This window comes from Wyeomyia smithii, chromosome 3 (genome assembly GCF_029784165.1).
Source record: "Wyeomyia smithii strain HCP4-BCI-WySm-NY-G18 chromosome 3, ASM2978416v1, whole genome shotgun sequence".
Lineage (NCBI taxonomy): Eukaryota > Metazoa > Arthropoda > Insecta > Diptera > Culicidae > Wyeomyia > Wyeomyia smithii.
In genome coordinates this window covers 90566815-91143530 of record NC_073696.1, presented here as the reverse complement: position 1 = coordinate 91143530, position 576716 = coordinate 90566815, and the positions used below count along the sequence as shown (strand labels likewise).

Below are 576716 nucleotides of genomic sequence, written 5' to 3'. Positions count from 1 at the left end.
ATCATTGGACAACCATTGCCATATCTTGCATTCACGGATAAAAATTGCGACGGTGCTCGCGTTGTCTGTGTGTCATTTGGTTGACAAGCTCCGCAGTCAACTGGGCTTCTCTTGTGCTGTCACTCATTAGTATACATCTGTGCATGGCGGCTTCCGCCATGGTTTGAAAGGCAGCCTCATGAACCGGCAGCAATGCAAGGCAACGCTGACGGCATCATCATCAGCTGCTTTTATAGTTGGTTCGTGCATTATGCTTTCGTGTGATATCGAGCTATACTCAAATACTAGGAAGAAAGCATTGGGTTCGAAGAAGAAGCCAGGGGCGCTGGACGGCTGTCTAGAATTTCAAATTACCCCAACTATTCTGATGGGCGACATCACCGGGAACAAGCACTCCTTACCATACCGCAACCGGTAACCCATTCAGTAGTTGCGCAGTTATGCGGTATGGCTCTGTGAAAATTCAAACAACTTTCAGTGTACTCCTGCACGGCTAACTTGTGCTTCTGTGACTGGCTGTAAACCCGTAAAAGTTGAAAGCTTGGGGAAACGGAAATGCCAAAAAATGAGGGAAGTCATTATAAACACATAAAAGACGCATTTGTAATACAAATTTTTGACGGGTGCTGGAGTTAGAAGCTTCGTTTTTGTTCGATTGTATAGTGGAGCTAAAAATCAGTGGGAAGCACTTTACCGGAGCGCAACAGCAGGACCGGATGTAGGTTAGCATTCGTGTTCTGTACCGTTGGTTTACATTGGTTTTTCTTCATTATCTGTTACATAGCTTTTATACTGGTATAAGAAAATTTGCATGAATCGCTCACTATTATATGAGACGAATAACAAACCCCAAAAACCACATTCCAGCGCTAGACACCCATCTCTGATGTCAAACCAGTCAGAAGCAGACCTTGTCAAGTAAGTACGCGCGAACGCGGTGAGGTGCGTTTTGTTGTCTCTTGATGGATAATATCGGCGTGTATCATTTCGCTATCGGCTAAAAACGCTACCAAATGGATGTGAACGCGTGCTGTTGCTGTTCTCGGACTGCGTGATAAAAATTCGAAACGACACCGGTCCTGTATACAACACAGTCGACAGCATAACCTGCGGGGAATAGCTATTCATTGATGGAACCACCCCAAAAATACAAACCGTGATGTAAGTTGTGGAACCGCACTCAATGGCACACCTTAATCCTCACACAACTGGGATGGATGGTGCGCATATGTTTTGCACAATTGAGTGTCTTGCTCTCGGGACGATGATATCTGCGATTGGAGTTTTATGAAGCAATTTATATGCACAGTTCCGAAGGTCGGCAAATTTACCACCATTCTTGCGAAGGGCAGTTGGTATTATTCAATTTGCTCGTGGTTGGCAATGGAAACCGCAATAAGCAAACACATGCCGTAGATTAGGTGTGAGAGCTCACTTCAATGTTGCGGTACAGAGGGAGTTGTCCACTATGCATTCGTTACATGCGATGAGTATTGGGGGTTCATTGAAAGAAAATTTTGAGTGTTGCGTCATCGGCCGTTGTAGTTTACTATTTTGCTCTCTTGTGTGAAAGGAAGTCCGGATTTTGACGTTGACGATTTACTAATTGTATTGAATAATTCATACAATGCGGTTTCGATTCCTTAATTGGAAGTGCGTTTTTATACGTGCTTATTCCTTCTTATTAATACTGTGGCACTATGAAAATACAAAGTTTGTTGTAAGACATAATGCGACATAGTAAACACTAGATTTTTTTCTTGAGTTTTACATCCCGTGCTGATATTGAGCTCACTGTGCAGTGCGATCGGAACAAGAAAAGCGTCCAGTTTCTGCAAATGTATCGGACACATCATAGCATTGGAGTAGCTCAACACACTGTAGCCGTGGTATGGTGGAGACGGCCGCGGGGATCAACTCCATCGGGAGCAATCCCTGGAGTGGCTTCGTCACACCTCACCCGCCACTGTCGTACGCTATTAAGGGATGGGCGCAAGTTAAAAGGCGCGGACGGTCGGGGCTGCAAAATGCGTGCTGCTGCTCCGACGAACGGAGCGAACGAATTCATTCGACAGAACACTAAATTAAATAAAAATATCTGCATGCGGACTAGAAATAGGTTTTAATTACACATCCCGCCTGCAGCGTGAATTGGTTTTGCAAAACCAGACAAAAAGGCAAATCAAAGACACGTAAAAATGGTCGACATGGTTGCACGTCTTCTCGCTGCTGGCCTGCTTGCCTGCCTATTGCTATTTCTGTCTGTAGATGCATTCGGAGCACCGTAGCTCATTGTACGGGGTAAGTAAAGCGATGCGGTTGCTTGCCGTATCAGGTGACTGAGGTACAGAGCCACCGATGACGGTAATTGCCTCCGCAATCATCCTCCGACTTTACGATTTTACGCAACGTTCTGGTTAATAGTCGTCTTATGAATTGCGGTTCTTCGAGTTTCAATTGCACCATGTGAATGTCATTCAACTTCGAGACCAAACTCTAACCGACGAAAACGATAGCTTGATTTATGTTGACTCACAACATATTGTCGCAGAGGCCAAACGGTTGACCTTCATTCATTGAAACTTGACCGAATCACCAGAGAACACTTGAGCAAACCGAGCTGAAAGACGACATGCTCTCTTTCACTTCCAATTAAACGCTTGCAGTTGATTAAATATTCAAAAGGTTGACGTTCTTTTTGTGCTATCACAAAAGCCCCGGAGCCGCATCCCCAAGATTGGTCTGGAGTGATAACATTCGGAATAGAGGATATTTCCCTTCCTCACATGAGTTGCCCCTGGGTCTTCTATAGAACGAAGCAAGCAGATAAGAAAGTGGCAGCATCAAAAGGAAGTTCAACAGAAAAATCAATTAATCTTTGTGACAAGCAATCAACTTTTACTCTCAAAGGTTGAGTAGAAAATCTTGCAAGAATAGAAGTTGCCGTTATCACATTACCCGAACGGGGACCGCGATAATAAATAATACTCTGCGCTATGCTTGCGCATTCATTCACACACCCCGTGGCGTGTTTGCTTTCAGAAATTTTCTTCACCCCCATTACCCACAACAGCCCATTACGCCCGAACGGCCTATTTAAATATCCGTAGGGGTGTCACTGTAGTAATAAAATGATTGCTTTCCGTTTGCTCCATAAGCTAGCCTAGCGGTAATATATCTGGCTTATTTTGTGCATCGCCAAGCGTTTGTGTATCAGGGACAGGCTAATGAACCTGAGAGGTTATTTACACTTTCATTCTCTATTCTTCCGCCGTTTCGAATCCGAATGGATTAGAAGTGCAGTGACGCGTTAGCGGGTCAAGCGGAAGAACGGTGTAACGCACGAACGCACACGCGTTTGCTGCGAAGCTTGGTCTGGGTCTTGGAAGCCTACGTATCATCGTGGTGGTCCCGTAGCTATTGTCGGTAACCTGGACTAAACCTGGAACGAAACGTCCCCCTCTCTCCAATACAAAGGAAACCAAAGGATTCTATTTGATTCCATTGACAGTATCAAAGCAAACAATACCCAACCGAGAAAGGTGAAAATGTCAGTTTGCAGAGGAAAGAATGAATATTGCTCCAGTGGAGGAAACATCCTGCAGTGCGTGATTTCATTGGATGGTGAGGGTTGATGTTGAGCTCAGCAGGAAAAAACGTATTGACTAGTGCAGCTCGAAAATACTGAGCCTTAAGGTAAACATTCGATTACCGGCAGGAACTTAGGTGGTGTAAGATTGGGTTTCTGTTGACATGCACTGCCGTTAGCCTGATTTATAGCACCAATCCTAGGTCGCAAACGACCCATTTGTCTGAGTTCGGATGGAATGAAAATTTATTGCTGGTCGTTGTAAGGACGTAATGTAGCACAATATTGCCTGTAAACATATACTAGAAATATATTTATTTAATTTGGTGTTGATTTTCAATTAGTTATGAGGAGAACTTGTTGAACGCCGTGACTTTTATGTGGAAAGTTTCACGTACAATCGATTTATGGACCTTGGTGAACGTGTTGTCAGGCTGAAAATGGCAAAAAATTTCTGAATTTGTCCAATGGAATATAAGCAAACTGGAGGTATCTCATTATTTAAAAGAGTTCTTGTTGTACTAAAGTCAAAAGATATTAGACCAAATGTTGAATACATTGATAAAATAAATTATGTCAGTTTTATTCCGTCAATTATTGGACATCCACCATGTTAATCGTGAATTTAAAAATTCAAACTATAGCCACAATTGCTTTCGGAAGAGGTGCGAAATCCGTCTAATAAAATATATCCTATGGAGTTCAACCGGTTTAATGGCAATTCACAATTAACACTACCGCTCAACAACTTGCTACGTACTCCTTATCCTGAAAAACAATACCAATTTGGTGATGATAATGTATCTACGTTGACTCAGAAACATTTGCTACAAATCACGCTCTAGGCAATTTCCGTCAACAACAGAAATTCGGCAGGCACTCTGATTATAAAACCATCATTAGATTACGGAAAGCTTCCCTCTCAGCTTCTATTCGCGCCAAGGAACGCCAACCGTCGCTTCGGGCAGAAACATTATCGGTTGTGTATAAAATAATCCTCCCCGCTCTTAATCTTTCCGGGCGATGGTGAATCATCGCCACCCACACGCTCTGCTGAATCATTTCAGTGTTTCAGATTTTGTGGGCTGTGTGAGCAACAGGCTCGCTTAGAATAAGCCCCTTATTTGAATGGTGACGGTTTGTTTATTCAAATAGCCCCGAGAGATGAGTTTTCTTTTTATGATGATCACACTTTCACTGTTCCGTGGACATATCGGATACGACAGTGAGGAGAAAATGAAGGAGGAAGCACTTCATTTCGTCTGTGCTGTCTGCTCGTTAGTTCAAGCAGACTATGTACGTCAAATAAGACCTAACATCTATTTATTACTTGGAAGGGGTTGTTCTCGGTGAGAATGTGTCTTAACGATTATGCTTATCTTCGATTTTATTTTGTTTACTTTCAAGCTAATCAAATTGTTTTTCTCTTTTCTCCTTTCAGGTAAGTTAAAAATCATCACAGCAGTGCACAAGGTTTATTGCACAGTTTGTCAGTAGTGCCCGATAGATTGGATTAGCTTTTAATTTCTGACGGCTTTCTAATGCACCTACAAAGATTTGTACCGCTTACTTGGCTGTCTGGCTGCAGCGTTGTTTAATTAGTCACGATTTTCCATCGAAAACGAATTGTCCCACAGAGACCCCCTAGTGGCATGCAGTAAACACCGCTACCGTATATTGTCGTCGATTGAATTTAATGCTGCTTCATCAACTTGAAACGGTACACTTAATTAGATAAACTCAACCGCGTGGAAAAATTACAGACATCGGCGAATACTATCATCAATCAGCCGATTGCGGGTGCAACATCCAGGATGAAAAGGGAAAGCAAATCCGGTGTAATCACACGTCAGTTTTGAGCATTTCTTCAACTATTGGTTCCCGCTTCCAGAAAGTATGTCAGAACTGTGTGCGGTCGCACTATACGATTTAAAAGAATCACGTTGCGCTCGGCTTATGTCAAAAATTTACGAACACTAACACACAGTCTGCCTACATCGCGTTACGCTCGTGGACTTATTAGTGGGAAAATGTGGATGCTTTTGTTCAGCCTAATGTGCTCGTAGCCATCAGCCATTGTAATCCGGTCCAACCGCAACTAATCCGTCGCTAGGTTCGCTGTCGGTTCTTTGGTGAATGCCGGGAATTTTAACAGCTATTTTGTTCGATTAGCTATGAATGTAAACCGAGCAATTCGTTTCTCTCGATAAGCCAGCGCATGCCTGTGGAGAAATAAGACTTTTCGTTTTGTTTGAAACAGCAGCGATCTGTTGATCAACAGTGAAATTTTTATCAACTTCATCAAACTTTCATCTAGGCTTTCTGAGAACAAATAGTGTCTTCAAGATTGTTCAGGATGGTAAAAAGACAGCTACCAATCTAAAACTTCAGTCATTAAACAGACAGTAGAAACGATATTCATGAACACAACTAGACTCACACACTGCATGGCTAGGGCTGAAGCGCCTGCAACAAATTGGCCTGCCTGCGCGAACCCAGTCGATCTCGAAGACTTTGTTTGTGGTCAAAACGCCGGTTGTGATAACTATGTGTGCGTTGCGCCTGCGAAAACGTTATGCCAGGCAACACATGCTCCATATTTTCCGCCTTTACTGACGCATTTCTCGTGGCAAACTTCTTTCGCATGAATTTAACAGTAGCGTTATTAGAATGAACAGCAGTGCGAGTGACTTGGTTCGAATACTAAGAAATAAAAAAAGACAAACACATTGTTCCATCTAACAGTGCATGTGTGTCTTTCTTACGTAGACCCACGATCGTGGGTATGGCTATGTTTACTACTCTCAACAACATAGAAAGAGAAGCTATAATTCCATGTTAATGAGGTAATATCTCCTCTGCAAATAATGAGAAAAAAATATTTACGCTGTCAATAATGCCATCGAACTTAGCCGGAATTTCATTAATAATTAAAGTCCACAATTTATGAATCTAAACCAATTTATTCATGCTCAAGTGTTGGAGCGAGTTTATAGCCTTTTATGGTCAAAAAAGGTAAAATAGTATGACCTTCAACCTTGATGATAACTTTGTTGATTAAACATTGAAGAAGCCGGGCGGCCGGGTAACTTTTCCGGCATACATAAGTACAGAAAAGTTCCAAATGAGCAAAATTAGTACACTAGAGTTTATAGAACTAATTGGCGGCAGCATTGGAGGAGAGATGAGCAAATTACTACCAGCTAATTAAAACTGAATAGAGGGTACCGGTACAAACATTTCTTATCGTCCTAATTGTTTACATTTCTCAAGATGTTTGCAGCTTGTATAAAAATACTAAGCATCATGAACGGCAAACTTCTTTTATGTAGTGCTAGTGTGAGAAAAAAGTTAGGCGCCTAAATCGGAACATATGCTTTTCAGCGAGATTTTTAGCCGCAATTTTATTGTGCCCCACAGTTTCACAAATATGGTGTAACTGTTTACTCGCCTTGTTTATAATATAATTCAACTGATCAAAATACAATTTCTTTCCGGTTAGTCGCTTTGGGTTGGTCATGCAAATTGTAGGTGTGGTGTTGAAAGTTGTTAAGGGACATTGCATCATTGCTTTTTCTGTATCTAGTTCTTTAAGAAATTTAAGAAATTTAAATTTATACTATGATTATCGGCAGTTTAGTAAATTTATTATTCGTAGTTATTTTTTTATCGTGAGACAACATTGCATAAACATTCAGTAGAGAAAAACAATTGTTCGCTTTACAACACTATAGAAAGTGAATTATGAATTCCAAATGGATATTTACCACATAAATCGTGATTGAAAATGCTTTTACGCTATAAATGCATCAATTATCAGAGTCAGAACTTCAGAAATTGAACGTGAGTAAACCGAGCATTATACGCGAGCATCAATCAAATTATTAACGAAGAATCAATCAAACGATCGAAACTAGTAATGGTCGTTAGGTTGCTAGTACGGTCACTCATAAATTCAGTATGACGGATGAGTTCGAAGCAGCGTGGTTGCTGCCAAATCACTTACACTCATTAGTATTTACTCAACGAAGCTGCAAACAATATATATTATATTCCATTTTATTGCCATTTTTGTGTTCAACAATGGCGGGGTTCTCGATTCTCGTAATTAATAATATTTTATTGCTTTTAGCATATCAATCGAGTTCGTGACAGCAGCGAGGCTTTCGAAAACTCGACAATAGTTTAGTCAAACATCACGAATTGAAACTGATCGAGGCACTAATTTGGTGTGTTTCCGAATATCCTCACACACAAATAATGGAACACGAATAGCAACCTGACTCGGTACTCTACGTACCAGGCAGTGTTTCATGCCACAAAAATGTGATATTTTAAGCTTAAAATATGAGCGATTTTTTATGGCAGCAATAATTTTGAAATAGTAACAATCACGTTCCGAGCAACAGCAGTATGATTTGCTGCCGCTGTGAAATAATGTTCAGTTTAAATGTTCTTCCTCGTGTCAGGGAGTTGGCGATTTCAACGATGTTCCAGATGAAAGCAATTTTTGTAATCGGCTTTCTTCGCTCTGCATGCAGGGCACAGTCACGAAGGTTGTTGCAGACCGGTCGGTGTTGGGTTATGGCGCCTAATGTTCAACCAGCGCCTTGATGTGGGTGGTATGAAGCATCTCTTTACCGCTCATGTTACGCTTCTTGTTCGTAGAAGTTGTAGTTTTTACAATTCAAGAGAGTAACCCAACATTGCATTACATGTTATCGTTTTGTTTCGATTGACATTTTCGGTGCATAAAGTGAAAATCGCAGTTTCAAGAAAATGATTCAATTGAGTGTCATGAGATAATATTTTACATAACTAATCGTACAACCAATTCATGAAGAGCTTTGTTTTTGTGTGTGAATAACATGAGTTTTTTTCTGATGAATCCACGAAAAAATAACATTTTTATAGCGTCATAATATACTAAAGATAACATGAAATACACCAAACGTAAACATTCATCTGAAATCTTTGACGTCAGGTGTTGTGATGTTTTTTTTGTTCGTTTCATTACTTCAAGGCTAGAAAGCAAAAACATTAATGCCTGCTGCTGCTCGGTAGGGCCTAGGCAGATGGTAATATTTTCTTTTACGACCAGCCATGTGGACAAAATACTTTGCAGACACTCCCAACTACATTTACTAACTTTCCACCAGCATCAGTTTGACTATAAATTATGAGTGTACCGTATGGATTCACATATTAAACGAACATTTTATGTGTCCTCGGTGTATCACCAACATCATCATCATCATCTTCCTACTCTGCCTTATGGTCGCGTATCGTGCCTTGTGGTCGCGTTTGTTGACGCTGGTTTATGGGTTCATTTGCGCGAAAAGGTGAATTTGTTGGGATGTTCATTTTTCGCTATTGAATATTTCATCCGAAGTCTGAGTACTGATGCTTTAAGTAACGGAAGCTAAAAGTTGCAAATACGCTGAGCACATGACACTTGAAGGATATTTGGCAAAGTCGCATTTTTATGCCTTCTATTTTTAGAAGCTCAAGTGCGCCGTGAACACTTCAACTCTACAAATTCCATCAGAAGAATTTAGGCAATGTGGCATATATTGCGTGTGGCATTCGTATTCAAACACTTGACTCCAGTTTCGTCAATCCTAACCAAATTCGCTGTACGTTTTACGGATGAGAAGCGCATACCAAACTCTCATGTTCGGGTAGCAGATTGATCTACACGGATCCTTCGATCGGCGTTATTGAAGGTCATGGTTTGGGTGGAATTAAGCATTCATCCGATGTGCTTCGTTCTAGCTTGTTTTTGTTTTGTGCCACACTTGGCGTTTTTTGAGTGACGCACTAGTAATTAAACCAAAAAAAAAAAAAAAACATTAAAATGTTACTGCCGTTCGTTAGAATGGTTATGTTTCCATGCTAGTTTGATGTTGGTTTTTTTTTACATTCGCGGAAAACGCTAACAAAGTGTAACTCGCTTAGCGTATTGGAAAAGCAGACTTTTATGATGTGAAACAAAAATTCCTAGCTGTACGTGTAGACAGAACTCTTCCGCAGTTTTAGTTCCAACTGTTGGTAGATTGGGCTCAGAGCTGTTTCTTCGTACAGGCAAATTGATGAATCGGATAAGCGATAAACGTTTGCACGATTGTGATATAAAAATTAAACGAATAAATTAACGAGTGTTTTACTTCCTAATCGTGAAAGTATTTACAATTTTGTGCAGAAAGGTTGCCCCGCAGTAACTCCATTGGCATTAGGTTATCTTTTTTCACAATTAAACAACATTAATCATTAAAGAAAGCATTTACAGCAACTTACAAAATAACATGCATACAAATGGGTTGTGAGATTTTAAAAACTTATACAATTGATATATGGGTCATTCCATACGAAGTGACCACGAAAAAGCACAAACTTGGACACGACCATCTCAGATTTCGCTCAAAGTTGGGGGGAAAATCTCAATTTTGTGTCGAATGGAATATCCCCAGTATTTTGGGGCCTCCCTCCTTGTTACAAGATAACACATTTTTTGTCAAAACAACTTTTTTCTATCTTTTAAAATTGATAGACTAAAGACGCCCGGAGAATACTGATAGGTGATTTCTAGAGAAAATAAACCAAGGAATCCAGAAAAAAATATTATTTTTGACCGGAAGTGTTGCCAAATAGATTTTTTTTTGTATTTAAAAACTAAATTCACATTTTTCGGCAATTGTAGCCAATTTTATTTTCAGTAAGAAACACTTATCACAACTATTTTCGTAAAAATGTTATATCTCGAGTTTGGTCTATATTACCTCGGGGTGATAGAATATTAGAGTAGAAAAATAATTTATCTGGCAACACTTCCCGTCAAAAGTAACAATTTCTTGCTTCATTTTCTTCAAAAATCAACTATCAGTATTTTTCGAACGTCTTACGTCTATTAATTGGACATAGGAAATAGTGGTTTTGACAAAAAAACGCGTTGTAGTGCAACAAAGAGGGTGGTTCCACACAGCGGGAGGTATTCCAATCGACACCAAAGTTGGGATTTTTCCAAAGTGACACTAGATGAATAATTCCCCTAACTTTGAGCACAATCTGTGATGTTTGTGTCTAAGTGGCATGCGCATTTCGTATGGAATGTCCTATGGAGTAACTTTTTTTGACCCCAAAAAGATTCGGAATAAATTTCTAGAGCTAATTTTGCCGCGTCCTCCTTGGTTAGTATAATAGAACTATATGTTATACTATATATACAGATCGGACTAGATTATCCGGAGTGTCGAAATTTTTTTCACTCCGGATGATCGAATACTCCGGATAATCGAATCCCCAAATTTTTACTGTAAGTTTGCCTTCAACGAACGTAAATTAATTATTTCCTTTCGTTATGTTAGGTTTCACTTAAATCGAACATGTCCCAAACATGCAAAAAAAAACAGACAGACATTTAGGGAAGGGATAGTAAAGGTAAAAATGCGAAATAAAAGTAAAAACAAACAGCAAAAAAATATTTCGGATAAACGAGTCTAAAATTCCGGATAATCGAGTCTCCGGATAATCGAGTTCGACTTATAATAGCGTTTAAATGTTGCCTTTCGTGGTAGAATACACAACAAAAGCTCTGATAATAACAGTGAATTTGACTTTTATGTGGCATTTTTCATTCTGTTTTTGGGATTTTCGCAAAATTTGGTATTTACAAGTTCTTTACGCAAATTTCAGGATTTGTGATTTTTTGCGAACGGTTGCATTTAACGCAAAGTGGACAAAATTTACGCCCTAGAGGGTCAGAAAATCACGAGTTTTAGCTATATAGTCATATGTTTTGTTTAAAAATTGCTTTCGTTTCAAATTTGACCTCTAGGCCCTCTGCGCCACCTCTAGACCTGAAAAGAAATTCAACCAATTTTTATGTGTTGCTCATTGAACCCCAAGGAGGTCTTTTTGGCTGGGAAAACAGGTCCCGCGAACATTTTTGGAAATAAGCTCCACCCTACTGTTAGCTCCGCATCTGTTCACTCAAAATATTTTTCACGTTATTGTTACGTGAAATTTCCTGTACTTATTCATTTTCTGTCAGTTTTCATGATTTATGTGACAAACATAACATCTACGTGAAAATCACATGCATACTATGTTTTATCACGTAGTATCTACGTGACCTTGGCAACGTCAAACAGAATGAACTCTCCGTGCGAAAATATACAAGAATAAAAATGGCGAAGCGGTTGTGTAATTCGGTCTCTGAACATAAAATTGATTTCACCGATGGATTGCCAATGAGAGAGATTTAGAAAAACCATAATTCGACATGGAATCTATAGCTTACAGATTTTGCACAGATTCAGTTCAAAGATCCAGGAGTTACCTGAACATAAACAGTAGCAGCTAACAGTAATTATCGACGGTGAATGTCTTAATATTTGTCAGTTTTTATGTCGTTCAATCCATTTTCAAATTGGAAATTTTGCATGCCCGTGCGATTTATCTAGCAACATATTTCAAAAAATTCTGAAATCTAATTTCTCTCTTAAGAATTTGGGAAACCACAATCGAAATTCATACGTTTTATAAAACATAGTAGCTATCCGTTAATCAAATGCTTTTCACTTTACCGGTAGTTAAATTCTACGTGAAAATCACATGAAACGCATATGTCTACTGAATAATATTCAAAGGATAAATCATCTCACCAGATCATGATGAACTCAAATGACAATCACGTAAAATCTACGTGAAAATGACAGTGGAAAATATTCACATAACTTTTCCGGTAGGGGTACTGGGGGTAAGCCCGGCCTCCTAAGGAAAATGATTCTTTAGTAGCACTTGATGGCGAATATTGTTATATTTCTTTCACAAAATCATTGCCCAGATTGTTTTCCACAAGATATAAAGGTTTTCAGTACTTTCAAACTGTTATTTCACAAGGAATAGTGAAGTTTTAAAACTAAGATAAAAACGACGTTTAGCAATCAGTGCGGGTGAAACCGGCACCCCTTGGGGGTAACACCGGCACCTAAGTTTGTTCACGAATTTACTCGAATTAACTGAACCAATTTGCATCCGGAAACCGCCAAATGAGAGATCTTACATTTCTGTAAGTTACTGTTGAATTTGGTTGGTGTCGGTTAGCTGGTTCTGGGGAGATTGCTGGAACAAATTCCGGTGAACAATATGTATAAACAATGAAAGAATTTGATAATCAGGCAAGCCCATCATGTGGCACTTTAAATCATATTATTAACTAGTTTAACCGAAGCCAGGATCATATTGACCACACCGAAGCATATTTCAAATACCACCGGGAAAGCGGTCAGTTTTGTGATTTGATTCAGTACATTCGACACCTCTAAAAACCCTTGTAATCATTCATAAATCACAGAAGAGCTTAAGTGCATGGTTCTAAGTCGATTAATCAATTTATTTAACAGTGAGCCATTGGTAATAGATGAAAAATATGTGTCAGTAACATCCAACTAGCCTAAGACAATGTCGGGCTTACCCCACTCACTGGGTGACGGTGTTACTCCGACAGCACACATTTTTTTAAAAAGAGTATTTATACAAATTTATCGCTTCAATTTACCTCAGATCGAGTTCCTGTGATTGCTAACAATACAGGCATTCATAAATCACAGAAGAGCTTAAGTGCATGGTTCTAAGTCGATTAATCAATTTATTTAACAGTGAGCCATTGGTAATAGATGAGAAATATGTGTCAGTAACATCCAACTAGCCTAAGACAATGTCGGGCTTACCCCACTCACTGGGTGACGGTGTTACTCCGACAGCACACATTTTTTTAAAAAGAGTATTTATACAAATTTATCGCTTCAATTTACCTCAGATCGAGTTCCTGTGATTGCTAACAATACAGGCAATAAATTGTAGAGCAACGAAAAATTATTTTAGTCTTTTCAAATGATTAAAAGCTTAAGTTTCACTCACGAAAAATTACATCCGTTTACGCATCAGCTGCAGTAGCTTTGGTTTGTCTATTATTTTGACGTTTGACGTTTCACGATGGCTTCGATGTGTCTTAAAATGTCTCAAATTTTAAATACCAACACTTCACATATTCCAAAACACAGTTAATTAGCGTTTTCTAGTCAAATCCCAGGGGTGACGGTCTTACCCTCAGTGCCGGGCTTACCCCCAGTACCCCTAATCATAACGTGAAAATTATTTTGAGTGTTCTGTTCTCTACTTTTTATATTTTGCTTATCGAACCCCAAGGAGGTCTTTTTGCCTGGAAAAACAGGTCCCGCGAACATTTTTAGAAATAAGCTCCACTCTACTGTTAGCTTCGCATCTGTTCTGTACTCTAACGGTTGGTTGTGAACTCTGAGGAAAATATCCAAAAGTCACCGTTGGTTGTTTTCGCTTCTTCTCTTATCGATATCTGTTAGTATTCAGTACTCAATTTGGTCATTGTTTCTGAAGTTACTCAATTTTTTCTACCGAACATTAAATTAGGCGGGTTTTACCTACAAAAAATCACCTTGGTTCAGGTTTTCTATTTTGATTAAAATTTGTTGTTTTGTTGAATGACAAAAGAAATTTATTAGGATAGTGCATTCTGAACAATGGTTTGGAATAAAAAATTCTTCCAAACCCACCAAGTTTGAGCTGTCATTGGTCGGTACTTACTACTAACTTAACATCAATGGAGTTCATCGAAACGACCGGTGGAGCAGTGTGGCTTATCTTGTTTGTTCAGTGCACACATATCCTCACATCGCGTTATGGGCTTCATAGAACTAACACAGCGATACTGTGTCGCACTCGCAGCAAAGAACCACGAAAATATGTTTCATTTTCCAAAATAGAATAATAATGAAATTATGCGATTGTACATCGCTTTCTAACGTTGCATCGTTGCCGAACCGTGAATATTCCAGAAGCGGAACTTAATTTCGCAATCGTCGGGCTGATAACATAAATTTTTAGTTAGTTACGGATCGAGTCATGTGTGTATACATAAAACTAAACAGTTTTCTTCTGCTCATTTATCAAATGAGATTGGATCAACCAGATTTAGGGATAAATGTGGATAGTTTGTTGTCATATACTCGTATTTGCGTGTATGTAGAAAAGTGTCTTTGAATGTTTCATCGGAATGAATAATAATTCACCGGGATATGCGCCGCGTATCATTTAAAGACACCGATTGAATATAAAACATATCCCTTACTACAGAGGCGATTTCTCATGAATTATTCTTTCTGCACTTCTTCCTGTACGGACTGAATCGAACTCGGAAAGCCGAAGGCTGTCATAAGAAATCAACAATAAGCTAAATTGGGGAATGGCGACGATGATCTTAACCTCTCGTGTACAGTTGAATCAACGAAGCTGCGATAAGCCTATAATGTGATGTTCAGAGGAACGTGATGACCTTGAATTGCGTTTTGAGAGCGATAGCTGGGTTTGCGGCCAGTCTGTTGTTCACATGTGTGGGTCATTCGTCATCCAGAACGATTACCTTACCGGCTTAGTATATGTGCTCGGTGGTCTGCCTTGGAGCTCTGGAAATTTACACATTTGTGCAATTAAAAAATACTAAACACGAAATTCGACACAATTTAGCCGCTTCGCTTTGCTGCTCGTTTGGTGTATTCTTACTGTTTTTCACTACCACATCTTTGCAGTATAACCACAGCTCGAACCACTTCGGCCCGAAATACGGCGTGAAATGGGAGTTGAAACCTGTTGAGATAATGCTGCGGAAGGAAGAAAGGCACACGTATTTCGGTGTTTGCCTGCTGCCATCGATCGTAAAATGTCGCCACCGCTGCTACAGGATTTGTTTTATTTGTGTTCTTCTCGATTGTCAGTAGCGGCTGTAAAAAGCGATGTTTATTTTTTTCGATCATGCAATTAAACAAATAAATAAATATGACATGTTACAACTTCGGCGAAGTTGATATTGATACCTTGTCTTACATTTACTAACTTATATTATGGGTATTCATGTCGAGCTCGTAAACAAATACCCAGCCGTAAATATACTCACCTCCATTGACGAGTAATGGAAGATACACAGTTTACGGCTGGGTATTCGTATACGAGCTCGATGTGAAGACCCCTATTATGTTGACTCTACTCTAGATCACATTGGTTGTTCAAGGTACATTTTCGGGTAAGAGAGTTTTCAATGTAATAAAATCCACTAATAGGAACGCGAATATTAGTGCTGGTTCCAAGCGAAAATTAAGCTCCAAATTGTATTTCATCTCAAAGTCAGAATAGTACGAATGTACTATTTCATAATTGGAAAATGCAAATTTAGACATCAATATTCAATACAATACTGACATCGTAAAAGGTCACATGTAACACGTACCATGTCGAAAATTTGGATTTATTTTATTCAGTACATAAATAACGCTGAACAGTATACGGTACACAAATACGGCATTACTTTAAGAGAAGCAACAATTCAGAAATTTTGAATCGGAGAACACATATTTATTCATGATTCTACACATTTTTGATAAACTACATTTTGCTCGTAGGAAAAGGAGATTTCAATACATATTATTCAAATAGATAAATAGTATATCGATGCTGGTACAGATCACAAATTGATACAGTCTACAAATTGATAGTGAAAATAGTGATGTATTCAATGATTATAGATTCTAATTTAATCCAAACTTGAATTGATTAAACACTAATTCTGATCAGAAAAAGTTTGCTACAACAAATCACACCGGAAGTGTACTGTTTTAGACAGAAGTGGGGCCCAAGGTCTCTTTAGTATCGCGTAGCAGCACTAATAGAACGATTCCGCTAGCACCAAACTCACCGAATCCAAATGACTGTATTCGTAATTGCATCCATTTTTTGTGTTGAAGGCATTATGTTTTTTTTTTTGTTCGACTTTTGCAATCAACAAACTTTACATTTAGTCGAGAATGCAGTGCCATCAGCTCGGTGCTCAGCTGGTACCGTTTTGTTGTTTTCTAATTTTCCTGGTCACTGAGAGGATGGCTTATAACTGTCGGCGCCACCCAGGCGAAAAGAAAGCCACTTTTCGGTAACTTACCGGCCGGTGAGTATGACGCAAATTGCACCAAACCGGCATCCGCCGTGCTGTGCGTGATTAAGTTCCAAAAACAAACCAGCATTGTTTGGTATATCGGCTCTTCCCCTGTTTGTCTAACGCCAAAGCAAACAAAAAAAAAATCAGCGTAATTAGACTTCACTACATTTGGGCAGTTTTGCACTGCTTGGTTGTAATCTATCTACTCACCGTTCTTTACGTCACCTCCATTTGCTGAGTTTGGTGATGTATCAACCGCTCGGTCGACAGCGGATTGGCATAGTGTTATGGGTTCTTTCCTTCGTTCCACTCCTGGAGGGATCCCGGAGCAATGGCCTTAATAACAGCGATCATATCACCATAAATAATACAACTCAAACAGTTCGGTTCATGGTGGTTTGGTGTTTCTGATGATTGAGCACCGTATTATCCCCAAAAAGTGAATTTGGTATATGTATACCGTTTGAAGTTTCTCTTTAGTTTCGACTAGAAGCGCTTGAAAAATTTGTCCAATAGTCGATGTGGGTCCCCTCCGGCCGTAGCACTTCGCTCGAGGGCTCTACAACCCGAAACGAGCCTGTTGACGTGTTGTTAAACACGGTACTTACCAGCGGTGCTCGACTAATTGCTACGCTACCGCTCTCTACAGTCAAACTTTGAAAAAGTATGGTAGTCGTAACCTGAACTTCTCGCGGTAATAAACAAATAAAACGAATGGATATTGGTGGTTAAGTATTAGCTGCGCCCCCTTGCCTGCAACGCTGCCTGAATTTCATCCGAACCACAGCGCTTATATCGAGATCAGGTCGACCGGTAGCCCGCGGCTTAGTGAAGAGGTTTCCTTGCAATCATAAATCAAATTTGAAACCCTTCGCGGTGAGGGGCGAAACGAATTGAAGAAAGTACAACCTTTCACGCTTGATATGAGGCACACGCTTTTTATCGCTCGTCGTCGGATTCCCTCACGGTTTCCTCCACTTGAAGAACGGCACAAGGTTTTTCGCGTGGATGGATTCACCTAACGGGATTTCGAATGGATGACTCGTGTTGCCTTGTTATGTTGAGGGTTTTTAGTCGATCAACTGGGGCTAACTTTCCAGTTGGGCTGGGTGTGTTAGACGTAGGATCCAAGTTTGCGGCTACACCGCCAGCTTCGCAAGATTTTAGATTCTCGATAAGCTTGATGAGCTCAGTGGGGAATCATTAGAAAACTACGGTTTACGACTTTTGAGTGTTCAATTATCGCCCTGTTAGGCGGCAACCAGCAGCCAGATATCTGATGTATTCGCCCCGGTCAGATGTTTTCAGGGGGTTTACGTGATATGGGTGATAGTGGAAACATCAATGAAAATCTATTTATTGGTACCAATTTTTTATGACGCAAGACTATGCTACTGAACACCGCAGCATATTCACTTAAATGTCGGTTGGTACTCATATTTCTGCTCGGGAGTGATGATTTCTGATTCATCTTACTACTAAATTGATTTTTATTCTATATTTGAATTGAAGTTTATAGCAGTCATGCCAACCTTACATTTTTCTAATATTGAAGTTGCATGCTGTGCTGAAAAAGTTCAAACATGTGTGCGTCTGTGCGATATAACAAACAGACATGCCATATAATATTCTGTACAGAATAATAAAATGATATATCTACAGCGCAGTACCACGTGCTTTGATGATCCGGGAAACCGGAGGTATGGTGTTTTTTGTCAGTACTTTATTCAGGACTTTTATGTCAGGATTCACCGTGCATAGTACTGATGAATAAAAAAAACAACGTCGTTTCCATTTATTACAGTAACCTATGTGATTCTGTACAGCAAAAATGAGGGAAGCCAGGACTTCACGTTGGGAGTCTGTTAGCGTTGTTGGCTTGGCGGTAATGGTCAGAGGATGTCAGGAACGTGACCTGCAACACCGATCAAACCGGTCGGTGAGTGTCCGTGCGTTTGCCAGTTCGGCTGCACGCGAATCGTCTCTGTGGCTGACCCTTCTTACCCGTCAGCGTGCCGTTCCATGATGGGGTCTTTAAAAGATGCTAGAGCAATCAGGGAACAGGTGGATGGAAATCATCGTTCGAAAGCCAGAATGATGAGGATGATGATGAAATAAATAATGAAACTGGTGTAATTTACTGAATCTAAGCCTGATTTTGGGGTTAATCATCACTGAGCGAAATGTTGTTTATTATCGATTTTCGACACGCGATTGTGTACCCGTCGGTTGAATCCTCTTTCAGAAACTAGGTTATTCGGCACTATAATGTAATTCATCCAGCATCTAATGGATAATCGAGGAGAATTGGTAAAGATGCGTGCTTCATAATAATTAGTCTCAAGAAACAAAAAGCCGTTGGTGGTGCTTCCGGAGCTAGGATTTGTTGCTGGTATTTTAGGTAAAATATCCAGGCACACCTAAAACATCAATCATGCCAAGTCGCGAAATGTGCAATTCATTCTAGTTCATGGATTGAAATCATGTGTTTGATGCCATAGCTTGTTCTATGGTTCCTTAGAATTTTATCAAGCCAAAAAAATGTTTCAACATATTAACGCTTTTTATAGGTTGAATTTTGTTCCTCTGTGAGATCAAATAAAATTATTTTTTTAAATAATGCTATTGTATTGTGTACTCTAATGAATAGCATTGTTCAATATTTTTTTAGTATCATTAAATATATATATATATGAAAAAAAGGACATTATATATTTTCATTTATGATTTAAGGGCATCCGTTTCAGTATAAAGTTGATTTAGAACAAATATAAGCAGAACGGAAAAATCTAAAACGAAATGAGATGAAATTTAATTAATATTCTTATAACGTTTAGGCTAAACTGTAAATCCAATCAGAGCTCCCGAGCAGGAGAGCATAGCAAAATCATAACTCATGAATAATTTATGTTGTTATGAGATCTCATCGTGCCAGATATTCACGTTTCAACACGCATATCAAAGGAACGTCAAATTTTCGAACTTATTTTATATATCTTGTTGCAGACGCGTTTTTGAGTGAAAAAATTGTCCATCAAATCCAAGTATAGGGGTCAATTCTTGAGGTCATTTTACACCTCTGGTTAAATTTTTGAAAAAATCCACCGACTGAATGTCGAGAAATCTCATTTTTAGTGTGTTAGTTAATAAATTTCAAAATAATTCTTATTCGATTCATGCAATATCATCGAAATTTATCCAAAAACTTGCACAAATCATTTTATACCAAAATATACTTGTTGGTGTTGTTACAATTATGATAATTCACCACTGACTTAACTCTCCAAATTGACTTAAGTATGTTATTTGTATGGCTTAGTAGGTTAAGTTTAATTTAAATGTTACTCTCTGTGAAGTGAATGGGGAAAAATGAATCATTGTGTTTTATTACAAATCCACACACAAACGCTCACAAACACACATAAATATTCACACACGTATACATATAAACACACAAATTTTGAAAATCATGTATTATATTTTCTCTATTAGAAAGACAAGCGCTACTAAATGTTTGGCTTCTACTACTTTATCAAATTTTTGATTATTAGTTCGATTTCCAGGTTCTGGATAGTGAAAGAACAGTGTATAATAAATGGTTTTCTTTTTGTCTCGAGCATGGGTCCAAAGAAACAAGTTCTGATTTTGCCAGCAGCTAAGAAAAGCTACATTTTCCGTTCTTTTCAAAATACCACATCACTAACCCTAGAAAGATAGTCTGCGTCAATTTGAGTCCTCGCTTTCGTGACATTACCCTCTTCGTTTTCAAATAGTGCGAACATGTTCACGTTTTTCAAAAAACTGAATTCTGGTATTTGTTATGTATCGATGTGTTACCACCATAATGATCACTCAATATTAAATTTTAAACAAAAACTTGCATTTCAAATGATTTGAAATTTATGCATCAATTTCACGTCAAAATTAGATTATCTTTCCAGGGCTGAGTAAGTACCCTGTACCAGAGTTCTGCAGAGACACTGGAAGAGGTCTGTGCCATCACAATGAACAAGCTTCCGAGCCTGCTCATTTCAACGTGATTTGGCAACTGAACAAAACTCCAGATTCACAACGATCGCTCATTAAGTACCTTGATTGAGTATAACAGTAATCACAGTAGCCTATACTGCCTTTCTTGCATGGTTGACGTAGAAGCCAATATGTCCAAAATGCACTTTTTTGTTGATTCGATTTTCTTGTTCTAAAATTAATACAATAATACACCCTAAAAGAAACTTTTTTGTTCTGAAACATTCGAGAAATATACGTGACTAACTTAACTACCAATTGGTTCTACTCCGTGCGAAATACAATTGTTTAAAAAATCGTATTATTAGATACACCAGCCAGGAGAAAGAGACTAAATTCTCTTATTGTATTTAATTTTTTTAAATCACTCTTTCTAATTAATAAAATATAATACATATTTTTCAAAATTTGTGTGTAATATATATGTATACGTGTGTGAATATTTGTGTGTGTATGTGAGTGCGTGTTTGTGTGGGTTTGTATGAAACACAACAAGTTTGAATTATTTTTTCCCATTCACTTCACAGAGAGTTACATTTAAATTAAACTAGAGCTATTAAGCCATACAAATAACATACTTAAGTCACTTTGGAGAGTTAATTCAGTGGTGAATTATCATAATTGTAACAACACCAACAAGTATATTTTGGTATAAAACGATTTGTGCAAGTTTCTGGATAAATTTCGATGATATTGCATGAATCAAATGAGAATTATTTTGAAGTTTATAACCTAACACACTAAAATTGAGATTTCTCGAGATCCAGTGGGTGGATTTTTCTAAAAATTTAACCAGAGGTGTAAAATGACCTCAAGAATTGACCCCTATACTTGGATTTGATGGACAATTTTTTTTATAATAATGGTCCAGCGGGCAACGTGAATTGGTTATTGATTATTCATAACATGTTCAGTTATGTGTTTGATGTTCAATATTTCCAATAATTTAAAACTACTGGAACCGGATATTTTCGTGAATTTCAATACAAGCTATTCACAATATTACGATTTGTTATTTATATCGTATTGAAAGAACAATATTTTGGTAACATATTTTGCTAGTTTACCAACTATATTAATCATATTAAGATAAAAATGAGGTTTCGTGATTTTTTTTATCAAAACGTTACTCGACACGGCACTATACATATAATGTTTAACGGAGCCAACTGGATCTTATTTCTAGCGTATCTTATAAACTATAGGCAAATGTTTTGTTCTCGCTGCCGACTACGAGCTCCAACTAAGTCTAGAACTAATACTAACATAGGTTTTTTTTTATCGATGGTTCAGTTTGTTGGCTTTTCTATATGGGTACCCTTCTGCTTTTTAAATAGCCATAGACCAGCATCAAGTATGAGTGTTCCGTTGGGCCAAGATATCGCGGACCTGGACGTAGGGTTGTATTCTTCGGGCCCTTAGAGTATTCGAAAGTAAGGATCTGGCTTCATGTCTGTCTGTCTATCTGTCTGTCTGTCTAATCCACTATTACTGAACCGATCGACGTGAAAATTTGTATGTAGGGGTTTTTAGGGCCGAGAAAGGCTTCTATGATGGTTTGAGACACTTCCCTCCTCTAGAAGGGAGGGGTCACACACAAATAAAACATGAATTAAGAACTAATCAAGCAAATGAAGTCAAATTTGGCATGTGGAGGTTCTGGGGAGCAAGAACTATTTCTGTAATAGATCGACACCCCCCCCCCCCCCTTTCTTACGCAAGAAGGTAGGGTTCCCATACAACTGAAACACAAATACCCGCATAACTCCAACACTAATCAAGCAAATGGAACATAATTTGGCGTGTAGATGTTAACGGTTCACTTCTGGAAAGCAGGGTTCCTCCTTGTACAACTCAAGAAGTAATCAAGTAACTGAAAGCAAACTTGGCATGTAAAAGTTTTGAAAGCAAGAAATATTTTTATGGTGGTACGGCATCCTTCCCTCTTCTGGAAGGAAGGGCTTCTCTACAATTCTAACAATAATTTCTGCATTACTCGGGAACTAATAAAGCATGAAACCAAATTTGACATGCGGAAGTTTTTGAGGGCAAACAATGTTTATATGATGGTTTGACACCCCTTCATAGTTATTTTTGAATCCAAGATGGAAGCTTCTGGTTTTTGAAGAACATTTGAAGTTGGCTAAATACCACCCAATATCGGTATTACAGTCATACCTCGTTATAAGGCAGCCTCGATATAAGGTAACCTCGATATAACGTAACTTTTACCTCGATATAACGTAACTTTTTTAAAATGTATTGAAATTGAAAATAAATAATACAGCAATTGTTTTTGGGCTATAGATTGCTTAAAAAAATATTTGTAGTGAGTTTTGAAACCAATGAAACCAATGCGAATATTGTCCAAAATGAACATAAGGAACGTTTAAAAATACTAATGGGTGATGGGAAATAGGTTTTCAAGCATCTTTCAGTAACAATTCACAGTCTTGCATCAATTAAAAAAGAATTATTTTTTTTGCTTGTTGAAATTTTCTCTAAATGGACATAAGAAAGGTTTAAAAATACTGATAGGTGATGGGAAATAGGTTTTCGTGCATCTGTGAGTAACCACCAACAGTCTTGCATCAATAAAAAATTTTTTTTGCTTGTTGAAAATTGTCCTAAATGGGTATAAGACTGGTTTAAAAATACTGATAGGTTATGGAAAATAGGATTTCGCGCATCTTTGAGTAACCATTAACATTCTTGCATAAATAAAAAAAATTTTTATTGCTTCGATATAACGTAACTCGATATAACGTAACGAAAAAATAAAAATAAAGTTACTTATATCGAGGTATGACTGTACTGGAATCAGAATGATGTCCAGAAGCCAGAAATGTACTCCACATGCCATTTTGAAATCCAAGATAGCGACTTCCGTGTCTAAAAAACAGCGAAAGTGTTCAAATACCACCCAATATGAGTATTTCCGGAATCGTAATGATGTCCAGAAGCCAAAAATCGGTCTCAGACATCGGTTTAAATTCTAAGATGGCAACTTCCGGTTTTTTTTTTGAAACCAGAATAATACTCAGAAGTAAAAAATCGACCACAGACACCACTTTTAATTCTAAGATGGCGACACCTGGTGTCAAATACCATCTAATATCAACCGTAGCCAGATTGACGTCCAGAGGCCAAAAATTGACTTCGCATGCCATTTTGAAATCCAATATGACGACTTCCGGTTTCTGGAAAACAGCCGAAAGTGACAGAATACCAACCAACATGGGTATTTCCGTAATCGTGATAATGCACAGAAGCCAACAATTGCCCTCAAACACCATAGTAAATTCTAAGATGGCGACTTCCGGTTTCTGGAAAACAACTAAAATTGGCCGAATACTACCCAATATGCGGTTTTCAGCATAGGGATGATGCACAGAGACTAAAAATTGACTCAACATACCATTTCGAACTCCAAAATGACGACTTTCGGTCTCAGCAAAACAGCCGAAAATGATCGAATACCAATATGGGTGTTTTAATATATATCAATACCAATATGGGTATTTCCGTAATGAAGATGATGTATAGAAGCCAAGAATCGATTCTGGACACCATTTTAAATTCTAAAATGGCGACTTCCGGTTTTCGGATAACAGCCCAAAATTATTGAATACCAGCCAATATGGATATTTTCATAATGAGAAAATACCCGAATACCACCCAATATGGGTATTTCTGGAAACAACGTGATGTAGAGAAGTCAAAAGGCGAGGATGCAATTGCAAACTATTTGTCTTTTGAGTTTGAACGTATCCAATAACTGATTCGTCATACATTAGCCGACTATAAACAAATTGCAAGATCAATCTTTGGATGTATATGACATCAATTGAAAAAGTTTAAAGTTAATAAAATAAGGAAAAATGGGCGGGACGAAGTTTGCCGGGTCAGCTAGTATTCATATGAAAAACAAGTTTTGTAAGTAGTATGTTTGTATATATCTTTCAGCATAACTCTTGAATGCCTAAACCGGTTCCCTCCAAACTTGGTATACGAGTTCTTTTCACAAAAGAGGTGGTCATTGAATGGAAGAGGTGAAAAGTGGTGGTTTTCCGTGCATTATGGGAACTTTTTGAATTAATTGACTTCCGGGCCCTTGGTCATGTCTGGAGGCCAGAAGTTGTGAACATGTTGTCTGTTGCCATTTTCAAATCTAAGATGGTGACTTCCAGTTTCTGGAAGGTAGTTTAAAACTATGAGAAGCATCCATAAATCCTCCAAATAGTGGTTTTTCCGGGACCAGGATGACGCTTAGATACCAAAAATCGGTGTCCGACGACATTTTGAAGTCCAAGATGGCGACTTCCGGTTTCTGGGAATCTACGAAAATGGATTATTGACTGTTGTACATATTTTTGGAATCAAGATGACGTTCAAAGACTAAATAGCGATGGACCTAAATGACAGTGGCTGGAGGATCTAGAATAAATAAAAAAAAATCGATCTTCGACGCTATTTCTACTCATGTATCTATATTCTAGAACCGGGACTACACTTAGAAACTTGGAATAGATGCGATGTCTAATGCCATTTTTAAATCCAAGATGGCGTCTACCGGTATTTCAAACGCTGTTAAAAGTTGATGAAAATGTAAAATACTCTCCATAGTTATATTTTTGAAACCGATAAAATGCCTTGAAGCGAAAACTGATGTCCGATGCATTTTTTCAGTCCGAGACGACGACTTGATCAAGAACAAGCTAAGGCGGCATCCATAAATTAAGTAATGCTCATAGGGGAGAGGAGGAGTACACTCGAGTGTTACAAATTGTTACTAAGGGTAGGGAAGCAAGATCACCGTTAGGTAATAAAAAATATCTTGAAATACAATAATTTCACTCCACAAAACAAACATTTTTATTAAGCAAATTTTTGTACTGCGTTACGATATTTCTACGAAGGGATGGGTAGTAGAGATGCACCGAATATTCGGTCGCCGAATATTCGGGCCGAATATCAGCAAAAATTGGATTTTGCCGAATATTCGGCTCGCCGAACAGTAAGTTTATTATTCGGCCGAATATGCCGAATAAGCCGAATAGTGGCCAATGATTATCAGAAAATAATATAAAAGTATAGTGCAAAGTTCTATGAACGGGGGGACAACGAAAACTGAAGATGTAACTTGGGCTTAGAAAGGAATATATCTCATTAAACGGAACACGAACCGCAATCTCCACACATCTCTTTCATGTGTTGTCTGGATGAGGTATATTTTATCTGAGCCAAAGTCACATGCTCAGTTCTCGTTCATTTCTCGCATTTTTTTTTTTTTAAAAACACTCAAAATGTAGTTGTAACACAAACTTTTAAATTGTGTTAACCATAATCCTCAAAAACATTATTTTTAAACGACAACTCAAATAAGAACAAAACTAGGTGCGCCACGGATTAGCGTGCCTTATTCCATAGGCGCATAATTAATTTCTTGTGCAATAGTTCGGACAATTTTCAATCGTTTTCGTACATGAACAATTGGAAAGCGAAAGAAACAATTTAAACTTCAAACAATGACCATTTGGTTATTTTGTTATCATACGATCAACGTTGTGTTCAGCCGAATATACGGCCGAATATTCGTCTCACCGAATAATGGAAAAAAGGTTATTCGGTATTCGGCTGAAGGCCGAATAGTGCTATTCGGTGCATCTCTAATGAGTAGTGACGTTTTGTTTCATATGGAGGGGTGAGGTCAAAAAGTTGTTTTTTTTGCGTTACGTAATTTATGGATGCCATCTAAGAACTTCTGAAATCTATGTATATATAAGGTGAGGTGAAACAGTCGAAAAGTCGAATGAAAAGACATAGCAGCAAATCATGGTAAAATTACCATTATCGAAGTTCATTTAATTTTCAATATGATTCCATTTCCACTAAACTCAGCGCTTACATTCCCAGCAGCTTCAAAGTTTCCTAATGATAATGTGCCTCATGCGGCCTGCCACACAAAGACCTTTTAACGAAATGTTGCGCAGCTGGCAACAGAAAAATCGACATGACCGCCAATCGGTCTGTTGCCTTCTGTATAAGCGATAGAGGTACAGTTAGTTTCTGCGATTGATAAATCTCTACAAAAACAAACTGAAACGCCACCAGCGTTCGCTTTGTTGGTTTTTGTTTTTTATTGGTCGCTTTTTTGCAGAACAGTAGTTCGATTCAGTCGGTGAACCATGCTTTGAGGTGTGAATACATGCTCCTTAATATATCTGATGGAAACACGCGTGCAGTTTCTCAGGATTGTTGAATAAGTTGAATGTATGGTGGGAAAAATGTTATTGATGACTGTTCCTTCCACTGGTGTCCGTTTTTAGTTGATTAAAATGATAGAAGTATGTAGTGTTCACGTTCGACTCATACATCTGTTGAAAAAGATTTGTATGCTTTTGTTAGTTGTTCAAGCCATATCCTGTTTGCACGTTTTCAGATCTTAGAACTTTAATGATCTTTATTTTTTTTTTAATGCGCCATCCAACGCAGCCAGTGAGAAACCTCATCCCACGAGCAGTACTCGATCCGTTAGCTTCCGCAAAGACCCCTCCAGTGGGTACTCTGAGCATTATCAATTTTCCAGCATCATTTTATTTCAAACATCCGGGACACTTTTCCATTTCACACTGTATCAGTTTTCATTGCGCCTTGTTCGCCAGCACCGTTCGATGCGATCCAATGGTTCCCGTAGAAGCTGTACAGGAACTCCACCAGAAGCAGCAGATTGCCCATAATTTTCCACCATTAGCCCCGGGAATTGTGCGGTGCTGTGGCTTTCGTTTCGGATTAGAATAGCGGTCAGGGGACTGACTGGTAGTATTCCTCTGCCATTCGCAGAGCTGTGAAGGCGCTTCAATATAGCTGAATCAAGTCGAAATGGCCGCCCAGGTTCAGCCTGTGTCAACATAAGCTCGAGTACCCTGCCCCTGCTTTGCTAGAGGAGTGGAAACATATTAATTAAAGTACTTTCAATAATTTATTTACCAGGACCGATCCTTACTATCAGGCGGTGGAAATCTTAATTACACATTTCTCCTGCGAATGGTGGGGGGTTGAGAAATCTGCATCATTATACGGAGAATCGGTATGGAGGGGGGTTAATAGGGACGTCTGTTTGCCTAAGCGGCGCGCGTAGACACATCAATAATTCCACCCTGTACGAACCAATCGAACTAGAAACAGAAGAAATGTAAATGGAATTGGAATCAGCTTCGATTCATGCAGTCTAACGGGACATGCCAGTTTCTATACCGTCATGTAGGAAGAAGTGAATTTTGTACCGGCCGAACCGGCTGTCGTTCTCAGTTAAACCGAAAGCATGGTGCATAGATTGACCTGCACATAAATGTGCATTTTTTTGTGATGTTTTGAAAACTTATAAAAATGATTCGCATTATATGGGACTATCAAACATTTACAATTCTCAATGCAGTTCTATTTCTTATCATTCGTAATCTAGTCTGACAAATTGAAAGTATAGGAATACTTTGTATGCCAACCTTTGTAACAACCAACCACAATACGTTCTGATACCGGACAGAAACACAACCGGTTGTATTTTATTATCCCGATTTTATAGTAGAAGAGCAACTTCAGCTAAAGCGTGTGCGAAGATTAAAGATGGTGCATTAGTTAAACTGGTCACAGCTGGGACACCTATGTAGAAAACTTACCGTGATTGCGTCGTTAGTTAGTTGTAGGCATTCGTATATTTCACATCATAGTCGGTTTGGGGCCGGCTATGACGCCGCCCAGTAGGTTAAGTGCTCATTAATTAACCATGAAATTGAAACCATTCAGCAATTACTTCTCCACTCCATCCGGCTACTCTACGGCATTTATTTTATCTTACTTTACACCCATCGAACTCTACATTGCTATACTCCCGCTGATCTCCTTATTGGTTGTATGAAAGTCTCCTAATTCTTTTTTGTCTTCTGTCTCCTTTCAGATAGGTTCTAAATAAAGCAGCACGTAGCCTCCAGAAGCCATGGGTAAAGCACAGAGTAAGCGTTCGGTCGACATAACCACAGATCCGGCCAAGGACGGCGGAATCACAGAGGGTACCGGTAAGCTAGAGAAAATTGAAGATGTTGATCAGCTCAAATCACAGGCCAACGGCGATGCACAGCACAACGAAGGCGACACGGTAAGTGGACCAAATTAAGAGTTAACTAGTTAACCGAAATGTTATTTCCTGTTCCGGCTTGTGACGATTAGACGAGAGTGATGATTCGTTCGAGTTTTAGTGTAAGGCGAATAAGGTGTTATAGCAAACAACTGTTGCTTTGTTATAGAACAACGAGCTCGATTTTCAGCGATCAATTACTATTAGGGTAGAAACACTGGTTTTGGCAATAAAACCAGGTTTGGCCATATGAGTATTTAATTAATAATTAAAAAAAGGAGCGGATTATTACTCAACAATATTAACAACAAAATAAAGCGAATCAGTACGATTTTACAAATCAAACATTAAGGTTTCAACAACAGATGCAAAAAGCTGTCACTGATCCATTATTGGCCGAATCTCAAGGAAATTTCGTATTCCATAACCCTGTTTTCGCCATATGTAAATAAGACCATGGTAAAGTGTTTGGTTAATGCATAATAAAGCGAAAATTATGAAATTTTTTCAGCCTATGTTTATCTCTAGCTCTTTGTTATTAGGAGTTAATTTATGTTCTGATATTCTGACACCATTACAAAATTGAATTTTCGCGAATCAAATGTACATGTTGTTTAGCTTATTCAGAATTTTTTCGCTTGTCTGACTCAACAAGACTAAAATGTTTACCAAAACTACGAGTACTCATCCTCGTTCCGTTAACCTAATTTACTAGATTATATTGCGGTAGTCTAATATAGGTACAGTAATTCTTTTGCAATTTATCGCAACATTGAATCTATATCAAAACAGCACAATCTACCAAACTAAATCTATGGCTAAACTTGACCTTATCTTATTCGTTTCGCTCTCTTCGCTTACTAGTAATAAACTGTGCTTCTCCATTTTTTCTGTCGATCGGTTACGACAAAAAGGTCATCTCTTTCGAGCTTCCAGCACACGGCAGCTCAGCATCCGAAAAGAACTAAAACGATGGACTCTTCAAAAAGTTAATTATTACAGCTAGCACAGTCTCCCATTTGGCTCCGCTAGCTGCTGATGCTGCTGCGTGTATCAAGCAATAAAAAATTATCTCTAATCTTTTGTTTTCTACCTAGTTTGGTCTTGTTATAGCCGTTGTCGTCGATCCACCGGTAATAAAAAAGAGCACGAACATGGTGTAAATTCTTTCGTTGCTTTGACTTGCTTTAGGGTTTCGTGTGGCCAGAGGCAGAGGCAGTGACTGAAATAAAACGGGGAAGGCATGACCTAGTACTATTTGTATTCGTTAGAATCTGTGGTAGGTTGAACCGAAAATCGTAAAACTAATTTTAATGCCTCAATTATCTTGTCCAAAAAATTCCACCCGCATGTGGCCGTCCATGTTGAAGTTTGCCATTTTTGCGCTATCACTTGCTGGTGACTTCTCCACAACATTCTCAGCTAGTTGTATCAAGTTCAAAACCATCCACGCACTGTTTACAAAGTCTCACAGTTGTTTGAGTGATCGGTTGTAATGATAATGCGCTATCGTATTTTTAGGTGTTTATCTGTGAAGCATGCATATTTGCTGTTCAGAGTTGTCTCACGCAGGTTTGTTTTGTTAGATAAATAATTGTGTCACACATGTCTGTAGGTCATGTCGTCAGTAGTGTGAACAGGTCTGTCAGAAATGTTGTAGACATTCCTCGACCTTCGGAAAGGAATGGTAGAAGTAGGGCCGAAAATAAATACGGAGTATGAGTTTGTATTCTAGTTACTGACGGCTGGATGGGTGCGTTAATATAGCATGGAATTAGGCCTGAATTGTTACTATTTATAAAATTTAAATTCTGCTTTGTGACAGCTAAAATCGTTTTAATGCAATTACTGTGTAGTATGTTCATGAACGTTGCTTAGTCTTATATCAATATATTTCATTTAGATCTTTAAATGTAATCCATTTGAGGAGATGTCAGAAAAGTATGAACAGTGTATTTACAGCATTGACGGGAAATCTTGGAAAATCAGGAAATGACAGTGAATTCATTTTTCGATTAGGGAAAAACTGAAAAACAAGAAGGGAAAATTTTTCAAGCGAGCTGCGATTTTTTTAAATGACCCTATCGCTAAAAGGTTTTTTCAGCAATGCGAGACCTCAACTGTTTCTTATCTGATCGAATACTTTTTTCTCTGGGGTTCTAGAATTGTGTTCATCTACGCTGCACTTCTTTTGTGCTGAATGCTCAAAAATATCAGGAAAAGTAATGTTATATATCAAAGAAAATCAGGGAATTTAGGGTTTCAATTTGCATACTTGAATAAGTTGAGATTCGGCCACAAAGTAGGCGCAACGATGCCAACTTCTTTCTCTTACACGCTGGAGTTTTGCGGTCTTCGACAAAGTGTTGGACATAAAGTTTAATGAAGCTTTGTAGAATATAAAAAATTTCTATCTCTTCAAGTTTTTGAAATCTTCGAGTTTTTATAACATTTGTCTGAGTTTTACGTTTTCTTGTGATAAATTTATGAGTTCACTCAAATTAATTGCATTTGAGTAAATTCATAAAATTATTACACGAAAACGTAAAATTAAGACAAATTTCGCAAAAACTTTCAGATCTCAAAATCATGAAGAGATTGTGATCAGTAATTTTATTACCTTTTTGTATTTCATGATCGAGGAGAGCTCCGTAGCCGCAAGGTTACAGAGTCCGCTTTGGTAAGCGGGTGGTCGTGGGCTCGAATCTTAGTAGAATCCATTTGGTTGTTAAAGGACTTTAGCATGGGTTTATTCTCTGGCTTTCCACCTCGTACCCTTCCTTCAAACTGGATTCTACAGTACCCCTGTTGACTCTCCTCCTAACAAAAATAAGTCCCTATTATAATAAAACTGGTGTGAGTAACATGAAAGTTCTCTCCAGGGATTTGTAATTAGACGATATAGAGTAGTAAGCTTGAAACGGAAAGGTAAAAAAAACTTACACACAAGCACTAATATGAATGATAAGCGTATCCTTAATAGTGTTACTGCTAATAATATCAAGTGCGGAGTGCAGAAAACACCAATATCACAAAAGATCTAAGCTCTGGTCGCAGTGATGAGGTGTTTTCTGTACTCTGCACTTCATATTAATGGCAGTACCACTATTGAAGTAAGTGATACGCTCATCATTCATATCCGTGCTTGTGTGTAAGTTTTATTTTACCCTTTCAAGCTTACTGCTCTACTATACCGAGCCTCTGTTAGTCCTAACAATATCGCCTAATTACAATTCCCTGGAGAGAACATTCATTTGTTACTCCCACCAGTTTTATTATAATAGGGACTTATATGTGTTAGAAGGAGAACCAACAGGGGTACTGTAATGTAATTACGAAATTTACAACTTTTTTCGTAAAAATGTGATATCTCGAGATTGGCTCATATTACCTCGGGATGATAGTTGTTTCTAATGTGAAATTTTTCAAGGAACATGATGAAATTATCAATTTTGAGATAAAAATGGCTGCATTTGCCGAAAAATGTCAATTTAGTTTTCAAATACAAAAATAATTTATCTGGCAACACTTCCGCTCAAAACTTATATTTTTTCTGGATTGCTTGGTTTATTTTCTTCAAAAATCATCTATCAGTGTTTTTCGGACATCTTACATCTATGAATTGTAAGAAAAAGAAAAAAGAGATTTTTGACAAAAATTGCGCGACTTCGCAATGAAGAGAAGGGTCCTAGAGAGCGGGGGGTATTCCAATCGACACCAAAATTGGGATTTTTCCAAGGAGACAGTAGATGAACAATTCCCCCAACTTTGAACAAAATCTGTGATGGTCGTGTCCAAGTGGCATGTACACTTGGTATGGAATGACCCATATATTCTTGGTTTTTTGTTTCTCATTTTACCATCACCAAATTTTGACAAATTGTGGCAAGCATTGTTTTCCTAAACGAGTAAAAAATGAGATTTTTAAAAAAGGTACTTTTTGAAATATTTAATATTGGACAATTTGGAAAGTAGCTAGTTTATTTTGCTCGAATGTTTCGAAAAACCCAACAAAACAAAGCACATCAAAGTTTGTTTTCGTAAGAGGATTTAAATACGGTGCTTTCACGGTTTTTATTTTTAAAGTAACGCCTGACGAACAAAAATATTTTATTTGACTGCATTTTTTTACCCGAATTTGGATAGTATTTAAAAGTAACAGACTCTTCCAGCTGGTCTTGACGTACGATGTTGGCGTAAGAAGCCAGTCGTTGTATGTTCGAATCCCAGCTAGGGAGAGATTGTTATTGTCAATAGGGTCGCAGCACTAGCCCCGCATTTGTCCTGCACACTAGAACAATTGGCGGCGGAGTCTGTGTATAATAAACATGAAGACGAGTTCCGAGGTCTAGAATCAGAATATTGCATCAAGGTTTTCCTTAGTAAAAATAACAGAAAATTCTACATTTAGGCGAATTTATTGATAAATCTATAAAGAAATTTTTAACTAAATTATCGAACAATAAGTTAAAAAATAAACGAATTCTGTTTCTGAATAATTTTTACTGCACCGAAATTATTCATAAACGTCCTAACATGCAACTCATTGCGAGTTAAATAATTTGAATACTGAACAATAAAAGTTATGACGTTATTTTCACTTACAATTAGGTTACAGCTTCATTATTTCTGTTGAACATTATTGTGCTATCACACTCAGTGTTTACTATTATCCAAAGATGTTCGGAAGATAACTTATGTTAAATAACTTCCTAGAAACTATCCAACTAAGTCAATAAATGAACCTACTCAAAACTCTAGTTAACTATGCTTGAAAACAAACGTTGAATTGCTTCTTGCAGAGCAAAATCTCTAAGTTAAGAAGTGCTTTATCAACGTAATTATATAAAAATATTATCCTAGGTGTTTCATCATACTGCTGTACCGAAAATTTAGATATAAACGAGTGGAATGGTTAGGTGGAAAGAAAAATTGAATTGCGCTGTGCACTATAAATTTGTAACAACTTTTATCACGTAACACATCTTTTTATTTGCGGCAATATCCCGTTACCATAGCCAAAGTGAAAGAAGGTAATTATAGAAACTAGTTAAAATGTCACCATCAGCAAAATAAAAAAACACCCGCGGGAAACATACTTTCTTCTATCTGTCTAACCCTACAGGTGATGAAAAAGTACCTTTGCCAGCTGAACTGATACGCTTGGCTAAGGTGGGCAGTCTTTTGAATACTTTCATTTAATTAGAACTCGTTAGCGGTGAATGGAACGACTGAGAAAAGCAATGAAAGTTTGCTGAAGCGTTAATCGCTCTAAACTGCTGACAAAGGTAAAGCAGCAGCAGGTCCGTAGGAAACAGTTCTTTTCCGGAAATAAAACCATAAGCATTTCGTGGAAGATTTGAATCATTGCTGACCTACTTACCGTGGCCATAAAACAATTCTTTCGAAGTAAAATATAGACGTGATGCGATGGAAATTGCTGTGTACCCACCGCCCACTCGTAAACAACGTTTGTTACCCACTCGGAAGGTAACACTTTGCCCCTTGCTGTTGAAGAGAACGGCAACTGTGACCTATGTTGGTAATATGATCTTTTTTAAAGTTATATTGCCAAAACATGTCACTGCTCCTTCTCGGATGATTTTGTTTGTTTATCAATTTACGGCAGTAATGTTTACTTGCTAGAAAACTTAAATTACTTAACATTACTTTACTTTCTGTTAAATTTTAACAATATTTGTTTTTCTTGAAATCGTTAAAAGTTTCACTTTTGTAGTCCCTTTGATATCGTTTTTATAATGATTCGAATTATAACTTGCTATTGAAAGCAGGAAAGCAATTCCCACTTTTTTCTTTGTTCATTGTGGTCTCCATTCAATGTGTTTATTCAAAAGATCTTATTAAATAAATTTCCAATGCATCTGCTCAAAGTTTAACGGCGCCGTCTGAAACCAACTGACCTACCCGACGACAGAACAGCTTCAATCGCAAGCTTCCTTGCATTCTCCAAGACGGCGACGCATTTTCGTCGTGCTTCAACCGGCGTTTGGGGCAGCGTTAACTTGTTTAAGTTTAGTCAAGAAAAGTCATCACAACAACACCAATCGTCGCGTATCCAGTTTTGGTGCGTTCGAACGGTGATAAGGGGGCCAAGGTGATAATGTTCACTGGGGCGTGCAGCGAACGCGTTGCAGTCGCGGGCCAAACTCGATGCAGTACAGAGCGTCAAAAATTGATCCGACGCAGTACGGTACGGTACGCGCAGCTAGTTTTGCCTTACTTGAATCCCGCGGTAAACCACGGGACTAACCTTTTTGGACTTGATCTTGGGCTGTTCTATTTTCGAATCTAGCAAGGTTCGGTTTGTGTACGCTTCACACGCAGTGTTATTTTTAAAGCGGTGCACGTGTGCAAGGTGCAGCAGCTCCCTCGCCCGGATTGCCTCATCGGCATCTGTAGTTACATTATATGTACTCGAACCATAAATTCAACGCCCGTAAATTGTTTCGGGAAGCGGGTAAACGGTAATCACGTGGCCATAAATTTAGGAATTTATTTTTAAGACCCAGAGGGAACGGTTTAACTCGGAGAACGGCAATCAAGGAAGGTGGAAGATATATTTCATACACAAACACAATGCACATGTTTCCAACGGCGTTCGTGTGAAGGTCAAGTTGAAGATTTTTCGAGTCCGGTTTCAGAGAAATGGGAAGCCGGGGATAAGATCATGTTGATATCACTCGCATCCAGTGAAAACGATTAGAAAGTTGTGGTTTGTATAATTTGTTTCCCTTTTTTCCGCCGTGCCAGAACACGGCTTCGCGGTGCTTTCTTAAACAGTTCGTAATTCATAAGATTAACGATAATAATTCTGGCGTGTGGTTTGTCTCTGGTGCCCTTGAGATTGTTTCATTATCGCAGTGGGGGATAAAAAGCGATGGTAACTATCTGCGTGCGTAGGAAGCAGCCTCGGGCTAAATTGATATCATTCGTGATGATTTCACTTTCCTTTGTCAGGCTGGGGCCAGGACTGCGAAGAATGCTGGGAGTTTTCTTCTTCGTTTCTTCAGACTTTCGGCTGTTCTATACGCTTACTGTTCTCGTGATGATTTATGCTTTTTTGTTAGAATTTGAAGCAGATTTTGTTTAGCTGCGAGGATGTTCGTTCTGGAGCTATTTTTCATATCACACCGTATGTTGGGAAGAATGTTCGTGATGGGCGTTGCCGGGCGGGCGTTGCTTATGAATTCTCTCTTTAAGTGATATTCGTTGTCATTTACCGGTTCTCTAGAAAATTCGTGCTGGCAGCAATTATTACTGTAACCTAATAAATTTCCTAAACTCGTCAGCTTGATAAACGGTTCATGAATTTTGTCAACACAATCATTGTGTTAAACCAGAAGTTTCTTCCGACGCATTGTTGTTTAGAATCCAACTTCGGACCACATCGTAAACAAATTTACGGTTGAAAATTATTGAATATATTCTACTGATCTAAGTTTAGCAATCAGTGTCCATCTATTGGTGGCGACGTTACATTTTGGTGGTTCCCACCACAACTACCGTGCAGTCTTGTTATTACAATGAATGGAAAAAGAGTTTACCTGGTACCGCCGCATTTCGAAATTTTAGTAATAACTCACTCTCCAATCACACTCTCACTGTTGATTGCAATTATTCTACCTTCAGCCGGTACGATTTCTTCATCAACGCTCACACTGCAAAAAAAATCGCAGCCGATTTCCAATGAGTCACTTCTTGCAAACAAATGATTCAATTAGTCAAATGAACCATTGCTTCAGTACCTACTGCCCTCTGGTACAATTTACCCTGTTGCAATGTTTCGGTTTAACCGCATCGAATTTGCTTCCCGACAAGAGATCTAAAATAATGATTGTCTGTGTGAGGCATTGGGTCTATATCTGCGCAAAGACTACCTAGCAACAAAATGATTTCTAGGGACGACGTTAGAGTCACCTACCTTACGACAAAATCCGTTGTTTATACGAATTATGACTGGCAAATAAGGAAACGTTTTTTTTTTGAAGTAGGATACTTCTCTCAGGAAGTTCGGCTACATAGGGATGTGAAATGAAAATCTAAAACCGAAAAAAGTGAAAAATATGTCCAATTTCAAATGCTAATAAATCTGTTGGTATTCCATGGATTTCCTTCGTTCTTGCAGCAATAGATTGGAAAATCTTCTAAGATTCTTCCCAAAAGAAGATAATTGTCATTTTATTATTCACACTATTGTACTATTGAAAATAGTCAAGCCTTGTCAAAACGAAAAAATTCGACTTCTGATTGGTCTTTATATGATTACTTCCCAAGCATGGTCGACAGAATCTTATACCTTGCAATTTAAAACATGCTTTTTGGCCTATATAAGAGCCTGTTTTAGCCGAAGCCGCTCATAATAGTTCTAGACAGCGACAACAGCAGTCGTCTTTCCTTAGCAGCAGCACTAGCAGTGCAGAGGATACCAGCGGGCCAGCTGATGCAGGGACATTGGATACGAATGGCAGCGTATAGCGGCCACAACTGTGGCATGGCTATGGATAGCGCACTAGTTGCAGCGGATCTCAGCATCGATAGCGGCTGATGCAGTGAGGCACTTTAGTGAAATGCAGTCTCTGTGCGATAGTGGGCACTAGTAAATGCATTCAATGAAAAGTTGACTCATTTTGACAACACGTGAGCCGTCTAGTTTTGAGTGTTATATCAGCATTTCATTGTTTACTTTATCACAAGGAATACTTTATTTGCCCTGTCAGTGATAACGCAAAAATGTGATCGGCATCTTATCCGATACTAAAATGAACAACAAATTGTCCTTTTCAGGATAAAATAAAACTTGATTGAAGAGTAAATATTTTCTAATGAGTTAATTCACATTTTTAAATTTGTAAAAGTTATAAATTTCATTTCATCTCCGTGTCTCAAAACGTACTGAATTATCTTTTCCCTCAGTCATGAGCACGACATCCGAAAAAATTTCATCTCAAAATTTAAAAATTGTCAAACCCCAACCATGACAAGCAACTAATATATTATTGAAAATGGTCAATCCTTGTTGAAGCGCAAAATTCGATTGATCTGATTAGTCAACTTTTATTTACTAGAAAAAAATGACTGACACGCAAGCAGCCTGGTTATCTTTCTTGTAGAAGTATTCTACTTCAACCTTGCGGTCGTGGCTTTGCACACAACCCTCCTGTTTTTTGTTCACTATTCCTCTACTTGACTGTGACTGTGCAATGCGCGAAACCGTCAGCCACGTTCCCAAAGTTGGGATTGTGCAAATCTCCGCTGCTCAATGTGGGACAAGAACGAAACAAAACGTGATCTTGGGAAGCACATCATGTAGGCACTTGGTACAATCTCGACTCTACCACGTACAGGGCTGCCGTAAGCGATTTGTGTTTGGCTAGCCTAGGTCGGGCTTGAGATTGGGCAGATTGTGTACGACTTTGTGTTGATTTCCCACCTGAGCAGGAAAGGAAAACTAGCAGCAAGAGCGTTATGCATTTACAGGCTGCTATTGGGGTTCTTTGTTGCGCTCGCAAGGAGTGGAGAACGGACGATTTTAAAATTTAATTTTCTTCTATCGCGGTTATCTGACTGGCTACCCTTAATGTACCTTCCATCCTTTGTAGATGAGAAATTGAAGCAGTAAATTCAGTTCTATAAAAAACCCACAAATTGTTTGAGGATAATTGTTAAAAAAAAATCCTAAGTCTCTCAAGTTAAACGTGTTACACGTAAAAATTCATTTAGAGAAAGATAGAAATTATTGTGAATTTTTTCTCGTCTTGCCGAACAGGAAATCCAATATAATTATTATGACAGTATCTGGTGAGGAGCGGAAAACTACTGTTGAGACTTGAGAAAAATCACTGAATCCTCTAAGGGACGGACAAAAAGTTCCCTTCTCAATCTCATATTTTATGGAATGTGAGTGAGCCCAGGAGAACGAGTTAAATTTAATTTCACTGCTTCAGCAATCTTCCGTTGCTTCACTTTTAAATCCCAGAAAGGTAGCTAAATTAATTAAAATTTGAAGGAACAAAACTTCTTTTGGAGCAAAGATTGTTCTATCTTTAATAATGCACTTTACATTAACTAGGTCAATGGAAAGTATTTTGACGCAAAAGAACTGTTATATTTCTCGAGAGAAAAAGAATATTGAAAAACAGTCTGGAACGGCGCCATCACTGTTTTTATTTTCTCAGTCGATGAAAGGCTTATATTTTTGATTTGGAAGTTTTCACCGGAGTCAAGTCGCTTCATCACGCTAACAATACAACCACCGAAAGAAATCCTTTTGGAAATTAAAGAACGTTCCTTACTGCAAATTGACTTAATACTTTACTTTACTTTGTTCGCTGACGAACCGTTCACCGGTCTAGAGCCGAACGAATTAGAGATGTCCAGCTTCTTCTATCAGTATTCTCGTACACCAACAGATCGTGCATCTTGTTCCACCGCGCACATCCACCACGTGCGAGGCCTACCACGGAGTTGTCGGCCTCTTCCTGGTTCTCTACTGAAGATAGTTTTGGAGGCTCACTCGTCAAGCATTCTGGCTACATGTCCAGCCCACTGAAGCCTGCCCCGCTGTATTAACTTCACTATATCAGTATGTTTGTATACCTAGTACAACTCGTGGTTCATGCGTCACACTCCATCTTACAATTTACTGCCAAGTATCGACCGCAGAACTTTACGCTCAAAAACTCCGAGCCCTCGTCGATCAGCTTCCTTCAGCGTCGATGCTTCATGTCCGTAAACGGCCACCAGGAGTATCAGCGTCTCATACAGCGCTAGTTTTGTGCGGGTTTGCAAACTACGGGACTTTAGTTGGTTACTCGTCGTTTCGCTTCACGGCTCATATCGCTAGCATATCATAAGAGTATCAAGATAAATGAATTCATCAACCACTTCAAATCTTTTCCCATCTATCTCCACCTCAGCACCAACGCCACGGGAACTCCCACGCTCCCTAGCAGCTACCATGTACTTCGTTTTGGCGAAAGTCTCCTCCACGGCCCTACGGTCGATACCGCTGATATCAATGTCGTCTGCAAAACCAAGGAGCATGTGAGATTTCGTGATGATCGTACCGTTGCACGTTCGCTCTTCGTACTGCACCTTCAAAGGTGATGTTGAACAGTAAGTTAGAAAGCGCATCTCCCTGCTTCAGTCCATCTAACTTTACGAACGCGGCTGATGTCTCGCCAGTTATCCGCACGCATGATTTCGATCCCTCCAGCGTCATACGAATCAGCCTAATTAGTTTCGTCGGGAAACCGTGTTCCAGCATTATCTGCCACAGCTCGTTTCTTTTCACTGAATCGTATGCTGCCTTAAAATCTATAAACAGATGGTGGGTTTGCAAGTTGTACTCCCGGAACTTATCGAGGATCTGTCGCAGGGTGAAAATTTCATCCGTCGTGGGTCGGTTGTCGATTTGGTTAGCAGATATTTCAATGGTTTGGTTTTTGTATTTCAATATAATGTTTTCTAATCTATTCACAGTTTTTTGAATAATTATTAAATAATATAATTATTTAGATTATTATAAATTTAGAAATAGATAAAAAATGGGATAATATTTGGAGATAAAAGTTCTGCCCTATAATTTTATTTGGTTCATTCTAAACATCGTTTTAATTTTCTTGTATTCTAACCATAAGTTGTCCAAATTTTGGTTCAGTATTTTTTGCGACTTGTTTCGTTTTGTTTGGTTCGTATTTTGTTTTCTTTTTTTCTCATTTACTACGTGTTTTTAAAGAAGTCAGTTGCAAAGTTGCATATTCAATTCTCGGGTGCTTGTTCGCCGTGTACCGATAGCTCGGTCCACAAGTACAATTTTGGGAGACGATGTGTGACAAAGTTGTAGTCCCTAAGTAGTACTACAAGTATATTGAATAGTGCAATGATGATATACTCTAATGTTTGAAGTAGGACAGCCCATATTCAGCCAATATTCACGGTGAATATTATGATATTCACCGCGAATATTGGCTGAATATCCCACTGAATATGGGCTCTCACACTTTAGGCATGAGTTAAAGCATTGCTCTCTTCAATAAACATTTTTCAAAATTGTACTTGTGGAGGGGACTGAGCAAATGCCTTTAAAAAGGCTGAAAGGAGAAGTTATACATACGTCAAATATGTAATTTGCCCTATTTTCAGATGAACAAAGACCAAGAAGCCATCAAGCATTGAAAGTTGGATTCCTAATTAGTGGTTGATGAGCGGCGAATTAACGTCTTCATTCAATCGATTTCGTCTGTTTTGAAAACAACACAGCTCATCATTTTTTGAGTCAGCAACGCCTCGAACGAAGCGAGAAGAAGCGTTATGTACGATGCGCACAATTCAGTGTCGAAGGATAGCACTTCTCATTCTCATCCATCTTTCCTCTGTGGCTGGAAAAAAATCATCGCGCGAGCCTGACTTGGCTGATCAATGGTCGTGGGAATTGAAGTGGAACCGTTATAATCAGTGACCCCTTTTCTGCTGCGGGACTGACAGCTATTGCTTGGATGGTGTTGCACTCCGCTTGTAGCAAGCATCCCATATGCGCACAGCAGAAGCTGCATTGTTTTGTCTGCAGCGGACGTGAACATCATCGGTCGGATTGATTGGCGCTAGTTAATCATGTTCAAGAAGCGAAATCCACTGCCACTATGGCTGCCTTCTACACACTACAGAGAGAGAGAGAGAGATCAATTTTGTTTTGTGATCCTGCCGGAGCCGTCTCACGCCTTATACACAATCGTTTGCAGGTTCTAATTTAAGCTTGAAACCGGGAAACCCGATGCAGCATCGCTTTGGCGGTTTAGGCGCGAACCCACTCGCGATACACTCCGAACGTATCAATTTATCACAGCCGTCTGATCAGAAATAGATGGCTACAACCTACGACAACTGCAAAATCGTTAATCGCAGTAAAAGAATGTCGGTGATTCAAATTCTAAATTTATCTGTGTTCGAAGTTACTCGTTTCGTTATACTTTGATTCTTCTCTTAAATTCAAACGCAGCTTTGTTCCATTGGTAGTAATAAACCAACGATAATAAATTGACAGGTTAGGAGAAACAACGAGTTTGATTGCCTTGGTAACGAAAACGTGGTAAACAAACCTGATGCTAAAAGCTTCTACGTCACAACGACGAAGGTTTCATCACAACGCACTGGTAGATATTGATAAAACAGAATTTTAAGCAATAAAAACAACTTTTGAGAGATTTTTTCCTGTTATTTCAAAAATCAATTTAAAAACATACGATGAAGAGGAACTGTTATAGGCGAAAATAGTTCCGGTAGAACCCGGGTTACCCACAACATCAAGAGATTTAAATTTAAATTTCCATCCGAAATTTAACATAGGTTTTAAGCAGATAAGGCTTGAAAGCCTTATCATAACATCATGAAAATAATTAAAAAAATCAAGAAACAAAATCAGTGTTTATTGTACAAAGTGCTTTATTTTCTTGCTATTTTTTCCTAAAACATCCTGGTCACATTTACCATTAAACTGGCCTTCAAGTTTTAATACATCCTTAGTTTCTTCGACGAAACTGTTATTTTGAATCCACTGAACACAGTTTATTGCATCTTCGGTTTCCTGTTGTTGTGAAGCGATGTCCAATACTTGACTCACACGCTGGGCTCAGTAAACGATTTTATCCATGTTGGTTTTTTTTTTAATAACTCGGCTATTAGTCCCGCCTGTGCCTTACTTTTACCTTGCAGACTTCTATCAGACGGATCTCCATCAGCTAGCGTACGAATAGTTGGAACGGCTGAAAATTTCATTTTGACTGTAAGACCAGAGTACGTATTTAAGTGATTATTACTTTACCGTTTTTAACTAGACACGATCGTTGATCGACAAGATACCGGCATTCGAAGTCTTTTGAAGTTTTGAAGTGCTGGGAACACACAAACTTTGCATCAGTTGAAAACGGCAACTCATGCCGCGGAAAACTATGCATACTCACTGTCAGTTTTTCTTTCCGTATCTTTTATGATGAAATATCACACAATTTAACTAAACAAAACGGCATTTCAAAACTTATGCACTCAACTTCACAGAAATAAACGAATTTCAATTTGCAACTTAAAAGAAATGAACGCACTACAATTTTCAAAACAAACTTTGTGACGTGAAATCCCCGAGCGCTTTGATCTAAATTCATGCTGGGCGTGTACATATAGGAAGCATGCAACATTTTCACCAATACGGTGGTAGGCATCTGCCTAACCTCTGCTCTAATAATATTGGTGATAAACTACATTTCTCCACTCGGCTCTCACAATCTATGATAATAGTTTGCCACGATCCATTTTCTTATCAGTTTTGTACACCCGAAATCAAATTCAATTAGATCAATGTGGTAGGTTTGCCGTCAATAAAAAAAAACAACATCCGAGGTGATGATGGAGTAATTCAAGCTGACAGGGAACCGCCAGTTTAACCAGACAACCGGGGAGCACGAAAGCAGGAATCCGATTATTTCCCTAGATGGAGTTGAATCAATACTGTGCTTCTGGAGCAACAACTGCAATAGAGCATGATTTACGATGCGCCACCGCCTAGCTAGAGGCCGTACTGTGCGTGTACGTGCCGTGTAATGGCAGTAATCAGGTTTAAGATGGCCTCGAACAACACTTTTTAAATGATTATTTCCAGCACTACAGCAGTGCACTGATGCGCGGACGGGATAGTTATGTTCTTCGACAAGACTGCTACCGGCATCTGGAATCCGTTGAAGGGTAACAGACGTCTTGTTTCTGTCGGTATGTTGATGTGTTCATAATTTGAATATTATTTCAGTAAGTCACCATTAGGGCAAACGTGTGCGTCGAGCGGTATTACAAACATCATGAACAGAACTCTGCTCTGCCAAAGCAAGGAGGGATCCCGGCGATCCGGAATTACCGCTTGTCAGATGATATGCCTGCAAGAGGGAAATAAAAATTAATTATCATTCTGATGCTGACTGCGAAGAAATATGGTGAAAAATAGTGCACGCCTCTCATTGAAAAATTATAGCTCTGTGAGTGGCAATGGGCCGCGGGTACGCGGTTTTCCGCGATGGGCCTCTGAAGCAACTACTTTGTTGCAACATAGGCAAACCGGTTACTGTACGTGTGGCTCGAGGATGGAAAGAGAGATTTAGATTGTCTGATTTACGTGACAGATCCAACTGTGTCTGCGCTCTTCTGCATTTGCCCACGCTAATCGCTTAATTCGCTTTGCATAAATTTTGATATGAAAATTGGTTTTGTCTGTGAGAGAGGATTAAGTTTTTAGACCTCTTGCTTGGTCGTCGATTCTACATTGTTTTCTTGCATTTTCATCCCTTTCTGGAAAGGACCAAGAACGAAATCAGTGCGAATTTACAAAAGATGCGATTGTTTGGAAACCATAATTGTTTTAATTAATGTTCTCAATTACACGTCGGTGAGATTGAACCGAAGCAGTGGCAAAACTGGCGCCATATTTCCCATTCATCCGCAATCGTAACCAACACAGCTAGCGATAAACGTCGCAATAACAAAAGTGTGTTCCGCTGAGCTGGACAAATTCCCAACCGACCGTTTTGAAAATATCAGTAATGTGTCGGTTAGTTTATATACGGATCGCATTCCTTCTCGGTAGCTGATAACCTTTGCAGTGTTCAAATAAACTAATTAGAGAGAGTGATTTCCAATAGACACTAGCACATGTCGAGTATGTCATCACCTAGTGAATTGAATCGCGTCGCCTGTCTTAGGAACTGCCTTCGCTTATTGCAGCGCAGCATCGTGTTACAGCAGCTTATAATTTCGATCCCGCACAAATAGAAAATAACTCTGCGTTGTGACATGGCTTAAGGCACGCGTTCAAATGATGACTTGATATATGTGCACTAAAACAACAGAAGCAAAACCACGCCAAGAATTCAATCCACATTTTATAGACGTGTGAATGTGCTTAATAAAAGAAACACATGAACTCATGGCGAGCATGGATTCCGGCCGGCGTTTAATTGAACTCGTTTCCACTGCTTCCCTTGCCTTCATATTTGTTCGTCGATTTCGCAGAACTTTAATAGGAACCAGAACGATGGAAACAAGATGCTCTTTTTACTCTGTTACCAACTGGCCATGGTTGGTTTGGCAGTAGCTCGAAGGCTTTGTTGTTGGCCACCATTAGCGTTCTCCGCGAGAGATGAGTTTCGCATCTCTCAACATCTCTACTTCTCGCCATACGCTTGCTAAAAAATGAATCAAACAAAGATGTCATGGAGATTTAGACTATGTTTTCTTTTTTTCTTTGGGAAATATATTGTCATCAATTTTTTAATACAACTGTTAGCTTACATATCAATTCGCAGATCCTACTGATTTATTCGATAATCGTAATAACTCAAAGCCAGAAAGGCGAGTTTCAATCTATCTCTGTGCAATTGAACACAAATTGCCCATGGGTCTGTTTACCAATTATGTTACTGTAATATTATTATTATGTTAAAATGTTTTTCAAGTGTCTTCTAAAAATTAAAATTTTCTAAAAATTTACGTTGGTATTGTTTTAGTATTCAGCCCCGAAATTCGAGATCTTACTTTGCAACTTACATACAGGTTCAACTTTAAATATCGAAGATTATGAAGCAATTCCTGAAAAAAAGAGAAAATTGTGCCATGGAAAAATTTCAGTTCGAAGAATCGTTGCATGCTTTGAAGAACTAAAAGCTATCTGATTTCAAAACTGATTCCTTCTTTGATTGTAAATCTACAAACATTTTAATATAGCACTGTAACTATGGACTGATCTATTTAGGTAGGTAAAACAACGTCTTTGTACACTACTTAATGTTTATTGTAATTAGTAATAACTACTCTGTGCGTAACTATCCACTGTTTACTATTAATCACGATTGGCAGGGGAATGCTCTATCTGAGCAAGGAGTGATATGTCTAGAAGTGCTGGTAAGCTCAATTATTGTGCTCAAGCGGCCTATGTCTACGCCTTGTGTTGTGCTGTTCTAGTATACATTCAGGCGTATTCAAGTAGCGCATGTGGTAATTTTAAGCTGTGGTGTTCATTATTTGTCTCACTTGTCTATTTTGAAATTAATCTGTTCAAGCATAATGAAGTAATTTTAAGCAAAATAATTTATTATTGTTGAATGTAAGAATTAAGAAAATGGCTTACTTTTTTCGTGTTGTATTTTATTTCATTCAAAAACATGTTCAGATAATTAAAAAAAGTCATACACTAATCAATATTCAACACAAAAGATAAAAGTATCCATTAATACTGTTTCTACATTCGGTGGTTACAGATCGTATCATCCCGAAATAGGAAATGACATTTCACTCACAGCAACAATTGAAATAATATTGGACAAAAATGATAACCTGATTCCAAATTTTCGTAACATTTCACTAATCAGATTGTATTCGTCTCTCCCGTTACCTTTTTTTCCGCAAAACAATCTAAAAATCCGTATCCCTCACTAACAAAATCAAAAAAACTCCCAACCTTCCGGTGGCCAATAGGAAAAGAAGGTAGAATCAGACGCGGCCGAAAACGAGAAGGATACCAACACAGAGAAAGGAAAAAAGGATGGCGCCGGGGACGCCACAGCAATAGAAACAGCCGCAGTCGCCACCAGCTCCCCAACGGCTGCATCAGACAAAGTTGTCGGCGTTGAATCGCCAGACTCGGACGCGGCCAACAAAACGCTGGAGAACGGTAGCAACGACGATACACTGAACGACAGCAAGGCCGCGGCGGACGACAGCAATAAAAAGCCGAAAAGGGTAAAAAAGAAATGGTCCTTCCGGTCGATCTCGTTCAGCAAGAAGGACAAACAGAAGCCCGCCAAGAAGGAGAAAGCCGACGAAGAGAAGGTGAATGGCGAGTGCGAGAAAGTTCCTGAAGAAGGGGTAAGTGTGACGTTTATTTTCCGTTATTGGGGTTCCGTTCTTTTCTGTCATCAAACGTTATATGAGGGTAGAATCCACTCGTCACCTGTTTCTTGCAATACTGTGTCGTTCTTTCTGTGGGTGATTGTTGCTATTATTGTCAGGAAATTGGTGTGTGTTGGTGACTAATAGAAGCGCGTTGATGTTTGCTACAAGCAAATCCAGCAGAGGGAACAAAATTATTAGTTATTTGAAAATTGGCTTTTGTTCTATACTACGATAATTCATGTTTTACAAAAGATTACTGATTATGTTTCTTGCCTCTTCTGGCATCATCAAATACATCAGTAAAAGTATAAGAGTTTTGCAAGCAAATTTCTGCGTCATGTTATCCACGAACCTTCTTAGGTGTTTCAATTTCGTAGCAGCCAAAACGGACCTATTTCAAGCGAAAAAGCATTGCAACAGAAAACGCCTTACGTTAGATACTAGCAAGCGCACACACCGCCGCGGGAAAGCTTTCACGAGGATAGGAAACTTGTTTTTCCACATCGTGTAAATAATTGAACTGCTTGCAGTGAGCATACTTTGGCTAGGCGAACTTCAAGCGCTTACTGCTTGTCACCAGAATCACCAACCGTCATTATACGATGATTAGAAAACTTTTCGATCGCTTTTTGGTTTGTTTGTTTACGGATGAAAATATTGAACAAATCAAAATGTTTATAGACTTCTTTTTAAAGTTCAAAACCAATTTGAGTTTCTAGTAATTATGTATGTGGTAATTTATATACTGACTCTTCATCAACAAGAGGCAAGTTCTCAGACACAACGCGATATTATGTTGTGTCATTGATCTCGTTCGATATTTCCACACAGTTTTGGAATGAGTGGTACATACAGCATCCTCCTACGGAAAAGTTTTGCGCTTCTGTTCAAGCTCATGTATGGCGGAAAAGTTAGATGTAATGCTTCGTACCGCGATTTAACGCTTGTCGTTCCTTTCAACGGTGTCAACTGTTTATTTGAAGCTAGGAAATCATCGACGACAGTGCCTCATCCCTAAATCGGAAACAGGAGGCGTGAAAAGTGCATGATATTGATTTCCACATACTCTATCACAGTTGCTGTGGTGAACGCATGTCATTCAATCGCAAGGCAATATAAAATGACGATGAAAATAATTTTGTTGCTCTCCATCTGTATTCTATAGAAATGGTTGAATAAATGGTTGCAATGTTTTCATTGAAGCTTGATTGGCTTTCAATGTTCAACAGAATCAGCCAATGATTTTCTACACATAAGTCACCAATTTCCCAATTTCTGCCGGTGACATGCTTTCTCAATTTTTCTTCGTAAGATATAGATACCGACCAATTCATACTGACAAAGGGCGAGAATCTGGTACTTTTGGCACAAAGCCCATATTTTCGAAACTATCTCGTTCGCTTGTACTTGTTTGGCGCGAATGATATCCGTTCGTCTGTGCCATCACCTAACACATCAAGCACTGATCTGCTGCGCTAGGCTGCTGAATCACAACATGTGACTTGGCTAGACAGCTTGAACGCTACCTGTCGGGGTGGATGATTTGAGCGGGAAAATTACAAACGATAATTTTTGCTTCGCTACGTTTTCATTCATTCATCAAATGGCAAATGAATTAAAATAACTGCTGACAAAGGATTTTGCGCTGGTATTATTTGTAAACAGTGAAAACGAAAGAATTAGCAGGTTGAAGAATGTTGATACCTTTCATCACGCGAATGCAGTTTCGCCGTTCGAGTCTATCAATTGTATCGAAGGACGATGAGAAACATAAATCAGATGCAGGGTAATACCGAGAGCAATATAAAGTTTGACTCCTGGTCATCTCATTTCGGTTATTCACCCGATAATAGAAGGATGCCGCAGTTGATCTGCAGTACATACGTCAGTGCGTATTTATTATGCATCAAGTGTCAATTTCGTCATATCTGACATCTTTAATGGATTATTTACTAATAAGTTATATAATTAAGTCACTGTCATGGACGATTATTTAAAAATATTTTGGGATACTGGACTTTTTATTTTGTGGTTGGTATCCATATTTCAAACAGCCTAAAACAAAATGCCGGTAATGACACGTGAACGATTTAGACTATCCGTTAGAAGTATTTACAGAATGCTTTTATCTAAACACACTTCTTACTTTGCGACAGATAAAGCCATTAAACCACTTAGTCAGTGTTTTCAAACTTCTTGTTTAATGGCACTCAAACAGCAGCTTGTAAATGTTTATCTCAACATTTCGGCGTTTTGTTTCCCGGAGAGTAAAAACCTGAGATTTTTTTGTGAACATACCTCGAGGCACCACCCAAAGACACTTACTTTATCTAGCTTAAGATACAGAAAAATCTAAAATTAATAATCTGAACGGTTAACAGTGCAGCAGTAACTTTTCACTGCACAGTTGGAAAATTTAATGTTGAGTAGTATAGAAATAGTTTTACTTCGTTTCGGATTGATTATTTAAGGTATTGCGGATTTATATTTTTTTATTGTACAATATTCGTTAATTTTTCGAAGATCAAAAGACATCGAATACTCGTCGATGATCAGGAATTAAAAGCAGTAAAGCCGCTTCACTACTTGCAAACAATATGCAGATGGAGATGTACCTGAGAAAAACATTACTGTTTGTTTTTCGTGTGCTAATGTGCACACGAAAGTATTTAGGCGTTGAAAGTTGGCCTAGATATCCTGGTTTGGATTGGTTTTAAGCAAAATGTACTGCTATTCCACAGCAAACAATTGTCTTGACGTCTGTTTTGCAACATCGATTGTCAAGAACCACGACAAAATTGGCATTTCGTGTTGCACTATTTGCAATGATAATTTGTGTTGCAAACTGTGCAGGAACTTTTAAAGATCAATTTGATTCAATCTTTGACAGTTTTTTCCTGTAGTGTGACGCAAAACTAATTTCTTCGATCGAAAAAGTTCATCAACATTGTACTCTAGCTGCCCGAGTCGTTTTCGAGTAATTAATAAGCCTAACTTAACTATACACTCACAAGCGAGTGACATTTTTACTATTTACAGTTTTTCTTCTCGTAAAAATCATCAGAGACAAAAAATCAGCTTTGGGTTTATTTCATGTTAATCCATCCGAACTATTTTTCTGTAGTACACGCGTCAGTTGCCATGTATTCGTGATACTATTATTTCGAGTGTCCCATCTCCGTGCCAAAACGAACCTTCCGAAGCGGAACTAAAACGATTTCAGAACACATTCAAGGATCTAGTTTTCATTTTCGATGCGACTGTATTAATGTCAACATTGCTCGCACTGCGACGGAATAGGGCTGAAGACAGTAGTGGAGAAGATGCAAGGCGGTCAGAGCGGAGATCAAAATTAAATTATGAGGAGGCAAATTTCGTCCGGTCGCTGCTGTGGTGTAGTATATGGGAGAACACATCGTGGAAGTACGTGGTGTGTGCCTTCCTAATGTTGATCTCGAAAATTAGAGCGCACTTGACAGTGAACTTTGGCGCGCGGGTGGTTGTTTGTGTACCCGAGTGGGAGGGAAGTGTAAAACAATACCATTTTGTAAATTATATTATAATAAAGATAGTTACGATGAATAAAATTTAAAAATTATTCAAAGTTCACATGATTTATTACTACCCAGTTTATACACTGTTCCTTAGTTTTCGGCAGTTTTTCCCTAACCGTGTGAATGCAGGATATGCACGAGCAGTAATTATTTGACAACACATGTCTATCTGTAGATATGCAGTGGATTTTTTATTGCAGCGCAATTCCAAGTGACGATTAATTAGCACCTCTTCATATGCAGTTCAGGTAGTTCACGAGAAATGTTAATTTATGAATCAGGATTTTGTTCCTTATTCTATTTTGCGACACTCAGCTAAAAGCTTGACGAATTAAATAGCAAAATAAAAATTAAATAGAGGCTAATTTGTTTCACAGTAAGGGTAGCAAATTAATGTTGTGCCTTTTTTCAACGTTATTTTTTAGCATAGATTCAAGAAAGTAACTTACAATTTATTGAAAAGTTTCTTCAATAAACATATAACATATTTCAACTATTCAATTATGTCGCCTAAAATATTTTAACATGATTGCATAAATTTGTTCGTTGTTTCTTATCGCATTTCAACTCAGATTTAGCTATTTCTGCCTGTTGCGTATTTTTGCAAGTTATTATATTATTACGTCAGTGTGTAGGAGTTGAACTGAACCGCAGTGGTTCGAGTCATATGAGCGATTTACACAATCGCTTCTCGGGAAAACTCATGATTTAAAATATTTTGACTTATGGTGTGTAGATGTGACGCAGTTCAAAACCGCACCTTTATGTCGATTAAATGCAGGGCAACAATTGATAAGTATCACTAATTTTTATTGCGCCTAACTTAAATCGAGCGTATCTGTAATTTATAACACATTCACACTGTGGCGACTGTAAATCCGACAAAAATAGTATTACATTCCGCTTGGTGGAGGAAAATATTTCGCACGTTCGCAGTTGCCATTTTCCCAATTACGCCGTTGGCATTCAGTTTCTTTCGCTTCTTGGAGAGGAACCACAACTGAAATGTACGTCATAGTGTGGCGGTCAAGGTTAGCTAGCGAATCCCGCTAATTTTCCGCTGCTGTGTTTTCTGTTTTTGGCGACTGGGAGCAGCTGCGGATATTTTTGCTGTACACTATTACAGCAAATATTGGTCATCGTGTTTACTCTCATTTAATGTCGGTGTTTCTATTGCAGCTAATTTTTATCGTCAATTGTTTGAGTTTTAAGGGCTTAATAATAGAATATACTGTAAGCATAGAAAATTATTTATCTTTCATTTTACAGGCGCTTCCGTATTCAAATAAAACCCCGTTTTTGTTGCTTGCATTAGCAACAAAATTGCACGTTACACGCGTGCCATTTAATCGGTGCGTGCCCCCTAGATTACAAATTAAAATCGGGTTCCCTTTTCTGACCACTTCACGCAGACACTCTCATTTACGCTAGTCAGGAGAAAATCGTATCTTTTTACGCACATGGCAGCCGTTCAATGAACTGTATATGTACTGATTTGGTATGCATGAAAATTTTACAATAATATTAGATCCAACGCTTTGATTATTAAATAACGTAGTAATTTACGACTTTTGTTATTGGTACATCGAATGATTCAGATAAAACAGAATGAAGTGACTCCGTCTTACGGTACGATATATTCTGCACCAGACCAGACACCGCCGCGTTCGTCATTGAACGTACAGCTCAGCACCCCTTTTTCTCAAACGCATCTGAATGGAAGTGGTTTGAAAATTCGATTTGCACACAGACTAAGCTGGAAAACAGGCCAGAAAAAAAAGTCATGAATAGAAAAGTACTTGAAAATTGCAAACAATGGTTCGTGCCCCCTCACTAACGGCTTCCGTAGGCCAGTCACAAGCATATGGAAATCGTCCACCCAAAGGACCCGACCGATTTTCAATGACCGGAGAACTCCATGCGTCCTGCCTGTGCAGTGCTGTATGTAAGGCTGTCGGTCGCGCGTGCAGTCTCGCTATAATACCTCGTTAACATCTGCTAGGGAGAGTCTCATGATCACTTCCCGGCATTAGGAATCGGTTTAGCAATTTTTTCGCAAATTGCCGCATCAGGGCATTGGAGGACGCTTTGCGGCAAATATTCAAAGATTAGATTACTGTGCTCGATTTTACTTTTTTTTTTGTCTTTTTTGACAAAGAAAATTAAATTGATGCTAATACACTTCGACATTTTAAAATTAAAAAAAATGTAACGTACTCAAAAAAAAAAGGAAAAAGTTAACTTAAAAATAACTTTGCATTCCCTGATTGAATAGTTCGAAATCAAGTCCGCGAAGACAGATGCAGACCACACTTATTCTCAAGTATCTTTTTTGATCTGTTGTTACGAAAGGGCACTAATGTAAACCCAAAGAAAACTTATACGGACTTCGCATCGCACAAAACTCATGTTTTTTTCCTTTTAACTTTTATTACTTTTCGAAAATTTATTATTAGCAACAGCGCCATCACCGATGATCATGGTCAGTTGTTTTTCGATCAACCAAAATTCCAGATCATCTGCAGCACCGGGGTTTGCCATACACGCATCCGTTTCGTAATTGATTGCACAGAGTACGCGATTCTATTCCGAAACTAATTTATCATTTGCCTAGTTAACAAGTGGGTACGAAAAAAAAAATTAGGAACATTTTTGCTTGTTGATTTTATGTTATTTTTTCAATAACTCGAAGCTGTTTCGAAATCGATGTTTGTGAAGTGAATGTCTTTTATTTTCGTTTGTGAATGATGTTTTACTATGCATAATAGGATCTTGTCTGATAACACATCTGAGTTGTCATTGGTGTTTTAACCAAACTGTTCACATAAAAGATTATAACAGACATTCATTTCAAATTAAATAAAATGTCAGATGAATTATTTAATTTATACATTTCCCAATATATCCGTATTTGGTGCATTCTGATGCACTGATCGCTTTGTTTGTTGCACTGTTTAGATTCCCGTATCAGTTGAACTTCGCATCAAGGATTCATTCTAGTAATTGAACTAATTCGCTAAACTGTACAATACATGCCTCTAGGCTAAGAGGCGTTATGTTAAGTTTTCTCGTATTTTGTGAAAGGTACTACTACTCGACAGAATAACAGGGCAAAAGATGCAGCTAAAGTACACCTCATTGACGACTTTGTGATCAATAAGTCGTCGGACGAATTTGCACATGTATGGGTTAATATGGGTCTCACCTACTCAGTTCCCAAAAAACCGAGCATTGAACAATCGATCATTGACATTGAAATAGGTATCGACAGTTGCAAACTTTCTCCAACACAAGCTAGTGAAGTACGTCATTTTTTTCTCAAATACTACTTAGGCGATTCCACGTCATGAAAACTCATCTGATACAAAAATTTTCATTAAAGAATTGTCCGACAAACAAGTTTTCTACTTAAAAGCAGGCAAAGGAAATAAAACTGTCATCATGGGCTTTGGGTGATGCATTGCCAAATCTTCGAGTTCCAAATCCAGTTCTTCCAAGAACAAAAGGCCTACCAAAAATCCATAAACATAAAAATTAAATGACGGAACTGATGCTGGTGGTGGGAGCTCCAACAGTGAAATTAGCAAAGTTGTGAGTAAAAGAGTTTCAAGCTATGCCCAAGAAATTCAGATCAGTTAAGAGCACGTATTTGTTGAAAATTTGAATTTCTCTGATAACATTGAAGCTGATGAGTCTTGTTTGACGTGACGGCTTTATTCCCTAGCGTTCCAGTGAATGAAACTTTGAATCTTTCAAAGGATTGGGTAATTCCCCGATATACTGATAGCACTTGGAAAAAGAAAGTCGGTAGCCTCTTGAAGCTAACTCGCCTTAATATGAAAGAGAATTATTTCACTTTTTGGGTTGAATTCAACAAATAAACTAAAGGAGTACTAATGGGTAATCCTCTTCCGCCTTTTTTATGTGAGCTTTTCATGGTAAACATAGAAAACAAATTGGAAACGAATAACCTCTTACCAATTCGGTGGTGGAGATATGCGGATGATATTTTTTTTTGTATTTTGAAAGGGGCGGAACTTGAAACTTTTTTTCATATCTCTTAATAATATTCACAAAGATATAAAGTTTACAATCGAAAAAGAACAAAACAACAGTCTACCTGATCTTGACGTTGAAGTCAAAGGACCTAGAATACTACTGCTAGTTATTTCTTTCAGCACAAACTGGTATCCTTTCACCGCATGATTCACCGGATGGAAACTCTACCTCTCAGTAGAATAGCCAAGATAAAAGAATTGGAATATACCATATATGAGCAAGATCGCGCCAAATGACCTATGGGCGAATATCGACCATTTTTAATTTGAATGAAACTTTGCACACGTATTTGGCTTAGCAAACTGAGCATTTTTCTCAGATGGAGAGATTTTTTACACCACATGAGTTATATTCTAAAAGGGCGTATGCCTTTTGGCATAGGTTTTAATGCTTCAAGCATTGTAGCACAGAAACCGTTGGTTGTAGAGAAAAACTGTCTGAGAATGAGTTGTAAGGAATCAAAAATGCATCATAACAAAAATATACACTGTACAAAAAAAACCTAAAATAGTATTTTCACAGGGAACGCATCAACTATTTCCGAGTCTTGTGCTTTCGAAAATTCGAAGTGGTGACTCGAAGTCGGCCATTTTTGGATTCAATGAGGTTTCACCTTAAAAACTTCCTAAGTAACTATATCAGAGTTGTCTTACCTTTTTGAAGTAACGCAGCAAATACTCCGTCAACATCTGCAGACTTTAAAGGCTGAAAAGATCTCAGCATTTTCCAATTTGGTTGACCTAAACATTTCGTCAAATATATTCAAGATTGAAACATCTTCTCTTTTAAACTCCGACAAAATCTCTTTCAGCGTTTCCAGATACGTTTTGACGACTTTAGTAACATGTGGTCGAGCGTTGTCGCGCAGAAGAATCACTTTGTCGTGTCTTTTCTTATATTGTAACCGTCTAATTGTCCGTCAATTTTTGTTGATAGCTCCAAGACGCTCCTTATCATTTACGTCGAAATCGACATTTTTATAGTGTTGGAACTATTCTCGACAGGCTCTCTCAGTAATGCAGTCTCCATCACAAGTTTTTACAATTATTCAACGTGACTCGGCTGGAGAGTTTTGACGTAAACCTACGTCTCTCAGTTAGTTCGGCTACATAGGGGTGTAAAATGAAAATAAAAACGGAAAAAGAGAAAAATATGTCCTATTTCAAAAGCTAATGAATCGGTTAGTTTTCAATAGGTTTCCTTCGTTCTTGCAGCAATCGATTGCGAAATCATCTATACATCTGCCGAAATGCAGACAATTGGACTGATTGGTCACTTAAGGTGTTATATAAAAAGAGGAAAGTCTAGAACTTTTTTAACATGTAGCACCTTTTTTATTGCATAAAAGTAGTAATTTTCTGAAAGTTCAATTATTCAACAACATAAAAACACGTTTGTGTATAAGATTTTTGTGGAGTAAAGGCCGTTTCCCTGTAACGCTTTTTGCAGCTATCTATAACACAAACGTTTAAGGAAACAACAACAATATCGCACGCTTAGCCTTGGGGCTAATAGCGGTCTCGATCAACTAGATTAGTTGAGAGAATTCGTTATCGATATTGTTTTTGGCACATTTTGCATGTGTAGGATAATTACAACGATACACCGTGCCCCAGTGCACAATGGTCCAGAAACCAAATTTACGGGGAAATTTGTGTCTAGAGCTCTATAGCAACATTTTAGAGAAAAACTTTCTTCTACAAAGTTGTTACATATGATAAAGCGCTCATTGAAAAATTATCAAAAATTAGGGTGACCAACATTTTCGATGCAATCTAGTACCTAACTTTTTTATCTTTGTAGATAGAAGAAAAATTTGTTCTACAATGTTATAGCTCCATTAATTTTGAGTAACTTTGTAAAAAAAAGATTTTCTCTATCTTCGAAAACAACCGATTTATATTGAAAAAACATATTTTACGCTCTAACTTTTTTATTTCAAGTTTCATCTCAAAACTGCCTTTGAACGACTTTTAAAGCTTTTTAAGAGAAACAATTTGCAATGCTGACATCGTGAATATCTCAATTTTACTCAAAGTTATTAATATTTTTCATCAAAAAATATGCGTTTTTCATTTGTATGTCATTCATTTTGGGGCAAACATAAAAAATATCTCTTGGTCTCATTTTGAAGGGCATACTTGACTCTATAAATGGAGGAACTTTCAGAGATATGTTATTTTTTTAATTTGAGTAAATTCAATTTAGAAACAAGACGAAAATTTCAATAATTTTATACATTATGCATATAAAATCACCCAGATTTAAATTATGGTATTTTTTTTTATAACCAGACGTAATTACCTTTAATTTGACCTGAAAAGATCGAAAATCGATCAACTGGTTCAAAAGTTATGATTTTTTTTAAAACTAAATACATCGAACACAGTCGTTTTTTTTCCGTTAATAAACGGGTCGTGAGTTAGGGTCCTGGGTGTGGAGTCGCCTCCCTCCCCGTCGGTGATTGGCCACAACAGTGGCGGAACTAGACCAACGGAAAATAAGCGAGAATAAAAAAAAAGTCAGGGATTAGTACTGTATTTCGCAATGCTTAGGTGTTAACAAACGTCGCATTTGATAGTATGGTTTAGGTGAATTACATCAGAAGTGATTCACATAGCAATTTGCAAGAAAGTCGGAGTTTTTCATAACTTGAATATCTGATTAGGCTTTTTGTTTTAATTCAACATTACTATATGCGCAACCAAACTTCAATAATGTAGTGATCATATACGCATTTTTTTGAAAAAAACTGTATCAGTAAGCAAATTTAGTATCCGAATTTTAAACTAAAAAAAAGAAAACTCACATCAAGAAACAATTTTGGTTTGGCCTACATGATAAGATAAACGTCGTAAAGTTGCATAGACGACGTATGCGATAAACATTTCAGATCAAAACTGGCACGAGATACACACACGAATAAAGCGGAGCTTAATTTTAGTCGCATCGGTGGGTGTGGTTCAGTATTCGATGAGTCACATTTTTGTATCTCTTGAAAAAAAAACATTGCTGAAACTTGTGAGTCTCGTCAGCTAAATGAGAACAATCTAAAAATCATAACAATTATTTCTCAGCGTCGTTGATACAACCGAAAATAGGTGCACCACTTAGTGGATGCCGTTTTTTTTCTTGTACATCGGTTTTGATTTACGCGTACGTCAACCGGATGACGTCTCTGTTATAATAGATGGAGAGAAAAAACTGCAACTGTCTTCAATCACGCGGATAGTAGAGTTGGGCTACCCTGAAGGGTACTATGCAACAAATATTTTCCCCTCTCCTTGAACGCTGTGCGGGATTTTATGTTTAGACAACAACATCCGCTAAACGTAATAAAAATATAATTTGCATGGAGATTTTTTTTCCCTCGCAGCAAAAATAAAAAATAATCCATTCTGCGCATCCAGAGTGCTGAAAAGCTGTGCTTCTTCTGCCGGCCATGGGTGCTGCGTGAGCTGCTCTTCCGCTTTGTAGCGAAATGTTTTTCTTATTTTTTTTTGAGTTGTTTTCTTAGTGTCGTGTGTCAGCGCTAAGCGTGCATTTTTGTTTATGTTTTTTATCCTGTCGTTCGTGACATAACGTTTCGTTATTGACGAATTGACGAACGTTTTTATTTCTGCTCTTCTCCCCTATCGGCGTAAAAGCTGCGCGTGAATTCAAGGTCTAGGAATTTGCGAGAATTTTTTTGTGCTATTTTGACCATTGGACGTAGACGTTCGGATTTCCTAACTTTGAACTGATTTCGCAAGACGTGGGATTATTTGATGCTGCCAAAATGATATGGCCGGAACAATATTTGCTCGCTCACATCTGGCATTCGGTGATTTGTTTTAGAGGTTTATTTATTTGTCAACGCTGAGGACAACTATTTACGCTGCAGGCAAACAATATCGTTCGATTCAGATGGGTTGTCTGGCGATTTCCTTTTCTCTCCGGTGGAGACGCGTGGTTAAAGGTTAGAGGTACCGTGTTGTGGTGTTCAATTACCTACTCGTTTACGATGTCAGAATAAAAGTACGTACCATACAGTTCTAATTTCCTCGTTCCACTCGCTTGGCTGGTATTCAAATCAGATCACATTATAATTACTACGTCTAGATATGCAAGTCGTGCTAACAAGTGTACACCGGGGAGTCAGAAAACATCCCGTAGATTATCTCACTGTCGAAAGTGAAGCAAATGGCCTTTGCATTTCAATCACACCGAAGACACCTCCGACCGGACTGTCGGCGCCTCCTTCCGGCTCAGCGATTCATCAGCCGAAAATACGCGTACTTAAAATAAGCATCTCTATTCTACCGTCATCTCCCCGTAACAGCTCTCTGCTAGACATTCCTGGTTTGTTACATTGTCCTTTCTCAGCCAATGACTCGCTAATGATTCTATTCGCAAAATGCGTCTATCTACCTTTCGAGAAAATCACTTTCTTTTAGACATACGTCGACGTTTGCAGCAATACTCTGTTGTTTACAGGCGGCATTGGGTTGATCGGTGGACAGACAGACTTTCCTACGGACAGACGAAAATAAATTACGAATCAATCAGGAAAAAATGCGAACGGAAAGACGTATAGCACTGTGCTGTGCTGTAGTGTGTAGTGTCATCCGAGGCGGGTTGCATTTGCCGAAATCGGTTGGAGGTTTGCGTTTATCGCCGCACTAGCCTGATCTCTCCGGAGTCGGGTGCTAAATATAGCCTGGTAGTGCTACCGCCCAAAAAATGCTGCTTTGGTTGATTTTGGCAGCAAGAAGCGAAAAATTATTTGCGTTCACATTTTCGGGAAAGTTAGGTATCATTTAGTTTCTGCTGGTAGACGGTAGATGATCGTTGTATTTATTCGCAACTCATCTTTCGATTGGTTGCTGGCTTGCTTCCAAGCTAGCAGAATTTATTTCGTTCCGCCAGCTTGGTGCTCGGTGTGGCATTTTTTTGCATTTTATTGGGCGAAAGTATTTAGTAACAACTGTGAGGGTTTCTGAGTATGTTACGATGTGAAATACTTGTTTTTCTTGTGTTCAACAACCAACTTGTAATGTTTTGGCGTACAAATTCATTTAAAATGACGTGCAAAATCTATCATTCCTTAAATGGGACCGCACAATTTTACTATGTTTCATGAACTTCGCAACTATCAATTCTTCTGCTGATGAGACGGGGTTTTTCAGTCTATAATTTACAAATAGACTTGGAACAGTTTGGCTTAAAATGAGTGGTGTTGAGCGCATTGTCAGTGTCCCCTCTGTAGTCTTTAGTTTCTGTAATCAAAACTGATATTCGATTCAACGACATTTTTAGAAAATCTCACATGAATTTTCAAGAGTAAACTCTATCCAATTCCTATAGGCTGTGTTTAACATTTATTTAGGATACATTTTTTTGTTTATTTTTGACATTCTTCCAGTTTATTCAGAAAATTTTATTAGCCACCCAGCATGTGCCCGAGGCCACGATTAGATTTGCTGTGATGACCTGTTTTTATTTTTTTATTATGTGAAAAAATGCGAGAATTAGCATATTTCACTATTAAGACGCAGTGAAGGTGTTATAACGTGTATTCATAATCATCAACTTATCAGCATTTTTCCCGAACGATGTCGCTTAGTGATTCTCCTCGTGCGATGGCTTTGAATTTTTCGGCCTACGCAAGATTTGCAGAAAATCATTGAGCAGAGTGAAATGAACCTGAAGAACTAATTAAAATTAAATGGTATGTTTGGGAAGAACATTACCTGCATCTTGTTTTATGACGATAAAAAATTTTTAGATGTGCATTTCGATAACAGTTTTAGTGCACCGCTCCATTTTACTACTACCTCAAATTATCTGTTTTTCATCGCCCACCAGCAGGTGATGCATTCATTAGCCCGGTAAATTTACTCAAACATTTATCAGCAGTGTCCTTGGTATGTGCAAAATTCTTAGTTGCTTGCGAAAAAACAAAAATCATTCTAATTATTACCGACTGTCAAGTTCATAATATGACGCAAGAAGCAAAATGAAAAAAAAAAGTCGCCTAAAAGTTCAGAGCCACTGATACGCGTTTTTTTTATCGACAACCCGTTGTCGCTTCAGGCGGCGCCTCTCTTGATATCAGTCGTTCTGATTTTTACACACAATACAGGTAATCCAGTAACATTGCGATTTTGATTCGCGATTCGTGCTACAGTCACCTTTCGAGTGTCTGCGTTTTGTTGTAGCATCTGCTCCGTATTCGTATAGCGGCTTTTGTTTGGATCTGGTTTCCGATCATGCATACGAGAAAATGAGAAGGTGCGTAGAAGTTGATGATTCCGAATGCCACACGGTATGGCAGATAAATGAGACAATGTTTTTGTTTTCGCTTGTAATCTGAAGCGATTGCCATCACTTCTTCGCATATATAGCAGTCCATAAATAATTCACGCTTCGCTGGATGTGGCTATGACCTAGTTGATGTACAAATTCCTTTGAGTCATAGAGATTACATTCCACTTCCTGATAGGATTCAATATCAAAATACTCAAAGAGTATCGTGCCATGACGTTTGATCGCATATTTATCGTTCCACTGCCGGAATTGAAGGTTTCGAACTCGTTTGATGAGTGCGTGTGTGCGAATTGTTGAGCCAATGCACAATGGTTCAGAAACCGAATTCAGGGGGAAATTTGGGTCTAGAGCTCTATAGCAACATTTTAGAGAAAAACTTTCTTCTACAAAGTTGTTACATATGATAAAGCGCTCATTGAAAAATTATCAAAAATTAGGGTGACCAACATTTTCAATGCAATCAAGTATCTAACTTTTTTATCTTTCTAGATAGAGGAAAAATTTGTTCTACAATGTTATAGATCCATTAATTTTTAGTAACTTTGTAAAAGAAAGTTTTTCTCTATCTTTGAAAACAACCGATTTATATTGAAAAAAACATATTTTACGCTCTAACTTTTTTATTTCAAATTTCATCTCAAAACTCTCTTTGAACGACTTTTAGAGCTTTTAAGAGAAACAATTTGCAATGCTGATATCGTGAATATCTCAATTTTACTCAAAGTTATTAATATTTTTCATCAAAAAATATGCGTTTTTCATTTGTATGTCATTAATTTTGGGGCAAACATAAAAAATATCTCTTGGTCTCATTTTGAAGAGCATACTTGACTCTATAAATGGAGGAACTTTTAGAGATATGTTATTTTTTAAATTTGAGTAAATTCAATTCAAAAACAAGACGAAAATTTCAATAACTTTATTATGCATATAAAAGCACCCAGATTTATTTTTTGGTATTTTTTCTTATAACTAGACGTAATTACCTTTAATTTGACCCAAAAAGATCGAAAATCGATCAACTGGTTCAAAAGTTATGATTTTTTTTAAATAAAATACATCGATAATAGCCGTTTTTTATGGTCACCCTATTTCGGAGCTGGTCCTCTTAACAACCCAACGAAACAATACGGGTTTGATTATTTTCAACATAGATGCATCCCTGCGATTTTGAGCACAATTGAAGCACTTTGCGTGACCAACTTCGAAATAGGGTAACCATAAAAACGACTGTGTCCGATGTATTTAATTTTTAAAAAATTCATAACTTTTGAACCAGTTGATCGATTTTCGATCTTTTTGGGTCAAATTAAAGGTAATTACGTCTAGTTATAAGAAAAAATACAAAAAAATAAATCTGGGTGCTTTTATATGCATAATGTATAAAGTTATTGAAATTTTCGTCTTGTTTTTGAATTGAATTTGCTCAAATTTAAAAAATAACATATCTCTAAAAGTTCCTCAATTTATAGAGTCAAGTATGCCCTTCAAAATGAGACCAAGAGATATTTTTTATGTTTGCCCCGAAATGAATGACATACAAATGAAAAACGCATATTTTTTGATGAAAAATATTAATAACATTGAGTAAAATTGAGATATTTACGATGTCAGCATTGCAAACTGTTTCTCTTAAAAAGCTCTAAAAGTCGTTCACAGGCAGTTTTGAGATGAAACTTGAAATAAAAAAGTTAGAGCGTAAAATATGTTTTTTCAATATAAATCGGTTGTTTTCAAGGATAGAGAAAATCTTTTTTTTTACAAAGCTACTTAAAATTAATGGAGCTATAACATCGTAGAACAAATTTTTTTTCTATCTACAAAGATAAAAAAGTTAGATACTTGATTGCATCGAAAATGTTGTTCCCCCTTATTTTCGATAATTTTTCAATAAGCGCTTTATCATATGTAACAACTTTGCAGAAGGAAGTTTTTCTCTAAAATGTTGCTATAGAGCTCTAGACCCAAATTTCCCCCTAAATTCGGTTTCTGGACCATTGTGCAACGATTTTTTGCACATGTTGTAGGAATGGTTCGCAAAATGTGTCGCAGCAGCTTAGATTTATTTCAAGTTTATCTTTACGTGGTATGCACAGTTTTGACCTTGGAGAGATAACAGCAGATAAATTCCGTATTTTGCATTGTGGCGAAGGCCTAGAAAAAAGGTGGTTATGTCTGTGGTATTTGCTACACGCGAGTTAGTTAGCTTTTGCGAACTAATACGTTTAGGTTAAGAATAGAGATGTACAATTAATTTAACATATAATTTTATGTAGTTGTACACATTTTATAAAAAGTATTACTTCCAGCGTGTAACACTATTACTTAATCAACGAAACTACAACACCAGGAGCTCTTCATCTATTTTGACCAGCGAACGTAACGCTCACTGATTACGAGATTCTGGCAGATGTGTCCGGTAGCTGCTACTTTTGTTACGTGCGCAGGAAAATAATAAGAAATCAACCAACTAGAAACCTGAATGTCGCACGGTTACCTTGACTTCTTTCATCATACTTTCCTTTAAACAACAAACTGACGCACGGCACCGTTGCGGAAAACGCTGAAGTGTTTTGTGATATTTGCGAAAATAATCACTGCTTACGCAATCGACAGGTCAGCTGCCTGGCGCTTCGGAAAATAAGATATTAGAAATGATCCACCCGTTATGTTTTTCTTCTTTTTGTGAGCAAATACCAATGAGACCAGCGTTCTAGAAGCTTCGTTTTGATTGATGCGCAGCGCTGTTTTTTTCTGGAGCGAGCCAGATTTTTCCTAGCTCTAAGCTTAGACCGCATGTGACCATTTTCAAAAATTAAATTGTTCACAAAGTTGAATTTCCAAACGTTTTATTCATTATCAAGCATGGCAATGTGGCTTTGCATTTTGAATCGTTGCATTTTGAATCGTTTTGAACATTCTTCATGTTACCTTCTTATGTCCGGAAGTATTAAAAAATATTTATTTATGTTTTTTATCTTGTAGTACAACTTGTCTAACTTACTCAATTGAATTGAAAAGTTTGGGAATTCCTCTGGTGATAAGGAATCAATTAGATACTGATTCTTCTCTGATTGAAGTTCTTTTCATAATACGAAACATTGAAATTTAATGCCATTTTTAAAACTTAAACAGATTGAAGATGATTGGTGGATTTTTTTTTTTGCATACTCTTGAATTGTTATCATAAGTGTTGCTGTAAGATGTAATGCTTAAAAATGATCTTTGAAACTTAAACGAATGGAATTTAAATTTAGCTTGAGCTTAAACGACCGCACATTTCGTAGTTGCTCCTTCGTAATGGATCTGATCTAGTGAAGCTGCACAAAGAACCACCGTTAGAAGACCAATTTGGGATTGACTTACATACCATTTCAGTGGCTTCCGCTTTGTATAGATCGTTAAGGGCGCCGTCTGCGTCTTTACGATCGATTAGGGAAGGAAAGAATGAAGTGTTACAATCGTTGTTTGCCAGAGACCGACAAAGTGATAGTTTGTGCTATGCGTGCTCTATTCTTCAAAAGAGAGAATTAGAGTACCGTGGAATGGGGTGAAATTGATCAGTGGGCTGAAATTGATCACCTGAAAATTCGTGATAAAAAATACTAATCAAAAGATATTGCTCTTACAACACTAGGCAATTTTAACGTGTCCTTAAACGCAACTTTTGCATGATTCACATACCTGTCAAAGTTAACCCTTGCATGCCCGGTGCAATTTTTCATATTTTCGAAAAATTCTTCTAATTCAGTCAAAACTCAATCAAATTTGATCAAACAAGTTTTCAAATGACAAAAAAAAAAAACCTAAATTAATCCACCTAGCGGTCAGACTCAGCCTTTCTCATTCAAACTTATTATTTGTAAAAATAGATTTACATGATTGCTTAAATCCAATAAAGGTATATTCACTCTTTGGGTTCTTAAATATTGATGTTGTAATTGAAGTATAAAATATGAAATTTGACGTAATGTTAGTGCTTAAGAAATAGCGAAATAAAAGAAATGACTCTTAATTTCGAACAATTTAATCACGAGCGATACCGGGAACGTTCAAATACATACGATACCACATTTAAATCATGTTGAGGTCATATATATTGATCAAAGCAGGTATAGTGTTGAATAGTCTTTGAATTTCTTTTCTTTCCAAAACTTTTGAACAGCATATCAAATTGTTATGAAGTTTGTTTTTGTAAGTTTGAGAGATGACTCGGTTGTATGACACTAGTTATGTTCAAATAAGTCGTGTAATACTTGAGGTAATAGACTTTCGTTGTTTTAACAATTTAATACATAACGGTTGCTTAAGTTTGATAACAATCAAATGAGAAGGAAACGTATAGGGCAGCCAAACTTTGAAACCACGTGTTCAATCATAATTCATCAGTTAACCCTTAACTAGCCCGTTCATCTGATATCAATATTGTTCAAATCGGTTGTGTAGTTCCTAAGGTAATGAAGTTTCGTGATTTTCACATTTCGATACATTACAGACGAAGTTACAGCCCGATTACAGCAAAATTCAATCGGGTGTTATGAGGCAGCTAGACCTTTCATTTGACACTAATTTTGTGGAAATCGGTTCAACCATCTCTAAGAAAAGTGAGTAAATCCAAGTAGTCTTCGGAATATGTTCCTTTTCATAGCTGGATTTCACATTTTTAAACATAACGGGCAAAGTAATAATCCGTTTGCAAAAAATTAATAGGGTCTTATGGGGCAACAAGACCTTCCATATGACACTGATTTTATGAAAATCGGTCCAGCCATCTCTGAGAAACATGAGTGAGATTAAATAGTCTCCAGAACACGTTTCTTTCCATAACTTCTGAACCACAAGTTCAATCTTCATAAAATTCAAAAGCTAAGGTTTTTTAGGTAGCCCGTTCATATGAAACTAATTTTATTCAAATCGGTTGTGTAGTTTCTGAGATATTGATGTTTCGTGATTTTTACATTATGATACATAATCTATAAACTAGAAATCAGATTACAATGAAATTCAATAGGGTCTTATGGGGCAACTAGACCTTTCATTTGCAATTAATTTCATTGAAATAGGTCCAGCCATCTCTGAGAAAATCGAGTTAGATTGGGAGAGCGTTACACTCACACACACATGCACACACACATATACGACATTCGGCCCTTTTGAGCACTTTTATACCTTTAGTTTTTGCAGTGCTTGCTATACCTTTCTAGGAGAAAGGCAAAAAGTGGCTTTTAATTTCAACTTCAATCCCGAGCAAGGCCGCAAACATTGAAATAGTAAAATATCAAATTTAAATGATGTTGAGGCCACATATTTTGATCGTAGCTGTAGTTTCAAACAATCGGCGGGTTACGTTTCTTTCTATAACTTTCAAACCACATGTTTAAACATTATGTTAGTCATTGTTTAAGGGTTTAAAAGCCCATTAATTTGAATTCAACTATGTTCATAGCTTCTGAGATATAAGAGCGATTTTCACATTCTGACGCAGCGCCAAAACTGAAAGTTTGATCACAATGAAATGCTATAGCGACCTAAGCGGCAAATAGACCTTTCATTTTACACCAAAATAGAAATAATCGGTCAGACCATCTCTGAGAAAAGTAAGTGCGAAAAAAAAGGTGCACATACACACGTACACACCCACACACAAACATATACACCTATACATGCATATATGCAGAAAATGCAAAAAATGCTCGATTCGTCGAACTGAGTTGAGAAGTATATGACATTCGGCTATTTTAATCATTTGTCTACCTTTTAATTAGCCAGTGATCGTTAGGAGAAAGTCAATATGTTTACTTTCATTATGTGATTTCACATTTTTATGACCAACGGACAAACTTACAATCCGATTACAATGAAATTCAACAGCAACCTATGGGGCAACTAGACTTTTCATTTGATTTAATTTTGTGAAAATCGGTTCAGCCATCTCTGAGAAAAATGAGTGAGTTTAAACTACCTCAGGATTACTTTTCTTTACATAACTTTTGAACCATATGTTCAATCATTACGAAATTTAAAAGTTAAGGGTTTTGGAGACCCGATCATTTGCAACCAGTTTTATTGAAATCGGTTGTGTGGTTTCTGAGATATTGATGTTTCGTGATTTTTACATTTTGATACATAACCTCTAAACTAAAAATCCGATTACAATGAAATTCAATAGCAACCTATGGCAACTAATTTTGTGAAAATCGGTCCAGCCATCTCTGAGAAAAGTGAGTTAGAAAAAAAAGTTGCACACACACACACACACACATACACACATACATACATAAATACAGAAAATGCTCAGTTCGTCGAAAGGGGTCGAGTGGTATATGACATTCGGCCATTGGGACCACTTTTATACCTTTGGTTTTTCCAGTGATTGCTATACCTTTCTAGGAGAAAGGCAAAAAGTATTGGATTAACTTAAAGTAATCTTAGTTTATGGTTAATTACGTTAAATTTGGAGAAGTGAGTAAAGTTTGATAAAAGCTTTAAAAATTTTATTTTCAACAATGACCATTCCATACCATTAAAAAAATACTGATGAATTCGCAAAAAAACCACAAAGATTTTAATTTCAGAGCTAGTTTTTGAGCTTTTGCAACAAACCGCTTTGAAATCGGTCTAACGACGATGAAATAAGAGCAAATTTAGCAACAAGCAGCTCGTGAACCAGAGTAAACAAATTTTAACCTGAAATATCGTTATTTTCGTTTCCAAACTAGCTGTAAATGATATTTTTCAGTACAAAAATCATCATTTATCTTTAGCATATCGAAAAAAAAAGCACATTGCCAAAAGAATGATGGATTTCAATGGCAATCAATTTCACCCCAATTTACCTCATAGTACCTTATAGAATTATCGAATTTATTTCATTAAGTAGACGATAGAAATTTGACCAATAGCCATAGAGGTTTACTGGAGCACATACCAGTACTTGTTTTAAAATTATACTATTTCGGGGAAATTGTTATAAAAAGTGATCAATTTCACCCCGTTCCATGGTAACATTTGAGGAGCGCAGAATTTTTCGAACTTTTCAATTAAAACGATATATCTTAATGGTGACAGGATATTAAGAGTAGTTGTCAAGAAATGACATTTAGGACATTATCTGGATTTTCATTAAAAAATGGAAAAAAGAAATTTGGGATTTTGATTGAAAAAAATTGATTTTAAAAACAAAAAGCGTTATGGAAACGGTCATTCAGTCTTCCAACTGCAGTTTCTAAAAACATTATTTATTTGCCTAAAACTTTTCTGAACATTTCGAAATTTTTGATGTCGATGTTGAACGTTGAAACAAATTTTTTTTTTTCAAGATTACCTATTTTGAAGTGTTCAGAAGAGTTTTAGGCAACTAAATTTTCTATTTAAAAGTTAAAAGAAAACTACAGGGTGGCCACCCAACCGGGAAAACTGGTAATTGTTTGAATTTAACTGAATATTACATCACTTGAGTATATCTCTTTTCTTACAGTGTATATACCAGTTTTTTTTATTTAATCTTCTTCTTGGAAGCTAACTTGGCGCTCAATGACTGCTGAAAAAGGTGAGCATCGTTTTCGCTTTAAGGGAAGTAACGGAGCGAATTTTGTTCTGAGCAAATGGTTCATAAAGATCATCTCGCGAGAACTGTAGCTGACAGATGTCGCCAACAATAACTACTCACAATTATTGAGTATGCATTCGACGAAGACATTGCTGACTTTCTACCGCCGTAGCAAGAAGTGCCTTGATACTTTTTGGAGAGATCTGATAGCCGGTTCAGGCAAGAACCTTCCTAACTTGACCGTGCAGAAATAGGCAGCATTGGTGGATGAGGAGATGCGTGCGCTGCTGAAGTAATGTGTTTGAAGTGTTGTGAAAATCTGATTGACCAGATTAAAATGAAATTTGTTTTGCAAAAAATGTTTAACATGATTCTTTTAAAAATTGATTCTTATATAGTTCCCACAAACTTAATTTAGGCCTAGGAGTCCGTCACATTTTTCGAATTATTGGGACAATATCCCGTGATTTTAATAAGGCTGAACACGTTTCAGAAGTGACTTTGAGCATGTTAGGATGTTGTAAACCGAAAGTCACGCTTGGTTTTTCAATCCTTAACTGTATAAAAAATTACGGAATTAGGACTACAATTAACCGGGAAAATTATTTGAACGAACCGGGAAAAAACCGGGAGGAACTGGGAAAGTTTAACAATTGCATTCAAAATCTCTGTTTTAATTTTCGAAATTTATATAATTGGTAGTAGAAAAATATGGTATAAATAATATCACGAAATTCGATTGCATACTTAAGGAGGATTAAATATAACAACTGCTTAGACTGACGAAAACTGATCGAATACCCTTCCAAATTTTTATTAAAAAAGGGGGAAATTTCCTTTGTGCAGGTTTTCAACAGTTGTGTCCGTTTGTTGCTTGTTACTTCAATGAGGACGTCTAAATAATCAAATTGATGACGAATCAAATTAATTCTCATTTTATGGATTGAGCTAAATAAAATGATTCATTTAAGCTATTAATATTTTGGTAGGTAACTAATGATTCATGGCATTTGATCATTTTTGACGTTTTAATAATTTTGTGTCAGGGCCAGCTTATTTTTCCAGATCATATAAAATCGTAAAAAAAGTTGGTTGCACAAACGTTCCTATGGCCAGTTTTTTTTAAACCTCGTTCCTGCGACCAATATCACCAAATACAATTCCTCCAGGTAGTCTCATCGAAATCTCATTACTTCTACAAATGTTGTGCTAGTGCCACAGTCGAAATGGATTCTGCAACCTTGTGGATATGAAGCTGCCCAAATGTTTCTACATATTTAGCTTGCTCTCCACCTTATTCTTCTAGCCATGTTAAAAATTTTACTAAAAATCATGCCAAGCTACAAAATTAAAATTTACCCCAATTTTTTTTTCTCTCAACTAAAAAATTCACCTCAAATTTGTATGTGATTGAATGCCGCAGCGAATGGATGGCAAACTATAGATTTTCTATCCAAGAAATCTATCAATAAATCTATTCCCAAATGCATATCACACAAATGGAACATCTAGGTCTTCGATAGTTCGATAGTTTAAACTTTGCCCTAACTTGTCATATAACAATTGGCATATATTTTCACTTATTACGAGATATTGAGTTAATATTTGGCGTCGATGAGAAAATAGCCGTCTTTCCCAAGACGATTGAATATTGAGTAGAGTTTATGGTTTTTTGTTGTCCACAGCTGCTCGCTATAAGTGAGGAAGAAAACTGAGGCCGTTTGCAACCCATCTCGCCTTTTAATGTTTTTTTCTTGAACGCATTCTGCACTAAGCAGGAAACACCAAACTTTTAAATTAAAATTAGGCTGATACAAATTTCGAACTCTTCTTATGTCCAAGGTTATCAAAGTTAGCAAAGGGGGTGGCAAAAAATAAATAACACCGAGCCGAAAAAAAAAGAAATATCTTTGATCAAAGTTTGTGTGCAAGTTATGACGTTGAAACTTGCACTCAAATAAATGTTGAAAAATAACATTTTATTATTATTATTATTATTTATTTCGCTTGCCTTTTGACGACACTCTCGCTGTCACTGGACTTGTTTGTTGCTAAATAAAGCCTTTATGCTGTCGGAAAACCAATTTAATGAATAAAACGGTTTGAGATTTTTTTTTCTCCCCTTCCAATATTCAAGATTTTTGATTTTTGACATAAAATGAAAATAAAATTTGTAACGGCCTTACTACTGTTTTCATATACAAGAATGAATTTTACTACCACGCATATACAATAAAACTAAATCACGGTTTCAATTTGTTGAAAACTCATGTTCACTAATTTCCTCTGATAAAAATAATATTACTCCGCTTCGCATTATTTTCGCCTTTTTTCATATTATTTCATTTCATCAGTCACATGGCGTTTCGTAATGTCATTATATCCATACGTAATGAGAGTGCGAAACATCAATCTCTCATTTCATCATGGAACTTAAAGAATCAACCGATAACATTTTATTTGTTGGCCCAAAACCTGTGCAAAATTTCAGCTCGATCGGACATGACCAGTGTTGCGAAATTTCGACACTGCAAGATGAAAATGATACAACAGCAGTTTCATACTTACTCACTTCAAACTCGTATTAAGTATCATCCGAGTCAATTCTCAGTGAAAATCATGTCAGTGAAATAAATTATGACTTAGGCATTATCGAAATTATGTGATCTGGGCCAATCGATTGCATACAGTCTATAAAGTAAATAAGCATCTACGTCCTCAACCGCACATAGGAGTACTTGACCCAAAAAGTTGGTCAAAAGTCCGACATACAAAATACACGATTTCCAATATTTTTAATTGATTTCAGTTGAAACATCCCCTCATGCTATCCCAGAACCCATTGCACAGTGGTCCAATAAGGCAAAAAGTGGAACTTAATTCCATAGCGCCTTTCAACTTCATCCTAGCTTAATAGTGTCTTCGGAGCAATTGTTTGTATGAATGACCCGCATAAATGCAAATTGTCAAAAATATGAAAAGTGTACTATACTTAAAACAAAAAAAATAACTTTTTGTGTTAAGAGATAGAAGAACAGTTTATTCAGCAAAGTTGTAGAAAATTCAAAAATGTGAAACTTTGTTGAACAAATGAAAATCTTATCTCTTTTCGGTGCAAAGTTATAAAGTACACTACATGGAACTTATTTAAAAGTTAGTTTTTTGTACTTAACTTTTGTTAGTTGCATTTTACACGAAAGTGTAGTTCGGAGGAATTGTTAGAGCATACAAAACACACATTTTTGCCGAAGACCATATATCTCCAGGACTTTTCCTTACAAAGTTATATCATATTTTAGCTTATTTTTTCGATAACTTCAAGAACGTATAGGTTAAAGAGGGGCAAGTGGAATCATGATGTCAATATTTTTCCTTGAAGTTAAGCTGAAGTACTATAAACTTCTTTAGGTTCCATTTGTCCCAATTCACCCATTTTTGAGTACGGCGAGCATATGTCACTGTAGGTTTTCATATATCAAAAATACTAACTTTTTTGTGTTAAGAGATAGAGGAATAGTTTATTCGGCAATGTTTCAGAACGTGCAAAAATATGAAACTTTGTTGAACAAACAAAATTTCTATCTTCATTGGGAACAGAGTTACAGAGTATTTCATGTAAAAGTTACTTGAAAGTTAGTTTTTTGTACTTAACTTTTGTTAGTTACATTTTACAAAAAAACGTTGTTCTAAAGAAGCATTTGGGCATACAAAATACACGTTTTTGTTGAAGGCCACACATCTCTAGGACTTATCTCTACAAAGATATAGCACATTTCAGCATATTTTTTCGATAATTTCAAGAACGTATAAAGAAAAAAGGGGCAAGTGGAATCATGATGGCAATTCTTTTTCTCAAAGTTTAGCTCAAGTGCTCGAAACTACTATAAGTTCCATCCGTCCCAATCCACCTAATCTTTATTCTATACGTTGTTGAAGTTATCGAAAAAATATGCTGAAATGCGCTTTAACTTTGTAAGGAAAAGTCGTGGAGATGTGTGGCCTTCAACAAAAACGTGTGTTTTGTATGCCCAAATGCTTCTTTAGAACAACGTTTTCTTGTAAAATGTAACTAACAAAAGTTAAATACAAAAAACTAACTTTTAAGTAACTTTTACGTGAAATACTCTGGAACTCTGTTCCCAATGAAGATAGAAATTTTGTTTGTTCAACAAAGTTTCATATTTTTATACGTTCTAAAACATTGCCGAATAAACCATTTCTCTATCTCTTAACACAAAAAAGTTAGTATTTTTGATATATGAAAACCTACAGTGACATATGCTCGCCGTACTCTAAAATGGGTGGATTGGGACAAATGGAACCTAAAGAAGTTTATAGTACTTCAGCTTAACTTCAAGGAAGTGTATTGACATCATGATTCCACTTGCCCCTTTTTAACCTATACGTTCTTGACGTTATCGAAAAAATAAGCTGAAATATGATATAACTTTGTAAGGAAAAGTCCTGGAGATATATGGTCTTCGACAAAAATGTGTGTTTTGTATGCTCTAACAATTCCTCCGAACTACACTTTCGTGTAAAATGCAACTAACAAAAGTTAAGTACAAAAAACTAACTTTTAAATAAGTTCCATGTAGTGTACATTATAACTTTGCACCGAAAAGAGATAGGATTTTCATTTGTTCAACAAAGTTTCATATTTTTGAATTTTCTACAACTTTGCTGAATAAACTATTCTTCTATCTCTTAACACAAAAAAGTTAATTTTTTTATTTTAAGTATAGTACACTTTTCATATTTTTTGATAATTTGCGATTATGCGGGTCATTCATACAAACAATTGCTCTGAAGACACTATTAAGCTAGGATGAAGTTGAAAGGCGCTATGGAATTAAGTTCCACTTTTTGCCTTATTGGACCACTGTGCATTGGTGTCTTATCACATATAGACCGTTTCGATAATTATAAATACATTTACGATCAACCGTCATTTCAAATAACGTGCAGTATTTAACCAAACGTTGGCTGCGTCCTGTTGTTTACATCCAAAAGAAACAAATGCTGTCATTTTTTCTAACATTTAGTGCGAAATTTTGAAAATGTCCCGAGCAAAGAAAGCAAATTGTGCACAAATGGGGCATCGTGAGAGGTCTTTCTATAAGAAAATTAGCCAAAGAAGAAAGTATAAATGTCGGAGCAGTTTAAACCGCATTGCGGAAGTATTGTGAAGAGTGCACATTTACTGATGCCCCAAGACGTGTTAGAGAACCCGGGCCTGTTGATCCCACAATGGACAAAAAGGTTAAGGAATACTACAAGCGGCATCCTTCAGTATCAGTACGAGATGTGGCGAGAAAGCTTGGAACCTCGGCGAGTAACGTTATGCGTGCCAAGGGAAGAATGGGTCTGCAGACCCGTCGGAAGCAGAAGCAGCCAAAACGAAATCCAAAACAAACTGAATCTGTGAAACCGAGAGCTCGGAAGCTTTATGACAAACTTCTGACCAAAAAATGGGGTGTGTTATCATGGATGACGAAACCTACATAAAACTGGACTATAAGACTCTGCCAGGACCGCAATTTTATACATCACCGAAGGGAAAGGATGTCCCTGGACCAGTGAAAGCCATTTACACCGAAAAATTCGGCAAGAAGGTAATGGTTTGGCAGGCCCTTTGTGCATGTGGGAAAATATCTCGTCCATTCATTACGAATGACACAATGAATGGTAAAATTTACGTGAAAGAGTGTTTGCAGAAAAGGTTGTTACCCATGGTTAAGCAGCATAACAATCCTTAAATATTTTGGCCCGATCTTGCTTCCTGCCATTACTCTAAGGATGCACTAGGGTGGTATAAAACAAATAATGCCACATTTGTCCCAAAGGAGATGAATCCTCCAAACTGCCCTGAAATTTGCCCTATTGAAACTTTTTAGGCTTTGACCAAGGCAAAACTGAGGAAATATGTCAAACCAGCGGACAATGTTGAAAAATTTAAAAAAGATTGGCTTAAAGTGGTAAAAATGGTCGGAGAACACACTGTGCAAAAGCTTATGAGTAGTGTTAAGAGAAAAGTTAGAGAACTCGCGTATCCTACGAAAAATAATCCCAACTTGAATTGAAACTGGAAAGAAAACACTTATTATCTATATTTCAGAATAAAATGACCCGAAAAATCCTGTATTTTTTGTTTTATTCAAGAAAGAAGATGTATTTATAATTTTCGGAACAGTCTATAAACCAAACTGTTATATTTCAAAGTTATTCCACAGTAAATTGGTCAGTTTGAAAAATGCGTGCTACTGCTCGGGTGGCGTAAAAAATTGAAAAATTTTGTCAAATAGTTTTTCTTTCTCACAGGACATAATCTACAAGATAAGTAAAATGTTTTGCAATATTTAAAACGTTGAATGCATAAATTAATCATGGATTGTTTACTAAATAAGTGATTGTGAAAACCGACCTCGAAAAATCGATAATATTGTGAAATCAATTATATGATTTAGTAACCTTCCGCGCAAGTCCCGTCGAAGCTTTATTCATTGACAAAAAGGTCAAAGCCTACTGAAAATATACGAAAAGAAAAATCTTCCTCCTTGTTCCTCTTTTTTATTTTATTGACATTTTTGTAAATATGGAAATTTCTAAATCTTTGAAAATGGACTAAGCGAATTTAAAGTAATATTTTATATATTGGATGACGTTTTAAATGGATGTCACCTTTTTTGTGTTGATTATACGAAAATAACACGTTTTTGATATAAATCTATCCAATTACTACCAAAATAGAGCGACTTGGACTTTTGGCCAGCTTTTTGGCTCAAATACTCCTATGTGCGTCGCTCATTTAGTAAAATCACTATGAATGCTTATAAAGATTTATAGTGATTTTACCGAAGCCCGTCTAAAGGCGGACTTGGAAACTAGAGGGTTGATGTTACATAGGCATTTGAAAATTTTCTTGTTTTTATTTTTGTTTTTGTTTTTGTTAAAATTTGCCATTGTTGCAAAACGTGTGAACGTTTCGGATGGAGAAATGTAAGGAAAACTTTTTTTAGTGATAATTTCAAATCAAAAAGTTATTGCTGATATTTGAAAATGCATATCGTTTTAGAGATAATTCAATATCAAGTTTAATAAATGTGAAGTTCACACGAAAATATGCCTTTATTGTAACCAATCACTCACGATAAGATGGAATGAATAAATCAATGGTTATCTCGAAGAATTTTAACTTTCGAGTCATCCATTCATTTTTTTTGCTGTAAAAACTAAACTATGTAGTTATGATTATACAATGTTTTTGAGCTATGGCTGGAGAATCACGAATGAAACTTACGAAAAAAATGTACGATAGTAAAAAAATAAAATTGACTGAGTTTAATTTTCTAAATTATTGAAAACGGATGTTTCAGAAGCTTTTCAAAATAATATTACATCATTGAAACATTTTTTTTCCTCTGAGTGACCTCATCCCTGCGACCAGAGACATTTTGATCTATTGTGATATTGCCCAGGTGCTTTCTGTACTCCGTACTTCATATTATTGGCAGTATCACTATTGAAGTGAATTATACGCTCTTTTCATTTATATCCGTGCTTGTGTGTGAGAGTTTACCCTTTTTTTTAAGCTTACTGCTCTACTATACCGAGCCTCTTTTCTATCCTACCAATATCGCCAAATTACAATTCCCTGAGCTGAGGCTACACCTAACGTTCCTTTCTGGCCAGGTTTATTCTAAGAGGGACTTATTATGTCAAGAGGAAGGAGTCTTATCAAAACCTCGTTCCTCCGTGCCAATATCGCCAATTACAATTCCCTGTAAATATTTCTGAAATCAGTTTTATTATAAGAAAGACTTATTTTGTCAAGAGGAAGGAGTCTTATCGAACCTCGTTCCTCCTACCAACACCGCGTCACAATTGCAATTCCCTGAAGAGGCACTCAATGCTTCACCTTTGGTCAGGTTTATTATAAGTAGGACTTATATTTTTGTCAAGAGGAAGGAGTCTTATCGAAACCTCGTTCCTCCAGCCAATAACAGCCGCATCATAATTACAATTCCCTGAAGAGAACTATTATACGTTACTCAGAACAGTTTTATTATAAGAGGGACTTTTTTTGTTAGGATGAAAGTCAGCAAGGGTACTATAGAATTCAGCTTGAAGGAAGGGTATGTAGTGGAGAGCCTGAGAATGAACCCATGTTAAAGTCCTTTGACAACCAAAGGGCCTGATTCTATTAAGATTCGAACTCACGACCACTCGCTTATCAAAGCGGACTCTGTAACCTTGCGAAGCTACGAAGCTCCCATCATTGAAACTTAATTGTTCTGAAAAGTGATGAATTTAAAAAAAATCAAAATCAATTCTTCCTGAACTTTCCACTGTAATTTTTTTACTATTCCGAAAAATTTCTTTACTTAGCATTATTAGCTTCTTAAGCCGGTCTCGAGTTACGAATCTGATCTAAGAAGTCAGTCGTCGTATGTTCGAATCTCGGCTAGTGAGAAACGGTTAGTGTCAATAGGATCGTAGCGCTAGCCTTGCACTTCTCCTGTACTTGTACACCAACAGTTGACCGAGAAGTTTGTGTGTAATAAACGGAAGGTCAATTAGGAATGTACACTAAGCTAAGGTCGCTTTTTACGCGTTTTTTTTTTCACGCGGCTATTTTTACGCGGATTCCGGAATTTACGCGGTTTTTATTTACGGGGATTGCGGAATTTTCGCAGACTCCGGAGTTTATGCCGTATTTTTTTCTTACGCGGATCCCAACAATTTTTTTACTCGGATTTCGGAATTAACGCGTTTTTTTACGTGGATTCCGGAATTTACGCGGTTGTTTTTCACGTTGTTTTTATTTTACGCGGCATGTATCTCCCGCGTAAAAGGCGGCTTGAGTGTAGCACCAAGGCTTTGCTTTGCATTATTAGTTCCCTACAACTGATTTTCTATTTAATCGAAGATTTCTGAGCTACAATACTCAAAATAAACTGTATGCTAAAATGTATACGCTCAATTAGAAAACTACTCTTTAGTTTAAAATCAAACTCCACCCTTGGAAAACACTCACTTTATTAATTCAAATATGTATGCCAAGTTTCATTCATATCAGAAACACTCGAATTTATCCGATAGGTTATTTGGTATGGAAACCATCAGAAATATTATGTTTAATCGACTTGCTGGGAAATTCTTGCGAAATGGTATTCAATAGTCGGCAGCATCTGCCTTATCAATGTGTTACGTTTTGATAGTTAAAATCAAACTATGCAAAACTTCACTACCAAATAGTGCAATAACAATGAAGTGTCATTGAAACAAATCACGGTTTTCGAACCGCATTCTAAAAAAGATAGGAACGCATGACACCAAACCATCACCAAATATCTTAAATACCAATATAGTTCACTTACGTGAAATTATGAAGACAAATTGAAAATGACAGAAGCGTTAGTCACCTTTTCGACCGCTAGGTGCGCCACTTCTGATTTTGTTCTACACGACATGCAAAAAGAGTAACTTTTGACAATAATATTACCCTAATGGGTACACTGAAAAAAATGCACATTTTATTGTGAAGTGGACTCGGCTGAATATTTTATAATAATAAAGTTCGCCTATGTATGAGGCAATCATTGGGTGGTGTTCCACGGTTTGTACGTTTGTCGACCTCAGACAACATTTTGAATTGTAAGATGGCGACTTCCAGTGACTGGAAAAGAGACGAAAATGACCAAATACCACCTAATATGGATGTTTTTTTAACCAGAATGACGCTCAGAAGCCAGAAATTGTCTCTGAATACCATTTTGAAATCCAAGATGGCGACTTCCGGTTTCTGAGAAACAGCGAGATATGACCAAATATCACCCAATATGGGTATTTCCGAAATCGTGATGATGCACTGAAACCACAAATCGACCTCAGACAACATTTTGAGTTGTAAAACGGCGACTTTTGGTGACTGGAAAACTGCCGAAAATGACCCAAAAACAACCAAATATGGGTGTTTCTTTAACCAGAATGATGCTAAGAGGCCAGAAAAATTGACAACATTTTGAATTGTAAGATGGCGACTTCCAGTGACTGGAAAAGAGACGAAAATGACCAAATACCACCTAGTATGGATGTTTTTTAACCAGAATGACGCTCAGAAGCCAGAAATTGTCTCTGAATACCATTTTGAAATCCAATATGGCGACTTCCGGTTCCTTAACAACAGTGGCAAAAGACCAAATAACATTATTATGGGTATTTCCGGGATTGTTATGATGCACTGAAGCTACGAAGCGACCTCAAAAAACATTATGAATTGTAAGATGACGACTTCCGGTGAATGGGAAACTGCCGAAAATGACCAAATACCACCCAATATGGGTATTTCTTCAACCGATCGATTTCCATCCAATATGAGATGCTTCGATACCTTTCTTCGATACCTAATTCTAAGATGGTGACGTCCGATTCCTGGAAAACAGCCGAAATGACTCAATAACACCTATTATTGGTGTTTCTTAAACCAGAATGACGATCAGGGGGCAGAAATTGTCTCCAAATGCCATTTTAAAATCTAGGGTGGTGACTTCCGGTTTTTGGAAAATAGCCTAAAGTGACCAAATACCACCCAATATGAGTGTTTCTTTAACCAGAATGATGCATGAAGCTAAAAATTGACCTCAGACACCATTTTGAATTATAAGATGGCAACTTCTGGAAAACAGCCGAATACTACTGCATATGAATATTTCCGTGATCGAAATAATGTATAGAAGCCAAGCATTGACCCTGGACACCATCTTGAATTCGAAGATGACCACTTTCAGTTTCTGGAAAACAACGAAAATAACTGAATACCACCCAATATGAGTGTTTTCGGAATAGAGGTGATGTACTAAAGGCAAAAGTCGAGGATGTTGTCATTCCGATAAAACCAATAATTTCAAACGATATAAACAAATCGCAAGAAATCAATAAATTTGGAATGTTGAAATTTATTAAATTAAACACAAAAATAGGCGGTACGAAGTTTGTCGGGTCAGCTAATAAATACATAAATATTCTGGTTGAAGCAAAGCTGCAAGTGATGAATACGAAGATTAGAACTGGAGAGCAAAAAATTCGGAGGGATAAAAAAAAACAAAAAAATACTTTCAAAACGAAGAAAACTAAACATTAAATAATAGTTTTTGCATAACAGTTGTTATCACTAATTATGTTTGTTTTGTTGAATATCTTTTGTATATAATATAATAAAGCTTTTAAACCAATTACAACATTATATGTATCCATACTTAAATTGTTAAATTGATAGCTAAAAGTTGCACAACAACCATATACGACTATTGACAACCATTGTGCGGTTTCTTCTTTTATCTTTTCCACGAGGTAATTGAAACATTCATTTAATTGTACACTTCGTGGCCTGATTATTGAGCTTGAGCTTGACGACCGCACATTTCGTAGTTGCTTCCCGTTATGGATCTGAGCTAGTGAAGTTACACAGGGAACCACGTATATAGCAACTTGGAATTAGTTTATCATTTACACGTCGTGGCCTGATTATTTGAATATTTCTTCTTTGTGCCTCGATAAGCTACATCTATTATATTATCCATATTTAACTCCCGGAATGGTGTTAGTTTTACACACAAACAATATACGCACGAAGTCTGAAACATATTTTTTTCTGTGAAAGTATGAAATTGAGTCAACTAAATCTAAAATTGAGTAAATTCAGTTTCGTGTGTGAGAATGTCAACGCTCACAGAAATTCAACAACAATGCACAGTGGTACAGTAAGGCAATGTAGGCGGACATGAGTTTTTCGATGGGATTTTGTGGTTGTAGAGTAAAATTTTTTTCTAAGAACTTGTTTCTTATATTTAGTCTATTTTTATGTGCAAATGAAAATTAGGGTGGTCCTGAAATTGACTAAATAAAAAAACTAACTTTTTTATTTGCAGAAATAAATGTATACATTCATCGGTACAGTTGTAGATCAACTAATTTTAAGCAACTTTCGGTATTTCTTCACAATATTTAAACAATATTTCTCGCGTAATTTTTCAAAAGGACCTAATAATAATGAGAGATTCTCTCCTCTCTCACTTTGTTTCGTTATTTACGTCGTCATTATAAATATTTTCCAAGCTTTCTTCCCTTAATCGAGAGATTGTAATACTGTCTTGCTTACTATGCATTGAGTGTCATGAAATATGGGACATATAACATAGTTATTGATCAAAGAGAAAGTAAACAAAGAGAGTCTCTCAACGTAAGATAGGTCCTTTTAAAAAATTACGCGAGATTTGTTCTTTCAAATGATACCAAAAAATATTATTTATGTTTGCCCTAAACGGAGACATCAATATATCAAAAGGGCCTAAAATAGAAATAGTGAAAACTCTTCATCTGTACAATATATCGACAATGTTTTTTCGTCAAAATTGGCGTATTTTTGATTAAAGTTACCGAAGAAAACTTTGTTTTTATATTTGAATTGAAAAAATAGAGCGAAAAGACTGTTTTTGGAAACCAAATTTGATGTCTACAAAAAAGTTTTTTTTACAAAGTTACTTAGAATAAGTTGGTCTACAAGTTTGCCAAAGAATGTTTACAATTATTTATGCAAATAAAAACAAGTTAGTTTGTTTTTATTTCGTTGATTTTAGGACCACCCTAATTTTCATTCGCACATAAATAGAGGACTAGGACTATGTATAAGAAAAAACTTTTTACAAAAACTATGGCTTTAAACCGCAAACCAAAATCGCAACGAAAAGCTTATGTCCGCCTAAATTGCCCTACTGTACCACTGTGCAATGAGTTTAGTTACCTTTTTCACCACAAGAGGGGGTGTTCCCTGTCTGTCTTCACGGAAATATATGGGAAATTTCGAGAGTGAACTATATTGTTATTTTAAGATATTTGCCATCACTCAAGTAGTGCACGATTCGCATGGCAACCATAAACGCATCAGCCGCAACACCGAAAAGCAATCTAAGTTGTCACTCTCGTGGAAAATCTAACAAAAACCTGAACCTTTTTCTACTGAATATGTCACGTATTGTGTCAAAAAATGTACCATATCTTCCTAAAGCAGACCAAACCTTTTTTACTTTACTTATTAAAAACGTTATGTTTTAAGCACCCAAAATATTATAACAACTAGTTCTAGATGATCCTTTGGTTCGAAGATTTCAAAAACAAAGGAGGTCTCGTGAGAAAAAATGACTTTAGATTCATGTTTGTGTTCCTAATGTCCAAACTAAACCAACAAATCGCGCTAAATATTTCATCGCTAAATTGAGGCATTCATTTGCAAATCAAGTTAAATTAGTCACCCACGCGGTACTTGGCTCTTACAACGTGTATATCATAGAGTTCCAATCAACTTTTTCTATTCGGCTATTCCTCGAGGTAGACGGCAGCAGAGCGCGCGATTCCGGTCTCGTTCGTTGCAGTTTGTCGAAAGAAAACAAATCAATTCCCACATGCGCGCCCGAGGAATGCTGCCCAAGAAGTTGCAGCATAGAGGCCCGCCTCTCACAGGCAAGTACAGTGCCTGGCAAATAGTTCAATTGCCCTAGCTTTCTTTCCGCTCAGGGCTCAGACGACATCGGGACTACTTCCTACCCGTTTGCTCGCGGTGTACATGAACGATCGAGGGCAGTTATGTATGCGTGTGTGGGAGCACCATCAACTCCGACTGGTCCGGACGGATAAGCTTTGAGTGCGGCGCACTCTTCGTAGCTGCTCTCGCAATTCATGTGTGATTGCAGGACGGCTATTACTGCTGTTGATGCTGATGATGCTGCGGCGTCGACGGCGCTGGGACTATTTTTCAAAGTGAACCCTCTGTCGATGCGACCTTTCTCCCGGAGCCTGTTTCGTTTTAAAGTGGTCAACTGGTTCAGGCGCATAACGACCGCCATATAATATGCTGGGAGCCACACAAGGTACGCGCGTAGGTGTTAACTGTGTGGCTTGCTGTTCCGACTCCGAACGACTGACTATGGGTTTTGTGGGGTTTTCATTTATCCATCTGGACTGGACGCATTGATTAATGTTAATGCGAAAAATATAACTTTTATGCTTTCCAATCGATACACGTGGTTAAAATTTATCAGTAATAATTAGTTGGATTACTGCTGCTTTTTTGATTTCCGGAATGAAATATTTTTATATATTTACTCATGCTAATAAATTATAGCTAAGTGTTAGTCTTGGAACTTAAATCTTTATAATTCTTGGTCCTACGGAGTTTAGGTTATATTTTCGTTACTTTTTGCAGCAGTAATTCTACGTTTATTCATAACACTTTTGTTCGATAGTCGACCTTTTTTGGTGATGCTTAGATTGCTAGAATAAACTCCCTTCTATACGTTTAACTTGGTCTGTCTAGTAGTATAAATTTGTCAACGACAGATTCAATCTAGAATGGAAATAAACGGAAAATTTGTTTTACCTATAAAAAAAACTATATCGGGTATCGGCTCTATTATCGTCAGATTCTACCTATTATCGTCCGGGGGGTAATGAATTCATAGAGCACTAATATTTTGCAGAGAGGTACTCTGCATTATGAAGAACCATCATGCAAGTAATTAACGATCCTGGACATCATTTACCCCCCTGACGATAATAGAGCCGATACCCTAATATTCATGATTTGAGTGATATATTAGAATTACATCCAAGAAACAACTTATAAACTTTTTCGTAAGAAGTGAAGCGATCAGTTAGACAAACACTACTTGATCGAAGATGCATCATCGTATCAACAGTGGTAGAGAAGGCAGGTACTTCCAGTATCATCCATTTCTGAACTAACGTTAGTTAGATGGGTCTGTGCTTGAATTGTTAGGAGGATACTTGATAAAAAAAAGAACATTTGCTTGTTCATGGTGCCTAAGTTTAGAATGCACAGTTTTTCGTATGATTAGGTTTTATTGTTAAACAATTACTTAATATTCTAAAAAATGTTGAACGACAAAATAATTCATACTTCTGTGACTGTTTAGTACTTTTAGTTAGTATCTATAAATATCGTCTAGAAATGATCAAAAAGCTAATTATTTTGTTGTAGATTTCAGTTTTTATTGTGGAACGCCATTCGTCAAGCAGTAGATCTACTATTTCGACAACATGCAAATAACTGTTTTAAATTTTTTGGTCTATGATCTCTGCAATTTGTGGATCACATGATAGTGGCAGGAAAGCACCATGCATTGACGTGGCCCGCCGTCTTGGAGAGAGCAAGTTTTTGGATTCATTTGTCAATTTGACAAGCGTGAACCATTTCAAGGCTTAGTATTGTTTGCTCCCCCCAAGTAGGATATTAATAGGAATGCCGCATAGTAGCGACAAAACGGTATCTTGTGAGTGCCATGTTTTCTATCAACGAAGGCTGACGTAAGCAAGTTTGGTGTGTTTTTTGTCTTCCTGATATTACTCCAAAGTGGTTGCACTTCTTCAAGGTTCGTCTCCGCGTTCACCGCCAACATCGATGGCGACGATCATGTGCTTTCGAATGCGCTTTATAATTACTCAGTCAGGATCTGCCCACTAACAACCGGAGCACACTGGCGACGTCACGCTCTTACCGTGCGCCGCGTACAATCGTGTCCGTATGTCGCATCGCGGGAAGCTGATCGATAGAGTATATTCCTTGACCAACATTTCCGCAAGTTAGCGTGGCGCGTTGCGAATGCGTTCTAATCTATTTTTCTGTTGTATTTCTCAGCCTGCTTGAGCTTGAACAAACAGTAAGGCTACTGACATACTGAGGCGTCAAATTAAGCGAAGCGTTGAGCGTTTGAGAAGCGGAATAAACAGAAGCGTTGAGTGAAGCTTCCTATGACATACTGGAGCGACTGGAGCGAGCGATGCAAATGCGTTGTGTTGTCATATTCCTAGATTCCAGCAGCGGTTTCGTTTAAAGGAAATATGAATTCTTCCATTGAAGATTTGTTTGCTGCTTCAAGCACAGTAAATCACGTTTTTAGTAAACATAGAGATTTTTTTATGAAGTAAAATATTTCTGAAGTCAGTTGCGCTACAGACGTAGTAAAAAATATAAGAAATTATTCTAAATTTTTAACCCGCTGACCCCGAGTAACGTTCAACTAGTTTATGATATCTGTTCAGTATGTTAGGCATGCAATATCAATCAAAAATACCAGTGTTATTTTCCTGACGACCTGAAAATTTTTCCCGATATTTTCTATATTTAGGACCAAAATAAAACGAATAAAAAGCACCTGGCGATATCAGGTTTAGTCTGAACATGGTATTACTGCACTAACATTTTTTATACATTTTAACATTTTGTTAACCGAAAATGTATTCTATTTGCTTTTTTTTCAATTACCAAACCAAAACAAAGCAAAGCAAATGTAAAGCACCTCGCGATGAAGATTTTGTCTGAACAAGGTATTACCGCGTAAGTATACGCGCGTCAAAACACTACTCGTTCTGTTTCGCCGCCTCTACCGACGCGTCGTTGCCGCTTGAGTATGACCGGTTTGAGCGTTTCATATAGACGTTCGAAGAAGTAGCTCGGACGCTTTTGCGACGCTTCTTGCTTCGCTTCATTTGACGCCTCAGTATGTCAATAGCCTAAGAATCTGTATCTAGCTGAAATTTACCCCCTATGCAGAGAGCCGACTGCTCAGCGTCTCTCAACATTCTTCTTTCTATGCGAGAACCACAATACATACTCAACGGTTTTCCTTCACTTTTGTGGTAAACTGGGGGCTGGGAGCGGTGGGTGTTTTGGAGATCGGGATGCGCGCAACATTTGTGTTGGAAACATTTGCGCATACACACAAGCGACCATCCGTGTGACACGACAAACTGGTGGTCACGACGCTACATATAAATTAATTTGTACCCTGTTGCATTAGTTCAGTATCTGCTAAATCTTCACCGAGTTCAGAACTAGGAGACAGAGGTTTATCCGAGTTTGCTGATCGGAAAAGTTTTTGCTGCTTTTGATCTGCATTTCTATGGTTGTTCTGTGATAAATTGCTGTGATCTGGTTAAAATTGAAGCGAAGAAACCTGAGACGCAGTTTGCTGGAGGTTCAGAAAAGCTTGCGCATTTGATATTCCTTTAAGTGCAAAGGAAGCCGATAATCGGTCAAGATTTTCGTGGTTATAGTGGTTGCAATATTTGTGATTTGCTGTTCAACTGCATACTACATTATGGGTGCTGTTAAGGTGAATTCGTCTTTTTTTTGTGTGAAAAATTTAAAACTGTGACTATTAGTGCGCAATTTAGAATTCTTGCAAATAACTACTTGTGATTTTTTTAAATAATTATCAGTTGCCATAGTTAGTGAAGCGAAGATTTTCCGGAAATATTGAGTTGGCTATACTTTTTTAACCGTTAAAGTGCGAAAATATTAGCAACTCAACGTGAACTTATGTTATGAAGGAGACGCATGGTTGGTGATCGAGATAATGTTGATTAAAGCAGAATAATACAGTTCGAATATTGACCTTATTTTTTTTTAATTAAAATCCAGTGGAAATAGATTAACTGTTGAAGAGTCACTTGTTTGTGACAATGTGAATTATGTTAGAACAGTTCAAATTTAATTTAATGATAAACACAGGATCGATTGCTAGTCTAGATGTCTTCCATACTAATGTTATTTGTTTGTTAAAGACATGATGTGTCTGCTTTTGATCTTATTAGGAGTGTTTCACCGTGGCACGATCACGTGCGGGTGTTGAATTTTCCGATTTCTTGCGCCAAATAAGCTGCTAAACTGTCTTTCGCTGACCTGTTTCTCCCACTTGAGCGCGTCGTCTGTTGCTGTTCGTGGGTGATCGAACAACTGTTTGCTTTCGACTTCACAACCAAACAAGAAGATATTCGTACATAATATTTTAATTCGACTTCTATTCTCTGCTATTTACAGCCAGCTGAAGATGCTGCTACCGCTGCGGCCCCAGCGGCGACTGACGAAAAGAAAACCGAAGCGGAAGTTGCCGCTGCCCCCGTGAAATCTGTTGAAGAATCTGTTGCTGAAGCTACCGTCGCATCACCCGTCCAAGAGACTGCACCTGCCACCGCGGAAACCACGCCAGCCACCGAAACTGCTCCGGCTCAGAACGGCAAACCTGAAGAGAAGGAAACAGCATCCGTTGTTGTGGAAGCCCCCGCTGTCGCTGCCGCCGCCGCCCCGGAATCTGAGACAGTACCCGAGCCTGTAAAGGAAGCCGAACCAGCGCCGGTTGTCGTTGCAGAGAAGGTGGCCGAACCGGTAGCCGTTGTTGAGGTAAACAAAGCAAATGAAGAACAGACCCAGTCGGCTGTCGTGCCGCCGGTGGAAACACCCGCCGCTATTCAAACTGAAACCAAATCCGATAATATTGTTGTTGAACAAGAGAAACCAGTATCCGTAGAGAGCGACAAACCGTCAGTGGAGGCGGCAGGTGCTCCGGCGGCGACGGAGGTTGCGCCGGAAGTAACCGAAGTCGTTGCCGTAGAGACCGCTTCTGCTGCACCGGTTGTTGTCGAAAGTGGTGATAGCACGCCTCCACCTCCTCTGCCCTCCAATCCCCCTCCCTCTCAGGTGATGGCATTCGTAGAAGCTTCCATGTCCCAGGCCACTAGTGAACCCGAACCCGACTCCCTTAATTCGATCCCGGAAACGTCCTCGGTTGTCCTGCCGGAACAGGAAGGGGAACAGAAGAAGGCAGAAGAACAGGTCGTGGTAGAAGAACAAAAGAAGACAGAAGAAGTCCAGGTTGTTAGTCCAGTTGAGGCAGCCGTAGTTGCCAAACAGAAGCCAGCAGAAGAAATTTGTGTAGCTCCAGTCGAAGAACCAGTTGTGGAGAAGGTCGAAACCAAGTCTGTTGAAGCCGCTCCTGTTGCTGCCGTAGTAGAGGAAAAGGTTGTTGAAAAAGTTGCTGAAAACGTAGAAGCCGCACCAAGTGTGACTGAAGTGAAGGAAGCAGCTACCGAAGCTGTGGAGCAAATTTTGAACAAAGCTGTCGACAAGGTTGAAGTAGAGGCTGAAGCCAAGATCGAGGAGCCACAGAAGCCTACCGAGGAGCCAAAGGTTGTCGAATCATCCCCAGTAGCAGCTGAAGCTCCAAAAGAGGAAGTAGTATCTGAACCAAAAGAGGAAGCAGTGTCTAAACCGAAAGTGGAGCAGCCTGCACAGGTGGTAGCTGAACCAGCAGAGGAAAAGAAAGAAATTGTTGTAGAGGCAGTTATTCCGGAACCAGTTGCAGCGGAACCTACAGTAACGGAGCCAGCTGTTCCTGAACCAGTTGCCACAGAACCCGCTGCTTCAGAACCAGCCACCGCAGAGCCTGCTGCTCCTGAACCAGTCACCGTAGAACCCGCTGCTCCTGAACCAGTTGCCGCAGAGCCTGCAGCTCCTGAACCACTCCCAGTTGAGCCAGCCGTTCCAGAACCAGTAGCAGTTGCGGAAGCACCCGTTGTTGAGCCCGTTGTTGTCGCAGTAGAGGCTAAAGTAGAAGAAAGCATCCCAGCCGTTTCAGAAGAGAAACCGATTGAACCTGCACCAGTGAAGGAATCTATTCCGGAAGCTGATGAAGTAAGCAACACAACCGACGATCTGCCTCCACCACCACCACCAGCTACCGATGATGAACCGGTGCCAGATTCACTTCCCTCTCCGTTGCCAACAATCACCGCTGCCGCCCCAGGTGACGCGACTGCCGATGAACAGAATCTCTCCGTAGATATTTCCTCTCCACTCCCACAGAATTCGCTTGAATCGCTTCCATCACCGCCTACTTTGTCCCAAAGTGACGCCATGAGCTTACCTCCCCCGCCAGAATCCCCTGCGGCCACCACACCTACTTCGTTGGAATCTACCGAGCAATCTCTTCCTGCTGCCCCCACGTCCGAACAAGCCGCAGAGGTTGTTGCTCCGGCTGTCACAGAACCAGAACCAGTCAAAGAACCGGCCCCAGTAGTATCAGAGGAAAAACCAGTAGAAGCAGTCAAGGCGGAAACCGTGCCCGCGGCAGAAGTTACTGAAGTAGTGATCCCAGCAGAGCAAACGACTAAGGAAGCACCTGTCTCGGAACCGGCGGCGGCGGCGGAAGAGGCAACAGAGAAAACAGAAAGCAATAAGGAAGAAAAAGTTACTGAGCAAAAAGAACAGGAAGAGACTGCAGCGCCGGTATCGGCACCAGCACAGCCAGTGCAGAAGCAGAAACCGGTGGAGGCAACAGAGCAGCTAGTAGTCAAAAAGGTGAATAACATTTCTTAGCACATCAACCAAAAACCCAAATTTAAGTCAGTCACAAGCTAGTTGCTCGTCTCTGTTTCACACATCTTTTTCGGAGTTGTGCTGTTGTTGCGTTTTAATACTACTTTATACTCATATCTAGTGCGATAACCGTAAACCCGCATTATTTAAATAGTTCCATTTGTTTCTTGTTTTGTATATTTGCGTGCGCCCTTTCTTTTCCATCTTCCCGATATGCAACACGTTCAACAGGCTCAGGAACACATCGTTCTGATATTCGTTTCCTTTCATTTAGTTTGCTTCGTTTCCTACCTTTGGCTGTACATTACGTTCAACGGGTTTTGAGTTGGGATATGCTGGCTAGAAGCCAGCGCGTTTGTTTAATTTAAATGAAGTGTGTTGATTTTTTGGTGTAAGGTATGCTCGTTTGGAGGGTAGTTTGAACTTAAGACTAAGAAAAAAAAAAAGCCCGAATACAGACGGAAATTGCAATACAACAGACAAAATTTTGATGCACTGACTGCATAATTAACAGTGGAACTTTATATGTTATGAACTACGTGATTTATTTTGAAATATGAACAATACTAGCGAAACAAAACCGAAGCATTTGTGACGAAGTGATTTTTCTAGTTGAAATGTCATGAATTGTGCAAGTGCTTTTTACAGTTTTATTTGAAAACTGAAAAAAGCAACTACACCATACGTACATTATCGGTAACAATTTATTTTGAATAGCTTGAAAAGCGAAGAAAAACTAACACAGTTACTTAAAGGAAGGGCTAACTAGAGAAGAAACCAAATAACGAAATACGTAGAAAAATGAAAAGTAGATGACGGTAAAAGTATCGCACTACTAGAAAGTCGCCAAAGCATAAAGAAGAGGAGCCTTTATATATTTTTTTTGTTTTCAATTTTTTTCAACTTAATCTATTAAGCAATCAGCATTTACAATATTTTGCTTTTCACAGATAATACAGTTCACTGTTATCCTTATTCGTTTTTACGCACGATGCACGTTATCACTGATGGTCAATGCTATTAAACACTAAAGTTATAAGAAAAAAATCACAAGAAGGTTGTATGCAAAGCCACGACCGCAAGGTTGAAGTAGAATACTTTTACAAGAAAGATAACCTGGCTGCTTGCGTGTCAGTCATTTTTTCTAGTAAATAAACGTTGACCGTTCATTGGCAGTATTGTAATTTCTTTTTGTCTGATATTTTGAATGAAGTTCATTGGATATTTTTAAATTTTGTGCAAATGAGAACTTGAAGTGCTGCCGAATTGTAATATGCACATTTAATACGACATCATTAAACGGAAACGGAACGAAGGCTACGGTTATGCAGAACGCGAATGCCGGCGCGATGCGATGCGCCTTACCGTGGTGAAATGTATAGCTCTTTTTAAGGCGAAGTAGAGCTATACATTTCAACAGATTTCGTCTTGCCGAATTGCATCGCACCGTTATTTGCATTCTGCATGACCGTAGCCAAACACTAAGCGACGCAAACACGTAATAATAGTCAGAGTATGCATGTAGATGAAGATAATTAACTTTGGATTATGGCGCAAAACGAGAAAATATTAACTCTTCAAATAATCATTTGTGTTCTTCAAATTTCAATTGTTCAATTTAATATCCGATGAAATGTTTGTTTATTATCTGATGAAGCTGTTATATAGGCCAAATGATGCATTCCCAATTTACTAGGTCCATAACTGTGCCGACCGTGCTTGGGAAAGCGCGGTATAACGACCAATCAGAGGTCGAATTTTGTGTTTTGACAAGGCTTAAGAGTTTTCAATAGTACAATAGATCGAATGATAGAATTGCAATTTCATGCATTTGGTAGGAATCTTAGAAGATTTTCTAATCGATTGCTGCAAAAACGAAGGAAATCCATCGAAAACTAACCGATTTTTTAGCATTTGAAATTTTTCTCACTTTTTTCAGTTTTAGATTTTCATTTTACATCCCTATGTAGCCGAACTTCCTGAGAGAAGTATTCTAATTCAAAATTAAATCTTCATTAATTCATTTGTTGTCCTTATAAGAACAATTGTTCAATTTATCATAGGATGTAGTGTTTATCTTACATCTCTGTGTTACCTTGATAGTGAGGACTAAGGCGCACGGTCAACACAATGAGAAAGGTGTTTTCACATTGAAAACTAGACATGGCTTTACTGGAGGAAGTGTTGGCAAATGCATCTACCGCTAATACCACCGCTATCATACGAAAGCGCGTCGTTTCATGTGGGGAATATCAACAACGAAAAATGACGCGCGTCTAAGCATAACCCGAACTGTTTCGCCGTGCTGCTCCCATTTACCTTTACATCGGCCTCAGGGAAGTACCGGCTGCATCTGCATCTACCGCTGAGGCTGTCACTATACTGCTATTGGTACCAAAAACTATTAACTCTTCAAATAAGTGTTATTTGTTCTCAAAAGAACAATTGTTCAATTCAAAATCGGATTTACGCAATCGCATCTCTGTAATATTACTGACAATAATATTCTTCTGAACAAACTGATACAACTTTCCCATTAGGCCTCTGCCATAATAGACGCGAAAAGCGACGCAAACCGATTTGCTCAGCTGTAGGTTAATGTACAGCCATCAGTAGAGCTGTACATCAACCTACGGCCGAGCGAATCGGTTCGCACCGCTTTTCGCGTCTACTATGGCAGAGGCCTTTGAGAAAGTTGCTGGCTGATGTATTCACTTCATGCAAGCCTGCTGCTGATGCTTCCCGCTACCACACTGAAACAGCATTTTAGTGAAGGGGGTGTCGTTGCATCAGCTGACCCTGCTACTATCGATGCTGATATACCCGCTGCAACAGCTACGCTATGCATAGCCATGCCACAGTTGTGGCCGCTATACGCTGGCCCAACTGCTGAGCAACTGCAACGCTATCCGTAGCCATGCCACAGTTGTGGCCGCCATTGGTATCCGCTGTACCTGCATCTGCTGGCCCTGCTGCTATCGATGGTGAGATCCGCTGAAACTGCTACGCTTATTCGCAGCCATGCCACAGTTGTGGCCGCTATCCGCTATCGATGGTATCCACTGCACTGCTCCCGTTGCTGCTAAGGGAGGACTGCTGTCGTCGCTGTTCAGAACTACTATGAGCGGCTTCGACTAAAACAGGCTCTTATATAGGGATGAAAATAGAAATGAATTATTTTACGTACGTGGTGGAATGATATAACTTGAAAAATATGTGTGACTTCATTCTGGTTCAGAGCGATCATTTGATAAGCTCCACCTATTTTTCAGTTTCTAAAGTTTTTCCTCAGTTTCGTAGCACGGATGCACAAAAATGATTTCTTGTCGAACCGGACCGATAGCACTCTCATTGAAGCAACAAAATAACATGTTTTGTGTCGTGTTGTGCAGCTTAGTTGAAGAAAATGTTCCCGTCCCCATGTCGCATGTAAGCAGATTATTGCGTTCAGTAGACAGTAGATAGTGTATCCAGCGAATAAACACCGATGGTGCTCTCACACACGCAACGGTTTTAACCCGTATTTTATTGCGGTTTGTAACATCAAGCGATTTCGTTTGGTCGCTGTTGCGTGTTGCATCATGTTGCAACTTGGCAGCTGGGAGACGACGAAATTCTGTTTATGCTGATTGATTGAATCGACTTCATATTAGCTCTGCAAAGTCGAACTAACTGCTTTTGTGAATGCGTTCTAACAGGGCAGTTTATTATTCAATGTCGGTTATGCTGATCGCAGCGTTTGCGCTGCCCCTACAGTGGGGAGTTTACTAAATAAAGTAAAAATTAAACAACTACAACAGAATTTGATTGCATCCCGCACATAAGGTCTGCTGGTGTTGATGCCAGAAAACTATTAACCTTCAATTAATTTTTTATTTGCCTTCAAAAAAAGCATGTTGCGGTTCAAAATCGGTTGCTAATTACAACCTTTGAGCTGCCCTAACATTGGGGGAATTAAGATACACGGACAACATGCACTGTGGAAGCTATTTCACATTCAGTAAATTAGACGGGTGCGACAAATTTAAATTGCTAGGATGCAACACAGAATACTTACTTGCGTTGACAAAAATTATTAACTTTCAATGACTTGTTTATTTGCCTTCAAAAAGGCATTTTGATTTCCAAAATTGGATTTCCTGATGGCAATCTTCATGCTGCCCCAACACGGGGGGAATAATGGCTGTCTGGCGACACACGCTGAGAAAAACCGCGCTGCTCCTGAGACGTGGTGACCAACCACAGGGCTAGTGTTGCTGCTAAGGAAGGACGACTGCTGTTGTCGCTGTCTAGAACTATTATGAGCGGCTCCGGCTGAAACAAGCTCTTATATAGGCCAAATAGCATGTTTTCAATTGCAAGGTATATGATCCTGTCGACCGTGCTTGGGAAGCAAGCATATAACGACCAATCAAAGGTCGAATTTTTCGTTTTGACAAGGCTTGATTATTTTCAATAGTACAACAGTGTGAATAATAGAATTACAATTATCTTATTTTGGGAAGAATCTTAGAAGATTTTCCAATCTATTGCTGAAAGAACGAACGAAATCCATCGAATACTAACCGATTTATTAGCAATTGAAATTGGACATATTTTTCACTTTTTTCGGTTTTAGATTTTCATTTCACATCCCTATGTAGCCGAACTTCCTGAGAGAAGTATTCTACTTCAAAAAAACAAAATCGAACATATTTCCATACAGATTGTATGATATTTCGAGTGCAGTTTAATATTTATCTTATTCCTTTTATTCTTATGGTGTTTGGTTATAAAATTTTCTAGTTTATCGCACAACAAAAGACTATGTTCACAATGACCCTTCGAGAATGTATTAGCAATTAGTAACATTTTAAGCATCATTAGCTTCACCTTTTCAAAGCCGACCTTATTCATTCGTATGTTTGTTTATTCAGTCGCAGGAAATAGTGACCGTTGTGTTGATTTAGTCGTAAATAATGGATAAAGTGGAGTGCTTGTGTTGTGAAGATTAATCATCCTCTCCTGTCGCGAAAAACTGGTCGTAGATTATAGAAATCTGTACGCGTGACATCGCTTCCTCTGCTCGTTTTGTTTGATGTGTGTGTGTTTAGCCGTGACCCGTCGTTATGTTCGTTCCAAAAGTAGTTCAAAATAGTGTTCGTGATTATCTAACATAGCTAAATAACTTCCGGCGATTCCCCATTAATTTTTTGCGAAGAAAAAGCCATCCCTGTGTTTGTCGAACTCCTACTGTCAAAACAACTGAAACAAAAAATTTCCTAACATTTCCTCAGTGACTATCCTGACCAAAAATTATCCAAAGCCTTACACTAAACATTCCAAATAAATGATAACGGAAATCAACATGTTTGATGTGATATCCTTTACTAAACACTGCTTCTAGAATATAAAACCAAACAAATATGCATAGTTCGCTAAACACTGTACTGACTGTTTTACATTTTACTAAAAATTTAGCTATATGTAGTTTTAGAGTGGTTGCGGTTTTTTAACTAAAACAAAAATTGGTTCAAAAAACCCAACAGTACTGGCTGTCATGAACCTACGCTGAAGTTACGCTGTATCAATTATTGGTCTTACAAGCAAAAACATACATCGCTGCAGTGCCAACTTTCGCCAAAAATATGTATATAAAAAGCACTTGTTGTTTTTTTTTCTTAATGCACTAACCGGGCTTCTCTCATTACTGTTTTTTCTCGTTCTCTATCTCTTTTCTCTTCGAACTCTACTCTCACACACCCCTTCAATGATCAACAATCTGAAACTTTGATTGCGCCGCACCGTTCTATCAACCAGCAGCAGAACGGAACCGCTACGGAGAATGGCACAGTCGAGAACGGACAGAATGGTGTGCACGAGACGTCCGCTACAGAGAGCCTGAATGGCGACGGCGATCACAAAAAGGAGGTGAGTTCTGTAAAACACCCATTTACCAATGATTGTAAGTATCAAACTGGTTAACTGTTTCTTTTTCTCGTATTTTCTAGGAAAAAATTCCAGAGAAGGCAGCTCAGTTTCAGCAACCTGCGCCAGCAGAAATCACAGCTGAATAAATTTATTGATTATTATTAATGATTAATTAAATATAATCGTAAAATGAAACACTGTGGAGTAATAAAGAAAAAGAGCAAATAACAACTTCCGATAGAAGTAGCATCAGCAAGCAAATACTACATCATTGTTTTAGGGTTGTTCAAAAAAAAAAAAAAAAGAATGCTGACACAGTGATTAATGATGCATCCACACAATTGACGACAGTCAATTGACGACAGTGCAGAACAGAAACGAACACACCACAAAAAAAGCATCAAAACTTTGCAGCGCAGAAGTATAAGGGATTTTTTTTTACATATTTTTAAAATCTTTCAAGTTATATTATAATTAATTTTATAAAAATATTTAAAAACTTCATAAACACAACAATCATTGCAAGACAAGAATGCTAAAAAGATTCAATTGGTAAACGCGCCGAAACGGGATGAGCATGAACACATACACCATCGTGCGGTCGTCTTCGGAATCCGGCAAATCTTTTGTTTGATAAATTGTGAAGTTAAGGGAAAGGAAACCAGCAAACACTACAGGCAAATTATAGATTTCGCAAACAAAAAATCGGAAACACAGAAGTCGATACCCTGGCTGCAAGCACGAAATTTATTGATAATTATTACTGAATGTCCATAAATGCATTGTCCACTTTTTTCATCATGGAAAAAGAAAAACGTGAGCAAATAAAAAAATATGAATAAACAACAATAAAAAAACTAAAAATTTCATTTTCCGTTAGGGAGAAAAAAAACTTGGGATATTATTAGCGTGAGCAGTAGCGACAAAGGGGGCAGAGCGGAGCAAATACCGAAAAAGGAAAAAAATATGAAAGTATAAGGTCATTGTGCTTATGCATTTGGTCTTCGCTGCGCTTTGTGCCGTTTTAGTAAAGCGCAACCTTATAAATGTAAAAGGATCACTATTTATAGTTTAATTGATAATTGATAAATTATACTATGAAGATAAAGTTTTTTCGAAGAAAAAAATGTAAACATAAATGTAAGTTCTTTTCTTTTATCTTTGTTGTAAATTCTATTTCAAAGAAAGGAAGATTGAATAAAGAAACGACATAAAATTTTTGCTGGTAGAGAAAGAACAGTTTCGTAATTCTAGCCGTATCGAATTGAAAAGTACATCCATATTAACCCAAATTTTCATAGTACATGTCACATAGAACAAACACGCAAAATTCACAAAAAATAATAATTGTAGCTTTTAGATGAAACTTACCAATAATAGAAACAGATAAACTGGAACCTCTCAGTCCCGATGCGGAGAACGCACACAAAGAACCATTTTAGAGACGATTTTTGAGCTCAGCCATTTTTTCAAGTGATTTGAACGAATTTTACATCACGCACCTAGCGTTTACTAACGAAACGACGCGTTTCAGTTGAGCAGACCATCCCACGTAATTTTGAAACTAACACGCGAAGACTGTCCGAGTGAGCTGCCGTTCGATATAGGCGCCTAAATTATCTGCAAAATAAATAAATACCTCCGTTTCGGGATCAAACCAGAATGACAAAACGAGTTGCATTATCGGGGAGATGTGATTTATGATATGTCAATTTTAAAGAAGTAAAACTAAACTTTAAAATTTTTTAACGAACATTCGGTTGTACAGTTCATGTATACACTAGAAATACTGATTGATAAAATGTTCGAATAAAGTGAAATCAACGCAGGGACGGAGTGAAAGGTGTCATTCAATACAACAAAACATAATTAATCTAACTCAAGTGAAAGTACCACCTGTCAACGAGCTCTTATTGAGCTCAGCCTGGTGGGACATTATGACCGACAAAGACAGCCACAGTTTACACAGATCGTTATTGTCAGAACAAGAAGCATGTAAGCATACATCCATCGTTCAAGAACGCAAAAATCAAAAAAGAAAAAAAAATATACAGAAATAACATGATGAGCATTAGAAAAATGAAACCGTTTCTGTTGATTGAATCATCAGTGAAAGAAAGTCCCACGTTTCGACGTTTTTCAATGGAGGTAACCGCGAATCCTAGTGAAGAAAAACAATCACTAAACCGCTTGCTGAATGTTTAGCTTTTGAATGTTCAATAAACCTAGTATGTCGCCGTCGCAGTCACCTCCGGGCCAAAGCGACCCTGCTGTTCTAAGAAGTTGTCTCCATTCAATTTGGTCCATAGCTGCAGTTCGATAGTCATGTTGTCTTCGGAGGCCCCGCAGGTCTCCTTCCACTTGATCGGGCCACTTAGCTCGCTGCGTGCCTCTTCGCCTTGTTCCAGTTGGGTCGTTATCAGAAACCATTTTCACCAGGCTGACGTAATCTTACCTTAAAGCAAAGCAAAGCCTTGGTGCTACATTCCGATTCGGAACTTGACCTTCTGTTTATTTATACACAGACTTCGCAGCCGACTGTTCAGTGTACAGGACAATTGCGGGGCTAGCGCTACGATCCTTATAATACCCTCCACCTTAACAATCCTTATAACACCCTCCATGTTGAACAGCAGATATGAAAGTCCATTACCCAACTTGCTGCAACCCTCTTCGAGATTCCAACGGACTCGAGAGTGTTCCCGAAATTCGCACTGTACACATCACTTTGTCCGATTGTGTCATACACTGCTTTGAAGTCGATGAATAGCTGGTGTGTGTGTACGTTGTTCTCGCGGCGTTTCTAGAGTACTTGTCGCAATGGTGGCGCAGGCCCCATGAATTCCTTTGTGATAGGTGATGGGCGGCGGCATAGAAGCTGGGAGAGTACCTTGTAGGCAGCGCTTAGCAGCGTGATTGCACGATAGTTGCTACAACCCAGCTTGTCGCCGTTTTGTAGATGGGACACAACATTTTTTTCATCCATTTCTCCGAAAACGCCTCACCCTTCCAGATCTTCACAATCACCCAGTGCAGTACTGCCCAGTGCCCAGAGCTTTCGTGTTTAGAATCTCGCTTGGTAATCGGGCATCCAGCCGATTTCCTCCTCCATCTCCTGGAGGATTAAGGCTGGGAACCTGCCGTCATCTATACGTACTCCTAGATTGATTGCCGATTGAGCGCTATAGCCTCGACTAGCAAAAAGCTCCGGGATTTGTCATTCACGGAGCTCCCTGCACCGCGACAAACGACAGAGGTTACTTATAGGGAGATGCTGGAGGTCACAAGCATGTGAATCACATCGATCGACTATCCAGCCTGCGTTACAGACCAAGAATTGCCAGCCGTCAGGCCTAAGTTTAGGAGCTGCCGTCTAAAAAACGGTATCCTACAACTTGACTGTGCAAACAACGATACAGTTAGGTGGTTGGAGACTACAGCATCTTCTCTCGAATCGTGGGAGGGAGCACACCTTCGTGTCTTGCACACAAAGGACCTGCCAAAGGCACTAAGATTCATAGGATACCTCCAGGACAGTGTGGGCACCAAAATGGGAGAATTCTCCGGCTACTCCAAAAACAGAAAGAAAGTCACCGTAACGTTACTGGAAAGACTGTCGAACTGATGGTGGAGCTGGACAGAACGTTGCGGTACAGCTGATCGAAGCCGGTCGTTGACTGTCGGTGGTAGCAGCAATAGTCAGTAGGTCAGGTAACAAATAAGCTAAGTAAGCAGTTGAAACCGGTGCCGTTGTCATGGAGCCGGTGTCGAATCAGTTTTGATATAATAAAATCAGTCGGGAGTTAACATTTGTGAACTTAAGGAGTTTCATTTTGCCTTCATGGTGGTTTCGGTTAGGTCAGTTCGTTCCATTTCTCGAGTGCGATTCAATTTCGTTTTGTGCAGTCGCAGTTTAGGTACCTGAAATCTCTTTCGACTCTTTCTCTGTTTTGAAATACTGTACGAGATAATATACTGAACGGGTTTTAATTGCATAAGATCGAAAGATTAGTAACTCAAAAAAAAAAAAAAAAATAAAATAAACCGGAACATTGAGTCAGTGGGTGAGGATACCAGAAAAGATTTGCAGCTGTGATTTCGCAACAGAAAATTAGAAGGGTGTTGCACTTGGCTTAACCAACGCAAACGGTAAGTTGATCTATTGCAACCAACTGTCAAATCCTAGGACTGCAATTATGTTGAACATAAATATCAAATTTGTTACCATTACAGAGTTAATCTAACGGAATTTGGTGGCCATTGCGGTGGAGGTTCCAACGGCTATCGGCATCCAAGAGATGGTCGTTGCCTCCGCTTACTTTCCGAAGGAAAGTCTGGGGGGCAGCTCGGACGTCAACACACGAGGTGAGTACCTGCCTGAATACTAGAGAACCTTATACAGAAAGAGAAAGAGAAAAGACAAGACACTCACCGTTAAGGCAACTGTCAACATCAAAATGGATAACGGCAATGCAAAATTATACAGCTCGCCCTTTTTGATGTTGACAGTTGCCTTAACGGTGAGTGTCTCGGCGTCTCTCTGGCGTATAGGCTGACTATTGAATACCTTCTAACAATGTTAATGTATGCAATGTAGGTAACGAGTCAACTTTTCGTAATGCTATTAGACAAGAGGTTTTAGATCTCACTCTATGTAGCGCCACGATAACGGAGAAACTCAAAAACTAGCATGTCTCTGATGAACCCAGTTTATCAGACCATAGATACCTTAGATTTGACGTCGAGGCTCACCCTTTGAGAACAGAAGACTTCAGGAATCCAAATAAAACCAACTGGAACTGTTTATGGAAGATTAGGGTAACTTGAGAACATTCACTCCCAAAAAAACTACCAACTTCTGCTGAACTGGACATCGCAGCGAGTAGCGTACAGGATCACGTTTTTTACGTCAAACTGCCCTGGTGGAACAAAACTCTCAGCATCCTTCGTCGGGAAGCCAGACGCTTGTTCAACAGGGCTGAAATCACGTCATCAGCCTTTTTCGAGCCAGATCCCTCGATTTTCCTTCGATTTTTAAATGAATAATAAAAACCTAAATTAATCCACCTAGCGGTCAGACCCAGCCTTTCTCATTCAAACTTTTATTTGTAAAAATAGATTTACATGAACGCTTCAATCCAATAAATGCATATTCACTCTTTGGGTTCTAAAATATTGATGTTGTAATCTATACATATAAAAATGTAGTCCGGTCCGTCAGTCTGTTTGATCCATTTAGGCTCGAAAACTACCGAACCGATCGACGTGAAAATTTGTATGTAGGGGTTTTTGGTCCCGAAAAGGTTCCTATGATAGTTTTAGACCCCTCCCTCTTCTGGAAAGGGGTCCAATACAAATGAAACATACATTTCTGCACAACTCAAGAACAAACCAAGCAAATGAAACCGAATTTGGCATGTGGATGTTTTAAAGGGTAATAAATATGTCCATAATGGTTCGACGCCCCTCCCTCTTATGGAAGCACATGTGTCTGCACAAATTTCTGCACATCTCGCGAACTAATCAACTAAATGGAACCATATTTGGCAGGTGAATGTTTTTAGTGGTAACAAATGATACACAGCTGCTGAAATCGACCACAGACCCCATTTCGGATTCTAGGTTGGCGACTTACGGTTCCTGGGGAACAGCGGAAAATGATCGAATTACACCCAATATGGGTATTTCTTCAACCAGAATGACGCTCAGAGGCCAGAAATTATTTTAAATACCATTTTGAAATCCAAGATGGCGACTTTCGGTTTGTGAAAAACAGCCTAAAATAACCAAATACCATCCAATATGAGTATCTCTGGAACCAGAATGATGCAATGAGCTTACAATTGACCTCAGGCACCATTTTGAATCGCTAAATGGCAACTTATGGGAAACAGTCGAAAATGACCAAATAATGCTCAACATGGATATTTCCGTAATCGAGATGATGCATAGAAACCAAACATTGACCCTTGACACCATTTTGAATTTAAACACGACCACTGTTAGTTTCTGGAAAACAACCAAAATAACTGAATACCTCCCAATATGGGTATTTCCGGTGTCAGATTGATGCCAGAAAATCTGCTGAAAATGACCGAATACCACCCAATATGAATATATTTAGAATTAGGGCGCCAAAAGCCAAAAGTCGAAGATTTTGTCATTTCGATAAAACCATTTATTTCAAACGATTTGTCTTTTGACTTTGATCATATCCTATTAAATATAAATAATACATATTAAATTGTTATGAAGTTTGTTATTTGTAAGTTTGAGAGATGACTTGTTCGTATGACACTAGTTATGTTCAAATTAGTCATGTAATCTTTGAAATAATAGACTTTCGTTGTTTTATTAACAATTTAATACATAACGATGGCTTAAGTTCAATTATAATCAAATGAAATGGGAACGTATAGGGCAGCCAAACTTTGAAACCACGTGTTCAATCATAATTCATCAGTTAACCCTTAACTAGCCCGCTCATCTGATATTAATATTGATCAAATCGGTTGTGTAGTTTCTGAGATAATGAAGTTTCGTGATTTTCATATTTCGGTACTTTACAGACGAAGTTACAGTCCGTTCACAGTAAAATTCAATAGGGTGTTACGAGGCAGCTAGACTTATTAGTTGACACTAATTTTGTAGAAATCGGGTCAGCCTTCACTGAGAAAAGTGAGTGAGTTCAAGTAGTCTTCGGAATATGTTCCTTTTCATAGCTGGATTTCACATTTTTAAACATAACAGGAAAAGTAAAAGTCTGATTGCAAAACAAATCAATAGGGTCTTATGGGGCAACTAGACCTTCCATTTGACACTGATTTTATGAAAATCGGTTCAGCCATTTCTGAGAAACATGAGTGAGATTAAGTAGTCTTCAAAACACGTTTCTTGTTATTACTTTTGAACCACAAGGTAAATTATTATGAAATTCAAAAGTTAAGGGTATTTCAGGTAGCCCGTTCATTTGAAATCATTTTTTTTCAAATTGGTTGTGTAGTTTTCGAGATAATGATGTTTCATGATTTTTACATTTTGAACCATAACCTCTAAACTAAAAATCCGATTACAATGAAATTCAAGAGGGTCTTATGGGACAACGAGAACCTTTCATTTGCAATTTATTTCATGAAAATCGGTCCAGCCATCTCTGAGAAAAGTGAGTGAGAATAAAAATCTGCACATACACACACACACATACATACAGAAAATGCTCAGCTCGTCGAGCTGAGTCGAGTGATATATGCCATTCGGCCCTTTGGAGCACTTTTATACTTTCGGTTTTGCAAGTGATTGCTATACCTTTCTAGGAGAAAGGCAAAAAGCTGCTCAGAAAGTTGCACTCTTTCTGCTGACATATAAAAATCAGAAAACCGTGTAAAACTCTAGGACCCCATTGATGGCATGCATTTAAAAAATTCTCAACCTATTTTCCCACATTTCTCACATACTATGAGAGGACTAATTTTAACATCAGCGCCAGCTATATTTCGGTCGTAGCTTTTATTCGCCACTGAAACATTCGACGACGAGTTTCTTATTGCTGGACTTGCCATCACTGGCAGCCTGTTGTTGCGCTCTACGCGGTAGACAGCGACAACACGTATAAGCGCACAAATCAAAGACCGTAAAGTTCACAGACCGAGAGAAAGTTAAAACGGGTTTGGATTGAATATCGCACTACACACCTGCTAATCCGCTTCTGGGTCAATTTCTGATTACAGAAGTTTCTGGAGAATAGAACTTTGTTCGCCGAGATGTCCACCAATACAAGGCGTGAAACGAGGAATGTAAGTACGCAAAGGAAATGTGATGAATTTAGTTTTGATCCCAGGTGACGTCACGTAACACTGGATCAGGTTTAATTATCCATTCGGGCAAAGTACGTAAGTATTGTGGTGGTGTTAATTACTTCACCCAACAATTACGTACTCGCAAGCATTTACTGCGTACGGTATCGTGGCAGTTGTGTTCGAGATCGCTGAGCTGGTAAAATAATGTTTCATTTTTGCGTTTAATGCAGGCACGAAATAAATCGAATCAAATCATGAGAGATATAGGATACAGTATATTGTTCAACATATTCACGGTACTCCACATAATAGTCGATTACCTAATCGAACTAGTTCTCAAATGGTACTGGGGACCAACAAGGATGCGATGTCCACCGTTGCAGAGAAAGCAAATAATTTTGACCTATAGTGTGCAAGAGCTGGCCAGAATGATTCGCAACAAAGAGGTCAGCTGTCATGAGGTGGTCAGTGCTTACATTGATCGCCTTAATGAAGTGAATCCAATTATTAATGCCGTTATCGATGGACCATTCATTGAGGCATTGGAGCAAGCTAAAGTCATTGATGAACGCATACAGCGTGGGTTGATATCGGAAAATGAGTTTGCTGAAAAACCTTTTTTGGGAGTTCCTTTCACTACCAAAGATAGTACCGCCGTCAAAGATAAGTTACACACGCTTGGAATCGTTGCGAGAAAAAATGTTAAGGCAAAAGAAGACGCCGAATGTGTGAAGCTTATGAAAGATGCGGGAGCCATTATCATTGCGACTACCAGCATTCCAGAAATTAACCGATGGTAAGACCACTATTTCAATGACATCGAGGATCGACTGATATTGTGTTACTGCTTCGCAGGCAAGAAACCAGAAATCTTCTTATTGGGCAAACTAACAATCCATATGACAGTCGTCGCACCGTGGGCGGTTCGAGTGGAGGCGAAGCGGCACTCATCACAACATGCGGCAGTGCCTTCGGCCTAGGTTTAAAACTATTCTTTTTTGCTAATTAGAATTTCATGCACGCTTTCTAGGGTTCCGGTATCTGTTACGTTTCTGCAGTGTTTTAACTGGTCAAACGTAAAATCACAACGAACCACAACTCATTTTTATCATCCACTTGAACGTAGATTTTTAGGAGTAGTTTTAAAGACTCTTTTTTGTCTTTCAATTTGTTGTTAATAATTTTAGAAGTAAAGTTTTGTTTTGAATTTTCATTCGAGACTTTCTATTCTAATTTCATTTGTTTAGTTGTTTTTCGTAGCACACAAACAGGCAATTTAAAAATAACCTGCAGTATCTATGGATTATTTATGTGTTATCTATGTATCATAAAATTTTATTACTTCAGTAATTGTATGTCACTCGCGCGTTATCGTTTCGAGCTCGAAATGATAAGGGGCTCCTTAAATTCATTTGCACATTGCTGATGTCACAACCTTCCAAACCATTTCATTAAAGCTTTCTGGAAGGTTCTCAGCTCAGAGGAGGATCACCTCCACAACCATCGTTGCTTTATCTCGATGATATTTACAGGTACGGACATCGGTGGGTCGATTCGTATGCCGGCATTCTACTGTGGAATATTTGGACACAAACCTACCTCTGGCATTGTGAACACGCGGGGCTGTACTTTGCGTACCGGGCGTGAAGTTTCCACGATGGTCGTCGCTGGCCCGATGACTCGTTACGCCTCTGATTTACGTCCAATCATGAAAGTATGGCATCCATAAACGATTAGAAAAACGTATGCTAAATTTACTACTTTGTAGATATTAGTTGGCCCAAAAAGCGCGATTACCTTGAAACTGAATGAACAAACTGACTTGAAAAAGCTGCGCTACTTCTACTGCACAAGTTCTGGGGATATTCGATGCAGCCCTGTTCATTCGCAACTGCAACGGGCTATGAACAGAGTGGTGGATCATTTTCAAACCGTAGCTCCGGAAGGCGTTCAAAAGGTAACGTTGAAGGGTTCCGAAAAAACAAGCCAGATGTGGCGTTATTGGATGACCCAGGAACCGGCAAGTTTCAACAATTTGTTGGGTAACGGAAAGCAGCTGTCGCCGCTGGTTGAGCTTGTTAAGAAAGTTGGCGGCACTAGTGATTACACGCTTGCGTCTGTATACTCTCTGATTGACAGTATCATGCCACCGGAAAACGCCGATAAAATAAAGGAAATCACTCGTCAGTGCGATCAGGAGCTTACGGATCTGCTCGGAGATGACGGGATTTTGTTCTATCATAGTGCAACCCACTCGGCTCCATATCACTATTCGGCCTTTGTGAATGTGTTCAATTTTAGCTATTGGTGTTTGTTCAATGTTTTGCACGTACCGGTCACTCAGGTACCACTCGGACTGGACCCGGACGGTCTGCCCCTGGGGGTACAAATTGTAGCAACACGCAACCGTGATCGGCACTGTTTAGCCGTGGCCGAAGAGCTTGAGCGAGTTTTCAGCGGGCACATTCCACCATTCATTATTGATTGAGGCTGTGAACAAAGTTTAATTGCTTATTTAGATAGTTTAATATTTTTGATATTTTTTTTATTAACAGCGCGGGATTGGTAGAGGTGTCGACATTAGTTCTGTTGTTTCGTAGTTATATATCGGGCAATTTAACATGAATCCCTCTCCTAGTTTTGTATGACTTCAATAGCTATTTTAATAAGTCTCTTTTTGTGTTAATTCTCATTCAGCGATATCTACCAATAACTTTCTACATGAGATGTGAGCCGATATCCGATCTGTTTTGTACGGTGTATGCATAATATATATGTTCATAACTAAGCACAGAGTTGCAAAGTAGTAATTGATTTATTTTTGGTGAAACAAAATATCCAAAATTTCACAAACTAGCTTAATTGTAACTAATTAACTAGTGGTTTTGAAGTTTTCACTGTTCCTCTAAAGACGTTTTCAGAAATAGTATTCAGCGAATTATTTTCTGCAAGTTTCATTTTAAGCATATATTTCATTTCAACAGAAAAGAAACTATACAACTGACTATACAACTAATGAATAAATAAATACTAGATAGTACAGTCATACTCTAGTTTTCTAATTATCTTGGAATACATTTGATAGGATATATCGAAACGCTATCTGACATACAATTCTGGAGATGTACAGTTGTGGACACTATTTTTAACTGCTTTTGACCATCACAGAAATGATCTGTCTGTCACAGAGAGAACGCAGGAATGCTTTAACCTACAAATTACTTTCGAACATATCCACCAAACGCTTGATTTCTCGTCTGAAATCCATGAAAATAGAATGTCAATTTTACGTCAATCCGGAAGTTTAGTTACTTACATCCTAGCGGCTAGTGCTTCGGCGGGTTTGATGGCTTTCGATATTTCCTCCGCTTTGGCCATGATTGTGTACATACACTTGATATTGGCGTCCATACAGTCAGTTAGCTTGGTGACGGCATTTTTGTAAATTTCTACATTATCAGCAGTGATTGAGGATATTGAATGCAGCACGGAGCAGAGATTCTCGGTTAAATTATCCACCGAGGCGGCCAATGCTTGCGCTTCTCGTTCGACCTCGTTCAATACGTTTGGGTCTATTTGATTGAATTGTGATGGCAACATAAACGGTTTTGGCATTAACCCATAATTACTAGAACTACCAGCACCGGTCGCTGCCGACGGAGTGCTCTGACGGGAAATGGATGGATTTCCAGAATCTTTTCGCGTTACCGACACGGGACTAGCCAATTTAATTTTGTACTCGAGATTTTCGGCAACAAAATGTGTCATATTGCCATCCACTCGGACCGTTCCTTCCAAGTTATACGGAAAAGATGTGTCTGTAAAAGATATATACATAACCGTTTGACATTTTTGGCAAAATTCATATACCTTTCCGTTTATCACAGTTCAGCGAATCTGGCCGTTTTCTAGTTTGTGACGAAGATGATGAGGACGAAGCCGAGTCCAAGTTCTTGGGATTCGCTCTGGCCGCATCTCGCTCACGGGTATTTCCACTTTCGAAAAAGTCTTGCGTGTAGGAAATCTCACTATAGGACTCGGTCATCGCTGCAGGAATGTCTTCCAACTCTTCACCGTCCAAATCGGGTGCATCTGGGACAGCAGAATCTGCATCGTTGTGAACTCGTTTCTGTTCCAGTGATTGATCAATGAACGGGTTACTCATATCATCAGCTGACATCGCTTCTTAAGGGTGTTAAGAAAATGTTTGGAAAGTGACCAGAAATGTATAACTTTTGGGATTTTGTAAATACAAAATATACTTCTGCTAAAATAGCAATCGCAAGGAACAATCTGCGCAGGTTGCAAGTTTTGTTTTGCTTCAGCACGGTGCACACTAGATGCAGCTGTCAACATTCACTGCGATGTGTGCGCTTGCTTGCTTAACGTTGCCGTCGCCGCTAGCACGCATACAGTGATGCGAAATCGCTTTTACCCTGGGTACAAATCCGCACAGGCGTTTTTCTTCAGTCTTCGACTGACTTTTGTTGTGTACAGACTTTTCTGAATTTATCGGGAAGGTCCTCTCTCTCGCGGCCAATCGATTTTGAAGTTGATAAAAATCAAGCAAAAAGAAAAATCGCATATAAAGTGTTGAAAATTCGCCATTTCCCGCTGTGCAGTCTACTTTTGTGGTATTTCTTGCACGTTTTGTTTTTCCCTTGTTTTATTAGGAGTGCTATTCAACGTTGTCAGTGAATGAAAAAATTGCACATTTTTTCACTTTACAAACGCATGGTGTGCTAGAAGTGCAGATTTTGTGGTTATTTTTTCTTCGGATCTTTTTTTTGGTGAACCGTTTTGTTGGTTTCGTTTCACAGTGTGAAGAAAAAAGGTACAGATAAGAAAGCCGGGAACAACGTCGGAATTATGGCGGAGAATGAAGATTTGAGTAGCAGTAATAGTAGTAGTAGTAGTAGCAGGGAGGATATGCACTTTTTTGAAGGAGTCGAGAAGCTGCTGGAGATCTGGTTTGAATCGAACTCATCTGACAAAAATGCCGATTTGAGGAAGATCCCAAGGTAAGCTGGTTTTCGTTTGCTGATAGACGACGAAAAAAAATACCACTGGCATTTTCTTATCGTGCAATGCCACTAGTCGCTCTGTTGAATAGTGTGAGTTTAAGTTTAAACACATGGCTCAGAGAAAAGCTGTCGGCATTAAGCAGCTGAAGGCTTAACCGAACCCTCCTTTTTGCAAAAAAAGCCAAAGGTTCACATGGCAACAGACAAGCAACGAAACACAGGATCAACAAAATAACGCGAACTCCCGGTTCTAGTTTTTGAGTCTGTAGGCTGATGCATGAGCTTCCGCATTGGAATATTCGAGATCAAATTTGCTAAACCTATGAAAGTAGCAGCTTACGAGTAGAGGTGTAATTTTTCGGATGGTTATTTTGTTATTAACATTCAATGCACATTGTTCTTGCCTCCCAAAAAATTACAGTACGTTTTTTGTCTGCCTACCAATGTTAATGAATGATTGAATCTGCAATGTTTGCCTTGGACAGCAGATATACTTCTGTCAAAATGAAAATAGTTTGCATTCTGATTTCCTTTCTCGTTGAGACAAAAAAAAAATGCTTTCATATTAAAAAGCATTTTTGTTGAGCATTGTTGAACGATACCACATCTAGAGGAGCATTTCAAAAGGTTCTATCTGACATTTGTAAACAAAACTTATGTATGCTTATTGGTTTGAGAAAGTTTGATGTATTTTTGGTTTTTAAAATTGAAAATAATAAAAATATCGTACAGCTCTCTGGATTTTTTCTTCTAGTATACTAATCTGTAATTCGAACGGAAACTTTTGCAGAAGCTGATAGGACCTCGACTGTTGAACAATTGGGTGGGTAAAAAGCAAAGCCTTGGTGCTACATTCCGTATCGGAATTCGACCTTCTGTTTTACTATACACAGACTTCGCAGCCGACTGTTAAGTGTACAGGACAATTGCGGGGCTAGCGCTATTATCCTACTGACACTAACAGTTTCTCCCGAGCCGGGACTCGAACATACGACGACTGGCTTGTTAGGCCAGCATCGTACCTCAAGACCAGCTGGGAGGTTGGGTACTAAAGTTTTAAACAAGGTTTTCTGATTTTAATGTATCAGCTGAAAGAGTGTAGTTTTCTGAGCAAAACTTGATTTTAAAAAAAATGTATATCATTTCGATATTTAAATGAGGAATAAAAAACTACTCAAAATATGTTAAATGACAGTTCGCCCACATACATAAGACATACGTAACACTCAGGAAGAAATCTTCCAAAAAAGTTGGTACAAAATGAACTACTCGAAAATACCAACCTCTGTAAAAAAAACCTCTGTTTGAGTTGTTTTTGAAGGCAGTGTACCTGCGCAGCCCTGCATTTGTCTCGTTCCTACTCGAAAAATGCTGCATTGATTTTGTAAATAAATTTTTTACAGTTCCTTATGGGATTTTCTTTGGGGCTTGATAAGGCCGAGAAAAAGAAAATTCATTTTGTTCATTATTTATCGAGCAGTTTGACAGGGCGAGGTACGGAGTACTATGGGGCAACGTGTACCAGAAAAAAACGCCAGTGTTACGTATGTCTTATGTATGTGGTTCGCCCATGGGCAATGCTTTTCGAGCAGTTTTTAATCTGTGTTTAAAAACCGAAAACCTTGGAAATCATGGAATGTCAGGGAATTGATTTTTCGATCAGAGAAATCAGGGAAAACTGAAAAATAATCAGGGAAATGTTTTTACCCGATACGCGGTTCTTTTTCAAATCGCTTTTTAGCGCAAAAACAGATTTTTTTTAGCATAAAAGGTTAATTCGGGACTGTTCGGTGTCATATCTGATCGAACCATTTTTCACTGAGATTCTAGAGTTGCATTCATCTACGTTGCGTCTTTTTTGTGCCGAATACTGAAAAATATCAGGGGAACTAATGTAATATCTCAAAGATTATCAGAAAAAATCAGGGGATTTGATTTTAAAAACTTTTTGCCACTCTTACCTGGAAAATCTGGGAGTTGGGTTGTTTAGCTATTCACGGATTTCCGATTTTTATATATCATCTGAATTTTCTGTAATTTTCTGAGCAAAACGTGATTTTTCAAACCTTTATATCATTATCCTTCGATAATTAAATGAAGAATTATAATTCGCTCCAAATCGCTACAATGACAGTTGGTATGGGCCAAACTGTCATTGTAGCGATTTCGAGCAGTTTTGAATCTTGAACAACTATATAAAATCCGCTAATATATGGGAAAACTAAAAAACAATCAGGGAAAAAATTCCAACCGAGACGCGATTCATTGTTAAACGGCTCTTCAGCGCCAAAACGAATTTATTCAGCGTAAAAAGTTAATGCGGGATCTTTACTGTTTGGTTTCATATCTGATCGAATACATTCTTCACCGGGAATTCAGGGCTGCGTTCATTCACGTTGCACTTTTTTGTGCTAAATGCTAAAAAATATCAGAGAATATCAAGAAAAATCAGGGAATTAAACTTGGTTGTTTAGCTATATCAGTTTTTTATATCATCTGAAAGAACTGCATTTTCCAAGCAAAATGTGATTTTAAAAAATTTTCTATCGTCCTTCAATTTTAAAATCCCGAATTAAAACTGCTCGAAATCGCTACAATGACAGTTCGCCCACATACATAAGACATACGTAACACTGGCGTTTTCTTTTCTGGTACACGTTGCCCCATAGTACTCCGTACCTCGCCCTGTCCAACTGCTCGACAAACAAAAATCAATGCAACATTTTTCGAATAGGAACGAGACAAAAGCAGGGCTGCGCAGGTACACCACCTTCATAAACTACTCAAACAGAGATTTTATTCAGAGCTTGGTACTATTCGAGTAGTTAATTTTGTACCAACTTTTTTGGAAGATTTCTTCCTGAGTGTTACGTATGTCTTATGTATGTGGTTCGCCCACTGTCATTGTAGCGATTTGGAGCAATTTTTATTCTTCATTTGAAAATCGAAGAACAATGATACAAAATTTCAAAAAAATACGTTTTGCTTAGAAAATTACACTCTTTTAGTTGATATGTATATAAAAATCAGAAACCCGTGAATAGCTAAACAACTCAATTGTGAAAACTTTTTCGCCACCCTGGAAGGAGAACGATGAACATTAAAAACTACGTTTTGCTTAGAAAATGTACCTTTTTAAATGATATATAAATACTAGTATAGCTTTAGGACCCTATTCGCTGTTATAGGTGGAACTGCAGTAAAATTTGCTAAATCTTATGAAATTCGGTAAAATGTTGTAAAAAGGCAGAAGTTTGCAAGTTGGTAAACTAAAGAATTGATTGGAATTGCTTGGGTTATTATTCATCTCTTGTTTTGCTAGATACCACCAAGATGCCAATCGAAATCTATCCTCAAAATGATTCATATAGCCGAATGTTTGTTCAACTCATCATTATTCTTTGTTTGGATACTAAATTTTTCCTCATAACATCATTTGGTCAGGTGAAAATCCAGTCGTAGTGATTTAGAAATAAACTCGGTCCGGCCTAACCGTTTAGCCGGAGATTGCTCGTTTATCAAGAATATTCCACGAACCTTAGAACAAAAGTATATGTACCTTTCCCAAACAATTGGGTTGTTTAGCTATTCACGGATTTCGAATTTTTCTATATCAGATTTTTTTAAATTTTATAGATCGAAGCAAGCTGTGATCAAGAACGGACGTGAAAATGTTTCTCGTCGGAATTGCTGTTGTTTCGGTGTGAATTCCGAGTTTTTGATTTGTTGTTGTTGTTGTTGTTGTTGGGTTTTAAGATTATTATGGCTAGAGTTATTGATTTGAATCGCGATGAAGTGTTCCGAGGGTTGTCGAGTACGGTTGGGGATAGTGCAATAATGTCGACGTATTTTATTTAGCCTTCCCGTCGCGTAATCGTTATATTTTAAGTGCAAAGGGTGGAGTAAAAGGTAATACGAAATGTGGCGGTTTCGTATTATCGGTAAGAGTGACGTCAATGTTGAAATCCGTGAAAGATTCGTGCAATTTTGTGGCTAATTTGTGAGAGCTGCATTTCTTTTTCAGTGGCGGAGCACGTTTCCCGCTAGCCCTTGCCTTGTCATAAGTGTGTGTGAGTAAGTGCAAGGTGAACAAGGAAAAGCGAGAGAAGTGCGAGTGCAGGATGACCGTTGCTCTTGCGTGCGGCACTTTCTCGCACTAGCATGATGGTTCAGAGAGGACGCGGGAATTAAAGGATAAGTATTAGTGTTAGTGACGTTTTGCCTGTGTTTTTTGTTTGATTTGCATGGCAAAAGGGAAGCAATGTTTTTTTTTTGTTTTTTTTTCTCTGCTTTCATTTTGAGCAGTTTTATGCCCTTGTTTTATGATTTTTCTAGCTTTTGAGTAAATACTGAAACACATAGACAATTTTCAATTTAATAAAGTAGAAATCTTGTCGGTCAGCATGGCAAATAAATTTTGATTGCGATTGTTTTGGCATTTTGTTGAATCTAATTAGTGCTCGGTCTTGTTAGATATGCATATTTGCATTTTTTAAATTTTCTAGCTATGAATGCATGAAACTTTGCCAGTTTTTCATACTCAGTAGGTATTTTCGCTTCATTATTCAAGGAGTAAGTGGTAATCAACGCGAAATACCGTGTCTCCGCGTATGCGTCGGTAAGAGGGAATAGAGCGGTCGCGCATAACTTTCCGGGGTAAACGTGTTTTCGGCCCAGGTGAGCTTGGCTCAACTATGGATTTTCGGTGTGTTGGGACTGCCGAGGTGTACCAAACCATTTATTCGCAGACTGTCCACCCGTAGGTTCTATTTCAGCACGCAGTGATTCGGAGTAGGTTCCGTTCGTTCGATTAATATCGTAAATAATTAATCGCGACAAAACATCGTAATTAATCGCCACCAAATATCGCAATTATTTGCAATTAATATCAGGATTATACGCGACTCGTCTGTCAACGCACACATCCTTCTTTTTCTTTCTTTTTTCGTTCGTTTCAAACGGCGATGGCCAAGCAAATAGGCCGTTTTTGAAGTTCTCTTGATGACCGCTTGCAGAATGTGTTGAGGGCCTATATATTTACTTTTTTCTTGTTTTTGGTTAATGCATATCTGGTTGCTTCGTAACATTGTGTAGTCAGCTGAGATAAATCAATGAGAGATACGTTTCGGTAGTTGCATAATGACTTCATAAACAGATTTTAGAATATTTGAGTCTGTCTTGATTAGGTTATAGGTCCGGTATCCTTGCGTGCGCATTATTTTTGCGGTGTTACATCATCAACCGGAATGAGTTCGGATCGCGTTATGATTTCCGTAAAAGATATAATGAACTCGTACGCGCGATATTTGGTATTATGAACCCGGTATTAGAACTCAGCGCATCGTTTACCAAAACGAAATCTGCTGCAAACCTTACCCTTTTCTCCAACATCCCAGTGATTTCTCGTGGAAGTGCAGAGGTGTTCTCGGCTTCCAATAAAGCGAGTATCACGTCAACATATTCCTATACACACTCCTTCTTTGACCTGCATTCGGATGCGGCCGGCGCTGGTATTGCCTAATATAAAGATTAAGGTCACCAGTTTTTACACATTGAGGATGAATTTTAATCCCAAGCATCATCTATTGGTTCTCTGTGTAATTACAGCTGATCTGGCAATAACGGAGTAGCAACCGCGGGCGGTCAATCATGCTCATGCTCATGCTCATCAGATTTTTTTAAATTTTATATCATTGTCCTTCGATTTTTAAATGAAGAATAAAAATCGCTTCAAAATCGCTACAATGACAGTTGGTATACTTTTAGAATGCCCTTCTAATTAGGGATGCATTTAATCGTTTGTTTATGGTGTACTATTTCTTGTGCTTGATTACTACTGCTACAGGCTGGCCTACATACTTCCAACAAGCACCGCAACAAGGGTTGTCAAATATCGTCATATATAACCATGTTTCAAACAACTTTTATTCAAGAATCTTATTACTGTCATTTCTTGTTTTCTTCGTGCATCATTGAACGATTTGATCCAACTTCCAGGGTGGCCACCCAACCGGGAAAACCGGGAGAACCGGGAAAAAACCTGGAATCGTTTGGAACCGGGGAAAACCGGGAATTTCACTGAACATTACAAGCCGGGGTGAGATTGTGCCAGTGGGGGTGGGATTGTGCCATACAAACCCATTTTTTGCCAGCCATCTCATGGCGATCACAAGATCAGCATTTCTTAAGTAAGTTTCCTCGAATACTTAACCAAAAAAGACTAGTCCTGTGACCCGGAAAAGATGGCTGACATATCTTACAGTGCATAAAACAGTTGTTGTTTTTATTCATCTTTCTCTTCGAAGCATTCAAATGGCTCGAATTTTGCCTAGAGCAAATGGTTCACAACGATAATCTCGCGGGAACTGTAGCGGATAGATGTCGCCAAGAATACTCACAACTATTGAGTATGCATTCGACGAAGACATTGCTGACTTCCTACCTTGATACTTTTTCTAAAGATCTGAAGCTGCTTCAGGCAAGAAACTTTCTAACTTTACTGTGTTTATTAAGAAGATTCTGATTCTATCGCATGGGAATGCCACGTTGGAGCGAGGTTTCTCCGTGAACAAGGAGTGCGTAGTGATGAATTTGGACAAAGACAGACTTTTAGCGCAGTGCTTGGTGTACGATACAGTACAGGTTGCCGGAGGAGGACACGAAATTGATATAGTTTACGAAATTGACGTGTTTAAGTGTTATGAAAATACTCTTTTATATATTACTCTTTTATATATTACTCTTTTATATATTAAATCTTATCTGGTTGAGGTAAAACGATTTCTTCAAACTTAATTTGGCCTAGAATTCCTCGGTAATGAGTATTATATGCGTTGTTTATAAGATACTTGTAGACATCTCCTCTCGGAAAGGTGACATCCGTCGCATTTTTCGATTTTTTGCGACTATATCTCTTGATTTTAATAAGGCTGAACACGTCAAGAAGTGACTTAGAGCATATTGAGATGTAATTCGAAAGTTACGCTTCTTTATTCCTTAACTGCATGGAAAGCTACAGAATTCAAAAGTACAATTAACCAGGAAAAATATTTGAACGAACCGGGAAAAAACCGGGAATTTAATTTCGGGTTTTGAGTGGCCACCCTAAACTTCATGAAGCAATGTAAAACTATGGTATTCCCGCTTCTTCCGGAATAGCACCTTTTTCCAGCAGCCGGTGCTTAGTTTACAACTGCAGTAGAGTATAAAATAACCCGTAAAAACAATCCATTGAATTTGCTGGCTGGACGGATTCGCACGTTTCTGAATGCACTTGAAAAGCATGAATTATTGTTTACTTTTAAATCATGGCCGATCGTCACGTAGTGTGTTTTTTTTTCGTTCTTTTACGTTCCGTTTTACGATTTTTACAACCAAAATTACGACGAATGCGGAAACGTTGATGTTTGGCATCGAATATTATTGAATACTAAGAATCAACAGAGTGCTTATTCTATTGTGGGCTGTCGATAGACGCAATGTAACAATGATTAATTGGGTGTGTACGTGTTCATTTTTCCAGTCAATGTTTCACACTAAGAAACGTGTATCGAAGAGACCGTGTTCTTCAATTTTTAATGAGATACATTCGTTGTCATCCATTCCCTGGTAGGACACTTGATTAATTTGTTAATATCAGTTTGCCTTGGAGAATGTAAAATTGTTTTCTGTGTCTTTGACGCAAAATTTCTCCAGACACTTATGCCTCTAATCCATTATTTTCTTTAGACATGTGTTTTCACCTGAACTAAACACATTCTAATGATATGTCCAAAACGAATTTTGTCATTTGACCTCGTGTTAATTATTCATTAATATTATTATTATGCTTCGTATCCTTATATTTCATGACGGCTGTACTGCCATTGATCGCATAATTGTAACATTTGCAAATTTGGTTGTTCGAGCAAATGACACAACTGTTCCCAGTATATTCTTGCAAATAGACCGTTCAACTAAACTTAGTATCATGAAGAAAGTACTACTTTACACTATGAAGTTAAATTTGTTGAAAATTTTACAACGGTACTTTTATGTCTTCACTTTTGGGCTACTTCTGGAATATATCACAACGGAAATTAAGTTTTTATTGGATTCAACAAGCATGAGCTGAACGCCAAAAACGGATCACCGGTGGTTGGTTACCGAACCAGAATAACTTTCCAGTTCAAGTGGATGCTAATGTGGATTAAGATGGCAGCTTATTGACATAAAAAGTTGAAAAATAAAGTAGTGCAGTATTCATGCAGTAGTGCAGTTATTGATGCTATGCGACAAACAACTTGGTACTTTTTACGACTTTTTTCGAACAAACATAAGCATATTTTTGCAGATCTAAAAAATACATACTATTTTAAGCTTTTTCCCATAAAAAACACGAAACCCATAAAATGTCGAATGTTACAATTATGCAATCACAGGCATGGTATATCTAGCGTATTATGCCTAATGTACGTACAGGGTGACACCGTGAAAGTGATACACTTTATTTATTAACTTAGCTTGGCTTAGGTAGACTGCCCGTAGTTGCACTCCGTAATTGGTCGAACCACCAGAAAAATAAAGCAAAATGAACCAGATAGATAAATGGTGCTTGGGACTAGCATTACTTTCTCATTGTGCTCTTTTCACTGGTTCACAATACTTTTACGACGCCGGCCACGACCAAAAGGCGGTACTATTTGGGAAATTAAAGGGATGTTGATGCTCGATTTGTTTAGAGATCGCGGGATCCACTGCATCTCTACGAGTATCACAGGGTAAGAATTATATTAAAGGAAAAGGACACAGCTCTGGTTTCTTTTCGATAAATGATGCTCACATGAATGATTGGTCAGTGTACCAAAAAACAAAGTCATTGATAAATCCATCACGACAATGTTTGAGTTGATGCATTCAATAAGTATTTTAACGCATGTTATTTGTTTTCAAACGCGTATTGTGGAAAAAATGTAATTATTTTTGTACGCGGTTAGCCCAAAATGTTTATCGCTTCAGACCTGCTAGGATATTATTTTATTGGAATATTCATTGTTATCTGAAATTTGTTATCAAATGTAAAAAATTGGCATAGTTCCATACATTCAAAGCCTTAAAAATTTTATAATGCAGATATACATGAGAATCAAAAGATAGACTCAAATTTGAAGTCATCGTGCCGAACTAGAATATAGTAAGTTGCCATGAATTCCTGTCACGCTGACACAATATGTATATACAGGGTGTTAGGGAGCTCACTTAAAATCCTTTAAGGGGTGATAGAGGACCCTATTTTAAGAGAAGAATCCTTCTACGCATATGACCAAAATTGAACTACTGCAGAGTTATTCACTTTTTCAGTTTTCGGTAATGTTTGCCTTTAACGAGGTCTAGCACAAGAAGTGTGATAGCTAGTTTAATTCTGTTGGTTTCATTGGAAAGCTTTCGCAATCAATAGTGTCTTAAAAACTCGACTTGGAGAGAAAAGGAAGCACTAATAAAGGAACAAATGTGAAATCAAATGTTTTTTGAAAACTAAACTGCAATTTTCTCTCTGAATTGCGTGTTAAACATGGGTTTTGTTGCTAACTAAGTTAAACATTGAACTTTACTCTACAAGTTGTTCTTTGACCACCAAGCATCTAACTCTTTTAGTTTAGCTGCTATTTTACTTTAAAAGCAATAAGCTGCGCCTTCATTCAACGACGCGTCTACGTAAACACAGTGGGGCAGAAAACTGTGAATCTTACTACACTAAATGAAGGCGCAGCTCTGTATAATACCTTGTCTAAAAGTTAGAAAAATTTCAAAGACAATAGCACAAAACGTAGTAGCAAATCACATTGTTCAAAAAAAATTACGTTGTCAAAGTTATGTTGTTTTAACTTTAAAAAGGCTTCAACACTTAATTTCACACGTTCATCCAACGCGCACAAAAATATAAATCTAAAAAATATTGAGTTTCAAAAATATGAAGGTTGCAATTTTTTTAATGAGCATTTTTTTAAAAATCGAATCCCAAAAGTAGAACCTTCACTAATCACAGTAATATTCTTCGCAGAAAACTAGCTTTTCTTGACAAAAACATTACGTACAGCAAAAACGCACACAACACAGTTACACACGCACATCATACCATATCATACAGACACATACACTGCCGTTCCAATCATAGTAGTCCCATGTTCTACACAAACCTTATGCACGCTGGGACAACTATGCTTGGAAAAGCAGTACACATCATACCATATCATACAGACACACACACACACACATCATATCATATACACACACATCATACCATATCATCACACCATACACACATCATACCATATCATACACACATCATACCATATCATACACTCACAGCAAGCAAGCGACCAATCAGAGGACGTTATTTTTATTTCGACAAGGCTTGACAATTTTCAATAGTGCAATAGTTCGTAGATTCAAACAGCATTTTTCTGCTTTTGGGCAGATGCGTGTATAATTTTCCAATCGATTGCTGCAAGAATGAAGAAAATCGGTTGAAAACCAACTGACCTATAAGCATTTGAAAAGGGACAAATTTCGTCCCAGTTTTTCAGTTTGCATCCCTGTGTGGTATGCCAAAGTAAAACGTAGTTCTACGTCAAAACTCTCCATCTATGCGAAATCGTTACTGTAATCTTTTCGTTTATTCTTGGAAACACAATTTTCAACAAGACACTTCCGCATTTTTATTCGAGCCGAAAATTTTACTATGTAAACAAACCCGCTACAACTGTCAAATTTCTGTCTTCTTCTTTTTTTTGTGACGTCATCGTGCAATGATCTTTTGATAAAACACGCTAAATTTTCCTTGCACCACCTCTGAACTTCCTTGTTGATTTTCACGCCTCTATCGGTAAATAGCAGTGGCAACCTTTCTCTGTTGGATATCGGTTGGAATTGCTCCACTCCTCTCTTATCATTCTGTTCATTCGAAACAGCCTTTAAAGTACATAGTTTTTCATCTGGAAATTTTAGGTTGTGAACAGCGTAGTAGTTGAGATCTTGCAACCTTGTCGGCAATATTTTTGAGGGATAATCCGTGAATCTTCTGTATTTTGAAAGCTCCGTATCCAAGATCCTTTGTCGATGATCTCTCCCACCTAGTCTCGAGGTACGATGCTGGCCTTACAAGCCAGTCGTCGTATGTTCGAGTCCCGGCTCGAGAGAGACTGTTAGTGTCAGTAGGATCGTAGCGCTAGCCCCGCAATTGTCCTGTACACTTAACAGTCGGCTGCGAAGTCTGGGTATAGTAAAATAGAAAGTCAAGTTCCGATACGGAATGTAGCACCAAGGCTTTGCTTTTTTTTTGTTATGACTCTCGTTCATTTCACGAGCCATTTTTCTTGCCGGCCGGGCTGGATTTTTCCGGAAACGATCGTTATCTGCTTTGATCGCCGCTGCAGTCAAATCTGCTCGAATTCAGATGTGACAGCTTTCTTCTGATCTAGGGTAAATTGCCATTTGTTGCACAGCTAAGCACTCGTTTAAAATATTTTACTGATTTTGGAAAAGTGGAAGCATATTTTTGCTGGTGAATACGTTTACTATGGGCATAGACTAATACAAAATTTTGTCCCAGAACTATTTGTATGAAATTGGTTAAAAAGCCTGCACTCAACAGGTCGCGCTGGACATAGCAATGCTCTCCGGAGTTCGAATAGTTAGTTGTTTGTGACGGCCAAGAAAAAGTTGCAACCATTTGTGACCTACGCAAATCAAATTTTAGATTAGGTTTGGCACTTGCTCGATAATTTTATGGTACGTAAGTGTGTTATATTGTGTATTATAGGCGTGTTATTTTTTAACAAAGAGTCACGCGGGTTTTTGTCCAAGAAGACTTTAACCCTCGAAATAAGGGCATGCTTCGTACAGGGAAAACCACGACGCTCCATTTCCTGTAGCCGAGTTACAAGCTTTGATTCCTCTTCAGTCGTGAGCACAGTTTGCGGACCGGGACGAAATTTTTTCGTCCATTTTTTACTCAATCGAAACTTAATTGTAGATTTCGGCACTCCGAAGCATTTGGATGCCTGCCTCAACGTCATTGCATTGGTTTTCATGGCGACAGCAGCCCGTCGAAGAGAGCCTTCCGTGTACTTTTCACAACTTTTCACTGGAAGGGGAGCTGAAATGCGGGGTTTCGGAATCGGAAAGGTGCTTCGCTGTAATCAATAATATGGTATGAATATTAGCAAAATCACTTGATTATACTTTAGAGTTACCTTTATATCCATTTTTGACCTGGTAACCTCGTGATAATTGGTGAAAAACAGGATAAACTGCGATACAGAAAGCTACGGCTCCTACCGCTTGCATAGATAAACAAAAATAACACCGCAGAGGAGCGAACTGTCAAATGCCCGATGCAGAAAAAAGAGGTTAGGGGTGTGCAATAAAATTGAAAAAACTGTCGTTCGTCGTTCCAATTATTGAACTTGTGAATTTATCTATCTTTTCTAGTGTACAGACAGATTTTTAATGAGCTGTCAAGAATAGATAAGCTTTACCGATTATATGGAAGCCATAGAACCTGTGTATTTGTATCTAACGATCGATAAACGTTCAATATAAAAATCTACTTTCATGAAGATAAGAAAATCGCTTCGCAAAGGCGAAACTGGGACACCCGTGAAAAAAATTAATATAAAGCTTAAAAATTCACTTTGAATTACAAAAACACTTATAATATTCAACGAGTTATAAAATTCTGCGGGCGATATAATGAAGAAATAACATATAACCTAATTAACCGCCGATAAAAGTTACAAAAAGTGTGAAGTGTGCAATAATTGGGTGGTGTGCAACAATTGGCAAAATACCCCATATGTTGCTCATTCCAGAAAGATACACGATCTTTATTTGTTCTCTACTTGAATCCATTGCAATTTTCCTCTGAAAAAGTGAAACATTGGTTTTATATCTTACAAGTGGAATATAAACATGTGTCGCAATCAAAACAAACACAGCTGATTAACAGGGTAGGGCAAAGCTTGCATCGGAGGGCCCTCGAAAGTGTGTATCACTTTCACGGTGACACCCTGTATATCCAGTGTGTAAACTCTTCTAGGATAGTGGTCAGTGACCACTGGTCACTATTGTATTTTCTAAATTAGTGATTTAATAAAAATTATTTTCGACGTAGGGCTACGTCTTTGTTGGCTTTGAAAATTATATGGAAGCATTTTCATAGCGGCTGTTATGGTTGTGTCGCAGACAGACGTCCAAACTGAGCTCCAAACTTGTGTAAAGATTTTTGTAGTAGCAATCCGTAACCAGATAGCGCTACCAGTACCGCCAGCCTCGTGCACCAGTGAAAAAAAATGTATTGTAGCGACAAGGTCACCAGGCGGCGTTAGTGTACAAGTGATTTATAACGCAATTTACTTTGAAAATTTACACGGAAATTTGATCAATGTTGTTCTTGCTTGGACGTCTGTCTGCGGTTGTGTACAATCTTCGTAGTAAGGGAGCAACACCTGTGTCTAAAAATTTCCATTTTCTACTGTTTACATAAAAAATGTACTAATTCATCATTTAACGAATTTTAAAAACCAATTCATTAAAGTTTAGGAAAACCAACAATTATTTTTACTTTTCTGAAATTTTCGAATGACTTTGTGCATAAAACATTAGTATTAAGCATAGCTTCTGTATTATTTTACGGCCAGAGAAATGTTAATGTTTCTCTATCTGGACAACGTTAGTTACGCGTTTCTGGATATGTTGATATGAACCATGTTGCCCAAAATTGAGTCTTCCAATCAAAACCGTACAAAATTGTAACGAAGTACTGTATGCTATCGCATGTGTAAAAAAAAACTTTTCGCCTGCCTGCAATTTATTAAATATCACTGGTCAGTAAATAGACAAAGAAAACCATTTCTACACGTGACTGCAGAGTACGAGTCAGCGAAGGGCTAGGCCAGGGAGTGAACCAACGTCAGAGCTATCGATTGCGTTTCACCGAATAAATGACGACCTAGAGTGAGCAAACCGGGCGGCGGATTTTCCGTTTACTATTGAGGGTTTCCATGCCAAGTGAGCAATCGTACAATTTCGAGTGACTGGATGGTTTAGTAAAGTGCTTATTTTTCATTGGAGGAGAGACTTTTTAGACTCAAGAAAACTAATTTTCGAATGAGGTATTGCTTTAGAAATTTTATCAAAAAATCGTTTGTTCATATGAATTAAAAAAAAAACACTGCATATTCCTAGTTCATCTGTGCTAAAAATCATCCGTCGACTTCATTCAGAGGTAAATAGTCTGTTGATTGCGCCGTGTTCCGTTTGGTGTGATAAAAATAATTGAATTCAGTCCGAGCAATGCAATGCAACCAACCGATAATAATGCACGTGGAAGCTAGAGTAAAGGTAGTCACAGCAGAAAGCGTCGGGTTACTATTTCGTTGTCAAATGAACTGGACTAAGGCATACGCTAACGCAAAAAAAAAGTGAAACATGTTCTTGAAAACATGCAATTTTAGTCTGGGGACAATCATAGTTAGCCTAGGTCACAGTCTTCTTCGAAAGTATTGCACCGAGCGTTTGAACAACGTAGCACAACAATGACTCTCCATATATTACATAACGTGAAGTGTGTAACTAAAAATAAATCCGGCGACATTAGTCCCACTAATGGTTGCCGGGCTGCTACTTTTGCTTCAAATCCTGGGTTTCCTTTGCTAGAATCGGCAAATGAGCAGCAGGATTTACCTTGAAAATACCGGCTCGGTCATGAATATCCAAGAGTACCGGAGAGGGTGAGAGAACTTCTATGGGAGAGCCGTTGAGCAACATTCTCATTTTCACCCTCCTCCGAAACAGATTCGTGTCTAACCTAGACGAACTTTGCTTTCGCAGATCGCAGCTGTTTTCGGTCGTATGTATGTGTCAGTTTTATCACCGTATGACAGGGAAAGTGGTCTGTCGTGGAAGAATGATGGTCAAAACAATGATGTAACGGACCCGTATCAAGCGTTTCGGGTGTAATTCGATTACTCTTATCGTACTAATGAATGATGTGAAGAATGCTATCTTATCTACTGTTTGCAGAAGATGTGCTTTAATCAGCTGAAATTTTGTCTCGTTACAGGTCTATGTGGGACGCACTTTTGAAAACGGTCCGATGTGAAATAATTAGTTTCACTAGAAACGAACAGATTGATGCGTATGTGCTTAGGTAAGTTTATTAGAAAAAGTTATTCTATTTTTTTAGAATAACTCAAATCCAATGGTAATGTAGAGAAAAATATATACAGGTCTTGCTCATTTTAACCATAGTTCAATGATTTCCAACAGTCTGATCAATAGTACTTAACTAAAACGCTTAACAATATTGCAAGTGTAAAACACTTAGCACAAAAAGTAAAGATACGGTGAAGTTTGTGGTTTCTCTATTTTTCTTTCTTCTTGCTTGGCGCGATTTTGCGTCTCCTCAAGTGTTAGTGCAGGCCCCGAGATATAAACAGCAGCTAGTTGCGATGACACATCCACTTATTGTCACTACGATTATATTGCATTTCGTGGAAATCGGTTACATACAAGCTTTAATTAGTACAAATACAGTCCCTTTATGATGGTATACTACTTATGGCAGTTAAATTGAACGGAAACTTTGCCTTTTTTCAGTGCTTAATTCCATTCTATTAAGACGCTCAATAAAGCATTCATTCAAATAGAATTCAATTTGAAAAGGAAAAGTAGACTACCAGCAAAATTTCTAGGTCTTTTCTGCTTCCCCATTCTTCAATGAAATTAGCCACGAATTCGATTTTAATATAAGCTAAACTAGATTTAGAGAAGTTATAATTTAATTAAAATTAGGTTATATTTGTCTGTACTTTATTATATTGAATACTAAACAATAAACTAACGAAGTTCTGGAATGGGCATCCGATCAACTTTGATTGCGAGTGTGAAATATGTAAAACCCGCTTGAACTTGAATACAAACTGGGTACATGAGTTCAAAGCAAGTTTAAAGCGGCGGATGCCTGCTTAAAAAAATCGCACGACAAAAGGAAGGAAGAATAAATAAATTTAAATAATTCATTTTGGGTATCAACGCTCAAGAAGCAGACCGGATCCGCATTGTTCATTGATTAATCCGCTCCATTCTAGATCATTTTGAATTCTGTATCCTAAACTAGTGACAGAGCTGACAAATGACAGTAACGAGCCATTCAACTTCAAACAAGGCTTATCTAAACTTAATTTATTGTCACCTAGAAGAATTGCATATGATTTATTAACGTTTAGGGACAATGTGTTTAAAATAAACATGGCAAAGTACACAATTATGGGGGACTTTTGGTATTAAAGATCCGAAATAATCACAAGAGTTACTTCATTGTTGTAACAGCTTAGAAACAAGTTATCCAATCTGATTTTGGTGCATCGAAAAAACTCGAAATGCTGACTCACCCGCAATTGCATGCATAATTTATAATAGTCACAATTTTTGGTCATTTCGTTTAATACTACGATATGTGGTCGGTGTTAAGTCAGACCGGACCAAGTCGCTAAATTGGGAAAAAAGAGTTCATGATAGCATTGGATCAAGATTTGCTTTAGCTACATCACACAACAACCAGATCTGATTTTTTTCTGAAATAGCGAAACTTACTGCTTTTTTTTTTTGAATAATCATAGAAAGGGGATCATAGCGTGCAGTCAAAATAAACCAAGTGTTACGTTATTGGCAACTACAACCCAGTCATATGTTGGTAAAAACCAGCAAATGGACGACTATTCTAGCGTTTTTCGAGTTTCTCTATATTAGAGGATTTTTTCTTCCATCATTTATCGGAATCACATGAAGACTATGTCGAATCGCATATGAAGAATTGCCTCCATCGCTTTTGATAGAAAATTCCACGAAAATTTAAATGATATTGATAATGATATCGATAGTTTACGTCAGAAGTAACTAAAATTTAAATGAAAAAATATTTCACGTGACGTGTAAAATTCAGAATCCAGTTGTCTCCATTCCACTCGGTTCTGGGTTGTATGGCGCCATGCTCCCAGGCGTTTTTCTCTCGTAGGTCACTTTCAATCTGATCAAGCCATCGTGCACGCTGTGCTCCTCTGTTTTTGGTGCCGGAGGGGTTACTGAAAAGAATAGTTTCAACCGGGTTTGTCGTCCGGAATCCTTGCGATGTGTCTGGCCTATCGCAATCTGTTAACTTTAACCAGATGTGCAATGAGGGTCTCTCCTAGCAGCGCGTGTAGCTTATGGCTCATGCGTCTACGCCATTCTACGTCTTCAGTCTGTACTCCACCGTAGATGGTTCGCAGCACCTTCCGTTCGAAAACTCCAAGGGCGCTGGGGTCCTTTGAGAGCAGTGTTGTCGTCTCTAGTCCATATAGGACCACCGGTCTAACTAGTGTTTTGTGGCGCACTCGATTGGATCTTAACGTCTTACGAAGTGCAAAGTAGGCACGATTTCCCGCTTGAATGCGTCTCCCGATCTCCTTGCTGGTGTTGTTGTCAGCGGTCACCAGTGATCCTAAGTTCACTAACTCGTCTTCCACCTCAAGCCCATCGCCGGCGCCGTCTACGATGATCCGGGGTGTGAGGCTAACATTGTTCTCCTTGGAGCCTCTGACCTTCATATACTTTGGTTTCGACGTATTGATCTGCAGTCCAATACGATTAGCATCCGCTTTTAGTCTGGTGTAAGTTACGTGCTATGATGTCGAAATCATCAGCGAAGCCTTTAAGCTGCACTCGCTTCGTGAAAATCGTACCACTCGTCTCGATGCCCGCTTTTCGTATAACACCTTCGAGGGCGATGTTGAAAAGCAAACAGAAAAGTCCATCACCTTGTCTCAATTCTCGGTATGACTCGAAGGGACTCGAGAGCACGCACACACGTAACACATCACACGATTCATGGTGTGATGCGTGGACGTGTTGGAGTCACGACAATTTCATCTGGTCCAAAGTTGCTCGGGCTCCCATGGAACCCGCCAAATTCTACCCCACGAACCTCCTCAAAAAGGTGTTAGACGTTGGAAATGAAAATGGGAGAGTATTTTATAAGCAGCATTGATGATCGTAATGCCACGATAGTTGCCGCACTCCAGCTTGTCACCTTCTTATAGATGAGGCAGTCGACTCCCTCCATCCACTCTTCCGGCAGTTTTTCTTCTTCCCAGATCTTGGAAATGACCCAGTACAGTGCTCAAGCAAGTGTTTATTCACCATATTTTTAGCCCACCTGGCAGGTCGTCTTCACCGGTGGTTTTGTTGTTCTCCAGCCTCCCTATCTCTCGCTGAATTTCGTGGGAGCTGATACCCGATCATTTACTGCTGACACTCCCAGGTCCGTTCCAATTCTGCTTCTGTTTGTCGCATCGCCATTCAGATGTTCATCGATGTGCTGCTTTCACTTGTCGACCACCTCGCTATCGCTTGTGATGGGATTACTTTCCACATCATTGCAAAAGTCGGCTCGCGGCACATAGCCTTTACGGGATTGGTTAATCTCTTCGTAGATCATTTGCAGTGAATAATTTTTCTACGATCCTCCTGCTGGCGCTTCTTACGCCTCAGGATCGTGGTTATGTCGTTTCTTTTTCGTCTGTACTTGACCATAGAACCTCGTCCTTACCCTCAGGTAATTTACCCAGGTACAGCTTTTCTCTGTCACCGCTGCCTCGCATTTCCATCATACCAGTCGTTGCGGATTGCCTGATGGCCGTGCGGATCATGATCCAGCCGAGAGAAGCTGTTGCGCGTAGATTTGAAAGCGTGTGAGGTTTGTAGCTGCTTGATGTTGAGCCGCGGGGATTGGGTCTGTCGAGACTGATAGACAGTCGACAGTTTTGAGCAGACTTTCTTATCACCGGTTTATACAGATCTCCTCTTCCAATTTGAGCGTTTATATCCCCGTTCCACTGCGAGCAGATTAGACGTCCTCCAGCTGGCGTAGAAGGCTTCCTTTTCACTTTCGGTCTTCCCTAATGCGGGCAGTGAACATTGATGGTGGAGTAATTGTAGAAACGACCTTTGAATCTCTATACACACATCCTGTCACTGACCGCCTGCCACTTGATCACACGACTTCGCGTCCTGCCCAACACAATAAAGCCGGTACCCCGCTCATTTGTTGTGCCGCCGCTCTGATAGTACTGGGCCCTGCGGCCGAACATCCTCCCATTTCCTTCTCCTTTCCGGCAAAGTTCCTGCAGTGCTATCATGCTAAAGTGACGGGGTTCCAGCCGATCCAGTAAGATCCTGTTGCCACCTCGGATGTTCAGCGATCTGCAGTTCCATGTTTCGAGATTCCAATCGGTGTCCTTTGTTCTTCGCCTAGGTCGTTGCCAAATGTTCATATCCGTTTCTTCTTCTTGAATATTGATAGTCAAGTGTTGTTTGCCATGTCTCCTTACTAGGGTGGCAATGGCTAATCACGTGTCTTCAGCCGCTCCTCTGGAGTACAGACGCTGTTTGGGCCGCTCTTACTGGTGAACAGGCGCACCGGGTTTTCGAGCTAAGACGCTTATGGCGGCGTCGGCTGTGCGTATTGGGACTCACATTAGAGATGTGAGAAGCGTGTTGAGCCCTGAGAGAATCTCTACGACACGCGACGACAACAACTCTTCTAGATATCTTGGTTCTTCCCTGTCGAAAGCTTGAGCTAAATCGAAAGCTATTACTGCAGGTGATTTTTTTAAGCGATTAAGGTGAAACGGGACGTGGTCGCGATCAACTCGAATTTTGCAATCTAATTTTTTCTTGATTTATGAAGACTACGTACATGAAACTTTGATCAATTGTTTTCACAACTGTTGCATGCCTGAAGTAGCAATTTGGATGCTGTTTATTTAGTGGAGGCCGAATTTTTTACGATCAAAATACAGAAGTAAAAAGAACTCTAACCTCAAAATTGTATAGGAAAAGGCCACAATCCCGTTTCACCTTAAGTTACCTCATTTCTTATTGTGCAGAGCCCTTCATAAATTGTTTTATTCTTGTTCGGACACTTCTGATATTCTGTCAGTAAAAAAGGCGGTAATTTTATCAGTCTATATTTCATAACTTTCGTGAAACATTTATAATCAAAGTTAAAGAGCGAAATTGGCCTATAACCGTCCAAGTTATCAACTACATTTAGCATTTCCACCTCACGATTTAAGGAACAGCTATTTCAACTAATTGTGGTGATCCTGTGTCATGAATCTTACCGTTATTATTTTGAACCAAAAAAAAAAACACTACTATCAATTTGTTAAAATATAATGTGAAATAACTTTCTTCCCATGCTGCCATGTGTAATTGTGTATGCAACTTGCGATCATGTTAGTTACGTTAGATCTACTTAAAATACCCATTACGTCAGTTTGAACCTAACCAGGAAAAAATACAACTAATCAGCTGTTTGAGACGCTACGACTGTTGGGTTCATTTTTCGGTTATAAATAAACATTTTCGCCAGTATTGAAGCTGAGGCGTACAAGCAGACGGGAAAAGCAAGAACTTTTAGAACCAGCCGTTTTTCGTGGGTGCTTAGAAAACACTCGGCACAGTCGAAATGTGTACAGCGTGTAGCTACTACAAACAAAATGAAAAAAAAAAAATAGATAACGTTATATTGACCCTTGCGACGAGTCTCCAATTGTCGCAAAGTAGATTTAATATTATGCATTTTTCTATTATTTAGTAAATATGTTAGATAACTTTGAGTTGGTGCAAGAAAATTTCCATCTTTTTCTAATGATTATGGATTTTCAACAAAAAAAAGTATGTAAGGGTTTTGTTCAACGCGGTTTGAAGTTCTAGTCATCAATTTTTGAGCTTCAACCAGCACGATCGTAAATTTAGAAAATTCCTACTTTTAGTGCTGACTTGAGTTCTACTAATAGCATTTTTGGACTTATTCCAGCAATCGAAAAAAAAATTCAATATCCCTGTCATGCGCACGGCTGTGTTAGTAATGCAATATAAAGAAACTTGTTTTTTTAATGCATATCGTCGTTATTTTGCATTGCTTGCTAGCCGTAGGCCCGCTTCACTTTATTTCGTAATTGCGTATCGGTCAAAAGAGCATTCTCAGTACTTTACCTTAGCATATCGTATAACATAGTCGTAACAGTAAACATTAACATAGCTATCACATCAATAAAATTGGAGATGGCACGAAACCGGATTCGATTGTACAGGCAAAGTTGAGAAATTCGACGATGAAACCCTTGTGTCAGGCGTTTTTTTCTGGTGCCTATGCGATGTTCGCTGACGGGAATCAAGAGAACTACCATTTGCAAACTGTATATAATTTGCAAAGGAAAGCTAACAATGTCCGCTTTTAATTTTTAACCCGAGTACAAAGTGCTTGGCATGGAGATAACATTGAAGTCGATGGCTTCCATTTGGCATAGAATCGAAATGAAAACGTACTTGACTGCTGCGATAACCTTTTGGGCTGGAATTCATTTCGCACGTGCTCTACATGGGACAGTCTGGGGTGGTTAGAGACTGTCGGCAGTGAAACTGCAAGTTACTCATAATCTATTCATTGAGATTACTGGGAGCCATTGATAACAGCAATTGTCACTATTTGCGGTGCGGTAAATTTTGCTGCTAGTCCCCGTGCATTCGGAGCTAGATTATCTTGTGCACATGGATTTTATTCCAATCATTAGATTAGAGATGTGTCCCCTGGAATTATGCTACTGGTGAACTACGAATGTTACTCACTACAGTATGTGTCAGAAAAAAAGGCACCGCGGTTTCACGAAACAAATCTTTCTCTTATGTTGATGTATATTATATGTAACAAATCACCATTATTTAGTATCTGCCTGCTGACGTTAAATATTGGAACACAGAAAAAAAGTCTTGATTTGGTTTTCTGGTACAATAAGAACATCAAAGTACTATGGTAAATTTCAAAAATTACCGGAAAAACTCGTAATCTGTGCAGAGCTCGCAAAGTAATCAAAACTCAAAAACCAAACGAAATTTTGCACATCAATTCGATCCCCAATCGACAATTTACCAATCCTTCTATGATGAAAAAAGGTCAATCAAAAAATATCATTTCATCTTCACACATTTATCAAGTACATATTGGCAGAATTTATCGATTTTCTAATAACGACTGCCGTGTTACACTAGATTTCCGATTTCTTTTGTCCGAAACTTTTATTCATACGCAAGTACACGAACACGTGGGCTTGGGATGTTTTCTTAAACGAGATTACTATAGGGGTTTTGATTATGCGGAAAACACCGAAGAAAAAAAAGCAGAACAATATTCCTTATCAGTACTAATTGCCTACAAACAGTCGTATAACAATCAAAATAATTCAATGCTCATTAAATACTCTTCGAGAATAGGGTTTTGACTATCGTATTTTAGTTTCAACTTTCTTTCCTAATGTTTATTGAAAAATCTTAAAAATCCAAAAAAATTGAGACTGGCTCAATTTAGGAGCATTGCGGAAAACACCGAAGAAAAAAAAGCAGAACAATATTCCTTATCAGTACTTATTGCCTACAAACAGTCGTATAACAATCAAAATAATTCAATGCTCATTAAATACTCTTCGAGAATAGGGTTTTGACTATCGTATTATAGTTTCAACTTTCTTTCCTAATGTTTATTGAAAAATCTTAAAAATCCAAAAAAATTGAGACTGGCTCAATTTAGGAGCATTCATAAAATTGATTTACCGGGTTTCTACTTGTATTTCAAGGTAGAAGTTACCTACTTTTCGAAGAGAAAATACTGATTTGGTATATTCTTCTACTAAATTTATCTGAAGTCTCAGTGAATTCTTTAAAATCAAGACGAAGCATTTGATGCAGCATAGCATCCAATTAGCGCCGACTAAGAATACACAAATCTCGATTATAACAGCAAAGCAAACTTTAGGGGTTGGCTTGGCTCATTGCCTAGTATAACGTTACTTGGACCCATTTTCCCTAACCAGCTGCTAATTTTTTCCAATTTTCATTAATGCGCATTTCTTTCTATTTTTCGTTTCTCCGTTGACGTCTACCGGGGTGTCTGCGCCCGTAATGATCCATCATTCGTTATGCGGAACAGCGAGAGCAGCATGTTCGTATCGAAGCGTCGCTGGATTTTGAAAACGTGCGGTACGACGACGCCACTACAGTGTCTGGAGCCGTTGCTGCGTCTCGCATCGGAAATCGCCGGTTACACCGAGATAGAGGACCTGTTCTACTCGCGCAAGAACTTTAAACGACCGGAGCTGCAGGTCTCTCCTCATCGGGGCTTCGACGAGGAGGTGGCCTTCCTGGATTCATTTTTCGAAGATGGGCGCGCCTACAGTTTGGGTGCGATTAATCGTGACTGCTGGTATCTCTACACGTTGAGCCGCGGGGGAGGGGGCTCCGCCAACAAGCAATTTTTGAATAATATGAAAAATAATAATAATAACAATAACATGAATCATTGCAAGAGCAATATGATAAATAACACTATCCAAGCAACAAATGTCGCGCTGACTCCTTTGGCTGACTTGGATCTGCTTGAATCTCTGCAGTTACCTGATCCGGACCAGACCATCGAGATACTGATGACTCATCTGGACCCGAATGTAATGGCAATCTTTACTAAGGATATGTGTAATACAGCTATGGAGGCAACGCAGGTATTTATGATATGGAGCTTTTAATTTTTCCATGCATAAATACGCCTAAATTTCGTCCACAGAAATCTGGAATTCACAAGCTGATTCCTGGAATGGTCATCGACGATTATCTTTTCGATCCATGTGGATATTCAATGAATGGAGTGTCCAAAAGTGTAAGTTTGGTTTTCTTTTTAATTTCATCTTAAGTTGGGTGGTACAGCTATTGGAATCAATCTCATACAGTTGTTTAAACAAGTGGCTCTGTCAAAACTCCTATAGCTTATGCCACTTTTATCTTATGTAAGAGATAGTAATTTTCCATTTCAATCCTGGTGGTGGTTCTTCCCTGCACGGTTTTTCACTGGATTGTTTCAAAAAATTACTTGTTAAAACGCAGTGTGGAAAAAAATATAAACAGGTAAGCTGACCAGTAAAGGCAATCCTAATAAAAACTGAAATGTTTAAGAAAAATAACCATTCCCTTGTTAGGTCACTCTCCTTAACCAGCTTAGTACAGATTTGCTAATGAATCGATAATAATTACACTATGAATTTCTAGGGATGCTACATGACGATCCACATAACACCTGAGCCGGACTTTTCGTACGTTAGCTTCGAGAGTAACGTCGCATCTTCCAGTTACGGGGATTTGATTGCTCGCGTTATTGATACTTTTCAACCCGGAAAGTTTGTTGTAACTGTTTTCGCTAACAAGGTAAGTACAATTAATCAATTTTACTGCTTTTCGAAATTTATTACATTGCTATAATAATTGTATGAGAAAAATATAAAGCATCAAAAACATGGGCATATTAGTAATCAGTACGAAATATTTTTATTGTCGTTTTCAGACTTCACCGGCCGCTAACGCCTTCCGTGAACTAGAACATCTGGGAACCATTGATCAGTGGAAACGTCGCGACATTCAATTCTCCCGCTTTGCCAGTTACGATCTGACTTACGCGCAATACTGCAAATATCCGAGCTGAGGTTTACCGTGCCTAGCCCCTGGAGGGGCTAACCCCACATTCACTCCTTCATCTCCTTGTCCGCTTCCCCCGACATCCGTGATTAAATCTTCCATCTCTTCCGTTTTCATTTCCCGTCCGTCTCCTTTCTCTTGTTTATCTTCTTCAATTGCTTTATTCCGCTTGTTTCTCAACATCTTCCCAGTGCTGACATCGCTCAACTTTGCTAAGCGCTTGTGCTTTGGAAACACCGAAAAAGAATTCAACAACAATAACAACAACAACAACAATGATGCCCAATTTGATGATATCGGCAAGTTGGATAACGTTATCGGTAAATCGAAGAAACGATACTTCGAACAATGGAGCACTGAAGATGATGATGATAACTTTGAAAAGGTTTATAGTCAGTTTAGAAGACTAATTGATTTACCAACGGTTTTGTTCACAATAATTCTCATTCAGTTGATTTCCTTCGTGTTGGTCCTGAACATTGAAGAGTGCTCGCCGCTAGTTTTATTTTCCTGGTGGCGCAATAAGATATCCTGAAATTGACTACTACGTGGCAAACGAGCGGACAGAAGTAGCAGCAAACTCAGCTGTTGCCTCCTGTACTATCCGTTCTGATGCCTTTTCTGATGTTCGTCCTTGTCGTTATTGTTATTATTTTGATAATAATACATTATCGATCATCATGCGTTTCCGATTCGCTCTGCCGTTGTGGAGCGAAGCTTTTAGTGACGATTTATCCGGTCGATGCAGTGGCAATTTTTGGTTTTATGACAACCAAACGGCAGCAACTGGTGGCCAAATACTAGTTGCCATCACCATAATTGTTGCAGTAACTGTTTGCGATTCGTGTAAGTCACTTTTATCACCATCGTTAATTTCGTTCAATATCTACACTACAACTAGCAGTGACTTGCTTCGCAGCCGGAGTACAATTTTAGGGAGAGATTTAAGCAAAAGCAGAAAACAAGTAATCAATGGTGGCATTGATGATTATCGGTGGAGTGCACTTTCTCTCGAACAATTTGTCTACAATCAACAACTAAAAGATGTCGTCATTCAATATAACCAGCACCACCGAGAGAAGCACCGCCGAAGTAGCATACTTTTTAGCACTTTATACATCAAATTGGCTAACAACAACATTATCAGCTATCTGCTAAATGTCGTAAAGTTCAATTTTATCGTTAGGATTGCCATCAACAAAATAGTTCTAGTTGATAATATAATATTTTCCTATCTAATATCATTGGATTTATACTCGTAGCAATGAAATTCACGTTTAATAATTAACTTTCGATAAACATATAATAACCATTCAAATAAAAAGCATTTTAACAGAAAAAAAATGTCAACTAAAATAGAAAACAAAGTATTTACTTCTCATTTCTTTACTATACAAAGATCTTCAAAAGAGAAAACAGTCCCTTTATTTTTCGAAATGGCCGAAACAGGGACCTACTGTCCCGGTGAAGTATAGAAGAATTTGCAAAGCAAATGAATTTAAAACAAACATAAATTAACACACTTACTGTTATAATGAATTAAAAACTAAAGTAACAAGCAAAAGCAACAAATACCTAAACGGACAAGAGTATAACTTCAACCTAGCTAATAAGATTGAGGCCACAGAGTAGCAGAAATAGCAGGTATGAATAAGTGAAGGATCTAAGAAAAATGAACGCATAAGATTGAGTACATTACTAATGAGAAGAATAAATTGAGCGAAATACTATTAGTAGGTGATTATGTAAAAACAAATGTTTACTTGAATAATAAATCTGTTACATAGTAGTAACTAAAGAAACAGGAAGATTAAAAAATCCAAGCAATTTGACTATATATTAATACTTATTTCATTAGCACTAAGCGGTTTGATTGCTATTTGATAACTATGCAAAGCATAGGAACAATGCTGCACGCGCTATGCGTTGATTTCGTTTGCGTAATTTTATTTACACAGGTTCGATCGACGAAAGTGTCCTCTTTATTTGGCAACTGTGCGCAATCGTGACAGATACGTTTAAGAATTATGCTTATGTTAAAATCAAATATTAGTAACCGGTTAAGAAGAATAGGTGCTAAGTGGCGTTTCTTTTGCATTGGTAAGGTTTCAAGATTATTGCATTCATTTGAATAAACTAGTTAAGTTGGTGAGCGGGTCACTCTGATGTGTTTTCATTTATACGAGAACTTCTTGGTCTTTTGTGAGATTGCTTGTGAACTATATAAACCGCGGGCTCTCTCTCTCGGTGAATACCATTGCTGTAACATGGTTAGATCCTCATTTGTGTGCCCCAAAATTCATTCTTTAGTCAGGTCTAGGCTGTTTATTGAAGTTTAAATAAATTCGTTTTTTTTTTCAAATTTGTACAAAAATTCTCATTTTTAATCTTTAAATTACGCACCAAAATCAATTTTGTTGAATACATTGATAATATTTCTAAAGTTATTACCGTTAGGTTTAGCAAGAGTGACTTCGGTTGGTAGGTAAGGATCAAAATTTAGGTTAAACTCGGGGATGGGGCGTAGGAAATCTGCAAGCTCTGGCTCGGGGTCCCGTTTTTCTTTCGACACATATTTAGTACGCAGTGGTTTCTTTGTGACAGGAATTAGGACGGAATCATTCACATTCACCGGTTTCAAGCCTTTGAAAACGTTTTCATCGTGTTGAAAGTTCAATCTCTTTGTAATCTGCAATTGGAAATTATTTTCACTGTGAAATTAATCAATCATTATAACTGCAAGTACCTCTTCACGAACAAACTTTTTACTTTTAGGAGTAAGTTCTCCGATACTAGTAGGTGCCGCAGAATTTGTCGTTTTAATTTTTTCTATTTGTTTGCAAACATTAAGAGCGGTATGTAGTTCAGGCTGTTTGAATTTGCCGGACACGGTTGTTTTAGGGAGGTCGTTCAACCGGCGGCTATTTTTTGTTGATGTAGTTTTGTTTGGCGCAGCTGTGTTTTCCAACACTGGTTTTATAACCTTTGCGTTGGTTTTACTCAACGGAATTTCCACGTCTCGTAGAAAAGCCTTGCGGAATTTGGCTTTGTTCATCTTTGATGTTGGCTCGATCCGTTAGAGATGAACAAAACTATTAAGAACAAATCAACGATTAGAATAAATATGAAAATTGTTTATACATATTCAAACTTCAAACAATCAGATTGAGGGAAAGGATGCCAAACATATTTAATTTTTTACGCGGCATGAGAATTTCGGAGTTTTTTTTAAATTAAAATCATGAATGTTTACTGTTCTAAATGCATGCACAGAAAAATGAACGCAGCACATTTTGACGTTTTCTTTAGGTTTGATTATTTTCAATAACAGTAGCGGAGTGAGAAACATAGCGAATTTCTTTATTCCACTGTGTGCGGGCAAAACTGCCGAGGAATAATAAAACGTCATCGCCATTTAAGACGCAAGTAAGAAAGAGATGCCAAATAATTGTTTACGAACTTAGCACGTGCGGTGGTGGGTTGAAGCTGAGAAATTTTACAATGCGCTTCGGGCAGCAAGGCAGGGAACCATTCAAATATTACATAACGCGGAATTTGGCAATTTTCAATACCCACCCACCCCCATGTAACGCAATTTTACATGTTTGTCGCATGCAATATAACGCTCCGCTAAATATCCCCCCACCCCCTAAAGCGTTATGTATTATTTGAATGATCCCCAGGTCAAAACTGGGTCAAAGTCGAGCGAATAAAGAAGGGTTTTGACAGCAGTTAGTGTGCTTCCAGAGCAAACGAGGTGAGCTGGTGGAATAAAGAAATTTGCTAATAAAAATGTTTTGATTCGTGCATGCGCACGACGAAATTCAAATAACGAAACGCCCATAAGGCAATCCAGGGGTGACGTTTTACTGCTTTTACCTAGGGGTAAGACACTATTGATATATTGCGAAATATTCCCAATATTCAATATTAAAAAGTATTTACCGTTCCATTTACGGGTACCCCTCTAGCCCATTGCCATTACATCAAGCGTTACATTATCGTTGGAGGATGTCAATTGACAGATAAACGATAAATATCAAAATACATCAACCAACATCGTGGAATATTAGCCAAATATTTTTCATGAAAATAAAGGTGCCCAGCAAACCATTTTGTTGTTTTACAGCTTAACAAGCTATTATTCAGTGGATTTCGGCTGAACTATAGCTTAACAAGCCGTTATCCAACAAAATTGTTTGTTGGGTGTCTAGTCCATAGGCTTGTACGTTTGTTATTTTTGTTAGTTTTCAATTCGCAAAACCAAAACACAACCGAACACAAAATCCTTCAATGTCGGAAAAAAACCTAAAGTGATATTTCATTTTTCGAACTAAATTTCTATTTTTACCAACGGCCTTTTACCCGTTAACACGCAAGTTCATTAAGCAATACAGATTTGGAAAAATATACCGCTTCCCGACGGGACTTGAACCCGCAATCTCCAAATCTGTATCATATTTCCAGTTCGCTTATTTTTCGCTCTCCCTACTTCACATACTATCTGCTTAATGAACTTGACATTTTATTGTTGTGTAAAGGATTACCACTCGCAAGACTAGAGCAACCTCCTAACTGGTCTCAAGGTACGATGCTGGCCTTACAAGCCAGTCGTTGTATGTTCGAGTCCCGGCTCACTCAAGTAACCATAGGCATTAGAAGATAGCATTTTATTAGCACTAATTCAGCTATGTTAATGCCAAATAGCTTTATATCATGTTTTTTACTGTTTAGGGCGTTATGCTAAACTAGCATTACTGAGAGCATAATATGCGCTTAAAGGGCTACCGTAGGTGCTACGATGTAGTGTTTTAAATGCATATAGAAGACGCATTATATTTTTTCGTAAGTGCCAATAACGAGCGATATCGAATGGTCAATTAAAAATAGACGGAATATGGATACTCCAAGTAAATGAAAAAAAAAACTTGAAGGAGTGGGAGTTTTTGACGCAAAGTTCGCGTATAGGAAAGCATGAGCCTTTCCGAAATACCCAATGCAAAACAATTGCAAACTAGTGAGTTGGATCCAGGATCTACATCTCCTGGGCTCGTGGTTTCTGGACCGTCAATATCAGAAGATGAAAAAAGTCCCTGTTGAATTCCAAACGACGTTGAGGAAGAACACATGCACAAAATAAAACATATGTATTACTTCTGAATATTTTTTTGCATTTGTTCCAGACACCAAATAATAAAACACGTCAGAAAAGAGAAATCTTATGGGTGCTCCAAATCAGCACTAACGATGCATATCAACGGTTGCCACCTGCAGCACTTTATCAGCTCGTTATTTCGCCTTTTTAACATTATATCAGATATATACAAGCATTTAGGTCAGAATAAGTTCTTGCCCAGAATTCTGTAATCAAATATAGTATTGTTGTAGGGCAATGATTTAGTGCTTACTGGTTACTTGGGCAGGAGAGACTGTTGGTGTCAAAAGTATCGTAGCGCTAGCTCCTGTAGTCCTGTACACTTAACAGTTGGCTGCGAAGTTGGTGTATAATAAAGAGAAGGTCGAGTTCCGATACGGAATGTAGCACCAAGGCTTTGCTTTGCTTAACCCCTACACACTTAAAACTGGACCTCAAGCTCGGCTAAAAAAACATCCGAGTTCACTCGGCAACTTGGGATTCAACCGATATTTCAGCATAAAAACGCCGGTTGCCGAAAGTCGTCAAATCGTTTTGCCGGTACTTCGCCAAATAAACAAAGCTTGACGAATCTCGTCTCTATTTTTTGCCAATTTATCGTTAAACACAGATGATGCCGAGGTCAGCAAAAACATTACTGGGATCTCAGCACGAATTTTTAATGTTGCTGTATTTCGGCAAAACAGCTGTCATTCTCATGAACGAGTTGCCGCCATTTTTCTTAGTGCAAATTTGTGCGTCTTACGGGCGAGCAAACTGGAAGCAGATAAAAATATGGTTGAAATTTGTGCGAACTACAGGTGTTTACAATCTGTTAGACGAAAAAATGTAGTACAGATTTGTGGGAAGCGGCTGGAAGTCGAAAAAGTGTGGTTTAAAATAGTATAAATGCAATATTATTATATTTGTTTTGAGGGTAAGCGTTAGACGTAGTATTAGACTAATTGTTTTGCTTAATGCCCTACATGCGACCAAGATAAAAACAAACATTCAAAACTCAATATGAATAAATTTTATTACTTATTAAAACTCATCGAGCCTATAATTGATCTTTTGAAAGAAAACTATCGAATTCTAAGCGAAATTATTCTCTGCGACTGGATTTCAATGAAAAAACGGCTCTTTACTGTGCCGAGCATTCAGTTTATATAACCGAAAGCTCGTTAGACTGGTTTGCCGCCTCTCGGCTGGATTTGCTGAGAGCACAGTCAAATGCGTGCCGCGATTCTCGGCATAAAATGACATCTGTCAAATATTGGTTTCCCGAGATTCTCGGCAAAAGAGATTCAGCCGAGATGGTTGCCGAGCACTCGGCTGTCCGAATCTCGGCACTAACAGATTCGGCGAAATTTTCTAAGTGTGTAGGTAATCATTCCCTTTTGGGGCATCCACAAATTACGTAAGGGCTTAGGGGAAGAGGGGGGGGGGTGATTATCCAAATTGCTTACGAATGCTTACGAAGGGGGGGAAGGGGATTCAAGAGAATCTTACGTAAGAATGAAAAATTCAAAAAACGAAAAAAAATTACAAAATCATGGACTTTACTTCATTTCTATTTAATTCAAAATTTTATTTACTTTAACATGATATTAACTGAATTAACTTGTTATGTTTTTATCCCCTACGAATACGCTATGTGTAAAAAAATGTTTCATTTTCAAAAATGTTTTTTCCTCTAAAAAGAAAATCTTACGTAAGATTCGTGAGGGAGAGGGGGCTAATGTAAAATCTTACTAAGCCTTATTATGGGGGGAGGGGGGCGGGTGTGTCGAAAATTTCGAAAAAAGTCCTTACACGATTTACGGATGACGCCTATCCTGTCACAGAAATAAGTTGGTGATATCAGCGTCAACGATGCTCAATTGGTTTCTTGTCTCGGAATGGCACAGATTGGTGAATGTGAATGATCGGGAACAACTATTGTTGGCACCTCGGTCGGCAACAGATGGCTAACTGTTTTCTTTCTATCGTTTCCACTAGAAATCGAACTGGTTTTTGGCTAATGTATTTTTGGGTCGGTTTTTGGAGACTGGATAAAGAATTGCATGTTTCGTTATTCCTTGATTCGGCTACTAAATCGGATAGCTTTGCGTGTGTAAAGATCTATGAAATTGTCGTCTTTTTTTCCGGATTACTCTCCAATGTTTAGCGCATTGCATTTGCAAATCCTTTTTCGATTTTGAAAGATAAGCAGAGCAAAACAAGTAGTACAGCCGTTGATATAATTCTTCGTTGTTCATCTGTAAATGGTTTGAATATCAGATTATATCAACCAATCGAAATATTTTTCACGAAAATAGAGGTGTCTAGCCCCTAGGTATAAGTAGTATGTATCACCTACTTTAAACCGAGAAATAAATGTAGAGTAACATGTCAAAAGGATCTATCTACTTTCATCGATTTTCTTGATTGACTTTTCATTTGTTTAATAGTTCAGCTAAAGTAACTATTCCCAACGTGGTTTTTATTTAAAAAGCAAGATTAGATTCTCCGCTATCAAATGGTGTAAAGGACATATCATGAAACGTGTTTAATAAGCCGTGGCGGTTGAAAGAAACCGATCGATCAAAAAATCGATCAAAGCAGATAGTGTAGCTACACCGCGAAAACGAATTCGACATAAATTACGTTAAAAATTTATTGTACATATTTTTTTGCTGTAAATCCGTTTTTCAATTCAGCATGTTACACGTAACGTTAACCCTAAAAACCCCCACCCCGCCAGTTTTGCGTAATCATTTGTAACAAAAAACAGATTATCCCTTGGGGCAAGACACTATTGATATATTGCGAAATATTTCCAATATTCAATATTATGAAGTATTTATCGTTGTATTTTTGGGTACCCCGCTATTTATATCATAGCTTATTGACGTTATATTTTTGTTGGAGGATTGTCAATTGACAGATAAACGATAAATATCAAAATATTTATATCTACCGATATCGATTAATATTATCGAAAGATTTTTCATGAAAATAAAGAAGCCCCTAGCCCCACCCTCTACTGCGTTACGTAATATTTGAACGGACCCTAATATTGAACATTTAAATATTCCACAAAATACCAACAGTGTATTACCCCTAGATTTTTACTAAGAATAAAATTCATCAGCGGCGAAATGGACGGAAGAATTTTGTCATGCGAGAAAGGAAATATCTAGGAAATACAGCTAAATAATACTTATACAGTCGTAGTTCGGTAACTGCAACATGTTTACATTGCAGTTATCGAATGCCGTTCAATAACTGCAACACTTGACACATGCCAAAATTTAGAGGGGGGTCCGTCACTACCATTTTTGTTTTCAATGATGTCGCTATGTTTTTTTTAATGGAATAGTGGCAAAAAACTGCAGAAAACTAAAATAGGCAAGCTTTCCGATTAATCAATTATTCATATTCCCGCATCATAATTTATTGCGTTTTAGTAACTACTCTACCTAAAAGCAAGCCCACCAGTGGCTAACTTGAAGTTTCTAAAGCTAGTTTGGCAACTCCCACCATAACGCGGCAACCGCACCGGGCGTTGCTATGTTGGTTTGGGAAATAGTAATCCCCACCTCGGGTAGTAGCGAGTTATTAAATTTGGCAACGCGATAGCAACGAGCCGAATCGTTGCTATTTGATGAAATGTCAAACTATTGTTTTTTTTTTGCTCGATAGTGAATGTTCGTAATAATATTACGAAGATGACGAGTGTTTTGAATGCGGACTCAATTGGTCGGCCTCGGAAGACGAAGTGTTTTGCCGCGCTTGTTAAACACGTCGTAGGATGCAAGTGTCGGCGTGAACCACTACTCAATTTTATTTCCGATTGAGCTGAAATTTTGCACAGGGTGTTTTTTCGGGCAGGTAAACATTTTGTATAGGTTTTTTTTATTGAGATGACCATTTTGGTTGGCATTTTTGTCTGCAACCTAAACGATGCGGAAAGCTCAAATCCTCACAAGATTGGCCAATATTATTCAATAAACCTGGAAAATTTAAGCAAATCTGCTCGGGAGTATTACTAACTATTTTCCCATTTCGTTCGGTCGTTGTATAAAAAACCATTTTTCTCCTTTACCGCTGTTTCAATCTTCAAAAACAACCGAAGATGCGTTAGAAAGCGGCGTTGGAAATGGTCATCGATATAGACCGTTGTTAAAACGCTGGATGGCACCTTCCTCCGTATGGCGTTTTTTTGGTATTTACTAGGTTGAAAGTCGCCCCGAATCTTTCCAAAAACCATTTTTTTAATCGCGTATAAGGAAATTTGTTTTGCGAAACCACTCTTTTCGTCACTAGAATCAATCAAATAATCGAAAACAATTTACGCGTTCTATCTTTAAGTTCTTTTTGGCGGCAAATTTTCAAATAATATTAGCAAACTGTGGGAACCGAGACAGCATAAAATACAGAATACAACTAATGACAGTTCGCCAGCTTTCAGTAGAATAGTCATTTAAGCCAACGTTGCGGGACGTTCCCAATTTTACGGAATTACTTTGAATAAACATATAAGGATGAAAAAATTTATGTACGCACAAGTAAAAAAATCTGCACAAGAATTATGTCATCGATAGCTTGGGAGAACGGAAACAAAGTTAAAACAAAGTTATGTGAAATGGCGAGAACATTTTATGAAGTAGAAAGAACGTAGATCATTCCGGAAACGATTGACTGACGGATAAGTTGGTTATTTCTAGATCCGCAAAAAAATATGCGAAATACATTACAAACAAACATTTTGCCAACGCTGGCGAGTGACGGTCTTCAGAAATTGGCAACTGCCGGTGTGAAAAAGAAATAGTGGAATTGGTAATCCCCATTAGCAACGACCGGTGCGAAAATCGCTTGCTATCCAAAATAGCAACGGCCAGCGTTGTGAAAATAGCAACTCAAATGGCAACTCACCGGTGCGCTTGCTCTAACCAATATGTAGGCGAAGACTCGGGTGAAGATAAAGTTCATCACTATTGTTCTGGCCACACTGGTTATGTTTCAGCCGCGTCGCTGCATGCTTGAATACCAAGAAATGTCAGTGGGTTAAGGCGTAGAAATGACAGAAAGAAAAGTGTTGGAGCATAGAAGCATAGAAAAATTGTAAACAAACAGATACTGTAAAAGCAGGAAGGTAAAAAGAGATTCTGGCGTGGTTAAAGATAGAATTTACGGGAGATTAGTAGAAAATTTGATAGTAAAAGTGAAGTTCGGAAAGATAGATCAGTTGGAAGTGAAAGATAGTGTTGCAGTAAGCGAATAAAGATGCGAGAAGTGATACCGATACCTAATTGTATTTTAATTACAGTCGTTGGTAATAATTCAGGCAGTTTAAGGTTGGGGAAATCGCATGCAAGGAAAAACTAGATTTGTAAGCTAAATTTATTTGTTACACTTCACCGATTAAATAAAACTAATTCTAGTTGAAGCTGTTTAAAGTGAAACTGCTGTTCGAAACTGTTTTTACTTGTCTTGGCCGAAAACGTGAAACCCAACAACTATAATTGACCATTTTACGAGATGTTTCTGAAACTCAATTCTTGAATGAAATTTGACAGAAAACTCGGAACCGCTGACATAACGCAAGTAGAAGCAACGTCAGCAGGATCCGTGACACCTGTCAGTTCGTAAAATGGTCTATTTAACGCTAGGTCACAAAACATTATGTGTGATCTACTATGCACTGCCTCGCTGAGTAGTATAAGCTAGCCAAACAGTGCAAAAAGGATATTTTTTTCTCTTATAATTATAATGGAAAGTGAACCACATAACATGGTGATTTTGCTTTATTGATTAATAGTGGAGATATATAATCTCTCATCTAGAATGAAGAGACAACAAGTAAACAAAATCGAAAAAAAATCTGGAGAAATTAAAGAGTCCTTTTGAAATGTTTCTAGAGATTCAACAATTTTCATTTGCATTTAGAATCCCCCCGCGAGATCTGTCGCTTCATTGTCATATGACTTTGACATCAAATTTGACGGATTGCGGTCCGATAACTGCAAAGTTGTTGCAGTTATCGGTCTTGCAGTTAAAAAGCGTTGCAGTTAAAAGTCTTGCAGTTATCGAACGGCGACTGTATTTGTAAACCTGTAACAAAATGGTTTTTTTCCTGATAAAGTCAGCATAGAGACCCACCGTGCAACAAATGACTGTGCATTTGTGAGATGCGACATATCGAATCACGTTACCTATCAGTAATGCTTTGGGTAAACAAACCGTTTTGGCAACGCAAAAAATCGATAACAGTACTTGCAAATTCACCACCCGCAACAGCTGCAGTAATTGATATTAGGTGATTTGCGGTTTCTTTTTATCAGTAGCTTATTACAGCATTTCTACGTTAAATAACACTTATTTAGAAACTGCTATTCGAAGGTGATTAATGTTACTTTAAGCAGTACGTTTCTTCAAGTTCAAAAGGCCTAAAAACGTAATAATTTGTTATGTAAAAAAGTACCAGTGAGATATGATAAATCAGCTGGGCTAGGCCATCGGCTTTGTGAGGTCAGAAGAAAGTCACATCGTATCATAAATTGGTGAACCGACAAATAGTTTTTCTCTGCAAAAATGCGTTTCACTACAGCCGCAATAGCTTTGATAACGTTTATTGTGATATTTTCGATATTTGTGGCGAACGTCGCCAATCTGGTTGGTATCGATAGGAAGTTGAGCAAGCGACTGGATGCCGCTTATAATGAGGGCCAGCTACGCTGGAACACGGATCGTCAGCGATGGTCGAATGGCTTCAAGCTTGATGATAGCCCACGACATCTTATGTGGTTTCTACAGGTAAGCAAAATATCAATCCTCTAACACTAGTCAACTATGTAATTAGCTGTAAAAATTGGAGAAAAACAACTACATATAAGACGCTAAGCTGTACATATTTTCAGATTTCGGATCTTCACATCAGCCTTTACCTAGACCCGACGCGTATTCCTCATCTGATCGAATTTTGTAACCGTACAGTGGACGTAATCCGACCGTCGGTTGTTCTTGCGTCTGGAGATTTGACGGATGCAAAAACGTCAAACTTTTTAGGATCCCAGCAGCATGAGAAAGAGTGGCGCTGGTACCGGGACGTTTTGAGAGACACAAATGTGCTCAGTAAAACTGCGTGGTTGGATATTCGAGGAAATCATGATAATTTCAATGTTCCCGCCTTGCAAGCCAAGCAGGATCTTTTCACCAATTATTCTGTTCAGGGCAGAGTACATTCACGTTCCTACATGCATCATTTAACGACCAAGGATGGTGACCGTTATAGTTTTATAGGCGTAGACGCTTGTCTGGAACCGGGCCCAAAAAGGCCGTTTAACTTTGTTGGAATGTTGTCCATCAATGAAACGCAGCATATTATGAGTCTAGCGGAAAAGTCTAGAGACATGGGGACGAATTATACGATTTGGTTCGGCCATTATCCTACGTCGTGTATATTGACTCCAGGTTTAGGAACTAGTGGAGTGCGGAACTTGGTTGGTAAATATCAGGAAGGGTACGCTTACCTCTGCGGGCATTTTCATAAGCTGGGTGGAGCCGTTCCACAAATGTATACGATGCAAAATGAAGGATTTCTAGAACTAGAATTAGGGGATTGGATGAAAAACCGTCTATACCGATTAGCTGCTTTTGATCATGGACAGTTTTCGTTTGTCGATTTGCAGCATAATCAGTGGCCGGTCGTTCTGATTACGAATCCCAAGAACCCTCTGTTCAATATACCTGGCAAAGAAGATCCTCAAGCCCAGTTGCATTCTAGTCATATTCGTTTGCTTGCCTTCTCTCCAGCTAAGATAACTGAATGTCAGGTAAAGTTAGATAGCCAGGCTTGGATCGATTGTACCCCAGTCACTAAAGAACTGTTTGTGGTTCCATGGAGAGCGGAGCAATACGCTCAAGGTATGCACAAAATATCTGTGTTTATTCGAGATGAAGACGGGCGGTATCGGGTGATTGAACAAGAATTTACCTTGGATGGGTCACGTAAGAAGTTCAGCATACTGGCGCGATTCGTACTGATGTACGATACGAACAAGATTTTCCAGGCCTTTTTCAGTGTGGCTTTGATTTCCTGCTTATTGCCGCTATGTGTGTTCCGAATTTGGCATATGCTCGTTAGAAGTAAGTTACAAATCATATTCAAGTATTTATTCTGTTCTAAGCGTATTGCTTATAGGTGGAACCGTCGCACGTCCCCGCATTCGAAGTTTGTGTTGCCGTGGTTGGATTCGAAAGATGTGGATTCTTTCGACGGTCGATCGTCTCATATTTCCCATTGTTGGATACTGTCTGTACTTGACGTGCGGTCCGTGGTCATTTGGAGAAATCATTGACGGCCATATGGGCATTGTATTTGTCTGGGGCATTTTTGTGAATGGTGCTTTCCTTCCTGGAACGTTAACATATTTCTACGGATTCTTTCAGCTAGTATTTTGTCAGTTTCCGCTGATAAATATTTACGCTAGCAATGCTCAAAAACGGTACGTAACTACACAAAGTTTGAAAAGAAATTGGGATACTGAAAAACTTTTGTTTGTAGATTCTATCGGGCTCCCTCTAGCGGGGAGAAGAAATTAAACTTCTTGGCAGCGACATGGCAGAATCTTCCCTTCATCCTTATTATGGCAGTTGAATTTCTTCTGGCGCTGATATTCTGGCATGCTTACGGAACGTTGGCATTCATTATCACACCGTTGCGGACATGGTCTATTGTGCTAAACATACTGCTATGGTACCAATCGAAAAACTTGCCTGCGAAGTGTCTTCAATCAGCTGCTGCTGTTTGGTCTCCGCCGGCCGAGCCCAAATCAACGTTTTCCCAGTGATAATTGCTTTATAATGACAGAATATGCTTCGAACGAATTTGGTGTTACATCAGGAATTGAGTGTTTTACCCTTTTCTGCAGTCGCGAAGCTATTAGTTAGGAAAATTATTCTTTTCATAAAATATTGACTTTTAGTAAATTAAAGATTTCAAAGTGTTTTCCTATTGTAACAGTAACGCAATTTCTAAGAAAGTTTGCATCATCGTTATTACATCGTTATCAAATTATGATAACAAATTATCCAGCTAAGATGAGAAAAAGTAATATTAGGAAACAGGAAATGTAAGTAATATAAATTACTGATTGCAATCATAATTGAAGACATTTTGAACATTCGTGTACAATGAATTGGATGGTAATAATAACAATGCTAAGTTATACAACCAAAGTAACTTAGATTACAGGGTTAAGTAGCTAATCATACTCTAATGCTTAGAAACTGGATGATTGAATGCAAAATCCAAAAATTGGTTCTATTTATTCTATTTATTTTATTCAGAAGAAAATCCACCGGACGTAAAACAATCGAGTACCCTGTTATAAGTATTTGTAACTACTTTAAGAAAAGTGAATGTAAATAGGTGCAAATATTTTATGAGGCACGTTTACTTTGTTGTGATAATAAATAGAGCAACTATTATAATTGCAGTTTTTGTTATCTGGAGGTATAAATCAGGGTAAGTATTTGTATATTAAAACAAAGGTTATGTAATCAGTAAAAAATACCATACTATGGGGTCTATTACAGACGACGAGGTGAGTCGCGAGTTACTCACCTGGTATTACAGGTGGCGAGTCGGCTGGATTTTGGACGAGTAGCTCGTTTGTGAATCAACTCGCGTTCCCTAATACAAAATTTTGCACGTCTCGTGACAGGAGGCGAGGCGAGTTGCTCTGCGGACGATCTGCGGATGATTTAAAGTGGTAAAGTTTTTGTAGTAGGTAATGGAAATCTGGCCTATATTTAGAACATAATTAAAATAGATTACTTACTTTATTTTACTTTGTTGGCTGACGGACCGTTTACTTGTCTAGGGCCGAATAAATTAGAGATGTCCAGCTTTTGCTGTCCACCGAGTGCGAGGCCTATTGCAAAGTCGACGATCTCTTCTTGGTTTCCTGCTGGAGATAGTTTTGGTGTCTCTCTTGTCAGGCATTCTGGCTACATGTCCAGCCCACTGAAGCAAACTTCAGAAGCTGAATCACCTACACTAGATCAGCATGTTTGTAAATGTGGTATAATTCGTGATTCATACGCCGGCGCCACACTCCATCTTCCAATTTACCGCTAAGTGTCTATCGTAGAATTTTTCACTCAAAAATTCCGAGCAATCGGCGAACAGCTTTCTTCAGCGTCCATGTTTCATATCCGTAAAGTGTCATCGGGATGGTCAGTTTCCTTTGCAGCACTAGTTTGGTACGAGTTCGCAATCTACGGGATCTTGGCTGGTAACGTAGTCCATAGAAGGCCCTGTTCGCAGCTGCAAATCGTCGTTTCACTTAACGGCTCATATCGTTGTCACATGTCGCAAGCGTACCAAGACAAACGAATTCATCAACAATTTCAAATCGTTCCCCATCATTCTCCACTTCAGCAACACCACCGTAACTTCCACGCTTCCTGCCAGCTACCATGTACTTTGTTTTGGCTGAGTTTATAATAAGTTTCAACCTCGCCTGATCTGAAGACTTCCTCCACGGCCCTACATCCGATAGCGATAATATTAATATTGTCCGCAAAACTAAGGAGCATGTGAGATTTCGTACATATTGCTCTTCGTACTGCTTCTGCATGAACACTTGAAGAGCTCACAGCTCACCCCCTGCATCAGTCCATCTAACCGTTCTATTTTTTTGCAACAACAACAAGCGACGGTCGACCGCTGTCGAACGGTCGAAAAAGAACGGAACGGTAGCGGTCAACCGCTGCAACGGCTAGTCTGATACAGGCTTAAGTCCGAGACTTCGCGTGAAAAGCGCTCGTAAAAATCCACTCAAAAAAAAATTTGCGTAGGAAACATGAAAATATCTGTTTATTGTCTAAACCGTGGGGCAAGACAAAGATTTAATCAGAACAAAAGTAAAAAAAAAGAGGAGTTCTGAGTAACTGCCGTAACTCTAACAGCATGTCTTAATTGGGTTGTTTAGCTATTCACGGATTTCTCATTTTTAAATTTCAGCTAAAAGAGTGTAATTTTCTGAGCAAACGTGATTTTGAATCATTGTCCTTCAATTTTTTAATCTAAACATTTAAAAATGCAGCTCTGTCTGTCTGTCTGTCTGTTTGATCCATATAGCCTTGGAAACTACTGAACCGAAAAGGTTCAGAAAGGTGACTAAGATAATTCGAGACCCCTCCCTCTTCTGAAAGGGAGGGGTCCCATACAAATGAAACACAAATTTATGCACATCTCGAAAACTAACCAAGCAAATGGAACCAAATTTGGCATGAGGATGTTTTGAGGAGTTTCAAATATCTCCATATTGGCAGTGGTGGGCACCGCTAACCGAAAATTTAGCGACGCTAATCGCTAAGTCGCTAACCGGAAAATTTAGCTCGATAATCGCTAAACGCTAAACGCTAAACCCACATTAGCGGAACTTTCGCTAATCGCTAATCGCTAACTTTTTAATATGTAATAGTCATATCGCTATGTTTATTGCTCGTGTTTTGTAAGATTTGGACAACTTTGATCTGTTTTGGTTAAACAAACGAAAACAATTACTTTTTAAAGCTATTTACAGTAAGAGGTTCACGAAACGGTATTCATATTTGATTTTGTAAAAACAAGAATAACAAAAGTTATTTAGCTTGCATTGAAAATAGATACTCTTAGGAATGTTTTCATAAAAATTCAATTATTATCTGAATCGAAAAAGTAGAACCAAAGTTGTCATAATTTCAAGCGCATTGCAATTTACCAAAGTTCTTGGTGTACCGAAAATTCAATCTAGACCTTGTGCTTGTTCTTCAAAATGCTCCTGTGGCTTGTACGATAACTGGAACTCCATTCTACGGCAAAAAACCTGATAAAAGTAACTTTTGCAGTAAAGTATGTTCATCTTTCAAAGCAATTTACGTACGCCATCAGCAATGGGGTCCTAAAGTTTTAAATGGTTTTTTGATTTTTATATATCAGCTGGAAGAGTGCAATTTTCTGAGAAAAACGTGATTTTAAAAAAATGTTTATCATTTTTCTTTGATTTTTAAATGAAGGATAAAAATCTGCTCGAAATGCCTTAAATGACAGTTCTCTCATACACCGTACATGGGTGAAACGTTATCTAAGACCTTTCGAGCAGTTTTTTTATTCTTCATTTAAAAATCGAAGGAAAACGATAAATGTTTTTTTAAAAATCACGTTTTGCTCAGAAAACGCGGCTTTTTCAAATGATATATAAAAACCGGTATAGCTTTAGGACCCAATTCACAGTTTTTCTAAATATTTCTATTGTCGCTTCTCTACAAAATTTAGCGAATTAGCGATTAGCGTTTCGAAGGCCAAAATTTTAGCGACGCTAACAGTTTCGCTAACCAGCTCAAAAATTAGCGAAATCGCTGAATCGCTATCTGAATTTTAGCGTCGCTAATTAGCGAATTAGCGAATTAGCGGAATGATGCCCACCACTGCATATTGGTTTGACTCCTTTCCCTTTTCTGGAAGGAAGGGGTTCCATACTAATGAAACACTAATTTCTGCACATCTCGAGAACTAATCAAGTGATTGGAACCAAATTTGGCAGGTGGATGTTTTTAGAGATAACAAACATATCCATAACGGTTGAGTGTTGAACCATTATGGATATATTTGTTATCTCTAAAAACATCCACCTCCCTGTTCTATAAGGGAGGGGTCTCATGCAAATGAAACACGAATTTCGCACAGCTCGAGAACCAATCAATCAAATACAACCAAATTTGGCAGGTGGATGTTTTTAGGTGTAACAAACATGTCCATAATGTTTCGACACCCTTCCTTCTTCTGGCATGTCTACAAATGCCATTTTGAAATCTAAGATGAACACAGCCTGTGACCAAATTCCACCCAATATGAGTATCTCCGGAACCAGAATGATACAAGAAGCTGAAAATTGACCTCAGACACCATTATGAATTGTAAGATGGCAACTTCCGGTTTCTAAAAAAACGGCCTTAAATGGCCAATTTCCATACAATATGAGTATCTTCGGAACCAGAATGATACACAGAAGCTGGAATCGACCACAGATACCATTTTGAATTCTAAGATGGTGACATCCAGTTTTTGGAAAACAGCCGAGAATTACCAAGTACCACCCAACATGAGTGTTTCTTAAACCAAAATGACGCTCAGGGGCCAGAAATTGTTTCCAAATGCCATTTTAAAATCCAAGATGGTGACTTAAGGTTTCTGAAAAATAGCCTAAAGTGACCAAATACCACTCAATATGAGTATCACCAAATCCAGAATGATGCAAGGAGCTAAAAATTGACCTCAGACACCAGTTTGAATTGTAAAATGGCAACTTCTGGGAAACAGCCGAAAAAAACCGAATACTACTACATATGAATATGAGCCGTTGAGAGCAAAAATGGTACATGTGCCATTGAGTAAATTTTTCAGGAGACGCGAAAAACGAAAACACTCAAATAGTAAATTATTTTCAACAATTTTTCCCAACATAACTGCACTAAATCATTGCTGGAAAGGTTTCAAAAGACAGTACATGAAAGCATAACGAGTTCTGGTTGAGAAACTTACACAAACTTCAATGGAAAAACATGTACCACTTTTGTTCTATGGGAAAAATAATGACAACCAGAAAACGTTGAGAGCAAAAGTGGTACATGTCCAGTCTAAGCATAAAGGATGCATTATAGCTCGCTAATATTAAGACATAGATCATTCATGTCTTCAGCAAAGTTGTCCAAGTGATTGAGTACTATAGAATAATGGTCTGTTTGTTGAGGAATTCTGTCACTTCGTGGCGCTAGTGTATATGTATTTGGTAACAGAAGACATTTTACATAATCTAGATCGACTAGGGCCAATTCAAAAGAAAATACCCTGGTATCTTTCGAATTGCTATTTGGTCGATGATAACTACACGATGGACCCAGGTTCAATTTTCGGTAGACTACCGGTTACCCTCCGGATCCAGAAATACCGTAGAAGAGGAAAACTGAAAATTATTTTGGTTATAACTCTGGTATAAGTTATCAGATCTCGGCTTTTCTTTGATTTTATGGTATATTTTTGCATGTGATAGTTCGAAAAAAAAAAACACGGAAAATACTAGGACCTATTCATTAAAGCAGACAGTGTACACGGTGACAAAAAAGTCCGGTCACACTTTTTTGGGGTCGCCTGTAGCCTACACGTTGCATCTCTCTGGTGCCATCTATATGTCAAATGAAAGGGTTTACTTTGCTGCCCACTAGGACTAGGACCTGTTTTTTCAAAATTAATCTTGTTTACGGTAACTCCGGATCTTTCGGAGGGCTATCTGATGGTAAATTAGAGTAACATTCTGTCATGAAATCATTTATTTTCGTCTGGGAGTGGTTTAGAAAAAAAAAAAAAAATGGGACTGTTCTTAAAAATTAATCTCTTCTATGGTAGTACCGGTGGTTCACGTGGTGGCCATCTTGGACCATATTTCATTAAAAGATCATTTTCCTTCTAGAATTGGTCTCGAAAAAAAACAGGAAGCTTTAGGAACACTTTTGAAAATTGACATTTTTCGCTAGTTCCGGATCTTTCGGTGTACCATCTGGTGGCCACCTTGGACCACCTTTCGATCAAAAGATCATTTCTTTTCTAGTCAATCCCGCAGAAGCAGTTTCAAAAAAACTAGGAAGCTCTAGGATCACTTTAGAAAATTGACCTCAATTACGGTATTTCTGGGTCTTCCGGAAGGCTATCGATGGCCTGCCTAAAGCCAAATCTGGGTCCAGTGTGTATATATATATATTTATATCAAAGACCTCAGAATGTTATCTTCTAAATTGGCCACAGCATATGAGTTGATACTGAAATAAAGAAAACTCTTTCTGTTAAGAAATAGTCACGGGTACACTAGCGCCACGTAGTGAGAAAATCCCAGAACAGACAGATCTTCATCCGAAAGTACTCAATCACTTGACCAACTTTGCTGAAGACATGATTGTTCTATATCCTGAGATCTTCGACTTACAATTCATCTCATATGCACAGACTGGACATGTACCACTTTTGCTCTCAACGAAATGGTGATTATGTTAATTACCAAAAATTGTTTTGGCTATAACTTTGGTTTAGGTTATCAGATCTCGGTTTTTCTTGGATATTCTAGTACGTTATTGCGTTCTGCATCAATTTATGCAAAAAACCCAAAAAGTGTCAAAATGGCACATGTATCATTTTTGCTCTCAACGGCTCATATGTCCGTAATCGAAATGATGCAAAGAAGCCAAGCATTGACCCTGGACACCGTTTCGAATTCGAAGATGACCACTTTCAGTTTCTGGAAAACAACGAAAAAAACTGAAATGCACCCAATATATTTCCGGAATAGAGGTGATGTACAAAAGCCAAAAGTCGAGGATGTTGTCATTCCGATAAAACCAATCATTTCAAACGATATAAACAAATCGCAAGGAATCAAGGATCATCAAGAAAAATATTAAATTAAACACTAAAATAGGCGGGACGAAGTTTGCCGGATCAGCTTGTGAAGAATAAAAAATCGCTTGAATGAGAACATCCATAAATGACGTAGCATTCGATGAGGAGGGGAGGGGTTTGCAGTTTTGTGACGAAATGTGACGATGGGAAGGGTGGGGGTTAAGCCAAGCTACGTAGCAAATATGAAACTAAGAAAAAACTGAGTTTGTTCAAATTGTTCTTTTTTATCACTCTTTTTTCTGTTTAGGGTCGTTTTTAATACTTTCTTCTCTTTTCTTGTTAATTTATGATACAATATATGTTTTTGGTGATAAAATTTGTGAAAAAAAAAAATCATCATTTAAAACCGAATGATAGAAAATATTTAAAAGTCATGATTTGCTTAGAAAATTCAGCTTTTAAAGATGATATAAAAACTGATACAGTAAACTTGGGACTAATTTATGATAAAACACTTTTTTTAAAGAACACATTGAGAGTATACTAGCCAAGTGCATCAAATATACGAGATGTTTATATCCTCTCATTAACAGGAATTCTAAACTTTGTTTAAAGAACAAACTTTTGATTTACAAACAAATTTTTAGACCAGCAATGCTTTATGCTGTACCGATCTGGTCAAGTTGCTGTTCAACAAGGAAGAAAACGCTCCAAAGGATTCAGAATAAAATTCTGAAAATGATTTTGAAGCGTCCTCCTTGGTTTGGTACACTCGAATTACATAGACTTACTGGTGTTGAACCATTAGAAGCTATGTCAAATAAAATTATTAACAATTTTCGACAAAAATCGTTGCAATCCTCAATTGCTACGATAAGCTCTCTTTATAGCCAATAAGTTAGCAATTAAGTTAGTTGTAAGTTTACTTCCCCTTTTCTGACAAGTAGGTTTAAATCCCTACGAATGATAAGTCCTAATTGCGAAAGCAAACAAATCCTAACAATTAAAATTACAAATTTCTAACAGTGTTGAGAAGTCACCATTTGTGATTGGACACACATACTCATTATTTACTAATATTTATCATGAATACTTAAGCTACTAACAAATCCCCCCTTAAAAAAAAAAAAAAAAAAAAAAAACTGATACAGCAAAACAACCCAATTGTGAATGTGTGAATGTCTTGCTCTTCGACCTAAATAAGACAGTTATAGATTTTGCCAAAGCCCGTCGAGCTTGTTGCGCCGACATGTTGAGCAGGAGTGCGAATAAAATATCTTGTCACCGGGTCGTTTCAAACCTCCTGTTTCTTTGGTCTTATTTCGCAAAATGCATTCGACAAAGCTGGTCTTCTTCACACAGAGTTCCATTCCACAAAACCAATATGCGTCGAAGCGAAACTAATTCAGAACACCTTTATATTAAATTGAAATGAGTCTAATGATCTTTCACATTATGTGGATGTAACCAATATCACTTTTCGTGACGAACGCAATTCAAATATTCCTTTCATCCGCGTACCTTTCAGTAGTATAAATTTGCAAATTTCCATATCGATAATAAGATTCGTATTCATACGTCAAAAGTTTAATATAAACCATCTTACAAATGTTTGTGATAACCATTATTGCTGGGAAACTTGAGCGAATTTACAAGTAAAAATATAGAATAAACACATAACCGCATTAAAAGAGTACACCTGTAGTGTTTTCCCATGGCAGATTTATACCAGGGTGTATGACAGATTTCAATAAAAGAAGAATAAATTCCGTTTATTTTCCGTGTAAAATGCGTTCTTTCCACCACAAGGGAGCGCTGCACAATTCACTGAGCACTAAGCAGTTTTCGAATCACAGATGACCTTCCGTTCTGTGAAGCTAGTCTGACCAAAACCTGCCATATATGTGGAAGAACAATCGTCCATCGTCGATAATTTCCCTAAACGATTGAAGGCGTGCGTTGAAGCCAAGGGTGGACATTTCGAATCCGTGATGTAAATGTTACAAACCATGCTCATGTATCTACATTTTGTATTAATATGTTGTTGTTTAATATTGAAAGAAACAAGCTATGACTAAAACATTGAACACGGATATTTATTCCTCACCCTGTACTGTTAGCTGCAACTGTATACGTACAGGAAACTTCTCGACCTTCGAACTGAATCTGTTTGAAACCTGTAAGCTCAAGACTCGATGTCAAATTTGTACGGTTTCTCAAAAGCTCATTGGCAAGCCGTCGAGAATTCTATTTTATTTCTAGAGACTGAGTTAGACAACAGCTGCGCCATTTTGATTTCTGTATATTTTCACACAGAGAGTTCACGCGATACTTCTTCTATAACATTCTGTTTGACGTTGCTAAGTTCACGTAGATGCTACGTGATAAAACATAGTATGCATGTGATTTTCACGTAGATGTTATGTTTGTCACATAAATCATGCAAAATGACAGTAAATGAATAAGTACAGGAAATTTCACGTAACAATAATGTGAAAAATGTTCTGAGTGTAAAGATTTTTCTCCTCGAAAAACCTCCGGTCAGTGCTGATAAAAGTCATTTTCCCCTGCAAAATTCTTCGAAAATTACAGCCAAACATTTTCAATTTTCACTTCCAATGATCGCAGCACTCTTTCAGATACACTAGATTTTTGTCCTAGTAACGTGCTGTTATACTTAGATGAAATAGATCGCGCGCATCGTTCACGGTTACGGAATAAAATTTGACGACAAATCCAACCAAATGATCTTCACTTCAAAGCGAAAAAGAAAAACAAACAGTCCACTCAACCAAAATAAACCTCACCGAAACACTTTTTCACTGACACTGACCGATGCCTTGACAATCTTCGTTAACTGATAAACTGATTTTGTTGTCTTGCTTCCATCGCATGAAATATAATGAGGTGTTTTGACAGTTCACTTCCATGCAAAAAGCGGGAAAGGAGAACTCTGAAACGATTGTAAAAAAATAACGTTTATGGATACTATTTTTCACTTTCACTCAAGAGTGTCAACAAATATCAACCCTGCCTCCGGTGTCAGCACAGATTAAATCTAGACCGGTTGGGTTGTTTGTGAGTAGATCACGCCACCCCACAACCATCGACACCTATGTCAGTGTTGGGATTCGAACTAAGGCCACCAGCATGGTTGGTGAAGATGTTACCAGATGATCGCAGCTTGCTGTTTTGTAACTGTTTGCACCGATTGTTTGCAAGCAATAAAAATCGCTGAAAATCCATCTCATTTCCAATTCATATTTTAATATAAAAAAAAAACAGCAGGAAATACAGTGCCTCCACAGTTATGGGTCAGCTACAATTACGGGTCACTTTTACACAAATACGTCTATTCCCACGAAACAGAACAATTTTTATTAGCAGAGGTATTTTTTGTAAATCATTTGAAACCTCATTTATACGATCAAAATGATTTAAAGTTGCAAATATCCCTAAAAATTATAACTCTGCTTGGTGCAATAAGTGAAGTGACCCATAATTGTACTAATGTTACATTTTGCGGTGCACAATTGTGGGTCAGTCCATATTTTGGATATTTTTATGACTTTTACGTGATAATGCATCAAGACTGAATAAAATAGCTTATTATCAAGCATTTACAACAATAAAGTAACTTGCGTAATGTATTCTGACGATATTATAGACTAAATGATGCATTCAACAAAAGTGACCCATCATTGTGTCTTTTGCTATGCAGGGCCGGCGGTTCATGTGGGTAGTGTGGGTAGTAGTACCCATTCGGAAAGTGTCTCTCTGGGTACTTACCCACACGTAATTATCCCCCTCCATTGCTTACTACCCACTCGGGAAAATAATGTGATGCCGGCCCTGTTGTTATGTAAGTGATATTTTTCTTCCCAACCGATTTACACGCATCAACTGCAGTGAAACTAATTGTTAATCAAAAGCACACATCAGAACACAGAAATAGATAGTAAAACATTCGTAGTTGATAATATTCGCGATTTTATATCCATTTTTGAACATTCAGACAACACGTTGAATGACCCATGATTGTAGAAGGACTGTACATTAAAAGTAGCAATTTAGGCATATCTCAACAAAGTCAGTGAAATTAACAACATAGCCCAAGCTTATCTCAAAAATTCAAAATATAATTGAAGTCACTTAGGTTAACAGTCCTCAACATTTTCATTCCATTAACATGATTCCCCGATAGATCCGTTTTTTATTGAATGACTCAAGCTTTTGACAATTAATTCCAAAGCTGCGTCGTCAGTTGAACGAAAATCGCGTGATTGAGGAAAAACGTTGAGAGTAAAAGTTATTTACACTATTCATGGTGAATTTCTGCTGAAACAATATTTTTTCGAAAATATGATCAAAACCTTACTATCTTTTTTTTACAAGTGACATGCGTTCCAAATTTGTAAGGAATCGCATGAAAAAAGACTTCTTGGATTGCATTTATAACGAAGAAAACCATCTTAAAATGTTTGAATCTCGTTTGAGTATGATCATGGTCAATCTAGAGACAAAATTCAGCATTTTAAATTTCCAGTATTTACACCAAAAATTGTGATTTTTTTTGAAAACGGGGATTTGATTACCTTTGGCCTAAAACGTAAAACGTGATTGAAATAGGGTCGATAAAAACTTATCAGGTGACACTCACAAATGCTTTTATCCAAAAATTAAATCAATGACAGTCGAATCAAGTGCCTGTGGTCACATTAAGCACATATATACATGTTCCCGCGGATATTCCACAGAAGTAATTTGAAATCTGAATCAGTAAGGGATTATGTCAGGATTTTATATATTCAAATAGGTAACGTGAGATTTTACTTTAGAATTCTCGAGAATAACACTGGTCAACCAGGTGTGGGCCTAAAGCTCAATTGAAAGATTATAACTTTTTAACCATTCCTGTGAATTTTGGGGGTCGTAATCGTAAACATAATGTTGAAGCGACAAACCCGGTGATCAATTACTATGCGACACTTTGACGTAAGTTGATGCATTTCTATACTAGCTAGAGGTAACTAATTTCATAGGAATAGGGTAACTATTTGAAGCTTTAGCGCAGCATTTTTCCGCTCTTGTCGACCAGTGTAATTGTTGAACTCCAGAAATACCGAACTGCGAATTCAAATTTCGAACACTTAAGATATGATACAACTCTTGCAATAAAAGTATTCAGATAGATTAAAACATGGTTTGTACATGAAACAAGGATTTTGGATTTGATTCAAATTCCTAACAATCTCGGTCTTCTTCTCCTAAAGTCTGTTGGTTTCGATAGTGCTAGTTTGATTTGAACTTACTTATCCCGGCAAGAAAATTTCCTAGTGAAACTTGAATCAAAGCTGAATGTTTTCTTTCATGATCGATTTCATCAAGACTCCACCTCGAACTACTCGATGATCTTTTTCTTTATAGTTCGTATTAGATTGCGTCAGTTGGCTGGTGCATTATTTCAATTTTTCACCCGATCCACCTTCATTCATCGCACTCCAGCTACAGAGAAGATTGTGGCAACGAAGAAAAAAAAAGTCCCATCCAACACAAATGATGCTTTAGCTGAACTGGGAGTCAAAAGGGGACACGTAATATTTCGAGAAATGAAAAATAAGTTGCAAATGAACAGTCACATTTCTCGACATCTCAGCTTTTCGCCACAGTTTCTCGCCTGTGTTTTCTTACAGTTCTCGGTTGATTCCTTACCGTATAATACATGGCGATATGGTTTTTGGCTTGCATAAGCAAAACATTGTACGAAATGATGTAGGAGGTAGCAGCTGTTAGATGTGCTGGCAGAGCACAACAGAGTCCTTCTTGTGCAATCACGGGTTTTCATGTGTCTTACGAGCTATTGGATGCCTTGGCAGGCGACTTTGCCTAATGTCTTGTAGGTATTCAGCCTTCCTGTATGTCCTAGTACAGCTGTGCAGCTATCCGTAATATTGAGCAGACGCGGGGGTAGACGGATGGTACATGTATGATTGGGAGGATTGACGAGAATCATCAGTAGATGTTGTACCAAGGATGCTATTACTCATGAATAGTGTGTCTGCTGACGGATTCAGTCAGCATTTGCAGGTAGGCATCGTAAATGTAATTGCATGGCAAATGGAAAACAATAGCTCTGCAGATGCAATGCAATGAACGAGGAGGAAAGACCAAATTTGTTACTAACGACTAATTTTGCTTTAGAACTGTTTGTCGGCTAACCTACATAAGCGTTATTCAAGATCGAATGTGCCAAGGAAAATTTTCTAAAACCTTTATTATCTACTCGAATTCTCAAGAGTACAATTCGAAAGAAGCGATCCATTACAACGTTATAGCATCACAAAGAAAGAAACTCAAAATCCAACCACTTTGACTAACACCCTTTCGAAAGGCGCGTTTGATAGCGAGCGAAATGCCATTCGGAAAAATAGACGTCTACTTCTGGGTGATACATCGAGAACCAATGATGTACTGCAGGAAACATTACACATATTGCAACCCTTCTTTGTACGGTTTGTTCCGGTGCCTTTTTTTCTCCCGCCCACACATCAGTCCGACGGGTGGTCTTGGCTGCATTGTGCCAGCACACTGTGAATGCACCGGATGAACGGCTCTTGGCGTGGCTGGCAAGTGGGAAGGAAACTCACCAAAGAATAATGCAGATGTACTCTCGACACACATCAGTGCGATATGGGTTTTTTTTTCGAGAGCCAGTGTGTTCATGTGCTGCTAACTGAAAAGACGAATAAACCCCTAGTTATTTCTTGATATACTATTTGGCAATAGAAATCCTTAAATGTAGAAGCTCGCACTCTAGGGTACACTTTTATTTACTGAAGTTGTCGATAATTTATTGTACGGTTTTTAATAGTAAGTTTATCTTACTAGTTATGAGATTTTATTTTCCACGGGAAATCTGAAAATTGAAAATTATTTGAATCATCCTCAAAATTTGGTTTTCTGGCATTATAGGCACAAGCGTGGTTCTGAAAATGTGAAAAAGGCCTTCTAATAGCTTGTCAAGAAGATGTACGGTAACCATTCTGGACATGACAAAATATTATCATGAAAATTCGAATGGAATGTTTCTATAGATTTTTTCAATAATACAAATTTTGGTCTGCGTGTATAAAACAGGACCCATACTTACACGTTTTTTTACCCTTTAACAATTTGTTTGAGAAAGTAAAGGATTGCTACGTCCTTATAATTTTGTTTCTATCAGAATAATTTTAAATTATAGGGTAATCGCTCCATTATTCATCTCAACAGTTAGGTGCACTTATATTCATCTTATTTCTCTTTCTTCTTCGTCAAATTTCTACAAATTAGAAAGAAAATCTCTTTGCTTCTCGATTTTTTCAAGTGGTTGAAAGTTTTACGTTGAAAATATGGTAAAGTTTGACGATAAATTGATCAAAAAGGCGTGATGAGAGGAATATAGGTACTGAGATGAATATAGGAGCGATTACCCTAGGTGTTAATTTAAAAAATCTTTATTTGTCTGATAATGTATTACCCCATAGCTATCGGATGGTTTCATATAACGTTTGCGGTAAAAAAATGGACTTTTTTCAAATGGTGATGGAAAAAAACTAAGACAGATAATTGAGTTGGATAAATTTCCCATTAATAGTAATTATATTATCTTATTTGCATAAAAACTCTACGCCCTTACGAGCGGCCATCCGGCAGTTAACCGAAACATTCGCCATGGAAAACGAAAACACTCGTGTAGGCATGGTTTTAAGCTTCGTTTTTTTTAATTCCTCCTCCGTTTTCGCGACAAAATCGTTGGAATAGATCTTGCGCTTCAAGTTTGCCCAGAAATTCTCGATGGGACGCAGCTGGGGGACGTTGGGCGGATTCGCCGACATCGGAACCACATCGATATTCAACCGCTCCATCTCCTCCAATGATCGCTTCGAGTAGTGGGCCGACGCCAAATGTGGCCAGAATACCGTGTCTTCGCCCTTATGGTATTTCTTGGAGAACGATGCAACTTCTGGCAGGCACTTCGTACTATAAATCTCCCCGTTCACGGCCAGCCCGGAGCGAAAGAAGAGCAACGTTGACATCCCTTTCTCGCTTATTGTCAGCCACAGCAGCACCTTCTTGGGGAACATGGTGTATGAAATAAACTTCACCACGGTGGTCACTTCCTTCGTGGGGTGGTAAAATACGAAGTACCCTGCCAGTCGTTGCCATCCAGGGTGAGACAGGTCTCGTCGTCCATCACCACCGCCACGTCGTGATTTGCCGGGAAAATCGACTTGACCATCTTATTCAGGCGCTGCCTCTGCGTCGTTGCCTGCAGCTCCGAGATCAATTTTTTTTTGCTAACTCATGGGTTACAATGATTGATGACGCATGAGTAGTTTTGTCAGTGCGATTAAAGGTAAACCCATGAAAATCGGCAATTTTTGTTCAATTTTTTTCACCGGAAACGTTAGCAGCACTAAACAACATAACTTTGATCCTATTTCAATAGCTGTCCTAAAAATATTAAATCAAATAACTATAAGAAATTTTTAGTGAATAAATCAATCTTTGTTTTGAAACTAAAGTTTATACTCGTTAGAAGTAATTTGCGAGAAATAAGAGTAGGAATATTTTGGAGATAATTTTGAGATTGGCTGAAATATTCCAAAGATCCAGAACATCTGTGCAAAAATGGATCTTAATTTTAGAATTACTTACATTTCGATGAATCCTGTGCGTGTAATATTTCTAGACTCAATCAAACTGATATATTCATAACATATTTGGCAACACTGTATAAATTTTAGTTCGCGTTTCGTAGTGATAAAGTTCAATGTAGGTGGCGTAAGGACCCTCATCTTCGATGTGAGTTCCAATACACACAGCCTAGGTGCAAGGAATCAGACGGGTCGCGGGTTGTGGATAGCGAAACGGCCTTCAACTGTAAAGGTTAGGTGCGAATATAATGATTAAGTATCCCCGAACAAGTAGCAGGAATTAGTTAGGGCTGAGAGATGCGTAGTGGGCTTTACACAATCTCCCCAACGACTCCAAAAGGCGAGTCGACGCCGCCATAAGCGTCTTAGCGCAAAACCCGGTGCGCCTGTTCTCCGGGAGGAGCGGCCCAAACAGCGTCTGTACTTCAGAAAATCGGAACAATCGCATTGACCTTGGCGGCGAATAAAGAGCACCGATTTGAAGCTTGGAACATGGAACTGTAGATCGCTGAACATCCCGGGTGGCGACAGGATCCTACTGGATCAGCTGAAACCCCGTCACTTCGGCATCGTAGCGCCGCAGGAACGTTGCCGAAAAAAAGAAAATGCATGTGTGTCCGCAGGGCCTAGTACTACCAGAGCGGCGGCTCGATAAATGAGTGGGTACCGTGGGCTTTATTGTGTTGGACAGGATGCGAAGTCGTGTGATCAAATGGCAGGCGATTAGTGACAAAATGTGTGTATTAGGAGTTAAAGGCCAGTTCTACAATTACTCCATCATCCATGAGCACTGCCCGCATAAAGGAAGACCCGAAGTTAAAAAGTAAACCCTCTACGTACAGCTAGAGGACTTCACGACGCTGCTCGCAGCGGAACATCAAGATCGTCATCGGGGATATGAACGCTCAAACCGGAAGGGAAACCTGTATAAATCGTCGATCGGTCACGAAAGTCAGCACATCGAGACGAACAAGAACGAAAAAAGATGCGTAATCTTTGCAGCTTCCCGAGGATTGGTAGTCCGAAGTACATTCTTCTCACGCAAGGACATCCACAAAGCCACCTGGAAATCACTTGACCAACAAACAACAAACCAAAGGACGTTTTTTTGGACATCACCAACATACGCACCTACCGAGGTGCCGATACCCGCGGCTCAACATCAAGTAGCCACGGAACCCGCAAACTGCCGAAGTCTACGCGCAACAGCTTCACGCGGTACTACCCTCGGTAGAGGAGCTCGGCGCAGCTTTTCTCGAGGATGGCTGGAACATGATTCGCACGGCCCTCGGGAAATCCACGACGACGAAAAGAGGCTCCGAGTGGCAGAAACGACTGGTATGATGGGGAATGCAGGCAGTGGTGACAGAGAAAAACCGGATCTGGCTAAATCACCTCAGGGTAAGGATGAGAGAGAACCTGGTCAAGTACAGATGGGCAAGGAACAACATGACCACGCTCCAGAGACGTAAAAAACGCCAGCAGAAGGATCGTGACCATGAATGAAGAGCTGGAAGAGCTATTCACTGCTGATGATAGGCGAAAGTTCTACGAGAAGATTAACCAATCCCGTAAAGGCTATATGGTGCGAGCCGATGCTTGCAAGGATACGGAAGGTAATCTCATCACGAACGAGAGCGAGGCGGTCGACAGGTAGAAGCAGCACTTCGATGAACATTTAAATTGCGATGCAACAGACAGATATGAAGAACAACAAAGCCTGTCGGGGGAGCTCTACAAACATGATAAAGAAACACTTGTTAGAGCACTGAACTAGGTTATGCCCAAGATCTACTATCGTGGCATTACGCTCATTAACGCTGCTTATAAAATACTCTCCCGAGTTCTATTCCAACGTCTAACACCTGTAACCAGGAGGTTCGTGGGGTACTACCAGGCGGACTTCATGGTAGCCCGATTCTGCAAAAATGTCGTGAGTGCAACGTGTCCACGCATCACATTTCTATCGACTTCAAGGCAGTCTATGATACAGTTAATCGAGAACAGCACGAATCATGCACGAGAACGAGGATATTCTCCCGGATAAAATGACGCGGCTGATCAAGGCTGATCAGACGAATCGTGTGATGTGTTACGTGCTTGTTTCGGAGATACTCTCGAATTCCTTTGAATTATGCCGAGGGTTTGAATAAGGCGATGGACTTTCCTGTTTTCTTTTTAACACCGCCATCGAAGGTGTTATTCGAAGAGTGGGCATCAACACGAGGGGTACGATTTTCACGAAGTGAGTTCAGCTTAAAGGTTTCGCTGATGACTTCGACATCATAGCACGAAACTTTGCGAAGGTGGAGAAAACCTACACCAGACTAAAAGCGGAGTTATCGTATTGGACAAAGTAGGGTAAGGAACGGCTTAAGCAGTAGCGCCTATTTTAATCAGTCGAAGAACACAGGCCTCAAACTCCTGCATTTTGATCAATATCGACAATTTCAATGATGGGAACGAAAACTTTGGTTGTCTAGCTGTCTTACGAGTATAAGGAATACCGTTAATCACAAAGAAATTTGCGAACAAACATCGTTCGAAACAAATCGACCTATATTGCAGCCACTTCGGGTGCTGAAAAAAAAAACGCCTGCAAAACAGATGGAAACTGCTTAAAATAGGTTCGGGGTGATTGGAATAGTGTCCCTCGATTGGTAACTTTGATTGATGATTGTTAAAGTTTGCTAACTTAGTTTTACAATCTGAAAACAAGTTCTGACAGAGAAAGCGATAGAGAACAGATTGATATGCTACTGTTTGAACTTCACCCAACACATTTCGAGTATTTCGTCTGAATTCACAGCACAGTGGGGAATCGCTAGCCATCAGCCAAAAAAATTTTTTTTCGTTAGCTGTTTCATAATATTTTTCCTTTATTGCTATAACATTCAAGTGTCTAAATCCAAAATTTGGGCGCAATATCATGAAATCTGAATTTTTTATGACTTTTCAAAGCTTGACGAACTGACGTTTTTTGTCTTTTTTTTGAAAAAAAGTACATTACTTTGAAACGCTCTGTAGCTTCAATGATAGCTTGGATTTTTTTGACGTCAAAGGAAAAGTTGTTGTAAATATTGTGCAAAACAAACCCTTTCCATTAGATATTGTAATATTTGGTTATAGTAGGCCTAACACTAAAAAAATTTAAAAAAAACGTGATTTTTTGTAGAAAAGTAGCTTAAAAGTTTAGTTGCCGCAGTTTGTCCACGGTTGTGACTACATTCAAAATTTAGGTAAAAACGTAAGCTTTCAAATGCATACTGTCCGCTGTAGCGCAAAACTGCGCAAACTGACACTTTAGTGAAAAAAGCGATAGCAGATTTTTTTAGTTTTTATTTTTGAAGTTGAAATTTCATCCAGGAATAATTTTAATCATAACCATGATACCCCATTAATGAAAATTTATGATATCGTACTCAATCCGTAAGGATAAAATTTAAATTTGGACAAAAACACAAAATTTATCAATGAAAAGTTATAAAATAAGTGTTAAACAAAAAAACAGTAAACAAATCTTTATGAAATTTTAATTATGTCAAATTTTGTCACTTTCTGCAAATTAAAAACAATATTGAAAAAATTCAGCCTTTTTCAATTTATAAACATGAAATTCGCTAAACTGATTGAAGTGTCAAATACTAGTAGCAAATTCATACCATTAAACTCCTGCTAACGATAGCCCATTTGAAGATTGCTTTTGCTTCGCACTCGTTTGCATACAAAAGTAAAGCACACATTTTGCTTTATGAGAAAAAAACAAAGAACAGTCGTCGCCCTCCGCATTATTTAGTATTCATTTAGAACGTTGTATCATTTCAGTGTCTTGGTTTTCGAATTCATAAATTCGTTGAATTTATTATGGAGCCTTCAACTTCAGCGGCACCACCTAATTCAATGTCTAGTAAGTTGTCAATTCATGGTATTATACATATATTTAAATGTCCTCTTTCAACCATAGAAACCGGATTAGGAAGATAACATATATATGAAATAATGAAACATCGAAAATCACTAATGAAAATTGCAGCGAAAGACATTTTTCCTGCTGATAAGTATAATGAACTTCATATTTTCTGGAAACAATTCAACACAAGATTTAAGCGATCACAGCGGGAGATGATGATGATGATGATGATGACTTTTTCAATTTGAAATTAGTTTGTATTACCTATGTTGTTTAAGTTCATTTAAAAAAAATATATATTTAGGCAAAATTTGTTTAATTTGAGGGGTCGTCCATGAATTACGTATTTTTTTCAATGGGGAGGACGCCCAGTGGCACTACTTGTGGTCAAAGATCATATTACTCTATAAAAAATGAAAAAAGGGCCAAAAATGTTAAAAATTGGGTTTCGTGCTTTATGGGCGGCCCCAAACAAAAAATGGATGCCAAATTCGTATTCAGCTCCAAAATTATGTAAATACCAAGTTTTTGTCGCAATTATCGACACTTTTTTTGCTTGGCCAGCCTTTGTATGGAGTCGCCCCACTGTGCACAAGCGGTTCCTAAAGCTGCTTAGAATATGTTCCCTACCCTATATGAAGGGAACTCCAGGGAGAACAATGTTAGCCTCACACCACGGATCATCGTAAACGGCGATGGGCTTGAGGTGGTAGACGAGTTCGTGTAGTTAGGATCGCTAGTGACCGCCGACACAACACCAGCAAGGAGATCGGGAGACGCATTCTAGCGGGAAATCGTGCTTACTTTGCACTTCGTAAGACGCTGAGATCCAATCGAGTGCGCCGCCTTACGAAGCTGAAGCTGTACAAAATACTAGTTAGACCGGTGGTCCTCTATGGGCTAGAGACGATAACGCTGTTCTTAGAGGACCTTAGCACCCTTAGTTTTCGAACGGAAGTACAGACTGAAGACGTAGAATGGCGTAGACGCATGAATCATGAGCTGCACGCAATGCTAAGAGAGATCGCACGTCTGATTAAAGTGAACAGATTGCGATGGGCCGGACACCTCGAAAGTATGCCGGAAGGAAGACAACCCGGTTAAAACGAATCTAGCCCCTTCGGTACCAAAAACAGAGGAGCACAGCGTGCACGATAGCTTGATCAAATTGAATGTGACCTTCGGGTGATAAGACGCCTGGGAGCATGGCGCCATGTAGCCCAGAACCGAGTGGAACGGAGACGACGTTTTGGTACAGCACGAGCCACCCTGGCTCTTCAATGTCGTATAAAAAACTTTCTCCCGCTATATAGATTGAGGCAGATGTTCGCTATCCTGTTCTATAGACGTAGAGGCCTTTGCAAAAAGCGTTTATTGGTGAATACCAGTGCGGTTTCCGAGCGAGACGAGTTACAATGGATCAGATGTTATTCTTAAGACAGATCCTCGACAAGTTTCGGGAACGGCGTACGATTTAGTGAAACACAACGAGCTGTAGCAGATTATGCTTGAAGTGCGACTCGCGACGGTTTCACATCAAGCGTCAGAACAGCGGGCGAATTTTTGGACGAGTTTGTGACGTTGGATGGTCTGTAGTAATGGGACGGGCTCTTGAACTTGCTGCTCAACATTGCCTTAGAGATGCTGTACGAAGGCCAGGTGTGCAGTGGACCGGCACCAGCATCACGAAGTCGCACATGTTTCTAGGCTTCGCGGACAATTTCGACATCATCGGTGTTGATCGGAAGAGGCCTTTGCGGCTCTACATGGTGGCTGATAGAGAGCATGGTAGTTGTACAAGCGTTGGTGGGGGATACTTTCGAATGTTGATTGACAAACTTGTTCATGTTGGTTGCTGAACTTTTTTATATTTTTTCATTATTAACGTTTGATAACGAGGTAAGCCGCTAGGTGAAGAGATGGATTGCGACAGTGAACAGGGCTTTTTACCAATTGCGTAGCCAGTTTAGGTCCTGCAACCTACAGATTCGCACGAAATTGGCGCTTTACAGGACGCTGATCTTCCTGGTAGCGCTTCACGAACAGATCCGGATAGAGGCCGACGACTACGAGACAGACCCCCCAGGCGTTAGGTTGTCCCGAAGACGATGCTCGGGCAGCGGTTGTAGATTTGACATTGCATCTCAACGATCTGTCGCAATAAAAGTCAAAAGTAAGTAGTATAAACGTATAATAATGCTTTTTTTATGTTTTAGTCGAAAAAACTCACTTTGATAATCACATGTTTATCAGCAATGGTAAGGCGGACTATTTTTTATTGTCGCCCCCTTTGATAACATATTTTGCTACTATCGGTGAAAGAGGGATTGCTGTTTCTTCAGTATTTTAAATGCAGTTTTAATAATCGTGTCAAGTCAATACTACTTCAAACACAAATTGACGGAGCCAGCACCAAATTTATACTACACTATTGGCTTTTTATACCCGTTGAAGCTGGAAAACCGAAGGTTGAATTTTCGAGCAGCAGTTTCGGATGAGATGTTAATAAAAAATGAGGTAAAGAAAGAATACCCCAATCTCCAAGAAATGCACCCGGTGCAAACTATCAGCACTGATTCACTACATGATTGGGTCGAAGCCCCGCAGTGAACAGTGACCGCACGACAAAATTGAAGCGTTCTGATTTGATGCTAACCTTTGTACGAACTACGAATTTCACTATACTAAATGAAGAGTTCGTGCCAGCAAATGATTCGTTACTTATGTGCCGTACAATAAGTCTATCTAAAGCACTGACCGGTCATGCTGCTGGTGTGAATAGAAAACTGATGGTCAAATTGTCATTCGTCACATTGTTTTCTGTTTGTTTGCTCGCCACAGAAGCGTCTAGATATATAGCAGATAGTTTGGCAAGTTCCAGCAAGCACAGCAAGACAGGATACAGGAAATAGTGATTCACACATCCGCACAGTTGAGCAGCAACAGAAGGCTCCAGGAAAAGGGATACATACCCAGTGGTAATGCAAAAGTTGGTAACCTATCCCCGTTCATACTTGCCATATAATACCACTTCCCGTGAGCCACACAAGAGTACTCTGATAGGGAAAGCTACAATTCATGTACCATGCCTCAAGACTATCTACCGAGGATGGTTCTGGGGTTGAATGGTTCGAGTGAACGGATGTCTCCAGAAACAAATGTATCTCGGTTTGCTGTGTTGGCTGAAATAAAATAAAATGTGTGCAAAGTGGGGTGGGAAAATCGGAACGATCATGGAACTGCTCGCTGCCGCCCGCCGAGAAAGCGAGCAGCAAGGAAGGGTCGCCTTCGGGCGGAATGGGTGAGGGAGTGAGAATATTAAACAGTTTTCAGATAAAGTGAATTTTTCATCTCTACGCGTCGGAATGCAGCATGTGTTTTCGAATATATTTTTTTGCCATAACCCTTTTGTTTCCAAAACTGATATATCGTTTTGTCATAGAATGAAAGTTTTACTTTTCCCACATGCGAAAGGCGGGCAATCTAGCGAACGTATGTTCTCGTATTTATGTCATCAGGTTTATGCGTTAGTACGCTATAATCGTTTCCTGACAAAAAAGGCTCAATCGATTTTGAAACATTCGAAGTTTCGAACTGCTTGTCGCGATTTTTTTCAGGAAATTTTGCATTGCGGTGTGTTTTATATTCGCATTTGTTTGACATGTTCAATCTGGTAATAGTAAAAGCAACTGTCATCAAACGTGTTAAGAAATGTATCTATAAAGTACTTAACACTGATTCCGTACAATTACACAAATTATCAATTGTTAGAAATATCCAAAGGCACGTTTAACTGGTGGGACAATTTATGCCTCTGCTGCAGTAAGATTGTACCGAAGGCAAATCCCTGCTCGATGCCCATTTTTGTTTGTACATATTCGAGAAGAGCAGTAGCAAACAACCAACGGAAGAAATTCACACATTCTATTCGCTGCAATATGCTCTGATATGAGGACAACCACATGGCATGGGTATGCTGGCATCATCGCATTCTATCTGGTGATCTGGGGCAACATATTTCATGCCCGGTTCAACTTAAGTCTCGGAGGGAATTCCTTCGGTGCAATATTATATATTCGAGTGGTAGCGACAGATCAGCACAATAATGGGAAATGCCATCCGATGGAGCTTCGTTATATTATTCAGTGTGCTGGTTATTGGATATTTCGGACTCGACAGTGTCCTTTTCGTGGCCCCTCCTAACTTGATGGGGATAAAGTAGCGGTCGTCATACGCTGCTGCCCGGAATGTAGCGCTGTCTATTCGAATATTCTGTGCGTGGTTGTGGTTTACTTCAACTCGGCGGCGGCTCTCAGCTTGCGTTTGGCGGATAGAGTTTAGCACCAGCTAGCACTGTGCGAGGATTCTTGCCGGCTTGCCATGCGGATTTACACACCATACGGAAATGTGAATTCCTTCTGCCTGACGTCGAGCGAGGATGGGCACAGTAGGAATGCACTGAAAGCATTTTCTCGCATGAGTTCCTTAGTTTGATTTTGAATGGAATTAAGTCAAGATTCCATTACCCGTAGTACTCCACGGCGGATTCCGAAATGATACATCGGATTCCATTAGAAAGAGTAATTTTATATAATTATAAAACATATAACAGGTCAACTAATGAGTCTTATTATTACAATTATGATCTGTTCACCTTTACATGCTCCACTAGGTAAAATGGGAGCTAAGAACCGTCTATTTAAAAAGTTTGCTATATTTTAATTTAATGTTTATACAAATTTATAAAAAATTAATATTTTCATTAGAATTGTAGAATGAGTTGAATAAACAAGATAGAAGATAGAGGTTAGGTATAGCGTGAGGCTCAAGCAAATAAAAAATTTACTCGCTTCCTCAAGTAATTCCGTGCGATCGAATGACCGTAGGTACGTACAGGGCTTCTCGTGTTTTTGATCGTATCTTCAGTGCTGCTAGAGATCTCCGGACGGGACGCTACACTTATTCCAAAAATAGTTACCCTTACGATAAATTTCCTATTTATTCGTCCAGAAAAATAATCACCCCGTCAGCTTAAGTCAGCTTAATTCCCTGTCGAACAAATAGCTCGTTTTTTGACACTTTGAAGGCAACTAGTTTTTGGTCTCTTCGAAAGAACGGAAGTGTTGGTCAGCCATGCGTCATTGATCGGAGGAGGTGGTAATCGGATGGCGCAATGTTGGGAGAATACAATGGGTAAGGTAGGACGTCCCATTTTAGCGTTTTAAGATACGTTTTGACGACGTTAGCAACATGTGGTCGAGTGTTGTTGTGCAAAAAAATCAAATTGTAGTGGTGTCTGTTCATGTATTGTGTCAGTTTCTCCTTCCACGCTTGGCTCAAACGTATCATTTGTCGTCAGTAGAGAGCTCCTTGAATGTTTATACCCCCAATTCTGCGTCTACGATTTTTTTAAAGTGCCAGGACGCTGATTGTCTTCTACATCGAAATCACCATTTTCTCCGCTGCAAAACCTTTCGCGACAAGTCCTTTTACTTATGCAGTAACCATAAGGTAATTGGATCTGTTTTTGGAAGATAGCATTGCCAAGGATCGTAAAGTTGTTTGACCTTATCAATGATGATTGCTTACTATTCTAATATTTATTCGGCTTTTCATGAATACTTTAAAAATATAAAATAAACAAATAAAAGTTAGATACATATTAGATGCGCAACTATGTTCTATGCAACCGTATTGTAATAAAAATGCAACTATATTATGGGATTTAAATGGTGAGTTGACAATTTGGAAGAAGCGTCCTTACCAGTTCCTATCTCACACCTCCACGAGCAATAGGTACGTTCACAAAAAACTACCAGCTGAAGCATGGACACAACTGGTTGGTGTTTCCTGGGCAACGTTGTCATCCGACAATAGCTAAGTAAGATCATTAGCGCGTCAACCATCTCTCGGCGGTAGAGCGTCTGTTTACCAAGATGGTGCGATTCAAACAGCGTCTGTCCTCCATGTTAGGGGCGGCTGATCAACGTCTTGGTGTCAGTGTGCTGTCAAGATGGTCCTTCGGCGAGACTGTGTGGCGGTGCAGGCCTTACAAGCAAATAATGTTAATACGGACCGGAACAATCGGCATAGACCTAGGCAATGAAAACGGAGTAACGATTGGAAACTCGGATCATGGAACAAGTATTTTAATATTTTAAGAAGTACCCGCATTCTTTCTGACTTAGTGAGGGTCCGCAAGTTCGATATTGTAGCGATGCAGGAGGTTTGCTGAAGGGAGTATCGGTACCAGAGCTGCGGCAAGTCACACGAACTGGGCACAGTTTTAAGCGCAGCTGGAGTGTGCATACGATAGCTTACCAAAACATTATGTCGAAATCGTTATCGGAGATCTCAACGTTAAGGTTGATCAGGAGGAGGAATTCAGATTGGTTACTGGAAAGCTCAGCGCACATCGGCTCACGAACGAAAACGGCCTTCGACTCATTGACTTCACCTCCCATATCGGTGCACTTGGAGATCACCACAACAGTCTGAAACACAATCCGATTATGTTTTGATTGACGGAAGGGCTAACCTTACCTTACCAAACAGTCCCAAGCCTTGGTGTGGCCTTTGCTATACGTAGAAGTCGTCTCCATTCCACTCGGTCCATGGCTGCAGTTTGTCAGCCATGTGCATAAGATCCGTAGGTCGTCTTCCACCTGATCGATCTACCTTGCCCGCTGTGCACTAGAGATGGTCGGGTATGGGAAATTTGCTACCCGTACCCGACCCGTACGGGGCTTCAAATGGTGAGTTGACAACCTGGAAGGTGCGACCGACTTAGCTCCGGTCCTCACAAGTTCCTATCTCACGCCTCCACGAGTTACATGATCACAATAGACTGCCAGCTGAAACTGTGTCCATACACAGCTAGTTGGCGTAGCCTGAGCAATGTTGTCAATCTGGCAATGGCTAAGTGAGAAGGTGCGACGCGATCATAGGCGCGCTAACCACGTTCCGATGGTCTGCTTTTACCCATGCTGAGCAACCTTAAGCTTAACAGCTAAAGCCCTTGGTCTCCCCGGGACCGCCGTTAGGCATTACTTCAGGGAGAGGACCAGTCGTGCTTTTTGCACTTACCTCTATGGGTAGCAGAGCAGCCTATACAGGCCAGTTAGTTTTCCGTTAACTAACTGGGGCACATCGATGGTTTCCCGTTCATTGGTGCCCTGCAAAATACTAACGATCTGTGATGCGGCCGTGATGACCGCATCCCAGATTTCCCTATTTTCGCACATCCTATGCACGATGTTCTCTGGCGTGGTGTCCATCCCACTTATTGCCAGCATTTCGTACCGTGGCGTGGTGTCCATCCCACTTATTGCCAGCATTTCGTACCGTATTCGCTCGAAACGCGGACATGTGAAGAACACCTGCTCCGCGTTTTCTTCCGCACCCGTACAAGCGGGGCACATAGGGGACTCGGCGTACCCGAACCTATGCAGGTACTGCCTAAAGCAGCCATGGCCTGACAGGATCTGTGTCAGATGGAAGGTTACTTCCCCATGGCGCCTATTAATCCAACATGCTAACTCTGGAATGAGTCGGTGTGTCCATCTACCTTTTGTAGTGTTGGACCACCCCCGCTGCCACCTGGCCATTGAAGATGACCGTATGGTGTTGCGTATACCCCTCGTGTCGCGTTGGTCGAAGCACTCTACATCCTCTTTGACGATGATGCTGATGGGCATCATGCCAGCCAGGACACAAACCGCCTCGTACGACACTGTTCTGTATGCGCACGCGACCCTTAGGCACATTAGCCTGTACGTACTCTCGAGTTTGCCGCGATGGCACGAGGTACTCAATACCTTGGACCACACTGGTCCTCCATACCTGAGTATGGACGTAGTCACGCTAGCAAGGACTTTGCGCCTGCTGCTACGGACCGCCGAGCTGTTTGCCATCATGCGAGATAGCGCCGCCACAGCCATGGAAGCTTTCTTGCAGGTATAATCGACGTGGCTCCCGAACGTGAGCTTGTCGTCGATCATAACCCCCAGAAGCTTCAGGGAGCGTTTTGAGGCGATAGTGCATGCACCAGCACTGATCGATGCCTCCTGCTCCGACTTTCTGTTATTTACAACAATAACTTCAGTCTTCTGGTGTGCTAGCTCCAGTTTCCTGGAGTGCATCCAATCTTCCACTACGCGTATGGATAGCGCGGCCTTTAACTCTACCTCTCTAATTGACTCGCCATAGACCTCAGGAATTATGTCGTCGGCGAAGCCCACGATCACCACCCCTGGAGGGGGAGACGTTTTTCTGACCCTCGTTTGTGTTATACACTAGCACTCGATTCTGGAAGTAGTTACCCAGAATCTTGTACAGCGGCGTCGGCACTCTGAGACTCAGTAGCGCTAAGGCTATGGAGTCCCAGCTGGCACTGTTAAACGCGTTATTCACGTCGAGCGTGACGATCGCGCAGTAACGAATGCTCCTCCTTTTGCGTTGGATTGCAACCTCCGCCGTTCTGGTGACGGAGAGAATTGCATCCACCGTGGACCTACCTTTTCGAAAACCGAACTGGTTGCTTGATAGACCGTTCTCACTTTCTGTATATTTCACCAGTCTATTAAGGATTACCCTCTCAAGCACCTTGCTCGCCGTGTCCAGCAGGCAGATTGGTCTGTATGCCGATGGGTCACCTGGTGGTTTTCCAACCTTCGGCAACAGCACCAGCCTCTGGCGCTTCCACACGTCCGGGAAGAGGCAGTCGTCAAGGCATTTCTGCATGACCACCCTGAACAACCCGGGGGCTTTTTTGATGGCCGTCTTGATGGCCAAGTTCGGGATTCCGTCTGGTCCCGGAGCCTTGCCTACCTTCAGGGAGTTTGCGATCTCGATCAATTCATCTTCTGTCACCCTTACCGCATCGTCTGCCTCTGCACGGCTGCCGTCACTCACGATTGGTGGTCGTCAGCCGGAGGTTAGGGACTTGGTTCGTGGCTTGGGAAAAGGCCCTGAATGATCGTTTCTAGCATCGCTGGAGATTGTTCAGCCGGGGCTAGCGCACCTCTAGTCTTGGTCATAAAGATCCTGTAGGCGTCACCCCACGGGTTCGAATTGGCACTGGCACAGAGTCGTTCGAAACAGGCTCGTTTACTAGCTCTTATTGCGCTCTTAAGCGTTGCCTTAGCGGATCTGAATGCGGCACCGCGATCCGCTCTTTGCTCGTCGTAACGTGCGCGTTGCATCATCCGTCTTGCACAGAGGCATGCACTGCGTAGGCCTGCTATCGTTTCGCTCCACCAGTATGTCGGTGGTCTACCCTCTCTAGGCGGACGAGACCTAGGCATCTTGGCGTCGCACGCCCATGACAGTATCGAATTTGGATGGTCCACACCCGGGAGCGGTTCACCCCCTTCGTGCTTCCTTCTAATTGCCTGCCCAAAAACATCTGCATCGAAATGCAATGTTTTCCAGCCGTAGAAGGATGGAATATTGGCCCTACTCGCTGCTTGCTTCCGCACGCCTACCTCATAGCGGACCGATTGGTGGTCGCTATTCATGTAGCTGTCGTCTACCCTACAGTTCGTGAGTAGTCCCGGGCTGCAGAACGTCACATCGATAATCGATTCCGCACCGTTTCTACTGTAGGTGCATTTTGTACCAACGTTAGCCAGGTCTAAGTTGAGCTTTGCCAAAGCTTCCAACAAGATCTGGCCCCTCTGGTTTGTACAGCGACTTCCCCACTCGACAGCCCAAGCGTTGAAGTCGCCCGCAACCACCAACGGCCATAGGCCCGTCAGTTCCACGGTTGCTTGATCACCATCTGTGCGAACGTTTCGGTAGACCAACTTGGCGGAGCATAGCAACTGCAGTAGAATACTCCATCCACTTTGACAATAACGTACCCCTCTCTGGAAGTCGACACAATTTCCTGAACCGGGAACCTGCCTGTCGTGCAAATGGCCGTCTTCCCAGACTTGTCCGATACCCAGTTACCGTTTCCGGTTGGGATGCGGTATGGGTCCGAGACGATGGCCACGTCCGAAAACGACTCAGCAGCTGCTTGGTGTAGCAACTGCTGCGCCGCATAGCAGTGGTTCAGGTTTAATTTGTTCAAGGTAATAGCAGCTGGGTATGTGGGAAACGCCAGCACCCGATGAAAGGCATCAGACGCCACTGAACGGCGAGCGGACGCAGCGCACGCGCAAACGCACATCAGCCCGCAAACGCGCCGCACACCCAGTCTCAACGTTCCGGTGGTAGATGAAATGCTTCGCCAACCTGAGCGTGTGTTCATCAAGATGGTGCGGCTCAAAACAGCATCTGTTCTCGATGTTAGGGGCGGCTGATCGACGTCCTGGTGTCAGCGTGGGACTCTAAACAGTGCTGACACGATGGTCCTCCGGCGAGACAGGAGGTTGGTGCAGGCCTAACAAGCCAGCCGTAAAAATCAGCGTGCATACGATAGCTGCTCAAAACATGACGTCAAAATCGTTATCGGAGATCTTAACGCTCAGGTAGGCCAGGAGGAGGCATTTAGACCGGTTATTTGGAAGTTCAGCGCTCACCGGCTAACGAACGAAAACGGTCTTCGACTAATTGACCTATTTTCAGTATACCCTCCCATATCGATACACCTGGAGATCACCGCAACAGACTGAATCACAAATCGATCACGTTTTGATTGCTGGGATATTATCGACGTCCGAACCTACCGTGGCGCAAATGTCGATTCTGATCACTATCTTCTGATGGTCAAAATGCGCCGAAGACTTTCGATTTCAACAACATCCGCTACCGTCGCCCGCCACGGTATGACCTGGAACGACTCAAATTCCATGAAGTCATTACAGATTACGTGCAAAGCCTTGAAGAGGGTGAACTCATCAGACGATTCTAGACGAGAAGCATGCAGCACGGGCATTGATGCTGCAGCAAGGGACCCGTCAAAACGTGATGCGATATAAACTGCAGCGAAGACAGCAGACCCATCTGTTCCAGAACAAAATGCGCCGCCTGGAAGAGACGGAGTGTGAGGAAATGGAACAGCTGTATCGTTTGCAAGAAACACGTTCTACAAGAAACTGAACGCATCCCGCGCCGGGTCGCGCCGAAATGTGTCGGGATAAGGATGGAGTTATCTTGACGGATGAACGTGAGGTGATCGACAGGTGGAAGCAGCACTACAATGCAGAGGCAAAGGACCAAGACGACAGGAGGACTTCGTCAGCACAACGGATGAGGGAGACATTCCGGCCCTTACGATAGGTGAAGTTAAGGATCGAGCGCGATAGGGTTCACATAGGCAGCAGCGTAGTGATCGACGGAGATGAGTTCTAGGAGGTTGACGAATTTGTATACCTCGGATCATTGGTAACGTCAGACAACAACTGCAGCAGAGAACTCCGCAGACGTATTGTAGCTGAAAGTCATACCTACTACGGACTCCACAAGCCGTTGAGGTCTGGTCTTTGTACCAGGTGCACCATGTACAAGACGCTCAAAAGACCGGAGGCCCTCTACGGACACGAGACATGGACAATGCTCGAGGAGGACCTTCAAGCACTAGCCGTTTTCGAACGACGTGTGCTTAACATCATTTTGGCTTAGTATGTGAGGATGGCGTATGGAGGCGAATAATGAATGACGGGTTGGCGCAACTCTACTCTACGACGAGCCCAGTATCCAGAAAGTCGGTCGCTAAAGCTGGAAGGGTACAAGGCGTCGTACACAAATTACGTAACGCATGAAGTGGGGAGGGAGGGTTGAGTCTGCGTTACTTAATGTTGCACATGGGGGAGGGGGATAGTTGATACAGTTACGTGATTGAGATGTTTACTTGAAAATTCAAATTTAGAGGGGTCAGGTTGCTCAGTATTACGTAATTTCAGAGGGGAAAACATATAGAACGTTACTTATTGTTACATCAAGAGGGGGAGGTGGTCGGAAATATAGATTTTTAGCGTTACGGCGGGACATGTCGTAAGAATGCCCGACAACAATCTCGCAAAAACGGTGTTCGTCTCGAATCCGGCCGGTGCAAGAAGGTAGAGGCGCGCAACGAGCTAGGTGGTTGAGACAAATGGAGCAAGATCGCGGAAATGTAGGACACTTATGAAACTGGAGCCAAGCTACCATGCATTGGCGTAACATTGAGACGCAGGAGAAATCCTGAGAGATGTTTCACCAGGGAAGTAAGTAGCTAGTAAGTATATTTTGAAATAAAAAACCTAAATTAATCCACCTAGCGGTCAGACCCAGCCTTTCTCATTCAAACTTATTATTTGTTAAAATAGATTTACATGAACGCTTCAATCCAATAAATGTATATTCACCCTTTGGGTTCTAAAATATTGTAATTGAAGTATAAAATATGAAATTTGACGTAATGTTAGTGCTTAAGAAATAACGAAATAAATGAATGACTTTTGATTTCGAAAAATTCAATCACGAACCAAACCGGAAACGTTCAAATAGTACGATACCACATTCAAATTATGTTGAGGCCACATATATTGATCAAAGCAGGTATAGTTTTAAATTGTCTTTTCTTTCCATAACTTCTTTTCTTTCCAAAACTTTTGAGCCACATATCAAATTGTTATGAAGCTTTTATTTGTAAGTTTGAGAAATGACTCGTTCGTATGACACTAGTTATGTTCAAATAAGTCGTGTAATTTTTGAGATAATAGACTTTCGTTGTTTTATTAACCATTTAATACATAACGGTTGCTTGAGTTCGATTATAATCAAATGAAATGGGAACGTATAGGGCAGCCAAACTTTGAAACCACGTGTTCAGTCATAATTCATCAGTTAACCTTTAACTAGCCCGCTCATCTGATAATACTATTGATTAAATCGGTTGTATAGTTTCTGAAATACTGAAGTTTCGTGATTCTCACATTTTGGTACTTTGCAGACGAAGTTACAGTCCGATTACAGTAAAATTCAATAGGGCGTTACGAGGCAGCTAGACTTATTAGTTGACACTAATTTTGTTGAAATCGGGTCAGCCATCTATGAGAAAAGTGAGTGAGTTCAAGTAGTCTTCGGAATATGTTCCTTTTCATAGCTGGATTTCACATTTTTAAATATAACAGGCAAAGTAATAGTCCGATTGCAAAACAAATCAATAGGGTCTTATGGGGCAACTAGACCTTCCATTTGAAACTGATTATATAAAAATCGGTCCAGCCATCTCTGAGAAACATGAGTGAGATTAAGTAGTCTTCAAAACACGTTTCTTGTCATAAATTTTGAACCACAAATTAAATCTTTATGAAACTTAAAAGTTAAGGGTATTTCAGGTAGCCCGTTCATTTGAAATCAATTTTGTTCGAATCGGTTGTGAAGTTTTCGAGATAATGATGTTTCATGATTTTTACCTTTTGATACATAACCTCTAAACTAAAAATCCAATTACAATGAAATTTAATAGAATCTTATGGGACAGCGAGACCTTTCATTTGCAATTAATTTCATGAAAATCGGTCCAGCCATCTCTGAGAAAAGTGAGTGAGAATAAAAATCTGCACATACACACACACATATACACACACGCACACACACATACAGAAAATGCTCAGCTCGTCGAGCTGAGTCGAGTGATATATGCCATTCGGCCCTTTGGAGCACTTTTATACTTTCGGTTTTGCAAGTGATTGCTATACCTTTCTAGGAGAAAGGCAAAAACTGTAAATCATTGGAAGTATTGCCCATCGCTAGTTACATCGTTGTCCTATCTTTTCGGCAGAGCTCGGATATCGTTACGATAGAAATATTCATCTTTCGAAGTTATACACCAATCAAGCTATTTTTCGATGTCTCTATATGAGTAGAACTGCTGATCAGCCTGACCATGTGCCATCGAATTTAACAAGAATAATCGGATGTCACCACATCTGAGGAGTATGGCGGGTGAGGTAGAACTTCCCATTTGAATGTTTCTATGTGATTTTTGACGATTTTCGCAGTATGTGGTCGACCATTGTCATGCAGTAGAATCACTTTTTGGTAGCTTTGGTGGCTCAATCGCATCAATTGAAGTCGATACCGTTCCCAATTGATTGTTTCGTTCGGTTTCAACACCTCATAAAATTAGCACCGACCTGGTCTCACCAAATACAGTAACCGACACCGTACAAGCGTGACCGGGTAGTCCCAATGACTCTCTTTTCTTTGGGTTGCTGTAATAATTTTTCATCGCCCGTCACGTTGTGTTCACGAAAATCCTTCCTTTTTTGTCGCTGAAGCAGTTATTCACAGGCAAATAACCAACCCAAGTTCCTTGGTTTTGAATCATTTTGAAGCATACAATCGCTTGGAAATAGCTCCCAATACCGAGCAAGCTGTTCCTGCATTTGGCATGAAATTCTCGATGCATTTCAGGCGCCGTTTTTTGTGAATAGAACAAGAGAAGTAGCAATTCCCGCCAATGACGATTATTTGGCACAAAATCAAACATTTTTACATAACTAAAAGTTTATGATGCCACAATAAAATTATTAACGTGTCAAGACGGTTTGTTCACTATAAATTTCAGATTGGTCCTCCCATTTTTGATATGTTAAAATTGACCAGCACTTACTGCTGGTGCCATCTATTGACAAATAACGAGAACTCAGTTGCGCACTTGATATATAAAAAACTAGTTGAACGTTTCCGGCGGGAGCAAAGGTTTTATAATCAATAATCATTTTTGCCTTTCTCCTAGAAAGGTATAGCAATCACTGCAAAAACCAAAGGTATAAAAGTGCTCCAGCGGGTCGAATCTCGTATATCAATCGACTCAGTTCGACGAGCTGAGCATTTTCTGTATGTGTGTGTGTATGTGTGTGTATGTAACGCTCTCCCAATCTCACTCGATTTTCTCAGAGATGGCTGGACCGATTTCAATGAAATTAATTTCAATCTAAAGGTCTATATGCCCCATAAGACCTTATTGAATTTTATCGTAATCGGATTTCTAGTTTAGAGGTTATGTATCAAAATGTAAAAATCACGAAACAACAATATCTCAGAAACTACGCAACCGATTTAATAAGATTGATTTCAAATGAACGGGCTTCCTGAAAAACCCTTAACTTTCAAATTTCATGAAGATTGGACATGTGGTTCAAAAGTTATGGAAAGAAACGTGTTCTCGAGACTATTTAATCTCACTCATGTTTCTCAGAGATGGCTGGACCGATTTTCATAAAATCAGTGTCATATGGAAGGTCTTGACGCCCCATAAGACCCTATTGATTTTTTTTTGCAAACGGATTATTACTTTGCCTGTTATGTTGAAAAATGTGAAATCCAGCTATGTAAAGAAACATATTCAGAAGACTACATAAACTCACTCACTTTTCTCAGAGATGGTTGAACCGATTTCCACAAAATTAGTGTCAAATGGAAGGTCTAGCTGCCTCATAACACCCTATTGAATTTTGCTGTAATCGGACTGTAACTTCGTCTTTAATGTATCGAAATTTGAAAATCTAAACTTCATTGTCTTAGAAACTACAAAACCGATTTGAACAATATTAATATCAGATGAATGGGCTAGTTAAGAGTTAACTGATGATTTATGATTGAACACTTGGTTTCAAAGTTTGGCTGCCCTTTTCATTTGATTATAATCGAACTTAAGCAACCGTTATGTATTAAATTGTAATAACAACGAAAGTCTATTATCACAAAGATTACACGACTTATTTGAACATAACTAGTGTCATACGAACGAGTCATCTCTTAAACTTACAAATAACAAACTTCATAACAATTTGATATGTGGTTCAAAAGCTATGGAACGAAAAGTAATTCAAAGACTATTTAAAACTATACCTGCTTTATATGGCCTCAACATGATTTAAATGTGGTATCGTCCTATTTGAACGTTCCTGGTATCGCTCGTGATTGAATTGTTCGAAATTAAGAGTCATTTCTTATATTTTGCTATTTCTTAAGCACTAACATTACGTCAAATTTTCAATTTTATACTTCAACTACAACATCAATACTTTAGAAATACCAAAGAGTGAATATACCTTTATTGGATTTAAGCATTCATGTAAATTTATTTTTACAAATAAAAGTTTGAATGAGAAAGGCTGAGTCTGACCGCTAGGTGGATTAATTTAGGTTTATTATTTCTTTTCCGCATTAGCACAACTCACTTTAGAAATGTTTTGCATACAACATTGATATTCCGAGAACGCATAGAAAGGAAATACAATATGGACTGTTTCACATAAACTGGCAGTCGACATTGCGGGTTTAAAAATGACTTTACTTTTGAAAGAAAGAAATCAACGTGAAAGTATTGAGAATGATCCAGTAAAATGTTCCTTCAAGCCCAAAGATCTAGTTTGGGTAAAAGTAAGAAAAAACCGAATCCTGTGATGCGGTACTATTTTCTGGTCTTAATTCAATTCAATTGGCCGCGTGCCGATAGCTTGCTCCACAAGTACAACTTTGAAACATGATGTACGACAAACTTGCAGTGCTAGAAGTTTGCCAAAGAAAGTATTGCTCAAACACTTATTCCTAAAGTGCGAGAGCCCATATTCACTGGGATATTCAGCCAATACGCGTGGTGAATATCATAATCCATTCCAACATTGTTTTTTGTCATGAAGATAAAAATGATTCTAAATATTATATTTGATAGTAAATTCAACACACACATTTGAGAACCATTTTCATAGCATATTTTAACTAGAATCTATGAGATTAGCAATTTAGCAGAAAAAGAGAAGAAACAAATCGCATTCTCTGTGAAAAAAATATAGTTCATCCCAAGTGGGTTGGATTTCCTGCAGAACGAGAAACAAAACTCTTTGGGTGAAACAAAATCATCACAACCAGTGTGCAGCAAGATCGAAGTCTTCGAATGGAGCAAAGCAAAACGGACCAACAATTGCGGTATCTGCCGATGGAAGGTCGAGTTTTTTGACCCGAAAGTGATAAAGAAAACCAATACATATATATTATATATATTATATATTATATGTGGAAAATTGAGCATAACTAAACCAATTTTACTGTTGATGGGTACAAGTTTTCTGTGGACAATGAGGTTTTGGAGGTTAGGATTACGCTAAGCCATACAAATAAAGCTTAAATCGTAAATATAAAGAACTAAGCCCGGAATGCTAACAATAGAGTATGAGGAGGTGCTGCAGTGGGTGGAGAAATAGAGACACCATTGAAAAGCTTGGAAGCAGATCTCTATCTTTCCCAGAACGGAGCAAACTGGTTTGCAGCACATAGTGCTGCTATTCAGAATCTTTAAATTACACCCGGTTCAAGTAGGACCGTGAGCCGACATGGGGAGCGAGAAGCGACTGAAAACTCCATGTGTGTGCGGCAATGTATTCGCAGGCTTTCGGTAGGAGGAATACAGTAAGTAGAGGGATTTAGCGAATCCGTATTCGGTAAAAACAGCTCTCTGCAATGGCCACCACATAAACTGGAGATCTACAACGGACCAGACTGAGTCGCATGAAAGCAAATTTGTTCACAATGAGTAAACTTTTGATGGGAGGGTTAACGAATAAACAAATGAACTCTGGCGTATGTTGCTTGCTTCTCTTAACGGAGGATGCTTTATGTGTTTTCATCTCATCTATCATTGAAGTGTTATTGTCTGTGGATGTGTCACTCCAGTGATAGTTTCTTACTCACCAAAGTCAATAGAAATCTATTTGAATAAATTTAATCGAAAGGAAGATCGTTTAGAGATAGTAATATTGTTTATATGGTTATGACAAGATTATGTTAGTATTGATTATTCATTCGGCCTGTATTGCCAAAACGAACTCTGAATGAATTTTTAAGTTTCCACTAGGAAGGTACACATGTATCAAATCTATTCTCTCAATGAGTTACATAATTGACTTGCTCAATAATTCTTCAGTCAGGAGCTCAAAATTTTAACTTTTCAAGTAATTTCGGGATTTAACTCAAGTTGGCCGTTTGAAATATTCGTTGATCGGTTGTATTGACTGGGAAGTTATTGTGCAGCATTTCTTGTCCACTGTTCGATTGTACGGACATTTCTCTCTGCCGTTTGAAAATCCTGCCCAGCGTGTTTTCAACTGGAGGTATGCTGTCAAATCTGTTTCAAACAAAAGCTGGCGAAAATTCTACAGATAGTTTCGTTCCTTTCCGTCGAACGCACAATTTGCACATTCTCGCTAAACATCCTCGGAGTAAGTTATTTTGCATCGTATGTGCACAAGACAGCCAAAGTAATCATTTTCCAAAAACTGACGTTCCGAATGAGCTTGCACATTCCTCATAGAAGCTGCAAGGCAAAAAGGGGTGGCGGCCCACATTCCTGGCGTGATCCTACCGGCATCTCCGCTCGGCATTGCATGGTGAGAATTGCTCAAGAGAGTCGGGCTTCTTGCCCCGGTGAAAAAAGTTTCCTTTGTATTAAATATTTGCAACATTTTCAACATTATTATCAAAATGATGCTTCGCTAAGGGAATATGTACATGCTTCTTAACGTCACCACCAGACCCGGCAAGTACAGAATGATAACGCGGATTTCCGTTGTCGTAAGTGCGCACAGCAGATCGCTTCTCTCTCTAGCCAGGCCCGGAGGAAGGTTCGACAAAACTTCGAGTGGCAGAAAATGCGAGTCCATTTTTGTCATTTTTAGGTAATGCCAGCCTGACCGCCGTCGTTCCTCTGTGCACCGCGCGGCAAGGCAAGAAATTGTTACCAGCAGTATAAATAGTTTCACTCGGTGGGGCCAACCTTCGGGATCGAGTTTGCAGCGTGCAGAATATGATATAGAGTTAAACTATCTCGTTAGAAACTGCCGCCGGGAATGCAGGCCACGTTTTCCGGTTGGGTGGTGAACGTTTTGTTAACTTTTCAACAGCAAAAAGTTGCGGTTCTTGTGGATCTACACACACACACACACACACATGACACATTAGTGTTGCAAACTGGAATCGTTGTCGCGTTCCACAGAATCAGATAGTAGGGAGTATGCGGAATTGATACACTAGCGAAAATTGTCTTGTTTTAAACAATATACCAAAAATCTATGTTTTAACTTCTAGTTTTTTATATAACTGAAGCAGCTTCCCGAATAATGGCTTCTGTTCAATGATCGCATATTCAGAGATTTATTAGTAAAGAGATCGAGTTTCCAATCAAATCCGATAATTGAATTCGGTTTCAATTTAATATGTATGAGTGTCTCTCACATAGCACAAGCAGCAAAAAAGTGGCTACACTCAAAATAATTTGCAGCCCATTTTCTCAATTCTGGAAACGCTATCTCCATTAACTCGATTCACAGTGTATATATCCTTTCGGTTTTATCTGGAGAGAACGCGACGCAAAGAATATCAGTGGAAGGAAAGTTTCCTCTTAACTTTGGCAAACAATTTCACAATAGTTGATCTAATTTGTGAATGAAGTGAATCCTTCGAACCGGATCATGGTGTGTAAAGAGCTGTAACCATCCAGTTTTTTTTTCGTTCGTGTGAAAACGATGACAAATCAAGAGCCGTACGAAATTGAGCTCGTTTTGGCGAATTGTTGGTTCAGTGGCTATATCAGTGGAAGGTGGGAAAGTGGTAGTTTTTTCTATTAGCCACCCCTTTCATGGATTCTTTTTTTTTCTTCTAAATATCACGGCAGTAGTACGGTCATATCCCCGGGGTGTGTGTTTTTTTTTTCTGTGGCTCTTTTGGGTGGTAATCCTGCAGGAATCTGTCCCCCTTCTGTGATAGCATGAGAAAGTTTATTCTTCTTCTTGCCGGTTTAGCTTACCCGAATGAACGGTCGGAAACCGTGGAAGAATTTTTCTCACTGTTTATTACTCTTTTCAAAAGCAATCTACTTGGGCAAATCCAATTTTCTTGCTCAACAAATATCTTGTTAAGATGATTTTCTTTCGGTTTGCGGCTATATTATGTTGTCCCCGTGTCGCACTGAGCTGCCCGATTGCTGCTATTTGGGGATATTTTTGGGGAAAGACAAGTGTTCAGATTTTGAAATAGATTGATTGAAATCTATCAATTTCAATTTTCTCCTTGAGTAAGTTGATTAGTGAAAAGAATGATGTATGAGACACTAATTGTAGTCTTTAGTAGAATAAAAACCCGCCAAATTACCGTTATTTCGCTATTTCTCGTTTATTGCCGGAATAATGAAATGATGAAATTTAGTAATATTTTTTCGATTTTTTTAAATTTTCGTATAACAATGGTCGACAAAAAGCTCAAATAAGTTGTCCAAATAAGTTGTCGCGAAAAAGCTCAAATAAGTTGTCCTTGAAATATTACTGCCTTTATAATATTCTCGTGAATTTGAATGCCCTAATTTGGTTAGAAGTGCGTCAAAAGGTCGCAGAGTTCTTCTTTTCTACGTTGGCTTACGTGAAAACTCATTTAAGTCTCTAAAAAAGTTACCTTTGCTAGGGGCACCAAAATTCACAGGAATGGTTAAAATGCTAAAATCTTGGGCAAAACTTGTGTTTACGAACGTTTATTTATTTACTTGTTTGACCATCGAACACTTAGGGTCATGATGATTTTTCTAGGGTGGAGAAAAGCCAACTTGAGATAACCGACAGCAAGTCTCAGCAGAGCGTATTTTGATACCTTTCGAGGTTAGAAGCTTGAGGTCCGGCTCGAATTGATATATTTTTTTTTTATTCAGGCGACATTTTCAAATCACGTAATTTTTTGACCCACCTCTTAAAAAATCGCAACGTAACGCAGTGGAAAAGTTTTCTCAAAACAATGAACAAACGTCGTTGAAGTTGTTTTTTCACAAGTTTACAAACTAAACAGCAATGTTCCAATGGAATAGATTTTTGTCGGAAATAGTACAAATGAACAGGATTTTTGCAGCTCTCAGTACTCAGTACTGCGTCAGACCCATTTGGGGAATCAGGACTATCTGCTGATGCACTGAAGTAACCTGTTTCGAAAGAATTTTCTTTGCTGTTATTGTTTTTGGCTAATTAGTTTTGATATTGATTATTAATCAATAGGTTGTGAATAAAAAGGAAGTAAACTAAACAAATTTCCAATCATTTTTTTTTTATTTTTGAATATTTTTGATTCGACGTCAAGATGTTGCGGTAAGATGTGTAAGTATCGACCTAGCAGCGAGCGCTGTAGGGACTCCCTGATTAACTGTCTCAGGGTCGGCTTGCTTAAGGGAAATTTCGCGAGTTCCAGGAAAATGCTTATCAGAAGAGTCACTATGCTTTTACAATTTTTATTTCTTGCTTTCTACCTCACACTTTCTTGTCTCTACCTAACCTTTTCTACTTTTATTCTTCTCCGGGGCCCCGTTTTCACCTTCAGCACACTGTCCACCTGATCGTTCCATCCTTTTTCCAGTTCCGCCAAGTTTTTGCACCAATACGTCCTTTCTAGGCGTTGTTTTGCGGCCTATACCAATGAGCAGGTTTCATGGATTTTCTCAGATCGCGACCGTTCACTTGGAAATCTGATTAACGAGTGAGAGTTGTGACTACAGCAGGTCATTCCTCCTTGCCCTAAGGCATTAACCTTCTAGTGCCCAGTGCCGCCTTTAGGCGATCTTCAGTTGAACCTCTAAAAAGCTTCAATCAATACCTAAAAATGTTTATAACGTTTCAAAGTGATTTTTTCGAAGTCCGTCTGAAAATTAATTTGGGCACTAAAGAGTTAGTCTCGTCTAAATCCTCGCGCCAATATTCGTAGCAACGCATTTTGATCTCTGCATATGTCACCCATATATTTTTCGCCAGTTCTAGGTTTGGTGCTTGGGTATGGGAAACCGATGAGTGGCGGGCTGCGTGCTTTAGTGTGTATGGTCTACCTGTCGAGGTGCGTTGGGGGTGTGACAACAACCCGTGACAAACCCTTCCTGTATGGATTACATTTTATTCCTATGCCAGTGATTTAAAACTAGAAGCAATCCCTACCACCTTCTTTACTTAAACTAGCAATGCTTACAGACGTAATCCTAATAAAAATCCTAAATCCCAATAAAAAAAATCGGGTTCGGGTCAGGTTCAGGTTTTGACCAAAAAATATTCGAATTCGGGTCGGGTACGGGTTTGAAAAATGGCAAACCCGACCATCTCTTTTAAAAGGATCTCATGTAATTTGGGTTTCTCAGCCCACTGTCGATTCGCATTATAAATTCCAGGTATTCAATCGCGTTCGAAATGATATGTGCGTGGTGAATGATATTTGGTAGTCTAACAGTACACCAAGGTCTTTTACAAAAATGTACGATTGAGTAACACCGTTAGTTGTGAAATTCCGAACTAATGAATTTTTCTTCCAGGAGATGGAGATCACGGAACATTTCGGCACACTAATGGTCAAAAGATTTTGGAACACCAGTCGCAAAAAAGTCAACATACCTCTGCAATTCACGGCAGTCTGTAACGGATCTGATTATCACATATAATTTAAGATCATCATCATAAATCAGCCTGCATCCTATCAGCCAAACAATACAGGTAGCGTTGAAGAATAGGAAGAATAGCAATGGGCCAAGGTTGCTTCCTTGAGGTATACCAGATAAATTTTCAAAACTGTGGTACTCAGTATTTCCCAATTTCACCGATAAAGATCGCTCCGTGAGGTATGACTTAAATCAGTTAAAAAGAGAAGATCCAAGTCATTCAATTTTCGCTAATTTGATAGCATGATCAACGCGATCTGTTCAACACGTTTTATACAGTGCCGGAAACTACAGAAACTCGAAATATTGTGGTATTTGTCATAAAAATCAAACCAGTTGGAAAATTTATTGTGGGGCAAAAGTACGCATGAATCGCGGGGTAAAAGTATGCATTAAGTTTCCGGAACCGTGAGAAGAAAATTTGTTTAATAACGATGTTTTTGTATAGAAATTAACCGAGGAAAACTAGTGATACAAAGGAATGTGAAAAAATTGTTTCTTCAGAGGTATTTTCCTTGTTCCCAAAAATTCGGTTTGCCGTGGATATGCTCCGAAACTGAGGAATAAGGTAACGGTTTTATGATTTTTTTAACAGAATCTCCCAAATATTGCTTCAAAGCTCATAAAATTACTTCCACAGACCATTTTAATGGTTTTGGTATTATGCTTTCAAATTGTACCTTTCCGGCTTCTAGTAGCCATAGAAACAATGAACAAAAACAAGATTAAAAACCATCCAATATAGATATTGATATATCTATTTTTATATACCTATATGATAAAGATGAACTATAACCGAGTCTTGTGCCTTTGAAAACTCGAAATGGTGGCTCAAAATCGGTCATTTATGGTTGCAACACAGTTTAACCGTAATTGACAGCACAAAATCAGTAAAATACACGGTGACAAAAAAGTCCGGTCACACTTTTTTTGGGGTCGCCTGTAGCCTACACGTTGCATCTCTCTGGTGCCATCCATATGTCAAATGAAAGTTAACCCTTGCTGCCCAAAGTGGCAGAGTTTCGTTTCTGTGCAGTTTGTTTACATTGAGTTGTGAGCCATGACAGAGTCAAGAGCAGCTGTTATCGCTGAATATGTGAAAGGGTACAAACCCGGACACATATTCAAACACCTAAAACCGCTCGGAATCAACCGGAAATTCGTGTACCGGACCATAAATCGGTACCTAGAGACCGGAGGCACCGAGGACAAGGCATGATCTGGATGTGGTCTGTGAGAACTCCAAGGCTGAAAAAGATTATACGAGACCGGATTCGCCGGAATCCCGCACAATCTGCACGGAAGCTGGCCAGGAACCTTAAAATGAACCGAGAATCAATCCGCCTGCTTCTGCACAAGGATTTAAAACTTACACCGTACAAAAAACAGGTGGTTCATGGGGTTACCAAAGCAAAAAGGACAAGAGGTACCAACGGTCGCGGGAGTTGCTCGGTTGGCGCGCAGATGACGAGATTATTTTTTCGGACGAGAAGCTGTTCGTTTTAGACCGAGTTTGGAGTGTGAGCCTCCAGTAAGCTCCTGCGGACAAGCTGAACGTTTCCCGGTTCCAAAATAAGACGTCAGTGATGGTTTGGGGAGCCATTTACAAGAGAGGTAAACTGCCTCTTATTTTTATCGATTTTATCGGTCAAAATCAACGCAGCGTACTACCTGGACACGGTTTTGAATAAAAATGTTCTGCCTCAAGCTGAACTATTGTTTAAAGACGATTACTACTGCTTCCAGCAAGATGGCGCCCCATCCCACACCGCAAAGGTTGTTCAGGCGTGGTGTGAGGAAAACTTGGCCGATTTCATTTCGAAGAATGAATGGCCTCCGTCGTCTCCGGATCTGAATCCACTGGATTATGAGTTACTGGAGAAACCTATGAAAGCCAGATTCAGATTTTCTTCTTATTCTTTGAAATATTGAGATTTTCCTGTGTGACCGGATTTTTTTGTCACCCAGTATAACACTGTGCATTGGAAGCATCATTTTCTGGTATGACATTTCCTGTTATTCAGAAGCATCCCTGAGTATTTTGGGCTTATTTTGTTTTTTTTTTCTTAAATGATTCACCTGTTTCTAGCATTCTCAGATCTTCAGCAATATTTCTATGACTTGGTAACGTTTTTGTACATTTGTGGGTTTGTTTTCCGTTGGCTTTCTCATTGATTTTCTTATTTTTTTGACTGTACTAGTGGTTTTTAACGATTCGAAATTTGTGTTGGACTTTAGACACTGCTTCCTACAATTCAATTTTTAGTTTTGAATTGACCTTACTGATATTATCTTGAGTAATTTATATTTTTTTACATTTTTTGATTTGCAACATTTGCACAACATTTCATACGTTCTTATAGCGGAAAAGAGATCGCGTGAAAGAACATTTTTCTGCTTTTTATGTGTTTAGAAGAAATTCTGTTTAGAACGAAGAACAAAACGAAGAACGAGGAACGAAGAGCGAAGAACGAAGAACGGAGAAGGAAGAACGAAGAACGAAGAACAAAACGAAGAACGAGGAACGAAGAGCGAAGAACGAAAAATGGAGAAGGAAGAACGAAGAACGAAGAACGAAGTACGAAGAACGAAGAACGAAAAACGAAGAACGAAGAACGAAGAACGAAGAACGAAGAACGAAGAACGAAGAACGAAGAACGGAGAACGAAGAACGAAAAACGAAGAACGAAAAATGAAAAACTTAGAACGAAGAATGAAGAACGAAAAAGGAAGAACGAAGAATGAAGAACGAAGAACGAACACCGAACACCGAAGAACGAAGAGCGAAGAACGAAGAGCGAAGAACGAAGAATTGAAGATTTTATTAGTTTAATTATTGGCATTTATTTTGATTTATTATCTTCAAAAACTTATGCACTTTTAATAGTTTTATTAACTTTAAAAAACTTTATCATCAAGTTAAAAAGAAATGTTTCTATTAAATACAACTTGCGGGTGGCTGGGAATGTATTAGCATTCATTGTTATAGATAAGTAAAAAAGTATTTGGGTTTGGGTAGTATTGGTTCAAAATTATATTGTTATAGGTAATCCTTTTCCAATCAAAATATTTGTTTACAGAATAGTAATATTCGTTCGTTTTGCTTTCATTTCGTTTACCAGTGCGTTCACTTGATGCTCGTTTTGCTCTTATTAAACCCGATTAACGTTCGTTCATACCTAGACCAAATCCGATTCAGGATTTTTCCAGCTGGTGGACTCGGTGTTTCTACGGTTGTCTCATTCCGATTGATCATCCATCCTTGTTTCGTTCGGCTGCGATTCGTTTCTCTGTTATGGTTTTTAACTCTCACAAATCCCTGCTTTCTCTCTCTCGGTTCAAATTCTGTACTGGCAGCAAACAACCGGCAAATTGAACACCTCGTGGAAAACTATGAGAGAGTGATTCTGTTCTGCTCTTTCTCGTCCTTTTTCTCTGACAGCTTTTCCACCCTCTCGGACCGTTTCAAAAGGCACTGGCATGGTGCTTGTTGCAAATAACCACCCACCAGCTCACGTGGCTGCGGTTCCGCTGTTTCGGGTGACAGTCATCTCCGGCTCGATAGGGGATGCACTCGAATAATGCTGGCAGGGATTCAGTTTGATACGAAATCTCGTTCCGTGCGGTCGGTTTCAAGCCCTTTTTGTCCGAAGGCGGTTGTTCGGTTATGAATGTTTGTTTTTTGTTCAGCGGAATCCACCCAAATCTAAGCGGCAGGCTTCTGTTCGAGCGTTTATGGTTAGTTTAATGATTTCTTTGTAAAGTTGAATCGGATTGTCTTTATCTGAAGTTGGCGGCTTTTCGAAGAGTCTTGATTCACCGACCAGGATTATGTGAGGATGGTTAGCAAGAAACCCATTCTGAAATTTTCCCGCCAGTTCGCTTGCAAAGGACAGCGATGAATGAACGGGTAGCGCACTGCTGACAATAGTTATGCAGCCAATTGAAGCGAACCGTCTGAAAGGATTGGTGTCTGTTCCGAGTTTGATAGCTCGCACCGGAAAGAAGAAATGAATCAAGGATTGCAATTGTGCTCGGAAGATAGTGTAAGCTGTGTGTGTGTGCGGACGCTATATTTTAATTCACTTGCACTATTCGTCGGATTGTGAAAAGTGGCTAGTGTGACTCAAATTGGAGGAAGAGGGTGAGAAAGGATAGGGCAATTTATTCATACTCTCTGTTAGGAAGAGTCATACTCGGTTGTTAATTTTACTGTGGCGTTAATTGTAACAAATGTAGTGAAATTATATGTGTTTGAGGAATACGTTCTGTACGATTAGTACAGAACTGGTGGTACTGGAAAATCAGGGTGGCTATGTCATGATAAAGAATAGGTACAACTTGAAAATATATCGTTACGATTGAACGCTCTCTTCCGGTTGCGTGATAGAAAGAAAATATTTATGTGGCAGCAAACAAGCCTTCTACACGTTGCCAGTGAAAAAGAAAGTGCGTGTTTGAGGAAGTTTAGCAGTTTTTCATCGCAGGCTTAGAAGTGCTCCATAACAATAAATGCTATCTAGGACTGCGAATTCATAATTATGTTTATTTCTCATTTCGGCGTGTGTTTGTGGATGTTTTGTTTAGATTGATGATAATTGGAATCAACGACAGTGTGGGTGAAAATAGTTCTGCACTGAACTTTGATTCGTGAACCCAATAACTAGGTTAAACGAATGCGATTGCGTGCCTGAAAAAAAGACACGATTTTTGTGAAATCACAACGATAGCGAATCGCATTTCTATCTTTCAGATATTGTGTAGATTATCTAGTAGAAGAAGTTTGTTCGAACATAAGGTGAACTATTCGTTTAACAATCATCTGTGTTTGTGAGGTACGTGTAATATTAATTTGATTCGATTCGGCTATTACGTACAAGTAACGAATGGATAAATACTTTTGAACTTTCGTAGATAGTAACTGTTTATCACTTTTTAAGTCTTACAGTTTCATGGTTCAATGATTTAATGTCTCCTTTTCGAAATTGAAAAACTTTGTCACGGATACTGACTTCACTTTAATAAATATAATAAATATAAAGATATTTCATAGCTTATCGTACAAACGACGTGAAATAACCAAGTTTCGTGAAAACACGTTTCATCTAGGTGTTGCTTCCACCTTCCGGTTGCCATATGATCCTTATCTCTCATCACCTATCGCCTCGGGTCCTAAACATTCAAGAAAATCGTTGAGTATTTTAGAAAGCTTTTCAAGTAACGCGCTTTTGCAGTGATATTTATCCAGAAATGGCTGAGCAAGATTTGAGTGTCTGTAAGCATTCTGTTGGTTTGGGCAAATTTATTCAATATATTATTTTGTTAGATTGCACTGGTCGACAAAATGAAAAAAAAGTGCATTTCAAAAGCTCAAACCGAAAAAAATAAAAAATTGTAGCTATTCAACCATTCTTATGAATTTTGGTGCCCCTAGCCATTACCAAAACGCGTCAACTTACGTGAGAGTTCGCATTGCTCACCGAATTCGTCGCTTCAACGTTATGTTTACGAGAAAACTCATTTAAGTCTCTGAAATAACGGTAATGGCTAGGGACACCGAAATTCACAGGAATGGTTGAATAGCTATATTCTTTCATATTTTTCCGGTTTGAGCTTTTGGAGTGCACCTGTGTTGACCAGTGTTATTATCCAGCCGAGCAACATATTATTACTACTCCTTTAAAATGTAAGCAGCGAATTTTCGAATTGGATTCTAGCACTCTGCTCGTAGGATTTCATCCTCTTTTAAATGTTTTTTTCTTCATGGATATAAAATCATCGTTCGTTCAACCTGAGTCAGGTTTTCACATCTGATAATCAAAACGAACTTTATGGCAAAATTCAAAAGTGGTTTTTGTGTTTCATTGCAGTTCACAAAAAAACGGAGGTTTCGCAAGGTAGCAACCTGAGACCGTTACTTTTCCTTTTTCAATGATAACCACGTGATGGATAACAATAACCAATAAGCCGTTGGATAGATAAAATGTTGTGCAATTTTGTAATACGCTAGTTATCATTATTATTTCATTGCTAAGCGGTAAAAAATGATACAAAGTTTCATGAACAAATTTACGCGAACAATGAACCAATCACATGCGAGCATTTCTAGCACAGGAGACATGTGTTTCACCAATCATGTCTTGTGATATTCACTGTATCAAATTAAAAAAAAAAACTCGACAGAGTCTCCCCGTCCCAATAGGTCAAATCATGTTTACTTTCATGAACTAAGACTAATTTGATGTCTCGAAGGTAAAGGTTTATTAACATATCTTTTTATGTTTTCCTATTAGTGAACCTATGTAACGACTACTAAATTATTTTCAGAGTGAGATTCATGTAATAAACTTGATTCAATCAGAGTTAACTAAGACGAAAACATTCATTATGATAACGTAAATATTGTTGGATTTGGTTTTTGAGGAAATAAAATTAATTTTGATTTAAACGCATTACGAGAAGTTCTTGGCGCTTCTTCAACAACAACGATACACTTGTGCCTTGTCAAATAAATGTTGTTTGCAGAAACAAAAAAGTATAGGCACAATATCGTCAATTGTAAACGAAATTCTTTCGAGTGTTGCTAAATATATTTCTAAATGAAAATACGTAAGTCACTGAAAAAACGAACTGATTCTGTCTGCGGACTCTGTAATTTTTGTAACTAGTAATCCTTCCAATTATAGGGTTGAGTCCTACGTCACTATTTCATACCACCCTAGGGCTGTATAACTTGTAGTATACTAAGTCCAATAAACGAGAACAGAAGGTACTACACCTTCTGTTCTCGTTTATTTTTCGCTACCTTACAGGTACATGGTACTTCTCTTTACAAAACAAGTGCAAGTCTAGCTTTTTACTGTTAGGTGCAAACAACAAGCCATTCAAGATTTGGTAAATTGGAACAACACCATAAATTTTCTGTGCTATAAATATTAGGCCGCATCAAGCCAATTAAGTTATATTCAGACGTCAATTATGGTGGGTGAGGTAGGATTTGATATTTGAGCGTTTCTATGTAATTTTTAATGACTTTGGTAATATGTGGCCGAGCATCGTCATGCAGTAGATTCACTTATATACACCTCTGCTCGTATTGTCGCTGTTTTTGCGCAGTGCTCGGCTTAATTGCATCAATCGAAGTCGATACATTTCCTGAGTGATGGTTTCGTTCGTTTTTAACAGGTAATAATAAGTAACACCGACTTTATCTAGCCAAAACACAGCATAACCTTTGCAGCGTGTATATTCGTTCGAATGTCCCGAGGACTTTCTTCTCTTTAAGTCGTTTTGAAGAATGCATTTTCCATCACCCGTCACGATGCGATGAAGAAAACTCCACTTTTTCGTCACGGAAGCAATTATTCACAGGCGAAAGCGACGCTTAAGGTGACACTGAACGGTGGCTTTTCTCAATACAATTTTCAGGTTGAATTTTTTTTCACTTAACGGTTTTGAGCATAAGAATCTCAGCTTCCACCTAATAAATAGCGCTCGATTTGCTATTCTATACAGGCGTCAGTGGTGCCAATAATCGATCGAAGTTTTGCACAAGTAATTTTAAATATATTCGAGAGAATTAGTATGTAAAATTTGGCATTCGCACACAAGTTTGCAACATCGTATTTACCGTCTGTTAAGCGGCGGAACCAATCGTCGCACGTTGTTTCACTTAAAATAGTTTTTTCGTAAACTTTTTTCAACTCTCGATGCGCTTCAGCTGCAGTCTTGTTTTGAACGAAACGAGAAATGCAACATTAAGCGCAAAATCAGAATTTTTCACACACCACAATGAAATCGAGTCACGTGTCACAGCGTATTATTTATTATGTATTTCAGATTGACGATCATCACATTTTAAATATGTCAACACTTACTACTGGCGCTATCTATTGACAAACAGTGAGAACTTAGTTGCTAAATATAAAATTTGACGGAATATATTTGTGCTAAGGCAAAAAATATACCTAAACAAAATTCCTAAGGAATAGGGAAATGTTTTATCCATATGAACTTAACAAAACGGGTGACAACTAAAAATTTGGATTTTTTGAGGCCCTCTTACTCCACAACAAACACGCTCAGAGAGAAATGAGGGTGTGTATATTAAAGCACTCTCTCTCTCTCCTCTTCATGCGAATATCTTTTTTGTTTTGCTTATGTATGTCCAGTGCTGTTCAAAATGGCGTCGAAACAAGGAGCATTCCGCAAGCGCATGGTACAGTTCGGTATGCACTGCACAACAGTTTTGGCGAAAACTTACCGGTAGACCATTTTGAAAGCAAAAATCTTCCAGTTTCAACTGTGTATAATTTCCTGCAGACCTTAACAATGATCTGCCAGTAATGTGTAGTGGAAGACCGGCCATAGTAGTGAACACTACTTTTTCCTATTTTCTAAATCATGGTTCAAGCTTAATGGTTTGACTATCAATCAAAATGTATACCAAAACGAGTGTTTGAGCAAAATTATGATTCCATTTTTCCTAGAACACCATACCGATAAAAAGCATGTGTTTTGACCAGAAAAATTATCATCACATTACGTTGAAAAAAAAACACAAACGTTTCTTAACAACCACTCGACTCCATTTGTAACCCAAACACGCACCTCACCGAATTTACCTTAGTGTCGTTCAATCGAAGATTTCTTTACGATTTTAAGTTTTTCGGTGCAAAAATAATTGGAGATCAACGAACTACAAACGGTTGATTGGTAGAATCAAGAGATGCATTTCCGGCATCATAAGAAAGCTTCGTCGGACCTTTCTTAAATATTAAATATTTTTTTTGTTCATAATTCAGAAGAAATGAATCAGTTCATCTATCTTTTTTAACAGCAATAGAAAAAAATTCCAAATTTTCAGTAGTACCTAACCCGTTATTTTTCGTTTGCGCTATTGAGAACAAAATTTAACCTTTTAACCATCTACGCTGTAATAAGTTAGCGTTCAGCGAAAACCTCACTTATCTATGTTAAGCGTTTGTACTGTAATAAAATAGGAAATGCAAATTTACTCGAACACTTTTTTTTATTTTCCCTATTTTCATTGTATCATGTGATGATTTAAAACGATTTTTTGTTCGAATTTCTCAACACATTTTGCCGTCAAGCGATTGAAAATGTAGATTTTATGAAGTTTGCTGCTGAATATTTTTATAAATGAATTTCAGTAATGTCTTTGCAAAACAGCAGGCCACGGTGTTGAATATCTCTACTTAACAAACAGCCCTAAGTGATAACTGGAACGTAATGACGCAAGAGAAAATATTTTTTTTACACAGTAGGTAAAAAAGACAACTGACTATGCAATATTTTGTAAAATAAATTATTTTACCAACGCTTCCATGTTCGTCTCACATTACTGCTCCAATTAAGATTAAGATTGTTCAATCATTGGGTGTTAACGACCAAATATTTTACTGAATTTAGAGTAGTAGACTGAGAGGATTCTATTATATGGGTTGGTCTGACTTAGTTGGATAGATTGACTTAGTTGGAAAATATGAGCTTTTTTTGTCTCGTTTCCAGTTGAGCTCCAATGTTCCTACCCATTCGAGGTCGTATTTGCTATCATGTAAGCGATCTACATAGATAACCAGTGGCGCAGCGTGACTGGGTGAAACCCGGGGCGGAAAATTTAAAACCCCAAGGTTGCAAAAAAATTATCTTGCAACCAATAAGAAAAAATGTATATAATTTTCGCGGGTTTTCACTCGTTAAGGATAAAACACATGATAATTGACAATTATTCTCACAGTGTCACCCCTCTGAGGATGACACCCGGAGCGAACCGCCCCTTCCGCCCGCACCACGCTACACCAGTGTAGATAATTCACCATCGATCGCGATTGCTTAAACCCCAACAGTTTTTAATTTATATTTAAAATCGAGTTAGCCAACTTAAAAACCTGCTTGAAATAAAGTCATTTGTCACAAAAAAACATAGCCATTCAATTATGCACAATCGCCAAATCAGCGCTCACTTTTAAACAATGATTTCCCATTAAACCGCAACTATGTTGCAGTCATTTTTTTTGAGCGACCCTAATAACATTCAAACAATGCTCCCCATGAGCGATGACGTTCACCATCGTTCCACGCTTTCGATCACAGTTCAACCCGCCGCAGTTTAGTTGCGGATTGAGTATCTGTCGTGGGACCTGACGTGCCGTTGCCGTCGGTTGACTGCTGCAACGGGGAGAAGAACTTAATTCCTTCAATGGGCTCCCCTTTTACGATGTACGTAAATTCCCATTCTCTTGCCTTCAAACGCCTTTGCTAGAGACTAGAGCTGCTTCAGTGGCTTCCGGTCGGTCAGGGTGAGGGGTGAGCTTTATATTCTCCACTCTATGGTATTCAACCTTTTAATTCTTGTTTATTGATATTAGACTATAGACCTTCTTTTTTTTCTGCGAACCCCAGCGCTATTCTTCTTCTTCGATAGAAGGCAGGTAGGGAGAAGCGGCATGATTTAGCCACTGTACAGCGTTGCGTTGGCTCTTTTATAGCACTTGATTTTTCCTTTCCAATCTATACGCCTCCCTCTAGGTGGGCCTTTCTCGTTCGAGAGAAGTGTTTGACTTTTTGCTCTGTTTTTGGTTCCTTTATTGGGTAGAAAAAAAAAACCAGACAAGCATGAAGTGGCTGAGAGCTAACTGCTTGCCTTTCCTCTGATGGGTGGAACGGGGCTCGAGCAACACTGTCTGACTTTTGTTTTCTTTCTTCTATTCCGGCCGGGTGTATCGGCGTGGTCGGCATGTTGAGCTTTGCCGGGAGCGAAAGAAATCCCGATTGCTTGTTGAAGCGTGCAAATGCAGAGAAGCATGAGTCCGGAATGCGAAAATACGTGAAGTGAGATAAACAAAGGCTCGATTAGAGAGTGATGCTTCTGGTGGGCGGGTGGTGCAGCAAGGCAAACCAATATTATGTTGTCGGATTCAGCCGTTCAACAATATCATCACAAAGGGTAGACACATGCAACGATACAACCCTTGACATGATGGAAATGAAAATTTTGATTTGCTATGCTTTAGTGGTTACGGTTGGTTTAGGTATAAAAGTTGACTGACAAATATGTAAATGATGAGAGATCCGGAAGCTATAAATATCATGCAACATGTCTTCTCGTATGGATTGGTTTTAAAGCATAGCTTATGAATAGATTTACCATATGAGGTGTTATCCTAGAGTCTCAGAAATTTGAGTTTATAAAAATATGCTTCGTAAACATTTTTCCAAATTCAACTCTGATTAGATTAATGTCAATATATTCACGTTATACCTATGTGAGCTAGCGACAAACAAAATTATAATTGTATTGACATACGATATCATACGAAAGCGAAAATGAAATTATCTTTTTGCCTTGGCTGTCTGAATGAAAGACTTAGAAAGATTCAACTTTTTAGCCACATCCCTGACCGAAGCCTTGGGATTCCGCGTAAACGCCTTCACAACAAGGTTGTGATCCTGATCACTAATATAACATCCATTCTGACCGCATTCCTTTTTCCGTTCGTTGCTCAGAGTTTCGTAGTAACGTTTAATCACAAGACTCGCACGCAAAGTTTTTCCGTATTACTTAATTAGCAATAACGTGAAATGACTCTTTAGGTAACAAATCTGTTACTCAAAAAGCGATAAAGTTCATCTCCAGTCAAGTAACAACACATACTGTCACATATTTAGCACGTGTTACGGGAGTACGACTATCTAATAATGGACGTTTTAACCACATGCAAAATTTTCTCTGTCGAAAAATACTTCCTTTCCATCTCCAGTCAAGTAACAACACAGTCGCATATTTTGTACATGCGCTGCGAGGGCGACTTCCCCTGTTGCAGGTTAATGTACAGCACTGCTTAGAGCTGTACATTAACTCACGGCAAGACAAACCGTCATCGCAACTCAAGCCGTTCCTTCTACCTCCAATTCATCCGGTGTGCGTGTATTAATTTGTTGTACGCATACGGAATAAAGAAATAATAGGACAAGAGTTGCCAAGCAGCATTTTTTCCCGTCATACAGTATGCAAACGTTTATGATTTCAAAGACTTCAAATGCGTCTTGGAATCACATCACGATTTGTAAACTGCGTCAGAGAAAAACACAAACATTTGCCTTTATGCAACTCAAACTCATTTGGACCTGTTTGAAGATACAACACTCGTGCCCAACCCGAACAACATTCGCAACTCTGGGCTCACGGTATTGGATATTTTCATTTCAAGTAAATACTGGGGAACGAAACAGTGATGTTTCTAATTAGACATTTGAGATTGACGGGTAAGATTCTTATTATGTGTGAATAAGGGGACAGAAATGAACCTGATTCTTGCATCAATACAAATGCAACGAGTGAGGTTTTGCTAACACATGCATTGCGGTTCTTGGCTGTATGTTCTCCTGCAGAAACACATACAAGTTTGGGCGTCATAATTTTTGTTACTTTTTGGTTATTACTCTTTGTGTATAATGCGCGGTCTAATATACAATAAGTAATAAAAAGTTGCGCCAAAGTAACAAAATGTTCCCCGTTTGTGTTGGGTGCACCGTTGACTGTACGATACCGAGTTATTTTCCGATGCCCTGTTGAGAGCGTGGACGATTTTCCAGGTGCTTGCACAAAATTAATTCGCGACGTTGTTTTTCGGGTAACGACATTTTTTCCAATTTTCGTAAAACTGACAGCAATAAAAATGTAGTGTAAACAATACACTCCAAATTAATACTACCCAAATTTTTGCCCAATGGATAATTTTTTACAGCCCAACCCTCAGCTTGAATTGCACAGCAGTCTAAAGTAGATGTAATCACATGAAAAAAATTGAGACCGTCAGCAAACATGTACTTGGGAGACCGTATGGTTGAACACAAATCGTTAACGAAAAGAATGAATGATAGCGGGCCAAGGCGCTTCCCTGGGGCACCCCGAATGTAATGCAAACTGTGAAGAACACTTTCCGCCGATACCCACGCACACGCTGTGTCCGTTGCGGTACGACGACACCCACTGCGTGAAATGAGGTATTTTATTGACCGCCTTAGCAAAGTCAACGTAAACGGCATCAACTTGTTGGCGCTCGTCCAATACGCTAATCAGTGAAGTAACGTATGTCATCAGGTTAGTGGTCGCTGCCATTCAGAGATGATGTGGTGAGCCTTTCGATAGAGTGAATCGTGCACCAAACTTTCGAACACTTCCGGTAAGCTACACAGGATAGAGATAGCCCAATAGTTTTTCACGTCATGAATGCTGCCTGCCTTATGGATGGGTACAATTGCGGCTGATTTCCAAGCACTGGGGAAACTTCCTTCGGATATTGACCTGTCAAAAAATATCCTTGCAGATAATGCAAGCGACTCGGCACAGTTTTTAAAAAAGATCGGTGGTAGACCATCATTACCAGCGCCTTTGGACCCATCGATTGAATGCAGTTTCAGCGTCACGTCCTGACCATGCGTTTTGAAGTACTATTAGTGTAGAATAATAGCGAAAACTTTTAGAAAAATCCATCTAATCTAGCAGGAGTTATTACACTGGACGTTTTTGACCATAAAAATCTTCAAGGGCCGTTTTACCCCACTTAACATTAATGAAAAAAAATTAAATTTAGCAAAACTTCCTACCTTGAATAGTAAAAGTTGTAGATTGCATCATGACAAAAGTTTTTTATTGATACCTAATTCTGACGCGGTTGCTAATACAATAATACTAATACATTTGCTAAAGTAAATTTGAAATTCTGAATAACATGTAATTTATTTTCATTATCATAACTCATATGCTTTTTTATGTGTTAAACTAAAGTCATTTCCTGTAGGATTTTTTTTCTAAAAGTTAAAAAAAATCTGAAAATTATGTATACAAATTCTTTATTGGAAACGATGAACTGACTCTTGCCATTTACTTTTTTCAAGATTACTTCATTTATTCAAATATTTACCATGGCTACGTTCCAAATAGTCTATACCGAAGTTCCAGTTTTTCCAACCCTTTTTTACACGCAGATCATCCAACTGCTGCGAAACCACATCAATGTTGTACGAAATAAGCGTAACTTTTGATCAAATTTGAAGCCTAGAAAATGAATGTATGTTGATCATAACACAATCGATGCATAAGGGTCATTTCATACGGATTTTACTCAAAGTTGAGCCGTCTGAAAAATACTGATAGGAGATTTTTGATGGAAATGAATGATTGGAAGTGTTGCCGGCATAAAAGATTATTTTGGTATTTAAAAACTATATTTGCTTTTTTGGCAAATGCAGCCAATTTTATTTTAAATTTCATAGTGACATCGTGTTTCTTAAAAAAATGTACTGCCTCCAATCACATAATTATAACATTCGACATTTTATGGATTTCGTGCTTTTTATTGGAAAAGGCTGAAAATTGTATGTAATTTTTAAATCTGAAAAAATACACTTATGTTTGTTTGAAAAAAAGTCGTAACAAATACCAAGTTGTTTTGTCACATAGCGTAAATAACCGCATAATTGTTACACTACTTAACTTTTTCAACATTTTTGTCAAAGAAGCTTCCATACAAATCCACATCTGCATCCTTTGGAACTCGGAAGTTATTCTGGTCCGGTAACCAGCCACCGGTGATCCGTTTCTGATGTTCAGCTCATGCTTGTTGAATACAAGAAAAACTTCATTCCCCTTGTGATATATTTCGAAAGTATCATTGCAAAAATGTCAACTAATTTGACTTCAAAAGTAATGTTCAATGTATACATAGTGTAAAGTAGTGCTTTCTTCATGATACTAAGTTTATTTGAAGTATTCATTTGGAAGCATATATTGGGAACAATGCATTTAAGGTCAAAATATAAAAGTGTCATTTTCTCGAACAACCAATTTTGCAAATGTTACAATTATGCGATTATGGGCAGTGTAGGTAATATGAGCCATTCCCGAGTTACAACATTTTTATGTGTATAATTTTTAATTTTTAATTAATTTTTCTTGCAGTTTATAAACGTAACACGTCCGAAAAAAAACTGATAAGTGATTTTAAAAGAAAACAAACCAAGAATCCAGCAAAATATTATATATTATATAAACTCAACTTACATTTTTTGACATATGCAGCTGATTTCATTTCAAATTTGATAGATTCATCGTGCTTCTCGAGAAAAATTAAGGTATGAAACATTCGTAAAATTAGATTTGAACTTTTGTGTGTGCATTTCAGCACCAATTACACCAATAACACGTGTTATGTTGTCTTGTAAAGCCTCAATATTGTTGTCCCCATACACCAACCATTTCACGTGGTCCCTCAAAATGAAATATCCAGGAGTGTCGAACTGCCTGATCTTGGTGGCCAGCTTACGAGAGATGATCTGCTCATCAAAATTATTCCTTAAAATGTCCATTGTTTCGCGTACTGTGTGGCATGTGTCACCGCCCTATTTAAACAACATATATTAACCGAGTTCAGATCTTTCAATTTAAGCAACGAAAAGTCGTGGTTCATGGATCGATATCGTTCCCCATTGACGGTAGCATTTCATCCAAGATCATCCTGAAAAACCTAAATTAATCCACCTAGCGGTCAGACCCAGCCTTTCTCATTCAAACTTTTATTTGTAAAAATATATTTACATTAACGCTTCAATCCAATAAATGTATATTCACTCTTTAGGTTCTAAAATATTGATGTTGTAATCTATAGATATGAATGGGTTCAATGATGGCAATTTCGGTCACGGGTTACTTTAAAACACGTTTTATTATGTCAAAGCCTATAGACATGAAAATGCAAGCCGGTCTGTCTGTCTTATTTGTGGTTTTAGTCACCGTATAATTTTATTCCCTTAGGATGGTTGATCTTTCTCGGTGAAATATACACACTATGTTTGTTTTAACATGACGTTTCGGCGTACTGTTGTTCAGCCATCGTCAGATCTAAAATTTTATTTCTACATTAGTTACACAACACGTACTACACAAAATTTTATTTTCAACTTACATGACAAAACAACATTCTTCTCCCACCAGTGTGGTTTGCTTACTGACTTTTTGACGTAGAACTACGTTTTTCTTTAGCCTACCACATAGGGATGTAAATAGGAAAAGTATTAACGAAAAGGGGACGAAATATGTCCCTTTTCAAATGCTTATAAATCGGTTTGTTTTCAACCGATTTCCTTCATTTTTGCAGTAATTGTTTGGAAAATTTTACACGCATCCACCCAAATGTTGAAAATTGTACTATTGATAATTTTCAAGCCTTGTTTAAACGAAAATTACGTCCTCTGATTTGTCGTTATATGATTGCTTCCCCAGCAAGGTCGACAGAATTATATACCTTGCAATTGAAAACATGCTATTTGGCCTATATAAGAGCCTGTTTCTCCCGAAGCCGCTCATTCTTCGTCTCACGCTTGGTGTGTACAGACGTGTTTGTTACAACAACTGAAAGTTTTAGTTTACCTATCGCATTCGTTATACAACAGAACGTTGTCGTGTCCCAACGAAATGGGAAAAACGGGTTCCAGTAAGGAGCAAAACAATAAGCGTCCTCGTGACCCTGCTGAAAAGTATGATGGAATCGCCAAGAAGATACTAGCTGCTAACAAGTTTGCATCGCTGGCTGACCAAACTACCGAGAAAACGGAAAAGAAGGAGAAAATGCCGCCTTTATACGTAAAAGGTTTCCCGCCTGGACTAAGGCAACACTTCAATGAACTTATCAGCAAAGGGCTGATAGCTACCCTGAGGCTATGCACGGACGGCTACAAAATCGCCGTTCCATCCACCCCACATCACAAGCAGTAGAGGCTTACCTGAAGCAAACAAAAGCGGAGTATTTTACTCACGATATTGCAGCTACAAAACCATTCAAAGTTGTACTGCGTGGTTTACCGGAATTGGAACTGGACGAGTTAAAAACGGAGCTTGTCGCTTGCGGCCTAGAAGTGGAAGCAGTATACAAAATGATAAGACACAACAAAGCCATCAAGTATCGTGATCAGTTATACCTGATCCACCTGACCAGGGGTTCAACTACACTGAGCACAGTGAAAACAATCACCGCTCTATTCAACATCATCGTGCAATGGGAGCGATACAAACCGATTCATCGCGATGTCACGCAGTGTTCTAATTGCTTGAACTATGGACATGGCACAAAGAATTGCCACATCAAGAGTCGCTGCATGAAATGTGCAGGTCCGCATCGAACAGTGGATTGTCTTGTTGAGGAAGCCGAACAAATCAAGTGTCTCAACTGTGACAAAGAGCATGCTACGAACAGCCGTTTCTGTCCAAAACGAGCAGAATTTATCAAAATTCGAAGTGAAATTGCCAATCGCCAGCGACCGTCGAATAGAAAAAGTGTACAACCTAGCGTTACACCAACCCCGCCAGCGACTTCAAGTACGTTGCCGTTTCCACCTCCTCCAACCGGTGGTGTTCCTAGCCGGGACCCCCCCGGATTTTTGAGTTATGCACAGGCTGCCAGCATGCCCCCAGCAAGTAGCAATTTGTACTCGATGGAACAGCTAGCTACGCTGTTTCTTAAACTCGATCAGCAAACAAAGGCTTGTCGCACCAACCAGGAACAGATTGCGGTCATGATGACTTTTTACTACCGTCATGGATCCATTCTTTTGAATCCTTAACTGGAATGCCCGCTCTGTGGCCAACAAGAAGTTAGAACTTCTACATTTTCTGAACACACACCACATCGATGTCGCTGCAATAACCGAAACACATTTGAAGCCGAACATAAACTTCTGCCTGCCGGAACACTCGGTAGTCAGACTGGAGCGCACAACCTCAGCTGGGGGCGGGGTTGCAATCACCATAAGGAGAGGACTACCATACAAATCACTACCGAGTTTCAACACAACCTTTGTCGAAGCTGTAGGAATCGAAATTACCACCACTGATGGACCACTCACATATATTGCGGTCTATTGTCCGAAGCAGTCTCGACGGGCAAATGGAACCACGGTGAAATTGAAGAACGACATCCAAAAGCTGTCTAGAAGAGGAGGCAATTTCGTCATCACAGGTGATCTCAATGCTCGCCACTCCGCTTGGGGTGACTGCAGGTGCAACTCAAATGGTAACATCATCGTAGAAGATTCCGAAGCTGGATATTACTACCCCGCTCATCCGGAATTGCCAACTTACATCTCTCCTGGTGGTGTAGGCTCTAAGCTTGACATTTTTCTGACCAACATCACCGATCGATTTTCGATTCCGAAAACCATAACAGAGCTCTCCTAGGATCATCTTCCGGTCATCGCTGAGATTGGTGCTAACGTAGAGCGGCGTCAAGTTCAACAAAGAAGAAATTACCATCGTGCAAATTGGGTTCAGCTGCAGCGGTATGTTGAAAACCATCTTGATGCGGACATCACTTTGAACAGCACTGGAGACATAGAATTGTACTCTACAGTCCATGATAGACGTCATCCAGGAAGCAGAGTGCCGCTACATCCCATCTGTTCCAGTGACACGTAAGTTTGTGCAAATCGACGATAACACCAAGCGCATAATTTCCTTGCGAAACTCGCTGAGAAGGCAATTTCAACGTACCCGCAACCCTAGGCACCGATTCTACGCTAGACAGCTGACAAAAATCGTTCAAGAACGTCTGGAGAAAGTGAAAAACAGACAGTTTGCAACCGAATTACGTAATTTGCCCAACTGCTCACGGCCATTTTGGCGTGTGGCTAAAGTGTTGAAGAACAAACCAAAACCCATTCCGCCATTAATAGTGAATAGTGAAACTTTGCTAACTTTTCGCGAAAAGGCTTGTGCTATCTCTCAGCATTTTGCCGCTTCCCACAATCTTGGTCGTGATATTATGAGTGGAATCGAACCAGCTGTCATTGAATCGATAGTAATTCTGGCCCGCACACTGAATATATTACCACCTGATCAGCGGATAACAGTGGACGAGGTACAAAACAACATTAAATTCTCTCGGAACATGAAGGCTCCCGGATTTGACGGAGTGTTCAACCTTGTGCTCAAAAACCTTGGACCAACAGCCTTGTCTGTGGTGGAAAAAGTGTTCAACCGATGCCTTGAATTGGCGTACTTTCCAACAAAGTGAAAACTGGCGAAAGTGATTCCCATTTTGAAACCAGGAAAGGATCCCACATGCCCCAAAAGCTACCGTCCCATCAGTCTGCTTTCTGCCCTTCAGCAAGGTATTCGAACGATGCATCTACAGCCGTATTCTGTGCCACGCAGAAGTGAACAACATATTCCTGGACGAACAGTTCGGTTTTCGCAGAGGCCATTCAACAACATATCAACTGCAGAGAGTAACAAAACTCATCAATCGGAACAAGGAGCTATCTAAAACAACTGCCATGGCCTCCCTGGACATAGAAAAAGCATTCGACAACGTGTGGCACGACGGGCTTATCTACAAGCTACAGCGCTACAACTATCCCGTTTATCTAGTGAAGATTGTGCAAAACTATCTTACGCTGCGCAAATCTCAGGTCTGTGTGCTGGGTGGCCTGTCTGACCCATACGACGTAGGAGCTGGTGTTCCACAGGGCAGCATTCTTGGTCCTGTTCTGTACAACTTATTCACATCAGATATTCCTGAACTACCCAATGGAGGCATCCTGTCGCTGTTTGCTGATGATACCGCCATTATGTACGAGGGCAGGCAGATCAACCAAATAGTTAAAAAGCTGCAAATTGGGCTTAACGTCTTTGTGAATTACCTCACCTCATGGAAAATTTGTGTGAATGCAGCAAAAACTCAGACCATAGTCTTCCCACATCGGAATAGTCAACGTTTGGTGCCGACAACAAAGATTCGGTTGAACAATGTGGATATTCCCTGGTCGTCAAATGTTCGCTACCTTGGTTTGACCTATGATCATAAGCTACTTTATCGCCCCCACATTGAACAAACAGTAACGAAAAGCTTAGTGCTAATGAAGAAGTTGTACCCGCTAATCAACCGAAAATCGAAATTATCCGTCGTGAATAAATTGACGGTATACAAACAGGTCATCCTGCCGATGCTTCTATTCGCCTCGTCGATCTGGAGAACCTGCGCGAGAACCCACCTGCAAAAGATTCAACGGATCCAGAACAAGTTCCTGAAAATGATCTTGAACGTGCCCTTCGGAACCCGAACATCAGAAGTGCATCAAATAGCTGGTATCGATATGACCGAAAACAAAATCTCTGCACACGCTGAAAACACCAAAAACAATGCACTTAACTCTAGTGCGGTGCTCATTCGAGAGCTTTATTTATAAGTTGCTAGGTATAATTATTTAATAATTAAAACTCTAATGCCGAGCATTAAAATGTAAATCATGTACGTAGAAAAGGAAAAAGTAGTAACATTTATAGTACATTAAAAACATCAGAGTTGAAAAATTGATAAAACTGAATCTCTCACAATGTTCAAAAAACAAATGTATAATGAAAATACCGTAAGAAAAATAAAGAATATTGAATAAAAAAAAAAATCCGAAGCCGCTCATAATAGTTCTGGACAGCGACAAGTTGTCAACAGCAGTCGTCCTTCCTTAGCAGCAGCACTAGCCCTGTGGTTGGTCACCATGTCTCAGTAGCAGCGCGGTTCTTCTCAGCGTGCCTCGCCAGACTGCCATTATTCCCCCACTGTTGGGGCAGCATAAAGATCGTCATCACCGTATCCAATTTTAAACAGCAAAATGCCTTTTTTCAAGGCAAATAAACTAGTCATTGAAAGTTAATAATTTTTGACAACGTAAGCAAGCATTCTGTGCGGATTCTAGCAGTTACATCTGTCGCGGCCGTCTAATTTACAGAAGGTGAAATAGCTTCCACAGTGCATGTTGTCCGTGTATCTTAACTGCCTCACTGTTGGGGCAGCACAAAGGTTGCGATCAGCAACCGATTTTGAACAGCAAAATGCCTTTTTTCAAGGCAAATAAACAAGTAATTGAAGGGTGAAAATTTCCTAGCATCAACACCAGCAAACATTCTTCGCGGGATCCTAGCATTCAAATTCTGTTGTAGTTTATTTAGTTAATACCCCCAATGTTGGGACAGCACAAAGGCTGCGATCAACATAACCGATTTTGAATAACAATAGTTAATATAGTGAATTCGAATATGCAGAGCTAATATGAAGTCGATTCAGTCAATCAGCATTAACAGAATTTCGTCGTCTCCCAGCTGCCAAGTTGCAACATGATGCAACACGCAACAACGAGCAAACGAAATCGCTTGATGTTACAAACCGCAATAAGATACGGGTTAAAATCGTTGCGTGTGTGAGAGCCCCATCGGTGTTTATTCGCTATAAACAAATATCGAATGCGAATTGTGGAATAATTCGTCTAAAGAACATAAGGAAATGGTAAACCTGAACTGAAGGGCGTGGCCTATTACGTAGCACCCTTCGGCTATAAAAGAGTGTTTCTGGGAAAACTAGCTACATTCATTAGTCGGAAGGTGAACTGGATGGACCGTCCACAACGTTGACAGCAGTAGCAGCAGATATCGGCACTCAGCAGTTGCAGTAACAGACCATAGCAGCGGGTCGCGCCTGTGGCTGCCTTCAAATTAAGCACTTGCCCTGTGGTTGGTCACCATATCTCAGGAGCAGCGCGGTTCTTCTCGCTTCTCAGCGTGTGTCGTCAGACTGCCGTTATTGCCCCACTACTGAGGCAGCGTAAAGGTTGCCATCAGCAAATCCAATTTTGAGCAGCAAAATGCTTTTCTCAAGGCAAATAAACAAATATTTGAAGGTTAATAATTTTTTGACAACTCAAGCGAGCAATCTGTGCTGGATAGTAGCAATTTAAATCTGTGGCAGCCGCCTAATTTACAGAATGTGAAACAGCTTACACAGCTCGTGTTTTCAGTGTCTTTATTACCCCACTGTTGAGGCAGCACAAAGCAAGCATTAGTAGACTTTGACTCATTAATGAAACACCTACAACAATGCATTTGTTAATAGTGTGCGTAGTTCTACGTCAGTTATGCGGTCGTGTCTTGGATACAACCTCCTACTTTTTTTGTTAATTTTTTTTAAATTTATTACTCATATACCTTCCCTGTGTTGGTAACTTTTAATTTTCTGTTACGGTATGAGATATTGCTCGGATCTTACTCACTAAACCATTGTAGGCTGAATCCATCCCCCCACATTCGCGTTGCATATTAACCGTTCTCTCGTCACCCACCCGCCGTATGTGAAACGCCTCCGCAATGGTTCTGCTCTCCTGATTCTCGATGCGTTCCAAAATTTTCGTGTTGTCAAAGTCAAAATTGTGACCATGATCCAGGTGATGCTGTACTAATCCTGTTTTTGCTTCTTTTTTCCGTACGTCATTTTTGTGTTCATTTATTTTTGTTTCCAACATACGCCCTGTTTGTCCAACATAAACTTTGTCATCATCTGTGCCACACGGAACCTCATATACGACATTTTTTGTTTTCATTTTTGGGATCGGGTCCTTAAGGCGGCTAAATACCGTGTCTTTTATCCTGCCACCCGGTTTATGCGCTAATGTTATTCCCTGCTTATTTAAAATTTTTGACAATTTTTCGCTTAGCCCTGGAATGTAAGGAGCGGAGATAAATCTTTTTTCTTGATTGCTGCTTTTGTCTGTCTGAAGGGAGTTGTGATTTGGAAAACGAGGAGTCCCACCGTGAAATGCAAAAAGTTCTGCTAAAACAAAAAATCAGAATTATCAGCATACTCATAGCAGACACCAAAAGGACAGCAGCGAGAACAAAAAAGGAGAAGATCGAATGGAGAAACAAGCTGAGCCGGGTGCTAGAACGAGAAGATTTTAACCGAATATTAATATTAGTGAAAAACAAAACTACAAATGTGTTCGTCACCACAAGAGAGAAAGAAATACGGAAAAGTGAAAAGCTAAAGCGGGAGAAAATAAAAGAGATGAGTTTTGAGCCGAGTTGGGTGGAGAATACAACCAACACACCGATACCGGAGTTCCTGGAACGTACACTGATGCTAGGACCTAACTACAACGTACCGAATCGTGGAAAATTTCCATACATTGAAACGTTGTCAGAAATCGAAAAAGTGATAAAATATCAAAAAAATGTGGAAGAAATCCGAGCAGATGTAACCAATGCGATGTCCAACTTTCTAAATTTCAATAATCAACCGCGCCATCATCAACAAGACTGGATTGCCAAGGACGTCGGGAGAAGCAGGAAGTTCTTGAAGGAAAACCCAGATTTATTGATCATCAAAGCTGACAAGGGAAACAAAACGGTAGTGTTGTCATCGAAGGAATATGAGGAAAAAATGGAGGAAATGTTGAGGGACGACAATACCTACGAGAAGATTCGCTACGATCCGACGGCAAGAGTGTCGCGAAAAATCAAAACAATTTTGGACAACTGGAGGGAAAAAAATACATCGACGCTGGCACTCATCGAAAGCTAAACGTGTCAAACTGTAACCCACCGCGCATATATGGGCTGCCAAAAATCCACAAACCAGGTAGGCCCTTGAGACCGGTGATTTCGACCATTGGGTCCACCACATACAAATTGGCGCAATATTTATCAAACATCCTAGGGAAAATCGTGGGGAAAACAGAAGCACACATAACTAACAGCTTCACATTCGCCAATATCAGGAGTGCAGACGGACGAGGATGAGGTTTTGTTCTCGTTGGACGTGACGTCACTATACACAAATGTACCGGTGGACTACGCAATAGAATGTGTTGAACAGGGATGGAACGAGATAGAGGACTACACACCAATAGACAAAGGCAGCTTCATAGCGGCGATCAAATTGGTATTGGGATCTACGTTCCTCGTGTACAGAAGTGTCTTCTATAGGCAGAATTTCGGCGTTCCGATTGGCTCGCCGTTATCTCCAGTAGTTGCAGATCGAGTGATGGAAAGATTAGAGCAGGATAGCATGAATAAACGAGAAGAGAAGGGAATATATATGAAAATATATCGTAGATATGTGGATGATTGCTTCTGTATAGCCTATAAGCAACACATTGACGTCATCTTGTCCACTTTCAATGCTTATCATGAAAAATTAATGTTCACGATTGAGAGGGAGGAGAATCAAAAGCTTAGGTTTCTAGACATGATGCTTTACAGAAGAGAGGGAAAAGTAGCAAAGATTTGGGCACCGAAACAGAAAAATGGACGGTACTTAGATTTTCATTCAGAAAGTCCGTTTGCACACAAGTGCAACACAGCGATCGCGTTAGTTGATCGAGCAATTGAGCTCACAGATGCAAATCAAAGACCGTGCACAATAACAGCAGTAAGGGAAATTCTTCTGTGCAATCGGTACCCGGAATGGTTTATACGGAAAATAATTAAAAAACGAACACATAAGCACTACAACTCCCTTCAGACAGACAAAAGCAGCAATCAAGAAAAAAGATTTATCTCCGCTTCTTACATTCCAGGGCTAAGCGAAAAATTTAAAAAAAATTTAAATAAGCAGGGAATAACATTAGCGCATAAACCGGGTGGCTAGATAAAAGACACGGTATTTAGCCGCCTTAAGGACCCGATCCCAAAAATGAAAACAAAAAATGTCGTATATGAGGTTCCGTGTGGCACAGATGATGGCAAAGTTTATGTTGGACAAACAGGGCGTATGTTGGAAACAAGAATAAATGAACACAAAAATGACATACGGAAAAAAGAAGCAAAAACAGGATTAGTACAGCATCACCTGGATCATGGTCACAATTTTGACTTTGACAACACGAAAATTTTGGAACGCATCGAGAATCAGGAGAGCAGAACCATTGCGGAGGCGTTTCACTTGGCGGGTGGGTGACGAGAGAACGGTTAATATGCAACGCGAATGTGGGGGGATGGATTCAGCCTACAATGGTTTAGTGAGTAAGATCCGAGCAATATCTCATACCGTAACAGAAAATTAAAAGTTACCAACACAGGGAAGGTATATGAGTAATAAATTTAAAAAAAAATTAACAAAAAAGTCAGCAAGCAAACCACACTGGTGGGAGAAGAATGTTGTTTTGTCATGTAAGTTGAAAATAAAAATTTGTGTAGTACGAGTTGTGTAACTAATGTAGAAATAAAATTTTAGATCTGACGATGGCTGAATAACAGTACGCCGAAACGTCATGTTAAAACAAACATAGTGTGTATATTTCACCGAGAAAGATCAACCATCCAAAGGGAATAAATGGTCTGTCTGTCTGTTTGATCCATATAGGCTCGAAAACTACCGAACCGATCGACGTGAAAATTTGTATGTAGGAGTTTTTGGTGCCGATAAAGGTTCCTATGATAGTTTGAGACCCCTCCCTCTTCTGGAAGGAAGGGGTCCCATACAAATGAAACATAAATTTCTGCACAACTTAGGAACTAACCGAGTAAATGGAACAAAATTTAGCATGTGAATGTTTTTAGAGGAAACAAATATATGCATAATGGTTTGACACCCCACCCTCTTCTATAAGGGAGGGGTTCCATACAAATGAAACACAAATTTCTGCACATCTCGAGAACTAATCAACTAAATGGAACCAAATTTGGCAGGTAAATGTTTTTAGTGGTAAAAAATATGTCCATAATATTTTGACACCCCTCCTTCTTTTGAAAGGGAGGGGAGCCATACAAATAAAACACATCTCGAGAACTAACCGAGTATATGGAACCAAATTTAGCATGTGAATGTTTTTAGGGGTAACAAATATTTCCATTATGGTTTCGACACACCTCCTGTTCTGTTCTGGAAGAGAGGGGTTCCATACAAATGATACACAAATTTCTGCACATCTCGAGAGCTAACCAACTAAATGGAACCATATTTGGCAGGTTAATGTTTTTAGTGGTAACAAATTTGTTCCGTAATCGACCTCAGGCAACATTTTGGATTGTAAGATGGCAACTTCCGGTTTCTGGAAAACAGCCGAAAATGATCGAATAACACCCAATATTGTTGTTTCTTCAACCAGAATGACGCATAGAGGCCAGAAATTATCTTAAATACCATTTTGAAATCCAAGATGGCGACTACCGGTTTATGAAAAACAGCCTAAAATAAACAAATGCTATCCAATATGAGTATCTCTGGAACCAGAATGATGCAAGGAGCTAACAATTGACCTCAGGCACAATTTTGAATTGCTAAATGGCAACTTCTAGGAAACGGTTGAAAATGACCGAATAATACTCAATATGGATATTTCCGTAATCGAGATGATGCATAGAAACCAAACATTGACCCTGGACACCATTTTGAATTTATAGGCAACCACTTTTAGTTTCTGGAAAACAATCAAAATAACTAAATACCTCCCAATATGGGTATTTCCGGTGTTAGATTGATGCCAGAAAATCTGCTGAAAATGACCGAATACCACCCAATATGAATATATTCAGAATTAAGGCGATGTACAGAAGCCAAAAGTCGGTGATGTTGTCATTTCGATGAAACCAATCATTTTAAACGATTTGTTATTTGACCTTGATCATATCCTATGGCCGATTCGTTGTGCATTTGCAGATTTTAAACACATCGCAAGGAATCAATGATTTTGGAACGTCCAAATAGTACGATACCACATTTAAATTATATTGAGGCCACATATATCGATCAAAGCAGGTATAGCTTTCAATAGTCTTTGAATTTCCTCTCTTTCCATAACTTTTGAGCCACATATCAAATTGTTATGAAGTTTTTTTATTTGTAAGTTAGAAAGATGACTCGTTCGTATGGCACTAGTTATGTTCAAATAAGTCATGTAATCTTCGAGATAATAGACTTTCGATGTTTTTAAACAATTTAATACATAACGGTTGCTTATGTTCGATTTTAATCAAATGAAATGGGAACGTATAGGGCAGCCAAAATCTGAAACCACGTGTTCAATCATAATTCATCAGTTAACCCTTAACTAGCCCGCTAATCTGATAATTATATTAATCAAATCGGTTGTGTAGTTTCTGAGATAATGAAGTTTCGTGATTTTCACATTTCGGTACATTACAGACGAAGTTACAGTCCGATTACAGTAAAATTCAATGGGGTGTTATGAGGCAGCTAGTCTTTTAATTTTACACTAATTTCGTGGAAACCGGGTCAGCCATCTTTGAAAAAAGTGTGTGAGTTTAAGTAGTCTTGTGAATATTTTACTTTTCATAGCTGGATTTCACATTTTCAAACATAACAGGCAAAGTAATAGTCCGATTGCAAAACAAATCAATAGGGTCTTATGGGGCAACTAGATCTTACATTTGACACTGATTTTATGAAAATCGGTCCAGCCATCTCTGAGAAACATGAGTGAGATTAAACAGTCTCCAAAACACGTTTCTTTTCATAACTTTTGAACCACAAGTTCAATCTTCATAAAATTCAAAAGTTCAGAGTTTTTTAAGTAGCTCGTTCATTTGAAATCAATTTTGTTCAAATCGGTTGTGTAGTTTCTGAGATAATGATGTTTCATGATTTTTACATTTTGATACATAACCTCTAAACTAAAAATCCGATCACAATGAAATTTAATAGGGTCTTATGGGGCACCAAGACCTTTCATTTGCAATTAATTTCATAAAAATCGGTCCAGCCATCTCTGAGAAAAGTGAGTGAGAATAAAAATCTGCACATACACACACATACACACACATACATACAGAAAATCCTCAGCTCGTCGAGCTGAGTCGAGTGATATATGCCATTCGGCCCTTAGGAGCACTTTTATACTTTCGGTTTTGCAAGTGATTGCTATACCTTTCTAGGAGAAAGGCAAAAAAAAAACGTCATAAAAACTGTGTTTTCTTATTTTGATTTTTTAAATTTTTTATTCAGAATGTCTGTAAAATTTTCAAGGTCATATTCTTAAATATTTAATGATCTATTTGACCTTGTTTCTTTTTCTTGATTTTTTTGCTTCGCTAGTTTATTTAATTTTTATGCATAGATGGATTTTGCATCAACTCGACCAGATGTTGCCAGCACCATTTTATAATTCAATGAAAATGTGTGGATGTGTAGGCCTCACTAAACTAATCAACTTGCATAGTTGCATTTTTCAAAGATTCATTTAGACTAACTCTTTGAAGGGCATAATGTTTTTTTTCATAAATCGATATATCTAAATGATGACAAGGGATAGAAAAAAGTTGTTAAAGGATGACTGTTAGAGAATTGTATGAGCTTTTATTTAAAATTACTGGAATTACTAAATAAAAAAATTATTCTGAATACAAATTGATTTCAAAAAAGCACACTGAAATTTTTTTTAAATTGAGTTTTTTAGATGATGGTTTAGTTGGCACAACCCCTTGTAAACATTTCAAAATAAGCACTCTTAAGGAAACAAAGTCTGTTGGGCCTGATACTAATTTACATATTTGCTAATATGAGGCAAACTAGAGTTGTTTTCATACTAAAAACCGAAAGATGAGATAAGACACTCCCAAAAGCCTTCAATTCATCTTTTTAAAAATTATGGAAAAACTAGTTGCTCATTATATATAAACAGTTTATGTGATAGAAAAAATCCATTGATTAAATTTTAATTAAAAAAACATGTTGTTTTTAACTGAAAACGCGCTGCACATATTAGTGGGAAAAATGGAAAAATCCATCCAAGCCAAGGAAATTTACCTGGCAGCTTTTCTTGATATTGAGAGAGCAATTGATTATGCAGCTCAAAACTCAGTGCAAATAGCCATGGAAAGGCATAGCATAGATCAGAACACAAGAAACTGGATTCATGCCATGCTGATTAGTCGCTAAAAAACCACCAAAAGATGCCTTAAAGGCGGGATTTTATCACCCTTGCTGTAGTCAATAATCGTGGACGACCTTCTCCAAAGCCTAATAGAAAAAAAAGGTTCGAAGTTATTGGTTTTGTAGACGATGTAGTGGTTTTGGTTAGGGAAAAACACGACGGTGTTGCAGCAGAGCAATTGAAACAAGCTCGGGTCTCATACGTAGCATAATACATTGGATGAATATAACAATAATCAGACCAAGAATAACCTACGCCAGGCCTATGCATCGATTTGTGGAGCTATGAGAAATATTCCATTTAAAGCCTGAGATTCAATACTTCACCTTCTTCCACTTCATCAGGCGGTTCAACTAGAAGCGGAAAAGGCTCTCTAAAGATGAATCGGCAGATTAATCTAGAAGGAGATCTAACAGGACACCTAAAAATACTGAAAGATTTCCAAATAAATAATCTAGTGGAACACGTGATGGCTCACTTTGCTGCTACACAGACGGTTCTGTAATAAACGATTCCGTGACAGCGGGATGCACAGGGCTTGGAATTGAAAAATTTTCCCCCATTGGAACATTAGCTAACAGTATTCCAGGCGAAGATATGCGCGATAGTAGAATTCGAACATTCAGCAAAACTATCAAACAACTTCTCCATATGCTGTTCAGAAAGTTTCATTGAGGCTGTTCAAGTATTACTATTGGTAGAAATGTTTAAAAAAGATTAATTTTCGAACACAATTTGCCTTTACAATTGCAATTAGTGATAATGATATTAAACGCACTAAATCATTGCTGGAAAGATTTCAAAAGAGGGTACATGAAAGCATAACGAGTTCTGGTTGAGCAACTTACACAAACTTCAACGGAAAAACATGCACCACTTATGTTCTATGGGAAAAATAATGACAAGTAGACAACCAGAAATCGTTTAGAGCAAAAGTGGTACATGCCCAGTCTGAGCATGAAGGATGCATTATAGCTTGCTAATCTTAGGACATAGAACATTCATGTCTTCAGCAGAGTGGTCCAAGTGATTGAGTATTATAGGGTGATGATCTGTTTGTTAAGGAAATCTGTCAATGAATAGTTTCAAGGAGAAAAAACCTAAATTATTCTCAGAATCAACGTTCGGCGACAAAGTTCAAATTGGAAGACCTAAAATTTGGTCCAAAATATTGCTGTTAACCAGTTCAGTTTATTGTGAAGTTATACTAAAAATAGAGTCTATTAGTATTTTTTAACAAATACGTGTAGATAGTTTCTCTATGTTATTGTCAAATTGAAAATGGAACTTTAATATTCATATCAACAATAACTTGTGAGTTGCCAAAGTATTTAGTTTAAAAGTTATAAAAAAATGACAAAGATCACCACCAATTTTTTGTTGAATTATTCAACAAGCTCAATTTTCTTGAGCACTAGTTTCGACGGTTTTGAATGAAAGAGTTTGATATTTAGCAGAGTTTTATTGTATTTCTAATGCGAAGATGATATTATCTATTTGGATGGTCCAAGTTGCGACGACTGAAGCTCGCATTAAACTTATTATAGTGGTTGATATTTTAAAGTGCTTCGCTTCCGATTCTTTCGATTCTTCGAACTTCAGCCAATAATGTCCATTAAACTAAATTACACATTATACTGGAATAGCTCAATACACTTGAATGCATTATAAGTTCGATTGTTGATCACTCGAAGATAAAATCGGTCTCATAATTCACCACTTCTGTCTACGAAGCGTAAAGGTAGTGCCGCAATGATGACCTTGATGTGGCCCATAGCAGCCGTAGCCCTGCTTGAACCTACGGATGACTAGATTATCCCCATAGCATCCGGGAATTGAACCGGAACCCATAAACATTTATTATATAAATTTGAGCGTCCGTTGTCTTCGGTCTTTCTTTGGCGGGAGTTAGACAGATTCAGTGGCTGGAAACGAAATTCGCCAGACATAGCACTTATCTTTCAAGTTTAGTCCACAAGTCGCGCGCCATTTCGAGGTCACTGGAATGGGGTTGCATCAAATCACCCGAACGGTGCTGGATTTCATTTGTGATTACATTTTCCTGCTCATCTGGCGGGTGAGCACTGCAAGGTGCTACAGTTATGTTTAGGTACTGTGGATAAACATTTAGATTTAATGATGCTTAAGTTACACAAACTTAAACATTCCACCCTACTATACTACTGCTCGCTGGTGGAGGAAAGGACAATCACCAGCTCGCCGGAATAGCTAGCTGGTATGCAAGCGTATTGAAAATGGATTCTTTTTCGCCGTCTGGTGCTCGTAGATTAGAATCAATTTGGTCTAGTTAAGCACTGAAGTATGAGGGTGGCGATGAGGACAAAGTTTGAACGTAAAAAAGATTTTCTTACGAGTCTTATATTTTTTGCAAAAGTTTAGTTTGTCGACTAGGTAAATTTCACACTGATTGCTTTCAATAGCCATAAAATAGGATAAGTGTCGGAAAGCTTAAACCTCCGCATTGTTGCAAAGTAAATCTAATAATTTCTTTTACTCGGATCCATAAATTGCATTGTTTAATTAATCCATACTGAAATGCTAAATCTGTCAAGCGTATCATTGGATGAAGGGAATTTTGTTGCAATGTCCAGTGTTTCATTGCGTGAAACTGTACCTCTTCGAAATGCTGCCAAAAGTTGTCAGTTTGTTTATTGTCCAGAGAAACTCTTACTTTACGACTGGAACGGAGATAAACCATTCATATATAGGTAGTAGCAGAAGTGGTGAAAGATGTTACTACTAGATCGCACCCGACAGTCCTATGAGCATGTGTAGGTAGAGCTTTGTGCTTCTTTTCATCAAGTTAGTACTGTGACAAACATGACATAACAGTAAAATCGTGAAATGGAACCTTCAGGAGGTATGCTGCCGCCGCTCGTTTGGTAACTTAGGTTACTCGCTCCTTCTCGATTGGGAAAGCGCAAGTTGGTCTTTCTGACACAGAAAACACTATTTCCATCTGGAAAAGTGGTTGAAATTGTGTAACACTCAAAATTAGTTTATTTATAGTTGAAACTAGATTTATTGCAACTGTGCATACTGGAAGTGTCTGTCCACAAACACTGCAAAAAAGTTTCTCCGAAGACAATTGGAAAAACATATGGCATATTTATATTATTTATAGCTTGTTTTTACCTGCATTCCGATAGCTTGTTGTTGCTCACCCAATACTGATTATACGAACCGTTAGTTTTTGTCCGATAAACGACAATACTTTAGCGCAAACTTTTCCAATGCACAAATATAGCACTTAATAAACGTAGTTCTCAACACAGTATATCACCAGCTCATTATTTGACTACCGACCACATCCGGCACAAAAAGTAACTTTCACTCATTCGCCAGCTCGGCAACTCTTTTAGTTTACCAATGCTTCACAGTCGCTCATAAGGCAACTGAAGAGCCCAGTTACAGCCTGCATGCAGCATAGAAGTGGTTCGGTTTGTTCATTGTGAAGAAAATTGGAGAATTTATAGCTTACCCATATGTTGTCTGACCGGACCAGGGGTGGCGTTGTCAGGTTGGCGTAGGCTGTGCACGCTATATACGAACCGTACGAACATTCTCGGCCGTATCGTTAGAACATTCAACCTCAGCCTGACAAACGATAGGGTGCACCAGTGCTGACGGGTTTTGTAGGACGTTTGGTGGGTGCGCTCTCGTGCAGGGTACAGGCATTCCAGCAGATCGGGGACCGGAATTGTGTGTCATTCATCGTTTTATTGTGGGCGTAAAGTGTGAGAGTGTGAATTGAGACGCGGATCTGCTGTCAGAGTCAAGCTGCTGATCGGCGGCGATGTTACGGTGTGGAAGATGGTTTTGTTGCTGTAAAATTTACGATGAGTAAGCTCATTGCCGGAGCTGGGGAAATCGCACACAGTGGTGAGGAGTCTTGGTAGGTTTTACTGTTCAAGAAATTCGTCGTGTTGAGTATGGAAACGCCCCTCGTGAACCAACTAAAAGCCTGAATTTCATGCAACTTTCCATTTTCCTGTGATTTTAAAGTTCAAGTGTAAATAACGGGTTCCTTAACTACGTTGTTATTGTGAGTTTTTCAACCCACTGTCCTGCTTAGTTATTTTTGGGGTTTTTTTGGACAACCCTCATCCACTTTGCGATGATGTGGTTTTAATTTCATTTAGCTGAATAGGACTTTGTACCCCTAGACGGTACACGAAACCACTTTGTGATTAATCTGCAATATATTATTTATAATCGTCCCTTATCCTACATTTTGGTTACGGAAAAACATGAAATAGTTAGCGAGTGTTAATGAGTCCAAATTCGAGTGCCTCTAATTTGAATGAAGTTTTGCATACGTATTTGGCTTAGCAAACTGAATACTTTTGAGTGCGAAGACATTTTTTAGAATCAAGTGAAAATAATTTTATCATACACTCAAAGTTTTGTTGCTCAGAACTCTTTGGTGGTGTAGAAAACTTTTCAAGAACGAATTGTAGGGGGTTAGTCGTTAATGGTCGACAAAATAAAAAACTGCATCCCAAAAGCTCAAACCGGAAAAAATGAAAGATTATAGCTTTTCAACCATTCCTATGAATTTTGGTGCCCCTAGCCATAACCAACAGGCGTCAACTTACGTGAGAGTTTGCATAGTAATTACCCGCCTGGTTCGTCGCTTCAACGTTATGCTTACGAGAAAACTTATTTAAGTCTCCAAAGAAAGTTAGTGGCCACGGACACAAAAATTCACAGGAATGGTGGAAGAGCTATAATCTTTTATTTTTTTACCAGTGCACCTGTGTTGACCAGTGTAATGCTTCTCTAATATATATGAGGAAACCGCTTCTATATTCATCTCGACACCTACATTTATCTCATCGCTCTTATTTATTCCTCTTATTTATTCAGTATAATTTTTTTTTCTTCATCTATATTATTCAGTATATTGTCGAAATTTACTATTTTCCAAAGGACAATTAATTTTAATTTTACCTCTTTGGAGAAAATATTCAAATTTGACGGTAAATTGGATAAAAAAGAGCGATGAGATGAACATTGGTGTTGAGATGAATATAGGAGCGGTTCCCCTATATCGAGAAAAGAATGTTTCTGAACAACACACTAATTTTTGGATAGAAAAAAACGAGGAGTTTTCTATATGGAAACTTGAATTTCCAACAAAATTTTTGAAAGTTTCGGCTTTTTGATTGATGACTACTAAGATTATTATACATCATTAGAAAGCAATTCAGCAATTACATGCAGAAAGGTACTACAGACCCGGTTCGATTCAAAATTTTTCATGTTGCCAGAATCGAACCATGCCAAAAAAGCCAACTTTTTGTGTGTGCAATGATGACTTAGATTCTAGGAATGACCACCAATGGACTAATGTTTGGATTGCAAGTCGTTATTGGTGTCGTTTTTTGGTACAATAATCCGGAAGTATCTGGAACACAACCGGAATAGGTCTACAAGGGGCCAATGGCGACCTAGACACTTAATATGACCACCAAAGTAATTAGAGGCATGGTAATCATGGTGTTGGTCATGGCTATTATATTAACGGTACATGTTCCGGCTATGTATCCGGAACCAGTTGACTGATTCCGGCTACCTCCTTGGCAACATTAGGGACCATAATACCTTTTTTCTTGGCGGTTATTAAACTTAAATTGGTTAAAGGAAAATCGAGAAAACTAAAAAATATCAATAAAAAAACCGTTCGTTTTTTGGCACATGTGCCAAATTTGAACGGTGCCAAAATTGAACCGTGCCAAAAACGAAACGTGCCAAAATCGAACGGTGTCTCTATCAGAAACTTTTTTTGCTCTGATCATACCTGAAATCGCTATACCTAAATGTTCTTTATCGAAACATTGAAGAGCGATATTTGTATTTATTGACCCAAATGTCAAAACATTTGACAAACGAAGCAATTTGATTGAAGCTCGAAAATCAAGGTGATACAGCAAAACCGGGGCACCAAGTTCATTGCTAAGCAGCTTGGCTACGAAGATTGCTTGTTGAATCTTCCGACGACTCTTCAGAGTATCCAAATTCAACGGCTTACAGCAGTTTGTAGCAGGGAAGATTATGTACTCCAGGGTAAATGTCTCAGAGTGATGCGAACAAATCCTCGTTGAACACGCTCTATTCTGTTTTTCCAGCACAGGTAACAAGGATTCCAGATGATGCAGGCATTTTCAAGGATTGGTCGAACTAAAGCAAAATACAATGCTTCCAAGCAGTGTGGATCTGTAAAGCCTCGAGCAATTTTGGTGATAAACCTCGTTGTTTTTAGGTTTCGGATATGACACCAGTATAACGTTGATTAAAAGTGAGCTTGTAATTCAACATAACTCCAATATCGTTGATCAGATTTACGGGTTCGAGGACACAGCCATTTATCTGCTAATTGAATGAAATGGGCCCATAGCAACGGTGCAATGTGAGAACCACATTTTTAGCAATGCTTATTGTGAGCATGATTCTGTTACACCAGTCAGCGAACGTGTCCAACAGTGCTTGCAGACGGTTGAAGTCCTGGACAGAATTCACAACAATGTAGATCTCAGATCGTCGGCATATACCAATACGCACCCGGCACTTAGTTGAATGGCAATGTCGTTGAAGTATAAAGAAAACAGCAGTAGACCCAGATTACAGCCCTGAGGGATTCCGGAAGTGTTGCTGAATGTCCGTGAAACCGATTTCGCTGAAACTTCGTTCAGTTGTTTCCTGTTGATAAAGAGGTCATTCTATACTATCAGTTCTTCATGTAGACTCACGACTGCTGTTTCTGTTTCAAAAGGGCCTATCCAAAAATGTGACTGATGAATGAAATATTTTGTATCAGAAAAACGACTTGTTTGATTAAAATGGTGTCTTCAGCAAAGTTGTAGGTAATAAAATTGCGATTCTTAAAAAAATATGTACACTGTCAAAATATTTTTTTTTCTGGGCCAAATATTCCTAATTGTCACAAAATCTATCTCAAAAAGTACCTTTTTAAAATTCTAATACAAATTGGAGACGACAATATTTATCACTATCTATCAAAATTAGGTGATGGTAAAATGAAAAACAAAAATGTTATGGACGTTTGAATATTTCGTCATTTTCACTCAGATTTTTTTTTTCGGGTGTTTTTTCTCTTACTGTTATAAATTATCGCAAAGAGCATGACACAAATTCAACACGCTGTTTTTGTAACATAATCAATCATTTTGATACTGACCCTATTGAAATCTAATATGCGTAACTCAGCTACGATTCCCGCTATCAGTCGGTTTTAAAAATAAGACGCGTAGAGAGAACTAGTTTCTCTACATGTAGACGACATGACGTACAAATACGAAACTCGTTAGTTGGTTGCGATGCCTTGGAATACTTTATCGCTTTCAAGTTTTGGATATTATTATCCGATAGTTTCCGCAGCTGCTTCGAACACTTTTTACCATGGAAAGGTCGAATACATTTAATTTTGTGCGTAGTGTTATTCATGTTGTTTGCTGGACCTTAACACCAACAGTTATTTCACTTAACCAATTATTTATTCACTTCAAAACTGTTTTATGTATAGTTGTTGCCACTGCTAAGATGCCAATAACCAAAAAGTAATGATGTTACGCGCTTGTATGCATTTTTGCAGGGGAACATACAAGCAAGAGCCGCGTTGCATGTGTAAGCGAGACATCATCTGCTGTGTTTATATTGATGCAGCGATCTAACTCATTTAAGTCACGACAGTGTGTGTTGTAAATCGACTGGAGATGAGGATAATTTTTCTTTTACCTTTTCAAGTAGTGAGTAAAAGTTTTGCAAGTAGTTGTAAAGGTTATTATTAGATACTCGTGATCTTGCAACATGTTCAAATTATATGACAGTAAGGATTGTTACTCAACAGGAGAAGAATTTTATAACTTGTAAAGTGATAGATTTGTTACACGAAGGAAAATTTTTTTTAATTACTCTCCAAGTAATAAGTTAAAGTTCATTAAGCAGACAATGTGTGCAGTAGGGAAAGCGGAAAATAAGCGAGCTGGAAATATGATGCAGATTTTGAAAAATAAACCGCATCCCGACGGGACTTGAACCCGCAATCTCCGGGATTGCGGATTTGCGGGTTTAAGCTGGGAGATAGCGGGTTCAAGTCCCGTCGGGATGCGGTATATTTTTCCAAATCTGCATCATATTTCCAGTCCGCTTATTTTTCGCTTTCCCTACTGCGCACATGGTCTGCCTAATGAACTTGAATGTGAACGGTTTACCCGTTGCCGTTGTTAAAAATAGAAATTTAGTTCGAATAATAGGTTAAACTTTCGCTTGTAGTTATAGCAGCTATTTGGCTGGGAAATAATATAGGTAGGTATGATAGCATGACAGGTATAAGTGATTAAATAGTTAATTATACCACAAAAACAGCGCGCTGGATTTGTATCATGCTCTTAGCGATAATTTATAACGAAAACAAAAAAGAATTTCCAAAAAAAGTTCTAAATAAGTATTTTTATTAATTTTCCATGGAATGCCTCTAATGCGGCTCTAAGTACTGCTTTGATCATGACCATTATATAACCGAAACATGCTTCGGCTATATCTGCGAGACTAGTTTTCGGCCATCTGCCGCGGCAACATAGGGGACCATGATACTTTTTTCTTGGCGGTTGTTGAGCCTAAATTGGTTATAAAAAAGATAAGAAAACTAAAAAATATTATTAAACAAAACCGTTTGTTTTTGGCACAAGTATGCCGAAATCGAACAGTGACAAAATTGAACCGTGCCAAAATCGAACGGAGTCTGTATCTTCCGACAGAGGTATTTATTGAAAACCAATTTATGAATTATAAATTATTAACCAATGTATAAATTTGTAATGGTACATGGATTTAGGGAACATACTTATATGACGTAGCAGTTTTTTCATGATTTTCACCCTCCCTCCCCTCGTAGCATTTGGTTACAAAATCTCAACCCTCCCTGAAAAAACGTAGCTTTAGATAATGCCCCTCCCCTTCCAAGAAAAATGTGCAAGAAACAAGCTGTAACATTTTAACATATCTCTCCCAGCTGGTCCCGAGGTACGATGTTTGCCTAACAAGCCAGTCATCGTAGGTTCGAGTCTCGGTTCGGGAGAAGACTGTTAGTGTCAGTAGGATCGTAGTACTAGCCCCGCAATTGTCCTGTACACTAAACAGTTGGCAGCGAAGTCTGTGTATAATGAACAGAAGGTCGAGTTCCGAGTCGAAATGTAGCACCCAGGCTTGCTTTGATTGTAATATTTTAACATTTAAAGCCACCGTGTCAAATTAAACTTATTCATCTTTCATACAATTTGACAGCATTTCATATGTATTAACTGCGTTCTATGTGATTGTTTTCTGGTTTGCAGGAATTGTCTTTTAGTACGAGGAGAAAAGTTGTTTATACAAGTCCGTACGGTCCATGTCTGTAGAAGAGACAGAAAGAATTCATGAATTTGCGAAAAAAAAAATCGCTGCACTTTCCAGCTTTAAAAAAAAACGAGTATCTTGTAATTTTTATTACTAAGAGGCACGCGCTGAAAATGCAAACGATTGTTTATGCGCCAGAAGCGCTTTCAGAAGATTGCCAAATGCCACAGGTAAAAAGATTCCAACAACTCCCACTGTATAGCTTTGTGCGATCTTTTAGTATATTTTTTGTGTACTTTTATCTGCAAAAAAATTGGTCTTTCAAAAAAAAAATGCTACGTAGATTTCAATATAATACCCCCCACTTGTCACAGCTTGTCACAAAACGATCATACCCCCCTCCCCCATCAATGCTACGTCATTTAAGTATGCTCCCTTAGGATTGATTCATCAAGTTCATTTATGTATCACGTTTGTTGCAACAGCCGAATTACTATTAAAGCCCTATCTTTCTTCATTTAGTATCAAGTTTTACTATTCAATCGATATTCAAGGCGTGCAGCGGCAACAACCACCATGAGTCTCCATTGAAAAGAGACTTCCTCAATGCAAAAATATCATTATAGGGCCTACTGGGTACGGTTTTGCTCATGATTAATCCGGTTTTTGTCACGGTTGTTCTCCTCAATATGTCAAAAGAGCAGAGATAAAATTGACCGCGCATTTTTTCTCCGGTATGAGCGCTGAATGTAGCAAGACGCAATGTACTTTCCTACCCAGATGCTCCCCTCATTTGATATACATTTAAGAGACTCACTGTAAGAGCACTGCAGTGTGCTCTGCTATGTAGTTATTGTGCGTAATGTATTTTCGGGTGAGGAAGCTCACTTCATTATATTATTTCTCAGGAAAGATATTTTTAATTTCACCATGGTGTTTTTCGGCAAGCCTTTCAGATACACACGATTCGCTGCTCTCTTCAAGCGTGTGGTGATTTGATTACCAATGTCAGTGAGTGAGAGCAGTTGTTTTCGCAGTGAAAGATACTTTCCTACACGCTAGTGATTCTCTGACGCATTGTGGGCATGGTGGATAATGAAAATTAAAAAAAATCTTTTTTGAACATAAAAAATATACCTTCGTAATAGTTTTATATTTCAAGTAATGTTTTTGAGGAATCAAAAAAAAAAAAAAACAGTAATAGGACTTTATGGGCTTCGAACCCACTAAAAGAGTAACATACGGTTTTCGATCATGATTTTTGCATAGTAAATGTTATTTAAACTATAGTTTGGTATTTTCCCTAGGAATAGCTTTAATTAGACGCTAGGAAATTCGAGATCGGTTAAACCGCTCATAAGTAATGAATTTTGGCGTAGAATTACGTCTAACAGCACAATATATAGTTGTACCCCTATATTGAAAAAAAAAAAAAACAGGAAACATCGAGAGCAAAAATTGTCCACTTTCAAATACTTCAAACTCAGTCAGTTACCAATGGAGTTTTTTCATTCTTACAGCAGTTTATTGGAAAATTACCTATGCGTCCACCAAAATGCTGATAATTCCGATCTTGTGATGCTAACTATCGTACTACTGGAAAATGTTGAGCCTTTTTAAACACATGTTTTGGTCAGCCAGTGCTGAAACTAGGCTTTCTTCTCCAGCACAGCTGAAGCTTAAGTGTACAAACGATTCGACTTTATAACCAATTTGTTGTTGTTGTTGATTTACTTGCTAGTTCACAAAGACACGCCTACCGGAAGCTCAACCCTCAGTAGTCACGTATAAAAGCTAGCATGCAGAAATTTAGTCGTCATTGTATAACCGATTACTGCAGCAAGAGGGCGGTTGACCTTTACTGGAAACTAGCCTGATCCACAGTTAGCAAAGCAGCTGCTGGTTTTAACGCAGCTAGGCTAAGCAGGAGACTCATTCGATCGCAGTGTTCCACAGCAGACCGGCGGATTGCAGCACTGCACAGCATTGCTGCACAAAAAAAGTGATATAAAAACGACGGAATACTTGTTGTAAAGCACGTTTTTCAACCACCATTTTATGAAATAACTTCCGAGATAGTTTCTCAACATTCCAAAGTTTATATTTGAAGACATTCACAATTGATGGAAAGATTTATTTGAAAATTCCACAGTGTACAGTAGTCTAAACTCGAAAATCCGTGATCGCTTTAGATTTGACTGTGAAAATTGATTTTATGTACTCGATGTCTTCAGCAAAATTGTTTCATAGAATACGGCCTTACTTTTGGCGTTTTTGGTTTTTCGATCAATCCACCTAACAGTTAGGTAATAAAAATATTTTTTCTAATTTTCAATACTGCTTACTTCAGCAAAGTTGTGGAGAAAATTAAAAGAAAAACAATTGCTGAATACTACGTAGTCCTGTACGTTGGACACAACAAAATAGAGTTTTTTGTTAATCACCCCTCCTTAAAATTAGTTTTTTGTCTATAACTTTTTCTGTGACTGTCAAAATTCTCTCTGTTCTCAAAAAAAGAAGAATAATGGTTCCTAAAAACATTGATAACCTGCTAGGTGACCATTTCGATCGTTAGTGAACCATCATCCGAGAAAGTTGAGATTGAAACAACACAGTCATCGCAACCCACACCGCTTCACGTTGCTGTACGCCCTGGTCTGGAAGGAACAAAAGAATCCTGAGTGTTCCCTATTTTAAAACGTTTTCCACACCGCAACATTTGCTGCCACATTTCGTTTCTCTCTCTCTCTGTCTCTCTGACTTGCTGACAAGTGCTAAATTGTTTTATAGTGTTTCCTGCAGTGTGATGAGGTATTTCTTCAAGTGTGGATAACACCCATAAAACACTGCAAATAGCAGTGTCTCGGGACGGCGAAACCGCTCGCAACGGGAGGAAAAACTTTATGCTTCCTGCCCTAACCACCAAAAGTTGGAGCGGCACGTGGAAAAAAAAACTCCAAACGTGAGCAACAATGTGGTACGAGCACACGGTGCGGCAGGGACCCGCAGGCAGGCTGGCAGAAGCGGAATCCCGGAAGCGGCATCAAGTGTGAAAGTGAGAAGCCAAGTGAAACACGAGATAAAATAGAATAAATTCACACCGTTCAGTCGAAAAGTGAGGTTTCCCAGACACTGCCTCCTGGCCGTGAACGGGAAGAAGCGGATTGACGGAATAAATAGTGATGGTGAACGGCAACATCCGGTGCTAGGAAGCGGTGGTGCGGTATCCGTTGATGGGGATCGTAGCTGGACTATATTTATGCCAGTCAGTTAGTGTGGTGGCTCATATTGCCGGACTCTGGGGGATCATCTTTATCGGCTGAACTAGGTTCAGCTGTTGGTGTATAGGGTTCCAGTGAATATACCTCTACCGACTGGGTGGATTGGCTTACTGGAAAAAGGTTTTCGTTATGGAAAATTTTCATATTCAAAATTGATTTATTTGAATAGAAAACAGCCTAACTTAAACAACCCACCCTTCTCCAACGCTGGCATGCTTAGCAATGACTTTTTTGTGGTGCTTTACCGCTTATCTAAGTTCAAAGATAAAGTATCTTCTTCGGTGAGTTTTAAAATAAAATAGCATAATCACCGGAAGTGACTGATGAAATATGAATCGATAGAAGAATATTCTATTTCATATCATTTTGTGCATTTGTGGCACAAATTCGATTATTCCTTTCTCCATAATAGTATTAAAGTGTTCAGTTTGTTATTGTCCAATTTTCATACCTTTTTGAAAAATTCAGTGTCCTTGGATGTAATAACGAATTTTAATCAACTAATTATTATCAATTTTGAGCCGCAACAGGATCGTTTGATTTGGTTTGATCATTGATGTCAACTTAAACTAATTTTACGTAAAGATACTCAACATTCTATGGATTAGTACAATTACTTTAGCTGGCAGCTGATGCTTTGAACTTTAAACTTTAATGAAGATTCAAGGTGCAAAACCGATATTCGGTGTGACTTTGTGATGTCTGTGCATCCATGAAAATCTTTCTGGTTTTGGCTCAGCCTTAGAATTGTAACATGAAATCGAACCAAATTTTAGATTGACATCATGCTGAAAGACGCGGTCTTGTAGTAAGAATAATGATTTGTTGCATTCAATTTTTTACAATGCAACAAGCTCTGCAAGAATATTTCCCAGCTATAAGCAATGATACAAGTGTTCTTCTATATCACTGAACTTTGCCATTTTGTAGAACAATAAATGCCGAACGGCGTCAGTCGACAAATAGAAATTCGGAACACTTGCCGACACGGTTTTCACCTTTTTCCGGATATGTTTTCGGTTTTGCGTGCTTTGTTTCTCCGAATGCCATGTTTGTCTGATCAGCGGAACATGTTCCGTGTACAGTTGACAACCCGTAGGATGCTACGGTATTACATTAGCAGTTGAAAATGACGTACATATACGTAACAAAGACTCGTTTTCCTATTTAATTTCGCATGGAGTGCCGCGTGAAAAACGAAAGAAACTTGGGTCGTTTTTTCTCGTATTCGAAATGGTAGCTCTATACATATACGGAAGGCAACGAGCAGATCCTGTGGGTGGTAAAAAGTTTTGAAATAAATTAATTCTGGTTATGATGATGGGTACAAATTTATTATCCCTATAATTGAGTTTCATTTGCTTATCATTACACTGTCGGCAATGCCAGGCAAAAAAGGGAGAATAATTCTAGGAGCACATTTTATGGAAAATGTACGAGCTTAGCTTGGAGCGTCTGCAAAAAAACCGCCGTATATGTGTTAGAGTTATCAATTTGAATATCTTACATAGTAGTCTTCTGGAGAGCTAGACGTAGGAGTGGAAGATGTATAATTTCTTATTATTTGCTTTCTGTGAATTTTTAAGCATTTCCGGTGTAAATGCAAATGGTTCGGGTCACGCAAAATGATCAGACTTAGCATTATCTCGCTCGTGCATCGTTCTCAGCTTTAGACACCGCCGCCACGTTTGGGCTGCGGTACGCCAGGTCGTGGTAAGGGTGATCCAGTGCTTGTTTCGTCTGGAAAATTTATAGTCGAAGTTAAGTTAATGAATTATGAAGCAGACAGCCAGACGTTCGTTCCGGCGGCAGGCGTGCTCTCAACTGAGCGACGCTTTGTTTTGGTGTCGTTTGTCTGTGACAATGCCGTCCAAGTTTTTATTTTGATTGATGGGAATGGTTTCGGAAACAGTCGTATGTAATGGTGAACTAGGAATAATTTATTCATTCGTCGATTTTTATTTTGTTTAAGGCTATATTTGTGAAATGAGCTTTTAGCGTTTTCGGATTTATTATAAGGACGTGGGTAGTGTTCAAATTGGCCTGTATTCGTTGCTTTTTCTGGTTATACCAAACAAGCATTAACTTCAGTACAGACAGACAGACAGACAGACAGACAGACAGACAGACAGACAGACAGACAGACAGACAGACAGACAGACAGACAGACAGACAGACAGACAGACAGACAGACAGACAGACAGACAGACAGACAGACAGACAGACAGACAGACAGACAGACAGACAGACAGACAGACAGACAGACAGACAGACAGACAGACAGACAGACAGACAGACAGACAGACAGACAGACAGACAGACAGACAGACAGACAGACAGACAGACAGACAGACAGACAGACAGACAGACAGACAGACAGACAGACAGACAGACAGACAGACAGACAGACAGACAGACAGACAGACAGACAGACAGACAGACAGACAGACAGACAGACAGACAGACAGACAGACAGACAGACAGACAGACAGACAGACAGACAGACAGACAGACAGACAGACAGACAGACAGACAGACAGACAGACAGACAGACAGACAGACAGACAGACAGACAGACAGACAGACAGACAGACAGACAGACAGACAGACAGACAGACAGACAGACAGACAGACAGACAGACAGACAGACAGACAGACAGACAGACAGACAGACAGACAGACAGACAGACAGACAGACAGACAGACAGACAGACAGACAGACAGACAGACAGACAGACAGACAGACAGACAGACAGACAGACAGACAGACAGACAGACAGACAGACAGACAGACAGACAGACAGACAGACAGACAGACAGACAGACAGACAGACAGACAGACAGACAGACAGACAGACAGACAGACAGACAGACAGACAGACAGACAGACAGACAGACAGACAGACAGACAGACAGACAGACAGACAGACAGACAGACAGACAGACAGACAGACAGACAGACAGACAGACAGACAGACAGACAGACAGACAGACAGACAGACAGACAGACAGACAGACAGACAGACAGACAGACAGACAGACAGACAGACAGACAGACAGACAGACAGACAGACAGACAGACAGACAGACAGACAGACAGACAGACAGACAGACAGACAGACAGACAGACAGACAGACAGACAGACAGACAGACAGACAGACAGACAGACAGACAGACAGACAGACAGACAGACAGACAGACAGACAGACAGACAGACAGACAGACAGACAGACAGACAGACAGACAGACAGACAGACAGACAGACAGACAGACAGACAGACAGACAGACAGACAGACAGACAGACAGACAGACAGACAGACAGACAGACAGACAGACAGACAGACAGACAGACAGACAGACAGACAGACAGACAGACAGACAGACAGACAGACAGACAGACAGACAGACAGACAGACAGACAGACAGACAGACAGACAGACAGACAGACAGACAGACAGACAGACAGACAGACAGACAGACAGACAGACAGACAGACAGACAGACAGACAGACAGACAGACAGACAGACAGACAGACAGACAGACAGACAGACAGACAGACAGACAGACAGACAGACAGACAGACAGACAGACAGACGGACAGACAGACAGACAGACAGACAGACAGGCAGACAGACAGACAGACAGACAGACAGACAGACAGACAGACAGACAGACAGACAGACAGACAGACAGACAGACAGACAGACAGACAGACAGACAGACAGACAGACAGACAGACAGACAGAGTATCGTGATTACTTAAGAACGCTTACGATGGTGGAGAGGAGGGTCCGATAAATCTCACGTTAGCTTGGATATCTAAAATACTAGCAAAACTTACAGAACTAATATTTGTTTTTTATTAGTTGAATACTTTCTCACTAAGGTCCTAACAGTTGAATTTTGGGAAAGCAGTGAATTCACTTTAGCTGAATGATTACGTACTTCATTTCGTTTATTCAATTTGCAGTTTTATTCACTTAACACTTTTACTTTTTTACTTAATTTACTTAACAATATATTAACTGGTTAACTAGTTTTGTTTTTATTCTCTACGAATAAGCTATATGTGAAAAAATGTCGCTTATTTAAAAACTAAAAATTCCTTCATATTGATTGCGGGTGGTAAACGCAAAATCTAACTAAGCTTTTTACGGGGGGAGGGCAGGTCAAAAATTTAGCAAAAAGCTCTCACGTAATTTGTAGATGACGCCTTGTTATTATTCCATCACATTTAAAAATTTATTTTAAATGTTTCAATGTTTTTGTTTAAAAAAAGGATAATTTTATATTTATTTATAACCAGTGTTAGATAATGTGAATGAAAATGAAATCCGAATTTGAAAATATTTTTATTAAGTGTTACAGATGAAGGCCATAACATATTATTTGTCATGTCTACACCACCTTTCAAATAAATGTAAGAGATTATCTCTTTGTGTTGCTTTTTTTCTCTTTGAAAATAAATTTGGAAAAGTCACCTCTTTTGAAACTACTGCTAAGGAGACTCCATGAAACAGAACTCTGTTGTTTTTGTTTAATTGTTAGCACATGCGTCACACACTTTGCACCTAGCTTACGTATGATTGAATATTTATTTACCATATGACAAACATCTTCCGGTCCTAAGTTTGAACCTTGGGGAACAACCGATATTATTAAAAATAAAAAAGATTAACCAACTGGTGGTTGGTTAAATGCGACCTATTTCAGTCTAAAATTCCCAAACGCTTTTCTGGAACCTGTATGAAGAGCTTCTGTATGGTTTTACTGGTCAATAAAGGTTTTGCCATAGAGTTTAAACTGTAAAAATATGACAGATCATAGCTTTTTATCAATCCTGCGAATTTTGGTTCCCATAGTAAGCTCGGAAGTGCGTCAAAAGGCCGCACAGTGATTGCTCGCTGGTTTTGAAGCTTCACGTTTGCTTATGATAAAGCTTCTTTTAAATCTTTGAACGTCCTTCTGACTTGGCTAGCAGCACCAAAATTTATTCAGTTGAAAAGCTATGATCTTTCAGTTTTTTCAGTTTTTTTTTCTTCATCTATAGTTTATTTGACACGGCACAAATACAATTCAATGTTTAACGGTGCCAATTATATCTGGTAGCTTACTTTCTAAAGTATCTTAATAACTAAAAGCAAATTTTTTATCCTCGCTGCCGACTACGAGCTGAAACTACATCTAACTTAAAGCTAGAATATTTTGCATTAAAAGCACAGGTTTGCTGTTTGATGGTTTTCATTGCCATAGGTAAACAGCATATTAAATTTGTTCCGCTGCTGGGCCAAGATATTACGGACTGGCATATTGGGTTGTTTCCATCGGACCTTGAGAGTATCGTGCGGGTCTGATTGCTGTTTCCGGATCCGGGGTCTTAACGTGTTCTTGTCGTTTGGTTGGATGTAGGCGGAAGGGGATAGGACTAAACTGGGGCGTGGATGGATTTGACGTCACGGTGTACAGGGCATGACCAAACAACGTGCTCTATGTCGTGATAACCTTCGCCACAGGCACAGATACCACTCTCCCCGAGCCCAACACGACGGAGATGCGCGTCAAATCTATAGTGATTGGACATAAGCCGGGACATCACGCAAATGAAATCCCGACCTACATCCAACCCCGTGAACCACGGGTTCGTCGATACCTTGGGGATTATGGAATGTAACCACCTTCCCAGTTCCCTCTTGGTCCAAGAATTTTGCAAACTGATGATCGTATTCTGACGTACAAATGCGAAAAATTCATTAAAGGCAATTGGTCTTTCATAAATATCACCGTTTGTTGCGCCCACCTTAGCCAAAGAGTCCGCTTTCTCATTACCCGGTATCAAGCAGTGAGAAGGGACCCACGCTAAGGTAATCTGAGTAGATTTTTCGGATAAAGCACTCAGATGTTCCCGTATTTTCCCCAGGGAATACGGAGAGTGCTTAACATCTTTCATCGATCGGAGAGCCTCAATGGAACTGAGACTGTCTGTGAAGATGAAATAATGGTCCGTGGGCATTTTTTCGATAATCCCTAGGGTGTACTGAATTGCAGCTAATTCTGCGACGTAACAGAAGCAGGATTATCGAGCTTATGGGAGACGGTTAAATTGTTATTGAAGATACCGAAGCCAGTGGACCCATCAAGAAGTGATCCGTCAGTGTAGTACATATTGTCGCAGTTGATGTTTCGATATTTATTGGAAAAAATTTTAGGGATCTGCTGCACGCGTAAATGATCCGGGATTCCACGAGTTTCTTCTATCATGGATATATCGAAAAACACAGTAGAATCAGAAGTATTTGATAAGTCGACACGATTTGGAATATTCGAAGAAGGGTTAATATTTTGGGACATGTGATTGAAATACAATGTCATAAAACGGGTTTGAGGATTAAGTTCGATTAACCTTTCAAAATTTTCAATCACGGGACGGTTCAAGACCTCACATTTGATTAGAATACGAGAAGACAGGCTCCAGAAGCGGTTTTTCAATGGAAGTACTCCAGCTAAGATCTCCAAACTCATCGTATGGGTCGATTGCATGCAACCCAAGGCGATACGCAAACAACGGTATTGTATTCGCTCCAGTTTGATCAAATGTGTGTTTGCTGCGGAGCGGAAACACCCGTACTCAATAACAGACAGTATCGTTGTTTGGTAAAGCCTTAGAAGGTCTCCTGGGTGGGCACCCCACAATTGTCCGGTTATTGTACGAAGAAAATTCACTCTTTGTTGACATTTTTTCTTCAGATACCTCACGTGACAACCCCAGGTGCCTTTAGAGTCGAACCAGACACCAAGATATTTGTGTACCAAAACCTGAGAAATCGTTTTACCCATTAATTGTGTTTGAAGCTGAGCAGGTTCATGCTTCCTAGAAAAAACTACTATCTCAGTCTTCTCCGGAGAGAATTCGATACCTGGCTGTAAAGCCCAAGCAGACAAATTGTCCAAGGTATCTTGCAATGGTCCTTGCAAATCGGCAGCTTTGGCTCCTGTAACAGAGATTACACTGTCGTCTGCAAGTTGTCTTATCGTGCATGAATTTGCCAGACATTCGTCGATGTCATTTACATAAAAGTTGTAAAGAAGGGGGCTTAAACATGTGCCCTGGGGAAAACCCATGTAGCTAATTCGAAAAGTTGCCAAATCGCCGTGCGTAAAATGCATGTGCTTTTCGGACAACAAATTGTGCAAAAAATTGTTCAAAATTGGAGAAAATCCTTGTCGGTGAAGTTTACCCGAAAGAATGCCAATAGAAACGGAATCAAAAGCCCCCTTGATGTCCAAGAACGCAGACGCCATTTGTTCTTTGCGAGCATACGCCAGCTGAATATCTGTTGAAAGCAACGCAAGACAATCATTCGTCCCTTTGGCACGGCGGAAGCCAAATTGAGTATCTGATAGCAGACCATTTGATTCGACCCAATGGTCTAAACGACGGAGTATCATTTTTTTCATCAATTTCCGGATACAGGATAGCATTGCAATCGGCCTATAAGAGTTGTGATCAGAAGCTGGTTTCCCTGGTTTTTGGATGGCGATCACCTTCACTTGCCTCCAATCCTGCGGTACAATGTTTTGCTCCAGGAACTTATTGAACAAGTTTAAAAAGCGCCTCTTGGCATTGCCGGGTAGATTCTTCAACAAGTTGAATTTGATTCTATCTAACCCAGGCGCGTTATTGTTACAGGACAGGAGGGCAACTGAAAATTATGCCATCGTAAAAGGTGATTCTATCGCGTCGTGGCCCGGAGACGCATCGCGAACAATGTTTTGCTCAGGAACAGAGTCCGGACATACTTTCCTGGCAAAATCAAATATCCACCGACTTGAAGACTCCTCGCTTTCGTTGATCGTTACGCGATTCCGCATTCTTCGGGCTGTGTTCCAAAGAGTGCTCATCGATGTCTTCCTCGACGTCTCGTTCACGAACCGACGCCAATATCCGCGTTTCTTTGCTTTAGCCAAACTTTTAAGCTTGGTATCAAGCTCCGAGTACCGTAAATAGTCGCCAGGTATACCTCCCTTCTGGAAGGCCAAAAACGCGTCGGATCTTTGCGTGTAGACATCGGAGCACTCTTGGTCCCACCACGGAGTGGGAGGCCGGTCTTTGATCGTTACGCCGGGATATTTCTTCGTTTGGGCTTGCAACGCGGCGTCGAGAATCAAGCCCGCGAGGAGGTTGTATTCTTCAAGTGGTGGATGATGTTGAATCGACTCGACCGCTTTTGAAATCATTTCCTCGTATAACTTCCAATCGACATTCCGTGTGAGGTCATACGGAATGTCAATTGGTCGCATGCGAGTTGACTCGTTTGTAATTGAAATAAGAATAGGCAGATGGTCGCTACCGTGAGGATCGAGGATTACCTTCCATGTGCAATCCAACCGTAGCGACGTCGAAGGATAGATCCAAAGCGCTTGGGCGCGCTGGAGGTTTCGGGATACGTGTCATTTCACCGTTGTTTAGAATAGTCATGTCGAAGTCATCGCAAAGGTTATAGATTAAAGAGGAGCGGTTATCATTGTAAGGAGAACCCCAAGCCACACCATGAGAGTTGAAGTCTCCCAAAATCAAACGTGGCGAGGGAAGAAGTTCTATTAAATCAAAGAGCAGCCGTTGCCCAACCTGTGCTCTGGGAGGAATGTATATTGAGGCAATACAAAGCTCTTTACCTTGTATTGTCATTTGACATGCGACAACTTCGATGCCTGGAATCGAGGGGAGGTTAATACGATAGAAAGAATAGCACTTTTTAATCCCTAAAAGTACTCCTCCATATGGGGTGTCTCGATCAAAGCGAATAATATTAAAATCATGGAAGTTGAGATCAATATTTGAAGTAAGCCAAGTTTCACAAAGGGAAAATGCATCGCATTTGTTTTTATTTATCAAAACTTTAAACGAATCAATTTTTGGTAAAATACTTCTACAATTCCACTGTAAGACAGAGATAGAATCCTTCATATACGCAGTTGAATTAGGCATCGAAGGATACAATCGCTGCAAGGAGGAGCCATTGGGCAGTCAACTGCTTCAAAAATGATATAACTGTTGGGAGGAATGCTGTAAGAAAAATTTTAATTGGATCGGGTACATTGAAATTTTCAAAAATCCAGTCCACAATGTCAGAAAATTTTACTAATCCAGAGTTTGTTTCATCAACTGGATGTGCAAAAGGAGCAACTGGGGTTTTAGATGTTCCTGGCAGTGCTGGGAACTACTTCTGGGACTTTAAATTTGCAAGCCCAGGAGGAGTTTGCTTCGGTTTTCCGCAGCACTGTTTGGTTTGTTCGTACTTTTCATTACACTTTGGGAAATCTTAGGACCTTTACGGGGAAGTTTAGGAGAAGAAACATTTTTCCTCTTCCTAGACTCCCCAGGATTGGCATAAGATGTTCCCGCTGATGAATCGTCAGAATCGGTTTCATCAGAGGACAACAGATCAAAGGGGTTCGATGTTATGGTAGAAGTGGTCACGGTCTTCTTCAGCATCTCAGCATAAGAACGCTTTGAACGCTCCTTAAGTGACCGCTTGATTTTATCTCTGCGCTGCATGTACACCGGGCATGTGGAGAGCTCATGCTGGTTTTCCCCACAGTGAATACATTTTTCAGCATTAACACTGCAAGAATCTTCCGCATGAGTCTCCCCACACTTGCTACATCGTGCCTTATTGCAGCAGTAGGCGGCTGTGTGGCCTAACTGCTTGCAATTGGTGCAATTCATAACACGGGGTACATACAATCGCACAGGCAGACGAACCCGGTCGACCGAGACGTGGCTAGGGAGTGCAGATCCGGCAAACGTAACGCGAAACGAGTCTGACGGAGTGTAAACTTTTTTACCGCCGACGAGAGACATGGACCGCAATTGCTTACAATCCAAAATCTTCGCCTGTGTTTCAGTATTTTTGAAGCAACCGGTTGCGCTTTTTAGGATACACTCGACAGACAGACTCGAATCGGTTATGACACCGTCGATCTCCACGTCTCGTGCGGGTATGTAAACGCGATACTCGCGTGTGAAGAGCTCAGAGCAAGCGATAGCATTGGCCTGTGCCAGATCACTGACCACGACACGGAGCTTGTTAGGTCGGACCTTGGAAATTTCGGTCACGGCCTTGTACCCCTTCGTCAGGTCTTTAGAAATTTGCAGTATGTTTAATCGCTTTGAATTCACTCCTGCCTTTGGACGAAAATAAACAGTATAGCTGCCCTGTTGAGATCCGTCCGGGTAAAGCCTGGGGCGAGGGGGGACTGGAGAATGAACAGGGGAGGGGGTAACAGAAGGGTCAGGGGGTTTGGGGATGGTGGCACGGGAGGCGAGGGATCTATATCCATCGCGCTAAATGTAGCGCACTAGCGCACTAGCGCCGACAAGAACACGTACCTATTTACTTCTTCCTTCAAGCAGTGGTTGTCCGATCGTTCGAAGCTGCACCCAAAGCAGCCAGCAGCACCAGTACAGCAGCACCAATACAGCCACCAGCAGTTAGCCGGGTGTGAGATCACTCAGCACAGCGACACGACTCGACTGTCAACTGATGGCCTTGAACTCGAAAGATCTATTCACTGTGCACGAATCAAAACTGCAGCTGGTATTTTGCACCAATACAGCCAAAGTTGCGAGCCGGGTACAGAACGTAGCGACACAACTCACAATCTCTCTCTTTTGTTTGGCTATTCGTACACACGGACCGGATTGTAATAGAACGACCACTTTGCACGTCCGTTTCTATCGAGTGTTCGACGCGGAATGAGTTTTTTCAGTTGACAAGTTGATAATTTGTTTTGTTTTGTACCAAACTAGATATTTAGTTTCATAAACGCGACGCTTCTCTTATGTCCTGAATGTTTTATAAAATAATTTCATGGAAGACATGTACAGTACTTTTATCGTTATCTTTATTCTTAAAGAGGGGTTGTTAATTTTATTAGTCTATAAAGTTTACCATAATTACCGAAATCGCTGTGAACAAAAAATCGTACATTCCACTGTCCTCATCTATCCGTAATAGAATATTGTCGTTTTCTGAATTGAAATTTACATTGCATTTGTTTTTGTTTGTAACATAAGTATTTTGTAATAAACAATCAGCTAATTATATTATATGTAGCCAATCAGAAATGATGATTAGTTACAGAGAAATACATGTAGCTTCATAAATTTTATTTAGTGAAAAATTATTGAGTCTGTATCAACCGCTCGAAAGCGTCGCTGGACATGTGGCCAACAGGTTATTGTAAAGATTAACTAGAAATAGGTAAGCAATCATTAATATTCTTTTCGGTTAGAAACGACACGCTTGATAAGTATCACAAAAAAATTAATATAACTTGGCTTTGGTTGTATAATATACAATGTATGTAGGCTACTGGAATAATATGAGAGTTTATGAGAAGTTTCGAAATTCACTTACGTTGATGAATATGGAAACTGTGATCGGTTAATACTCAATGTTAGTAGGTCATTTCGAAATGCATATTTACGCATTATATATTGTGGGGTATTTCTCCACACAAAAAGAACTGCCGGTACAGGCATTCGTAGTTAAAGAACCATGAAGGTAAGCATACTAGAGCCTGTTTTGTATGCCGTCAGAATGGGGAGTGGTGAAACATTCTTTGTTGAATCATTTTTCTTGCTTTGGTAGCAGGTAGTGCACAGTGGTTCCACGTAACCGTTAATCGATTTGGGTTTTTTTCAAACTCGAAATTCAAAGATTAGAATAAAACAAAATGCAGCCGAATCTACTACCGAAATAAGTCATTTTTTTAATCACAAGTCCTTGTTCACTAATGCACCCACTATTCCCCAATACATACGGCCAACAGCTTGGGTATAGATTCCCTCAGCATGGGAATAGGAACAACAAGTTGTTTCTTTGTGCTTGAATAAAGGAAACCAGCGGATGAATGGAGGAGCGCCGGCTACGTGCTCCTTCCGTCTGGTTTTGTACCATTGCTACTTTGCCACTAAGATGAATTGAGCATTAGTGAACTAAAAGAAAGCTTTAAAAAGGAAGAGGGAAAAAAAGTCGCAGCACCTCCGTAATGCCTTTTATTCAGACGTGGAACTGAATGTAAACTGTAGTGGTAGTGGCTGTTCTACGGGTTTACTCATAGAAGCCACATTATGTTTCGGAAAAATGTGCATAAACTTGTGAGCCTTTTTGGCTCAAGTGCCATTATATTTTTCGAATGCGCGTGATGAGCATAGCTTTAGCTTGCCAATATATTAGTTTTGGTATAACAAAGCTACTTTTATTACGTTGCATTCGTGATGCACGAGGCGTCGCCAACATTTTCGAAGATGAAGGAAACGCTTGGTTATTTTTTATATTTACAGACTCAATCAACGTGGGAAGGTTTGTGATTCTTACAATTTTTCATTTTTTTATAATAATTTTGCATTTTAACGTTCCCGCAAATGAATTTAGTTTGAAATTATTGCATCGTTTGAAGCTTATGTTGCACTTTAAATGATTTGATTCTGTTAGGATTAAAGCCAAATTAAAGCATACCTCAGAAATAATTTGATAAACAAGTGATTGAATAGTTAAAGAAATTAAGCAAAAGCACAAACATTAAAAAAATGAGTTGAACCTGCGGTTTCTCAACTGCACACTTACTGATCCTTCTTCACGCATATACGAAATTACATTATCACCGCAAGTGTTCACCAGAATAAGCGATTCATATCAAATTTCCGAATCTCATTTCAAACTTTGAACACTTATTTATAAAGCTGTAGCAACAGCAGTACAACCCAGCGGTTTCACCGGCGGTCCTCGGCTGTTGCTTGCACTTCCACAAGCGATGTGGTTTCCTGCCGGTAAATATGTGTATTGGATAAACTCTCGTTCTGGGCGGAAATAATATTCATGGTGAAAATACTTTTTCCCACTCTTCCCAACCCTACGAAGCTGTATGAATATAACGGATAAGGAACAGGGATTATTTGCAGTGATAAAATCAGACCGGTAAAGAAGGGTATATAGGGTTCATGCGCTTTTAGCGTATCGAAGTTGGGTTTAAAAACGTGTTCGCTTTCGATTTTATGGAAAATTTCAATGATTTTTTAAAGTTAAATTGCTATATTAAGCAAATCCACACTATTATCTTTATATTAGATTTATATTGACGCTGACGCTTTTTCAATTTGTATGCTGTGCCAAAGTTTAGATAATTTTTATAGTCAGTGCATTTTTCGAATCACAACTATAACCCACTGCAGACTATCCCTCTTGATGATTCATTTTTAATTTCAAGGAATTAAATTTCATCACAAAACCATGCAGAGCTTTGAAGTTTGGGAAACTAGATATCAAATAGTTTGCTTCCTCTTCTGTTCGCTTTTGTGTGGGGAAACAGGTCGGGAATGTGTACTGTATAAAATGAAAACTTTACTTATTCGTTTATATTCTTTCGACCCCACATATTCGAATCTCATCATACACTGAGAGCTGTGTTCGTTCCATTGAGCGTCTGGTGGGAGCTGTTGGCAAATATGGTTCAATCTACGAAAAGAACGAGTTCTGTGTTGAAAGTTTGCATATTGGCCTGTGTCTCCTAGTCGGACTTTCAGATAAACAGTGTTATGGTGTAGTTGAAGAGAGGAATTTGCAATTGATGTGAATTCACTTTCGAATATACAATGTAGATAGACACAAAAGATGAATGGGTCGTGGTATAGCGCACTGCTATGAAAATAAAACTTTGCTGGTTTTAATTAGCTGAACGGTAATGTCAGTCAATAGCCTTTACCGTAGTATTTTATATTGTCCGAATAAAAAGTTGCAATACAAATCGTGTTAGAGTATACCTTGTTGAATAAAAATGAAAACATAAGACATGATAAGTGATAAGAGAAGTTAATTTTCACCTAAAACAACTTTAAAACACTTATTACTCAACAACTACATGCACAAGTGGTACAAACTGTAATGCATATTGAGATCAATTTGTTCTCCATTAGATCTCCATCCATAAACATTAGATAAAATGAACGTTAGGCATTAGACATGGAACACAAACTAATTCTAGAGGTAAAATATAGTTTGCGGCGCTCAAAGTAGCTAACAATAGTGTTGAAAAATAGTAAATTGTAATAGCGAATACCCTCAAAACAAAGATAAGATTTTGTTACTTTTGAGCAAGATTTTATTACTTTTAGTGAGCGTGCATTTGACGAAAAAAGTAAATAGTTCTACGCGAAGTGAAAATTTTATACAAAAATGTTAATTTTTTTCACGCGCGTGGAACTGTAAACAAAATTGACCTAGCGAAATCGAACGATGTTGATCGTATCTTTTTCACTTGGGCTTACTTTTTTCACGCTTGCACACACTCGTGAAAAAGAAGCAGCTAGCGAAAACTTGACGTTTCAGCGCGTTTATAATCTGTCACTTTCCGCCATTTTTCACTTTGCTTGAAGTGTAAACTCGTGAATTTCGCTTCGCTTGAACTGTAAACTGTGGGTTGGCGAAATACCTGGTGATTTCGCTCGCGGAAATTTACGCTTTTTCATTTGCCAAATTTTTCATAAAAAAGACAGCTAATTTCTTGTATGTGTTTCTGCAAGGGACCATACAATCAAGAGTCGCATTTGTGCTTACTTGTTGCATTTGTATTGATGTAACGAGCAGGTTTATGTCAGTCCTTAATATTCATACATTGGCTCTCGTAACGTTCCATTTTCAAATGTCTAATTGGAAACAGCACTGTTTTGGTAACACGCTCAATTCACTGTTTCCTTGGAAATAAAAAAGTCTAATACCTTATGACCCGAGTTTTCTAGATTGAGTTTTTTGCGATGGAGTGTGTGTTTTCAAAATGACTTGCATTTGATTGCAAGAAAGAAAATGTGTGTTTCTTGCTAGATCTTCCTGTAAATTTAGAAACTATATCTTTTTTAAAACCACCATTATTTGCGCACTGTATGACAGAGAAAAAAACTGGCAGCTCTTATCATATTTTTTCTCAACTCCTTGTCGTACGACTAACAAACTATTTTACGTACACCACCCGATGAATTGGATATGGAAAAATCACAGGAGGGTTGTGTGCAAAGCCACGACCGCAAGGTTGAAGTAGAATACTTTATTTAACCCCTAACCGTATTGCGGCTCGTAACATCAAGCGATTTCGTTTGCTCGTTGCTGCGTGTTGCATCATGTTGCAACTTAGCAGCTGGGAGACGACAAAATTCTGTTCATGCTGATTGATTGAATCGACTTCACATTAGCTCTGCATAGTCGAACTAACTGCTTTTGTGAGAGTGTTCTAATAGGGCAGTTTGTTATTCAAAATCGCTTATGCTGATCACAGCCTTTGCGCTGCCCTTCAGTGGGGGGTTACCTCAATAAAGTAAAAATTATACAACTGCAACAGAATTTGATTGCATCCCGCACAGAATGTCTGCTTGTGTTGATACCAGAAAATTATTAACCTTCAATTACTTGTTTATTTGTCTTCAAAAAGGCATTTTGCGGTTCAAAATCGGTTGCTGATCGCAGCCTTTGAGCTGCCCTAACAATGGGAGAATTAAGGTACACGGACAACATGCACTGTGGAAGCTATTTCACATTCAGTGAATTAGACGGGCGCGACAGATTTAAATTGCTAGGATCCAACACAGAACGCTTGCTTGTGTTGTCAACAATTCAATTCAATGCAATCTTCATGCTGCCCCAACACAGGGGGAATAATGGCAGTCTGGCGACACACGCTGAGAAAAACCGCGCTGCTCCTGAGACGTGGTGACCAACCACAGGGCTAGTGCTGCTGCTAAGGAAGGACGACTGCTGTTGTCGCTGTCTAGAACTATTATGAGCGGCTTCGGCTGAAACTGAGGCTCTTATATAGGCCAAATAGCATGTTTTCAATTGCAAGGTATATGATTCTGTCGACCGTGCTTGGGAAGCAATCATATAACTACCAATCAGAGGTCGAATTTTTCGTTTTAACAAGGCTTGACTATTTTCAATAGTACAATAGTGTGAATATTACAATTACAATTATCTTATTTTGGGATGAATCTTAGAAGATTTTCTAATCTATTGCTGCAAGAACGAAGAAAATCCATCGAATACTAACCGATTTATTAGCATTTGAAATTGGACATATTTTTCACTTTCTTCGGTTTTAGATTTTCATTTCACATCCCTATGTAGCTGAACTTCCTGAGAGAAGTATTCTACTTCAAAAAAAAAACTAGTAACATGTGCGACATATATGACATTATGCGTTGTTATTTGGATGAAAATGAATCTGTTTTTTTAGGCAACTTACATATTTTTCAAGTAGCAAATTTATCACAAAGCAGCGAGTAAACATTTTAGGAGTAGTTGTTACGGCCATTGTTAGAGAGTTGGCATCTTGTATAATGTGTGAATATATGGAAAGTAGCAAATCAGTGAAAATGTGTAAACAAAAGATTATAAGAGAGTCGTACACAAATGATGTAACCAATGTTGAGAAGAAGGGAAGGGGGGGTTGAAGTACGTTACTTATGTTACAACTGCAAGCGGGAGGACCGTTACGTAACTAATGTACAAAATTGAAATTGGGCAATCTGTTCGAAATTGAAAAATTTGCAGCTTGTTCAGTGTCACGTAATTTAAGGAAGGAGGGGAGAGGTGTGTTTAATGTTATTAACAGTTACATAAGGTGGTATACGATTTTTTCGTTTACGATTGATTTCGATTTTGAGAACACATTAGCTCATGGTTTGATTTGAATGCTGCTTGCTTACTCCTTGCTGATATGAAACGCAGAAGCAATCAGCTTCGTAAATGCAGAAGCGAGAATGACGGAACGAGAAAAAGTTGCATAGTTGTATGTTGAAGCACATTCATCATCTCTTGGAAGATATTTAAGAACTGTTGCTGGTGCTAATTAGATACGAACGCGCGCCGCGCTGTACTGCCTTGATGCATGAAAAGAATCTTGACATTATGTCCTCCCACCAACATTACAAGTGTGAAAAGATAAAGTGAGCGCCAGATGACTGACTGTCGAAAGTGTTGTCAGGAACAATGAAATTATTTTTGCACCTGTTGGAAAAGACTTGTGTTGACTATTAGAGCGGTCATGAAATTGAAACCAATGACTTCAGCAAGTATCCATTAAGGACGTGGTAATTTTAGTTTTCTATCCCCTAGCTCCTCGTTGTCGTATGTCAAAAATGCGGCTGTATGTCGGATATAATCTTCTACTTTTTTTAAAGTTCTTTTTTTACATATTGATAATGATATTTTTTTTTACAAAATCCTGTCGTTATCAGAAAATGCGAAAATATTTAAAAGCATTCAAATTTTTTAAATTTACAATAATTGTTGATTTAGTACACAATAAAATCAAGCATGCCATTTGACTCGACATTTTAAAGGCATCAACTTTGACCTTATCTACAGAATACGGATATTATTTTTTTACGTGTTTATTTCGCGTACTGTATGACAGAGAAAAAAAACGCTAAAACAATTAAATGATTAAGAACGCAAGAATTATTATTACGCGTTTATAGTGTAAAAAATTATAGTATAAAAAAATGGTACATGTAAAAGTGGCATTCCGCCATAAAAGCTTTTATCATTTAATAATCAAAACAGTAGACTAGTCGTTTCCTAGCAAGAGGTCGTCGTTTTCAGCGACGCGTCGGTGCCCGATCTTATTTATTGAAACAGAAATCAGCAGTTTTGCGTTGTTGCGGTTTCTTGTCTTCGTTTGTGCGGTTCCACTGATTTTTTAGAATTACACTGTTAGCATTATTTTTTTTCCACATGGTCTCGAGGTACGATGCTGGCCTAACAAGCCAGTCGTTGTAGGTTCGATTCTCGGCTCGGGAAAGACTGTTAGTGTAAGAAGGATCGTAGCGCTTGCCCCGCAATTGTCCTGTACACTAAACAGTCCTGCGAAGTCTGTGTATAAATAAACAGAAGGTCATGTTCCAAATCGGAATGTAGCACCATGGCTTTGCCTTTGTTAGCATTCATTTCTCTTATCGTTCATTATGTCTAATGTTTATTATACATATCGTTTTATGTCTAGTTTTTCAAATTCTGTCGCTTGTTATGCATAACGTTTTAGCATTAAAGTTATTTATGAATTATATTTTTCCGTAATCTTTTTCGTGCCAACCATTCTTGATATTCAAGATTTAGTATAGGTACCTCAATTCTATATTTCCATCGTTCATTGAGATTAATTTTTATAGCTAACTGTCTCTGTGCAAAACGTCTTTATATCTATCCTTGTATATTGGTAAAAGTTGCAAAACAACCGAGCCTTCTGTCATTAAAAAAATACTTGTAAAGGTATTTCTGGACCTGGGAAACTATTATCAGATGCACGTAGTATAGTTTAAAATAGCCATCAAAATTAAGCAAAATTAGTTCTTCTAATGCATCAAAAACAGAATGAGTTATTTTTGCTCATAAACCAAGAGCCCACATTCCACGTGGATACAAAAACATCAATTTTAGAGCCAACCCCCACGCATCACCCCTCGTGTACAGGCGTGGATTTTTTGCACACAAAAAAGTTTAAAAATGTTTGTTTCTGTAGTTTGTATAGTTATTAAACGGAAAACATGTCAGCAGAAAAATATCAAAATAAAAAAGCCACAAATGAAAAGAATCCTTTCAAAATGCAGCCCAAGAGGGTTTAGAAACGCACCAAAAGAACTAAAAAGGGCAATGCGAAACTGAAAAACCGATCCCCTTCTAGTTCAGGAGAAACCGAAAGAAATATAATCGCAAAATATGCTTTACACCATTGAAAACACTTTCAATTGCCAGAGTAACAACACAATAGAGCTTGAGCTTGAACGACCGTACATTTCGTAGTTGCTCCTCCGTGATGAATCTGAGCTAGTGAAGTTGCACAGGGAACCACGTATATGGCAACTTGGGATTAGTTTACCATCTTCAATGTACAACAATTCAGTAGCTTCCGCTTTGTATAGATCCATAACGGCGCCGGCCACGTCTTTACGATCGTTAGGGTAAAGAAGGATACTGTAAGGAAGGAGGTGTCACAGTCTTTGTTGTCGGAGACCGAGTTTATCTCTGCATCTCCACGATTGCGACGGAAAGAAAGGGTTGCGCCACCGTGGTAAGTGACAAAAGCGAACGATGTTGCGCGCGAAGTTAACTCATTACGAGGGCGAACAATGAGTATCTTTACCGCGATACCATGAATCTGTGCGAGCGGCGCACGCGTAAATCACCCGCTGCTCGAAGCCCACAAGTGTTTAAGCATTTGTCTATTACTTTTCCTGAGTTCTGTAGCATTTCGGTATACGCGGTTCACGATATTTATCGACCGAAAGAGACCTATTCCGTTTTACGACACGCTTATATAAAAGCAACGGGTGGGCAATCTCCGGCTAAACGATCAGAGCGAGGACGAGTTTATTCCTAAATTTCTACGACTGCAACGGAGAGAAAGGTTTGTGTTCTCATGTTTCCGTCGCAATTGGCGGAATCGAGCAAAGTTGCGTGAGGGGCTCGTTTATTATGATAACGAACGATGAGTATCTTTGTTGTCAAACTCTGCGATATTATGCGAGAAACGCACGCGTAGATCATCTACTACCCACGGCATCTATGTATTCATATAAGTGCCAATCCCGAGTATCTCAGAGAAAGCAAACACACTTCGGTAGACGCGGTGCTTTAAAAAGGTATATATCGCGTAGTCATTAGCTTAATCACGAGATTTATCGACCGAACGAAACCTACTCCAGTCTGCAACGCACCTGAATAAAACCAAAGAAGGAGCAGTCTCCAGCTAAACGGGCACCATGAGAAATGAGTTAATACCTTAGTACACCTCGCGAAGTCACGACATTTCGAAAACCCTCAGATGAGCAAAACTCATCGTGTTTACACCGGAGCATTATGCACGATCGCTCTATTTTCTTGTACCGACGTAAACGGGCAGGAACACGGCATTCCGCACCGGTTGCAGACTGAAGCCCGCACGACCGTACCCGCCGTAGCCGTCCCTCCGTGATCGATCTGGGCTAGTGAAGTTGCACAAGGAACCACGTGTATGGTCACTTTGGATTAGTTTACCATCTTCAGTGTACAACAATTCAGTAGCTACCGCATTGTATGGATCGATGACGGCGCCGGCCACATCCCCACGATCGTCAGGGTATGGAAGGACGTTAAAGGAAGGAGATGTAGCAGTCGTTGTTGTCGGAGACCGAGTTTACCTCTGCATCTCCACGACTGCGACGGAAAGGAAGGGTTGCGTCACCGTGGTAAGTGACTGAATCGGACATCGTTACGCGCGGATCCGAAAACAAATGGAGAGCACTTTACTTGTCAGGTCTACACGGGCGACGCGCGCGAATGCAACTCACCACCCGAAGTGTCGTGGTTAAATATTAGTTTATTGCTATTCCCGGATATCCTCGAAAAATATATTTCAACAGGTGCGATTTTGACAAGTGTACGCTCAATCATAGAAGCAGCGCGGACGATCTTCAGCATATCGATCAGACTAAGTCTATCTCTGCGGTGGAAAGGTTTGTGTTCACCATGATGGTTGGTGGAATCAGATACCGCTGCGCGTGGGCTGGCTTATTACGACAACAAACAAGCGAAGAGCACCTTTCTTGCCAAGTATTGCGGTCCTTTGCATAAGTCGCGCGCGAAAAATCATTCAAGTATTAATCCTGAATACCTTCAAGGAAGAAAACGCATTTCTACCCACGCGGTTCGTTGGGGGGTATACATCGCGTTTTTCTAATCACAGTATTAAATAACCGATCGGAGTTCAACGGCCACAGAATAATTATCTGGGTATATCTCGTGAATCCGCTACATTCCGAAGATATTATATCAGCAGAACTTTCCCGTGACCGGAAACGCGTTTACACCGAAGCATTATGCACTATCGCTCTATTTTCTCATTTTGATACCGACGCTCGGGGTCACGACAATTCACGCCGATTCTTTCTTAGTTATCGGTGCAGGTGTTACCTACTAAATTGAAAAATGGCAAAGTTTCATGCATCCAAAGCCTTAATAATTTAAAACCTGCATATACTGCAGGTATATATATTGATCATAGTACAGTTTTGGGTTTGTTGACAAAATGCTAAAATAATCATAATTGGGGCATAACATATGAAACCATCGTTCAAAAGCTAGAAAAATCGAAAAATGGAAGCCTAAGGTATTGGCCATCATCGACGCACCACAGCCCCAAGCTTGCTCAAAGCAACCCTCCTATACTCTCTGGGTGTCAACGTTTCTCGCTAATAAAGCCCTACTTGGAGCCTGACCGCGCACAACCGAGGTAATTAGCGAGTTCCAAGTGACATCTATCACGATGTTACATTTTACAAAATAGGTGTACGCGTTTACTTGGCCAAATGTTCACCATGAGGCATGTACGAACGCCCGAGCATCAAGTCGCGAACTCGCTGCATGCGTCCTGGAAACCCGTATTAAAGCAAAGCCCACCCAGATCGGAGATGCGATCACATCAAAGCCTTACGCACAAAACCGCCGTTAATTCGTATTATTTAATCTACATAACCCACTTGATTAAGTGGTTTCAACATCGCGAACTTATTTATACTTAATTAAACGCTCAGTAGCGCATGGGGTAATCTGTTTTTATATATAAAGATAATATCTGATTCGAATCCCATTTTAGAGATTCCGATGCCACTCTGCACGAATTATGAATTAGTTTAGATAGTTATATATGTGTTTTGTTATAATTATTATGTTTGTTTTGTTGTAATTATTTAATTGATTATATGTAGCAATAAATGAAAATTGTAAATAATAGTGAAATATATCCTCTTCTGTATGTGCTCCCGCAATAAGAATAGTTTTAAATATTAATCTTAATCTTTTGTCCTTGGCATCCATCCAAAGCCTAAACTAGTTTTTGGATATAGGTGAAGCATGCTCACAAAGTTCTCTTAAGCCGCAGGAGATTCACATTCCTGTACAGCTTCACTCCCAAAGAAGTGTAACAGTCCCCGGTGTAGCCTGCGGAGTACAGATCCACACTAACCGCTATCGGGAGTTCAGAAGCAGCGAAATCTGTTTAGACCCCTAACAGTGAATGCGATAAAAACATAAACTCCGTCATAAAGAGAGATGCCAATCATTGAAAACCAGTACGCCTATGCACGACTACGAGAGCCGAAACCGTGTATGACCCCCTATTTAACAACGAGCACCCCTTGGGTGTGTTCACCAGTAAGCGTTTTCAACAGTCCCACCCCCGCGCCTCGACTCAATAGCCCGCAACACCGCGACGCTAATCCTACGAGATCCTCACATCACTCTCCACGCACAATGTAATGGCCATCCGAACGTTCGTCCACTCGAATCGCCGGTTTTCCTGGGAATGTGATCGCATTCTTCCACCAGAAAAGTGACCTGCATGCTACACTGCTCTCACTTTAACGCCCACCCATGCAATCTCCACCTCATCGGTGCACAGCCGGGAAACCCATCCACAACAACGCCGCCATGCAGATGAGGACAGTCGTCAAAAATGCCGCCACCGGGCCTGTAGCAGTATGCCGGTTGTCCATCCAGGAACCATCAAGCACAAGTCCCCTCCTGTTCTCGTCAACCTCGTACTCAAAACAGGATGAGTCCAACACACATCAAGCAACAAACAAAAAGAACATGTCGGGTCAAACAGTTTTTGTTGTACTATATCAAACACATGTTTACGTTTACCAAACGTCCACCAAACGATCAACATCAATGTCAATGACAAACGTCATTTCATATCTTAAACCCTCGAAGCAAAAGTTCTTGTACACTCCGAATGGAAATCAATAAAAACCAAGTAAAAATAAAGTAATAACTGTTATCAAGTTAGGTAGAAACCAATAGAATAACAGTGCTTGTGCAGGCTCAAGACTGAACAAGCTCGACAATACTTGGCAATACCTCACTAGCTAAATTTTTGGAGAATAATCAAGAAAAATTTGTTTTGAAAACAAATCCAACGTGGGTAGAATTAACCCGCGTCTTGGTATTGTTAATTCTTCATGTTGATAGAAAAGAATTTTGCTTCAAGGCCCGCCAATCCCGCCAGATCAGAGGTGCCAACACTACAGCTTTATTCCCCTCCCCACATGCAAAAACTAATATCACCAATACTAATACTACTACTTATCTTATTCTCCTCGCCAGGAGAGTCATGGTGTTGCCTTTTTCCGCGGAAGGTTTTAGCGCCGACACCAACACTAATACTAACAACCCGCCATGAAGAGGCCGTGAAGCGTGAAGCGTATTCCTCTAATATTCAAATTTTCATGTAAACCTCCATTTGTACTTCTCAGGTATGCCTTCATTTTCACCGGCAACCTGACTCAATATAATCAAATCGCACTTGACTCCAACCACTTCACTTTCCGAAAACAATGTAAATTATATATTTTTGCGAGCGGAATATTTTGAAACCTGCGTAACTTGGCAGTGTTGCCGAAACCCCCCCTTGCCAGAGTAACAACACAACAGATTTCAAAAACTCTAAACACTTCAAACTCTACATAATTTCAAAAATATTGATCCAAAGAGCAGAGGAACGCCTCTGAAACCAGTAAAAACAGCTAAAAAATTGATTTCTAATAGAGTATCTATAAACTAGAAAAAATACTCAACTACTGAAAAACGAAAGGCTTGAAACAATGAAAATGAATGAATTTCAAATTTATCTCAAAATGAATAAAAAACGTCATTGGTGGCTAAAAAACTAATAATACATGTAATGGTTTAAGACACTTTAATTATACAGAAAAGATTGAAATAAAATATACTCGAAAATTGTTTAAAAAGGGCCAAAAATGCTTCTCAGGCGAAGAAGAAACAAATGGAAATAAAAAGTCGTCTGAAATTACATGAACAATTTTTCTAAAAAACGGATAGAGCAAAATAGGTATTCCGAACCAACTGAAAATGTAGAGAAACGCTTTTGGAATCCAGGAAAAAAAAGAAAATGATCTTAAATTTTGTTCAAATTTGTATAGAATCGTATCTTGTGCAAAGGGAATTGTACGTATTGGAAACTATTATTCTGCCATTTTTTTCAAATTGTTCAGGAGTGCCGCAAGGCAGTAATCTTGGGCAACTGTTTTTATTCATCTCTTTCAATGATGCGGCACTGCTACGCAATCCAGAAGGAAAAATCTTTTTTTTGCTGACGATTCAAAGATATTCTCAGTCGTTAAGTGTCTTGAGGACTGTGAAAAGATACAAAGCTTATTGAACTTGTTCTGTGACTGGTGTTCTCGTAACTGCTTGTACTCAACAAGAGTACTGAGAAATGCTTTGTTATCAGCTACCATCGTACAAGAAATGCTATGTTCTATGGTTACGTGATTTCTGGTACAAAACTTAAAAGAGTTGAACAAGTGAAGTATTTGAGTATAACCCTGGATGAAAAATTATCATTCAAACCTTACATCTCTAATACTATTGACAAAGCAAATCGTCATTTAGGTTTTATCTTTAAAATCGCTCGAGAATTTGTAGACCCGCTCTTTTTCAAAGCGTTGTACTTGTTCGTGCGACGTTAGGATTCGCCAGTATTGTGTGGTGGCTTTATCAAGAAGTTTGTATAATTCAACTAGAGCAGTAGTTCTCACCCTTTTTAACTCCGCGGCCCTTTTGCTGAACACAAAGAGATCAGCGCACTCCAAAAGAATTTCAGATAAAAATGTTGCTATACGAGGTTGCGTTTGTCAATCTCATATCGTCCTGCAAGCGTAATTTGTTTCACGTCTTGGTCCAGAAATGTTGAAAATCTGCTTTCACCAAGATATATAGAAAGAATTTTTATTTACCTGTCAAAGAAGTTCTTGGTACTTCGCCGTGGACCACGGGCAGGGAACCACTGAACTAGAGAGTGTCCAACGCAAATTCGTTCGGTATGCTTTTTATTTGTAGTGGAACTAGACTACTGCGTCCATTATTTAGAACTATTGTAGCAGGTATGCTTCGTAGAATCTTGCCTGGAATGACCCGCTGAATTTGCCTCCATACGAAGATCACTGTCACTTGTTGGGTATAAAACGCTAGATCAATTCCATCGAGTGTCACAAGCCGTTTTCATTGCAAATTAATAACTGCTGAATTTTATGCTCCTAACCTTTTAGCAGAGATCGGGTTCTATGCGCCATCCAGATCGTTACGGCCCAGAGCTATGCTGCAAATGGGATTCCAGCCATCACAGTACGCTACAAATTCTCCCATCACATCAATGATTCGCCAATTCAACGATTTCAGCGAAATGTTCAACTTCGACGAATGGTGTAAATTCAGTCTAATGGTTAAATGGTAAACGCTCGTAGATAGAAGAAAAGGACAAAGCAAAAGCTCATCCCAAATTTAACCAAAAGAGATTCATAGAGTGATGGGACTGATGACGAAACTAATTCCAAATTGAGCCTATTTTAAAGTGTCGTAGAGAGTTTAAACAAAGTTTATGAAAAATGATTTTAAATAAACCTGAATGAAACTCGAATATGCCTCTGATAACGAGAGAAAACTCAAAAAAAGGAATATATCTTATTTTATCTGATTCAGGAATTCTTAAAAAAGTTCTCAACATGTGCTCTACATGCCTAAAGCAGTACAAATTTCTCTGAAATATAGCTGACAACGGCTTTACAACCAAATTAGCTATAGAATTTTTTTTATTATGAGATTATTGCGCTGATAACTGTCCAAATGTCAGTGTGACTTTTACTTGAATGAGACAAGCTTTCTCAGCGGTTGCTGGATATATTTTTTTAACGAGAAGCATAGTTGTTTATTCGGTTTTAGAACGGGGACTTAGCTCGGAAGTTACGTATGAAACTTTATTGAGGGGCTGTTTTTGGATCAATACATTTTTATTACTGGATACTCAAATTCTACAGGTAAATAAAGCAAACTGAAGCTTTAAGTTTCATTTGTAAGGTTTTGCTTAGAAGATTCGATCGTTCTAAGACTACGTAAATAGTTATTCATCAATATATTCAGTGATACTTCTGGCGGCTCTAAAAGTACCGTTTGAGTGGTTTGTCGCAAAACCGGTTATACAAGTCGGACTTGATTATCCGGAAAAAATTTCATTCAGTTTTCCGGATAATCGAAACACAAAAAAATATTCAAATTTGCGATTATCGAACATAGAATAAATATTTCCTTATGTTATTTTACTTGTATGATGCAGTGGCGTAACCAGAAATTATTTGAGGCGAAAATGGGTAAAATCTTTAGAAGCAAATAAAAATTAGTTGGACATTGATTATTTTCACTTAATTCGAACATGCCTCAAACATGCCGGAAGTGACATAAATGGTAACAAATAGGCCAAAAGGGATGGTACAGGTGAAATTTAGGAATGAAAAATGAACACCTAAAAAATGAAATTTTTGATAATCGAGTCTTAAATTCCGGATAATCGAATTCCGGATAATCGAGTCCGACCTGTATTATGTACAATATATAAATGTTATTTCAGATGCAGAATTTCTATTAAAAAAAATGTTAGTTTCGAGAAAGACGGTTTATCTGTACACTCCAAAGCAGCATAGTTACCAGCTCTGCTTTTTGACAAACTAATAACACTTTGCTCTGGCCGTCTGCATCCGGGATCGCCAACACGAGAAGTGAGATTGACACTCTCATTATATAATGAATTTCAGATTTATTTTTCACTAGCTCACATTGAAAAGAAAGGCCACGTCACAAGTTTCTTTCTCCGTTCAGTGCCAGGATGGACAAAGTACAACGTAGTCTAGATAAAAATCTAATGTAATAAACTCGGTTGTTATTCTCAGTAACGGGTTTGACAATGTTGTTTTTCAATTTTATTTGATCGAATGTTAAGTGGTGTGAAGAAATCGTTCAATTAAAGCCACCAATCCAATTAAAAATACAGCTGGTTTGCTGCGTCGTGGTGCAATGTTGGCAAAACCAGTTTTGTGTCATAGTTCCCAGCAGAGAAATAAACTATAGTCAAACTGAAAGGCCACTTGTTTTGTTTCGAGCTCGAACGCCCTCAGCACGGAGCGCATTGCCGTCCACTTCAGGATGCCTTTGAGGCAGAGTTTTTCATTTTTTTCCTAGGAAAATCAGTGCACAGACGGAACGTAGCAAAATCTTAATCCGGCGATAGTAATCTTTAATTATTTTATTTTATACATTTCCGAGCATCTTTTTCGTGCACTTCGCTTGACGCTGGATTTTCCCGGCCAATATCGGAGCCCCGAGCATGACGACGTGGATGAGGATGATGCTTACGAAGGCCATGATGGCAATGAAAATGGCACAATGGAGAACGGTGCAGATGGGATGCGATATCTTTCCACTCCAATTCACACTTCGTGACGGATTCAGCCCAGGCATTAGCCGAAACTGTGAAGAGAAAAGCGGCGGTAATTCGGGAGCACAACAGTTGAGATTTTTGTAGGTCAACTCTGTGCAAGCAGCAGTAGGGGTGAACGACTTGGGTGGCAGTTTGGTCTCGGCGAAGTGTATGTCTATCGATTTTACCTGTCTGTTTTGTAACGGTATTCAATAAATGCGCTTTACAGTTCCGAGCTTAGATATTGTTTATGCAATTTTTTCAGTTGATAGATTTTTTGTATGTAAAATGATGAAACATAAACACATGAATGTAACAAATTACATTAATGTTGGTTCTTGGTACTCGTAACTGAGTTTATGTACTTTTGATTATACGAGGCACAGTATAACTCGAAGAAGTTGCATGTACTTCTTCAGCCTTAAATTATCACCGCCCTATGACTTCTCAAATGAAAGCTGAGCAGTTTTGCGAGGAAGGACATTATGAGCACCGCTACTAGCAAAGAAAACTTTTAATCCGATACGACTTGGATGCGTCTTGAGCCAAATGCGAGTGGAGTGCTTCGAGAGGTCAAAACGTGTAGCTACCATGCACATTGGAAGGTCACTGGAAGGTTCATACCATGGAAACTACTAACTTACTGATGCACGAAGCTTCTACAAGTACAATGAATAAAATGTGCGTTAAATTCTTCACTTAAATTATTCTGCTCAGACCGCTGAGATATAATTCGATTAAATAAAATCTCCCAATCTCAGTGAAAACAATTTTATTTCTCTGGACATTTTTTTCAGACAATGGTAACAGAATGTTTTTGCTCAAGTACACAGTAATCCCAAGGGGTATGCTTGTTCATCAATCAGTGTTATCCAATTCTTTAGCTCTGTTTTTTTTTATTCTGCTGAATGGCGTATTTCCCCCTTTTTCGTCACGGCATTGCCAATTACGTGAAACGAAATCTTCATCCGCCATTCCGTAATTACAACGAGTGCAGCTGCGGAAGTTAAAATCTTACCACGTCACGTAGACGGCCAGGGGAAAAAGTTTCCATCGTCACCGTCATCTTCAACTTTGAAAAACTTTTCCCAACACTTCCTCCGTCGTTTCCTTGCTGTCTGCAACCGGTCACGAGCAAACGCTAATTAAGCGATCAAACACTATGCATCGCACCGGTCCTCCCGCGAAAGCGACGCGATCAACATAAACAGTGGGGAAAAGTTAATTTAAAATACATTACTTAATACTTTAATATCCTTGGATCAGCTTGGCATTTCATTTGAAGCCAGCCCCGGTACATTGGTTGAGCGAGGAGAATATAAAAATAGCTAAAAAAGAATCATCAAAGATCATAAAAAGTACAACTTTATACATGCACCCGAGCCACAGGCAAAGGGGCACCGGAACCGGAATACATAAGCTTGGCATGGCAGTCACCCGCACAGGCGGAAAATTCTCATAGAAATGCAAGCTGGTGGTACGAAATAGGCAACGTCGTCGGGGCAAATACATATTATAGCTGGAAAGTTGGAAGCAACAAATGCGTTTCGTTATTATAGTAAACGAAAAAAGTACGCTCATAAACATAAGCTGCCGCCTTCGGTTTTTACATCGTTTTTGTTCGGCTGAGTGTGTGTCTGTGTACGTATGCATGTACATGATTGAACACGAGGGAAGTTTGAGATTGTTGGATTAAGTGATGTAAAACTATACATACGTATACCCTTTTTTCCACTGGCGTCTTTTGCGAATAATTACTGAGTAACATATGTTTTAGCAATTGTTTAACGATATTGAAACTTTTGGCTGAGTGGAAATCTTGATTATGAGAGCAAAGTTATTGTGAATGGTTTTTGCAATATTGTGTTAAAGCGTTTGTGAGTGGCGTTATGAAAAGTTCATGAAGTGAATAATGGCTCTTTTTGCACTCGCAGTGGAATAAGAGGCGAGATTGAAGGATTAGCGAAATCGTTTTTTTTTTTGTTGTAAGTTCATTAAAAAGTCTTTTTATATTATATTTTTTTTTATTCAAGCCATGTTCATGATTGGGAAATTGCAGTGAGGAGAGATACTCGTTAGCACATTTTAATAATAAACTGTTTGGTGGTCAGATCAACTTCAAAATAAAATATTGGACAAAATTATTATCAGCATTATATTTATATTATTTTTATATCATTCGATTAAAGAGAGGCTCATAGCCCGTTCAAAAAGGTACTCTGCATGGAGGTAATAAATCCAGCGCTGAGCACCTTCATAAATTTCAATGACTCAATGGGGCAGATATAACGTTCAATAATTTCTTACTTATAATCAGTGAGTGGAAATTATTTAATACTCTGATGACTAACCTTATTGAGTTACATAAAAAGACACCACCATAACAGATGAAATAGTTGATCGTGTGAATTGCCCTAAAAGTGTTTATTACTAGACCATTATTTTCCTGATGGAAAGTTTGATGAGTATATCAAGATTGGATAAAGAAATATACTGTTAAAAGTTATTGATTATTTGACTGAAATGAATGCTTGAATAAATTTTCAACACAAAACACAGACCTTTTGAGATCTGAATGAACCATTCCATACATGTTGGTTATTTATAAAAAAGGTATAATAAAATTAAAAATACGTGTGTCAGGTTTCAGAAAACTCAGAGCAATAGATTTTAGAGTATAGTTTAAAATTTTGAATGTTAACTGTTAATGGATGTTGACTGGATAAATATAACATTTTCGTAGAAAAAAACAGTGTCAACTTTTTCTTACATACCGATATTTTTAGGCGTTTTTTTAATTAAAGTTTTTTTTCTGAAATATAATCGATTCATTCAAGAATAGATTAGTTAAGAAAAATATGTTTGCATCAGATCGGATCGGATCATATTTCGGATATCTCCCGCTAACTCTGAATGAAATTACTCATTACTGAAAAAACTCAGCAAAAGTAAAGTAAATGTTTACTGTGTAATTGCGAGCTATCACTGTTAATTTGTTCGAAAAGTTCTCACTGTTTAACTACTTTACTAGAGGCGTCATCGAAGCAACCACCCCTTTGAATTTTTGTAAAAAAACGGAGCTTGCAATCGATTAAACACGCTACTGTACACACCACGCTAACAAACAATAACACAGCTAGTTTTGGTGTTGGATTTTCTCTTACGATTGTGCTACGTACTGCGCTGCACGATGAACAGTGGATTTCGTGATAGAAAACTTGCTGTATCTATATGTAGTAACATCCCATCCAGCAAAGCTCAAGGGAAGCAGAAAACATGAGTACAGCGCCATCATCGCCCTTTGCCTCGTATTGGGTTAGTAAAAGTGGCAATTGTCTAATTGAAAGCAATTGAACTTCAATTATGGTACATATTGAACTGCGTTCGACTGGAAAACTGAACTCTATTGAAGACGATGAGCGGAAGGAGGTGATCCGAAGAAATACCGGGCTGATGATAACGCAAACAATGCCAATATAATAACGATAATTAATTCGAATCAACTTGACTCAACTTGTGTTTTAATTGATTAGATTGGGGCAATTTTAATTTCATTCTCCATCAGTCCTGGAGCGATGTGTCTGTTGTAGTGAAACTGTCTTTAATTTATCGATTGTGGTTCCGAATGACGATTATTTTCCACCGGATTGAACTTTCATGTTTGATTTCCGCCGCTTTACATCTCTTGTGCACATTAGTACGTATGAGTGCACTCGTGGCATATAAAATTGTAGTCCGTAATACGTGCTTGCTGCAATTAAGGCCGTCTGTACTTCCGTGTTTACTCAACGATATTGAATTTGTTTATGCGATCGACAGTACTGTGACAAAAATCGACTGAATTCATATCAACGGTTAATTCAGTTGAGTGTAATCCCAACAATAAATCAAGGTAAATTATTACTTTATGAAAATTGGATTATCAGTTAGATGAATAGTTTTATATAAAGCAAAAATAATTTATTGATACGATTTTGCCATATTACAATACAATGCGTACAATGCGCCTCCACCAAATTTGAAATTGATGGAGTTGCGTGGTTATTATAAACTCGCATATTCATATTCGTACATATTTGGGACTAGCTGATCGTTCCCGGCGATGTTCGGGATCTAAAAGCAAAACAAAGCCTTGGTGCTACATTCCGATTCGGAACTTGACCTTATGTTTATTATACACAGACTTCGCGGCCAACTGTTTGATGTACAGGACAATTGCGGGGCTAGAGCTACGATCCTACTGACACTCACAGTCTCTCCCGAGCCGAGACTCAAACCTACGATGACTGGCTTGTTAGGCCAGCGCACAGTGGTCCAATAATGCAAAAAGTGGAACTTAATTCCATAGCGCCTTTCGCCTTCATCCTAGCTTAATAGTGTCTTCGGAACAATTGTTCGTATGAATGACCCGCATAATCGCAAATTTTCAAAAAATTTGAAAAGTTTACTATACTAAAAAAAATAACTTTTTTGTGTTAAGAGAGAGAAGAATAGTTTATTAAGCAAAGTTGTAGAAGTTTCAAAAATATGAAACTTTGTTGAACAAATGAAAACCCTATCTTTTTTTGGTACAAAGTTATTAAGTATATAACATGGAACTTACTTAAACTCCTTTAGGTTCCATTTGTCCCAATCCACCCCTATTAGAGAACGGCGAGCATAAGTTACAGTAGGTTTTCATATATCCAAAATACTAACTTTTTAGTGTTAAGAGATAGAGGAATAGTTTATTCGGCAAAGTTTTAGAACATGCAAAAATATGAATCTTCGATGAACAAACAAAATTCCTATCTTCATTGGGTACAGAGTTACAGAGTATTTTCTGTAAAAAATACTTAAAAGTTAATTTTTTGCACTCAACTTTTGTTAGCTACATTTTACAAGAAAACGTTGTACTAAAGAAGCATTTGGGCATACAAAACACACGTTTTTGTTGAAGGCCACACACCTTGAGGACTTTTTTTACAAAGTTATAGCATGTTTCAGCTTATTTTTTTGATAACTTTAAGAATCTATCTCTTAACACAAAAAAGTTACTCTTTTTTTGGAAAAGTAAACTTTTCTTACTTTTTGATAATTTGCGATTATACGGATCATTCATACAAACAATTGTTCCAAAGACACTTTTAAGCAAGGATGAAGGTGAAAGGCGCTATGGAATTAAGTTCCACTTTTTGCCTTATTGGACCACTGTGCAGCGTCGTTCCTCGAGACCAACTGGAAGTTTGGGATCTAAAAGTTTAAAAATTAAGATCTTGTTTTACATTTCATCGCCATATTACCATAAAATTTCACATCTAATACTTCCATCATAACTTCAAATACAACATCAACATTCTAAGACTGCACAGTGCGGAAACACCCATATTGGACAGTATATTGCGATTTTGGGCGGTTTTACAGAAACTGGATGTCGCCATCTTGAAATTCAAGATGGTGTGTGATGTCACCCCAGCTCCAAAACTACCAAGGTATTCGAGCTATTTTTGTGCACAGCAAAATCATTTTTGCGTCACTTTTGAAAGGGGAATAGTTCCATTATTCATCTCAGCCCATATATTCATCTAATTATAAACGGTAACTCAATTAAAAACTAGAAAGAACGGAAAAAATGGAATAGATTTTTTTATAGTCTACTTTAGATTTCACTTTAAGTAGAATCTTCAAAAACCTACCTAGAAGCTCATAATTTGATATTATATTTGGGTATGTGCATTGAATGAATTTTTATTCATTTCAATCACCTACCTCAGAGAACAAATTTTACGTATTGCGCTATACGGCTACAACGTCCGGCAGCCAACCTTGATTTTTTGATCATTTGCGGATCACTTTTCATATTAATCACTCAACAAATGTCTCACACACTACACTAAGAAAACTTCAATCTTCAAAATGTTCACCTCAAATTTCCAGAAACAATCTTTCAATAGCCGAAATAAACGGGATGAAGCTTGACAAATCCGAAATTTCAAATGTATGTATTTTCATATGTTTTCACTGCGTTGAAAAAAATCAAAAGTTGCCAAATCAGTTTCGGTTGGTAGGTAAAAAATATACTGAAAATGTTTAATTATTCTTACAGAATTGACACAAATCGACAGCACTGCAGTGGTTACCTGGGTAACCAAAGTTGTAGATGATAATTTTGTGTTTTCCGAAAAAAATATACACTCTAAAAAAATTATGTTTGGTTTGACAAAAAGTTAAAAAAAAATTAAAAAATGATTATCTGAAAACGCTCATTTTTAAAAAATCTGTTTATTTTTTATTTGAAAAGAGATTACCTGAAGAATGAAGACTGCCGATCATGGAGAAATCAGAAAAAAAAGTTACAATATTTTGAAAAAAAAAATGTATATTGTTTTTGGAAGGAAAAATTATAATCAAGAGCTCAGTAACTCAGTCAGTAACTTTGTCCTTCAAAAAAAACCCTTCGAAAATTTTTTTTTAAATCGATTTTTTTTCTTGATTCCACCATGATCGGATGGTTTCTATTGTTTAGGTAATCTCTTGTATTTTTCATTGAAAAAATAGATTTTGAAAAATTAAATTTTTTAGATAATTATCGAATCTGAAAGACAAAATTATTATATATAAGTTTGCCGAAGACGTCACACTGATCAAACAAACCGTTTTGGCTCTAAAAATATTTGTAATCATCAATACCTACCCAAAATAGAATTTTAAAATAACTTTTGAAAAAAGAGTCGTGTTAAACCAATAGCTCAAAATGGCATTTTTGCCTATAGAAACATCTATACAAAGTTTCAGCCAAATCAAAAATGTCGATTAAATTGGTTGCCCGTTTTTTTTTGTGGAATTGCTCAATTGACGTGACTGTTTCTGATCTGAAATTTACGAAATAACGAAAGGGTTGTGCGCAAAGCCACGACCGCAAGAATGATGTAGAACTACATGAGGTTGTTTAGTTAGTTTAGCTTAGTTGGGTCGTACTAGTGGCCATCCATTAGTAAAATGATTGGTTTGAACAGAAGCAGGCTCTTATATAAACCAAATATACATTCATCCAAGCTACTTCGCAAATCGTTCCTGATCGACCATTTCCGATTTCGCTGAAACTTTCCCCGGTTGTTCCTTTTTGATGATAAGGTCATTTTATTATATCCGCTGTCATGTTGACTCACGACTACTTTTTCAAAAGGGTCTATCCAAAAATGTGACTGATAGATAAAATGTTCTATATCAGAAATATGGCTTGTTTGTACGTAATAAAATTACGGTTCTAAAAAAAATATATGCACTATGATTTTTTTTTTAGGTCAAATTTTACAAATTGTCACAAAATTTTAAATATCTCAAAAAGTACCTTTACAATTGAAATTGGATTTAATGATGTGAACTTAGAGGTATGGATAAATAGTATTTGTTGCACAGTATTAAGAGCGTTTCCAGTTTCGAGATGCAAAGTGACAGAAAACGCAATCTACTTCGCTACCCAGATGCTCCCCTCATTTGCTAGCCCAAGAGACTTACTGTAAAAGCACTGCAGTGAGCTCTGTTGTGTAGTTATTTTCCGTAATGTCTTTTTGTGGGAGAAAGCTCACCTCAGTTAATTTCTTAGGAGAGTGTTTTTTGGCAAGCTAGATACAATCGATTCGCAGCTCTCTTGAAGCAAGTGCGTCGATTTGCTCATCAGTGTAATAACAATTGTTTCCGTAGTGAAAGATATTCTCCTACACGCTAGTGATTCTCTGAGCAGAAAGACGAGCCTGCTCTGCGGTCATTTGACGCGCTTCCGCTTCTACCAAAATTCACAGGAATGGTTAAAAAGCTATAATTTTTTCAGAGCAACTATTTGAGCTAAAGAGCAAATTTTTTCGCTGTTGTCGACCAGTGTAATTTCTGAAAACACGAATTAAATATCTGATTAACCTTCTACTTGGTTTCGAAAGATTTTCAAGTCTTGGCTGGGATAGGCAGTAATTCCACAAAAAACAGGCAACCTATCTAATCGACCATTTTTGATTTGGCTGAAACTTAGCACAAATGTTTTTATGTGCAAAAGATGCCATTTTGTGTTTAATTTTTTGGAACACAACTCATTTTTGGAAAGCTATTTCAAAATGCTATTTTGAAAGGTGATAAATATTTTTAGAGCCAAAACGGTTTGTTTGATCGGTATGACGTCTTCGGCAAACTTGTAGATAAAAATTTTGTCTTTCCGAAAAATATACACTCTAAATAATTTTTTTTTGAAAAAAAAAGTTAAAAATTAGCTATCTACAAAAGCCTATTTTTAAACTACAAAAGCCTATTTTTTATTTTTATTTTTTTGTGTTTTTCTATAAAAACTACAAAAGACTATCTAAACTGTGTTATAGTAAATAAAACTATAGTGCCAAACCGAAAATGTTTTGTAAGAAGTAAAAAGTAAGAAGTAAGAAGTAAGAAGTAAGAAGTAAGAAGTAAGAAGTAAGAAGTAAGAAGTAAGAAGTAAGAAGTAAGAAGTAAGAAGTAAGAAGTAAGAAGTAAGAAGTAAGAAGTAAGAAGTAAGAAGTAAGAAGTAAGAAGTAAGAAGTAAGAAGTAAGAAGTAAGAAGTAAGAAGTAAGAAGTAAGAAGTAAGAAGTAAGAAGTAAGAAGTAAGAAGTAAGAAGTAAGATGTAAGAAGTAAGAAGTAAGAAGTAAGAAGTAAGAAGTAAGAAGTAAGAAGTAAGAAGTAAGAAGTAAGAAGTAAGAAGTAAGAAGTAAGAAGTAAGAAGTAAGAAGTAAGAAGTAAGAAGTAAGAAGTAAGAAGTAAGAAGTAAGAAGTAAGAAGTAAGAAGTAAGAAGTAAGAAGTAAGAAGTAAGAAGTAAGAAGTAAGAAGTAAGAAGTAAGAAGTAAGAAGTAAGAAGTAAGAAGTAAGAAGTAAGAAGTAAGAAGTAAGAAGTAAGAAGTAAGAAGTAAGAAGTAAGAAGTAAGAAGTAAGAAGTAAGAAGTAAGAAGTAAGAAGTAAGAAGTAAGAAGTAAGAAGTAAGTAGTAAGAAGTAAAAATAAATTAAAAGCCAAAAGCTAGACAATAATCGAGGTCAATAATTGCATGAAAAAAAAGATTCGTATACCTGTTGATATATCACCATCCATTGTGCACAATCACTAGAAAGTGTTAAACTCGGTTAAATGATCAGAAATAGTCTGGTAATTCTGCAAAAGTCGCGAAGCTGTACATTGGCCACAAATTATCTAACCACAGCACGTACTCGGAAATAGACTTATATTCGTCTTGTTACATTAAGAAATCCACTCAGCAGCGCATGATTTCGACCAACGTGGCTAGGAACGGCATTCGCTAGGATATATATGGTGTAGGGATACTAGGGCTAGCAAGAGCTAATGCCTGATGCCGGCACCATCGAGAGGAGTTCCTTCGGATGGCTGTTGCTCTTGTCTGCTTCATCGCCTTCGTCATCTATAGTCCACTGTTGCACCACCGGCCGCAACATCTTACCAGCTCAAGAAAAGAGCCAAGCTAAGGAGGAAAATACCAGATTTAGGTGAACTGAGCAAGAATTATGGTGAGAGTTTTATCTTGCTCGTTGCGGATCATAAATTCTTTCTTCCAGCTTCACTAGCTTCATCTACACCATTCGGGGCGGCAGTGGCAGTCGAGTTACTTTCCGGAATCTCGGTCCTGGTTTCCGGAATCAGTTGTGCCCTCGTTGTGCAGCAAGAGGATTAGATGGCGGTGGTGAAGGTCTAGAGAAAAAAATGTACATTTAATTGAATCACTGCACCGAATGTTCCGGCTTCTCCCGAAAGCGGATCATGCCATTTGAAAGCAAGGGTAGCCTGAGAGAGCGTCATTCACGTCTTTCTCGCATGTTTAAAGGGGGAATTTTAAAGTGTCAAATTATATTTTTATGCTCAAGGCGGGAAAACATTGCGACATCAGCGATTCCTCGATTTAAGCCGCTGCGACAGAAGGTGTATCATCCGGGCTTATGCAATGGACGTGAATGGCTAGGAATTGGCGTTGGAATAATAAAGAATGTATTTAGAAATTCGCTGGTTTAGCACACACAAATAATTATCTATCTGTTCTCAAACTCATTGGACGGACTTTCAAGAGCAGCTCTTTTTAATTCGTTTTAATTATTTTATGCGAAAACATGAAGTGTAAACATATTATTAATCGTCTGATAATCAGAGCACTTTTTAGTTATTGAATACATTCATCGCCTTCAAAAAGTGGATGGTATTCCAGATAGCGTAAACAGTGTACACAAAGCACACACATTAGCTTATATGGATTTGGCAACCTTTTGATAGGGCCTTCCCACATAAAAGTTACCGCTGTGTCCGATGGTTACCGGTCCATTCCGGCTGGTGACATTTCACCACAATTCAATAAATCGGTTAGACACGTGATCGGAGCGGACTTACCGAGTGATGGCGCGGATTGGCCAGAGCTGTGGTCCACGCGTTTCGATAAAGGGCGGTCAGGGCGGCTGTGGGAGTTTTCGCCGCCGTAATCGAGAACAAAACCCAACCACACTCAAATGCCACTGCAGGAGTGCTGGCCGGCCGGGAATTGCAACTGGGTGGGAGTGAAATATTATTACCTCCATACCATTAGCCTGAAGCTGTGAAACGAATGTGGCCCAGCACACTGGTGGGGGCGGTACTGTTAAATGGCAGATAAAAGGGGGATAAAAGTTTATTATATTTTATGTACTACCGCTATTATATCGATGATGGATTTGGATTCGATTATCTAAAAGTGGTGGTTTGAGAAAGCAATTGTCAGCAAAAAAAGAGTGCGATGGACGAAGGCAGGTAGGTGCAGGAGACGACTTGATGGAATATGGGTTCGCACTCTTCGTCGTCCTCGACGTTGCTTGGCGTAAGGGAACATAAAACTCTGTTCAAAGGATAAATGGGTGGGGTGAAATAAACCTCAACCCTTGGTACCTTGGGTACATTGTCTGGAATAGGGTTATCGAGTTATATGTAGGAGCTATTTAGAAGTTGAAAATACACGTTGATATATTCAATCAAAGCGATTACAAGTGGTGGTTAAATGGAAATCTTGTAAGGATTTCTAAACTGAAGCAAATTTCACGTCGTTCAAATATATCCGTATAATTTAACCCGCTTTGTCGCTGGTGGTTACGTAACCCTATTATTGGTTAAAAATGAAGAAATCCTCTTTATATTTTTTATCCGTGCTGGAGATGCGTTCAGGTATAAGCTGCTGCTCTCATAAGGGCACTGTTCTGTCGTCCGGTCATAATGGAGTTTGTCTGACATCGTTACTTGTACTCGAACTTGTTACTCACTATTTGCATACGACTATTATGGCGGATTGAAAATCGGTCGGGACCAAATTGGCTCCTTTTGCCGACGGCATCCCAAGAAGCTGACTTTATTATGTGCTTACAGTTTATGTGTGAAATTGTGTGTAAAATTTGTGTAAATTCTGCAAAATGCAGTTGTACGCTAGATGTGAATCGAAAACCTAGGTTTCGGTGGTGAGTAGTATTTATCGAATCCATTTCCATATAATTAATTTTATGAATAAACTTTTTTAGAAGGTTGTGTCATCCAGTTTTTGTAGCATCCTTTCAAACGCTGTTATGAATACTTTTCATTATATCACGCACCACTACATCAATCAAACGCAAGAAATACACAAAAAAAAACAAACGATTTGGGACTGCATAACTACGCTCCAAATGATAGCTGCCTGTGACAGCTGCGGGTAAAAAGTTAATTTTGTTTGATATGAAACATTACCATAAAACAATGACGGAACCAGCTAAGGATGTGTACATAATATTCGCTGCGAAACTGACGAGTGTCGAGTCCGACAGCTACTTATTGTCGCACTGAAGCGGGTAGCTGCAAAAAAGGGGGTAAATTTTCCCGACTGGTGGTATTTTTCTCATCCGTCGCATACGAGTGACAGGGTGTTTACTCTTTATATGCTTTGCGTATTCCACATCCCGAATTGTTGTTTAGTTTTCGAGCACCCGTAGCATTTTTTCCACTCGCTTCCACGACAGGCAGATTTTCCTGCTCTTGTCACCTTACATTTTGGTTAAATATTCTCAGTACCTACTCTTTTGTTGTTCGGCATGAGTCTGCAAACAATGGAATAACAAGCGTGATTTCTCTTAATATCTGTTTGGTTAAGTTATGTTGTTTTATAATTGTGCGCTCCTCAACATGAATTATATAAAATCTTCTTCACTCGAGAAATGTGCGTCTCTCAAAGTAAATTTGAATCAATTGAAATGTCCACTAAATAATTGCAGGGATGGAAATGAAAGCTTTATTTCGTATTATTGTTACCAGTAAAATTTACCAGTAAAATTAGAATGTTAGCTGTTTAGTTGGATTGGTCTGAGCAAAGCTTAGCTTAGCTTAGCTTGATTCTGACTGTACATATCAAATGGTTGCTACTCCGTGATGGGTCCGAGCCACTCCAGATGTACAATGAATCAACTGAAAGAAAGAGTGAGAGTGGTAGTTCCTTCTTACTGTGCATCATTCAATGACCCGGTTTTTATAGAACAATAACGGCACCGGCCATGTCCTTACAGTAAGGTGGGAAGATCGTCGGTTTCGTAAGAAGGCGCGACCTAAAAATTTTCCATTTTTATATTTTGATGCCAAACGATTCCAAATACGATTAAGTTTTTTTTCCACAGAGTTTTGTTTCAGAATTCACAAAAAAAACCTGAGTTATAAGCTTTTATGTTTTTGAAATTCAAATCAAAAACAGGCACCAATGACAGTAAAAAAGAAAATTTTAACTTGTTCATAGTTCTCGTGGATGCGATAAAGGTAATTTCAAACGCTAATTTTTCAATCCCGTTTCTCTTGGAACTATGAATTTCGCGTTGGGCCAGTGCCGTGCCGCACAAAACCTACAATGAGGAAGGAATGTTAGAATGTAGTCTTTGCTTTGTTAGAGACCGAGTATACCTCTACATCCCCACGAATACTACGGAAGGGAGTTTTTGTTAGTAGCTTGGATTTTTGAACAGGATTGACATTGATAAGTGATATGACCATGATTTAATTGGATGAATGTAATAATATAGGTATGATCATGTTCATATTATGTGAGATTATTAAAAATGAATTAAAACAATGCGAAGTATTAGGGCATGTATAGAAGATCTAGGCTGGCTGCCTTCTATAGCTGACATATTCAAATTTTTAACGTATAAAACGCAAAAAATAATAATAATTTTCGTAAAACGTATGGAAAGTGTCCGTTATGTTGTGCTAAAATAAAATGGATGAAGTTATATTACTCTAATTCACGACAGATCGATAGTTATTTTTGTGCTTCTTTCTGCGGCTGAAAACATGAATTGAAATAAGTTATTACAACAACATTGCAGCGCATCCATACACCGTACAAAGTCATTCAAATAAAAAAAGATATGATCATGTACATTTAATGTGAGAATAATAAAAATAAATTATAAAATATAATTAGTCGTCCTAGGAAATGTAAAGAAGATCTCAATTGACTTTTTTTCAAATTTTTAACGTAGAAAACGCATTCAAAAATAACAAAAATAGATTTCATAGAGAGACATATGAAAAGTGCCCGTTATATTGTGTTCCAAAAAAAGTAACGAACTTTTATGAGACTAATTCATGACATATCAATAGTTGCTGTTTTGCTTTTTCTGTGGCTGAAAACATGAATTGAAATAAGTTATTATAACGGGATTACAGCGCTTGCACAACGCTTCTTTCTACAAGTATTCACCCTATAAAGTCACCCAGACAGATCATTCACACGTTCACGCATCTATCATAACCACGAACGTTATCGACAAAAAGTGGGAAAATCGGAGCACCGAGATACGTCGATTTACAGGTTCAGCGAAACAGAAACGACTCCATGCGGCTGTAGACCGTTGTACGAGACGTTTCAGAACTCAATTTTGAAAACGCATTAGAAATTAACCAAAATAGATTCGAAAACATATTGAAAGTGTGCGTTATATTGTGTTCCCAAAAAAAAGTAATGAACTTTTATGAGACTAATTCATGACATATATATAGTTGTTTTTGGGCTCCTTTCTGTGGCTGAAAACATGAATCGAAATAAGTTATTATAACCGCATTGCAGCGCTTGTACAAATGTGTCGCTCCTTTCTACAACCATTCACCTCATAAAGTCATCCAAACGGATCAGTCACACGTCCACGCATCTATCACAACCGCGAACGTTATCGACCAAAAGTGGGAAAATCGTAGCACCGAGCTAGACTGTTTTACGAGACGTTTCAGAACTCAACTTTGTGATTAAAATTTTAACAGAAAACATTGAACTGCACGTAAACGCAGCATCATCATCAATAAATACCGTGTATCCTACACTACCAGTTCGTAGAATGAGATATACACGTATGCACGGGAAAAATCACTTTTCTTCATAACGCATAATGAATGTATGATGAAGATCCAAAAATAGAACGAGGGTGGTATCCAAGATACGACCGCATGTTTGACGTAGGACTACGATAGTTTTATATTTTATTTAGAGAATTTAGACTTTGTTCGATTTGACCACGTTTCACTCTCGACACGGCACACAAAAGCCAAAAACGAGCGGTTATGTTTAATCATAATTTATAGTTTTCTTGTTTTGGTTTTAAACAATTCAAACTCAACAACCACCAAGAGAAAGGCATTTTGTCCATTATGTTGCCGAAACCGAAACCAAAATAGACATGATCAAAGCAATGCCGTGCTATACCTCTAATTACTCGGAAGGGTCATATCAAGTGTCTATGTCGTTGAAGGCTTCATGCGGACGTTGCGTTCCGAATACTTTCAGATTATTGAGCCTTAATCCATCAAACGACACCTCTAACAACTTACATTCCTAAAACTAGTTCATTGGTGGCCACATATTGTTAAGGTCATATGCCACCAGAAAGTCATAAAAAGAAAAGCGTTTATTTTTAAAAATAATTTAGATTATTTGTTTGCAGACATCTATTTAAGAAGAAATAAACACTGTTTTTAACATTGATGAATACCTTTCATCCTAATGCAGTCAAATTTCTTCAACACGCGAAAAGGCAATTTTTTATATAGGTCTTAATTAAGAACGATTTAGTAGAAAGCAAACTTACTTTCATCTTCAATTGCGCCTGTAAAAGATAGCTCACTCACCGATTTCAAAGCAGTATCATTGTCAGTTTCATGCAACTGCTTAGCAAAGAAGTCACATAAAAAAATCCTGTATTTACAAGTTCGTTGGAAAAGTGACGATAAAGAGTTGCAGTTTTTAGTAGAAAATCTATATTCACAAAAATTTTGAAATTGACATTGGAATTTATGAGGATGTAACATGTCACAGTCATTTTTTTCATTTTTGGCCAATTGAAACATTTATTCATTAGGCAGAAAAAAATTAATCAGTTTTATGATACCAATGAAAAAACAAACAACAAAATGCCATATTTAAAAGTCATCCGGCTGTTTCCTTCAAGAATAAACCTAGCTCGGTTTGATAAACAACATTAACCTCTCCAACTGATGTTTGCATAATGTTGTTCAATTACAAGTCTGGCAATGACAGGTTGTGTTCATATGTTTAGTATCTTTACACGGTTGTGTTTATATGTTGTGTTGTGCGACAGGTTGTCTTTATATGTTTAGTAATATTTTCTTGCAGATGCTGATGTAATATTTTTGTAATTGAAAAATACGAATATGAATGTTTGGAACCTAACGTCAAGATGCATATAATTTGGGTTTTCTCTATACCACAACCGCGTAATGCAACTAGGATTGTCATATTGAATTAAATTTATTTAACTGGAAAAATAAAACCATCAGTACAGCTTAAACGAGCTATCTGAACTATCTGTTTAAAAATCTTTACGAAGCATATTGGTTTTCTGTTGTCTTGCAAATAGACTATAGTTGGTCATTTAAATAAATCTGAGAAAAACAGAGTGTAGAATTCAAAAAGACAGCAACCCAATGCAACTTCTAATTTTAGGAATTTGAAAGAAGTTTTTATCATTAAACATGTATAAGAAAATCACTACGGTTGCAGTTCAAATGCCATCTACTCGTCACGACAACCAAAAGGAAACGAGCAACGGGGTAGCAAGCTTCTGATTAGTAGAATGTTAACACAACTTTTGTTGAAGAGATATTTTAATTATTATATAACAATCTTTCGCAATATTCTACCTGTCGAGTAAGACATCGGTGTTTGAAATCTGTTCAGGGGTAGTAACACAATAAGCACTTTAAAACGATGACAAAACATCTGTTGCAGCTATATAAAGCGAGCTCGTGATTGGTTGAAAGCTGCGAAACTGAACTAGAAGAAGTGGATTTCAACTGAACTTTTTACTAATTTATGTTCATCGTACAATATACAATGATATGCCAATTATTGTATCACATGCTTTGGCAACCGTCGTCGTTCGATCAAGGTCAAAATCCGTTCAGTTGTAATCACATATTGGATGCAACATCCAATATCGTGATATACTGTTGCGTACAGAATTATTTTATCCCCGGTCGCACAGCGTAGTGTGCGAACACGCACCACTGTACGTCGACAGCAGCTACATTGTTTCCACTTGGCTTGACTGCACACAAATGGCAATCGAGTGCTACTGCACTGACGACGAGCGACCGTCTTCTCATACATGGCTCGGTGCAGTACTGTTGCCTGTGTATGAACTTTCCGAAAGAGCTTTACTTTCAAGACATCAAAATAGTCTAGGTTCATAGATGCAAATATCAGTTGACCTGTTGGGACGGGGAGGTTCTGTCCAATTTTTTTTTGCCACTGAATAGAGGTTGTCATAGCAAGCAGTTGGTGTCCACTCATGAAGTCTGTGCCAGGAGTGCTCGCATGTGATTGGTACATTGTTCGTAAAAATACGACCTTGAAACTTTTCATCAATTTTCACTGTTTAACAATTAAGTAACAATGATATATGAAGAATCACAAAATTGTCCATCATTTTATCAATCCAACGACATATTGATTATTGTGATCCATCATGTGGTTACATCAGTATTACCATTTGAAATCTTTCATTCCGACGTTACATCTTGGTTTTTAGTTTCCTCAGAATGTATCTCGATATAGTGCGGTTAGACGTAGTCCTACGTCAAAAAAAAAGAAAAAAACAGCAAGAAAAAACCCGACATTGCAATCTACACATGCGGCATTTTCCTGCACTTTCCGTGCGGCGTAAGATAAGGCGGTATGAGCTCAAATATCTACACATATCAAAATCGAAACAAAAACTTGTACTTACCATATTCAATCTATTGAGATTGTTGCATATACGAGCGCCTCTACAGTCTGCAGCAACCACTCACACCAATCACTCTAGTTTCAGCAAAGAACTGATAGAAAAAACACTTGAAATGTAAACTTTTACGAAACAGGCAATTCACACGTGTCGACAATAGCCGTGCTGCCAGAGCCCCTCCTGAACAAGCTAAGTTCCCTTTTGAATATAAAAACCAGTGAAGTCTCATGTATCAAAAACCTTAAAACACAAGGAAAATGCAAATAGGCATATTAGTTATAATCAAAAAATAACTTATCATAACCAAAAATAGAGTCGCCATAGTATCGTGTCACGTCGACCAACATTTCTTCATCATTTTTGAAAATAGCAATATGAATACAAAAACTAGGCAAATCATAAAATAAGCCTTTTCACCATCACAGAAAAAGTTATAGACAAAAAAGCTAATTTCAAGACTCTATTTTGTCGTGTCTAACGTACAGATAGAAGATCGCTGTATTCAGCATTTTTTTTCTAATGAATTTTCCCATAACTTTCCTGAAGAAAGCAATCTGGTATATTGAAAAAAAAAAATACTTTTATTTCACCTAACTGTTAGGTGGATTGATTAAAAACCGAAAACGCCAAAAGTAAGGCCTTGTCCTATGAAACAAATTTGTTGAAGACATTGAGTACATAAAATCAATTTTTTACAGTCAAATCATAAACGATTACGATTTTCCGAGTTTAGACCATTGTGCACTGAGCAAGTTCGCGCCAAATGACCTATGGTCGAATATCGACCATTTTTGATTTGAATGAAACTTTGCACACGTATTTGGCTTAGCAAACTGAGCATTTTTCACAGATGGAGAGATTTTTTACACCCATGAGTTATATTCTAAAAGGGCGTATGCCTTTTGGCATAGGTTTTATTCGAAGCATTTTAGCCCAGAAACCGTTGGTTGTATAGAAAAGCTGTCTAAGAATGAGTTGTAAGGAATTAAAAATGTACCATAAAAAATATACACTGTACAAAAAAAAAATTGTTTGACCAAAAAAATCATAAATAAATATTAAATTTCAATTTAAAAAAAAAAGAGTAGAATTTTTTTTTAAAGAAACTTGACGTTAATACGCAACTTAAAAATAAGTCCAGGATGGAGAAATGAAAAATATTTTTTTATGGTAGATTAATTTTTTTATAAAAATTCTAATATAAACATTTTTCAAAATATTTGTATTCTGATGATTTTAAAAGATGCAGAGAATCATTTTGAATCAAAAAGCTCGTGGTAGTTAACATTCTAAAGGCATCGGTTATTTTAAATTTAAGATCGAAAAATTATTAATATTTAGAAAAAAAAAACGTTTTTCTTAATTTGTTTAAATGTTTAAATAAGATTTTTTATAAAAAAATTAATCTACCATAAAAAAATATTTTTCATTTCTCCATCCTGGACTTATTTTTTAAAGTTGCGTATAAACGTCAAGTTAAAAAAAAAATAAAAAAAATTCAACTCTTTTTTTTAATTGAAATGCAATGTTTATTTTTAATTTTTTTTGGTCAAAAAAATTTTTTTTTGTACAATGTAAGTTTTTTTATGATGCATTTTTAATTCCCTACAACACATTCTCAGACAGTTTTTCTATACAACCAACGATTTCTGGGCTACAATGCTTCGAATAAAACCTATGCCAAAAGGCATACTCCCTTTCAGAATGTAACTCATCTCTCCATCTGTGAAAAATGCAAATAAATTTTTCCACCAATTATTTCTTGAAATATAATACTTGGAATGCGTAGAAACTATTTTTGAAGTTATTTCATAAAATGGTGGTTGAAAAACGTGCAATAGGTCTTTTGCATTTCGTCGTTTTAATATCACTTTTTTGTACTTTATGACCTTTCGTCGGTATTTCGTCTTTTTGATATCACCTTTTTGTACTTTACGACCTTTGAAAGGGTATCACTCAAAAATGTATGAATCGAATGGTAAATATATATATATATCTATATATATATATATATATATATATATATATATATATATATATATATATATATATATATATATATATATATATATATATATATATATATATATATATATATATATATATAAATATATATATGTATATATATATATATATATATATATATATATATATATATATATATATATATATATATATATATATATATATATATATATATATATATATATATATATATATATATATATATATAACGTAACGTATTATTGCGTTATATATATATATATATATATATATATATATATATATATATATATAAATATATATATATATATATATATATATATATATATATATATATATATATATATATATATATATATATATATAACGCTTTTAATACATGGTATGGACACTTTGTTTGATCCATGTGCGCTTACACGGTGCTACCACAAACCGTTATTATAAGAAAAATTCACCAAAACATCTGAGTAAACCATTCGATTCGTACATTTTTGAGTGATACCCTTTCAAGGTCGTAAAGTACAAAAAAGTGATATCAAAAAGACGAAATACCGACGGAAGGTCATAAAGTACAAAAAAGTGATATTAAAACGACGAAATGCAAAAGACCTATTGCACGTTTTTCAACCACCATTTTATGAAATAACTTCAAAAATAGTTTCTACGCATTCCAAGTATTATATTTCAAGAAATAATTGGTGGAAAGATTTATTTGCATTTTTCACAGATGGAGAGATGAGTTACATTCAGAAAGGGAGTATGCCTTTTGGCATAGGTTTTATTCGAAGCATTGTAGCCCAGAAATCGTTGGTTGTATAGAAAAACTGTCTGAGAATGTGTTGTAGGGAATTTAAAATGCATCATAAAAAAACATACATTGTACAAAAAAAATTTTTTTTGACCAAAAAAAAATTAAAAATAAACATTGCATTTCAATTAAAAAAAAAAGAGTTGAATTTTTTTTATTTTTTTTTTAAACTTGACGTTTATACGCAACTTTAAAAAAAAAGTCCAGGATGGAGAAATGAAAAATATTTTTTTTATGGTAGATTAATTTTTTTATAAAAAATCTTATTTAAACATTTAAACAAATTAAGAAAAACGTGTATATTCCTAAATATTAATAATTTTTCGATCTTAAATTTAAAATAACCGATGCCTTTAGAATGTTAACTACCACGAGCTTTTTGATTCAAAATGATTCTCTGCATCTTTTAAAATCATCAGAATACAAATATTTTGAAAAATGTTTATATTAGAATTTTTATAAAAAAATTAATCTACCATAAAAAAATATTTTTTATTTCTCCATCCTGGACTTTTTTTTAAGTTGCGTATTAACGTCAAGTTTCTTTAAAAAAAATTCTACTCTTTTTTTTTAAATTGAAATTTAATATTTATTTATGATTTTTTTGGTCAAAAAATTTTTTTTTGTACAGTGTATATTTTTTATGGTAGATTTTTAATTCCTTACAACTCATTCTTAGACAGTTTTTCTATACAACCAACGGTTTCTGGGCTACAATGCTTCGAATAAAACCTATGCCAAAAGGCATACGCCCTTTTAGAATATAACTCATGGGTGTAAAAAATCTCTCCATCTGTGAAAAATGCTCAGTTTGCTAAGCCAATTACGTGTGCAAAGTTTCATTCAAATCAAAAATGGTCGATATTCGACCATAGGTCATTTGGCGCGAACTTGCTCAGTGCACAATGGTCTAAACTCGGAAAATCGTAATCGTTTATGATTTGACAGTAAAAAATTGATTTTATGTACTCAATGTCTTCAACAAATTTGTTTCATAGGACAAGGCCTTACTTTTGGCGTTTTCGGTTTTTAATCAATCCACCTAACAGTTAGGTAAAATAAAAGTATTTTTTTTATTTTTCAATATACCAGATTGCTTTCTTCAGGAAAGTTATGGGAAAATTCATAAGAAAAAAAAAATGCTGAAAACAGCGATCTTCTATCTGTACGTAAGACACGACAAAATAGAGTCTTGAAATTAGCTTTTTTGTCTATAACTTTTTCTGTGATGGTGAAAAGGCTTATTTTATGATTTGCCTAGTTTTTGTATTCATATTGCTATTTTCAAAAATGATGAAGAAATGTTGGTCGACGTGACACGATACTATTGCGACTCTATTTTCGGTTATGATAAGTTATTTTTTGATTATAACTAATATGCCTATTTGCATTTTCCTTGTGTTTTAGGGTTTTTGATACATGAGACTTCACTGGTTTTTATATTCAAAAGGGAACTTAGCTTGTTCAGGAGGGGCTCTGGCAGCACGGCTATTGTCGACACGTGTGAATTGCCTGTTTCGTAAAAGTTTACATTTCAAGTGTTTTTTCTATCAGTTCTTTGCTGAAACTAGAGTGATTGGTGTGAGTGGTTGCTGCATACTGTAGAGGCGCTCGTATATGCAACAATCTCAATAGATTGAATATGGTAAGTACAAGTAGATATTTGAGCTCATACTGCCTTATCTTACGCCGCACGGAAAGTGCAGGAAAATGCCGCGTGTGTAGATTGCAATGTCGGGTTTTTTCTTGCGGTTTTTTTCTTTTTTTTTTGGATCTTCATCATACATTCTTTATGCGTTATGAAGAAAAGTGACTTTTCCCGTGCATACGTGTATATCTCATTCTACGAACTGGTAGTGTAGGATACACGGTATTTATTGATGATGATGCTGCGTTTACGTGCAGTTCAATGTTTTCTGTTAAAATTTTAATCACAAAGTTGAGTTCTGAAACGTCTCGTAAAACAGTCTAGCTCGGTGCTAAGATTTTCCCACTTTTGGTCGATAACGTTCGCGGTTGTGATAGATGCGTGGACGTGTGACTGATCCGTTTGGATGACTTTATGAGGTGAATGGTTGTAGACAGGAGCGACACATTTGTACAAGCGTTGCAATGCTGTTATAATAACTTATTTCGATTCATGTTTTCAGCCACAGAAAGGAGCCCAAAAACAACTATATATATGTCATGAATTAGTCTCATAAAAGTTCATTACTTTTTTTTGGGAACACAATATAACGCACACTTTCAATATGTTTTCGAATCTATTTTGGTTAATTTCTAATGCGTTTTCAAAATTGAGTTCTGAAACGTCTCGTACAACGGTCTACAGCCGCATGGAGTCGTTTCTGTTTCGCTGAACCTGTAAATCGACGTATCTCGGTGCTCCGATTTTCCCACTTTTTGTCGATAACGTTCGTGGTTATGATAGATGCGTGAACGTGTGAATGATCTGTCTGGGTGACTTTATAGGGTGAATACTTGTAGAAAGAAGCGTTGTGCAAGCGCTGTAATCCCGTTATAATAACTTATTTCAATTCATGTTTTCAGCCACAGAAAAAGCAAAACAGCAACTATTGATATGTCATGAATTAGTCTCATAAAAGTTCGTTACTTTTTTTGGAACACAATATAACGGGCACTTTTCATATGTCTCTATGAAATCTATTTTTGTTATTGTACGAATATATTTATATATATATATATATATATATATATATATATATATATATATATATATATATATATATATATTTATATATATATATATATATATATATATATATATATATATATATATATATATATATATATATATATATATATATATATATATATATATATATATATATATATATATATATATATATATATATATATATATTTATATATTAAAAAACACCAATTAATATAGAAACATTCCAGTATCACTAACTATCTGTTAAAAATCTCTACACAAAAAATAGGTTATCCCGCTCAAAAAGATTTGGTAACTCAGCTGAACATTCATTGAACACCAACTGTCCCGGCAAACTTCGTTCCGCCTATTTTTTTACATGAGTTCAAACACTTTAAGTTGATTTCACCTACATCCAAAGATTTAACTTCCGGTTTGTTTATAGTCTGCAAATGCATCATCACGATTACGCAGATACCCATATTTGGTGGTATTTGTCACTTTCGGCAGTTTTCCAGCCCCACCTCCTTCCAAAGTAGGAAGAGGTGTCAAACCATCATAAAAACATTTTTCATCCCCAAAAACCTTCACATGTCAAATTTGGTTCCATTTGCTTGATTAGTTTTTGAGTTGAGCGGAAATTTGTGTTTTATTTGAATGGGAATCCTCCCTTCCAGAAGAGGCAGGGGTGTCGCACTAGCATGAAGATGTGTTTATGCCCCTAAACTTTTTTGACATGCTTGATTGATCTCAATTGCTTGATTGATTCTGGAGTCATGCAAAAATTTGTGTTTCATTGGTATGGAAGCTCCCCTTTCCAGAGAAGGAAGGGGTGTCAAACTGCCATAGAAACATTTCTTACTCTCAAAAACCTCCACATGCCTAGTTTGATTCTATTTACTTGATTAGTTTATGAATTACGCAGAAACTTGTGTTTCATTTGAATGGAAGAACCCCCCCTCCTTCTAGGAAAGGGATGGGTATCGGTCTACCACAAAAATATTCCTTAATCTTGTCAACCATCGCCAAATTTGGTTCCATTTGCTTGAATAAATCTCGAGTTATACAAATATTCGGGTTTTGTTTGTATAGGAGCCCTCTACCACAAAAGATCAAAACAATGGTCGCAGTGGTCCAATTCTTACAAAAAAGGAAGCCCTCTCTTCCAGAGCAGGGAGGGGAGTAAAACTATTATAAGAGCCTTCTCCGGCCCCAAAAACCTCTAGATACAAATTTCCATGTCGATTGGTTCATGTCGGTTTCCATGTCTATACCAGGAATGTTACGGATGTGATTTTTCAGACATCTGCAGATGCGGATGCGGATGCGGATGCGGCTATATGATTACGGATGCAGATGCGGATGTCAATTTTCATGCGGATGTTCCGCATTCGCGGATGCGGAAGTGGACATCCGTAGCATCCCTTGTGTTTTATTTTGCTTATTTCACATGACCATGTCCTTCCCCAGTGCAAAAGTTACTTGAGCGATTAGTAAATACACCAAGGAAAATTTTTCTAGAAAATTTTATGAAGTGATCTTTTTTTCGATATCCGCGCGATGCGGACATACAGACATACGGATAGACAGAACTCCATTTTTATATGTATCGATGGTATTTGGTCATTTCCAGAAATCGCCGTCTTAGAATTCAAAATGGCGTCTGTGGTTGATTTTCAGCTTCTGTGCATCATTTTAGTTGCAGAGATTTCATAAGTGCGCGAAGAAGGAGAAGCATGAATGTTATACGGCTACCACGTTGCGGGTGTACCGGCAGTAGCATGTATTATGACCCCAGTCTAGGGTTTGCAATATTCCCGGGATCGATTTCCCGGGAAACGAGAATAAAAAATCGCATTTCCCGGGAATTCCCGGGAACCGGGAACAGACCATTTTTTTAGCAAAATGAGATTTTTAATGAAGTTAATCAGTGAAAAGTAAAAAATTGTTTAAATTTCATTCTCAATTCGTATGAAAAACATATGAAATACAAAACATATTCAAGTTAACATCAAAAATTCGTGATCGATTTTTGTAGCATATTTTTGCAGAAGAGGAAAATTAAAGGGCTCCATGTCGTCAAACAATCGCTTCAGATCCGCTGACAATTTTCCGTTAAGCTCATAAATTTTATTTCCTTCTGTAAAACTTTGCTCAAGTCTGCTGAATCACCGCTGATGTTCGATTTCTAGAGTACTTTCAAATCACCGATTACAGCTTTTGCTACACCTAATTGAAAACTGGTGTCCAATTCTTTCAGTCTGTTGAAGGAAAAACTAAGTGTTAGGCAGGCATTGGACGCGGAAATATATATATATATATATATATATATATATATATATATATATATATATATATATATATATATATATATATATATATATATATATATATATATATATATATATATATATATATATATATATATATATATATATATATATATATATATATATATATATATATAAATATATATATAACGCTTTTAATACATGGTATGGACACTTTGTTTGATCCATGTGCGCTTACACGGTGCTACCACAAACCGTTATTATAAGAAAAATTCACCAAAACATCTGAGTACACCATTCGATTCGTACATTTTTGAGTGATACCCTTTCAAGGTCGTAAAGTACAAAAAAGTGATATCAAAAAGACGAAATACCAACGAAAGGTCATAAAGTACAAAAAAGTGATATTAAAACGACGAAATGCAAAAGACCTATTGCACGTTTTTCAACCACCATTTTATGAAATAACTTCAAAAATAGTTTCTACGCATTCCAAGTATTATATTTCAAGAAATAATTGGTGGAAAGATTTATTTGCATTTTTCACAGATGGAGAGATGAGTTACATTCTGAAAGGGAGTATGCCTTTTGGCATAGGTTTTATTCGAAGCATTGTAGCCCAGAAATCGTTGGTTGTATAGAAAAACTGTCTGAGAATGTGTTGTAGGGAATTTAAAATGCATCATAAAAAAACATACATTGTACAAAAAAAATTTTTTTTGACCAAAAAATATTAAAAATAAACATTGCATTTCAATTAAAAAAAAAGAGTTGAATTTTTTTTATTTTTTTTTTAAACTTGACGTTTATACGCAACTTTAAAAAAAGGTCCAGGATGGAGAAATGAAAAATATTTTTTTATGGTAGATTAATTTTTTTATAAAAAATCTTATTTAAACATTTAAACAAATTAAGAAAAACGTGTATATTCCTAAATATTATTAATTTTTCGATCTTAAATTTAGAATAACCGATGCCTTTAGAATGTTAACTACCACGAGCTTTTGATTCAAAATGATTCTCTGCATCTTTTAAAATCATCAGAATACAAATATTTTGAAAAATGTTTAAATTAGAATTTTTATAAAAAAATTAATCTACCATAAAAAAATATTTTTCATTTCTCCATCCTGGACTTTTTTTTAAGTTGCGTATTAACGTCAAGTTTCTTTAAAAAAAATTCTACTCTTTTTTTTTTAAATTGAAATTTAATATTTATTTATGATATTTTTGGTCAAAAAATTTTTTTTTGTACAGTGTATATTTTTTATGGTACATTTTTAATTCCTTACAACTCATTCTTAGACAGTTTTTCTATACAACCAAAGGTTTCTGGGCTACAATGCTTCGAATAAAACCTATGCCAAAAGGCATACGCCCTTTTAGAATATAACTCATGGGTGTAAAAAATCTCTCCATCTGTGAAAAATGCTCAGTTTGCTAAGCCAAATACGTGTGCAAAGTTTCATTCAAATCAAAAATGGTCGATATTCGACCATAGGTCATTTGGCGCGAACTTGCTCAGTGCACAATGGTCTAAACTCGGAAAATCGTAATCGTTTATGATTTGACTGTAAAAAATTGATTTTATGTACTCAATGTCTTCAACAAATTTGTTTCATAGGACAAGGCCTTACTTTTGGCGTTTTCGGTTTTTAATCAATCCACCTAACAGTTAGGTAAAATAAAAGTATTTTTTTTATTTTTCAATATACCAGATTGCTTTCTTCAGGAAAGTTATGGGAAAATTCATAAGAAAAAAAAATGCTGAATACAGCGATCTTCTATCTGTACGTTAGACACGACAAAATAGAGTCTTGAAATTAGCTTTTTTGTCTATAACTTTTTCTGTGATGGTGAAAAGGCTTATTTTATGATTTGCCTAGTTTTTGTATTCATATTGCTATTTTCAAAAATGATGAAGAAATGTTGGTCGACGTGACACGATACTATGGCGACTCTATTTTTGGTTATGATAAGTTATTTTTTGATTATAACTAATATGCCTATTTGCATTTTCCTTGTGTTTTAGGGTTTTTGATACATGAGACTTCACTGGTTTTTATATTCAAAAGGGAACTTAGCTTGTTCAGGAGGGGCTCTGGCAGCACGGCTATTGTCGACACGTGTGAATTGCCTGTTTCGTAAAAGTTTACATTTCAAGTGTTTTTTCTATCAGTTCTTTGCTGAAACTAGAGTGATTGGTGTGAGTGGTTGCTGCATACTGTAGAGGCGCTCGTATATGCAACAATCTCAATAGATTGAATATGGTAAGTACAAGTTTTTGTTTCGATTTTGATATGTGTAGATATTTGAGCTCATACTGCCTTATCTTACGCCGCACGGAAAGTGCAGGAAAATGCCGCGTGTGTAGATTGCAATGTCGGGTTTTTTCTTGCTGTTTTTTTTTTTTTTTTGGATCTTCATCATACATTCTTTATGCGTTATGAAGAAAAGTGACTTTTCCCGTGCATACGTGTATATCTCATTCTACGAACTGGTAGTGTAGGATACACGGTATTTATTGATGATGATGCTGCGTTTACGTGCAGTTTAATGTTTTCTGTTAAAATTTTAATCACAAAGTTGAGTTCTGAAACGTCTCGTAAAACAGTTTAGCTCGGTGCTAAGATTTTCCCACTTTTGGTCGATAACGTTCGCGGTTGTGATAGATGCGTGGACGTGTGACTGATCCGTTTGGATGACTTTATGAGGTGAATGGTTGTAGACAGGAGCGACACATTTGTACAAGCGCTGCAATGCTGTTATAATAACTTATTTCGATTTATGTTTTCAGCCACAGAAAGGAGCCCAAAAACAACTATATATATGTCATGAATTAGTCTCATAAAAGTTCATTACTTTTTTTTGGGAACACAATATAACGCACACTTTCAATATGTTTTCGAATCTATTTTGGTTAATTTCTAATGCGTTTTCAAAATTGAGTTCTGAAACGTCTCGTACAACGGTCTACAGCCGCATGGAGTCGTTTCTGTTTCGCTGAACCTGTAAATCGACGTATCTCGGTGCTCCGATTTTCCCACTTTTTGTCGATAACGTTCGTGGTTATGATAGATGCGTGAACGTGTGAATGATCTGTCTGGGTGACTTTATAGGGTGAATACTTGTAGAAAGAAGCGTTGTGCAAGCGCTGTAATCCCGTTATAATAACTTATTTCAATTCATGTTTTCAGCCACAGAAAAAGTAAAACAGCAACTATTGATATGTCATGAATTAGTCTCATAAAAGTTCGTTACTTTTTTTGGAACACAATATAACGGGCACTTTTCATATGTCTCTATGAAATCTATTTTTGTTATTGTACGAATATATTTATATATATATATATATATATATATATATATATATATATATATATATATATATATATATATATATATATATATATATATATATATATATATATATATATATATATATATATATATATATATATATATATATATATATATATATATATATATATATATATATATATATATATATATATATATATATATATATATATATTAAAAAACACCAATTAATATAGAAACATTCCAGTATCACTAACTATCTGTTAAAAATCTCTACACAAAAAATAGGTTATCCCGCTCAAAAAGATTTGGTAACTCAGCTGAACATTCATTGAACACCAACTGTCCCGGCAAACTTCGTTCCGCCTATTTTTTTACATGAGTTCAAACACTTTAAGTTGATTTCACCTACATCCAAAGATTTAACTTCCGGTTTGTTTATAGTCTGCAAATGCATCATCACGATTACGCAGATACCCATATTTGGTGGTATTTGTCACTTTCGGCAGTTTTCCAGCCCCACCTCCTTCCAAAGTAGGAAGAGGTGTCAAACCATCATAAAAACATTTTTCATCCCCAAAAACCTTCACATGTCAAATTTGGTTCCATTTGCTTGATTAGTTTTTGAGTTGAGCGGAAATTTGTGTTCTATTTGAATGGGAATCCTCCCTTCCAGAAGAGGCAGGGGTGTCGCACTAGCATGAAGATGTGTTTATGTCCCTAAACTTTTTTCACATGCTTGATTGATCTCAATTGCTTGATTGATTCTGGAGTCATGCAAAAATTTGTGTTTCATTGGTATGGAAGCTCCCCTTTCCAGGGAAGGAAGGGGTGTCAAACTGCCATAGAAACATTTCTTACTCTCAAAAACCTCCACATGCCTAGTTTGATTCTATTTACTTGATTAGTTTATGAATTACGCAGAAACTTGTGTTTCATTTGTATGGAAGAACCCCCCCTCCTTCTAGGAAAGGGATGGGTATCGGTCTACCACAAAAATATTCCTTAATCTTGTCAACCATCACACGCCAAATTTGGTTCCATTTGCTTGAATAAATCTCGAGTTATACAAATATTCGGGTTTTGTTTGTATAGGAGCCCTCTACCACAAAAGATCAAAACAATGGTCGCAGTGGTCCAATTCTTACAAAAAAGGAAGCCCTCTCTTCCAGAGCAGGGAGGGGAGTAAAACTATTATAAGAGCCTTCTCCGGCCCCAAAAACCTCTAGGTACAAATTTCCATGTCGATTGGTTCATGTCGGTTTCCATGTCTATACCAGGGATGTTACGGATGTGATTTTTCAGACATCTGCAGATGCGGATGCGGATGCGGATGCGGCTATATGATTACGGATGCAGATGCGGATGTCAATTTTTATGCGGATGTTCCGCATTCGCGGATGCGGAAGTGGACATCCGTAGCATCCCTTGTGTTTTATTTTGCTTATTTCACATGACCATGTCCTTCCCCAGTGCAAAAGTTACTTGAGCGATTAGTAAATACACCAAGGAAAATTTTTCTAGAAAATTTTATGAAGTGATCTTTTTTTCGATATCCGCGCGATGCGGACATACAGACATACGGATAGACAGAACTCCATTTTTATATGTATCGATGGTATTTGGTCATTTCCAGAAATCGCCGTCTTAGAATTCAAATGGCGTCTGTGGTTGAATCACCGCTGATGTTCGATTTCTAGAGTACTTTCAAAACTGGTGTCCAATTCTTTCAGTCTGTTGAAGGAAAAACTAAGTGTTAGGCAGGCATTGGACGCGGAAAATATTTGCTATATTCGGTACGGACTTTTTTAGCAAAATGTTTTTTACACTACAGTAAATATTTACTGTTCACTTGAGCGGTGGCAAACCTTTTCGCTATTTTTTTTTCATTTAAATCTATTTGCTATGCTATTATGATTTTTTTTAAATAAACTGCGTTTTAAATCTAGTTTTCATTGACAGAACAACATTTCAAACCCTTTTGGAGTTTATATCATTATTGATTAGAACGTAAGATTTCGAGGAAGAATTTTGGTTAATTAACTACGTTATTTCGCCGTTCGGTGGTTTTCTGTGACCGAGACAAACCGGAAGGGAACGCTAGAATACTAAATAATCAGTTCAATACGAGTCAAAATAAGTCAGTCTTAGAGCATTTGAAGGCTTACTAATCAACATGCAAAGGTGGTTTTTACGTTGAAATACTATACTGACTTTAAGTTTTATAAAATGATTTATTTCAGGTCGCACCAGTTCGACGTATTTAATTTTATTGCAATATTACATAAGAAACTATAGTGAATCGTCAATATTATTGTTCCCGGGATCCGGGAATCCCGGGAAAAACTATTTCCCGGGAAATCGTTCCCGGGATTGCAAACCCTACCCCAGTCGAAAATAAAATAGTTGAATGGAAATCTGCCATTTTTGGCTGTTTTCCAGAAATTGGAAAAAGCCATTTTATAATTCAAAATGGTGTCTGAGGTCGATTTGTGGCTTCAGTGCATTATTACGATTCCGAAAACTCCCATGTTGGGTGGGATTTGATCACTTTCGGCTATTTTTCAGAAACCGGAAGTCGACATCTTGGTTTAAAAATGGCATTAGGAGACAATTTTTGATCTCTGGGCATTATTCTGGTTCCGGAAACACTCATATTGGGTGGTATTCGTTCATGTTCAGCTGTTTTACAGAAACCGGAAGTTTCCATTTCAAATTAAAAAATGGCGTCTGGAGTCCATTTTTGGCTCCTGTGCATCATCCCGAGCACTTCAGGCTGCTTCCCGAAAAAATTGGTTGAAATATCTATTTAAATCTCCCCCCTCCCTTCCAGAGCACAGAGAAGTGCTAAACCACCATAGAAATTTATGAACGATTTGTATAAGAGCCTTTCCTTTGAGAAAACATTTTTCTTGCCCTCAAAAACCTAAACGTGCCGAATTTAGTTGTATTCGCTTGATTGGTTCTCGAGTTGTGTGAAATATGGTTTCATTTGTATGGTAGCCTCCCTTCCAAAAGAAAATCACCATGGACATATTTTTTGGCCTTAAAAACCTTAACATGCAAAATTGAGTTTCATTTACTTGATTAGTTCTCGAGATGTGCAGAAAATTTGTTTTATTTGTAAGGGACCCCTCTCTTACGGAAGCGGGAGGGGGGGGGGTTGTCGAACCACCATGGACATATTTGTTACTCCCAAAAATATTCACATACCAAGTCTGGTTGTATTCGCTTGATTGGTTCTTGAGCTGTGCGAAATTTGTGTTTTATTTGTATGGGACCCCTTCCTTACGCGACAAAGAATCGATAAAAAACTAAACCACATTTATCCCTATAACTGTACATACTTGGAAACTAAAAAAATAGTAAACCAAAAAATTCAAAAGATCACAGTGTTCACCAAAAACACGCGTACAGTTTTTATTATTTAGTCATACACAAATCTGAAGGATATTAAGTCTGCAAAAAATGCAAAAAAACATACAAATCGCAACTTATCGCTTTTCAATCAGCCCGAGACACAATCCGAGATTTGATCTTTTTCGATCTTTCTTCAATCTTTCTAAAATACGCCTTAAAAACAAACAAAACAAAACGAGTCAAAATGTTACTTATCTGTCTGACGAAGATATGCTGGCACAATTCTTTACTTTTCCGGGTAGCAGTAGAATCTAAACTTAACAATTTGACCAATAACACTAATTTTTTTGCGAAATAACAACTTGGCCTTTCCGCTCCGCAGCAAACACACATTTGATCAAACTGGAGCGAATACAATATCGTTGTTTGCGTATCGCCTTGGGTTGCATGCAGTCGATCCATACGATGTGTTTGGAGGTCTTAGCTGGAGTACTACCATTGAAAAACCGCTTCTGGAGCCTGTCTTCTCGCATTCTTATCAAATGTGAGGTCTTGAACCGTCCTGTGATTGAAAATTTTGAAAGGTTAATCGAACTTAATTCTCAAACCCGTTTTATGACATTGTAATTCAATCACATGTCCCATAATATCAACCCTTCTTCGAATATTCCAAATCGTGTCGACTTATCAAATACTTCTGATTCTACTGTGTTTTTCGGTACATCCATGATAGAAGAAACTCGTGGAATCCCGGATCATTTACGCGTGCAGCAGATCCCCAAAATTTTTTCCAATAAATATTGAAACATCAACTGCGACAATATGTTCTACACTGCCGGATCACTTCTTGATGGGTCCACTGGCTTCGGTATTTTCAATAACAATTTAACCGTCTCCCATAAGCTTGATAATCCTGCTTCTGTTTACGTCGCAGAATTGGCTGCAATTCAGTACACCCTAGGGATTATCGAAAAAATGCCCACGGATCTTTACGGACAGTCTCAGTTCCATTGAGGCTCTCCGATCGATGAAAGATGTTAAGCACTCTCCGTACTTCCTGGGGAAAATACGGGAACATCTGAGTGCTTTATCCGAAAAGTCGTATCAGATTACCTTAGCGTGGGTCCCTTCTCACTGCTCGATATCGGGCAATGAGAAAGCGGACTCTTTGGCTAAGGTGGGCGCAACAAACGGTGGAATTTATGAAAAACCAATTGCCTTTAATGAATTTTTCTCATTTGTACGTCAGAATACGATCATCACTTTGCAAAATGCTTGGAACTTGGGGAACTGGGAAGGTGGTTACATTCCATAATCCCCAAGGTGTCGACGAACCCGTGGTTCAAGGGGTTGGATGTAGGTCGGGATTTCATTTGCGTGATGTCCCGGCTTATGTCCAATCACTATAGATTTGACGCGCATCTCCGTCGTGCTGGGCTCGGGGAAAGTGGTATCTGTGCCTGTGGTGAAGGTTTTCACGACATAGAGCACGTTGTTTGGTCATGCCCTGTACACCGTGACGCCAGGTCTAAATTAATAGCTTCCCTGCAGGCCGAAGGTAGGCAGTCGGCTGTTCCTGTTCGTGATGTCTTGGCGAGAAGTGACCTATTCTACATGTCCCTTATACACGTTTTCCTGAAATCCATCCACGCCCCAGTTTAGTCCTACCCCCTTCCGCCTGCATCCAGCCTAACGACAAGAACACGTTAAGACCCCGGATCCGGAAACAGCAATCAGACCCGCACGATACTCTCAAGGCCCGAGGGAGACAACACAATATGCCAGTCCGTAATATCTTGGCCCAGCAGCGGAACATGTGCTTACCTATGGCAATGAAAACCATCATACAGTAAACCAGTGCTTTTAATGCAAAATATTATAGCTTTAAGTTACATTTAGTTTCAGCTCGTAGTCGGCAGCGAGGATAAAAAATTTGCTTTTAGTTATTGAGATACTTTAGAAAGTAAGCTACCAGATATAATTGGCGCCGTTAAACATTAAATTGTATTTGTGCCGTGTCAAATAAATTATAGATGAACAAAAAAAAAACAACTTGGCCTTGTTTCCAGATCTCCTTAGTTGGATTGGCCTTATCAAAGGTATAAAAACTATGACATTCATTCAAATATGTTTTATCATTTTAAGTATACTTGATAACTAAGTTAAAACATTAGGATTGACTGCTGAATTATAAAACATTCAAACGTACAAACGGTTTTCTATTTTGCCATTGTAAAGCGTCTCCACTGATACCATATATTCCTAAATCAAGCTTCTGAGAGCAGGAAACGAGATGAATATTCACATTCCCTGGAAAACACATAACACAGCTTGTGCTTTTACGAGCACATGATGAAAAGATATTTCTCCAGAACTGGGTGTTGCAGACGAATATCTTGACTGAGAGGTACACATTTTATTGAATGATTTTATTTGTGCATTTACCGATGGAATGGTTTAATTGCATAAGTTAAGTACCGGTTTCAATTTCGTAACGAGTGCCTCTAGACTGCAGCCATTCGATTTTTAAGCATCTATTATTGGCAGAATAGGTTTGCACTGCGATTATTTTTAATGATGCTTTGTGAATACCTCCTGATAAACCTCGTCCGTACCTGTTGCTCTGAAATTTTAATGTTACTCCCATTATTAATGGCTAGACCGCACCGGTCTTCTTGCATTTAGGAAACTGCTGGCAAAACGGTCAAATGCAAAAGTAAATATCTATTAAATTTTATGGGTCTTTATCGTGCCGCTCACAGCGCATAGTTGCGCCATTCGTTTGTTTGCGAGCTGCAGCAGGCAAGCTGACCGAAGAGGGGTCCAGCATTACGCGATGGCATATCGTTCAACTTACAGTATTTTTGCAGCTGTATACCATGTAGAGAGTGGTTTCAGGTTATGAGCACAGCTTTTCTGAGTGAACTTAGGACGAATATAAACCGTATACAATAACAACTAACAACCAGAATGTACGCGAATGGTGCTGGGATTTGCTTACATGTTTTGTAGTTTGTGATAATCTTTCACATTGTAGAAAATACTTTTTATGACCAGTTATTTGTTTTAGAGTTTTGTACAACTTTGCAATAGATGCGAAAAAAAATCATGAAAAATCATACACTAGTTGCTGCATACAATACGAACTAAATCCAGCATACGTGCCGGTGCAAGTTCTTTTCATAAAAAATACAACTACAGTATACACTTTGAAATCTTTAGTCACATGTTTCAATCAATTTATCTCTTTTTACTCCATGAAAACGAAAGCTTCCACAATATTAATCGAGCCCATCAATTCTCCCCATCCTAAGTTTTTTTTTGACATAAGGTCCTTTTCGCCGAATAGAGACCTCAGTGGAGTTGGTTGGGAATTTCTCTCATCACACAATAATTAAATTCACCGCTACCGAACTACTTGTTGGTTGCATAACCGCCTCTGGTGTTAGTGATGGTGAATACGAGATCATCCTTTTCTGCTGCTTGGGTACCAGCATTGAGCAAAGGATTCAACTACGTAGAAGACTTCATAATGAACCGGTGGAAAAGAGAGCAGGGTGTGCGCCCCGAAAGTGGTTTTACTATTCCCCCCCCCGGACATTATCGTCCTGTTTCACAGTAGTGGCTTTTTAACGGCAAATACTCTCAAACCAGCAACGTGTGCATCGCTAGAGGTCTCTACAGAGCACAACGTGCAGACTCAGTATTGGTATTCATAGTTAGTTTCTGTTTTATGATTTTATTATTATATCTTTTCGCTTTCTCATGCCTCATTGATCCTCCTGCCGCACAGGCGTTCGGGAAAGTCTGAAAGATCAGCAGCCGGAACACACTCGTACGATGTCAAGGCGGCAATGGTTCCTGCAGACAAGGTGCTCGGTACAATATAGTCTGCCGATACGGTTATTATTCCGAAATAATGCCTTCCTAATTGGATGTTTATGGTTATTGGCAAAATTTTCAATCTGGTTCCATAGGCACGCTCTACAACAGCTGCTTCGTAAACGCTCGGTGAGTTAAGATGTAATGCTTCTAAGACAATGAACACCTTTAGATTATTCCAAACGATTACGAAATTTCTTTCGCAAAGGTGCCCTTTATGCTAAGCGTATAACGTTAGCTAACTGACGTCATATGCTCGCGTGCATGGTTGAGCTCTAGGAGTACCTTACATCAGGCAATAAACAATTTCATGAGTTGAAAATATGGTACGACGTTCATTTCTAAACACTTCACTACACACTGTACGCTTTTTGATTTATGGTTCCAATGGAACGATACCGAAACACCTGCTCGAATCGATGTGGCGGAGGTTCCAAGCGAGCACAGCGTACGCATTTTACACCGCGCTCGATTGCAGCAGCGTGATGACAAAACAGAAAGCCATTGCGAAATGAACTTTTCAATGCAATTCTTTGCAATCGCTTTAATTGAAGCCTGTACAGCAGGCAGGGTTCATAGCTGTTAGAGCGACGACAAGCTAATTGTTGTTTGTGTTCGCTATTATCAGACTTTCAAATGAACGCAACGTTGTCGCTTTCGTGTTGTATTAAGTGCTTATCCATATGCGATAAATAATAGTTTTATTCTAATATGTTTAAATGTCATTCGCGCATGCTGCATTAAATTGAATCTAATAGTTTGTGTTTAAAAACTAAAATTTCATGACACAATTGTTGTTAATTTTCATGACAAAGTTTTTAATTATAATCACATCAAAACTATCGCCAACCTGTTTTTAGGTTTGGAAGCATGTCAAAAATGTATCTAAATACTTGGATTTGTTTCACCGGATCCAAACGGTTGATGCAATTTTATAATGATTGTTATGAGCTATGCACCTAGCTGTTAAGGAACGAAGCCACTTGGCACATAATTAGAGAATTTGAAAAAAAAAAAATGTAAAAAATGTCTAAAATGAATTGCAATGACTGGAAATAATAAAAAACTAATTTGAACAAAACCAATGCCTTTTTTTTCGACACAAATGATATTTTTATTTGCAACTGAGTCTACATGAATTGCTTAAATTTTTCCACATTGAAATTGAAATAGATTTTACGCTCAAAAAAATTTTTTTTGTTTCTCGTTCCTCCATCATCAGAAAACCATGAATGTTCAGCTAATTTTTTCTTGTTTTATAAAAAAATAAAAATATGTGATTAATGAGATGCAGGTATGTTCCGTTTTTGGCAACACGTTCCTCGATTTTCAGTTGACAAAAATGGAACAGTGCCAAAAACGGAACATTTTTTTCTGAGAACTTTTTGCTTTTTTATCATTTTGAATATTGGTAAACAACATTTACATATTAGTTGAACATTACATTCACCCTGAAGTGTCTTCAAGTTTGTCTTACGAGTAAAAATGCAACCGATCACTAAAGGCACAACGAAGGATTAGTCCCATATGATCTTCTTCTTCTTCTTGTCCTATTGCTGGAGAGTTAAAAACAATATCGCACGCTTAGCCTTGGGGCTAATAGCGGTCTCGATCAACTAGATTAGTTGAGAGAATTCTTTATCGATATTGTTTTGGCAAATTTTGTATGTGTAGGATAAGTACAACGATACGCCGTACCCCAGTGCTGAGTCGAGAAAATTTCCAGCTCGAAAAGATCCTCGACTCGATTGGGAATCGAACCCGATATCACAACCGTGTGGGAGAGCTAGCCGACCGACATCGCTAACCACAGAGCCACGGGGACCACATTGCTGAAGAGTCATTGGCTATTAATGAGTGAAGTGCTCAACTATTATCTCCCAGATGGTCTCAAGGTACGATGCCGTTCCAAAAAGCCAGTCGTCGTAGGTTCGAGTCTCGGCTCGGGAGAGACTGTGATAGTGTCAGTAGGATCGTAGCCCTAGCCCCGCAATTGTCCTGTACACTAAACAGTCGGCTGCGAAGTCTGTGTATAATAAACAGAAGGTCAAGTTCCGAATCGGAATATAGCACCAAGGCTTTGCTTTGCTTTGCTTAACTACGTTTGAGAAAGGTTGCTTTGTCAAAAAAGTTTTGTTATTATTTAATCTCTTCAAGTAATAGTAGTATAACCAAATGAATTAAGCAGAATGTTCCACGGAACAGCGTCCAAAATATGAAGGAAGACAAAAACGTGGGAAAACAGTGCTGTTTGTTCTTGTAGCATTTTTATCTTCACAAAATTAAAATCGCTCAAAAAGCCATCATTGATAATTTGTTATAAAATTTTGAGTAAAGCTAGTCGATTATCTTTATCTTAAGAAATAATAATCACCGAAGAAAATGTGAAGAAATTTTTTTTTGTCTTTTCGTGAAGATACGCTCCATTTCGCATCAATGTTGTTTTTTTCCGAAATGTGGAAATTTGGTTGCAACAAATACTTTATAGCTTACATTTAAAATGAAAAATTTCCTCCTTAAGAGTGTGAATTGTCTAACCAAAAAACTAGTGTCTAAAAATCTGAGATGTGTGTGTGTGTGTATGTGTGTGTGTGTGTGTGTGTGTGTGTGTGTGTGTGTGTGTGTGTGTGTGTGTGTGTGTGTGTGTGTGTGTGTGTGTGTGTGTGTGTGTGTGTGTGTGTGTGTGTGTGTGTGTGTGGAACCTTTCTAGATCCCACTGTGTGGCAGTGATGTAGTGAAAAAAAGGCAGTTAGACAGTTGCAATTATCTTTCATTTCTGCAGCTATCTTTGTTTCGGGATCTAGAAGGTGTTAGCTCTACCGAACTTCCAAAGACCCTTTACAGAATGACTGAGTACTTGCAGTACATTCCGGAGTAATTTTCCAATCGGTAAGCCCCGCCTCAAAATAATATTAGAATCTTGCAGATTTTATTATTATTTTCAGACTTTCAATTCGTTTGATACATTTGTATAAAAAAAAATGACCCGTATTTAAAAGCATGTTATATTTATTGACAAGAGGATGCAGAAATCCAACTGTCGTACTGCACCAATATTAAACACAATCATAGCGAAATGCTAAGCTATAAAAGAACGCTCTCACCATTTAAAATCGATCCACATCCTATTCATTGATGCCCATTTGTCGAGTATCATTCAGCCTGGATGAAGTTGCAGAAAAAATTCGTTGGACATTCAGTATCCTTGGCTTCTGTTGCGAAAATCTCTCCTTTTGGCGGCTTCGAGATCTTTCTAGAAGATCTGCAGATTTTTTTGGTGTTTTCTTCCTCAGTTTCAAGATGTTTTCTTCCTCAGTTTCAAGAGACACCACTTCAGTCCTAGCCTCATCTTCATGAACCGACCTGCATTGTAGGGTAAACAGGTATAATACGCCCCCCCTAAGGAACATCGTCAATACTGTAGCTATGTTTATCACAAACAACAAATCTTTCATGCAATTGGATACACTAATTAGTTGGTAATGCACTGCTCTTATTTTGTTTTGTTATTACTGTTACCCAAAAATGCCATAATTTTATTAAAAAATATGACTAAATTTCAAGCTTTCCAATCTACCGGGACAAAACGCCCCAGATGCAGTATAATATGCCCCATGCGGTAGCTTCATATGCCAGCTTAGCATGCGAAGTGAAACAGCGCTTGAAGTCTTAGAAGCAAACGGTAAAGCAATGAACAAATCAGCCGGGCTAGCGGTGGGGCATATTACCCGGGAGCTGTAGTGTAGCAGAAAGCATTGAATACTTAAGCAAATTATACAATTATTATCGTTTCTTCACTGGATACAGCTGCTTAGAGGTTCGTTTGAAATATATAAGTACAAAAACTAGGTAATAAACTTTATACATTAGTGAAAAAACGTTACGGAAACGCTGCAAGAAATTAGATCTGAAGCAGCTCAAATCAAAATTGATTTTTGTTTATTTTTTGCTGCTAGTGACAATTATCAAACTTGCACAGAAGGTTGGTCCTATGACCCGCTACGGATTCCCAATAGTCTCATGTCTTATTTTTTGTGTGTTTCCGAATAAATGGACTGGGGCGTTATGCCCCGGGGGGGCGTTTTATACATATTTACCCTAACACTTAAACACCTTTACCAAAAATACAGTAACTGTTCGCTAACTGGGTGCTGTTTAACTGGGCTGCTTTTTAACTGGGCGTTCGCTAACTGGGCTATAGCCCAGTTAAAAAGCAGATGAACGTCAAAAATCAGCGTTTGGCATCACGCTGTCAAAACGAGATAGGGGTTCATGAATAGTGAATTGAGATCGATTTTTTCAGTTCAATGGATTTTGGTTGTCATCACACATGCGATCCACCAGACTCGTTTCCAGGTCAAATAAATATTTTGTGGAAAGAACATGTTTCCAAGCAACGGTTAGTGTAAATAAAGCACACGCAAAGCTAAAGACAATGTATTATTTTTCATTTCATCAATCAGGATTTTTAGTGTATTTGTTTTTAAACATTTTCCAATTTTCGCTGAGGGAGATTTGCCTAGCGCCATTACATCGAAATTCCCCTCGGTATTTGACGACATTTGAAATGTCAGCCCAGTTAGCGAGCGACATTCGTTAACTGGGCTAGGCCCTCAGCCCAGTTAGCGAACGAATAGTGTAATAAAGAAAATATATCCAGCGAGAAAACTGTGACGCAGGAGAAAAATCACGTCCGTTCGCGTTCGTGGTTTACTTCGATCTTCTAGTGTCTAAAAAATCTGAGATGACCTTTTTTTCTAATCATTTTTTGGTTTTTCATTATTTAGATATATCGATATATGAAAAAGAGGTTCAAACTTCAGATCTTTTCAAATGATAGTCTGGATGAATTTTCAATAAAAAAAGCATGCAAAGTTTTGAAGTGTAGCAAAGCCTACACACTCACAAATGTTCATTAATTTCTAAGAGAACCTTGCCAGTCTCTAAGTCGATTAGTCGAAAATGTGTCATATAATGTATGTATTTACATTAGTAGAGAACTATGAGGATTAGTTTTTAACGCCAATCAGTAAAAGATTAGAAAGAATTAGAAAAAAAATTGTGTTGCCATAAACGGAACCAAAAGTTGCCAAAATCGGAACGTGCCAAAAACGGAACTTACCTTTTCACAAGTTAGTTGTGATTCAAACAAACAATATCAAAACCACAAAATAACATCGTTAGCCCGTTAGAACACCTGTATGTTTCGGCGAGATAGAAAATGGTTGATTAAAATTGTTGCTTCTTATTTTGATCGAAGATATAGTCAAAAAGTTGTGTACCGTGGACCGGAGTGAGATTGTGCAAGTAGAAAAAATTGTAAGTAATATGTACTCAAATTAAATTTCTAAATTTCCAAAAATATTCCTAATAGCTAAGAAAATCTAAAAATATAGGAATATTTAGGAATATAGCTGAGAAATTTAAAAAAAAATCGATTTTGATTCAACAAGTTTCATTTTGAAGGAAAATTTATGTATTTTTTGGTTGGTTTTCAAGACTTGCCAAAAATACAACCAACTCCTCATTCGAGGTGAAAGACATTGGAGGGAAGCCAAAAAAACATGTATTTCTAATTTCATTTCTACCGTACAATCTTGTGGAACAGTTCGGAACGATCGGATAACCTTCAATCAATGGTAGATTTATTGTACTTTTCAGATTGTTGGGTCCCGTTTTGCACATCGTTGCTCATAGGGAGATATTTTGAAAATAAAACTATGGAGACGTATGCTGCCGCTCATAGCAAGTCCGTCCCATTTGCGTTTTCGTGCTGATGGGAAAACAACAATTGAAAATCGTAACGCTTTGAGAGAAATATTGCACTCTTGTGCTGTTTCGAACAAGACCATCGACAGAAATTGTTACTGCAATGTCAATTAAATACTTTAGCATTATAACCCGTCCATAAACACCAAAATTCGATTAAATTATGTTCCAAACCATAAGCTGGGACCCATATGCGATTACTTTTTCGATACCTAGCCAGAATGATAGCAAACCAGTCCCATAGCCACCTACGACTGGTGATGAAAAGTAAACTACTGCAAAGCGATTCCGGTGATAGCTTGCATTTGAAAAAAATCAGCTGCTGGACGATCACCTTCTTGCGTGCTTCCATAGAATCATTAAATGATTTTGTAGTGAGAAATGTATTACAATATGGTTGTATAACTTGCCCGCTTGTTTCTTCATCTAATACTATGATTAAATTCTCAATCAGTTCAGGTAGAGGAACTTGTTCTAAAATTTTTCGAAAGCGGTCAATGTGTGACGCCGGCGGACCAATATAACAAAGACCCTACTATTACTCATTTAGATTTTTACTACGTTGTGAAAAAGCTAAGAAGCGTGCTGAAGTATTCGGTATGTCTGTTGACACGTTGTTCAAAAAATAAACCACCGTTTCTCAATTATTATCCACGGCCCAACATGGATGAAATACGAGGGTAGTATTATTTTATATTGATTGGATGCTCTAATTAACAGTACAGTGACATACCTACGGGGATAGCAGAAATGCTGTTCATAAAAAAAAATAGATGAAAGAAGCTAAGCATTGATAAATTTTTGTAGTTTTACTTTTAAAATTATACAAAGACATTACCAATCAACTGTCAAACAATAAGGTTTTAATTTTTATCCCATCCTCAAATACACACATTTGTAATTAGCTTTGTTCTCTCGTTATTACCTATAACAAGATATCGGCACAACAACTCACGATTCCCAGCAGATTCTAGAAATCAGGTTTCTCTTATAGAAAACGAAATGTTCTATTTTTCCAGTTTTAAATGCGAAAGTATAGTAAAATTCGATCGAACTGCCTATTGAATTTTATTTGGTCAACTGGTACATCGAATTCTAAACCTGAAGACCATGAACTATGTTAAACATAACATGTTTCATAATAAATTTTTGACTATGGGACTGATGATTGTGATGATTTGTTCTATGGGACCGACTTGCGATCATTTTTGCTATGGGACAAACCGACTTGCTATTTTTTCATAGTTCCTCAGAACAAAGTTTTCAGAATTATGTGTTCTATCGAAAGTAGATGTTAAAAGGTGATGATTCCACCAATAAAGTCAAAATTGATAAAAATGCAATTGGGACGGACTTGCCATGAGGGGCAGTATGGTGGTCAGTTGTAAAATATTCAGTTTCTCTTTTGAAGAAAATGATTGACTGGGAAGTATACATGAAGTTTTTTCCAGTAGTCTCAAGCATTTTTATATAAACTTGTTAACCGCTTTCAGTGGTACATACAAGATGTATAAAGAGAGGATCAATTTAATTGATGAGAGAAAAATATAGCGCCTTTTATATTTCCAATGATGTTAAAATAAACTACCGTACCGTCGGTGATGTCTGGAGAGTGCCGATCATCTATCAATACGTGGCCGATTAGCGATTCTTTTAGAATTGGTGACATGCAGGTGCATCGACGTGGGAGGTTGTGCTCATAATTTTTGCACCACCCTAATTCATAAAGGAGTACCCTAAGAACCAAACAAAAAAATATGATTCTAAGGTTTTTCGATGAAGAACAAGTAAGGGAACCACCCTAATATTCATCTTAGCACCAATATTTTTCTCGTCGCTTTTATTTTTTTGCTCTTCTCATCGCTCTTAACTTCCGACTACTCGACTGAATCGAGAGATAAAATAAAACGACTTTTACTTGAAAAAAAAGTAAAATTTTACAGCAAAATGGACAAACAAGAGCAATGAGATCAATATAGGTGTTGAGATGAATATAAGAGCGGTTTCCATATTAAAATTTTAGGCATGATTGGAGCAAAAACAAAATCTGATCATTAAAAGGGGCTAACGGCACTTTAGGTGCGGAAATTGCTATTTTCAGCATTTTCTGACATCAGAAATTCACAATAATTCACAATATATTCATTTACTTTGCCAGCGAATATAATACCACACAGAATATTACGTGGTTTCCAATGCTCCATTTTTGTGCATTTAAAGTGATGTAAATTTTCTTCACTGTGTAGTTACCAGTTTTGAACTTCTTCTTCTGGCCGACCAGAGCGTTGTAATCCATGATGATGAGCTTTATATCATATGTTGGGCAGTGGTCGTATTCGCGCTCCAGCTGCGCTTAGAATTTATCCTTATCAACATCGGTGCTTCCGAGATTGGGGCAGTGCACATTAATGATGCTGACATTGAAGAACCGGGATTTGATCCTAAACCGGCACATTCGGGAAGGTATCGACTATCACCAATCACCAGCTTCTGCATCTCGCCCATTAGGATAAAAACTGTATTTATTTGTATTGCCGCAGGTCTGGCAGATGGTATGACCATCCCGGAACGTATGTACCATAGATTCTTTCCAAAAAAAACTTCTGCAGCGCTACGATGTCGAACTTGCGGCTTTTCAGTTCATACTACTCGAGTACTAAGTATTAAGTACTCGGGTACTTTCAATGAAATTGAGAGGATCGGCAGTTTTCGTTGCCTGGGTCGATGCTTGGATCATTCCGGTTCAAATTATCTTGTTCTTCGTTCGTTGGTTGTTAGGTTGTGTTAGATTGTTTTCCGGCTTGCAAGGCCGGCACCAACCCCACTGTCTCGCAGGTTGACCAACGTTGTACCGCTGTTTTAAATCCCGAATGACACGAGGACTTTTGGCTTGTGGTGTTTGGACTCCTGGGTGCACTAACAAGACGGTAATTCAGCCGCCTACAACATGGAGAATAGACGTTGTATCGAGTCGCTCCTAATATGGAGGTCAGATGCTCGGAATAGCCCCCTTCCCTGGGGTGGTTATTCGATCTTTCCTAAGGCTACTCGTATACCGGTCGGCACCACGGGGAGGTAGTGATAGGAGTTGCTGGATGAGAGGCTAAACGATCATCAGTGATACCTCACACGCATCTGTTTTATACCTGCAGGTTCGAGATGTAGCAATTGTACGCATTATCCAGCCATTTACCAACCCACTCAACCCCATTTGTACCCAAAATACGCAACCCAAAGAGTTTCCCTCAGTGTTCTTTAATCGAAGATTTCATTGGGATTTTGTGTTCCTTGGTATACCGAGCCAGTGATTGTTTCATGTCGGCAGTATTTATGGTGAGGCTTTCTCCACAGCTCTACGAATAAAACCGATGATATGGATATCGTCCACAATGCATAGAAGCATGTGAGACTTCGTGATGATAATAACAGTGTCACTTTCACTCAACGATTGACAATTGAAACTCTTGAAAGCGACTTTGAGCGCTAGTTGACAGAGACGCATACATAGGAAGAGGGAATTAAGAAAATTAGAACGATATGTGATGAAGGAGAGAAAGTGTGAGTTTAAAATTGTGTAAAGTCACATGAATGTTCAGAAATACAAATTGTTTGCCATCGTCGTTCCAACTCCAGCTTGCAGTGGAGTGCTGAACAGGCGCATACCCTTCTACTCCTTTTTTTATTTTCAAAGACGCTTTGCCTAATTTGGCATTTGTCTCTGTTTATTGATTATTGACTTAATAGGTGATTATTTTTAGGGAATTCCAAAAATTTTCTTTTATTTTTCTGTTGTTACTTTACAGATTTGTAATGTTAGGTTAGGGAGTCCTAACCTCTTCCTATAGCTATACGTGGTTGACCGTGATCCTATTCCATGAATAATATAATGTGATAGAAACCTTATATCAATTGATGTGATGTTGTACTAATTTCAAATGATGTGGTGAAGGAAAGCAAAGAGTCATACTTTACGTCAGTCATTCCGTAGAATGAAACAGTCATCAGTCAATGAAAATGAAACTGTCCGAATCGAAATGACTGCACAAAATGTAGTTATATTTTATCACAATCTAGAACCAGGTGTTTATCTACACATCAGATGTTAAAATTGGAAACCCTCGTTTTTTTCCTTAATTCAGTTTTATTACAAAAAAATCTTACACTCTTATATATGAAAATATTGTCTATCACATCTTTTCCCAAACCTTCTGGCAACATAACTGCTTGGTGTTTTTATGCTAAGATGCTGACTTTGAATGCACTCAATTTTTAATCTGATCTGAAGAGATGATAACCCAGACGTTTAAAATTTAAGAGAGAATTTATATTCGTTTGGACAATATTTTCTGTAAATGGTCAGAAATGTCACAAAAGTGTCCAAAAGGCTGGGATTAGAGCCTTATACAAACTTTTGGCAATTGTCACAAAGTGGTTTTTTTAGAAATATTTTAATTCCACGTATTTTTTACTTAGTGATATTTATAGGAGAAACCAGAAACGTTTCTAAATTTTAACCGTGAGTAGTATGTAGAATGGAATATTATAAACCTCCCGAACTTTATTATTTTAAACTTTCAATTTCGCCGAAGGAATTTATAAATTATTGAATTCTCAGGTACCATATAAAGTAATAACATACATTTATTTTCAAAAATAATCCCATTTTGATGGGGAAAGTAGAAAAATTAATTTCGAAAATTATTCGAAAATTTAGAATATTTCAGAAATACGAATAATCTTATTGGGAAAAAATACTTCAAGATTCATTCATAAAATCAGGCGAGTAAATCCAATGGCGGGTCAAGTTTAAAACCGGTTGTTGCGAATTTGATCAAAAATACGTTTTCCTGATAAAATGATAAAATGGCTCTATCTTTTCTGTTTCAATCCACGTGCTGTGTTTGGAGGGTTTGATGAAAAATTCAAGAGAAATGGGTCAATTAAAAAAAAAAGAACAAGAATTGTTCAAAATCCATTTTTTTTAAAAGCGTTTGACTTTTTGGTGCTCGAGAGGCCTATCAATATGAACTAACCCAAGTGTGTATCTCATTTTATCACTACTTTTGTTCACTTAGACACAAGAATTTTTTTTTTCGAAAGACTTCGTGTTAACAGCGGAATGGTTTCAGCGAGAATCGCTCCATAGCTTTAGTGCCTTTTGTATGAAAATTAATGCAAGGTTCGTAATAACAAGTATAGTTACTCTATTACAAAAACCTTGTCCACCTTATTTTTCAAACATTTGGCGGACAATTTAAAAAATAAGGCCTTATTTTATTTGTGGCTCTCGTGCAAATTGGAAATCAGATAAAACGGAAGAATATAGCGAGGGATGTAGGGTATACCATTTTAGTGTTTTCAGATACGTTTTGACCGCGTTAGCAATATGTGGTCAAGCGTTGTCGTGCAAAAGAATCACTTTGTCATGTCGTTTGTCGTTTCTTGTAATATGGACATTTTTAATTTAACGTTTGGTTCAAATGCATCTTTTGTCGTCATTAGAGTACCTCGAAGTTTGGGCCACGAAGCTCCAGGACGCTCCATGTTTTCTTCGTTAAAATCGCAATGTTTGTAGTGTAAAAACCGTTCCCGATAAGTTTGTTTCCCCTATGCCACCTTCACCATAAGTTTCAAAAAAAAAAGCAAAAATCAAAACTTCCTGCAAATGACGCTTATTCGGTTTAAATTCTGACATTTTCACACTACCAAAAAAAAAAGCCAATAGAAAATTGATAAGTGTGATGATTTCCAGTTGATGACTGTCCCAGCTTACGATAAGACGTTTCTGTTGTGACTTTTTGCCTTTCTCCTAGAAAGGTATAGCAATCACTTGCAAAACCGAAAGTATGAAAGTGCTCCAAAGGGCCGAATGGCATATATCACTCGACTCAGCTTGATGAGCTGAGCATTTTCTGTATGTGTGTGTGTGTTTAGAGGTTTATCTGCTAAAACTATGCCAAAACCGGTTTCGTAGAATCACCGTTTTGAGCTCAGTTTTTGTCCGATTTAAGATCTGTTTTTTTCAAAAGATGGGTAAAAGGATGCTAATATGTGGACAAACTCTTAGAATTTTGATATTTGGCCTCAAACAAAATGGCGTCGAAAAAACCACAAAAATAACCGGTTTCTCAAAAATTCAAAATGGCGCCATTGTTGCCCTTAAGTTGAAATATGTTCAAAGTCAGGGAAATTTATTTTCGCATCAAACTTCATCAAAAAATCATACATAGGAGCTAAGGCAAAAAAATTGTTGCACTGTGTAATAATAAAACAACGAAAGTCTATTATCTCAAAGATTACATGACTTATTTGAACATAGACACTAGTCATACGAACGAGTCATCTTTCGAACTTACTAATAACAAACTTCATAACAATTTGATATGTGGCTCAAAAGTTTTGGAAATAAATTCAAAGACTTTTTAAAACTATACCTGCTTTGATCGATATATGTCGCCTCAACATAAATTAAATGTGGTGTCGTACTATTTGAACGTTCCAAATTCATTGATTTCTTGCGATGTGTTTAAAGTCTGAAAATGCACGACGAATCGGCCATAGGATATGATCAAGGTCAAATAACAAATCGTTTGAAATGATTGGTTTTATCGAAATTTGTTCATTTGTTTATTTGTAAAAAAATGAAATGACAACATCCTCGACTTTTGGCTTCTGTATATCGCCTTAATTCTGAATATATTCATATTGAGTGGTGTTCGGTCATTTTCAGCAGATTTTCTGGCATCAATCTGACACCGGAAATACCCATATTGGTACACGCAAAAGTTCAAGTCTTGTACAAGCATTGTGTCTTCCCGATTCGCACAAATTTTGCACTAAAATCGCACAATAAATGTGTGAAAAGGTTAACGCAACAGTTGTACTGCGAATACATTGACACAGATTGAAATCGGAATATGTATCATATATCGACACTATATTTCTCACGTCGAGTGTATTAGTGACTGCTACTCATGGAGCAGTGCAAGCAGCGAACAGCAACTTGTGAACTCACTAGATTTATATAGCTATAATGCTCGATCCATTTATCTCGATGGATTTGGTCATTTGAAAGTACCATTGAATGATTTGCAAAAAATAACGAAACAAAATTCTGTTCACAACATTTTGTAATCAACGGTAGCTTTACCGAATACCCTCCATTCCACAAAGCCACAAAAGCGTTGCTGATTTTTTATGGCAACACTTGTAAATTGTGAATGATTATTATTTCTCATCCTGTGCAGCTTTTTTCTCAAGCGACGAGAGAAATTTCTCTCTCGCTCGTATAATTCCCATGTACGTGCGGGTGCGACAAGACTAGACACGTCATATACAATTTGCTGGTAGCTCTTTCGCTTTTCTTTCGGTTCGTATTGCGACGCGCAAGGTCTCGTGTCTCGTCGCTTTACGAATTGAGCAAGATACCCGTGCTGTACATACTTGATACTAGTGTTGTTAGTGTCATTCATACTGGGGGTGCGTGCTTGCTGCGGGGAATGCATGAAGAAGAAAGAGTATCTCGAAAGCGTGTGTGCAAAAGACTTGAGAAGCGTAGCATATGTCTCGTTCTCAAGCAGAAAGGAGGAGAAAGGTTTTGCTTCTCGCTCGCTTTGCAATGCTGCTTGATACCAGTTGAAACTGTTTAAGTGTAGTAGTTAGGAGCTGCCAAATACATTGAAAAAACGCTAGAGCAGTAATTGCGTTATGCCCAACACGCAATCATTGTACTGGTTCCAAATTACATCAACTTTTGCGCTGAAAACGCACAATTTTGTACTGGTTTCGCACCATTCAACTTTTGCGTGTAGGTATTTAGTTATTTTGGTTGTTTTCCAGGAACTAAAAGTGGTCGTCTTTAAATTCAAAATGGTGTTCGGGGTCAATGTTTGGTTTCTATGCATCATCTCGATTACGGAAATATCCATATTGAGTATTATTTGGTCATTTTCGACTGTTTCCTATAAGTTTCCATTCAAAATGGTGCCTGAGGTCAATTATTAGCTCATTGCATCATTCTGGTTACAGAGATACTCATATTGGATGGTATTTGGTTATTTCAGGCTGTTTTTTCACAAACCAGAAGCCATTTCGAATTTCAAAATGGTATTTAAGAAAATTTCTGGCCTCTGGGCGTCATTTTGGTTGAAGAAACACCCATATTGGGTGTAATTCGATCATTTTCGGCTGTTTCCCAGGAACCGGAAGTCGCCAACCTAGAATACAAAATTAGGTCTGTAGTCGATTTAAGCTCCTGTGTATCATTCTTTATCCGGATATTATTATATTGTGTGGATTCGGCCATTTTTGGCTGTTTACCAGAAACCGGAAGTTGCCATCTTGCAATCCAAAATGTTGCTTGAGGTCGATTATGGAACATATTTGCTACCACTAAAAACATTGGTTCGCGAGATGTGCAGAAATTTGTGCAGAAACATGTGCTTCCAAAAGAGGAAGGGTCGTCGAACCATTATGGACATATTTGTTACCCTTCAAAACATCCACATGCCAAATTCGGTTTCATTTGCTTGGTTTGTTCTTGAGTTGTGCAGAAATGTATTTTTCATTTGTATTGGACCCCTCCTTTCCAGAAGAGGGATGGGTCTGAAACTATCATAGGATCCTTTATCGGGACCAAAAACCTCTACATACAAATTTTCACGTCGATCGGTCCGGTAGTTTTCGAGCCTTTATGGATCAAACAGACAGACAGACTGACAGACAGACCGAACATATTATATGTTTAGATTACAACATCAATATTTTAGAACCTGAAGAGTGAATACACATTTATTGGCTTGAAGCGTTCATGTAAATCTATTTTTACAAATAAAAGTTTGAATGAGAAAGGCTGGGTCTGACCGCTAGGTGGATTAATTTAGGTTTTTTACTGACTGTCAATGCTGATGACAATGATAAAAACGGTGGTTTTCATTTTGTACACCTGATATAGCATACGCACATGAAAAAATGCCGCAAATAGAAAATAAAATTAATGAGCATGAGCATGAGCATGATTGACCGCCCGCGGTTGCTACTCCGTTATTGCCAGATCAGCTGTAATTACACAGAGAACCAACAGATAAAACCAACAATGAACCCAAAAAAACTGCCATTGCGCTACTGAGGTGTCAATTTGATAGAGCGAAATAAGAAGTTGGGCAATGAATGATTATCACAGAAGTCTAAATAGTCATGCAAGGGGCAATATAATTATATTTTTTTCTATGAAACAGTTCATCACTAGTTATCTAAATTCACTAGGACGGTGATTTTTTTCAAATATAGTCTTATGTTGATCGAATTGCAATTCTTATGAGTTACGATGGAACAGCAAAGTTCTAAGGCGCGCTTAAAATTGATTTAAGCTCCGGCAAAAATATCGCCTAAGAAGTTTATAAAATGCTAGTGGATTGGAATATTTCGGAAAAGTTTCGAAAACTAACCAATATTACTAGTCCTCTTCATATCTATGAACTTTTATGCAAAATATATTACATGGCAAAAGCATCGGACCTTAAACACCTTTCTTCAACTATTTTACAATAGCATCAAACAAAATCATTCACAGTTTCAATGATCTGAAAGTTCGCTCGAAATGGTTCGATGAAGATTACTATCAAATTAAGCAATTTTATGCAATTAAGTTCGCGGCTATTATGAAGTGCTCTTGGAGTTAGCATTCCCATTTCTTGGTTGTAAAGCGACCTTTTCTCATTTATCACACACAAGATTCATGGTAAAAAAGCATTTATTGCCTGCGAAAATATTTGTTCTGATCATTGATAAATTGCATTCGAGACATGTCTCTTTTTATAGGTAAACTTTACATTCAGATGTTTTTCGGGTGTACGAATGCTATCCAATGTATGAATCAAGTTATGAATTTTCTACATGATTCTTTCGCATATATCGAAATTGATAGTCGTTTCAGACGCTGTAACTGAAAAGATGAAGAATCGCTACTGGTATTTAAGCGCAGAATAAGTTGGATTGGCTTGATATCCCGCTTGAAATTAAACAAAAATTGATCAGGCGATTAAAAGCGAATGGTCCTTAAGGTGAAACGGTATTGAAGCCACAAACAGCCAATTTCGGGCCACCACTTCGAATTTTCAAGCACAAGACTCGGAAATAGATAATGCATTCCCTGTGAAAACGCTATTTTACGTCTGCTTCACCGCAGCAAACATAAAACAGCGTTCTCACAGATGACGCATTACCTGTTACCGAGTCTTGTGCCTTTGAAAATTCAAAGTGGTGGCTCGAAGTCGGCCATTTTTGGTTTCAATACCGTTTGGCCTTGAATAGCTGATGTCGAATGTCGCAAGCAATAAAATCCTGAACAGTTACTAGTATATAATTTATCCCATCTCGTTTTATACAAAACCAATGCTTTCTTTTCGAGTTTTGAACTTAATATTGATTTTTTCGACCGTGACCCAGCCGAATGAAAAAAAGATTAGGAATAGCAAACTTCTTTCAAAAATTATTCGCTAAATCGACATCACAGAACATGGTGATAAATTAATTAAAAATTCTAACTGTGTTCCAACACATAATGAAGTCGAACTTTAGTTTATATTGCATGTTGTTGATTCATACCGTAAAGATACCCACCTCATTCAGAATCCGAACTTTTGAACAAATACTAGAAATTTTAGATTATTTTAAACTTAAATTGGGATAAGAATATAACGGTTTTATAAAAATACTAGTGTATTTAAATACGTTTATCGAAAGATATATGTTGAAAAAAGAAAAAACTCCGTACAATTTTCATGTAAATAGATTTCTAAAACATAAGCGCTTTGTGGGTCCATTAAATAAACTCCGATCAACTTCAAATTTTCGTCGCTTATTGTAGAGGCCAAAAAGAAACTTTTTCGGCCCGGCGCTCATTAAGATCGATAGTTTCAAAAACGGCCATATAAAATATGGCCACTCTAGTATACAGCAGGGTTCGTTCTGGTAAACGATTCACTGATTTTGAGTGTCGGGTTCTTTAGACCAAATGTCGCGCTTACAAGTTCATTACATCCGCCACGAAATTCATAATGTGTTCCGAACTTTTTCAGTTTGATGAAATAAGACCGCAATAAAATAGAAAATAGAAAATAAAATTAATAACGTTAAACTACTTAAAGAACATTACATAAATGTAGTGTAAATCATTGCAAATTAGTTTAGGAAGAGCTTGGTTAGCATATAGAAACCTCAAAAATTATTTAGTTGTGATTTTGTTTGTTTTTTGAGCTACTGTGAATTATCATTTTTTCTAGCGATTTTTAACTTATATTACTGAAAATCGGAGCTTCGAAATATCACAGCGGTGGTTGTAGTCCTACTTTTCCAAACTCTTTGTAATGTCAACTTCAGTAAAACAGAGAGAGTGAAAACAGTCCTTGGGAGTAAATTTATGCCTGTTGGAGTCCGAGATGAAATGATGTGGTACAGACCTAATGTTCTCTAGGATCGAGTTGACGAACGTATATGTTGTCATGATAGTTCCATCCTCAGTACTTTGAGTTCGGGGAGACACAAGGAGTTTTATAATAAAATAATGGCAAATCTTCCCATTGTTCATGCAACATATTTGACACCATAGCTTGGCGGCAAATTTGAAAATTTAGGCACAAATCCTGAATGCAAACTCACACAGCGATACGATGACTGTAAAATGTTACCGACGTTACGCTACAACAACCGGAAACAACCGCTACATACATCACATCGAAACAAAGCCGTCACCTTCCTATCTCGGCTGTTGTAAATCACGGTGCTTGGACCGATGCAACACCTTGCTGGTCAACGTTCAACTTCTCCTACCATCATCATCCACATCCATCGCATCGCTTGGTGCAACCCGTTCTAGCCCTTTTTTGCTTCAATGACCCGGCGGTGTATCATGGCCAAAGTCATAGGTTGAAAGGCCGCACACGGGAAATGTAGCATGAAGCAAACTTTTGCCAAGATAAACTTAACTGCATGGTTATAATCTCACAGCCTGCACAGCTGAACGGGAGGAAAAAGCGCCGTTACACATTGTCAGGTCCGGTCATGATCGAAACCAAGGTGTAGCGGAAGCCTCTAGTGACCAGCAACGAAACGAATGGCACACATACTATATCGTGGGTAGAGGTCAACCGAGCTACAGATTGCTGGTCATCGCAAAGGGGTAGAACAAGCGTCAGAAGATTTGAAGTGGATCTATCGGTGTGTGTGTGATTTTGTTCCACCAGCTGCGTCGAAATGTACATTTTTTAATGGTCATATGATTCTTTCCTTACTAAAGTCGCACTATAAGATGTTCAAAAAACTAGGAAAAAGATTCGCTTATTTTGTTCATACTCGGCTCATATAATCCAAAACTCACTCAGTCAATATTAAGGTATACCTTTAAAGGCAATCTCTCAATTTTACCCCTATTTGATTTCATTTTCACACTCAATTCACATCCTAAGTTCTCGTCCGTATCTTCCATCCTTGCAGAGCTGTCGGTTGCTGTGTCACTCATTGTACCACCATCTAGTCCCTTCCGTTTTACCTGGGCTGCTGCTACTTCCGTTCATGTTGGTCCGCCCCGTGTAGACAATAGCAAATTATGGAAATTGAAAAGGAAGCCCATGAAACTTGATTTCCTTAATCAAGTTGTTGTTATTTATTTACCTTCGCTTCCGGTTCTAGCTTCCGCGTCGGGTGGTGGGTACAGTTATCTGCTGTGATACCTTGTCACACTGTGATGACAAAATTTAAGGAGGAAAAGGAGTAGCAACCGCAGTCGAGACACATCATCATCATCATCGTCATCATTAATAAGAACAACAACAACTACGGCAACAGCAGTTATGATAACTTCATCCTTCGTGACCGCGTCCCTTCTCAAAGCAAACCCTCTTGGTTCCGGTAAGCACGTTTCCGTCCGTCGGCTTGTGACTGCTGCTACTGTGGTCTATAGGTGGAGCAGAAAAGTATCCTGATGAATGGAACACCTACCGTATCAGGATGTGAGCCTTATGATACGGCTGGCAGACCGACCGAACGATTTTCCTTCTCTGTTGTGGCTGCAAACCGTATGAAACCATGTGTGAGAGTTAGTTTTATTGTTACACGCTTCGAGCTTAACAACTTCCTCCGTTTGGATTTTCTCCTGACCGACGGCGGGCTAGGGATGTTCAAAGTTTAAAGTCTCTCTTCGAACGGTTTGAATGATTGGCACATTTAAGTTTATTAGGACTTTGGGTTTACTTTGTAAGATCTCCTAGAAAGTTAAAAAGTACTTCGTTTTTGTTTCGTTTCGTGAGATTTCTATTACAGTGTCCATCATTCCATAATAAAGCTATCATAAAGCCCATCAATCCATCATAAAGCTATTTCATCATGTTACAAATTTATGCACCCCTCGTTTGAAAGTTTCAATGGTACTTTCAACTTCAACTTAAGAACTAGATCGCCGTTCTTGAAACGAAGGCTTGAGGCTTGAAATAAACTTATGTGTAATATTTTGCAAAATTGGCAAAATTGTGAAGGGGTGAGAGTCTCTAAGCCCTCAAACATTTCTCAGAGTCACAGAAAGTTAATGTTTTTTTCAGGATTTTCTTTAGATCATACCGAATCTCGACGTTTCGAGCATTTCTAAGACATTTAGCATAAAAAACTACATTTTTGTTTTCTTTACTGGGATGCATTCTGTAAAACTGGAAATAAATTCGGTTATTGCTCTGTCAGATTTCAAATGATAATAACAGCATAACCACATGATGGTTACAGTAACCAATATATGTAGTTGGATAGATAAAATGTTGGTCAATTTTATAATTCGCTAGTTATGTATTGTATTGCTTAGCGGTGAATTTTGATACACTGGGGTCTTTTTTTACGCGGTCGATTGTACCGTATTCAAATGATAGGATTAGATTTACTTAGACTAAACTTATTTGATACTGCGTACAAATAATGTTCCAAATCGCATAAGAATAATTCGCGTAATTGTAAAAAAAATCGCGTTTGAAAACACGCATAAAAAAAATCTGCGTAAAAAGACCCCAGTATACAAAGTTTCAAGGACAAATGGTCGGCGTGCGACCAGACCGAACCAAGTGCCAAAAACATTATTTCGAGTAATCGGCGATCGAAGTTTACTCACCCCGTATGCTTCCTGCAAGCTGCTGTAGAGAACCTTTGTTATAATACCATTTTAAACTGTTCAAATGATTTCGTTTTTTCATGAAAGATAGATTATCAATTTTAACATCCACTAGTGTTAAAAACTCGATTTTCAAAAAAATGGCGCTTGGTTAGGTCTGGTCGCACGCCGACCATATATACTCGAACAATAAACCAATCACATGCGAGCATTGCTAGCACAGACGATATGAAAAGACACAATCCATTCCTTATGATATTCTCTGTATCAACATAAAAAAAGGATTTACAGAGTCTCCTCGTCCCAGCAGGTCAATTAAAGTTAATTACTATGAACTTAGATTAATTTGATGTCCCAAAGGTAAAGGTTCTTCGGAAAGTTTGAAACAACCCTTTTTCTTGAAAAATTAAACCTGATTTTTTATATGACTTAATTAATATAAAACCCTTCATTATGATAACTGGTTTTGAAGAAATAGAGTTAATTTTGATTTCGACGCCTTACTGCTCTATTATTAATTTCAGCCCATATATTCATCTCATACAACATGAAAACACAATTGAAAACAGAAAAAAATGCATATTTTCTAACTAAATCGATCTGCTAATCCATGGAATGGATTCTTCTTAGTTCACTTTAGATTACTCATTAAGTAGAATCCTCAAAACTCACTTAAAAGCTCTAAATTTGATATAATAGTCAGGCATCTGCACTCGAAAACTCATTTATTTCAACCACCTACCTCAGAAAACAAAATCCGCGCATTGTTCTGTACGGCTACAACGGGACTCGTTCAGCAGCCAATCAAAGTTTTTCTCATCACTAGCGGACCATTTTTCATTTTAATCACTAAACAAAATCACTCACTACACTAAGAATACTTTAATCTTTGAATCGTTCACCTCAAATTTCCAAAAACCAGCTTGAATTAGCAGAAATATATGAGATGAATTTCTACAATTTCTAAATTTAAACTGTATGTATTTTCATCTGTTTCCACTACGTTGGAGAAAATCAAAAGTTGCCAAATCAGTTTCTGTTAATACGAAAAAATCATACTGAAAGTGTTAAATTATTCCGAAATAGTTGACATAAATCGACAGCACTGCAGTGGTTACCTAGGATACCAATTTTGCAGGTAAACAACTACAGCGGATATCTAGGTAACCTACTACGACGGGCTGCGGCTACGTTCATTCATGATAATGTAATTCATTCATGATTGACAGTGCATTGCAGTGTAATGAATATGGTGGCGTCGTGAGATGAATAATTGAACAGTGATTTAAGTTTTGAGATGGATATGGAAGCGTTGTGCAAAATGGTTTGTTTTACAAATTTCAGGATAAATCTAGCTAAGTTTACTTAATATACAATACTGAACGATTCTATAAGAGCGAATTATAAATTCAAAACAGAATTGAAATAATGGGTGTCAGTGGGAACAAGGCTCACTGATAATACGTGCCCCGAAAGCTATCCGTTAAAGTCCTCGATTTATAAGTGATTTTAGGGGCCAAACTTGTTAAAAAGTGTAAAGTTGTGATCTGTGATGCTTCGTCTAAGTGAGAAAAGTGAAGGTTTTGTGAAAAACACAGTGTTTCTTGAGTGGAAGTTATAATTTATCCACGAAATCAAATTGAAAATTGTAAGGCAAGTTAGGTTGCGTGAGTGTGAGTGCCAGCTTCGTGCGTCGCGCTAACTAGCGGTTCATTATTAACGTGAGAAAATGGAGTGCATGGTGGTGTGATCGAAGAGAATTGCACTACCTGAAGAGCGGAGAGAGTAGCGTTGCGCTGTGCTAGTCGGCGTTTGTTTCGCTGGCATAGGCATAACCAAAATAAAACAGATGAGTATATGTTTTTTTTGTATCAAGAATGCATAGGCTCTGTGTGTAGTGGTTTTTAGCGGGCTTTGGACTTTGGCCGAAGTGTGAATGTGTGATCTGTTGGGTGCACGAGGTGTGGTAGCTTTTCGGCTGCGAGTAGTTTTTTTTTTGTTTGCAAACCAGATTGTGCGATGATGTTTTACTGTTTTACTTTTTTCTCCCACAAGTAAAAGCACTAAGAATTGTCAGGTGAGTTAACTTATCAATGGGCTCGATACGACATACACGATTTGCGTTTGGTATTATATTTATTTTCCTAAATGGTCCGCGTTCGAATATGGTTCACGTCATGTGATGATCCACCGAATACCACGTAGTTGCCAGTTTGCGGAACGACGTAGCACGCCGTTTTGATTGTGCTCGTCATGAATGTTTAACTGTTACAGTTTTGAATGTCCAAATTGAAAACAGAGTGCAATTAAGGTGTTTTTCTGGAGCCTTTTTCTCGTGTAGTTTTGTGTAATAGTATTGTTTATTAGAATTTATGGTGGCATAGATTAATTGATATGTATTCACTGATATGTCGTGTGCAATGAATTTTTGAACGCACTGACTCTCGCATGACAGGTAATAGAAAATTCAATTAAGTTGAGTTTGACATCTGATGACTATTTAGTCAGCCTGAAATAATCATGATTGGTTTGGTCTTATCAACAATTTTAAGACTTTAGATTAGTATGTACATCTACACCTGATGTTTGCACTTAATGTTTTAGATACACCAAGCTTTGCCATTTTTCTATCTTTCCAACAGGATCACACCCAAGGTAATGAGTAGCTCAACTTAGTAATGAGCCAACATGACGCATAGTATGCCTCGAATCCGTCATCTACCACGTTTTTGCACGGTCAGGCTTCAAGTAGGGTTCTATCAGCCAAACATGTGTTCACCTCGAAAGCAATGGTTGTGGATATATTATCCATATATTATCCATGAAATCTTATGCTTCACTTTTTCGATTTTTCTAGCTTTTGGGCTGCTTATGTTTTGTGTACTATGTTCCAATAATGACTAGGTCGGCATTTTGTTAACAAACTTAAGACTATATGAGCTCGATGGATGGTCAATATGAAAATTTTCATTTTTAAATTATCAAGGCTTTGTATGCATGAAACTTTGCCAATTTTTCTATTCAATAGGCAACATTCGCATCGACAACTAAGAGAGGATCGGCGTGAAATGTCGTAGTGTTTCGATGTAACCCGCGTTTCCGGTTCGGGAGAATTTTACTTATATTAACGTTTTCGGAATATAATGATTTCGAGGGGTATACCCAGATACTTGTTCATGTCTCACTGTGACTGTTTAACCGAAGATTTCGTCCGGTCGATAAATATCGCGAGTAACGAAAACGCGATGTATACCTTCCCAAGAATCACGACGGCCGACGTGTGTTCGTTTCTCGGGATTGGGATTGACTCGGGATCGACAAATAGCTGATTGCTACGAGTAGCATGGGCTACATCGCGTGCGTCGTACGCAGAGGATCGCGACGTTTGGCTAGAAATATACTCATGGTTAGTTTTCGTAATAAGCGTTTTTCGCGGTATCTTATCGTTTTTTTTAGAGCAGACAAAGTGTATACGAGAAACGTCGTTGGTCGATCTGTTAGGTAGAAAATGTCCGGTTGACCGAACCCCTAGAGACTCCGCGTCGGTACCTCCATGAGGTCGAATTATCTACATATAGATCAACAACGCGCAACTGATTTCGGTGTAAAGAGGATCACCTTACGAGGAGATATCATATCATTTGAAGGTGTCCCAATTTGATCAAAGGTCCAGTATCCTTGCGTACGATTTCTTGTTGCGGTGTTACATTGACAAACTGAATGACTTCGAATCGCATTATGAATATCGTGACGGATATAATGAACTTGTTCGCGCGATACTTGTTCTAAAGAACCCGACACTCGAAATCAGCGCATCGTTTACCACAACGAACCCTGCTGTGTACCTGCTCCGTCATCTACCACGTTTTTGCACGGTCAGGCTTCAAGTAGGGTTCTATCAGCCAAACATGTGTTCACCTCGAAAGCAATGGTTGTGGATATATCATCCATATATTATCCATGAAATCTTATGCTTCACTTTTTCGATTTTTCTAGCTTTTGGGCTGCTTATGTTTTGTGTACTATGTTCCAATAATGACTAGGTCGGCATTTTGTTAACAAACTTAAGACTATATGAGCTCGATGGATGGTCAATATGTAAATTTTCATTTTTAAATTATCAAGGCTTTGTATGCATGAAACTTTGCCAATTTTTCTATTCAATAGGCAACATTCGCATCGACAACTAAGAGAGGATCGGCGTGAAATGTCGTAGTGTTTCGATGTAAACCGCGTTTCCGGTTCGGGAGAATTTTACTTATATTAACGTTTTCGGAATATAATGATTTCGAGGGGTATACCCAGATACTTGTTCATGTCTCACTGTGACTGTTTAACCGAAGATTTCGTCCGGTCGATAAATATCGCGAGTAACGAAAACGCGATGTATACCTTCCCAAGAATCACGACGGCCGACGTGTGTTCGTTTCTTCTCGGGATTGGGATTGACTCGGGATCGACAAATAGCTGATTGCTACGAGTAGCATGGGCTACATCGCGTGCGTCGTACGCAGAGGATCGCGACGTTTGGCTAGAAATATACTCATGGTTAGTTTTCGTAATAAGCGTTTTTCGCGGTATCTTATCGTTTTTTTTAGAGCAGACAAAGTGTATACGAGAAACGTCGTTGGTCGATCTGTTAGGTAGAAAATGTCCGGTTGACCGAACCCCTAGAGACTCCGCGTCGGTACCTCCATGAGGTCGAATTATCTACATATAGATCAACAACGCGCAACTGATTTCGGTGTAAAGAGGATCACCTTACGAGGAGATATCATATCATTTGAAGTTGTCCCAATTTGATCAAAGGTCCAGTATCCTTGCGTACGATTTCTTGTTGCGGTGTTACATTGACAAACTAAATGACTTCGAATCACATTATGAATATCGTGACGGATATAATGAACTTGTTCGCGCGATACTTGTTCTAAAGAACCCGACACTCGAAATCAGCGCATCGTTTACCAAAACGAACCCTGCTGTGTACCTTGCCCTTTCTCCAACATCCCAGTGATTTCTCGTGGAAGTGCAGAGGTGTTCTCGGCTTCCAATAAGCGAGTATCACGTCAACATTTTCCTATACAAATTCCTTCTTTGACCTGCATTCGGATGCGGCCGGCGCTGGTATAGCCTAATATAAAGATTAAGGTCACCAGTTTTTACACATTGAGGATGCATGTTGGTCCCAAGCATCATCTGTTGGTTCTCTGTGTAATTACAGCTGATCTGGCAATAACGGAGTAGCAACCGCGGGCGGTCAATCATGCTCATGCTCATGCTCAATACTGAACGATTCTATAAGAGCACGTAAGCGTATTTTGTTTATTTGTTCAATGATTTCATGAAAATTTGTTGTTTAATCCGTGCATATCGGCTTAATGAGATGAATAATGAAGCAGTTTCCCTACAATCTTTTAATAAAATAAAATTTAAAATATATATAATCATGTTGATGTGTCACCGTTGTGACAGAACACACAATATAAATTTGGAATAAATATTAGTAAATAATTATATCATCACAAAACATCTCTTCCTATTAAAAAAACACAGTTTCTCCATGCGTAAACAAAACATATCTTGTGTTATACTTATCGCGTCGAGTCATAGTATACGGCTGTTTAGAAAGGACAATTTGTGCTAGAAGTGTCGTTTTGTCTCAAGTCATAGCGCGCCAGAGATGGAGTGCACCAAGCAAAAAAATTTGTCATGTTTTACGTTTCTACTACATGAGAGGTAAAAATGCAACGAAGGCGGCCAAAATATTTAATGAAGTTTATGGGCCCGATACTGTAACGATTCGCACAGCACAGTGTTGGTTTGATCGATTTCGTTCTGGTGTAGTGGCTGTCGAAGATACACCCCGTACTGGTAGGCCAATCGTCATAGAAACCGATAAAATCGTGGAAATCATCCAAGTAGACCAGCATGTGAGCATCCGCTCGATAGGCCAGAAACTGGGTATAGACCATAAAACTGTTTAGAACCATTTGCAGAAGATTGGATTCCAAAAAAGCAGGATGTTTGGGTGCCTTACTAGTTGACGCAAAAAAATAAACTCTTAGACTGAACCAACGTCTGCGATGCAATGCTGAAACGGAATGAACTCGAATCATTTTTGAAGCGGATGGTGACTGGAGATGAAAAGTGGATCACCTACGACAACCTCAAGCGAAAAAAATCGTGGTCGAAGTGCGGTGAACCGGCCAAAACCATCGCCAAGCCCGGATTGACGGCCAGGAAGGTTTTGCTGTGTGTTTAGTGGGATTGGAAGGGAATCATCCACTATGAGCTGATCAACGTTGGCCAGACCCTCAATTCGGCTCTCTATTTTGAGCAGCCCGACTGTTTGAAGCAGGCGATTGACCATAAGCGGCCAGAATTGGTCAATAGGAATGGTGTTGTTTTCCACCATGACAACGCTCGGTCTCACACGGCCTTTGATGACCCGCCAGAAGCTACGGGAGCTCGGATGGGATGTCCTATCGCACCCACCGTATAGTTTGGACCTGGCATTGTGTGATTACCATCTCTTCCGGTCCATGCAAAACACCGCTGATACTAAGTTGGCCTCAAAAGAGGTTTGCGAGAACTGGCTGTCTGAGTTTTTTTTTTGCAAATAAGGAGGGGGGGTTTTATAAAGGGGGAAATAATAAAGTTGCCTTCTAAATGGCAACAAGTTAGCGAACAAAATGGCGCATATTTGACTTAAATCGGGTGATGCTAAGTATGTTAAATAAAGCGTCAAAATTCAATTTATTTTGTATTTAGTCTATTTTTAGAGCAGCTAAACGATGTTTATTTCATAAAAATTCATGTCCATGTCCACGTTTATGTCCATGTCCATTAGGGTGGGGAATCGTTATATGGAAAAAAACGAAACATGATAGCAGAAAGCCAGAACCAAGATTTTTTTTGTTCTATTTGGGGCCCCAAACAACCCGAAATTTATCGGAAGTCGATTGGTTTTGACTCCACTTGGCGCATTGCATTTAAAATTTATATGGAAATTTGTATGGAAAAACAACTTTTTTGCATGTTCCATTCTAAAGAGCTCAAAATGGCTCAAATCATAAGTTACATGACTTCAAACGGTAGGTTTTTTGATTCCTAAAAACTTGGCCGAAGACACTAAAGAGCTAGGGTGTCCCAAATAAATACTAGAGCTGTTCAAAATTAAGTATGTCGAAATTAATTTTGCAAATCATTTTTTCAGCTAACACTGCCAGTCAGATTTCCATCAGAAGTAACCTCTGAAACACGTTGTAGATTCCACCTATGCCTAGAATATTGATCTAAATTTGTATGCTTGGTCCAATTGAGTGTAGAAACTCGTTACGACAGGTTACTTCTGGTAGGAATCCTACTGACGCCGGTACATTGGTAATGTTGACAGAAAACAAGATTTTCTGTATTTAAATCGACATACTCAACTTTGAACCGCTCTAGTATTTATTTGGGACACCCTAGCTCTTTAGTGTCTTCTGCAAAGTTGTTAGACATTTAAAATACTATACTTTAACATAATGTAGTGCATTATTAGAGCATTATTGAGCTCTCTAGGAAGGTAAATGCAAGAAAGTAGGTTTTCCCATATAAATTTTCATACAAATTTGAAATGCAATGCTCCAAGCGGAGTCAAAATCAATCAAGGGAAGGTTGTTTGGGGGCCCAAAAAGAACCAAAAAACTTGGTTCTGGAAAATCGATCTTTGTCCCATCCTAATGTCCATGTCCATGTCCATTGCAATGTCTATGTCGATCTATTTACATCCTGATGTCCATGTCCATGTATTTATGTTCGTGTTAATAATCATGTCCTAGTCCATGTCCATGTCCATGTTCATGTCCATATTCCTATCTTTGTCCATGTCCACGTCCATGTCTATGTTTTTTTCAATGTCCAAGTCCATGTTCATGTCTTTGTTCATGTCCATATCCATGTCAATGTCCATGTTTATGTTCTTTTCAATATCCATGTCCTTGTCCATGTCCATGTCCATGTCCATGTCCATGTCCATGTCCATGTCCATGTCCATGTCCATGTCCATGTCCATGTCCATGTCCATGTCCATGTCCATGTCCATGTCCATGTCCATGTCCATGTCCATGTCCATGTCCATGTCCATGTCCATGTCCATGTCCATGTCCATGTCCATGTCCATGTCCATGTCCATGTCCATGTCCATGTCCATGTCCATGTCCATGTCCATGTCCATGTCCATGTCCATGTCCATGTCCATGTCCATGTCCATGTCCATGTCCATGTCCATGTCCATGTCCATGTCCATGTCCATGTCCATGTCCATGTCCATATCCATGTCCATGTCCATGTCCATGTCCATGTCCATGTCCATGTCCATGTCCATGTCCATGTCCATGTCCATGTCCATGTCCATGTCCATGTCCATGTTTATGTTAATGTTCATGTCCATGTTCATGTCTTGGTTCATGTCCATATCCATGTCAATGTTCATGTTTATGTTCTTTTCGATGTCCATGTCCTTGTCTGTGTCCATGTCCATGTCCTTGTCCATGTCCACGTCCATGTCCATGTCCATGTCCATGTCCATGTCCATGTCCATGTCCATGTCCATGTCCATGTCCATGTCCATGTCCATGTCCATGTCCATGTCCATGTCCATATCCATGTCCATGTCAATGTCCAACTCGAGAAGACAGGTGACTGTATCGGTAATCGAACTCTTGCTTAGACTGCTGTGCTCTGTCTCTGTCTTTGAAACATTAAAATTCTCGTCTGGCTCTTAATACTGTGAGCATTGGCCCATTGGGGAGAGTCAAAAAGTGGCCCATAATAGTGGGAATCAGAAAAGCATATTATTTCGTGAATTTTCGATTAAATAAGTTGTGTAAGAACGGAAATATATTTTCAACATCAAACTTCAATGTATTGAGCACAAGTTAGTGAAAAAACGAAGATTTAATTTTATTTTTTCGATTTTCGTCGTTAATTTAAAATCACAATTATGCTTAGCTGGCCCATAATACTGGTATGACTGTAGTTAAATATTCAAATCTTCTACTTCTCAGCAATTCGCCTAGTCTAGATTCCGTACTTCAAATGTGTTGTATCACCTCTTATACCAGCGTAAAGAAATCATTCGATTAGCCAAGCGAACACCAAATAGTGCATTAGTATTACATGGTAAATTACCTGGTGATAAAAAAGTGACATAAAACTAGATGTGTTCGGTAGATAAAATTGATTAATCATAAAGTTCGCTAACCTAATCAGTTTGTTTTAAGCACGTGAAAGAATTACGATCGAGTAATTCACTCCTTGCTAATGCCTAACCAGTTTCGTCTCCCCAAAACCTTGTTATTTCTAGGTTCTGAATCGAAAACAATGCAATAGGCCTCGATAAACCCTTTATTTACAACCCTCGAGAAGCCTTACAGCTTCCCACTCGTATAATGTGAGTGTGCGTGTATTGCGGCTTCTCTCGTGTGCAATGCTACTAAATCTGGTTTCGGACAGCTCTATTATGGGTCTCACGGGAAGAGGTGACGCTGCAGACATCGATAGGCACACGTTCAGGCAAATAATTCTTTTAGCGTGGGACTATTTTATGCTCATTTCTTGTCCGCTGCAATGGGCCCTCTCGGCCTAATCTGCTGTATTATCAAGGGTGAACCATATGGATTTACGGCCTGGTTTCCATAGAGCCGTGAGTGCTGTTGTGCTTCCTTCCATGGTGACAAAGGGTGGTAACATTTTCATTTTCTACGAAGATACTCTCGGTAGGTCTGGCCGGTGTACAGAAGGGTATCATTGTTAAATATATCAGGAGGCTTACGTGTTTTCTGTTATTCCGATGTGGGCTATTTTTCTTGAATATTTTTTAATAGATATTTACAAATAGTTTTACTGGATTGTTTAGGCAGAATTGTTAGAAATATACATTTTTAGTAGTTTTAAACAAAGTTAGTCATTCGTCATTTCGAAACTAGTCGATTGAGTTGATGGTAGTCGAACAAGTTAGGAATCGGTTTGGAAACTTTTTTGCAGTTTTTGCCACTGTGTAGTTATATAAATTTCATCACTTCATCATTGCGATCAAATTCTACAAATTGCAGAACGCTGACCGCTCGAAGTGAAAGTTCAGTTGTGAGTGAAAAATATCCCTAATTCACACTTCGGCGGAGGGGAAAAGTTTTCGACTGAACTGGAAGCAAACTCAGGTAAAGCTTTCGTTTCATTGTTGCACCCCGAGCAGCTCTGTGATTCTAATTGGAGGGTCAAAAATTACGGAATAGCTTGATTAGGAATTCCAAAATTATCCAAACTTCACAAAATTCACAACATTTTTTTTCCTTTCTTCTTTTCAACATTCTGATAGGAATCGACTGCGGAATTGGAAAGATTCCCAGAAAAATTATTTGTTAACTATGGCGACCAAACTTGATATGGCGACCATCAACTTTGATGTTTGCAAAAGAAGGTCCCATCTTTCCCCTTCTCAATGATAAGTTGGTTTGAGTAATTCCATGAGAAATTCAAGAGTTAGAGTAGTTTTGGTGAGTTTTGACGAAAAAGTAGGTAATAATTACAAGTTCATCGAGGATATCATCAATTTGACTAATCAAATGTAGCATCTCAACTTAATCAGCATGAGGTTTGAAAATAACATAACTTGAATTGTTTTTAATAACTTTATGTAAGTAATAGTCCGGTCTTAACGGACGTCGTAAAGAGACAGAAAGAAGCACACTTGTTCTCTAGCACCTGGAAAAAATTTGAACATTTTGTCCGAGAAATCAGTCAATGTGAACCACAGTGTTGCGGCCAACATAAACTGCTGAACGAGAGTAGAACTCTAGATCGGAAATAAATCTTTCTCGCAAAAGTTTTCCGATAAAAAGCGAGTGCAGTTCAATTGTTGCTTCGTGGGATCGGTCAGGATTAATGCAGCATGCTCCTCTGTCTCGCGCTCTTCCTTCTAACTTCTGGTAGGTACGAAGTGAAATAACTTTACAAAGGGAAAAGTTTGTCCTGTAGGTGCAGCAAATTAGTTTAATAGGTTAAGCGGACACAGTCAGTGAAAGGTGGGTAGGGAAGATAAATCTTTTTGAGTATTTTTTCCGTTGCGAATGTCAAATCTACTGATAACAAATAAGTCTTCCAATATGGCTACTGGTAAAGATTCAAATTTTGATCAGATTTAGATTCGAAAAGAGGTTGCAGTAAAAGTTTTAATCATCTCTATATTTTAGCAGCTTATCGTTTATTTCTTTTCTGGAAATGCAGAAAACAAATTATTTTGAGTCTATACGCATACACCTTTTTAGCGGAAACCATAAAGGTGGCTTAAATTTCATTATTACCGAATTTGGGCACCTTTTCATTTTAGCTTTTATATCAGCAATTTTTGTCATCTCTGTTTCGAGATTATCCCGCAACCTTCGCTTCTCGACATCAAGGATCCAGTTGTAGTAGGCTGATATTACCGTCTAAGCCGATTACGGTGTCTGTCACATGCTTGAGTAGCTCAAGGTGCCACTAATCATTGCTACCTGCCAGGGGGAGATAGTCGCCGCAGAGACCAGGCAGGTAAATGTTTTCTTTTTCCCTCTCTGTGGCGTTTTTTTTCTCTTGATTCTCCAAGCGCCGGCAAAATGATAGAAGCTGCCGGGGTTGAGCTGCTAATCTCTAACTCATACATAGCCTATCCGGGCAAGTAAGCTGGCAGTACAGAAAGACAGATATAAAACATATCTGCCGGCTGCCTGTTCTGTGTACTTTCTGTTGACTTCTTCGGTGTCGTCGGTGTCTGCTCAGAAATCCATGCCATGGGATGCAAAAGATTTTGTGCTTTTCCGCTGCACGTTCACAAAGCTGTTCTCTTGGATCACATCGGCATCATTCTGGGGCTTCCTCTGCTTGCTGGAGTGAGCACATACAGTGACACACACTCGTTCCGGCGCATTTATCAATGGTTATGGCTTTGGTTATGGTATGCTCTACGGCTGAGCTGCAGCTCGAGGAGTGTGCCTTTTCGGCGCACGCCACGTGAGAAAAAGATGAATCCAACTGCCGTATGCAGGTTCAACTGGGAAAGAATCCGACGGATGGAGCTGACGGCCCGCTTATTGTGGATCATGTAGAAGAAAGACTCAGCTGTTGTATTTATCGTTCCCATAAGAAGACCGTTCAACGTTGTTCTGTAAAAAAAAGCGGGAGAGGATAATTAAAAAGTTACATAAAAATGTTATGCTCATAAAGTGGAAAATGTAACATGCAAAGAACCATGGATTAATGTGTTTTGCTGTGGAGAGGAGTGACCACGGATGAACACGATAGAGAGTTGTTTGTAATGGCGATAATGACAGTTTAATTCATGTCAAGGAACTCTAGTTTGCGGGAGAAAAATCGTTCAACTAGTTTGACATATCAACCATTATCAAAATACTCGATTTTCGGTCATTTGGGTGAAAATACACGACCTGCAACGCCCCCGTTTGAGTAAAACCATCGGCATTTAATTGTCTCCCCGAATGGATCGCATGGTAAAGTGGTATAATCAGTTAGGGTGTGTGCATGTGAGTGTGTTCCACTCAACCGTAATAAGATAGATCACCGCCGATGAAGATAAAATCGTACGAATCGTATGGATTTACCGAACAGACAGAGCAAAGAGCCACCGCAACTTCTAATCTAACCACCAGAACCCACCACCATCGCATTTACCGCCGGCTGAGTGGGTGACACATACAGAGAGCAAGAAAGACAAGCGGGAATTAAAAGATGAGACAAATGATTGTTCTGGGTTTCGATGGGAGGGGAGAAGGGATGGGAGCATTCGTAGTAGCTTGGCTGGCTTAAGTAGTGGGTAGACTTTTCATGGCAAACGGAATTAGGGATTTCGACTTGATTCCACTCAAATTGTTTGTTTTTGCCCTATAGCGAACACAAAGGCTGCCGGGGCAGGCGACTGACAACCGTGTGCTTTGATTTGGAATGTGCTCTTCCCCACGGGAGAATGGGAGCCGAGAGATTAATTGCTTCAAATCAAGAAGAGCAAGAGCTCATTTGACGGTTAATGGGATTTGGATGATGTTTTCTTACTATGAACGCACATGGGTCAAATGAAGTTTGTGATTATTGTTCTAGAGCACGGGTAACTTCTTAGCTTGCCCACGATATAATACAGGATTAAGTATGAGATGGACACCATGTCAGTCGAAAAGCTGGTTCATTTATTTCTTCCGGTTTCATGAACCGATTTAACATCATAGCATTTGTATTGTAAAGTAAGGAGACACCCTTATCTTTAATCCGAAAGAAATACAGAGACTCTAATTGCAGGATTAGTCTAGAAAACAAACGATATATAATTGAGTCAAAAATCGAAAAAAAAAAGGAAAATTATGGGGTCTAAAACTAGAATAACTAAAAAAAAATCAAATTTTAAAATCAGACTCGCCGAAACCCCTTCTCAAGACCATAGAGAATATGATATTGATTCTTTCTTGAAATTGAATTGAGAGTGAAAAAGGTGATAAAATAAATCACACTCCACAAAGTCGAAAGTCCCTTCAAATGGGCCAAAAGACCAAGAAGAATACTGTCGTTTCAAGCATAGTGGCCCCATGTTCTATACAAACCTTATGCACAGTGGGACAATTATGCTTGGAACGGCAGAATATGCATCATAATTATACTCTTAGAAAACCATATTATTAAGAAATCACTGAAAATAGATTGTTAAAAATATATTAATAGGTATTGGGGCAATACATTTTTTAATCTGATTTCTTAAATATATAAAAATGCAGCACTATCTGTCTGTCTGATCCATATAGGCTTAGAAACTACTGAATCGATTGGCGTGGAATTTTGTATATAGAAGTTTTAAGGGCCGGGAAAGATGACTCATATAGTTCGAGACCCCTACCTATTTTAAAAGAGGGGGGATTTTCATACAAATGAAACTAAAATTTCAGCTCAACTCGAGAAGCAATTACGTAAATAGAACCAAATTTTCCAAGTGGATGTAAAATTCCGTAAGGGAGGGGTCCTATACAATTGAAATACAAATTTCGAGAACTAATCAAGTAAATGGAACCAAATTCGGCACGTGAAAGCTTCGAGAGGCAAAAAATATGTTCATGGTGGTTCTACACCCCCCCTCTTCTGAAAAGAAGGGATTCCATATAAATGAAACTCAACTCGATCTAAGATAGCGACTTCCGGTTTCTGGAAAACAGCCAAATATGACCAAATACCATCCAATATGAATATTTCTGGAATCAGAATGATGCCCAGAGGCCAGAAATTGACTTCACATGTCATTTTAAAATCCAAGATGACAACTTCCGGTTCCTGGAAAACAGCACAAAACGACCGAATGCCGTCAAATACGAGTATTTCCGTAATAGTAATGATGCACAGAAGCCTAAAATTTACCCAGACACTATTTTGATTTCTAAGATGGCGACTTCCGGTTTTTGGAGAAAAGCCTAAAATTACCAAATGGGTATTTCCAAGTTCGGTATGATGCACAGAAGCCAGAAATCGACCCCAGATATCATTTTGAATTCAAAGATGGCGACTTCCGATTTCTGGAAAACACCTGATAATGACCGAATACCACCCAATATGGGTATTACAAGAATCGTGGTGATGTACACAAGCCAAAAGGCGAAAATGTTTTAATTTTGATAAAACAAATCATTTCAAACGATATGTCTTTTGAGTTTGATCGTATCCAACATCCGATCGGTCATGAATTTGTAGATAATTAACAAATCGCAAGGCATCAAATAATTTAAAATGTTTGAAATTATTTATTGGACTCAGAAATCGCGACAAATATTTTGATGGGTTATGTAGACCAAACATGAAATGACCTCGATCCTTGAAAGATTATCACACTGGTCAACACAGGTGCGGCTCTAAAGCTCAAACTGGAAAAAATGAAAGATTATAGCTATATAACCAGTTTTGTAAATTTGGGTGTATCTACCCATTTCAAAATTGCGTCAAAAGCTCCAACCCATTGCAACGCGAACCTTATTCGTGCGCCCCCTCTCATTGTTGAATCGGTGGAGACGCCCTAAGTTTTCAAGTTTTCGATGAAATCTAACGTTCTTATCTTTGCAGATAGGGTTGAACGATGTTCTATAATGTTGTAGCCTCGTCAGTTTTGCGCAACTTTGCAAAAAAATGTTTTTTTCTCTCTCTTCCAAAGTATCCGATTTAGAGCTATTTTAGAAAAAAAAAACTACAAGCTGGAAAAAATGAAAGATTTTAGCTATTTAACCATTCCTGTGAATGTTGGCATTTCAAAAATGCATCAAAAGCTCCAACCCATTCCAACGCGAATGTTAACTGTGCGCCTCCTTTCACTGTTGAATCGATGGAGACGCTAAATAACCACTGCACAGCGTTCTAGGGTACGAGTTTAGGGGGGAATTAGGGTTTAGAGCTAGAAAACAATATTTTAGTAAAAACTCTTTTCTTAAGGTTAAGGTTGAGATGACCAAAATTTACTATGAAATCAGATATCCAACTTCCGTATCTTCGTAGATAGAATTGAAAATTGTTGTACAATGTTGCATTGTAGAAAATACTACAAGGTATATAGCCGTTGGGGTTGTATGAATAGGTGGCGTAGGACTAAATGTATATATTATATGCTGCGATAAACTGTTCATAGGCAACACTACCATTTACATTTGATGTTCGTTATTGTAAAACTAACGATGCATGAATACATGAAAATTTTACACTAGTAGTAGTTGCGAAAATTCTCATAACTCTTATCTATAAGCATCTATAGTTCTGAAAAGAACCGATTCCATAATCTTCAGTAAGAAATTCGTGCTACAGAACGCTGATGATCCCACCATCAGTAGCATTGAATATTTTGCTTGACCGCGCATAATAAAGTTTGCTCTACGCTGTGCCCTCCAGTAGCTGTGCTAGCCAAATATTCTGCAGCGTACGATGGTAACTGTTGCTGCCGTATGCAAAATAAAGGTAACATGCTCTGCAGTGCCTGGAAGGTGACTCGTATGCAGCTCGGGTTTCTCAAGGTCGCGTTTCTCTAACAGCTATTGTACTCCACTCGCTATTGCGTGACAAACTAGACTGAAGCTGAATTTTCTACACGCAGTCGTTTGTATCGAGTTCAGCGTAGATTTTTGCCATTGGAGCGTGGCCACGCAGCTTAGAGAAAGACAAACAAACCAAAACACTTTGTTGAGTCAAGATATGTAGGCAGTGGATTTTATTCCGTACATGTTATTGATATCCGTGCTTGGGAAGCAAGCCAATAGCGAGGGAAATGTATGGGAAAGCTTGGAACTTTTCGGCTTTTTCCCCATTAAGCGGTAAAGCAATAATGTTAAACATTATATCAAACAATTGTTACACATTTCATCTATCCACCAACATATAAATGACTAAGATGCATTAAGTCGTTAGCTTGTTATAATCGTTTGAAATCTGACGCAACATATGCCAGTTTCATTTTCAATTTCACAAAATGCAATCTAGTATAGAAAACAAAGACGTAGTCCTACGTCAAAAAACTTTTTCCATCTTCATAATTCATAAGTTCATAAATCATAATGAGATAACAATGAAACAATTTTTGCCGTAATGAATTTTAGTAACGAAAAAGATATTCTTCAATTTAAAAAACAAACAATTTTTTTCTTCTATCTGTTTTGTTTCACGGCTACACCTGTAAATATTTTCTTGCGGTTTAGAAAAATGGCCTTATCGGTAATTTTAAAAGATAGAAAAAAACTTCCTTTTACAAAGTTACGTAAAATTGACAGAACTGCAACATTGTTGAACATCATTTAACTCAATGTGCAAAAATAAGATAGTTAGATACTGGGTTTCATTGAAAATTTGGGCCACCCTACTTTGTGATTACAGGAAAATGTGCGCACCATTCTATTGCATAATTTTGAAGAAGAAAACTTTTCTCTAGAATATAACTTTCGATCTTTACCCTCTAAACTCGTTCGCTAGAAACCCTGTTGAATGGTTAACCTAGCGTCTCCACCGATTCAACAGTGAAAGGAGGCGCACGGTTATCGTTCGCGTTGGAGTGGATAGAAGCTCTTGCTGCGTTTTGAGATGGATAAGGGCTCCAAAATTCACAGGAATTTTTAAATAGTTATTATCTTTCCTTTTTTTTCAAACTGAGCATTGAGGCTGTGATTTGTTAAATTAGCCTTATTTTCTTCATCTATAATTTATTTGACACGGCACAAATACAATTCAATGTTTAACGGCGCCAATTATAACTGGTAGCTTACTTTCTAAAGCATCTTAATAACTAAAAGCAAATTTTTTATCCTCGCTGCCGACTACGAGCTGAAACTAAATCTAACTTAAAGCTAGAATGTTTTGCATTAAAAGCACTGATTTGTTGTTTGATGGTTTACCATTGCCATAGGTAAGCAGCATATTAAATTTGTTCCGCTACTGGGCCAAGATATTACGGACTGGCATATTGGGTTGTCTCCCTCGGGCCTTGAGAGTATCGTGCGGGTCTGATTGCTGTTTCCGGATCCGGGGTCTTAACGTGTTCTTGTCGTTTGGTTGGATGTAGGCGGAGGGGGATTGGACTAAACTGGGGCGTGGATGGATTTCAGGAAAACGTATATAAGGGACATGTAGGATAGGTCACGGCTCGCCAATACATCACGTACAGGATCAGCCGGCTGTCTACTCTCGACCTGAAGGGAAACTATTATCTTAGACCTGGCGTCACGGTGTACAGGGCATGACCAAACAACCTGCTCTATGTCGTGATAACCTTCACTACAGGCACAGATACCACTTTCCCCGAGCCCAACACCACGGAGATGCGCGTCAAATCTATAGTGATTGGACACAAGCCGGGACATCACGCAAATGAAATCCCGACCTACATCCAACCCCTTGAACCACGGGTTCGTCGATACTTTGACGATTATGGAATGTAACCACATTCCCAATTCCCCTCTGGTCCAAGTATTTTGCCAACTGATGATCGTATTCTGACGTACAAATGCGAAAAATTCATTAAAGGCAATTGGTCTTTCATAAATATCACCGTTTGTTGCGCCCACCTTAGCCAAAGAGTCCGCTTTCTCATTGCCCGATATCGAGCAGTGAGAAGGGACCCACGCTAAAGTAATCTGATACGATTTTTCGGTTAAAGCACTCAGATGTTCCCGTATTTTCCCCAGGAAATAAGGAGATGGCTTAACATTTTTCATCGATCGGAGAGCCTCAATGGAACTGAGACTGTCCGTAAAGATGAAATTATATAATGTATTATATAATGCTAATAGCGAGCGTACAGTAATTGCGCCAGATCAAGTGGAAACAATTTTAAAGGAATTTCACGATGCACCCTTAGGAGGGCACGTAGGAGCGCGACGAATGCGCCAAAGAATTGGCACACTTTTTACGTGGGCTACGATGAAACGGGATATCGAGAACTACGTTCGGCAGTGTGATTCCTGCCAAAAGAACAAAATTGGAAGATCAAACAAGATACCGATGCAGATCACCACAACCGCGCCGGAGCCATTTGAAAAATTATACATGGATATAGTAGTATTACCCGAGTCCGACTTAGGAAATCGTTATGGTCTGGTCATGCAAGACGACCTAACTAGATATTTAACTGTCGCACCTATGGAAAACCAAGAAAGCCAGACGGTAGCGAGGACTTTTGTAGAGAATTATATTTGCAAATTTGGCGTACCGTTGGAGTTAGTTACAGATAACGGTGCGAATTTTGTAAGCACACTCATGAAAGATGTGTGCAAAATTTTGAAAATTAAGAAAATAACGACGAGTCCGTACCACCCACAAGCAAATTTGGTGGAAAGATCTAATCGGGAGTTAAAAACTTACCTAAGGCAATTTATTGGCGGAAAACCGCACACGTGGGATAACTTACTCCCATTTTTTACGTTTCAGTATAATACTTCAGTAAACTCATCAACGGGGTACACCCCTTTCGAATTGTTGTATGGACGTACAGCACGCATTCCCACCTCCATTTACAAGCGGAATGGAGTGGACAATTTGACATATGAAACATATACACAAGAGATGAAAAAAATATTTTTTGACCTCCACGCGAACGCGAAGGCCAACCTAAAGGATTCAAAAGAAAAGCGCAAGCAAGTTTATGACTGAAGCGGAATACGTACCGAGTGGTTAGACACTATTACTGCTGGATGTGATATGTCCTTTGATTAACTGCACTACATCTGCTCGATTTTAATTACTTTTAATCTATCAGTTAAGTTGAAAAAATATTAAATCACTTAAACACTAAACCGAAACTTAAACAACGGGCATCACTTCTGCCTCGCGGAATAAAACTTAAGAGTTAACACCTAAACGAACCGCGGACTATCTATAACGACGTAGGCACCTGCCTCACGAGGGGTATCACTATAACGACGTCGGACTTCCTTGAAGTCCCAGCTTAAGTATTCGCCGCTACTCCGGTCACTCCGAATTTTCCCGCGGCGTCGTCTTCTCACGAGAGCGGGCCGCTCTTCCGTCTCTTTCCTCGCGAACGTGCCCGTGCACGGCTGATGCAATCGTTGTTGACTTTTTCGTAAATCCGCTCGGTTGCATGTTTTGATTAAACATCCGCGAATTGGAGTTTTTTGCTGTAAATATAAACTTAAAACATTCGAACTTGCGTTCGATTTAATAACTGAGGTATTGTTTTTGCCTCCATAATCAAAACAATACCTTCTTTGATTATGATCCACTTTTCATATTTTCATAACATGAGTGGTGGATGGAATTTCAAGTTTCAACACTTGCGATGTTGAAACAAATTGACAAGAGAAATGATTTCATCATCTTGTCCATGCATATTAATGACAAGTTTTTCCAAAGATGTTTTTTCCATTTAGGATTTTTCTTAATCCTTCTTTGGAAGAGAATGGAAATTAATTGTAACCGCCTAAAATCAGGTCGGCTCATAAAACCCCCACTGATCGAGTTTTTAATTAATGCAATTCATTAAAAACATGATGAAAGTATTTGGCATGGGTTACAAAAAAAAAAATTTGAAGGAACCTGATTTTTGGATAATTTGGAAATGAAAGATTTTTTGCCTCTGTACCCTACTACTCTATTCCCTAGCTACTACTGTTCTATCCATACTATTCCGTACTCCTTCTCCTTCTCCTTTCCTGAGAGCCGTCCGCCCCCTTTCGTTCGCTCCTCTATCCACTCCTGTCTATCCTCCTTCCTTGGTATTATCCGTCCCATTAACACGAAGAATATTTGTTGTTTCAGGATCTTTCTTGGTTGACCTAAGTCCTGAATTCTGTTGAGATATATCCTAGATGTTACAGCTTTTAATCTTTATGCTCGGATATAACACCGATCATTTGTTGCACGTAGTCCTAAGACTTGATCTGGTGTTTCTCTACACTTATAATCCTGCCGATAAATTTGGGATTCTTCCTGTTCCCTGAAGACATAAACCCGTTTTCATCGATCCTGCTCTTCAGGTCTATCCCATTGCAAGTGGTGTAAAGTGTGTGTATATAATGACTTATCCGGCTTCTCCTAGCTGATAGAATAGTCTTATCTCCTTAAACATCTTTCTTGATTGATGATGAAAGACTGCTTTTCTCTTCCGTTTTATTCAACTGCTATATTAATTTCTGATTCAGTCAAATATATATTTACTGAATCCGTTCTAGATTCATCTCTCTCCATCCGTCTTTTATCTCCGCCGTCCGTTCGGTGAGTACTGATCCTTTTATCGTTCTCCTACTGTCTGACCCTAGTCTTAGTTCCTAACTTTATATCCCTATCTTTACGCTCTGAATATTTTAAATTGTATGTTACTTTACTTTTAATTTTAGTGTATTTTATTTATATTATAATAATTTTTTTTTTTTTTTTTTTTTTTTTTTTTTTTTTTTTTTTTTTTCTCTACTCTCTCCTATTGTCAACTTCTTCCCAATTTGATACCTTTTTCATGTTTTCCCATTTAAGCATATATGTCTTTAATATTTATTAATAATGAAAACAATTTTAATTTTAATATTTCCATTTTCTTACTCAAAATATAGAGTCAAGAAAAATATTTTTCTCACAAATATATAATTTTGAGAATTCATGATAATTCACCCCTCTTGTCAATAATTAAGCCAAAAAATCTTATACCAAATTAAAAGTAAAAATATTGGAAATATGAAAGGAAAAAAAAAAAAACAGGTCTACAGCAATGCAAGTATTTAATACCGAAAAGGATAACCCAAAATTACACTTGCATTACCGTATAGCAGCAATCTACACTCACCATACCATCATTCTGTTTTACCTTCCTTCTATTCACCATTCTGGTTTATCTTCCTTCTCGTCTTCTGTGGATCGCCTGGTAAATTGCTGTTGACCTAAAACCCCCCCTGATTTGAGGTTTTAGGCAGGATTAATCTGTAAATATACTCATTTTGTTTTCTATTAAATAATTGTATAATAAAATGTAGAATAATCCCAAAAATAATTATATACTATTAAAATTAAACTCTATCATACTACATAGTTATATATCTAAAAAAAAATATGCTGACAGATGTGTGTAAATCCATAATTTTTTTTTTTTCACACGTCTTTTACTCGGAGCCCAATCGTGTTATTTGTGACACAATAATTTGTGCATTCATGTTTTCTGTCTGTGTTCAGACTCCTTTTCCAAAAGTCCTTTCCTTGAAGGCACAAATAGTTCTCTATTGACTTTGGTAATTGGAAAAGTTTGACATTTTCTTTGAAATGTATTGAACACATTCCTTTACAGATTGTGTATTTGCACAATTCCTGTAAGGTAATTGGTTTAGACTCTAAACCACCTAAATATTCCATTTTTACCTCACTTCTGCCCCAAACTGTTGAAATTATTGGGTATAGTGTCTTATTTTGGAGACCCTCGAAGGCTTCTCCAAAGTATTGGCCATTGGCTAAAAAGCTCAGTGTGCCTTTATCCATATCCAGTATCACTTTAATAGTCTCGAACTTTATTTTGAATTTTTCAAAAGATTTTCGTTCTCTACCATTTTGTTTTTTCGGGTACGTGTCAATGATTGAATCATGAAGCGTCATGCCCCTGTTTATGTCAAAGCCCCAAGAATTGCTATCTAGTCCTAATAGACTTTGATAACCCATGCATTGTAGGGTTGCATCAGACGTTGCTATTCCAACGTATGCATGTGTCCCCCTCTGTTCACTAGGCCATGTTATTTCCCATACATGGAGACCTTTTGTGAACCCAACTTTACCTCTTATGCAATCAGTATTGTTTCTTGCATAAGTTCGATGGGCTGTGAGACCATTAGTTTCTACAAATATGTTTTCAGAACAGTCTTCCTTATTCCAGGAATGTCTTATCTGTTCTTCCAGAGATACTGTTGGTCTTTCCAACAAAATTTTTAATCTTTGTGGTATCTCATAATTTTCGTGTCTTTTCGGTCTTTCCATATTTGTAATTTGAGGCGTTACCCTATGTTTTAGTCCTCTTCGTTTGTTTAAATGTTTCTTGGCATACATTTTACGTAGTGTCAAAAGTATTTGTTGACTACTACAAACAGGATTTAAATTCTTATTTTTTTTTTCTATATATATTTACCTCAATTTCCTAGGCTATAGGCCTGTTCGTATCTCATTTGCTCTGTCTGCAAAAAGAAATGAGTAAAATAAATTCTTAATACATTGCTGTATATAATATAATTAACAATTCGTATACTCAATAACTACCATTCTGGGTCACTACTCCCTTGTTATTTCATTCAAATCACAGTCATTCTAGGTAGTGTTCCCTTGTCCAATAATTCACTATCCATTCAAACATAAAAAATCGTAAAAAAAAAATTCAGTTTATCGACAATGTTCAATTTTACTATTGTCGAACGGTAAGTACGATCTCATTTAACATTTCCCATGGGATACTGATTGTAACGAGGGAAACTTTTATCCGCTCTAGGTCAATATTTCATTTCTTCTATTTTCATTTGAAAGGCCCTTCTTTCAAATAATGTGGGGTCTCTTCCGATTTAATTAATCAAAGTTTTACTCTTTCGCGTTATTTATGGGAGGTATGTTTCCTCTTCCCCTTTTAATTCTTTTATAGTGCTCATCTATTTGACATTATTACGTGCAGACATTTTTGACAATCTTTGACAAGACATTTACTTATCCTGGATTTCCAGCTCTTCGGTTCATTCAAATGCTTTTTTGTTGCTATTGGCGAACGCATTATGTTATAATTAGCTGTAGGTTGTCGCTCTGTATCAACTTTTTCTACCACCGAATTCTGACTGGTGGTCTTCTAGTTTGTGTTTTTATAATTGTCTTATTTTCTGATATCCCCTGGATATCGCTTTCATTTGTTATTCCTGTTGAGGTTTGAAATATATCTGGTTCCATATATTCTTCTTCTAATTTTTGAATTGCTGGTAAATTCGCTTGTGGATTTAATTCACGCATGAGCATGATTTCTCCATTATGTTCTAAATTTGGATTGGCGAAAATATCTTTCCTCCTTTTAAGCATCTCAGCGTCTGAATTCGGTTCCCGTGGGTCGATCAATGGCCCTAAATGGGTAATCTTTTGTCCTCTCAACGGTATCTTTGGAGGTGATGAACGAGGTTTTTTCAGAATTGAAACCTTTGGATTCCTTTGTTTAAAAGGTTTCGACTTCCTTTCCTTGGAATATGAAGAGACGTACTTTTTGTTTTGTGGGCAAGAAATCTGCCCTTTAAAGCAACAAATAAAAAGTACTATCAACGTTGCCAACATAATTATTGCTCCAGTCCCTATACTAGCTATAGTCCAGCCTGATGAAAGTGGAGAATAAATTAAATTTTCTAGGAAGGGTCTTTGCTTTTTGAGAACTTCAACATCGATTCCTAAATCAAAAAGCTTCTTTCGATCATAGAATGAAACTTTAGAGAAATTTCCACTCAATGTTGGGATCAAATGCATTGTACTTTCTTCCCACGTAAAATTCATTATTTTGTAGTTCATTGTGTTTACTAATGCTTTGTTATCCGATACTGTAGTATCTGAATACCAAATTTTTGTGTTATTTGTTTGAATCCTCATGTTTGGGGTTAGCCTCATTCGACCTGTACCCCTAACAATCAAATTTGTTTTATTTTCTCCATGGAAAATATTTACTTCAACTTCTTGTGGGGTTACATACTCCCAAACATTTGACTCCTCGGTTTCAAACCAAGCGTCGTGATTGACTCTCAGAAGTTTAATCTTACAATTTTCTGTTGAATTTCTGAATCTGAGATTCAATAGGCACTCGTTTTCTGAAGTTAAATTTTCCTCCTTCAGTTTTAATTCACAAATTCTAAAATTCATGTATATTTTGCAGTTTTCGTATTGAGTTTCCGTTAATAGGAATCCCCAATAGCTATCAATTTCCTCAATTATTATATTCCGATCCAAATTAATGGTCATGATAATAGTTCCATTTATTTGTGGAATAAAACTTCCCTTAAATGCTTTGAATTTCCTCTTTGAAACTAACGGTATCTTCAGGTCAATTGACAACATTTGGTTGTTCTCCGTTTTAAAGGATACATCCGTTATTCTCAAAATCTCTGACACTATTCCGCTATTTTGTCTTCTTGGAAATTCGAGGCCCCCTTTGATCTTACTTTCAGCCTCTTTTAATATTTGCAACAAAATTGCTGGCTCTAGTAATTGAATAAACCATGTTATACTATTGTCTTTATTAAGCAAGACTTGTAGTATAATATTCTGTTGTTTATTTAAGTCATTTATTAAAGATTGAATTCTAAATCCAATTTCAATTAATTCCGACTCAAGTTGTAGTGCCTTTTTATATGTACTAGCGAAACTTAAGTCGTCTTGGACCAGTTTCCCTAATGTGTTGAACGTATTCATCACGTTTTTCATCTTATCATCTATATGCAACATTGAGCTGTCTACAAATTTGTACATAGCATCAATTGTCGCAGTTTGATGATCTAGTGATAAGACCAAGGATTCCTCGTTCCTTCTTAATTTGTCCAGATTTATATCCACCCGAATTCTATCATCAGAATCCATACCTCCAATGGCTGTTATAAAACCACGAGTTCTTCGGGATGGAAAAAATTCTTTTATGAACTTATTCATATCCATGCTTTTGTTGAATGCCATTTCTAAATCACTCAGCATGACATTACAATGTGTATTTTTTATTATTTTTTTGTAATAATACACAAGTATAATTATAATCTGCCTTAGATTTTAATAAGGCCTTCCCTCCTTCTTCTAATCCTAATACCGGGAATCTTACCTTCAACACGTATGTGCCCATTCTTATCAACGGCTCGTGTTGTTCCTCTAAAATGAATCCACCATTCGTTAACCAGAATAGGTTAACGAGAAGAAAAATGCTCCTGTAATCGAGGAGAAAAGAAAATATTTTGATATTGGCTGATTTTTTTTTTTTTTTTTTTTTTTTTTTTTCATTCTTTTAATTATGGTATTTTCTTAGGCGATTATTGTGGATCTTCTCTAGTTTGTTGCCGTTTTTGATTACCGTGGTTTGCTCACTGGGCAAATCTACGATTTCATAAGGGCCTCTCCAATAGCTCTGGAGTTTCTGCCCTACTCCCATGGGGTTGGCATGTACTAAGACCAGATCTCCCCACATAGGTTGCCAATCGTTTGCTTTTCTGTCATAGAGCTCTTTGCGCTTTTCTTTTGACAGAATTAGGTTTTCTTTAGCTTTTGAGTGAATGTTTTTGAAAACAGACCTCATCTCTTTTGAGTAGCTTTCGTAATTTAGACCATTTTCCCTTTGGTTATATATGGATGCTGGTAATCTAGCTAATCGTCCATATACAAGTTCGAACGGAGAGTACTTTGTCGAAGAGTTAATCGTCGTGTTGTACTCGAACGTAAAGTATGGCAGATGTTGGTCCCATACATGTGGGTTGCCTACTACGTACTGACGCAGGTATGTTTTTAATTCACGATTTGATCTCTCAACTAAATTGGCTTGAGGATGATACGCGCTTGTGTTGATTTTCTTTATTTTCAAAATTTTACAAATATGTTTGAACACCTCACTCATAAAATTTGAACCTTGATCTGATACTAATTCAGCAGGTGTTCCAAATTTACAAATGTAATGTTCTATAAATGTCCTGGCGACTGTTTCTGATTCTTGATTCTCCATTGGTGCTACTACCAAGAATCTGGTTAGGTCGTCTTGCATGACAAGTCCATATTTATTACCAAAATCGGATTCTGGTAAGACAACTATGTCTATAAAAACCTTCTCAAATGGTTCTGATGACGTAGTTGTTATCTTCATTGGGATTTTGTTATGGCTCCAAATCTTGTTCTTCTGACATGAGTCACATTGTTTTACATAATTCTCAATGTCTCTTCTCATGTTAGGCCATACAAAAAGTGTGCCTATTCGTTGATGCATTCGTTTTGCTCCTACGTGTCCACCAAGAGGCGCATCGTGGAATTCATGCAAAACTGTTTGAATTTCGTCCTTGTTTACTATAGTTCGTTCACTGTCTGCGTTGTATAAAATGATGTTGATATCCAATTTCCACGCAATATATTTTACTATTTGTAAAATCTGATATTGCTTTATCTTTCTAAACGAGATCATGTGAATTGTCTTTGCGTTTAGAATGAAATCCGGGCAGTTATTGAAATATGTTAACATTAAATCAATAAAATTGTCAAAATTCATTAGGGAGTTGTTCTTCCCTTCGAGTAATATTCCTGCTACCTTATTTGAAGGATGTGTCAAAAGGTTATTTTTGACCCAATCTTTGATACCGTGAGGGTAATCATATAAAGATGTTAACTCATTGAAAGCAGTTTTGCTATTTAGGATGACAAATCTTGCGTCGCATGATTTTTCATCTTTAATAGTTTTTGTAATAACCACTTTTGATTCATCAATCAATTCCTGTTTCAGAGCGATTTTGAAGTCCTCCGCTGATAGATATGTTGCGTCTTTTAAGGCGTCATTTGTGTCGTTTAAGGTAACTTTTTCGTTGTCCGAAATGTCAGAGTTTAATATCTTGGAGATTTCATCTTCAGGGACATCATCGGAATTCTCATCATCATTTATGAGTAAATCCTGTTGTCGTTTTTGTTGACGAGTCAACACAGCGACCGTATTTTCGTTAGTGTCGTTGGCCTTTTCAACATTTTCATGTTGAAGTCTTGACAAAAAGTCGGCTACTATATTTTCTCGTCCTTGTTTATATCGTATGTCCATTTCCAGACCTTGCAATTTCAATCTCAACCTAGTTAAGGTGTGAGATGTTTCTTTCAGATTCCACAGAGAAACTAAAGGTCTGTGATCTGTATAAACGATGAATTTTTGATTATATATATAGTGCTTGAATCGATTTACTGCCCAAACAATGGCAAGTAATTCCTTCTCGATTACGTGATACCTTATTTCGGCCCCTACTAAGCCTCTACTAGCGTAGGCTATGGGTCGATTTGGTGTTTTTTCATTTGAGAGGACTGCTCCAATTGCGTAGTCACTCGCATCCGTAGTTAACACAAAGGTATCGTTATACTTTGGTCTTACCAAAAGAGTATCCGATGTTAGAAAATTTCTCAATTTCTCAAATGCACTTTGGCATTCGTCTGACCATTTGAAACGAACATTTTTCTTTAATAAATCATTCAAAGGTTTTCGAGTTTCCGCTATTTTTGGGATGAATTTTCCATAAAAATTCACTGTTCCCAAGAATGAGCGCACTCCTTTTACTGTCTTTGGAACTGGCATATCCCTTACAGCTTCAATATTATCTTTCATAGGACGTATACCGTGTTCGTCAATAGTGTGTCCTAAATAATTTATCTTTGTTTTTAATATTTGACATTTTGAGGTTTCCACTTTCAAGTTATGTCTTCTCAGAGCTCTCAACACTCTGATCAGATTTTCGTTGTGTTCTTTTATGCTTCTTCCGTATATTAAAATGTCGTCAAGATAGACCCGAGCCCTTATGTCTGGCAATTCATATAGCACTGAGTTCATTAATTTTTGAAAAGTTGATGGGCTATTTCTTAGTCCCATGGGCATTCTCGTATATTCATAATGTCCATTCGGGGTTGAGAATGCTGTTTTCGCCGCATCTCTTGGATCAATCGGAACTTGATAAAATCCTGATTTCAAATCCAATGTAGAAAAATATTTACTATCCCCTATAGTATCTAACATCTCATCTATTAGGGGAATGGGGTAAACAAATGGTTTAGTAACCAAATTGAGAGCTCTAAAGTCTACTACAATTCTGTACTTTTTGTTTCCTTCCGCATCTAAATCCTTCTTAGGTATGCACAAAACTGGTGCATTCCATGGACTTTTGCTAGGCCTTATTATGCCTTGGCGATGCATTTCGTCTATTTCTTCATTAATTTGTTTTTTTGTAGATTCTGGGAATCTATACTGCCTCTTATTTATAGGGACATTGGTTGTTGTCTCTATCTCGTGCATTGCTGCATCTGTGATAGTCAACTTATCCCCTTTTAGGAAGAATATATCACTATATTCTGCCATTATATTTTCCATTTCAAAAAATGTATTTTTTTTCGAGATGTTGGAGTTTCAGGCTATCCAAAACCTTTTTCACTCTTTCTCCTCCTCTTGCTTGTGTAATTCCTTTGTTCTCCAATAAGCTATAATCTTGATTGGAATCCAAATCTTCCATTTTAAATTCGTTATCGGGTTCTGTAATTGGTTCCTCTTCGTTCGCGGAAGATATTTCGAAGTAATCTTCATCTCCATTGTCGGCAGAGCCTATTTCAGGTTTTAAACTATTAAAGTAGCTTGAATTATTTTCTCCATGATCATCTGAACTTTCTAAATATTCACTGGTGTAATCATCTTCGAAGTATTCATCTTCAGATTCACTGTTAGATAATATAGCTTCATCCTGATAATTTGCTATGAATATTTGTTCGGGTTTTCTAGAATTATTATTGGTAATCTTCGATACTTTAATATCAACCTTGTCTTTATCTTCAATTGATTTCTTTGGAATGTTCAATTTGAAGATAACATATTTAAAGTTACCTCCAATCGAATCAATATGGCTTTTCATGAATTTTGCTCCAAGTATTGCTGGAATTGATAATTCGTCAATCACGTAGAATTTTGTCGGGATTACATGTTCTAATATCTTTAGGTTTATCCAAGTAGAGCCAATGGAATTCAATGCTTCACTATTGGTCACTCCCTTGATTTCTGATCTGTCGGATTTATCTATATATACAGCACCGACTTTTCTAGCTCTTCTTAATGATATTATATTTGGTTGAGCACCTGTATCTAGTAGATAATCAGTATACTCATTCGATCTTTCGAGTGTATTTAGTATTAGACTAAACCTCTGATCGTGGGTCTCTTTTATTGGAAACTTAATTTCTGTTGTTTTATTTATAGTCTCTTTGTTTTTTAGTTTTTGTGTTCTTGGTTTTGATGATGTAAAAAGGCAGCTTTTAAATTGGGATTCCGTCAACCTTTGGTTTATTGAATCCCTCCTTTTTAGTTTTTTGACCCATCTCTTCTGTAATCCCTGTTATTACCATATTGGCCTTGGTGGTTCCTAGGTTGGTTTCCCTGAAAGGGTCTTCCTTCGTAGGAATTTCTACCATTGTTTCTGTTGTTATTATTGGTATCATTGTTTCGGTCATTATTCCTATAATTTGAATTATGACCGTTTTGATAATTACCGCGGTTATCATTTCTGTTAAAGCCATTATTTTGGCCATTTCCTCGGTAATCGTTATTCTGTGGTCTAAAATCGGTATTGTTCCCCCGGAAACTATTACTGTTCCTGTAATTGGAATGGTTATTATCATTTCTTTGATAATTATTATTATTCCTGTTTCCGTGGTAATTACTACCATTATTTTGGTAGTTTGTATTATTACCATTATTTCTGTAATTATTGCTACTACCATTGTTTTGGTAGTTGTTCTGGTAACTTTGATTTTGATTATTTGCCTGAGGATTGTGTCCTCTGTTCTGGTTTCGGTAATTGTTATTATTGTTTCTTCTGAAGTTGTTATTTAAATAAGCAACTCCTTGAGTGTTATTGTTCATGTTGTTATAATTTTTTCTGTGAGGAGAATTTGGTGAGTTCTCCGGTTTCGTCCTTCTGTGGATATCCTGGAGTTCTTCTTCCTCCTCACATTCTTTTTGTAGCCATTCGAGCAAGTCCATAAAGGATTTATCTCGTTGAGACTTTCCTGCCGAAATCAAAGTGTGATTTCTCAGGCCCCCTAGGAAGTGTTTCCTTAGGTGTGTTGACACATATGAATCATTTCCCTCCTGTCCTGGGATATCTCTCACACTTTCGTAAATTTTTGTGGCTCGTGTTTTATACTCCTCAAATGATTCTGAATAACCCTGGTGTAGGGTTTCGATTTCTTTGAAGATTGCCCCGATGTTCTTTTCAGGCTGGAAAAGTTTTTCCATTTTTAATCTAACTTCGGGCCATTTCTCGGCCCTTATATCATTGAGCCGTTTGAGTGCATCCCCTCTGAGCTTTGTGTACACCACATTCAATAATGGGGTGTGACTAGCTGCTGCCGGGATGTCTGTTGCAAAATAATCAACTTGTAGTAGGAAGGGATCTAGTTCTTCCGCCTTTCCACTGAATATTGGAATGATCGCAGCTGCATCGATCATCATTTTTGTTGTTTCTGCTGGCATTTTGGTTTTTTTCTTCTTTAGTAATCTATTGGAGAAAAAACTATCTTTGTAATATTTATTTTTAAGCCTCTCTAAAGTTTCAATGAAACTTGTGTTATCGAAATCAAAATCCTCTGTATGGTTTTTATTTTCCGGATTTGTTTCGCTTTCCAGACTAATATGATCTGGAAATTTGAAGCGGCTTGAAGCGTCTTCTTGTAATATAAATGAAGACGATATCGGATAGTCCTCTCCTGATGCCTTTTCTCCCTCTCTATCTATCTGATTCTTGTCTTGTAGAAAGCTCTTTACTTCACCTGATATATTAAATGATGAAGTAAAGGGTAACGCTTCCCAAATTTGCGAATCCTCGAGGGATATCGAGTGGTTTAATCCTTGTGTAGGAATTACCACTTCGATATAATAGTCTGAGTTTCGTCTTTGCCTCTTATTTTCTTTTTCTGGGATTATCGAAGTTCCCTCTAATATTCTAATGGATTGCTCTACTTTGGTTTTTACAAACTCAAAGTCATCTGTGAGCTTGTTCCAATCTTTGTCCTTTAGTCTTTTATCATATTTAAGGACTAAAGATTCGAATTCTTCTAGGTGATCCCTCAGGAGTTCTTTTTTCGTTAGAATTCCTTGAAGTGATCTTGCCCTATTTTTGCTTTTGAGTAGATTTTTATATTCCCGTTCAACGTATTCCTTGATCTCCTCTAATCTGGTCATTTAATCCTGCTTCCAGCAGCATATTATTTGACCTTAAAAAGAGAAAGGAGATATTTGTAGGGATACCGAGAGTTTTTTCCAATTTTAGATTGTTTGGGTCTTTTTGCTCTATTCTCCCCTTTTCATACTTATGGGATTAAGTAATTTTAATGTATTTGTGGTACTAAATTTAGTCCAGTATCGGCTGAACGTGCTAACTGCCTTCAATCGTGCATGTCTTTATATGTCTTGGTATTGGGTATAGAACCTTTTTGTTCTATGTGTAGTCTTTTCATACCACGGCTTTGTTTAAATTGTGTGCGACGTGCTTCGCTTCGTTCGAATTGTGTTCCCCTTGCGGCTCTGCGTGAATTGCTTAGTATGCAATTCTTAAGTCGTTTTGGTCGCTACTCCTGGAGTACCACTTGCATAGTGAGTGTTGCATGATGGGACTTTGCTCCGATGAGTATGTGTCAAATTTGTAATTTTATTGCTAATATTTTATTATCTTTTCTAGTGGAATTCCCCTATTATTATTATTTATAAACCCGTCGGGGCTCTAGACGAACTAAACAACACCAATAGTCTTGCAATTTCTTCTATCTGTTCTCAAATTATGCATTTGTGAAGAAACATTTCCCTTTAATATATAAAGATAATTATATTATATTTTTTTTTTTTTTTTTTTTTTTTTTTTTCTTTCCCTCTAAGCGTAGTTCCTAATTATGCCTTGACCACTCTTTATTGCCGTTTGTGTTTCAACCGTGAAAATTAATTTTGGACTTTTATTTTTTTCATTACTGGCTCAATGTGCCATTTGTTTGACGGTCAAGGTCTCGCGTAGCTACTAAGCTTTGCAATTATTGACGTAGGTCATGATGAAGCTTTAGTTTTCTTCTTCCCACTTTTGTTCGCAATAATCGCATACTCATATGCGTTCCGCGATTATTGCTGTATCGGAGACGTGATTAATCCTATACAATTGGCGATGCCTGTCATCAGTGGATTAATATTTGTGTCATCATCTATCTTGTCATCTTGTCACTTGTCATCTTTTGTGATATTTAGCTGTAAAAGTTAAATTCATGTAATGATGTGAAATAACAAAAATTTGATCATGTATTAGTAAACTAAAAGAGAGAGAGAAAAAAAAAACGTTCCTGTTTCGAACCTTAGATCCTCTGATCTTTGGTTTCGCTGTTTACTTTGAGTCCAGTTGTGAGGAACTCGAATGAAAAGGTATTTTATTGATGTTATTTTATGTGATCAACTCACGTGTTTGACCCACTGTGAGTTGATATATTTTTAGGTTTCCATTCCAATTGGAAAATTTTCGATGGACTTGATTCACTGGTATGTGTGAAACCGTGTCAATCGACTAATAAAAATGCAATTATGCATTATTGATTGTCGTCATTCTTAATTTGTTTCGGTATGGGCAGTACGGGTCGGTACCCCTGGTTTTTTAGTTTGATTTGTTCATTAAATTAAAAAAAAATTCTGAGGTTATCTTAGTGGCGTGTGACTAGCCACGGATTAGAATGTAGTGTCGTAGTAGTGGAATATTCTGTGCCAGAAAGTGGAATATTCTGTGCCAGAATAGTGTGGTGAACAGTCCGCTATGGCGGTGAGGTTGGATGGGTAAGTAATTGTATTTTTCTATGATTATGAACCAAGAATAGAATTAGGGTCTTCCAACTAGGGCCTTAAAGCGGGAGGTTAATTTATTTGTGCTGGTTACCACTTGGGTTGATCTTACCTTATTTTCATTTTTTTTTGTAGGTTGAATCCTGTTGCTGGTTCCAGTGCCCTGTGAGCTGCTCCCTGTCCGTGGGATCTATTGCGATTGGATTTCGAAAACTTGAATTCGCGTAACACTGGTCAACAGTCGATCTCGGATTGTTATTATTGTTCCTCTAACACTTTCACTGTTTCTTCTTCTAATCCTTTTTATTTGTTCTTTTAGGTTTCGACCATCTTCGAGGAGGAGCCCTTAGAAATATTGGACTTGCACGTTTCGTGGCATTCACTTTCGTTGATTTGGGTCTGTTTTTTCGATACGTCAAAGTCACTTAAGCACGTAAGTTTTTTCTACTTTTTCACTACTGGCCCAGCCAGAAAACGGCGCACCTGAGCCTATCTTTTCAGGCTCTTTTGCGCTGTCACCAATGAAGCGGAATACGTACCGAGTGGTTAGACACTATTACTGCTGGATGTGATATGTCCTTTGATTAACTGCACTACATCTGCTCGATTTTAATTACTTTTAATCTATCAGTTAAGTTGAAAAAATATTAAATCACTTAAACACTAAACCGAAACTTAAACAACGGGCATCACTTCTGCCTCGCGGAATAAAACTTAAGAGTTAACACCTAAACGAACCGCGGACTATCTATAACGACGTAGGCACCTGCCTCACGAGGGGTATCACTATAACGACGTCGGACTTCCTTGAAGTCCCAGCTTAAGTATTCGCTGCTACTCCGGTCACTCCGAATTTTCCCGCGGCGTCGTCTTCTCACGAGAGCGGGCCGCTCTTCCGTCTCTTTCCTCGCGAACGTGCCCGTGCACGGCTGATGCAATCGTTGTTGACTTTTTCGTAAATCCGCTCGGTTGCATGTTTTGATTAAACATCCGCGAATTGGAGTTTTTTGCTGTAAATATAAACTTAAAACATTCGAACTTGCGTTCGATTTAATAACTGAGGTATTGTTTTTGCCTCCATAATCAAAACAATACCTTCTTTGATTATGATCCACTTTTCATATTTTCATAACATGAGTGGTGGATGGAATTTCAAGTTTCAACACTTGCGATGTTGAAACAAATTGACAAGAGAAATGATTTCATCATCTTGTCCATGCATATTAATGACAAGTTTTTCCAAAGATGTTTTTTCCATTTAGGATTTTTCTTAATCCTTCTTTGGAAGAGAATGGAAATTAATTGTAACCGCCTAAAATCAGGTCGGCTCATGACAGAAAGGCAAATGAATGGCAGCCCATGTATGGCGATTTAGTTTTAGTGAAATCAGTCCCGACAGGATCAGGTCAAAAGCTCCAGAATATGTGGAGAGGACCTTATGAAGTAGTGGAATTCCCAAGTGAAATGACCACGGTAATCAAAAACGGAAACCGTTTAGAAAAAGTTCATAATAACCGGCTTAAGCGTTATTATGACTGAATATATGAACTAAAACTATGCTTTCAAGGTTAACGGACAGAATATATTTAATGAAATACGATATTGGATGGCATGAGTTATAATAGCAAGCACCTAAAACTGTATGAAAAAGTAAGGTAAAAGTAAAATATAGGCGTGAAGAAATACGAAAAGTCGCCGAAAAATATGAATGATTTTATTGACGGGAGTCCATAAACAGAACCAAACGGGAAAAAGTATACTGAAGTAAAGGCGTGAAGAAATACGAAAAGTCGCCGAAAAAGATGAATGATTTCATTGACGGGAATTAATAGGCAGAACCAAACGGAAGAAAGCATACTAAAGTAAAGGCGTGAAGAAATGGAATAAGTCGCCGAAAAAGATATACAGCCTTTGATGATATTAGTGGCACGGCATGACACAGTTAAAAAAATTCAAATAGGAATGGAGGCGTGAGGGACGAGTAACCCAGCCGATAACAGTTAAATAAATAGAAAACTTGGGGAATTTGAATGACCAGAATGACCTGGAATGTGGTGATGGAAAATTAAAGAGTTAATAGAAATTGAAACAGCATTTGTTTGTTTTTTGTAAAATGCAAATGTAAACATGGGAAAATTATATAGTGAACAAAGACCTCATGAAAACGAGGTTTGATTAATTTAAAATAGCTAATGGCCCAATAAGAAATAGAAGAAGAAAATCGATTGATGATGTATTGGGAAATTTTGTGTGATGGAGATAACTTAAATGACGGAAAACAATAGAACTAGGAGAGACTTTGGACAAGAAGGCAAAACCTACCGAACAAGGAGACTGCTGACTTTAGGAGATTCAGACTATTCTAATTTTAGTTAAGGACGAGCGAATGTAGACAACGGGGTGGTTACCCAGAATGATTGGCGGGAGTGCAAATTGGGTGAAAGAAAAACAAGGGAATAACCGGCCCAGGATGATTGAGTGTGCGAGTTTTCGTTTATTTCCTAACCTTCTTATCTTTCAGGAATCTCTAAAGCGGGCGGTCGCACCTTCGGACGGAAGGGGGAGAGGTATTATGCAGGCAACTGCATACTAAGGTGAAGTGTAAGTAGTGTAAGTATGACAGTATGACAGTAGCAAGAGACAAATCGAAATTTAAATAATAACAGATTCAAAAAGAGATGCAAAAGATTAAAGAATAAAGCAGATGAGAAAGTGACGGGACATTTTAAGTGCACATAGAAGATGATATGAGGTGTTAAGAACACGCCAGTTATTAGACGAACATTGTAAATCAAGACAGAAGAAAACGATAAATATTTAATCAACGCGGTTTGTACAATGAAAAGATTTATTTATGAATCAGACAGGAAATACTTGACAAAGGACAAGAAAAGATTGAACCAATGCGGTTTGTTCGATGAAATCAGATGAATCAAATACTGAAATACTAAATCAAATCTAATACAAATGATGTACAATTTAGTAGGAAAAGAAAAATTATGTTAACCGAAGAAAAAGAAAAACGGGCATAGTGTTTAAGTAGAAGATTAGAAGATATAATAGAACATAAGAGCCCGTACGCGTGTGAAATTAATTTTAAACAGCAAGTGGAAAAAGTAACAAAACGAAAAAAAGAATTGATGAAATAATGGCAAAAAATAATGCACCACTTGCTAAGTAGGGCAGCTAGCATCTAAGAATTGACAACGAGACGAGTTCCTGATCATCGAAGACGACCGAGGTGATTACAACGGATGTCGAGATGGGGCATACCATGATGCCCAGTACAGCGCGAAAAGGAAAGCAGACGGTTGCGAGGGGAGTTGAACGGCGGGTGTCTATGGTTGAGATGGAGGTAAAGCCAAACGATATTACCAAGAGGAGACGAGCAGTATCCAGTTTTTGACCCCTGAAGAGGCCAGATGTGTAACAGAACTCAATCAAAGCGGCTCATGGTCGAGCCAGAATCGAGACTTCAGCGCGAAGAAGAATACAGCAAACTACACAGCAAAGGGCGTAATAATTTGTTTCAAATATATATTACTCATTGAGAGTTATTGACTTCTACAAATGAGGATTCGAGGTCAAAGCCAAACAAGCAAAATGACGCTATAAAATTTTGCTCGTGTTTAATCAACTATGGTCTTTACGCACTACGCTTTGAAAATGTGCACACATGCTAGCAGGTAATTGGACACCCCGCGCAGACAGTTAAAGATGATAAACCAAGTGACTGCATTATGCAACAAAGCCAGTGGCAATCGCAAATCTTTTCGCCACACGGCGCGTAACAATACTATTAGCCAAACAAAAAATACAGCCGATCTATGTCAAAGGGACACGGCTAACCCAACATTAAAGTTCAACAACACACTCTGAACAATCGTAAAACAACCAGCTGAACTGCAGCCTTAAATTAAAGTGCAATGATAACCATTGAACTATTGAAAATAACCCGATGAAGCCTTAAAGATGAGTTCGCGAGGATGACATCACAAACAACCGATGAGAACCTCTACTGCCAGACGCACCCTCCCGTTTCAAACCCCCTGTAACCCGTCGCTTGAATCCGACAGCCAAGCAGCGGATATCTACAAGGCGCAGCGCACCAGGCGAGCGAACATTTGTCAATTTGTTATGAAGAAAATCCATGTCTGAAAAACGTTAATTTATGTTGAAATGATATGTATCACTATTGTAATTAATTGAATTTTACGTGCAAAGGAAAGAAGGAATATCATGAAAACGAATATGTAGCATAAAAACGCGAAAAATAATTGTTATGAAAAACACACCTATCGGCCGTCAGAACGGACCATGTGACCATCATCTCTTCTAGATAATGGCCAACTAGGCGGGGTGGCAGATGTGACGTCACACCCTGCGAAGAACCCAATGCTCCGTCACGAGCCTTATAATTAAAGTTTAATTTTGTTCCTAGGAGGGCATAGCCTTCTGCTATGCTTTAGTCAGGCGAAACATGACCCTTGTTCCCTTGACAGAGGACCGCGAACGTCTATGTCAACACTCTATGTATCAACAGATTATGCCACAGGTGGCAAAGAACTTCGCGCAGCCTTCTGCTGTGCTACAGGCAAACAAACTCGAATAAAATAAACAAGTTTTGTGTTATAAACAAAACAGAAGTCGCCGGTTCAACGGTGTTGATGCTCTCGCATGCGTTCTATCGTACATGCGGTACTAGATTATAGGTTAAGAGATTAGTAAGGTAAACAGAGAGTGGAGAAAGTCTCTCTCTCTGAGTTACCGGTAGGGTATATTTAAGTAGTGATGTTCGAAAATAAAGTCAGTTAGTCCACCGTTATCTTGTGTATTAATTCCGCGCCAAAGGCGCGTACAGGGATATCTAGTAGAAGAATTCCCTGGTAGGTTATAACCTACACAAATGGTCCGTGGGCATTTTTTCTGTAAAATAGCCTTGATTCGCAGACCACTAAAACGATCCAAAATTAAAATTATAACCACTGAAAGCAGTAGTAGTAGTAGTAGCAGTACAAAATCGAGAACAAGAATTATTTGTTTAAAATCGTGTTTTAGGATCAGAAAAGACTAAAAATAATATGGATATGATGAAAACGTAAAGGCCATAAAAGATTTATTTGATCATGATTTCAAATCATACTCAAAATCGTTTTTATCTTATCAATGTTTGATGGTAAGATGAAAAACCATCCTTCAGGAAAATTCAAATTCATCCAATGATCTGATGAAAATGAGCTTAGAACCACTGAAAAAGATTTTTTTAGTGAGAAAGAAAATTTACATTTGAAAACGGCTGAAGTTTATTTTTAAATAAGATTTTGATAAAATAAACAAATGAATAATAAAATGATTTTTAAGTCTGAACATTCATTTAAAAAAAATAAGAAGAAATAATTTGAGATCCGACACTGAAAAAGAATTATTTTTAAAAACAATATGTGACTTTAAAAGAATCGGTCACCTTAGACCCATTTGTTCTTAATATACAGTCAGGTTTTTTTTTAAGCGGGGGATATATACTTCGTAAAAAAACCGTAAAAACTACCGCGTTAATTCAAAAATCCACCGTAATTTAAAAACCGCCGTAATTCAAAAATCCGCGTAAAGTAAACCACCAAGAAAGGCTTTAGAAAAAAAATCCGAAACGCTCTACGACCAGTATTTAAAATTGTCGTCTTTCACGATCATTTCGCATCTTCTGAAAGGCAGAGGGTTTTTTGTTTGAGTAAATCTTTTACTCAACAAACACTCAAAAGTTTTTGGTTCCCAACCCGCGTTGATTCGAAAATCCCCAAAACTTATTTTGAATTAGTACGGTAGCGTATAAAAAAACCGCGTTAGCTCAAAAATCCGCGTAAAAAACCGCATCAACTCAAAAATCCACATAAAACACTACAAGGTATACAGCTCTAGGGTTGTATGAAATGGTGACGTGGGACTAAACACTGTAATTACTGTAATTACAGACACAATAAATTCGTTTCTTCAGTGATTTACGTATTTAAATTCTCAGCCTCCCCTTCATTTTTTCAAAACTATATTTAATTACACTCGAAAGAACATCATTTACACTTGGTGACGTTGTGCCTGCAGTGTTTTTTTTTGTTTTATGCAAACTTTTTTTTTATTAATTTATTATGGTGGCTTTCAGCCACAGGCTGGTTCGCCACCAGTTTTGTGCAAACAACATTTAACAATTTTGAAGTTAAAGTTCAAAGTTAAAAAAAACACATTTTTGTTTCTTGCTTCACAAGTTTGTTTCATTTGCCAACAATTACATTCACGATGGCAATATATTAATTTATTTGTAAAGTATAAAAAAATATATAACAATATTGAAATAAAAAAAAAGATTCTGAATAGATCCTAGTAAATGGACAAAAAATTCACAAGCACTCGCCGACTCTTACTCTTCTATAAATTAGTATTTTTAGGAACTTACTCGTTCGATATTATGTCGGTCACGATTATTTTGTGAATATCGAAGATAAAAATAAATAAAAATAACTTTCAATCGTTGCAAAAATCTTTTATTTCTGTTGAGTAATTTATGGTTTTTATGGTTATTATATTCATGAGAAAAACTTTGAATCGCCATCAGTAGCAGCATTGCAGTTTCGATTGCATGCGGTTAGAAGTCATGCCTGCTGCAATGATAGACGACGAGAAACTAGCGGCGCTCTGCTCCATATTTATTCTACGGTACTGTTGCTAACAGCATGTTTTCTTTCAAGACATCAGTTTCTATTACGCTCTAACAGCAGGTTTAGAAATTGTTCAAGAAAAGGAGTTATTTCAAACTTTTTGAAGAACCTTTACCTCAAAGACATCAAATTAGTCTAGGTTCATGGAAGCAAACATTAATTGACCTATTGAGACAGGGAAACTCTGTCATTTTTTTTTTGGCAAATGGTTGGTGTCTTCTCATGTCGTCTGTGCTAGGAATGCTTGCATCTGATTGGGCCATTGTTCGCGTAAGTTTGTCCTTGACACTTTTTTTCGATTTTTATCGCCTCGCAATGAAAAAATAATATATTACAAAGTTGGTAAACATTTTATTTATCCACCAACATATTGGTTATTGTTATCCATCATGTGGTTATGCTGTTATTATCGTTTGAAATCTGACGCAACATTCGCCAGTTTCATTTCCAATTTTACAGAATGCATACCAGTATAGAAAACACAGACGTAGTCCCACGTCAAAAACCTCATGAAAAATCATGAACTCTAAGAATATTATTTGGATAGTTGATTTGTTGAAAATTTTATTTAATCATTTTCCTGAAGTCAAATTTGCACAAACGTAAATTTTATCAGTTTTGACGTATTTGAGTTAAAGTTGACTTTAATCTTGGTTATTTGTTGTGTTTTCACTATAATTTTATTTCATACTTGATTTAGACAAGATGAGTAAATGGAAAATGAGCGAAGACGGGTTATAACACTTAGCAAAAATAAACTCAATCTCAGATTCGAGATATTATTCTATATTCCTATTTTGAGGATCTAATGAAATAGAGACAACGGAGAGTACTCCAAATCATTCAAAAACTGCTTTAGATTTTTCAAATTAGCATTCCACCCAATTATGAAAATCTGGCTTATAATGAGATTTTGTACCTAACAACCACAATACCTTATAGCTCAATGACTGCTCAAGTTTCTATAAATTTGAAATTACTAAGAAGGTTGTCCTTGATTCAAAATTTCGGCTTGAAGGATATTTAGCAAAAGCGTCTAATTCAAATATGCTCAAGGTAAGAATATCGTTTGATTGAACGTTGATGAAACGGGTTTTAAACTTATCAAATAGATTTCACATTCTAAATAAAGATTTTATACAACATCTGATTTAAACAGATTTGTTCAAGATAATACAACAGTAAAGAAATTTATCGCACACTATTAGATTGAGCGTCTGAGAAAAGGCATTAAATTAGTATTTATTGTAGAACGTGCGTATTACGGGGCATGGCACAAAATTGTTCTTGCTGCTTTTCGCTTAAATTCACCGGTAAGTGCATAAATTAAAGCAAACTTTTGGAATAGTTTAACATAGTTGACCAATGGAATATAAACCTCCGTAGAAAGTACATGAGCTCTACAAAAGTTTGAATATCACCATTGGCCAATTCTAACGCAGTTCTGTTCAACAATTCTACCACTGATCTCTAACTATCGGAAAGACCTGTCAACAATTTAAAATCCACCCCTTAACATCTTCATGTTTATGGCTACGTTTTCGAAATTATTTTTTTTCATACATTAGTCTGATCCGGACTGGACGCCGACTAGGATAGCTAGAGCTCTGTTTCGCTGTGTACAAAACAGAGGGCTTTCTCCGGGCACACCGATCGAGCAGAGAAAGAACGAACCGGACGAAGATGCCGTAACATGAAAATCCCTTCCTGCCAATTGACTGCCCACTTCAGGATTACAACATAATGATATAGTAATAGAGAACCCTTGATCCTTATCGAGACAGCAACCGAACGCTAGCATAGGGTTTCGATGCGTAGCCAAACGGCGGAATTGATAGCAGAGGGAGCTGAGGTATTATCCTGACTGATGATGCTTGAACCGTATCAGAACAGGACACTGCCGTACAGCTGGAAGGAGTGTTCCCGGCTGTCTCAGTTTTACAAAAGGAAAATATGTACGTCCAGCTAGCCTGGGCAGAGATGCGAACGAAGTAAAAAAAATACATGAATGTAGGTAATCTATTGTCACTGTCTAGTTTGCTGGTGCTTTCTCAAGATGGGAAATTCTCACGTGAACCGGTCGCATCCTTCCGGAGAGCTGCTTGATTAAGGATTACAACCGGCTAAACGACGTGGAATAATGAGAAAAAATAATGCCGGACTAGTGGTAAATAAAAGATACTTCGGGGGGATTAATCTGGTTTTCTTTCGTTATGCCGGCAATTTCGGGGCACCGAACAGATGGTATCAACTGGTAAGATAGAAATGGACAGATAGATTCTTAACCCTTTAACACACCATTGGGTGCATGTGGAACGTAGCGAAGGCAAAACTGTCCGAAACAAATGAACAGGGGATATATATTGCTTTGGTGAACACTGGAGAGAGGGTTTCCTTTAAATAAAAAGGTCACAGGGAAATTCAACCTATTGAGTTCAATCAACTAGCTATTTGAGCTCACGTTGAAGGGATGCTGCAGGGCACTCAATTTCCACAGAAATGAAAGCAGCAGTTCGAAAGTTAAAATAGCAGTTAATGTTTTGGAAGCGTCATAAGCCAGTATAATATGGAACCCATAGTTTAATTTGCAAATTTGTTCAATCAGTGTTAACGAAGCTGTGGAAAATAAAATGGGTTGTTAGCATAAGCTGCAATTCTTTGCCTGAGCGCATTGCTGAGATATCTGTCGCCTCCAATAGTGCCACGGGATGACGGTGCTGATAGCTCATTGTTTCACCTATTTGCCTCTATACTTCCGAGCGGAGGCAAAGGTGCTGCGTTGCGTGCTGAACAGAAACACGCTGCTAACCTTTCAGTGCGCCAGCTGCAGCTGACTTTTGGATCCGAGCGGATGAATGCCGACAAGGAAACAACGACGAACAAGTGCAACGTAAACAAATTACGCTTTGATATGTTGTTGTGAAAGACTGTTGCTGACGGCTCTATGTTTTAGAATTTGTAAGATAATGTGAAATACTACAGCTACTTTTTTCTCCCATCAGAAGTGAATAATTGGTTTAATGAAGTAAGAATGGTTCGGTGATTGTTCTCTAGAGTTTGTTTCCAAATTATAACTCGTATAGCAAACTATTTTTCTATAGTTGAATGACACCAATAGTTCATTTCAGAAATTTTGGTTATCATCAGCCTTGTTATTCAATTCAAATTTTGAGCGTACAAAATTGCATGACTATGACTATTTCTCAAATCAATAGAGTTCAAATCTTGATTGGATGGAATTGAATATCATCTAGTTCTGGTTTAGTTAAAATCGAATAATGAAATTACGTTTAGTTCTATTTGTTGCCATATTTGTGGTGCATAAAAATTCTGAAATAACTATACTCCAATAGACAATTTTTATTGCCTAAAAAAATCATCACAAGGACCCAATTTTGGCATTAGAAGTATATAACTGTTGATTTGACTTTACAAGATTGCAATATCGACAGATTTTTTGTCTTATTGTGAAATCTTTTGCTATAGTTTATACAAATTAGAAGCAATACTTAGGTGACAAAAAACGTGTTGTTCTATCTCATTAAAAAAATCCTTATGTATTTTCGACTGAAAAAAGATTTCTCAATTTCGTTAAGCATTTTGTTTTTTGTTATGGAATAAGTATAAATATCTGGTTTGTTTTTATAATAGCAAATTTTAATTTGGATATTGTTTTGGATTGAAGGTTTCTAGGTAAAGCGGTGTTTAACGTTTTACGCATTACAAATTGTTTGTCAAATATAATTTATTCATACTTCTACTAATGATGTTTAATTGAAATAAAAGTTACATTGGAGCTTCAATGTTCCTCTTCGTAACTTTATTTGTAATAGATTGTAAAAGGTTAATTATAGTTTTTCCAGCATTTGTTTTTATTTTGACAGAGCTTGAAATTGTCAGTTAATATTTACGTAGTTTACACTCTTGCAGTATAAATTTTCGGTACTTTCGTTGAAATTATTATTCACTATAATTGAAATAAAAATGATGCTTAGTGGCGACAGTTTTGATTAGACCAAGACGATAAGCAAATTGATGACAGGCAATTTCAGAGAAAAACCAGAATTATTCTACCTAGTGGTGGAGAAACCTTTATTATACTAACTATTATTATATACTTATTAGGCCAGTAAATCAAAAAACGTTTACCAACGTAAGTCCAATTTCAATAATGAAATAAATGAATTAAAAAGATAGTTTTCAGAGGGTGAACCAAAGACGATCATTGAATCACAGCTTAACGCGGTTTTCGCCAATATTATGAATGTTATCACTGGAGTATTTGAATTTTATTTTTCCGATCACAAACTAATTTTTAAATGCTGGCTAAAAGCAGCTAAAATTTTTTTGAAATAATCGAACCTGGGAAAACAGTAATGGATAACAATGATGCTGTTTTCATACTAGAACAGCAAATATGGATGTTAGTTCAATGCAGTTCTCGTTTATCAATTTCCCAAAATCCAGGTTTGAAGCGAAAAGGATATTTTGAACCGAATTTGAAACATAGAATAAGTGTTCAACTGAATTTTTTTCAGCTGTTCAAAACGTGGCATTGCAAACAAAATAGCGTAACACTGTCGGATCAAACTTTGCTACAATGCTCGGCTCCCGGAAGCTGTAAAAGTTTCTTATTCTTCGCAAATCTAAGGTCAGCGTACAATTTAATATATATTTTAAAGGAAGTGAGGACGGAAGCTTCGCAAGCGGGAAAAGGAGCTAAGTAAGCATTGCAGTTGCCTCTAAAATTTAATTCAAATTCAAAAAGCCCTAGGGTAATTTATTTACACCAGTTAAGACGCACTACGAAGAGTGTAAAAATTATGCAAAGTTGTCGATTATTGTTGATTTCCTTTGAGAAATAAATAGCTATACGAGAGAAATAGAGAGATTGAGAAGAAGTAAAAGCAGGGATAGAGAGAAAGAGAAATTATTTAAAAAGTAAAATATCCCATGTCTAAAATATACTACAATTCAAGTAACCAATAACAATTGGACTCAGTATGATTTTCAAAAAGCTCTAGGGCTTTCATTTGAGCAAGCGAACATTAAAATCGATATGCGTTCTGATTTTCATTTGTTATTTTTTTTTTTTGGTTCGATTTTGATATACTACACATATAAACAACATATTTACACATACATACATACATACATACATACAGGCACACACACACATACACACAGAAATTGTTCAGTTTGTCGATCTGAGTTGATTGGTATACAACACATGGCCCTCAATGCCATTCGTTTTGCCTTAAAAGTTAAATGTTTCATATGAAAAATAGTCTTTGATGAGTATTTTAAAATCTAAGCCACTAATCAAAAATCCACTAGGTAGCATTCTGGGGGAGTGCAGTAGCTTTCGTTTGCGTATGAGATCATCAAAATCGGATATTGCGTTCTGTAAGAAAGGTGCGTTAGTATTTTGCGGCATATACGTACAGACAACACATATACACACACATACACACGAGCAGACATTGCTCGATTCGTCAAGCTGAGTCGAATGGTATATACGGTTCGGCCCTTCGGGCCTTGGATTCATTATGCGTTTTTCGACCGATTTCATAACTTTTGTTTAGTATAAAAACTGATTTGTATGTAACAATGTAGTTATTACATGATTGATACAGGGTAAACTAAAGCTGCAAAACTATTATCAAAAGAAATTTTGTAAAAAGAACCACGCGTTGACCTATTCTTTGCAGTTTAAATCTAGCTACAAGTTTCTATTTTTTTCTTATGTTTTTTTTTATGCGTAGTAGGCAAGCTGTAATAATATTAACAGTTATGTGTAGAATTACGACTCTTAAAAAAAATCTTAGTTTTTCTTCTGTACGAATAAGTTTGTGCATTTCAAATTGTAGCATATTTTCCGTAAATAAATTTAAACTGAAGAGCTCCTCATATAAACTTTTTATATGTGGCTTGTGATTATTTAGGCGAATTTTCCGCCGACATTATTCTGTACGCTCTGCGGGATTTGTCAATGACGTACATACGGTTTTATGTAAATTAAATATAGCTTGTTATTTTAGTTGAAATTTGGTTTCTAACACCAGCTTATTATTATTGTTGTTACAGTGGAATTTCGATTTTATCACGGTCAAAAAAACATCCTCCCGTGAATCCAACGAAGCTGTGGACTTCGTGGAAGGGTAAATTTTAGTATTTCTCGTTAGATTCCACTGCTATGCAACAAAAAATAGTAAACTCCATCTTTTTTTCGAATTTAAAGTTCCGCTAGATTTACCGGAGTGTTTTTTGACCGTTGTAAAATAGAAATTTCACTGTATTATTATTAAATTAAATATTTGTATTTGTGACACTAGAACGACAGCCATATAAACGTTGAATTACTAGAGAAAAGATCCGGATTGGGAAATGAGATTTTAGTGACGTTGTACGAAAATTAACAAAACATATAATAGTGCGTCTCCATCAACTCAAAAAAAAGTGTGCGTATGGTCATTTATTTTTGCAAAAAAATGTGTAACGAATAAAAGAAAAGTTTAGTTCAGCTGCTCGATACAATGCAATTCAGTAAGTCTAATTAAAACCGTATCAATGATTACTATATGGGACATTCGAATTGTATTGATCGATTTCATTCCAAATGATTTCAACCTCAATTTGCTCCGATTTAAAAAAACATTATACACAGATAAGTAAACTGAATCTTTTGATGTTGTTTACCCAAAAACAGATCAAGCACCACGTTTGAACAACAGATAAAAAAGTTGAATTTTTTCTTTCTTTCTTGAAACTATGACACACAATTTATGGAAAGTTCCAGGATTTCAGAGTATGAAAAACATGTTTTGTTGAGATTTAAAGGGTCATAATACGAAAAAAAACACATTCCGGCCATTTCCGTCGAGACCGGCCTATATTATTAGTTATGTTTGTTTGAAAGTCTATGTTGATTAAGTGAAGAAACTGCAGTAGAGTAATCGAATTGATAAGCCCCTCGTAAACTGAAAATGATTTTTTCGGATCCCTGGTTTTATGTCGAACACCTGAATTGCTCTAACTCTTGAGTTTCCCTATTGTAGTACTTGAACCACCAAATAATTCAAAACTGGGGAAAGAAAAGACTTTTTTTTAAATATCCAACTTGGTTGTCGCCATATTGAATTTGAACGCCATATAGGATTTTTTTTTCAAAAAAAATCGATTATTGAGCAAGTCTTACTCTCCTTTTTCAAAAACTCTTACGAATGCTTATATTTTTTTAAATAAAATATGTTAAAATCAGATATATATGTCGTCATAAACAAAAATTATACAGAAATTATCAAAACTTTTTCGACCTGACCGTTCGTTAATTCTAACCTAGCTGAAATTGGTGTAACACATGAGAATATGCTTCATAGAAAATCTTAAACTGATCTATCATTATTAAAGGAATGAATACAGTATCTTTTGCATATATGGTAATTTTCTGTATGATTCATATATATTATTTTCACATATTTCTTGTTTTAAAAGACACGACCCGAAATATTTTATATAATAAATTATAAGCATTCGTATGGTGCAGTAGTTTCCAAGGTAGGTGGGTGAACACGTAAGCATTCATAAGTAATTTGGATAAACCCCCTTCCCCCATGGATATTTTAAATTGTTTTAATTCTACAAATAATAAAAAAAATAACGTTTTCGTTTAAAAAAGTCGACAAAAATTGCCGATTTGTCATGGATTCACCTTCACACGTACTGACGAAACTACCCATGCATTATCAATCATAGTAACCAATGAGTCAGAAGGAAAAATTTGACAGCCGTGCTCTAGCGAAATTCTCCCAGATGGTCTCAAGGTACGATGCTGGCCTAACAAGCCAGTCGTCGTAGGTTCGAGTCTCCGGTCGGGAGAGACTGTTAGGGTCAGTAGGATCGTAGCGCTAGCCCCGCAACTGTCCTGTTCACTAAACAGTCGGCTGCGAAGTCTGTGTATAAAAAACCGAACGTAAAATTTCGAATCGGAATGTAGCACCAAGGCTTTGCTTTGCTGTGCTCTAGCAAAACCAGTGAAGCTACTCCGTTCAGAAGTGTGCGCGTTCAAAAAACGCTACCCCACCGCTTCGAAAATCGACATAGTGCGGCATTTTGTGGACGCCGGATACGCCTGGCATTTACAATATCTTGGCACTATTGGATAGCAATCTGAAAGCCCGGTTTCGGATGGCCGACGACGCTGAGCGACAAGAAACTCCGAGGGATGCTTGAGTGGAAGACCGAGGGAAAAGTGGTTACATCGCTGCGTTTGCTTGTTCGAGCGGTCGGTGCAACCGCCCAAACAGTGAAAAAGTACCTGGCGAACAAGGACATATTTGTCAAGAAGCGGCAGTCCCGTCCACTGGTCTCGGAATAGCAGGCAATGACGCAGCAGCGGTGCCTGGATAAGATGGTCAAGTCGATTTTCCTGGTGAATCGCGACGTGATGGAAAACAAGACCTATCTAACCCTGAACGTTAACGACTGACAGGGCACTTCGTGTTTTAACTGAGTTTTCCCATAAGCCAACGTAGAAGCAACGAACCTGGCGAGCAATTACTGTGCCGCACTTTGACGCACTTCTACATACACTAGGAGCACCAAAATTCACAGGAATTGTGAAAAGTTATAATTTTATAATGGCAACTTGTTTGAGCTTTAGGGCAACATATTTTTTTACTTTTGTCGACCAGTGTAGAATGATACACTGTTGATTATACCACAATGCAGTGTATCTAACTGTGGTTTCAAGCTGGTTTCCCTGTATTATAGAGTATGCGCTGAAAAATAACGCATGTCTATTCTAAGTCTTATAATGAAGCTTACCAGAATATTTGAAAAAAAAAGGAATATTTAAAAAAAAAGGAAAAAAGGAATTGTTTTATCACTAACACGAGACTATTTATTCGTAAAATTCATTTCGAAAACTGTAAACCAATACATACCGATTTCAAAGAAAATTAGTCGATTGAAGAAAGGTTCGGTGATATTATGCGGAAATTTACGAAAGGTTATTACATAATACAATGCGCCTCCATTAATTCAAAGCAAAATGCGCGCTTGGTCAATCAGTTTTCAACAGTATAAGAAAATATTAAAGTATTCTACATGGGTGCAGATATCTTGAAGACTGAAAAAGGAATTAACCTTAAAGCATGAAGTTCCAAATCACGCCTACTGACCTGAAAATACGCAAAAATTTTATCCAACATTTTTGACACTAAATCTCAATTTAAGAAAAGAGTTGATTTTATTTTTATTTTTTAAAGAACCCTGCAGTTTTTATGTAAGTTTTACAAAAAATTCTAGGATGGAGAAGTAAAAATCAAATTTTCTGTGAAAGATTTTTTTTGAATTTCTGATTTAAACATTTTTCAAAATATTTGTACCTATTCTAAATATTTTAACCAGTGAACCAATGCAAACCGTTTTGAAAGAGAATAATTCAAATCGGAATATTTTGTGATTGTTATTGCGAGAAAAGACTCATTAGAAATTTTAAAGAAATATAGACTTCATTCTCCTATGTGACAATATTGACGCAGACTCAACCCCCGTATCCACCATCATGCGTTGCGTAATTTGTGAACGAAGTCTCATGCGAAGATGTACAAAATACAAAACTTCATTACATAATACAATGCGCCTCCACTTATTCAACGCAAAACGCACGCTTGGTAATATAAACTAGTGATTTAACTTTGACAGAACCGAAATTTACTCACATCTTGTTGTCTGTTATTTGAAATAGTAGACAGTTAGAAAAAAGTGCCAAAATTTATGTTCAATCATATTCTAAATTTAAATGACAATTTTGAAACAGCATTGTGGTTTACGCCAGAAGCAACTGAAATTTGAATGATAGAATGAAGTACGTGACATGTAATATTTAAATTATTTTACTGTGTAGTTGCCAAAGTCTTCTTTATTTAAAAAACCTGGTATATTTTTTCAAGATTTGTACCTTAAAGTCAAGAAATCTCATTCAATAGGAGCTAAGATTCTGTTCCATCTTCGAAAGGATTGAAACATTAACAAAAACCGCTCTGTTCATCATTCATGGAGCGCATTCCCATTTGTTTCTGGCCAGCATGAATACAAAACTAAGTGTCCTGCCTTTGCAGTCTCAACAGCAGGAAAAGGAAAAGATTCAATGTACAGCAGATTTGTGCAGTGCTGAAGTTTATACAGCAGAGCCAGTTAATTAGTAAACGAATGCTTCCAAATGTTGGCTGCTGTGGTGGTTTCTTTGCTGAACCCTTTTTCCAAAGCAGATCGCAAACTGGACCGTGTGGAGTAGTTAACCATCGAGTCCGAGTCCGAGCTGAAAGTGGCCTGCCAGGAAGGAAACCTCTCCGGGCATGGATACCCATTAGAAACAGCAACCGGAAAACATTACCCCGAACTTGCGTTTAATTTCCTTTTGGCAGAGTACAAATTAAATTACAAATAGAAATTTTATTGCTGGTGCTGGGTTCTTCTGGCCTTCGAGCCACTCGCCTGCTTTACCGGAGAGGGTTAGCAGTAAGCTTGCTAGCGGAAATCTTAAGACAACAGGAAAGTTCAAGGAGCAGTATTTGTTGTACGAACAACTTTAGCGGTTACCCATGGGAAGGAAGCATATAACACTTAGTACCGATTGCTGGCGGTGAAGTATGCATAAGATTTCCAGAATCAATTTTCTCGCCAGACAAGTGGCAAGAGAGCGCACTGAGCAAGAAGTGCTACACGACGCTCGAGTCTTTTACGGCAGACTGCATGTATGTAACAATGTGTTTCAGGGCGTTGAGGGGTTGGAATCGGCGAGGATGTTTGTTTTGGGTAGAACGATTACCGTTTAATTTCTTTAAACTTGAAACTTTTGACGGTTCAGTTTGAACGGCACAATTTAAAGTTTGGTATTTGGTATTTTTTTATGCTTAATCTGTAAATAGTTATTCTGCTCAGAAAAGTTACAACATGCCATGATGCGTGGATAACAGAAATGTAATGCCTTAACTTTTTGTTAAAATTCGTTTGTTACCGTTTCAACGCTGTTTATGTACAAAATTCTACTCAGAGAGATGAGTTTTGGGGATATCTTTTCTTCGGTGCTACATACTAAATATGGAAGCTTGATTATTTTTGCAATGCACTTGTTATAAAAAGAAAGTAATTCGGAGAATTCGTAATTTATTTTTGCAACGATGTATCTTCAGTATCCACGAACAGATAAAATATGATAATTTCTTTCTCTGGGTCAATGCCTCTAAAATTTAACACAAGCTTTGCTGGAAGAAATGCGTTACTTCTCGACAGCCCTTCAAATGTTCACTGTTATAAAATTCCACTCTGAGTTGTTATGGCCCCTTCCTGGCATCTCGAAGTTTAATATCAATTCATTGTTATTCATTAGCATTCATCAAAATAACCGTAAAACATGAACTTCCCTACCTTGCTGTAATCAAATTGGTATCAACTTCGCCCTGCCCAGATGTCTGTTTTGAGAGGAATTATCATTTTCCTTTTGTGTTTATTTCTAGATACGTGTCTGCCCTGCCACCCAGTACTGCTCGAGATACTCAAAGAATGATTGTATACATCCGGATCGAACCGAGCGGCTAGGAAGGAAGGCAACGAATGGACCGACCGTCCTGCTGTGTTCATTGTCGACGACTGATTCATTGAGAGTAGTGAGTGAGCGAAGGTAGGTCAATACGAAAGGAAAAGTATTTGGGGGCAAAAACAATCAAATTAAAGGATCCATTGGGGCCATAAAGGAAATGGGCTGCAAAATTAAATTTGAGCTGATAGCAATTAAATCTGCGGTTGTTGGAGCGATAGAGTGTTTACTTTTATTGGTCTTGCCTGGGGCAAAGTTGCATTTGTGGGTTATACAGGAATAGTAGTTCGTAATGATGGTTTGCTCTTAGAAGCGTTTCATTTTAACTGCTTCACTGTAGTTGAACCGGTTAAGCAGAAACGGTTTTATAAGTTTTAGATCCTAATTGGCAGTTAAAGCAAACAATTGCAAATTAACCCTTATTTTGGCCAAAGTTTTTGGGTGTGTTATGAAGCACCGTTACACGTTAAATACTTGCATTCTTGACAGTTTTATCATATAAAATTGAACATTTGTGTAAAAAAAAATCATTCCATGAATAGTTTATTTGAATTTCCAAAGAGAAAACATTATCTTTCCAACTATTTAGTCCGTTAAACACTTCTTAAACAAAAAGTAGAACAACGAAACACGATGCACAGAACTGCATAAGATCTGAACTGACCCGGCTCGGTACTTTCACCTTCACGGCATCTCCAATTTTATTTGCTCTGTTGCTATCGCCAGCCTGGGGGAAGGAAAACAACGAAAAAGACATCCAATAGAGTTGTTTCAAAATCGAAATGCCATTTTAATAGAGAGAAAATTGCTGGTGAAGCAGATCCCGAGAAAGGAAGCAATAAAAAGGGAACGTGATACGATTACACTTTCCAGAGGCAACCAGCAGACGAGACACGGTAGCAAACGAAATCGATTTGAGTGGGGTTGGTGCTGAAGATTTTTCGAAAAAAAAATTAATCAAATGGTGACCTGGGAAAAGATATATTTATAACTATTCGATTCGATCGCTAACATATTTCGAATAATTTTGTGCATTTTATATATGCCCCAACGAAAAACAGCAAATGGGTTCTATTCTTTCGAGTAATGGCTTTGTAAAAGTGTGCTGTGAGCTCACGTTAGGGCCATTGTTGATTCATCATTACCTTTAAAAGGGTCTCTCAGCAAATCTAACCTTCATTTATAATTTATAATTGTGTACCTAATTTAAAATCGGTTTATTTATCACATTCACAGACCTTTGGAGTGTTCTTGGTCGTTTCGAGATTTATTTTTTTGCTTTGATTTTTTTGCTGCTTCTAGTAATTTAGCGATTATAGCTAACCTTAGCTTCCTTGGACCGTTTTGACCTTAAAAGTTGATACGGTTCCAAATTTTATTCAAATGTCATTTGAATTTTTTATTTCCTACTCCAAAATAACCCTAATTTCAGAAGTAGGTTCATTTGTTTTAATTAAGTATTAATAGGATAATGTGATAGATTTGAACGAAAAAGAATTCTAGAGTGAACTGGTACTAAAAATACCGCAGACCCACCGCGGCTGGCGCAGCGCCCGGTACGACCAAATCACTACGTTGAACGATGCTCGAGCGTCTCGACAAACTGCTGCCACATGAAAGAGGACTCCCAATGAAAGCCCGGGGCGAAGCAGGTGTTTGATTTTTCCAGATACCTTCAGCTTACAGATCGAAGATAAATTTGGCTGAGGCTATTTTGGAAGCCGAAAAGATGCGGTGAAAGTAGCCACGGCGCGGCGGTGCGGGCGGTCAGGAACCAGCTGCTTGAAAAGCTTATTGAATGAGGATAGGTGAGAGTTTGTGATAGCAATATTATACCGCCGGCATCTTCTCCTACTGTGGCGGTGAAGTTTCTAGGCAGGATGCAGGTAGGAATGCTTTTCGTGTACCTGCTCTGCATGCCGGTTTAGACAGGGTGGCACATAAATCGTTTTGTCAGTCGTTGGATAGAATGAAAGAGCATTCCGTTGATGATTCAAGTGTACGTATGTTGAACTGTGTAAATAGTTGAAATTGCGAATTGATAGTTTTCGGTTAAAATTGATTTATGAGGTGTTGAAAACAGTTGCACATACTTGTTAGGTTGAGTCTTGAAGTGTAGAAGCATTTAATACCAATACAAACCATTCCGCGCTACTCCATGACTAAATTCGAACCGGTCATTTCCGATTTGGTTGTAAGTTTATACAGTTGTTTACTTGTGATAAAGATGTCATTTCAAATTCTGGTCTTCGTTTGCTCCTGAGCCGGATGGCATTCCTTGTTGCTAAGATTGTTGTTTAACTTGTCGCTTAGACGATGTTTTTTCCTCACCAGTTTGGGATTGGATCACAGCGATCTGCATGTTTTTCAAATTATTTTATTTAACATCACCATCTTCGACAAAATATCTCAAAGACTGTACTTATTCTATATTATTCTAACAACTAAACTAATCTACTAGTGCGGTCTTTAAAAACATTTCTAGACATGTTGAAATCGAATTTGTCGTACACATCGTTGAACAAGCGAATACATCTCTCCAAGGGATTGTTGTATCCATAGTTGGTTCTGTGGTAGCGGGTAGCCAGAAGAGTATAGTTCCGGAAACGACGAGGAGGGACATTTATCGGCATTAGCTCGAGTAACGCAGGGCAATCAATTACTCCTTGAAGCACATCAAAAACGAAGAGACGCTGCGCTTTAGCACGTCTGACTGACAGCGATTCTAAACATATATGCTGACATCTATCAAGGTAAGGAGGGAGCTCCACTGGGTCGCTCCAAGGGAGTGACCGTAAAGCAAACCGTACAAATTTCTTCTGCACGCGTTCAACTGCGAGGTTTTGTCCTAGGCAGTGCGGGGACCAAACAGGCGAAGCGTACTCCAGAATGCTGCGGACCAACGTGCAATAGAGTGACTAAATAGCAAAAATGTCCGTGAATTCAGAAGCGTGACGACGAATAAATCCCAGAACAGAAAAAGATTTGGCAGTCATAATCCCGATATGGTCATTGAAGTTAAGCTCTTTGTCAATCGTCACACCGAGATCGCAGATAGACGAGACACGTTGGAGCGCTTCAGCTCCTATACTGTACCGGTGATAAACTGGATTGGTAGAGCGTGTAAATGATATAATTTTGCATTTAGTATCGTTGACACGCATTCCGTTATCATCGCACCAAATCAGCAAAATGTTGATGTCTTCCTGAAGGGCAGTGTGGTCACCCGTAGACGCAACTACACGAAATATTTTCAGGTCATCGGCGAAAGAGAGTTTGAAAGAGGATATGAGTAGGTACAGATCATTCACATAGATGTTGAATAGCAGCGGTCCAAGAACACTACCCTGGGGCACGCCAGACGTGATACAAATGAGCGGGATCGAGCTGAGTTTACTACAACATATGAGGTGCGGCCAGATGAATATGACAAAATCCAGTCCGAAATCCATTCTGGAAAGCCAATATGCTTCATTTTTTCGATGATATGGTAGTGAGGGACGGTATCGAATGCTTTCGCAAAATCAATGTACACCGCGTCGATTTGTCTCCTCATTTCCATTTCCCGTGATAGTGTGGTAACATAGCACATCAAGTTTGTTGTAGTTGACCGATGTCTCCTAAAACCGTGCTGGCTGTCGGAGATGAGAGGTGCTGATGCCGTATATAGCACGTTGTGCACAAGTTTCTCGAAGACTTTGCCCAAACAACATAAAATGGAAACACCACGGTAGTTTGTTACTCGATTTACGTTGCCGGACTTCTTTTTTTTTGTTCATCTACAATTTATTTGACACGGCACAAATACAATTTAATGTTTAACGGCGCCAATTATATCTGGTAGCTTACTTTCTAAAGTATCTTAATAACTAAAAGCAAATTTTTTATCCTCGCTGCCGACAACGAGCTGAAACTAAATGTAACTTAAAGCTATAATATTTTGCATTAAAAGCACTGGTTTACTGTATGATGGTTTTCATTGCCATAGGTAAGCACATGTTCCGCTGCTGGGCCAAGATATTACGGACTGGCATATTGGGTTGTCTCCCTCGGGACCTGAGAGTATCGTGCGGGTCTAGTTGTTGTTTCCGGATCCGGGGTCTTAACGTGTTCTTGTCGTTTGGTTGGATGTAGGCGGAAGGGAATAGGATTAAACTGGGGCGTGGATGGATTTCAGGAAAACGTATATAAGGGACATGTAGGATAGGTCACGGCTCGCCAAGACATCACGAACAGGAACAGCCGGCTGCCTACTTTCGGCCTGCAGGGAAGCTATTAATTTAGACCTGGCGTCACGGTGTACAGGGCATGACCAAACAACGTGCTCTATGTCGTGATAACCTTCACCACAGGCACAGATACCACTCTCCCCGAGCCCAACACGACGGAGATGCGCGTCAAATCTATAGTGATTGGACATAAGCCGGGACATCACGCAAATGAAATCCCGACCTACATCCAATCCCTTGAACCACGGGTTCGTCGACGCCTTGGGGATTATGGAATGTAACCACCTTCCCAGTTCCCCTCTGGTCCAAGCATTTTGCCAACTGATGATCGTATTCTGACGTACAAATGAGAAAAATTCATTAAAGGCAATTGGTCTTTCATAAATTCCACCGTTTGTTGCGCCCACCTTAGCCAAAGAGTCCGCTTTCTCATTACCCGGTATCGAGCAGTGAGAAGGGACCCACGCTAAGGTAATCTGAAACGATTTTTCGGATAAAGCACTCAGATGTTCCCGTATTTTCCCCAGGAAATACGGAGAGTGCTTAACATCTTTCATCGATCGGAGAGCCTCAATGGAACTGAGACTGTCCGTAAAGATGAAATAATGGTCTGTGGGCATTTTTTCGATAATCCCTAGGGTGTACTGAATTGCAGCCAATTCTGCGACGTAAACAGAAGCAGGATTATCAAGCTTATGGGAGACGGTTAAATTGTTATTGAAAATACCGAAGCCAGTGGACCCATCAAGAAGTGATCCGTAGAACATATTGTCGCAGTTGATGTTTCGATATTTATTGGAAAAAATTTTGGGGATCTGCTGCACGCGTAAATGATCCGGGATTCCACGAGTTTCTTCTATCATGGATGTATCGAAAAACACAGTAGAATCAGAAGTATTTGATAAGTCGACACGATTTGGAATATTCGAAGAAGGGTTAATATTATGGGACATGTGATTGAAATACAATGTCATAAAACGGGTTTGAGAATTAAGTTCGATTAACCTTTCAAAATTTTCAATCACAGGACAGTTCAAGACCTCACATTTGATAAGAATGCGAGAAGACAGGCTCCAGAAGCGGTTTTTCAATGGTAGTACTCCAGCTAAGACCTCCAAACTCATCGTATGGGTCGACTGCATGCAACCCAAGGCGATACGCAAACAACGATATTGTATTCGCTCCAGTTTGATCAAATGTGTGTTTGCTGCGGAGCGGAAGCAGAAACACCCGTACTCAATGACAGACAATATCGTTGTTTGGTAAAGCCTTATAAGGTCTCCTGGGTGGGCTCCCCACCATTGTCCGGTTATTGTACGAAGAAAATTCACTCTTTGTTGACATTTTTCATCAGATACCTAACGTGACAACCCCAGGTGCCTTTAGAGTCGAACCAGACACCAAGATATTTGTGTACCAAAACCTGAGAAATCGTTTTACCCATTAATTGTGTTTGAAGCTGAGCAGGTTCATGCTTCCTAGAAAAAACTACTATCTCAGTCTTCTCCGGAGAGAATTCGATACCTAGCTGTAAAGCCCAAGCAGACAAATTGTCCAAGGTATCTTGCAATGGTCCTTGCAAATCGGCAGCTTTGGCTCCTGTAACAGAGATTACACTGTCGTCTGCAATTTGTCTTATCGTGCATGAATTTGCCAGACATTCGTCGATGTCATTTACATAAAAGTTGTAAAGAAGGGGGTTAAACATGAGCCCTGGGGAAGACCCATGTAGCTAATGCGAAAAGTTGCCAAATCGCCGTGCGTAAAATGCATGTGGTTTTCGGACAGCAAATTGTGCAAAAAGTTGTTCAAAATTGGAGAAAATCTTTGTCGGTGAAGTTTACCCGAAAGAATGTCAATAGAAACGGAATCAAAAGCCCCCTTAATGTCCAAGAACGCAGACGCCATTTGTTCTTTGCGAGCATACGCCAGCTGAATATCTGTTGAAAGCAACGCAAGACAATCATTCGTCCCTTTGGCACGGCGGAAGCCAAATTGAGTATCCGATAGTAGGCCATTTGATTCGACCCAATGGTCTAAACGACGGAGTATCATTTTTTCCATCAATTTCCGGATACAGGATAGCATTGCAATCGGCCTATAAGAGTTGTGATCAGAAGCTGGTTTCCCTGGTTTTTGGATGGCGATCACCTTCACTTGTCTCCAATCCTGCGGTACAATGTTTTGCTCCAGGAACTTATTGAACAAGTTCAACAAGCGCCTCTTGGCATTGCCGGGTAGATTCTTCAACAAGTTGAATTTGATTCTATCTAACCCAGGCGCGTTATTGTTACAGGACAGGAGGGCAACTGAAAATTCTGCCATCGTAAAAGGTGATTCTATCGCGTCGTGACCCGGAGACGTATCGCGAACAATGTTTTGCTCAGGAACAGAGTCCGGACATACTTTCCTGGCAAAATCAAATATCCACCGACTTGAAGACTCCTCGCTTTCGTTGACCGTTACGCGATTCCGCATTCTTCGGGCTGTGTTCCAAAGAGTGCTCATCGATGTCTCCCTCGACGTCTCGTTCACGAACCGACGCCAATATCCGCGTTTCTTTGCTTTAGCCAGGCTTTTAAGCTTGGTATTAAGCTCCAAATACCGTATATAGTTGTCGGGTATACCTCCCTTCTGGAAGGCCAAAAACGCGTCGGATCTTTGCGTGTAGACATCGGAGCACTCTTTGTCCCACCACGGAGTGGGAGGCCGTTCTTTAATCGTTACGCCGGGATATTTCTTCGTTTGGACTTGCAACGCGGCGTCGAGGATTAAGCCCGCGAGGAGGTTGTATTCTTCAAGTGGTGGGTGATGTTGAATCGACTCGACCGCTTTTGAAATCATTTCCTCGTATAACTTCCAATCGACATTCCGTGTGAGGTCATACGGAATGTCAATTGGTCGCATGCGAGTTGAACCGTTAGTAATTGAAATAAGAATAGGCAGATGGTCGCTACCGTGAGGATCGAGGATTACCTTCCATGTGCAATCCAACCGTAGCGACGTCGAACATAAGGATAGATCCAAAGCGCTTGGGCGCGCTGGAGGTTTCGGGATACGTGTCATTTCACCGTTGTTCAAAATAGTCATGTCGAAGTCATCGCAAAGGTTATAGATTAAAGAGGAGCGGTTATCATTGTAGGGGGAACCCCAAGCCACACCATGAGAGTTGAAGTCTCCCAAAATCAAACGTGGCGAGGGAAGAAGTTCTATTGAATCAAAGAGCAACCGTTGCCCAACCTGTGCTCTGGGAGGAATATATATTGAGGCAATACAAAGCTCTTTACCTTGTATTGTCATTTGACATGCGACAACTTCGATGCCTGGAATCGAGGGGAGGTTAATACGATAGAAAGAATAGCACTTTTTAATCCCTAAAAGTACTCCTCCATATGGGGTGTCTCGATCAAGGCGAATAATATTAAAATCACGGAAGTTGAGATCAATATTTGAAGTAAGCCAAGTTTCACAAAGGGAAAATGCACCGCATTTGTTTCTATTTATTGAAACTTTAAATGAATCCATTTTTGGTAAAATACTTCTACAATTCCACTGTAAGACAGAGATAGAATCCTTCGTATACGCAGATGAATAAGGCATCGAAGGATACAATCGCTGCAAGGAGGGGTCATTGGGCAGTCAACTGCTTCAAAAATGATCTAACTGTTGGGAGGAATGCTGTAAGAAAAATTTTAATTGGATCGGGTACATTGAAAGTTTCAAAAATCCAGTCCACAATGTCAGAAAATTTCACTAATCCAGAGTTTGTTTCATCAACTGGGAGTGCAAAAGGAACAACTGGGGTTTTAGATGTTCCTGGCAGTGCTGGGAACTCCTTCTGGGACTTTAAATTTGCAAGCCCAGGAGGAGTTTGCTTCGGTTTTTCCGCAGCACTGTTTGGTTTGTTTGTAACTTTCATTTCACTTTGGGAAATCTTAGGACCTTTTCGGGGAAGTTTAGGAGAGGAAATATTTTTCCTCCTTCTAGACGCCTCAGGATTGGCATAAGTTGTTCCCGCTGGTGAATCGTCAGAATCGGTTTCATCAGAGGACAACAGATCAAAGGGGTTCGATGTTATGGTAGAAGTGGTCACGGTCTTCTTCAGCATCTCAGCGTAAGATCGCTTTGAACGCTCCTTAAATGACCGCTTGATTTTATCTCTGCGCTGCATGTACACCGGGCATGTGGAGAGCTCATGCTGATTTTCCCCGCAGTGAAAACATTTTTCAGCATTTACACTGCAAGAATCGTCCGCATGAGTTTCTCCACACTTGCTACATCGTGCCTTATTGCAGCAGTAGGCGGCTGTGTGGCCTAGCTGCTTGCAATTGGTGCAATTCATAACACGGGGTACATACAATCGCACAGGCAGACGAACCCGATCGATCGAGACGTGGCTAGGGAGAGCAGATCCGGCAAACGTAACACGAAACGAGTCTGACGGAGTGTACACTTTTGTGCCGTTGACAAGAGACACAGACCGCAATTGCTTGCAATCTATGATCTTTACTTTTACGTCGTGACACAAAGCATTTTTGAAGCAGCCAAAACCGCTTGCCAAGATACACTCGACCGACAGACTCGAATCGGTTATGACACCGTCGATCTCCACGTCTCGTGCGGGTATATAAACGCGATACTCGCGTGTGAAAAGCTCGGAGCGAGCAATAGCGTTGGCCTGTTCCAGGTCGCTGACCACGACACGGAGCTTGTTGGGTCTGGCCTTGGAGATTTCGTTCACGGCCTTGTACTCCTCCGTCAGGTCTTTCGAAATCTGCAGGATGTTTAACGGTTTCGATTTCGGTCCTGCTTTTGGCCGAAAGAAAACAGTAAAGCTGCCCTGAGATCCGTCCGGGTAAAGCCTGGGGCGAGGGGGGACTGGAGAATTTACAGAGGAAGGGTTGGCAGGAGGGACAGGGTCGGAGAGGTTCGGGGATGGTGGCACGGGAGGCGAGGGATCGACATCCATCGCGCTAAATCTAGCGCACTAGCGCCGACAGAACACGTACTTCTTTAATTCTCCTTTCAGCAGGGTTGGTTGTCCGAACGGTCGAAGCTGCAGCCGTTACAGCCAGCAGCACCAATACAGCAGCTCCAAACAGCCACCAGCAGCGAGCCGGGTGTGTGATCACTCAGCACAGCGACACAACTCGCTGTCAACTGTTGGCTTCTTCTTTTTCCTCCTTTGTGTTGAGATTCTCGTCCACTGCTGTAGCACAAATCACTTAGAAGCCAAATCGGCTTACGCACCAGCAAACAGCCACGATGCGAAACAGTTGCACAAAGGCGGGCGACCTTGAACCTTCACTCGACCAGGCAAACAATGCCAACACTTGCTCGCGCGTCTTTTGTTTTATATTCTATCGGAGCGATCACCAAACACGTCCTATACTGATGCGTGTTCGGCACAGAATGACGTTGCCGGACTTGCAAATTGGAATGACAGATGCAGTTTTCCAGATTTCCGGGAACGTCCTTTCACGTAGCGATCGGTTGAACAATGATGTAATTGGATCAGACAGTTCTGCACAGCATTTTTTCAGGAACAGCGGTGGAATGCCATCAGTTCCGGGTCCTTTTTTAGAGTCGAGGTTATCGATGGCAATCCTCACTTCGTCTGATGTAAACTGGATGCACGGGAGGTTGATGTCTTGCGAGAGAATGTGGGCGAAACGGTTGTGACGTGGTACTGGTGATGACTTACTGAAAAAACTTTCGAAGTAAAGAGCGAAAAGGTTTGCTGCTTCCAAATTAGAGCTGGACTGAACATTGTTAAGATTTACGTTGGATGGAATGCGAGAAGATGATTTTCGCTTTTTCACGAAATCCCAAAAGCGTGAGGGATCCTGTTTTACACTAGCCTGGATTTTTGATATATAATTATCGTGAGTGGCCTGTAGAACTGTCATGAATTAGGCATCGAAGGATACAATCGCTGCAAGGAGGGGTCATTGGGCAGTCAACTGCTTCAAAAATGATCTAACTGTTGGGAGGAATGCTGTAAGAAAAATTTTAATTGGATCGGGTACATTGAAAGTTTCAAAAATCCAGTCCACAATGTCAGAAAATTTCACTAATCCAGAGTTTGTTTCATCAACTGGGAGTGCAAAAGGAACAACTGGGGTTTTAGATGTTCCTGGCAGTGCTGGGAACTCCTTCTGGGACTTTAAATTTGCAAGCCCAGGAGGAGTTTGCTTCGGTTTTTCCGCAGCACTGTTTGGTTTGTTTGTAACTTTCATTTCACTTTGGGAAATCTTAGGACCTTTTCGGGGAAGTTTAGGAGAGGAAATATTTTTCCTCCTTCTAGACGCCTCAGGATTGGCATAAGTTGTTCCCGCTGGTGAATCGTCAGAATCGGTTTCATCAGAGGACAACAGATCAAAGGGGTTCGATGTTATGGTAGAAGTGGTCACGGTCTTCTTCAGCATCTCAGCGTAAGATCGCTTTGAACGCTCCTTAAATGACCGCTTGATTTTATCTCTGCGCTGCATGTACACCGGGCATGTGGAGAGCTCATGCTGATTTTCCCCGCAGTGAATACATTTTTCAGCATTTACACTGCAAGAATCGTCCGCATGAGTTTCTCCACACTTGCTACATCGTGCCTTATTGCAGCAGTAGGCGGCTGTGTGGCCTAGCTGCTTGCAATTGGTGCAATTCATAACACGGGGTACATACAATCGCACAGGCAGACGAACCCGATCGATCGAGACGTGGCTAGGGAGAGCAGATCCGGCAAACGTAACACGAAACGAGTCTGACGGAGTGTACACTTTTGTGCCGTTGACAAGAGACACAGACCGCAATTGCTTGCAATCTATGATCTTTACTTTTACGTCGTGACACAAAGCATTTTTGAAGCAGCCAAAACCGCTTGCCAAGATACACTCGACCGACAGACTCGAATCGGTTATGACACCGTCGATCTCCACGTCTCGTGCGGGTATATAAACGCGATACTCGCGTGTGAAAAGCTCGGAGCGAGCAATAGCGTTGGCCTGTTCCAGGTCGCTGACCACGACACGGAGCTTGTTGGGTCTGGCCTTGGAGATTTCGTTCACGGCCTTGTACTCCTCCGTCAGGTCTTTCGAAATCTGCAGGATGTTTAACGGTTTCGATTTCGGTCCTGCTTTTGGCCGAAAGAAAACAGTAAAGCTGCCCTGAGATCCGTCCGGGTAAAGCCTGGGGTGAGGGGGGACTGGAGAATTAACAGAGGAAGGGTTGGCAGGAGGGACAGGGTCGGAGAGGTTCGGGGATGGTGGCACGGGAGGCGAGGGATCTACATCCATCGCGCTAAATCTAGCGCACTAGCGCCGACAGAACACGTACTTCTTTAATTCTCCTTTCAGCAGGGTTGGTTGTCCGAACGGTCGAAGCTGCAGCCGTTACAGCCAGCAGCACCAATACAGCAGCTCCAAACAGCCACCAGCAGCGAGCCGGGTGTGTGATCACTCAGCACAGCGACACAACTCGCTGTCAACTGTTGGCTTCTTCTTTTTCCTCCTTTGTGTTGAGATTCTCGTCCACTGCTGTAGCACAAATCACTTAGAAGCCAAATCGGCTTACGCACCAGCAAACAGCCACGATGCGAAACAGTTGCACAAAGTCGGGCGACCTTGAACCTTCACTCGACCAGGCAAACAATGCCAACACTTGCTCGCGCGTCTTTTGTTTTACATTCTATCGGAGCGATCACCAAACACGTCCTATACTGATGCGTGTTCGGCACAGAATGACGTTGCCGGACTTGCAAATTGGAATGACAGATGCAGTTTTCCAGATTTCCGGGAACGTCCTTTCACGTAGCGATCGGTTGAACAATGATGTAATTGGATCAGACAGTTCTGCACAGCATTTTTTCAGGAACAGCGGTGGAATGCCATCAGTTCCGGGTCCTTTTTTAGAGTCGAGGTTATCGATGGCAATCCTCACTTCGTCTGATGTAAACTGGATGCACGGGAGGTTGATGTCTTGCGAGAGAATGTGGGCGAAACGGTTGTGACGTGGTACTGGTGATGACTTACTGAAAAAACTTTCGAAGTAGAGAGCGAAAAGGTTTGCTGCTTCCAAATTAGAGCTGGACTGAACATCGTTAAGGTTTACGTTGGATGGAATGCGAGAAGATGATTTTCGCTTTTTCACGAAATCCCAAAAGCGTGAGGGATCCTGTTTTACACTAGCCTGGATTTTTGATATATAATTATCGTGAGTGGCCTGTAGAACTGTTTTATACAAAGCTTCAACATCGTGCAGTTTTAGTCTGTCGCTGTCAGATTTCGTTAGGAAGAAACAGTGGCGTGCTTTTCTTAGTTTGTTTCGCAAAAGACGAAGCTCAGGGGTCCTCCAGGGTTGGTTGAAGGTAGAATTGAACAATCGTTTTTTTCCGTGGAACGAGATCGTTACGAACTACGTAGAGCTGGTCATAGAAGGAAGTTAAAGCGCTGTTAACTGAATCGGTTTGCAGTACAGAATCCCAGTTAATTTCATTGAACGCCAGTTTCACCTGATCGTAATCACACGCCTTGAAGTCGAAATTGAAATTGTCCAAACAGTCGTCAAGCATGGTGCAGTTGTCAGGGCTTACGTCAATCAGTAAAACAAATGGCGTGTGCAGGGGATCAAGCCGTGACAGTGGCAGGGGCGGTTCAATTGAGTTCAGGTGCTTTGGTGAATTTGTGAATGCGAGGTCGAGAAGAATTCCATTAATGTTAGCGAAACAATTGACTTGATGGAAACCACATGAGAACATCGTGTCAAGAAGAAAATTTTTCATGATCGGTAGAGATATTTGAGGGAATGAAGCCGTTCACCTCGTCGTCAGATTGCCATCTCAAATTAGGAAGATTAAAATCACCCAACGTCAATACGATATCGGTTACAGAAGCGCGGCTTAAAAGATTCTTGGCTGCGTAAGCATGAGTCAAGTACATGTCAGAAGGCATTTTGGGAGCAAGTCAGAAGGCAATTTTGTTCGTAACCCTCTTACGTTCTGATAGTACACTGTTAGATTCTGTGTCTTACCAGACCTCGAGTTGGAGAGCTTGCTGGAGGAACGTGCTGCTGCGGCGATGATGTCTGTGGTACGGCAACTTGACGATGAGTGAGGCTGAGCTGACGGTGCACTGCTGTAATCGATAAATGTTACCGGAGAGGAATTGCTCAAATTGCATGCATACTTGCCTGCGGAGATGAGTTGGAAAACCCCCTCTCCAAATTCGCACACAGGAACGGGATGACTGCTGGCCGCTGGCTGGAAGTGCGCGACTGTGACGAGAGGATTGGGGGCTTCCATAAGGCTTACAGGCATGCATCCCGATGTTGAGAAAGAAGTTGGCAGCGGTTGGTCGGCAATCGATGTACTAGTGGTGTAATAATTCAGCAATCCATAGTGGGCGTGATCGGGGAAGAAGAAGCCTGATGCAGTAGCAGAGGGGCGACAAGCGCGTTGGTTGATGTTGGGGGGTGAAATTTTACGGTTCCGTAGTTTTCGAATTTATTATTTATTTCACTTCGTCTCCAGTTCAAGCTGTACAGACTGACTAGTTATTATACCTTATACTAACTATAAAACGTTGTCTAGTTATATTAAAATCAAAAGCGTCGCTATTACTTAGTAGAGTGAAACATTTCTCCAGTGGATGGTTTTGTCCGAATACTGTTCGATGTCTAGTTGTCCAGAACAGTGAGCGTGGTCGTGATCGATGCGCTGGCACGTAGATATTTACCTGCTGTAGTAGGTCAGGGCAATCGACGCGATTGCTCAGTATGTCGAAAGCGAACATGCGTTGCAAAAATATGCGTCTCTGATGCAAGGGTTCCAGTCTAATTAATCGGCATCGCTGATCATACGGTGGTAATCTTCGAGGCTCAACCCAAGGTAGTCGTCGTGGTGCGAAGCGGAGAAAACACCGTTGTATCCTCTCTATGCGAGTGATTTGGGCTTCTTGATGGGGTGCCCAGATTTGAACAGCGTATTCAAGAACGCTTCGCACAATCGAGCAATAGAGTGTTTTGAGAGCATATACATCGCTGAAGTCGCGAGCATTTCGACGGATGAAACCTAGTAGGGCGAAAGCTTCACACGTTGTCGCTGTGATATGCTCGTTGAAACAGAGCTTACTGTTGAAGGTAACTCCTAAGTCCTGTGTCGAGGAAACACGTTCTAGGTTGAAACCATTCGCTCTGTACTCGTAGTGTTGCTGCGTCCGCGTCCTGGTGAAGCTAATTATTCTACACTTCGTCGCGTTCATCTCCATGCCATTCAGGTTACACCAGAATACTATATTGTCGATGTCTTGCTGTAAAGCGGCTCGATCGACCAATGAGCTGATGACTCGGTAAACCTTTAAATCGTCGGCGTACATGAGGTGATGAGAAATCAGGCGGTGGCTTAAATCGTTCACAAACAAAATAAAGAGTAAAGGGCCGAGGTGGCTACCTTGCGGTACAACAGAAGGTGTTGAAAACTGAGCTGACTCCGCGGAATCAAATTTCACTGTGGCCGATCTGTCCTGTAAGTAGGAGCGGAGCCACAAGATGAGCCAACTAGGAAAACCTAATTTTTCTAGCTTTCTTAGTGTTAGCTCGTGAGGCACCTTATCAAAAGCTTTGGCAAAATCTACGTACACACTGTCTACTTGGCAGTGTTTTTCTAAACGGGTGTTGAGCATGCTAGCATAAGCCATGAGGTTCGTGGTAGTAGAGCGGTTTTTAACAAAACCGTGTTGATATTGCGATATAATAGGTTTAGCGGCTGCGTACATTCTTTCGTGAATCAACAATTCGAGTGTTTTTGCAAGACAACAAAGAATCGATATTGGTCGGTAGTTTTTAACGTCGTGTGCGTTGCCGGTTTTGTGGATGGGCGTGACAGCAGACAATTTCCATGCGCTAGGGAAAGTACCTTCTAGTAAAGACAGGTTGAAAATGCGGCATATCGGTAACGCGAGTACCTCCGCGCATCGCTGAGTGAAAACAGGAGGTAGTTTGTCCGGATCAGGTATTACTGGATTTACGAAGTGATTTTCCGATGATAATGACGTTGGCAAGCGTAGGACGAACGGTTTGTGGTGCTGGTCACAGGGTAGCAATGTGAATGGCATGTCGATCAACTCAATTTCGCTGCTATTGCTCACAAAAGCCAAGTCTAGTAGCCTACCGTGGCTGTTAGGTACGTCACAAATTTGCAATCATGTTTTCAGTGAAAATGAGCTCCTGCTCAGAGGATGCGTTCGTTGGTAGGAATGAATCTACGTCGTTGTCGTAAGACCAAGTCAAGTGGGGAAGATTGTAATCACCAACTACAATCACTGAATCACCGCTGGTTGCTTTTGTGATGATTTGCTGCACACAGTTAGAATGGGCGGCGTAGTTAGAGGGATCGCTATTGGGCCTCAAGTAGATTCCGCACAAAAAAACAGATTTGGTCGGGAGGGAAAGTTTGACAGCAATTTGTTCGAGCGGACCACTATCTTCTAGTTGTATGAGAGTGCTTGTGATAGAACTTTTTACAGCAATGAGCGTGCCGCCTCCTCTTCGTAAGTTACTGGTTGCGATGCTGCGGTCACAGCGAGAGATATTGTAGTTAGATGACAGTTCAGCATTACTGACATCATTCTGAAGCCACGTTTCCGTAAGCACTATCACATCATAATCACTAGCAGCGGTTGCCAAAAAAAAGTCGTTAGTTTTCGTGCGCATCCCGCCGGCATTCTGATAGTAAACAGTTAACGGCGCATTTTCTGTTTGTGTTGAGGAAGTGGCGAGCGGTGTTTCAGCGGGGTGGTGAGGTGGTGGACTCGAGTTGAAAAGGTTGCCTGAAGAGCATTCTGCCGCGGAGCAGTTTTCTGTAGTACAGAAACTTGACGGTGAGCGCGGCTGAACTGGACCGCTGGAAGCGACAGATGTTACTGGAGAGGAATTGCTCAAACTGTATGCATACTTGCCTGCGGATACGAGTTGGAAGACCCCCTCTCCAGATTCGCACACAGAAACGGGATGACTGCTGGCCGCTGGCTGGTGCGCGACTGTGACGAGAGGATTGAGGGCTTCCATAAGGCTTGCAGGCGTGCATCCCGTTGTTGAGGAAGAGGCAGACTGCGGTTGATTGGACATCGATGTAATGGAATAGTAGTTCAGCAGTCCATAATGGGAGTGATTGGGGATGATGAAGCTTGATGCAGTAATAAAGGGGCCGCAAGCGCGTTTGTCGGCGTTGGGGGGTGAAATTTTACGGTTCCATAGTCTTCGAATTCCCGAAACAGAAGTCCTTCAGGCCATGTTTCAGGGTCCAAAGCTTTTTTCTTGAGCGATTTGTCCAATCCAATTTTGAACGATACGAAAGAAAGGGATTCGATGGCTTTGCCTTTTGGGACAAGCTTAACCACTACTGGATTATTTTCGATGTTAAGGTAGGCTTTTGACATCTCACAAACAGCCTCCACAGTAACATCCGGGCGAATCCGTGACAGATAAAGCCAAAATCTTTGGTCTGCATCGTTTCTGCAAACTGGTACCAACACAACGTTGTCAAGCGGCTTTTTGCTACCCACGCGACAGGCTTCCAATGCGCGCGCATTTGATTCTAATACACGAGGACGCTTGACACCTCTACGGTGGTCAACTGTGGGCCAACGAGGACTAGCTGCTGGCGAGGCGTGAGTGGTTGGTTTAGAATGCAGTTGTTTGATTTCCGAGCGTAGTTCAGTAATTGCAGATGCCAGCGAATTAAGCGGTGATTTTTTATCGGTTTGGCACGAAATAGCACGAAAATGCGAATTCGTGAACAGATCGGCACAACCATCACATATCCAGAAAAGATTTTCCTTGCTTGATGTGAGATATGATTGCATCGCGCGTGTTACTCCAGAGCATTCATTCAAATGGAAAAAGCCTCCACAGTAGCCGCGGCAGATAACAATATCGATGCCAGTTATAGCTGCTGAGCATTTCATGCATTGCTTTGCCATCCTGCGCCTAAGCGTAGACTTCCAGCGGTGCTCGCAAATATCTCAATCGGAGGAAAAGCTCACACGAACCAAAATCGAGCAGTAAGAGTTTGCAATATTTGCCGATAGATGTCGCTTCAGCAGAAAAAATTGGCGTGAAGAGTAGTAGCCCTTTGTTGATTGAAACAATGCAAAATTCTTACACTCGCGAAATTGGTAAAATCGGCCCAAACGAAGCGGCGCACAATCACACAATTGATCAGAAAAGTCACACACAACGTTGATTGATTGCGGGATAACAAATAAATACAATTGTAATGCGAATTTCACGAAATATCAGAAAAAATAACACGACCGAAAAAAGCTACGATGTAAACAACGAGCAGTGCTATTCACGAAACAGAAGTCCTTCAGGCCATGTTTCGGGGTCCAGTGCTTTCTGCTTGAGCGATGTGTCAAATCCAATTTTGAATGATACGAATGAAAGTGATTCGATGGCTTTACCTTTTGGTACAAGCTTTACCACCACTGGATTATTTTCGATATTAAGGTAGGCTTTCGACATCTCACAAACAGCCTCAACAGTAACATCCGGACGAATCCGTGAGAGATAAAGTCAGAATCTTTGTTCTGCTTCGTTTTTGCAAACGGGTACCGATATAACGTTATCAAGGTGCTTTTTACTACCCACGCGACAAGCTTCCAATGCGCGCGCATTGGTTTCCAAAACACGAGGACGTTTTACACCTCTGCGGTGATCGATTGTGGGCCATCGAGGACTAGCTGCTGGTGACGAGTGCGTGGGTATTTTGAGTACAGTTGTTTGATTTCCGAGCGTAGTTCAGTAATTGCAGACGTAAGCGGAGTAAGTGGTGATTTTTCATCGGCTTGGCACGAAATAGCACGAAAATGGGAGTTTGCAAATAGTTCTGCGCACACATCCAGAAAAGATTTTTCTTACTTGAAGTTAGATACGATTGCATCGCACGTGTTACTCCAGAGCATTCGTTTGAGTGAAAAAAACCTCCACAGTAGCCGCGGCAGATAACAATGTCAATGCCAGTGATAGTTAATGAACATTTTTGCATTGCTTCGCCATCGTACGCCTAGGTGTAGACTTCCAGCGGTACTCACAAGTATTACAGTCGGAACGAAAGCTCGCACGATCCAAAATCGAGCAGTATAGGTTTGCAATATTTGTCGGTAGATGTCGCTTCAGCTGAAGAAATCGGCGTGGAAAGTAGTAGCGCTTTGTTGATTACCAAGAACAATAAAAATCCATACACTCGCGAAATTTATAATTTGGCACGACGGAGCGACGCACAATCTCACAATTGTTTAAAAAATCACACACGATATTAAATGTTCACGGGATACCAAAACAATGAATTTATTTCACAAATTACACGAAATATCGAATAAAATAATACGACCGAGAAAAACTGCGATGTAACAACGAGCAGTGTTGTCAGAGTTCTTTATCGAGCGTTCCGCAAGGCAGTAATTTGGGCCAACTGCTTTTTAAGTTGTATATTGTTAGAACTACCAAGAAATTGCCGCATGTTTTTCGCGGACGATGTTAAGCTGTTTAAGGTAATACGGAATATCGACTAGTCGACATTTTCCACTATTGTTGTTTTAATAACTTTTTTTTTTGTTTTCAAAGAGGCTTTTCCTAATTTGGCATTTACCCCGGTTCTAATAACCCAGAAATGTGCGATTTCATTCAATACAGAAAACGACCCGACATCTTACAATAGATCAACGATTCTGGTCGCAATGAGGAAGTTTATTCAGGAAAAAAAACAAATGACCCGATACTGTACAGCTATAGATTGTCTGGTCAAACTTTGACTAGGGTTAACCTTGGACTCATTTTCAAAACACCATCGGAATTTCGTGACTCACTGTGTCTTCATTCGTTGTATTACTCTCTGGTACGATCTGTTCTTGAAACTATTTTCGTAGTGTGGTGTCTTTACAACGTAAACTGGTTTGCAAGAATAGAACCCGTGCAGCGAAAATTTGTACGCTACGCCTTACGTTTTCTTCCTTGGCGAGATCCGCAACAGCTATTGGCGTATCCTGATCGCTACCAACTTCTAGGTATGGAAACACTGCAGCAAAGACGGTTCTACGCACAGAATGTTTTTATTTTCAAAATTGTAACTGATGAAACCGATGCCCCGCGGATTTCGCAGCAGCTTAAAGTGTATGTTCCGGAAAGGCCATTAAGACGAAGAAACTTTCTGTCTCTGCCACATTTATTAATTCATTTTATTGAAATTTCATCTGACATAGTGGTCTTAATGATATAGTTTGAAACTAGTCTAAAGTTTAAAATACAGTTCACAAGCGTTGTCTGAAACTGACACAAGAAACATTAAAGTCGAATACGTGATAGCCTTCTTGAAGACGTCTGCGTATAATGCTGACTAGATCGTTATTATCGTACACGATGTTCCTTGATTCTGGTTAAATAAGTTGCCGTGTTCTGGGGCATAGATACTTATGCGCTCCAGCAAACTAGAACTATCGATTTCTCCGCGTAGTATTTTAGCGCCAAAAACAGCTTGGCTGATATTTCGACAGAACTTCAGCACAGATTCGATTCTAGATTTCCACACAGCTTCATAACGCGACCAAACGACCGATGCGAACTCGAGTATCGAACGAACTAGGGAACAATAGAGAGCACGTAATCAGATGGATTCAATGAAGTCGTTCGCCGTTTTCTGAGCAAAATCTAGTTGACGATTGGCTTTGTCGATTAAGCGGAATAATGCAGCTTGAATGTGAGTAGGTAGACCTGCAATTCTTCAAGATTCATGACTTCGTCAACCCGTTCAAGCATCTGATCACCGATGTTGAAACGCGAAGTTTGGTGTGATACAGACTGTTAACGATTGGTAGGTTGCCGAAGATAACTAGAAACTTCGATTCTTCTGTATGCCGATACAGCGGCCGTGGCGCGGTTCTATTTATATCGTCTCCTGGTGGCCGGTTGCCCAGACTCTGAGAAGTAACTATACCGTGCGCGAATTTGTGTAGAAAAGATTGCATCATCGACCTCGATGGATCCAGATCTATTCCTTTCCACTAACACTAATTCCTTCCTTTGATACTTGTGGATGATGCAGAGGATTCCTCGGTCTCTAGTAGCAACAAGTATTAAACTAATACTCCCGATATCCCTTCCTCTATTGATCTGCATTGGGCGTGGCCAGCTACGTTATTGACCAGTGAAAAGAAAGATCACCATTCGCAAGAACCCAGCAAACCAGAAGTCGTATAAAGCAGGTATTAGACGACGCAAATATTTGCTATTTTTGGTACGATTTTTATTTGCACAAAATAAAACCTGTATTGAAAAATAGCAAATATTTGCTTCGTCTAATACCTGCTTAAAGATGTTAATTTTAAGTCGCTCAAATGTGCATGTCAGATTTGAAATTACATAAAATGCAAAATTAATTAATTATACCATCTACCGGGGTGAGATTAAGCCACGGGGGTGAAATTGAGCCAAAACGGGAAATGTTTGTATGTTAAATTACTTGCGATTTCCAAAACCTAATACCTCAAATTCAATACTTTATGAAACATGACATATTTATTCACAACTTAAAATGGAATATAGATAATATCAGTGAACTGTTTCGCTTCAAGAATGTTTCAAAGTACAGGGTGAAAAACATGCGCAAATAACGTTATCCAAAAATGTCCCAGGAAAACCAACCCGATCAAGAAATCACATCAACTTACTGCTCAGTTGGTTCGTTAGGATGTCGTCTCCAATGTGTTGAGGAAATATTATGCATTGAATCTGTGCCGGCTCAGAAAATACTGTTTCTCCAAACTGTACACTTTTCGAGCCCTTTTGGGGTGAGATTGTGCCAGGCTATATTGAACGGCACAGTGTGTGGAATTCACATTCACGACAAAATTATATCAGTATACACCAAAACACTTGCATTGTTTACATTTGGTATGTTTTTTTTCCCCACAGCATAAGGTATGTTGTCTAACTATGGTATTCTTTGAAATAATGACTAAAAGCTTGAGAAGCTTACTGTTCTCAATTGTTAGATGGAAATTTTCAATGATTGATATTACTTATGGAATGTAACAAAACTTTGTACACCAATTCTATATAAACAGATGACTTTTAAAGCGAAGAAGGAGGGTTGTGGGTACGTTTCCAGAGGTTTTGAGATCTCCAATGGAATATACAGTTTGTTTGTTTATTTTATTTGTTTATTTTACTTCAATTCATCTGACAAAAGTCTTAATAAATAACATGAATCAGGGTCAAGTCTACAAAATATTTGCTTGCTTCAACTTATACACAAACTTGCGGGATAATTCGCCAAACTCAAAAAAATCTTCAACACTCAGGAAGGTTCTGACTGCAGCGGTGACAGGTTCGTAGAATCCGAATGATGTGCGGTGAAAGGAGGTTTGAAGTAGGCCAGTAGATCTTAAGGCACGTTGAGAAGCACGGAAGTTTAGCTGGTACAGGAGCGACGGTGAATCGATTTCTCCATTCATAATTTTCGCAACGAAAGCAGCTTGCTGTATTTTTCGGCGACGTTCAAGTGTGTCAAGGCCAAGTAGCTTACAGCGATCAGTATACGGTGGGAGGTTATCCGGATCACGCCAGGGTAGATCCCGTAGTGCGAATCGTACGAATCTTTTTTGAACACGTTCTATCCGCAAACACCAAGATAGCTGGTGGGGGAACCAGATCATGCTGCAGTTTTCGAGTCGTACCAGTGAACAGTAGAGTGCTTTTATACAGTGAGGATCTCTGAAGTCACGGCTAATTTTAGCAATAAATCCTAATTGTCGATTCGCTTTCGATATTAAGCGGGCATGATGCAAATGGAAATTAAGCTTGGCATCGAGTAAAACACCACGGTCGCACACACGGTCGACTCTTTTCAGCTCAAGTCCTTCGATGCGATAATCGAACATGATCGGGTTTGAAATTCGGTGAAATGTCATAACCTCGCATTTCTTAATGCTGATTACTAGCCAGTTCCTGTGGCACCAGTCGACGAAAACATTTAGCAGAGCTTGTAGACGGCGGCAATCGTCAATTGTACGGACTACCAAATACAACTTTAAATCATCCGCGTATACCAACTTACAACCAACCTTTAACAGTAGCATAGCATCATAAAAGAAAAGCGCAAACAGTAAAGGCCCCATGTTGCTACCTTGTGGAACTCCCGATGTATTCGTGAACTGCGATGAAACGCAAGAACCAATTTTCACACGTAGAATCCGGCCACATAAGTATGAACTCAGCCATTCGATGAACTGACGTGATGCTCCTAGACGGGTAATTTTATGCAACAATATGCAATGGTCAATGCGATCAAAGGCAGTCTTCAAATCGGTGTAAATGACATCTATTTGAGCTCTTTGTTCCATATTTGAGATACACGTTGAAGTGAACTCCAATAGATTTGTACACACTGAGCGATTCGGTATATATCCATGTTGCGTGGTAGATATGTAATTTTTAGTACAATGAAGCATGACATCGCTAGCTAGAATCTCAAACAGTTTAGAGCCTGCCGAAAGACTAGTGATGCCACGATAGTTCCTGACATTTAGTCGGTCGCCAGATTTTAGTACTGGAAACATAAAAGACTGTTTCCACACTTCGGGAAATTTTCGTTGCTCAAACGATTTGTTAAAAATACAGCGCAGTGGATTTGCCAACACAGTGGCACATCGACTGATAATTATGGCGGGGATGCCATCGGGTCCCGGTGAATAAGAACGTTTAAGTTTCTTCGCTGCACTTAGTATCAAGTCGGTGGTAACTTCAAATGTGGTTAAATCAGCCGAACCGGCCGGGACGGCAGCCGCCGCAATTTCCGCATCGAAATTCGAGGCAACTCTGTCAGCAAACACGGAGGCGAAAAAATTTGCGAAGAGCTCACATGAGTCAGATTCTGAAGCAGAAACTGAATTATCCAGGCAAACATTTACAGGTATCGAGGAGCATTTTCTTTTGGAGTTGACGAAGTTCCAAAAATTTCTGGGGTTCCTACGGAGGTCTGTCTGCACACGTAGGACGTACGATTTGTACAATTCACTATTAAGGCGACGGTATTCGTCGCTGGCGCTTTTGAAATTGCGTTTCGTTATCAGCGTTTTCAAACGACGATATTTTCGCTGTGCATTATTCCGAAATCGTTTCAGATCGCGCAACCGACGTGTGCACCACGCAGGGTTATTCGGTCGCTTCACTAACGGTACATTTACGTTTAACCACTGGATTATAACGTCACAAAAATGTGCAGTCATATCGTCGACATCAGTGCATGGATATATAAAAGTCCAGTCGAAACCCAACAAGTAATCTTCGAGTGCGACGAAATCAATTTTGCGATAATTCAGTGATCGTGTTATACTCTCTGCGCTTACTGAAGCAGCGCTATTGGAACACAAGTTAGGTAGCTTGATTGTCAGGGGCGGATGGTGGCGGTCGACAGGGAGCAGAGGTGTGATACAACTATCCACAGTAAGTCGGTGCTCAGAAGAACAAAAAATCAGATCCAGCGTACGATCGTTATGATTCCGTTGAAAGTTTTGCTGCTTTAGATTAAAAAAATCAGTACCATCTATCAGAGTCGCACTAGCAGCAGGTAGTTGATCGGAGGCTGGAAGAGAATCGGGCATCCACATGATACGCGGCTGATTGTAGTCGCCACAGACAAACACAATGTCATTTACAGTGCTTTTACCAGACAGCTCACCAATAGAGGAGATGTGTGCATCAATGACGTTGACATCCTGACTCCTATCTGGTGGAATATATACACCACACAGCAGCAGTTTAGTTCCTCGAACCGTGGCACGGACGCAAACTTGCTCCAAACTATCTCCATTCACAGTTTCGATGAGTGAGCTATGATGACACTGCGCCACAGCAATCAGAACACCACCAAAACTGGATTTGTTGCTATTGTGCACACTGCGATCGCACCGATAAACGTTGAATGATGTCCCAAACAGTTGCAGTGAGTTGATGCGGTCATCCAAGCCGGTCTCTGTCAGTATTATAATGTCGAAATTACACTCACGGGTCGTCAGGAAGAGCTCGTCGATTTTGGTTCTTAATCCCCGCGTGTTTTGGTAGTAGAGCCAAACACTACCGTCATTGTTGTGGTCGGTACACTGCAACACAGGATTACTCAGCGCAAGAGGAATATAATTATTAGACAAATACTCGCCTTTGGTGGAAACCCGAAGGTTCCCACCGTCCACAGAAGAACGCAATAAATTCAAATAATTAACTCCTGTGCCCTGGGTTGTCTGTCTGAGTTTTTTGAACGATCGACAAATTCACTGAACAGCAAGCCAGCAGGCCAGGAAGATGGGTCCAGTGCACGAATTTTCAAATCGGGATCCAGTCCAACTTTGTATGATACGAACGATAAGCTGGTTACGTCTTTATCTTTCGGAACAAGCCAAATGATTTCAGCGGAAGCGGTTGTGTCCAGGCAACGAGAAACAATTTTTTGTATATCACTATTCGTTGTAAGCGGGTTTAAACTAGATATATATAGCCCAAAATCTGTTCGTTGCAACAGCAGGAAAAAGTGATGGAACGGAAAGATCGCTCAGATTTATTTCCTTTGTTCCAGATTCAGCAGGGGCATGAATGAATGGCTGGCGATCATCACGCCGGCGCTTCACACTGCGTCTTGGCCAAACCGGTGTGTCACATAGAGAAGGGGTAGCGGGTGGCGGTGGCAGTTTCGGGTTAGATGCGAAATTGTCTATTTTTTTGCTCAACGCTTCGACAACGCCGCACAGATGTTGAAATTGAGTGTTTAGATTTGGAATATCGGGTGATAGCGGTTGTTTTATTTCAGAAATGTATGTGTTTATACTGCGACCTTTTAGCTCATCTCTGCAGGAAGAACAAATTAACAGAATCTTCCCATGAGCAAAAGCTTCTTTCAGTTGTCAATGACACATAATAATTGAAACCAAAAGTCTTCTCCAACTTCATGCCCTAACGTTTTCCCTTTTTAGGCTACCTGGAGACGCCACTATGTGTATAGAGACTGTCTATAAGCCACGTTCTCATAACTAATTACTCTATGTATCAATTTGATCCAGCCATACATTTTTTTATAATTCATATGAAACATAGTTTCTGATCAACCCCCTAAAGCCCCTTAATAGTCCACGTTGTTTATGGTCGTCCCTATACTTACTGTTTTATCATGTTTGTTATGTGGATTGTTCGTAGACACACTACTGTTCATTTAACAGGTATTAAATTCAACTTTTTGTTTTTGGCACAATCTCACCCCATAGAAGGGCTGAGTTTGAGCCAAAATTCATGTATTTTTAGCAAAATTATAGTTTATTGTAACTTATTTACCATATTTGTTGTAGTTGTTAACAAAACATTCTAGAATGCATTGGTGTATTTTGGATCGAATTCTTTGCTTAAATGTGTGCGTTACAAGCTTGAGAACAAAAAAGCATAATTTTTTGGCACAATCTCACCCCGGATGACGGTATCGTATAAAACTCAAATCCTATAAAACGCTATATCAGGTTATATATGAAGCCATTTAACGTGTCATACAAAATTGTAAAATGCGTCAATCCTCTAAGTCGTATTGAATGGAATTTAAAGTTTCGAATGAGGCCATTTAAGAGAGCATGCGAAGTTATAAAAAATCGTAACCAATTTTTTCTTACAATGTACGTAAATGGCCTCCAGATTTGTACACATAGGCACATTTCATGCATCTTATATGGTCACTAGCTGACCCGGAAAACTTCGCCCCGCCTATTTTTGTGTTTAATTTAATACTTTTCAACATTCCAAATTCATTGATTTCTTGCGATTTGTTTATTCCGTTTGAAATTATTGGTTTTATTGGAATAACAACATCCTCGTCTTTTGCCTTTAGTACATCACCTCTATTCCGGAAATACTCATATTGGGTGGTATTCAGTTATTTTCGTGGTTTTTCAGAAACTAAAAGTGGTCATCTTCGAATTCAAGATGGTGTCTAGGGTTAATGCTTGGCTTCTATATATTATTCGGTTACGGAAATATTCATATGTAGTAGTATTCAGCTGTTTTCCAGAAGTTGCCATCTTAGAATTCAAAATGGTGTCTGAGGTTAATTTTTAGCTTCATGCATCATTCTGGTTAAAGAAATACCCATAATAGATGTTATTTAGTCATTTTCGGCTGTTTTCCAGAAACCATCTTACCATCTTACCAACCATCTTAGAATTCAAAATGGTGTCTGTGGTCGGTTCTAGCTCCTGTGTATCATTCTGGTATCGGAGCATCTCATATTGGATGGAAATCGGCCGTTTTTGGCTGTTTTTAAGAAAGCGGAAGTCGCCATCTTAGATTTCAAAATGGTATTTGGAGACAATTTCTGGCCTCTGAGCGTCATTCTGGTTGAAGAAACACTTATGGGGCCATCCACATACCACGTGGACAGGTGGGGGGGGGGGGTTGTATGTGTAATGTCCACGGTCCATACGAAAGAAAAAAGAATGTATATGAGCAGTTGTCCACGGGGAAGGAGGGGGGGGGGGTCAAAATCGTTTAAGTTCTGTCCACGTGGTAGGTGGATGGTCCCTATATAGGGTGGTATTTGGTCATTTTCGGCAGTTTCCCATTCATCGGAAGTCGTCATCTTATAATTCATAATGTTGTCTGAGGTCGATTTGTGGCTTCAGTGCATCATAGCAATCCCGGAAATACCCATATTGAGTGTTATTTAGTTATTTCCCACTGTTGTTTAGGAACCGGAGGTCGCCATCTTGCATTTCAAAATGACATTTCGTGACAATTTCTGGCCTCTGAGCATCATTCTGATTAAAGAAACACCCATATTTTGTTGTTTTTGGGTCATTTCCAGCAGTTTTCCAGTCACCATAAGTTGCCATTTTACAACTCAAAATGTTGTCTGAGGTCGATTTGTGGTTTTAATGCATCATCACGATTTCGGAAATTCCCATATTGGGTGGTATTTGGTCATATCTCGCTGTTTTTCAGAAACCGGAAGTCGCCATCTTGGATTTAAAAATGGTATTCAGAGACAATTTCTGGCCTGTGAGCGTCATTCTGGTTAAAAAAACACCCATATTAGGTGGTATTTGGTCATTTTCGGCAGTTTTCCAGTCACCGGAAGTCGCCATCTTAGATTTAAAAATGATATTTGGAAACATTTTGCGGATAGAAACCGGAAGTTTCCATCTTAAATTTAACAATGGCGTCTGGAGTCAAAAAAATGTCTTGCTCTCAGAAACCTCATCATATCAAATTTGGTTCCATTTGCTTGATTATTTCTCAAGAAAATGCAGAAATTCGTGTGGAACCCCTCCTTTCAGAAGAAGAAGGGGTGTCGAAACATTATAGACATCTTTGTTACCCCTAAAAATATCCACTTGCCGAATTTGGTTCCATTTATTTGGTTAGTTCTCGAGAAGTGCAGAAATTTGTGTTTCATTTCTTTGGAACCCCTCCCTCACATGAGAGTGAGGGGTGTCGAACCATTATGGACATATTTGTTACCTCTTAAAACATTTACATGCCAAATTTGGTTCTATTTGGTGGATTGGTTCTCGGGCTGTGCGAAATTTGTGTTTCTTTTGTATGGGACCCCTCTCTTTGGAAAAGAGGGAGGGGCGTCAAACTGTAATGGATATATTTGATACCCCTAAAAACATCCACCTGCCCAATTCGGTTCCATTTACTCGGTTAGTTTTCGAGATGTGCATGAATTTGTGTTTTATTTGTATGGGACCCCTCCCTTTCAGAAAAGGGGGGGTGTCAAACCATTATGGATGATTTTGTTACCCATAAAAACATCCACCTGTCAAATTTGGTTCCATTTGCTTGGTTAGTTTTCGAGATGTGCATGAATTTGTGTTTCATTTGTATGGAACCCCTCCCTTTTAGAAAAGAGAGGGGTTTCAAACCATTATGGATATATTTGTTACCCCTAAAAACATCCACCTGCCAAATTTGGTTCTATTTGCTTGGTTAGTTTTTGAGATGTGCATGAATTTGTGTTTAATTTGTATGGGACCCCTCCCTTTCAGAAGATGGAGGGGTGTCGAACCATTATGGATGATTTTGCTACCTCTAAAAACATCCACTTGTCAAATTTGGTTCCATTTGCTTGGTTAGTTTTCGAGATGTGCATGCATTTGTGTTTCATTTGTATGGAACCCCTCCCTTTTAGTAGAGGGAGGGGTGTCAAACCATTATGGATATATTTGTTACCCCTAAAAACATCCACCTGCCAAATTTGGCTCTATTTGCTTGGTTAGTTTTCGAGATGTGCATGGATTTATGTTTAATTTGTATGGGGCCCCTCCCTTTCAGAAGAGGGAGGGGTGTCGAACCATTATGGATGATTTTGCCTATATGAAACAGACAGACAGAAAGACAGACAGACAGAAAGATAGACAGACAGACAGAACTTCATTTTTATATGTATAGATTTTTTACCAAATAAGGGTTCACTTAACAGAGTTGAGCGCGAGTTATATGAGCCAATTTGTTTGCTGGGAAGCATCGTCACGACATTAAAAAATGGCACAAACAGCAGTGGACCTAGATTGCTTCCTTGAGGCACGCCAGAGGAGGGAATCATGCTTTCAGCTGCAGGACTGCTCCAGCTTTTGTAATGCAGCCTCAACCATCGTAGCTATAATATTGAATACTTCGAAATCTATCACGTCTCTTGGTACTAGACTCACAGCGATGTCCATTTCCTTCGCAGTGAACAGCCGGTTTTCAAACAAGCTAGCAAATTTTTGAGAAAAAAGAGCACATTTGGTTTCCGTTGAAGCGGCATGAACATTCCCGGTGCATCAAAATCGGGAGATTATACGCTTCAAAGCTCCAAAAACGTTTTGGTTTCGCCGGAGATCATCCTCTCCTCGTCTCACGTACCTTTTGTATAGGATACGATCTCTGCCACACGGTGCTCCCACAGACCGTTATTATAAAAAAAATGCGCCAAAAAATCTGAGTGCACTATTCGACTCGTTATGACGGCCAGAATCTCTGGTCAAAATTTCAAAATCATCGTACGGTACATTTTTGAGTAGTGCCCTCTTGAAGGTTGTAAAGTATAAAACCGTGATATAAAGACAACGAATAACTTGTTGTAAAGCACGTTTTTCAACCACTATTTTATAAAATAACTTCCAAAATAGTTTCTACACATCCCAAGTATTATATTTCAAGACGTTAGTAATTGGTGAAAAGATTTATTGGAAAATCCCACAGTGCATAGTGGTCTAAATTCGAAAAATTGTGATCGCTTCAGATTTGACTGTGAAAAATTGATTTTAGGTACTCAAGCAAAATTGTTTCATGGAACAAGTCCTTACTTTTGGCGTTTTTGGTTTTCCGATCAATCCACCTAAAAGTTAGATAGTAAAATATTTTTTCAAATTTTCAATATACCAGATTGCTTCCTTCCGCAAAGTTGTGGAAAAGTTTAAAAGAAAAACAATTGCTGAATACTGCGATGTCCTATCTGTACGTTGAACTCGACAAAATAGGGTTTCTTGTGGAACACTCCTTTTTAAAATCAGTTTTTTGTCTATGATTTTGTCTGTAATGGTCAAAATAATGCAAAATGTTCTAAAATTTGATTTACTCAACTGAGCTTCTCTCAAAACTTTGTAAAATTTATCATTTTGACTAACTTACGTCATGAAATATAGTACTTGGAATGTGTAAAAACTATTTTGGAAGATATTTCATAAAATGGTGGTTGAAAAACGTGCTTTTCAACAAGTTTTTCGTTGTTTTTATATCACGGTTCTATACTTCACGACATTACTCAAAAATGTACCGTACGATGATTTTGAAATTTCGACCAGATATTCTGGCCGTCATAACGAATCGAATAGTGTACTCAGTTTCTTTGGTGCCTTTTTTTCTAATAACGGTCTGTGGGAGCACCGTGTGCCAATTTTCGAGACAGCATCAATATAGAGCATCACAAAGCTAACGTCTCGGGTTTGATCTGTAGGCAAGTACAGTACACCAATGAAAAGAGGCAGTAGCTCTATGGCAATTTTTACCCATAGATGTTTAATGTTTTTTTTTTTTCTTCACATAACATTTATTTGACACGGCACAAATACAATTTAATGTTTAACGGCGCCAATTATATCTGATGACTTAAAAACTAAAGCAAATTTTTTATCCTCGCTGCCGACTACGAGCTGAAATTAAGTCTAACTTAAAACTAGCATGGGATTTCCAATCAGTGTTTTGTTGTTCAATGGTCGTCTGATAATCGTCGAATGGCATGTATGGATTCGTTCTGCTGAGCCACGATGTCGTGAGTTGGGACAGAGGCTCGTAGTCCTTGGGTCCTGGTTCTGTTGTGCGGGGTCTGGTTGCTGGTTTTGTGCTTAAGGTTCAAACGTGTTCTTGTCGTTTTGTTGGGTGTAGACGGAGGGGAACGGGACTAGACTGGGGCGTGGATGGATTTCAGGAAAACGTATATAAGGGACATGTAGGATAGGTCACGGCTCGCCAAGACATCACGAACAGGAACAGCCGGCTGTCTACCCTCGGCCTGCAGGGAAGCTATTAATTTAGACCTGGCGTCACGGTGTACAGGGCATGACCAAACCACATGCTCTATGTCGTGATAACCTTCACCACAGGCACAGATACCACTTTCCCCGAGCCCAACACGACGGAGGAGCGCGTCAAATCTATAGTGATTGGACATAAGCCGGGACATCACGCAAATGAAATCCCGACCTACATCCAACCCCTTGAACCACGGGTTCGTCGATACTTTGGGGATTATGGAATGTAACCACCTTCCCAATTCCCCTCTGGTCCAAGCATTTTGCCAACTGATGATCGTATTCTGACGTACAAGTGCGAAAAATTCATTAAAGGCAATTGGTCTTTCATAAATATCACCGTTTGTTGCGCCCACCTTAGCCAAAGAGTCCGCTTTCTCATTACCCGGTATCGAGCAGTGAGAAGGGACCCACGCTAAGGTAATCTGAGTAGATTTTTCGGATAAAGCACTCAGATGTTCCCGTATTTTCCCCAGGAAATACGGAGAGTGCTTAACATCTTTCATCGATCGGAGAGCCTCAATGGAACTGAGACTGTCCGTAAAGATGAAATAATGGTCCGTGGGCATTTTTTCGATAATCCCTAGGGTGTACTGAATTGCAGCTAATTCTGCGACGTAAACAGAAGCAGGATTATCGAGCTTATGGGAGACGGTTAAATTGTTATTGAAGATACCGAAGCCAGTGGACCCATCAAGAAGTGATCCGTCAGTGTAGTACATATTGTCGCAGTTGATGTTTCGATATTTATTGGAAAAAATTTTAGGGATCTGCTGCACGCGTAAATGATCCGGGATTCCACGAGTTTCTTCTATCATGGATGTATCGAAAAACACAGTAGAATCAGAAGTATTTGATAAGTCGACACGATTTGGAATATTCGAAGAAGGGTTAATATTTTGGGACATGTGATTGAAATACAATGTCATAAAACGGGTTTGAGAATTAAGTTCGATTAACCTTTCAAAATTTTCAATCACGGGACGGTTCAAGACCTCACATTTGATTAGAATACGAGAAGACAGGCTCCAGAAGCGGTTTTTCAATGGTAGTACTCCAGCTAAAACCTCCAAACTCATCGTATGGGTCGACTGCATGCAACCTAAGGCGATACGCAAACAACGATATTGTATTCGCTCCAGTTTGATCAAATGTGTGTTTGCTGCGGAGCGGAAGCAGAAACACCCGTATTCAATAACAGACAATATCGTTGTTTGGTAAAGCCTTATAAGGTCTCCTGGATGGGCTCCCCACCATTGTCCGGTTATTGTACGAAGAAAATTCACTCTTTGTTGACATTTTTTCATCAGATACCTCACGTGACAACCCCAGGTGCCTTTAGAGTCGAACCAGACACCAAGATATTTGTGTACCAAAACCTGAGAAATCGTTTTACCCATTAATTGTGTTTGAAGCTGAGCAGGTTCATGCTTCCTAGAAAAAACTACTATCTCAGTCTTCTCCGGAGAGAATTCGATACCTAGCTGTAAAGCCCAAGCAGACAAATTGTCCAAGGTATCTTGCAGTGGTCCTTGCAAATCGGCAGCTTTGGCTCCTGTAACAGAGATTACACTGTCGTCTGCAAGTTGTCTTATCGTGCATGAATTTGCCAGACATTCGTCGATGTCATTTACATAAAAGTTGTAAAGAAGGGGGCTTAAACATGAGCCCTGGGGAAGACCCATGTAGCTAATGCGAAAAGTTGCCAAATCGCCATGCGTAAAATGCATGTGCTTTTCGGACAACAAGTTGTGCAAAAAATTGTTCAAAATTGGAGAAAATCCTTGTCGGTGAAGTTTACCCGAAAGAATGTCAATAGAAACGGAATCAAAAGCCCCCTTAATGTCCAAGAACGCAGACGCCATTTGTTCTTTACGAGCATACGCCAGCTGAATATCTGTTGAAAGCAACGCAAGACAATCATTCGTCCCTTTGGCACGGCGGAAGCCAAATTGAGTTTCTGATAGTAGACCATTTGATTCGACCCAGTGATCTAAACGACGGAGTATCATTTTTTCCATCAATTTCCGGATACAGGATAGCATTGCAATCGGCCTATAAGAGTTGTGATTAGAAGCTGGTTTCCCTGGTTTTTGGATGGCGATCACCTTCACTTGCCTCCAATCCTGCGGTACAATGTTTTGCTCCAGGAACTTATTGAACAAGTTCAACAAGCGCCTCTTGGCATTGCCGGGTAGATTCTTCAACAAGTTGAATTTGATTCTATCTAATCCAGGCGCGTTATTGTTACAGGACAGGAGGGCAACTGAAAATTCTGCCATCGTAAAAGGTGATTCTATCGCGTCGTGGCCCGGAGACGCATCGCGAACAATATTTTGCTCAGGAACAGAGTCCGGACATACTTTCCTGGCAAAATCAAATATCCACCTACTTGAAGACTCCTCGCTTTCGTTGACCGTTACGCGATTCCGCATTCTTCGGGCTGTGTTCCAAAGAGTGCTCATCGATGTCTCCCTCGACGTCTCGTTCACGAACCGACGCCAATATCCACGTTTCTTTGCTTTAGCCAAGCTTTTAAGCTTGGTATCAAGCTCCGAATACCGTAAATAGTCGCCAGGTATACCTCCCGTCTGGTAGGCCTTAAACGCGTCGGATCTTTGCGTGTAGACATCGGAGCACTCTTGGTCCCACCACGGAGTGGGAGGCCGTTCTTTGATCGTTACGCCGGGATATTTCTTCGTTTGGGCTTGCAACGCGGCGTCGAGAATCAAGCCCGCGAGGAGGTTGTATTCTTCAAGTGGTGAATGATGTTGAATCGACTCGACCGCTTTTGAAATCATTTCCTCGTATAACTTCCAATCGACATTTCGTGTGAGGTCATACGGAATGTCAATTGGTCGCATGCGAGTTGACCCGTTAGTAATTGAAATAAGAATAGGCAGATGGTCGCTACCGTGAGGATCGAGGTTACCTTCCATGTGCAATCCAACCGTAGCGACGTCGAACATAAGGATAGATCCAAAGCGCTTGGGCGCGCTGGAGGTTTCGGGATACGTGTCATTTCGCCGTTGTTTAAAATAGTCATGTCGAAGTCATCGCAAAGGTTATAGATTAAAGAGGAGCGGTTATCATTGTATGGGGAACCCCAAGCCACGCCATGAGAGTTGAAGTCTCCCAAAATCAAACGTGGCGAGGGAAGAAGTTCTATTAAATCAAAGAGCAACCGTTGCCCAACCTGTGCTCTGGGGGGAATATATATTGAGGCAATACAAAGCTCTTTACCTTGTATTGTCATTTGACATGCGACAACTTCGATGCCTGGAATCGAGGGGAGGTTAATACGATAGAAAGAATAGCACTTTTTAATCCCTAAAAGTACTCCTCCATATGGGGTGTCTCGATCAAGGCGAATAATATTAAAATCATGGAGGTTGAGATCAATATTTGAAGTAAGCCAAGTTTCACAAAGGGAAAATGCATCGCATTTGTTTTTATTTATCAAAACTTTAAACGAATCAATTTTTGGTAAAATACTTCTACAATTCCACTGTAAGACAGAGATAGAATCCTTCATATACGCAGTTGAATTAGGCATCGAAGGATACAATCGCTGCAAGGAGAGGCCATTGGGCAGTCAACTGCTTCAAAAATGATCTAACTGTTGGGAGGAATGCTGTAAGAAAAATTTTAATTGGATCGGGTACATTGAAAGTTTCAAAAATCCAGTCCACAATGTCAGAAAATTTCACTAATCCAGAGTTTGTTTCATCAACTGGGAGTGTAAAAGGAGCAACTGGGGTTTCAGATGTTCCTGGCAGTGCTGGGAACTCCTTCTGGGACTTTAAATTTGCCAGCCCAGGAGGAGTTTGCTTCGGTTTTTCCGCAGCACTGTTTGGTTTGTTTGTAACCTTCATTTCACTTTGAGAAATCTTAGGACCTTTTCTGGGAAGTTTAGGAGAGGAAACACTTTTCCTCTTTCTAGACTCCCCAGGATTGGCGTAAGATGCTCCCGCTGGTGAATCGTCAGAATCGGTTTCCTCAGAGGGCAACAGATCGAAGGGGTTCGAAGTAACGGGAGAAGTGGTAACGGTCTTCTTCAGCATGTCAGCGTAGGAACGCTTTGAACGCTCTTTGAGAGACCGTTTTATTTTATCCCTGCGCTGCATGTACACCGCACATGTCGAGAGCTCATGCAGATTTTCTCCGCAGTGAATACACTTTTCAGCGTTAACACTGCAAGAATCTTCCGCATGAGACTCCCCACACTTGCCACAACGTGCCTTATTGCAGCAGTAGGCGGCTGTATGGCCTAACTGCTTGCAATTCAGGCAGTTCATGACGCGGGGCACGTAGAGCCTCACAGGGAGACGAACCCGGTGGATCGAGACGTGGCTTGGTAGTGCAGACCCGGCGAACGTAACTCGAAACGAGTCTGACGGAGTGTATACTGTTTTGCCACCGATGATCGATGCTGACCGCAATTGCTTGCAGTCGAGCACCTTTACTTCGGGACACGTTTTGTTCTTAAAGCACCCTTTGGCACTTTGCAGTATACACTCGACGGACAGACTCGAATCGGTTATGACACCGTCGATCTCCACGTCTCGTGCGGGTATGTAAACGCGATACTCGCGTGTGAAGAGCTCAGAGCAAGCTATATCGTTGGCCTCTTTCAGGTTACCGACCACGACACGGAGCTTGTTAGGCCGGACCTTGGAAATTTCGGTCACGCCCTTGTACTCCTTCGTCAGGTCTTTAGAAATCTGCAAGAGGTTCAACTTTTTTGATTTCGGTCCTGCCTTTGGCCGAAAATAAACAGTATAGCTGCCCTGGGCTCCGTCTGGGTAAAGCCTGGGGCGAGGGGGGACTGAAGAATGAACAGGGGAGGGGGTAACAGAAGGGTCAGGGTCAGAGGGGTTCGGGGATGGTGGCGCGGGAGGCGAGGGATCTACATCCATCGCGCTATGTTTAGCGCACTAGCGCTGACAAGAACACGTACCTTTTTATTTCTCCCTTCCAGTAAGGTTGGTTGTCCGATCGTTCGAAGTAGCAGCCGTTACAGCCAGCAGCACCAATACAGCAGCACCAAACAGCCACCAGCAGCGAGCCAGGTGTGAGATCACTCCACACAGCGATACGACTCGCTGACACTGATGGCTTCTTCTTTTTCCTCGTTTGTGTCTCGTCCACTGCTGTAGCACAATCCAGCCAGCAGCCAAATCGGCTTACGCACCAGCTGGCAGTCACGATGCGAAACAGTTGCACAAAGGAACGACCTTGAACCCGGATTTATTTCACTCGACCAGGCAAACAATGCCAACACTTGTTCACACGTCTTTTGTTTTATACTCTATCGGACCGATCACCAAACACGTCCAGTACTGATGCGTGTTCGGCACAGAATGTGATGTTTAATGTTGTCAGCAACCGTGAACTGGACAACAGATGACGCATATACTCGCTTTGCGGCTCTGTGTACACCTCCGCTCGATTGACGCTGGCTGTTAGAGACGCACCGATCAACACTATAGACGCAAAAATCGTTTTTGAAGAACTGGCAAGATTGAATGCGATCGTCCATATTAGTCTCCGTGAACACGTACACACGTTACGCCTTCCAGTTGGTCTCGAGGTACGGTGTTGGCCCTACAAGCCCGTTGTCATAGGTTCGAGTCTCGGCTCGGGAGAGACTGTTAAGTGTCAGTAGGATCGTAGCACTAGCCCCGCAATTGTCCTGTACACTAAACAGTTGGCTGCGAAGTTTGAATGTAATAAACAGAAGGTCAAGTTCCGAATCGGAATATAGCACCAAGGCTTTGCTTTGAACACGTCGTAGTCCAACTCAGTGGAAGATAGGAACAGTTGATTAATTTTAGTCTTGAGGCCGTTGCTATTTTAGTAGTATAGATGTAGTTTGGATGAAGGATTGGCGGTACGTTACGGTAGGACGAATGCGGCTTGGCTCGGTTGCGTTGGGGACGACAAGGACGAATGTGCTGGGATCAAAATTATATCCGGGTATCAGACAGAGAAAGGAGGAACTCGATTGTTGTGTGCAAGAAGGTCTAGAAACAGTGAACGATTCAGGGTACGAAGTGCTCAGGAAGGGGTTTTTCATTTCGGAAAACCCCCTCGCCCACTCCATACACAGGAACAGGACAACTGCTGCTCGCTGGTTGTAATGGCTCGACCGTGATGGGGGATAAGGAGTTTCCAAATTGCTTGCGATAAATGTGCGTCCCAGTGTCCAGTTTTCGATTATTCCGTCGTTATCATATCTGCGTCCATTAGGGGGCACAGGGAGTCGTTGCCAAAATTTCTAGGCACTCTATTGTCTGAGAATTCGAGATAAACGATGTCTTTCGGCTCGGTAGAGGCAGAGAGTACTTTTGATTTCAGGTGCGCATCCATGCCAATTTTGAAAGAGATGAAAGATAGACTGCTTATGTCCTTCCCTTTGGCGATCAGCTGAGTGGCCAGGATGTCGTTTATTTTTTTTTTGTTCTCGCTTATTTTCCGTCGGTCTAGTTCTAGTCTAGTCTAGCCAATCACCGACGCCCAGGGAGGCGACTTCACCCAGGACCCTAACTTCCCAAGTAACACGTTGTTATAGAGCAGTTGAGATAACTCCTCTAATACAACCTGCAGTTATAGATTTCAGTTGACATTACCTTTTCCATGACATCTCTATCACCAGAAAACCGCAAAAATTAAAGGCTACTAGAACAAGTACTGGTACTTTATGAAGTATTATAAAACTTCATGAAAGCAAGCCGAAGCTGTCAAATACATCTCGAGTACCAAAATGGAGAAATACTTTGAAAATAGGTTATTTTTAAGTTGTAATTGCTAACTAATCAAAACATCGTTTACGCAAGCATAAAACTTCAAACCCACCAGTAGACAGTATGTGAAGTACAGAAAAAAACGAACAAAAAGCGAACTGGAAATATGATACAGATTAGGGTTTGCAATATTCCCGGGAATCGATTTCCCGGGAAACGCGAATGAAAAATCTTATTTCCCGGGAATTCCCGGGAAGCGGGAACGGAATTTTTTTTTAGCAAAAATGAGATTTTAAATAGGTTTATCATAAAAGGTAACAAAAAGGAGGATTAAAGGTCCTCATGTCGTCAAACAATCGCTTCAGATCCGCTGACAATTTTCCGGTAAGCTCAAAAATGGTGTTTTCTTCTGTAAAACTTTGCTCAAGTCCGCTGAGCCACCGCTGATTTCTAGAATACTTTGAAATCACCGGTTTCACCCCTTGCTACATTTAATTGAAAACTGGTGTCCTAAGCTTTGTTGAGTTTGTCAAAGAGAAAACTGAGTGTTAGACAGGCATTGGACGAGGAAAATATTTGCTATATTTGGTACGGATTTTCTGGGCAATATATGTTTTACACTACAATAAATATTTACTGTTTACTTGAGCGGTAGCAAATATATTCGCTATTTTTTTTATTAAATATATTTACTATGTCATTACACGGTGCGATTTTTTTCTAAATTAACTTCGTCTCAAATCTAGTTTTCATCAACAAAACAACATTTCAAAACCTTTTGGAGTTTATATCAACATTGATTGGAGCGTAAGATTCCAAGGAAGAATTTTGGTTGATTTACTTCGTTATTTCGTTATTTCGCCATTCGGTGGTTTTCTGTGACCGAGACAAACCGGAAGGAAACGATAAAATATTAAATAATCAGTTCAATACGACTTGAAATAAGTCAGTCTTAACGCATTTGAATGCTTACTAATTAACATGTAAAGATGAATTTTACTTTGAAATACTATATTGACTTTGTGTTTTATTAAATGATTAATTTTTGGAACCAGTTAGACGTATTAAATTTTATTGCACTATTGCATAAGAAACTATAGTAAATCTAACAATATTTTTCGCGGAACTCGGAAATCCCGGGAAACAATATTTCTGTTCCCGGGAAAAGTTATTTTCCGGGAAATCGTTCCCGGGATTGCAAACCCTAATACAGATTTGGAAAAATATACTGCATTCCGACGGGACTTGAACCCGCAATCTCCCTGTCTCCGGCATGGTGTATCAGCTGACTCTTCTGTATGTGATGAGACATTCCTTTCAGTCTATAAATAACGCTTGCACAGCAGTGTGTGTGTGGTTAGGGATAAGCAGTAGAATAAGGAGAGCTTCGTAGCCGCAAGGTTACAGAGTCCGTTTTAATAAGCGAGTGGTCGTGGGTTCGAATCTTAGTAGAATCAGGCCATTTGGTTGTCAAAGGACTTTAACATGGGTTCATTCTCAGGCTCTCCACTACATACCCTTCCTTCAAGCTGAATTCTATAGCACCCTTGCTGACTTTCATCCTAACGAAAAAGCCCCTTCTATAATAAAACTGTTCTGAGTAACGTATAATAGTTCTCTTCAGGGAATTGTAATTATGACGCGGTCTTGGTTGGAGGAACGAGGTTTCGATAAGACTCCTTCCTCTTGACAAAAATATAAGTCCTTCTTGTAATAAACCTGACCAGAGGTGAAGCATTGAGCGCCTCTTCAGGGAATTGTGATTGTGACGCGGTGTTTTGTAGGAGGAACGAGGTTCGATAAGACTCCTTCCTCTTGACAAAATAAGTCCTTCTTATAATAAAACTGATCTCAGAAATATTTACCCTCTACAGGGAATTGTAATTGGCGATATTGGCACGAGGAACGAAGTTTCGATAAGACTCCTTCCTCTTGACATAACAAGTCCCTCTTAGAACAAACCTGGCCAGAGAGGAACGTTAGGTGTAGCCTCAGATCAGGGAATTGTAATTTGGCGATATTGGTAGGATAGAAAAGAGGCTCGGTATAGTAGAGCAGTAAGCTTGAAATGAAAGGGTAAACTCTCACACACAAGCACGGATATAAATGAAAAAGCGTATCATTCACTTCAATAGTGATACTGCCAATAATATGAAGTGCGGAGTACAGAAAACACCTGGGCAATATCACAATAGATCAAAATGTCTCTGGTCGCAGTGATGAGTCCACACAGAGGAAAAAAAAAGCAATAGAATAAGTCGGCAGCGGAATGTGATACGATATAGATTGGGGAACAGTACAACCGTCCCCCGTAGTTTAATTGGTCAAAACACCATGCCGGAGACAGGGAGATTGCGGGTTCAAGTCCCGTCGGGATGCGGTATATTTTTCCAAATCTGTATTATATTTCCAGTTCGCTTATTTCTCGTTCTTTCTCTACTTCACATACTGTCTGCTTAATGCACTTGCGTGTTAACGGGAAAAAGCCGTTGTTAAAAATAGAAATTCAGTTCGAAAAATAGTAGGGTTAATTAACCTATAGTGCACTTCTTACCTATAATGGACCACCCGCCAGAGTAAGTCAGCTTATGCGAAAATTCGGGAGATTTTCAGAAAACTTCCATCTGAAAACATTTTAGTTAGCTAAGCTGCATCACAAACATTTATAAATTTACAAACATTTATAAACATTTACCAGAAATTGAATAAATCTGACGGGTGGTCCACTATAGGTTAATAAAGTAAAGGGATCCACTATTGGTAAATTTACCCTATGACCATTCGAAATAATTCAAAGGATTGAGTTCTAACGAATTGGAAGCCCATTCATTTTTGGTTAAAAAATTAGTATAATTTTTCAGACACCAGTTCTAAACCAAATTGACTGTTTCCTCCGAAATTTCCCTATAGTGGACCCCTTTGCTGTATTAACCAATAGTGGACCACCCATCAGATTAACACAATTTCTCTTAAAATAAATTGGAGCTTATAAATGTTTGTGATGCATATTGGCTTGATAAGGTGTTTCCGGTGGTAGTTTTCTGACAATCTCTTGAATTTTCGCATTAACTGAGTTAATCTGACGAATGATCCACTATAGGAAAGGGATCCACTATACGTTAATTTACCCTAATCTGACGACTGATCCAATATAGAAGAGCGGTCCACTATAGGTTAATTTACCCTAAATTGGAATTCACAAATGTTTCTCGTGATTCTGGTGAAAAAAGGAAAAGATGTTTCCTAACGGAAATTTTCTGGAAATCCTTCGAGTTTTCGCATTAATAGAATTAATCTGACGAATGGTGCACTATAGAAAAGGGGTCCACTATAGGCTAGTTTACTCTAAACGTTCCATCGTCGATAAACAATGAATATTCAATGAAAAGGAACATGGGTAAATTAACCTATGATGGACCCCTTGTCTTTAGTGAACCACCCATCGGATTAACTCAATTTATGTGAAAATTTGAGGGATTTTCAGAAAACTTCCATCGAAAAACATTTTATTCGACTAATCTGCGTCACAAACATTTATAAATTCTGATTTATGTTACGAGAAATTGAGTTAATCTGACGAGTGGTCCATTATAGTTTGATAAAGGAAACGGGCGAACTATGGGTTAATTTACTCTAAATCGAGGTATATAAATGTTTGTGGTGAGGTTGGCTGGATAAGATGTTTCCCGATGAAAATTTCCTTGAAACCCCTCCAATTTTCGTATAAATTAAGGATGGTCCAGTATAGAAAAGGGTCTACTTAGGGTAGAGTTACCTTGGATGGACCACTTCCTCAAGTGGACCACCCGAACGAAAAACTGTTTATTCTCTTAATATAAATTGGAATTTACAAATGTTCCTTTTGATTATTAAGAAGATTAGCTGCATAAGATGTTTCCCGAGGGAAGCTTTCTGGAAAGCCTTGAAATTGGTCTACTAAAAGGCGTGGTCCATCCAAGGTAGTTTTACCCTATTCCCTGGGAAACCGAAATTTCAAATGCGTTTTCCGCCATATTTTATAACTTTAAATTTAACCTATAGTGGACCTCTTACTTTTATTAACCTACACTGGACCACCCGTCAAATTAACTCAATTTCTCTTATCATAAATCAGAATTCATAAATGTTTGTGATGCAGATTGGTTAGATAAGATGTTTTCCGATGGGAGTTTCCTGGGAATCCCTCGAGTTTCGCATAAATTGAGTTAATTTGGCGGGTAATTTTGAGATCGTTTTCCTATATTTGCATGTTTCGTAAAAAATGGGAACATTTTCCCTGGACATAACAGTGATTAAAACTGATATATTGAGTTTGTTTTGCCAACAAGTGTTCAATGCAGATTTTGCAATTTTATTCTGTATTTTATTCGGCAGCACCAGTAACATTTTTCTAAAAACCTGCTTATAATATTGCTTGAAAAGCTGAGTAAAATTTTTGGGGCATCACCCGAAGCAGTTGTTTGATTATTTAATTAGTGAATAAAAAGAGGTTTTTTCATATAAGATGAAGGAGTTAACTCGCATACATATCCAGGCTGATTCTTTCAAGGTAAATAACCCTATCTTGAATTTTTTTTTTCCGATTTTAATGTTCCACGTATCAACATGACTGAGGAAATCTCTCTCGAAACCACGTCAAATCGACTGAAAGAGTGTGAAAAAGAAAATCCACCCCACGAGTCATTATTTTACACACCATATTAAAATACCGTCAGCATTGCCTTCAACTTTGGCTTGGCGTTGATGTTTTCACGCTTTTTCCCTTCCTTTTTTTTGCTCCCCCCGTACTGCCCTAGAATAGTGCTGGAAGTTGACTCCAAAGTATACTACATGTTTGGCAGCTCTGTCAGCAGCTTGAAATTATCTCGACTAATAGAGAAGATTAAACAATCTCACTTCGGCAGAAGCCATACTTGTAAGCGTTAGAGGAACGTTTCTAACGCGAAAGTGTCACCAACAACAGAATCGCGTTCGTTGGGTAGCGATTGCACAACATGGTGAAGGAGAAAAGTCAGACCATTTGTTGCGGCGTTTTGGTTGAAAATCAGCAGTAGGAAAACGCTTCCAGCTTTTTCACTGAATGCCCTTGACGAATGTGAATTTGTATACCTGCCACGACGATTCACTTACCGGCTCTGTTCATGCACGACAAAGCGAATGTCGGTGAAAAGAACTTTTGTGTGATGGGTGTTACGATCGAATTCACTGCAAGAAATGGCAAGGATACCGAGGACGAATTTAACAATAGTCATTGAAGCGTTATTGAATGGAAAACATCTTCTCTGAATCATTGGAACCGATCTGATTTGTACCGAACGTGTGCGGAGACAGTGCTACTGGTGATTTCATGCAATATTGATGATATAAATAGCTTCATCGTGATCCATTGATAACCAGGCTTGCTGGGAAGCGCACACAAATGGGACTAGAGTTTGAGAATGAAATATTTTTTGGCAGATAAGGTTAATCATAACGGTGAGTTTATTATCAAGGGTGTTCATTGATATTATTGGGAGTTTGGATCTAAACTTTTAAAAACATAGTTCAGTTGTAGCTTGCCTTCTCTGGAAAATAATAGTAATGACGACATGAAACGAAATTTCAAATAGTTTGCAGCTAGTATTGGCTGTCTCAATAAAATCCATTCTCAGATGTTTGAACATATTCGGTTTCCTCAGTTCCTTTTCTAACAACTCCAGCTACAAAAAAATCTTTCATTTGATGCCAGAGTTGTTTTCTTTTTTACTTTTCTAGATGATTTTACAGTTTGAACGAAGAATAAAATTATTTGGGAAAGTCGATGTCACATAAAGTGTTCAAATAAACCATTCCGTTTAATCAATTGTAATAATAGCAAATGAATAGTGTACAGTTTCCAGTGATAAAAAGTTGTTGTTTCGAGGCCAATATACGTTTTTATTCTATTAAAATATCATTTCAATTAACGTAATTACCGTTTGATATTTGCGCATTGAGCAGAACACGAAGCATTATTCGCACCGTGTCTGTTACTGGCAGCTAAACTATAATCCCTCGACAGAGGTCGATAAGGAGCCATCATTTACCGCTTCAATATTCCCGCTTGAAATGCACTCTATAATCCAGGCACGCAAAGCTTTTAATTCGCTTACCCTTTCAGGTGAAGCTTTGGAATGCTCGTCACATACTGCTCGCTAGAATGCTCGTCGAAAATCCCTCTCAATCCTGGGAGCACGATTGGGCAAGCTTCCCTGCTCGTGCACACGTCCAGAAACCGGGATTGGATGTACCCTGCCGCAACAACATCATCATTCAAGCAAAAGGATTAAATAGAGCGTGGAAAATAGCGACAGGAACTCCGGTGGGCAAAAAGCATGAACAAATGTTCCGAGCCGTTGCCAACAGAAGGAAAATATTTTTAATAAACGAAACAGTCCGAAACAAACTATTCTGGGGGTGAGTATGGCGGGTTTGTTGCTAAGCAAAACCTTCCGAAGGGACGGATGGGAAAGTTTTTGGAAAAGAAAACAGAGAAAACAACAATCGCGCGAGAAAAAATTGTGTTTTTAATTTAATTTCCTTCCACCCAGCAGCTTCGTCTGGCTAATTCTGGCCGGAGTGTATCCCTAGCAAGCAAGTGCATCGTACAAGTTATTTCGAGAGCAAGTGGTTAAAATCTATACCACAAATTAGCAGTGAAGATGTTTTTTCAACAACTTTTGTGGAAAATCTGCCTTTGTCATCTTACTTAGAAGTCGCGATTGTTTGACATACAGTCAACAGTTTTGACCTGAAATTTTTCTTAATTGACTTCAGGTAATTTTTTTTAAATTTTAAACCAACTTCAACCCACTATGCAGTGAACCACACAATTTGCTCGGGCTGATGTCGCACGGATTAATTTCCGCGTTTGCTATCTGGCATATCCTATTCGGTCCCGCACAGAAAGTAGAAACCGAGCTACTGTCCAGCGGGGAAGCGTTGTCGAAAAACAAAAAAAAAATGTCGCGCAGCTAAAAGAGCAAGAAGGGGCCAGAAACAACTTTGTCGTGTCTGAAGATAGGATATCCAATTAGGCACCCATTGGATGTGCTCTTCTTGCGGTTGCCCGTCAGGCGTCAGTACGCGGTTCTGGTCAGATTTTATATTAAATGTGATGGCTACGGTTACGACTGGGATAGACATTGTGCTGAGGGAAATTTGCAAAGCGTACCGCCGGATGCTTTATTTTGCATTTGGTGGCATTTGTTTTAAATTTTGACCTTTTATTGTTTTTTTTTTTACGAGGAGGATTTGGTTTAAAATGTTAAGATCAGTAATTAAAACAATAATTTATTGTTGAATACATCTCAAATATATGTTTTCTCTCCATCATGTTATGCATAGCGTTTCTGACATTCGTTTTTAAATTATACTTATTTGCAAATTGTTGTGATTATTTCACAGTAGCTTCATACTTTGATTCTACGCTGTACAGTTTATATTACGGAAAGAGGGTAGTGTCCGAGAAATTTTTGAGTGTGGGTGCAAAATTTACTTGGGACATTGGTTCGATTAGATTGCTTTGCGAATGTTTGATTGATTTTGAAGTAAAGCTTCGTTACACATTTGGTTCGCTCATGCAGCGAACTCAAGAGTTGACGCGCGATGAAAACACATCGTAGCTGATTGCATACAAGCCTGCAAAGTAAGATACTACACAACCTTGCATGCAAAACGCTCACATGGAATTACTTTTGCAAAGACAAGGCTTTTGTACACGAGTGTAAATGCTATTGCTAGGCTTTGATACGATTCGAGAATGTAGAAAGAATTTGAGTGCAATAAGGCGATATTAGAAACTTTGACATGAATCAGAAATTTTAGTTGAATTTAGCAAATTGAATTCGATTGACAATGAGATAAAAAAGCCTGAGTAATCAATCACCAGTATGCACAAATAAAAGACGGGAAAAGGCTTTTTTCTAAATTTCAATCTAGTGACTTTCCCTCTCGATCATTTGTAACTCAAGGCAAACTTTCATTCGTAAAAACTGTGCAACTTATATTAGTAAAATGTATCATGAAAAACATGCCTCATAACTACGATGATAGGGGAAAATATCAAAGCAAGTTGCACCTCAAAGCAGGCAAATCTATACGAATACAAACTCTGCACAGCTCGAAACGGCACTACCCACGGCGGAGGGCTAAGCGCAGCGCCTCTCAAGGACGGCTGGTGCAACATTCGCACAGCTATCGAATAGACCGCAACGGCGACACTAGTTGAAGCACCGAGTGACGGAAACAATATGACGGAGAGTTCGAGGCAGCGGTGAATGGGGAGAACTGGACCTGGGCGATATACCTGGGCAAGTCAATGAGAGAAAACAAGGCCAATTACAAACGGGCACGGAACGAGATGACCACAATTCTCAGACGAAAGAAGCGCCAGTAAGAGGATCATGGAAATGAGGAGCAGCTGTACCCCCAAGCAGCAAAATTTGTTTCGATAATGAACTTTGTACATCACAGCAACAAATTCTTATGCGAAATTAAGTTGCAGTTACATCTCAGTTTCATATACAATGACAAAAAAAGCGCAGGAGGTAGAGCCAATTGTAACATTTTCGTTGTTTCAACACATATTTCAAGAATGAAACCACAATGTGTATGAACCAGAGCTGCGGAAAGTCAATATCATACTACTGACATTACGCCAAAATGATGCAACACCAGAATCAGCCAACTACGATGCAAGGTTCATTACAAAAGAGTTTGCGATGTTACAATGATTCTCTTAGCGTCAACTCTCACTCTCATTTTTTTCTTGCTATCTTTCTCGATCATTCGGGTATGGCTGTACTGAGATTGAACCAGCAGAAATATCAAGTTCATTTTGACAGCATGATGTTATGAGGATAGCAAACATAAAATCAATGATTTTTCTTCAAGTGATATGTATGATATTGATATATGGTCGGCATGCGATCAGACCGAACTAAGCGCCGTTTTCTCAGATTGAGTTATTGACACCCAGTGGATATGAGAAGTAAATATCTATCTATTATGAAGTAACGAAATCGTTTGAGCATTTGATAACGATATTATAACAAAAATTCTCTGTAACAGCTTGTACACAGCAATTGCGGCGGTAAATGTTTTTCGACTCTTGGCTCGGTTTGGCTGCACGCCGACTAAAAGCATTGTCAATAAACAACTATTACTTCGTTTTGTAACTGAGCGTATTTTAGTTTGGTACATTTTGAATCTGTATGATCATTCATTTTTATTCTCAGTAGAGAATATGCTTCTTCATAACACCAATTGTAATAAAAAGAATTCTTTTAATATTTTTCAAATGATCTCATATCTGAAAAATAATATTGCATTTTTATTTGTTTTTTGACAGCATGAGTTTATTAATTTGTTTCTTGAATATTGTGCTTGTTGTAGGTTAAACTAAAGACAGTGTTGTTCGCGGCAAAAAATGAATCGCGAAACTTTTAAATATGTATGGGTATGTATATTTATATACAGATCCTGTTAAATGTTGGCACGGTTCAACTTTGAAACTGTTCAATTTTGGTTCGGAACGGTTTTGCTTTTCTCCTAGTTTTTATTCATATTTTCTTTTAACGAAGAGGTTGGCCGGAGTTAATCGACTGGTTTCGGATATATGACCGGAATATGTTTCAGTAACATGGTAACGATGATCAAAGCAGTGCTTAGAAGTGCTTAAAATCCTACCATGCCTCGTATTGAAAAATGTAAAAATGCGGACCTGTTCCGGTTGTGTTACGAATACTCGGAGTTGTTGTGCCAGCCCATCAAGCGACACCTATAACCACTGGTTTATAATTATAAACCTAGTTCATTGGTTGCCATATCTTGAGTTGGGATCGTCACAGACCGCAAAGCAGATCAATTTTAAAAAATCCTGATAGCAACAAACTTCAAGCTAGCACTGACATAATCACGCTACTGAAACGATTTTTGATATTCCAAAAATCACCTTGATTTGCATTGCACTGATATTTCCGAGTGAACTCTGTATATTCACGACGATTGACAATGAGAAGCCGAAAATGGCAACAAAAGAGACAAGATATTGAATCACTTGTCGGAACCTCACGCTTACTGTGATGGTTGCTGGCTATTTATGAGAGAAAGAAACGAGTGCGATGATATTTTCTCTCTCGTCATAGTCAGCATGTTGCTTGGATTAATCGCAGCTCTGGTATGAACTTATGCATGGAATTTGATAACAACATGGTAAATGCTGCATTGCAAGTTCATGGCTCAGTTTTAAATATTGCTTCCCTTATCATGCCAATGCAATGGTCATTACCAGTTTTTAATTTTGCTTCTTCAATTCATCAGTACCTTAGCGTGATAATGAAATTCAAAGCAATTTATCATATTTCGTTTCGAGACCCACACTTTTTGGACGACTTCTAGTCCAAGCACCCAAAAGTTACAACGCAGTAAATAACCTCATCTCAAAAACAAATATAAGACGAACGATCGAGCAAAAGTTGCTGTTACATGGCTTCAGAACATGACAGCAACTTTTAGAAGTATTTTTGTGTGTTTGTTTTTTGTATCTCGCAAGCATCACGTTGGCAACCTATATGCTCCACCCGCTAGATCTATTCAGTGAAGGTTAGGTTTTCAAGTGCCGTTTATACGTTTCAACAACAAATCTAACCTCGCGAATTACGTTGTTGGTGTGAAGATTTTTGAAGCAGCGATGCAACTTTAGTTGTTGCTTGTTTCTTTACAATTTCATCGTAGTAATAAAAAATGTTTCTCAAAACCTCGGAATTTCATTAGTGCAACAAATGATCACAATTTATTTTTTTAATATGTTTCAATTGTTGCTTGGGCCGTGTCAATGATACACGGAAGTGCCGCAAGCCGACATAAGCAACGACGCGGATGCTAGCGAGGTGGTCGACAGGTGGAAGGAGTACTTCGAAGGACACCCGAATGGTGATACAGTAAACAGAAGCGGTGCAGGAACTGACCTAGGAGCACCAGCAGCTGATGACCGAGTACCAGCCTCCGATATTCATAAAACTGGGAAACTGAAGAACAAAAAAGCTGCAGACAAAGACGGACTGCTGAGGCAGCTCTTTAAACAAGGGAGAGAGGCACTGGCTAGAGCACTGCAATGGGTCATTTCCAGGATTTAAGAGGAAGGTAAACTGCCAGACGAGTGGATGGAAGAGTCGTCTGGCCCATCTACAAGAAGGGCAACAAGCTGGAGTGCCGCAACTACCGCGGTATTTCGCTTATTTATGCCGCCTACAAAATACTCTCACAGATCCTGTTCCGCCGTCTATCTCCTCTAACCAGGAGGTTCGTGGGTCTGTACGAAGCTGGTTCCATGGGAGCCAGTGCCACCATGAACCGGATCTTTTAAATCCGACAGATCTTACAGAAATGTCGCGAGTACAACGTGCCCACACATCAAATCTTCATCGACTTCAGGGCGGCCTATGATATAGTCGATCGAGAACAGCTATGACAGATCATGCACGACAACGGATTTTCGGATAAACTTCCTCGATTGATCAGGGCCATCATGGCGCAGGTGATGTACTGTACTGTGCGTGTTTCGGGCATACTCTCGAGACCCTTTGAATCGTGCAGAGGGTTAAGATAAGGTAATGGACTTTCATTTTTGCTATTGAACATCGCCCTTGAGGGTGAGATCCGGAGGGCGGGCATCGACACTAGGCACACGATTTTCACAAGGTCTGTTCAGCTTCTGGGCTTCGGGTATGACTTTGACATTATAACACGTAACTTTGCGAAGGCGTAGGAAACTAACGCCTGACTGAAGGCCGAAGCCGGACGAATCGGACTGCGAATAAATACGAGCAAGAGGCTCCAAGGAGAACAACATCAGCCTCCCAACTCAAGTCTCTGTAGACGGCGATGAGCTTGAGGTGGTCGACGAGTTCGTGTGTTTGGAGTCACTGATGACCGCCGACAATAACTCTAGCAAAGAGATCCAGAAATGCATCCAGACTGGAAATCATGCCTAGTTTTCACTTCGGAAGACACTTCGATCGAGTCGATTGCGATGACGCACAAAGTTGACGCTGTACAAAACCCTGATAAGTGCGGTAATCCTCTACGAAATCGAGACAACAACGCTTCTCGCGTAGAACCTTAACGCTCTAGGAGTTTTCGAACGGAAGGTGCTGCGGACTATCTACGGTGGAGTACAGACGGACGACGGAGAATGGCGACGGCGCATAAACCATGAGCTACACGCGCTGCTTGGAGAGAACCCCATAGCACACCTGGAGAAAATCAATAGGTTGCGGTGGGTCGGTCACGTCGTAAGCATGCCGGACGACAACTCTATGAAATGACTCCTCGTTAGCAGCCCTGAAACACAGTCCAAAACCGAGCAACATGGCAACAACTTCTTGATACAGCACGATTGGTAAGGTAAGGTACAAACTCTATAGTATTCTGGCTAAAGTTTTCCGAAGCATTCTTTCAATTTTTACTTACCCTACGAAACAGCTCCAAACAGTGGTGTGGCCTTTACTGCACATAAAAATCGTCTCCACTCCACTCGGTCCAAGGCAGCAGTTCGTTAGCTCAGCAGTCTGCGAAGTGTCAGTAGGTCGATTCACATTGACCGCTGGACACCTCTTTGTCTCGTCCTTGACGGATTGGTTTTAATAAATATCTTTACCGAGCTTTCGTCCGACATCCTTATGACATGCCCTTCCCACCACTACGGCAACCCGCCAATCGGAGCGGTGTGGAGTTCCTGCTGTTCGTGGTTCATACGCCTTCTCCTCGTCCAGTTCTCCATCTGCAATCCACGATGATACAAGAAATACCTTCCGCTCGAAGATCGCAAGGGCGCGTTTTTCCTTCACATGAACGTCCGATGTACGTATCCGTCATCTTCACAAAGGTTCGAGCCACAATATCGTCAGCGGAGCCAAACAATCGAACCGACTTTTGGAATATCGTGATACTCGTGTTAATCCCCGTTCTTCCTTTCAGGGCAGTATTATTCTTTCCAGGGCAGTATTAATCAGTAGGCACGAGAGACCAGCACCTCGCCTTAAACCTCTTCGAGTTTCGAAAGGGCTCGAAAATGCCCCCGTAGCTCGAACTACACACATTACTCGATTTATCATCGCTTCAACCAATCGCGTTAGTTTGTCCACAAATCCGTAGTCGTGCATAATCTGCCATGGCTGGTCCCGATGGTCCTGGGCTATTCTTCGTTAATTCCCAAGCCTCTCGTACATCGTCTGGTGCACAATGGGAATCGCGCCAAGTAGTGTTTGTAGCTTTTTGGTCATACGCCTGCACCACTACCGGGTTTCGTTTTGTATACCACCAAATATTGTTCGCATTGAATATGTCCTCCGTGAGAAGCGTCACGATTTCAAATCCATAAAGTCTAATTCAGTTGTCATTTTCGCGCGGCGGCGTAAGCTCATAGATCGGAGTATCTTGCGAAAGGCAGAGTAGGCTTGATTTCTAGCTTGAATGCGTCGTTGTATCTCCTTACCAGAGTTCGGAAAAAGTGACAGAACTGTGTGAAGGCGAATAATAAGAGCATTCAGAGTAAAATATTTCCAGTTATTTCATTCTATTCTATCCATCATACAGCATGCTCTGACAAAAACTTTTTACCGTGCCGATAGCGGTGTGAATCTCTCGTTCGTTCAAATATCAACTACCTACTTTGCGTTTGCTTGACTGAAGTCTCTGTTCAAAATTCTATCAATTCGCTGGATTGATTGTGATTTTCTAATTCCTGGTGCTGAAATAACTATTAGCCATTGGTTTCTTGTAAAATGGTTTTATAGTAACACTTATTTAAAGAATCATGCTTCATCCTGTAGAGCACCCAATGCTCGCTGTAGCCTGACGAAACTAAGTAGGCGCTATAAGCTTGATATCATTCATTACTTTCTTGAGCGAAGCAAAGCAAGACAAGAAGTAACACTAGCCGAATCAGAAAAACGTAAAATTTGGGGTTAGGGGAACTGGGGTATCGAACGTCTTCGTCAGTGGTTTTCTTCGGCCCCCTTTTGCATAAGATTGCTGCAGAAAAACTGCCGAAGAAAACCACTGACGAAGACGTTCGATACCCTAGATTCAATTCAGTATCACTGCAAAGGGCGAGAGTGAGTGTACAGTTAGCTTCACTTCAGGTGTATTCCAAGTATTGAATGTGAGATTTCGGAGCTCTGCTCCTTACTAGTGTTATTGTCGGTTGTTTCCAGAGATCCCTAGTATATGAAATCATCTACCGCTGAGGACGTCAATGGGATATATTTTATGCCTGAAAGTACACGAAGTACTATAAGTACGCACTGCTCGGCCATTTACCAGTTATTGACAATCAATAGTAGAATATCAGCGTTTAAAAAAACATAAAGTTCTGTTCAGTTAGAATCTGGAATCAACTATTGTGTTGCAGCGGCTCGGAAGGTGACCGCTGCAAGATTTTTCAACAGCGGTTTGTTTACCTAGGCTTCCACTTTATGTGGTATAAGTTTCACGGTGTTTCGTGCAATGAGTCAAAAGTTATTCCAGCTGGACGCCAAGAGGAGAGAAAAAATTCTGCACACCCAAAAATCGCAAAAACGTTGATAATTGCCAAATCAATCCTGTATAATGTGCTCAAACGTTTAGAGAGCGAAAGAGCGTGGATCAAGTGCCTCAAAGTAAGCGTCGTATGACCGCAAGCTGATCCAAAATGTGTTGAGAACCGTCAGAGCAAACCCTGGACTATCAGATAATGAAATCGCACAAAAATACGCTGCTGTTTGCAGTACCGTTCGAAGAACTCGTTTGGGAGCAGGATATTGTTCTCATCGAGCCAGCAAGCAACAAAACAGAACGTTGAAGCAGAGTTTTGTCACCAAAGCTCGAGCTCGGAAATTGTACCAGTTGGTTTTGACGAAGTACCAAGGATGCCTGCACATCGATGATGAAACCTACGTCAAAATGGATTTCGGACAGCTTTCTGGCCAATAATTTTACGACGGCATGAGGAGATGTTCCTGCGAAGTTTAAGTTTGCTTTAATGGACAAAACTGACAAAAAAGATGCTTTGGTAAGGGATATGCAGCTGCGGAGCAAAGGCCAAAGTGTTCGTGACGAATATGATGATGGACTCGAAGCTGTACAAGGAAGAATGCCTCAAAAATCTCTTACTACCTTTCTTTAAAGCCCATGGAGGGTTCGTGAAGGTTTGGCCAGATTTGGTAAGTTACCACTACATCCTGGAAGCCACCCAGAGGTACCGCGATAATAACGTAGATTTCATCGATAAAAACATTAATCCACACAACTGCTCGCATTTTCGTCCCATCGACAGATTTCGGACAATAATGAAGCGGAGGCTTAAGGAAAGTGGAAAAACGGCTCGAGACACGACTCAGATGACCAAAATGCGGAACAAATGCGCCAAGTTAGTTCGGTGGATTCCGGAGGTGTGCAGCGTTCGATGGGAGGAATGAAGAAGAAAGTGCGATTTTTATTAGAAACGAAGAGAAATGATTTGTATTGATATTTTTTTCTAAAGTACAGTGAATTACCTTTGTTTTGATGTATTGACCCTCACTCGTGCGTCAATCCGTTACCAGATACAGATAATTTTATGACTTCGGATTCAACATGGACATAGCTTTAAATTAAGAACCTGTCATTTTGTATCATTGCAGTTTTGAGACCATACAAATCTAGATTGAGTTTGAGCTTGAGCTTGATGACCACACACTACGTAGTTGCACCTCTGTGGTCGATCTGAGCTAGTGAAGTTGCATAAGGAACCACGAATATGGCTACTTTGGATTAGTTTGCCATCGCTTTGTATAGATCGATAACGAGTTTACCTCTGCATCTCCACGACTGCGATGGAAAGTAAGAGTTTGGTCACCGTGGTAAGTGACGAATCGAACAAAGTTGCAGGCGACATTAACTCATTACGAAGGCAAACGGGAGTATATCTTGCTTATCCGTTAGAATAACCCAAATATTTATCAACCAAACGAAACCTACTCCTATTTACAACATGCCTATATAAAAGTATTGAATAAGCAATCTCCGGCTAAACGGCCATACCGAGACCAAGCTTTTCACTAACTCTCTACAACTGCGGTGAAGAGAGAGGTTTTGTTATCATGTTTCCGTGGTAATTGATGCATTACCGAAACGAATAACGCGCGCAAAATTTATCTACCACCTGAAGCATCTATCAAAAATTGCCGAATACCTTCGAGATTTCGGATCCTTGAAAAGTATACTGCCCTTCCAAGCATAGTTGTCCTAGCGTGCATAAGGTTTGTGTAGAACATGGGACTACTATGATTGGAACGGCAGTATACATCGCTTAGCCCATAGATAAATCACGATATTTATCGAACGAACGAAACCTACTCCGGTTTGTGCTTGAACAGAACCAGCGAGTGAGCAGTCTCCGGCTAAACGGTCACCGTGAAACATGAATAGACATCATATTCCACCTCGACAAGTCACTACGCTCCTGGGCTGAAGACGCGTTTACACCGGGCCATTATGGACTGGGTAAAATGTCTGTAACCATCCGGTCAGGACTCACGATCAGATAGCTGTCGCACGCTAATGATATTTTTTTACTGAATTGTGAAACTATCAAATCTGTCTGTCTAGCATGTTTAAAGATTTATAGCGCCCCAATTATTGGGAGAAAAACAGCCAAGTTCCATTCCGTCTATTCGAGTATACACTCTAACAAACAACAATTGACCAAAAAACAGACCACTCAATGTCAAAACGGTCAAATGACAACGTTTGTGAGCGAGCGGCGTCGCACGGCAACAATTAGAACAGCTGACCTACAAGAAAGGCTTTCAGCTGCGCACAAAGCTTAGAGAAAGGAAAAAACTACAAAAACAAAACATCGATGACAGTATAATGAAACCAATCCTTCTCATCATTGCCGCTTCCACTCTTACTTCACTGACACTGTAGTTCACTTGGTAAAAAATGAGAGCGTATACGAATGACAAGTAAACCATATCTTTTATGTCAATTTACACTACATGATTAGGCCGTTATAAATTCAGTTCTTGTTCCATGTCACTCCCCCTTTGAAAACCTTGATTATAGAAATAGTTTTTGTATCGGCCTAAATTTCATTTTCACTCTTCTAATTCCAAATTCCACTGATAATACATAGAAACATGGGCAGATTCTTCAATTCATCAGTTGTCAGATGTTGCAAAAAGGTATTTTACTGCGTGTGGTTTTAGTTTCAAACACAAACATCCTCTGTTATGTGAATTAAAGATGGTTATTTCATGGGATTGGACAAACCACACTACTGCACTGGATTTGGTTTTACTTAGAAATAGTAGCTTGGTGAATCAAAAAACTAGCTCCGCTAGTTGGACGGTCAAAAGTCCCTTTGATAAGCAGCAGCTCGTAACGGCAACTCATGCGAATATGATGACTTTCGATGAGAAGACGTGCAATCCCGAACCACATTCCGGTAACGGGTCGAGCTGATGGAATAGAATGCGATAGTCAATGCATTTCCTTTTTTTTTGCAGCTCAATTAATACTCGATGAAGCTTTTCTGGATTGCAAATGAATTCACTGACGAACAGCTTGATAACAGAAGTACTCCGAGGGGCTTCCGTATGCTGTGTTAAAGTGGATTTCCCGATCCAGAAACCGAGATTGCACAAAAAATCTAATAACAGACGACGGAAATGCTTATCCGTGGAAACTAATTGATGTGATTATCTCAATTAAAAGATAAACAGCCCCACTCGAGCATGCACCGTAGGAATCAGTCGTAGATCGCCGCGAACGGCAGGTCCACTTCCAACTAATTGGAGGATTATCCCGGTCGCATGGCAACTCTCGTGGTCTCGGCGATGATGGCCCTATGACCATCTGTCTGCCAGGCTTAAGTACGCACTTCGCTGTGAATTCATGTTTAGTTCGTTTGAATTCTGCTTTTAATTGGAGCCGCCCAAGAACAATAAATAACTTCAGGGATTTTTTCCCAACCAGACTTTCTATACTGCTCTTTTTCCGCTCGATTTTTCTTTCTTCCTCCTGTTTATGGTAATGCTGTGCGGAGTACTGGGTTAATCCCTGCTAAGAAGATTTAGCAATTACCAATGGTCATGGGAATGCTACGGTATTTTAGGAGGATGCTGTTGTTCGCTTGGTGGAGTTTCCTAATTGATGTAAATTGTTGTGCTGAAAAAAGTTCCGTTCGTTCTATTGTTAGAGACATACAGCAGCGTGATTTTTTATTTTTCTAGAACGCATCTTTGTGTTGGATATTTCAATGTTGATACTGTTACAGTCATTAAAGCTAAGAGCAAAATATTCAATTGATTCAAGATGATCAGAAAAAAAAACAAAAAGATAAATTAAATTTCGTTAATAGAAAAAGAAATGAAAAATCCAATAAAAAGTCATTTGCTCAATATTGCAATCGATAGTTTGTCAAAGTTTAGACAATCTCCACCAGATATCAATCGTTGCCACCCTCCAAAGGAAAGAAAGCAAAAAGGAAAACACTCCTTTCCTAGGCGAAGGCAATAGCCGGATCCATTCGTTCAGTTTACAAGCGGATCAAATCGTACAATGTTCTCAAATCTTGTTTGAATATTTACTCTAGGTGGCGAAAGCGGAAGGTGGAACTGGGTGGAAGATCGAGCTCCTCTTTAAGGCGCTAGGTAAACACTGTAAATCTGATGCTTCTTCCGATGATGGCAGTTTGCCGAAGAAAGAAAACGAAAACGAAAGGAATGAATAATAATCGGACTATTGCAGCTATGGTCTGTGGAACTGGGGGGCTGGCTTAGGGCTTACGCAAACTTCTGGGGAAGTAGGAGTTAGTGGAGGGAGTTGTGCATGTTAAACATGGGGGACGCGTTGCGGTGCTTGCTTTTCTTTCGTTGTTGTGAGCTTTCCAGCGCAAGTGAAGACGGTGGCGGAAACGCGTAACACGACGAGAGAGGGCTCTTCAATAATTTCTTGGAACTTGAGTATTTTCATTGGGAATGTTTTCTTTTGATTTGGAATGCATAGTGGCTTGAAATGAAAAGAAAAAACACCGGAGAATTTTGTAGTTTAGTATAAACTTTGTGAGTTAGAATATACTACCCCGACTCGTGATTTGCGGATTCGAGTTTAATTGTCCTTTCTAGCTAATAAAACTATTGAACCTTAATTTAATACTAAAAAACAGTTTGCTCAGACGCATCAATAGGCCATTGTTCCTCTTTTCTGCGTGTAAGTTTGTATATATTACCCTCGGCGTTTTTAGAGGTGGCAGATTCGATTTTCCGCTTTTAACAGTCCTGATGGTTAATGACATAACCTAAACATAATTTCAAACGTTCTCAGTGGTTTCGTCACTAGTTTCAATAGAATTGAAAATAAATAAGCTTTTTCTCAAACCTACTCTAGCTGCGAATATCAAAAGGCATTCATTTCTATAACCTTAATGGAAATTGGCTTTTTATAGCGTTTTGAAACTTTATACTTAATTCATGATATAATAGGTCTTTTTCCTTTCTTGGTCTTCAAAAGAAGTTTTAGTGTTATTAGGCCTAATTTGAACATATTTATTATTTTGGTTTAAGCTTTATATTTTCTATTGTCGAATCGGAATTATTATATCATCACACGTCATTTAAGCCTTAGAATCGTTTTTACGTTTTTTAGTTCCATATATGATCTTTTTGAAACCTGCTTTAGTCGCCAGAAGTGCTTAATTTAAGACATTTTCTTCATATGCATTTACATAAGGTTACGAATTGGTATAATTTTTAATACAGGAATGAAATTGTGAATGAAATGGATTCGTCTTTTGAAAATTCAGTTATGATTTTTAATGAATAACAATTATTACACTGGTCAACTCTCACTTAAGTTGACGCGTTTTGGTAATAAAACCCTGGTAATCAAACCCTGTAGTGAAACAATATTCTCTTTCGATTTTCCCCTTGTTCTTTTCTAGCTTTTTAATACTTGTCTTTTCGTTGTCACCAACACTAAAACAAACAGAGAAGCTTTTGTTACTTTGGAGCAAGATTTTATTACTTTTTGTGCTTATGACCGCGTAATCAGGGGCGGATTAACGCGAAGGCGAAGCAGGCTCGGCAATCGTCGAAGGGCGCCGAATGAGTGGGCGAAAAATTCAAAAAATAGAACTCGAATCATAGCAATATAATGGATGATCGGCTGGTTGATTCATTTTTTAGATTGCTAATCACAAAATTATCGAATTAATAAAAAAGTTGTAGGATAACATCGAACTCAGACCTGAACGGACAAATACTCAAACAAACATTAACAAGTGAGAAACAGTTTATTGAAAAACGATTCTAATGATTGCACGTCTTTATTGAGAATGACTGAAAATATTCTCCATTAGCGCTTGTCAACTTCTCAAGACCTGCTTCGCAATGCCTACTTTGCCATCTCTTTTGATTATGGAGATGGCCCAACTGTCCGTCGTCGGTCCTTGAATCATTCAACGTCCAGTGCCTTCGTGAAGATGTACGCCAACTGTTTGTCGGTCCAAATAGGTTCCACTCGTATGCATTCATCTGCGATGTGGTCGCGTATAAAATGGTGTTTGATATCAGGTTTTGGGTCATCTCTATGCAACTACGGTTGTCCTTATAGATCATCAAAGCAAAGCAAAGCCTTAGTGGTATAGATTATCATCGGTTGCATAATCATAACTCCAACGTCGTGCAAAAACCGGTTAGTCAAATACCTTCCCTCTTGAACTCCGCTCAGTCATCGCGAACAGTCAACCATCTTGTATTGTAAAAGCTTCTTGATCGAGCCAACTTTTCCGAAGATACTCCTTTGTTAGACATACCATGAATTACTTTATCATACTTTCCGACCAGTGTCACGGCATCCTTGGCCACATCGATAATGAGCGCATCTTTCATTTCCTTCTGGTTTCTTAGAACGACAGTTCTTCGGCATGTGCTCGACCTTGCCAGAACGATGACGGTTGCCGGTAAACCGTCCGAAATCGTGCTAGCTGCTTTCTTAGCGAGGTTCAACTTGAAATAGATTTAAAAAAAAATGTTTCAGAGCCTTCCCGTGCCGTTTGCTTCTGCCGGATATATTCGAAGATTCCAACCGTTGTGAATCCAAAAAGAATTGACTTGGCCTTTCGGTCGGTTTGATTCCACTTCGTGAGAGCATCGTCGGTCGCCGAGCGGGTTTTGTCAGCACAGATGAAACTTCAACTGCATTCAAATAAAGCTTGACTTATAGTGAATTTCTTTATTCTGCTGCGTTAGGGCAAACATGCCGAGGATTAAAGAATCTACATCGCGGTTTACGACGCAAGTAAGAAAGAGATGCCAGATAATTGTTTACGAACTAATGACGTTTTCGTTTTCGCGGTGTAGCTACACTTTTTCCGGACTATACTTTGCAGCTTCAAATAAAACATTTTCAGTGTCGTTGCATTGGTGTGCGTTATAATGGGATAGCTGTCAATTCGTTTTGTTTTGGTCATTATCGCATTCGTCATTTTGTCTCGTTTCCATTTCATATGTCCATTTCGCAAATGTGCTGGAAAAAAATTTACCTGACACTTAACCACGTGGAACGAGAACCATGCTTGTCATTCTCCTCAGTATGTGAAAGGAAAGGAGGAAAAATTCACCGCACACACTTCCAGCTCACCCCACATATCTGTTAGAAACGAGAGGGGTGAATCACTTTACAGAGAAAACGCAGAAGTACACAACAGTGTCCACTGGCGAGTAGTCCGGAAAGTGAAAAAAAACCTACCGGGCAAAAGTGTAGTCCTCGTGTAGCTACACTGCGAAAACGAATTCCATCAGAGTAAATTCGACCGGCACGAGCGGCACGAGCAACGCTGTCTATTTTTTTTCTCCCAATCTCTTTTCCTCTTCTGCCATGCTCAAGAAACCAACTGTAAAACGCACCGCAGATCACTCTGCAGTGTAATTATTGTGCGTGATGTCCGCACGTGTGAGAAAGTACACCATAGTTCATTGTCTCGCAAGAGAGAGATTTCAGATTTCATCGCAGTGCTTTCAGGAATCTCAGCAGATAAAAATCGTTTGTGTTCTCTTTTAGCATGAGCGTTGATTTGCTCTTTTGTGTGAGAGCAGTTGTTTTCGCAGTGCAAGACGTTCTCCTGCACTTTAGAGGTTTTCTGAGGAGAAAAGACAAGCATGACGAGAACCAAAACAAACCAATTTTGACACATACGTGTTAATGTGTTGGTAACTTCCTACAGTACACTTTGCTTTTTTCGGGTGTCGTCAGGGACAGAAAAGGGTAGTCAGAGACAGAAGAAGGGTAGTCCGAAAGGTCAAATAAAACATTTACGGTGTCAAAAGTGTCGTTTTAGTGTAGCTACACCGCGAAAACGAAAACGACATAAGCACGTGGTTGAAGCTGACAAATTTTACAGTGCGCTTCGGGCAACACACCACCACACCAATACTGGGTCAAAATCGAGCGAATGAAGAAAGGTTTTGACAGCAGTTGAGTTGCTCCCAGGTCAAAACGAGGCGAGTTGGTGGAATGAAGAAATTCGATATTAGAAACACCGATTTTCGAGATTCGTTTCGGTCAGCTGCGGGATTTGTTTCTTTGAATTGCCCATTATCTCTAGGATAACTTCGGACGTTGACTCGGACAGACAGAGACGAACTCAGAACTCAGAAATGTTAACGAGCAAAGAATATTTTATTGAAGAACGCCTTTACGTCTTTACAGTGCCTACTTCTTCAAAAATGTTCTTGATATAAATTTAACAACGATGAGCGGGGAGCGCCAAATCAATTTTCACCTGCAGCTCGAATCACCCTTCGTTCACCTCTGCGCGTAATAGACACAAAGAGTACAGTCCCTCCACGATTATGGATCACTTAAGAAGATGTATGAATTCAAAAAATCATTTCTGACCAATTTTATTGTTTATAAGTAATTTATAAATGTTTTCAGTCACAGAAAAATATAATCTTTTACTTCATTGAGTATTTCTTTCCATGTTTTGTGAATATTTCTCAGAAAGTATGTTATTTCATAACTCATCAAATACATCAAATATATTATGGATCACTTTTAAGAGCGGTTCTAATCATGAGACATTTAGCATCATATTATGGATCAGCATAATAAAAACAGATTTTGGCAACGAATTCATTCAATAAACCTTATTCAAATTATGTTATTTGAAGAAATAACATATTTCAAATCGTATTAAAGATCCCGCATGGCCTGACCACATTTTATATGGCTTTTGAGGTTGCAGTTAGATCAAGAGTCCACGTCTGTCGCTCCCGAAGGTAGTAATGAACCATTGTATACGGTACATCATAACAGTTTCCCGCTTCACGTAACTTTCCTGTCCCTCGTGCCTTGGAGATAATATTTTTCAAAGGTTCAGCACTGTTTAGCTTCCGTTCAAAGCTGAATAGAAGTTGAGAGGGTGTTTTAATTGGTGAAAATCACATTTGAATCGGAGTGATCCATATTTATAGAGAACTATCTTGTCTCGGTCCCTATTATGGAACACTTAGAAAATAACTAGTTTTTATAGAAAAATCGTTATCAACCATCAACATTTTGATGAATCGTGAAGAACTTACCTTGATCTTCGTGTATGAGTTATTTTTTGCACGAGAATAAACGATTATATGACATATGAACCTTATGAATGATGAGCGTGCTACTTACGCTGATTGAGAAAAACGACAAATATTTTGATAGATTCTGGAAGACAATATTTCACACCTATAAAAAACACATCAATCTAGGAATAAGAACCCCTTCGAACCGTTAGTTTAACTGAGTTAAATAACATGAGACACAAAAGTGATCCGTAATTGTGGGAGATCCATAATTGTGGGGGAGGTGTACCTAATTAAAAAAATGACGGCTACGCGCTTGTATGTTTCTGCAGGGGTACATACAGCCAAGAGTCGTGATGCGTGTGTTAGTGTAACTTCACCCGCTACATTTATATTACTGTTTTTATACTTTATATTATACTGTTCAGAATAATTTTAGTTTCCTTTACTCGCACATTCACAGAATCTCTTCCGCAGCGCTTCAGGTTAAAATGTCTAATTGGAAACGCCACTAGCTCACCTCGCTATTGTTTTACTTCTTTGCTTCGACCCGTCAGGTCGGTGAGGCCGTTCACCACCCTTCCATCACACCTAACAGTTTACGGCTTGAAAATGACAATAAAAAAATTACGCTGCGTGCAGTGTTGCCAGAAATAATTGCAAAAATATTAAAAAAGCGAATCACCCGATTATATCACGCTCTGACTTTGTCTGCCCTCGGTTTTATCAACTTTTTCACCCGATTTTATCATCATATAACATTACATTAAAAAATGCGTTAGTCACTTGGTTTTCTATTCAGGTTTAATATTTTAGTACTTTTGCACAACATCATTTCGGATATAGTTTACATTAAAAATTCAACCATTGTACAGCACTGTAAATAAATCGCACGCTATTCCTAATGTTCTTTACATATGAATGTCAATAAACGATTCTATTTTGTCGACACACATCGATTCTTATTGGAATACCCGGAATTTTAACGTGTTTTGGCATTTGACGTGTGTATGCATTGAAATCTGAGTGTAAAATGATTGATTTTGGTATGCATGACATGGCAAACCGAAGTGTAAGACACTTTATTCTGTGATGTGAACTGAAACGCAAGTGTATTCCACGTAGATATGAAATATTTCATCTATTAGCACAGAAGTAAGTGGAATCCACTTCGCAGTAACGTGTCGATTTTTTACAGTGAGTGTTTTATTTTGTCGTTTTCGTGAGATAGTGAAACAGTGATTCAAATGTCAATAACCATAACGAATGTTCGGAGAAGATCCAAGACATTTAAAAATGCATCTTTCGGTGAAGAAAAATGGGTGATCAATCCATCTCATAGTTAGATTGAAAATTCACTTTTTCATCAAATTGAGATGGGTGCATAGTGTCTTCAGCAAAGTTTTAGGTGATCGCAAAACAAGAAGCTCTACCGAAGGTTTAGTAACTAGCGACTAGTTTTCACTTGCGGGTAACTGAAATAATGCCAGAATAGTAAAGAAAAATTTCAGAAAGGTTAAAGTTTTCATGTATTTTGACATGTATTGAGGTGATATTTTGTAAAGGGGTATGCGTGAACAACGTAAACACATTTAGGATCATTTCTGGTCCCACATCGTATGTGTTTTCAACATGGTTTGCATCCGCTTGCCAGAAAGCAAATATGTGTTTTTCTCTTACGCAGCTTACAGATCGTGATGTGATTTCAAGAAGCATATAAATTTTTTGGAATCATGTACAATTAAAATATACTTGGCAGCTCTAGTCATTTTTTACTCTACTGCTTTTTAAGCAACAAATTTGTTACAAGAAGGAGAGTTTTTCATTGTTGGTTTTAAAGTTTTAAGTGAAAACTCTGTATGTAGTTGTGAGTCGTAATTTCGTAACATGTGCAAAATACATGACATATTTGTTCTTACTTGATTAAGGATGAAGGTTATTGTGTTAGGAATGAAAGTTATTGCAACAAATTTGTTACAAAAGGGAGATTTTTTCGATATTGCTTTAAAAGTATTAAGTAGGTAACAATTTTGTGCGTATGGTTTCCAAGAAAGGAAAACTTTATTCCTAGTCTTCTATTTTGCTGCCTAATTATTTCGGTGCAATGCGACCGTCGTTGTTTCTCCCACGGAAAACAAGGTGTCTTTTATCAGCCTTTTATTCCGACGAAGATGGTCAGGAAATTTAACTATTCCATACTATGCAACAGATGGTTGCAGCAGTTAGAAGCAGCCACAGAGCGAGATGTTCGGAATATCTTAAATCTTGTCTTGCTTAGGTTGAGTAACATGAGTTTCTTGGCAAAATACTCTTGCAGCAAGATCATATTCTTCGACATTTGTCCTTTTATGACATCCATTGACTTTGAACCCAGGATATGACAGAGAAGTATTGTCAGCAAACAACCATGCAACCTTTGTTTGGCTATGTCGTTTACATAGATTAGTAACAGAAACTAGCCTAAATTGCTTCCTTGTGGAACATCAACAGTCAATCAAACGGGGGACTTTTAACTCCATTGATTTCCACGTGTTAAGTTCGATCATAAAGATAATTACCAATCAATCGATCACCTCTAATTCTATAGTACTTAAGTATCTAAAGTAAGATTTGTGATCATTGGTATCGAACGCTTTCTCAGATCAATGAACAAAACTCCCATCAATTTCTCTGGGTCTAGATCTCCTGCGATATCGTCAACGAGTTCTCACAAGTGGCAGTTGAAGTACTCGAGCCCCTTAAACTTATCTCCTTGGTGGCTCCTTAAGTTTTTGAGAGCATTGCTATTAGTCATGTCAATCTGAACCTGTTTTGGCCTTCAGATAATTACTTAAAAATTGAGTTATAAAAGCCCTTAGGGTCGTTCGACACTATATTATTTACTTAATTCAAAATCATATTTTTCTCCAGAATCCTGAAGCACGTTCAATTTTATTTTGCCCTTTTTTTTTCATCACTAAGGATTCGTCTATTTTAGGCCTATTTCTTATTAGCATTTTTACCTAAAATTGCAGTGGTTCTCCATTTGTTTTAATCCTCGGCGTTGTTAAGTAAAAACCTTATTCCACTAAAATTTGAACTCATGGTTATTTGTTTGCCAAAGCAGATTCTGAAATAGTTACGATTGATGAACCTGAGTTAAAGGCTTTCGATTTTAATTCAGTTCGAAGTATGGAGCATACATGTTTTTAAGTTTTGTTGTTCAGTTTTCGTTCAATGTTTAATGTTGGATTCATCTGTTTCTGATAAAAAAAAATTAGAATGTAAAAATTGTGATTTATACAGAAATTTAACAATGATTCAGATGAAGTTTGGTTTGTTTAGATTGAATGAGGATGTTTTTAGAAATGTTTATACCAAATATATGATTATTTAAATATAATATAGAATGAAAGCGTTTGAGCCGATTCGAGCTGGAGTTTACCAGCCTACTTTTTATTTCGTTTGGCAGAAAGTTTTCTGAAATGTAATATAACTAGTAACACACATTTTACTGGCCTACCTAAAGCAGGTATTAGACGACGCAAATATTTGCTATTTTTGGTACGATTTTTATTTGCACAAAATAAAATCTGTATTGAAAAATAGCAAATATTTGCTTCGTCTAATACCTGCTTAAGTATTTTCTGTATAAGGTAGGATATTTTTGAAAGAAATTTTAATTTTATGGCAAGGTTTTTCATTTAATTTTTACTCTAAGCAATTTGAGTGGATCGACATGACATAATTGACATAAAAAGGGTTCTTTCAGTATTAAGCATATGAAGCAGGGTATATTTTATGTTGGTAATAAAAGTACACAGGTAAATTCTAATCGAAAGCTTGTTCTTCTTTCCTGAGCTTTAATTCCATTCAATGTCGTGCTACTTTCCGTCGAAATATGCAATGGCGGTACGAGCTGTAACATCATAGTAATTATTAGCAACAATACTGAGGCTGGGCTGCCAAACTTACAGTTATCGAAATAGTCGAAAATACGCACAGTTCCGGCAACCTGCTGCAGAACATCATTCTCTCGAAAACCTGTCACTTCCAAACACTGGCTTTCAACGGGAAAAGATTCAAAATACAACAGAAGTGTGCTTTCTTTATGCCTAGTTTCAACTCTCTGAAACAAGAAAATAACCAAAATAAGTACATGACGGTGGTGAGTATAACCGAACATAATGTACCCCAATTTTCTTCAATGTCCTCAACTCATCAACGCTATCATCCAGGGCGATATATCCGCTGGGAAAGGTAATTTCCATCAGAACCACTCCGCTTTCTTCGTAAGCTTGTGAGGGTAAAAACTGGGCACATATGTTAAGATCCAGATAAACCTGGTTGGTGGAATTCAACGTTTCAACCGAGACTTTGAACCGGGGGCGCATGAACAAAATGTTGGAAAAGTAGCTGTACTCGAGTTCGAAAATGCCGACACCCGTTCCAGTGACGTTCACGTTGATGGATCGAACATTGTTGGGTAAGCTCAGTTGTTGTGTGGTCAGTGAAGTGAGTGGGTTTATTTTTATTGTAGTATTTTGCTTTGGACCGTATTTCACCGTGACCTCGTAGGAGTTTTTGGAAGGGGACATTTTTTTGCCACACTCTGCCATAGCTTGCAGTCCAACGAAGGTTGTCTCTGTGGTTTGGAGTTTCGAAGCTAACCAGTTGAAGATTGGTTCCAAATCTGGCAGACTAGTAACGTGAAACAGTGATAACAGGGCATAGGCTGTTGTTTCAGTACTCATTTTTCCGGATTCCCACCAGCGGTACGATTGATCGTCGTTTTTTATTGTCGTTTTCAACAATTCGTCGATGGCAGTTTGTTTGCTGTTATGATTCGCCAGTGTAAGGGCATACGTAACCAAGGAGAGTTCGTAGCTGGAAACAAATTCATGATAGTTGGTGGGAAGATACTTGACTCCTTTGTCGACCATTGCTTTGTACTTTCCAGCGATCAGTTTGCTTTCCATAAATGCAATTAGAACATATGCTGTAAGAGCTGTTTTGTTACTATGAACTACTTGTAATTGCGTGTCTTGTTCTGGAGAAAGTTCTCCGAACGATCCGTCAGAGTTTTGTTGCTTCTGTAGCCAATCGTAAGCCGTGTCAATAACTTTCCTATCCACTGTTACGAAGCGCGAAGCCTGTTGTAATGTTTTGGCTACCAGTGCTGTCAAAAACACACTCCCAAAATTGTCTTTATTTCCAGCTGTGCTGAAAGACCCGTCATTTCGTTTGAATTTGAGTTGATTTTGATATCCCATTTCTAAGTACCGCGTCGTTTTTTTCCTAGCAATTTCGTTATATGCATGGATGTCGGTGATATAATCCAACAAAATCGCACTGGGAACCATTTGGATGATATTCTGCTCTGCGTTACCGGACGGTTGTCTAATGTAGTTGTCCACATCAGCAATATCGAGGTTGAGCAAATTAGCCCTTACAGAAAACATTATTTTTTCAGACCCTGCATCCAAATGACGCGGAATTGTCATGTTGATATTCTTGAATTCTTGCGTTGAGTTTTCGATTTGGATGAACCTCTTGATAACGTTTTGGTGTATCGTGCTTTCTGAGGTGATTAAAAGCGTTCGTGCGATGGAATCAGATCCTTCTGTGGAGTCAGCAATTACTTTCACTAGGATGTTGCCCATCTTTTTTGGTTTAATGTAGAATTTAATGGTTTTAGCAGAATTTGGAGTAACGACCATATTCATGGCTTGATAACTTGCAGACTTCCAACTGTTGTTTTCCGAAAATTCGAACTCTTTACGGGTATTTTTCAGTGTGGCACCAACATATATTATTTCGGTCAGGTAGTTGAAAAAACTAACCTCCACGACAGCGATCTCATTTTTTTTTATCGAGTTTGGAAGGTTCATCATGAGAAAGAACGGTTTAAAAGTGTTCAGCACAAGCGGTGTCTTTGTAATCGCTAGACCATTCTCGGGATTCAGTGCGATTCCGTATATTTCCCAGCTGGTGATGGTGTCCGGCACAAACTCCTGCACGACCAAACGTCCATCGACTCTGTTCATTTTTTGAAATCAAGTAGTAGTTAGTAAGCATAAACGAGTGTTTGGATGTTGAAATTTTACCCAACTTCCGAAATGTAATCGAACAACCAGGATTCACTAAAACTATTTCGGGGTACAATTCGAAAGTCTTCTTCATCTTGGTTGTAACTACCGAAACGGGCTGCGAGTGCTAAGTTCGTAGAAAGATTAGTTGAAAAATAATTATCAACAATCAATGACTTACGTACCAATGACACGCTGCCCGTTAGTCTGTAAAGTCATATCGTTATGCTGAAAATGTATATTATTATTAATTATCTAAAACCTTTTTCTGATTTGATCTGCACACGTATTTTATTTATCGAACTGCGTATTTTTCGCAAAGTTCAAAACATTTTAGACTCCGCTCCGGGTCGGCCGTTGCCGTGAGCCGCTCTTAACCTGGGAAGCTTGACATCTTTGGAGGATAGCTGGGCTTTCCTCAAAACATGTCAGACTCCCCTTTTTTGTTAGTATATGACCGAGGTCCCATCATCGGCTAGTTACCTTTGTGAGATCTGGACTACCATGAGATCAATAGTTGCTCCAATTAAAAAAAAAACACTTTACCTTGCCGCAAAATATCATGAATAAGAACCTAACTTACCACCATGTTATCGTAGCTCCCCTCGTAATCTTCTGTGCTTCTCAATTGGTCAAAAACCTGCTGTGGTGTGAGTAGGCCATCTCTGTTCAGTAGCAGTGCTCGCTTGTCAATCGCGTATAGCCCCACTAGAGATCTGGGAGTGGTTTCGATTGTTACTGCAACCGATTGACCGGGTTTAACCTGCTGTTCTGGTGTAGTCAACTTGATCTGAAATTAAACCTATTACAAGATCGTAGTTTTAGTGAGGAAGCCCAGTACTTCTATTACCGTATTCGGTAGATCATGCACTTCCAAGGCAACACTACCAGTAAGAATGAATTCATTTTGGGATGTATAGACGAGTATTGTGGCTTTGGGGCACATTTCCGGTTTCACAAGCACTTCGAAGATTACTGTTGTGTTACCTTTCGGATCGATTCTCTCTGTTTGAACAATTTTGTGTTCCGTTGAAACTTGATAAACTAATGAACCAAGCGGCGATCCTACTTGAACTTGTATGGTTACTGGTTTGCCGAGGGATGGCTTACGGTCAAGTATTGAAACTTGAAACATTTGCGACCTCTTTACGGGATCCTTTCCGAGTGTAAATAGTTTTTCGCTGGTTTCATATATAACGTTAACTCCAGCAACGGTAGCTTCACTGGGAATACGAAGATGCAGCAAGTATACTCCCTCTTTATTTGGTTTTAGATTCGTGCGGTAACTAGAAGACTTACTTTGTCCATCAAAATCTACAGTAACGGCAATTTGATGATCAAGATACGATGGTAGCTTTTCTCCGAAATGATCGGTGATCACAAGCCAGCAAGTGTATATTTCACCCGGTACAAAGTACTTGGATGACTTTTGCATGCTGATTTTATAAGGTGAATCGAAAACAGGAAGCATACTTGTCGCGTTGAATGTTGTCCCTAAAAGTAAACTTGATTAGAGGTTCTCATGGATTGGAGAAGTATAGAACAAACTTGAGTGTTTTTCCTTCACGTCGACATCTATTTTAATAAAATCGCAAGAACTTTCGCTCAACGGGTCGAGCAAATCATTTACGTTGAACTTAACAGTAACGCGACCATTAATTTTAGAGGTTAGGCTTGCTTTTCGAGTACATTCCGCATTTATCGTCGCTTCTCCTTTCATTGGTTTCCCGAATGTGTACCAAGCATCGACGTTCACCTTTATATCATCTCTCAGTGTAACGCTTTCTGGACTACTAATTCTAATTTCGTGATTCGGTAGTTTATAATCCTCAACGAGAAACACTCGCGAGTAACTCTTATCGTCAACGATAACTGTAAGGGTCCAGTTACCAATGTTTGGTGCATTGGCTATCTCCAGCTCTGTTTGGAATACTCCATTGTGAAGTTTCGCTGACGGCCACACTTTTATCTCATTGTAATCGGGGTCATAGAGCGTAACGTGAATTGTTTGCAGATCAACCAAAGGTTTTGTTTGATGATCCATAACAAAAACGATGAATTTCACCAGATGGCCCGGCATATATGTTGGTTTGTCAGTATGAATTAAAACTAGGTGATTCTTTACGAATTGTAGATTAATGCTATGCTGGTAGCGCGGTAGAGGTAAGGATTGTATTGTTACATTGTAAAGGCCAGGTTGCAGATTTGTAGTCTGTTGAAAAAGAAATCAGTTCTTTAGAAGAATATTATTCACTATAAAATTTGAAATGATCTACATTAAACTCAATGAGTCTTGTTTGGTCCGGCTCGAGCTGTACTTGTTGCTGTATCGTTAACTGCTCATCGTGATCTGAAACTCCATTGAGAGAAATCTGTAGATTAGGCGCGTTTTCGAAGTCGAACGTTGAAATCGAAAATTGATATTGGGAGTTCGGACTGAAGACGTTTGGTGCTAGTATAACATAGTTACTGGAATAGGTAAATTATTGAAGGGACATTTAATAAGAATTAAATTAATCTTCATTACCCAGTACAATTTGCTAGATCGATGCTGTAAAATGATAACAGTACGAGTAAAATATTAATTCTACTTTTCATGTTGCTCCATGTGGTTAACACTTCTTACTGAGAGAAATCTAGTAAAGACAACGCAAAAGAGTCTCATTCTGTAGCTCACAGAGTCGCATTCGTTGATTGCCGCGGGTTGCCTGTGTAAGTTTCACTAATCTCCGTTATATATTAGGTGCGGTACACAAGTTACGTAACGCTAAAATCCAAATTTCAGTCCTTCTTCTATGTAAGGTGCGTAACGCTAAACAACCTGTCACTCCAAATTTTTAAATTTTGAAAAATTATCACAGTTAGGGACTAACTTAACTACCCCTCTCCTCTATATGTAAAAAGTAACGCAATCTTAAACACTCTTCTCCAGCATGCGTGCGTTATTTGTGAACGACACTTTACTGATCTTAGTAGAGACGCAGCAAAAGTTAGGTGTTGCTCATACTGTAATCTCTCGTTTGAGGGAAATCCCCAGAAAAAAAAACATAGATTATCAAAGCGAAGTTCATGGGTTGGATTCTGGGGCTTCTACGTTCTACCTTTCTTCTAGATGAAAAATAATGTTTTCATTCCAAAAATGAACCATTCAATTCGTTATAGAACAAAACGATGCGTCCCATAATTAAATCTTTTCGCAATAATTGAATCGGACATTGAAAAAATTACAACTAGTAACAATTAATTGAAAAATTGATTTTTTCTTAATTTTTCAGTGAAGCTACTACATTTTTTATTGAATGAAGCCGATTTGGTTAGGCATATTGCAAATGAAACTGAATGAAACTTATTCTGCTTCAAAAAATTAGTATGCTAAAATACAAAAGTCTTTTAGAAAATTAGATTAATAAATTAGCGATGTTTAAAACTAATCACAGATCGCGTATCCTTATTTGTATGAACTGCATTTGTGCTTGTGAGTTTTGGAACAAAACTTGAACTTGATTGATCTTTTGTGATATCGGGAGAGACTATTTTTTTGTCAACAGGAAGGTATCGATTATAGAGTTTAACGTGAAAGTGGAATGTCTTGATATCAACACATGCTTGAGTCCGGTGACATTGAATGGTCTGGATTGTACTAAGTTACGAACCCACGACCACCCATTCCTCAAAGCGACTGTGGTGTCTTGCGGCTACAAGCTTTCCGAACTCGAAGGACATTGAGGGAAAACTAGTTTGTTGGATTCACAATTTGGTGTAGTCACAATATTTTTACAGTTTCACATTTTTTCTTTATTGTGAACATTTCAGTGGAACTTTTTTATAATTAATGTTTTTAAAATGTTTTTACAAAAATCCATATACGAACTATTTTTCACGACTCGTTTCCTAATGTTTGATTTTTTATTGACTACATCATTATTTTTAATCAAAATTGTGAAGAACAATTCATGAGCTACATGCTAATCCTATGATGTACCGTTTCTGATATCCGAGTTTTTAAAGTATCACCAAAAATAAGACACCGTAGAGAAATCTGAAATATCTCTCCTGAGAGATAATAAACTGATGTGAGCTTTCCTTTTGGAAAGGGCATTATGCGCAACAACCACACAACAGAGCTCACTGCAATAGTGAGTAGTAGTAGTGCTTTTATAGTGAGTCTCTTGAGAATATATCAAATGAGAGAGGTATCCAAGTAGGAAAGCAGATTGCGTTTTGACGTTGAATAACGTCTTACTTTAGTAGAGTGGCTTTCCAAAAAAACGAGAATGGATTGAAACGACAGAATGAAAGATTTCAAACTCTTACTACTTTGTTACCACTGAACGGATTTTAATCATTGATATCTCGTTGGATAGTAAACAAATTACTCTAGTTTATGAAATCACTTTCACTAACTTTTTTTTCATAGTAAAGTGATTGAAATTTATAGCAAACTTGATTATGATTCAACTAATCGCGTACCTGCAATGTTGCAATCCAAGCACTTCCCCAGCACAGCCGACACTAAAGCATACAAACGATTTGAATTTGTAAACAATTTAACGTGCCGCTGTTGCTGTGTTCGCTCGAGTGCACAACGACACGCCCATCGGAAGTATAACTGTCATTAGTATTTCTCATTCGTTCATCGACTAGCAAAGCGGAAGGTTCTTTCTGGAGCAGCAGGAAGCGGGTGGTGACAAATATTAGTCGCTTAAAAAACCGCATGCCATCGAATTGAAATTTGCATTCGTTCATCGATCGGCAAAACGGACGGTTCTTTCTGGAGCAGCAGAAAGCGGGTGGTGGCAAATATTGATATTGATTGATCTATCATCTTCTGGAGAAGAGCGTGAAAAAAAACGCTTACGAAAACCCCAAAAACGCATATACATAGCTTCATTTCACACAAACCATTCCGCCCCCAGAATAATTCTTTCATCCGCTTACCCATTTGTTTCGCTTGTCACTCGCTACTGGTAGATTACCCACAACTTTGAAACAGGCCTTTTTATTTCCGGTCCACAAAGAAGGCGATCTCTCGAAAATAGACAAAAATAGACAATTATAGAGGGATTTCGGCCTTCTGTGCAATTTCGAAGCTATTCGAGCTAGTCGTCCTCCAACCAGTTTTTTCTCATTGCCAATGCACTATTGCGGACGACCAATACGGATTTCTTCCTAAACGCTCCTGTACTACAAACTTGCTTTGCCTAACTAGTTACGTGCGTGATAGCTTCGACATACGATGTCAAACCGATGTGATTTACACGGACCTTTCGGATGCGGTTGATAAAGTAAATTATCAAATCACTGTTGCCAATCTCAATCGCTACGGATTAAGCGGCAACTTGCTTCACTAGTTCGAATCCTACCTGCGGGTACGAACTCTTAGAGTAAAAATCGGCGACGAAATATCGGAATCATTTGTTGCTACTTCCGGGATCAAAAACGTCGAAGACGCCACTCATCTTCAACAACAGCTCAACTTATTCGCACGCTGGTGTAAGTTGAATTGTATGATACTAAATCCCGACAAATGCTCTGTGATAACGTTTACCAGAAAGAACCGCCCACTACATTTCGATTACGCGTTGGATGGGTCTTCAATACAGAGAGTCGAACACGTCAAGGATCTTGGAGTCCTTCTTGATTCCAAGCTCACCTCCAAGCAACATATATTGTTCATTATTGCTAAAGCCTCTGAGCAACTGGGTGTGATTTGTCGCTTGACGCGGGACTTTAGAAATATACAATGTTTAACGACACTCTACTGCTCGCTTGTTCGGTCCTCGCTAGAATTTTGCTCTACTGTCTAGATTCCTCACAACAACAACGCAATTCATCGCATCGAAAGCATCGAATGCTTCACTGGCGACAGCCCATGAGCAATACCCGATATGAGGACTGCTGCCAGTTTCTCCAGCTCGATCTCCAGCTTCGCCGAGAAACAGCACACGCCATGGTAGTGGTGAACGTTTTGACATCCCGGATCGGTTACCCAGCCATTTTCCGCTTGATCAACCTAAACGCGCCATCTAGCAATCTGCGGAGGTCATCTGCGCTGCAACTACCTTTCCACTAACTACAGTGCTATTGGTGCCATCACTGGTATTCAGCGAGCTTTCAACCGAGTTTCATCTACCTTTGATTTTCATCTATCGCAACGAGTTTTACGCTCCAAATTTATTTCTCTGTTTCGTAGTGTTTTATATTATTATCCATTAGGACTAGTTATTTATGTCTGTTGGTAGATGCAAATAAATAAATCAATTGATGTCCCGCGGTAAAGTTTTGACCATCTGGGTAATTTGTTAAAATACAAACAGAAGTACTTCTGCTTGGTAGTATTTATTTAGGTACTCAACCATGCATTTGTTAATGCTAAATGCGCGTTATTCAACGTCAGTCACGCGCTCGTACCTTTTATACAACCTTCTGCTTCTTTGTCGAATTTGCTTTGCTTTGTTGTCGATTAGGAGATAAGTATCCAAGATACGACCGAAAGACGTTGGACTCCATGAATTCCATGCAAGGTTTAGCACCATTGACACAAGATGATACTAGTTCCCTTTTAGTTGTCCGCACACCCTGTACACTAAGGTCGCTTTTTACGCGGGTTTTTTACGTGGCTTTTTTTACGCGGATTCCGGAATATACGCGTTTTTTTACGCGGATTCCGGAATTTACGCGGTTTTTTTTCGCGGATTCCGGAATTTACGCGGTTTTTTCTACGCGGATTTCGGAATTTACGCGGTTTTTTAACGTGGATTCCGGAATTTACCCCGTTTTTTACGCGGTTTTTTTATGCGGCACGTATCCCCCGCGTAAAAAGCGACTTTAGTGTACATGTACAGCGTGTACATGTACGTGTCCAATATATTCTCATACAAATTGAAACTACATTTATTTTACAGCAGCTGTTCCGATTTTATAAATTATTATTGTTCGATTTGAAAGGTACTATATTATTAATAAATTACAACAAGTGTTTTGGAATAACTCCACCTTTAACCCTTTTGACGAGCTTCAAACGTTTCTTAAATCCGTCGCAGGCGGCACGAACGACTTCCATGGGCATTTCGTCCCATATACGAAGGCTTACGGTTATGAATCGGGCCAATGTAGGTATCCTGTGCTCGAAGATAAACGACAACATGTATGACCATACGAAGTAATCCAAGGGATTCAGATCTGGTGAACTGGGAGGCCATTCATTTTTGGCCAAAAAGTCGGTCAAATTTTCCTGACACCAGCTCTGAACCAGATTCGCTGTGTGAGAGGGTGTTTCATCCTCTTGAAACACATAATGATCTTCTCCGTTCATTCTATCTACGCTTGGCTTTACAACTTTCTTCAAAATTTCCGTTTTGTAATAAATAGCGTTAATTTTAACGCCCTTCTCAATGAAAACAAGCGTTAGCTTCCCTCGCTTGCAAATACCTCCCCAAACCATCATTGAAGCGGCAACTTTGGAACCGAGGCACGTTTCTGTCACTGTTCGGGATATTCTGCGGAGAGTAGGCCCACAATCTGTCATTTTGGACATTGTGAGACTGTTGCAGAACAAATAATTTTTCATCCGAAAAGATGAATTCTTTTCCGGCGTGCCGCGATAGTAGGAGAGTAGTTATTTCGTACCTTTTTGTCTTCGAAGCTGTTGATACTCCGTGAACTTTACGTTTCTTGAAAGCTTGGCATCTCAGGTCTTGTTTCAGCACGTTGTGTATGGTTGATTTGGACACATTTAGATCAGCGGTCATTTTACGAACAGAGCGGTGCGATTTTCGTCGAATTCGTTCTCTTACGATCTTAACCGCTCGCTTAGTCCTAGCTGAACGTGGCCGACCGGATCTCTTTCGGTCATCCAGTGAGGAAGTGTCACGGTACCTTTTAATGGTCCGATAGTCATAATCACGCTTTACTCCCAGGTTTTTCAAGCTTTGAAAATATGGCCTGGGCGCTCACCTTCCAAAAACCTTTTTATCACTTCGGCACGAAATTGTTTCATCGTCGATAAACAATGGACAGTTAATGAAAGGGAACAAACTGCATCTTGAATAGTCTGTGTGAACATGGTACAAAATTACACCAATACATATTTGTGCACATGTGCTACCGATTTATCACAACAATGATAATAAAAAAATGTATGAAAATATATTGGACACGGTGTAAGCAAACAAGACATAACGGGCATTAACACACGCTATCTGCATACTCACAGCTATTAGCAGTGGCCAAAAGACTGACGCTATGTGAAAGATCCGGACATAATTTCTAACATGTCCGAGCATGTTCAGCAATGCTGTGCAGTCCGCCGGTTGGTTCGTCTGCCGTGGAATGCTGCGATAGAATGAGTCACCTGTTCAGTTTTGCTGCGCTAAAATTAGCTGCTGCTCTGCCGGCTGCGAGTCAAACCAGTTTCCAGTGAAAAGCTACCGTCCTCTCACTGCAGTACAGTCAGTTTTTTATGCGGGGGATACGTATCTCGTAGAAGAGACGTGTTAATTCGAAAATCCGCGTGAAAAACCGCCATAATACAAAAATACGCGGTAAAAAAAAAAGAAAGGATTTAGAAAAAATAACGGAATGCTCCACGACAAGTCTTTAAAATAGTCCTCTTTTAAAATCTTTTAGGATTCCTTGGAGGGTGGAGCTTTTGTTGACTAAGCTTTTCACACAATAATTACTTCGACGTTTTTGGTTTCCAACCCACGTTATTTCGAAAATCCTCGTAAAGACTTTTGAATCAACGTGGTGTCGCGTAAAAATCCGCGGTAATTAAATAATCCGAAAAAACCTGACTGTAATCGGTTGTACAATGGCGACTAAATTTCTGTAAGCTGAATCTTTTATATCTGACTTTTGAAAGTTAAATTTCCGGTAGGTAAAATAACAACAACAACAAATCGTTTATAAGGTCAGATCGGTTGTATAGTAACATCGCACAGTGGTCCAATAAGGAAAAAAGTGGAACTTAAGTCACCTTCATTCTAGATTAATATTATCTTCGAAACAATTGTTTGTGTGAATGACCCGCATAATCGCAAATTGTCAAAAATTATAAAAAGTTTACTATACTGAAAATAAAATAAAAAAACTTTTTTGTAGTAAGAGATAGAGAAATGGTTTACACGGGAAAATTGTAGAAGATTAAACAATATGAAACTTTGTTGAACAAATGCAAAACCTATCCTCATTCGGTACAAAGTTATAAAGTACATTATATGGAACTCACTTAAAATTTAGTTTTCTGTACTGTTGTTAGTTGCATTTCACACGAAAGTGTGATTAAACCGAGTACCACACGTAAATGACCACAGAGGTCGTTTCGAGCAGGAGCACGAAAAATTGATTCTACTGTAGACAATGGTCGGCTTCATACTGTCAAAGCCATTAAAACTTCCATAGAAACGCTGAAATGGGAAGTGATTAATGATTAATAGGTAGCTATTGTTTTCAAAATAAAGTTGCATTTTTCTATTGAAAAAAAAAAAAATTAGAACTTGTTTCGCACCTAATAGTTTATTTTGAGTAGGTGATCATTGAAGAATAGAAAAGTTATGTATGGGATAGAGTTTCATAAAGGCGAATAAATCAATTTTTTCATCGTTCTCAAAAACGATTGAATCATTTGAGTATGCTCCATTAGGCATATGACTGGTAAGCCTGATGTACCTTTGCAGCTCATCTGAGTGTGTGAGGTTTTTAGTCAGAATGAAAATTGGGCACAAACTCATGAAGTAAAGGTTGTTACGGTCATAAATTGGTCAAACAAACCTAAATTAATCCACCTAGTGGTCAGACCCAGCCTTTCTCATTCAATTTTTTATTTGTAAAAATAGATTTACATGACCGCTTCAATCCAATAAATGTATATTCACTCTTTAGGTTCTAAAATATTGATGTTGTAATCTATACATTTAAAAATGCAGTCAAGTCTGTCTGTCTGTCTGATCCATATAGGTCCGAAAACTACCGAACCGAACGACGTGAAAATTTGTATGTAGGGGTTTTTGGTGCCGATAAAGGATCCTATGATAGTTTGAGACCCCTTCCTCTTCTGGAAGGGAGGAGTCCCATACAAATGAAACATAAATTTCTGCACAACTCAAGAACAAACCAAGCAAATGAAACCAAATTTGGCATGTGGATGTTTTAAGGGGTAACTAATATGTCCATAATAGTTGGATGAAACTCAAATTTGTGCACATCTCGAGAACTAATCAACCAAATGGAACAAAATTTGGCAGGTAAATGTTTTTAGTGGTAACAAATATATACATAATGGTTTGACACCTGACTCCCTCTTCTATAAGGGAGGGATCCCATGAAAATGAAACACAAATTTCGCACAGCTAAAGAACCAATCAAGAAAATACAACAAAATTTGGTATGTGAATGTTTTTAGAGGTAACAAATATGTCCATAACGGTTTGACGCCCCTCCCTCTTCTGGAAGTACATGTTTCTTCACAAATTTCTGCACATCTAGCGAACTAATCAACTAAATTTAGTGGTTTTTAGTGGTAACAGATATGATCCATAATAGACTTCAGACAACATTTTGGATTGTAAGATGGCAACTTCCGGTTTCTGGAAAACAGCCAAAAATGGCCTATTTCCACCCAATATAATAATATCCCGATCTAGAATAATACACAGGAGCTAAAATCGACCACAGATAGCATTTTAAATTCTAAGATGCCGACTTCTGGTTTCTGAAAACAGCTGAAAATGACCAAATACCACCCAATATGAGTTTTTCTTTAACCAGTATGCCGTTCAAAATCCATAAATTGTCTCCAAATGCCATTATGAAATTCAAAATGGCGGTGTCGGAAAAACAGCGGCAAATGACCAAATACCACCCAATATGGGTTTTTCCGGAACCGTAATGATGCACTGGAGCCACAAATCGACTTCAGACAACATTTTGAATTGTAAGATAGCAACTTCCAGTTTCTGGAAAACAGCCTGAAATGGACGATTCCCATTAAATATTAGTATTTCTGGAACCAGAAAGATGCACAGAAGCTAAAAATTGATCACAGACACAATCTTGAATTTTAAGATGGTGACCTCCGGTGTCTGGCAAAGAGCTGGAAATGACCAAATACCATTCATAATGAATGTTTTCGGAACCAGAATTACGCCCAGATGACAGAAATTGATTTCACAGGCAATTTTAAAGTCCAAAATGACGACTTTCGGCTTCTGAAAAACAGTCCAAAGTGACAAAATATCACCCAATATGAGTTTTTCTTTAACCAGTATCCTAAATACAATTTTGAAATCCAAGATGGCGACTACCGGTTTGTGAAAAACAGCCTAAAATAAACAAATACTATCCAATATGAGTATCTCTGGAACCAGAATGATGCAAGGAACTAACAATTGACCTCAGGCACCATTTTGAATTGCTAAATGGCAACTTATAGGCAACAGTCGGAAATGACCGAATAATACTCAATATGGATATTTCCGTAAACGTGATGATGCATAGAAACCAAACATTTACCCTGGACACCATTTTGAATTAAAAGACGACCACTTTTAGTTTCTGGAAAATAACCAAAAATACCTCCCAATATGGGTATTTCCGGTGTCAGATTGATGCCAGAAAGTCTGCTGATAATGACAGAATACCACTCAATATGAATATATTCAGAATTAAGGCGATGTACAGAAGCCAAAAGTTGAGGATATTGACATTTCGATAAAACCAATCATTTCAAACGGTTTGTTATTTGACTTTGATCATATCCTTTGACCGATTCGTCGTGCATTCGCAGACATTAAACACATTGCAAGGAATCAATGAATTTGGAACGTTCAAATAGTACGATACCACATTTAAATTATGTTGAGGCCACATATATCGATCAAGCAGGTATAGTTTTAAATAGTCTTTGAATTTCTTTTCTTTACATAACTTTTGAGCCACATATCAAATTTTTATGAAGTTTGTTATTTGTAAGTTTGAGAGATGACTCGTTCGTATGACACTAGTTATGTTCAAATAAGTCATGTAATCTTTGAGATAATAGACTTTCGTTGTTTTATTAACAATTTAATACATAACGGTTGCTTAAGTTCGATTATAATCAAATGAAATGGGAACGTGTAGGGCAGTCAAACTTTGAAACCACGTGTTCAACCATAATTCATCAGTTAACCCTTAACTAGCCCGCTCATCTGTTAATTATAATCAAATCGGTTGTGTAGTTATTGAGATAATGAATTTTCGTGATTTTCACAAGTCGGTACATTACAAATGAAGTTACAGTTCGATTACAGTAAAATTCAATAGGGTCTTCTGAGGCAGCTAGACCATTCATTTGACACTAATTTTGTGGAAATCGGGTCGGCCATCTCTGAGATAAGTGAGTGAGTCCAAGTAGTCTTCGGAATATGTTCCTTTGCATAGCTGGATTCCACATTTTTAAACATAACAGGTAAAGTAATAGTCCGATTGCAAAACAAATCAATAGAGTTTTATGGGGCAACTAGACCTTCCATTTGACACTAACTTTATGAAAATCGGTAGAGCCATCTCTGAGAAACATGAGTGAGATTAAACAGTCTTCAGAACACGTTTCTTTTCATAACTTTTGAACAACATGTTCAATGTTCATAAAATTCAAAAGTTAAGCGTTTTTCAGGTAGCCCGTTCTTTTGAAACCAATTTTGTTCAAATCGGCTGTGTAGTTTCTGAGAGATTGTTGTTTCGTGATTTTCACATTTTTAAACATAACCTCTAAACTAAAAATCCGATTACAATAAAATTCAATAGGGTCTTATGGGGCAACAAGACCTTTCATTTGCAATTAATGTCTTGAAAATTGGTCCAGCCATCTCTGAGAAAAGTGAGTGAAAATAAAAATCTGCACATACACACACACACACATACACACACATACTGAAAATGCTCAGTTCGTCGAGCTGAGTCGAGTGAAATATGCCATTCGGCCCTTTGGAGCACTTTTATACTTTCGGTTTTGCGAGTGATTGCTATACCTTTCAAGGAGAAAGGCAAAAATGTGTGTAAATCGGTTTTTTCCTTTAAAATATAAATCATGTTTCTTTGTCAAGCTCAATTCGTACAGAATGAAGGAAAACAGTTGAAGAGGTTGTTTATAAGACACAACCGCAGAGTTAACCAAGTCAATTACCCGTTCATATGAGAAAAGCCAGATCCCGCTGTGAGCAAAATTTATTTATATTCAATATACATGGGAAGCTACATTTTCGCTTTTTTGTTGTGATAACGGCTCAACGAAAAAAATACGTCCAGTTTGATTCTAAAGGTTTACTTGTGTTATGATGGATTATAACTTCTCTGAGATGCAAAAGCTGACCATATTTAAGTTTCTAGAATCTATTCCTGCTAGTAATTTGTTTAAACTGGCTTCGACACTATTGACTTTGCTGAAAATCTGTTAAAACTGCCCAAATGATTCGAAGTTTTGTAGAACAACTTTAATGCGATCTTGCCCTTAAATTAATTTAGAATTCAAGGTTTTAAAAGTGAACAGTTTTTCAAAATTTAAATCAAGAACCGAGCGATTCGTAGCAACCTTTCTTGAATTTGACGTGAAAGCACCCATAACGCTGAATTTAATTGGCGATGGCACCGGAATCGGTAGGTTTGAATGCTACAAGAACGCATTCCATTCATTCCATTGTAGTTTTTTTCTCCTCTAGCTTCTAATTTCATATTCAAAGCAATCTTCTATTTTCGGGCTTTGGTCCTCGAAAAGCGACTATAGGCATTTAATTTTCTGGTTCAGGGTTCCGACTAAGCTTTCTGCTTTGTCCGTTTATGCTCTTCACCAATTATTCCACTCGAAACGTTCCGGCGGCTGCTCGCTAGGCTAGTTCGGAAGGAAGGCGCTTCGGTCGAACTACGTAAGGAGGGAATCTGCAAACAATTGAAAGTGAAAATAAAGAACCGGTCATACTTTCGAGTTTTCGAACAATTTCCGCTCGTCCTAGTTTGGTATTCAATTCTATGCAGAGGCGTCCCTGCCCTGCTGGGCAATTGTGTGTTAGGAAAAGCGCTTTTGATGATACGATTCACTTCGATAGGTTGCCTGTGAAAAAGATTGAGTCAAAATATCAGCGCTAAACTCTAAAGCTAACGATTTCTAACTAATGATAACAAACATATCTTTCTTCCCACTTCAAACTCTCAAATACTCGACAAGAAAACAGTACGGCCGCGAGGAAATCCCGGATGTCAAATTAAATCGTCTGTTGTGTACGGCCAAGTTTAATTGGAACTGACATTTACGATTACGATATAAGTTTCTCAATCATTTCAATGGTCTTTTTATTCGTACTGTTTACAATGCAAAAATCGGAACTGTCTTTCTCCCTTCGGATGGACTACACAAATCTTATACCTCATTTGATTAGATTCATTATTATATAGCCTCTTAAATGAAAAAAAAAAAAAAAAAGAAACCGCGCACATCTGCAAATGGGAAGCTTCATAAATTCAACATTCCACTTTATCGTAAATCTCCTTGCGAAATTACTTTCATCGCCAAGGCGTTGGCTGTTCTCCCCCATCCCAACTAAAAGAATGCGTGTGTATTTCATTCCCTTCAACAAGAGTGATGTTACGCGCTTTGGTACAATTTTCATCCCAAAGTAACTTTCCTCTCGATGGAATTGACAAGCAGAAGCTCAATTTCAATTTGGATCGTTTTAGCGGCGAACAAGTTGTTCGTTTCTGAGAATGAAGAAGAAAAAAATTCGTAAAGTGAATCTCAAAGCAATTCTTTTCCAAAAGCTATCAACTATTTGACGTTTTCCAATTGCTCCTTCAAACGAGAAGAGGTTTTATGGCGCGAGCCAAAGGCTGTGGTAATCCATTGTGTCACCCTCCGAGCGTCGGCAGACAGACAGAGCGCAGATTGCGATGATTCCGAAATCCTCTCACACCTCCCTTGCTGTCGATCCATTAGCGTTCTATCGGCGCGATACACGGGAATGTCGTCATCTAATCAAAATCGGAAGGGGATTCCCCAGCCGCCGGTTGGCTTTCGAGAGCACACAAGTATTTATATTTTCACAGGAGAATGCTATCACTGAAATGATTTCGTTACGTTCAGAGGAGTTACTGGGAGCTCATTGGTTTTTAGGCATGGGATGTAATTTGAGCAGATTTGATGCTTACCCTAGTGACTGGCAGGAGTAATTCGGGAAAATGTGAACAAATGCATGCATTATTTAGATGCCCTTAAATGATACTTTCGAGTATTTAGCTTTTATGTCTCCAGCGACAAATTCGAGGAAACAGTTTTACTCAATTTTTTCAAGCAGATGGTCTCGAATGAATCGTTTTGAGAAACTACCTAGAATATTGTAGTTTTGTTTACAGATGATTGTAACGAAACATTTCATATCGCAAATGCTGAACGCAATCATTTTACCGCACAAATAGAACAAACTAATTTGATTGTGTTTGATAAAAAGTCCCCATTTTTCTTCTATTTCAGACACCATTTGGCATATCGTTTTGTTGGCAGTTCCCGATCTTTCGTGGCTGAGGGAACCGTGCAACGGGGAGCAGCTGCATATACAGCTTATTTTCCGATGCAATTAGGAATTGCATCCGCCGAAAATACGCGACTTACGGTGACGGGCGGTTTTGGCCGGCGCCATCGTCGTTAGAATGCAATCAACCAAGGACCACTACGGCGTACGTTCGAGTGCACTCTAGGAGATGGGCAATCACAAAACAGTGCAACAATAGTAGTTAAAGGGTGAACAAAACAAAAAAAAGAGTATTCTTAGTCGGAGATCTGCGAGATAAAAAAGTGCATCGTTGCTCATATATGCTGATAGCGGTTCCGGACGCATTAATATCCCAAAGTGGCGCGGAAAATAGTAACAGGAGCAACAGAGTGCCGTAACAGAGCCTAGAAATGGGACACATAAATTTTGTGGAGCTGAGGCTATTGTTGAATGTACTGTTCGTTGCGATTCTGGTGCGCGGTAAGTTCGGCTTTTCTCATTCATGGTCCGACTAGGGTGGCAAGTAAAATATAACAAGTTAATCGAGTGTTTTGCAAATCACCAACCACCAACAAGTGCTGCTCAGATTAATTTACCTGTTTTACAAATCGACATTTTTCTGCCCACGTTGGCCACCCTAGCGAACGAAACTAGAGAGGAACTGGATTTATTCAAATTAAAAGCGAATGGGAAATTTCCTGTCTGCAATGATAAATTGTCATAATTGTTTCGCTGACTTAAATTGTTGGATTTAATTATGCAACTTCTCTGGTGCAAACAAAGCGAACAATGAGAGAACGTTCGGAATGCTCGAAGGCAGAAAACGCTGGCGCACTTGAGCTGTTGTTGTGGAGACTGGAGTCGCAATGCAATGATTTCTTTTTTTTTTTTTTTTTGGAAATATATATATTTCATTCGTCTAAACTTTTTTCTCGCTATTTGTGCTTCTTTGTCACTCAGGTCATGGCTCACCACAGTCGGATTTGCAGCCAGAGTTTTTGGCTCCATTGGACAATCTCACGGTGACACAGGGACGCGATGTGTCATTCACCTGCGTGGTGAACAATCTTCTACAATATCGGGTAAGTTTCGAGCATCTCGCTCTTAGCCCTCTAGTGCCCAGTGTCGCCTTTGGACACTTTTCTGTTATACCTCTAAAAAGCTCCAATAAATACTTGAAAAATGTTAATAGAGCATCTTCACTGTTTTGCAAGACTATAACCAAACATCAATCGTGGGTGTCTTATGTTGTCACCTCGCCTGTCAATATGATGATTTGGGACCAGGAACTAAATTTCATTCCAATTTAATGCGCTGCTGTTCACGCATCACGTTTTCTTAGTAAACAATGAAATCGCCTCTACGGTGAGCGAGTGGCCACGTGTCGTGTATACAAAAAAAAACTTTCCACTTTTTATCCCCGTCACGCCAGATGAATTTTTCATTGTCGATTTCAGTCTTCCCTTGGAATCGGGTCTTGTCGTCTTGTTTTAGACTTTTCGCGGGGGTGTGGCGAAGAACCTCAGGCTCTGAACTTCACCGCTGCCGTTGCGGTTGGGGTCAACTGCGTGACTCAAGCATTCCCTATATGCGCCGTCTGTACCGTATCCTATCGGCTCAAAATTGATTTTATAAGTTTATTAAAAGTGTTTCCAATTTTTCATCAACTTGTTGTGGCAGAAGTGCTCGGTTTGCGTGTCATGCTCACCAACTCTCTAGTCACTGTAGTTCAAGAAGCCAGCGACTTTGTATCGCCTTACTTGCCCGCTTCGTGGCTGCTAGTTCCATAGTTCAGTGAATGAAATCATTAATAACGATTGGACGATCCTGAGCCTGCAAGCGCTTTGTGTCAGAGGTTTTGGGCATGAAACTTTGGCGAGGCATAAATATAAGTAAAAAATTCGGGGCTATTTAAAATTTTGCATGTCAGCAGGCTATCAGGGATTTGATTTGCCATGATTTTTTTTGTCTTTTATGCGATGGTGAATTGAAGTATTCTCGTGACCGTTGCAGGACTTGACCCAGACGGTGGCATCGAACAGGGGGTAAAAAGTTCGTTTCGGTGTTTTGCAGCATTTTGTGTTGCCGTCAGTAGCATGAAATCGAAATTGTAAAAATGAATTCTTTATCGGTGACTGTGGCCTTGTGAAACTTTTTTTTCGCCAAGCTGTAATGACATGATTCTATACTTCTAAAGGGTTAGCGAAGAGTATTGTCCCAACTAATCTTATCACAGCGGAAAGTCTAATTAGTTATTAAAACACTCTAATATACATTGTCGGGATGATCGAACTCCAATGAATTAAAAATTATGTACACTGCCCATAGCGAGTTTGAAAAAACACTGAAAGTATAGAACATAAAAATCAAGTTATAAGGTTTTCATTGTGTTGAGTGAATTTAGTGGCTACGAACAAATTTGTGTAAACCGATTTAGTAATCTTCTGACATATTTAATTTTTCTTTGCATCATGCCAAGATAGATAGGAGTTGGAATAAAAATCCTATATAGTGTCATGCACATAATCCATTTTTTTTATTTTAAAGTGATATTAAGTTGTTTTCAAGTTATGTTGACACTAATATACAATTTATGTCAGTAAATTGTGTGTGGTCCCCGTTGTTCTGTGGTTAGCGATGTCGGTCGGCTAGCTCTCCCACACGGTTGTGATATCGGGTTCGATTCCCGATCAGGTCGAGGAACTTTTCGAGCTGGAATTTTTCTCGACTCAGCTCTGGGGCACGGTGTATCGTTGTACTTATCCTACAACATGCAAAATGTGCCGAAAACAATATCGATAACGAATTCTCTCAACTAATCTAGGTGATCCAGACCGCATTAGCCCCCAGGCTAGCGTGCGATATTGTCAGTAAATTGTACCGTAATACATGTTATACATACAATATATATATTATAAAAAGCTTAAAATATCAACTTAATTGAAAGTGACTTGGCGACTTCGCATAAAAAAATACTTGATTTATTTTTTCATGGCAAGGCATGCGAAAGGATTGTGGAGCCATTTTACGTGGATTTTTGTGGTATCTTACTTACTTACTTAGATGGCCGTACGTCCTAAGACATGGCCTGCATAACGTGGTTCCGCCAATTCACTCGGTCCATGGCTACCTGTCTCCTGTTCCGCGGGCACCCGGTACTCTGCAGATCGTGCTCCATCTGGTCCACCCATCTCGCTCGTTGCGCCCCTCGCCTTCTCGTTCCCGCCGGATTCGAAGCGAACACCAATTATGCAGGGTAGCTATCCGGCATTCTAGCTACATGCCCTGCCCAGCGTATCCTTCCAGCTTTAGCCACTTTCTGAATACTGGGTTCACCGTAGAGGCGCCCAAGTTCGTGGTTCATCCTACGTCTCCACACTCCGTTCTCCTGCACACCGCAAAAGATGGTTCTTAGCACCCGACGTTCAAAAACTCCGAGTGCTCGCAAGTCCTCCTCGAGCATTGTCCACGTCTCATGCCCGTAGAGAACGACCGGTCTTATTAGCGTTTTGTACAGGATACACTTGGTGCGAAGACTCAGATTTTGCGACCGTAGTTTTTTATAGAGCCCACAGTAGGCACGACTTCCATCGATAATACGTCTTCTTATCTCCCGGCTGGTATCGTTTTTCTCAGTTACCAGAGAGCCGAGGTACACAAACTCGTCGACCACCTCGAAATCATCCCCGTCGATTGTTACCGTAATGCCTAGGCGTGCCTTGTCGTGCTCGGACCCACCTGCAAGCATATACTTAGTTTTTTTTTATTATTATTGTTATTATTTATTTATTTCCATCTGACCCGCTGTGGTCTTAATGAAATGTTGATACACTAACGATAACAAACAAAGAACAAAGTGCAACATTAACAAACAGATTTCCAGCAATACAAACTATCTAACAAGCACATGAAACATTTTTAAACTATCTTATGCACTACATGAGTCGTCTTAACCTATTCTTGAAAACGTCTATGGTTACATTGAAGTCAAAATAGTCAAAAAATCTATTGAATACGTCACACATCGCCCTTAAAGGTTCGTTCTGGCCGTAGTTAGTACGTTGGTAGTCAAGTCGTAGAAAGTTCCATGATCTCAGGCTTCTCGCAGGCACATAGATGTTGAGTTGAGAGAGAATGGCCGGGGCATCAATTTGTCCAGCGAAAAGTTTTCCCACAAAAACAGCTCTCGATATATTTCTCCTTTTTGCTAAAGTGTCCATATCCAGTAAACGGCAGCGATCAATGTATGGAGGAAGCTCACTCGGGTTACTCCATGGTAGAGTACGTAGTGCATAACGGATGAACCGGCTTTGCACTGACTCAATTCTGTTTTTCCAAATCTTCGCATTGGGGCACCAAACAACAGCAGATGTTTCTAGCACCGACCACACCAGGGAAAAATATAATGAACGCAGGCAATATGGGTCTGAAAATTCTTTGGCGATTCGAATTATAAACCCTAGGTTCCTATTCGCTTGTGCAATTATGCTCGTGTAGTGATCTCTAAAGGACATTTGAGAATCTAAGAGCATACCAAGATCCTTAACTACAGTGACTCTTTCAAGCGGCTGACCAGAGATTGTGTAACTCCACAGGATTGGTTTTTTTTCTACGGGTGAATGAAATCGCAGAGCATTTGGAGATACTAACTGTCAGGCAATTGCGTATGCACCAGTTATAGAAAGCATCAATATACTGCTGTAGTTCCTCACAGTCAGCTGTAGATCTTACGACGAGGAAAATCTTCAAATCATCGGCGTAGATTAATTTACATCCTGGCGGAATGACAAAACAAACATCGTTGAAGAACAAGGAAAATAGCAGCGGTCCAAGGTTGCTTCCTTGAGGCACGCCCGACAAATTTACAAAACTGTATGACTCGCTGTTTCCTAGTTTCACAGACAGAGTACGACCAACTAAGTAAGATTGAAGCCAGCCGACCAGATTCGATGTTGCACCCAGCTGCTCAACTTTCGCCAACAAGATGTTGTGATCCACGCGATCGAATGCTGCTTTGAGATCCGTGTAAATAGAGTCTACCTGAGCACCATCTTCCAAATGTTTGATGCAATGAGAACAGAACTGTAGCAGATTCGTTGTTGTAGATCTTCCAGGAAAGAAACCGTGTTGGTCTACCGAGATGTACGCTTTGCTTTCGCGAAGCAGGACGCCTCCTACTAATACTTCAAAAAGTTTGGACCCAGCGCATAATGAAGTTATCCCGCGATAGTTAGCTGTATTTTGTTTATCCCCTTTTTTGAAAACTGGGAACATTGTTGATTTTTTCCAGCGCTCTGGAAATACTCCTTGCGCCAGCGACTGGTTAAATATTAATTTTAATGGAGCACAAAGGGCAGTAGCACATTTTTTAAATACACTGGCAGGAATTCCGTCTGGACCAGGTATCATAGATGACTTTAATTTCTTTATTGCAAGCATGATATCATCGTCGATGAATCGAACATTGCCTAGATTCATTACATTGTTTGGAACGTTTTGAAGAGCATTTTCTACCTGTACAGCGCTAGCAGGGGATGCGTTGAATGCACTAGAGAAGTGCTTGGCAAACAGGTTGCAGATGCCATCGCGAGTGTTTGCAACTTCTCCTTCTAAAAACATTTGCGAAGGGAGTCCGCTTTCCTTACGTTTTTCATTCACAAAAGCCCAGAAACCTTTGGGGTTTCTTCTGAGGTTTGACTGTACACGTAGGATATGCTGTGAATAAAGGATACGGTTATATGCTCTGTAGTTATTACTGGCCTGGGTGAAGTCTCGCTTTGTCAAGGGATTCCGTTGATGTGTGTATCTGCGAAGTGCTTTTGCTCTCAAACGTTTTAGTTTTTTCAACCGCTGATTAGACCAGGGTGGTTTCGGTCTGGGACGAGGAGCTGGAACGTGAAGACTGAACAGCTGAAGTATAATAGTTGAGAGTCTTTCTACAGCAAGATTAACATCCATAGCATGATTTAGTGCCGTTTCCCAGTTGATTGCTTGTAACGAATCCATTAGTGCAATAAAATCTGCTTTGACAAAATTAAATTCCCTATCTTCGGGCGTATCATCAAAATCAACTGGTTGCGGAAATGCTTGAGTGACCAATAGAGGAGGGTGATGCGAATCCATTTCTAGTAGAGGCTCACAAGCTTCAACGACAGTGCAATCCGGTGCCGATTCCTCATTGACGAATAAGAGATCTAACGTTCGATTCCTATCGTTAGTGACAGTGCACATCTGTAACATATTCAGCAGCGACATACCATCCAGAAGAGCAGAAGCAGTTCAAGAAAACGTAGACTCGGAAATGTTTGGAATAGCATAGCCCGAGCTTGTACGTGTCCAGGTAATACCAGGCTGATTGTAGTCTCCAAAGAGCAAATGAGTTGCATGCGGCTGGAGCGAGCACGAAATTTCAAGTGCGGAGTCTATATGTTTTTGCACGGTAATAGAATCATTGGAGTAATCGGGAGAAAGATATATGACGCCAATGCAAATGCTGCTGCCCCGACAGTTAATATTCACCCAAAGCTGTTCAAATTCGTCATGAGTACACAAATTGCGCCTGGATGCAAATCGGTTTGATACAGCAATAAGGACACCACCACCTCGCATTTTTCCAGATCTAGCTGCATCACGATCAGTGCGGTATACATTATATTGTGTTCCAAATAGCTGCACTGAGTTTATTTCACTGTTCAGCCATGTCTCGGACAAAACAATAACATCGTGTTCCGAGTCAAGCGTCGCCAGGAACAGATCATCTATTTTTGTTCGTAATCCCCTCACGTTCTGGTAGTAAATTTTTATATTACCAATCACAGCAGTCCTAGAAGCGGAAGTTTCGTCAGCGGTGAAAGCGTTCAAACTAAACGGGTACTTGCCGTTTACAGCGAGTTGGAGAACCCCTTCACCACACCCACGCACTGGACCGGGACGGCTGATGATCGCTGGCGGCAGCGGCTCGACAGTGGAGGAGGGCTTGGGGGTTTCCATAATGCTAACTTCGTTGCGTCCCAGTATCCGATAGGCAGAAGTAGACAAGGCGGATGAACATAATCTTGATGACATGGTACTGGAAATTTTATCACATGGCACTGTTTCGGTCTCCGTAAATCGCGAATTAAGGGATGAAGCAACACTGCAAATTGGATGAAATTAAGGACACGAAGAAGCTCTAATAAAATCATACTTGCCTAAGCGAGCAAGTTGGATAGCCTCTTCACCAACTCCGAACACAGGAACGGAACGACTTGGATGGCCGGAACAGACTGCTGAAGACGAAGAAGAACGATAGTTGTCGACTGTGTCGGGTGGCTCAGAGGCTTCCATCATGCGATATGGCGTGCGTTCCGTTGTCGTCAGTTCTCGGTGGAAGAAGGAATTTAATGTTGCGTTGAAACTGCATCGATCCCGGGGGTCCCAACGTCGATTCGTGGAATTTTCGCAGGTCCCCAAAAATCCCGCTCAGCTTTCAAATTTTCAAATTCTCTGAAGAAAATTCCTTTCGGCCAAACAGATGGGTCAAGTGCTCTATCTTTCAACTCCTTTTCTATTCCTACTTTGAATGAAATGAAAGCATACTGATTCAAATCAGCATCTTTACGCACAAGCTTCCGAACATCGACTGGCTGTTGAGTTTCCAAGCATTGTTTTACTAGCTCGGAAATATCTGCTTCTGAAACATGACGAGCAATTCTGGAGAAATAAAGCCAGAATTTTTCGGCTGGTTTTGCAACAGTTGCTACTATTGTGCTTCCCATATCGACCGATTTTGTTCCTCCAACAAGCTTCAAATCAGGGCGAGATTTAGGTGTCGTATCACGAGTGCGCTTAATGCTTGGCCAAGTAGTGCGAGTGCGTCCCAAAGCGGCGGAATCATTGGACTGATGTTTGTCGACTAATGTCTTAGCTCTTTGGTTTCTTGAAGCTCTATCTTTAATTCACACAGTGACTCGCGAACGGCATCCGAAACAACTGCTACAACATCCTGGGTCGTTTTCATGGGATTTTGTTTTATGTACTCCAATTGAGCAATACAGTGGTCACAAAACCACAAGATATTATTTTGCTCATTCACGAAGTCGACTTGAGGTCTTTTCAGACCAACGCATTTTAAATGCGCAGATTGATGACAAAAACCATTACATTGGATCACCTCAATAGTTTTGATCGGCTTAGAGCACTGGTAGCAGTTTGAATCCATGGTCCGTTTTATATGAGGTGTGTGTCCGTGCTGTATATTTCAGTTTTCGAAAAAAACCACAAGATGTCGCTTCAGTCGAAAAAATTGAGCGTGACGGTAGTGCGAGAAGCGAAAATACAAACAATGCACTGCACTTTCACCGAAACTAAAAACCGGCAAAACACACTTGGATTGTCTTAGCAAGGCACTTCGAGTCGATCAAACAGACACGAATCACAATATTGCCGTTTGGAGAAACACTTCAACGGCTTGCAAACAATATAACACTCGAAAAATAGCTAATTCTTAGCACCGTAAACAAACGCGATGTACAAGTACACGGAGTACACGGGAAAAAAAACGACGTATTAATCTTCAGTCCGATCCTATCTGCTTTTCGTTTCAGTCGGGTATACTGGTCTGTCACCGTCTCGAATTTTCTGCCGACAATATCCACGTCATCCGCAAAGCAAATAAATTGACCTGATCTGTTGAAAATCGTGCCCCGCATGTCAAACCCCGCTCGTCTCATAACACCCTCTAGCGCGACGTTAAACAATAAGCAGGAGAGACCATCACCTTGTCGGAGCCCCCTGTGAGACTCGAATGGGTCCGACGTTCCACCCGAAATTCTCACACAACACTTCACATCCTCCATCGTAGCCTTAATCAGTCTTGTCAGCTTCCCCGGGAAGCCGTTTTCGTCGAGAATTTTCCATAGCTCTTGTTGGTTTATTGTATCGTATGCGGCTTTAAAATCGACGAAAAGATGGTGTGTAGGGTCTCTAAACTCACGGCACTTTTGGAGGACCTGCCGCAGTGTAAAGATTTGGTCAGTCGTAGACCGTCCTTCTATGAAGCCGGCCTGGTAGCTTCCTACAAACCTGCTGGCTAATGGTGACAGGCGTTGGAGGATGACCTGGGAAAACACTTGTAGGCGGCATTCAGGACTGTGATCGCTCGATAGTTCTCGCAGTCTAGTTTGTCGCCCTTTTTGTATATGGGGCAGATAACCCCTTCTTTCCACTCCTCCGGTAGCTGTTCTGTTTCCTAGATCTCGACGATCAGCCGATGCAGCGAGCTAGCCAGTTTGTCGGGGCCCATCTTAATAAGCTCAGCTCCGATGCCGTCTTTTCCGGCCGCTTTGTTGTTGTTGAGCTGCCGGATCGCATCCTTAACTTCGCTTATTGTTGGGGGTGGCACATCTTCGTCGTTCGTTGCACCGAGCACGTCTTCTCCGCTCCTGTTGTGGTCTCCTGCTTGCACGCCATCCAGGTGTTCATTGTAATGCTGCTTCCACCTATCGACGCTTTTTTTCCTTGAAGAGTTGGACTTGCTGCCTCCGTTTCAGTCTATATCGCTCCACATTCTGACGGGTGGCTCTAGGCAGCATTGTTGCCCGCGCTGCGTTCTTATCGTCCAAAATCTGCCGACATTCTTCGTCAAACCACTCGTTATGTCGCTTCAGTTGCACGTGTCCCAGGACTTCCTCCGCAGCACTGCTGATAGCTGTTTTCACGGCATTCCAGCGATTCCCTAGAGAGGATTCTTCAAGCTCTCTCTCTTCTGGCAGTGCAGCTTCGAGCGATGACACGTACTGTGTTGCGATGTCGTGTTGCTTCAGTCGCGCGAGATTATACCGTGGCGGGAGACGGTACCGTATATTATTCACAAAGGATAGTTTTTGGCATATCTTAACCATCACTAGGTATGATGTGATCTGACGTCGATAATGTCCGAGAAGTGCCGACCATCTATCAAAACGTGGTCGATTTGTGTTTCTGTTCTATTCGGTGATCTCCAGGTGAGGCTATGATGGAGGCTATGCTGGAAGAAGGTGCTACGCACGGCCATGCTCTTGGAGGTGGCAAAGTCGATTAGTCTGAGGCCATTTTCATTCGTCAGCTGGTGTGCACTGAATCGTCCAATCACCGCACACTGTTTCCAAAACGTGATCGAAATTATTTTGACCTAAAAAACTTGATTTTAGAAACACAGTGTCTTCAGTAAAGTTGTTCCATTAATTATTCTTCATATTATAGAAGTTACAGTTTTGTGATTAATCCACTTAACAGTGAAAAGCGAATTTCACTGTTTTCATTTTTGCATATAAAAACTCATCGTGTTCGGCAAAGTTGTAGCACATTTCATAAGAAATAACTTTGTCAAAGACACTATACTTCTATTTTTCTATTTAAATGGACTTATGTGAAGTTTACTACAAATTGCCACTAACAATCAGTTTTTCAACATAACTTTTAGTAGTGATTTTCTACAATTTTTCAATGTTCTACAATGTTGTTTGCTATAGAAAAACAAGCAATGTCTGTGAAGAAAGTTTATTTTTATCTCACATATTTCTCTGGTTATTGACGATTTTTATTAAAATAATGCATTATTTTACTAACAGATATCTTTAAAATCTGCAAATATCTGCAGACTAAACCATTTCTATATTAAAGTATAATTAAAACATTATTTAATCCAGATATAAGCATTTGTCTCTAGCTGTCTCCTGTGTTTATATCTGTAAGTAAATTGGTGCACTGTTTTAATAGAAATCTTTAATAACTAAATGGACTTTATAATGGACTTTATAATTATAAGAGATAAAAATAAGCTTCCTTCGGTGAACTCGTGTGTTTTATTGTACTGGAAAACATTGTAGAACTTGAAAAATTTTGGAACTTCACTATAAAAAGTTATATCAAAAAAATGATTTTTAGGGATATTCTAGAGGAAACTTCACAATAGTTCGTTTAAATTGGCAGATAGCAGTATGGTGTCTTCGACAAAGTTGTTGAGAAAAATAAAATTCGTTCCCTCTTTTGGGTAGATTAAAAATTCTAACCTTCATAAAATGAAGAATAATTAACATAACAACTTTGCTGAAGACACTATGGCTCCAAAACCATTTTTTTTGAGTAAAAAGTAATTAATGTGAATTAGTGCTTTATTTAAGTAGAAATCGTCAATAATTAAAAAAAAATATGTGAGATAAAAATAAACTTTCTTCGAAGAAATTGTTTGTTTTGTTATAGGAAACAATATTATAAAACATTGAAAAGTTGTAGAAAATCACTGCTAAAAGTTATATTCAAAGAATTGATTTTAAGTGGCAATCTGTAGAAAACTTCACATAAGTCCATGAAAATAGACAGATGGAAGTATGGTATCTTTGACAAAATTGTTTCTTATTAAATGTGCTACAACTTTGTCGAACACGATGAATTTTCATATGCAAAAATGAAAAAAATGAAATTTGCTTTTCACTGTTAAGTGGATTATCACAAAACTGTAACTTCTATAACATAGAGAATTATTAATGGAACAACTTTACTGAAGACAGTATGGCTCCAAAATCAAGTTTTTTGGGTCAAAATAATTTCGATCACGTTTTTGCAGCTTTGGAGACAGTGTGCACCGGTCTGTACTCCTCCTCCTGGCCAACCTGAGCGTTGTAATCCCCGATGATGATCTTGACATCATGTTTTGGGCAGCGGTCATATTCACTCTCCAGCTGCGCGTAGAATTCGTCGTTGTCGTCATCGGTACTTCCAAGGTGTGGGCTATGCACGTTGATAATACTAATGTTGAAGAAACGGCTGTTGATCCTCAACCTCTAGGGCTGGTTGGCCACCACCCGATCACCCTCTTCTGCATCTCTTCCATCACTATAAGCTGTTCCCAGCTCATGTTTGTTTTCACAACTCTGGTAGATGGTGTGACCATCCCTGTACGTACGCACTATCGTCCCCTTCCAGCATACCTCCTGCAGTGCTAGAGTGTTTTGAATCATTTAAATAAAGAAAACAATAGGTGGCCGAGACAGCTAGTTATTTAAAATAAAACTTGCTTTTTAAAAATTAATTTTTTGCTCATAAAAACTACAAAATGATGGCTGTCCGATTCTTGGATAAATGAGAACCAAAAAAAGATTTCAAGAAAAAAAAATAAAGCCAGAACAGTTATTCTGTCCTTCCAGAAAAAATATACAATAAGCACTGGTGATGAATATAAGTACTATTCGAAATACGTATTTGTACGGACTAGTAATATTTTCAATATTTACCTACGTCTCAAATTTCTAGTAGAGTTTAATGGAAACACATAATTCTTTTTTCTGATTTCGTATATCATTCTACTTAGACGCTCAATAAAATATTTTCATGGTACCTAGAGATCTGCTGGGGGATTATAAATATATACACTGTGAAATAAAATGAAAAAGATTTTTTTTTTATTTTGACAAATTTTAATTTTTGAATTGTTCATTTCTCCAAGTACAAAAAACTATTTTTCAATAACTTTTTTGTTAGGATGCCCAACGGTGTAAGCTTTTGTGATAAGCTTTGAAATATTTAATTTATATTTATAATTTTATGTTTTTTTTTTCTAAAAATAAATCTTTTTGTCTCACAGTGTACATTTTTTCTGGAAATATAAAATCACTGTTTAGAAGAATTACCATTGGAAACTTATATCTATCAAAGTCTTCTAGAAAATCATCCATCATCTGATTCTATGAACCAAGTAACTTTCCTGCACTTAAAAAACATTATCGAATTGTTTTTCTTCATTCTGTCCCGAACGTTCGGCGATAACGGACGCGTTTTGTGATCTTCTCGCTTTACACCGCGTGTGAACAAAACAACAAAGAAAAGGCATAGCTTGCCTGGTGCTGTGCTGCTGCAGATAATAAGATATTCCGCTTCGAAGGTCATCCTATTGTATACCTGTGTCGCTGCGAACTGCTCGCTCCAGCACTGTAGGATTCGGTGATTTTGCTGTTGAAGACAACAAAAACTTCAAAACAAAGAAGAAGAGGTACGTGTTTCTTGTCCAGTGTGCCAGTGCGCTAACTTAAGCGCAAAGGATGTGGATACCCCATCCTCCGATCCTCCGTCTCCGAGTCCTCCTGACCCTGTCCCTCCTGCCTCCTCTTTCTCCGCAAATTCTTCACCTTCTCCACGTGTTAGGCTTTACCCGCACCAAAAGACAGGCCCTTTGATAGTGTATTTCCGCCCGAAAGCAGGACCAAAGGCGAAATCACTGAATATAATTCAAATTTCGAAGGACCTGACGTCACATTTCAATGCAGTGACTGAAATTTTGAAAGTCAGGCAAAACAAGCTCCGTGTCGTGGCGAATGACTTGGAACAGGCCAATGATGTAGCTTGTTCGGAGCTCTTTACGAGGGAGTATCGCGTGTACGTTCCCGCGCGAGATGTGGAGATCGACGGTGTTGTGACCGATTCAAGTCTGTCCGTCGAGTGCCTCTTGAAGGATGCTGTGGGCTGTTTCAAGAACAGCAGCCTACCTGAGGTAAAAGTACTTGATGTAAAACAACTGCGGTCAGTATCACTCGTAGGAGGTAAGAAAACGTATACCCCGTCAGACTCGTATCGTGTCACATTCGCCGGATCCGCGTTTCCTACCCACGTTTCAATTCACCAAGTTCGTCTGCCTGTGCGGCTGTATGTGCCCCGTGTAATGAACTGCACCAATTGCAAGCAGTTAGGTCACACAGCCGCCTACTGCTGCAATAAGGCACGGTGCGGTAGATGAGGGGAAAACCATGCTGAGGATTCTTGCAAGGGAAATGCTGAAAAATGCATCCACTGTGGGGAGAATCAGCATGAGCTCTCCACGTGCGCGGTGTACATACAACGCAAGGACAAATAAAACGGTCTCTTAAAGAGCGTTCAAAGCGCTCTTACGCTGATATGCTCAAAGAGACCACGACCACTTCTACCAAAACAGCGAACCCCTCTGATCTCTTGTCTTCAGATGAAACCGACTCTGACACCTAATGCCAATCCTGGGGAGTCTAGAAAGAGAAAAAATCTTTCCACACCTAAACTTCCCAGAAAAGGTTTTAGGATTTCCCAAAGTGGAAAGGAAAGTACAACCAAAACTAAAAGTGCTGCGGAAAAACCGAAGCAAACTCCTCCTGGGCTTGGAAATTTGAAGTCCCAGAAGGAGTATCCAGTACTCCCAGGAACATCTAAAACCCCAGTTGTTCCTCTTGCACATCCAGTTGATGAATCAAATGCTGGATTGGTGAATTTTTCTGACATTGTGGACTGGATCTTCAAAACTCTCAATGTACCCGATCCAATTAAAATTTTTCTTACAGCATTCCTCCCAACAGTTAGATCATTTCTGAAGCAGTTGACTGCAAAATGGCCCCTCCTGGCAGCGATTGTATCCTTCGATACCTAATTCAACTGCGTATATGAAGGATTCTATCTCGGTCTTACAGTGGAATTGCAGAAGTATTTTACCAAAAATTGATTAGTTTAAAGTTTTGATAAATAAAAACAGATGCGATGCATTTTCCCTTTGTGAAACTTGGCTTACTTTAAAAACTGATCTCAACTTCCATGCCCAAGCGCTTTGGATCTCTCCTTATGTTCGACTTCGCTACGGTTGGATTGCGCATGGAAGGTAATCCTCGATCCCCACGGTAGTGACCATTTGCCTATTCTTATTTCGATTACTAACGGGTCAACTCGCATGCGGCCAGTTGATATTCCGTATGAGTCACACGGAATATCGATTGGAAGTTGTACGAGAGGATGGTTTCAGAAGCTGTTGGGTCAATTCAACATCAAAATCATCCACCGCTTGAAGAATACAACCTCCTTGCGGGTTTAATTTTCGACGCCACGTTGCTAGCCCTAACGAAGATATATCCCGGCGTAACGATCAAAGAACGGCCTCCCACTCCGTGGTGGGACAAAGAGTGCTCTGATGTCTACACGAAGAGATCCGACGCGTATTTAGCTTTTCGGGATACAGGTGATGCCAAGGAATATATACGGTATACGGAGCTCGACACCAAGTTTAAAAGCTTGGTCCGAGCGAAGAAACGCGGATATTGGCGTCGGTTCGTAAACGAAACATCGAAGGAGACATCGATTAGCACTCTTTGGAACACAGCCCGAAGAATGCGAAATCGTTTAACGGTCAACGAAAGCGAGGAGTCTTCAAGTCGGTGGATATTTGATTTTGCCAGGAAAGAATGTCCGGGCTCTGTTCCTGCGCAAAACTTTGTTCGCGATACGTCTCCGGGCCACGACGCGATAGAATCACCTTTTACGATGGCAGAATTCTCAGTTGCCCTCCTGTCCTAGAATAACGCGCCTGGGTTAGATAGAATCAAATTCAACTTGTTGAAGAATCTACCCGGCAATGCCAAGAGGCGCTTGTTGAACTTGTTCAATAAGTTCCTGGAGCAAAACATTGTACCGCAGGATTGGAGGCAAGTGAAGGTGATCGCCGTCCAAAAACCAGGGAAACCAGCTTCTGATTACAACTCTTATAGGCCGATTGCAATGCTATCCTGTATCCGGAAATTGATGGAAAAAATGATACTCCGTCGCTTAGACCACTGGGTCGAATCAAATGGTCTACTGTCAGATACTCAGTTTGGCTTCCGCCCCGTGCCAAAGGGACGAATGATTGTCTTGCGTTGCTTTCTACAGATATTCAGCTGGCGTATGCTCGCAAAGATGAAATGGCGTCTGCGTTCTTGGACATTAAGGGAGCTTTTGATTCCGTTTCTATTGACATTCTTTCGGGTGAACTTCACCGACAAGGATTTTCTCCAATTTTAAACAATTTTTTGCACAATTTGTTGTCCGAAAAGCACAAGCATTTTACGCATGGCGATTTGGTAACTTTTCGCATCAGCTACATGGGTATTCCTCAGGGCTCATGCTTAAGCCCCCTTCTTTACAATTTTTATGTGAATGACATCGACGAATGTCTGGCAAATTCATGCACGATAAGACAACTTGCTGACGACAGCGTGGTCTCTGTTACAGAAGCCAAAGCTGCCGATCTGCAAGGACCATTGCATGATACCTTGGACAATTTGTGTGCTTGGGCTCTACAGCTAGGTATCGAATTCTCTCCGAAGAAGACTGAGATAGTAGTTTTTTCTAGGAAGCATGAAACTGCTCAGCTTCAAACACAATTAATGGGTAAAACGATTTCTCAGGTTTTGGTACACAAATATCTTGGTGTCTGGTTCGACTCAAAAGGCACCTGGGGTTGTCTCATTAGGTATCTGATGAAAAAATGCCAACAAAGAGTGAATTTTCTTCTAGTCTAGTCTAGTCTAGTCTAGTCTAGTCTACACTAACACAGCCAGTACTTGAAAGGATCCTGGAAAATGATATCCACCATTTAAAAAAAAAAAATGATTTCCTTACATTTTTCTTGTCAACGGCCAGGACTACTGTGTAGCGCAATATAATACAATGTAATCTAAGAACGGGGATAATCCGTACCAACATACGGAACGGTTGGTACGGATTGTCCCCGTTCTTAGATATAAGAAGTCATATAATTCGTTGGGAGTGACAACGCTAAGAAAGTACACTCCTTTGTTGACCAATCTCCTAGGATGGAACATAGGTATTTCCTCCTTATGTTCGGGTTTCAAAACCAAGGATATGGCGCCTTAACTCGCTTCAACTGTTACGGTTGAAACTTGAGTGCTAACTCTAGTCCTAGCATTTTTAGCTTATGGTTATAGCGCCATTACTCGCTCTCTGAAAGGAATATGGATTAGTAAATAATAATTAAGGTAATGTTTCTTGTTATTGTAAAAGGAAAAAGAATGATCATTACTAACTCGTATTTTATTTCAGAAGGATCTCCAAAATCTAGTGTCCACAAATTACTGAAATGATTAAAACTGACTGCAACTTTAAGTAGAGTACATCGGTTTGCTAAAATGCAGCATGCTTGTTATACTATAAAAAAAATTAAAATGTAGATTGAATATACACAACCAATATCCTTCAACCACTCTAACGTTAAATTAGAAAAAGGGGGGTCAAATGGGGGCCTTCGATACGAGGGCCTCTCCCAGTCCTGGGCCAAACGTGGAGACAGAGTGAAAAGACCTTTTTTTTACTAGTCAGCTTCCTGCAAAGCGTAAAGTCATATCAAAATTCAAAATCTTGCCACCTCAATGTTTTCAAGAAAAGAGGGCCCCTCAAAAATATCTTGAGCCCTCAGTACCCAAATCCGCCCTATTGGGTGGGTTTAAGCCCACGCACAGTGGTCTGGAACTGCATATAGTAGGAAAAAAGTAATATCTTCAATATAATTCATCGAGTAGGAAATCATTTCTACAAGATTTAAGCCACGTGAAAATGCATCAAAATGTTCGGGTTATAATTATATTATTTTTGCTTCTTTTAGCAATTGGCGACAGCGCCGCCCTATCGGTGAAATTTTGAACTACATAGCCAGCCCCAAACGATAGCCAATAGTTTCAGGATCAACACTCGCGAAGATATCGTTAATCTAGGAAGCAACCCCTAGGAGTTATTAATTTGACCCTGATTTTAGTTTTTTCCGAACACTGTGCCACGTCCACCTCTATCGCGTGGATCGTCCACCAAAGTTAGAAAAAACTCACACCAGAATAGAAGAATAAATAAAAAAAAGAAAAAACAAAAAAAAAACTACTTAGCTGTTCCAAGCACACCGAGGCAAACCAATGATTCTCCTTTACTTTCGGCCTCCCTAACCTCGTTGCAGCGAGTATTCACCGGAGCACAGCACTCCAATATTAAAACGATGCGTCAACTGCCAGCTATGAAAAGTAACAAAAGACCTTGAACACCAGTTGTTTGACTCCAGGGCAGCAACAACGGGATCAGTTAACCAATTCCTATGAGTAACTCCAGTTCGTATTCGTATGAGTGATTCCAGTTGTATAAATATTGTATATTTTCACAATACACAATTGAAACTCTGAAAATTACGACACGAAAGCTTTTCGCGTCCGTTCGCTTTCGTAGCTTACTGCGATCTCCTAACAAAGAATGAATTTTCTTCGTACAATAACCGGATCGTGGTGGGGACCCCGCCCAGGAGACCTCATAAGGCTTTACCAAACAACGATATTGTCTGTAATTGAGTACGGGTGTTTCTGCTTCCGCTCCGCAGCAAACACACATTTGATCAAACTGGAGCGAATACAATATCGTTGTTTGCGTATCGCCGTGGGTTGCATGCAGTCTACCCATACGATGAGTTTGGAAGCTCTGGCTGGGGTTCTTCCGTTAAAAGACCGCTTTTGGAGTCTATCTTCTCGTATTCTTATCAAATGTGAGGTTTTGAACCGTCCTGTGATTGAAAATTTTGAAGGCTAGTTGAATTAAATTCCAAAACCCGTTTCATGACATTGTATTTCAATCACATGTCCCAGAATATTAATCCTTCCTCGTATATTCCAAATCGTGTCAGCTTATCTAATACTTCTGATCTCACTGTGTTATTCGACACTTCCATGATAGAAGAAACTCGTGGAATCCCTGATCATTTACGCGTGCAGTAAATCCCCAAAGTTTTTAATAATAAATATCAAAACATCAACTGCGATAATATGTTCTACACTGATGGATCACTTCTCGATGGGTCGACTGGCTTCGGTATCTTCAATAACAATTTAACCGTCTACCATAAGCTCGATAATCCTGCTTCTGTTTACGTCGCAGAATTAGCTGCAATTCAATATACCCTAGGGATTATCCAAAAAATGCCCACGGACCATTACTTCATCTTTACGGACAGTCTCAGTTCTATTGAGGCTCTCCGTTCGATGAAGGATGTTGAACACTCTCCGTATTTCTTGGGGAAAATACGGGAACATCTGAGTGCTTTATCCGAAAAATCGTTTCAGATTACCTTAGTGTTGGTCCCTTCTCACTGCTCGAAACCGGGCAATGAGAAAGCGGACAATTTGGCTAAGGTGGGCGCAACATACGGTGAAATTTATGAAAGACCAATTGCTTTTAATGAATTTTTCGCATTTGTACGTCAAAATGCGATCATCAGTTGGCAATATTATTGGACCAAAGGGGAACTGGGAAGGTGGTTACATTCCATTATACCCAGTGGTGGGCACCATTCCGCTAATTCGCTAATCGCTAATTAGCGACGCTAATATTCAGTTAGCTGTCTAGCGATTTCGCTAATTTTTGAGCTGGTTAGCGAAACTGTTAGCGTCGCTAAAATTTTGGCCTTCGAAACGCTAATCGCTTATTCGCTAAATTTTGTAGAGAAGCGACAATAGAACTTCTAAGAAAAACAGTGAAATGCTGATGGCGTACGTAAATTACTTCGAAAGATGAACATACTTTACTGCGAAAGTTACTTTTCGAACGTATGTTTCATTCAAACAACGTTCAATTGTTTCAATTGTCTAGAGTTCCACTCCTTACGACACAAGTGCAAGTCAGTCTTTTTACTCTAGAATGGAGTCCAGTTATCCTACAAGCCACAGGAGCATTTTCAAGAACAAGCTCAAGGTCTAGATTGAATTTTCGGCACACCAAGCTTTTGTGAATTGCAATGCGTTTGAAATTATGACAACTTAAGTTCTACTTTTTCGAGTCAGTAAAAGTACTTTACGAACTAATTTCATTTTTTGTCATATGACTTACATCTTAAGTTTAGTAAAGCGGGCAATGTATGCAGTTTGCAAGGATGCGAAAATGAACGGGAATAGAAGATGTGACTTTTAGGCTTAGAAATTTTTTTTTCCAGACGGGTCTGGACGAGGGAAAATTTTTTTTCTAAGCCTAAAAGTCACATCTTCTATTCCCGTTCATTTTCGCATCCTTGCAAACTGCATGTATTGCCCGCTTTACTATTCCTAAAAGTATCTATTTTTAATCCAAGTTGAATTACTTATGTTACTCCTTGTTCTTACAAAATCAAGTATGAACACCGTTTTGTTAACCTCTTATTGTTAATAGCTCTAAACAGTATTTGTTCTCGTTTGTTTTACCACAAAAGATCAAAGTGGTCCAAATCTCACAAAACACGAGCAATAAAAATAGTGATATGACTTTTAACATATTAATAAATTAGCGATTAGCGATTAGCGAAAGTTCCGCTAATGTGGGTTTAGCGTTTAGCGATTATCGAGCTAAATTTTTCGGTTAGCGGCTTAGCGATTAGCGTCGCTAAATTTTCGGTTAGCGGTGCGCACCACTGATTATACCCAAGGTATCGATGAACCCGTGGTTCAAGGGGTTGGATGTAGGTCGAGATTTCATTTGCATGATGTCTCGGCTTATGTCTAATCACTATAAATTTGACGCGCATCTCCGTCGTATTGCACTCAGCGAAAGCGGTATCTGTGCCTGTGGTGAAGGTTATCACGACATAAAGCATATTGTTTGGTCGTGTCCTGTACATCGTGATGCCAAGTCTAAATTGATAGATTCCCTTCGGGCTGGAGGTAGACTGCCAGCTATTCCTGTTCGTGATGTCTTGGCGAGCCGCGACTTACCCTACATGTCCCTCATATACGTTTTCCTGAAATCCACCCATGCCCCAGTCTAGTCCCACTCGTTTCCGTCTACATTCAACAAAAAGACAAGAACACGTTGGTCCTCGATATTGGAATTATCATCTGAGCCCCACACGAATCCGTCAGGACCGAGAACCCGAGGCCTTCCGTGACATCGTGGCTCAGAGACACACACCATATGGCCTGAACACCAACGGACAAAAACATAGAACCACTGATCAGAAACAACATGTTGACATGATTTAATTAGATTTAATTTTAGCTCGTAGTCGGCAGCGAGGATAAAAATATTGCTCTTAGTTTATAAGATACTTTATAAAGTAAGACACTAGAAATAATTGGCTCTGTAAAACATAAATATGTCAAATAAATGCTAATTGATTAAAAAAAATGTTTTTCTTTAAGGTTGTATTTTTCCGAATCGCTCAGCATCATGTCATATTCTGTATTAAAAGATTTCAATGGCACGGAACATTTTAGTTCCTGATTGATTTATTTTCGATGAACTGAAGTTTAAATTAATAATTGACTTTCGAGATGCAGTCTAAAATAATTTCCAAATTGTTTTTCTTTTCGGATAATCTGTTCGTTGTTTTGAGTTTACTAATAAATTTAGTTTTTCTTTGTACATGCAATGTGATCTTTAAACTTAATCTGGATCACTTTGCCGATTCTGCTTAACTGTTGAAAAGTATTTATCAATTGATTATTGAACTACGCGTTTTTCTAGCCTGCCACAGTGGGATGTAAATTGAAAAACTATTAACGAGAAGGGGACGAAATTTATTGCTTAAAAGTCGGTTTGTTTTCAATCGATTTCCTGCAAATTATATATAAATATTAAATGATTTCAATACCTACATTAATCTCATCGTTCTTATTCGTCCAAATTATCGTCATATTTGCCTATTTTTTTTAGATTTAAACGTCTGAGTACTCGACTAAATTGAGAGGTAAAATTTAACTTAATTTTATTTTGAAAATATAGTCAAATTTGACGGTAAATTGGTCAAATAAGAGCGATGAGATGAATGTAGGCGTTGAGATGAATATAGGATCGGTTCCCCTACATTAATTCTCAAATCAATCTGTTCTATCGTTATTGTACTATTTTTTTTCAGTGCATATATTATTACCATAACGGTTATTTTTCTGCTTCCATTCACAGGTGGCATGGATAAAGTCCGACTCGAAGGCGATTCTGGCCATCCACACCCATATGGTGGCGGTGAATCCGCGCCTGTCGGTTACGCACAACGGGCACAACACCTGGAAGCTGCACATTTCGCACGTGCAGCTCAACGACTCCGGAAGCTACATGTGCCAAGTCAACACAGATCCGATGCGGCATCAGGTGGGTAAACTGGGCGATCCGTCCGTATCCGAATCCGGGCAGGGATGATTCTTTCACTAGCGTTGCAGCTATTCGGTTCAAAAATATGTAGGGCGATTTTAGATATTCATAGCATGTGCCCTCGGACACTTTGTCAGTCGGACCTAGGATGGATATTTTATGGCGGAAATAATTCACATGGGTAGCAAGAGCGTTTACTCGTGTGTGAAATGCATGCGTTGAATATTGATTTGAAAAATCAAAGAATTGTGTAACCGATATTTTGCTCTTTTTTAAAAAAAGACATAGTACACATATAAGCATATAATTAATTGATAAATCGAGTAGTTCGAATTCCATATTCACCTATGCGTAACTGATACACAACATTCCATCTTCATCTCTTCCGTTTCCAGTCTGGACATCTGGACGTGGTAGTTCCTCCGGACATTCTAAACAGCAACGATCCGAACAGTGCTTCTCTGGAGGAAGGCATCGCCAATGAGGGTGGCAATATACAACTATTGTGTCAAGCGGTCGGTGTACCGCTACCGAATGTCCAATGGCGTCGGGAGGGCGGTAAGGACATCGTTCTGCGATCCGATGGTCGAGAGAAACAAGGTAAGGTCTCAGTCAGTCATTTGACCTGAGGTTAAGAGAAGGTGTTAATTAATACTGAATGAATCTCACACCTCAATTTTTGCAGTGGTGAAGCTTGTCGAAGGAGAACGGCTAGTTCTGAACCAGGTGCAGCGAACCGACATGGGAGGGTATTTGTGCATTGCCTCCAACGGTGTGCCTCCCTCGGTGAGCAAGCGATACGACGTGCAAGTCAATTGTAAGTATAATTTGATGACTAATACATTCTTGCTTGGAGGGCGAAAAAAATGGTTGAATGTTTCTTCTATCCATCATTTGTCATGGTTTTCAATTTTGCTAGTGTCGTTGCCATGATTTATCGCTTTCACTTTACCATTCTACACTGGTGGAGTAAAAAAGGTCAGTTGAGAAAGTATCCTACAGCAGAAATACCAGAAATGCACTGGTTCATTCTTGCGAACGAGAAACTGGGACGGAAAGAATTCTTTTGAACCAGTTGCTTGCTTCAAATTAGTGGTGACTGACCCTGTTGTTCATGAATGATGAACACACTGTTACGGACAGAGAAAGGGGCAAGCACTAACATTGTTATTCTATTAGCCAGCTGAAGAACTGAAAATCATTCTTCTTGACATATAGCTAGCTAACTGCCACGAAATTGGTCGACATAATTGGAGACTGACTGTGGAGAGAAACTTTAAAATTTCTGTTTCTTCCAAAGTATCAAATAATTTTACATTTTGCGCATGATATTTGTTAGTGTTAACATGATAGTTAGTTGATAACATGAAACATCCTAAACTAATAAAATAATTTAAACAATAGATCATTCCATGCAGTTCTAGCTGTATTTCCTGCATCTAACCGCTTCCTTTTAATATTTGTACCCCCGATTCCACAGTTTCGCCCAGCGTGAAAGCCGGTAATCAGCTGGTGGCAGCTCCAGTCGAAAGTCACGTCATGCTGCAGTGTATTGTGGAATCTTTCCCGACGCCGCTCAACGGGTGGTACAAAAACGACGGTAAGTAGGTACTAGCAGCCGACATTCTGCCACCACCTTTGGCATCTTCTATTTATCTCTGTTTGTGAGAAGATAATCGTACAGGAAACCTGCTGAACTTTCATTACCACGACAACGGCGGCAAGTCGGAAAATTGTCGGGTACATCAGTGGAATCGGGCTTATGCGTTTCATCTTGCACGGCCGTACAATTCGGTTGCGGCAGCTGTTGTCGATTTTACAGTTCAATTACACAAGCCATTCAATGGGATTGTACAATGTTATTTTGATTTATTTTTCTTTGCAATTTTTGAAAGATTTTCTTGAGCACAGGTTTTGTGTGCGATTGTTTCACCCGTTTACGTTTCCTTTTCAAGTTGATTTACAGGACATGCCATATGAACAACATCAGAACAACACAGAGACCTTACTTATGTTTTATTCGCAAAATTGGCTGCTGTAGTGTAGTTACGAAAGCTTTTTATACCCATCGTTTCTACTTCGGCTCAGTTCCGAGATACTCAGAGGCCAGAGCAAGAAGTCACATTCGTACAACTATAATCGGAATGAACGTCTGTTGTTGAGAGCTATTTTATGGCGCACAATTTTCGTCGTGGCTGAGAAAGGGATCTCCAGACCAAAGCCAGTCAACCTGCTTGCCTAGGACCGGTTTCTTGCCTTCCTACTGTTTCCAAGATTAATTTGTTACAGGCGATTTCGGTCCAATGCGAACCATGAGCATGCATGTTTCGCTTCGCCGTCGTCGTCGTCCACTTAATGGTGTGCCTTTTTTTCTTTTCTTGCTTCACAGGAATCAAGCTCTACGAAGGGGAAAAGTACATTATCAGCGAGGAAAAACTGAATCTCTTCACCTGGCAGCTTAATTTGACGGTAAAAAACCTGCAAAAGTCCGACTTCGGAGCGTACGCGTGCTCTAGCATCAACGCTTTGGGGAAAGCCGACGCCCGGATCCGGCTGCAAGGTAAGTCGCGGCTGGTTAGCACAGCGGACTTGTTGATACGGGTCAGTTCGGTTCTAGTGAATAAATTTCAATGCGTATGTGGCGTTCGAACGTATCCTGAGGCGTACTTTATGTGAAGCGTATGGTTATTGTTAGTTATTTTTGAATAATCATCAATGAGCAACTTTTAGCACATTTTTTGCTTATTCTCGTTCATGGTAAACTCATTCCCGGCGGTGAGAAATCAGTTTTTACCTCAAGGAATGAACTTGAAACTTTTATTACTATTCAACCATATGCATAATTGACACAAACCGTATTGCATATTAAAGATCAATCTGTTCTCTAAAGATATTGAATAGTTTCATCATGGAAGTTTTCAAGTATAATTGGTAAACTCAAATCAAAGTTTGAATGTCAGGTGATGCCATATGGTACCACCAGCCGGGAATAGGTTAATAAGGACATGTTGTGGAATGTTAAGATCTTATGAGAAAGTTGATATATGCAGACAAATAGTTCATGAAAACATGGTGGCTTAATAGTTTTGCACTGTTTATAACAATGGGCAACGTGGGCCCTAGAGATCGAACGGAAAAATTATGAAGGATTATAGCTTTACAATCGTTTTTTTTGTAAATTTTGGCGGCCCTAGCGAGCTCTGAAGTGTCTCAAAAAGCCGCAGTCTAATTGCTCACTTGGGTCGTCGCTTCTACGATTGGTTCTGGGAAAACTTTACTTAAGTCTCTGAAGACTTGGTGCAATTTCGAGTCGCCCAAGGGTGCCAAATTCACAGAAACGGTTAAAAAGCTGTGATCTCTCAATTATATGTAGCTTGAGCTCTAGGTCACCTGTGTTGAAAAATGGTCGAGGAAAGCGAAAAAAAAACCTATTAAAAATTTTCAATTTTCAAAAACTAGAAACTTTTGAGCCGCCTGACTGAATTCGGACTTTTAGGCGCCTAATTGGAAGCAATTATTGGGACTTCCTAGGAAAAATTCTAAGTTTTACCTTATAAAATTAATTGTAAGACGAAAATCATGATAAACCGTATATTGGTATTTTAGAGCGTTTCAGATCTAGTAAATCTTATCTTTTGATTTTTTTGGATTCTTCAGCAAATAACAAATACTGAAGGAGGTATATTATTTTATTTTGGAGAAAGAATTTTTTAAATCTTTAATGTCACTAAATATATTAGGAATTATCTATGAAGCATTAAAAATAGTTATGAGGTCATTCCTTACGAAGTGTACATATCACTTGGACTTGGATTTGGGGGGAGAGTGGGGTATTATTTATTCAGCATTTCGGGAAAATTCCGATTTTGGTGTCGTTTGGAATACCTCCAGCTCTGTATGACCCCCGTATTTGTTACAAATAAAATATTTTTTTTAATCAAATTCTCTTTTTTCTGTTTCTAACAATTGATCATTATGATTATTATGATGATTGGAAGAACATAAACCACGAAATCAAGAAAAAATATAATTTTGGACCGAAATTGTTGCCAGATTACTAAGTTTTGCATTTAAAACAAAATTTCCATTTTTTGGCAAAGGCAGTCAATCTTATTTTAAATTTGATAGTTTCATCGTATTCCTCGGAAAAATTCACGAGTGTTTATACTCCTATCATTCTGAGGTAATATTAGTAAATCTAAAGATACAACATTTGTACGAAAACAGTTTCAAATTTCTGAAATTTCATCTAACAATCATATTTATTTGAAAATGTTTGCTAACTTTTTAACTCAAAGTATTTTCAAGGATTTTCCAGGTTATTAGGAAATCCGAAAAATCTTTCTTTTTGAGCAGCAGTGGCAACACCTATTCTATCTACTATCTATCTATCTAATCCTTTATTATCAAAGCATGAGTTGTGCCAAACCGATCGTATATCTCAATAAATCTATGTTTGTTATTGGAGAACTACAAAAACTGAAACTTTCCAAATTTATTATTGAAATTTCTCAAAAACGGATTCATTTAGAAAGTAAGTCGCCAAGTGCACTATGATTTGAAATTACCCAAGAAACAATTTGGAAGCTGTTATGAGAGCAAATGTGGAATAAAAGCAGTATTGAAGCGATCGATGCTGAATAAACAACACTTTGAACTATTTGTTGAACAAACGTTGCAGCATTCTTTGTTCATGTACTTATTCAACAGTGGAACTCTAGCTTAACAGAAGTTGTACAAACGTTTGCAAGTGATTACCAGCAGCACTAATAAATATGTCATGCGTTGAAGCGCTTTAAAGGTCTCTATTTATCAAAGTTCTCGCCCAATAAAAGCTATTTGAACGTTTCAAACGGCAACTCCGCAACTATTATTATGCACGTGTTGTTCAAATACTGCATACATGCGTTTGAAGTCTTTCAAAGAGCAATTCTTCAGCTCTTATAGACGCGAACGTTAGATCACCGGTTTTATAAAACATCCTTCTAAACGCGTCGTATAGTTGATTTATTGCAGTATAAACATTTTTTTAAACCACTAAAAGATTTAGCAGCTTGTGTACTTTCAAATCAACGTCAGTGATGCCCGAAGGATTTTTTTTTATTCTCGGAAACTGAGGAACTCTATGAAAATTTGAACAGCATTTTACAATTTTTGAATAACTTTGATTAGACAACAGTCGAAAAACAACCGAAATGGAAAATAAAAAATTTCTGTTCAATGGTTGAAATTTTCCGGCACACATTTGTCTAGAAACGGCGAAGAGGGTTTTAAACAACAACATCAGAATATTTCATTCAACACTTGTTAAACCAGCGTTGAATAGATGCACCGCAAACAATTTATTAGGCTACTGTTCTGTATGTGTTCGACCTGTCGAATCAATGAAACACGCTGAAACGGCTTAGCTCGACTGTTGAAATGCTCTTGTTAAATGCGTGTCTAACCTTGTTTAATAATAGGGTTTACAAACCTTTGTTTCGCGCCTTAGAACATACTTATGTAGCTCACGCTGAATAGTAGCGTAAAAAAGGTTTAATCGACATCAATTCGGCTCTTTTAGCACAAAAAAAGCAAAAATGGAGCTCGAATTTTTTGTTGAAATTTTTTTATTAGCTTTATTAGTTTTTTACTTGTGGAAATAATATATGGGGAGATTTTTTAATTTGTATTAAAAGGCAACAAAAACTATCTTTTGCTGGGCTTCTGTTGAGATTCGAACTTGCGATCCATTGCTTGGCTGCCATCGATGAATGCATGTGAGCTAATCTTTAATATGACGTGTGCAGTGTGTAAAGTGAATATGCTTCTAAACGTTCTGGTCTAATAAATGTTGAACAGCCATCATATAACTATTGGATAATAAGCTTCTTGCACGCTGCAGTTGCTGCTTGCAAACAATGGTTATGTCAAGTCAACCGGTACGCTTTGTTTAGAGGTGCATGCAAGAAGCGTATATTCCAGCAGTTATACAATGCCTGTTCAACATTTATTAGATCAGAACGTTTAGAAGCATATTCACTTTTAACACAGCACACGTCATATTACAGATAAGCTCACATGCATTCATCGATGGCAGCCAATCAATGGATCGCAAGTTCGAATTTCATCAGGGACCCAACAAAAAAGATGGTTTAAAAAAGGGTGGCGTGTGACGATGTTGCCTTCCGATATAAATTAAAATTTACCCGTTATATTTCCAAGTAAAAAAAACTAATGAAGTTAATAATGAGAATTATAATAAAAATATTGCCACAAATAAATCTTCTAAACATATAAAAATGCAGCTCTGTCTGTCTGTCTGTCTGTTCCATATAGGCTTGGAAACTACTGAACCGATCGGCGTGAAATTTTGTATATAGGGGTTTTTGGGGGCCGAGAAAGGTGACTAAGATAATTCGAGACCCCTCCCACCTCTGGAAGGGAGGGGTCCCATACAAATGAAATACAAATTCATGCACATCTCAAAAACTAACCAAGCAAGTGAAACCAAATTTGGCAGGTGGATGTTTTTAGGGATAACAAATATATCCATAATGGTTTGACACCCCTCCCTCTACTAAAAGGGAGGGGTTCCATGCAAATGAAACACACATTTCAGCACATCTCAAGAACTAACCAAGCAAATGAAACCAAATTTGGCAGGTGGATGTTTTTAGGGGTATCAAATATATCCATAACAGTTTGACACCCCTCCCTCTTTTAAAAGGGAGGGGTCCCATACAAAAGAAACACAAATTTCGCACAGATTGAAAACCAATCCACCAAATAGCACCAAATTTGGCATGTAAATGGTTTTAGAGATAACAAATAAGTCTATAATGGTTCGACACCTCTCCCTCTTATGTGAGGGAGGGGTTCCAAACAAGTGAAACACAAATTTCTGCACAGCTCGATAACTAACTAAACTCGGCTGGAGAATATTTTTAGGGGTAACAAAGATGTCTACAATGTTTCGACACCCCTCCTTCTTTTGAAAGGAGGGGTTCCACACAACTTTCTGCACATCTCGAGAAATAATCAAGCAAATGGAACCAAATTTGATATGTTGAGGATTTTGAGAGCAAGAAAAATTTTCGACTCCAGACGCCATTGTTAAATTTAAGATGGAAACTTCCGGTTTCTATCCGAAAAATGTCTCCAAATATCATGAAATCCGAGATGGCGCCTTCCGGTTTCTGAAAAACAGCGGGATATAACCGAATACCACCCAATATGGGTATTTCCGAAATCGTGATGATGCACTGAAACCACGAATCGACCTCCGACAACATTTTGAGTTGTAAAATTGCGACTTCCGGTGACTGGAAAACTGCCGAAAATGACCAAATACCACGTAATATGGGTGTTTTTTACACCAGAATGACACTCAGAGGCCAGAAATTGTGTCCAAATGCCAATTTGAAATCCAAGATGGCGACTTCCGGTTTCTGAAAAATAGGGTATGGGTATTTCCGGGATTGTTATTATGCACTGAAGCTACAAATTGACCTCAAACAACTTTTTGAATTGTAAGATGGCGACTTCCGGTGACTGGAAAAAAGACGAAAATGACCAAACACCACCTAATATGGGTGTTTCTTTAACCAGAATGATGCTCAGAGGCCAGAAATTGTCTCCAAATGCCATTTTGAAATCCAAGATGGCAGCTTCCTGATGCTGGAAAATAGAAGCAACTGACCAAATACCACCCAATTTGAGTGTTTCTTTAACCAGAATGACGCTCAGAAGTCAGAAATTATCTCCAAATGCCATTTTGAAATCCAATATGGCGACTTCCGGCTCCTAAACAACAGTGGCGAATGACCAAATAACACCCAATATGGGTATTTCCGGGATTGATATGATGCACTAAAGCCACAAATCGACCTCAGACAACATTATGAATTGTAAGATGACGACTTCCGGTGAATGGGAAACTGCCGAAAATGACCAATTACCACCCAATATGAGTGTTTCTTCAACCAGAATAACGATCAGAGGCCAGAAATTGTCTCCAAATACCATTTTGAAATCCAAGATGGCGACTTCCGCTTTCTTAAAAACAGCCAAAAAAACAGCCGATTTCCATCCAATATGAGATGCTTCGATACCAGAATGATACACAGGAGCTAGAATCGACCACAGGCATCATTTTGAATTCTAAGATGGTGACTTCCGGTTTCTGGAAAACAGCCGAAAATGACTAAATAACACCTGTTATGGGTGTTTCTTGAACCAGAATAACGCTCAGGGGCCAGAAACTGTCTCCAAATGCTATTTTAAAATTCAGGATGGTGACTTCCGAATGATGTATGGAGCTAAAATTGACCTTAGACACCATTTTGAGCTGTAAGATGGCAACTTCTGGAAAACAGCCGAATACTTCTACATATGAATATTTCCGTAATCGAAATAATGTATAGAAGCCAAGCATTGACCCTGGACACCATCTTGAATTCGAAGATGACCACTTTCAGTTTCTGAAAAACAACGAAAATAACTGAATACCACCCAATATGAGTATTTCGGGAATATAGGTGATGTACTAAAGGCAAAAGTCGAGGATGTTGTCATTCCGATAAAACCAATCATTTCAAACGATAAAAACAAATTGCAAGAAATCAATGAATTTGGAATGTTGAAAATTAATAAATTAAACACAAAAATAGGCGGGACGAAGTTTACCGGGTCAGCTAGTATAATATATAGTTCAACTAATTTCTTCGAACTTTATTTTTACATTTTGTTTGTGCTAAAATAGCTGAATAAATATTGACTAAACGTTTTTTCCACGCTACTATTCAGCGTGAGCTGCATTAGTATATTCTAATACGCGAAACAAACGTTTTCAAACATTATTATTAAACACGCATTTAACAAGAGTATTTCAACAGTCGAGCAAAGGTTTAACAAATGTTTAATAAATATTTTATTCGAACACAGGTCGAACATATACAGAACAGTAGGCTAATAAATGTTTTCTGGTGAATCTATTCAACGCAGGTTTAACAAGTGTTGAATACAATATTTTGCTGTTGTTGCTCAAAACCCTCTTCGCCGTTCCTAAACAACTGTGTGTCGGATAATTTCTCCAAATTCAACTGAACAACCAATTAACAGAAGTTTTTTATTTTCCATTTCGGTTATTGTTCAACTGTAGCCTAATAAAATTGATCGAGTAAATGTTTAGGCAACAATAATTGTTACTTGGGTACTATGAGAATCATATTGCATTATTGAAATCAAATTGTTTTCAGAAATGCTGAAGTAGGGAAGAATATTTGAAACTGAATTTTTAAGTGAAAATTCCTCTTACATTTCCCCTTTTTGACAAAGGTTTAGGAATAATGTCAAGTTTTAAATGAAAATTTATTCCAACGAAAAATTTAATCCGGTTTAGATAATTTATTCTTTTTTTTCTCAATTTTAGGTCAATAATTTATAATTTATAATATATTCTTTTTTTTCTCAATTTTAGGTCAAAATAACTTGAAAACAAATGCAATCACATAGTTAATTATTAAAAGCATTTCGATTTGTAATGACTATTTAAATGACGGAATTATACATGTATATACATTTTTTAAACAAAAATTAAAATTTATTTTTCATTTTTCCCTCCCAGGCTGTTTACAAAAAAAAATCAACTCTCATTTTGGTAATTGAAATTTTGTGTTAATAAAAATTTGTGTCAAAATATTTTATTTTCTTTGTGTATATTTTTGTTTGTAAAGCACTATTAGTTCCATACAATTCATTCACAGACAGTTTCTATATTAGGGTGGGGAATCGTTATATGGAAAAAACGAAACTTGATAGCAGAAAGCCAGAACCAAGTTTTTTTTTGTTCTATTTGGGGCCCCAAACAATCCTGCATTTATTGGAAGTCGATTGGTTTTGTCTCCACTTGGCGTATTGCATTTTAAATTTATATGGAGATTTGTATGGAAAAATCAACTTTTTTGCATTTTCCATTCTAAAGAGCTCGAAATGGCTCAATCCATAGGTTAATGACTTCAAATGGTAGGTTTTTTGATGCCTAACAACTTTGCCGAAGACACTAAAGAGCTAGGGTGTGCCAATAAAATACTAGAGCTGTTCAAAGTTGAGTATGTCGAAATTTATGTTGTAAATCATTTTTTCTACCAACACTGCCAGTGTACCGGCGTCAGTCAGATTTCCATCAGAAGTAACCTCTGAAACATGTCGTAGATTATATTTACGCTTAGAATATTGACCTAAATTTGTTTACTTGGTCTAGCTTAGTGTATAAACTCGTTACGACAGGTTACTTCTGATGGAAATCCTACTGTCGCCGGTACATTGGTAATGTTGGCAGAAAACAAGATTTCCTGCATTTATATCGACATACTCAACTTTGAACAGCTATTGCTCTTCTTAGGGACATTCTAGCTCTTCAGTGTCTTCTGCAAAGTTGTTAGGCATCTAAAATACTATACTTTAACATAATGTAGTGCATTATTAGAGCATTATTGAGCTCTCTAGAAAGGTAAATGCAAAAAAGTAGGTTTTCCCATATGAATTTTCATACAAATTTGAAATGCAATGCGCCAAGCGGAGACAAAACCAATCGACTTCAGGTAAGTTTAGGGTTGTTTGGGACCCCAAAAGGAACCAAAAAAACTTGGTTCTGGAAAATCGATAATTTTTCCCCACCCTATTCTATATACAACTGAAAATTTTGGGGTACAATGCTTTGAACAAATTCTAAGCCGCAATGCATACACCCTCTCAGGAAATTAGTCTTTAACCTTAAGAATTCCTCCACCTGTCGGAAATTTCTCAGTTTAGTAATTCAAATCAAAAATGGTCGATAATAGATCATTCGGCATGGAAACGCTTGAAACGGAAAACATCGAGAGCGTCACGAAAACTGTCCACTTTCAAAAGCTTAATACTCAGTCAATTTCTAATGGATTTCCTTTGTTCTAACAGTAAAAGCATGGCAATGCCTTGGGGCTATATTCCGATTCGGAACTCGACCTTTAGTTTATTTATACACAGACCTCGCAGCCAACTGTTTAGTGTACAGGACAATTGCGGGGCTAGTTACAGTAATCGATTGGGAAATTAGCTATGCGTCCACCAAAATGCAAAGAACTGATATTTTGTCATGCTAACTATTCTGCGGGGCATAGCAAGTCCGTCCCATTTACATTTTCACCAGAATTAAGTTAATAAGCGGAAATGGTAACTAACTATGCATAGTTTCGAGATAAGAGATGACCTCAACAACTTTGTTCTGAAAAACTTCGGGAAAACATCCAAACATATTGTTCCATCGCGTAAGAAGCAATGTTATGAGATTATATAAGAACGCATTTTTCTCGGCTTGCTGAAATTGCAAATGGGACTGAATTGCTATGCGTGGCAGTATTGTACTATTGAAAAATGTAGAGCCTTGTTGAACGCATGTTCCGGCCAATCAGACCTAAAACAAGACCTTTTTCCCCAGCACAACCGACCCGACGCGAATTTGTTGTTGTTATTTTACTAGCTGTAGTTTACACAGACACGCTTACTGGAAGTTCAACTCTCAGTAGTCACGTATAAAAGCTAGCATGCAGAAATTCATTCTTCACTGTATAACCGATTACTACAGCAAGATGGCGATTGATGCTTACTGGAGACTGACTTGATCCACAACTAGCAGAGCAGCAACTAACATTTGCGCTTCAAGGGTGAGCAGGAAACATGTTCGATCGCAGGGTTCCACAGCAGACGGACCTTAGTAAAGTCGTGTGACAACGGCTTGGAACGATAAGGTGCAGAGGTCTCCGTCCCATAAAACCTGGCAGGCCTGTCGTTAAGTTCCGAGTCCATTGCCTGATGGGAACCAGGCATTAGTAAGTCAGGTTGTTCCTGACTTGCGCCGGTCGGGGGAGTCATAGTGGCTCATAAGGCGCTATGGCTGCCTACCCTAGCCATGACCTCACTGCTTCGGCCTAGACCAACATGGGACTCCATTATGAACAAGGATAACGGCTGGAATGGGGACCCTATAAACAAAGATGAATCCAATTAAAAAACCAGTGACGGGTGCGAAGGGTCTGCTAAATCCCTTCGCACGAGGTGGCATTCAGTGGTCTCCGCAGAAGAAGGCGGAGACGGATGCAGCGAAGTCCGGAGGTGAAAAAACGGCGAATACGTCCGTGTCCACAGCGGACATATCGGTGGACGGTCTCTTGCTAGTCAAGGCCGTCGAAAAGTGTATGGCCACGCGGCCGAGAGTATCGGCGCTGTCCGAACAATTCGACACCATAATCGAGTTCTTGGTGAATAGGCGGAAAATCGCTGGTGATTTTAGGTAGAGCCTTCTCCATCGATGAAGCCAGGAAAGAGCACGAGGAACTCGTAGCTCGAGTGGAGCCGGCCGAGATAGTGGCCAGGATCAGGAGGGTGACTGCATCCAAAGAGGTGCAGATAGACGCCTCCTCGTTTGCGGCGGTCTGCTCTACGGGGCAGGTCGCCAAGCGAATAAGGCAGTCCCCGGGGAAAGCGGCCCCCGGGAGCACCAAGAAACGGGTGGTTGTGCGACCCGCCAAGATGGCGAAGCAGTCAGAAGACCAAAAAAGGTGTCTGGGAGGGATCTATATACTCAGATGAGGGGTGAAACCCAGCTCAAGGATCTGGGGGCTGACTAGCGCAGTATCCGCCGATTTCGCACTGGCGAGATGATACTTGAGCTTCGGAAGGACGTCGAAAATAAGGGAGCTACCTACAACACGGTAGTCGAGGGATGTGCAAGTTCGGGCACTCACCTGAGAGGTGACTATCCAGTATCCAGTTTTAAAACCTGGACGAAATCTCCGAGAGGTGCGACATCGCACTAGTCTTCTAAGTGAAATGCGGGGTGAAGGTCTGAGTCAGTCCGCTTCCAAAAAGGTCCGGCGGGGACCCAGGTAGCTACCTTCCGACTAGCGTCGGCGGATGCTAACTTGGTACTGAAGGAAGGTAAACTGAATGTCTGTATGCCCCCTGAGCATACTAAATCAACCGGACATTTGATTCCCGTGCTTCGAGGGAAGAAATAAGTTTTGGACCTGCGATGTGGTGGTGCAGGCCATAAAGCGAAGGACTGCGGGAAGCGGTACGGGAGTTTGTTTCAACCTCAGAAAAAGGGTACGTGGTTGCCAAAGTCAACGGAGTGTTCTACTGCAGTTGTTATGCTTCACCACGTTGGTCTACCGAAAGGTGCACCCAGATGGTCGACCTGTTATCCATGGAGCTAACAGGCCTAACGCCGTTGGTGGTGGCGGGCGACTTCAACACTTGGGCTGTTGAGGGACAAGTCGCTTAATGAAAAAAAGGGGTCGAATCTTGTTGGAGGTGTGGGCAAAGCTCAACCTAGATCTGGCCAACGTTGGGAACAACAGTACATACAGCAGAAATGGTACGGAGTCGATCATCGACGTGACGTTCTTCAGCACAGGACTGCTCCAGAACTGGAGGGTGGACGAGGGCTACACTAATTGCGACCATCAAACGGTTTGCTATAGTGTATAGTGTAGTGTATTACAACAACGAGAGGTCCGCTTCGCAACTTCGACCGTCCGCGGGTGGATGACATCGCTTTTCGATGTCGAGGTATTTGAAGAAGCAATGAGACCAGAGCGCGAGAGGGGCAGTTGGCTCCGCTCGACTGCTGGTCAACTCAATCACAAAATTGGAACTATGGTTCTAAAATAATTTGTTTGTGTCAAAGTAATTTCGATCATGTTTTTGCAGCTTTGGAAACAGTGTGCGGTGGACCGCAGAACTACACAGTATTACTGAACACGTATGGACATGTTAGTAATTTTGTCCGTATCTGTCGCGTCGCGTTCGGTTTCAGCTATTTGTCCACTGCTAAGAGCTGTGAGTGTGTATTATCGTTAGGGTAACGGGGGTATTTTGGCCCACATGCATATTTTGGCCCACCCGGGAACATTTTTCGCATTTTATCTGATAAATTCAATGAATATTAGAAAACTATGCATGCAACATTGAATAACACACCTTGGAACCATACTACACTATAATTTTCGGCGAAAAACTGGCTCTAGGTAGTGTTATTTTGGAATTAGTTCATACATATTCAAAGTCATGGCTGAGTTAACCCAAAGTCAAGAGGAAGTGGTAATATACAAGTCAACGTCCGGAAGCTATTTTAACAAATATGTATGCTTATGAAACAATTCGTTGTTGTAGTAACATCAATAAAATGTCCTAGAAACAGTTTGTATACTCTAACATGTTGGAAAAAGTTAAAAAGTGGTTAAACGCATGGCCGAAATATGTTTGCCTCTTTCTGAAGCAAACATATTTTGGCCATGCCAAGTTTTGACATCTCTTTGATTACCGTTCGGCCGTTGCACGTGAACAAAGAAGCAGCTTGTGACAATTTACAGGTAATTACTTCTTCATTTATCACATTTAACGATATGAAATTAGATGAGAATGCTTGTCAAACCGCTATAAGCCAAATCATTTCATTTTTAGATACCTAAAATCTACAAAAATTCACAGCAGAAGGATGTTCTCCTCAAACCCACTATTTTTGCTCTAAAAATACCGATGATGATCTTAAATAAAATTAGTCCGAACTATTTCCATACACGTCTGTAGATATAAAGGTGGCCCAAAGTAAAAATTTGGTGGACCAAAATATGTTTTTAGTACTTCGTAGAAATTTTGATATTTCTAGGATATTTTTCAATATATTGCATTGTTGAACGGTGTATATTGAAATAGACACTTAGCTTTTAACAATGGTATAATAGAGTAGGTATTTATGTTGAAAAATTGTGTTTGTTTTTATTGAACTGTGCGAACACTTCCCAAAGCTGGCCAAAATACCCCCGTTACCCTATATCACGGAGGTAAATCGGTAAATGTATATTCAAAATCAACGCTTCTCTTCATTACAAAAAAATATTAGTTTCAATTTAGTATTAGGGTAGATGATCCAATAGTTGTGGTAGCACCAATAGTTGCGGTATCGCTTTTAAATTCATCGTTTTAATTAATTAGAGGTGAATTGCTTATGCTACATGTTGAAGAGACAATAGACATACTGAAAATATCCAAACTACTAGAAAAAACTGTATTTTTCAGAAACTTACCTGGAAGGCACCCTTCACTACCTATTTTCTTATTTTGTCCACAAAGTTTTTAAGATTTGTGTGTGTTTTTAGTACGATTAATACTCATATAATTATTTTCTCAGATAAAAGTTTATTATAGAAACTGTTTCACAGGTGAAGTTCGTTAATTGGTGATCATATTATCTATAAATTACTACCTCCACTATTGAATCACAGGATATTCTCTTCTCCTGTAGTTGCGGTATGTTCCGCATTTCTGTTTTACGGTTATTAGAGAAGATTATGTGGGACTAATTGCGAATATTAAGGATAAGTAGGAACTAGGGGACATACTTAAATGATGTAACTTATCACTGTGAAAGGGGAAGGTTGGGTTCAAAAATTACCACATCTTCCCCTTCTCCCGCGTTTACATGATCGGTCACAAAGTCTGCCGCCCTCAGCCCTAAAATGCTACGTTACTTATGTATGACCTCTTAATCGATGCTTACTCACTGCTTATGGTCTTGTAATTCTTTTGACGAGCCTTTCGCAGTATGTTGGTGTGAAACAGTCAGAAACTAGATGGCTCTTTTAGTAAACACTAACGTCGAAAATGTAGGCGCAGACATGGTACGAAGCAGAGGTAATAGACTTTAGCTTTTTTCAAGAGAAACACAAGAGAAAGAGACGTTTAGGAAAGTGTCTAAAGTTTTACTTGAACAAAAAGATTTCAAAAAAAAGTGAGTTGATATGGAAACTGTTATCTCAGATTTCTTAAAGCCAAGGTTCATAGACAAACACTTTAGTCGCCTAAAATTCTTCTAAACATTTCAAAATGAGCGCTATTAGTCTTTTCTATGTCCAACATTGTTTTACGTTGAAAATGTTTCATAAACATGACTGAATTTTTGTTAGAAATTTTTTTTAAATCGTTGAAAAAAGATTTAGGTAAATTGACTATCAAAAAAAAAAACAAAATTTAAATCATTTTTTATTTTTCATGCATATAGGATCTAAAATTCAATTTTCCAATATCTTTATATGAAATTTCAAGCAATTTTCTAAAAGTCATTCCTTTACAACTTTTTTCAATATCAGTCAATATCCAGATACGTTGGTTTATAAAAAACTGCTCAAAAACTTCAGCCCTTTTTGAATGTTAATCTAGAGAAATTTTATGAAAAGCATGCAAAATTGTTTAGTTTAATAAAACCTACATATCCACAAACTCTCACTGAAATTTGCCAAAATCTGATCAAGTTGGTGCATAATCCGTCTCTTGGTTAACTTCGTGCATTTTTGTACTCTCTTACCAACCTACTAGTCAACCGATTAAAAACAACATGATAAATACTAAAACAATTAAAAACCACTTCAAGCGAGTTTTTTTTCTTCACATAACATTTATTTGACACGGCACAAATACAATTTAATGTTTAACGGCGCCAATTATATCTGATGACTTAAAAACTAAAGCAAATTTTTTATCCTCGCTGCCGACTACGAGCTGAAATTAAGTCTAACTTAAAACTAGCATGGGATTTCCAATCAGTGTTTTGTTGTTCAATGGTCGTCTGATAATCGTCGAATGGCATGTATGGATTCGTTCTGCTGAGCCACGATGTCGTGAGTTGGGACAGAGGCTCGTAGTCCTTGGGTCCTGGTTCTGTTGTGCGGGGTCTGGTTGCTGGTTTTGTGCTTAAGGTTCAAACGTGTTCTTGTCGTTTTGTTGGGTGTAGACGGAGGGGAACGGGACTAGACTGGGGCGTGGATGGATTTCAGGAAAACGTATATAAGGGACATGTAGGATAGGTCACGGCTCGCCAAGACATCACGAACAGGAACAGCCGGCTGTCTACCCTCGGCCTGCAGGGAAGCTATTAATTTAGACCTGGCGTCACGGTGTACAGGGCATGACCAAACCACATGCTCTATGTCGTGATAACCTTCACCACAGGCACAGATACCACTTTCCCCGAGCCCAACACGACGGAGGAGCGCGTCAAATCTATAGTGATTGGACATAAGCCGGGACATCACGCAAATGAAATCCCGACCTACATCCAACCCCTTGAACCACGGGTTCGTCGATACTTTGGGGATTATGGAATGTAACCACCTTCCCAATTCCCCTCTGGTCCAAGCATTTTGCCAACTGATGATCGTATTCTGACGTACAAGTGCGAAAAATTCATTAAAGGCAATTGGTCTTTCATAAATATCACCGTTTGTTGCGCCCACCTTAGCCAAAGAGTCCGCTTTCTCATTACCCGGTATCGAGCAGTGAGAAGGGACCCACGCTAAGGTAATCTGAGTAGATTTTTCGGATAAAGCACTCAGATGTTCCCGTATTTTCCCCAGGAAATACGGAGAGTGCTTAACATCTTTCATCGATCGGAGAGCCTCAATGGAACTGAGACTGTCCGTAAAGATGAAATAATGGTCCGTGGGCATTTTTTCGATAATCCCTAGGGTGTACTGAATTGCAGCTAATTCTGCGACGTAAACAGAAGCAGGATTATCGAGCTTATGGGAGACGGTTAAATTGTTATTGAAGATACCGAAGCCAGTGGACCCATCAAGAAGTGATCCGTCAGTGTAGTACATATTGTCGCAGTTGATGTTTCGATATTTATTGGAAAAAATTTTAGGGATCTGCTGCACGCGTAAATGATCCGGGATTCCACGAGTTTCTTCTATCATGGATGTATCGAAAAACACAGTAGAATCAGAAGTATTTGATAAGTCGACACGATTTGGAATATTCGAAGAAGGGTTAATATTTTGGGACATGTGATTGAAATACAATGTCATAAAACGGGTTTGAGAATTAAGTTCGATTAACCTTTCAAAATTTTCAATCACGGGACGGTTCAAGACCTCACATTTGATTAGAATACGAGAAGACAGGCTCCAGAAGCGGTTTTTCAATGGTAGTACTCCAGCTAAAACCTCCAAACTCATCGTATGGGTCGACTGCATGCAACCTAAGGCGATACGCAAACAACGATATTGTATTCGCTCCAGTTTGATCAAATGTGTGTTTGCTGCGGAGCGGAAGCAGAAACACCCGTATTCAATAACAGACAATATCGTTGTTTGGTAAAGCCTTATAAGGTCTCCTGGATGGGCTCCCCACCATTGTCCGGTTATTGTACGAAGAAAATTCACTCTTTGTTGACATTTTTTCATCAGATACCTCACGTGACAACCCCAGGTGCCTTTAGAGTCGAACCAGACACCAAGATATTTGTGTACCAAAACCTGAGAAATCGTTTTACCCATTAATTGTGTTTGAAGCTGAGCAGGTTCATGCTTCCTAGAAAAAACTACTATCTCAGTCTTCTCCGGAGAGAATTCGATACCTAGCTGTAAAGCCCAAGCAGACAAATTGTCCAAGGTATCTTGCAATGGTCCTTGCAAATCGGCAGCTTTGGCTCCTGTAACAGAGATTACACTGTCGTCTGCAAGTTGTCTTATCGTGCATGAATTTGCCAGACATTCGTCGATGTCATTTACATAAAAGTTGTAAAGAAGGGGGCTTAAACATGAGCCCTGGGGAAGACCCATGTAGCTAATGCGAAAAGTTGCCAAATCGCCGTGCGTAAAATGCATGTGCTTTTCGGACAACAAATTGTGCAAAAAATTGTTCAAAATTGGAGAAAATCCTTGTCGGTGAAGTTTACCCGAAAGAATGTCAATAGAAACGGAATCAAAAGCCCCCTTAATGTCCAAGAACGCAGACGCCATTTGTTCTTTACGAGCATACGCCAGCTGAATATCTGTTGAAAGCAACGCAAGACAATCATTCGTCCCTTTGGCACGGCGGAAGCCAAATTGAGTTTCTGATAGTAGACCATTTGATTCGACCCAGTGGTCTAAACGAGAGTTGTGATTAGAAGCTGGTTTCCCTGGTTTTTGGATGGCGATCACCTTCACTTGCCTCCAATCCTGCGGTACAATGTTTTGCTCCAGGAACTTATTGAACAAGTTCAACAAGCGCCTCTTGGCATTGCCGGGTAGATTCTTCAACAAGTTGAATTTGATTCTATCTAATCCAGGCGCGTTATTGTTACAGGACAGGAGGGCAACTGAAAATTCTGCCATCGTAAAAGGTGATTCTATCGCGTCGTGGCCCGGAGACGCATCGCGAACAATATTTTGCTCAGGAACAGAGTCCGGACATACTTTCCTGGCAAAATCAAATATCCACCTACTTGAAGACTCCTCGCTTTCGTTGACCGTTACGCGATTCCGCATTCTTCGGGCTGTGTTCCAAAGAGTGCTCATCGATGTCTCCCTCGACGTCTCGTTCACGAACCGACGCCAATATCCACGTTTCTTTGCTTTAGCCAAGCTTTTAAGCTTGGTATCAAGCTCCGAATACCGTAAATAGTCGCCAGGTATACCTCCCGTCTGGTAGGCCTTAAACGCGTCGGATCTTTGCGTGTAGACATCGGAGCACTCTTGGTCCCACCACGGAGTGGGAGGCCGTTCTTTGATCGTTACGCCGGGATATTTCTTCGTTTGGGCTTGCAACGCGGCGTCGAGAATCAAGCCCGCGAGGAGGTTGTATTCTTCAAGTGGTGAATGATGTTGAATCGACTCGACCGCTTTTGAAATCATTTCCTCGTATAACTTCCAATCGACATTTCGTGTGAGGTCATACGGAATGTCAATTGGTCGCATGCGAGTTGACCCGTTAGTAATTGAAATAAGAATAGGCAGATGGTCGCTACCGTGAGGATCGAGGATTACCTTCCATGTGCAATCCAACCGTAGCGACGTCGAACATAAGGATAGATCCAAAGCGCTTGGGCGCGCTGGAGGTTTCGGGATACGTGTCATTTCACCGTTGTTTAAAATAGTCATGTCGAAGTCATCGCAAAGGTTATAGATTAAAGAGGAGCGGTTATCATTGTATGGGGAACCCCAAGCCACGCCATGAGAGTTGAAGTCTCCCAAAATCAAACGTGGCGAGGGAAGAAGTTCTATTAAATCAAAGAGCAGCCGTTGCCCAACCTGTGCTCTGGGGGGAATATATATTGAGGCAATACAAAGCTCTTTACCTTGTATTGTCATTTGACATGCGACAACTTCGATGCCTGGAATCGAGGGGAGGTTAATACGATAGAAAGAATAGCACTTTTTAATCCCTAAAAGTACTCCTCCATATGGGGTGTCTCGATCAAGGCGAATAATATTAAAATCATGGAAGTTGAGATCAATATTTGAAGTAAGCCAAGTTTCACAAAGGGAAAATGCATCGCATTTGTTTTTATTTATCAAAACTTTAAACGAATCAATTTTTGGCAAAATACTTCTACAATTCCACTGTAAGACAGAGATAGAATCCTTCATATACGCAGTTGAATTAGGCATCGAAGGATACAATCGCTGCAAGGAGAGGCCATTGGGCAGTCAACTGCTTCAAAAATGATCTAACTGTTGGGAGGAATGCTGTAAGAAAAATTTTAATTGGATCGGGTACATTGAAAGTTTCAAAAATCCAGTCCACAATGTCAGAAAATTTCACTAATCCAGAGTTTGTTTCATCAACTGGGAGTGTAAAAGGAGCAACTGGGGTTTTAGATGTTCCTGGCAGTGCTGGGAACTCCTTCTGGGACTTTAAATTTGCAAGCCCAGGAGGGGTTTGCTTCGGTTTTTCCGCTGCACTTTTAGGTTTGTTTGTACCATTCATTTCACTTTGGGAAATCTTAGGACCTTTTCGGGGAAGTTTAGGAGAGGAAATATTTTTCCTCTTTCTAGACTCCCCAGGATTGGCAAAAGATGTTCCCGCTGGTGAATCGTCAGAATCGGTTTCATCAGAGGGCAACAGATCAAAGGGGTTCGAAGTAACGGGAGAAGTGGTAACGGTCTTCTTCAGCATGTCAGCGTAGGAACGCTTTGAACGCTCTTTGAGAGACCGTTTTATTTTATCCCTGCGCTGCATGTACACCGCACATGTCGAGAGCTCATGCAGATTTTCTCCGCAGTGAATACACTTTTCAGCGTTAACACTGCAAGAATCTTCCGCATGAGACTCCCCACACTTGCCACAACGTGCCTTATTGCAGCAGTAGGCGGCTGTATGGCCTAACTGCTTGCAATTCAGGCAGTTCATGACGCGGGGCACGTAGAGCCTCACAGGGAGACGAACCCGGTGGATCGAGACGTGGCTTGGTAGTGCAGACCCGGCGAACGTAACTCGAAACGAGTCTGACGGAGTGTATACTGTTTTGCCACCGATGATCGATGCTGACCGCAATTGCTTGCAGTCGAGCACCTTTACTTCGGGACACGTTTTGTTCTTAAAGCACCCTTTGGCACTTTGCAGTATACACTCGACGGACAGACTCGAATCGGTTATGACACCGTCGATCTCCACGTCTCGTGCGGGTATGTAAACGCGATACTCGCGTGTGAAGAGCTCAGAGCAAGCTATATCGTTGGCCTCTTTCAGGTTACCGACCACGACACGGAGCTTGTTAGGCCGGACCTTGGAAATTTCGGTCACGCCCTTGTACTCCTTCGTCAGGTCTTTAGAAATCTGCAAGAGGTTCCACTTTTTCGATTTCGGTCCTGCCTTTGGCCGAAAATAAACAGTATAGCTGCCCTGGGCTCCGTCTGGGTAAAGCCTGGGGCGAGGGGGGACTGAAGAATGAACAGGGGAGGGGGTAACAGAAGGGTCAGGGTCAGAGGGGTTCGGGGATGGTGGCGCGGGAGGCGAGGGATCTACATCCATCGCGCTAAGTCTAGCGCACTAGCGCTGACAAGAACACGTACCTTTTTATTTCTCCCTTCCAGTAAGGTTGGTTGTCCGATCGTTGGAAGTAGCAGCCGTTACAGCCAGCAGCACCAATACAGCAGCACCAAACAGCCACCAGCAGCGAGCCAGGTGTGAGATCACTCCACACAGCGATACAACTCGCTGACACTGATGGCTTCTTCTTTTTCCTCGTTTGTGTCTCGTCCACTGCTGTAGCACAATCCAGCCAGCAGCCAAATCGGCTTACGCACCAGCTGGCAGTCACGATGCGAAACAGTTGCACAAAGGCACGACCTTGAACCCGGATTTATATCACTCGACCAGGCAAACAATGCCAACACTTGTTCACACGTCTTTTGTTTTATACTCTATCGGACCGATCACCAAACACGTCCAGTACTGATGCGTGTTCGGCACAGAATGGGCTTCAAGCGAGTTAAATACCTTCATTTAACCAAGCAAACACGAATGTTTTATATATCGCAACTATAGGAACACGCATTCGCAACTATAGGAATTCTACCGCAACTATTGGAGCAAAAGCGTGCAGCATATTTTTGTTAATTTCAAGCCTCAAAACGTGTTTAAAGTCAATTTTAAGGTGCAAAACTATCAAGTAGACCCCATTTCAACAGAAAATAATGAAAAGTACCAGCTAGATTCGTTTATCTTAGCCAAAACATGGCTAAACATGCATAACTCGTGCTTAGCTCCTCCACTATTGGGTCATTTACCCTACCGTAAAATAAAACAATACAAAAAAAAACATTGCAAAGATGCAATTACCGAAATAAGGAGATAACTTTTAACTGGAAAACTAAACTTTTGGATATCAATTGAAATAAATAAATCTGATAACACTGCTGCAAAAAAGAAAGATTTTCGTTGGTCCCTAATAACCAGAAAAATCCTAAAAATCATGTCTGGGATTGTTCTGTTTTGGGTTTGAAGGTAAACAAACATTTTTAAATGAATATTGTTCGATGAAAATTGAGAAATTGAAAAATGTTTTCGTATAAATGGTACATCTCGAGATCAACCTAAATTACCTCATGATGATAGGTGTTATGTAATGTTTTCCGAGGAACGTGATGAAACTATTAAATTCTAAAGAAAATTAGCTGAACTTGCTGAAAAATGCAAATTCTATTTTAAAATACAAAAATTATCTATCTGGCAACACTGAAAAAATGAGATTTTTTCTGGCTTCCTTGGTTTATTTTCTTCAGTAACTTATAAATCACCTTTCAGTATTTTACTGGCGCATACGTCAATAAATTATAAAAAAAGAAAAAAGCGGTTTCAAACATAGGTACTACACATTTACAATGCGGAGGTATTCTAATCGACACCAACATTGGGATTTTTCTAGATGAGTAATTTCCTGAACTTTGAACAAAACCTCTGATTGTCAATGTCAAGTTTGTACTTTTTCGTGATCACTTTGTATTAAATGACCCTATTGCAATTTTAAAATTTGCTACCTGTTAATGATTCTGAGTCTTGGCGATATATTTTAGACTTTTTATTATTCATTAGTGTTTCTTTACACATCACGGTTTCTTCAAACTGTTTGCAATAATATTCTAGTTTTGTTGCATTTCGTGACATTGGTTTGTACATATAATTTTATGAGTTTTTGTTGGGATTTTGCAATTAACGGTTCTCTCTGGGTTTGGATCCCAAATTTCTCCCCCGCACGCACGGTTATAAAACAGAAAACTTTCAACATCCCAATTTTCAACCTTCCGAGCGACCCACGCTTGCCCCAACCAAGTGGAAACGATATTTCGGTTGTCAGAAAGTATCACCTCAGTGCTGACTCATTAGCTTCCCAATCGGATTACAATGTACAGCAATGGCCACAGTGAAAGTCTTTTAAAAAGCTTTCGTATTTCAGTTTCATTCAAGTGAGTGATCAATTTGCTTCTGTCGCAAATGTTCTTTCAAGTGTGAGTGACAGTAAAATTGATGGAAAATTAGTACGGTCCAACGGATTTTCCCCGAAGGGAAACATCGGTCGGTCAGTACTCATTCGTTAGTGTAGAGCAAAATCCCCAGTAAACATGTGCGGGACCTCTCAATATTATTGTGATGGTCGGAACAGTTTTCATCTAGCCGGACACAAGCCTCCCACTTGGGACAGCGCTGTCAAAATTCAAACAACAAACTACAGTTTATCAGTAAAACATCGAAAATATAATCTATTCCTATTTACGTACACTTGGCTTAGTGTGTTATTACGGAAGCAAACAAGGTGGAATTAAACGTTCGTCTTCCTGCGCTGCCGTTAAATCCAGGTTTAGCTAATTTGCTCATTGACAGTTGACATTTGCTCGCGACATTAAAATTAATTGTATGTAAATTTGTTCTAATATCATATTTTGCTACTCTTACTTTTTACCTTTCCTCTGACAGAGCTCCGGTTGCCACCGAAACCAACGACCACTCAGGCGCCGTACGTACCTCCGACGGTGAAACAACCAAGGCGGAAGCCGCACCATCAAACTCATGGCAAGTCCAGCCACGATGGCAATGGAAAAAGTGGCCAGGGCGGTAGCTTCAACCGGGATAGCTACATCATCAATCACATCCAAGAGAACGACCTGCTCGGTGGGTTTGGATCAGACGGTGAGTACAAAATGGAGGCTTTCGCATTCACTGTGCACAGTTTGTGTAAATTGGATAGGGACATCACGTCGCAATGTGTTGACTGCTGGAAGCTTGACCTGTAGTTCAGCACCAGAATTTTCCAGATTTCGATAAAGTAATGAGAAAGTGACAAACAGGTATTTTCTGGTTTCGTTTTTATACGTCTCTATTACCAGCACTGTTGGATGTAGTAATAACTGTTACTAACGAGAAGCAACAGTCAAATTTGAGTAAGCTTTTATTGATCAATTTATCTATAATTTGCAGTTCAAAATTCAACTGCTCTTTGAGATATATAGATTTTTAATTTTTACTGAATATGCTTTGCATGTGTCAAATTCTTAAATGTCTTCTTTATTCAATCTTCGATTGCATAGTTTTTACAGTGAATGGATGATTAAAATCAATGCCTGTTTGTAGCAGTAATACTCTGCATAAATTGTTTATGAGTATAGCATAATTTGAAAAACTCGCACCTAGACTCCACTGCAATCAAACACGCTGAAGGCAAAATCCCTTCCTGGTTGCTGTAAATATTGCGACACTTCATCCAACTTAATAACCGAACATAAAATATCACTATGGACGCGTACAAATGTATAGCCTTGCCCTGTAATTAACCGAATTGATCAAACACTTCTTTATGGCTACCGCGGGTACAAGCATTTGCGTGGGCTTGTAGCGATTTAACCTCAACCCGGTGGAATGGCTCTGATTTCATTTCGCCAATCGGAGAGAAAAATTGCACATTATTAATTTAAAATCGCTGCAAAATTGAAGGCTCAATTAATTTTCATTGCATCACAATTGCAAAGCTGCAATCTCCCGCTTGACAGGGGTCAATGGGGAAGGTGGGGCGAAAGGGAAGGAGAGGATGAACACAATAAATTAATTAATGCGATTATCGTGCGTTACCCGGATCAAACACCGAAACATTTTTCGCTGCAAGGATATGTTAATGCCTCGAGCAGCATGTGTTCGGTGTGGCGGTGTTTAATTTTTTTCACCGATTTTTCACTTTCGGGACAAACTTTTTGTCATTTTCATCTCGCATCTATTTTTATAATTTTATTTTCGAAAACATGATGTGATATATGAGGTGGAATCAAATTGAATTTAATCTGAGAAATATTAATTACTTGCAGATATAAAATTCTGAAAGTAGAAAATAACGTCCAAATATGTTACGGCGACTGCGAATTATTTTGTTTTGGAAATTGTTGTGCATTTTGATTTGACAGTTAGGTTCGACAGTCGCGAGTACTAGGCACTTTTTACCTCATAAATTTGATTCACGTTCTATCTGATTGGTAAAGTTGGACGCGACTGACTCTGATTTGAATAAAACACTAATGATGGTTTGGTCATCATTTATTATGTTTTTCTTTCGTCAATCGCAATTTTCAAATAAAGCTCAGGAAAATTGAATGATCTAAATGTATTAGACAAACTTGAAGGTTTCAAAGTTTTTTTAAATTTCAGTTCAGAAAAAAACGACCGTATTTATGAATGACTTTCAGATATTTCGCAACATTTTTTCAACACAGAACATGTAAATATTGAATAAAATTTAAATAAGACCTCAACAGTCATTTTTCTTTTAAAGGCTATCTTAAAATTAGTTACCAAGATAGACAATTTACTTACTTTACTTTGTTTGCTAACGGATCGTTCACCGGTCCAGGGCCGAACGAATTAGAGATGTCCCGCTTCTGTCTTGGGCAACCGTTCTCCTGTCTCCTCCTACAACCACGTTTCCTTCGGCGTCCATAGCTGGTTACGTAGTCCGAAGAAGGCCCTGTTTGCAGCTGCAACTCGTCGTTTCGCTTCACGGCTCATATCATTGTCACATGTCACAAACGTACGAAGATAAACGAATTCATCAACCACTTCAAATCGTTCCTCATCTATCTCCACCTCAGTACCAACACCACGGGAACTCCCACGCTCCCTGCCAGCTACCATGCACTTCGTTTTGGAAGAGTTAATGACAAGTCCCAATCTCGTTGCTTCTCTCTCAAAAGGTACGAAGGCCTCCTCCACGGCCTTATGGTCGATACCGATGATATCGATGTCGTCCGCAAAATCAAGGAGCAGGTTAGATTTCGTGATGATCGTACCGTTTCTTTGCACGTTTGCTCTTCGTACTGCACCTTCAAGGGCGATGTTGAACAGTAAGTTAGAGAGCGCATCCCCCTGCTTTAGTCCATATAACATTACGAACGCGGCTGATGTCTCGCCAGCTATCCGCGCGCATCAGCTATCGCAAAGTACAGCCGCTCGCTTTCCGCCTTTAAAAGTTCGACCGGGATACCGTCCTTCCCAGCGGCCTTATCGTTTATTCAGCTCACTATACGCCTTTTTCACCTCCTCCTCTGCGTGTTCGTCACTCATAATCGTCATCCTGTTCCTGGCGAAGAAGACGGTCGCCTACTCGTCAATCATTGAAAGGCGCCAAATGAGTGAGCGAAAAATTTATAAAATAAAGCAAGCTCGAATCATAATAATAATATTGGTGTTCGACAGGTTTAGTTGACTATTGTTTTTAGATTGCTATTCCTTAAAATTAGTGAGTAAATAAAAAATTGTAGGCTAACATTGGACTTGGACTCGGAAGGACAAATACTAAGGCAAAGGTTCACGAGTTATAAACAGTTCATCGAAAAACGATCTCAATGATTGCACGTCTTCATTGGGAATGATTGCAAATTTTCTCCATGAGCGCCTGTCTACTTCTCAAGGCTAGTTTGGCAGTGCCTACTTCGCCACCTCCTTTTGATTATGGTGCCAAACTGTTCGTCGTAGGTCTTCGAATCAGCGCCTTTGTAAAGATGTCCGCCAACAGCTTGTCGGTTCAAATAGGTTCCATTTGTAGGCATTCAGCTGCGATGTGGTCGTATATAAAATGGTGTTCGGGGAAATGTATGTCTTCGTTAAATTTAACGTCTCCTGCAATAACGATTTTGCCAATTTGTCCCAAAGTTGGTATCTATTCAGAGTGAAGCCAATCGTTACCATTTCTAATGCCATAGCATCCGAAAATCCGTATTCTGTCCGTTCATCCGCTTCTCTGCAAGGGTTACGTTTTCAGCTAAAGCCACCGTAGTCAATATCTTCGTAGCTTTTGAATTAGACAGAGTTGATCTTAGCCTCTCAACCAACGTCTGATTGAAGCGTTCAGCTACCCCATTTTGCTGTGTAGTTTAATGGATCTTGTAATAGTTGAATGGCTCATTTGTAAAATATTATAATAGACTTATATTTGCCACTAAGCTATTGCCTCGTAGGTACACCACACGGATCAGATCACCGTTTTATTTTGTGCTGATCTTCGCGAACTTCGCGAATCTTCGCGAACATCATACTCTTCGAACTGTGTCACAGCTTACTTGGCCACATCGTTAATGAATGCATCTTTGATTTTGCGCATAGACCGCAAATGATTTGCATCCTTCACGAGATGATCACTGCATTCTGTATCTAGGAAGAACCTGATCTTCCCGCTACTGCCTATTACACTGCATGTGCGCGACCTTGCCAGAATGATGATACTTGCTGGTAAAATGCTGCTTTTTCCTACCTACGACGAGTTCCGAAACTCTCAAGTCATTCTGCCCTTTATCTCTCTTCGGTGAACAGCCGCTGTTTGATCGTCCTTCTCCTCTAGATTATCGAGTGCCGCGTAAGGTTAAGAATAGTTGAGCTTTCAAGTCACATTCTTTTATTTTCACTCCTGCGGTATTAAATTGCCGGAAAAGATCATTAAATGCAACGAAATGAGTTCGTATGAGGATTACTTCCTTCTTCCGTAATCGTGCTAACTGATTTTTTTATAAAGGGTTCTTGTAGAGCATTCCACATTTCAGCTGCTGTTTGCTTTTGCCGAGCAAATCCGAGTTTTCATCCGTTGTGAATCCAACAAGAATTGACTTGACCTTTTCGTCGGTTTGATTCCACTTCTTGAGAGCATCGTCTGCCGCCGAAGCTGGTTCTGTCTGCACAGATGAACCTTCAACTGCATCCAAGTGAAGCTCGACTCGGATATACTAATTTTCATAATTCGCTCCGGTCAGCTGCGGAATGCGTTTCTTTGAATTGCCCATACCCTCTAGGATAACTTTGGACTTTGACTCGGACAGGCAAAGACGAACTCAGACAAATGTTAACTAGGGTTTGCAATATTCCAGGAAATTGATTTCCTGGGAAACGGGAATGAAAACTCTCATTTCCCGGAAATTCCTGGGAGAAAAATCTAATAAAAAAATAATCTCAGCATAAAGGGATTTAAAATAAAGTTTATTCATAAGAGGTAACAAATAAATAATCGTTTACAATTTTCTTACCAATTCGCATAAATAACGAATTGAAATAAAAAAAACAAAGGATAATCAAGTTCAGAACTTTGCGACCGACTTATGTTGCAAATATTTGCAGAAGAAGAGGTTTCAGGACTTTCATGTCGTCAAACAATCGCTTTAGATTCGCTGACGCTTCTACGTTAAACCAAGATAATATAATTTCTTCTGTAAAACTTTGCTTAAACCCATTAAATCACCGCTGGTGTTTGAAATTTGGAATACTTCCAAATCACTGATTTCAGCTCTTGCTGCCTTTTTTGAAAAACTGAAGTGTTCAATTCTTTCACTTTGTTGAAAAGAAAACTTAGTGTTAGGCAGGTAGGCAGCTAGAGTAAATATTCGCTATATTTGGTACGGCATTTTTTGGGCAAAATGTTTCTTCGGGATAATATTTGCAATACTATTACACTGTTACAAATATTTGCTCAAAACTCTGTTTGCTTGAACGGTAGCAAAACCTCTTCGCACATTCAAACTTTTTTGAAGTTGCTCTCACCATTGATTAGAGAGTAGGATTCCGTGTAAAAATTTGGATTGATTAACTAGAACGTTATTTCACCATTTCCTGGTTTTCTATGGGTTTCAAAATTGTTTATAACATTACAGGTATATTTTTTTTCAAATCAAAAATTCGCTCATTAACTAGCAAAGAACAACATTAGAAAGCAAATAATGGCCTGATTTTTGAGTTTCCGAATAAAACAGCAAATATGAATGACTAAAAATTGGAGCCGTCATTTCAAGCAAATATTTGCTTAGTGTAATGCCCACTTTAGTGCTGCTATACAGTTTGGCGACGTCAGTTTCGTGTTTTGAGAGGGTATTTAGTCTTATTACACTATTGTATAGAAAACTACAGTAAACTTTGCGGAATTTTTCAAGGGACTCGCGAATCCCGGGAATCAATATTTCTGTTCCCGGGATCCGGAAATCGCGGGAAAAGCCCTAATGTTAAAGAACAAGGAATATTTTATTCAAAAACGTCTTTAAGTCTTTCTCATAAACGCTTATAGATCATTGCATGGAACGGCCTAACCTCACTTTTGTGACAGGTTTAGACAGTTTGTTTACAAGTTGTTAGAATTTGGAGCCACCGGAACCTCAAAAAGACACGAAAGACAGTTCTCAATGAGATGCCGTTCAAGTGCTGTGGTGAACAAAACGACCAAAAAGAATGTACAAAACGTGATGGATATAGTCAAAAGAAAGGTTTGGCAATTCGCATTCGCTAAACAGAAAGCTTGTGTCAATATTTTTCTATTATTCTGTACAAATTAAACTTGACAAAGCCACATGATTTGATTTTTTTTTTGTCAGAAAAAGGATCGATTTACAGTAATTTTCGTCTCTCCAATTTTTGACCGTAACAACGCTTTAACTGAATACGGTCTTCCAGGTTGGGTAACCTTTGCTCAATTGCACACAACCAAGCTGCGGAGAACCCAAAACAAGAAACTCAAAGTTATTTCAGACCTCCCGCACTGAAATGCCATTGCCGTTGTGCATGAAACAACCAAAATCGATGCACTCAAAATTAGGTTCCAGAAAGTTGTTCAGTCTTTTCGCCATAGAATCTCCAACTCCCAACATGAGATAATCCGAAATCTAGTTTTTAATTCAACTTGCAACAAGTAAAATTGTTACGATACTCTCAAGGCCCGAGGGAGACAACCCAATATACCAGTCCGCAATATCTTGGCCCAGAGGCGGAACAAATTTAACATGCTGCTTACCTATGGCAATGGAAAACCATCAAACAACAAACCAGTGCTTTTAATGCAAAACATTCTAGCTTTAAGTTAGATTTAGTTTCAGCTCATAGTCGGCAGCGAGGATGAAAAATTTGCTTTTAGTTACAAAGTATTGAGATACTTTAGAAAGTATTAAGATACTTTAGAAAGTATTAAGATACTTTAGAAAGTAAGCTACCAGATATAATTGGCTACCAGATATAATTGGTTGTACCGCGTTGAAAAAATCCGCGTATAAAAAAACCGCGTAATTTTAAAAAATCGCGTAAAAAACCCTCATTCAAGCCCGTGATTAAATATAAACTAGAAAAATGGTATAAAAATGATAACAAAACAAACAAAATGAGTTGATAGTGCTTCTAAAATGAAAATTCATTAAAGAACAAGACAATGATTTTTTATAATGATTTTGCCATATTTTTAAACATTCGTTCCTTAATCGGAAGTTAATCGCAACAACCCTGACTCGTAGGGTAACGGACCCATAAAACGCCCACTTAATTCATGACTAACTAGTTAAACGTTATACATTTTCATATGTTACTTGGACGATGTGCAGTATTTACTGTATAGTGCACAATGAACATAATGTTGCACATTCGGGTTGCTTTACAGCCAAAATAACTTATCTTGTCAAGGTAAATAGAAATTTCCTGATGGGTGCCCGAACCCCTAAATTCGACCCCGAAAATCCTAATTTCGTTCACCTAAGGATCCATTTTTCGCCCTCCTCGGCAATATGACGAAAACAGCTGTTAAATGAAACAAATCAACATATGACAAGAAAATCAACTTAATTATGTAATGCAATTGGTTGGTTAACCGTGAAAAGCATTTATTTTATAAATTACCAGCTGATTACCTAGCCTTACTCGGGATTCCCTGTTAGCTCTTGTTGTTATGGTGGCTTAGAAGTTATTACGGTCTGGTTTTTTGATATTTTATGTTACTATTGAACCTTTCATTTCAACTGGGTTGTAAAAAGATTATGTTGTCAATAATGAGTCAATCTTTGGTTTATTCTTCTATTACAATCAATCTTATATCGAAAAATACCTACGTCAAGTTTGGTCTAGCTGTTCCGCAATGAATATGGATCATATATTCAAATACACCGCTATTTTTATATTAAAAGATTTTAAAAGCTCTTATTTGTTTCAATGGATGTTCTTGATAAATCTTCAATTTAAAAATGCACCAGCTCCAGCAACTTTTCGAAACGTATTTTGAACTCTCCGCTATCAAATCATTATTATTATTGCTACATAAAAAGCGGGAGGTGAAAATAAACAATCGATCAAAGCGAATTTTTGAAGTGCTTCTCTAAAAATGTTTTTATGAAAGTCCAAAAATCGCTGGATATGCAACATCAGCCACAGATACTCCTAAGATATCCAAATAGTATTCGATAACGGTGGTTTATTATGTATGAAGAGTAACGGAAAACGTCGATTTACTTTTCGTAAACTGGAAATCGCCGTGTCGGGCTTCAAAATGGCATCAGACACCGATTCTAAATTTCTGAGCATGATATTTTTTCTAGATAGTTATCCCTTCTTTCTTTTCAATTCTATGACCATCAGCTCTGTGAAAAACACACGTATGCCAAGTTTGATGGAAATCAATACAAGCATTCAAAAGTTATGTTGAAATATACATGCATACAAATCTTGATTTTTATATAAAAAGATCATATCAAGCTTGTGTCGGAAACGTTGTTATTATTTTCGACTTAATTGTTATTCTTAGACAGGGATAAAATTAGGCACACATAATATTTCCAAAACAGTGTATAGAGATTCGCCCAGGGCGAAATATGGAACCGAGGCAAGTAATGTGACCCATTTTTCGCCTCTTAATAATTATGAAAAATCTTCAGAGAAATCGATATTTTTGTTATAACTAACATAAAAATCATTAAAATCACATTCAGGAAATTTCAAATGCCAATAAAAAATATAATATGCTCATAGTTTGAAGTACAATTCCGCTTAGAAATATATAGCACTCGTTTCTGCAAACAAAAGAAAATCAGTCTAACTAGCAGACGCTCTATTGATAGCTCGTAAAATAGTAAAATAATATAACCATGAATCACGTACCAGTGTTAAAGATATCAAGAGATTTCAAGCTTGAGAGTAGCGAATATAAATTATTTGTCTTTGAACATTTAAAAGCATTAATATCGTGAGGATCCATAGGAGGGCGAAATATGGAGCCCGGACGAAATATGGTTCCTCTACCCTATTGTTATACAAGTATTAATGTATTTTTGTTCTTTTTTCCCGAATCAACTAAAATTGCCTATTATTTGGAAAGAACAGCAAATATATTGAAATTATTGATAAAACAGAAAATCTTATTGTCATGAACCATACGATTGATTTTTTACTTCATTAGATTTACTTATACACTGGGATCTTTTTTTACGCGGTTGGTTGTACCGCGTTAAAAAAATCCGCGTATATTAAAAACCGCGTAATTTTAAAAAATCGCGTAAAAAAATTTATTCAATAATAAGATCCTAATACAAATAATGGCACTTGAAAAATTATATAAAAATGGTAACGAAATACACAAAATAAGTTTTTAGTGCTTCTAAAATGAAAATTCTTCGAAGAACATTACAATAACTTTTTTATAATAACTTTGCTACATGTTTAAGCTTTCGTTTCTTAAACGGAAGTAAATCGCAACGACCCTGACTCGTATCGTTGTACAATTATTAATGTGTTTTTGTTTCTTCTTCCCGAATCAACGGAAATTGCATTATTTAGATTAACCAAACAGAATATCTTTTTGTCATGAACCATACGATTGATTTTTACTTTATTGGATTTACTTATACTAAACTTATTTAATGCCGCGTAAAAATAATCTTTCAAATCGCGTAGAAATGATCCGCGTTATTGTAAAAAATCGCGTAAAAAAGTCGCGTATAAAAAAACCGCATAAAAATAACCCGCGTAAAAAAAGACCCCAGTGTACTAAACTTATTTTATACCGCGCAAAAATAACACAGTGCAACAAAAATTGACTTTTATTCTGCCTTGGTTTCTATATATAATTTTTTTGTGTATTTTGATGCAAAACCAAATTTCCCCGAGTTTGAACATATGTCAACTTAAGGGGCACCAATGGCGCCATTTTGAATTTTTGAGAAATCGAAAATTTTTGATGTTTTTTCGACGCCATTTTGTTTTGAGACCAAATATCAAAATTCTAAGAGTTTGTCCACATATTAGCATCTTCTTACCCATGTTTAAAAAAAACAGATCTTAAATCGGACAAAAACTGAGTTCAAAACGATGATTCTACGAAAACGGTTTTAGCATGGTTTTAGTATGTTTCACAAAGCAAAAAAATATCGAGTATGTTTGAGCATTATTGCTAATACCTGGATATCTAAAAGTGGTAGTCAAATTTTGTTCTATATTGGGTAAAAAAGTCTCAGGAATCGATTGGTTGGTGTCTGATCCACATGAAATGTCAGCAACATGTCGATTTTGCCCCAATTCCCCTATTTGGGGCGAAATCGACATGTTGCTGATATTTTACGTAGATCAGACACCTGCCAATCGATTTCTGAGACTTTTTAATCAATATAAGATATAATTTGACTACCACTTCTAGATATTAGCGCATTACCATTAATGCTAAGACATACTCCACAATAGACAATAGATCTAAGTACTGGTCGCAGTGGTATAATGTCCCCAACAAGGAAAAAAAAGACATTCGATATTATTCTGCTTTGTAAAATATACTAAAACCATGCCCGTTTTCGTGTAGAATCAACGTTTTGAGCTCAGTTTTTGTCTGATTTAAGATCTGTTTTTTTAAGATAAGTAAGAAGATGCTAATATGTGGACAAACTCTTAGAATTTTGATATTTGGTCTTAAAACAAAATGGTTTCGAAAAAACATAGAAAATTTCTTATCTCTCGAAAATTCTAAATGGCGCCATTGATGCCCCTTGAGTTAAAATATGTTCAAACTCGGTGAAATTCATTTTCGCACCAAACTTAATCAAAAAATCATACAAAAAAGCCAAAGCAAAAAAATTGTTGCATTGTGTAATTTTCCAAATCGCATAAGAATAATCCGCGTTATTATAAAAAATCGCGTAAAAATAATCCGCGTTATTGTAGAAAATCGCGTAAAACAAGCCGCATATAAAAAAAAACCGCAAAAAATAACCAGCGCAAAAAAGACCCCAGTGTAGTGATTTTTTTTCAAATTCTCGAATTCCGCACTCTTAGCCGAGTCCGCTAGCCTTGATTGAAGTTGGATCAAAGTTTCATATCAGACAAGGCACGGCACTCGTTTAAAAATAATGCTACCCCGCGCCACAATGTTTTTATTTAAACCTAAGTCGTAAATATAACGCTCTTTTTCAAATTACATCATTGTCTTAGTTTCGTGGTGTAACGTTATGGCGTTCTATTCCATATATAACCAAAATGATGTTCCTCAAGGATATCTTCGATTAACTCAAAACGTTTTGATTTTTTTCAAAATCTTTTAATCGTTTTGCGATTCGCATCGATTACAATGTAGCAAACTGAATGCTACGGAAATCGAGTAAGATATCGAGAAGCAGCCATTTAGTGCAATCATGTAATATTTACCAGTTTCATCAGGGTAAAGAAGGAACGGAAAAACGGTTTTGAACCTGACTGACGATATAAAATAAACACATTTTGGTTTGGCGACATAACATAACCTTGATTTATTGGAACGTAAGGCAACAGTGCTATGATAATTGTTTGAATTGTTTTGAAAATTTGTTGAAATTGTTCCCTCAATAAACTTTTTGACCTTTCCTACTCTAAAATTTTTATCTGAATTTATATTACGACTTCGAAATTTTAGCTCATATTTCAAAGCATTTTAGCACTACAGAGAACAGACATTCATGTTCATATAAAAAAATTGAAAATCGTGTGTAAAAATTTGAATCAAAATACGTTAATAGACTAACGACATCTGACTTGAGGTGCCCCAGTTGCACTTCATAAATATTGCCGTATCGATATTTTATCGATATCAGTGCTTGATTTAACATTAAATGACGGTTTCAAGTTTTTACACATCTTTTGAAAATAAGATTAACGTCTGTTCTCTGTGGGTAGTGTTTATTTGATTTATTTTTTTTTGTTCAAAAACTGTTTTTGCAAAATATTTTTGAGTTTGAAAATTTTCTTGCCTACGGGAAACACTTAATTTTGTAAGCTAACTACGTGTGCAAAGCTCCATTCAGCTTAACAAAAGTGCGTTGGAAATTAGTGAGCGATCAGACCTGTATGGACGGAAACACATATTCTTGCGTTTCTTGGATTTTTGCAGAGAAAATAAAAAGAATTTCCATTGCTGTTTATATTCATAGTGTACACCTACTTTCGTACATGAAAAATCACTTCATCTCAATATCCAGCTTTATTTCTCTTTATCAGTTATCTGAGTATTGTTTTTAAATATCCATTAAAATCTCACGTGTCATTAACGTCAGTGCTCTTTCATAATACTGACCTTTACAAAAAAATCACATTTGTTGAAATTTGATTTGATGTTCCATTATCTTTGAGTTGAGTGTTTCTCCACAGTTTCGATTCAGGCAACAATAAACGAAACGCGCTTGATGTACACTCGAGGCAGAAAAAAAACCTGCTCACACATAAATTTGATCGAATAAATATGAAATTCGCTTTTGAATGACGTCAGGCCTGCAAATATAAATGGTTTGCGTTTATGTCCGCGTAACTGAACTAACCGAAAATATTTTCCGTCTCATTTTCCACAGTGCCCCCCCGAGGAGGTCTCGCAGTGAACGGTGGCCTTGGTGGCTTTGGGTCCGGCGCGGGAATATACGGTGGATCCGGAACTGGCAATGGTGTCGGAACTGGGCCCGGCGCTGGTGCCAGCGGAAGTAACCTAGAGAAGGCACGCAACACCCAAATGCCGGCGCCCATCCCGTCACGGCAGCCACCCCTCTGGATACGGAACAGCGGGTCGGCTTCGAGTACCCGCTGCGGTGGCCCATTCGGGTTCGGAGCAGCCTGGTTCGAGGGTGGCTCAGTGCATCAGCTTCCCCGGCGGGGATTGGGTGCAGCTTTCGTTAGCTGTTGTTTGCTGATAATTTATAGTCTGTTGATGTTGCTGACATTTACATGAAATTATGTCTATGGGTGTTATCACTACTGTTAGGCTGCGTGTGTGCATATTATCATCATTATAAATACATCTTTATATAAATCTATGCATATTTATACGTGAAGCTGGTAGGTTTTGGAAAGAGTGACTGGGAAACAGGCCGGGAGCGTGCGGTCGGCCGCAATTAAACGGACTATGATTGGGGTTCGGTTTTTGGGTTCAATAAATATCAAAATAAGTGCGCACATATTGCTGACTGGTGCACTATATTTCTATTGAAAAAGCGAGCGGTTAGCCATCGCAAGTCGGGGTGGTCACATTGTTTGGTTAACGAAAAAAATGTGGCACTTTATCGGAAACGAATTTTCGAAAAGTTTCATACATTTTTGTTTGCTAAATGGCAATAAAAGTGATTAATTATTAAACATCGAATGTCACGTTTTAGTTTTTTTGTTGATATTTATTGTTTGATTCATCAATCAAATCGGATAATATCCTCTTGTTTACATTATCGTCTAATATTAATAATCTGGTTAAAATTGAAACAGAATGAAACAGAATGTTTCAATTCTGGGAAACCTAGCTCAAAAGTGGCCCCATAAAAGCCCCACCCGCCGCTGGCACCCGTTCAATGGCTAATAAAGACAGAAAAAAGATAAAACAATGATGATAGAGGGAAGCATCCATATCCGGGTTAGATCGGACGAGTGTGTGCCCAGTGTGAGTAACAGGGGAAACTAACAAACCCGCGTTTGGAAATATCAACAATCACACAGCCCATTCATTCACCGCCCGTCCCCACGCTCGGTGGCGTGCGAACGGATACATCTAACTGATTGCCATTTAGTTTTAGTTTTTCGCATAGATGGACCACACCTTCGACCTATCGGGACGGCACAGCCAGCGGCAACAGTTGGATGGATCCGGTCAGCCACATCTGGTCCGGTTCCGCCCGTTCGCAGGTATGTTGCTTTCGCACCACAAAGCGTCACCGGCATCGTTCGGACCGTACGGCGCTGTTACATGTCCACACTTTGCGGTACATCGGTACGGAAAACATCAACCATAAAGGCTTCACATCGTTCTTTAATAATACTGGGATGGGTTCTAGAGGGATTCATTTATTTCGTGTTTCCGATTACGAGTTTGCTTTTTGTGCTATAAGCCAAATGCGGTAAATGGTTAATGTATAATCAATGGATTTTCCGATAGAACCTCAAGGGGGGATGCTGAGGAAGGCAGGCGAACAGTTTTTGATACAAATCATCGTAATTGTTTTGGTTGTACTACTGTGCCATCGGTAGTCGGATGCTTTGTAGGTGATATTCGGTAGGACTATGCCGCTCATTGTTTTAATAAGTGCACTTCATGGTTGAATTATAATTAGACTTTGATAAAACATTCAGCACGAAAAAAGCGAGAACAAAACGCGATGAATAAACATTATGCAAATCGGCACACAATGGGTGACAATTGAATAACTGACTGGGGATCTGCCCTGCCAGTGACAATTACGCATTCATGAATATTGAATATCGGAGTTTTTTTTCTTTCTGTTAAATGGTTCCGCTCACTAATCCATCGTCAACCCGGCTGGATAATGATTCATCCGTTTGCCCCCGAACGCCAGAAACGGAGGAGTTTCGGAGTAATTGCCGAAAAACGCCTGAAAAGGGTCCAAATCGTATAGACACAGCGCAGCGAGAATGCCTAAAAAACTTAATTAAAATTATACCATGAAATTGCAAACAGGAAAATTAAGCGAGGACGTTGTAAAAATGACGCTCTCATTCAGCCTGTAAGAGAGCGGAAAATTATAGGGCAAAAAGTGGTTCTTCGCTTCATCAGTCCGGCGCACAGTGGGCGCGAGGCGGTATTCGGCAAAAGGTTTTCGGGATTGGCAAAGAATTATCAGCAAGGTTACGAAAATGTTCGGACATGTTTAATCGATTATGTCATACAACATGGGCGGGGGTTAGGTTTCTGCTACTGTCTGAATAATTTAGCAGTTTTTAAAATTTACTGCCGGTTCTCCAGTGGATCGCGTGCAGTGTGCTTATTTTTCACCAGGAATTGTCTATGGGTTGATTTCAACAGTGGGTTTTAATGTCAAAGCTTGAAGTTGTTATATGTTATAACCGTGCGTTGGACGAAATTACAATTTAGTGGATCTGGATACTATTCAGTATATCTCAAGAAGAAAAAACTGAAAATTCTACCGTAAAAACAAAAGTGAAAAACTTCATTGTAGATTCACCAAACAACATGGGCTAATGCTTTAGTTTTTTTAAACATGACAGATTATGGATGTTAGTACTGCAGAAATAACAATTTTGTTACTCAAGAAACTGCCAGTGATTTCTCTCTGCTGCTACATGGAATGGTGTTGTTATTTTATGATTCCATCAAATTCAATAGCGGAGGTTTATCTTTAGTTTCTATTGGAGAAAGAAGAATGTACATTCTTTTGGCTCTAGAAGAAAGCTATTTTTATGCATTATCGAAGGATTACAGAGTTTAGGCTAAAGGAATGGCTATGATTTCGTGTTGCTTCTTTCAGTGTGTTTCCAAGCATTGTTACTAGTAGCTAGCAACAGTCATTATCAGGTTTGTTTCTCTCCTCAATTTGTAGAAACAGCGAAGTTACAATTCACTGCACACTTCTTCTCTGGCATAACCGCTGCGTGTAGCCATTTTTTGCACCGCAATTCTTTCTTTTGCTTTGTGCAGTGCTTCTGCCGCTCGTAGAAAAATATGACTCACTTACACCACAGCCAAGCGAAACAAGAGTGGCGAATCACTCTAGTGGTAATGGACATGTGAGAAAGTTCAAGTCTGATCTTCCTCAACATGAAGCGATTTTTTGACTATTTAGGATTTTTAAAACCGCACTCGAAGTGAAAGAGTTTTAGGTTATGAAAGAGGTACTATTTTTCATCTCCATACTTTTTCATCGTGACAGCCAATTTGTGCATCTACTTTGGTTCAAGTTGAGGGGTAACCTAACATTGTAAATATATTGTTAACTGATGCTGCATCGTCATTTTTTTTAAATTCACCTACGGTTTTGTCTTCAAATGAAAACAAAAAGTGGATACAATTCACGGCGTAAAGAAATTTTGACAAATTAATACACTAGAGACTGCAAGAAAAGATGCTATCCAGTATATACCCAAATTTAAAATTTTGAAGGTTCCCAGAAGCTTATAGAAATCCGCAAACCATATAGTAGAGCAATAGAAAGCTTTAACCAGACATCCCAATGGTACAGTCTTTTTTATTCTGTCTTCCGGGGGTATTTTTTTTGTTTCTGTTTGTTCGTGATACCCATTATCGCTGGCAGTCCGGTAGTCACATTGAGAACGTATTGGCAACAGAGCATCACAAAAGGAAACGAAAAATGTACTCCTTGTGTCGATTCGGTATTATTTGGAGAATGACTTCGGAATTGCGAATGTAGAAAAGAAAAGAAGCTGTTTTCTATACAGACGTTCGAGTCTGCACTACACAAACAGCGCGTCTCGGTAACAGCCCTAATACACCGGAGACATTTTCCCTCTCGTTTTTTTTATTTGCCAATGACGGATATCGTGTGAGCAGTGATGCCATAGATACAGGTTTATGTGCATTTATACAGATTTTTAACATATTCTTCACACAAATACCTGCATGTACAGATTACAGGTTTTATGGAAATAATACAGATTTGTTTTGTTTTTTTCTGAGGTCGCAAATTAAACTTCCTGATTTAGTTGACAAACAAACATGAACTCAAATGTTGTTGAGGCTGTCACAAAAAATCGATGGTGAAAAAGTCAAAGTGCTCAGCCCTAAATTGAAAGATAATGTTGTTTATAGCATTTTTGTAGAACATTTCGACTTTCTAAAAAATTGTTTTCAGGTTGCCCAAACGTGATTTATGAAAAAATGACTTTTTACAGCTACAAACCCACTCTTTTGCACTTTTTTCAATTCTCTTTGATTCCTTAATGTTTCTATATATTTTTTTTTTGTGGGGTTGTTTTTGAATATTTCGCAAGGTTTGGTTCAGCATCGCATTCAATTATTTGACTCACAGAGCCCATTGAACATCACGAAAAAGTGAATTTTTCTCATAATTTTCAGAGAAAACCTTTCAAAACACATATAAACAATTTTTTTGATCAAGAACTGAAATTTTTACTGCAAAGCGGGATTCAAGACGAAAATTTACATGAAAAAAATCCTTGATATCTAATCGGGGGGCTGAGATATTGGCCTTTTTCACATGTGATTGAAAACTATACCTTTTCTCAAAAATGTTATAAAGCTCAATATCTCCATTGCAAAGTGTTTTATTTTGCCGTTTGTGCGTATAATTTCATGATAGTGATTCAAATGATGATTATAGCCATAAGGTATGTTCGGAAGAGTTTCAGGATATTTAAAAATGCATCTTTTAATGTAGAAAGATGGGTGATCAATCCACCTGTGAGTGAGATAAAAAAATTACTTTTCAATCAGAATAAGATAGACGCACGGTGTCATTCTGTGCCGAACACGCATCAGTACTGGACGTGTTTGGTGATCGGTCCGATAGAGCATAAAACAAAAGACGTGTGAACAAGTGTTGGCATTGTTTGCCTGGTCGAGTGAAATAAATCCGGGTTCAAGGTCGTTCCTTTGTGCAACTGTTTCGCATCGTGACTGCCAGCTGGTGCGTAAGCCGATTTGGCTGCTGGCTGGATTGTGCTACAGCAGTGGACGAGACACAAACGAGGAAAAAGAAGAAGCCATCAGTGTCAGCGAGTCGTATCGCTGTGTGGAGTGATCTCACACCTGGCTCGCTGCTGGTGGCTGTTTGGTGCTGCTGTATTGGTGCTGCTGGCTGTAACGGCTGCTACTTCGAACGATCGGACAACCAACCTTACTGGAAGGGAGAAATAAAAAGGTACGTGTTCTTGTCAGCGCTAGTGCGCTAAACATAGCGCGATGGATGTAGATTCCTCGCCTCCCGCGCCACCATCCCCGAACCCCTCTGACCCTGACCCTTCTGTTACCCCCTCCCCTGTTCATTCTTCAGTCCCCCCTCGCCCCAGGCTTTACCCAGACGGAGCCCAGGGCAGCTATACTGTCTATTTTCGGCCAAAGGCGGGACCGAAATCGAAACAGTTGAACCTCTTGCAGATTTCTAAAGACCTGACGAAGGAGTACAAGGGCGTGACCGAAATTTCCAAGGTCCGGCCTAACAAGCTCCGTGTCGTGGTCGGTAACCTGAAAGAGGCCAACGATATAGCTTGCTCTGAGCTCTTCACACGCGAGTATCGCGTTTACATACCCGCACGAGACGTGGAGATCGACGGTGTCATAACCGATTCGAGTCTGTCCGTCGAGTGTATACTGCAAAGTGCCAAAGGGTGCTTTAAGAACAAAACGTGTCCCGAAGTAAAGGTGCTCGACTGCAAGCAATTGCGGTCAGCATCGATCATCGGTGGCAAAACAGTATACACTCCGTCAGACTCGTTTCGAGTTACGTTCGCCGGGTCTGCACTACCAAGCCACGTCTCGATCCACCGGGTTCGTCTCCCTGTGAGGCTCTACGTGCCCCGCGTCATGAACTGCCTGAATTGCAAGCAGTTAGGCCATACAGCCGCCTACTGCTGCAATAAGGCACGTTGTGGCAAGTGTGGGGAGTCTCATGCGGAAGATTCTTGCAGTGTTAACGCTGAAAAGTGTATTCACTGCGGAGAAAATCTGCATGAGCTCTCGACATGTGCGGTGTACATGCAGCGCAGGGATAAAATAAAACGGTCTCTCAAAGAGCGTTCAAAGCGTTCCTACGCTGACATGCTGAAGAAGACCGTTACCACTTCTCCCGTTACTTCGAACCCCTTCGATCTGTTGCCCTCTGAGGAAACCGATTCTGACGATTCACCAGCGGGAGCATCTTACGCCAATCCTGGGGAGTCTAGAAAGAGGAAAAATATTTCCTCTCCTAAACTTCCCAGAAAAGGTCCTAAGATTTCTCAAAGTGAAATGAAAGATACAAACAAACCAAACAGTGCTGCGGAAAAACCGAAGCAAACTCCTCCTGGGCTGGCAAATTTAAAGTCCCAGAAGGAGTTCCCAGCACTGCCAGGAACATCTAAAACCCCAGTTGCTCCTTTTACACTCCCAGTTGATGAAACAAACTCTGGATTAGTGAAATTTTCTGACATTGTGGACTGGATTTTTGAAACTTTCAATGTACCCGATCCAATTAAAATTTTTCTTACAGCATTCCTCCCAACAGTTAGATCATTTTTGAAGCAGTTGACTGCCCAATGGCCTCTCCTTGCAGCGATTGTATCCTTCGATGCCTAATTCAACTGCGTATATGAAGGATTCTATCTCTGTCTTACAGTGGAATTGTAGAAGTATTTTACCAAAAATTGATTCGTTTAAAGTTTTGATAAATAAAAACAAATGCGATGCATTTTCCCTTTGTGAAACTTGGCTTACTTCAAATATTGATCTCAACTTCCATGATTTTAATATTATTCGCCTTGATCGAGACACCCCATATGGAGGAGTACTTTTAGGGATTAAAAAGTGCTATTCTTTCTATCGTATTAACCTCCCCTCGATTCCAGGCATCGAAGTTGTCGCATGTCAAATGACAATACAAGGTAAAGAGCTTTGTATTGCCTCAATATATATTCCTCCCAGAGCACAGGTTGGGCAACGGCTGCTCTTTGATTTAATAGAACTTCTTCCCTCGCCACGTTTGATTTTGGGAGACTTCAACTCTCATGGCGTGGCTTGGGGTTCCCCATACAATGATAACCGCTCCTCTTTAATCTATAACCTTTGCGATGACTTCGACATGACTATTTTAAACAACGGTGAAATGACACGTATCCCGAAACCTCCAGCGCGCCCAAGCGCTTTGGATCTATCCTTATGTTCGACGTCGCTACGGTTGGATTGCACATGGAAGGTAATCCTCGATCCTCACGGTAGCGACCATCTGCCTATTCTTATTTCAATTACTAACGGGTCAACTCGCATGCGACCAATTGACATTCCGTATGACCTCACACGAAATGTCGATTGGAAGTTATACGAGGAAATGATTTCAAAAGCGGTCGAGTCGATTCAACATCATTCACCACTTGAAGAATACAACCTCCTCGCGGGCTTGATTCTCGACGCCGCGTTGCAAGCCCAAACGAAGAAATATCCCGGCGTAACGATCAAAGAACGGCCTCCCACTCCGTGGTGGGACCAAGAGTGCTCCGATGTCTACACGCAAAGATCCGACGCGTTTAAGGCCTACCAGACGGGAGGTATACCTGGCGACTATTTACGGTATTCGGAGCTTGATACCAAGCTTAAAAGCTTGGCTAAAGCAAAGAAACGTGGATATTGGCGTCGGTTCGTGAACGAGACGTCGAGGGAGACATCGATGAGCACTCTTTGGAACACAGCCCGAAGAATGCGGAATCGCGTAACGGTCAACGAAAGCGAGGAGTCTTCAAGTAGGTGGATATTTGATTTTGCCAGGAAAGTATGTCCGGACTCTGTTCCTGAGCAAAATATTGTTCGCGATGCGTCTCCGGGCCACGACGCGATAGAATCACCTTTTACGATGGCAGAACTTTCAGTTGCCCTCCTGTCCTGTAACAATAACGCGCCTGGATTAGATAGAATCAAATTCAACTTGTTGAAGAATCTACCCGGCAATGCCAAGAGGCGCTTGTTGAACTTGTTCAATAAGTTCCTGGAGCAAAACATTGTACCGCAGGATTGGAGGCAAGTGAAGGTGATCGCCATCCAAAAACCAGGGAAACCAGCTTCTAATCACAACTCTTATAGGCCGATTGCAATGCTATCCTGTATCCGGAAATTGATGGAAAAAATGATACTCCGTCGTTTAGACCACTGGGTCGAATCAAATGGTCTACTATCAGAAACTCAATTTGGCTTCCGCCGTGCCAAAGGGACGAATGATTGTCTTGCGTTGCTTTCAACAGATATTCAGCTGGCGTATGCTCGTAAAGAACAAATGGCGTCTGCGTTCTTGGACATTAAGGGGGCTTTTGATTCCGTTTCTATTGACATTCTTTCGGGTAAACTTCACCGACAAGGATTTTCTCCAATTTTGAACAATTTTTTGCACAATTTGTTGTCCGAAAAGCACATGCATTTTACGCATGGCGATTTGGCAACTTTTCGCATTAGCTACATGGGTCTTCCCCAGGGCTCATGTTTAAGCCCCCTTCTTTACAACTTTTATGTAAATGACATCGACGAATGTCTGGCAAATTCATGCACGATAAGACAACTTGCAGACGACAGTGTAATCTCTGTTACAGGAGCCAAAGCTGCCGATTTGCAAGGACCATTGCAAGATACCTTGGACAATTTGTCTGCTTGGGCTTTACAGCTAGGTATCGAATTCTCTCCGGAGAAGACTGAGATAGTAGTTTTTTCTAGGAAGCATGAACCTGCTCAGCTTCAAACACAATTAATGGGTAAAACGATTTCTCAGGTTTTGGTACACAAATATCTTGGTGTCTGGTTCGACTCTAAAGGCACCTGGGGTTGTCACGTGAGGTATCTGATGAAAAAATGTCAACAAAGAGTGAATTTTCTTCGTACAATAACCGGACAATGGTGGGGAGCCCATCCAGGAGACCTTATAAGGCTTTACCAAACAACGATATTGTCTGTTATTGAATACGGGTGTTTCTGCTTCCGCTCCGCAGCAAACACACATTTGATCAAACTGGAGCGAATACAATATCGTTGTTTGCGTATCGCCTTAGGTTGCATGCAGTCGACCCATACGATGAGTTTGGAGGTTTTAGCTGGAGTACTACCATTGAAAAACCGCTTCTGGAGCCTGTCTTCTCGTATTCTAATCAAATGTGAGGTCTTGAACCGTCCCGTGATTGAAAATTTTGAAAGGTTAATCGAACTTAATTCTCAAACCCGTTTTATGACATTGTATTTCAATCACATGTCCCAAAATATTAACCCTTCTTCGAATATTCCAAATCGTGTCGACTTATCAAATACTTCTGATTCTACTGTGTTTTTCGATACATCCATGATAGAAGAAACTCGTGGAATCCCGGATCATTTACGCGTGCAGCAGATCCCTAAAATTTTTTCCAATAAATATCGAAACATCAACTGCGACAATATGTACTACACTGACGGATCACTTCTTGATGGGTCCACTGGCTTCGGTATCTTCAATAACAATTTAACCGTCTCCCATAAGCTCGATAATCCTGCTTCTGTTTACGTCGCAGAATTAGCTGCAATTCAGTACACCCTAGGGATTATCGAAAAAATGCCCACGGACCATTATTTCATCTTTACGGACAGTCTCAGTTCCATTGAGGCTCTCCGATCGATGAAAGATGTTAAGCACTCTCCGTATTTCCTGGGGAAAATACGGGAACATCTGAGTGCTTTATCCGAAAAATCTACTCAGATTACCTTAGCGTGGGTCCCTTCTCACTGCTCGATACCGGGTAATGAGAAAGCGGACTCTTTGGCTAAGGTGGGCGCAACAAACGGTGATATTTATGAAAGACCAATTGCCTTTAATGAATTTTTCGCACTTGTACGTCAGAATACGATCATCAGTTGGCAAAATGCTTGGACCAGAGGGGAATTGGGAAGGTGGTTACATTCCATAATCCCCAAAGTATCGACGAACCCGTGGTTCAAGGGGTTGGATGTAGGTCGGGATTTCATTTGCGTGATGTCCCGGCTTATGTCCAATCACTATAGATTTGACGCGCTCCTCCGTCGTGTTGGGCTCGGGGAAAGTGGTATCTGTGCCTGTGGTGAAGGTTATCACGACATAGAGCATGTGGTTTGGTCATGCCCTGTACACCGTGACGCCAGGTCTAAATTAATAGCTTCCCTGCAGGCCGAGGGTAGACAGCCGGCTGTTCCTGTTCGTGATGTCTTGGCGAGCCGTGACCTATCCTACATGTCCCTTATATACGTTTTCCTGAAATCCATCCACGCCCCAGTCTAGTCCCGTTCCCCTCCGTCTACACCCAACAAAACGACAAGAACACGTTTGAACCTTAAGCACAAAACCAGCAACCAGACCCCGCACAACAGAACCAGGACCCAAGGACTACGAGCCTCTGTCCCAACTCACGACATCGTGGCTCAGCAGAACGAATCCATACATGCCATTCGACGATTATCAGACGACCATTGAACAACAAAACACTGATTGGAAATCCCATGCTAGTTTTAAGTTAGACTTAATTTCAGCTCGTAGTCGGCAGCGAGGATAAAAAATTTGCTTTAGTTTTTAAGTCATCAGATATAATTGGCGCCGTTAAACATTAAATTGTATTTGTGCCGTGTCAAATAAATGTTATGTGAAGAAAAAAAAAAAAAAAGATAGACGCACGGTGTCTTCGACAAAGTTTTAGGTTATATTAAAACAAAAAACTTTACCGAAGACATCATGTTTCTGACTCTTATATATTACGAGCAACATTGAGTTTTCAAATAGAAGGCAATAAATATCACAATTTCCGTTCTATCTTTTTTCGCAAATTTTTCCGAATTTTTAAACCTTCTACTAAGTTATCAGCCATCTAAAAATGCTTTTGTTTCCTGAACATTGTTATTTTTAATCTCCCAAAATAAAACAGTTATTAAACATATTTGTTAGAATGCATAGTTTTCCATCACATATAAAAATGCCAATATCTCAGCTCCCCGATAAGATATCAAGTATCTTTTTGCATGTAATGTTTCGTCGTAAATCCCGCTTTGCAATTAAAATTTCAGTTTTAGATCAAAATTTTATTTTTTATTTGTGTTTTGTAGGGTTTCATCTAAAAATTATAAAAAAAATATTTTCTTGTGATGTTTAGTGGGCTCTGGGAGTCAAAAAACTGAATGCAATGCTGAACTGAACCATGCAAAATATTCAAAAACAACCCCACAAAAATAAAAAAATATATGGAAAATTTAGTAATCGAACAGAATTGAAAAAGAGTGCAAAATAGTGGGTTTGTAGCTGAAAAAAGTCATTTTTTCATAAATCACGTTTGGGCAACCTGAAAACTATTTTTTAGAAAGTCGAAATGTTCTACAAAAATGCTATAAATAACATTATCTTTCAATTTATGGCTGAGTACCTTGACTTTTTCAACATCGATTTTTTTGGGACACCCTAGGTAGAGCCAGTTGTGTTGTATCAAAATTTATTCATGAAGAGGTTTATCATGATTTTCATGGACTACAGCGGCGGACAGTTGCCAGTTGTAAAAGTTTAATAATGCGAAACCACATCAGTATTGTGTGGAATTAGAACAACTAATGATTAAGATTGAAACCAGTACAACGAATTTGTGTTAAACATGCGTATTTTCAATGTGTTAGGCTGCTCCAAACCACAACGCTGGTGTTCAATACAAAATGAGAATTTTTGTGGAAAAAGTAAAGAGAGCGTAATTTTTTTTCTCACCGCGAGAATTGCTCTCTGGGCTCCCTGGAAACGGGTCGCTAGTTTCTTTTCGCTCGGCTGCTGTCAGTTCGATCAAAGATGGCGTCGAAACAAGCACTCCGCGAACGCGCTGTATGATTCTTTGAAGCCGTGAAAGTGAAGAGGAAAAATTTACAGTAGAAAATTTTCGGGACAAAAATGTGCCTATGAGCACTGTTTACCGGATCCTGGCATTCTGTAACTTCGGACGAATGACCGGTGGTGTCCGTCCGGCGAGGATCATGACGAAAAACAAGAAGGTGTATATGAAAACTGACTTACTATCAACCAAAAGGTGTACCAGGAGGAGTGCTTGGAGAAGATTTTGGTTCCATTCTTGAATGAGCATCATTCTGATGGGAAGTACGTTTTGTGACTGGGCAAGGCGTCTTCCCATTACGTCAATTAGGCATTGGCGTGCCTCGAGGAAACAGAGATACCGTACGTACCCAAGGAATATGCACCAGTTCCATCTGATCGAGGATTTTTTCGGCTCCATTAGGGCCCTGGTGTAGAATTTTTTTTCTTCTTACAATTCATAGACGTAAGATGTCCGAAAAATACTGATAGATGATTTTTGAAGAAAATAAACCAAGGAATCCAGAAAAAATATAAGTTTTGACCGGAAGTGTTGCCAGATAAGTTTTTTTGTATTTGGAAACTAAATTTACGTTTTTCGGCAAATGCAGCCATTTTTATTTCAAATTTGATAATTTCATCGTGTTCCTTTTAAAGTTTTACGTAAGAAGCAACTATCATCCCGAGGTAATATGAGCCAATCTCGAGATATAACATTTTTACGAAAATAGTTGTAAATTTCGTAATTATTTTATTTATAAAATTTAAATTTATAGACGTAAGAAACCCGAAAAATAGAGGTAGGTAAATTTTGAAGAAAATAAACCAAGGAATCCAGAAAAAATATTGTTTTGGGCGGAAGTGTTGCCAGATAGATTATTTTTGTATTTTTAAATTAAATTTGCATTTTTCGGCCAATGCAGCTAACTTTATTTTAAATTTGATGGTTTCATCGTATTTCTCGGAAAATTTTACGTAGGAAGCACTTACCGACCCGTGGTTATATGTGCCAATCTCGAGATATAATTCATTTAAAAAAAAAATGAATTACGAAATACAAAACTATTTTCGTAAAAATGCTTTATCTCGAGATTGGCTCATATTTCCACGGGGTTTTAAGCGTTTCTTACGTAAAATTTTCCAAGAAATACGATGAAACCATCAAATTTAAAATAAAATTAGCTGCATTTGCCGAAAAATGCAAATTTAATTTTAAAATACAAAAATAATCTATCTGGCAACACTTCCGGTCAAAAATAATATTTTTTCTGGATTCCTTGGTATATTTTCTTCAAAATTCATCTATCACTATTTTTCGGGTGTCTTACGTATATGAATTGTAATAAAAATTAATTACGAAGTTTAACACTTTTTTTTAGTAAAAATGTTATATCTCGAGATTGGCTCATATTACCTCGGGATGATAGTTGTTTATCATGTGAAATTTTCCAAGAAACACGATGAAATTATCAAATTTAGAATAAAAATGGCTGCATTTTCCGAAAAATGTTAATTTAGTTTTCAAATACAAAAATAACTCATCTGGCAACAATTCCGGTCAAAACTTATATTTTTTTTTGAATTCCTTGGTTTATTTTCTTCAAAAATCATCTATCAGTATTTTTTGGTCATCTTACGTCTATGAATTGTAAGAAAAAGAAAAAAGAGATTACGAATAAAAAATGCGTGACTTTGCAATAAACAGGGGGGTCCCACAGAGCGGGGGGTACAATCGACACCAAAATTGGGATTTTTCCAAAGTGACAGTAAATGAATAATTCTCCCAACTTCGAGCAAAATCTATGATGGTTGTGTCCTAGTTTGTGCTATTTTACGTAGGAAGCACTTACCGACCCGTGGTTATATGTGCCAATCTCGAGATATAATTCATTTAAAAAAAAATGAATTACGAAATACAAAACTATTTTCGTAAAAATGCTTTATCTCGAGATTGGCTCATATTTCCACGGGGTTTTAAGCGTTTCTTACGTAAAATTTTCCAAGAAATACGATGAAACCATCAAATTTAAAATAAAATTAGCTGCATTTGCCGAAAAATGCAAATTTAATTTTAAAATACAAAAATAATCTATCTGGCAACACTTCCGGTCAAAAATAATATTTTTTCTGGATTCCTTGGTATATTTTCTTCAAAATTCATCTATCACTATTTTTCGGGTGTCTTACGTATATGAATTGTAATAAAAATTAATTACGAAGTTTAACACTTTTTTTTAGTAAAAATGTTATATCTCGAGATTGGCTCATATTACCTCGGGATGATAGTTGTTTATCATGTGAAATTTTCCAAGAAACACGATGAAATTATCAAATTTAGAATAAAAATGGCTGCATTTTCCGAAAAATGTTAATTTAGTTTTCAAATACAAAAATAACTCATCTGGCAACAATTCCGGTCAAAACTTATATTTTTTTTTGAATTCCTTGGTTTATTTTCTTCAAAAATCATCTATCAGTATTTTTTGGTCATCTTACGTCTATGAATTGTAAGAAAAAGAAAAAAGAGATTACGAATAAAAAATGCGTGACTTTGCAATAAACAGGGGGGTCCCACAGAGCGGGGGGTACAATCGACACCAAAATTGGGATTTTTCCAAAGTGACAGTAAATGAATAATTCTCCCAACTTCGAGCAAAATCTATGATGGTTGTGTCCTAGTTTGTGCTTTTTCGTGGTCACTTCGTATGGAATGACCCATATCAAATCCATCCAAAAAGTACTAGTTCAATGGAAATATCTAATAAACTATAGTTTGACAACCTACATTTAATGTCAAATCCATCCGCCATTACCGCTCATGGAAAGCTGGATAAAAAATACTGTTTTGTCTGAATTTTTTCTTTGTTTTTCATTGAACAACCGTTCAACTGGTGTTCAACAGGCTGGTATTGTTGAAGCAGGGCAGCCAGCAATTAATACTGATAAGCTGGGTACTGACTAAATGAATGAAAATGCAGACCGTGTTTTTAGGGATGGCCTATATGTACCGGCTTACGAAAATTAACCAAGGTTTTTTGAACGCCCCGAAACCTAAGTTTACCCAAACATGAAGATTTTTGTGTGTATGATACATATTATGATTTTGATCTCTGTCAATGTATTTATTGTACAACTGTTGGGTTGTGCATTTCACACATTTCTTGTGCGAAGTCAGAGCAATTATTGTGTGTCTTGAAAGGACACATAGGTTGAATAAGGCATGAGCTTTTGTTTATATTAAATAAATGTAAGAAAGACAGTAAATGGACGCAGCCCGTTCAAACATTTCTTGGAGGTCAAGTATTTATCAATAGCAGCAAAGGTGTGGAAAACATATCAACATTATAAACTCCTATTAACGATAAACGTTCTATTTTTTTATAGTTCGTCGTACAAACATGCTTTCAAAAACACAAAAACATCACTGTTTATGCAAGCTGACTTGTTATATTATGAGGTTACATTTTATCCTTATGAACCCAAAAATAGGAGACCCTTTAGGACTGTTTCGAAAGGTCTATTGAAGGTTCAGACTACATCGATCGTACCAAATAGTGAGAAAATTTTTGAAAGGAATCCATGATCCCGTATCAGCCAAGTAGATCAGTAGAAACAGTTACGTAACTGTGATGTTTGCTCGAAATTGAAAATTTCGGAGGGGGGTCAGGCTGATCAGCGTTACGTAAATTTAGTGGGGGGGAGTTATGTCGAACGTTACCTATCGTTACATAGGGGGGGAGGGGGTCTGAAATCTAGATTTTTAGCATTACGTAATTTGTGTACGACGCCTTAGAGTAACTAATATGATAAATCTGGCAACATTCGACATTCGACATTCGACAATGTTTGGCATAAAGGTGTCCACTTCGCATTGCAATAATGATACAAAGTAACTTGACTGTTCACGCTTTCCAGGTTGGCCATTTAAATAGTAAATCTGATAGATTGTCTGTTAGAGCTGGTGTACCTCAAGGAAGTAGTTTATGCCCGATTTCTAATAACATTTTTACCTCTGATCTTTTTATTTACTCCAGGATGTGAGAAATTTCTGTTTTGTAGCGATTCAAAATTTTTCGTAAAAAGAAAAAGCCTTTGATTCATGTGCAGCCGGTCGCAAAAAAACCTAGATCTAATTGTTTCATACTTGCAGGAATGAAAGATTTCTTCTAATGCTTCAAAAACAGCTTTGATTATTTTTCCTCATAAACCAAAAGTTTCATTTCTCAAATCCACCAATAATAACGTTCTCAAGATGAACCGTGTGGTCTTAAATTGGTCTGAGAGCTAATTCATGATAAGAATTTTATTTTCTAGGAGCACTTTGGTAATATCTAATCGAAGCGTAACGTAGCGTAAGCACGGTATATTTCGTAGATTGCAGACTGGTAACTAACGCTTCTACTCGGATTGTATGAGGTACAATGTTTGGGAGTAACATTTCAAAGGATTTAGAACAAACGTATGAAAATGATTTTGAAGCGCCTCTCCAGTTTTAGCTCGACTACTTAGACTGATAAATGTGAGAAACATTAGAAAATATTTCAAGCCAAATTATCAACAAATTTCAACAAAAATCCTCAATACCAACGATTGGCTCATCTTATAGTTTATGTTAATTTATATTTTTGCTTGACAAGTAGGTTTAAAAATTTTTTACAGTTATGTTCACTTTACTGCAGAATCAAAAATCTATTAATATATTTAATTCTAAATAAATAATAGTAAATAATTATACCATTTCAAACTTCCACACTATTAAAAAAAATGCAAAAGATTTTTCATTCAAGAAAATGTGTGTCATTTCATTCACATAGCAATTTTGTGGGAAGCTACTGATATTGTTCAAACCAAAACCTGTTTGAAAAAAAGAAAATGGATTTAAGACCTGTTGAAATTGTAAATATCGTTATCGTTATCGGCCCATTTTTTAGTTTAGTCAATTTGAACTAAAAGATTAAATGGCGACCTAAACATCACAAACTTTCAATTTTACAAAAATGACATCTTTTATCTCGAATGAGTTAAAAAGAGTCGCAAACTGGGAATGTTTTGTTTTACAAAAAAAAAACATGCAAAAACAGCTCAATAATCTGAGCACTAATGGCAGCAGTTTGACCCACCGAACAGATGTCGATCCCTTAGTGCCCTTATTGCCATGTTGCGGTTCCTGTTAATTATACCAACGTAGCTCCGGCCACCACCACCGACTGCTCCTTTCGTAGCTAGGTATCCGTCAGCCCGCGTGCGAACCGTCGTCGCAGTGACTGAAGGGCTTCCGCCGTGACACAGCATTGGCACCTATACAGTAAATTCAATAGGCCAACCAGGCTGCCGGCCGTAGTGCTGCTGCCGTACGTGCATAGATATACAGAACCGCCACGGAGCTATTCATCCCGGGCCGCTTCCTGGTGTGTGGTGTGCCCGCGAGAAAGAACCCATTCATGAAAGCCGCATCGCATTCTCCTTTTTGCGACATCAACACCAACTGACTGGCGCTGGCAAGGGGAGGTCAAAGTCGACTTGACACTGGCTTCGTACCGTGAAAAACGGTTCTGGATCGCATTGCTTCGCTTGGCTTGCGGTCGGCTGTTTATATGTACCCTTATTTGAAGGCCACCGAGGCACCAGCGAAGCGGCTGATGGGAAAATTGAATTAAAAACTTCGGAATGTCTCACAATACAAAAGCCATTCGCCTGTCTGCCTGTCGGTTCTCTCCGGGCTGCTGTTGCTGCTGCTGCCTCGGATGCCGACACGGTTGATGAAGCGAAGGGATTTATTTCACTTTGCTGATCCAATTTTTCGCTTCCGAATTCCGCTGCCACTGTTCCGGCTTGCGGCGGAGATATTTTGGGTTGGAAATTTAGTGTACTTGTATAATAGAGCCGTTTTGCGGTTGTTTACGAGAATATTTGTCACATATTGTTGGGTTTCTTTAGAAAACTCTCTTCGTTGGCGATTATCAATGATAATAAGGGTTAGTATATTAAGAGTAATGGAATGAAAGGCAATTTTATTTTCGACGCTCTGGAATCCAACAGACGAAAATGAGTGCTGACAGCTGTTTGTTCTGTTTGGTTAATAGAATAGTATATCTTTACTATTGCAAAGTTGTTTAAACTACCGATGGCGTTGACCTCACAGAGTTCTGATAAACTTAAAGAGGGTGCTGCCAACGGCTCAATGAGTTGACCTGAAGTCCTCCCATTTCGCAACGACACGAAACATCAACCACAAAGCAAAATGAATTTTTCCAATTTTTGATTGCACATGAAAAATATCAAATTGATGGCCCATCCGTTGCTATGTCACTGTTGTGTCGAAGACAGGCTACAACATCATACTGATCTTTCAGACACGTATTCCATTAGCAGACACATATAAAAACCACCCGTCAGTTGATTGATCAATTGGTAATAGTCAGTTGACACGGTGCGCTTGTGATAATGGCGGCAGCTGCCGTTACATGGTTCGGCCACTGCAGTCGGTGAAAACTTCACCGTCACGTTACTTCGAGTGTTTGCAACTCCGACACTGAAAAGTGACAACTGAAAACGATATTGGCATCTATATCGCAGAGCAAGGTAAACAATCGCTCGCTCCGGAGTTGTCACCTGGTCGTACTTGGCAAACCATCGGAAAACTGCTGAAATTATGTGTTACTTTCCAACAGAGCTTACTATAAAATAAAATGATTAAACTTCGTCATTCCGCTCTGTTTTTGTATTTTTTATGAATTAATTTGGAAAGGAAATTTCTCCAACTCAGACATTGCCCCATTCAGATAGACTCGGACCGAAGATACCTTCAAAAATTTAATTTTCTTTCGAAATATCTGTGCAGCGCGAAAAAGTTTCCACTATCGGAACGATTTAATTCGTAAACGATTTGCTCGAGTGTAGTTTATTTTTCCCTCCTGCAAATCGCTATGAATGATGATGGCACAGCGCAAAACGCTCGGACCGGCGAAAGTTTCAATCAACTCGAACTTCACGGGCGTGGAAAATTGCTTACGCTCGCCGGAAATCTTTAGCCAGCTTCCATTGAGCCAACACAGCGTAAAAGTTGACGAAGATCGTCAGCTTAGCTGGTGGTTGGTTCATGCAATTCAGTAGTTCCCGACCAGTCGGTGGGTGGCGCGGGAAGGGAAAGAGATTGGGGCTTAGTAAACTGGCTCGCAAAACCGGCGCCGTCGTTGCTTTCTTGATCCCGGTGGAACGATTGTCGGATGTCACTCGCCGGGAAGTTATTTTGAAACTCATTAAAACTCAATTAATTGCTTGACACATATGTGACGGCAATTAGATTGGCTTTTCCTCTTCCTGACGTGGTGAAGGGAGTTTTAAGGTTAGTGGAAATGCGATCCAGCGTTTGGATGTCGATGACAATGTTTAATCAATACTGTTTTCATTAAAGTGATGAAATGTTTGAGTTAACAAATTCTGAAAGGTATCCCAAAAACTCAACGTGTTTGCTCTGCGTTCACCGCATCGCAGCTGCCGCAAATGAATGAAATCTTAAAATTTGTCATCAGACGTTCGTCGCAAAAAACATCTCCCGGTAATGTTGGTTGAATGACCATTTAACCAATGCCATTCACGTGACGTGATGGCAGCGGTCTAACTTCGAATGATAAAAATTGTCACATTGGGGGAAATTTTACTGTGCACGGGAACGAAGGCAAGCATTATGGCGCTCGTTAACTAAAGGAAATTAAGGGACTTGACTTTGTTTTATCGAGGGAAGAAACCCTCGGCTGGTGTAAGCGGCACTGGCAACGCTTTTGAAGGCGTTGGTTGCTTTTCACGCTTGAGAAAAATTATATTGCTGAATTTTCAATTATGCTACTGATGCAGACCGCAGGAAACATGCGGAGGTGTTAATATTTTGACTGGATAATGTTTGCAATTTAATTGTTGTTTGAACGCATTAATTAGGGGTATATTTAGTTAATTATGATGATTGTGCTGATGAGATTTCAAAATAGATTGTGCGGCACCGAGCATAGAAATAAAAGAATTCAACATTCGGGTATTTAAAGCGATTGGGATGACTCAAACAACTTTCCTAACAATGCACACGAAATGTAATAAAAGCTAACGAAAGACAATGGCGAACCAGCCTGTAGCTGAAAAACCACCTTAATAAAGCGATAAAAAACAGCTTTTTGGTGAAAATTTTGACGGATCAATATTTCCCACTGCGCGATAGTGCAAAATTTCTAATGAAATATGTAACTAGTAAATCTTTCCACATCAAATCCGCTGCATGAAACTTACAGAAGTTGGTTGAACATTACACTTTATAGGCGAGTTTGGCATTACCATAGTGCATTCATCACGTTCAATAATTTTATACATACTTTTGTCTCGACCTCCCCAAATCCGAATGAAAGATTTGCTGATTTTTTTTTCAAGAGTATGTATCCAAAAGGCATTTTTAAAAGCAGGGTCTGAGAAAAAATAGTGTATACTCACTAAATATTTTCTGAGTATTACAGATTTCTCCATAATGATAATCACCTGCTCTTTTCACATCTACACCGGAATACGAACAAAACTGATAGTGAAGCACTCGTTATTTTGACTGCTTTGTTTTTTAGAATCTCGGTAAGCGCTTTTTTTTGTTCGACGAAATCTCGGTTAAATGATGTCAGGGTTCCGAGATTCAGTATCTTAGTTTATTGAACTCGGAAATTTTCTGTTTTACGGTTTTTTTTCGGTGAAAAAATTTACGGTGTTTCGGTAAACACGTTTGATTTCTGTTTCCTTAGTTCCTTTTTTGACGTAACACATGTTTTCAAGTAGTTCGATATTCCACTTTACCGAGTCAACATTATACAGTTAAGTGTCTGTCTGTGCGAATGTCATTTCATGAATATACTGGAAATGAGAAGACAAAAGAGATTCGCTGAGCGAAAGTCGATTTCCATTGATACCCTACCTTTTACGATATGCGATAAACAATAATTCGAATGCTGTTCTCAAATTGACCATCGTACCATTTACTCTCACTTCAATATTAACAAAATTCATGTTTTTTATCAAACCACTCCATTCTTTGAGGATCGAGGAAAATTTGTATGGACAAACGAAAGGAGCGTCGGTGGGAAATCCTCTTTCACCTTTTCTGTGAGAGCTTTCTATGACGAATATATATATATACTAGTTGGCCCGTAGTGGCTGCCACTTATTGGTATTCAATCTACCAATATTAAAAGTTGGTATTTAATAACTAAACTAAATGAAATTTGTTTTTTGAAATATCGAGTTGAAGTTCAAGGTGTAACTATGACACTATCGAAAAATTCGATGCAGATGGCCAGCGCTGGTTTAAAACTTAATTAATTATCTAAACTGCGATAAATCCTTCGTTCAGTAGATCTTGGATTGATTGCTTACTCGAAAACGAATCTGCATCTCGCTTCTTATACGGATCCACTGCACAGCTGTTTTCTCCAATATCCAAAGACTTTTGCTCCATTATTTGATTATTTTCGAAAAATTGTTTTCTAACGATTTAATTTTTTTTTTAAATTTCATAACTTGAATAATAGTTAATTTTCTCAATTGTTTGATGTTACATATGTTATATTCAAACTAAACTTACATGTATGTCACAAAATATCAAAAAATTGGTCGCAGTGACGAAAATACCCAACACGGAAAAAAAAACTTACAAAATAACTAAAAATGAATGTGATTGAAAAAAACACACACACATGCAAAAGTTTGTCTCTGCAATTTGTTATTAACAATAGCAAAGCTTGGAATAACGAAGTACTGTCCTCTTTTAATCATTGATGGGTAGTTCAAATCCCTCTCTAATACTCCGATATAACTTCACACATGATAAATGACGCGCAAGAAACATCTGTCATCTGCGTTCCATCACAGAAACCTTTTATAGTGTTGCGTAACAACATAACAATCCTCATCCCATCACCACCACCTTTGTCTACTTCTCTGTTTTCGTCTTCTTCTACATAAGCAAACAAATATTATTTGATAAAAAATGAAAAAAGTTGGCTTGCTGTAGCGCATTTGCAGGATAGTAGATAAACCTATGTTTAATTTTTAAAACTTTGAAAATTTTATGTCGATATATCAAAATATCTTAAATCAAAACTGTTGATCAGATTTTACATAATGTTCAAAAATAATGGCCAATAGCTTAACCCGATCCCGGCGGAGAGAAATCAGTTTTTACCTCAAAAAATGAACTTCAAACTCTTATTACTCATCAACTATTATCATAATTAACACAAACTGTATTGCAAATTAAAGATCAATCTGTACCTTATTGAATAATTTTATCGTGAAAATTTTCAAGTATAATTGTTGAACTTGAATCAAAGTTTGAATGTCACTCGTCGGGAATGGATTTATCTTATACTCTAAGTTTTTTTGAAACAGCTAAAATTTTTACGTATCAGCAAAATAATTAGCCCTTTCTCCGTACATCTTGAACGTCGTAGTATACTTGAAGAATTTATTTGGGGTACAATATGTGCAGCATGTCTTGTGTAGGTTAAATGTCGTTTCTATTTTTAAAAATATCGAAAAAAAATTATATTGCTTTATCTTTGAGTATAATTTCTTGAAAACATTTTTGTAAATTTTGTTAGAGCTTTGAGTAATAGGGAGGAAGTTGGATAGATTTCAAGTGCGGCTTGTCACGCGCCATAGGCTAAACTTGAAACTCGATATGATGTTTTGCATAAAATGGCTTTGGCGAGTTACAGCCGGTTTTCTTCAATTTTTATAAATGTTCGTTATTAACGTCTTCGGTTGTAATTGGTACAACTTTTTGCTATCGAATAACTGTACTATTGAAAAATTACAATTTCAATGCCTAGGAAAATTGTTACATGCTGTAAAAAAAATTGCTTATTTTCTCGAGCAAAAAGGTTTATAATCCCCATTATTTTCCTGACTTTTTCATAGTCTATCCTCAATGAACTACAACAGGTACTGCCCCATTCCATCACTTGACAACCTAATTTTAATGGTAATGCCATGACATTACAGAACTTATTGGACATGTAACTATAAAATAACATTCATAATCACCGACAGTGGTTTGGCTAACTTTAGATTTCATTTACATGCTTGATATCTTTGATACTAAGTCTTTCTTACATCTTAAAATTGCCTTCCGCCCTCTATTACGTTTTTGGCGGTTTTTGTCGATGCACCTGCATCAGAACCTATAGCCATGTGCTAATTTAACACGTGTGCCGAATATTAGTTAAGACGCAGTTAGCTTTGATTTTCTTACGACTGGCTTCGAACCAGGCGAGAGGAGGTGAGTGGAGGACTAAAAGCAAAGGTAACTTGTAGTCAAAACAGGAGTGTTTGCGTTGCTACCCACAAAAAAATAACAAACTTTAGTGTACCTCAGTTTCAGAGTTTGCTTGGGAAAAAGACAATTTGAGTAACTTTCGTTTGTCGTGCGCGTGACTGAAAGACAAGCAAACTATATATATATTCCGATTCGTTGAACCAACGCACATAGGGGTATTTTGATTGAAAAGTTGGAAAAAATTGTTTTCATGCATTTTTCATATTTCGCAGTTTCTATGTCTTTAATTGGAAAATTATAATTGAAAGATAAATAATATCTACGTAGCATTGATAAATAACTTTCCTTATATAAGTTATTTGAAATCATATATATCGGCTCGGAAGGGGCTGTTAGCGTCAAAAGAATCTCAGAATTTTATTTATTTATTTTGTCAAGCAAATGTAGACTACAGTTATAATAATACAATGTTTTCTTATATTCTATACATTATTTCCAGTAATTAGTCGTGTTTGGATTTGATTTCTGTCCATCATTTGTCGATATTTTCGCAGTGCTGATTATAGTGACGCATCATGCGATTGATTGGGCCATTTTTTGAGTAGTTAGTTCTGTGAGAGTTTTCCGAAAATATTTTACGATTTCTCAATTGACGCCTGGGTGCATACAAATTTAGTTGCAACAATAATTTAGAAGATTGCACGTGTTGAGAAATAATGTCATTGATAAAGTAAAGCATAGAAAGTTCGCGGTGTTCGTTAAGTGCTTGTATGTCTAAAAGCATGCAGCGTGTTTCATATGATGGTAAGGGAAATGCTGTCCAATTCAGCTTACGAAGCGCGTACAAAAGAAATTGTTTTTGGACAGATTCAATGCGTTCTTCATGTGTTACAATATAGGGATTCCATACAATGCTACAGTATTCCAGAATTGGTCGGACGTATGTTCAAAACGGTATGTCAAAAATGAAAATAATAATTTTAGTTTCCGAAAAAAAATACACTAAAAAATTTTTTTTTGAAAAAAAGTTTAAACTGGAAGTTTAAAGTAAATTATCTGAAAAAGCTCATTTTTGAAGTCTGATTTCTTAAAGAAAACAGCAGAAATTTACCTATTTTCTGAAACTGTCCGATCATGGAGAAATCAAGAAAACAAAGTTATAAAATTTTGGACAATAAAAACTTTAAAAATTTTCTGAAAGCACAGAATTATTATCTACAATTGTATTGAAGGAACTATGCCAATCAAAGAAACCGTTTTGGCTGTAAACATAATTTTATTTTTATCACCAATTGAGCACAATAGTTGCTTAAAGATATTTTTACAGCCAAAACGATTTGTTTAATTGGCATAGTTGTAGATAGTAAGTTTGTCCTTCGAAAAAAATATCCTGTGAGAATTTTTTTTTCAAAGAAATATAACTTCTTTTCCCTGATTTCGCCATTATCGAACACTTTTCAATGTTTTGGTAAATCAAGATTTGTAAAAAGGCTCATTTTTTAAAATTAAAAGGAAAATTTAAAATCAATTATCTAGAAATGCTCATTTTCCCAAATCTTAGTGTCCAAAAAATTATAACTTATTTTTATTGATTTCTCCATGATTGGACAGTTTTAATGAATAGATAATTTTTCGCTGTTTTCTAAAAAAAAAAATAGATTTACAACAATAAGCTTTTTTAGATAATTTACTTTTAATTTCCTTTTTTAACTTTTTTTCAAAAAAAATTTTTTTTGAGTATATATTTTTTTCTCGAAAACTAAAATTATTGTTTACGTCTTTGACGAGGACGTCACAACAATGTAACATACCGTTTTGGCTCTAAAAATATTTTTAATCATCAACAGCTTCCAAGCATAGTATTTTGAAACTAGTTGGCCCGTAGTGGCTAGCCACTTTCAAATGCGTTTTGAACTATTAAAAGTTAATATTTAATCTAAAATGAATTTTTTTTGAAATATCGAGTTGTTGTTCAAGATGTAACTATGACACTATCGACGATTCGATGCAGATGGCCAGCGCTAGTTTGAAACTTAATTAATTACCTAAACTGCGATAAATCCTTCGTTCAGTAGATCGTGGATTGATTGCTTTCTCGAAAACGAATCTGCATTTCGCTTCTTATACGGATCCACTGCACAGCTGTTTTCTCCAATATCTAAAGACTTTTGCTCCATTATTTGATTATTTCCGAAAAATTGTTTTCTAACGATTTAATTTTTTTAAATTTCATAACTTTTATAATAGTTCATTTTCTCAATTGTTTGATGTTTCATATGTTATATTCAAACCAAACTTACAAGATAACTAAAAATGAATGTGATTGAAAAAAAAAAATTACAAAACCATTGCTCATTAAAAAACAATGGATTGCTCAAAAAAATATTCACACATGCAAAAGTTTGTCTCTGCAATTTGTTATTAACAATAGCAATGCTTGGAACAACGAAGTACTACCCTCTTTTAATCATTAATGGGTAGTTCAAATCCCTCTCTAATACTCCGATATAACTTCACACATGATAAATGACGCGCAAATATTATTTGATAAAAAATAAAAAAAGTAGGCTTGCTGTAGCGCATTTGCAGGATAGTAGATAAACCTATGTTTAATGTTTTAAAATTTTGAAACTTTTATGTCGATATACCAAAATATCTTAAATCAAAACTGTTGATCAGATTTTACATTATGTCCAAAAATAATGGCCAATAGCTTAGCCCGATCCCAGCGCAGATAAATCAGTTTTTACCTTCAAACTCTTATTACTCATCAACTATAAACATAATCAACACAAACTGTATTGCGAATTAAAGATCAATTTGTACCTTACTGAATAATTTCATCGTGAAAATTTTCAAGTATAATTGTTGAACTTGAATCAAAGTTTGAATGTCACTCGTCGGAAATGGGTTTATCTTATACTCTAAGTTTTTTTTTTGAAACAGCTAAAATTTTCACGTATCAGCAAAATAATTAGCCCTTTCTCCGTACATCTTGAGCGTCGTAGTATACTAGCATGTAGCATGTCTTGTGTAGGTTAAATGTCTTTTCTATTTTTAAAAATATCGAAAACAAATTATATTGCTTTATCTTTGAGTACAGTACAGTACTTCTTGAGAACATTTTGGTAATTTTTGTTAGAGCTTTGAGTACTAGGGAGGAAGTTGGATAGATTTCAAGTGCGGCTTGTCACGCGCCATAAGCTAAACTTAAAACTCGATAAAATAAAATGGCTGTGGCAAGTTACAGCCGGTTTTCTTCATTTTTTTCTAAATGTTCGTTATTAACGTCTTCGGTCGTAATTGATATTTTCAATAAACAAACAACTCTTTGCTATCGAATAACTGTACTATTGAAAAATTACAATTTCAATGCATATAAAAATTGCTGCACACTTTAAAAAAACCAAACTGCTTATTTTCTCGAGCAAAAAAGGTTTATAATCCTCATTATTTTTTTGACTTTATCATAGTCTATTCTCAATGAACTACAACAGGTACTGCTTTATTCCATCACTTGACAACCTAATTTTGATGGTAATGCCATGACATTACAGAACTTATTGGACATATAACTATAAAGTAACGTTCATATTCAACTGACAGTGGTTTGGCTAACTTTAAATTTCATTTACATACTTGATATCTTTGATACTATGTCTTTCTTACATCTTAAAACTGCCTTCCGCCCTCTATTACGTTTTTGGAGGTTTTTGCCGATGCACCTGCATAAGGACCTATAGCCATGTGCTAATTTAACACGTGTGCCGAATATTAGTTAAGACGCAGTTAGCTTTGATTTCCTTACGACTGGCTTCATACCAGGCGAGAGGAGGTGAGTGGAGGACTAAAAGCAAAGGTAACTTGTAGTCAGAACAAGAGTGTTTGCGTTGCTACCCACGAAAAAATAACAAACTTCAGTGTACTTCAGCTTCAGAGTTTGCTTGGGAAAAGGGCAAATTGAGTAACTTTCGTTTGTCGTGCGCGTGACTAAAAGACGAGCAAACTATATATATTCCGATAGCTTCTCAAAAATGAGTCGTGTTTCAAAAATAAAACCAACAGCACAAAATGCAGAGTTTCAGAAAAATCAAAAAATTGTCGATTAAGGTTGAAAATGTGGTTATCTGGCAAGAGATTCCAGGAAGTAAAATAGTAGAACAAATGACTATTTTAAAATCACCATGTACAGTACGAGAAGACTGAAATCGAGCAATGCGAATGTTGAAACGAACAGCTCTATGTAGTTCTACATCAGTATCCGCTGCTATCTTTTGCCGCTACCCGTTGCTGCTATGCGCCGATGCTTAGCTAGGACCGTCCCAGTGGTTATCCACTAGTAAACTGATTAGTTTGAGTAGAATCAGACACTTATATTATATTATTGGAAAAAGCAAACATCAAAAGACCAATCAGGTTTAGTGTCATATAGAAGCAAACAACAGAAGACGCCGCACTTTGTTACACAACATCTTGTTACGCTGCTCTTAGGTGTGTCATATTGCTGAAGGAAAGGAGACATGGAAATGATTCCGACTTTACAAGCGTCTTTTGTCAACGCGTTCCGACACTATGAAAAAACTGTAATGATGAACGAGAAAAATATTACCTCTTTAAATTAGGTAAATAATTTGACCTCAAAAGGACAAGTTGTTGTTTAATTTTATATCGGATATGTTGTTGATCGCATCTCTGTCCTATCCCCGGCAATGAGAATCAGGCACTCTTCTGATCCGCTGCCGCTACAGCTGCTACTTGCTGCTGCTTAGGTAGGACCGTCCTAGTGGCCATCCACTAGTAAACTGTTAGTTTGAGCAGAAACAGGCTCTTGTATAGCACCAAGAGTGCATTTCTGGTTTACTAGGTATATGGTTCTGTCGGAAGTATATATATTGCCAGCGATATGGTACAATTATATTTTTTTGACGTGGGATTACGTCTTTCTGCACTATTCAGATTTTATTAAAATTAATTTTCCTTATCATTTTTTTTCCAAGAAAAAAAAAATTAGATTGTATGTTTTTATTATCACCTACATCTTTGCTTAGGACGCCACACAAATCAAACATATCGTTTTGGCTCTAAAAATATTTGAAATCATCAATACCTTCCCAATTTAACATTTTTCAATAGCTTCTCAAAAATGAATCGTGTTCTAAACATAATTAAACCCATGGCACAAAATTGCAAAAATTTTGCCCATAGAAATATCAATACAAAGTTTCAGCCAAATCAAAAATTCCTCGTGAGTAAACCGGGTAAATAGGGAGAGTAGAAAACCAGTTCGCAGTGCATTTTCTTATTCTAGTGGACGCTTCGTCAGCAGAATAAGCGGGAATGTTATCTTGGTGAAAGAGCACTTTTTTCTTCGTTCGGCTCCATCCACATGATATTAATGGTTCGTTAGAATAATGAACAATATTATTGTTCGATGATTGTTTTAAAACGCCGCCTGCCGATTGGATTCAGTAGTGTAGTGGTACATTTTTGATCAATCCATTGTCAAGAAAAGCAACAAAACTTTTTTCTTATTGTGCGTAATGAATGGCAAATTCTCCGTCGGAAGTCTAACATGTTGTTTTTCTCTATTCGATTGTTAGGAAACGCGGCGTTCATCGCGCGCAGAGAATTGTATAAGCATTCATGAGTCATCATTACTTATCATAGAAGACGAGGCGAGCGGAGAGTTACTCGCCTGACCAATTTTGGTATTACAGATTGCGATTGGTATCACAGATTGCGATTGGTATCACAGATTGCGATTGCGGAACTGCTCGACTCGGTCGTGAGTCAGCTGTCTTCAGCCAACTTGCAATCGCCGTCCGTGATACAACATTTAGCTCGCCTCGTCAGTGACTTGGGACGAGGTGAGTAAATGTTACTAGTACCATGGAACGGGGTGAAATTGTCAATTTTTATAATAATATCCAATTAACTAGCTTCATGTCCTTTTTTCGGAATAGTATAATTTTAAAACAAGTACTGGTATATGCTCTAGTAAACCTCTATGGCTATTGGTGAAATTTCTATCGTCTACTTCATGAAATAAATTCGATAATTCTAAAAGGTAGGTACTATGAGGTAAATTTGGGTGAAAATGATCACAATTGAAATCCATACATTCTTTTGGCAATGTGCTTTTCTTTTTGATATGCTAAATGATGATTTTTGTACTGAAAAAAATCATTTACTGCTAGTTTAGAAACAAAAATAACGATATTTCAGGTTAGAATTTGTTTATTTTGATTCACGAGCTGCTTGTTGTTAAATTTGCTCTTATTTGATCGTCGTTAGACCGATTTCAATTCGGTTTGTTGCAAAACCTCAAAAACTAACGCTGAAATTAAAATTTTTGTGGTTTCCTGCGAATTCATCAGTATTTCTTTAATGGTATGGAATGATCATTGCTGAAAATTACATTTTTTGAGTTTTTATCAAACTTCACTCACTTCTCCAAATTTAACGTAATTAACCCTCAACTAAGATTACTTTAAGTGAATTCAATACTTTTTTTTTTGTTATTTGGAAACTTGTTTGATCAAATTTTATTGAGTTTTGACTGAGTTAAAATTTATCTTGCATTTATATTGCACCGGGCATGCAAGGGTTAACTTTGACAGGTATGTGAATCATGCAAAAGTTGCGTTTAAGGACACGTTAACATTGCTTAGTGTTGTAAGGGCAATATCTTTTGATTAGAATTTTTCATCACGATCAGGTGATCAATTTCACCCCATTTTACGGTACGCGTGTCCTATATAGTAAAAATATTTTTTCCAAATTTTTTATCTTTCGATGATAGCTGTTAGAATCTTCGATAGCAGTTTTTACCACATCGTACGGTATTCCTGGGTCAATGCGCTCCAGAATGTTATCGTTTACAAATGAAGCCATTGTAAATTCAATGCACTCTTTTAATGATTGTGTGTTTCTAAACATATAACGTGCTTTATGTGGTGGAAGAGGAAACGATGTCCAGCCTAGCTAACGAAGAGGTTACAAAATATATTGATTTTGTATTGATTCTTTTCTTTCTTCGTTATTGTGACTGCAGTATTCCAGTGTTGACGTTACTTAGGCAAATAGTGTTTTGGTGGATATATGGGCTCTGAAAGCTTAGCTTACCATGTTATTTGCTTCGTAAATTATTTTGATATAATAATATATTTTTACAATAAAGGGAACGTCGTTTACATACAAACTTATAGTAAATTTAGCTATGTTGAACGACCCTTAAAAAGCTGCGTTTGTCAATAATACAGTTTTTAATTTGTAAAATATTTCTTTGTTGACGATTGCTTCGAAAAGTTTAGAAATGCAAGAGATTATGGTAATCATACGAAATTGTACCATCGTACCTTTTCGTACAGTAATAAAAAATGTCATTATAAATGTACTTGCAGTCGGTGTTGCTCTCTTCAAATGAACTTTTCTGACTTCTTCACTGAGGAAATTAGTGAGATGTATTACCTCAGAAATGGCCCAATGGCCCTGGCAATTTAATAGTAAGTTCTTTATAAATTAGTGCTGCAATGGAATCAACAACATAATTTGTTTTGAGTTTCAAATATTTTTTTTAATACGGATAAAATGCACAACTGTAACTGGATCTGAAGCGATGACAAATTGATGCGCACAATTTAATTAACTTAGAATCGCTCTAAATTATTCGTTCTAATTATATTATCTCAAACAGAATCCTCTTCGCAAATACATGCTTCTAATTATGCAAAGTAGTTACTCATTCAAAAATTATATGAGAATGGCAAAAACAAGACACAAAAAAACGCGTATTAGCTAGCCCATAAAATATAATTACCATCTACGGTGCCTGAAGCCGGCTGGCAGGGTGGGGCTTATGGGGCCGCATCGTAAAGTGGCATGCGGCAAACGAGCGCCGTGTTAGCTTTTTGTAGGACCTGGTCATAAAACGGCTTGCCGCTTGCGCGTATCGTAAGACTCGCTGTGAAGTGGAAGAGCGAAAAAGAAACGGTTCCCACTCCCAGTAAACGGCAAAATCAACAGCAGCAGTAGTAGTGATGAATGGTGGCCAACCGCACTGCTGCCGTGCCAGGGCGGCCGGGTGGGGAGATTGTCCTCGTAAGCATGAAGTGGCAAAAATAATCATTAAAATAATAGTAATATTAATAACAATAGATGTCTTCCGTAATTTATGCAAAAAAAGTAAAACAGACACTACAATGTTGTAAATATACATCCAATAGCTATACCGCCGTGGGATAGGCAAACCGTCAGGTACCCTAAGAGAGATGATGTAAATATTATGTGGTTGTAAAGGGAATTTTTATCGGTATAATGTCCGATGTCATTCGGTAGCGCGGTCGAAGCGATGGTGGTAATTGCTGATCCTCGCGAAAAAAAAACTGGAAAACACGACATTAGGAATAATTGTAATTTATATTCACACTATGACAGCGAACCCAGACATGACATTGCAATGGAAGCTTTTGATGGATTTCAAGAAACTGATAGCACCCACGTGGAGTTATTGGTGAGGTTGTGTATATATACATTAAATACATAATGCGCTTGTATGCAGCTCGATGAAAGAGAAGTGAAGGTTTTTCCATTAAAGAACTGCTTGGTTAGCAAACTTTCGGAGTCGAATAATATGCAGAAGGGATATGGAGGCGCGTGGTAGTATTTATCGAATAACAAAACATAAACAACCATGAAGCTCTCGATTGCTGATTAACAGAAAAGAATAGTCTCACATTAGTCTTGATCGGTTTCATTCTTGCCTTTGGTTTGTTTCCAGTTGTCGGTATCGTTTGTTACGGCTGTATTTGGGTGGCTGGATCATGAGCACACAATATACTGTTCCGCCGAAACGAATGATGAGCTCCATTACCCATGGTAAAAGGTATCAATTTGCAACCACTGCCAAAAACGCCATCAATTTCAATTTATTCGAGGTCAGAACTTGTCCCACTCAAAGTAACCATTCGGCAGATAGCCGGAGCGAAAACAAAACTTTTCCGTATCCAAAGCCTGGCGAAGGTCCCGACACAATTGAATTTATCGTAATTGCTTATGAAACTGCAGTTTTCGGTTGTTTGAGCCCAAACTTTGTCTATTAATTATCTTTGCGCTCCCGCCACCATTGAGGGGACCGAAAGAATCAGCCAGAGCATTCCTCCCGTCAACGGCGAACACTCTTTGTCGAAGTCAACTGGTGGAGTTTCGCTCTGTCGGGCGCTGACAGCGAGGGGAGCTGTCAGACCCTCGAGCCTCACGTACCACACTCGAACGTACATCGAATAGGTGTCGTAATAATAATAGTCCATTATCACAGGAAACAACTTGCAGTAGCAGCAACAATGGTTCCGACATCATCATATCTAGCTGACAAAATCACGCTTTTAGCAGTTCTTCATTCGTTTTAATAGAGGCATGCTCTAGGATTCCCTTCTTCCATTATCACTTTCTTGTGCAGCGTCACTGTTCCCTCTGTGGTTCGCAGAAGGCAGCATGCAGGGCGGAAAGCAAAATTTAAAATGTTGTAAGCAAACTTTTACCACCGTTCCAGCGCTCCCTATGGGAGAACGAGAAGCTGCTGAGACTAGCTTGTCGGCTGGTTACGGGTTTTTATGAAATGCAAAACTTTTCCGTGCAATGAATTTGAAAACTTTCCAGAAAACATTTTACCCGGAATATGTGACAGTGGGTTTGTGGACTGCGGCGAGGGAACCCGAGGTCCGAAAGGATGCTTCGGCTGTAACGAAGAAGCGCAGAACAATGGGCTGTAATCAAACATTAAAACGATATGTAATGCCAGAACATTTCGGGCGGCGGTTTGGGTAATTCGTTAGGTGTCTTCAATATGTAAATAGTTGGGAGTTTGGAAGAAAAGGAAAGAAACGGTTATAAAAGTTGTTTCTAGATAGACTTACATGCACATGTAAGCTATTTATGAGTTGAATAGTGGCATTAAAAATAATTTCTGTTGCTTTCCTCCAACGCGGTTTCAGGACTCCTTTCTATTTTGCCTCATAATTTGAGTAACTTGAATGCTATTATTAGATTACATGATGAAAAAAAAAAACGAATTATGGTAATAAATTTTAGTGACCCTTTTTTGCGCACCAAGCAGTTCTTTATGAAACGAATAAAACCAAATGATGATTTGCTAGATAACATCTGCTGCATGATCTGAATTTTATTAAGCCCCCAGATACGGTGTTGCTCTGCCAAAAAAACTAAAATTAATACTACTCATAACATCGTTGGACACAAGTTAAACAGAGGATTATTCTACTAGAGTAACAATTCACATATCCAAAAGAAGATTCATACAGTGAGCTCAAGGCAAGTTTATCCCAGAAAAAATTTAACACTTTGTAAATAATAAACAAGAGCAAATGCAGAGGTATTCAAAATACTCAATGTCTGTACCAAACCACTACAGGAGAAATTATTGTTTAACACCTCATATGTTCACGTTGAGCTCATACGTCTGCTGCACTGCTACAACTAAAGCTACAATAAATCATATTTGGGTACAAATGTACGATTCAGTGATAATCGATAACATCAAAAGTAGCGAGTAGATTTTGTAACATTCATCTCATCCTCCGGCCAAAACGGCATACACACACGAAGTGTGAAAGTTGTACCATTTTGCCGTGTCTTGGTCTGGGGAAGATTAACGCAAAACCAATTCTTATTTTTTCCATTATTATTTGAAGAGAAGCTTAAATTGGGCTGATTGTGATTGTGGATGTTCAATAATAAGGCGGGTACAGAATATCAACTAGACGTAAATCATGTACTAGCATAAACGTATCGTATTGATAAAACATTGTTTGGGACCGCTTTTTCGAGCCCATTACGGTTTTCGTCAGATAAAATAGCACAGTTGTATATCAGAAGTTAAATACAGTTCAAAATGTTGGAATGGTTACGAAGTAGCGGATGAGAGAGACGTTACCGAACACTGCTGGTGAATACAGTAAAATATCGTGGAAAAATAAATAAATTGATGAGACAATAAATAAATTAATTACAACTAAAAAAAGATAGTATATATAATTATATATTGAGGAAAAATTCAATACCAGTATATAACAAAGAAATTAACAGCTATAACACCCAAATCAAAATAGTTAAATTGTGTAAACAAAATAACAATAATCAAGGATCGAAAGTGAACTATTATTAATAAAAATACGAAAATGTTTCAGGTATGTTTCTTTATATTAAAGCGGTGTGTATCACGTTCTAGGATATGTCTTTAAATTGTATAAAATGACCCTCCTCAATAACTGTAACAAATGACGGCAAGAGGAAGCAGCATAAATTCATGCAGAAAGGATTGCAGGCAAGGTTGCATATTCAATTTCAGGATGGTTTTCCGCTGCGCGCCGATAGCTCGCTACACAAGTACAATTTTGAGAAACGATGTATAACAGACTTGTAGTCTCTGAGTAGGGGTAAACAGGGTAAGACCGCCCTGCGGGGTAAGACCGCCCACCGTAGTTTTACTACCAAGTTATAAAATAATTGAAAAATTTCTTTAACGTGTCTATTACAGTATAATTACATAACATTTTACACGTTTTTCTGTTTTGATAGTGCACGAACGGTCGCAGAAATAATCAAAAACAACCTTTCAGCTGGCAACCAGTCAATGCGCTATTGTTTTGCGGCAACGGGACTTAAGGTTTTTCAGTCTAAAAATCTATTGTTTTGTTCGTGAATATACGTTTAATCGATTGCCTGAATCTATCTTCTTTCGAAAATATCGAAGGCCGTGAGTAATCTTGTAATTTTGATTACTTTTTCGGTCAAATATGAAAATGTTCCACTGGGGGTAAAGTCGCCCACTATACAAGGGGTAAAACCGCCACGAATCCAACTGCTTGTTGTTTTACCTTAAGACCCAAATGCCTCGACACTACAAAGGGAATATTTACAGGATCAGTAAAGCAACTTCAAGCCACATAAGACATCGATGTTAATCGACCATTTTCGATTTGGTTTAAGCTTTTCTAGTAATATATTTTAACAGGACTTATTTTTGAAAAAAGTAAACCTGTGTGAAAATGGTGTTAATGAACCAAAATAATTTTAGAGCCAGGACGGTGTGTTTGATAGGTATGACGTCTCCGGCAGAATTGAAAATAGTAGTTTTTTACTCTCGAAAAAAGTACACACTCTAAAAAAATGTAAAGAAAAAATATAGAAATAGAATTAAAAATATATTTTTTTTTCAAATTTTTTCGAAAAAAACATGTTTTTGCCTGTAAAATCTACAAAAGGTAAGCCAAAATTTTATGGTTGTTGGATCATGGAGGAATAGAAATATTAATAGCTCAATTTTTGTGAGGAATTTTTTTTTTGACGGTTTATTTGGTGTATAGAGTCGTTGGTAATTTTGTTTTTCAAAAAAAAAAAAAAATAGAAATTTGAAAATATAAATAAAAGAAATAATAATTATTAGTATTTTTCTATACATAATAAGTCTTCAAAAAAATCATACAGATAGGTTTAATGAGTTTTAATTTTTAGCTTAAAGATAGGTATATTATGAATTCAATATCTTGAAAAACACCAATTCTGAAAAATCTATTTATTTTGAAAACCAAAAAAGTTACCTAAACATTGATTAGAACTTGAATAATCAGAAAACAAAAAAAAAGTTAAAACTTAGAAAAAAAATTTTTTTTCTGATTTTTCACAGTGTATATTTTATTTAAAAAGAAAAAAATACCATCTACAACTTTGTCAGAGACACTATACCGATAGAATCAACCGTTTTGGCCCTAAAAATATTGTTTATCCTCAAAAAATGGTGGGCGATCTTACCCCGCTGGTGGGCGGGCTTACCCCGCATGAAAAATATCTGCACATTTTCAATGAATTTTTAAAATTTAAAAAAAGCTGGAAAATAAACAAAAATATTTCAGTTCTTATTTTTTAAATGCGGGTATTGAATAGAAGAACCTCTTAGCGAAGAAAAAATGAAATTGCAGCCGCAACTTTTTTTCTATGAACAGAATTGCTTAAGGGGGCGGTCTTACCCCGCTTACCCCTAGTACTATAAGTTTTTCGAATAGTGCAATGCTCCAGTTCCCATACATGGAGTGCGAAAGCCAAAGTTAAGTGCAATATTCAACTAATATACGCGGTGAATATTTCAATATTCACCGTGAATATCGGCTGAATTCATCACTAAATATGGGCTCTCACACTTTAAACACTTCAGAGCACTGCTTTCTTTAACGAACTTGTAGTATTACGTAAGGACTGCAAGTTTGTCGTACGTCATGTTTGAAATTGATACTTGTGGAGCGAATTATCGGCACTCGTTCAATTGAATGGAATCGACACCCCAGAATTAAATATGCAAACTTGATTACAGGCAACAGTAAACTGGTGTATTTGAGCCCAGTACACAACACATTTGCTGTCAACATAGTTTCCGTAGCCTTATAAAAGGTTGAGTAGACTATGAGTTTTGGAGGTATCAGTAAAAATTTATTCTGTTCTAATTTATTAGAGTTTCAAAACTAACGCTTTCGAACATAACGATTGTGGAAACTTCGTTTGAAAGAACTTCTACTATAGACTGCAGTAAGGGGAGCTCCGTAGCCGCAAGGTTACAGAGTCCGCTTTGGTAAGCAGGTGGTCGTGGGTTCGAATCTTGGTAGAATCAGGCCAATTTGGTTGTCGAAGGACTTTAGCATGGGTTTATTCTCAGTAAACTTCCACGTAACCACGTAAACTTCCTTCAATCTGAGTTCTACAGTACCCCTGTTGACTCTTCTTCTAACAAAAATATGTCCCTATCAAGCATGGGAATTTTCACGCACCAGCAATATTTCATGCAAATGTGTTTTTGATTCATCAGGTATCGTTCAATTGTTTCCACTCGCGTACAAGTTTTCCATAGAAACGCTGCTGATTGTTTTTCGCTTCTAAGAGTTCCGAATACTATAGAAGAAGACTGAATGATTCAAGCACGATAGTATTTATTGTATCCAAGTTCACTTGCATTCAACGGTATCGCGAGAATCTTTGTATCTCAAAGATCGCCAGTGATACAAAATTAAGAATCCAAATGAACGTTAGATTGCGTTTAACTGTTTGCTTACCGGAGCAAATAGGTATCATCAATGCTTACGTAAATGGTAGCATGGTGCATTAGCATGTGATATTTGAAATCACAAAAGCAGGTATTAGGCGAAGCAAATATTTGCTATTTTTTAATACAGATTTTATTCTATGCAAATAAAAATCGTACCAAAAATAGCAAATATTTGCGTCGTCTAATACATGCTTAAGAATCATCGCGGTTTATCACGGTGAAAGCACGATGTGGAGTAACCGAATTACGCCTGCAAGCAACCAACATTTGAAAGAATCGCTGCGATCGCTTGAGTGCAATCGTATACGATTCTTTCGTGAAACACTCGCTATATGTTGCTCGCTCCCCCTAAAACAGGCAAAACTGAAACAAAATCATCAAAGAAAGCTACCATATATTTCTTCGCTATAAGTTGTCTCTTGCATGCGTGAGAATGTGTAACTTTTAGGGCGATGGTTTGCTGGGATTGAAAGCTTATGAATAGCAAGTTCAGAAATGATACCCGAATGATTGTTATGCAATAGGATTTTTTCCATCCTTGGTCCCTATTATAATAAAACTGGTGTGAGTAACGTATGAAAGTTCAGGGAACTGTAATTAGGCGATATTGTTAGGATGGACAGAGGCTCGGTATAGTAGAGCAGTAGCTTGAAACAAAAGGTAAAATTTACACACAAGCACGGATATGGAAGATAAGCGTATCACTTACTTCAATAGTGATACTGCCAATAATATGAAGTGCGGAGTACAGAAAACACCTGGGCAATATCACAATAGATCTAAGCTCTGGTCGCAGTGTTGAGTCCACACAGAAAAAAAAATAGACTGCAGTATTTCATCAGAACCACCTGGATCCAACGTAGAAAGTAGCAGGATACAACTGAGATCAACCTACAACAAAAACACCGTAAGTAACGTAAATTCCTTTTTAGCGTTTAGAATTCAGAAACACGTTTTTGTTTACTCGACAATCACTATCACAACGATGTTGATTAAAATTGAATCGATTGTTGACCGCTCGTTGGCAACAGACCATCGCACGGTGACGTCACGCACCTGAGTTTGACAGCTACTGGTAACTTTGTTTACCTTCGGGCGATGCAGTTTCGTTCTCAATTATAGCAGATCATTTCAATTGTGAACAAAAAACCCCTTCAAATGTTGTGCGTGAGGTGCCAGTACACTATGAACAATTATAAATAGAGCAGCATTTCCACTACGCACATGATTGCACGAAGCACAAAACGTAAACAAGGTTACCAATAACTGTCAGAAAAGTGAGGTTAAAGAGATTCGGTGAGATAGTCTTTACCATAGTAATCGAATTGTAATGAATTGTAATTAATAACAGAAAATAAAACAAATAGGTTTTCTCGATTTTCTAACTTTTATACATGATCATCCCAAAGTATCTACATTGGTACCGTGCTGGATCGAAACCCGTACAGTATCTAAATCTGTACACCTTGATGTTTTTCTTCAGTTTTAAGCATTATAAAAATGAAAATTCATATGATAGTTACATGTACATGTCCGCTGAGCTGTTGGCCTTCTGTTAAATTAAACTATGCGCCAGTAGGCCATGAAATAAAAATATTAAAAATGAAAAATCAATCGTGAATCGGTTTCAGTTGTCATTTCGTTGTATCGTTAGAGAATTTACTAAGAAAACATACTTCAGATAAAAACTTTTTTCAAGTGGACTATAAGTGTTTTACTCTGTGAATCTTTTTGAAATTGATGGAAAAGGTAAGTCTTTGTCATTTCCGAGCTGTATATTGTCTGGTAAATAGTGTAAACTGTACTTATTCAACAAAAACTGTGCCGTACGGATTTTGATCTTTGTTAATTGCTTGAATCGAAATCCGTACAGCGTGTGTATCATGCATATATTGTTGAAATTTCTTCTTGTTTTCAGCATATAATGGAAGAAAACAAGTATAAATATACGGCAATCAATTTCGAAGGAGCTGTGACTGAGGTGCGCAAGGGAAAGTCGTAACGGGAAGCTTCTAGAAGTTCCGGCGTTCCGGTTACTATAATAAGGGGTGCCGCAACGAAACGCTACGAAAATTGCACTATTTCAGCTGATATAAAAAATTAGAAAACCGTGTGAAACTTTAGGAACCAATTGATCCTCAAAATCTATTTATTCGTAAATTTAAAGATAAATTATTAATAATAGATGTTCATTTTTGTACTTCTATATCTATACGGATTTTGATTCTTTCCTGTATGGACTTTGATCCAGTCTATATCGCGTGTGTGCGGATTTCGATTCAAAAGTGTACGGGTTTTAAATCAGACAAAAACTGTGTACGGATTTCGATTCAAAACATGTTCTATTCAAACATTATTTTTTCGAGTTTCAGAGTGATTTTAATCATTTTGCTTGAAAATGGTAATAAAATATAAGTAGACCTACAAGTAAACATGTCAGTTTAAAGCAATATGTGATTTCTTGATTTTATATTGACCATCGAAGATTATCATGTGCTTAGGTGTACGGATTTCGATCCAGTACGGTTTATTAGATAGAAGCTCACCACTTTAGGCTTAAAATGGAAATGGAGCTGCAATTAGTTCCCGGTTCCGGAAATATTTACATTGGATGGTATTTGTCTATTCTAAGCCGATTTTCAAAAACTGGGAGCCACAATTCTGGGTATATACTACAAGGTATACAGCCGTAGGGGTTATATGAAATGATGACGTAGGACAAATCTAAATATTGATTTTAGCTCTTGTTTAACATACTTCACTACGCCTGTTATACACCGTGTATCTAACACAGGTATAAGGGCTCTACTTGCTATTGTGTTAGGAACAAAAATGAAGTTGAATTTTCTACATGCTGTCTTTTGTATCGAGTTGAGCGTCGATTTTTGCAATGAAAGTGGAGTGACGAAGTTTCGAGAAAGAGAAACGAAACTTAACACCTTCAATACTACTGATTTATTGTCATGAGCACCAAAGAAAATTTGTGCTTTTGTGATGCAAAAATTTCCGCGGTTCTAGATCTGCGTTATCGATATTCGACCGATAACGGTGTTCGACTGGGTACAAGGTACGAACAAGAATGAAGTTGAATTTTCTACACGCAGTCTTTTGTATCGAGTTGAGCGTAGATTTTTGCGTTGAAGGTGTGGCCATGCAGTCTCGAGACAAAGAAACGAAACAAAACACTTTGTTGAGTAAGAAGGCAGTGGAATTTATTCCGTCCATGTTATTGTTATTCGTGCTCGGGAAGGCAATAGCAAGGCAAAAGCGAGGGAAATGTATGGGAAAGCTTGACCTTGGAACTTTTCACCTATTTTCACCATTAAGCAGTAAGGGACAATGTTAAACATTATATCAAACAATTGTCACAGATTTTATCTATCCACCGACACATAAATGACTAAGATGCATCAAGTCGTTCGCTTGCTATAACCGTTTGAAATCTGACGCAAGATTTGCCAGTTTCATTTTCAATTTTACAAAATGTAATCTAACATAGAAAACAAAGACGTAGTCTTGCGTCAAAAATGCGTCATTGATTTTTGACCTCTGGGTATCAATTTATTAGAGTTTTATTAGAAAAGAATTCCGGGAAAATACATATTGAGAGGTATTTGGTTATTTCTCAAAAACCAGAAGTCTGGGAATTCAAAGAGCCCTCCAAAGTTGATTTACCGCCTCGTGGTTACAGAAATCCTCATACTTTTTAGTATGTTGAACTGTTTTCCAGAAACCGTACGTTGCATCATTCCGATTCCAGATATACCCACATTGTTGGGAATATAACCATTTTTGATGTTTTTCCAGAAATTAGAAGTCACCCTTATGGATTTTGAAATGAAGTTTGGAGTTTGTTTCATGCTCTGGAAATAACTATAATTAATAGTGGGGGCAATTTTTGGCTGTTTCACAGAAACCAAAAGTTGCTACTTTAGATTTAAAAATGATATCTGGAGTTGATTCAGGGAATACTCGAATTTGATTCTATCTGGTCACTCCAACTGTTTTCCATAGACTGGAAGTCACCATCTTGGATTTCAAAACCAACGCATGTAATGTATGTTCGGCTATTGGGCGTCATACGGATACTAGAAATTTCCATACTAGGGGTTCTCGTCCTTTTAGGATGTTTCCGAAGAACCGGAAGTCATCATATTGCATTTCAAAATAACGTTATGAGAGAATTTTTCACCTTTGGGCATCGTTTTTGTTTCAAAAACACTATACTGGAGGCATTGGGGATTGCGGGTTCGAGTCCCGTGTTGATTTGGTATAATTTTTTTCAAAGCCCAATTCACATCTTCTTTTTTAAGTTCATTTCTCGCATTCTAGTCAAGTTACCGACACTGCCTGATTTTCAAGTTTATTTGTGGTTTATTTATTGGAAACTTCTTTAAATTTCTGATAAAAAACGCAATGCAGTAATCACTCGATTATATTACGCCCCTATTTTATTTGCCCCCGATTTTATCATCTTTTTCATTTTATTATATCATCATACAACAATTAAATAAAAAAATGTCAGAGTTGCTGATGTATAATTTGGATTTAATTTAGAATATTTGAGTACTTTTTTACAACTTTTATGGATATATCTTTCTTATTTTTATTGACTATAATGCAAGTCAAGCTATTTTTATTTCTATTTCAAGCAGTAAATGTGGAGCTGACGATTGGAAAATGTACTAACTGGGGAAATAGTTAATTAGAAATTTACGAAAAATATAGTCCAGCAGGTGGGACCAAGCCAGCCACCAAACAATACTCTCTACTGAGTAAATGATGACGTGCGATAAAGTGTGCAAGCGATACAAAATAGCTATTTAGCGGGGCCGTCTTATACGTCTTGCGGTGGTGTAATCGGAAACGCATCTGACCGGAGATTAGGAGTTGTAGGTTCGCATCCCACCTGCTGGACTATATTTTTCGTAAATTTCTAATTAACTATTTCCCCAGTTAGTACATTTTTCAATCGTCAACTCCACATTTACTTATGGATATACTGCCGCTATTCGCATAATAGTCCTATGTAAAAGTTGCGAGTCCTATGTAAATTTTGCGAAAATGGGTCCATTTTAGCATGTTTTTTAAGAATAGCCATTAGAAAAGTAAGGTTTGATTCCCACAACCTCGATTCTAATGACTACTCTTGTAGAGCATGCCAAAATGGACCCATTTCCGCAGAAAATAAGAAAACATAGGACTTCTACATAGGACTGTTATGCGAATAGCGGCAGTATAGTTTATATCAAAAACTCTACCATTGCACAGTGTTTTAGTCTACCATTTACGTGCGATTAAGGATTGTTTCTCTTAGAATTTGGCTGAATATAATTATGTTTCAAAATATGTTTTTGCAGGGTTTTTATTAAACTTCAAAGAAAACATACAAGAAAAATTATTTGTCAGCTATTCTGATGAATTCCAGAACTTTTCGTCAGTCGTCAGTCGTAAAACGGCTGGAGTAGATAATGTAAATGCTAGAGTTATTCAAGATTGCTTCAATGTCATTGGTCACACTTTGCTGGACCTCATTAATGAATCGTTGCAAACAGGGCACGTGCCTTTGGTGTGGAAAGAATCGTTGGTTGTTCCGATTCAAAAGGTTGCTGGAACGATTAAAGCCGAAGAGTTTCGTCCCATCAACATGTTACACACATTAGAAAAGATATTAGAACTAGTTGTTAAAGGCCAGCTTCTAGAATATTTAAATAGTAACTCGTTGCTAATTCCGGAACAATCAGGCTACCGGGAAGGCCACTCGTGTGAAACCGCGTTAAACTTAGTACTAGAAAAATGGAAAGACAATTTGAAAAATAGAGACACAATATTTGTTGTTTTTTTTGGATCTAAAACGCGCTTTTGAGACAATTTCTAGGCCCTCATTGTTGAACACAATCAAGCGCTTCGGAATTTCGAGTACTGCATTCAGATGGTTCGAAAGCTACTTGTCTGACAGAACTCAACGGACTGTTTTCAATGATTCTGTTTCTAGTCCCGTGGAGAATGATCTTGGAGTTCCACAGGGAAGTGTATTAGGGCCCCTTTTGTTTTTTATGTATATAAATGACATGCGACGAGTTTTACGTTTTTGTGATATTAATCTTTTTGCCGATGACACCGTGTTATTCATTGCAGCTAAGAATGTAGGAGAAGCTATTTCACACTTGAATGAAGATTTACGTTCTCTAAGTAGATGGTTGAAGTATAAGCAATTGAAATTGAATATTGATAAAACTAAATTTATGATTTTCTCTCGCACCGTGGTACCCTCGGAAAAAATTCCGAACAAACTTTCAATTACAAATTAAAATCTTGCGCAACTTATTTTTCTATACTTGTAAGGTAACTCATTAACAAACCTCATAGGAAAAACTCAGCTCCACATCGCGCTGATTTCCTGATCCTCTGGGGTACTTGCTTTATAGCATCCTGAATTCTGGGTGTTTCAATTGTTTACAGCTCCTTTTTAATTTTTCTATCAAACAATCGACGTTTTTTGCTCTGTAACCTTTATGGTAGACCATTCGCTTCAATTTTGCTCAGAAAGTTTCAATAGACTGTAGCTGTGGCACATTTTGAGGATTATATCCTCTCGAAATAAACCCGATATTGTCTTGCCGCAAATCCGCTAAAGTTGCATTAGCATAGTTTGACAATGCAAGGTCTGGCCAAAACACTACTCTGTCATTTTTATGGTATATCTAAAGTTTTAAACCCATTTAATGCAGATACTTGTTCATCGTTTTCGAATCAATCGGGTATTTATTGCCAGCTCACGATATGATTACACCGACCGACCAGGCGTTTCCGCTCTCAACTTCGCTCGAATTTTGCACTCTTGCAAAGTGCATTATCGTCCGGAAGCAGATTTTCTTATGAAGACATTTCCATTCTCGAAAAGTTTGTCAATAATGTATATGAATGTTTTTTTCTATATCCAAGATCTTGAGAATAGTGCATCACTTCACTTTTAGATTTTTCTTTATCTCGCTCACAAAAATTGCAAATCAATTTACGACGATCTTTTTCCGACCACGCCTTTTTTTCAACTAAGCGTCACTTGACAGAATCGACTGTTTGTGTTACCAGTTACATAAAAGTGGATCTTCATTTTGTGGAAAGGGATTTTTCGATTTGTGCAGCACTTCGAAATCGTAGACCAATTTAAAAGTTGTTCGGATTTTTTTCCTCACACGTTAGTCAAATTATATCTTATTTTGAGTAAAAAAGTCTCAGAAAATCAAGAAATCGACATTTTACGTTGATCAGACACCTACCATTCGATTTCTGAGACTTTTCCACTCAAAATAAGATATAATTTGACTACCACTTTAAGATGTTAGCGAGTTACCATTAATACTCAGAAATAATCGATATTATTTTGCTTTGTGAAATATACCAAAACTATGCCGAAACCGGTTTCGTAGAATCACCGTTTCGAGCTCAGTTTTTGTCCGATTTAAGATCTGTTTTTTTTTTCAAAAGATGAGTAAAAAGATGTTAATATGTGGACAAACTCTTAGAATTTTGATATTTGGCCTCAAAACAAAATGGCGTCGAAAAAACCACAAAAACTACCGGTTTCTCAAAACTGCCCCAATTCCCATACAATACAAAAAATCAAAATGGCCTCATTGTTGCCCCTTAAGTTGAAATATGTTCAAACTCCGGGAAATTCATTTTCGCATCAAACTTCATCAAAAAATCATACATAGCCAAGGCAAAAAAATTGTTGCACTGTGTAATGATTGGGTGGAATGTTTGTATCATTAAACACTTTGATAAAAGGTCAGATCGATTGATCTCGTCTGTTACGGATTAAGCAGTTTTAATTGACTATTGTGACAACTAAGACATGCTTTCTGCTGAGGTGCCGAGAGGGCTCAGTAAAGGAATTTGATATAGTAGTCGAAAGATTGCGTTATCAACTTTCTCAAAGCCAACGCTCAACCAGTAGTTAGATATATGCGCGGTCGTAATTCAGACTTATTTACATTAATTTTTATTGTTCAAACCAAATAATTAATACAGTTTTCTCTTTTTAAAAAAGAAATGCGAGAAAAATCAAGAATTAGAGCAAACGAAGAATCAAGCAATTATCCTGAGGAATTAACGCACAGCAGGTATGTAAAAAAGCACATTACTATTACTATTTATCAAATGTTTCATCTGACAAGAGTTTTAATGAATAAAAATATTGAAATATATGTGCAGTTCGGAGGGGTTGCCTTGAGAGGCCCTGGACGCAGACCGGCATACGAGACAAATATTACATACATATATTACAAATGGACGAAATTTATTAACATCAACCACAGTTACAACTATTCTTTTTTTCTTTTCATGCACCTTTCAGCAACTACTATCACTGCTCCCTTCGACTATCCCCTATATTCAATCTTGCCTTACTATACGGCATTCCAACGCAGAATTTATTTGACCTCTCGGGTTACTATGCTGCGATGCCAAATCTAATATCTCCACTGGTACAGCATGGAAAGTGTTTAAGCACTGGAGACTTGGCCCTGCGGCCCCCTTCTGCACCCGAAAATAAAAAATGAAATTGAAAAAAAATGAAACAATGTTTTGTGTAGCTACAAAAAACAAGTTCAAAGTGAAAATGTCAAAATATTTAAACGTTCATAACTTTACTAACTAAGCGAGAGTGTAGTCAAAAGACAAGCGAAATAAACAATAATAATAAAAAAATGTTATTTTTCAACATTTATTTGAGTGCAAGTTACAAACGTCATAGCTTGCACACAAACTTTGATCAAAGATATTTTTTTCGTCTCGGTGTTATTTATTTTTTGCCACCCCCTTTGCCAACTTTGATAACCTCGGACATAAAAAGAATTCGAAATTTGTATCATCCTTACTACAGTATCTCTAGAACAAAAGTGATTTGTCTGTTTAAAAAATGGAAATATATTGAAAAAAATCAACTTGGTTCCCGGATGTTGGAAAAATTATTACGATTGCGCACTACAAAATAAGCTTCTACGGTCGTTTAAATGGCTGAATCAAGTATGTAAACACATCAATATGACGTATGGGTCGTACCCCAAATTTCACCGTCATTGAAGTTTTGATTTTAAGCTATAATTAGTGTTAAAATCTCATGTTAACTTTAACTAATTCGATAGGGGCGAAATGGTCACCTTTAGGGCATCCTTAACAGTGCGCTTCTTTACCCCGTTTGGCAGCGCTCTACCATCACTTCATACCGTACCGGTCGCTGCTAAACGCGCTAGAGAAATAGTAGCCGGGCCTCCGGGAAGCATCGCGCTCTCAAATTTGGCAGCCCGGTAACAGCGCTGCTAAAGGTTTATGCTGGATGAAACGTCAAACAAAGACGATAGCAACGACCGGTGTGAAAACGGGTGAGTGCGTAAAATAGCCGCGCTGTACACAGTCGCCATAACAACTTAAATAGTAGCGCACTGTTAAGGATGCCCTTAACATAAACTTACCTGAAATTCATCTCAGTAGACTTGTGAGTTTGTATGTTTCCATAGTCAGTGTTTGTTTACAGTGATGGTGCGAACATGTATTAGAAAATCTTTAAGACCGAATCGGTCAGAAAAAGGGACTGCAGGCAAATTGGCCACCATAAGGCGCGACGGGACATTCACGAAACAAGCCGCCAAGTATCACGGCATCTCGCGACAAACGTTGGTCCATTAGTTGTACTTCTACACAGTTTCAAGATATATTCTATAAGAGTGCTCATTATACCCCGTGGGTGCTCATAATGCCCCAGTGGGGTGCTCATTGTGCCCCACACATCGACTGATTGCTAGTTTTTTAACCCTTAAAGGCGCGCGACGTTAAAAAAACATCTAAAAACATAAAATTTATGTTTAACAGGTTTACTGCCTTAAAACTAACCAATATGCATAAAAAAATTGAAAGATTTACTTTTTAATGTGCAAATATTACCATGTTGTTTTTAAACAACACTGTGACTTTATCGCAGAACAAAGTCTAAATAATTACTTTTGTTAACAGTAACTTTAATCTTGACCTTTTGTTAGTATAATTACTGATAATTCAGACATTTTCACTAACCACTAACCTTATTTTAAAATTTATTTTCAAAGACAGTTAGCACCAGTCGGGAATCTCGCCATGTTTTTTTTCGTTTCCGAGATTTTGACAGCAAAACTAAAAACAAAACATTCAAATACAGTACTTCCAGCTGTTTAGTTTTCTTCGTTAGAGTCTAGAGAGCTGTTCTAATGAATTATATTTCTGGAAAATACTAAATTTCGTATATTTTAAAACGGTTTTAGTAGTGTTGTTTTAAAACAACATTGCGCATTTAAGGGTTAAGCATGCATCTATTTTGTGTATTTCACCATTATACGATAAACTCTTCAATTTGTGAATAGTGTATTTTTAATTATAGATAGGAAATTCAAGTTTTGCACTTAAGACAGCTTAAAATTTTTGTCGTTTCCCATGCTTAAATCAGCAACCAAGTTAGAGTGCTCATAATGCCCCTACTCCCCCTATATATTGTCATCTTCAATGTGTGAAATATTAGATTTTATAAAAAAGCACTCTTTGAGATTTTCAATATTTTGTGAATATTTGAAAATTTGAAATAAAGAAATTTATATCAATTATTTTGAATAAGTTCTTTTGAAGCAGCAGTCGCGAGTCTACATGAAGAATTGATATTATAAAATGACTTCTTTATCAAAAATGAACAACTGTGAAAAGTTTTAGCGAAATTGCATAAAGTGCTGATACTAGACACCTTGTATTCGATGGGAGAACCAAGAACGACCGCATTGCAGCGAAAAAAGCAGTGAACAAGAAAAGAATAGCGATGAAGTTTTCAAAGCCAAAAAATAAAATGTTAGAAAAGGACAGTCAGAGTTTCAGAACCGTGAAAGTTGTACAACATTGATCATACGTTTTCATTAGCATATAATTATATCTGGAGAACATTAAATTTAAAAAGGACATATTTTGGTAAATAATCTAAAAGGTGTGAACTCCAAATCAGATTGAATTAGGAAGCTGATTAATATGAACTTCACCATTTGAAATGAGCACTAAAATCTTATTACACTATTTGAATAGGTGTCAAACACAGGTGTTAAAAAAATCAAAAACTTTTTCTGACGTAGTACAACGTTTTTGGAAAAGGTTCTTAGAGGTTAAAATGAATTTCTGAAATTTACTTTTTAAAGGATTTCTTCCGTTCTTGGACTATTCGATTGGAAAATCAGCCATGCGTCCACCAAAATGCAGAAATTGTAATTTTGTGATGCAGGTATTGCTATTGCATCAACATTTTTTTGACGAAAAATTGAAATTAGGAAAATTCTTTGAAACGTGACAGTAAAAATGGAGAGAAAATTATGCGCTCCTACGGAAGTACAATAACTTTTTTCACCGTGCAATTTTCGCTCTGAACAACATTTTTATTTGAATGAGCGCAAAAAAAAAATACACCAACATCAATTTGAAAACCGTCTTCTTTTCATGCCTGTGGACGGTTTTGACACCGTTTCCGGGCTCATTCACAACATCCTTTTCATCGCCAGAACGATGTCCATTTTACGCCAGGAAGTGGAAAGAATTTCGCATCCCCTCGGAGAATGACCGAATTGTAACCGCGCTCGGTGCCGTGAATTGTTCCGTGCCCCGTCAAAAGAGGCAATCATTCCGAAACTGTTAGCATAATACCGAATCACGATCTTCGTGCTTTGAATGGCAATTAAGTTGCAGAAAGAAGTAAACAACTGACACCAATCTACCTTCCCCTTTTTCAGAGTGCTACGTGCAAAACAAGAATGAGTCGATAAAAGTAGCTTTTACGACTAGGTCACGGTTTTTGCAAATTTGAAGTGTTTAATATTTTTTGTCTAATTAGGTAAAGAGACTGATTTTTGTTCCCGAGAGTTTATGTTATGCAGCCTATCTGTTAAGTTTAATTAAACATTTAGATTGTATCATTAAATCGATACAGAATATTTCAAATTGATGGAACTCTAAACATTTTCGTCGAAAATAACCATACCATTAGGGACAATGAGACGTACTTCGATATCACGTAGGCCTACACAAAGTGTTTTCTTGTTCCGATGTCTTGTTTAACGGCTTGGGTTTGTGGTTATAGCCTAAACGTGTTCTCATTGTACACGGGACTCCTGCAGCTACGGTGTGCTGATGAAGCAAATGGTGACACTCACACATCTGCTCACCATGTCCTGCTTTGTATGCATGTTCTCGATGATTTTCCGATGGTACATGCCGCCCTAAATCAACCCAGCTAGCAGTTTGGGAGGGTTTAGAAGTGGGTGGAACCAAATGAACACACGTACGCACACATGGTATCGAAATGATCACAAATTGTTTCTTTGTAACATATTTTAGCGCTGATAATTGATGAGAAATCTTGTCACGACAGGCGCATCAACCGCAGTTCGAATGTGGGTTATCGGGTTGCTGGTGGCATGATTTCGTGAGCGATTCATAGGGAATTCTCGAAAACGTCCAGGCGATTTCCATGTTCTCTGTTTAGGCGACCTAAGATTTTAAATGAATACATTTGCAGAACCGTTAAAGAAAAGGTTGTGAGTAGAAATACAAAAAGCTTGCTATTTCCCATATTCACCTATGTTTCATTATGCGTCTAGCAGCTCATTTATCTCTTGATCCACTTAATTGTGGATCAACACGTTCTCAATCCGCGTAACGGAAACAATAATCCGGTTGTTAAAATAAGCATCGATGCATATAGGGGATCATCCTCCATCAGTGCAAATATCAATTCTGCTTGATAGTCGTATTTCGCCAAAGGCATAAAGCTAATGATGTATGCTATTGCTTCTATACGACGATGTACTACTTGCAACACAAGTCGATATGTTTCGCCTCAACATAATCCACCCGCGACATGTAGACCGTAGGGATATACGATGGTCGTAAGATGCAGAACCGAGATGCCCGTCGTAAGTCGTTCGTATTCAGCTTGTTTTACCCGACTGCAAAAACGAGCGCAATTTATAAGGAGCTCTAATCCGATTTTAATTGAACGGATTTGGCAAAACATTGCTATTTAATTGAGGATTTCGTGCAATTGATGAGACGAGAGTAGCAAAGTTTCTGCTATCGAGCGACTCTCGATGACGTATCCCGCTCTGTCACGCATATCGCTCTAATGTCTGTCATGTGAAAAAGCTTTGTCGTGTCTCACTAAAGCAAAACAGAGAACGGGTAAAGAGAAGACTATAAGCTCTTTTGCCGTTTCAGGAATGGAATCATGTCGAATCGATTCCTGCATCAACATCACTATTATATGCTGGATACATAAGGTCCTTATTTTCCTAACAATTACACCCACTACTGTAACGTAAGTCTAAATTTAGAAATGTCTTATTGTTGTATACAACGCTGTTGTGTTGAAATTTGTTTTGTAATTATTTTAAGTCAAAGCTGTTCACATACCAAAGAAAAGTGCACGAAAAATAAAATTAACACCACAAGTATCACTATTGTACTTTATTAGCCGTCAAAAATTGAATATAGGTACCAGAAAAGCTACTTCAAGAATTTAAATTTTTTGTTTTGTTCGTACGAAAACCCTTTCTAAGGTATACCAATCTTCAAACATTGAGTTCTTAGTGCTGCTGCATTGAAACGACAGCTTATAGAAGTAAGAAAATAGGTTGGTTGAGAACTAATTCAACACCTCTATAGTGAAATCTCATAAAACGTGTTAGAAGTTACTTTTAAAAGATGACCTTCTTGTGATTTGTTGAGGATTTTGTGAATGTGAATGGAAAAAATAATATTTTTTTAACGAAATTCGAGTATGTTAGTGATTTGATTAATGATAAAAAAAAGTATTGTCGTATGTATTGATTCAAGCATTTAAATGCTCCAGTAAATTTCTATACTACTTCTGCTGATATACGTATAAAGATAATGCTGCTCGACGAAAGCAAAAAAAATCACATTTGCCCTAGAGCTCAAACTGGTAAAAAAAAACAAAGATTACAACTTTTTGACCATTTTGATGCCATTAGCGAGTTCCGGAGTGCGTCAAAAAGCCGCAAAGTAATTGATCGCCGGGATCGTCGCTTCTACGGTTGCTTACGAGAAAGCATCATTTACCTTTTGAAACACTTCTGAGTTGGCTAAGGGCAAAAAAAATCACGGAAATGGTTGGGAAACTATTATCTTTTTTAGGTTGAGTTCTAGGTCGAAACTTGTGTTACACTGATCAACACCAGTCTATATACTGTGCGCATCCCAAGAAACCGATGTCATGTCATTACCAGTGGATGTTTGTGGATGTTTGTCTCGGGTGTGAAGTGGTAAACCTAAGTTCGATCCATTGTTTTGAATTGAAGTCAATACGCGTCATCACGACGTTGTTTAGGATCCAAATTTTGAAGTCAATATGAGATACACAGCATTTTTCGATTTTGTTAATTTTATTTTATTTTTATTTTTTATATTCCGGTGTGGTCACTTCATTTGGTCGTCCACTGCGAAGTTAGTCGTCAGGTACGACAGGTACAATTTACGCGGTTTTTTACGCGGCACGTATCCCCCGCGTAAAAAGCGACTTTAGTGTACTGAATTACGCGAGTTGCATAATTGTTTTCCTGAAAACCTTATTAAATTCTTTTTAAATTGTACCCGACTATGATTTACTCCCTAACCACATTTGTTATTGTATGACAGAAATGAGCAAAAAATTCACAAGCCTTACTATCTAAAGAACCGAATTCAGGTGGAATTCGTCCTACATTGATTGAATACTTACCGAGAAACTAAAGTGTGGGAGAACTGCCAGTAAATGAGATTGGGCGAGATAAATGGATCGTTGATTGTTCTTATTTGATTAGTGGCTTAGATTTTGAATTACTGATCAAAGAGTATTTTTTATATGGGACATTAAACTTTTAAGGCAAAATTAATGGCACGGAGGGCCATGTGTTGTATACCAATCGACTCAGATCGACGAACTGAACAATATCTGTATGTATGTGAATGTGTGCCTGTATGTATAGATGTGTAAATATGTTGTTTATATGTGTAGTATATCAAAATCGAACAAAAAAATTAAAGAATACACCCTTTTTACAGTACGCATATTCCGATTTTGATGTTCGCATTCTCAAATGAATGCCCCGGAGCTCTTTGAAAATCATACTGAGTGCGATTTTTTATTGGTTGCTTGAACTGTAGAGTTTTGACCAAAGTATATATTAGACATATGATATTTTACTTTCTGGATAATTTTTCTCTCTCTCCATGCTTTTCCTTCTTTTCTATCCCTCTTTTTTCGTATCACTATTTATTTCTCAAAGGAAAGCAACAATCATCGACAACTTTGCATAATTTTTACACTTTTCGTAGTGCGTCTTACCTGGTGTAAATAAATTAATTTTAGAGCAAATCGCAATGCTTACTTAGCTTCTTTTCTTGCTTGCGAAGCTTCCGTCCACACTTTCTTCAAAATATAGGTATAATCATTTGTACGTTGAACCCAGATTTGCGAAAAATAAGAAGCTTCTACAGCTTTCGGGGAGCATTGAAGCGAAACCTGATCCCACAGTGTGCAAATGTAACACAATTAGTGATGCAGATATTGCAGATGCAGAAAACATAAAAAAATCGCTGTTTCGTTTGCAATGCTACGTTTTGAACAGCTGGAAAATTTTTCAGTTGAACTTTTATTTGATGTTTATTATTAGGTTCTAAATATACTTTTAACTCGTGACCAAGAATTTAAAAAATTGTGAACATCGAGATGCGATCATGTGTAGTTTGGATGAAACTGAAGCAACTTTACATGGCTATACACGTTTACTAGTGTGCGCAGGTGGAAAGTCACTTATTCCTATGATATGGTACACTACGCTCATATAAGATATAAATGTTGGTTTCTAATTTAAGACAAAGTGCAAATATGTTATTCAATTTCTCGTTATCGCAGGAAGGTTTATAAAGTTTATTTCGGATTTTATCGTACAGCCTAGGCCTTCGAAAAGAATAATGTTCTCGTCTACACTCCGAAAATCCAAATCTCTCAAATGTCGCGCAAACCTTCATTTTCGGATTATGCATTTGAGATAGAATTGAATTGACAACTTTCGTCAATGGTTATATTTTTTACTTTGTAATGCTGATCTTAGGTTAGTAGAAGTTTGCTTCAATTCGTAAAAAAGACATGATGCTGATTCATAATTCTAGGTCCTGCGATTTCTGAAAATAATGCGAATGTGGTATTCAAACCTGGATTATGGGAAATTACAAAATTAGAACTGCCTCGAACTATCATACATTTGCTGTTCTAGTATGAAATCAGCATCTTTGTTATCTATTACTATTTATTCCTTACGGTTTCTGTTTATTTAAAAAAAATATGTTGATTCTATCCAGCATTTAAAAATTGGTTCTCGATTGAAAAAATAAGACTCATATACTCCAGTGATAACATCCATAATATTTGCGAAAACCACGTCAAGCTATAGTTCAAAAATCGTCTTTGGTTCATCTTCTGAAAATTATCTTTTGAATTCATTTTATTCATTATTGAAATTGGATTTACGTTGCTGTACGATTTGTGATTTACTGGCCTACTGCCTATAATCGCATACCAGTACAACATGCATTCTTGTCGTTCTTATAGAGAAGTTATGGTAAATGTCTATCTCATTATATCATGTCGAAAATATGGGAATAAACCACGCTCAACAGTTGAAATAACTTAAGCACGAAAAATACCTTTACGTGCTGTTTTCTCAACTTGATGAAAATGAAGATGGGACTGATATGCGATTATAGGCAGCCTAATAAGTATACAATTATAGTTAGTATAACAAAGGGTTCTGCACCACTAGGTGGATTTATTTAGGTTTTTGAAAGTGAATAAAAATATATCTAAATTTGCAAAACAATGACTTTTAGAAACTTTTTAGTACCGAATTTTTGTATGCATTTGAAGTTCATATTTTTATGTTAATTATACATGTTGCGTACTACTTACTTAGCAGTAAATAATTTACATAACCGTAGCGGATCTTGCCTCGGTTCTGGGCTATTTGTCGCAAATTTCCTAGGCGTCTCGACACTCGCAAATCCGCTTCAACCTGGTCAAGCCTCTGTGTCTGGCGCCGGTGGAATCCTTGAAGAGAACGTGCAGGATCTCCTTGCGTTAGCCCTCTGTGTGCTTTGAAGCGGTTCGAGAGTGATCCCGATACGGAGGTTGCTTTGATAAATCTGTAGTCGTGCATTATTTGCCATAGCTGGTCTCAATCGACTGTATCATACGCTGCCTTGAAGTCCACAAAGACGTGATGTGAGGGCACGTTGTATTCCCGGCATTTCTGAAGGATCTGCTGGAGAGTGAAGATTTGTTTCGTAGTAGCGTGTGCTTGTGTTAAGCCCGCTTGGTATTGCCACACGAAGCCTTTTGCTAGAGGAAGAGGACAACGGAGTAGAATTTGGGAGAGAACTTTGTAGGCGGTGTTGATCAACGTTATGCCACGGTAGTTGCTGCATTGTAGTCGATCGCCTTCTTCGTAGATGGGCATTTCTCCGGTAATCTCCGTATCTCCTGAAAATAACTCAGTGGAGTGCCGTTATTAGTGCCTTTTTGCCGTATTTATAGACCTCTGCCGGTAGTCAGTCCTTACCTGCGGCTCGATTGTTACTTAGTGACCCATTTTCCCGTTCAATCTCCAAGATATCGAGAACTGGGACACTGTTATTGTTTGTAGTCTTCTCTTCTGCCTCCTTCCGTTGTTCCGCTATTTAAGTGGTTGTTGGTCGTCTCGTCGTGTAGGCTTTGAGGCCCTGTCACCGATCTATACATCACTTCCCTACAAATCTAAGCATTCCCATCCACGATTACGATTTTGATGCTCCGTGGCAAGCAGCTATCGTATGTTACAACTCAATACAACTTACAGCTCTATCTGCGTGTGGGTAGTGCCCGTTGATTATGTTGTAGTTGAAGAAACGACCTTGAATCCTCAGCAAACACATCCTCTCGCTGATCGCCTTTCAGTTGATCAAGGGCTCTCCACACCGTCTCACCTTTGCGACAGATCTCCTGCAGAGCCAGGATGCCGAACTTGCAGGGTTCTACCTACTCAAGCAGCACCTTGTCTCCACCAACCAAATTTAGCGACTTGCAGTTCTAGGTCGAGTCCTTGATTGATTGTGTAGGTAGATTGCATTGCTAGGGCAACGCTATCGCGTCTCGTGATGGCAATGCCATCTTGGCTATAGCGTTCGAGACAACACGTTTCTTAATTCAGCCGCCCGCTCCGGGTCAGACGCTGTTGTGAGCCGCCCCTAACCTGGAAAACAGACGATCAGAAAGCATGGGACTGCTTCCGATGAGGTCAATATGCGATCGAAGTCCCATCACAAGTTGGTTACGATGATCTTCGCTTGGTTACTCGTATCCTAAGGAGGTAGAGAGAAAAGTTGCTGGACAGCATGCTACGGACAAAAATGGGGTCTATATTTTGCCTGCAAGTGAATGAAGTACTGGTGGTATGCACTGCATAGCCATTTACCAACCGTGCGTAACCCGCACCAATTATTTCGTCAGCCTCAAACGTGTTGCGTCAAGATGGACATTGCATTAGCTAAACCAGTGCACAATGGTCCAGAAACCAAATTTAGAGCGAAATTTGGGTCTAGAACTCTATAGCAATATTTTAGAGAAAAACTTTCTTCTACAAAGTTGTCACATATGATGTAGCGCTTATTGAAAAATTATCAAAAATAAGGGGGACCAAAATTTTCTATGCAATCAAGTATCTAATCTTTTATCTTTGTAGAAGGAGGAAAAACTTGTTCTACAATGTTATAGCTCCATTTATTTTAAGTAACTTTGTAAAAAAAGTTGTTCTCTATCTTTGAAAACAACCGACTTATATTTAAAAATAAAACACATTTTGCGCTCTAACTTTTTGACGTAGGACTACGTCTTTGTTTTCTATACTAGATTTCACTTTGTGAAATTGAGAATGAAACTGGCAAATGTTGCGTCTTAGTCATTTATATGTCGGTGGATAGATAAAATGTGTAACAATTTTTTGATATAATGTTCAACATTATTGCTTTACTGCTTTATGGTGGAAAAAGGTGAAAAGTTCCAACGTCAAGCTTCCCCATACATTTCCCTCGTTATTGGCTTGCTTCCCGAGCACAGATAACAATAACATGGACGAAATAAATTCCACTGCCTACATATTTTGACTCAACAAAGTGTTTTGGTTTATTCCTCGTTCTCCAAACTGTGTGACCACGCCCTAATGGCAAAAATCTATGCTGAACTCGATACAAAGGACTGCGTGTAAAAAATTCAGCTTCAGTCTAGTTTGTCACACAACAGCGAGTGGAGTATAGCTGTTAGAGGTACGCGGCATTGAGAAACGAGAGCTGCATACGAGTCAACTTCCAGGCACCGCGGAGCATGTTACCTTTATTTTGCATACTGCAGCAACAGTTACCATCGTACGCTGCAGGATATTTTGCTGGCACAGCTACTGGAGGGCACAGCGGAGAGCAAATTTTATGCGCTGCCAAAAAAAATTTAATACTACTGGTGGTGGTGCGACCATCAGCGTTCTGTAGCACGAATTTCATACTGAAGATTATGAAATCGGTTCTTTTCAGAACTATAGATGCTTGAAAATAAAAGTTATGAGAATTTTCACAACTACTACTGGTGTGAAATGTTCATCTATTTCTCAATAATCATTTTTACAATAACGACCAGGGTGCACCAAAGATAAACGGTAGTGTTGCCTATGAATAGTTTATCACAACAAGATATAACCCTCATTTCAAGAATTTTCACTGCCAAATTGAGTGATTTTCCGGTTTAATTGTTTGTTTATGTCAACTCGAACACCGTTATCAGTCAAATGTTAGTAACGAAAATTAGTTAATCTAAGAACCAGAGTGATTTTCGCATCGGAAAAGCAAAAACTTCCTTTTGATGCTTATGAAAATTACTCAGTAGTATCGAAGGTGTTTTGGTTTGTTTGTCTTTCTCTAAGCTGCGTGGCCACGCCCTAATGGCAAAAATCTACGTTGAACTCGATACAAAAGACTGCGTGCAGAAAATTCAGCTTCGGTCCAGTTTGTCACACAATAGCGAGTAGAGTATGCAGTTACCATCGTAAGCTGCAGAATATTTAGCTGGCACAGCTACTGGAGGGCACAGCGTAGAGCAAACTTTATTATGCACGGTGAAGCAAAATATTCAATGCTACCGATGGTGCGATCATCAGCGTTCTGCAGCACGAATTTTTAACTGAAGATTATGGAATCGGTTCTTTTCAGAACTCTAGATGTTTCAAGATAAGAGTTATGAGAATTTTCGCAACTACTACTAGAGTAAAATTTTCATGTATTCATGCATTGTTAGTTTTACAATAACGACCATCAAATATAAACGGTAGTGTTGCCTATGAACAGTTTATCGCAGCATATAATATATACATTTAGTCCTACGTCATCATTTCATACAACCCCTAGGGCTGTATGCCTTGTAGTATTTATTTCATGATTAGGGTTTGCAATATTCCCGGGAATTGGTTTCCCGGGAAACGGGAATAAAAAATCTCATTTCCCGGGAATTCGGGAACCGGGAATGGAAAATTTCTTAGCAAAAATGAGATTTCGAAAAAAGTTTAAAAATAAAAAGTATTTGAAAATCGTTTACAATTTTATTATCAATTCGCATGAAAAACGAATTACAAAACAAAACTTATTCAAGTTCACATCAGAGCCCCTTCGCTAATTTTTATCTAATATATCAATTAGGGGAAAGTAGGTAAAAACGGACACTGCGGGTAAGATGGACACTTTTAATATTTCACAAACTAGAATGTATTATGATAGTTGAGTGATGCGAATACCTTTTTTATAGTGTGTTAATGCTTTTGAGTTGCATTATCGGTTTTCAGCAAACAAACTGTCAAATTTGTAAGTAAAACAAAGAATATTTTCGTGAACGCGCAATTTGATGTAATTTCTATTCCACGGAAAATAGTGAAAAACTCGTGAAACTTACGTGTTTTCATTTGTTCACAATAGTAAAGTGATTAATTAGTCTTTCCTCGGTTTTCTAGTGAAAATCCAGCAGATTTTCGATGTTCCGATGAAGAGCTACAATCGTTTGAAAAATTTACAACCAGATCGGGCAAGACGGACACACTAAGGTAGGGAAAGATGGACACACGGATTTTCCAAGAATTTTCATATGTAGCATCTGTTGTGTACTACAGATGTTCACATTGTACACCCGCGAGAGAAACCAGCAGATATTAATCATTTAGCAGTTAGAACAGGCCATATAGGCGGAGAATTTTCGCCTTCATCGAAACCCATTCTCTCAAACTGTTCACGTGATGTATAGATGGACTCTAATAACGGAGAGTAATGAATGGCCATCACTTAACACATAAATCAAAAGAATACTGAACGTACTACTTTTTTTTTGTGAGTGTCCACCTTTACCTTCGTAGTGTCCATCTTACCCACCCCAAGTGTCCGTCTTTCCCAACCATGACAAAAAACAGCAATTTGTAGTCTTATTTTTGAAGACCCAAAACACATAAAACTTGAAGGAAGTTCACTAAAACCAAAAATGGTTATGAAAACAAATGACCTTAAGTTTCAATTTGTATGACTACTGCGATCTAAATAGCAATACCTAAGTAATTATTTAGATTAAACCTTAGGGTGTCCGTCTTTACCTACTTTCCCCTATGCCATTACACGATGCGAAATATTTTCAAAAATAAACTGCATAGTAAATCTAGTTTTCATTGGCATAACAAACCCTTTTGAAATTGGTATCACCATTGATTAGAGAGTAGGATTCCTTGTAAGAATTTTGATTGTTCAACTAGAACGTTATTTAGCCTCTCGGTAGTCTCGGTCTTAGTCTCGGTAGACTGAGACAAACTGGAAGGAAATGATAGAATAATTAATAATCTGTTCAATATGACTTTAAATAAGTTAGTTTCAGAGCATTTGAATGTATACATAATTAATCTCACAGATGATTTTACGTGTGAAATCGCGGCCACGACCCAAATTACGCTGACTGGGTTTTTACTAAATTATTTATTTATAGTCGCATTGATTCACGGGTTTCAAATTTTCTTAATCAATTTAATTTTATTTTTATCAATGGACAAAGAAAGAAATCACTATTCACTCAGTAGTGAACTAACTGTCCAAGAACGACATTGGACGATGTAAATATCTACCTAATTTTTCGTTTACTGGATAAGACAGCAAATATTTTCGACAAATACCCGAAGCAAATAAATCGATAGTACTCGGCAAGTAAATATTTACCGTCATTTCAAAGAAATATTTACTTCGTATAATGCCCACTTTAAAGCCGCTATACACTTTAACGACATTAGTTCCGTGTTTTGATGATATATTTAGTTTTATTGCAAAATTGGATTGGAAATTACATTAAATCTTGAGAAATTTTTTGAAGACCTCGGGAATCCCGGGATCCCGGGAATCAATATTTCTGTTCCCGGGATCCGGGAATCCCGGGAAAAGGTAATTCCCGGGAAATCGTTCCCGGGATTGCAAACCCTATTCATGATTCACCTTAAACTGGCTTTGAACAACTTTTGGAGCTTTTTAAGAGAAACAATTTGAAATGCTGATATCGTGAACATCTCAATTGATCAATTTTCGATCTTTTTGGATCAAATTAAAGGTAATTACTTCTAGTTATAATACCAAAAAAATTAATCTGCGTGCTTTTATATGCATAATGTATAAAATTATTAAAATTTTTGTCATGTTTTTGAATTGAATTTACTCAAATTTAAAAAATAATATATTTTCAAAAATTCTTCCATATAAAGAGTCAAGTATGCCCTTCAAAATAAGATCAAAAGATATTTTTTATGTTTGCCCCAAAAAGAATCACAAACTGATGAAAAAAGCATGTTTTTTGATGAAAAACATTAACAACTTTGAGTAGAATTGAGATATTTACGATGTCAGCATTGCAAATTGTTTCCCTTAAAAAGCTTCAAAAGTTGTTCAAAGACAGTTTTAGGGTGAAACTTGAGTTAAAAAAGTTTGAGCGCAAAATGTGTATTTTCAATATAAATCGGTTGTTTTCAAAGATAGAGAACAACTTTTTTTACAAAGTTATTTGAAATAAATGGAGCTATAATATTGCAGAACAAGTTTTTCTTCTATTTACCAAGACAAAAAAGATATACTTGATTGCATAGAAAATTTTGGTAACCATAATTTTTAATAATTTTTCAATAAGCGCTTTATTATATGTAACAACTTTGTAGAAGAAAGTTTTTCTCTAAGATATTGCTATAGAGTTCTAGACCAAATTTCCCTCTAAATTTGGTTTCTGGACCATTGTGCAGTGGTTCCTAACCAAGAGGGGCTGGGAAAGTCATGGTAAAATTGACAGTTGATATTTTTTTTTCTTCAGATATATCTGTAAGAATAGATTTTCAAATCTGCTGCATGTCAGAACCATAACGTAAAACAAATTAGGCTTGCAAGACGAAATAAGATTGACAAACACAGCCTCATATTACAAAACTTGTATATGAAATCCTTTTGGGCGAATGAAATCATTCGATTGCGAGAATATTCGAGTGTCACCACAAAAACACAAACAGTGTCGTAAACAGATCAGTGAAAAAGGAAGAAGTTTTTAGATTTCCAGCTCGGCTAAAAATATCCGAGCTCACTCGGAAACTTGGGGTTCAACCGATATTTCAGCAAAAAAGTTGGTTGCCGAAAGTCATCAGATTACTCTCCCAAGACTTCGCCAAAAAACTAAGCTTGATGAATCTCGTCTGATTTTTTTGCCGAATTTAACGTTAAACACTGTTGAACACAGCTGTCATGATCGAGTTTGCCGCTATTTTTCTTTGTACAAATTTGTGCAAACGTGTTACGTATGAGCAGATAAAGATTCTGCAAAAATTTTGTGCAAACTACATATGTTTACAAGCAGGAAGCCGGAAAAAGTGTAGTACAGATTCGTGCTAAGTGGTAGGAACCCGAAAAACCGTAGTTCAAAATCGTGCAAATGCCTCGGGCAGGCTTGTAAAAGGTGACAATTTCATTTGATTTCGCTTCCTTAGTGTGCGTCGTAGTAGACTTTTGCTTGTAAATATAGAACAACTGTCGCCTCTCACACAAGGAACAGACTGTCAACTATTGACACTCGTGCATCGAAGAGTTGCACACTGTCATTCGTTTGGCGATGTTATTTTGACCTATTCCTGTCTACTTCGTTCTATTCATGTTTAGAAATATTGTTACAAGATCAATGATACAGGTAATTTCCAAAACCTTCGCACACAACGTGCGTAATTCTCATTTCCAGAAAAAATGTCAAAAAAATGTCAATTACTGGTTTGCCGAGATTCTCGGCAAAATAGATTCAGCTAAAGTGGTTGTCGAGCCTGTCCAAATAATGCCAAACTAATAATGCCTAAATTTTGCGGTCATCTTTAAGTGAGTACGACAGTAGAAGTGTTATATTAAAAGCTAGTGAGACTTGAGTAGTTGTGATAAAAGTTTAAGTTAACAATGTTGAAGTTAGTTCCTATTCAGCTTTTCGATTCCGAAATGTATACGATCAATCGAGTTTCTCCATCGTTCAACCGCTGCGCCACCCAAAGGTCTTCCGATACAGTCTGTTGAAATTGAATTCCGATCCGAAAAATACGTTTTGACTGCAAATAATAATTTTAAATATAATTTAAAACGAAAATGTTTTTAATGATCACATCATTAATTGTAGTCATTCTCCAGGTTTTACTAGAAAATATTTCTTTTACTTAAGCTTTTTATTGTTAGAAAATATTTTTTTTCTCAAGCGATAATGACTGAAACATGACAGTTTTCGTGTAGTATCACAATCAGAAGGAAAAAACAAAATGTAAAAGGAGCTGTTAGTTTGTTACGGAAAAAACCTTACAGGCTGTGTTTTCAATTTGATCCCGTTAGATGTTAAAATAACAGAAATTATAACAAAAATGATTCTACTAGTATCAAACACATATCAAAATTTGTTACTAACATATCAGCTTTTTAACAAAATAAGATAGTATATAGAACAATATAAGAACAAACATTGTTAGAAACAACTGGTTTTGATAAAAACGAAAAATTAGTTAGACTTGTTTCAGAACTACTTCATTTCAGGTTTTGTTATTATAACTCATTCAGATTCAATTTTGTTATCAAAATTATATGGATAAAAAAAATAAAATTGTATCAAAATATGTTATTTGTATCTCGCGTTGATAGAATTTTGTAATTATTTAGTTATGCTCTTCTGATCGGGATACCCCGCAAAAATCATTTTACATATGCGTACATGTAGTATCGTAAACGTCACTCGGTCATCCGTTTCTAAACCACGGGCACATCTATTCTACGCATAATGTTGTTGGTCAACGTTCCGTTCCATGTGTGCCTTAAAATTTTTTATCGCTACGTTTCCAACGACTAGTCCATGACAGCTGGACAGGAAAAAAGAGTTTTGGCGGAAAATATTTCCTTTTATTTGTTGCTTCCCGGGTTAACCCAATCATATTTGCCATTGACCGACCTCAACAAACACAACCAATGTAAATGTTGACCGTATGCTGGTCGATTTCACGGCATTTGTCGGAATGTCGCGTGAACACAGGACATAACGCCACCCATCGGAACCGGGATGCACTATAGATCCACCCTTCAGGGCGCTGGACCATTATTGACTCAGACATGATTTCAGTATTTTTACCGAGGTATGTGCTGCTGGTAGTAAGTACTTTTTCGGACATGCACTGTTATTTCATTCTTTTGTATTGAGTAACTGCCATCGATTGGAAGACATATTTAAAGGAAACTCTGGTGATCACGGTAACCCCTATGCCAAAGTATAAGGAAACTCTGGTGTTCTTAATAATTTAATCTAATACTAGCTGCCTCGCAACTTTTCCCAGGCAACTGAACTTCAAAGCGTTATTTTTACCATGAGAAAATAAAACGTAAGCTTTGTTCACGATTTGCAACAGTTATTCTGCTTCGCAGAATATTTTCCCGTGCATCATGGACACTTTACAAGATAAGAGCAAAAGGGCAGCTGTTATGGCCGTACATTTTTCTTTTCCCATTTTATCCATGTTGTCTTGCTGCAAACACAGGCCAAACTGACCATTTTCTGAGCGCGTTGTTTTTTGTTTAATAGTGCTAGCTACTTACTCGGTGTTGTTTAGAATTTTTTTCATTGGGCGAGTATTTGAAAATTCTAATTATGAATTTTTCAATAATCTGCTGTTAGTTTTTGTTTATGCATCAGATAAATTAATGTTGGCAGCACTTTCTGTGGTTTCTTAGTACACAAAACATCAAAAAATCATAATTACTTATCAAAGCTAAACTACGATCATAATTTCAACTACTCCATTTATTTTGCAATCTATTATTCTATGGATTTTGGTTGTTTAAATTAAATTTATATTTTCGGTGTGAATATTGGAGTAGCTGAATCAAACATACGTTTTCTTTTACATATATAGATTCGGTCTATTGTTGAATGCGATACAAAAAGTATTTCCACTTAGTCACGGCGTAACTGACAATACTGCCGAAATGCTCTTAGTTTACCGTCGCGACACTTCGCACATACCGGCAGTATTTGAAAAACAAATTGTTAGCTTAGTTATACCATTACACATACGAAAAGTTGATAGCGAAAATATTTTTCGCTTCGGTTAGCATTTGGAATAAAAAGCTCACCTCGTTATATTCTATAGCACTCAAGTTGGTTTAGAGGAGTATTTTGGTTGTTTCTTTACCAGAGGTTCAAACCGGTATCGTTTAAAATAGCAATAAAGTGGTGCAACATAATGGCCAACTGGAGTAGCGATATTGTAGCTTTCCGATAACCAATAAATGACGGCTGGTGTAGCAATCGGAACAAAAATGTACACTATGTGCAGAAAATCTTGAAAAGAAGTTTTTTTAAGTTTCGCCAGCTCGCGCTCTGTTTCTCATTGTTAATATCATCATAGCTTTCTGAAATTTTGTTATAACAATTTGAATATTGTTGAGGATATTCTCAAAAAAAAAAAAAAAAACAATAACCACGTACCTGGAGTGGACGTTATGTATTTTATGTTGCTAATTAATATCGAAATGTTGGTATAATTACACTCAATCCCCGCAACACATTGATTTATTTCTATGTTTGAAAATTACTTGCAGTTAAAAAAGAGAAAAAAAAAAAACACTGGCAAACACCAACTGCCAAATATTTTGCCAGGCCAATGTTGCACAGTCAACCAAAACGGGGGAAAACAATCACTTTAATAGAGCTGTAATTCATCCACTCAGCCTGTCAAGTACAGAAATTGAATCGTACTTGAAGCGTATCCACACATGAAATCGGATGCCGAACGAACTGAGCGAGGCCTTCCTTTTTTAGCTCACAGCTCGGTGTAGTCAGGTCTGAATTCTGATTGTAATGTGTATATGTGTGTACGTGTGTATACATGTGAGGGAGAAATGCTGCAGCCGCCCGCAATGTCTGCTATATGCTATAGCAGTAGAACCACATCACTACTGACTGATCTGTGGCAAACATTTGGCGCAAGGTTTTTTTGTGCTCTGTCTCTCTCAATCGCGAGCAGCTAAAGCCCATTCCTACTAGAGGGAATTCTTGTAGTTTTAGACTATGCGACAAAAGGATCGCGTTGCTGCAAAGTTATCCATTCCAAGAGGAGAAAAAAATGCCGGTGCCACATTTCCACAATTTTGTTACGAGTGGATTTTGCTAGGAGAAAAAAAAAATGGTCTTACGACACAAGTTGGCAACATTGAATTATTAGCCAAGTTATTTTCCAGGATTTTTATATTCAAGATAGGAGTTTTTGATTATTTTTCGATTATCGCCTCTGTAATTCAAGTGTTATTTGGTTTGTAGTGCAGCACATCAGATCTTTTCGGGAATTGAGCTCGTTGTGTATAATGATGTGTAAAATTTGATTGTAAACTCGGTACTTGAAACGTCAGAACTCCACTCGAATCGGCACACGTGGGTACCTTTGCCAGGGAGCTGTGAAAACTGAATGTGGAAGTCACAGCCACCCAGAAAGTGCGGTGACCAAGAAGTTCTATGAGCTTCAACATAGATAATATGAAGAGTGCGGAGTGCCCAAAACCTATAATGATCGTCTTCGGGAACGCAGTCGCACAGGCTGGCCTTCATTATTGTTAGAGACAGCCTCCATGCTACCAGTAATAAAAATGGCCTGAGGTTGGTGAACTTAGCCGCAGCGAGAAGTATGGTAATCACATGCTTTGCACGAAAATTTATCTGGAAACACACTTGGCAACATTCTAACCGCGAAACTTGCTCTCAAACCGACCATATTTCTAAGACGACATCGATGTGCAGTCCTTGCGAGGCCCAAACACCGACTCAGATCACCATCTCGTGGTACGAATGAGCATCTCGTGGAAGACACGGTTGGACATTGTCACCTGGAGGAGTTGCTGCTGAGTACATTCGGAAAATTGATGAGCGGATTGGGGACTGGTTGGAGACCTGAACGAACAGTAGAGGCACATCCGTGATTCGATCGGCAGTACAGCGAGAAAACTGTTGGACACGACCACAGCAAACCACAAGCAACACGTGGTTCGATGCGGAGTGTTAGAGGTGACGGAAAAACCGGTGGGAGTGAATCTTATGACACGACAGATGAGGGATAGTTATGGATAGGCTAGAGCGTCTGAAAAAAGACTTCATTAACGCAGGAAACGCGTTCACTGTGAACGGTTAAAAATGAAAATTTGTGTAGTACGTGTTGTGTGACTAATGTTCAAATAAAATTTTAGATCTGACGATGGCTGAATAACAGTACGCCGGAACGTCATATTAAACAAACATAGTGTGAATATTTCACCGAGAAAGATCAACCATCCAAAGAGAATAAACTTATACGGTGACCAAAACCCCAAATAATTGTCACTGTTTTGTCACTGTCTTGTCACTGTTTTGTCACTGTCTTGCCTCTGTCTCGAATTTGTCTTGTCATTGTCTTGTCTTGGTTTTTTTTTTGTCTTGTTTCTGTCTTGTGTTTGTTTTGCCTTTGTCTTGCCTCCGTATTATCTCTGTCTTGTCTGTGTTTTGTCACTATCTATGTCTTGTGTCTGTCTTGTCTCAATCTTGACACTGGCTAGTTACTGTCTTGTAATCATCTTGTTACTGTTTCATCACCGTCCTGTTTCTGTCTAGTTTTTGTCTTATTATTGTCATGTAACTGTCTTGTCTATGTCTTGTCTTTGTCTTGTTTTTGTCTTGCTTTTGTATTGTCTGTTTCTTGTCTATGTTTCGTTATTGTTTTGCACTGCCTTGTCTCTGTTTTGTCTCTGTCTTGCTCTGTCTTGCACTATCCTTTTTCTGTTCTGCCTTTGCCTTGTCGCTGTCTTGACATTGTCTTGTCACTTTCTTGTCAGTATTTTTTCACTGTCTTGATACTGTCTTGTGACTGTCTTGCGACTGTCTTGTCACTGTCTTGTCTTCGTCTTGTCATTGTCTTATCACTGTCTTGTCACTGTCTTGTCACTGTCTTGTCTTCGTCTTGTCATTGTCTTAACATCGTCTTGTCACTGTCTTGTCACTTTCTCGCCGCTGTCTTGTCACTATAGTCACTGTCTTGTCACTGTCATGTCACTGTCTCGTCACTGTCTGGTCACTGTCCTGTCGCTGTCTTGTCACTGTCTTGCAATTGTCTTGTCACTGTCTTGTCACCGTTTTGTTACTGTCTTGTAACTGTCTTGTAACTGTCTTGTCATCGTCTTGTCACTTGCTTGTCACTGTCTAGTCACTGTCTTGTCACTGTCTTGTCACTGTCTTGCTACTATCTTGTCACTGTCTTGTTACTGTCTTCTCGCTGTCTTGTCACTGTCTTATCATTGTCTGATCACTGTTTTGTCCCGGTCTTGTCACCGTCTTTTCACTTGTCTTGTCATTGTCTTGTCACTGTCCTGTCGCTGTCTCGTCACTGTCTTGTCACTGTCTTGCCATTGTTTTGTCATTGTCTTATCACTGTCTTGTCACCGTCTTGTTACTGTCGTCTCACTGTATTGTCACTGTATTGTCACTGTCTTGTCATCGTCTTGTCACTGTCTTGTCACTGTCTTGTCACTGTCTTGTCACTGTATTGTCACTGTCTTGTCACTGTCTCGTTACTATCTTGTCACTGTCTTGTCACTGTCTTCTCGCTGTCTTGTCACTGTCTTGTCACTGTTTTGTCATTGTCTTGTCACTGCTTTGTCACTGTCTTGTCACCGTCTTTTCAATTGTCTTGTCACTGTCTTGTCACTGTCTTGTCACTGTCTTGTCACTGTCTTGTCACTGTCTTGTCACTGTCTTGTCACTGTTTTGTCACTGTCTCGTCACTGTCTTGTCATCGTCTTGCCATTGCCTTGTCACTGTCTTGTCATTGTATTGTATTGTCACTGTCTTGTTTCTGTCTTGCCTTTGTGTTGTCACTTTATTGTCTAGTCTTGTCTGTTTTTTCTCCGTCTTGTTAATGTCTTGTCACTACCTTGGCTCTATTTTGTCTCTGTCCTATCTTTGTCTAATCACTGTATTGTCTAGTCTTGTCTCTGTTTTGCCTTTGTCGTGTTTCTGTCTTGTCACTATCATTTCTCTGCTTTGTCGTTTGGCTCTGTTTTGTCTCTTTTCTTGTCTTTATTTTGTCTCTGTCTAGTTTCGGTCTTGTCTCTGTTTTGTCTCTGTCTTGTCACTGTCTTGTCTCTGTCTTGCCTCTGTTTTAACTCTGTATTGCCGCTGTCTTGTCTCTGTCTTGTCTCTGTCTTGTGTCTGTCTTGTGTCTGTCTTGTCACTGTCTTGTCACTGTCTTGTCACTGTTTTGTCACTGTCTTGTCACCGTCTTGTCACCGTCTTGTCACCGACTTTTCAATTGTCTTGTCACTGTCCTGTCGCTGTCTTGTCACTGTCTTGCCATTGTCTTGTCACTGTCTTATCACTGTCTTGTCACCGTCTTGTTACTGTCTTGTCACTGTATTGTCACTGTCTTGTCATCGTCTTGTCACTGTCTTGTCACTGTCTTGTCACTGTCTTGTTACTATCTTGTCACTGTCTTGTCACTGTCTTCTCGCTGTCTTGTCACCGTCTTGTCGTCGTCTTTTCAATTGTCTTGTCACTGTCTTGTCACTGTCTTGTCACTGTCTTATCACTGTCTTGTCATCGTATTGCCATTGCCTTGTCACTGTCTTGTCATTGTATTGTATTGTCACTGTCTTGTTTCTATCTTGCCTTTGTGTTATCACTTTATTGTCTAGTCTTGTCTGTTATTTCTCCGTCTTGTTAATGTCTTGTCACTGCCTTGGCTCTATTTTGTCTCTGTCTTATCTTTGTCTTATCACTGTATTGTCTAGTCTGGTCTCTGTTTTGCCTTTGTCGTGTTTCTGTCTTGTCACTATCATTTCTCTGCTTTGTCGTTTGGCTCTGTTTTGTCTCTTTTTTTGTCTTTATTTTGTCTCTGTCTAGTTTCGGTCTTGTCTCTGTTTTGTCTCTGTCTTGTCACTGTCTTGTCTCTGTCTTGCCTCTGTTTTAACTCTGTCTTGCCTCTGTCTTGTCTCTGTCTTGTCTCTGTCTTGTGTCTGTCTTGTGTCTGTCTTGTGTCTGTCTTGTGTCTGTCTTGTCTGTCTTGTCTCTGTCTTTTCTTTCTATTCGTGGGTTCTAATCTTAGAAGAATCAGGCCATTAGATGTCATAAAAGAACTTAACCCCCTAGTGCCCAAAATAATTTTCAGACGGGCTTCCAAAGAATCACTATGAATTTTTATAAACATTTTTTAAGAATTGAAGCTTTTTAGAGGTGTAACTGAAGACCGTCTAAAGGCGGCACTGGGCACTAGAGGGTTAAACATGGGTTTATTCTCAGGCTCCCCCAAACAACTTACTCACCCTTACGTTACACTGATCTCTGTAACCCTTGGTGTGCCTTCCTCTGAACAAAATTGAGTCCCTCTCATAATAAAACTGGGCAGAAAGAACGCCGACGAAGAACAAAGAAAAAAAAATTAAAAAAATAAACGGTCCGATTAGCCGTAGGATTCGGCTTTTTTGAGTGAAATATTTCTCAAAACTGCGGATAATTGTGTCTGACCTGCATTTAGATTTTGAGAAAAAAAATCACTTCATTCAGAGATTTTGACTATCAATGAATTATGAATACGTTACATATTATGATTTTATAATCAATGTTCGGAAAACAGTGGTAGTAACTTCATTATTGAATTCGCGCATGAAGTTAGTATCTTTTGGTCTCTGGGCATCCGGCCAATGAGAGACAGTAGCTCGGAAATCGTATCATAATAGGAATAACTATTAGTATACATGAAATCGAAATAAGCAGGTAATTAATTTGGGTTAACTCGGTATCGGTATTACATAACAGAATGCGTTTAAATGCGTTTAAGCTTGTGCAAATTTTTACTTTAACTATTCACGAATAGCTATATTACGTAAGCTGCAATCTAGACTTTTAACAACCCCCGTAAACCAAACTTAAATTTACCGCAATCACAGTACCGAAATAAAAAATTATTATGTCTCAATTCTGCGATATCAAAGCGGGGGCCTAGTGTGGTTGGTAACGTCTCCGCCAACCACGCTCGACGCCTGGGTTCGAATCCCACCGCCGACATAGGTGTCGATGGTTGTGAGGTGGCGTGATCCACTCACAACCAACCCAACTGGTCTAGATTCAATCCTAGCCGACACCGGGAGATTTTCTGAGGCGAAAAATCTCTGGGATCACGCCTTCCATCGCATGAGGAAGTAAAGCCGTTGGCGCCGGTCCGTTAATAAACGGGTCGTGAGTTAGGGTCCTGGGTGTGGAGTCGCCTCCCTGGGCGTCGGTGATTGGCCACAACAGTAGCGGAACTAGACCGACGGAAAATAAGCGAGAATAAAAAAAAAAAAAATTCTGCGATATGATAAATAAGTTATGCACAACCTTAACTTTTTTTAAGCCCACGCATAAGAAACACTAAAATTGCACTGGTCGACAAAAGCGAAAAAGAGCTGCCTTGAAGCTTAAAATAGTTGCTCTTAAAACACTAGAGCTTTCTAATCATTCCTGTGAATTTGGGTGCCGTTAATTTGGTTAGAAGTGCGTCAAAAAGCCGCAGAGTAATGACTCGCCGGGTTTGTCGCTTCTTCGTTGGCTTTCGGAAAAACTCATTGAAGTCTCCGGAAAAGCTTTTTTGTAAGGGGACAGGAATGGTTAAAAGCCATAATCCTTATTTTTTCCCATTTGAGGTCTAGGGCAAAATCTGTGTTCACCAGTGTAGTATTCAATGTTTTATTTGATAAAATATCAATTGAATAATATAATAATCACCGTATCATCTATCCTGCACAATAAAATTAGACAACCTTTTGAGGATATAATTCTTTTGTAAGCAAGCATTTCTTCCTAAATTCAATGTTTCGTTTTCAAATATATATAAAGTTGAAGTTAGCTCATGACGAGTCCTCTTTTAAAAATTAAACTGTTAAATATGAAAAAGAACTGTGTATCGTTTAAACAAATGATATGTGTACGAGCCATTCAAATTTCAACTAAACTGTCGAAGAAGTTAACCACAAGATTCCAACAAAAGCATAACCCTTATCTAACTGCAAACCATCTGGTCGGTGGTTCCCCGGAGCTAGATATAGTTTCTGCTAGCAATGTCTACTAAACCTTCGAGGACTTACCAGCAAACATCTCGTAGCCGTGGGCGGCGGCGTAACTGGCGAAAGAAACCGGCACTGCGTTGATAAAATAAGTTCATTCTCTTTGTAAATTGCAAGTTCGCTGTTCCTCCGAGCCTACCGAGGAATTTGAACCCACGAACTCCAGTTGCTTTGCTATTCGCTCGGCGGCTTCAGCTGGTGCGGAATCCAGTCTAAGCCTGGCTGCCGTATGTTGTGTACCGCGCAAGGAAGACAAATTTTCCCTTTTCAGCTCCACAATAAAAGACCAGTTGTGTTGAACCCGACTCGACAGATTGGGGCAACAAGCGCATACAACCCGAGAGGAGAACAAGCAAATTATGACAAATTTCCACGAGCACACAAATTGCCTGGAGCTCTTTTGCGAAGTATTTTGTCTGAGAAATTTTTGCACAAAAATGTTGCCACACTATCTATTGCCAGCTGCTCTGGGGAGCAGCTCGTGACGACGCTGCTGCCTAGTGAGCCCGGGGGCAAACTGAGTGCCGAGTGTGGTGTTTCTATGCTTTCATCAGGAACCCTCTTCTGCCTGCTCCTCTGCTGTAGCAGGAACCCACATGAGAGCTGCTATAGTATTTATCTGCACAAGTTCACTGCGCCCAGGAATCAACAAGGGAATGTTTTGTAGCTTCTTTTGTAGACTAAGCAGTCGAAAACAAGGGTTGGTTGAAATTTCGCGAAAGCCTACTGGCATGCGGACCTGCACGGATGTGATTATATTCAGCGAGACGTAGCTGTTTTACTGACATCTTTGAAGCACCAATTATTGGTAACCTTTTAAAATTTTCGATGCTATTTTAAGTTAGAATTCCAGTTTACCTAACAGTTAATTTGACAGCAACCATTTTATAAAACTAAAATAATAGCGCGATTCGACATATACTTTATTATCCTGTTTTTGGAGCTGTACGTTCGGTTGCTTAGAGGCAAAGAAATCTGTTGTTGTTTTGTTTTATTTATTTTTTCAATTGCAGATAGACGCTTTTGGATAACGAAGGCGATACTTTACTGTGGAAATGTTTATTTTCAAAATTTATTTTCAGACAATTTTTTTTACGATTTCACGACGGCTCACGATGGTGATCATTGTTTGCCACATAGGACGTTCAGTGAAATCGTAAATCTTCACATGCAGTGCTCCGGAAAAAATGGCGCTCGATGAGAGAGAGATGCGCTAAAAAACGTTTAAGTTTTGCTTAACTAAGCGTATAAAATTTTGTTCAAGTCAAGAATTCTAATGCGAATTTTCTCGAACATTATTATTTTAAAGTTAGATTGCGAAACCGCGTCTATGTTGTGCGAATTTAACCACTTTTTTATGTTTTTTTTAAATCTTACTTTTTTCCGAATTTTTGGTTCATAAAATTCATTAGAATAACATCATGCGTGTTTGTGCTCGTATTGGTAAAAGATTCCAAAAGATAATTGAAATAATGCACTGATCATAGTCACTCCGAACTAAACGTTGAAGTAAAAATATTAAAAATGGCAGAATTAAGTAGCAACTCATGGATTGGTGA

At 38.7% G+C, this 576716-nt stretch overlaps 11 protein-coding genes across 21 annotated transcripts in view; 5 read left to right on the top strand and 6 right to left on the bottom strand.

Moving 5' to 3' along the window:
* Window positions 1–95194, top strand: part of LOC129731880 (calphotin-like) — a 167481-nt gene extending 72287 nt beyond the window's left edge. For 3 of the 6 annotated variants that reach the window (XM_055692242.1, XM_055692243.1, XM_055692241.1), the window contains 5 exons: window positions 28597–28794; window positions 46303–46692; window positions 86087–88402; window positions 94220–94330; window positions 94411–95194. In XM_055692242.1, coding sequence (XP_055548217.1) covers window positions 28636–28794; window positions 46303–46692; window positions 86087–88402; window positions 94220–94330; window positions 94411–94476 — 3042 coding nt within the window. In that variant the 5' untranslated portion in view covers window positions 28597–28635 and the 3' untranslated portion in view covers window positions 94477–95194. Of the gene's footprint in view, window positions 1–28596; window positions 28795–46302; window positions 46693–85058; window positions 85380–86086; window positions 88403–94219; window positions 94331–94410 lie in introns of those variants that run through there. The other 3 variants (XM_055692244.1, XM_055692245.1, XM_055692246.1) reach the window with 3 other exon arrangements.
* A 6704-nt stretch (window positions 95195–101898) lies between these two features.
* Window positions 101899–104932, top strand: LOC129726564 (fatty-acid amide hydrolase 2). Its single transcript, XM_055683416.1, has 5 exons — window positions 101899–102123; window positions 102357–102922; window positions 102982–103106; window positions 103659–103840; window positions 103895–104932. The coding sequence occupies exons 1-5, from the start codon at window positions 102091–102093 to the stop codon at window positions 104612–104614; spliced, it is 1626 nt and encodes a 541-aa protein (XP_055539391.1). The 5' UTR covers window positions 101899–102090; the 3' UTR covers window positions 104615–104932.
* LOC129726567 (BLOC-1-related complex subunit 6) lies at window positions 104923–106449 on the bottom strand. Its single transcript, XM_055683421.1, has 3 exons — window positions 105997–106449; window positions 105443–105944; window positions 104923–105383 (listed from the first exon to the last, which is right to left on the bottom strand). The coding sequence occupies exons 1-3, from the start codon at window positions 106304–106306 to the stop codon at window positions 105338–105340; spliced, it is 858 nt and encodes a 285-aa protein (XP_055539396.1). The 5' UTR covers window positions 106307–106449; the 3' UTR covers window positions 104923–105337.
* Window positions 106450–106588: 139 nt separating this feature from the next.
* Window positions 106589–133910, top strand: LOC129726565 (S-adenosylmethionine decarboxylase proenzyme). 3 transcript variants are annotated; one of them, XM_055683418.1, is made up of 8 exons: window positions 106589–106760; window positions 106947–107147; window positions 122254–122340; window positions 130219–130786; window positions 130849–130941; window positions 131166–131186; window positions 131328–131483; window positions 131620–133910. In XM_055683418.1, the coding sequence occupies exons 2-8, from the start codon at window positions 106996–106998 to the stop codon at window positions 131755–131757; spliced, it is 1215 nt and encodes a 404-aa protein (XP_055539393.1). In that variant the 5' UTR covers window positions 106589–106760; window positions 106947–106995; the 3' UTR covers window positions 131758–133910. The 3 variants fall into 3 exon arrangements, with proteins under 3 accessions (XP_055539393.1, XP_055539392.1, XP_055539394.1); XM_055683417.1 differs by having other exon boundaries at window positions 106589–107147; XM_055683419.1 differs by lacking the exon at window positions 131166–131186 and having other exon boundaries at window positions 106589–107147.
* On the bottom strand, window positions 132724–135013 carry LOC129726568 (protein PPP1R35 homolog). Its single transcript, XM_055683422.1, has 2 exons — window positions 134497–135013; window positions 132724–134439 (listed from the first exon to the last, which is right to left on the bottom strand). Exons 1-2 carry the CDS (start codon window positions 134803–134805, stop codon window positions 134146–134148), a joined length of 603 nt encoding a protein of 200 aa, XP_055539397.1. The 5' UTR covers window positions 134806–135013; the 3' UTR covers window positions 132724–134145.
* Window positions 135014–143104: 8091 nt separating this feature from the next.
* Window positions 143105–146364, top strand: LOC129727338 (transmembrane protein 62-like). Its single transcript, XM_055685080.1, has 4 exons — window positions 143105–143685; window positions 143790–145017; window positions 145073–145376; window positions 145436–146364. The coding sequence occupies exons 1-4, from the start codon at window positions 143464–143466 to the stop codon at window positions 145719–145721; spliced, it is 2040 nt and encodes a 679-aa protein (XP_055541055.1). The 5' UTR covers window positions 143105–143463; the 3' UTR covers window positions 145722–146364.
* Window positions 146365–190916: 44552 nt separating this feature from the next.
* LOC129732813 (protein amalgam) lies at window positions 190917–509336 on the top strand. 3 transcript variants are annotated; one of them, XM_055694087.1, is made up of 13 exons: window positions 190917–191039; window positions 191889–191916; window positions 192055–192136; window positions 362890–363053; window positions 445712–446210; window positions 446691–446812; window positions 467427–467612; window positions 468008–468212; window positions 468298–468429; window positions 469093–469212; window positions 470002–470172; window positions 491871–492083; window positions 504017–509336. In XM_055694087.1, the coding sequence occupies exons 5-13, from the start codon at window positions 446141–446143 to the stop codon at window positions 504385–504387; spliced, it is 1590 nt and encodes a 529-aa protein (XP_055550062.1). In that variant the 5' UTR covers window positions 190917–191039; window positions 191889–191916; window positions 192055–192136; window positions 362890–363053; window positions 445712–446140; the 3' UTR covers window positions 504388–509336. The 3 variants fall into 3 exon arrangements, with proteins under 3 accessions (XP_055550062.1, XP_055550060.1, XP_055550063.1); XM_055694085.1 differs by lacking the exon at window positions 191889–191916; XM_055694088.1 differs by lacking the exons at window positions 191889–191916; window positions 192055–192136 and having other exon boundaries at window positions 190954–191039.
* Window positions 332924–337036, bottom strand: LOC129732812 (uncharacterized). Of its 2 annotated transcripts, none has more exons than XM_055694084.1 (2): window positions 334224–337036; window positions 332924–333037 (listed from the first exon to the last, which is right to left on the bottom strand). In XM_055694084.1, the coding sequence occupies exon 1, from the start codon at window positions 336788–336790 to the stop codon at window positions 334895–334897; it is 1896 nt and encodes a 631-aa protein (XP_055550059.1). In that variant the 5' UTR covers window positions 336791–337036; the 3' UTR covers window positions 332924–333037; window positions 334224–334894. The 2 variants fall into 2 exon arrangements, with proteins under 2 accessions (XP_055550059.1, XP_055550058.1); XM_055694083.1 differs by having other exon boundaries at window positions 332925–333061.
* LOC129732815 (protein gustavus-like) lies at window positions 333055–337019 on the bottom strand. Its single transcript, XM_055694089.1, has 2 exons — window positions 336912–337019; window positions 333055–334269 (listed from the first exon to the last, which is right to left on the bottom strand). The coding sequence occupies exon 2, from the start codon at window positions 334142–334144 to the stop codon at window positions 333206–333208; it is 939 nt and encodes a 312-aa protein (XP_055550064.1). The 5' UTR covers window positions 334145–334269; window positions 336912–337019; the 3' UTR covers window positions 333055–333205.
* On the bottom strand, window positions 380887–389427 carry LOC129728406 (uncharacterized). The gene is made up of 4 exons (XM_055686845.1): window positions 389413–389427; window positions 386243–387342; window positions 385860–386059; window positions 380887–381032 (listed from the first exon to the last, which is right to left on the bottom strand). The coding sequence occupies exons 1-4, from the start codon at window positions 389425–389427 to the stop codon at window positions 380887–380889; spliced, it is 1461 nt and encodes a 486-aa protein (XP_055542820.1).
* LOC129732811 (thioester-containing protein 1 allele S3-like) lies at window positions 427887–432898 on the bottom strand. Its single transcript, XM_055694082.1, has 10 exons — window positions 432740–432898; window positions 432489–432681; window positions 431761–432424; window positions 431063–431706; window positions 430796–431002; window positions 430398–430440; window positions 430231–430339; window positions 428317–430162; window positions 428099–428252; window positions 427887–428042 (listed from the first exon to the last, which is right to left on the bottom strand). The coding sequence occupies exons 1-10, from the start codon at window positions 432808–432810 to the stop codon at window positions 428008–428010; spliced, it is 3966 nt and encodes a 1321-aa protein (XP_055550057.1). The 5' UTR covers window positions 432811–432898; the 3' UTR covers window positions 427887–428007.
* Window positions 509337–576716: the final 67380 nt, after the last annotated feature.

Coding starts and splice junctions, on each gene's coding strand:
- LOC129726568 (XM_055683422.1), bottom strand. CDS start 134,805: ATGAACAAAGCCAAATTCCGCAAGGCTTTTCTACGAGACGTGGAAATT. Junction 134,440..134,496: donor AAAAGTTTGTTCGTGAAGAG/GTACTTGCAGTT, acceptor TTCCAATTGCAG/ATTACAAAGAGATTGAACTT.
- LOC129732815 (XM_055694089.1), bottom strand. CDS start 334,144: ATGTATGCCAAGAAACATTTAAACAAACGAAGAGGACTAAAACATAGG.
- LOC129728406 (XM_055686845.1), bottom strand. Junction 386,060..386,242: donor AATAGTGAATTGTACAAATC/GTACGTCCTACG, acceptor GTTTGCTGACAG/AGTTGCCTCGAATTTCGATG. Junction 381,033..385,859: donor GTTGGCAAATCCACTGCGCT/GTATTTTTAACA, acceptor TTTCGTGCCAAG/CCGATGAAAAATCACCACTT.
- LOC129732812 (XM_055694084.1), bottom strand. CDS start 336,790: ATGCTGAGTGATTTAGAAATGGCATTCAACAAAAGCATGGATATGAAT.
- LOC129732813 (XM_055694085.1), top strand. CDS start 446,141: ATGGGACACATAAATTTTGTGGAGCTGAGGCTATTGTTGAATGTACTG. Junction 470,173..491,870: donor CGCCCGGATCCGGCTGCAAG/GTAAGTCGCGGC, acceptor TTCCTCTGACAG/AGCTCCGGTTGCCACCGAAA. Junction 492,084..504,016: donor CGGTGGGTTTGGATCAGACG/GTGAGTACAAAA, acceptor CATTTTCCACAG/TGCCCCCCCGAGGAGGTCTC.
- LOC129726564 (XM_055683416.1), top strand. CDS start 102,091: ATGTCCACCAATACAAGGCGTGAAACGAGGAAT. Junction 102,124..102,356: donor CAAGGCGTGAAACGAGGAAT/GTAAGTACGCAA, acceptor CGTTTAATGCAG/GCACGAAATAAATCGAATCA. Junction 103,841..103,894: donor ATTTACGTCCAATCATGAAA/GTATGGCATCCA, acceptor ACTACTTTGTAG/ATATTAGTTGGCCCAAAAAG.
- LOC129726565 (XM_055683418.1), top strand. CDS start 106,996: ATGGCGGAGAATGAAGATTTGAGTAGCAGTAATAGTAGTAGTAGTAGT. Junction 107,148..122,253: donor GATTTGAGGAAGATCCCAAG/GTAAGCTGGTTT, acceptor GTCTCGTTACAG/GTCTATGTGGGACGCACTTT. Junction 131,484..131,619: donor TAACTGTTTTCGCTAACAAG/GTAAGTACAATT, acceptor TGTCGTTTTCAG/ACTTCACCGGCCGCTAACGC.
- LOC129726567 (XM_055683421.1), bottom strand. CDS start 106,306: ATGTCAGCTGATGATATGAGTAACCCGTTCATTGATCAATCACTGGAA. Junction 105,945..105,996: donor GAACTGTGATAAACGGAAAG/GTATATGAATTT, acceptor TATCTTTTACAG/ACACATCTTTTCCGTATAAC. Junction 105,384..105,442: donor GAAGCACTAGCCGCTAGGAT/GTAAGTAACTAA, acceptor CATGGATTTCAG/ACGAGAAATCAAGCGTTTGG.
- LOC129732811 (XM_055694082.1), bottom strand. CDS start 432,810: ATGAAAAGTAGAATTAATATTTTACTCGTACTGTTATCATTTTACAGC. Junction 432,425..432,488: donor CAAGACTCATTGAGTTTAAT/GTAGATCATTTC, acceptor CTTTTTCAACAG/ACTACAAATCTGCAACCTGG. Junction 430,340..430,397: donor TAACGGGCAGCGTGTCATTG/GTACGTAAGTCA, acceptor CTACGAACTTAG/CACTCGCAGCCCGTTTCGGT.
- LOC129727338 (XM_055685080.1), top strand. CDS start 143,464: ATGCGTTTCACTACAGCCGCAATAGCTTTGATAACGTTTATTGTGATA. Junction 145,018..145,072: donor TTGGCATATGCTCGTTAGAA/GTAAGTTACAAA, acceptor TATTGCTTATAG/GTGGAACCGTCGCACGTCCC. Junction 145,377..145,435: donor GCTAGCAATGCTCAAAAACG/GTACGTAACTAC, acceptor TTTTGTTTGTAG/ATTCTATCGGGCTCCCTCTA.